Here is a 576716-nt window from a genome sequence, read left to right on the forward strand (position 1 = left end):
ATAGCATGGAGTGCTTCACAACCTGGGCACAACCTGGGCACAACCCACATAGGGCAACCCATAAATGAGGCTACTTGTATTTTAGCAGATCTGGAGGTTGAAGCAATAAGAACCTGGAAGGGAGAATGGGCTACAAATGAAAGAGGAGGTGCAACAGGCCTTGTGAAGGTCTCCTCCCCGTCAGGAGCCCACTGGCTGTTGCATTTTTATTTTCTTAATTACAACTGGGCAGGGCTTTAATAATACAGGAAACACTGGTGCCTCAGGCAGTGGCCTTGGCAACAGATCAACCCTTGCCTACACCCCCTCATCCTCTCCCAAAATCTCTTCTACCATCTCTGGGGCTGAAGGCACCACTATTTCTTCCCCCTCTCCCATGATCTCCTGCAATGCTGCCTTCTTACTCACTGCTGCTGACGTATATTCTAGGAGCACGACCCATCTTCTCAGTAACTCTCTTTTTCTTAAGGGCATCCAGTAGGTCATCACGCAGCTCCTCCAAGTGATGCTGAAGTCTGTCTCTCTCCTTGTTAACAGTTTCCACTATCTTAAGGAAAAGAGATCCTACAATGCCAGCTGCTACATGGCCACTCCAAGCAGTGGCCTCTAAGCAGTCTTCTATCTCACAGAGGGCTAATTCCACAGCTTCTGGTGTTCCCACACCTTCCCAATTCTAGGGAATGTCCTGCCCTCTAGGAGGTGCTTTACCCTATACCAATTCCCCATTAGGGGCTCCCCAATTGTAAGCCCCACCTATATAGGGCTCCTGAGTGAAGCTGCACCCTCAACTGCTGCAGCCACTGGGGCCTCTCCATCATCCATGGGATGGGTATTCTGGGCAACTCCCCACCATCTATAGAGGCAGCCTACCCAAGGGTTGCACCCACATAGACAGATTTCTGGTTCAGAAGTCCTGCCAACGACTTCCAGATATAACCCTGGGGGGAAAATCTTGGGGCAAAATACCTTTGAAACCGAAATCAGTCAAAGGGAGAGATAAAATGGGAGAAACCCATTTTGTTCTTAAAAGCAGTGTTCCCGTGTCTTGCTTGACCCAGCTGCAGAAGAAGAGACCCTCACTCAACCTCTCTGGTCCAAATAGGCACTCGTTTGCCCTTTTAATTACCTACTGATATGGAGATGAACTACTTCCCTCCTCCTCTTGGAAACACCTATTGTATGGAGATGCACTAAAGCCAGGTGGGAGATTCTGGAAATATTGCAATTTTACCCACATGCAGACATGGGTTCAAATACCGAAAACACCACTTCCTAGCTATGTGACCTCAAATTATTTACTAAAGTTCTCAAAACTTTTTTTTCTGATCTTAAAATGGAGGTTAAAACATTTGCCTCTGGAGCTATTGTGGAGAATAAATATATAATCCCAATTCACATGTTAAGAAACAGTTTAGCATAGTGCTTAAGAGCATGTATTCTGTAGCCAGATTGGGTTGGTTTAAATTATGACCACACAACTTAATGTCTCCATGCTTCAGTTTCCTCATTTATAAAAGGTAGTGAAACTCTGAAGGGAAAAAATGTTCCCAGCTTGGGGCAAATAACCTTTGAAGCTGAAATCAGTCAACAGGAGAAATAAAATGGGAGAAGCCATTTATTGCTTACAAGGTGTAGTCTATTTCTGCAAAACTGTGTCTCTCATGACCCAGCTGCAAAAGGACCCCAATAAATATCTCCAGTCCAGGTGTGCCCTCACTCCTCACCCTCCTTGTACTTACCTATAGAAATGGAGGCAGACTACTTCTCTCCACCCCTTGAAAACACCTATTGATTTGGAGATACACTAAGGCAAGATGAGAGATTCTGGAAACATTGCAATTTTACCCACAATACATTGTAATAGTATTTACTTTATGGGTTTGCATATAAAAGTACATAATATATAGCAACTTACTATAGATGGTAGCTCTTATTAGCATCATCACCTTCACCTGCTCACCATCTCTTCCACCCTATTTACTGCTTTTCTTGTGGTTGTTAAAGTAAACTACCAAGGGTGGGTTGTCAATAATATCTACTTTCCCCCATGGGTATAAAGTATGGCCTGGACTCCATGCTGTAGAGTCCTAGATTTCAATAAAGTCCCTCAAGTCATTCATTAGCATACAAATCCTCTATCCAAGAGGGAGTGCACTTAATCCATTATCACTTTAGTCAGAATGATCAGAATAGAACCCACTATTTATGAAGGACTTTATTGTCAGAAACTGGGATATTTTATGAGAGTCTAAGAAGCCTACAAGGCTTGAGAACTGTGGAGGGAAACCCAGATACAAATCCATAGGAAGTATGTTGGAAATCTCCATGAGGTGGGGAGTCAGGGGTTAGTAAAACAAAGGGAGGGAATTAAGAAGGGTAGAGGGGTGGAGAGCAAATCCAGTCCTAGGATAAACTGTGGTTTGCCTAAAGTAAGTGCCACATATACCACTTCCCCAAGCCAATTATTTCTGCTTTTAATACCATCTCCCCTCTGAGCATTTAGAAAATCAGTACTCCTAAATTGTAAGTGGCTTACTATGTTGTCCTTCCCAGGAGTACAAACATGCATTATTTAACAAATGCTCTTCTTAAAGGATCTTTTCTTAATCTAATTTAACTTGGTACTATCTAAAAATGAATCAGAATATATACTACTGGAATTTTCTGAAAAATCTAAGCAGGAATAGGAGTAATAGTAAGGAGTTCTAGTCTCCAGCTTGTCTAATTCTCAGGCAGAGATTGGTGCTGCATAGAAGCCTAACCAGCAGGGCGTTGAGTACAGAGAAAGCTTTACTTGGGAGTTACTTGGGCCTCAAGCCAGTTACTTGGGTAGGGACTCTTATTTGGAATGAGATTCCCTCTTAGATTCACATGTTCTTTAAGACATCCCTCTATTTCTTTTGCATGAAATATCTGATTCCTAGGTAGAGCATTAAAATTAATTTTTTTCATTTTTAGATGTATTAATTGTTAGGCAGAAAGATAGAAAAAAGTGGCCTTAAAAAGAGAGAAGACCCCCCAAAATGACTTAGGGAGTTAATCAGATAAAACCAGAGGGCCAGAAATGAGTCAGAGAGTTAATCAGATGAAGCCACAGGGTCCAAGAGTGACAAAGGAAATGTCCAGGGTCTCCCCAGGTAAGAAATATCAGAAGCCCAGGCACAGCACAATCCATGCCCTTATTCCCCAAATCAGAACAAGCCTAGAAGGCTAAGAGCTGTCAATCAAAGACTTCTCTGCCCTGCCAAAACCACATAAAGGAAGCCTCACAATGAGCAGCTGTGCCAGTCTAACTTTAGGCAGGCCCGCTCTGTTATTCTATGCAGAGTACTTTAAAGTTTACTTTCTTGTCCTTAGTTTCACATCTCACTCTGATTTCACTGCAACACCGAGCTGAATTCCTTCTTTCCCCACATTAATGATTCTCATTAAAGAGGATGGACCTTCCCAGCATCTTTCAAATGATATCATTCAGGCATCTGCCTACTGATAGGCTTTACCTGGAGTCAGTATGGTTTGCATACAGAAGTGGAAGAGCTCTGAGTTTTGCATTTCCTCACCTGATACTTTTGCCAGAGGTCAGCCAAATATTTAACTCAAAGTACCAAAATGGAAAGGTTCTTTCTTCCACCTACTCTAAAGGAGAGCATCAGACATTTTTGAGAAGTGTTTGTGTATTGAGATCAAAGGTGGCTCACATTCAAGTGTTTCATTTGTTTTCAAATGGCTTTCATTGAAATGGAGCTCTGATCAGAAGAAAATTTATCACTGATATTCACATCCTCCCCTCTGTGTTTTTATGTGTGAGTCACTGGCCTCATGTTGTTATTTCCCTAGTCATCCCAAGTCTTTCTGCCTCTTTCTCATTGCTTTAGTTATTATAGCAAGATATGACTTCCCATGAGATTTGAAAACTACAGTTCCTGCTGTAAATAACAGACTTATCAGATGGATTTGTTTAACGAAGCCTTTTGCTGTCCCGAGTTAGGCCAGAAAAACAATAAACTAGGCCACTGAAATGGATATACTGTTATAGTGGGTAGATAGCCAGACATGAGCAGGAAAGGGAGAGGGGGACTTTTGCTTCTGTTTACATTTGGCAAGATGGTTTCTTATTGTGAGTAAAATTGCAAAATTTCCATAATCTCTCACCTGGCCTTAGTGATTCTCCATATGAGTAGGTGTATCCAAGGGGTGGAGAGAAGTAGTCCATGTCCATATCAATAGGTGATTACAAAGGGGATGGAGAGCAAGCTTGTGCCTAGACCAGAGAGGCTTGCTGGGGCATAGGGAGCTGTGTTGCAAGAGACACAAGCAAGCAGGAGTAGATGACTGCTTATAAGTAATAAATGGGCTTCTACCACTTTATTTCTCACTTTGACTAATTTCAGCTTCAAAGGTTATTTGCCCCAGGCTGGGAACATATTTTCCCTCCCAGAGTTACATTTAGATTCTACAAATTCCATGTGAGCTGTTCTCACAGGACGTGGTGTGAGAGTACAGATAACAGACTTGCCAAAACTAGCTAGTTCCAACATAGAGAAGTTGACTCTGACTTCACCTCCAAATTCATTATTCACTCACTAACATAGGGAAAATTACAACTGCATTATATCCTGGAGACACTGCTGAATGGACATGGCCCTGGACATTTTAACACATGGACCAGTAATGGCTGGCCCTTCTGGCACCTTGAATTAGTCCAGAAGCTGCAGAATTAGTCCTCTGTGAGATAGAAGACTGCTTAGAGACCCTGAATGGCTGTGTAGTAGCTGGCTTTGTAAGAACTCTTTTCATCGAGATAGAGGAAAAGTGTTATCGAGGAGAGAGAGAGGGTTATTGAGGAGAGAAAGGGTTATTGAGAAGAGAGAGAGACTTCAATACACTTCAGCATCACTGAGAGGAGCTGGGTGATGACCTATGGTATGCCCTTAAGGGAGAGAGACAGTTATTGAAAGGATGGGTCATGGTCCTGGAAATTCCTTAGCAGCAGCAAAGGTAGAGGCAGCAAGAGAGTCCATGTTGCAGAAGGTCATGGGGAAGGGGGAGGTAAGAGTGGTGCCTTCAGCTCCAGAGATGGTGGAGGAGGTTTTGGGAGAGGATGAGGGAGTGGTCCCTCGCTGATGAGTTGCCAAGGCCACCACCAGAGGAACCAGCCTCTTCCATATTAAAGGCCCACCCAGTTGTAATTAAAAGAGTAAAAGCACAACAACCACAGGCTCCTGAGGGGGAAGAGCTGTCCCCTCCCCAGGTTGTGGAGCACTCTGTGTCCCACCCCTATACTCAGGATAAGCTGGTGGACGTGAGCATTCAGTATCGGCAGAAGCCATCGGAATCTCTGCTTACATGGCTTTTGTGTCTCTGGGATATGGGAATCAGAAACATTGTTATGTTGGGCTCTGAAATGAGTAGACTGGCTTTCCTGAAGATTCACCCTTCTCTCCAGCAGTGGTTACAAAGTGCCCATCACACATCAGGGAATGGGGTGCTTCTGTATTAGCTGACAACAGCCATCAGGGCTGTTTGCCCTTATCAAGGTGATTTACTATACTTACCCACTAGCTGGAAAACCTATGCAGAGCTCCAGCAGGTGTTATGGGAGCTGGGCATGAAAAAATATAATCTATAATATGAATCTCCAGGTCCCGAAAAGGAGGTGTTCACTGTAGGAATAAGAAATCTGGTGCTCCATACAGCTCCTCCATCTCTCTTTGGGCCTAGTGACTATTCTTGCCCCCACATAGGGCAACCCATAGGTAAGGCTACTTGTACTTTAGCAGATCTGAGGGAAGGTCAAACAATAAGAGCCCGGAGGGAAATATGGGCTAAGACTGAAAGAAGAGGTGCAAAACACCCCGTGAAGGTCTCAAGGACCCAGATGTGGGTTGATTTGATAAAAGCTGGGTTAATGAAAGACAAACTTGATGGGCAGCCTAACAGAATCTTGTTATAACCGTGGCACCAATTAAAGCCAGAGCAGCAGTTCCAACCACTGAAGTCCAGGACATGGAAGTCAGAGTCAAAGCCCCAGGTCTGGCCTGGGCCCCTGCAAGACTTCCTTGGCAACAGTACTCAGGATCCACCTGGGCCCTCTCCCCCACAGGATGATGTTGGGGCATCATGGCTTGACTGAAGGAAAGGTCAAAGCTCCCACCTTGGGGGACATGGTGGGAACCAGAGGCCACATGTAAAATTAGTAATTCATTGGTCCCTGTGAATGTACAATGTGTTCTACTGCTGGTGGACACTGGAGGTGAATGTTCTTTGATTTATGGCAACCCTGAGCATTTTTCCGGGATCCCTGCTGTGATTGATGGCTAAGTGGGTAAGTCAATTAGAGTGAAGAAAGCCCAAATCCCACTGGGGATAGGGCATTTACTCCCAATGGCATATACAGTGTGCATTTCTCCCATCCCTAAATATATTTTGGGGGTAAATATCCTACAGGGCCTATGGTTACAGACCACTGCAGGTGATTCAGACTGAGGGTACATGTGGTAAGGGCCATTTTGAGGGGACATGCTAGGCACCCACCTGTACCTCTGCCTGTACCTAGGCGAGTGACAAATACTAAGCAGTATAAATTGCCTGGGGGTCACAAGGAAATTGGAGAAACTCTACAGGAGTTGGAGAAGGTGCATCATAAAGCCCACTCATAGTCCTTTTAATTCTCCAGTGTGGCCAGTGAAAAAGCCATTCAGCTTCTGGTGTATGACTATCAACTATAGGGAACTGAATAATATCACACAACCTTTGCATGCTGTTCTCCTCTCTAGAGCAGCCCTTATGGACATACTAACCCATGAATTGGGAATTTACCATTATGTTGTGGACCTTGCTAATGCTTTCTTCTCTATTAACATAGTACAGGAAAGTGAGGAACAGTTTGGCTTCATGTAGGAAGGCTGAAACATGACACTTAATGTCCTTCCACAGAGATACCTCCATAGCCCCACCATTTATCACAGACTTGTAGCACAGGACTTGGCCAAATGGAAGAAAGTGCAAATGGTGTGGCTGTATCACTACACTGATGATATTATGCTCATGTCTAATTCCCTTGCAGATTTAGAAGGGGTAGCTCCTAGACTGCTGAATCATTTATAGGAGAAAGGATGGGCTATGAACAGCACCAAGGTTCAAGAACCTGGTTTGTCTGTAAAGTTCTTGGGACTTGTCTGATCAGATAAATCTAAAGTTATTCCTCAAGCAGTCATAGACAAGGTCTAGGATTTCTTTACCCCTACTACTGTGGCAGTCTTATAAGAGTTTTTGAGTCTTTTGGGGGCACTGAAGAGTGTTTACCCCAAACTTGACACAAATTCTGAAGCCCTTATACAAGTTGGTATGAAAGGGCTTCAGGTGGGACTGTGATAAGACATGTGCAACTGCTTTTACTGATGTTAAGCAAGAAGTCAAGACACTACAGGCCTTGAGTGTAATTGACTCATCAAGGCCTTATGAGCTAGATTTCATGAAACCAAGGATGGTTTGGAATGGGGTCTTTGGTAGTGGCTTGAACAGACATGCCAACCCATTAGATTCTGGTCATTACTATGGAAAAGAACAGAGGTTCTGTACACCTTGGTACAGAAGCAACTGGCTGCTATGTACCATACCCTGCTGGCTATGGAGCCCATTACTGGAACAGCTCTGACCAATGTAATAACCACCTGTCCTATTGCAGGGTGGGTGTGAGACTGGACTCAAAGGCCATGGAGTGGTGTGGCACAAACACCTACATGGGCCAGATGGGGTGCATATTTACAACAGCATATCTTCTCTATAGTCCCTTACATGGAGAACTGCAATGCTTACTAGGGCTAGTGATGTATACCATTGGAAAGCAGGAAGAACTTGCTTTTGAGCCATTGATAGCTGAGAGCTCTTATCAAGATGGAAAATCCCCTATACCTGAATATGCTTGGTATACAGATGGCTCCAGTTGTGGGCAACCACCCATGTGGAGGGCTGTGGCTTTCAATCCTAAGTCTGAGATATTATAGATGGAGGATGGAGATGGGAAGAGCAGCCAATGGGCTGAGTTATAGGCAGTATGGCTTGTGATCGATCACCCAGGAGACCTCCCCTGTAGTTGTCTGCACTGATAGCTGGGCCCTCTATCAGACCCTGTGGAGACTGATATGGTACCATGGCACCTGGATAGTTTGTCACCAGTCCCTTTGGTGGCAAGAGTTATGGCAAGACCTATGTGACTCTGGTCAGACTAAGACTGTTACCATATATCATGTGACTGGCCATTTGTCTTTGGCATTCCAAGGGAATGATGAAGCAGACACAATGGCCCTGGTGCTCTAGGTAAAAGAAAAGCCTGCCTTTGATGTGCCCAATGGCTACATCAGCATTTGTTGCACGTGGAGCAAAAGAATATGTGAGCTGGAGCCCACCAGTGGGGCTTGCCATTGACCTTTGAAGAAGTCAGCAGAGCCCAGAGGCAGTGCCTTGTGTACTCTAAGAGGAACTTATACCAAGTCCCACAGCAACAAGGGACAATAGAAAAGGTGCCAATACACTTTGTTAGGTGGCAAATAGTCTATATTGGGCCTCTGCCCACATCAGAATGATATCAGTATGCTATGACTTGTTTGGATACAGCTACTGGCCTATTGGTTGTTTTTCCTGCACATTGTGCAGATCAGCAAACCAGTAAGAGGGTCCTAGAGTGTCTCTTTGCAGCCTATGACTGGTCTCAGGTGATTGAGAGTGATCAAGGCACCCACTTTCCTGGACATGTGTTACAAGAATGGGTTCAGCAATTAGGATAAAGTAGAAGTTTCATGTACCATATAACCCTACTGGGGCAGGCATGATAGAGAGGTACAGTGGTTTACTGAAATCTGGCCTGAGGTCAGACACCAATAGTCTATGGAGCTGGTCATTTCATTCATGGACAGTATACAGTGTTTGAATGAGAAGCCCTGAAAAGGAGCCTTGAGCTCTGTGGATATGCTAACACATATTGTTTCCTCTCCTATACAACTGTATGTACAAACAAAAGAGAAGTTATTAAAGTCAGGATATGGCCAGCAGAGCAACATCCTGCTGCCAGCCTACCTGCATTATATCCTGGAGATACTGTTGAATAGACATGGCCCTGGACATTTTGACAGATGGAGCAGTGATGGCTGGCCCTTATGGCACCTTGCGGAAAAGGCCTGGAAGCTGGCCTCATGTGTATTCCTGGAGTAACACCTGAATGGCCCATAAAGGTCACAGTAGTGTACCCAAATCATCCAAGAGGTAAGCTCATGCACCTCAAAAAACAAAAAGCAAGTAAGTCAATTAAAAAATGAGCAGAGGAGCTGAACAGACACTTCTCCAAAGAAGAAATTCAGATGGCCTACAGGCACATGAAAAGATGCTCCACATCACTAATCATCAGAGAAATGCAAATTAAAACCACAATGAAATATCACCTCACACCAGTTAGGATTGCTGCCATCCAAAAGACAAACAACAACAAATGTCCATGAGGATGTGGAGAAAGGGGAACCCTCCTACAATGCTAGTGGGAATGTAAATTAGTTCAACTATTGTGGAAAGCTGTATGGAGGTTTCTCAAAAACTAAAAATAAAAATACCATTTGACCCAGGAATTCCACTTCTAGAAATTTACCCTAAGAATGCAGGAGCCCAGTTTGGAAAAGATATATGCACTCCTATGTTTATCAGAGCACTATTTACAATAGCCAAGAAATGGAAGCAACCTAAGTGTCCATCCATAGATGAATGGATAAAGAAGATGTAGTACATATACACAATTAAATATTATTCAGCCATAAGAAGAAAACAAATCCTACCATTTGCAACAACATGGACAGAATTAGAGGGTATTATGCTCAGTGAAATAAGCCAGGCAGAGAAAGGCAAGTATCAAATGATTTCACTCATTTGTGGAGTACAAGAACAAAGCAAAAACTGAAGGAACAAAACAGCAGCAGACTCACAGAACTGAGGAACTGACTAACAGTTACCAAAGGGAAACGGACTGGGGAGGATGGGTGGAAAGGGGGGGATAAGGGGAAAAAAGGGGCATTAAGATTAGCATGCATAATGTAGGGTGGTGGGACATGTCTAAGGTCATTTAACACAGAGAAGACAAGTAGTGATTCTATAGAATCTTACTATGCTGATGGACAGTGACTGTAATGGGGTATGTTTTGGGGACTTGAAAATGGTGAGAGTCTAGTAACCATAATGTTGCTCATGTAATTGTACATTAATGATGCCAACATTTAAAAAAAAGAAACCTATAAAGAAAAAAAAGTTCCTGGGCCACACTGGTAAATAAGACCTATCCTGCAGCAGAAATATAACAGCCAGAGATGTCTGATATTTGAAGATTAGAAATTTGCTTTCTAAATCTTCTTTACTCTTTAATTAAGTAGATAGTCAACCAGTTTCTTCCCCTGTAACAGAAACAATTCAGTCCTTAGCAAATATGTTACCATAAAAATACCATAAATAAATAAATAAATAAATAAATAAAAGTATTATCACAGTAAAACATTTCTCTAAATTGTGAAATATTACTTTAGTGTATGTGTAATTTACTGTTGCTGTTTAACATAAGATCAAAACCCTAGTGGTTGTACATTTTATGTGATAAATTTTTAGTGATATGAAAATTGTTGATTTATCTTACACTCTCCAAGAAAAATACTATTAGGACCAGATCAGTTTATTAGATTAAGTTTGACCTACTTGACAGTTTTTAATCAGCAGTTTTTCAAAATAATTCACTGTTGAATTAATGTGTTTGGAAAATGGTTACACCTGGTGAGGTGAGACATGTGTTTAATTTCTGATATTCGAATGGAAAATACTCACATAAGAAACCAAGCAAATGTTTCTGATTTCAATTTAACAGAAGCCATTTGTTTAGAGAAACTAAGAAATTAACACTGACACAATATCATTAACTAATCTATGGACCTAATTTGAATTTCACTAGTTTTTATAGGAATATATATATATTTTATCCAGGAGCTCATATTCTATTTCATTATAATGGTTTCTATGTTTCCTATGGTCTATGGAAGTTCCTCAGTCTTTCATTGTTTTTCCTGACCTGGTCATGCTTGGATTGAGATCATGCATTTATGTATGAACACCAGAGAGGTGACATATTCTCCTCAGTTCATTATATGTATGTCTTATCCTGGGTCATGTTAACTTTGATCTTTCGGTTAAGGTGGTACCTGACATTTACATGCTGTACATTTATACATTGTATTTATATACTGACATTTATATACTGTAATTACCCCTCACATTGTAATTAATGCAAGAATTGTGGAAGAGATAGTTTGAGATTACTCAAATGTCCTGTTTCTGATCATATTTTTGTCCACTGATTTTAACATCGATTTATGATTCTTGCTTGCTGTGATTATTATTATTATTACTATGATGTTTGCCTAGTGGTGATTTTCTGTTTCCCTCATTCATTCTACATGTATTCATTGAAATTTTTTGAGAAAGAGACTTGTTTCTTTCTGACTTATTTATTTATCCAATAATGTAGTTATATAAGTATGGACAGAGGGATATTTATTTTATTTTTTAGGTTATAATTTAACATTACCATTATTTACTTTCTTGCTCAACCTGCTTAATTTTGGCCATTGGGATCTCCTTCAGGTTGGCTCCATCTGTCACTTTGACATGCCCTCTTCCTTTTTTGAACACTTCATTACTTTCTGGGACAACAAAATGCTCCAGACTTATCTTTTGTATTCCCTTCCCCAGCCCTAGAATCAGGCATTTTTCCATAGGGTCTTGGCTCCTTTTATTGAACAATGGTAATTAGAAACCAAGAACTGGAACCTAGGTAAACTCTTTGCTGCTGGAGTTCATGGTTTCAGGCTTTCTTTATGGACTGAGATAAGAGCTGTAAGTATGTATGCTATTCCACATATATACACACACAGATCCATAATTATTTCAGTATCTGTCCCTCTGTATATCTATTAAACAAAACACAAGTTCATACTGATGTCTGCAACTTTTATCTCCAATTCCAGTCCAGCACAGTATGGTTTATTCTAGCCCTCCACCATTCCTCTTTGTAACTTCTTTCTCTGACAGTGAGAAGTCTGGCTCTCATTATACACAATCTTTATACACATAAGGTAGTTTCAGTCTATTTCTGGACTTTTAATTTTACTGCATAGATGACTTTTTAAAGTTCAATTGATAACAAAAGAAAAGGAATGGTTTACTTTACAATAGGATTAGTATAGGGAAACAAGATTAGGAGTCAAGACTCCATTGTGACTATGTGAATCACACCACAAATATTACATGTGTTGTGGATTTTATTCTCTGCTTTATATGTGGTGGGGTAATTTTAAGTTCCTTTCTGGGTCACAAGAAGACAATAGGAGGGGTTTCCTTTCTGCCCAACTCAGGTGCATGGTAATCAGCCTACCAACAAGATTAATGTTAAATAATTATAATAATAATAACCAACAGACTAACACATAATTACCTGTGCAAGGCACTATTTAATTGCATTACATGTATTAGCTCATTTAATCTTCACAGCATCCCCTAGTAATGCAAGATTATAATGTTTTCTTACCAATTTGCTGATGAAGAAAGTAAGACTCAGAGAGTTAACATGCTCAAGGTGGCACAGCAACAATGGTCACACAGTTCTTTATCATCCCAGTGTCAGCATTAAACCACTGTTTTATATTGCCTCACTACAGTAAAGTATACTGAGAAGAAAAAGTTCAGCAGCCATAGAAAAGATGCTACCTATGGCAATAAATTTTCCACAGACCAATTCTAGTGTGGCCAATAACTCAAGTCAATGTTTCTCATACGATTGTCTAAGGACCACTTGTATAAGAACCACTCACTATGTTTGCAAAGAGGAAAATTCCTGGGCCTGCTCTAGATCTCCCATACCAGAATCTCAGCAATGGTGCCTATACATCAACAGTTTACACAAGCGTTCCAAGTGCTTCCTCACTTTGAGAACCACTGGTATGAACTATGTGTTCCTTGGTAGCCTGAGTGTATTTGGAAATAGTCTGGTCACACATCTCATGCCAGGTTTCCCAGTGTGGAACACTGCACCTTTTGTTTTTCAAGTATATGCAAATATCTAGTATAGCAGGTTTATCAGCCCACATACCCCAACTGGGAGAATCTGATTCTGTAAGAAATACCCATTCTCCTTCTGAAAGTTTTTGAAAGTCTAGTCACTTCTTTTTCCCAAAGCTTTTTGCAGCCTTGAAATGAAGTGAAATAGAGTACTCTTCTCTTGTATTACTTTCTAAGGATCATGAGTAACTGCAAAATGCTAACAATCAGTTAAAACTAATGGAGGTGTTAGGAGGGAAAGGAATCGGCTCAGGGTCACAGGCAAGTCAGATATTGTGAGACAAGAAACCAAGTCAAGAAAGCAAAGTAAGTTTTAATACACTCTGCGTAGAGTAGCAGAATGGGCCTGCCTAAGATAAGACAGGCCCAGATGCGCATTCTGAGACTTCTTTTATGTGGTTTTCGCAGGGCAGCGAGGACCTTAATTGACAGCTGTCAGCCCTCTAGGCTTGTTCTGATTGGTGAAATGAGCTGTGTCTGTGCTTCTGATGTTTCTTATCTGTGGAGACCCTGGACATTTCCTGAGCCACTCTTGGACTCTGTGGCTTCATCTGATTAACTCTCTGAGTCATTTCTGGCTTTCTGGCTCTATCTGATCAACTCCCTGAGTCATCTTTGTGGGGGTCCTTTCTCCTTTTCATCCCATTCATTTCTCTCTTTCTGCCTAACAGAGGTGTTATACCCTAACTTCTGGCACTTTTTTCTAAAAGCTATAATGGATTTTCTATGGCAGGTATTTCAGAATAAAAGCTGAGGATTATGAAGACAAAATGATTTAGGTTTAAGTTTCAAAAATTGTTAAATGCAACCCTTTTTGTTAAGTCTTCACTTAGCTAATACCATAAACTTACAAACCATCCACATCACTGTCTTATCTGCTTTTTTCTCCTCCATCCCTCCCTTGCCACAGGAAATCCGCCAAATCACTTGCTTCAGGGAAAGAGCTTCCACAGGGGAGCAGCTTCCACAGAGTAATCAGCTTTTATAAAAGACATCCAGTGCTTCTGCAATCCCAACAGGAACAGTACAGCTTCATAGCAGCTCTTCTAGATCTGGTTATAACTATGACAATCAAGCCTATAGGCTTGCAGCAGACTAGGAAAGTTATTGGAACCTCCTATCAGGTTGCTCTTGTAATCCATGCTGGATCCACCGAGAGTTAGATTTACTGTGAAGCTAATCAAGTTGAAGCTTCAGGGCTCCTCACTTGGATAGGTGCCTTCCAAAGCTTTGAGAGACACCCAAGTGATATGTTCACATGGTCACATGCTTGTTTAAAATTTGAAAAAGTCAACTTCATTACTTTCATGAAATAGGACATGCCGTATTATATACACTTCAAGCCATACAAAGCCTGAATCCAGTCTGAATCTACCATATCACAAGCATTTTCTAGTTCCTAAATTGGTAGAACTCTGTGGACCGGGTTCCAAATAGACACTTTTTATCATATCATGCTTAGAGTAAATAACCTTCTTTACCTGAAGAGTGACTCTATAGCCTGTAGCTTTGAGGTAAGCCAGAAATATAGGAAAAAATATTTTCCTTCTTTTTTCATGTAATAAATTATTTTACTTGCTTTTCCATTTTGAAGGCAGCCATGGGTTGTTCCTGTCATTTGGAGTCACAGGAAGAGAAATGGCTCATGGAAATAGCTATCTCCCCATTCTTCCTATTTCCAAGCTCTCTTTCTACCAACAGAAAGACCCATAACCCTGGCCCAAGTTCTGTTTTCTCTTCTGTCCTAGTTATCAGTACTGAATCAGGATCTACACTGAGATGAATGCATTTAGTAGCCTTCATGCAAGGCTGAATTTATCACAGGAATACAAGCCAGTGTATCAATCTCATCTTGTGGCAATGCCCTCATTATTTACCTCCTAGTTCTGTGAGCAGTTTCTCTAGACAATTTTCACATGCAAAGAACTTGATTGAGTACTCAATATCTACAGTCTACCATGACAAATGGAATAGTGCCTGAACATATGCCCCAAAGGAAAATTACTTGTAATAAACAGAAGTTTGGGCTTTCATTCTATCAAGGCTTCAGAGCTACTTGCTTAAGTAACAAAAGCCACGTCTTAAATATTCACTGGGTGCATATGATATTGTACTATTCTTCTCATGATTTGATACTGTTTAGGGAAAATAGGCCTCCTGTTCTTTGACTAGTTGTAATTAAGAATGGGAGCTTCATATGTCTACTTCTAGGCTAGAAAACAGATCAGGATAAAATCAGAATTGAAAATTTAAAAGTTGTCTCAAACAAAATAAAGAATGGCAGTCTTGCATTATAACCCATTGTATATATAAAATAAGAACTTATATAAAGAAATTATTGAATAAGCAAACAAATTTGATAGAAGGAAAGTGAACATTAACTAGTAGAATTTCAGCTAGTAAATGTAGAATAAATGTTGAAATACAAAACTGCTATTTGGTAAACACCAGAATAATAAATTAGTCTCAGAGTATCCCCCACAAGATAATTATTAATTATCAAGAGAAAATATAATGAATTTAGAGTGGAGAAATTATTAACCAAATGGTCAAAGTGAATACCTTCACCAGTATTGGGGTAAATGGACATCATATGATTCCTGATATAATACACTGAAAGGCACACATTACTTCTATGGTATTTCTACCAAAATGCATCATCTGATCACAAACATAAATTGGAGAACATTCTAAAAAATAACTACCAGTACTGTTAAAGGTGTCAAGGCTCTGAAAGACAAAGAAAGGCTAAGACACTGTTCCAGTTTAAAGAAGGCTAAGGTGACATGACAGCTGTAAATGTGATACTGAATTAGATGCTGCATCACAAAAAGCAAAAAAAGTGGGGCCAGGGCTGAAATTTAAATAAAGTCGTAGAATAGATACTACCATTGGAGCATTGTTAACATCCCAGTTTTGATAGTTGTGCTATGGTTCTGTATGATGAATCTGATGGAAAGTATTTGGGAATTCTTTATACAAATCTTCCAACTTTTTGTAAGTCTGAAATTGTTGCAAAATGCAACATTTTAAAAATTTTGATAATTTAAAAATTGGCTCATATTTCTGAATACAACAGATACTCATGTGCCTTCATTAACTTGCTATCACATTTGAGAGAGATAGGAAGCTTCCTAATACTGGCTTGAAGATTTTTAATATGTCATGTATTGAACACATCCCACATGGTAGGTACAGGAAAGTGTGAGAGACACTAAAATGAATAAGACCTAGTCCCAGGTCTCAGTGTAATAAAGACAAAAGACATACTCAAGCAAGTTGAAGAGCTGTAATTGGTGCTGTAAGAAAGAGGCTGATAGGGTGTTAACAGTCACTCAGAAGGAGAGCTTATTTCCTGCTTTAGAGTATCAAGGAAAATGCAATTGTGAAATTAACCTTTGAGCTAGGTATCAACGGATGGCAGGATTTCAACAAGTACAGTTTGGGGGTGTAGTGGTAAAGGATCTACAGGTAAGAGAATAAACCTCAAAGGAGAAAAAAAATTCAAAGACCACTCTCCCTTTAGGTCCTGACAGCATATTTGCAAATTTTGTTTTGGGCCACATTATTGGGATATTTTTTGATTATTATGATTTTTGATTGCTCATGAAAATTGCAGGCCCATCCCCAGAAAACACTAGAGTTGAGAGGTGCCTTAGAGGTCTCCTTACCCAGCCACCTCATTGTGGTTGGGGGGGAAATGAGGAGGCTCTTCTAAGGCTTCACACAGTTAGTGGCAGCAGTAGGAATAGGACTCAGAACTCCTTTCTCACAGTTAGTACTCTATCTACTCTAACATTGTGAAACTGTTATAGTAGGAAGATAGAAACCAGCAGGGAAGGGGAAGGGGGACTTCAGACAGTGTTTACATTTGGCAAGGTGCTTATATTCTACAAATTCCATGTAAGCTGTTCTCATGGGATGTGGAGTGAAAATATAAATAACAGACTGGCCCAAACTGACTAGTTCCAACATGAGGGCGAAATGAACCCAAATTGCAACCCAAAATTCAGAAACGGCAAAAATCGCATCTCCCTGTGCCAGGACAGTTCCAATGGGAAACAGATGTAGTAAAAAATGCCTCCATACTTTGAGAGGGTGGAGCAGCCTGGACTCCAAAAAAGCTCCACCTGTTTCCTTTGAAACCTAACCCTTCTTAGTGAATATTCATCTCCCTTCATATAAAAAAGTATCCTTATTTTTCGTTCAGATGCCACCTCCTCTGAACCTGCCAGCACCCCAACTCTCTAGCCTGCACTCATCTTTTTTCTGAACTTCATTCTGCAAACTCTTAATGCTCAATGGCTTTTCTGTCTCTGTTCTTGAATTCTTTCTTGCAGTAATACCAAGGACCTGTCTCAGGTAACAGAACTTTTAAATAAGCATTGTGATGTTAGCCAGAGGCATTACCATGAAGATAAAAGGAATACTGTTATACTGGCTTCTCCAGATTGCTATCAACCCCAGGATCTAGTGGTACTGCAATTCTCTTCCCCTTTTCTTTTGCCTCTCCTACCTTCATTGCGAAGTGAAAGAAGAGAGGGGAGGGGTGCTTGGCGGGAGCAGACACTGGGGAGGGATTTGGATTCTTCTGAGGCTGTTGGGGAGGAAGAGGATGTTAAGGTGGAGGGTCATCAGCTGGGTCAAGCTCATAAACATAGGAGGGAAGAGGGGGATATAGGCATGATGTTGTCAGGGTAGGGGTAGGGGGGTTTGTTCAGTGAGAAGGATTTGAAGAGAGGAAAGGGAAGAACAAAGTGAGGGTTGCTCGTGGAGGGTGAAGAAGGCTTGGATATAGGGGATCTCTGACCATTTGCCAGTGCTCTGGAGAAAGTTATTAAGATCTTGGAGAATTTGGACATCAAAAGGCCCTCAACTGGCCAGCATAACCCACTTTTGAGTTTATATTGAGGTCACATGAAAGTAGAATAAAAGACCAAATTTTTTGGTTTAATGTCTCCTTTTAATCCCAATTGCGAAAGATTACATAGGAGACAGCTGAGAGCGGTGTCTCCCAATGTCTTTGAGGGAGAATTGCCCATTGTGGGAGGATGAGAAAGGGTGCCTGGGGTTTGGGAAGCACGCCACTGAGATGTCTCCCTGCGATCAGTTTCCCAATGGGAGGCTCCTGGAGCCGGATTGTCCTGCACACCGAAAGGAAGCGTCCCCTCAGTCAGAGTGCAGGAGGTCCCCTAATGGTGTTCTCAACTGGTGAACAGAGAGGAAGAGAAAGGATAAAGGAAAGGGGATCCAGATCAACTTTCTCTTGGCACTAAGAGAAAGCTGATGAGAGGCCAAAATTTTACCCTCCTGGGAATTGCAATGGATTAATAGCCAGTGGTGGATGTGTAGATTGAGGTCTGCCAAGGTGGTCCCTGGACTGGAGTTCACTAAGGGGTTTTGGGTGAGGGAGGGAAGAGAAATGGGGTGAGACGCAGGAAGCTCTCAGGATCTAGGCATTAGCCCTGAATGAGCTGCTTCCTAGGCTGCAAAAGAGCCCATGCTCTCGGCTTTCTGCTCCTGGGTTTCTGCACCATATGAAAGAAGAGAGGAGATGCAAACTCAACAGTCCAAGCAGGTTTATTGCTGAGTCTGAGAGGGACCCCTCTGTCATGGCCAGGAGAACAAGGGAACAAAGAGAGGGTGTCTAACAGGTCAAGAGGCTTTTCATGGCAAGGGCTTTTTGAGGGGAGGGGTCAGGGGAAAGTGGGCTTCTGGCTTGCTGATGTGTCCTCTGGTGAATGCTTGTAGCCTAAGTAAGATGAAATCTAGGTCTCTTTGATACGGTAGGTGGGCTTATTCAAAAGGTGGTATTCAGGTGCAGATTCTATCATTAAGTTTTACATTGAATATGGGCAGACAGGCACAGATTCAAGGCAGTCTGTGACAGCCAGAAAGTATCCAGGTATTAGCCAACTTTGATGAGGCTGAAGTTGTTGGATTCTCCCAGAGGAGGACGCCGCCCCAAATCAGTCACGGAAGGCGTCTCTTGATGCAACAAGCAAGAGGAATTTATTCAGAGGCCAGCTAGCTGGGGTCCATGCATTAGCCCGACGCAGCGGGTCTCAGCAAGGACCCCGAACTCACAAAGCCAGAAGTTTTTATAACATTTTCAAAGGGGCAGTATTTTCTACAGTCACAATACAGTGTTTTTTTTCATAGACACATAAATTTTCGGCTGACGCCTCATCCTGGGGGTCTGATTAGATAAAATCACTTTCGGAATGTTTAGGGTGGTTCTAGCAAGATCTAAGCTTAACTGATTGAGGTTGGCTAACTAAAGGTCACTACAATTAACACTGGCTGACTAACTTGTTTTTCAAAGTTCTAGTAATTTTTCTCCTTCTAGGTTAGAAAATGGTGTTTGAGCCTTTAAGATGGCTGTGCTTATGCTAACTTTTGATTCTTCAGGTTCTACATTTCCCCACTTCTCTTTAAGGGCATTCCAATCATGGAATGTTTGTATCTTCTTGTTGGGTGAGTGAATAATATTGTTGCTTCAACATTAGTACATGAACGGCACTCACTCTTTCTCTAACAAAAGTTATCAGCCGATTCAATATGCAGGGTCCTAAAGTGAGGAGCAACACAAGGATGAGTAAGGGCCCAGCCAGAGTGGATATCAAGGTCGTAAACCACGGGCACCTAGTGAACCAAGATTCAAATAGCCCTTGGCCAGCTTCTTGTTCTCTCTTTCTCTGGTCTAGCCTCTCCCTAAGCTTTGACATTGAATCTCTTACTATTCCGGAATGGTCTGCATAAAAGCAGCATTCTTCCTTTAAAGCTGCACACAATCCTCCTTCTTTTAGAAACAGCAGATCCAGCCCTCGTCTGTTCTGCAAGACTACTTCAGAGAGGGAAGTCAGAGATTCTTCAAGTTTAGTAATGGATTGCTCTATGGTTTTTAGGTCTTCATCAATAGCTGTCCTTAGTCCCTCATAATGTTGGTTTTCTTGGATAATAGCAGCTGTCCCTGTTCCTACTCAGGCTGCGACTCCTATCTCTAACAACACAGCTAAGGTCAGCGAGACCAGCTCTTTCTTATATCTATGCCTAGGTTCAAATTCAGCTACGAATGAGAGGTCATCATGATACATCAACCTGGGCACCAGCTGAACCATGATACAGAAATCGCGGGAGGAGTTGAAGGCAGAAGTAGAGACACATGGGGTCACTCCAGTGTTACAAGCCCACCACCCTTCGGGAGGAGGGACTAGATACTCATTTTCACCTGAGGAGGTCACAGCTATGGTTTCACTACACAAAGCTTTATGGGTGGGAGGGACTGAACCTAAACATTTTCCTCTTCCAGTTACTTCAGTCAGAGTTAGCTTCTTGTGGCTTCCCCAGCTACAGATCTCGTGATGGGTTGTCCTGTTAAAACTGCCTAATAATCCCAATCCTTCATAATAAGGCGGCCCAGAAGAGAAACACAACCAACAGGATTCAGTAGTGTTAGGGTTGGTGGTATTTAAGACCTGAAAAGCCCCTTCAAGGAGGTTGAGAAGGCGTTGTCCGGTGCCAGGAAAGGAGGTGACTCGGCCAAGAGTGGAGGTGGAGGGAGTGGTGGCAGAGTCCATAGGTGGGGCTAGGGCCTGTTTTGGGGCTGGGGCTGGGAGACGCGGTTGATCCCGCAAGACAGCGTTGGGTCCTACTGGGACAGCCGGAAGAGTCTCTACCTTAAGCCTGAGCATAAACAAGACTCCATTATCATAGCCACTCTGGTAGAGTCTTAGTCCCCACATAAGCCCTTTTTCCCAGTTTGTTGCCCTTTTTCCTGCATCTGTGAAAGAGATGTCAATAGGGTTGCAGGTGGGATTAGTCGTGCATTGGGCACGAGCGGTATTCCACTGGATTTTTATGAGGCCTAGAGGAGATCTCCCTGCGCTTCCTGTCAGCCAATGGCATGTCCCTGTTTGTTCACAACCCCAATTTTTGCAGAAAAAATCTGTCTTCCCACCACACTGTGAGGCCTTGGCACTATTGACTGAGGGGGCTGGGCATACATAGAAGCAGGTATTCTGGAGCTCTTTCATGGTCCCAGAGCCCCAATGCACTGTATAATCTCGAGTACCACATCCGGGTACCCCAACTTTATCTTCATACCATGGGTCTTGTTTGAAGAGAGTGCACAAATCTACAGTGAGGGTAGGCCACCAAGTTCCCCTAGGGTGTTGTCCTGTTAACTGGACTACTACTTGTTGGGAAGCTGGGGTAATGATTTGCCATGTGAGTAACCTGGGTTCATGGGGGTTAGGTTTCTGGAAGGTGGGAAGTAACTGGGTCATTAGAATTAGAATTGTTAGTGACACAATCATTTTTACACAAGCGAAATTTAAGAGGGTTATCAGTTCGAATTACTCGCCAGTCCGGGTCTGGTTGAGGCGCTTTCTTCAGATGTGAAGCATGTATCCAGGAAGAGATGCCATCTACTTTCACAGCTGTAGGTGTGGTCAAAAGGACGATGAAGGGTCCTTTCCACCGAGGCTCAAGATTTTCCGTTCGATGTCGCCTTACGTAGACAGAGTCTCCCACTTGGAACGGGTGAGGTACTGAAATGTCCTCTGGCCGATAGGCTTCTCGGATAGAGGCCCACACTTCTTTCTGCACAACTTCCAGAGCCCGTAACCTTTCAAGCAGAAACTTATTAGTCACAGATTCAGGGGATACGTGGAGGTGAGCTGCATTTAGTGGAGCCGGGGCTCCAAACATTATTTCAAAGAGTGTTAGTCTAAAACGGCTGGGGGTGTTTCTAACTCGGAATAAGGCGAAGGGAAGGAGGACCAACCAATCATATAAACCAGTCTCTATGGATAATTTAGTCAGGGTCTCTTTTAGAGTTCTATTCATCCTTTCTACCTGTCCTGAGCTCTGGGGCCTGTATGCACAATGCAATTTCCAATCCGTCCCCAAAATCTTGGCCAATCCCTGACTTACCTGGGCAACAAAGGCAGGGCCATTGTCGGAGCCTATTACCTTTGGAATTCCAAACCTGGGAAATATTTCTTCAAGGATCTTTTTAGACACCGTCTGAGCTGTCTCAGTTTTGGTGGGGAACGCCTCTGTCCATCCTGAAAATGTGTCTAGGTAAACTAGAAGGTACTTATATCCATACTTAACAGGCTTGATCTCAGTGAAGTCAACTTCCCAGTAAGCTCCTGGGCGATCCCCTCGAAGTCTTTTCCCGGATGTTACTGGATTTTTACTCACATTTACTAATTGGCAGGGAACACAATTTCTTACAACCTTGTCAGCCAGTTTTCCTAATCCAATAACATGATAAGGGGAGTCTTGAACCAAGGTCTTTAGGTTTTTTGCTCCCAAATGTGTCAATTGATGCAATTGCCTTAAGTATTCTTCTGCCTCTCTCTTAGGCAGGACAACTCTCCCTTTTTCAGACTTGTACATCTCGTGGGGTGAGGAATTTTTAAACCCTAATTTGTTTATACAAGCAAGGTCTTCGGGTGTATACTGGAAGCTCTTAATACAAGTGGCCTCCGGGTACACTTGGAGGGGTAAGATATTCATTCCCTGGGCTGCTTGTTTTGCAGCTTGGTCTGCCCTGCTGTTTCCTTGAGCTATTAGAGAGTCACTTTTTTGATGCCCAGGGCAATGTATTATTGCCACTTCTCTAGGTCTATGGATGGCTTCTAACAAATTTAAAATTTCTTGTTTGTTTTTAACATCTCTCCCGGCAGAAGTCAATAACCCTCTCTGTCTATAAATAGCCCCGTGTATGTGAGCAGTGGCAAAAGCGTATCTGCTGTCGGTATAGACGTTAAGTCTCTTACCTTCTGCCATCTTTAGAGCCTGAGTCAGAGCGACGAGCTCCGCTCGCTGTGCAGAAGTGCCCGTTGGAAGTCCACTGGCCCACATGATTCGGTTATCATCCACTACTGCAGCTCCCGCCATTCTCTTACCATCCATAATGTAACTGCTCCCGTCTGTATACCAAGTCAGGAGTCCTGGTCCTTCTAAAGGCTGGTCTTGTAAGTCCTGGCGGGTCCCCGCCTCCTCAGCCAGGATTTCCTGGCAGGTATGAAGTACTTCTTTTTCCAAATCGGGGAGCAGAGTAGCTGGGTTTAGGATGGCGGGTGGGGCAAATTCCACACGATCATGATTCAGGAGTAAGGTCTGGTAGTGAGTCATTCTGGCATTTGACATCCATCTTTCGGGTGGTTGCCGGATTATGCTCTCCAACGCATGTGTAGCAACCACAGTGAGTTTTTGTCCCAGTGTTAGTTTGTCAGAATCTTTAACTAGGAGGGCCACAGCTGCTACTACTCTCATTCAGGCAGGCCACCCACTACTCATGGGGTCTAATTTTTTTGACAGATAGGCGACAGGTCTCTTCCAATGTCCCCATTGTTGGGTCAACACTCCTCGAGCTACTCCGCTCCGTTCGTCCACGTAAAGGACAAATGGCTTAATTACGTCTGGCAATGCTAGAGCGGGTGCTGAGAGGAGGGCTTTCTTGATATCATCAAAGGCCTGTTGTTGCTCAGATCCCCAAATAAACGGGGCTGTCCCCTTGGTAAGGGGGTACAGAGGGGCGGCCAAGGAAGCATATCCGGGTATCCACAATCTACAAAACCCCGCTGTCCCCAGAAACTCGCGAACCTGGCGTGCTGTAGTGGGGACCGGAATCTGCGTCACAGTCTGCTTCCGGGCTTTAGTAAGCCACCTTTTCCCTTTTCTCAGGGAATATCCCAAATAAATCACTTGTTGTTGGCAGATCTGTGCCTTCTTAGCAGATGCTCTATACCCTAATTTGGCAAGTTCAGTCAAAAGGGCTTCAGTGGCCTCTTGGCAGGTCTCCCGGGTGGGAGCGGCTATCAATAAGTCATCAACATATTGCAGCAAAGTTACCTGTGGGTTTGAAGCTCGGTAGAAAGCCAAGTCCTGATGTAAAGCCTCATCGAAGAGGGTGGGCGAGTTCTTGAATCCTTGTGGCAAACGAGTCCAGGTCAATTGCCCAGTAGTTCCTGTGGTGGGATCTTTACACTCAAAGGCAAACAGTGGTTGGCTGTTCTGGTGCAAGCGCAGACAAAAGAAAGCATCCTTTAGATCTAAAACTGAATACCAGATGTTTTTTGGGGCCAGGGAGCTTAGTAGGTTATAGGGATTTGGCACGGTGGGGTGAATGTCCTGTGTCCTTTTGTTAACTTCTCTTAAATCTTGTACTGGTTGGTAATCTCCCGTTCCTGCCTTTTTTACAGGCAGCAAGAGGGTGTTCCATGGGGATTGACATTTTACTAATATTCCCTGTTCCATAAGCTTCTGGATATGTGGCCTAATTCCATCCCTGGCTTCTTTACTTATTGGATATTGCCTCACAGTCACTGGCAAGGCTGAAGCTTTTAGTTCTATGATTACAGGGGGCTGGTTCTTGGCGAGCCCCATGCCCGCCGTCTCCGCCCAGGCTCCTGGGAATCGGTCGAGCCACTCCTGACTAATTCGGGAGGGCTCTGGTTCCATAAAAAGACAGTATTCGTCTTCCAATCTTATGGTCAGAATACTCAAGTTCAAAGGCTTATTTTCCTGATTAGTCACCAGAGGTTTCTCAGCTTGAAAAGATATTTGGGCTCCTACTTTGGTCAAGATGTCCCTTCCTGACAGGGGCGTAGGGCATTCCGGTATAATGAGGAATGAGTGACTTACTCGTCCTACTCCTAAGTCTACTGCCCTTCGGGTGGTCCATGCATATTGTTTCTGGCCTATAGCTCCAATCACCCAAGACTTTTTGCCAGAGAGAGGGCCCTTGTCTTTAGTTAATACAGAATGTTGAGCACCGGTGTCTACTAGGAACTCAACGGGTTGCCCCTCCACTTTCAGAGTTACCCTGGGCTCGGGGAGGGGTTCCGAGCCCCGTCCTCCCTAATCTTCGTCTTCCAGGAGAGACAACACCTTTTTTGGAGGCTTCTGCAGTGGCTTTTTAGGGCATTCTTTCACCCAATGTCCTTTCTCTTTGCAGTATGCACATTGATCTTTATCCAAAGGAGGCCGGTTGCCCAGGTGCCCTGCCTTACTAGTTCTACCACTAGAGGGCGGGCGTCCCTTACCTTCTACTACTGCGGCCAAGATTTTTGTTAAATTTCTCTCATGCTTCCTATCCCTCTTTTCCTCTTTACTTTCTTTTTCCTTTTCCTTCCTTAATTCCTTCTCTTCCTCAGTCTCTCTCTTATGATAAACTTTCTCAGCTTCTTTCACCAAATCTCTCAACGACAAATCCTGTAAGCCTTCTAGTCTCTGAAGCTTCTTTCTAATATCAGGCGCTGATTGCCCAATAAAGGCAAGAGCCACTGAAGCACTGTGTTCCTCAGAAGTGGGGTCAAAAGGAGTATACCACCTGAGGGCTTCCATCAGGCATTCTAAGAACACTGCGGGTGCCTCAGCGGCTCCCTGACTAACCTCTATTACCTTGGCCAAATTGGTGGGGCGCCTTGCAGCCCCGCGAAGACCTGCCACCAGAGCCTGGTGATAGATGGTTAGTCGCTCCCTACCTTCTGGAGAATTAAAGTCCCAGTTGGGTCTGGTCAGTGGGAACCCCCTTTCTATATCATGAGGGAGTTGCGACGGTCGTCCGTCAGCTCCAGGCACGTTCTTTCGCGCTTCCAGGAGGATCCTTTCTCTTTCTTCCGTGGTGAAGAGTACCTGTAAGAGCTGCTGACAATCATCCCAAGTGGGCTGGTGAGAGAACATCAGGGACTCTATCAGTCCCATTAGTCTCTGCGGTTCCTCTGAAAAAGGAGGGTGGTTAGCTTTCCAATTATATAAATCGGCAGAGGAGAATGGCCAGTATTGCAGAGGTTGGAAAGGCGGGTCTCCTTCCTCCCCGAGAATGGGGGCCCCATAAGACCTGAGGGGTAAAAATACCTGAAGGGTCCAATGCGGCCCCTCGGCGCCGCCGAGTTCCCTGGGCCAGTCCCGGAGCTGGCCCCGATGCCTCGGTACCAGAGGCTAGAGGCATCGGAGGTGCCGGGGCCGGTGGCACTGGGGTCTCGGGCGCCGGGGCCTCGGGCGCCGGGGCAGAGGCAGGAGGGTAAGGAGGGGGATCTTCAACCATGAGCAAGTCTTGAGTGTCAGGGTGTATTTTGGTGGTCTCTTTCCCTTTTCCCCGAGGTTGAGCCTGAGCCAATAAGACTCGAGAGTTCGCTTTCTTTCGCACCCAGGGCTTTACCCAGGGCGGTGGATTTTCCACCAATTCTTGCCAGACCACAATGTAGGGCTGCTGATCCGGATGTCCCCAAGTTGAATTCTGGAAAACAACAGCTTTTACTGCAAGCAGAGTGGAGAGGTCAAAAGTCCCCTCTGGGGGCCATCCAACATTAAAAGTGGGCCACTCGGAAGTACAGAAAGTCTGCCACAGCCCTTTTTTAACTTCTACCGACAAGTCATGAGCCCTTGCTCTCACTTCTGTCCAATGACCTAACGTCAGGCTAAGGGGGGTCGTCACGGTCTGTCCCATTGCCAGTATAACAATTATTAGACACGTAAAGGACACATAAAACAGAGACACACAGAGATTAAACACACAGCGGCCGTTTTTTGTCTTCCTCAGATTTCTGACCAAGAACCGGAAGGAATCAGTGGGCTGATACTCTCGGCGCCCAAAAACCAACCCTATCTCATCCGGTTCACTTTTGCGGAAAAACAGGTGGGAGGCCACCAGGCGTCCCTGGCCCTCCAAATTCCCCGGGGTGTCTCCCAGGGTTGCAGCCTGCGGTGCTCCAAGTACGTCTACCGACCGCAGTCGCGACCCCTTACGGGACCGGGACGGCTGCCAGACAGAGGGTACCCTTTTCAGAACTCCGACCGGTCTCACTGAAAAGCAGAACACAGAACACAGACAACTCAAGGCGCCACTAATCTTACCTCTTCCTCCAAGAACGGCTTCGGGAGTGAAGCGGGGTGAGCGCACGATCCCGGACGAGCCCCCAAATGTTGGATTCTCCCAGAGGAGGATGCCGCCCCAAATCAGTCACGGAAGGCGTCTCTTGATGCAACAAGCAAGAGGAATTTATTCAGAGGCCAGCTAGCTGGGGTCCATGCATTAGCCCGACGCAGCGGGTCTCAGCGAGGACCCCGAACTCACAAAGCCAGAAGTTTTTATAACATTTTCAAAGGGGCAGTATTTTCTACAGTCACAATACAGTGTTTTTTTTCATAGACACATAAATTTTCGGCTGACGCCTCATCCTGGGGGTCTGATTAGATAAAATCACTTTCGGAATGTTTAGGGTGGTTCTAGCAAGATAAGCTTAACTGATTGAGGTTGTCTAACTAAAGGTCACTACAATTAACACTGGCTGACTAACTTGTTTTTCAAAGTTCTAGTAATTTTTCTCCTTCTAGGTTAGAAAATGGTGTTTGAGCCTTTAAGATGGCTGTGCTTATGCTAACTTTTGATTCTTCAGGTTCTACAAAGTTCTATTCTCATTTAAACCCACTTATGTGTTCATTTCTTCTAGCTGAATCGTGGCTTAATCTGAAACAGAACAATAAACAGAAAGTCAAATTATCCTGTCATTTGTATCTCTTTTGGTAAAACCTTTGTAACTATACTACACTTCCTTTAGGATCATGTGCTTTCCTTTTTGAAGAGATGACTTATGAATTTTAAAAATGCATTTTCTCAAATAATAATGTCCCTGTGTTAGGCAGGAAAATAGGTAAGAGTGGGGAGGAGAGAGGATTAAGGTCAGTAGAGCCCACTACATGCGACACAAAATGTTAACCAGTTAAAACTAGAAACCCAGAAAAGACTCAGAGTTAATGAATTCATTAGATAAAGCTCCAAAGGCCAGGAGCAACTTGGCCTAGAATGTTTGAATATTCCCCAGATAAGGAAAAGTATCTGAGCACAAATCATGTCTTAATTGTGTCAATTAGATCATGTCATTGTAAGATTTACTTTGGCCTGCTAAAAGGCCCAGCTGTAAACAGCATAATAAAGACAGGAAAAATTCCACCTTGAAGCTAAAACTGCATTTTAAAACCCAAGAAGTTAAAAAGTAAGGTTCTTAACATACTCTTTAGCAAACAGACAATAACTCAGCCCACCTTGGAGGAAGGGCTGGCAGTCTTGATTTATATGCTCCCAGACAGGGAAGCTACTATCTTGGGAGGGAACCAGAGCAGTAAATTTCTTATGTTAATTTTGCAGTACTATCTGGAAGACTGATAAGAAGAGACTTAATGTTTCATCAAGGATGAACATTCTAGGACTACTTAACAAGTCCACACCCCTAGCCCTCTGTCACATTCATGAAAATCCTCAACCTCCTATAAAAGCCCAGACACTAAACCTTTCAGGGCGCAAATCTCTCTAAGGTCACCCATACTTTTTAAGTGCATAAACTTTCTCTCCAGCCTTTCAGGATTTTTTTCTCTTTGAGGTCGCATGTACTTTCTGAGTGTGTAGCCTTAAACTTTCTCCAAATTTTCAGGGTGCCTCTCCTACCTGAGGTCACCTGTATTTTTTCTCTCTTTTTACGTAACTTTAAATAAAACATGATCTGCTTGAATACTGTGTCTCTGCCCTTCAATTCTTTGTTGCAGCAGGGGCAAGAACTGAGGAAAATACACAATGACCCACTAACACTTGCAAGGCATGAAGCTAGGCCAGGGCACCAGAGAGGGAAGGTGAGGGAATTAGGTGAGGCTGGAAATTAATATTTTCTACTCATTACCCATGCAACTGACAGTGTCTGTTCTGGAGGCCTATCTGACAATTTGCTCCTCACTGTAAAAACTTCTCTATTGCCTTCAATATTTCACTCTCTTATCTTCATGGATATAGGCAATATTGATGCACATATCATGGGCAATTGTGAGAGGGAGGTAATGGGATCTAGAAATCTCACCTCACTGTTCACTAGACCTGCAGGGCCAAAAGGAGGCTTAGAGACCCCTTTGGAATTCTAAGCAGTTTGCCCAGTAAATCTTAAGACTCAGATTTCAGCAGAACTAGCCCCTGTCATGCCTAAAGCCAAGATTAAATCTATTTAAAGTTCAACCCAAGTAACTAGACTCACCACGAATAACAATTAGAAAGCATAAAGCACAAAGAGAAGATGAGGATGGAAGTAGACCTTGTGGTTGCCCAGCAGAGGAAGAAGCACTGAGGTTTCCATTGTTAATGATTTATTAAAGGAGGAAAGAAAGGCACTAGCTCTGTAATTCTCCCATTCAGGAGCAGTTGTCCTTATGATCAGGATCACAGCCAGAGCACCAGCATATGATCTGGACTTCTAGGATGATATGCTTGTATCCCCCAAATTAATATGTCCAAGCAGGCAAACAGGAGGCAGATACAGTAAAGGAGGTTGAGATTAAAGTCTTATGGTACTTTCCTTGTCTTTGGCAGATGGTCTACATATTATCTATGCCCCCTATCTCAGTTCTTCTCTACTGGCAGAAATATCTGGGGAAAAATACTCTTGTTTTCAATTTCCTCTTTCTACTTATCATTACTGGGTATTCCTTTCCCTCCTACCATCAATATTTGTCTGTCTTCTGTCCCATTTTCTCTGGACCTTGCCCAAGGAATAACTAGTTGAGATGGTTGAGGAAGATGATTGCATAATATGTTCCCCATTTCAGATAACATTTATATTTTAACAAGAGCCTTTAATCCTTTATATTAAAAAGTGGCAAGCTAAGGAAAGGGCAACACTTTGGGGATGGGACTCTTCTTGCTGCTTTTTATATCACTGCACAGAGCTGGCCATCTGTTTCTGAAAGAAAAAAGAGGGAATAGGTGAAAGAAAAAGAGGGGATGAGAACTCAACAGTCCAAGCAGGTTTATTGCTAAACCTGAGAGGGACCCCTCTGTTCTGGCCAGCAGAACAAAGGAAAAGGGGCCTCTAATAGGTCAAAAGACTTTTTATGGCCAGGGTTCACATTGGGATTTTTGAGGGGAGGGGTCAGGGGAAAGGTGGGCTTGTGGCTTGCTGGTGTGTCCTCTGGTGAATGCTTGTAGCCTAGGTAAGATGACACCTAGGTCTCTCTGAGATGGTGGGTGGGCTTATTCAAATGGTGGTACTCAGGTCCTGATTCTATCATTCCTGGCTCTTAAAGGGTACAGAAAGATGGGTCGCCATTCTTCTCTTGGCTACTTCCTGCTGAGAGGGGCAATGAAGGGGGTTTTCTGATATTTTGAAGCAGGAAGGCCATTTGGAGGTGTTCTTGAGTAATTGCCTGGGAGATGGCCGCCATAAAAATCTTTGGAATAGGTTATTTAAGCAGGGAAGGAAAAGAAAAAGGAGGGTGATAAAGGTGAATGCAGCCAGGAGAGGTATAAGGTAACTGAGGGTTGTACTTGGGCTGGGGAGAGAAGGGTTAGAGCCCGTAGCTGAGGAGGTCGGAGAGGTTGTGTGAGGAGTGTACTTAGAGGGGTTGGTGGAAGGCAATTTTTTGGCTTCAGGGATAAGGAGTGCAGCTGACACTAGGACCTGTAATCAGAGAGGCCAGCCTTTAATCACAAGGTCAAGTTGTTTGGTCAAATAGGCAACAGGCTCGAGGAAGTCCCCAGCTGATTGTGTGAGTAGCCCTAATGCTTGTCCCTTTTTGCTGGTTAAGAAAAGAAAGATTTGTTAGGGTTAGATAAAGTCAAAGCAGGTGCCTTGAGGAGTGCTCACTTAACCCAGAAAGAAGCAGGAATTAAGCCTGTCTCTGGCACTCTTTCTTGGGGATCCCTATGGGATGCTTTGTAAAGGGGCTTTGCAATGGGTGAGAAATTTTGAATCCAGAGTCTATTTTAGACCCTAAAATAGCTAATAAACCTTAGAAAGGAAGGAAGATCTCACTTTTTGGTGGGTAAAGGGAGATTATTAATAGCTGGGTTTTGGAAGGTGGGTATACAGCGAGTGGAAGGGGTGAGGTCAAGACCAAGGTAAATGACCTTTTGCTGTACTAGTTGAGCTTTGTGTTCTGAGACACAGTATCCCTTTTCCCCAGGAATCTAAGGAGGGAGTTAGTGTGGGATATATAATCATTTTTTGAGGGGTTGCAAAGCAAAAGGTCATTGATGTACTGGAGCAGGCAGCTAGGGGCACAGTTGAGAGATTGGAGGTCCTTTTGTAGTGTTTGGCCAAAGAAGTGAGGACATATAAATTAAGACTTCCTGCCATGCCTTAAGATAGGCTGTTGGGCTATTGTCTGATTACAGAGAATATGTTAGGAATTTTACTTCCCAACTCTTTGCTTTTTAAAATGGAACCTTAGCCTTAAGATGGAGTTCCTCCTGTTCTTATTGCACTGTTTATATCACAGCATTTTTCATTAAAGGCAGGAAAAGTTAATCATGATGCTTGTCCCATGTCTCTTCCCCACCTCATTCACCCCTCAAGGAATGTGGACCCTTGAAATCTTTCAAGGGAAAGTGGGCATCACTCTTCTGTAACTGCTTCCTGCTGAGAACGGGCATTGTCCCTGCCTGTGTGTCCAGCAGTTCCTTGCTGCTTGTCAGGGAAAGGAGGGGTCATGAGCAGTTTTAGCAGAGGCAAACATGGGCAAGGGCACATAAAAGGAGGATGCAACTAAGTGGTGGGATTGCTGTGTTTGTCCTCATCAACATTAAGGGGGATTGAAATCCCCTTCTGAGCAACATCTGGAGTTTGACTTTTTTGTACTGGAGGAAACAAAAATTTGACAAAGAGATTAAGAATGAATGGCTGAATATGAGGACTAGAAATAGTAAAACTCTAATTGAAATGATGGGAGAAAACTGAAACATTTGGAGTCATAGCCAGGTACTCTGAGAAAACTAAAATCCAGGATCTAGTCTATTTTACAATGAACAGTGTTAGAATCTAACAGTGATAAGGCTGTACTATTGAAACACAATACTTTCTCTCTAAAATTACCCTAATTTTTAATAATATAAAGTAAGTTTAGCATTATAACAGTTGGCCTGATTATTTATATAAGTGCAGCAATAACAGCCATTGATGGCACAGGCTCTTTTAAGTGTGCTTTACTGGAACTGTGTATAAGGAATTTCAGATGGAGCTTTTAAAGGCCTCTTAAGGCCAGGACAGTCAAGCCACACTTGCCATCAGGTTTTGCCAGCAGTACCTGTAGATTTGGGTGAATTCCTCTCTTCTCAAGGTCCCCAAGATATTTTGAAGTCCCTGCACCTGCCAGGAAGTGACCTTCCTTACTTAACTGGAAAGGCTGCTGGGAACCCTGTAAGCAAGGTACCAGGCCAATTCTTCCAAGAGGCTTTGTTGGCTCCATAAATTCAATCTTAGTTCCTTAATGCTGTCTGTTTATATCTGAGTTTATGCACATGTCCCAAATATTCCAGTCAAAGCCTTGGCAATATAACCAGTGTTTTCAGTTGGTCTTATCACAAGGACAGCAGATTCCTATTGAACTTATGCAAATAAAAACATTGCCATAAAATAGGAAAATAGCCATTGAGAGTCACTAAATTCTAGGGGGATTAGGTAGAGAAAGATAAATGTTTCAATTCTGACTAAACTGTTGTAAGATAGCTTAAGAGAAAAAGGTTAAAACAGGCACTTGTTTTTCTGCTCAAGAGATTAGTGATATTTGCATAAAAATTTAAGTAATCTTCCACAGTTTACTTAATTTCATGTAACTAATTTTTGGTCTGTTTGAATCTAGTTCTTTACTCATTCAGGAGTAAAACAGTAACTATAAATGACAAAAGACTTAGAAATGGGAATGGTTAAAGATCTGATGAGAGCTTATAAGACAGTTGACATAAGGATGTTTGGGTATTTCTGTAACATATAAACTTAGCTTTTATCTCTTTTAATATTAAGATTTCATTTCCTTAAATACATAGACAACTCATTGAGCTCTTAAACATGAGAAATAATTTTCATACAATTAGAAAAACCCTTCACAATTTTTCAATATTCAGAGCAGACTAATAGTTCAAGAAAACTTTGTACTTTTAACAAACAGAAAACAAAATTCTAATTTTGCTGTGTACTTCATATCAAGACTTACTTGCTTTACTCACAGAGCATGACCATATCAAATTCTACCACAAACTGTCTCCAACCTTCCTTTTACATTCAGAATTCTCCCTCTTTAAAAAAATAGCTGTACTTTAGAGCAGTTACCTTCTTTTACCCTCAATAAAATGAATTTCCATTCCTTTCACCTTCCCTTATCAAAACACACATCTTTTCTATCATGCAGAGATGTTTACTTTATTATTTTTCAGTAAGTTTAATTAGAACTTGAAACCATTATGAACTTTAATTTTTAGGGAACACTGAGAAGAGGTAACCTATTGTAAACTGTTATACTAGCATTCTTTATATTGGCAATCAGTAATTAATGTTTCATTATTTTATATTACTTGGGAGTGACTTAATTCATTAATTTGACTTATTACTTAGCAAAACTTTAAGGTTTCAGGTTACCACAAAGATTCATAAGCTGTTTTAGGTATACACACTGTAACACACAATTATTATTAAGAAGTTTATTACTACACTTATTTAATTTACTCATTCCTAACAACCATGCTAGTTTACAAACAAAAGTTTCACCAAACATTAGACAAAGACAAGCCTCTCTTTAAGCAATTTTTTGAAAGATTTAACAGATAACATCAACTTAAATGACTTTAGGCAAACCTAGGCAGCTGATAACCATAAGGACATGTCTGTTTTAGTTAAACAAAGATTAGAATTAATGCTGAGTACGTTCTTTCAGAAGTTCTGGAAGTTTTGCAATGACCAATTTTTCCAAGCACTTGTCTTTAAATCAATTAATTTTTAGCAGTACCATCCAGAGGTAGAAAAAGTATCTTATCAGTCCTCTGGGTAATTCTGCAAAATTAACATAAGAAATTAATTGCTCTGGTCCCTACCCAGGATAGCAGCTTCCCTTTGGGAGCATATCAGTCAAGACTGCCTGCCTTGCCCCCAAGGTGGAGGATTACCAGAAAGGAGTGAGTCAAAGTAGTATGGACCAAGGAACAATAAAAAGGAGGGGTTTGGGCTGGTGTTTCTATTAAGACTTTCATTCCAAAAACCAAGACAGAGGAAGGGAGCAAAGGTCCCAAGTATCCAGTAAGCACAGAGAGGCTGGTCCCCGTGTCAACCAAGAAAGAAACCTGACACCCGGCCACCACCATTGTTACCCGTGGCTCTGCTGGTGTCATCATGGAGGGGGTTTTGGAAACCAGACCCTGTAATTTGGTCACTGAAGACAAGGCCATGAGTGCCACCAGGTCGTCTCTAGATGTATCTGGTTGCCTGGAGAGGAGATAACTCAAGGGAGGGGGTGACTTCCCTAGAGTGCAATCCACTTTCCAGTGACACTGCTGTCTGCAGTTTGGACATGGCTTTGTAGGATTCTTGGATATAAGTCCAGGGAGAGGAAATCCTGGGGCAAAAATCCTCTAAAAACCGAAATCAGTCAAAGGGAGACATAAAGTTTAAAACGCATTTATTGTTTACAAACTGCAGTCCAGGGCCGACTCTCTCTGTTCCTGAAGAAGCAAGCAAGTCCCTCCCTTTAAACTCTCTGGTTCAGACACACCCTAGGTTACCCAGGTAGTTACCCATTGACATGGAGATGAGCTTCTCTCCACCCCTGAGGATATGCAAATGAACCAAAGCCAGGTGAGATATTCTGGAAATGTTACAATTTTACCCACAGACCACCCCTCCAGAATCTCGCTTTACAATCTATTCATTCCTCCTCTTTGGCAATGGTTCCTGGGTGAGAAACTGGAACATTGTAACCAGACTAATGACATAACAATAGAAACAGTAATAAAATCATGACAATCCTCAAGCTGGAGGATTCAGCTAGGTTCAAAGTCTTATGCAGATTAAGTCCAAAGCTCATCATTCCACTGGCAGGCAGTAGCTGAGGGTTCAGAGCAATCATCACATGGCAGCTGCAGCCAGGGGTCCCATTCAGGCCACAAGGACTGTAGGAGAAAATAACCTTAAGGGTGATAAGATACATGTTTTAATGATGCCAGCATAAGGAAATCTTGTCTATCAGGTAGGATACATACAAGAGAGTGGTCTTGTGATAAAACAGTGGCAGGAATGGAACCTAGCCCTGGTCTAGTGTACAAGACTTTCACCCCTGTCCCTGTGGGAGTTACAGATGGGTCAATATATAGGGCTACAGGATGTACATACACTGGCCATAAAGGTAAAACAAAACTTCCCTGCAAGATGACCTTACCTCCTGGATGTTTTGGGTACACTACCATGATCTTTGGGGGCCATTCAGCTATTACTCCAGGAATACACATGAGGCCAGCTTCCAGGCCTTTTCCCCAAGGTGCCAGAAGGGCCAGCCATTGCTGGTCCATGTGTCAAAATGTCCAGGGCAAGTTCCATTCAACAGTGTCTCCAGGGCTTAATGCAGTAGGAGCCGGCAGCAGGAGCTGGCAGCAGGATGTTGCTCTGCTGGCTTTATCCTGGTTTCAATACCTCTTCTTTGGTTTGGACATACAATTGTAAAAGAGAGGCAGCAAGGGGTGCGAGCATATCCACAGGACTCAAAGCTCCTTCACGTGGCTTCTCATTCATATGCTAAAGCACTGTCCATAGGTGAACTGACCAACCACGTAGACTACTGGTGTCCAACTTCAGGCCAGATTTCAACAAAAGGTTGTGCCTCTCTATCATGCCTGCCCTGATAGGATTATATGGTACATGAAATTTCTACTTTAGTCCAAATTGCTGACCCATTCTTTTAACGCATGTCCAGTAAAGTGGGTACCTTGATTGCTCTCAATCACCTGTGGCCAGCCAAAAGCTGCAAAGCGACATTCTAGGCCCCTCTTGGTGGTTTGCTGATCTGCATGATGTGCAGGAAAAGCAACCAATAGTCCAAAAGCCATGCCACACAAGTCATGGCATACCGATATCCTTCTGATATGGGCAGAGGCCAAATATAGCCTATTTTCCACCTGACAAGGGGTACTGGTCCCCTTACTATTGTCCCATGTAGCTGTGGGACTCAGTGTAAGTCCTTCTTAGAACACACAAGCACTCCTTCTGGGCTCTGTTGACATCTTCAAAGGTCAATGGCAAGCCCAACTGACAGGCTACAGCTGACATTGTCTTTTGCCAGCGTGCAACAAATGCTGGTGTAGCCATGGGGCCACATCAGAGGCAGGCTTTCCTTTTAGCCAATGCACCTGGGTCAATGTGTCTGCTTCATCATTTCCTGGGTATGCCAAAGACAAATAACCAGTCACGTGATATACAGTGACAGTCTTAGTCTGACCAGTGGCCCATAGGTCTTGCCAAAACACTTGCCCCCAAAGGGGCCAGTGACCAACCATCCAGTTGGCATGATACCATGTCCATAGTCACAGAGTCAAGCCCCAATGGAAAGCTCAGCTATCAGTGTAGACAACCATGGGGGAAGAAGGTTCCTGGGTGATCACGAGCCATACTGCCTGCAACTGAGCTCACTGACTGCTCTTCCCCTCTACATCCTCCATCCATATTGTCTTAGTCTTAGGATGGAAAGATACAGCCCACCACTTCGGGGGCTGCCCACGACTAGAGCCATCTGTATACCAAGCATCTTCAGGTATAGGGGCTTTTCCCTCATGATAAGGAGTCTTGGCTACCAAGGGCTGAAAAGCAAGTTGTACCTTCTTTCCACTGGTATTGGTCACTGGCCCAATAAACATTGGCATTCTCCACTTAAGGGGCTAGTAGAGAGAGTATGCACTGCTGTAAATATGTGCCACATTTGGCCACTGTAGCTGTCTGTGCCATGCCACTCTGTGACATTTGGGTCCAGTCTCACACCCATCCTATGATGGGATAGGTGGTTATTAAAATGGTTGGAGCTGTTCCAACAATGGGCTCTGTGCTTCTCTATCAAGATATACTGGACCTCTGCTCCTTTCCGTAGTTGTGACCAGAATCCAACAGGTTGGCATGTCCATTCAAGCCACTGCCAAAGACCCCATCCATAACCATCTTCAGTTCCATGAACATATAGTTCACAGGGCCTTGATGAGTCCATTACATTCAAGGCTTGTACACCCTCAACTGCCCACTTGGCAGCAGTAAAAGCATCTGCACATGTCTCATCCCAGGCCAACCTGATGCCCTTCTGTACCAACTGGTATAAGGGCTTCAGAATTTGGGCCAAGTGCAGGATATACACTCTCCAGTAGCCCAAAAGAACCAAAAACTCCTGTAATACTGCCACAGTGGTAGGGGTGGGGAAAGCCTGGACCTTGTCTATAACTGCTTCAGGAACAATTTAGTTTTACCCAACCAGACAACCCCCAAGAATTTTACAGACAAACTGGGACCCCAAACCTTGGTACTGTTCACAGACCATCCGTTTTCCTGTAGATGTTGCAACAGTCTAGGAACTGCCCCTTCTAAATCTGAAAGAGAATAAGATGTGAGCATAATATAATCAATGCACTGATATAACCACACTGTTTGCAGTTTCCTCCATGTGGTCGAGTCCTGTGCTACAAGTCCATGACAGATGGTGGGATGGTGGAGATATCCCTGTGGAAGGACAGTGAATGTCCATTGCCGGCCTTCCTGTGTGAAGACAAACTATTCCTGGCTTTTCTGTGCTATGTCAATACAGAAGAAAGCATTAGCAATGTCTACTACATAATGATAGGTTCCCAGTTCATGGTGAGGTTGTCCAGAATGTCTGCTAGAGAGTGGACAGCAGCATGCAAAGGAAGTGTGACTTTATTCAATTCCCTGTAGTTTACAGTCATACACCAGGAGCTGTCTAACTTTCTCACTGACCACACTGGGGAATTAAAAGGACTATGAGTGGGCCTTATGATGCCCACCCTCTCCAACGCCTGTAGAGTTTCTCTGATTTCCTTGTGCCCCCCAATACAATTTATACTGCTTAATATTTGTCATCCGCCAAGGTAAAGACAGAGCTACAGATGGGTGCTTGGCATTTCCTCTAAGAATTGCCTTTACCACACGTACCCTCAGTCTGAACTCACCTGCAGTGGTCTGTAACCACAGGCACTGCAGCATATCTACCCCAAAAATATATTCAGGGACGGGAGAAATGTACACGGTACACTCCTTTGGGGGTAAACACCCTATTCCCAATGCGATTTGGGCTTTCTTCACTCTAATTGCCTTACCGCCATTGCCATCTATCACAGCAAGAGTCCCAGGAAAATGCTCAGTGTTGCCATGAATCAAAGAACACTCAGCTCCTGTGTCCAGAAGTTCCAGGGCACATTGTACATTCACAGGGAACCAATGAATTGCTAATTCTACATGGTGTCTCTGGTCCACACCATGTGCCCTAGAGAGGGGACTTTAAACCCCCTCAGCTGAACCATGATGCCCAATCACCCTCCTGTGGGGATTAGGGCTCAAGCCAATCCTGAGTACTGTCTCCCATGAAATTTTGCAGGGACAGAGGCTGGGCATGAGGCCTTGACTCTGGTTTCCATGTCCTGGACCTCAGTGGCTGGAACTCCTGCTCTGGCTTTAATTGGTGCCACAGTTCTAACAATGTTCTATTGATCTGCCCATTGAGTTTTTCTTTCACTACTCTGGCCTTTATCAAATCAACCCACATTGGGGTCCTTGAGACCTTCACGGAGCTTTTTGCACTTTTCCTTTCAGTCATGGCCCATACTTCCCTCCATGCAATTATTGTTTCAACCTCTCCCAGATCTGCAAAGTATGAGTAGCCTCACTTATGGGTTGCCCTCTGTGGGGGGCAAGAGTATTAACTAGGGACCCAAAGAGAGATGGGGAAGCTGTATGCAGCACCAAGTTTCTCATTCCTATAGTGGACACCTCCTCATCAGGGCCCTGAGGGTCCATATTGTAGATGATGCTTTTCATACCCAGTTCCTACAGTACCTGTTGGAGCTCTGCATACGTTTTCCAACTACTGGGAAAATATGGTAAATCACCCTGATTAGGCCAAACTATCCTGATGGCAGCTGTCAGCCATTCCAGGAGTGTCTGATTCCCTGAAGCGTTATAGGCATTTTGCAACCAGTGCTGGAGGGAAGGGTGAGTCGTCAGGGAAGCCATTCTACTCATCTAAGTACCTGACACAATGTTTTCCACCCCAATATCCCAGAGACGTAAAAGTCATGTAGGCAGAGATTTCAATGGCCTCTGCCTATACCAGATGCTCTTGTCCACCAGCTCATCCTGTGTATAGGGGCGGAGCATGGAGTGCTCCACAACCTGGGGAGGGGGCTGCTCCTCCCCCTGAGGAGCCAACAGTTGTTTCATTTTTATTTTCTTAATTACAGCTGGGCAGCCCTTTAAAACAGAAGAAGATGGTACCTCCGGCAGTGGCGTGGGTAGCAGATCTGCCGATGGCCCCGCCTCCTCCTCTTCTCCACCAATGGCTCCTCCTCCACCATTTCTGGGGCTGAAGGCACTACTTTTTATACCCCTCCCCCATGGCCTCCCGCAACATGGCTTTTCCTGACATCTTCCCCCTCACCGCTGCTAAGGAATCTTCTAGGAGCATGACCTGCCTTTTCAGTAACTGTCTCTCTTCTTCAACAGTATTGCATAGGTTATTGTCCAGCTCCTCCAAGTAATGCTGAAGTGTGTCTCTCTCCCACCTAAGTCCATTGATAATCCTCTTTCTCCTGTATTACATTTTCCACTATCTCGATGAAAATAAACCGCATGATGCCAGCTGCTACACGGCCCCCTATGGACTCCAAGCCGTCTTCCAACTCATGAAGGGCTAATTCTGCAGCTTCCGGTGTTTCCACACTTGCTGAGTTCTGGGGAAGGCCCCACCCCTCTAAGAGGTACTTTACCCTAGACCAATTCCCCACTAGGGTTTCCCAACTTGGAAGCCTGTCTTGCTAATGGGTTTCAGCCCCAGGCAAGTGCGCTATGGATTCAGTGTGACCAAAGAAATTGACAGCAAAACGTTCTTGGGGTGAAAGGGTTTATTACCTGACTTGCTCTCTGATGGTAAGTGGAGCACAGCGTCTCTGCCTCTGCTCTCCTGTAGCCTTGCATGCCTGCCACCGTGTTGTACCCAGAGCACCTGGCAGAGCTCTTTTTATAGAGTCAACAGCCATGTATTGCCCACAGGTGTGCAGTGAGCTAGTCAACCATGGGGAGGTGAGAATCCTGGCCACAGGAACTCTCATTTTATCCACAAAGCCCCACAGGTTGGGGAAATAATAACAGGTGAAGGGGCACCCTCTGCTGCTGCATCCACTGGGGCCTCCCCACCATCCACAGGAGCAGCCCTCCCAAAGGTCGTCCCCATTATGACAGATTTTGGGGTCAGATGCACCTGCCGACTGCCACCAGATGTAACTTTGGGGAGAGGAAATCCTGGGGCAAAATACCTCTAAAAACTGAAATCAGTCAAAGGGGGAAATAAAGTTTAAAACACATTTATTGCTTACAAACTGTAGTCCAGGGCCATCTCTCAAATCTGCTTCTGGAAGAAGCAAGCAAGCAAGCCCCTCCCTTTAAACTCTCTGGTTCAGACACGCCCTCATCTGCCCAGATAATTACCAATTGACATGGAGATGAACTTGTCTCCACCCCTGAGGATATTCAAATGCACCAAAGGCAGGTGAGATATTCTGGAAATGTTACAATTTTACCCACACTGTGATTAGGGGAAGCTTTTTCAAGTAGCCCTGATTGCCACAGTGGAAACAGCTGCTAGGTGGGTGTGGGGTGAAGACTTTTTCAGGCTTGTTAGTGGGAGGTCGAACTAGGGAGGCCAGAATCTGATATCTGGCTTTAGCCTGTTTTTCTTTCTAAGTTTTTTGTTCCTTATCCCGGTTGTTGGAAACATTAAAGGGAAGGTCTACAAGCTCTTTTTGGGGTGTTTCGGGTCCATTTTCTAATTTTTGGAGCTTTTTACAAATATCTATGTAAGACTGGGAAATGATGTGGAGGTGTGGGAGTATAAGGCCCTTGGGGAGTTAGGGCTGGTGTTTGTGTGTTTGATCATGGCCTTTGAAAGGCAGTTCATAAAAAGGACTGGGATTTTATCTGCCCCCTGAGTAATTTCCTTGAGATGCTTATAGTTGACCTGTTTGATACAACTCATCAGCATGATTTTTGGCTGCATGTCAAATGTATTTCCTCTCATCATCCACGAGAGTGGATGAGAGGATGAGGTAAATGTCCCCCCCAAGTGATGCATACATTTGAGTAACACGGATGAACTCTTTCCTGATCTCATGTTCAATACACTCCAGATCATTAATTGAAAAACAGACATGAACACAAACAGGCCTTTCAATGCCTGCTACCTCATAGAGGGCTAGTATAGGGTGAGAAGCGGTCTTGGGAGGTATTGGGTGGAAGTGAGAGTGCAAGAGCATGTTTGAGGCTGGGGATGGGGGATTTGGAGAGGGGTTTGGGTTAGAAGAGGCACATGTGCTGATGGATATCAGAAAGGAGGAAGGGGAAGGGTGTTTTGCAGAAGCCAACAGTGGGGAGGGATTTGGATTTTGCTGAGGCTGCTGGCAAGGAGGAGGACAATAAGGTGGAGGGTAACAGAGAAGGGAAGAGGGAGTTAAAGGCACAAAGTTGTCAGGATTAGGGGTAGCGGACTTTTGTTTGGCAAGAACTTTAGAGAGTTTTTGTTCAGCTCTTACCTGAGCTCTTAAAGTCAGCAAAAGGCATAGAGTATGCAAAAGGCATAAAGGAGTGCTTTGGCCAGGCAATCCTCCCAGAGTTTTGGGAGGCTTGTCTGGGGACAATAGGAAGTTAAGGTACCTGGGGAGACTACCAAATTAGTTAGGAAAGTTCATTTCTGGTTGCCTGGGCTGAGGTAGGCAGCTGTAAGAAAAAAAGAAGAGAAAAAAAACCTGCAGTGCTGAGAAAGAGGATTTGACCCTAGGCTATGTTTCTCCTGCAGGCTAGGTGGAGAGGTGGTTTCTCAGTGGGAGGTCAGACTTAAGTGGAAAATAAAGGGAGGGTGAAGGTTTGGGATCAGGGAACCTCTGACTTTACTGTTCCTCTGGAGAAAATTATCAAGAATTCAGATAATTTGGAAATAGAAATTGCCTTCACCTGGCCAGTGTGACCCATTGTGGAGTTTATATTGAGGCCACATGGAAGTAGAGTAGAAGAGCAATTTTTTTTGGTTTAATTCTCCTTTTAATCCCAAGTTTGAAAGATTACATTGGAGACAGCTGAGGGGATGTCTTTGAGGGAGAATTGCCTATTGTGGGAGGGTGAGAAAGGGTGGCAGGAGTTTGGGAAGCATGCTGCTGGGAGGTCTCCCTGCAATATGTTTCCCAACAGGAGTCTGTAGGCTCCTGGAGCCAGACAAAATTTTCCTGCACATCTAAAGGAAGCATCCCCTCAGGCAGAATGCAGGAGGTCCCCTAATGATGTTCTCAACTGGAGAACAGAGAGGAAGGGAAAGGATAAAGGAAAGGTGACTGGACCAACTTTCTCTCAGCACCAAGAGAAAGCTGATGAGAGGCCAAAATCTTACCCTCTTGGGAATTGCAGCCTTTGGTGGATGTGTAGATTGAGGTCTGGCAAGATGGTCTTTGGACTAGAGTTCGTGAGGGAGTGTTGGGTGAGGGAGGTAAGGGAAATGGGACAAGACACAGGAGGTTCTCAGGACCTAGGATTTATCCCAGGATGAACTGTCACTGCACACTGCTTCCTAGGCTGCAAAAGGGCCCCCACTTTCAGCTCCTGTTCCTGGGTTTTGGCACCAAATGAAAGAAAAAGAAGGGATAGATGAAAGAAAAAGAGTGGATGAGAACTTAACAGTTCAAGTAAGACAGGGACCATGGGCTTAGACAGAATAGGGTGAGGACCTCTGGGAAAGGAAAGGCAATATATTTACAGTTAGAGCAATGTAACTACGTGCAAGGAAACCCCCTACCAAAACTGTGTTAAACATTAAGCTCTAGAGTCATTCTTCAGTGAGATCAGTTGATACTCCTCAGATAAAAGAAAGTAGCCCGTGTTTTATTATGCTAATTATTTGTAATCATGTATAAGACTCACTTTAGCATGCTAAAAGGGATTTAATCTCATCAAGAACAAACATCCTGAGGCCATTTTTAACAAGTCCACACCCCAAACCCTTTATCAGTTCCCCAAAATCCTCAACTGCCTATAAATCACCTAGACAATGCACCACCCTGGACTCTCTTGTCCCCTCCTGGCATGAGTCAGGAGTTCTTTCCTCTCACTTTATTTATACATAAAGTCCTCTCCCTAGCTCTCCTACCTTGGGTGTTTGCTAAGTTCATTCTTTGACTCCGTAAACAAAAATCCCGGTATCACAAGCAGGTTTATTGATAAACCTGAGAGGCACCCCTCTGTTCTGGCCAGCAAAACAAAGCAAAAGGGGCCTCTAAAAGGTCAAGAGACTTTTTATGGCCAGGGGTTTTCTGACCATAAGGGGTTTTAAGCCCCTCAGTGGGCTTTCTGAGGGGAGGAATCAGGGGAAAGGTGGGCTTGTGGCTTGCTGACATGTCCTCTGGAGAATGCTTGTAGCCTAGGTAAGATGACACCTAGGTCTCTCTGAGATGGTGGGTGGGCTTATTCAAAAAGTGGTACTCAGGTCTGTATTCTATCAGTTTCACCCTATGAGTAAGGCTTGCCCAGTACAGCAGAGAGCCATACAGACAGTCTTAACAGCAAAGACACTACAGCCAGTTTCCTATTGTATATTCTCTGGGTAGGGTCCTAATGAGTTAATAATGCAGAGTACAAACATAACAAGCTGAGTTTATAATATATGGCTAGAATCAATGAGGAGAATTTGAGTTTTCCTTGAATTATCCACGTTCTTTTCATACACATATATGGCTTTGCTGTCTCCCCTAGGAATGCTAAAGTAACATCTAATATAGTATTTGTTGGGTCCATGCAATCGACCTCCAAATAACTGGGAGATGTGTGAATGCAAAAGCAAGAGTGTTTATTGGGTAGCCAGCATGCTGGGGTCTCACACTTGCAGGTGGAGACCCCAAAGTACAAGTTCGTTCTTCTTTTATACACAGGAATGGGGTTGTGTGCAGAGCGGGCCATGCGCAGAGCTGGCCATGTGCAGAACGGACCTAGATATGACCTGACCTTTACTGCAATTGGTCCCAACTTGTCACTTATAAAATGGAGTAGCTTATGTTAAGACCCTTTAGTCAGGACTCTTCATTCCCCCCTTGAGTTTTATTCTACTTCAAATCTTTGAAGTAATGGAATAGGGTCTTCCTTACTCAAGGGCCTGTACTGAGATCTAAGGACCATGAGTTGGACAGTGGAGATCTGTTTCTGTACAAATAAGGGAGGGGCCACATGTAAGAGCTAGTATCAGAAGTAAGAGGGGACTTGATACTGCTAATAATAAAGTTGTTAGCCATGGGGACCAACTGAAAAGACTTCTTGGACCTGAAACAAAGCTTGCAGGGAGGAAAGAAAGTTTTTATCATTTTGCTCAGCTAACAGATCCACTCACAAATTGGGAAGGATCGGGGGAGGCCTGCCAAACAGGATTTCAAATGGGGTCATGCCCAATCTATAGGGAGTGTTCCTGACCCTGAACAGAACAAAGGGGAGGAGAGTAGCCCAGTCACTGCCAGTTTCTAGGGTTAATTTGGTTAAAATCTCCTTAATGGTCTGATTCATTCTTTCTACTTGACCTAAGCTTTGGGGATGATATGCACAGTGTAGTTTCCAATTAGTTCCCAATATATGACTCAGCCCTTGTGTTACCTGAGAGATGAAAGCTGGTCTGTTGTCTGATCCAATAAAAGCGGGAAGGCCATACCTTGGAATAATGTCTTCCAGGAATTTCTTGGCAACTACTACAGCAGTTTCTCTTTTGGTTAGAAAGGCTTCTACCCATCTGGAAAAGGTATCTACCTAGTTCGACGAAGCCAGGAATCCAGAGGCGGCAGAACCCCATTGTCCCCAAGAACTCTCTGACAGCCCATCTACAGTCTGGCCTTGGTAGCTGGAAAATAGTCTCTTTTCTGGCCTGGAATAGCCATCGGCATCTCCCCTTGAGTTTGTATCCCAAGTGGGTGACTTCTTTCAGTTCTTCGTGGAGGGCCTCATTGAAGATGGTCAGTGAGTTCCTGAATCCCTGAGGCAACCTGGTCCATGTTAGTTGACCATTCAATCTGTCCTCTGGATCTCTCCATTCAAAAGCAAACAGTGGTTGACTCGAGGCAGCTAGCGATAAGCTGAAGAAAGTGTCTTTTAGGTCTAGGATAGTGTATATGACCCTGTCAGGTGGCAGATAGCTCAAAAGGATGTAAGGGTTGGGGACTGTGGGGTAGATGTCCTCCACCCTTTTATTAATTTCCCATAAGTCCTATACCAGATGGAAGTCATTTGTCCCTGGTTTCTTAACAGGCAGTAGAGGGGTGTTCAAAGGCGAATGGCATGGGACTAGAATTCCCACCTGTTGCAGGTGTCAGATATGAAGGGCAATGCCCACCTTTGCTTCTTGGGGGATCAGGTACTGCCGCACACGGACGGGGGCGGCAGTGGCCTTTAGTTGGACCACTATTGATGCCTGATGCTTTGCCCATCCGATGCCTCCCGTCTCGGCCCATACTTCCGGATCTCTTTTAGCCACTTATGGAGGAGCTCATAGTTGTCCTTTTCTCTTCTAGGGCTGGTGTAAAGTCTATGTTCATCATTAAGCGATAGGGTAAGAATGCTGACAGGGGCTCCACTCTGGTCATTTATGGAAACCGAGTCACCCTCAAAGTGGATGTGGGCTCCCACCTTGGATAGCAAATCTCTCCCCAGAAGTGGGTAGGGGCACTCAGGGATAACCATGAATGAGTGGGATACCCATCCCAATTTTAGGTCTATGGGTCTTCAGGTAGTCTATGAATGTTGGTTAGATCCTATGGCTTCCTGTACCCCAGACTGTTTGGGAGAAAGGGGTCCCATGGGGTTCTTAAGGATTGAATGTTCTGTTCCAGTGTCGACCATAAAAGTCACTGGCTTCCCCTCCACATTCAGGGTTACCCAAGGCTTGGGGAGGGGGTCTGAACCCCTTCCCCCTCAGTCATCTAAGCCTTCTATCTGGAGGACCTTGGGTTGTTCCCTGACTTCTCTCTTGGGGCATTCATTTTTCTAGCGGTCTCTCTTTGCAGTAGGCACACTGGTCTCTCTGCTGCAGGTTCTGACCCTTGGGGGAGGCTTTGGGATCTCGAGGGCCCCGTTGTTCAGTCAGCCTTTTTAATTCTCAGTTCCAGGCAGGACCTTCTAACAAATTAGCCAACAAAATCTTAGCTAACCCATGGGTCTGTCACTCTTCTGGGGTGTCTCAGTTATTAAACACTTTCTCAGCCACTGCCAAAAGTTTGGCTAGCCTTTTTCCCTCAAAACCTTCTAATCTTTGTAACTTCTGCCTTATGTCTGGGACTGATTGATTAACAAAGGCCAAACTTACCACAGACTGGTTTTTAGCAGCTTCTGGGTCCAGGGGAGTATAGGTCCTGTAGGCTTCCAGCAATCTCTCAAGAAAAGCTCCAGGAGATTCTGTGGGCTCCTGTTTCACCTGACTTACTTTAGACAAATTGGTGGGATGGCATGCCACTGCCTGGAGACCCCCCCCACCAGAATCTGAAGGTAGACAGTGAGCCTCTCATTACCTTCATCCATATTGAAGTCCCAGTCGGGCCTACTCGAGGGGAATCTGATGTTTATAATATCTAAATCAGTGGTTGATCTCCCATCGACCCCTGGGACTAGTTTCCAGGCTTCAGCCAGGACTCTCTATCTCTCTTCAGTAGTGAAGAGAACCTGTAAAAGTTGACGGCAGTCATCCCAGGTGGGCTGGTGGGTGAAAAGGACTAAATCCAACAAGTCTATAAGTTTACTGGGTTTCCCAGAGAAGGGGGTGTTCTGCACTTTCCAATTATACAAATCACTGATAGAGAAAGGCCAATGAATTAAGAACTGTTGGCCATCGGGGCCAGGTGGGGCTGCTGCCTACAAAGGTAGGGCCATGGTGCCTGGGGTGTTCTTGGGAGCTCATCAGTCTCGAGAGTGAGTATGGGGAGGACTAATCAACATGGGTGGGTCCTCCGGGTCAGGTTCCTCTTCCATAGGTAAAGGTTCAGGAGGATTGGGGAGAGGAGTGGGTCCATATGGCGGCGCATGGGGAAAGGATGGATCTTTCTGAAGAGGGGTCTGAAGGGGGGAGGACAGGATAAAGAGGTGGGGCTGAAGGAACCGAGGGATTGGGATTCAACTTGTGTGGTGCCTTAGAGGAGCTTGGAGCTTTAGAGGAGGCAGTGGCCACGAGGGTCACCTTTAAAGGTGGAAGAAGGGGAGCCAGCCATTTAGGTCAACTTTCCACTAGAGTCTGCCAAGTGGTGATGTAAGGAACCTGGTCAGGGTGCCCAGGACGTCCATATACAAGGTCCTTGACCCTGAAAATGGTGGGGAGGTCAAACGTGCCTTCCTCAGGCCACCCAACTCCAAACTTAGGCCATTCATTCCTGCAAAAGATAGAAAGTTTACCCCTTTTTGACAGCAAGACCAAGATTTTTAGCCTGGGTTCGAAAGTCACTGAAGAGAGATATGAAGATAGACAGAGGAGTAGAAGGAGTAGAGTGCGACTGGCCCATGCCCAAAGAGAAACAAGAAGACAAGACATACAAAGATGAGTATACAGAGAACACAGTGTTAGGGCACCTTTTTCCAAAAAGAAACCAGACGAAGAGGGACGGCCTCTCCCATAAAAGGGCTCCATCCCACTCTCCAGAAAGAAACAGAAACCAGTTGTGGGAGGATGGCCTCTCCCATAAAAGGGCTCGTTCAGGGAGCGACCTCCATCTCCCACCAGACTGAAAAATAAAGTCCAAAAAACAGAAGCGAGTGAGGGACGTCTCCGTGCTCACCAAGGTGCAGGGAAAAATAGTGCATCCACCTAGTCCCCGGACTGCCAGATCAAGTTTCCGTCGATAAACGGCACAAATACAAGGACACATGGCACATAAACAGGCAATCAAACACTGCAGTCACACTCACACCCGCACGCTCCACATGGTCGCCGGTTATGGGAGCGCAATCCTGGACGAGCCCCCAAATGTTGGGTCCGTGCAATTGACCTCCAAATAATGGGGAGATGCATGGATGCAAAAGCAAGAGCATTTATCAGGTAGCCAGCATGCTGGGGTCTCACACTCTCAGGTGGAGACCCCAAAGTACAAGTTCATTCTTCTTTTATACACAGGAATGGGGTTGTGTGCAGAATGGGCCATGTGCAGAACGGGCCGTGCACAGAAAGGACCTAGAGATGACTGGACCTTTACTGCAATTGGTCCCAACTTGTTACTTATAAAATGGAGTAGCTTATGTTAAGACTCTTTAGTCAGGACTCTTCAGTATTTATCATTTAACTTGTTCAAACCCATACTTTTCTGGATGCAGCTAATTTGCTGCTTTTATAGATAGACACCATCTGAGAATTTTATAATGAAAACAGCCAGGAATGTGGGTAAAATTGCAGTATTTCCAGAATCTCTCACCTGGTCTTAGTGAATCTCCATATCAATAGGTGTTTCCAAGGGATGGAGAGTAGCCATCTCCATATCAACTGGTGATTACATGGGAGGGGGGTTTGAGGGTGTATCTGTACAAGGAGAGGTTGTGTGGGGTTCCCTTTTGCAGCTGGGCCATGAGAGACATGGGAGAGCTGAAGTGGATGAATGCTTGCAAGCAATAAACGAGTTTCTCCCACTTTATTTCTCCCTTTGACTGATTTTGGTTCCAAATGTAATTTCCCCAAGCTGGGAAAATATTTTCCCCCCTTGAATTACCATGAGGTATGTAACTTTTAATCTCTATCTCACTTAGCTGTTTTGTACATGGTTCTAACCACTCTGAGCCAGGGAAAGTCTCTTTAATTCAGATGCTGTCATAAGAATAGGATTTCCTGCCTTATATGTTGGCTACAAAACACTTTTTAGGATGGTAAATCAGAAATTGGAAGCCACTTCAAACAAGTTAAACAATACCATAGTCAATATGTTATTTATTTATTTCCACTGTTCCCATAGAATGCTCAAGATCACATCGTTAGGCTTCTCAGTCCTGGGAAGGCTAAGTATCTCCAGGGGCAGCATGACATTCTCCAAAAGGAAATTATCTTTAAAATAAATGCAAGAAATGAATTCAGGTTGGAGATCCAATCGTTGAAAAGCATGATCGATACAGGGTATTAAAAAAAATAATAATAAAATAAATAAATAAATGCAAGAATGCATATGTGAAGTGGTGAGAAAGCTGAGGACAATGTACTCTCAACTAAGTCTCTTGATATATCAGGCTAAAGAAAACTAGACTAAAAACATGTGTCTTACACAGTCCCCTGAAGGTCAGAACCCTCTGCAGAGAGTCCTTTTTGCAATAGGGAATTCCAAAGACAGACGGACTTTTTGACTCAAGGCAGAGCAGAAAATTTTTGGGCCCTGAATGGCAGGTATATACTCTGGGTGACAGCATGATTAGAAATACTCACCGAGTATCTGTGCATGTTAATGGAAGCTTAAAGAATGAGAGATCCTTGATTCACCCACAGGGAGATGACAATTGAGTCCAAGGAGTTCCATTCTGACATTTGGATTAAGGGCTTAGATGTAAATTAACTTCTTATAAGAGGCAAGGACAAGCATCTCAGAGCTGTGCAGTAGGGAAAAGTCAAATGCTACATTTTTATAAATGCTCATATGCTCATAAAGCTGTTAAGTTCTCTTGTAAGGCAATTTAGAGTGCCAAAAAAAGGCTAGTCTAAGTGAAAGATTAAGAGTTTTCGTCCTGGCCTCTACTGTTGGTTTGTTATGTGTTCTTGGGCAATTTCTTTCCATTTCTGGGCCTCACTTTCTTCAAATTTTAAATAATTAGTTTACTTTCTCTTCATAATTTTCATACCTAATAAAAAAGGTGAGGTGCAAATATGGGGTTGCTTAATTTTTATCTTATCAATACAGAGATTTAAAAAAATATTCTGCCATCTACTATTGCCACCATCCATAAACTGGGGACAAAATGGTACTTACCTTATAGGGTTATTGTGAAGACTAAGTGAATTAATATGTAATGTGTTTAGAATAGTACCTGGTACATAGTAAACATTTAATTTATATTATTGCTATTATTATTAATTCAATAAATAAAAGATATTTTAACAAAAATTCATAAGATTAATAAAACATAATTATAGAAAGAAAGTTATTGGAATTAATTAAATTAAGCTTTATGAACAATTCAGCTTGTCTTTATATTTCTCATGGAAAACTCTCATAGATCAGGACAAGTCACACTTTTGATAACCACTGAACTGGATGATCTTAAAAAGTCACTTCTAATGCTAATGTTCTATTCAGAGGGGCCATTTAAAACTTAAAAATAACTAAATGAAAATATAACACATTGAACTCCATGGGCCTTTATAACATTTACCAGGATTCAAGTAAATTACGATAATCTTGAAAAATTTGCAAACTAATTTTTGGTAACCCCTTCCAAACTCTAGCTGATCCCCTTTTTCTCTGTCTTCCCAGAGCTTATTCTATCATGGATTCTCACTAATTTCTGCTAAAGACTTTATATCATTAAAACTTTAGCATTACCACTAAGACAAGGATACTGACCATCTATAAAAAAGGAAATGAAACTCCTTAAAAGTGCAGATTTTAGGGCAGAAGTGGGGGTGGGGGCTAGTTTGTTAAAGGCTTGATTCACAAAGTTATCTGGATGAACATCTATCTATGGGTTATCTCATTGCTATAAGTGAAGCAGATAGCTAAAGGAAAGTAAAAAATCATCTGAAATTGGATGCATTGCCTCTGGCTGATTCCTTTGCTATTTTATTGCACAAAGATATTTTCCATAGAAAGTTAGTACTAACAGCCTAGTCTTGCCTCTTTTATGCATTTATTCCCCATAGCATCAGGCTTCACTATATATAGAGATGTTTGTGAATTGCTTGTTGAGCTGAATTCAAGAAAAAAGTAGGCCAGCTGTGGCAAGTTTGTACCTCGGAGCTAACTCAGTTTGGGTCACGACCTGCTGGAACCACAAAAGCAACAATGGCTTTATAAAAATCAGTAAGCCCCTAAAGGCTTAGGCTGCTCCATATCCTATGTAATAGGGAGAGAAAGATATGGCTGAATATTTTTAACAAAATAGTCTGTCTGGCATGTTAGCTAACTAAGGTTTCTTAATATGCTACTAGGAAGGAAAAGCATATATGGCACAGCTTCAAGTTCAGTCAATTTGCCATTCTTACATAGCAGCTATTTCAGCCTTGGCCTAATAAAGAGAATATTGACTTCTTCAAGGGTTATACTGGTTGACCTGGTTGAACAGGCCCCTGAGTGAGAATTTAAGTCTCCAAGAAGGACTTCTGATAATCCCTTTTCTGTTGGCAGTTCTTTGCAAAATTTTTCATATCAAGGCAAACACAAAGAAAATGATAATACTCTGTACAGTATACTGGAATAAACAGATGAGGCTGCAAGCGGTCAGAGGTAACCCTGGCAAACCAGGCAGTCTACCTGTTGTAGATGTTGGTTCTAGAGATAGTGTGTATTGAAGGAGGGGGGTGGAAGCTGCAGCTAGGAAAAGCATCTGGTGATAAATGGAATGTCCAGGGAGTTCCAAAATCTCAAGGAGTTAATGAGCATCCATGTCTACCTCTCTCAAATGAATAGGTTAAACAGCAGTAAGTGGACTGATGAAACTCACCCATTGTAAACATTCCAGGTTGATAGTGAAATTAGTAAAATAAGCAAGACATGAAAGGCAGAGGAGATGCAAGGGTGAGGAAAGAAGCAAACTGTACCCCAGAATTATCAAGGGTGAGCTGTACCAGTAGAAATTCAAACCAAATTCTTCAGTTTAACATAATAATACAAACTTTATAAGCAATACACAATCATCATGAGGGAACAGAAATGAAAATGCAGTACAAATTTCTTTTGACAAAGAGAGTAGTCAGTAATGAGAAAGCTAAAGCTGTCAATATTAGTAGTGTTTTTCACCTTCTCCTAGCACTAGGTGATTAGTAAAAACAAGAGTAGAAGACTAGAAATGAAGAATTGCTTCTGCTTGGACCTCTCTGAGTCTTTTTTACCACACTAACACCTTATTTTCAAATAAAATGCAGTTTTCTAAGTTCTTCTCAGAAAGACCAACTTTGCATTAAAATTCAGGCTGAAAGTCATTCTGAAAATGTGCTTGACCTTTTCACACTTAGTTCACATGTAAGTAGAAGTTTTTTATTAAAATATTATTGATATATAATCTTATGATGGTTTCAAATACACAACACAGTGGTTCAACATTTACCCATATTATCAAGTCATCACCCCATCCATTGTGGTCACTGTCTGTCAATGTAGTAAGATGTTAGAGTCATTAATTGTATTCTCAATACTGTGCTACTGTACCGGTGACCTACCTATATTGTGACTGAAATATTTTGCTCCTAAATAACCTATGCCCTCCTCTGACACCCTCCCAAAGCCGTCCCCTTTGGTAATCACTAGTGGTGATCCCTTCTGCTGTCTATGAGTCTACTGCTATTTTTTCCGTTTGTTTTGCTTTTTTTTTTTTTTGAGAGGGCATCTCTCATATTTATTGATCAAATGGTTGTTAACAACAATAAAATTCTGTATAGGGGACTCAATGCACAATCATTAATCAAACCCAAGCCTAACTCTCAACAGTCTCCAATCTTCTGCAGCATAATGAACAAGTTCTTACATGACTTTGTTTTTATACTCCACAAATGAGTGAAATGATTTGGGACTTGTCTTTCTCTGCATGGCTTATTTCAGTGAGCATAATACTCTCTAGATCCATTCATGTTCAAATGGCAGGATTTATTTTCTTTTTATGGCTGAATAATATTCTATTGTGAATATGTACCAACTCTTCTTCATCCATTCATCTATTGATGGACATTTAGGTTGCTTCCATACCTTGGCTATTGTAAATAGAGCATCAATTAACATAGAGGTGCATGTATCTTTTTGAATCGGGGATCTTGTTTTCTTTGGGTAAAATTCTGGGAGTGATATTACTGGGTCAAATGGTATTTCTATTTTTCTTTTTTTGGGAACCTCCATATTGCTTTCCACATGGTTGCACAAATTTACATTCCCACCAACAGTGTAGGAGGGTTTTGTTTTCTCCTCATCCTCTCAGCATTTGTTTTTTTCTCTTTTGGATGTTGGCCATCCTAACTGGGGTGAGGTAATATCTCATTCTGGTTTTAATTTGCATTTCCCTGATGATTAGAAGTGTGGAACATTTTTTCATGTGCCAGTTGGGCATCTGTATTTCTTCTTTGGAGAAGTGCATGTTCAGGTCCTTTGCTTATTTTTAAATTGTGTTGATTTTTTTCGGGGTGTTGAGGCTTATGAGTTATTTTTTTATTAATGTATTAGTGATATACACTCTTATGAAGGTTTCACATGAAAAAACAATGTGGTTACTACATTTACCCATATTATCAAGTCCCCACCCATACCCCATTGCAGTCACTGTCCATCATTGTAGTAAGATGCCACAGATTCACTATTTGCCTTCTCTGTACTACACCATCTTCCCAGTGACCCCTCACACTATGTGTACTAAACATATTACCCCTCAATCCCCTTCTTCCTCCCTCCCCACACACGCTCCCACACTCCTCCCCTTTGGTAACCTCTAGTCCCTTCTTGGAGTCTGTGAGTCTGCTGCTTTGTTCCCTCAGTTTTCCTTCATTGTAATACTCCACAAATGAGGGAAATCATTTGACACTTGTTTTTCTCTGCTGGGATTATTTCACTGAGCATAATATCCTCCAATTCTATCCATGTTGTTACAAATGGTAGGATTTGTTTCTTTCTTATGGCTGAATAGTATTCCATTGCATATATGAACCACTTCTTCTTTATCCATTCGTCTACTGATGGACACTTAGGTTGCTTCCATATCTTGGCTATTGTAAATAGTGCTGTGATAAACATAAGGGTGCATATGTCTTTGCAAATCTGAGAACTTGTATTCTTTGGGTAAATTCCAAGGAGTGGGATTCCTGGGTCAAATGGTATTTCTATTTTTATTTTTTTGAGGAACCTCCATGCTGCTTTCCACAATGGTTGAACTAGCTTACATTCCCACCAGCATTGTAGAAGGGTACCCCTTTCTCCACATCCTTGCCAGCCCTTGTTGTTCTTAGTCTTTTCAATGCTGCTGGCCTTCCTTACTGGTGTGAGGTGATATCTCATTGTGGTTTTAATTTGCATTTCCCTGATGATTACTAATGTGAAGCATCTTTTCATGTGTATGTTGACAATCTGAAATTTTTCTTTGGAGAATTCTCTCTTCATATCCTCCACCCATTTTTTAATCATGCCATTTGCTTTTTGGGTGTTGAGGCATGTGAGTTCTTTATATATTTTGAATGTAAAGCCCTTGTCAGATATGTCATTTACAAATATATTCCCCATACTATAGGATGCTTTTTTGTTCTGTTGATAGTATCTTTGCTATTCAGAAGTAGAGCTTGATATAGTCCCACTTGTTCATTTCTGCTTTTGTTTCTCTTGCTCGAGGAGATGTGTTCAGGCAGAAGTTGCTCATGTTCATATTCAAGAGAGTTTTGCCCAAGTTGTATTCTAAGAGTTTTATGGTTTCATGACTTACATTCAGGTCTTTGATCCATTTCGAGTTTACTTTTGTGTATGGGGTTAAACAATAATCTGGTTTCATTCTCTTGGTTGTAGCTGTCCAGTTTTGCCAACACCAGTTGTTGAAGAGGCTGTTATTTCCACAGCTCCTTTATTCTATATTAATTGACCATATATGGTTGGGTTAATATGTGGGCTGTCTAGACTATTCCATTGGTCTATTGTTATGTTCTTGTGCCAGTACCAAATTTTCTTGATTACTCTGGCTTTGTAGTAGAGCTTACAGTTGGGGAGCATAATCCCCCCAGCTTATTCTTCCTTCTCAGGATTGCTTTGGCTATTTGGGGTCTTTCATGGTTCCATATGAATTTTAGAACTATTTACTCTAGTTCATTCAAGAATTCTGTTTGTATTTTTATAGGAATTGCATTGCATCTGCAGATTACTTTAGGCAGGATGGCAATTTAAAGAATATTAATTCTTTCTATCCATGAGCAAGGAATGTGTTTCTATTTATTAGTATCTTCTTTAATTTCTCTCATGAGTTTCTTGTAGTTTCGAAGTACAGGTCTTTCACTTCCTTGGTTAGGTTTATTCCTAGGTATTTTATTCTTTTTGATGCAATTATTAATGGAATTGTTTTTCTGATTTCTCCTTTTGCTAGTTCATCATTAGTATATAGGAATGCAATAGATTACTGTGTATTAATTTGGTATCCTTTAACTTTCCTAAATTCAGGTATTACATTTAGTAATTAAGGGGTTGGAAAACTAAGACAGGCAGAAGAATACTTGGAGAGAATGAGATTCCAGCTGCTTGTGGAAAACAGGGATCCACATCCGTCTTCTCTGGGACAAAAGAAAGGTGGATAGTCTGAGAGAATTCCTAACAGTAAGAGTGATGCTAAAGGGGCAAGGATTGCACAGAACTTGCTGCTCATGAGAAAGGACAGAGGGACAAAATTGTTCAGGTTCACTCTGCCCAGCAGGGTGGCAACTTTTAGGAGCTTCAGGCTCTAAAACACCCTGACTGGCTACACAGCTCTGAGGACACTCACTGTAATATACAGCCTGCTGCACCTTCCTCTTGGATGGCACCAGCTCACAAACTGGCAGCCCCTGCCCTGGCATAAGGCCTGCCAGAGGGAGGCCCCACCAACTGTAGCTACAAATTCAAAACACAGAGGCTTACACCTGTGTTCTCAGCCCACTGGTTCTGGCAGAGGAGACAGGGACAGCAGCCAGGAAGCAGGAAACAGCTTTCCTGCCCTCAGGCAGTAGCACCACTACCCTGTGACCCCCAACATTGCTCCAGGGTCTGACCATCCCCAGAGAGAAGAGCTTCTTTACATTAGAGGGCACCACATACAAATATGAAATGTCAAATGAACCTGGTTCAAACCAAAATCCCAGAAACACCAGAAAATAACCCATGTGAAACTGAACTCATAAATCTTCATGAAAGGGATTTCAAAATAAAAATGATAAACACACTCTTGGAGGTACAGAAAAATATTCAAGAATTCAGGGAGGAATTCAGGACTGAGATTCAATCAGTAAGGAATAAAATATCTGAAATGAAGCATATAGTGGAGGGATTTAAAAGCAGATTAGATGTAGTAGAAGAGACAGTAAAGGAATATAAATTACAGAACAGGAATACAAAGAAGCTGAGGCACAGAGAGAAAAAAGGATTTCTAGGAATGAAAAAATATTGAGAGAACTGTGTGACCAATCCAAATGGAACAATATTCATATTATAGGGGTACCAGAAGAAGAAGAGAGAGAAAAAGGGATAGAAAGTGTCTTTGAGGAGATAACTGATGAAAACTTCCCCAATCTGGGGACGAGATAGTCTCTCAGGCCATGGAGGTACCAGATGTCCCAACACAAGTGAACCAAGGAAGACAACACCAAGACATATAGTAATTGAAAAGGCAAAGATGAAGGACAAGGACAGACTATTAAAATCAGCCAGAGAGATACATAAGTTCACATACAAAGGAAAGCCCATCAGGCTATCATCAGATTTCTCAGCAGAAAGCTTACAGGCTAGAAGGGAGTGGCATGATATATTTAATGCAATGAAACAGAAGGACCTCAAATATAGAATACTCTGCCAGCACGATTATCATTTAAATGTGAAGGAGGGATTAAATAATTTCCAGATAAGGAAAGATGAGAGAATTTACCCCCCACAAAAAGTCTCTACCGTGTATTTTGGAGGGACTGTTATAGATGGAAGTGTTCCTAAGGCTAAATAGCTGTCACCAGAGGTAATAAAACCACAGTAAAGAAAGTAGAGCAATTAGTTACTAAGCAGATGGAAAATAAAATCAACTACCCCCAAAGTCAGTCAAGGGATAGACAGAGTACAGAATATAATACCTAACATATAAAGGATGGAGGAGGAATAAAAAGGAGGGTAAGGAAAAGAACCTTTAGATTTTGTTTGTAATAACATAGTAAATGAGTTAAGTTAGACTGCTAGATAGTAACAAACTTACCCTTGAACCTTTGGTAACCACAGATCTAAAGCCTGAAATGGCAATAAGAACATATCTATTGATAATCACCCTAAATGTAAATGGTCTAAATGCATCAATCAAAATGCATAGAGTCTCTGAATGAACAAAAGAACTAGACCCATTTATATGCTGCCTATAAGAGAGTGACTTCACATGCAAAGACAACCACAGACTAAAAGTAAAGGGAAGGAAAAAGATATTTTATGCAACTAATAGGTATAAAAAAGCAGGAGTTTACAGTACTTTTAACAGACAAAATAGACTTCAAAACAAAGAAAGTAACAAGAGACAAAGGACATTGCATAATGATAAAGGGGTCAATCCAACAAGAAGATATAACGATCATAAATATCTATGCACCCAACACAGGAGCAACTACATATGTGAAACAAATACTAACAGAATTAAAAGGGAAAATAGACTGTAATGCACTCATTCTTCGAGACTTCAACACTCCACTTACTCCAAAGGATAAAACAACTAGATAGAAAACAAATAAGGATACAGAGGCAATGAACAATGCATTGGAACAGATGGACCTAACAGACATCTATGGAATATTCCATCCAAAAACAGCAAGGCACACACTCTTCTCAATTGCACATGGAATATCTTCAATAATAGATCATATACTAGGCCACAAAAAGAGCCTCAGTAAATTAAAAAAGATTGAAATTGTACCAACCAGCTTCTCAGACCACAAAAGTATGAAACTAGAATTAAATAATGCAAAGAAAATGAAAAATCCCACAAACACATGGAGGCTTAACAACATGATCCTAAATAACCAATGGATCAACGACCAAATAAAAACAGAGATCAAGTAGTATATCAAGACAAATGACAACAATAACACTGCCAATTCTGTGGGACGCAGTGAAAGCTCTGGTACAAGGGAAGTATATTGCAATACAGGCCTACCTCAACAAAGAAGAACAATCCCATATTAATAGTCTAAACTCACAATTAGAAAAACTAGAAAAAGAAGAACAAATGAGGCACAAAATCAGTAGAAGGAGGGATATAATAAAGAATAGAGCAGAAATAAATAAAATTGAGAAGACTAAAATAATAGAAATAATCAATGAAAGGAGGAGCTGGTTTTTGAGAAAATACATGAAATAAATAAACCCATAGTGAGATTTATAAAGAAAAAAATGGAGTCTACACACATAAACATAATCAGAAATGAAAAAGGAAAAATCACTTCAAACACCATAGGAATACAAATAACTAGTAGAGAATACTATGAAAAATTATATGCTAACAAACTGGATAACAAAGAAGAAATGGACAACTTTCTAGAAAAATACAACCTTCCAAGGCTGACCCAGAAAGAAAAAGAAAATTTGAACAGATCAAATACCAGCAATGAAATTGAATTGGTAATCAAATACTACCTAAGAACAAAACCCCATGACCAAATGGCTTCAACACTGAATTTTATCAACATTTAGTGAAGACCTAATACCTATACTCCTTAAAGTTTTCCAAAAAGCATAAGAGGGAATACTCCCAAACTTATTCTATGAGGCCAGCATCACTCTAATAAAAAAAACAGGAGAAGACACCACAAAGAAAGAAAATTATAGACCAATATCCCTGATGAACATAGGCACAAAAATACTCAACAAAATATAAGCAAACAAAATTCAAAAATACATCTAAAAGGTCATCCATCATGATAAAATAGGATTAATTCCAGGTATGCAAGGATGGTACAACATTAAAAAATCCATCAACATCATCCACCACATCAATGAAAAGGACAAATCCACATGATCATCTCCAAAGGTGCTGAGAAAGTATCAACAAAATTCAACATCCATTCATGATAAAAACTCTCAACAAAATTTGTATAGAGGGCCAGTACCTCGACATAATAAAGGCCATATATAGCAAACCCACAGCCAATATTATACTTAACATCGAGAAGCTGAAAGATTTTCCTTTAAGATCCGTAACAAGACAAGGTTGCCCACTCTCCCCAATTTTATTCAACATAGTTCTGGAGGTCCTAATCATAGCAATCAGACAACACAAGGAAATGAAAGTCATCCAGATTGGGAAGGAAGAAGTCAAATTGTCCCTGTTTACAGATGACATGATATTGTACATAAAAAACCCTAAAGAATCCTCCCAAACAGCTGTTGTTGGCAAAACTGGACAGCTACATGCAAGAGAATGAAACTGGAATATTTTCTAACCCCATACACAAATGGAAACTCAAACTGGATCAAAGACCTGGATGTAAGTCATGAAACAATAAAACTCTTAGAAGAAAATATATGCAAAAATCTCATGATTATTGAGCAACTTTTTCCTGAACGCATCTCTTTGGGCAAGGGAAACAAAAGCAAAAATGAACAAATGGGGCGATATCAAACTAAAAAGCCTCTCTACAGCAAAGGACACCATTGGCATAACATAAAAGCATCCTACAGTGTGGGAGAATATATTTGTAAGAGGCATATCTGACAAGGGGCTATCATCAAAAGTATTTTAGGAACTCACATGCCTCAACACCCCAAAATTAAATAACCTGACTAAAAAATGGGCAGAGGATATGAACAGGGAATTCTCCAAAGAAGAAATTCATATGGCCAATAGGAGCATGAGAAGATGATCCACATCATTAATTATAAGGGAAATTCAAATTAAAACCATAATAAGATATCACTTCATGCCAGTTAGGATGGCCAACATAGAAAAGACTAGGAACAACAAATGCTGATGAAGATGAAGAGAAAGAGAACCCTCCTACACTGCTGGTGGGAATGTAAGCTAGTTCAACGATTGCAGAAAGAAGTATGGCGTTTCCTCAAAAAAGTAAAAATAAAAATACCATTTGACCCAGGATTTCCACTCCTTGGATTTTACCCTAAGAATGCAGGATCTCAGTTTCAAAAAGACATATGCACCCCCATATTTATCATAGCACTATTTGCAATAGCCAAGAAATGGAGGCAACCTAAGTGTCCATCAGTAGATTAATGGATAAAGAAGATGTGGTACATATACACAATGGAATATTATTAAGCCATAAGAAGAAAACAAATCATACCTTTTAGAACAACATGGGTGGAGCTAGAGGGTATTATGCTCAGTGAAATAAGCCAGGTGGAGAAAGACAAGTATGAAATGATTTCACTCATCTATGGAGCATAAGTACAAAGCAAAAACTGAAGTAACAAAACAGCAGCAGACTCACAGAACCCAAGAATTGGCTAACAGTTGCCAAAGCGAAAGGGACTGGGGATGGTGGCTGGAAAGGAAGGGAGAAGGGGAAGAAGGGGCATTACAGTTAGGGCACATAATGTGGGGTGGGTACAGGGAAGGCAGTATTGCACAAAGAAGACAAGTAGTGACTATAGCATCTTACTATGCTGATGGACAGTGACTGTAATGGGGTATGTGGTGGGGACTTGATAATGGGGAGAATATAGTAACTACAATGTTGCTCATGTGATAGTATATTAATGATACCAAAACCAAAAAAAATCCCACGATGAAATATCCCCTTACCCCAGTTAGGTTGGCCAACATCAAAAAGACTAGGAAGAACAAATGCTGGTGAGGATGTGGAAAAAGGGAAACCCTCCTACACTGTTGATGGGAATGTAATCTAGTTTAACCATTGTGGAAACAATATGGAGGTTCCTTAAAATACTAAAAATAGAAATACCATTTGACCCAGGTATTCCACTCCTAGGAATTTACCCAAAGGTTGCAATATCTCAGATTCAAAAAGACATATGTACCCCTACATTTATTGCAGCACTATTTACAATAGCCAAGAAATGGAAGCAACCTAAATGAACATCAGTAAATGAATGGATAATTAAGAGGTGGTACATATACACAATGGAATACTAATCAGCAATAAGAAAGAAACAAATCCTTCCATTTGCAACAACATGCATGGAGCTACAGGGGATTATGCTCATTGAAATAAGTCAGGCAGAGAAAGACAAATGCCAAATTATTTTCCTCATTTGTAGAGTATAAAAATGAAGCAAAACTTCATTGAAACAAAAGAGCAGCAGACTCACAGACTCCAAGAAGGGACTAGTGGTTTCCAAAGGGAAGGGGTGTGGGTGGGAGGGTGGTGAGGATTAGAGAAGAGGATTGTAGGTTATTATGATTAGGTCACATGGTTTGTTGGGAGTGTCATGGGGAAGACAGTGTAGCACAGAGAAGACAAGTAAGGACTCTGTGTCATCTTATTACATTGATGAAAAGTGACTGCAATGGGTATAGGGGGTACTCGATAATATGGATGAATGCAGCAATCACTTTGTTTTTCTTGTGAAACCTTCATAAGGGTGTATATCAATGATACCTTAATAAAAAAATGAAATGACACCAATTAGTAACAACAAAACATATGAAATTATAAAATCTTACTGGAAAAGGTAAATATATAGTAAAGGTAGTGGTCTAAACACTTATTAAGGTACTAAGAAGGTTAAAAGATGAAGTAGTAAAGTTAACTAAAATTACAATAATTCATTAAAGTATACATAAAATGAAAGAGGTAAAATGTGACATCAAAAAAACAAAATGTTGGGGGGAAAGTATAAATATAGAGCTTTAGAATGTGTTCAAATTCAAGGTGTTATCAGCTTAAAATAGATTCTTATGTACAACAGGAAGATATGTGAATCTTATGGTAACCCCAAAGCAACAACCTGTAGTAAATACACAAAAGAAAATGAGAAAGGAATCAAAACATAACACTAAAGAAAGTCATCCAACCGGCATGCAAGAGAGAAATGAAGAATAGGTGTACAGTGAGGTACTACAGAACAGCCAGAAAACAAATAACAAATGGCAATACTCACCTATTAATAATTACTTTAACTGTAAATACACTAATGTCTGCAATCAAAAGACATATGGCAACTGATAAAAAAGGTATATCAATTTAATGCTTACAAGAGACTCACTTTAGAAGTAAGGACATTCACACACTGAAAGTGAAGGAACAGATAAAGATATTGCAAGCAAATTAAAACAAAAGACAGCTTGTGTAGCTATATTCATATTGGATAAGCAGATCTTAAAATAAAACCTCTAATAAAAGAGAGAGTGGCACTATAAATGATAAAGGGGTCAATCCCACAAGAAGATACAACATTTATAAATATATATGCATCCAACAAAGGAGCACCAAAATATATAAAGCAAATATTAGCAGACCTAAGGAGAGAAATTGACAGCAATATATTAATTGTAGGGGATTTTAACACCACACTTACATTAATGGATAGATCTTTCAGACAGAAATTCAATAAGGAAACATTGATCTTAAATGACACAGTAGACCAGATGGACTTAGTAAATATATATAGAACATTCCATCCAAAAGCAGCAGAAAACAGATTATTTTCAAGTATACATGGAGCATCTACCAGTATAGATCACACATTAGTTTTTAAAGCAAATCTCGATAAATTCAAGATTGAAATCATGTGAAGCAAATTTTCTGACCGTAGTATTATGAAACTACAAATAAATTACAAGAAAAAAGCTAGAAAAACAAAAATTACATTAAGATTAAAGAACATATTATTGAATGACTACTGGGTCATAGAAGAAATCAAAGGAGAAATTAAAAAATACAAAAAGACAAATGAAAACAGGAATACTTCCAAATAGGTACCAAAATCTATCAGATGCACTAAAAGCAGTTATAAGATGGAAGTTTATAGCAATGCAGGCCTACCTCAACAAACAAGAGAAATTTCATACAAACAATTTAATTTTGCACATAAGGGAAGTAGAGAAGAAGTACAAAAGAAGCCTAGAGTTAGTAGAATAAACGAAATAGAGACTATAAAGGCAATTTAAAAAATGAGATGAACAGCTGGTTCTTTGAAAAGATAAACAAAATTGACCTAACTTTACCTAGACTAACCAAGAAAAAAGGCAGAAGGCTCAAATCAATAAAATCAGAAATCAAAGAGAAGTTACAAGTGATACCACAGATACAGAGGATAAAATGGGTCTGCTATGACAATTATACACCAACAAATTAGACTACCTAGAAGTAATGATAAATTTTAGAAACACACTTTTCCAAGAGTATATCATGATGAATCAGAAAAACTGAATAGACCAATTACTAGTAAGGAAAATGAATCAGTAAGCAAGAAGTTCCCAAAAAATACTGCCAGGACTACTCAGCTTTACTGGTAAATTCTACTAAATATTCAAACAATACCTTTCTTTCTCTAACTCTTTCAAAAAATTGGAGGGTAAAAAGCTTCCAAACTCATTATATGAGAACAGCAATACCCTGACACCAAAATGAGACAGGGAACCACAAAAGAAATAAGAAAGAAAATTACAGGCAAATATCCCTGAAGAATATCAATGCAAAAATTCTTAACAAAACATTGGCAAATTGAGTTCAACAATATATTAGAAGATCATACATCATAATCAAATGGGATTTATTCTAGTGATGCATGGATGGTTCAATATCCTCAAATCAATTGTGATATATAGTCATAGTCCACATTAACAAAATTAAAGATAAAAAAATCATATGATCATTTCAATAGATGCAGAGAAAGAATGTGACAGAATTCAACATACACATGTGACAAACTCTCAGCTAACATCCTTCACAACAGTGAAAAGCTGAAAATTTTCCTCTACAATCAGGAACAACACAATGATGCCCACCATCCCCACTTTTATTTAACATAGTATTGGATATCCTAGCCACAGCAATTAGATAAGGAAAATAAATAAAAGGCAGACAAATTAGAAAGGAAGAGGTAAAATCATCACTCTTTGCAGATAAAATGGTAATGTATATATATAGAAAACCCTGAGGATCCACCAAAAAAATTAGAACAGTAAATGAACTCAGTAAAGTTGCAGATACAATATTAATATATAAAAATCATTGCATTTCTATACACTAATAACAAGATATCAGAAAGAGAAATCAAAAAACAATTCCACTTACAAGTCTATCAAAAAGAATGAAAAATCTATAAGTAAATTTAACCAAGGAGGTTAAAGGTCTGTGCACTGAAAACTTTAAGACATTGATGAAAAAAATTGAGGAAGAAACACAGAAATTTAAAAATATTCTGCTTATAGATTAGAAGAATTAATATTGTTAAAATATCCATATGACCCAAAGCAATCTGAGATTCAATGCAATCCCTATCAAAAATCCAATGGCATTTTTCAAGTACTCAAGCAAATAATTCTAAAAATTTGTATGGAACAACAAAAGATCCTGAATAGCAAAACCAATCTTGAGGAAAAAGAACAAAACTGGAGGTATACTCCCTGACTTCTAATTATACTACAAAGCCTAAATAGTGATCGACAACAACAGACACATAGATCAGTGAAAGAGAATAGAGAGCACAGAAATAAGCCCACACATATACGCTCAACTAATTTATGATCAAGGAGACTTATTGTCATGACCATTTTGTAATGTACACAAATGTCAAATCACTATGTTGTACACCTGAAACTAATATAATATTATATGTCAATTATACCTTAATGAAAATCACCAAAACAGAAGAGTGATATTTTCTAGGGGGAGGGGAAAGAGGTAAATGTGCAATTGTTCAATGAGAAGAGTTTCAATCATGCAAGATGATTCTACAGATATTATATTCAGCAATGTGAATAAGTTAACACATTACTGCACAGACTCTAAAAATGGTTAAATTGTAAATTTCATATTACTTCTTTTTACCTCAGTTAAAAATATTCTAGATACAAGGATTAAAGATGGTGGCATGAGAGGTAAAACAGAGGCTTCCTCCTAAAACTGCATATAATAAGAAAATATAAGTAATACAACTAATCCTGAAAGAGGACTGCACCAGAAGAGGGTAATGTACCAAAGCCATGGCCTGGCAGGACCCAAGCCCTTTCCCCACCTCAGCTCACTGGCAGGAGGAAGACAAATGGAGCAGGTTTGGAGTAAAGGCCTGGGAGGGCTGAACACCTAGCTCTGGGAGCACAAACCTACATTTCATGGTGCTTTCATGGTACTCTCATGATTAAGGGGTTTGGAAAGCTAAGACAAGCAGAATACCTCAGGAGACTGAGATTCCAGCCGCTTGTGGAAAGCAGGGATCAGTATCTGGCTGCTCTGGGACAAAAGAAAGGTGGGCAGTCTGAGAGACTTTCTAACAGTGAGAGGGTTGCTAAAGGGGCAAGGATTCCACAGAGCTTACTTCTCAGAAGAAAGGACAGGTAGAAAATATTGGGTGCACTCTGCCCAGCAGGTTGGGAAGTTTCATGATCTTCAGGTGCTCCAGCCCTCTGGCTGGATATGCAGCTCCAAGGCCCACCTCTGTGATACACAGCTTGCAGTGCCTTCCTCCTGGCTCACAAACTGGAAAACCCTACCCTGGCATTAGGTAGGCCAGGGTAGGCCTGAGGGAAGCCCCGCCTACAGCAGCTACAAACACAAATCATAGAGCCTTATAACTGTGTGCTCGGCCCACTGGTTCTCACAATGGAGATAGGCAGAGCAGCCGGAAAGCACGAAACAGCTCTTTCCTCCCCCAGGCACCAACACCGCTCCCACGTGACTTCCAATATTGCTCCAGGGGCTGAGCAGCTCCAGAGAGTAGGGCTTCTGGGCACCAGAGGGCACCACATACAAATATGAAACGTCAAAGGAACCTGGTTCAAAGCAAAATTATGAATACAACACCAGAGAAAGATTCAAATGAAATCGACCTCATGAATTTTCCTGATAGAGATTTTAAAATAAAAATCATTAACATGCTCATGGAGGTACAGAAAAATATTCAAGAACTCAGGAATGAATTTCCATTGGAGAACCAATCATTATGGAACACAGTATCAGAAATGAAACATAATGGAAGGTTTTAAAAGCAGATTAGATATGGTGGAGGAGATGATAAATGAAATAGAAATTAGAGAAGAGGAATACAAAGAAGCTGAGGCACAGAGAGAAAAAAAGATCTCTAAGAATGAAAGAATATTGAGAGAAATGTGTGACCAATCCAAACAGAACAACATTCTCATTACAGAGGTACCAGAAAAATATAAGAGAGAGAAAAAGGGATAGAAAGTGTCTTTGAGGAGGGAATTGCTGAAAACTTCCCCAATTTGGGGATGGAGATACTCTCTCAGGCCATGGAGGTACCCAGATCTCCCAACACAAGGGACCCAAGGAAGACAACACCAAGACATATGGTAATTTAAATTGCAAAGATCAAGGATAAGGACAGACTATTAAAAACAGCCAGGGAGAGAAATAAGATCACATACAAAGGAGAACCCATCAGGCTATCATCAGATTTTTCAGCAGAAAGCTTACAGGCCAGAAGGAAGTGGCATGATGTATTTAATGCAATGAAACAGAAGGGCCTCAAAACAAGAATACTTTATCTGGCAAGATTATCATTTAAATTTGAAGGAGGGTGTGGGTAAAATTGAAACATTTCCAGAATATCTCACCTGGCTTTAGTATATCTGCATATTAATGGCATTCAGAGGTGGAAAGAAGTATGGCTTTAGTGCATTTGCATCTTTCCTCAGGGGTGGAGAAGTTCATCTCCATATCAATGGGTGATTACCTGGGCAACAGAGGGCTTATCTGTACCTGAGAGGTGCAGGGGAGGGCCAGTGTCGCTGCTGCTTGAGCAGAAGAAGACAGCTGAGACTGCAGTTAGTGAGAAATAAATGGGTTTTAAACTTTATTTCTCCCTTTGGCTGATTTTGGTTTCCGGAACTTACAATTGGCACAGTTGGCAGGATTCCTCTGAACCCGAAATCTGTCATAATGGGTACGACCTTTGGGAGGGCCGCCCCTAGAAATGATGGGGAATTGTGGCGCTCATGCCAAGGGACATGTGTCTACACTTTTGTGGTCATGGAGGTGCCACCACTGATGCTGGCCATGCCAACCCTGGCCTGTGGCCGAAGCCTAAGGCTACTATTTCTGCCACTGCTGCTGCTCTTGCTGCCAGTTGGACCCTGGCCACAACCATGGAAAAGAGCAGAGGTCTGGATCACCTTGAAGCAACTGGCTGCTGTGTACCATGCCTTGCTGGCTACAGAGCCCATCACCGGAACAGCTCCACTCACCAAGGTAATAACCTCCTATCCCATCATGGGGGTGGGTGTGAGACTGGACCCAAAGGCCACGGAGTGGCAGGGCCAGACACCTCAAAAGACAATGTGGGCCCATTGGTGTGGCTTGTCTTTCACCTTTGAAGAAGTCAGCTGAGTCCAGAAGGAGTGCCCTGCACATTATGCAGATCAGCAAACCACCAAGAGGGTCCTAGAGCATCTCTCTGCAGCCTATGGTCGGTCGCTGGTTACTGAGAGCAATCGAGGTACCCACTTTATTAGACATGTGTTACAAGGATGGGTGCAGCAATTAGGAGTAAAATGGACGTGGCCCTGGACATTTCAACACATGGATTGGTGATGGCTGTCTCTTCTGGCACCTTGGGGAAAAGGCCTGGAAGCTGGCCTCCTGTGTATTCCTGTAATAACAGCAAATTGGCCCCCGACAAACATGGTTATTTGCTTCTACAGTCTTTGTATCCTGGATGCGCCCCCTGGCTGAAGCTGCCGCATGATGGCTAGAATGGATGAGCTTTGGACTTAATCTGCAGGGGACTTTGAACCTAGCTGAATCCTCTGGCTTGAGAATTATGATTGTGTTGCTGTTGTAAAGAGAGGTTTGACTTTGTCTAATGTTTGGTAAAAGTTTTGTGAGCAATCTAGCATGATTGTTAAGAATGAGTAAACAAGTGTAGAAACATATTTTGTGCTTAGTCAGAGATTGTGCTGTAAAGTACATTTGCTTAATCTGCATAGGCTGAATCCTCTGGCTTAAGGATTATAAATATTTTATTGCTGTTGCTATTGCATGTTACTAGATTGGTCAGAAGAGGGGGATCGAGTAAATTGTAAGGTGAGATTTCTGGAAGGGGTGGATTGTGGGTAAAATTGAAACATTTCCAGAATATCTTGCCTGGCTTTAGTATATGTGCATATCAATAGGCATTCAGAGGTGGAAAGAAGTATGGCTTTAGTGCATTTGCATCTTTCCTCAGAGGTGGAGAAGTTCATCTCAATGTCAATGGGTGATTACCTGGGCAACAGAGGGCTTATCTGTACCTGAGAGGTGAGGGGGAGGTCCATTATTGCTGCTGCTTGAGCAGGAGAAGAAAGATGGCTGAGACTGCAGTTTGCAAGAAGTAAACGGGTTTTAAACTTTATTTCTCCCTTTGACTGATTTTGGTTTCCTGGACTTACAGAGGGATTAAACAATTTCCCGATAGGTAAAAGGTGAGAGAACTTGCTTCCCACAAAGCATCACCACAGTGTATTTTGGATGGACTGCTATAGATGGCACTGTTCCTAAGGTTTAATAGCTGTCACCAGAGGTAATAAAACCACAGCAAGAAAGCAGAACAGTTAATTCCTAAGCAAATGCAAAATTAAATCAACTATCCCCAAAGTCAATCAAGGGATAGGCAAAGAGTACAGAATGATACCTAATATATAAAGAATGGAAGAGGAAGAAAAAGGAGGAGGAAAAAATAACCTTCAGATTGTGTTTGTAACAGGATACTAAGTGAGTTAAGTTAGATGCTTAGATAATAAGGAAGTTAACCTTGAACCTTTGGCAACACACAAATCTAAAGCCTGCAATGGGAAAAAGTATATACCTATCAATAATCACCCTAAATGTAAATGGTTTCAATGCACCAATCAAAAGACATAGAGTCACTGAATAGATTAAAAAACAAGACCCATCTATATGCTGCCTACAAGAGACTCACTTTAAACCCAACGACATACATGGACTAAAAGTGAACGAATGGAAAAAGATATTTCATGCAACTAATAGGAAGAAAAAAGCAGGAGTTGCAGTGCTTGTATCAGACAAAATAAACGTCAAAACAAAGAAAGTCACAAGAGACAAAGAAGGACATTATATAATGATAAAGGGGACAGTTCTACAAGAAGGTATAACCATTATAAATATCTATGCACCCAACACAGGAGCACCTACATATGTGAAACAAATATTAACAAAATTAAAAGGGGAAATACAATGTAATGCATTTCCTGGGACTGACCTGCACCACCTGCCTGATAGCACAGCCAAGGAGGCTAATGAATAGATACCGCAGAGCAAGCCTCCAAAGGGGAGGCTACTGATATCTCTTCTATTGCTTAATTTGACCATTCCCCCAGTCCAAACAACCCTCATGAATCAGAAAATGCCCCCAGCAAAAGGACTGTTAAGAACCGTAGAGCAATCATAAAAACCCAGCTTGTGTTAAAATAGTCCTCCTATCTAAAGAGAAAAGAAAACCCTACACATTCCCCCCAGGCTGGTGGGTTATTATCCCTAGACTGGGAAACAAAAGAAGGCTCAGGTGAATTCAGGGCTTGACCCTCAGGCCAGCTTAGTCCCCAGAATGAATAAGAGATGACCATCATGAGTATGGGTCAAGAGAGCAGATAGGAGCCCTGTTTTTTGGAAAGCAAATATCCTGGTGGAGTCTCCTTTTAAACCACTACCATAGAGATTACAGGAGGCGTTGTTCCAAGATCAACAGAATGAGTGCTGCTGTAAATAGGTTTCAGGGAAGCTATGAAAGAAACATACCCCCACAGTGAGTCTAGGTGAAAGACCAATTTTAAGATGACCTTTCCTAGAATAAACAAGTTCTGGGAAACATTTAGAAGACATTGTGTTGCCTTGTAGAAATTTAACCTGAGATTAGAATCGAAAAGTAAATGGGCAGCAAAAAAATCTTGAGGAAAAGACCATGATGACCTTTCATATTTGAGAAAGCAGGGATACATTCTGAGAAGTATATTATGCCATAAATTACCTAATGATGCATGCTTTATGATGATTTTATGATCACTTTATGTAACCAATCCCCTATATAATGCTTGAAGTTTCTGTCAATAAACAGGCAAGCTTAGCATTTCGGCTAGTGTCTGTGTCGTCACTCACTCGCCGATGCCATTCATCCTTCGGGGACCCCTGAACCCGCTGGAGCAGGACTCTCACAGGTGGCACCCAAACAGGGACCTGAGGGTAAGCCCCCAAACCTACGGAACAGCTAGAACTTCTCCTGACGGTACTGCAGACCCCCTTGTAGAAGATAGGCAGGGCAAGTGAGAGGTGGAGTGTCAGAACTTTGTTGAGAAGTCATGGGTCATATTGAGTCTAAAGAGTGAAGGCTCTTTATTGAAGTCTTGATATACATGTTAGGTGGTCAAAGCATAAAAATTACAAATACCCGACTATCAAGATTTTTACACTTTCTACAAGAATGCTGTCCTTGGTTCCCCAAGGAAGGAACTGTTAATTTGCAGACATAGAACAAGGTAGGAGATCAGTTTAGGGAATATTATATACAAAATGGACCTGAAAAACTCCCTGTTGATGCTTTTCCACCTTGGAACTAATTAAAGAAATTTTAGAACCCCAACAGGAGGCAGAAAAGCTCCCTCAGAGGAAGAGCCTCCTTACAGAAAATAGCCCAGAGGAAAAGGCACTGCTACTCTCTGTAGCAAAACCTCGAATGATGCTGGCCCCTGCCACCCTGATGGTGAAAGATTAACTCCAGAGGAGTAAGAGAGTTTAGAAGAAGCTGCAGCCTGATACAATGATCAGTGCAGAGCCTTCGTCGGCCCTTTTAGTCTGGACCATCTAAACCTTAACCCAGTTATGTAAACTACTCACCTTTAGAGTATATTCTTGAAAACTGAGATACTTTTAATCAAGTAAACTAGAAAGAAAGAAGGCAACTGAATATTAATAACCCAAATATTTGTATCAGTTTATCTGTCTGTATATGTACTCTTATGAAAAGTGTGGCAAACTGTAGTCATTACGTCTTAATCTGTATGTTTGGGTGTCTAAGTGTGTAAATGAAAAATATTTTTCTACCTCCGGATAGTATTAATAAAAATTGATTTAAAGACAAGAGCTTCTAAAAATTGGGCATTCTAAAACTTCCAGAAAATTCTAATAAAAGATATTAAGGATTAATATTCATTTAACTTAAACCGAAACGGATGTATCCTTATAGTTATCAGCTACCTAAGTTTACCTAAAGACATTTAGGTTGATGTTATCTGTTAAATCTTTCAAGAAAAAGTGCTTAAAAAGAGGATTGACTTTGTCTAATGTTTGGTAAAAGTTTTGTGAGCATGGTTGTTAAGAAAGAGTAAACTAAATAAGTGTAGCAAGTAAACATCTTAATAATTATGTGTTACAATGTGTTATAATGTGTATACCTACAAACAGCCTGAAAATCTTTGTACTAACCTAAAATCTTTAAAGTTTTGCTAAAGTTAAGTAGACATATTTTGTGCTTAGTGAGAGATTGTGCTGTAAAGCACATGGTTCTGCTTGCTAGAAAAGATGTGTGTTTTAATAAGAGAAAGTATAAAGAATGGAAATTCGTCTTGTTGAGGGTAAAAGAAAGTAACTGTTCTAAAGTACAGCTGTTTATTTAAAGAGGAAGAACTCTAAATTTAAACAAAAAATTGTGGAAACATTGTGGAAGAATTAATATGGTCATGTTATGTAAAATTAAAGCAAATGAGTCTCGATATCAAGTACACAGCAAATTAGAATTTTGTTTTCAGATAAAAGGACAAAGTTTTCTTAAACAGTTAGTCTGCTCTTAAAGTTGAAAAATTGCAAAAAGTTTTCTAATTGTTTTATCAAAGCAGTTTCTCATGCTTAAAGTCTCAATGAATTGTCTGAGTATTTAAGAAAATGAGATCTTAATATTTAAAGACTAAAAGTTGAATTTTGCTAACAACTGTGTAAATTTCTTTCTGTATCTGCCTTTGAAGTATTTTGTTGTCATTCCAGTTAAATGGATAAGTATTGCTTCATAGCAACCTATAATCTTATTTAAGCAAGTGCCAAAGAAACTTTCTTCTGACAACTTTTCAAAATCAAATTCAAAATGGTGCTTTTACCTCTAGTTAACTCTGATATTTTCCAGAGGGCCCCTGGAACATGTCAGAGGAATTTTTTCTCATCGGGGGAAATATTTGGCTAATTTGACTTATTTATCTGATATATATTTACCTGGAAAGCACTGTCAAAGGCAGTGATGCTAAACTTTATTACTGAATGTTTTATGTTACAGAAATCTCCAAATTTCCTTATATCAACTGTGTTACAGTAAGCTCTCATCAGATCTTTAAACATGGTCATTTGTAAGTCCTTTGTCATTTATAGCCACTGTTTGATTACTCCTAGTAAAGAACTAGTAAAGAACTAGAGTTCAGCAGAGCAGGTATTAGCTAAATAAGATTAAGTAAACTAAAGAAAATGATTTTGTAGCTTTTTGTTTCAGTTCTGCTTGTGAGGGTATTGTCATTTACTAGACTATTGTCATCTTGGGAGAGAAGGCTTGAAACACTTTGCCGGCAACATTTGAAACAAAAAGCCAGGAGTTGAAAATTGCATGCAGGGATAATAGTCCACTAGCTCCTTATACTCAAACTCTATTAGAAGCTTTGTCTAATCGCTGGATGACTCCTTATGATTAGACAAAGGTAACTAAGGCATGTTTGAAGGGAAAACTACTGCTGTGGAGAACGGAGTATGAGGACATAGCTAAGAAACAAGCGTCAGTTAACAGAAAAATAAAAAAGGAAGGCTCATATAACTGTAGAAATGTTACTGGGAGAGGGTGATTATGATTCAGCCCAGAGCCAGATGTATCTAGAAAAAGAAGCCCTAATACAGGCTATAGCCTGTGCAGTCAATGCTTAGAAAGCCTTGCCAATGACCACACAAAAGACAACACCCATTTTTTAATTGGATATATCAGAGCATATAGCAAACTATCCAGACCCCTTCATGAAGGAAATGCTTTAGCAGATCAAATAAGAAAAACTCTAATCTATTCAGCAATTAAAGAAGCCCAAGAATCACATCACATTCATCACCAAAATACCCAGTCGCTGAGATATCAATTCCAAATCGCTCGAGAGTCTGCTAGACAAATTGTTAGAAATTGCACCGTATGCCCTACTCATGAAAATTCACATTTATCAAGAGTAAAACCTCAAGGCCTTAAGCCTAACACTCTTTGGCAGATAGATGTAACCCATATTCCCAGCTTTAAGAAACTATCTTTTGTGCATGTTACTGTTAACACCTATTCTTTCATGTGACTGTAGCTTCAGCAAGGACTGGTGAAGCTTACAAAGATGTGATTCAACATCTGTTTTTAAGCTTTTCCTACATTGGGATACCTTTCAAATTAAAAATGATAATGCCCCAGCCTATACCTCCAAAAGCTTTGCCAATTTTTGCAAAACCTTTGATATTCATCACTCTACAGGGATTCCTTATAACCCACAGGGCAAGCTATTGTAGAAAGAGCACATCAAACCCTTAAACATCAAGTTACTAAATTACAAGAAGGAGACTTTAAATACAGTTCACCTCATCATATCCTAAACCATGCACTTTTTGTCATCAATAATCTTAATGTCAACTCCTTAGGGCATTTGGCCATGGAAAAACATTGGAACCCCAATTTAACTAATTCCAAACCTTTAGTAAAGTAGAAAGACCTGCCTACAGGGCAATGGAAAGGGCCAGATGTTTTAATAACATGTGGGAGAAGATATGCTTGTGTTTTTCCATAGGACTCAGATACACCCGTGTAAGTAACAGACAGACTCATCAGACATGTCTCAACTACCGCCTCTTCCTCCACACAACTTCCTGAGGCAAAGTGAAAGTCCCCGCCCAAGAAGACACTCTGAAGAACCCCTAGTACAGCGTTTACGGAATCTCACTCACCAAGATACCCGAGAAGCTCGCGAGTCCCACCGTCTTCCCCCGTGGCGACTATTGGCAAGATCAATTCAAGAAAGCAATCCTCCAACGGAGGACAGATAAAGAAGCTGACGGAAGAGGCCAAAGCTGTAGTCCGTCACCAGTGTATACCCATTACCAGTAAAACTCTTTTTATTGCTATGCTTGCTGTCCTGACCTCTCAAGTAACTTGCGAAAAATCAGAAAAATCTTAGTGAGCTTATCTACCTAACCCTCCTACTTTTCAGACTATTACCTGGGAAAATGAAGATATTCCTGTTTTTACCAATCTTCCTCAATTGTTAGGGGGAACCCAATCCTCTACACAATTTAATCAGGCCATTATAAATTTCAATTTTTCCTTTTCTAGAGTTTCTAGTTCCCCTCCTATTTGTTTTACTACATCCAATACTTCCATAATTTCTGAGTGTTTACCTGTTAGCCTTAAAAGTTTATTAACAAATTTCCCTACTTCTAAAAACCCACAAGTGAGACAATTGTCATCTTTAATCCTTTACCTCCCAGGAGGACCTGACCCTAAAACAAAAACACCTAAAAAATCATTCTAAATCATAGATTTCCTGCCCCAGTCCCCCCTCAGAAAATTCTGATACAGGTAACAATTGGTTAGTTATAGATAGAAAGATAGGCTTTCCCATATGGAGAAAAATGTAAGTATTCCTCTCAAATTAAAAGACCTTTACCAATGTTCAACCTTTCTCTATACGACTGGAGTTCCCCCGACCCTTCTTCTGATTATAGAGCATATTTGCATGCCTTGAATGTTTTCTACAAATAGAATGATGCTTATCTACCTTTGCCCCTAACTGTAAAACTGATGGCATATTAATGCTTAAGTCCTTCCCATTTTAACAGCATCCCTAAATAGTAAAAGTTTCTTACAGTCAGAATTGTGGTGAGCTATTGCAGCTATTAGTCCAGTCAGTCTGCACAGACCTTCTAATAAAACTACTTATCAAATACAAGCCTGTTTAGAAACCCCTTATGCCTTTCTTTTATCTCAAAATTATATCTCCATGAAAATTACAAAATATGTTGATAAATTTGTGATTAATTGTACTCATTGTACCCTTTCTAATTACATTTATGCAAAAAATAATGCTAAGATTATATTAATAGTTTGCCATCCTCCTCATTTAATAGTCTCTGTAACTTTAAATTGCTCATAGTCTGATGATTATGGCTTGCAAGCCCTAAGAGATAGTAATGCCTTCTGCTCTGCAGTTGACGATTTGTAGTTTCTCTACTTCTCAGAATTACTACTCTCATAACTTTAGCTACTTCCCTTTCATTTTCAGCTATAGCACTCACCCAAGAAACACATTTACCGATTAGCTGTCCAAGAATATATCCTTAGCTTTAGCAACACAAGAAATTATTGATCAAAAGTTAGAATCCAAAGCTAATGCTTTAGAAGAAGCTATTTTAACTATTGGTCATGAACTAATGACACTAAAGTTTTGCTTAGCATTTCATTGCCATGCAGACTATCATTAGCTATGTGTTACCCCTCTTCAACTCAATAAATCTATTCATTCTTGAGAGAAAATAAAAACTCATATTATGGGTATATAGAATCATACTGATTTAAGTTTTCATATTTCTAAACTTCATCAAGAGATTCAGGACATAAGTCATGCCAAAAAAGATTTTTCCTTTTCTCAAATTTCTCAAAGATTTTTAAATAATATTGCCTCCTATGTTTCAAAACAAAATATTTCCACCCTGTTAATTAAGGTAGTCATATGTAGTAGACTCATTGTTCTTCTTCTTTTTCTTCCAGTCTTCTTCAAACTCTTAAAGAATAGTATCCAAAAGGTTGCAGTCAAACTCCATACCTTCAAGTTAACAAATAAAAAAAGGGGGGATGCCAGGAGCCGACCTGCACCACCTGCCTGATGGCACAGCCCAGGAGGCTAATGGATGTATACCGCACAGCGGGCCTCCGAGGGGGAGGCTACTTATATCTCTTCTATTGCTTAATTAGACCATTCCCCCAGTCCAAACAGCCCTCATGAATCAGAAAATGCCCCCAGAAAAAGTACTGTTAAGAACCGTAGAGCAATCATAAAAAACCAGCTTGTGTTAAGATAGTTCCCGCTATCTAAAGGGAAAAGAAAACCCTACACATTCCCCCCAGGCTGCTGGGTTATTATCCCTAGATTGGGAAACAAAAGAAGGCTCAGGTGAATTCAGGGCTTGACCCCCAAGCCAACTTATCCCCCAGAATGAATAAGAGATGACCATCATGAGATATAGGTTAAGAGAGCAGATAGGATCCCTGTTTTTAAGAAACTAAATATCCTTTTGGAGTCTCCTTTTGAACCACTACCATAGAGATTATGGTAGGCATTGTTCTAAGATCAACAGAAAAAGTGCTGCTATAAATAGGTTTCAGGGAAGCTATGAAAGAAACATACCCCCACAGTGAGTCTAGGTGAAAAACCAATTTTAAAATGACCTTTCCTAGAATAAACATGTTCTAAGACACATTTAGAAGGCATTGTGTTGCCTTGTAGAAATTTTAACTGAGATTAGAATCTAAAAGTAAAAGGGCAGCAAAAAAAATCTTGAAGAGAAGACCATGATGACCTTTCATAGTTGGGAAAGCAGGGATACATTCTGAGAAGTAGATTTAACCATAAATCATCTAATGACACATGCTTAATGATATTTTTATGATCACTTTATGTAACCAATCCCCTATATAATGCATGAAGTTTCTGTCAATAAACAGGCCAGCTTAGCATTTTCACTAGTCTCTGTGTCCTCACTTACTCGCCCAGACCATTCATCCTTCAGGGACCCCTAGACCCACTGGAGCAAGACTCCAGCATGCATTCATTCTAGGAGACATCAACACTCTACTCACTCCAAAGGCAGATCAACCAGACACAAACTAGTAAGGAGACAGAGGCACTGAACAACACACTAGAAGAGATGGAACTAACAGACATGTACAGAACTCTACAGCCAAAAGCAGCAGAATACACATTCTTCTCAAGTGCACATGGAACATTTTCAAGAATAGATCATATACTAGGCCACAAATAGAGCCTCGGTAAATTCAGAAAGATGTACCAACCAGTTTCTAAGACCACAAAGGTATGAAACTAGATATAAATTATGTAAAGGAAATGAAAAATCCCACAAATTTGTGGAGGCTTTACAACATGCTCCTAAATAACTGATGGATTAATGACCAAATAAAAACAGAGATCAAGCAATATATGGAGACAAATGACAATAATAATTCAACACCGCAAATTCTGTGGATGCATCGAAGGCCGTGCTAAGAGGAAAGTATATTGCAGTACAGGCCTAAATCAGGAAAGAAGAACAATCCCATACAAATAGTCTAAACTCATGATTAGCAAAACTAGAAAAGGAAGAACGAATGAAGCCCAAAGTGAGTAGAAGGAGAGACATAATAAAGATTAGAGCAGAAATAAATGAAATCTAGAAGAATAAAACAATATAAATAATCAATTAAAGCAAGAGCTGGTTCTTCGAGAAAATAAACAAAATAGATAAACAAAAATAGAGAGTCTACACAAATAAGCAGAATCAGAAATGAGGAATGAAAAATCTCTACAGACACCACAAAAATACAAAGAATTATTAGAGAATACTATGAAAAATTATATGCTAACAAACGGCATAACCTAGAAGAAATGGACAACTTTCTAGAAAAATATAAGCCTCCAAGTCTGACCCAGAAAAAGCAGAAAATCTGAATAGACCAATTACCAGCAAATAAATTGGATTGGCTATCAAAACTACCTAAGAACAAAACCCCTGTATCAGACAGTTGCAGTGCTGAATTTTGCCAAAAATTTAGTGAAGATCTAATATGCATACTTCTTAGTTTTCCAAAATGTAGAAGAGGAAACAGTCCAAAACTTTTTCTATGAGGCCAACATCAGTCTAATAACAAAACCAGGTGAAGGCACCACAAAAAAAGAAAATTACAGACCAATATCCCTGATGAACATAGATGCAAAAAATACTCAACAAAATATTAGCAAACCAAACTTAAAAATACATCGAAAAGATCATCCATGATAATAGGATTTATTCCAGGGATTCAAGAATGGTACAACATTCAAAAATCTATCAACATCATCCACCACGTCAACAAAAGGAAGGACAAAAACCACATGATCATCTCCATAGATGTTGAAAAAGCTTTTGACAATATTCAACATGCATTCATGATAAGAACTATAAACAAAATGTGTATAGAGGGCAAGTACTTCAACATAATAAAGGCCATATATGACAAACCCACAGCCAACATTATACTTAACAGCGAGAAGCTGAAAGCTTTTCCTTTAAGATCAGAAACAAATCAAGGATGCCCACTCTCCCCACTTTATTAAACATAGTTCTGTAGGTCCTAGCCATGGCAATTAGACAGCAGAAAGAAATAAATGCACCCAAATTGGCAAGGAAGAAGCTAAACTGTCCCTGTTTGCAGATGACATGATATTGTACATAAAAAACCCTAAAGAATTCCCTCCAAAATTACTAGATCTAATATCTCAATTCAGCAAACTTGAGGGATACAAAATTAATACTCAGAAAGCTTTTGCATTCCTACAAACCAACAATGAATTAGCAGAAAGAGAAATTAGGAAAACAATTCCATTCACAATTGCATCAAAAAGAAAAAAATACCTAGGAATAAACCTAATGAAGGAAGTGAAATACCTATACCCTGGAAACTACAAGACACTCATGAGACAAATTAAAGAAGATACCAATAAATGGAAATACATTCTGTGCTCGGAGATACAAAGAATTGATATTATCAAAATGGCCATCCTGCCTAAAGTGATCTACATATTCAATTCAATTCCTAATAAAATACCAATGGCATTCTTCACTGAACTAGAAGAGATAGTTCTAAAATTCATATGGAAGCACGAAATACCACTAATATCAAAAGCAATCCTGATAAGGAAGAATAAAGCTGGGGGAATTATTCTGGCCAACTTCAAGTTCTACTACAAAGCCACAGTAATCAAGAAAATTTGATACAGACACAAGAACAGAACCATAGACCAATGTAGCAGATAGAGAGCCCGGGTATAAACCCAAACATATATGGTCAATTAATATATGATAAAGGAGCCATGGACATACAATGGGGAAATGACAGCCTTTTCAACAACTGGTGTTGGCAAAACTGGACAGCTATGTGCAAGAGAATGAAACTGGATTATTGTCTAACCCCATACACAAAAGTAAACTGAAAATGGATCAAAGACCTGAATTTAAGTCATGAAACCATAAAGCTATTACATGACAACCATAAAACTATTACATAGGCAAAAATCTCCTGAATATAAAAATGAGCAAGTTCTTCCTGAATGCATCTCTTCGAGAAAAGGAAACAAAAGCAAAAAAGAACACATGCGACAACATCAAACTTAAAAGCTTCTGTACAGCAAAGGACACCATCAGTAAAACAAAAAATCATCGTAGAGTATGGGAGAATATATTTGTAAATGACATATGTGACAAGGGATTATCATCCAAAATATATAAAGAACTCACATGTCTTAACACCCAAAAAGCAAATAACCAGATTAAAAAATGGGCGGAGGATATGAAGAGAGAATTCTCCAATGAAGGAATTCAGATGGCCAACATACACATGAACAGATGCTCCACATTGCTAATTATCAGTGAAATGCAAATTAAAATCACAATGAAATATCACCTCACACCAGTAAGGATGGCCAGGATCGAAAAGACTAAGAACAACAAATGGTGGCGAGGATGTTGAGAAAGGGGGACCCTCCTACACTGCTGGTGGAATGCAAGGTAGTTCCACCATTGTTGAAAGCAACATGGACGTTCCTCAAAAAACTAAAAATAGAAATACCATCTGACCCGGGAATCCCACTCCTTGGAATTTACCCAAAGAATACAAGATCTCAGATTCAAAATGACATGTGCACCCCTACGTTTGTCGCAGCACTATTTACAATAGCCAAGATATGGAAGCAACCTAAGTGTCCATCAGTAGATGAATGGATAAAGAAGAAGTGGTACATATATAGAATGGAATACTATTCAGCCATAAGAAAGAAACAAATCCTACCATTTGCAATAACATGGATGGAGCTGGAGGATATTATGCTCAGTGAAATAAGCCAGGCGGTGAAAGACAATTGCCAAATGATTTCCCTCATTTGTGGTGTGTAACAATGAGGCAAAACTGAAGGAATAAAACAGCAGCAGACTCACAGACTCCAAGAATGGACTAGTGGTTACCAAAGGGGAGGGAGGGAGATGGGGATTGAGGGGTATTATGTTTAGTCACATGGTGTGAGGGTTCACGGGGAAAACAGTGTAGCACAGAGAAGGCAAATATTGAATCTGTGACATCTTACTACACTGATGGACAGTGACTGCAATGGGGTATGTGTGGAGAATTGATAATATGGGTAAATATAGTAAGCACATTGTTTTTTCATGTGAAACCTTCGTTAAGAGTGTATATCAATAATATCTTAATAAAAAATTCTGTAAAGAATGATCAGCTTATTTAAAAGTTTGCTTTATTAGTAATTAAATAAGAAATCTTTTTCATGAGATGTCATGCTATATGCTTCCAGTGATTTTAATTCATATATTATAGGTTCTCATTTCTTTACCCATTTTCTAAGATATTGTATTTCAATCTTTAAAATATGATTTAATTGTAACACCTAGCTAGTCACAGTGTGTATAAACTTTTTTATTTTTGTAAGCTGTAGTCTAAGAAGGATGTGTAGCTCATTCACATTCTTCACCTTGTATTTTCACATTTATAGTTATGCAATCGCAGTGTAAATGGTACTTGTTGGTCTCCTGTCTCTTAGAACACAGGAGCTTTATCTTACTCAGGAGGTTCTCAGTAGTCTCAAATGGTCTGCATGATAGCAATTTATTCACCAGGCCTCTCTTCTTCTTTAGGATGAGAAGATACTGAATATTACATTGCAGCCCTGGAATGCTATCATCTTATGCCCTCTCAACTCCTTACATATGACTCATGTAGGGGCTAACACCCTCATGAAGCTGAAGTTATCTGAAAATGTGGTGCCAATTTACTATAAATATTGGGATTAGACAAATGAGTGATGTTCTCTTCAAATAATAACTTTGAGAAGCTATACACTTCATTCTAATGATACAGTCTTTGCACAAAACAATGCAAGAGTTTCTCTTTTGGAGCTGCCAGCAAGGTCAGTTTATAAGCCACATAAAGAAATCCATCCTACTGCTTTATAGTCATTCCTTGTATAATATGTAAGAAAAAATGGCAGGGCCATTTCTCTCAGTGGGAACTGATCTGAGATTATCTCCACACTGCCATTAAAAATGAGGGAAAATTCAAACCTGGCTTAAATACCCAACTACTTCCTAAAACATTATGTGATTCCCCTTAGTCAGAGGCAAACCCTCCTGTTCTGAACTACTGGAACGACAAGCTGATATCTTAGGTCACTGAGGTTATGTTGCCTTGGGTTATAGTTTTACATATATTTCCCTCTTTAGTTCCTCATATGTTCATTGAAAGCATGTCTTATTTAGCTTTCTATATCCAGAGTAGGTTATCAATAAATTTCTTGAATGAATGAATGACCAAGAGGGAACCAATTTTTTACTGAATATTAGCCAGAGGAATGGAAGTACAGTATAGAGAATATAACTAATAATATAGTAAAACCTTGATGTGGTAACAGGGGGAACTACAGTCAGTGTGGTGAGCATTTAGTGATGTATATGATTGTCAAGTCACTATGTTGTATATGTGAAACCAATGTAATATTTTATATTGAATATATTCCAGTAAAAAGGAAGGTTTCTGGGCCTTAACTGCCTCATCTATGAAATGGGAACACTAACAATAATACCTAGTCCACAAGGATGTTATGAGACAAAATCAGAAAAACCCGAAAAGTGCTTTTAGATTGCCAAATGCACTAAAAAATGTAGGGTATTATTATGAATCATTTTTTGTTAAAATGGAAAACTTTCAAAACCCTTAACACATTTATTGGCACTGAAGTGAAATATAGATGAATCTGACACCTTCCCTGCTCTCAAGTAGTTTCCAACCTTCTTCACAACATTTTATCACAATTTTATATATATTTGATACATATATATATATTTGTCTCTTCCACTAAAATGAAAATTTAAAAAGATAGAGATTGTTTTTTGTCACATTCAGTGCTGAATCCCTAGTAAATAGTTGTTGAATTAATGAGTGATTGGTTATATCTATTAGAAAATATAGAACTTTAGACAGTTTCAACAAATATTTACTAAGTTCATACTATGAATAAGACACGAGGGGATGCAAAGATAAATATAAAATGCAGAGACATCTAACATAGAAAGCAGAGTATGAACAGAAAGGTGATAGAAGCAAAGTCCTGTAAAAATCTACAAGAGTTCATGGAGTTGGCATTTTATGTGGACCTTGAAATATGGGCAGATTTTGGGCAAGTGGAGATGAAGGGAAAAGGTTCTAAGCAAAAGTAGCAGTGTGAGCAAAGGCATAGAAGGTAGGAAGTTGTAGGTGCATTTGGGAAATACAGATAGTCCAATATAACTGGAACATAGGATCTAAAGGAAATGAAAATGATTAAGTCTGCTTTGGGAAGCGTTTTTGAACACCAGGATAATTCAACCAAACAATATTTCTGTCTAAAGAAACAGGAGTTTTGTACACTATTGCTTGGAAGCAGGGGTTACACATGATGACTTAGAAGTTCACCCTGGACCCATTATTTCCTGATCTTCTAGTGCTGTTGCCAGTGTTATTTTACTTTAAAATCCAATTATAACAAAGGTAGGGTCCTAGAGGTCAGTTTAATTCAAAGATCTTTTTTGACCCTGTAGAAAACAGTTTGGGCATGTTTGGAGAATCTGTGTTTCTGCCCAAAATGGAAAATACAAAGTAAAAAGGGAATAGCAGAAATAAGACATTTCCTTTTGTTGTCTGGCCTTCATGCCTCTGACCAGAGATTTGCTTATATTTTATCTTGTTTTAATTTCCATAGACCAGTACAAATCATATAGTGTCCAGCTCTGGCTAAGAAAATATAAAATGACGTTTTGTGCCTCTTTATCCCCATTATCTATTTCATCTACCCAGCCTAAATCCTCCCCCATGGTAACCACCAGTCACTTCTCAGTGTTTATGATTCTACTGCTGTTTTGTTCATTTTGTTTTATTTTGGTTTTAGATTCCATATGTAGGTGAAATCATATGGTATTTGTCTTTCTCTGCCAGCCACAATACTCTCTAGGTCCATCCATTTTGTCACAAAAGGCAGGATTTTTCTTTTTATGGCTGAATAATATTCCATTGTGTATTTGTACCACTTATTCTTTATCTATTCATCTATTGATGGGCATTTTGGTTGCTTTCATATCTTGGCTGTTGCAAATAATGTATCAATAAACATAGGGGTGCAGCTATCTTTTCAAATCAAGATTTTGTTTTCTTTGGGTAAACTACTAGAAGTGGAGTTACTGGATCATAAGGTAGTAAATTACTCACCCCTTATTTCTATTTATAGTTTTTTGAAGAACCTCCAGACTGCTTTCCTTAGTGGCTTTACCAACTTACATTCTCACCAACAGTGTAGGAGGGTTTCCTTTTCATCACATCGTCAATAACACTTGTTATTCCTTGCCTTTTGAATAGTAGCCATTTTGAGTGGTGTGAGGTGACATCTCACTGTGGTTTTGACTTGCATTTTCCTGATGATTAGTGATGTGGGGCATCTTTTCATGTACCTGTTGGCAATCTGTATGTCTTATTTGGAAAAATGTTTATTCAGGTCCTCTGCTATTTTTGAATTTTTTTTTGTTGTTGTTGTTGAATCATATGACTTCTTTATATATTTTGGATGTTAATTTGTTATTGTACATATCTTTTATTAATATAATCTCCTATACTGTAGGTTGCCTTTTTATTTTATAAGTGAAGGGGATAAAGAGTCACAATCTCAATCATAATATAATTTAATCATGGGGATGAAAGTACAGCATAGAGGATATAGTCAATAGTTCTGTTACATCTCTCTATGTTGACAGAAACTACACTGGTTGGGTTGAGCATTTAATAATGTATATAACCATTATATTGCTATGTTGTTTACTTGAAACCAATATAATATTCTGTATCATCTATACTTCAATAAAAGTATCAAAAAAATTCAGAAAAAACAAAATGTGAATGAGATTTTGAACAAATGCCTTCCAAAAGACTAATGGCAGAAGAAAGATATAAAAAGAAGGTCACTAGAGTCAGTCTCAGCTGATTGCTGAATTTCAAGAATAGTAGTGGTACTTTCTTACAGGACTGACCATATGTGAACATGAGAACTTTTCTCTTGTCAGAATCTCAATAATGATAATTTAATTTCTTTATTCTCATTCTACTTCATTTACACACACACACACACACACACACACACACACACACACACACCTGTCTGTAAAACATTTGACAGTGGGGTCTGTTGCTTTAATTCCCACTGAAAAATTTTAAAAAAGGAAATTCCAAAGAAGTCATTTGCTTTAATAATCTCTTTATTGGATACCCACTCCTATGTAGAACTCAGTGCTTGATGTCTTCCATCTTTATCCATTCGTCCATTTATCCATCTATCTGTGTGTCTGTTTATCCATTAAACAAGCCTTTACAGAGTATGTACTAATTTTCAGATAGCATGTCAGTTACTATGGGTATTGTGTTTTCTCTTTAAAAGTGACGAATTTATTTTCACCATAACCATATGCAAATTCTATAATGGTCTAGAAAACAAACATATTAACCTATAGATGGAGACGTTTTAAAACATAAACATTTAACAATATGATGATTTATTTTTAATTCCTGATAACTAAATGGATTACTACAATATCAACAAGGGTAAACATGGTGAGTTTCTTTCTCATAATTGTGTCTTAATGCTTGGCATATTATAAATGCTTTATAAATATTTGTTCACTGATCTTCAAAACAAAGGGAAGGACTTTACCTCTAACTAACCCTCCTATGCTTTTATATTATACTGTGTTTTTCTCCCTTTAAGGCTTATTTAATCTAAATATAAATGTCTGAGTAAGGGCAAGGGGTTAAAACACAAGTGTTGCCCTGGGGTTCCCAAAGTGTTTTTATGTAAATTACAAAACAGTGCCCCCTCTGGCCAGATGAATCTTAAACTGGTGCTCCTTTCAGCTGTCTTCCATTCCCAGGTTGTAAATCTTGGCAAGGGGTGCCCAAATAGAGAATACTATGAAAAATTATATGCCAATAAATTGGACAACCTAGAAGAGGTGGACAAATCCCTAGAAAAATATGACCTCCCAAGATTGTCCTAGGAAGAAACAGGAAATCTAAACAGTCCAATTACCATCAACGAAATTGAATTGATAATCAAAAAACTCCTGACAAATGAAATATTAGAAACAGATGGCTTCACAGCTGAATTCTACCAAACATTTAAAGAAAATCTAATACCTATCCTTCTTAAATTATTCCAAAAAGTAGTAGAGAAGGGAATACTTCCAAACTCATTCTATGAGGCCACCATCACTGTTAGGATCAATACTAGGCAAGGATACCACAAGAAAGAAAATAGTAGACTAATATTTCTGATGAACATAGATGGAAAAATACTCAAAAAAATTTCAGACTAAAACAATAGAAAAAAAATCAATGAAACAAGGATCTGGTTCTTTGAGAAGATAAAAAAAATAGATAAACCCCTACCCAGAGTTACCAAGAAAAAGAGAGTACACAAATAAAATCAGAAACAAAGGAGTAATTACAATGGATACCATAGATATACAAAGAATTATTATGAAGTAATATAAAAATTATATGCCAATAAATTGGACAACCTAGAAGAAATGGAAAAATTCCTAGAAAAATACAATCCTCCAAGATTAACCCAGGAAGAAACAAAATTTGAACAAACCAATTACCATCAATGAAATTGAATTGCTAATCAAAGAACTCCTGACAAACAAAATACAAGGAATAGATGGCTTCACAGATGAATTCTACCAAACATTTAAAGAAGAACTAATACCAATCCTTTGTAAAGTATTCCAAAAAGTAGTAGAAGAGGGAATACTTCCAAACTCATTCTATGAGACCAGCATCAGTCTGATAGCAAAACCAGACAAAGACACCCCAAAAAGGACACATACCATATGATATCACTTATTTGCAGAATATAAAAACAAGGTAAAATAGAAGGAACAAAACAACAGTAGACTCATAGGCACTGAGAAGTGACTAGTGGTAACCAAGGGGAAGGGGTTGGGATTGGTGGGAGAGGAGTGTGAGGGGGATAAAGGGGCACAACAATTAGCAATCACAATATATGTTGGTCACAGGAAGGGCAGTACAGCATGGAGAAAATAGTGATTCTATAACATCTTTCTACATTGATAGTAACTGCAGCAGAGGAGGTGAAGATTTAATAATATGGGTAACTGTTGAACCACTGTGTTGTACATTTGAAACCAATATAAGATTTATATCAATAATACTGCAACAAAAAATGAGGACAATAATCATCAGCATAACAGAAAGGCATCCTACAGTATGGGAGAATATTTTCATTAATGATTCATCTGATAATGAGTTAACATCCCAAATATATAAAAGACTCATACAATTTGTCTTTCCATGGGTTTCAGCCCCCGGCAAGATTCCTATTGATTCAATATGACCAAAGATATGACAATAGAACGTTCTTGGGGTGAAAGGGTTATACCCAACTATTTCCATGGTGGCAGGTCAATCACCAGAATTCCGTTCACTCAGAGTGAGTCTGCATGCAGCAAACCAGTCTCTGCCTCTGGGCCTCTCTGCCAGCACAGCCATCCTCTGGGCCTCTCTGCCCACAGAGCCATCCCAGTCTCTGTTCTTTGGCACTGCTGCCACTCCAGCCTCTGCTCTCCTGCAGCCTTGCAGCTATGCCACTGTGTCACCTAGAGTACTGGGCAGGGCTTTTATGTAGAGTTAATAACAATGTATTGCCCATACCTGTGTAGTAAGCTAGCCAACCAGGGCCAGGTGAGAATCCTGGTAACAGGAACCTTCAGTTTATCCACAAACTCGACACCCAGAAATCAAATAACCCAATTAAAAAATGGGTGGAGGACCTGAACAGATATTTCTCCAAAACACGAATGGCCAACAGACACATGAAAAGATGTTTCACATTGTCCCGACCTGTGGGACTATCAACGGGGGTCGACGACCTGGATGAGAGAATGAAGGGGCAAGGGACACAAAGAACGGACAGCAAGACAGGATGTCTGATCAAGCTGGCACAGTTTATTGTTTGCAGGCTCAATTTATACAGGTAGCAAGGAAGGGGTGGGTCAGAAGGTGATTGGGCCTTAGGGGGCGCCAGCGGGAAGGTGTAGAGGGGTGATTGAGCCTTGGTTGGCGCCAGCGGGAGCGGACAACCCGGAAGAGAAGCAGGGAGTTTGCCATCTTGTGGGTGGGGGCCCTTGGGAGGGAGGTTTTAAGGGTGGGGCTTTCGTAACCAAGCCTGCCTAAAGGCCCACAGGTTTGCTCCCAACATCACATCACTAATCATCAGGGAAATGCAAATCAAAACAATAATGAAATATAATCTTATACCAGTTAGAATGACCACAATCCAAAAGAGAAGAAATAACAAATGTTGGTGAAGATGCGGAGAAATGGGAACTCTCCTACACTGTTGGTGAGAATGTCAGGTGTTGCAGCCACTCTGGAAAGCAGTATGGAGGTTCCTCAAAAACTAAAAATAGAAATACCATTTGACCCAGTAATTCCAGTCCTAGGAATTTACCCAAGGAAAACAACATCCCTGATTCAAAAAGATATATGCACTCCTATGTTTATTGCCACACTATTTGCAGTAACCAAGGTATGGAAGCAACCTGAGTGTCCATTAATAGATGAATGGATAAAGCAAATGTGGTACATAAACACAATGGAATATTGTTCAGCCATAAAAGAAAGAAATTCTCCCATTTGCAACCACATGGATGGATCTAGAGGGTATTATTCTCAGTGAAATAAATCATGCAGAGAACTACAAATACCATATGATTTCACTTATTTGTGGAACATAAATACAAAGCTAAACAGCAGTAGATTCATAGACACCAGGAAGGAACTGGTGGTTGCCATGGTGGAAGGGTTAATGTGGATGTATGGGGAAGGTGAGGGCGATAAAGAGCTATAAAAATTCTCCATCAGAATGAAGACTGTTCATGGGGATAGTAGTACAGTATGGAGAATATCGCCAATGATTCTGTAACATCTTTCGTTATTACCGGTTGTGGCTTTACTAATGGGGGTGAGAATTTAGTAATATGGGTAACTGTTGAACCATTGTGTTTTATATTTGAAACTACAGTAAGTCCGTATATCTATAATAAAAAGAAGAGGGAAAATAAAAGAAGACACAACTGCTATTAATGGGAATAGGTAGGTGTAGGTAACCCCAAATGGCTGCTTAGCAGAATATATGACAGTGAACATAAAATTCCTGGGTTCTATATTGGCTCCTGAGTTTTTACCTAACTCTTGAATCTTGGGCAAGTCATTTTCCTCATGATAAAAGCAGTTAAGCAATATTCAGTCTAAAATATTTCCCTGCTTCCACCAATAATCATCCCAATCCTCACTTTTAGATCAGTAAAAGAGAAATCACCTGAGAAACAATGGTAAATGAGAAAGTAAAATGTGACTGTATTAAAAATTAGGCTTGTAAAAACCTAAATGTTGAGATGTGTAAAACTGATTGGAGATAGGCTTATACTGGAAACATAACAGGGGGCTTTACCCTGAGCTCAAATCAGATCAGCCATCAGCTGACTGCATAGTGCAGCAAATTGAAAAGATGTGATTGAGAAGAGGTAATGTGGCATTAATAAACCACGCATTTTGATGCTTCTAGGTTTATGCAAGGAGGAGGTAAAAAAAAAAAACTTGAGCAACACCAATAGAGACAGAGATATCAACATCTGTATTTTCATACACAGGTTATCTCACCCACTAGCAACAGGGAATCCAATTATTTTCCTAGAATCTTATCCACAGGTTACTACCACTCCTATTTGTGCATTGTTGTTAAGTGGGAGCTGTGTGTGTGTGTGTGTGTGTGTGTGTGTGTATGTTGCTTAAGAATTTCTAATGTGGCTTTAGTGGCTTATATCTACTGTCCTCAAAACAGTTCTAGGGTCTGCTCTAGGTACCAGGTGATCTTCTCTAATACAGAATCCTTTCTAATTTTTTGCAAACCCCAGGCAGGTATTGATTCATGAGCAATCAACACAGTTTGGGGCCACTGCCATGGTAGTAAAACTATGGAGTAATCACTTCTTATTCTAATGGTGAAGGCAGTAAAAATTTTTTATAGAAGCCTTCAGTATAAGAAAAAACATAAAGTTAAGGCTTTCCATATCTGCTAATACAAAGACTGATAGCAATCAATGAAGTCCTTAAAACTATGAAGATTATTAATGAGAGTAGTGTCAAATCACACAACAATGGAACTATTGTAGTCATTACTTGAAACTTTTAATATAAAGTTTTTCTGAATGTGATCTGAGGATCATTTACATCACAATCACTTGGGGAAAATCATAGCGTTAAAAAAAGCAAAAAAGCAAAAAAAAAAAAGTCTTCAGGCTTCCAAAATTTCTGGATATGAGGCTCAACAACTTTCATTTTAAACAACACACTCCCCATATTTATCATGCATTTTTAAGTTTGACAGCCATTGATTTATAGAGGTACTTTTGGAATCAGTAAAATAAGGTGCTATTCTCTTGTCTGATATGGTGGAAAACACACTTACCTTGGTAGAAGGAACCTGGCATCTAGTCCTGGCTTTGCCCTTTACCATCTGTGAGATCTTTGATAACTGATATCATCTTTTTGAGCACCATTTTACTTCTCTATACAGTAAGAGGTTTGATCCAGAGAAACTCTAAGGTCTTCTTCTTCAGCCCTAACATTGTATGAATCTACATAGAGGATATTATTAAATTAATTCAACTTCTTCCAAGGGGTCATAGGGTCTCACACCCAGCACAATGCCTGGCACATAATAAAAATGCAATAAATTTTAATTGTGTGAATGCAGACAGAAAATATAAAGATGTTCAAGCAGGAACTAAATAACTTCTCAAGTGCTAGATATGCAATGGACAATGCATTAAGGAAACCTAGAAACATATTTGGAAGCTATCCTTATACCTGTGAAGACAAATTATATATTTTTCCCCATATAATCTCTTGGTTGCCATCAGGGATGAATGCTTGGCTGGATCCAACCAACTCAAACATCCTATTACACAAAGTTTCTTTAGACAACTACTCCTTATTTAGGTCCTCCCCAAGCAGCCCCCCACCAACCCCTTAGCAACCACATCATGATGTTTAACACCCAAGTTTGTATGCTCTCCTATATGTTACATTTTATCTGTTTAAGCCTAAATTTTCAAAGCATGCCAAGCTCCTGAAAGTTATGGAAAATACTCCTTTCCATGGGTCTCCCAGAGCTTATATAGTGTTGGATATATAGGCAGTCAGTAAGTACTCTATTAATACAGTTTTAATCTTTTGCATTTCTGTAGTGCTTTGTAAGTTGTATAGTGCTTTTAAAACTAGTTCATTTGGTTTTCACAACCACAATGACAGGCAATCAGAACAGATATTATTTGCACTTTATAGCTGAAGAATTTGAAGCTTAAAGATTTTACAGCCTGAGCAAAATCACGTAGGCAGTACTTTCTCCTCTACCAGATTACATTATATCTTTTTGGAGAAAGGGAAGGCTGGAGCATAGGTTTTAGGATCCAGGAACTTTCCATCTCAGGAATTTCAAGCCTTTCTATACAGATGTTTGTACTAGAAAAAGCCAGGGGAAGAAAAGCCTGGAATAATATGATTTTATGATCAAGAGGAAGAGAAACATTAACTGTTGGATAAGTAGCTTTACTACATTTTGACCTTGATATAATCTTTTTATTTCTTTTGAATTTAAAACTCCTTTATTTCCATAATTAGATAAATTTCTGGAGAGTGATTTTTCAAAGAAAAACAATTCCAGCATTTATGTCTAAATATATCTTCTTGCTTTTATTCTACATCAACCTGCGCATTTTAAAAATTCTTGGTTGAGCTGGTCTTTCTTCATTAAGGACACAGCTTTTCAGAATGTTTCCTTTTTAATTCATTTTTTATTTGTACATCTCTGGACTTATGCATTTCTTGAATATCTTTCTGAATTTCAAGGGAGTGATGTCTTTCTTGTCAGCATATTTGACATTGTGGGTGTGAGTTTTATTTTGTAAATTATCTTTATTTTTTATTGAAGTATCATTGACATACAATCTTATATTGGTTTCAAATGTACAACACAGTGGTTCAACAGTTACCCATATTATGAAATCCTCACCTCCTCTGCTGCAGTGACTACCTATCAATGTAGAAAGATGTTATAGAATCACTGACTATTTTCTCCATGCTGTACTGCCCTTCCTGTGACCAACATATATTGTGATTGCTAATTGTTGTGCCCCTTTATCCCCTCACTCTCCTCTCCCACGAATCCCAACCCCTTCCCCTTGGTTACCACTAGTCACTTCTCAGTGTCTATGAGTCTACTGTTGTTTTGTTCCTTCTATTTTACCTTGTTTTCATATTCTGTAAATAAGTGATATCGTATGGTATGTGTCCTTTTTGGGGTGTCTTTGTCTAGTTTTGCTATCAGACTGATGCTGGCCTCATAGAATGAGTTTGGAAGTATTCCTTCTTCTACTACTTTTTGGAATACTTTACAACATTCCACCAATTTTGGGCTATTGAAGTTTTGTTTTTATTTGCATGTATTGCTTGATTTCTGTTTTAATTTGTTCATTGATCCATTGATTATTTAAAAGCATGCTGTTTAGCCTCCATGTGTTTGTGGGCTTTTTTGTTTTCTTTGTGTAATTTATTTCTAGTTTCATACCATTGTGGCCTGAGAAGCTGCTTGATACAATTTCAATCTTTCTGAATTTATTAAGGCTCTTTTTGTGGCCTAGTTTGTGATCTATTCTAGGGAATGTACCACTTACACTTGAGAAAATGTGTATCCTGCTGCTTTTGGGTAGAGTGTTCTATAGATATCTATTAACTCCATCTGATCTAATGTATTGTTAAGTTCCTCTGTTTCCTTATTTATTTTCTGTCAGTTTGATCTGTCTATTGATATGAGTGGTGTGTTAAAGTCTCCTACAACAAATGTGTTCTAATCTCTTTTCCCCTTTAATTTTGTTAGTACTTGTTTTACATATTTAGGTGTTCCTATGTTGGGTGTGTGGATATTTAGAAAGGCTATATCTTGTTGGATTGACCCCTTTATCATTATTTAATGCCCTACTTTGTCTCTTGTTACTTTCTTTGTTTTCAAGTCTATTTTGTCTGAGTACTGCTGCTCCTGCTTTTTTCTCCCTATTGTTTTCATGAAATATCTTCTTCCATCCCTTCACTTTTATTTTGCATATGTCTTTGGGTCTGAAATGAATATTCTGTAGACAGCATATAGATGGATCTTATTTCTTTACCAATTCTGCCACTCCATGTCTTTTGATTGGTGCATTCAGTCAATTTACATTTAAGGTAATTATTCATAGGTATGTACTTATTGCCATATTATTGTTTTCTGGTTGTTTTTGCAGTTCCTATCTTTTCATTTCCTCCTTTCTTATACTCTTTTGTTGTTATTTGATGGTTTTCTTTAGTGTTGTGTTTGTATTTCTCTGTTTTAATTTTTTCTGTATGTATCATAAGCTTTAGGTTTGTGGTTACCAGTGTTTCAAGGATAGCTTCGTGACTATGTAATAGTCTATATTAAGCTGCTGATTGCTCTATTTCAAACACAAAGTAAAGGTACTTTTCTTCTTCTTCTTCCTCTTCTACACTCTTTGTATTAGATATCATAATCTGCACTCTTGTGTATCCCTTGATTGATTTTTTGAGTAGTTGATTTTACTTCTTTTGTTTTAATTTCATACTTGTTATTTAATTAATTGGTCTACTACCTTTACTATGGATTTATTTTCACTGGTGTAAGCTATTTAGCCTTAGGAACATTTCCATCTAGAGCAGTTGCTTTAACATAACCTTGTAAGGATGGCTTAGTGTTGATGAATTCCTTCAACTTTTGTTTATCTGAAAATTGTTTAATCACTGCTCTTAATTTCAGGAAGAGTCACGAGGTCCATATCATTTAAATCTTTCTCGGGAGTTGTATTAACAATTTTACTCTGGGCAAGGTTCCTTTGGCGTTTCATGTTTGTATATGGCACCCTCTAGTGTCCAGAAGCTCTATTCTGGAGCTGCTGAGCCCCTGAAGCAATGTCCGGGGTCGCAGGGGAGTGGTACTGGTGCCTGCGGGTAGGAAAGAGCTATTCCCGGCCTTCTGGCTGCTGTGCCTGTCTCCACTGCCTGAGCCAGTGGGCTGGTCACACAGGTGTAAGTTTTTGTCCCAGAGCAGCCAGATATGGATCCCTGCTTTCCACAAGCAGCTGGCATCCCAGTCTCCCCAGGAACTCTGCCTGTATTAACTTTCCAACCCAGTAGTCATGTGAATCTCATGAAAGCACCATGAAATGTAGGTTTGTGCTCCCAAAGCAGATCTCCGGAGCTAGGTATTCAGCAGTCCCAAGCCTTCCACTCCCTCCCTGCTCCGTTTGTCTTCCTCCTGCCGGTGAGCTGGGGTGGGGGAGGGGCTCGGGTCCCACGGAGCCACAGCTCTGGTATGTTACCCCATTCGCTGAGGTCTGCTCTTTTCTCCAGGTGTATGCAGTCTGATGCCGTCCTCTTTCCTGTTGCTCTCTCAGGATTAGTTGCGCCAATTAAATTTTCTAGTTGTATCCAGTTTTAGGAGGAACACTGCTCTAAATTTAAATGATAATCTTGCTGGGTAGAGGATTCTTGATTGGAGGTCCTTCTGTTTCAGTACATTAAACATTTCATGCCACTCCCTTCTGGCCTATAGAGTTTCCACTGAGATGTCTACTAATAGCCTTATCGGGTTTCCCTTATATGTAATCTTTTATTCTTTCTTGTTGCTTTCAATACTCTCTCCTTATCTTTGATCTTTGCCATTTTAATTATTTTATATCTTGCTGTTGTCTTTTTGGAGTTCCTTTTGTCAGGGGCTCTTTGTGTTTCCATGACTTGAGTGTCTATTTCCTTCACTAGGTTGGGAAATTTTTGAAAATTGTTTCCTCAGAGACTTTCTATCCCTCTGATTCTCTGTTCTCCTTAAATACCCCTATAATGTGAATATATTTTCATTTGTTTCAGTCACATAGCTCTCTTATTTTTTCATTCCTAGAGATCCTATTTTCTCTCTTTTTCCAAACTTGTGCTATGTTCCTCTTCTTTCATTTCCATCTCATTGAGTGTCTCCTCTACTTGCAGTAATATACTTTAAAATCCCTCCATTGTATGTTTCATTTCAGATACTGTATTGTCTAGCTCTGAGTGGCTCTTTTTCTGGTCTTCTATGTATTTGTTGAAGTTCTTACTGAGATCTTGAATATTTTTCTGTGAATCAGTGAGTATGTTTATGACTTTTAGTTTGAAATCTTTATCAAGAATTTTTGTGATCTCCATTTATATTTTCCCTCTTTCTGGCATTCTTTTCTGCAATTTTGTTTGGAATATATTCTGCTTCATTTTGTTAGGATTTCTGTGTTTCTTCCTTTTTATTAGATGGCTCTGGTATGCTTCCTGGTCTATAGGGTAATAGCCTTATAAAGAAGCCATCCTATGGTGTCCAGAAACTCAAGACTCTTTACTTTCCAGTGCATGATTCTACTTTGTGTGAGCCCCAGCTTTTGGTTTGCAGTGGGTGGGGCTACCTTTCTGTCTTTTCCATAGTGATCTGAGTCTGTGCTGGCAGTTTCCTTCAGGCACTGCCTTTGTAATCTGAGGAGAAGCCTCTTCTGGGCTCACTCTCTGTGGGGCCATCCTCTGCCTGCCCTGAATCAATGGTGGGGCTGCAGGGTTAATGGGATGTATGGTCTGATAGTCAGCTCTGGGACCAGGCACTATGTGTAGCACTGGGCTTGGACAGCCACAGGAAAGAAGGCGTGCTCAGAGCTGGCTCCTGCAGGCACCTCCCTGGTTAGTCTGTAATGGCTGAGAAAGCTGGGAGAGTCTCCATCTACCAGTCAGCAAAGTCTGCTGCTGATGCTGTACTGACTGGGTTAGCTCACTGGCAGTGCATGCAGGGAGGCAGCTAGGGACTGAGCTGCCAGAGAGATGTTGGGGCATCTGGGACTCCCAAGAATTCCCAACTTTTTGGGCCAAGAGAGGGATGGGCAGGCATTGTCCACCTGCCCTTTCTCCTGCAGAGAGAGCTCCATCCAACCCTCACCCCTCTGGCACCCCTTCCACGGCTGGCAAGTTTTTCAAGCTGCCACCTCTGCTTTGGGTCTCAGGACCAGTGGATCATGCCTATCCTCCACAAGGGGTTGGAGAACCAGCCTTCATGAGTGTTCAAGCTGTCCCTGGTGTCCAGCCCCACTTATCACTAGAACCCAATGTAATGTGTGCTCGTGCACCCAGAGCAGATATCCAGGGCTCCTATCCCCTCTCTGCTCTGTTCCTCTTTCTCCTGCCTGTGGGATGGAGTAAGGGGGAAGGCTTGGGTCTCACTCAATTGTGGCTCTGCCACTTTACCCTTTTCTGTGTGGACTTCTCTTCTTTCCAAGATGTAGGTGGTCTGTTCTGCAGTATGCAGCTCATTTTCAGGTTTAGCTGTATTTGTTGTATCTTAATTTTTTTGTGCTTTTGGGAGGAGTTTTCCACTTTCCCTTCCTACTCCACCATATTTTTCTATGCTTCCCTCAACATTGATATAATCTTCGTTCAAGAGTTTTCTCAATTCTTGTACCTAAACTCTATTTTTTCCTTCCTGGTTTCCAGCAAACATTTGTATCCAAATGGACAATGTTTCCCATCTCAGTGAACCTTAAATTTTGTTTTTTAAGCCTTAACCTTTTGTTATTATTGTTGCTGCTGTTCTTCCAGTTAAATATATGTCAATGCTTTGAAAATGGAAAATCAATCCAAAAACTAATGAGGCATATAAGAAAATAAATCCATTGAAATCTGTATCTAATTTCTCCAAAAGCTGTATCAGTAGTTTTAGAAAAGAAGCCTTGCATGCAGTCAACAGCTTTAACGAAGGTAAACAACCCTTTCCTCTGATTTAGTGTGCCAATGAAGCTACAGTTTGTATAGTCCTTGATTCAAGGATGAGCTAGGTATTTTCAGATTCCATATTACAGAGAATAACCCTTAGCAAAACATGTTCCCAACAATATCCTGTAAGGAAAGCTGCATGAAAATATAAATATAGGAGATGCAATTAGAAAAACCATGATGTGGTTTCAAATGATATCTAACATGTGATTGAACAAAATAGTTTAGTTTATTATTCCAGAACCAGTAATAACTGGCTATAATTCACTTTTTTTTTCTATTGCCTTAAAAAGTTCCCTCGTGCCAGCTTGCAGTCTATCCCCTGCCCTTACCCCAATTCCTGCCAACCAATAATCTGATTTCTGTTTTTATAGCTTTGCCTTTCCTAGAATATCATATAAATGGAGTGATATAGTATATAGCCTTTTGTATCTGTTTCCTTTTACTAAGTGTTCTCCTTTTACTAAGTCTTTGGGATTCATCCAAGCTGTTGCACATATCAATAATTTGTTCATGGATTCACTTGATTGGGAACTAAAGACAAGCCAAAACAAAGCAAGTAACCTAAATTTCTTTAGATAATTTCAAAGATCTGAGTCAGAAATTAACCTGCATGTACACACACATTTAAATGGAGACCAACACTTAATACATAAATAGTCAAATGAATGTTTAAAGAAATATCTTTGTCCACAAGGAGTTTGGTTTATACATAATTATAAAACTGCATCCATACAGATAATGGATTAAATATGTCATATGACACTGATGTTTTATTCAGTGCAGATAATGAGTCTGATTCAACCCAGTTCCTATGGAAGTTCTTTGATAGGGAGAAGGAGCTATTAATTCTCTAAGGCAGTAAGAAGACCAGTGCAGCTACTATCAACAAAATTGTGCTGCCCTTTGAATGTGACAACCCTGTTATGAAGATACTAAATGTAGGTGAAACTGTTTTGAGTTGTGTTTTCATTCCCTTAGATGTCTGCACTGAGCCATTTCTGCCCGTGCAAAATTGGTAGATGTGAATTGTTTTTGCCTCCCTTCAATCTCCTTTTCTGTAAGTCATAATAATAATAACATTGGCTAGCAATTATGACCAGTTATTGTGTGCTAGGCACTGTGCTAAGCACTTTATGACAGGCTATCATATTCCTCACAATAATCCTGTGATTGGTACTATCATTATTCACACTTTGCAGAATTAAACACAGCTCAAATAATTTGTTCAAGATCACACAGCCAGTGAGTATTAAAACTGAGATTTGACCCCTCAACTAAACTTCTACAATAGTCTACACTAACCACTGCACTGTACTACTGTATATATATTCAACCTTCTAGATTTTAGGGTCTAGAATTCCCTCTCTCCTGCTCACCAGCCACATAGTACCTTCCATTGCTATGCCTCCCTCAGGACTTATAGAGGTCCTCTACAGTTTTAATTACTTCCCTCCCCAACTATCCTTCTGACAGTGTCTTGGTATTCATCCAATGTTGTAAAGAATGCAGCTGAGTAGGCAAATGCTACCATGATGTGAATAGAACACCGAACCCCTTATCTTTCTCAGGAATGATTGCATTTTATACCAAATTATCTCCAATAAATTATTACTAATAAACTTCCAACAGAGGCATGGGGCTAGTTGGGTGGGAATGGACAGGAGAATCTTCCCAGCATCCATTATTTTATGCCATTTAAGCAATATGTAAAGTTAACTGTATCCTTCTACATTTTCATCCTGCTCCTCTGTGATTAGTGACAGATTGCAAGACAAGATTAGGAATACAGGTACATGGTGGTCCTGTGGCAGAGGATGTTTCCCCCTTGTATAAACCAACTGATCTGTATAGAGATCAAACCTATGACCTTGGTTTCAGAACTGTGGTATCTCCACTTTGAGTTAATAAGCATCATTAACACCAGTTTCAACCTTACCAAAGCAAAGCATTGAAGGTTCTACTAACAGCTTGAAAGAATTAATAAGCTGCCCTAGCCATATACCTTTTACCTAGGGAGTGACCTTGGTACTGGGAATGATTAGGGTTTCACATGACCTAGATCTCAAAGGTGTTACTTGATTGTATTTTGTCTTGGTATACATTGTATTACATCATAAAATGAAAATATAAATATTGATTGTTATTTCACAGCAAAATCCAGAATTGACAGAAATTTCCCAAACTTCCCCAACTGACTGGAACAAAGCACTATAATAAAAAGAAACAGTCCTACTCTTTAGAGATAAATTAGAATTGCATTCTAATTGACATACTTCCAAAAATTATTACTCCAAATGCATACTGGTGTGCCTAATATGAGACCTTTTATACCTAAAAACTTCTAAGTTTAAAGTTTAGAATAGTTTAATGGTATAGGTGATAAAACATTACTTAGGTAGGAGTATTAAGAAGTAGCTTATAACTAGCAGCCAAAGTATAATAACTTTATTATTGTGAAGGTAAATAAGTAGCATGATTTGTTTTAAATGTAAGGTAAGAAGAGTTCTTTTCATGTAAAGCAGCTAATTATTATTTCTCTAGAACAAATGTACTTTCATCAGTAGAAGGTTTGCTTTGATATTACATAATTTTAAAATTCCCCTTTAGGCCTAAATGTAATTGATAGTAAAATATTTTAGTGACAACTGGTTGTATGGGAAAAGGCTCTCAATACATTGTTAGAAATAAAAGCATGACACATAACTGCATATTCAGTATAATCCTAGTTTTGCTGAATATATGTAATATGCAAAAGAAACTACTGGAATTAAATATACTAAGATGTTATACTAGATATACTAAAAATTATTATTTTTGGGTGGTGGGATTAAATAGTTTTTCTTTATTATCTACATTTTCTAAAAAGTCTACAATGAACATCTATTTTGTAATATGATATAAACAAAAATGTAAAAAACTAGTCTGAAAGGATGTGATAAACATTCAATCTTATGGACTTATTTGTCTTTTAAATGCTTATCTTTTAAACACATAATGATTTCCACTTATTTTTATAAAATCAAAGAATTTCACCACCTAAAATCAATGTTTTTGCAGATCTGAGAAACACTTGGGTCATCTGAAGTGCATATGATATTTTTCCTTGTAACACTTTTGAAAATTTATCAACTTGGAAGGAAAACTGCTGATGTGCTATTTGAAACTCACCCCTTGCCCTCCCACATTAGTTAGGTAACATAAAGAGTTTTAACTGGTATAAGACTTTGACAAAGAAGGCATGGATACATTTCATCCAGATTAAAACCATGCTCAGCTGGTGTCAAAGACAGCCAGAAGTTAGATGGACACTACCACTTAAAAAAAAATCTGTCATAAAAATAGCATTATTTGTTTATTGCAAATGGTAGGATTTGTTTTCTTCTTATGGCCGAATAATATTCCATTGTGTATATGTACCACATCTTTGTCCATTCATCTACCGATGGACACTTAGATTGCTTCCATTTCTTGGCTATTGTAAGTGGAATTCCTGGGTCAAATGGTATTTCTATTTTGAGCTTTTTGAGGAACCTCCATACTGCTTTCCACAATGGTTGAACTAACTTACAATTATGGCAATTTACTTGCTGTTTTTACCATTTAAATACACTATCATGGGCAAATCTGTTATCTCTTACAGAACATTCCGTCTATTCCATTGGTGTTGGAGCACTTGTTTGTTAGGTAAAGTCAATTAAAGATGATACACCTGTCAGCTTGGAAGTCAACCAAATTTCTAGTTGTGTGTTCCATGACCCCCAGTACCTTACTCTCTGCAATTTTTTTGGTCTTTTCATCAGAACCTATTTTTGGGAGGAAAAACTTGTCTTTAAAAGGGAGGTCAATGCTTACAACACAAAGACTTGGAACAATACACATTAAAAGAAAGCAATGAATGTCTATTAGCCAGAAACCATTTATTGCCTCTATAAAAGTTTAAATAAAATCCCTACAAAAGTTCACATTACAACCTGATGTGATTTTTAAGGTGACAGTATGTTTCAGAGGTAGTACCAGTAAAATGGGATGGGAAGATTGCTAAAAGGAATTATTAACAAGTTAATGCAAAATGAAATTTCAGTGTTGGAGCAATATATATATTCAGTATACACTTTAAAAGGAACAATTGTAATTATATTTCTGTGAAAAAATCACTTAATTATCCTTTCTTCCTTAGCAAATCTGCTCTTAACAAAGGTGTGTTTTGGGCACTGGCATATTCACGGTAAGCTAACAAGTTAGCAGGCTTCTTCATTATATCATCACAGAGCATAGCTTCATGAAGAGCATGATACAGTGATGTCTGCTAAGGATAACAACTTCAAGATAACCCATTTACTCATCATTTAAACACTATAGTACTGATAATTCTCTTAAAAGGCTAATATATTAGAATTTGGCATTTTTTAGGATCTGAATGAAAATCTAATATATTTTGAAGAATAGACAATATTCTTGGTATACCATCATTGCAATGTGGAGAAAGGACAGGAGATAAAGTTTACAGTTTCTATTAAAAATTATCGTAAGCTATCAGGGTAGATAAGGATTCCTTGGAAATGGGCTGAATGTTCCCTCCTTTCAAAAAAAGGCAACAAAGTCAATCTTAGAGCCTATAATTATTTTAAGTACACTACTTATATTTTCTACACAAACTTAAAGACTGTTGACTATGAAAGTGCTTTAAAATAGATATCACCTTCTGAGAAGTGGCCTCTTGAAGATATTTTGAAATCTTGGTAATATACAAAGCACAGGATGTGACTAGGCTGCAACCTTTTCTTCCCCTACAACAACAACATTTCTATCTCATGATAGCAATGATAGTACAGAAGTCCTGCTGTTGATAACTGACCTTACAACAAAACATCCCTAGGTTCCATGAAGAGGCCAATTTTCTTCTGTTTTTCTTGCATGTGCTAATTTTCCTATTCTCCAGGGAAACTGTAGTTCTCATATTCTAGTGACTAATTTTAGCCTGGTTGAAATAAGGAAGGTAACTTCCAATATTTGGTTTTTTAAAATATACATTTCAGAAGGTAAGTGCTCTTAGATACACATTTCTGGCTTAGAAACTGGTTGGCTATACTAAGCTGACAGCAGACACCTAAGTGTAGGTAAAAGAAAGAAAATGTTTTTTTCCCATTGGTGTTTGTCTTTGTTAGAAGACACTTTAGATAGCATGGTTTGTTTTAATATTGTGTGTTTCAATATTATTATACATTTAACAATAAAGCACAAAAGAAAGAAACACTAGTTGTTTTTCTACTCTCACTCATGAAGATGTCACAAAAGTAGTCACCAACTGATTTTTTCCTGTTTGAAATGCCTCAAAACCACTTCTAACCTCTGTGTGTGAAAAATACATTTTCCCTATAGTATATTTTTAACACTTGACCTTCACATCTTTTAAACAAATCCATGGCTAAAATCTCATTCTGCCAATTATGATTTTTTTTCTGGACACAGTTATTTCCTTTGGTTCCTGCTACAGAAAAACCACATTTCATTTTAGAAATGTTTTAATTCTAGTGACAGTATAGTTATGATTTACACAGTATCTATTTTAATGGAACTTTAAACAGGGAATGGGAATCATCTGTGTTTCCTCTCAAAATTGTACACTAGGATTCCTTTGAGGAATCATACATAGAAGAATACTTAAATCTACTAAAATTTCTACTTATATATTTGTATTAATATCCCTGAAAAAGTGAAAAGAAATAATTTGCTTTGAAGTTTATGGCTTACTGAGGAGTCAAAATCCAATGTCTCTATAGTAGGAGCTCAACACATATTCTTTGATTTATTGAATGATTGCTGAGGTGTGACAAATACAATCCATAGAGTTGAAAGATACAGGAAAGACTCATCTAACTTTATTGTGTAACAGAAACCAGATAAAAAGGGGCTTAAATTGAAGCAGAAAAAATTACAGCTTAAAGATAAACTCAATGACTAGAAAGGAGATCCCAGGAGATACTTTAAAGCCTGAAATTTGTTCATGCTACATTAAGAAATGGTTCCTATATTTGCTTTATATAGTAGGGACTTTGTATCTCATGGAGGAATTGTTGTGACTGAACAATTTAATCCTAATCTCTGAGATTCTGTTACTCTTTTCTCTGAATGGAATTTGATGTGTCAGCAAGGAGCACTAAACATTCTTTGTGGAGAACCATATGGCTTTTGGCTAAAAAGGAGAGCACCTAATCACTGAAATATTTCTGCTAACAAAAGAACCATAGCAGTAGCATGGCAGCAATATTAAATCGAACAAATAGCTGACAAAATGAAGGATTATCAATGAACCTTACCTATTTGTGGGTGGGGGGGACATTTCAAGGTCAAAGACATTCATGATTGCCTTTCTGCATTTGTAAGTTGGTATCTGTGAATTCCAAAGTCAAAATTGGTTTTACTTAAAAATAATAAAAATATATGACATAGAAACTTGATGGCCAAAAGTGCTATCTAGCTACTTCATTAATCTTTTGGGTATAGACAGTAATTTAACCATACAACACAATTCCACCCTGCCAATTCATAAACATATGATACTGTGTACTTAGAGAGAAACAGGTATTTTTCCTTTTATGAGTTTTGGTAATGCTATCTGGTACCCCAGAAGGGAAATGTCTGCAAACAATTGTCTACAGTGTGTTGCCATCTGGTACTTACTAGAATAACTGGGTAGCATGCCCATTTTAGGAGTGTACTCATAGAATAGTATCCAGGAAATTTAGAGCACTGTGATCTATGACCAAAGTAGTATATTCCTTTTTGGATATTATCCTTCGCTGATGGCTCTGTACAAGCCTCACATGAAAATGAGGTAAATTTTGTGGCAAAGCTGAGTGACTAGATAAAAAAAGGGGGGGTGGTAACTTACCTTGACTTCCTATTTCATAAAATGCAAGAACTGAAAAATATTATGAAGATAATGATAAACTTGTAATATTTGTGCAACATTTCCTCTAACTCAGTTACACAAATTTACTAGTATAATGTGAATCTTATCAATATCTGTCATTTGCAGCAATGGAGAATTCCCATTAAAACTAACCTTTTACAACATTTTATTTTTGTACACTTAACAATTATTTGACATCATGTTTGTAAATTACTTTTCCAGAGTGCTTTCCCCCCTCCCACCAAATACTGGATTAGGTAATGGAAGAATACCAACAATTTACAATTATGTACCAGTATTCACTCCAATTTTCAGTCATTAGCTTAAGTCAAATTTTCGTAGGGGTCCCAAGACTCATCCTGGTTAAATCATTTTTAAAGTTTTGTTTTCAATTTTCAGTCCACTTTCCTGAATAAAAGTGTATGTGAATGATAGGAAATCAAGATAGGTAGAAAGAAGATATAATGGCTACCAAAACAGGACTAATCAAACTTCAGTAACTTGATAAGCAATGTTGGAATACTTTATTTTAATGTGTCTGGTCAAAACTATTACTAAAACTAAGGTTCTTCTACAAAACCAAACAAAAATCTTTCAGAATTAGACATTATGCATTACATAGCTAGACTGCTCAATTAAATACATTTTTTTCCCAGAGTTCCAGCATTTTGGAAAAAACTTTCAAACAATGCTCTTACATTTCACATACATCTTTTGCACTATAGCCATTATATCTTGTTCATCCTTCACAGAATTTGTTGGTTTCAACAATATGTTTTTCCAGCTGAAGAATTCTGGGGTAACAATGCAGTTATCTTGAAATGCACACCTGCTAGGGCAGCCAAAAGGCTGTATCATATTACCCCTTTCAAATCACAAACTCTCTGAGGCATTTTTCTCTGATAAAGAAGACACACTGAATGAGGTATCATCAGGTTCCGGCAAGGTATGATTGAAATCCATCTCTTCTAATTCAGGAGGTAAATCTGACAGCAGTGCCTGAGTCAGAAAAATCAATTTTTTAAGTTAGTATGTGGACAAATTTTTGCCAATTTTGTGCTAATAGTTGTGGTCCTCTCATGTTGATTTATTCTTAAGGATGTAAAGAAAGGAACATTTTTCTTTCAGTACCTTATATAATATCTTACATGCAGATTATATAGAGTGAAACCCTGGACAAAAGGAGGGAAATGAGTAACTATTCTGTACCATGTGCTTTGAAGTATTTGAGATAAGTGATTTTCATACTAATTTTGAGTAATCACTGATCACTGCTAGAGGACTTTTAAATTATATTCCTTCTAAAATATTCTTGCCCAGTTAAGCTGCCCTTTAAAGAAAAGCACATTGTACAGAAGACTATTTTGTACTTCAGTGGGAAAAAGAACTTAACAGTCAGGAAAGAAGTTCAGCTATTTTACTTCAAACTAAACCTTAACTTCTTGGAAAGTCCAAGTGACATTTTTTTCCTTAGGCTATGTCCATATCTACAGATGGCCAAGCAACCCACTAGGACATGGACAAACCAGTGAATCTAGGTGTGTAATGATGTATCTAGATTGCTGTTCATTTCTCTGCTGGAGTAATTAGGATGAGCCAAGAGCCATGAATCAAACTTTGCCATGATGTAATTGTTTCATCTGGAGTTGCAGAACATGCATCCAGAATAGAGAACTAAATGATTAATAAAATTTTATGTGCTGACAGTGCTCATGATCACCTGACCATAAGAAATTGTGAACCAAATGATTGACTTGCTGTTCCCAATACTAAATATAATGGAAGCGTATCTGGACAATTTTTAGGCAGCATTACTTGTAGTGTGTGCCTTAGGTGCAGTGGTAAACAAGAACCAAGGTAACAGGAATAAATGCAAGCTTGTCACTACCTAATAAGTAACAGAAAGACTGGGTATGTTAGAGAACATATGAAATCCACAATTGGAATAAGACAGTATTCTCATATTCTCCTTATTGAAGGAAGCAACAGCTATAAGTCCTATACTTTTTGTCCTATAGAAGAGGCAAGGCAAACTCTTATCTGAGAGAAAAGTTGTTTATTTTATACTATTGAATAGTTCATGAACTTCTTGCTGAAATTGAGAGTATTTACAGAGCAGTTACCTAAAGGTACTACATGCTTTCTAAGGTGATAGGTTGCAGTAATAGGACACAGAGCCATTTTTTTCTAGAACAGTTGTTTACCACTAACCCAGTCCAGGTGAAACAAAGCCTTTGCTAACACAAGCTGATCAGAGTTAACAGATATACATCACTGGATTTAGTTCACTTTTCAATTGTGAAGATGCCATATTAAAGAGGGCAAAGTGTTCCAACTAACAGTCACTGTCTTAGAGTATTAGAAGGTCAAGTGGATAAATAGACTTAATGACATTTTAAATTCTAGTGAAGAGACCTTCAAATCAAAGAAGCACTATTTATTTCTTTGTCATTGCTTTTCATATAGCTGACTGACTAAAATGAAGGTAGAAGGAAATAGGAAAATATCTGAGGCAGTATGGAGCACTACCAATGCATGAGGTACACTGAAAAATTCTTATTTTCAATATCTTACTGTACTGCAATATTGGCACACAGAACAAATATTTGGATTATTCCAATTGCTAGAACTGCCTTTTTCATAGATACTAAACTACACACAATTAACTTTCTTTACTACAGGTTCCTCATCAGTCTATCTTCAGAGTCTCAACTACTGCTACTCTTCCCAAGAGATTAAAGCACTTACCAAATATATTATCAATTTCTATAACCCTTATTCTAGGTCTTACGGTGTAAATGTCAAGTTCCATGATGTTAGCCATTCTTACCTTCCTTGCAAAGTGGAGAAACTGAAGCTCAAGAAAGGCAATTGCCCAGGTTAGGATCACATGGGAATTCTCAGGGGAAGAAAGACCATAACTAATGACTTAGTGGAGTGCTGGCAACATTGTTTATTTTAAAATGGCTATTAATTTAAAAAAACTTTTTGGTAATCTAATATTTCATTCAGTATCATGTATTTTTAAAGCCCAGGCTGCTTCATTGGGGAAAAATGTTCTGTGGGCTACTCATCTCACAAAATTTACCCTAATCAAGATTAATGAAAAGATCACTTAGGATTTTCTTTTAATGAGAAACCAGTGACACAATGGTTCTCTCTTATTCAGTAGACCAAAAATTAATTCCTTCCAGAAATAAGCTTCTAAGTATTTCATAGTGTAAATATCAATAATTTAAGAGATCATCTGGATAATGTTTATGAACTACTATTGGTGTTTTCTATATTTTGAAATCCATTGTACTGGATCTCAACTGTGAAAATCCATAGTTTCTATTTGAGTGCTGACTGTATAAGCTACGAATTTCAGTACAATTTTTGTATAACTTTCTTTTTTTCAACCAATGTCTTGTCCATATCTTAGTTCAGCAGTCTTTTATTAGAGGAAAAGTATAAGAGGAGAAAAGTAGTATGTACAATAGTTATTTTTAATATTTGTTAATGGTCTTGGGGAAAGAATCAAGCCAGGGATGAGGTTAGAATTAGAAAACAAAATGCAGTCTGTGTGCTATTCCTGGATATCAAGAGACATAGAAATTTGCTAGTTAGCTGGCCATATAACTCTGAATTTAAACCATGCTATGACTTTTGGGACTGGAACCACACTCCAAGTTATTCCTGTGGTTGGACATAATTTTTTTAGTTATGTAAAATTTACAGTACCCATGGGAACATGCTCAAGACTACCTACTTATTCATTTAAAAACATGCAGTTTAGGATCCTAAAAAATGAATGTATTTTCAATATGCCATGGATTATGCATAACTCACAAAATAAAACAATATGCTTAAATAAAGCTGGTAAAAGTAACTAAAGACTACCTCCATGGGATGTCTGTGTGTATGCTGCAGTGGGGGGGAGGAGCAAAATTCATGAACCTAGACACACCGTGTTTAAGTTTTGCGGTTGGGTACTTTGGTGAAATATATAAAGAAAATATTCTCTTAAAAAAACAGGGAGAGTTGTGGAATGCTAAGACTCTAATCTTTTTCCCTGGAGGTGTCTGGGATAGGCTACATATGTGCAGCCTTGCTTGAATATAAGGGATACATTTTTGTACTCTTGAGACTCCTTGTTGAATAAAAACCTCTGAGACTGCTTCCTGATTAAGGGTGACATGTGTGACATACAACTCATATTGAACTTCTCTGACAAGAAATCAACATGGCAGTATACAACTCAGGGGCAAATTTAGTATCATTTAGTATTGAACAGAATATTTAATAAAATTCTATAATTCATTTTATTAAGCTCAATAAAATATTACACAGATTTTATAAGAAAAAAATGAGACTGGAAATATAATTTGGGAGAAATTTGTAAATAAAAATCCACAGCAAAAACAAAAGACATTACATTTCATCTTTGGTGTAGACGAATCAAACATTCTAGTTGAATTGGGAAAAGTAAATAATGCACTGTGGTCACAAAGAATTTTACAAGGTAATTTCATACATTTTCTGTGATGAGGAACAGATCATAAAAGAGAAGGTATTCAAACATTTGCAAACTTTAATGGGGGCTGGAAGGTAACTGGAATCCAGAAGAGAGGCAAATGCCTCACTTTCACTCACAAAAGGCCCCCAAATATGTGCCTGTTCAGTTAGGGTAGCCCTGTCTTTACAAACATTTTGAGAAATTCTTTAAAATTAATTTTTAAACAGATTTAAAATCTAAAGCTAGTTTGGAACTAACAAGGCATGCTAATCAGTTACTTCCATTTTCCACTAAAGCAGCACACAAAATCGGAATATCTATTCTTGAGAAAACTGTGCTAAGAAAAGGTCATGAAGTAACGAATCTTTCCTTGATGCCAAGCAGGAATGAAGTATAAAAATAAATATGAAGAACACAAATGTGACATGTCATTTTTCTACATGATACACTACAGCTTACTATTCTTTTCTGCTACCTACCTGCTGTTGTTCCTTATCATCAGTTTTCATAGCTAGTATCAAGCTTTTAACAAACATCTGAAGTTTAAAGTATTTTTGCTTTTGAATCTCTAGCTCATTTTCGATGTATCTGACTTCTTCACTCTAAAGGACAAAACATCAAACAATGCAATTACCCTATGGAAACCTAGGACTGTACATGTTCAATACACAAGCAAAATTTTTTAAAAAATCAATCAATTTAGAGGGACAATACGTATAAAATTGCAGTATAAACGAATATAAAGCACAGAAGGAAATTATCCTGTTACTCAATGGCTGCCTTTCAAGCAAATCACTAACAGAAAACAGTTTGCAATGTTAAGAATCTAATCAAGTAAATTCCAGTAACAGAAAAATCAAGAAACATTTCCCTTCTTGGAAAGATTCCTTCTATATTAAATTTAATTAGATTTTGGATTAGGATTAAGAATAGAAACCCAATTAACCCCAAGTAGAGAGCAGCAGCAGATGCAGTAATGTTGAATGTACCGTTCATAAACTCAAATGTTGAAAAAGCTAAAATGTCTGATGAAGGACTAAAATTATACCTAATGAGACAGGGACCATGGATGTAGTCAGAGTAGGGTGAGAGCCTCCGGAGGGGGCAGGGAGGGATATTTGCAGTCAGAGCAATGTAACTACATTCAAGGAAACCCCCCTACTAAAACTCTATGTTAAACATTGAGCTCTGGAATCATTCTTCAGTGAGATCAGTTAATGTTTCCCAGATAAAGAAGAGTAGCACATGTTTTATTATGCTAATCATTTGTAACCATGTGTAAGATTCACTTTAGCATGCTAAAAGACCCAGGCCTAGGTGCTGTCTTTCCTCCTTCAGATCTGACAAGTTGATTTTGTAAACTGAGCAACTAACTTAGCATGCAGACCCAGCTGTAGACAGCATAGTTAAAGGCAGGAAGAATTCCATCTTAAAGATAAGATTGCATTTTAACACCCAGGAAGTTCAAGAGGCAAGATTCTTTAGCAAGTAGACAATACCTCAGACCACCTTGGGGGCTGGGCAGGCAGCCTTTTGATATGATCCCAGACCAAGGCGCCGGTGTCCCAGAGAGAAATCAAGGCAGGAAATTCCTTACAGTTAAGTTAATTTTTAATATTCAGGGCCCACTTAACAAGTCCCCACCCCTAAGTTATTTTCATGTTCTTGAAAAATCCTCAACTGCCTATAAAACCCCCTAGACAACGCACCACTATGGACTCTCTTGTCCCCTCCTGGCGTGAGCTGGGAGCTCTGTCCTTTCACTTTATCTCTAAATAAAAGGCTGTACCTTGTTCTCTTACCTTGACTGTGAAGCTCATTCTTCGGCTCCGCAAACAAGAACCCCGGCATCACTAAGACTGTCTTAAATAGTTTGCTGAGCCCCCTGCCTTTATATAGAAATCTGTTATTCAGAAAATATATCCAAATGCACCACTGTATACCATTGATTTGAAATCCAGTATCTCTTCACTATTTTTGCTAGTTGTACAGGCAAAGAACAATAAACTAGGATTTGGGAGAGTTTTAGTGCCAGGACTACTGATAATTATGTAGACTTGGGTGGGCAAGTTAAACTTTTCGTGAGTCTGTTTACTCATCTGTAAAATGGATATAATACTATTTCTAGTTCTATTCGATAATACTATTGACAGTTCTAGCTTTGAGGGTTAGAAGGCGCAAATCAGATAATGGCCATAAAACTGCTCTGAATAGATTTGTTACTAAAGCTACAGTAATCAATAAAGTCTGGTATTGGCAAAAGGGTAGACATATAGCTAAATGGAACAGAACATAGTCCAGAAATACATACATACACATACACACACACACACAGACACACACACACATATATATTTGGTTGATTTTCAACAAAAGTGCTGAAATAATTCAATGGATAAAGAAAGTATAGTCTCCCAAAAAACCATGGTTGAACAATTATAAATCCATATCATCCCCCAAAAAGATGATCAACCCTCACCTCACATCATATACAAAATTTAATAAGAGATGCATAACAGACCTAAATGTAAAACCTAAAACTATAAAAATTCTAAAGGAAAACAGAGGACAAATTCTTTGTGTCCCTGGTTTAGGCAAAAATTTCTCAACAGGACACAAAAAGAATGAAACTTTTAAGTTTTCATCAAAAGAAAACTTGTTTTTCAAAGACACTGTTAAGAAAATAAAACACAAGCTGCACATTAAGAGAAAAGATCTATAAATCACATATCCACAAAGGACTTGGATTCAGAATACATAAAGGTCACTTATAATGCAATTACAGAATGAGCAACCCAATAAAAAGCAGGCAAATTATTTGAACACACATTTCACAAAAGAAGATGTGTGAATAGCCTGTAACATGTGAAAAAGTGCTTAATATTTTTTTCATTAAGGCAATGCAAATTAAAACCACAATGAGATATTACTACTAACATACCACAATGGCTGAAGTTAAAAAGATTGACAATAGCACGTGCTGGTGGGAATGCTGAGAAATTAGAAGTCTCATATTGTTGGTGGGAATATAAAACAGTACAGCCACTTTGGAAAATGTTTTGGCAGTTTCTTTTTTTTTTTATACTTCCAATATTTATTAACAAATGATTATTTGATTCTTTGAACATTTTCTTTGAACATAATTTAACAGGAAGTCTTGACTGCATACATACACACAATATGTGTAGAAAGAGGGTAAAATACTTGTTACCTCAAGGAGACAAGATGATTTCCCTGTCATCCCAATCCATGTTGGCTATCTCAGTCTATTCTCATTCCAGGGCAGTTACTACAATTGCATGCTCTGCTCTGACCACTTGCAATATTTCTGATGCTGACTACCTGGAGTTAGACTACAGCTCTGGGCTTTCCAGGGTTAATCTCACTCCTGGCCAACTGAGTACAAATTTGGAGTTCACACTATCCCTTCAGTTTTTATTTATTTTTATTTATTTTATTTTGGTATCATTAATCTACAATTACAGAAAGAACATTAGGTTTACTAGGTTCCCCCCTTCACCAAGTCTCCCCCACATGCCCCTTCACAGTCACTGTGCATCTGCGTAGTAAGATGCTGTAAAATCACTACTTGTCTGCTCTGTGTTGTGCATCCCTCCCCGTGTCCCCCATGCACTATACATGCTAATCGTAATGCCCTCTTTCTTCTTCCCCGCCCTTATCCCTCCCTTCCCACCCATCGTCCCCAGTCCCTTTCCCTTTGGTAACTATTAGTCCACTCTTGGGTTCTGTGATTCTGCTGCTGTTTTGTTCCTTCAGCTTTCCTTTGATTTTATACTCCACATATGAGTGAAATCATTTGGTACTTGTCCTTCTCTGCTTGGCTTATTTCACTGAGCATAATACCCTCTAACTCCATCCATATTGTTGCAAATGGTAGGATCTGTTTTTTTCTTATGGCTGCGTAATATTCCATTGAGTATATATACCACTCTTCTTTATCCATTCATCTACTGATGGACATTTAGGTTGCTTCCATATCTTGGCTATTGTAAACAGTGCAATGATAAACATAGGGGTGCATCTGTCTTTTTCAAACTGGAGTGCTGCATTATTAGGGTAAATTCCTAGAAGTGGAATTCCTGGGTCAAATGGTATTTCTATTTTGACCATTCTGAGGAAACTCCATACTTCTTTTCACAATGGTTGAACTAATTTACGTTCCCACCAGCAGTGTAGGAGGGTTCCCCTTTCTCCACAACCTTGCCAACATTTGTTGTTTGTCTTCTCAATGATGGTGATCCTTACTGGTGTGAGGTGATATCTTATTGTGGTTTTAATTTGCATTTCTCTGATGATTAGCGATGTGGAACATCTTTTCATGTGCCTGTTGGCTATCTGGATTTCTTCTTTAGAGAACTGTCTATTCAGCTCCTCTGCCCATTTTTTAATTGGATTATTTGCTTTTTGTTTGTTGAGGCATGTGAGCTCTTTATATATTTTGGATGTCAACCCTTTATCAGATCTGTCATTTATGAATATGTTCTCCCATACTGTAGGATACCTTTTTCTTCTATTGATGGTGTCCTTTGCTTTACAGAAGCTTTTTAGCTTGATATAGTCCCACTTGTTCATTTTTGCCTTTGTTTCCCTTGCCCGGGGAGATATGTTCATGAAGAAGTCACTCATGTTTACGTCGATGAGATTTTTGCCTATGTTTTTTTCTAAGAGTTTTATGGTTTTATGACTTACATTCAGGTCTTTGATCCATTTGGAGTTTCCTTTTGTGTATGAGTGTAGACAGTGATCTAGTTTCATTCTCTTACATGTAGCTGTCCAGTTTTGCCAGCACCATCTGTTGAAGAGACTGTCATTTCCCCATTGTATGTCCATGGCCCCTTTATTGAATATCAGTTGACCATATATGTTTAGGTTAATGTCTGGAGTCTCTATTCTGTTCCACTGGTCTGTGGCTCTGTTCTTGTGCCAGTACCAAATTGTCTTGATTACTGTGGCTTTGTAGTAGAGCTTGAAGTTGGGGAGCGAGATCCCCCCCACTTAATTCTTCCTTCACAGGATTGCGTAGGCTATTCCGGGTCTTTGATGGTTCCATATGAATTTTTGAACTATTTGTTCCAGTTCATTGAAGAATGCTGTTGGTAATTCAATAGGGATTGCTTCGAATTTGTATATTGCTTTGGGAAGGATGGCCATTTTGATGTTATTAATTCTTCCTAGCCAGGAGCATGGGATGAGTTTCCATTTGTTAGTGACCTCTTTAATTTATCTTGCGTGTCTTGTAGTTTTCAGGGTATAGGTCTTTTACTTCCTTGGTTAGATTTATTCCTAGGTATTTTATTCTTTTTGATGCTATTGTGAATGGAATTGTCTTCCTGATTTCTCTTTCTATTAGTTTATTGTTAGTGTATAGGAAAGCTACAGATTTCTGTGTATTAATTTTGTATCCTACAACTTTGCTGAATTCCGACATTAGCTCTAGTAGTTTCGGAGTGGAGTCTTTAGGGTTTTTTATGTACAGTATAATGTCATCTGCAAATAGTGATAGTTTGACTTCTTCTTTACCAATCTGGATTCCTTGTATTTCTTTGTTTTGTCTGATTGCTGTGGCTAGGACCTCCAGTACCACGTTGAATAACAGTGGGGAGAGTGGGCATCCCTGTCTTGTTCCGGATCACAGAGGAAAAGCTTTCAGCCTCTCGCTGTTCAGTATGATGTTACCTGCGGTTTTATCACATTTGGCCTTTATTATGTTGAGGTACTTGCCCTCTATGCCCATTTTGTTGAGAGTTTTTATCATGAATGGATGTTGAATTTTGTCGAATGCTTTATCAGCATCTATGAAGACGATCATGTGGTCTTTGTCCTTCTTTTTGTTGATGTGGTGGATGATGTTGATGGATTTTCGAATGTTGTACCATCCTTGCATCCCTGGGATGAATCCCACTTGCTCATGGCATATGATCCTCTTGATGTATTTTTGAATTCGGTTTGCTAAGATTTTGTTGAGTATTTTTGCATCTACGTTCATCAGGGATATTGGTCTGTAGTTTTCTTTTTTGGTGGGGACTTTGTCTGGTTTTGGTATTAGGGTGATGTTGGCTTCATAGAATGAGTTTCGGAGTATTCCCTCCTCCTCCATTTTTTGGAAAACTTTAAGGAGAATGGGTGTTATGTCTTCTCTGCATGTCTGATAAAATTCCGAGGTAAATCCATCTGGCCCGGAGTTTTTTTTTCTTGGGTAGTTTTTTGATTACTGATTCAATTTCATTGCTGGTAATTGGTCTGTTTAGATTTTCTGTTTCTTCCTTGGTCAGTCTTGGAAGGTTGTATTTTTCTATGAAGTTGTCCATTTCTCCTAGGTTTTCCAGCTTGTTAGTATACAGGTTTTCATAATATTCTTTAATAATTCTTTGTAGTTCTGTGGGGTCTGTCATGATTTTACCTTTCCGTTTCTAATTCTGTTGATGTGTGTTGACGCTCTTTTTCTCTTAATAAGTCTGGCTAGAGGCTTATCTATTTTGTTTATTTTCTCGAAGAACCAGCTCTTGGTTACATTGATTTTTGCTATTGTTTTATTCTTCTCAATTTTATTTATTTCTTCTCTGATCTGTATTATGTCGCTCCTTCTGCTGACCTTAGGCCTCATTTGTTCTTCTTTCTCCAATTTCAATAATTGTGACATTAGACCATTCACTTGAGATTGTTCTTCCTTCTTTAAATATGCCTGGATTGTTATATACTTTCCTCTTAAGACTGCTTCTGCTGCGTCCCACAGAAGTTGGGGCTTTGTGTTGTTGTTGTCATTCTTTTCCATATATTGCTGGATCTCCATTTTAATTTGGTCATTGATCCATTGATTATTTAGGAGCATGTTGTTAAGCCTACGTGTGTTTGTGAGCCTTTTTGCTTTCTTTGTACAATTTATTTCTAGTTTTATACCTTTGTGATCTGAAAAGTTGGTTGGTAGGATTTCAATCATTTGGAATTTACTGAGGTTCTTTTTGTGGCCTAGTATGTGGTCTATTCTGGAGAATGTTCCATGTGCACTTGAGAAGAATGTGTATCCTGTTGCTTTTGGATGTAGAGTTCTGTAGATGTCTGTTAGGTTAATCTGTTCTAGCGTGTTGTTCATTCTGTCTGTGTCCTTACTTATTTTCTTTCTGGTGGATCTGTCCTTTGGGGTGAGTGGTGTGTTAAAGTCTCCCAAAATGAATGCACTGCATTCTATTTCCTCCTTTAATTCTGTTCGTATTTCTTTCACATATATTGGTGCTCCTGTATTGGGTGCATATATGTATATAATGGTTATATCCTCTTGTTGGACTGAGCCCTTTATCATTATGTAATGTCCTTCTTTATCTCTTGTTACTTTCTTTATTTTGAGGTCTATTTTGTCTGATACTAGTATTGCAACACTTGCTTTTTTCTCTCTGTTGTTTGCATGAAATGTCTTTTTCCATCCAAAGACTTTTAATCTGTGTATGTCTTTGGGTTTGAGGTGAGTCACTTGTAAGTAGCATATAGATGAGTCTTGCTTTTTTATCCATTCTATTACTCTGTGTCTTTTGATTGGTGCATTCAGTCCATTTCCATTTAGGGTGATTATTGAGAGATATGTACTTATTGGTATTGCAGGCTTTAGATTTGTGGTTACCAAAGGTTCAAAGTTAGCTTGTTTACTACCTTACTGTCTGACCTCACTCACTTATTGAGCTGTTATAAACACAGTCTGATAATTATTTCTTTCCCTTCTTTTTCCTCCTCCTCCATTCTTCATATGTTGGGTGTTTTGTTCTTTGGTCTTTTTGGGAGTGCTCCCATCTAGAGCAGTCCCTCTAAGATACCCTGTAGCGGTGGTTTGTGGGAGGCAAATTCCCTCAACTTTTGCTTGTCTGGGAATTGTTTAATCCCTCCTTCATATTTAAATGATAATCATGCTGGATACAGTATCCTTGGTTCAAGGCCCTTCTGTTTCATTGCATTAAATATATCATGCCATTCTCTTCTGGCCTGTAAGGTTTCTGTTGAGAAGTCTGATGATAGCCTGATGGGTTTTCCTTTGCAGTTGACCTTTTTACTCTCTCTGGCTGCCTTTAATACTCTGTCCCTGTCCTTGATCTTTGCCATTTTAATTATTATGTGTCTTGGTGTTGTCCTCTTTGGATCCCGTCTCTCGGGAGTTCTGTGTGCCTCTGTAGTCTGAGCAACTATTTCCTCCCCCTGTTTGGGGAAGTTCTCAGCAATTATTTCTTCAAAGACACTTTCTGTCCCTTTTTCTGTGTCTTCTTCCTCTGGTACCCCTATAATGCGGATATTGTTCCTTTTGGATTGGTCACACAGTTCTCTTAATTTTGTTTCATTTCTGGAGATCCTTTTATCTCTCTCTGCATCAGCTTCTATGCGTTCCTGTTCTCTGGTTTCTATTCCATCAATGGCCTCTGGCATCTTATCCATTCTGCTTATAAATCCTTCCAGAGTTTGTTTCACTTCTGTAATCTCCCTATGGACATCTGTGATCTCCCTCTGGATGTCTGTAATCTCCCTCTGGACTTCATCCCTTAGCTCTTGCATATTTCTCTGCAGCTCTGTCAGCATGTTTATGATTTTTATTTTGAATTCTTTTTCAGGAAGACTGATTAGGTCTGCCTCTGCAGATCCTTTCTCAGGTGTAACTATCTTGGTCTGGACCAGAATTTTTTGCCTTTTCATGGTGATTGCAGTGGCTGTAGGCAAGTTGCGGGTGTGTCAGCTGGGAGAAGAAAGTCCTTTCCTGCTTGCTGGATTCCTTGCCCTTCTCCGCTGCCTGTGATGACTACGTGCACTACTGGAGCAGCCACCAGGTTAATCTCCTAAGCTGCTGTGGGCGGGGTGTCCATCAGAGCAGCATGGAGCTCTGCGGGGAGTGGCAGGCATGCCAGGTGCACTCCTCCATGCTGTCAGCGACCCTGCCAGTCAGCTGTGTGTCAGCAGCGGCCTTTGGGTCTGACCCGGGTGGCTGTACATTGGGCTGGGATTTCGGTCCACTCCTGGGAATGCACCTGCTCCCTCTGGCTCCGCTGCTGGTGCGTGCGGGGCTTTTCCACTCAGACTCCTACTGGGCTCTGGCTTCACTGCCACCGGTGCACGCGAGCCGTTCCCGGGCTGCTCAGTTGTGCCGCTGTGGGTTAGTCCTGCGGTGTACGGATCTGCTCTCGGTGTTCATTCTAGCGCTTCCTCCCCTGGCGTGCGCCCCCACTCTCCTGCTACTGGGTCCGTGTGTCGGGGTCTGCGCCAGTTTGAGGAATGACTGGCAGGCTGCCTATTCCTGTGCGGGGCTTCAGAGCTGCACTGCCTCCGTTTAGGGCGCCTAAGTTTCCCTGGTATTCCCAGCTGCCGGAAGAACTTCGTCGAGCTATGGGATCCCTGTTTCTTTAAGACTTGCAGAAAGCACTCGCTTTTCTTTTGTCTCAGGTGCGCCGGTTGCGGGGACCTGCCCACAGGTTTTACTTTTCCGTTTCTCTAATATCCGGCACCCCGTGCATCTTGTGTCTGCGTTCCAGGTGCAGATTTCTAGAGCTGGTTGTTTAGCAGTCCTGGGCTTTTACTCCATCCCCGTTCTGACTCCTTTCTTCCAGCCGGGTTTTGGGGTGGGGGAGCGTTCGGGTCCCACCTGGCCATGGCTTGTATCTTACCCTGTTAGTTTGATGCTGAGTTCTTGCAGATGTAGATGTGTCCTGGCTGTTGTACTGCATCCACTGGTGTCTCTTTTAGGAATAGTTGTATTTATTGTATTTTCATAAATATATATGTTTTGGGAGGAGATTTCCTCTGAACTACTCATGCCACCATCTTCCTGTGATCCTTGGCAGTTTCTTATAAAGTTAAATATATCATTTCTTACCATGTGATTCAGCAATCCTACTCTTTTTCCCAATGGAAATCGAAACACAATTCCAGGAAAAGACATACATGAAAATTCATAGTGGCTTTATTCAAAATAGCTCAAACTAGAAATAACACAATTGTTCATCAACAGATTAATAAACAAATTGTGGTTGTGATTACACAACTGTGTTCACTTGTCAAACTCATCTAACTGCATAAATAGGTGAGTTTTATTGTATGGAAATTATTTATCAAAAAACCTGATTATTAGTCATCATCCTTGCCAAAAAAAATGACAATAAGCTATGAGTACTCTCTGCAGCTGGAGAACTGGTCCTAATGAGCACAGCAGGATCTTTAGCAGTATGTTCAAAAAGATGCATAGAAGACATTAAAATTAGCTAATTCTATGGGCATTCTAATAGTTCCAAATGAGAAGATACAGTTGTATTAATCACAATCAATGAACATGTTTACTGCACTATTTTATCAGCACAGTTTAGAATTTATTTAATAAAACTCCTTCCTTGTCAGACCAGTTACTATCCAATGAATTATCTGCAAATGAATTCAAGCTAAATTCCTTATCCAAAGGCACTCTACAGAAATCTATGATACAGGTAAGCATTATAATAAAATTCAACATGCTCCTGCCCTAATACACTTGACTAGTTCTAAACTTTTGTGTTTTTTAGTATTCATTGTCAGAGAAGTAGTATTAATAAAGTGATGACCAGAAAGTCTTTATTGTCAGAGAAGTAGTATTAAAAAAGTGCTGACCAGGAAGTCTTTTCAAATACAGGAGACACTTATTATCATTACCATAGTGTCTCCTTTGAATGCACAGTCCTTTTAAGCTGCCTTCAATATCCATTAGAAAACATTTAAAAGCATTAATTCACATTAGCAAAAGTCATGATGCATCTTTTGCTATGCAGATATCTAATTTCTCTTGTGAACATTCCTCCTCCTCAGTATTTATGCAACGTTTGAGAAACATCAACAGCTTTAAGACAATTTAATATTGCAGACATTTTCTTCTGGAGCTGTTTTTCACAAGCCTATTAAATACTTCCAAAATTATAGGCAGTAATTTTTGTGTACTTTAGAGATTTTCCTAAGCAAATGGAGTGTTTGTGAGAGGAACTAGTAAGATAATATCAGTTACTGAATTTCACAAAACAAGATTTAGCTCATTGTTCTTGTTAAGATCTTCCCTACATTCCCAATAAACTTTGTTTGTTCTTATCCAAGATGATTGTAGGGAGCACTTAAGGTTTCATGTGGACCAGAGTTTTAATTTCTGAGCAGTCTGTAAAATGACTACCAAACCCGAGATGTTATGATACAGCTACTCATGCCTCAGGAACTGAGATCACCAACTTGTCTCATAAGCATTTTGGGTTAGTTAGAACTCCTAGCAATATGGATTTCCAGCAATGCATGTTGGAACTCCACCGTGTCCACATTGAGTATTGATGGTTGCATAGCAATAATTATCAAATGAACATAGGAAATAGTCTCACATTTTGCTACAATGAATCCCAAGAATAATGAGAGATTGTTTAATTTGGTGTGGGACAAAAGTTATAATGAGACAGCTCCTGAACTTAATTGATTTTATGTAAATGAGAACTTGCATAATAGTGTTAAAATTATTTCCAAGGATAAATAAATAAATTTATTCACTCATGCAGGAACTAGTTATTGGACACCTATGCACTGGGCACTAGACTAGGTAACACACAGATGAATAAGATCAAGAATCTTAGGATGGATATACTTAAGAAACCAACACCGTGATTTTGATCCCAAAACAGACAACACTATCGCATCTATGCAAATGTTCTCTGGAGAAAGATTAAATTTCTAAACTGATAAAGTTGCTGTTTTAAGTCAACACTGTGAAATCAGCAATGAGAACTGCTATATGAAGGTTCACTTTACCCTGTAGAGTACAAAATTCACAGATCAGGTGAACTGAAATGTTTTTAGTAATGATTATAAAAAGATATATTTTATATATAGGTCCTGATTTTTGAGAGTTAAAGAAAATAAGTTTATGTAGGATGGTAATATGTTATAGAATGCATCACTAATAGGGCAGGAAAGGACACCTTGCAAAACACTGGATCATTAAATATCCTTTAGAATTAAATGAAAATGGTAATATTTCTGGATATTAAATGTTAATATTTCTGGATACATACATATTAAATATTATGGACACTATTCCCCTGCCCTAGTCTTTAGCTCCAAACTGTCTCAAATAGCACACCACAGGATGCTGGAAAGGTCCTGGAAAGAATCCTCTCAGTTCTGGACCCACCCCTATTTGACCTGTTAGAGAGCACAAAACACAGCATACTTAAAGACTGTACAATCCAGTCCTCTCGTTTGTACATTCCATAGTGTGGGTAAAATTGCAATATTTCCAGAATCTCTCTTCCTGGCTTTAGTGCATCTCCATATCGACAGGTGTTCCCAAGGGGTGGAGAGAAGTAGTCCACTCCATATCAGCGTGTAATTACATGGGTGAGCAAGGGCTTATCTGGACCCGAGAGGCTAGGGGGAGAACTTGCTCTCTTCTGTCATAGCAGGAGAGAGAGAGACATGGGATGACAGCTTGTAAGTAATAGATGGGTTTTAAACTTTATTCCTCCCTTTGATTTCAGTGTCAAAGGTATTTTGCCCAGGGATTTCCCCTCTCTGGAGTCACATCTGACAGTAGTTGGCAGGACCTCTGAACTTGAAATCTGTCTACATGGGTGTGACCCTTGGGCAGGCTGCCCCTAGAGATGGTGGTGAGGTGTCCAGAACACCCCCTGTGTATAGTGGGGAGGCCCCAGCAGCTGCAGCAGCAAAGCATGCAGCTTCACCTGGGAGCCCCCTATCTGTGGGGCTTTCACTTGGGGAGATCCTAGTGGGGAATTGGTCTAGGATAAAGCACCACCTAGAGGGATGGGGCCTTCCCCAGAACTGGGGAAGGGTGGAGACACCAGAAGCTGCAGAATTGGCCCTCTGTGAGATAGAAGACTGCTTAGAGGCCCTGGGTGGCCATGTAGCAGCTGGCATTATAGGGTCTCTTTTCCTCAAGATAGTGGAAAGTGTTATCAAGGAGACAGAGAGGAATATCAAGAAGAAAGAGAAGATTATCAAGAGGATTATCAAGGAGAGAGAGGGACTTCAGCAGGAGAGAGACACATTTCAGCATCGCTTGAAGGAACTGGGTGATGACCTACTGGATGCCCTTAAGGAAGAGAGACAGTTACTGAGAAAACGGTTAGTGCCCCTAGAAGATTCCTTAGCAGAAGTGAGGGGGGAGGTGGCAGGAGAAGCCACAGTGCAGGAGGCCGTGGTGGGGAGAAGGAAAGAGTGGTGACTTCAGCCACAGAGATGGTGGAGAAATCAGGAGGAGAAGATGAGGAGGTGGGGCCATGGGTTGATCTGCTGCCGAAGCCACCGCCTGAGGCACCAGGCTCTCCTGTATTAAAGACCCACCTGGCTGTAATTAAAAAAATAAAAATGAAACAACCATAGGCTCCTCAGGGGGAGGAGCCGCCCTCTGTCCATGTTGTGGAGCAATCCATGCTCTACACCTATACCCAGGATGAGCTGGTAGACATAAGCATCCGGTACAGTCCGAAGATAGCGGAATCTCTGCCTATATGGCTTTTATGCCTCTGGGATATGGGAGTGGAAACACTGTTATGTCAGGTCATGAAATGAGTAGACTGGCTTCCATGATGACTCACCCTTCCCTCTGGCAGTGGTGGGAAAGTGCCCATCATGACTCAGAGAATCAGGCACTTCTGGATTGGCTGACAGCTGCCATCAGGGAAGTATGGCCTAATCAGGGTGATTTACCATACTTACCTACAAGCTACAAAACGTAAGTAGAGTTCCTGCAGGTGTTACAGGATTTGGGCAAGAAAAATATCATCTATAATATGGACCCACAGGGCTCTGATGAGAAGTTGTTCACTATAGGAATGAGAAACCTGGTGCTCCATACAGCTCCTCCATCTCTCTTTGGGTTTATAGTCACTATTCTTGCTCCCCACATAGGGCAACCTATAAGTGAGGCTACTCGTACTTTAGCATATCTGGGGGAGGTTGAAACAATAAGGGCATGGAAGGAAGTATGGGCTATGACTGAAAGGAGAGGTACAAGAGGTCCCTTGAAAGTCTTGAGGACCCATTTGTGGGTTGAATAGATAACGGCCGGAGTAGTAAAAGAAAAACTTGATGGGCATCCCAACAGGATCTTGTTAGAACTGTGGCACAAATTAAAGCCAGAACAGCCTTTCCAACTGCTGAGGTCCAGGACACAGAAGCCAGAGTCAAAGCCCCATGTCCAGCCTATGTCCCTCCAAGACTTCAGTTGGGACAGTACCTAGGCTGTGCTTGGGCCCTCACCCCCAAAGGAGGACAACTGGGCATCGCGGTTTGACTGGGGGTGCTCAAGGTCCCCCCCTTGGGGGATGTGGTGGGAACAAGAGGCCATATGTAAAATTAACGATTCATTGGTTGCCTGTGAATGTACAATGTGTCTTGGTGCTGGTGGACATAAGCAGAATGTTCTCTGATTTGTGGCAACCATGACCATTTTACTGTGATCCCTGCTATGATCACTGGCTACGGGGGTAAGGCAATTAGAGTGAAGGAAGTCCAAATCCCATTGGGGATAGTGTACTTACTCCCAAAGGAGTATGCTGTGTACATTTCTCCCATGTCTGAATATATTTTGGGGGTATCCTGCAGGGCCTGTGGTTACAGACCACTACAGGTGAGTTCAGACTGAGGGTATGTATGGTAAAGGAAGTGCTGAGGGGACATACTAAGCACCCACTTGTAGCTGTACCTGTACCTAGGTAAGTGACAAATACTAAGCAGTATAAATTGCCTGGGGGTCACAAGGAAATTGGAGAAACTCTACAGGAGTTGGAGAAGGTGGGCATCATAAAGCCCACTCATAGTCCTTTTAATTCCCCAGTATGGCCAGTGAAAAAGCCAGATGGCTCCTGACATATGACTGTGGACTACAGATAATTTTAAAAAGTCACACCCCGTTTGCATGCTGCTGTCTCCTCTATAGCAGCCATTCTGGACACTCTCAACCATGAGGTTGGAATGCATCATTATGTTGGAGACCTTGCTAATGCTTTCTACTCTACTCACATACACAGGAAATTCAGGAACAGTTTGCCTTCAAGTGGGAAGGCCAGCAGTGGATATTCACTGTCCTTCCACAGTCCTACCATCTGTCACAGACTTGTAGCGCAGGACTAGGCCACATGGAAGAAAACGCAGTGTGGTTCTATCACTACATTGATGATATTATTCTCACGTCTGATTCTCCTGCAGATTTAAAAGGGGCAGTTCCTAGATGGCAGCAACATCTACAGGAGAAAGGATGGGCTGTGAACAGCACCAAGGACCAGGGACCTGGTTTGTCTGTAAAGTTCTTGGGGGATGCCTGGTCGGGTAAAACTAAAGTTATTTCTGAAGCTGTCATGGACAAGGTCCAGGCATTCCCTACCCCTACTACTGTGTGGCTGTATTATAAGAGTTTTTGGGTATTTGGGCTACTAGAGAGTGTTTATCCCACACTTTGCACATATTCTCAAGCCCTTATACCAGTTGGTACAAAAGGGCATCAGGTCGGACTGGGATGAAACATGTGCAGCTGCTTTTACTGGTGCTAAGCAAGCAGTCAAGGCCATACAGGCCTTCAGTGTAATGGACTCATCAAGGCCCTATGAGCTCGATGTTAATGTAACTGAGGATGGAGTCTTTGGCAGTGGCTTGAATGGACACTCCAATCTATTGGATTCTGGTTACAACTATGGAAAGGAGCAGAGGTCCCATACATCTTGATAGAGAAGCAACCAGCTGCCATGTACCATGCCTTGCTGGCTATGGAGTTCATCACCAGAATAGCTCCTACTAAGGTAATAACCACCTATCCCAACAAGGGGTGGGTGAGAGACTGGACCCATAGGCCATGGAGTGGCATCGCACAGACACCTACACTGGCCAAATGGGGTGCATATTTATAGCAGTGTAGCACTCTCTCTACTATCCCCTTAAGTGGAGATTTCCATTGCTTATTGGGGCCAGTGACATATACCCATGGAAAGCAGGAAGAACTTGCTTTTGTGCCATTGGTAGCCAAGAGTCCTTATCAGGAGGGAAAAGCCCCTATGCCTGAAGATGCTTGGTATACAGACAGCTCCAGTCATGGGCAGCCCCCAAAGTGGAGGGCTGTGGCTTTCCATCCTAAGATTGAGACAATATGGATGGAGAATGGAGAGGAGAACAACCAATTGCCTGGGTTATGGGCAATATGGCTTGTGATCACCAAGAAGACCTCCCCTGTAGTTATCTGCACTGATAACTGGGCCATCTATTGGGGTTTGCACCTGTGGCTACTGACATTGTACCATGCCACCTGAATGGTTGGTCACTGGCCCCTTTGGGGGCAAGGGTTGTGGCAAGACCTATGGGCCTCTGGTCAAACTAAGACAGTTACTGTAATCATGTGACTGGCCATTAGTTTTTGGGACCCCCAGGGAATGATGAAGGATACACTTTGGCCCAGGTGTGTTGGCTAGAAGGAAAGCTTGTCTCTGATGTAACCCAATGGTTACATCAGCTTTGTTGCATGTTGGACAAAAGACAATGTGGGTTGTAGCCTGTTGGTGGGGCATGCCATTGACCTTTGAAGAAGTCAGCAGAGCCTGGAAGGAGTGTCTAGTGTGCTCTAAGAGGGACTTGCACCATGTCCCTAAGAGACATAGGACAATAGTAGAGGGGCTGATACCCCTTGTCAGGTGGCAGATACACTATATTTAGCCTCTCCCTATATCAGAAGGATATCATAGTGCCATGACTTGTGTGGACACAGTTACTGGACTATTGGTTGCTTTTTCTGCATGTCATGCAGATTAGCAAATGAGCAAAAGGGGCCTAGAACATCTCGTTGCAGCCTATGGCTGGCCGCAGGTGATTAAGAGCGATCAATACACCCACTTACTGGACATGTGTTACAAGAATGTGTGCAGCAATTAGGAATAAAGTGGAAGTTTCATGTACCATATAACCCTACTGGTGCAGTCATGATAGAGAGGTACAATGGTTTGTTGAAATCTGGTCTGCAGTAGACACCAATAGTCTACAGGGCTGGTCAGCTCGCCTATAGACAGTGCTGCAGAATTTGAATGAGAAGCCTCCAAAAGGAGCTTTGAGCTCATGCTATCACACATTGCTGCCTCTCCTACAGAACTGTATGTTCAAACCAAAGAGGAGTTATTGAAGCCAGGATAGGCCAGCAGAGCAACACCTGCTGCCAGTCTCTGCTGCATTAACCCTGGAGACACTGTTCAGTGGACATGGCCCTGGACATTTTGACAGATGGACCAATGATGGCTGGCCCTTCTGGAACCTTGGGGAAAAGGCCTGGAAGATGGCCTCCTGTGTATTCCTGGAGTGACAGCAGAGTGGCCCCAAAATATCACAGTAGTGTGCCCAAAACTTCCAGGTGGTAAGAGCATCTTACAGGGAAATTTTGTTTAATATTTATGGCCAGTGCATGTACCTCCTGTAGTCCCATATATTGACCCATCTGTAACTCCCATAGGGAAGGCGGTGAAAGCCTGGTATACTAGACCAGGATGAGATCCCATTCCTGCCACTGGCCTATCACAGGACCACTCTCTTACATGTATCCTACCTGAGGGACAATATTTGCCTGTTCTGGTGTCATTAAAACATGTATATTATTGATCTTAAGGTTATTTTCTTCTACAGTAGTTGTGGTCAGGATGCACCCCCTTGCTGAAGGTGCCACATGATGATTTCTCTGAACTCCCTACCTGTTCAGCTACTGACTGCCTGTGGAATGGGTGAGCTATGGACTTATTTGCATAGGACTTTGAACCTAGCTGTATCTTCCAGTTTGAGGAGTATCATGATATTTTTTTGCTGTTGCTATTGTGTCATTAGTCTGGTTATAATATTCCACTTTTCTTGCCCAGGCACCATTGCAGAAGATAGGATATGAGTAGATTGCAAGGTGAGATTTCTGGAGGGTTGGCTTATGGGTAAAATTGCAATAATTCCAGTATCTCTCACCTGACTTTAGTGTATCTCCATATCAACAGGTGTTTCTAAGGGATGGAGAGAATTAGTCCATCTCCATATCATTGTGTAATTACTTGGGTGAGTGAGGACGTCTCTGGGCCTGAGAGGTTGGGAGGATTTTTCGCTCGTTTCTGCCACAGCAGAAGAGAGAGATGTGGGACAACTGCTTGTAAGCCATAAACAGGTTTTAAACTTTATTTCTCCCTTTGACTGATTTCATTTCCAAAGGTATTTTGCCCCAGAATTCCCCTTCCCTGGAGTTACACATAGCTTGTGCCAAGTTACACATAGCTTGCAGGACCATTCTAATCCTGAACTGGGCATTTAGAAATATTATATGACAAGGTGGGAGAGATTAGAACTATCTCTTGTATTTCTGAACAAAGAATTTTACATTTTTTTGGTTGGATATACAATTTAAATGCAGGATTGCATTGTGATCTTTGACAACTTACCAGATAAACTGCAAAAGATAATTTCCTTCTGTGTTTACAATGTTCAATATTTTGAAGTCTGACATGTTTATGAATATTTAGAAAACAATCTGTTGAATGGAACAACTTTCAATTATAGTAAAAAGGGAAATATTTTTGCAAAAATGACAGCTGTTGTTTTTCTGATTAAATGTTATCTTTGGTTAACATCTTTAGATCGCTAGTCTTTGTTTAAACACTTAATGTTACTCTAAGAAAATAAATTTTGTGTGTGGAAAGAATGGTTATGTGGCCAAAATCTGAGAAGGTCCCAAAGTAACCTAAAATGATGGGATGCTGATTAACAAAGGGACAGCAATTATACATCTATGCCCCAAACATACTGACATATAGACTGACAGCTTATGTCAAAATTTAATTAAAAAAAAGTTGTGTATGGCATGCTGTCAAAAGTATGCCTTTCAGTTTAGTAACAAGTGATATTAAGAAAAGGTCATCTCTATTCATATTCATTCCACATTTTCCTTGGGGATTGTTTTTCAAGTTCTCCTAAAACAGGTATATCATTATATTTTATAAAATGGTCTTCTTCCATTCAAGATAAAATCAGGAAGGGCCACTGGGAAATAATTTCCCTTTGCCACCATTTAAAATGAACAGTGGCTTTGAAAAGCATTTTCATACATTTCACATTAACCACCATTATGCACTGTTGTACACCATCAGTACCTTATTGTACACCATCAATACCTAGTCCTGCTCAAAACACTCTACTTCAAACCATAACCACTAACCCAGGCAATGTGAATTAAAATGCCCGGCACATTGACTGATAGTCAACTACCTGAGAGAGTCAGAGAGGAGCCACAGGATGTTTAATCAAATGACAGTAAAAATGAAATAAACCAGTAAAAGTCTGTCTCATTTAGTACATTCTCTTAATGAATTCAAAACTTGAGATTACTTTTACCTTATAATCCAAGAAAGAATTCACTTGTTCTACTTCAGAATTACTTATCATGTCACTCTCTTCATCATCAATTATTTCTATTTTCTGTAACATGAGTAGAGAAGTTTCCATAAATATACATCTGATATCATCACTACACTCAACAATGTATAGCACACATACATTCAATGTTCAGTTTTAGTGGTGGGGTTATTTGATCCAGGTTACCTGAAATGATCTCTGATAATTGACCAGCTCCTCAGTGTTACACCCAGCGAGCCTGTGTCTTAGCCACCTCCCTCTACTTTTAATTGATGATTGATTAGCAAATAGAAAATTATTGTCATACTATTGAAAATAGGAAAAACCCTTTCATAATAGTTCTGAAAAAACAGGAATTCAAATTCTGTTTAAATAGCTCCTTCCAGTGGCAGGGAACATACTTCTTGTAAGGATTATTTATTTAATGGTAACTATACCTAAGTGTTTGGAAGGGCTTTCTTTTTCACATCCATATATACCCCTTTCAACTTCTAATGTAAAATATCAACATATAACATGCATTCCAAAGTTGAATATTAGTTTTTAAAAATTCACTTATTTGCTACACTACATTAGCTATAAAATTGAAAGCAGACATTTATGATGTAATGAAAATAACATGTAAACTTGTTCCCTTCAAGGGACAGTAAGAAGGGAGAGACATAAAAGAGAAAGAAATGCTAAACTGCCATTAGTTTTAGAAGTAAGGAACAGTAAAGTTTGTATGTATCTCATATGTAGTAGGAACTAATTAAATATGTCAAAAGAATGAACAAAATAACAGTGTTCATGAAAAAAATAACCATTAAGTTCCAACCATGGGGACAAGGCAACTTATCTAATCATGGAAACTGTTTTTTTTTTTTTAAAGCAAAACCAAAAGGCAAAGTCAGGTCTAAATTTTTCTTTTGCATTTGAAAAAGACAGTTTTGCATTTGAAAAAGACAGTTACACTTTTAAACATTTAAACCCTGTCAACCCAAAATAAAATTTAAAAATGAGAAAACCTAAGCTACAATTAGTCATTAGGCAGTCTTTTAAGAACAAGCACATTGATAGCAATATGTCATAGGCAGAATTTGAAATCAAGCTTCCTACCCAGGAATACATATTGTACTTAAAATGACAATTTGGAATGATCATATTTGATATATTGCCAATGCAGATAAGATACCATAACAGGGTTTATGACCTGCCGGATTCTGATTCAAAAGGACAGCTGCAATGAAATTGCTTTCTGCTGCTGGCTGGAGATGAATCTTAATGATTTGTCTTATTTTATAAGCACTATAAACTTAGGGCTTAGTCATGTCAGCTCTCACCAGACCTCAGATTTGATACTTTTCTGATGTTGATTTTCAGGTTCTCTGTTTGGTTTGGTTCTAGGAAAAAGAGCTAAGTAATCCAGGGAGGAAGGCACTAAGGACCATATTATAGATTTGTGCATATAGATAGGTGTTATATGTCTCTGTGATTTGTCATCCATGAACAATTGGGGGCACTAGAAAGTGACATAGAAGATCAACATTTAAAAGTTTGGGGTTTTATTTCTGAAAATCAATCGTTTTTGAAAAATTAGGTGCCTAAGTGACTGTGAGGCATCCCATGCCATTACATTGTTCATTATATTTAAATGTCTGCTGCAGCGAAATTCAGGCTAAAAATGAGCATGTATTTTGGAGAAAAGGGGTTCCAGTTTGTAAATAATCTTATATAACTTGTATAGTATAACTCAAATCCAGAGTAGAGGAGATTATTCCTTGCTGAAATTTAAGAATATTAGCACAATTAATAGTTGTGGAAAATAACTGTTACTAGCTATCTAATGAAAACACATCTTTGCCTCAAAATAAAAGTTTTCCCATATGCCTATTGAATTTAGTATTAGGAGCATCAAATATTAACTTAAATAAGAACTGAAATCAATAGAATATTATCCTAAACTATATTCTGCATAAGGAAAACACTCATATAATGTTGATATGTAACAAAAGAGTAAGAACTGTGTATTATGTGTTCAACTTTTATTAAGAATATTTGGAGAGCGGAGCCAAGATGGCGGCATGAGTAGGACAGTGGGAATCTCCTCCCAAAAACATATATATTTTTGAAAATACAACAAATACAACTAATCCTAAAAGAGAGAACAGAAGACACAGGACAACATCCAGACCACATCCACACCTGAGAGAACCCAGCGCCTTGCGAAGGGGGTAAGATACAAGCCACGGCCCAGTGGCTCCCGAGTGCCCCTCACCCCAGCTCCTGGCGGGAGGAGAGGAGTCGGAGCGGGGAAGGAGAGGGAGCCCAGGACTGCTAAACACCCAGCCCTAGACACACGCACCAGAGCGCAGACACAGTGCATGCGTGGGGTGCTGGAAACTAGGGAAGCAGGACAGTAAGACCTGTGAGCGGGTCCCAAAGCTGGCGCCCCTGTGACAAAGAAAAGCGAGTGCTTTTTGAAAGTCTTAAAGGGACAGGGACCTCAAAGCTGGACCGAAGCATCCCGGGTCACAGTCCAGAAGCTGGAAATTCCAGGAACTCTGGGCACACTAACCCCCTGTGCAACAGCTCCGAGAACCCTCACGGAGGTAAACAGCCAAACAGCCCTGCCTGTCCATTACCCCTCTGTGGCCCCGCCATAGCAGAGCTGCAGCCTGAGGCTGGCCACACCCACAGCAAGGGAGTTTCCTCCATACTGGCCGGGCAAGATACAGAGAACCAGTCTGCACACAATTGCCCAACACAAGCCACTAGGGGATGCAGTTGTCCCAGTAAAGAAAGGCCAGGAACCAAGTGGAAAGAGGCCTGACTCTCCCAGCTGATAGACACGTCCATAGCACTCCACTGCACCTATCAACATGAAAAGGCAAAAATTTGATCCAGACAGGACTAACCCAGACAGCTTCGACAGCTTCTACATCTTCCCCTGAGAAGGAACCTGAGGAGATAGATTTAACCAGTCTTCCTGAAAAATAATTCAAAACAAAAGTCATAACCATGCTGATGGACTTGCAGAGAAATATGCAAGAACTAAGGAAGGAGAATGCAGAAATAAAACAATCTCTGGAAGGACTTCAAAACAGATTGGACGAGATACAAGAGACCATTAATGGACTAGAAAACAGAGAAAAGGAACACAGAGAAGCTGATGCAGAGAGAGATAAAAGGATCTCCAGGAATGAAAGAATTCTAAGAGAGCTGAGTGACCAATCGAAACGGAACAATATCCGCATTATAGGGGTACCAGAAGAAGAAGAGAGAGAAAAAGGGATAGAAAGTGTCTTTGAAGAAATAATTGCTGAAAACATCCCCAAACTGGGGGAGGAAATGGCCTCTCAGACAACAGAGGTACACAGAACTCCCATGACAAGGGATCCAAGGAGGGCAACACCAAGACACATAATAATTAAAATGGCAAAGAGCAAAGACAAGGACAAAGAATTAAAGGCAGCCAGAGAGAAAAAAAAGGTCACCTACGAAGGAAAACCCATCAGGCTATCATTAGACTTCTTAACAGAAACCCTACAGGTCAGAAGAGAATGGCATGATATACTTAATGCAATGAAACAGAAGGGCCTCAAACCAAGACTACTGTATCCAGCACGATTATCATTTAAATATGAAGGAGTGATTAAACAATTCCCAGACAAGCAAAAGTTGAGGGAATTTGCCTCCCACAAACCACCTCTACAGGGCATCTTACAGGGACTGCTCTAGATGGGAGCACTCCTAAAAAGAGCACAGAACAAAACACCCAACATATGAAGAAGGGAGGAGAAGGAATAAGAAGGGAGAGAAATAAAGAATCATCAGACCGTGTTTATAATAGCTCATTAAGCTAGTTAACTTAGAGAGTAAGATAGTAAAGAAGCCAACCTTGAACCTTTGGTAACCACAAACTTAAAGCCTGCAATGGGAATAAGTACATACTTTCAATAATCACCCTAAATGTAAATGGACTGAAAGCACCAATCAAAAGACACAGAGTAATAGAATGGATAAAAAAGCAAGACCCATCCATATGCTGCTTACAAGAGACTCATCTCAAACCCAAAGACATGCACAGACTTAAAGTCAAGGGTTGGAAAAAGATATTTCATGCAAACAAGAGAGAGAAAAAAGCAGGTGTTGCAATACTAGTATCAGACAAAATAGACATCAAAATAAAGAAAGTGACAAAAGATAAAGAAGGACATTACATAATGATAAAGGGCTCAGTCCAACAAGAGGATATAACCATTATAAATATATATGCAGCCAATAGAGGAGCACCAACATATGTGAAACAAATACTAACAGAATTAAAGGAGGAAATAGAATGCAATGCATTCATTCTGGGAGACGTCAACACACCACTCACTCCAAAGGACAGATCCACCAGACAGAAAATAAGTAAGGACACAGAGGCACTGAACAGCACACTAGAACAGATGGACATAATAGACATCTACAGAACTCTACATCCAAAAGCAACAGGATACACATTTTTCTCAAGTGCACATGGAACATTCTCCAGAGTAGACAACATACTTGGCCACAAAAAGAGCCTTAGTAAATTCCAAAGGATTGAATTCCTATCAACCAACTTTTCAGACCAAAAAGGCATAAAACTAGAAATAAATTGTACAATGAAAGCAAAAAGGCTCACAAACGCATGGAGGCTTAACAACATGCTCCTGAATAATCAATGGATCAATGACCAAATTCAAATGGAGATCCAGCAATATATGGAAACAAACGACAACAACAACACAAAGCCCCAACTACTGTGGGATACAGCAAAAGCAGTCTTAAGAGGAAAGTATATAGCAATCCAGGCATATTTAAAGAAGGAAGAACAATCCCAAATGAATGGTCTAATGTCACAATTATCGAAATTGGAAAAAGAAGAACAAATGAGTCCTAAGGTCAGCAGAAGGAGGGACATAATAAAGATCAGAGAAGAAATAAATAAAATTGAGAAGAGTAAAACAATAGCAAAAATCAATGAAACCAAGAGCTGGTTCTTTGAGAAAATAAACAAAATAGATAAGCGTCTAGCCAGACTTATTAAGAGGAAAAGAGAGTCAACACACATCAACAGAATCAGAAACGAGAAAGGAAAAATCACGAAGGACCCCACAGAAATACAAAGAATTATTAGAGAGTATTATGATAACCTATATGCTAACAAACTGGGAAACCTAGGAGAAACGGACAACTTCCTAGAAAAATACAACCTTCCACGACTGACCCAGTAAGAAACAGAAAATCTAAACAGACCAATTACCAGCAACAAAATTAAAGTGGTAATCAAAAAACTACCCAAGAACAAAACCCCCGGCCAGAATGATTTAGCTCAGAATTTTATCAGACATACAGAGAAGACATAATACCCATTCTCCTTAAAGTCTTCCAGAAAATAGAAGAGGAAGGAATACTCCCAAACTCATTCTATGAAGCCAACATCACCCTAATACCAAAACCAGACAAAGTCCCCACCAAAAAGGAAAACTACAGACCAATATCCCTAATGAACGTAGATGCAAAAATACTCAACAAAATCTTAGCAAACCGAATTAAAAAATACATCAAGAGGATCATACACCATGACCAAGTGGGATTCATCCCAGGGATGCAAGGATGGTACAACATTCGAAAATCCATCAACATCATCCACCACATCAACAAAAAGAAAGACAAAAACCACATGATCATCTCCATAGATGCTGAAAAAGCATTTGACAAAGTTCAACATCCATTCATGATAAAAACTCTCAGCAAAATGGGATTAGAGGGCAAGTACCTCAACATAATAAAGGCCATCTATGATAAACCCACAGCCAACATTATATTGAATAGTGAGAAGCTGAAAGCATTTCCTCTGAAATCGGGAACTAGACAGGGATGCCCACTCTCTCCACTGTTATTCAACATAGTACTGGAGGTCCTAGCCCCTCCAGTTAGATAAAACAAAGAAATACAAGGAGTCCAGATTGGTAAAGAAAAAGTTAAACTGTCACTGTTTGCAGATGACATGATATTGTACATAAAAAACCCTAAAGACTCCACTCCGAAACTACTAGATCTAATGTCAGAATACAGCAAAGTTGCAGGATACAAAATTAACACACAGAAATCTGTGGCTTTCCCTACACTAAAAATAAACTAATAGAAAGAGAAATCAGGAAGACAATTCCATTCACAATAGCATCAAAAAGAATAAAATACCTAGGAATAAACCTAACCAAGGAAGTGAAAGACCTATAACCTGAAAACTATAAGACACTCTTAAGAGAAATTAAAGAGGTCACTAACAAATGGAAACTCATCCCATGCTCCTGGCTAGGAAGAATTAATATCATCAAAATGGCCATCCTGCCAAAGCAATATACAGATTTGATGCAATTCCTATCAAACTACCAACAGCATTCTTCAATGAACTGGAACAAATAGTTCAAAAATTCATATGGAAACACCAAAGACCCCGAATAGCTAAAGCAACCCTGAGAAGGAAGTATAAAGTAGGGGGGATCTCACTCCCCAACTTCAAGCTCTACTACAAAGCCACAGTAATCAAGACAATTTGGTACTGGCACAAGAACAGAGCCACAGACCAATGGAACAGAATAGAGACTCCAAACATCAACCCAAACATATATGGTCAACTGATATTCGATAAAGGGGCCGTGGACATACAATGGGGAAATGACAGTCTCTTCAACAGATGGTGCTGGCAAAACTGGACAGCTACATGTAAGAGAATGAAACTGGATCACTGTCTAACCCCATACACAAAAGTAAATTCGAAATGGATCAAAGGCTTGAATGTAAGTCATGAAACCATAAAACTCTTAGAAAAAACATAGGCAAAAATCTGTTAGACATAAACATGAGTGACCTCTTCTTGAACATATCTCCCCAGGCAAGGGAAAGAAACACAAAAATGAAGAAATGGGACTATATCAAGCTGTAAAGCTTCTGTACAGCAAACGTCACCATCAATAGAACAAAAAGGTATCCTGCAGTATGGGAGAATATATTCATAAATGACAGATCCGGTAAAGAGTTGACATCCAAAATATATAAAGAGCTCACACACCCCAACAAACAAAAAGCAAATAACCCAATTAAAAAATGGGCAGAGGAGCTGAATAGACAGTTCTCTAAAGAAGAATTTCAGATGGCCAACAGACACATGAAAAGATGCTCCACATCGCTTGTCATCAGAGAAATGCAAATTAAAACCACAATGAGATATCATCTCACACCAGTAAGGATGGCTACAATCCAAAAGACAAACAACTACAAATGTTGGCGAGGTTGTGGGGGAAGGGGAACCCTCCTCTCAAAATGCTCCAAATAGAAATACCATTTGACCCAGGAATTCCACTTCTAGGAATTTACCCTAAGAATGCAGCACTCCAGTTTGAAGAAGACAGATGCACCCCTATGTTTATCGCTGCAGTATTTACAATAGCCAAGATATGGAAGCAACCTAAATGTCCATCAGTAGATGAATGGATAAAGAAGATGTGGTACATACACACAATGGAATATTACTCAGCCATAAGTAAAAAACAAATCCTACCATTTGCAACAACATGGTTGGAGCTAGAGGGTATTATGCTCAGCGAAATAATCCAGGTGGAGAAAGACAAGTACCAAATGATTTCACTCATATGTGGAGTATAAGAAGAAAAGAAAACTGAAGGAACAAAACAGCAGCAGAAGCACAGAACCCAAGAATGGACTAATAGTTACCAAAGGGAAAGGGACTGGGGAGGATGGGTGGGAAGGGAGGGAAAAAAAGAAAGGGGGCATTACGATTAGCATGTATAGTGTGTGGGGGGCACAGGGAGGGCTGTGCAACACAGACAAGACAAGTAGTGATTTTATAGCATCTTACTATGTTGATGGACAGTGATTGTGAATGGGGATGTGGGGGGACTTGGTGAAGGGGGAGCCTAGCAAACATAATGTCCTTCATGTAATTGTAGATTAATTATACAAAAATAAAATTTAAATAAAGAATATTTGGCAGGATTATAATGTCAGATAAATAGTGTTTTTAATGAAAGAAGCCATGGTAAATCTTGCAGTTATAGCCATTTTTTAAAAATCCATTATAGGGTTCATTATTTAAAGGTTGACATCAAGAACAGCATACTAATTCAAAAGAAGGAAACAAAACCCTGATGACATTTGCCATGATGTCTAAGTTTAGTTTAATGCCATCTTGATTTCTTTGTTACTTGATGGAGTCAGAATAGAAACAGATGCCTCTAAAAGTGCTGCTTGGAGGACATCTCTATATGCCAATAATGTTTGTATTTTCATAAAACTCAGTTTAGTCCACTCATACCCTGTCTCTGTCTAGTATTCAATCTCTTAGTACTGTATTTCCTCCAATACTGCAGTTTTTAAGTTGACTAGTACAGTCCAGTTTAACTAGAAAGAAGAAAATTTCCAAATACAGTATAGATAGGTATGGACTGAAACAAAACTCTGAGTCATGAATCCCCACATACAATTCCCAGAACTAACAGAGGCTTCCATCTTGACCTCAGGCTAAACTGTGTTTTAATTATGCCATCTGTCAAATGAGAAGAAATCTGCTCTTTGCTAAATGTGTTGAAGAAAATAGCTTGTTATGCATAAAATGTCATGATTGTAGTAAGCATTAGGTTTTTTATATTTGCAAAGCTTCTGAATAAAAAAGTGGAGGTACAAATGACAGCACTTTGAATTCCATTTGTTCAGCCCTCAAAGATACATAATTTCATTGGTAAGAGCTCTGTTTTGGTTTGTGAAATGAAGCAAATCTTTATTCTGACAGTGTTGATACTCACCAACTAGAAACGTATACTTGAAATCCATCATATAATGAGGAGAGAGTTTTATAATGTACATACCACATTATCTGTGGATTCTTCGTGGTGGTCCTCCTTATGAGTACCTGCCTCATTTGGAACAACTTCACTGGACTCTTCTGCAGGGGAGAAAAAGGCCATGATTTCATTTTTCATTCCTCTAAAATGTATTGACAATGCTTTTTTCAAGATCACTTAAATAATTTCTCTGCTTTAAAGACAAACACAGAAAGAGAAAATTCACATCATATACACATTGATGAGATATTTTACTTATTTATTCATTTATTTTTATTAAGGTATCATTGATATACAATCACACGAGCAACATTATGTTTACTAGACTACCCCTATTATTAAGTCCCCACCACATACCCCATTACAGTCACTGTCTATCAGCATAGTAAGATGCTATAGAGTCACTGCTTGTCTTCTCTGAGCTATATCCTTCCCTGTGTTCCCCCTATATTATGTGTGCTAATTTTAATGCCTGTTAATCCCCTTATCCCTCCCTTGCCACCCAACCTCCCCAGTCCCTTTCCCTTTGGTAACTGTTAGTCCATTCTTGGGTTCTGTGAGTCTGCTGCTGTTTTGTTCCTTTAGGTTTGCTTTGTTGTTCTACTCCACTAATGAGGGAAATCATTTGGTACTTGTCTTTCTCTGCCTGGCTTATTTCACTGATCATAATACATTCCAGCTCCATCCATGTTGTTGCAAATGGTAGAATTTGTTCTCTCCTTATGGCTGAACAACATTCCACAGAGTATATGTACCACCTCTCCTTTATCCATTCCTCTACTGATGAACACTGAGGTTGCTTCGATTTCTTGGCTGTGAGAAACATAGGGGTGCATATGTCTTTTTGAATATGGAGTTCTGTATTCTTAGTGTAAATTCCTAGGAGTAAAATTCCTGGGTCAAATAGTATTTCTATGTTTAGCTTTTTGAGAAAACTGCATACTGCTTCAAACAATGGTTGAACAAATTTACATTCCCATCAACAGTTTAGGAGGGTTCCTCTTTCTAAATATCCCTGCCAGGATTTGTTGTTTGTCTTTTGGATGTAGGCCACACTAAGTGGTGTGAGGTGATATCTCATTGTGGTTTTAACTTGCATTTCTCTGATGACTATAGATGTGGAGCATCTTTTCATGTGCCTGTTGGCCATCTGAATTTCTTCTTTAGAGAAGTGCCTGTTCAGATCCTCTGCCCATTTTTTATTCAGGTTATTTGCTATTTGGTTGTTGAGGAGCATGAGCTCTTTACATATTTTGGATATTGGATCTGTCATTTACGAATATATTCTCCCATTCTGTAGGATGGCTTTTTGTTCTGCTGATGGTGTCCTTCACTGTAGAGAGGTTTTTTAGTTTGATATAGTCCCATTTGTTCATTTTTGCTTTTGTTTCCCTTGCCCGAGGAGATGTGTTCAGGAAAAAGTTGCTCATGTTTATATTCAACTGATTTTTGCATATGTTTTCTTCTAAGAGTTTTATGGTTTCATGACTTACATTCAGGTCTTTGATCCATTTTGAGTTTACTTTTGTGTGTGGAGTTAGACAGTACTCCAGTTTCATTCTCTTACATGCAGCTATCTAGTTTTGCCAACACCAACTGTTGAAGAGGATGTCATTTCCTCATTGTATAACCATGGCTCCTTTACTGTATATTAATTGACCATATATGCTTGGGGTAATATCTGGACTCTCTATTCTGTTCCACTGGTCTATAGGTCAGTTCTTGTGGCCATACCAAGTTGTCTTGATTACTGTGGCTTTGTAGTAGAGCTTCAAGTTGGGGAGCATAATCCCTCCTACTTTATTCTTCCTTCTCAAGATTGACTTGGCTCTTCGGGGTGTTTTGTGGTACCATATGAATTTAGGACTATTTGTTTGAGTTCGTTTAAGAATGCTGTCAGTATTTTGATAGGGATTACATTGAATGTGTAGATTGCTTTGTGCAGGATGTCAATTGTGAGAATATTAATTCATCCTATACATGAGCACAGGATGTATTTCCATTAGTTGGTGTATTCTTCAATTTGTTTCATGAGTGTCTTGAAGTTTTCAGTGTACAGGTCTTTTCCTTCCTTGGTTAGGTTTATTCCTAGGTATTTTTTCTTTTTGAAGCAATTGTGAATGGAATTTATTTTCTGATTTCTTTTTCTCCTAGTTCATCATCTGTGTATAGGAATGCAACAGATTTCTCAGTATTAATTTTGTATCCTGCAACTTTGCTAAATTCAGATATTAGTTCTAGGAGTTTGGGAATGTATTCTTAAGTGTTTGTTATGTACAATATCATGTCATCTGCAAACAGTGACAGTTTAAATTCTTCCTAACCAATCTGGATGACTTTTATTACTTTGTGTTGTCTAATTGCCGGCTAACACTTCCAGAACTACATTGAATAAAAGTGGGGAGGATGGGCATCCTTGTCTTGTTTCTGATCTTAAAGGAAAAGCTTTCAGCTTCTTGCTGTTAATTATGATGTTGGCTATGGGTTTTTCATACATGGCCTTTATTATGTTGTGGTACTTGCCTTCTATACCCATTTTGTTGAGAGTTTTTATCAGGAATGGGTGTTGCATTTTGTCAAATGCTTTTTTGGCACCTATGGAGATGATCATGTGATTTTTGCCCTTCTTTTTATTGATGTAGTGGATGAAGTTGATGGATTTTCAAATGTTGTACCATTCTTGCATCCATGGGATAAAAACCACTTGATCATCACGTGTGATAGTCTTGATTTATTTTTTAATTCAATTTGCTAATATTCTGTTGAGTATTTTTGCATCTTTGTTCATCAGGGATATTGGTCTGTAGTTTTCTTTTTTTGTGATCTATTTGCTTGGTTTTGTTATTAGAGTGATGCTGGCTGGCTTCATAGAATGAGTTTGGAATAATTCCTTCCTCTTGTATTTTCTGGAAAACTTTAAGAGAATGGGTATTACATCTTTTCTAAATGCATGATGAAATTCTGTTGTGAATGCATCTGTTCAAGGGGTTTTGTTCTTGGGTAGCTTTTGATTACCAATTCAATTTCATTGGTGGTATTTGGTCTGTTCATATTTTCTGTTTCTTCCTGCACCCATCTCTGAAGGTAGTATTTTTCTAGAAAGTTGTCTATTTCTTCTAGGTTATCCTGTTTATTAGCAAATATTTTTTCATCATATTCTCTAATGGTTCTTCATATTTCTGTGGTGTCTGTAGTGATCTTTTCCTTTCTCATTTCTGATTCTGTTTATATATGTAGATCCTCTTTTTTTCTTGATACATCTGGCTAGGGGTTTATCTATTTTGCTTATTTTCTCAAAGAACCAGCTTTTGGTTTAATTAATTTTTTCTATTTTTTTATTCTTCTCAATTTTATTTATTTCTTCTCTGATCTTCATTATGTCCCTCCTTCTACTGACTTTGGGCCTCATTTGTTCTTCTATTTCCAGTTTCAAAAATTGTGAATTTAGACTGTTCATTTGGGATTGTTCTTCCTTTTTAAAATAGGCCTGGACTGTTATTTACTTTCCTTTAAGAACTGCCTTTGGTGCATCCCACAGAAGTTGTGGCATTGCTCTGTTGTTTTTATTTGTCTCCATATATTGTTTGATCTCTGTTTTAATTTGGTCATTGCTCCATTGATTATTTAGCAGCATGTTGGTAAGCCTCCATGTGTTTGTGAGCCTTTTAGTTTTCTTTGTACAGTTTATTTCTAGTTTCATACTTTTGTGATCTGAGAAGTTTGTTGGTACAATTTCAATCTTTTTCAATATGCTGAGGCTCTTTTTGTGGCCTTGTGTGTGGTCTATTCTGGCAAATGTTCCATGTGCACTTGAGAAGAATGTGTATCCTGCTGTTTTTGGGTGGAGTGTTCTATAGATGTTTGTTATGTTAATCTGTTCTTATATGTTGTTCAGTGCCTCTGTCTCCTTACTTATTTTCTGTCTGCTTGATCTGTCCTTTGGAGTGAGTGGTTAATCAAAGTCTCCTGAAATGAATGCATTGCTTTCTATCTCCCCCTTTAATTCTGTTATTATTTGTTTCACAATGAAGGTGCTCCTGTGTTGGGTGCATAGATATTTATAATGGTTACATACTCTTGTTGGACTGACCCCTTTATCACGTAATATCCTTTTTTGTCTCTGGAATCTATTTCATCTGATAACTGTACTACAAAACCTACTTTTTTCTTCTTATTAGTTGCATGAAATAACTTTTTCTATCCTTCACTTTTAGTTTGGATATGTCTTTGGGTTTGAGGTGAATATCTTGTCAGCAGCATATAGATGGGTTTTGCTTTTTTATCCACTGTAACTCTGTGTCTTTTGATTGGTGAATTCAGTCCATTTACATTTAGGGTGATTAGCGATACATATGTACTTCTTGCAATTACAGGCTTTAGATTTGTGGTTACCAAAGGTTCAATTGCAGCTTCTTTACTATTTCACAATTTACTTTAACTCACTTATTATTCTATTATAAACACAGTGAGATGATTCTTTCTCTCTCTCTCTTCTTTTTTCTTCCTCCTCCACTCTTTACATGTTAGATGATCTCTTCTGTCTTCTTTGTGTATCCCTTGACTGACTTTGTGGGTAGCTGATTTACTTTTGCATTTGGTCAGTATTTAGTTGATGTACTTACTTTTCTTTTTTTGTGTTTTCTTTGGTGAGAGCTATTTAGCCTTAGGAGTACTTCCATATAGAGCAGTCCCTGTAAAATACACTGTAGAGATGGTCTGTGGGAGGTAAATTCCATCAACATTTGCTTATATAGGAACTTACTTCCTCTGTAGAATTGAAATGATAATCTTGCTGTGTAGTGTATTCTTGGTTGGAGGCCCTTCTGTTTCATTGCATTGAATATATGTACCACTCCCTTCTGGCCTGTGAGGTATCTGCTGAGAAGTCTGATGACAGCCTGATGGGTTTTCCTTTGTAGGTGATTTTCTCTCTCTCTCTCTGGCTACTTTTAATACTCTGTCCTTATCTTTGATCTTTGCCATTTTAATTATTATATGTCTTGGTGTTGTCCTCCTTGGGTCCCTTGTTTTGGGAGATATGTGGGCTTCCATGGCCTGAGAAACTAATTCCTTCCCCAAATTGGGGAAATTGTCAGCAATTATTTCTTCAAAGACACTTTCTATCCATTTTCTCTCTCTTCTTCTTCTGGTACTATAATGCAAATACTATTCTGTTTGGATTGTTCACACAGTTCTCTTAATCTTCATTTATAAAGATACTATTTCTCTCTGTGCTTCAGCTTTTCTGTATTCCTTTTCTCTAATTTCTATTCTATTGATAATATCCTCCACATCAACTAATCTGCTTTTAAATCCCTCTATTGTTTGTTTCATTTCTCTTATGTCCATCCTGAATTCGTCCCTTAGCTCTTGATTATTTTTCTGTAGCTCCAACAGCATGTTTATGACTTCTATTTTGAATTTTTTTTCAGGAAGATTGGTGATTTCAGTCTCACTGAGCCCTCTTTCTGGTGTCTGAGGGATTTTGAACTGAACATGGCTCTTTTGCCTTTTCATAGTCCTGGAGTGATGGGAGTGGTCACCGGCAAGTGGCACACATGTCAGCTGGGAGGACAAAGTCATTCCAGTTTGTTGGTCACTGTGCCTGTCTCCGCTGTCTGTGCTGGTTGACCTCACACAGGCAGTGGACTCTAGGTTGATACCATTCCCTTCTGGCCTGTAATGTTTCTGCTGAGAAGTCTGATGACTGCCTGATGTTTTTCCTTTGTAGGTGGTATTTTTTCTCTGTATGGGTGCTTTTAGTACTCTGTCCTTGTCCTTGATATTTTCCACTTTAATTATGATATGTCTTGGTGTTTTCCTCCTTGGGTTTCTTGTGTTGGGAGATCTGTGTAGTTCCATGGCCTGAGAGCCTGTTTTCTTCCCCAGATTGGGGAAGTTTTCAGCACTTACTTCTTCAAAGGCACTTTTTATCCCTTTTTCATTCTCTTCTTTTTATGTTACTCCTATAATGTGAATATTGTTCCATTTGTAATGGTCACACAGTTCTCTTAATATTCTTTCTTTCCTAGATATCCTTTTTTCTCTGTCTCAGCTTCTCTGTATCCTGTTCACTGATTTCTATTCCATTCACTGCCTCCTGTACCTCACCTAATCTGCTTTTAAATCCTTTCGTTGTTTGTTTCATTTCAGTTATCTCCCTTCTGAATTCATGCCTAAGCTCTTGAGTATTTTTCTGTCACTCCATTAGCATGCTTATGACTTCTATTATGAATTCTTTTTCAGGAAGATTGGTGATTACAGTCTTACTGAGTCCTCTTTCTAGTGTTTGAGGGATTTTGGATTGAACAAGGTTCTTCTGCCTTTTCATAGTCCTGGAGCTATGGGAGTGGTTGCTGGAAAGTGGTGCGGGTGTCAGCTTGGAGAAAAATGTCCCTTCCTGCTTGCTAGTCACCATGCATGTATTCACTGTCTGTGCTGGTAAACTGCATGCAGGGAGTGGCCTCTGGTTTAATCCCCTAAACTGCTGTGTGGTTGGTGGCCTTCAGGATGGCCTAGGGTCATGGTGGTGGTCACAGGTGAGTGGTGCGTGTTCCACCATAATAACAAAGCCCCTACATGGCTCCCAGTCTCAGTGCTCATCTCAGCTGTCTGTGCTGGTGAACCACATGCATGGAGCGGCCTCCAGGTTAATACCCTAAACTGCTGTAGGCAGGGTGGCCCTCAGGATGGCCTGGGATCATGGCGGGGTTTGCATGTCCTGCTGTGGTAACCCATCCCCTTCGAGGCTCCAAGTTTCAGCACCCATCTCTGCTGTCTGTTCCAGTAAACAGTGCACAGGGAGCAGCCTCTGGGTCTGGGCTGGTTAGCTACATGCAGGGAAAAGCCTCTGCATCAAGCTGTGTAGTTGCTGTAGGTGGTGCTGTCCTCTGGCTGGTCTGCAGCAATGGCAGGGAGAGCTGGTTTGTGCATAGATGCCAGTGGGAAGGAAGGAGTGGCAGGCTGCTTATTGTGTTGAGTGGCCTCAGGGCTGTATTGACAACCAGGGGGATAGGGTGCCTGAAGCTCCTGAAGTTCCCAGCATGGTGGGCTGAGTGTGCCAGGATGATTTTGTCCACCTGTTCCTTCTCCCAAACCCTTGTTCCCCTAGTATCCCTCTGACCATTAAGAGGTCTCTTAAAGCACCTGCTTTTCTTTTGTCTCAGGGCAGCCATTTGTGGGAACCTGCTCACAGTCTTAGTCTCAAACTCTGCCTTTTAGCCGTCCTATCTCCAGAGCACCATGCAATGTGGGTCCATGCTCTTCTGGTAGATTTCTAGGGCTGGATATTTAGCAGTCCTGTGCTTCAACTCCCTACCCACTCTGATTCTTTCCTCCCACTGGTGAGTTGGGGCTGGGGAGTTCTTGGGTGCTGCTGGCTCATGGCTTTTTACCTTACCCTTTTCCATAAGATGTTGACTTTTCCCAGATGTAGATTGGCTAGTGTACAATTTCTTCTGGTCACTATTTTAGGAATAGTTGTATTTGCTGTATTTTCAAAATATATGTGGTTTTGTCAGGAGATTTCTACCACGCTAGTCACACCACCATATTTTTCTCTCTCCCTGAGCTATTTTACTTTTAACAGTGTATTCTAAGGAAATAAGTGTGGTTGGGTACAAACACAGTGATGGTCACCATGTGCTGTTCATAATTGAGAAAATGGAAGCAACCTGGTTGGAGAAATCATTAGGACCTCTCCCCACAATAAATACTATAAAGCCACTAAAAATGAAGTGGAGGAAGAGTTGGCAATAAATAAAATATTTATGATCTATTGGAAAGGAGAAATGAAGGTGTAACAACACCTATTATGTAGGTACATGGTGATCTTAATTTTGTGAAAGGAAAAAAGTGTGCATTTTTGTGCAGAAAGAAGAGAGTGACCCTATTTACACCAAAGCATTGCCACTGTTATTTCTGGATGGAATTGTAGGCAATATTTATTTTTCTTCCTTTTGCCTAACTTTACTTATTTTAATAATTTTCATATTTTTCCATTTGCTTATTTAATTTAAATATTTTCTATGTTTTTCCATTTGTTTAAATATTTTCTATAATGAACATGTATTGCTCATTGTAATAGGAGAAAAGTGATATAAATAAATTTCAAATAGCATGATATAAAACCATATAGTACATTTTCAATTTTGGAAAAGGGCATGTGTATGTGCATCACACACACACATATATACACTGGGGTAGGATTATTTCTAATTTTTTAATTATACTTTCCATTGTTTTCAATAAAGAACATCGATTTTTTTGTGATCAAAATTCAATATTCTAAAAATGAGAAAGAAAAAGTAAAAGAAAGAAAAATTAATTCAGGTAAAGAAGTCTACTAAAAAGCTCTCTGTTATGAGCTAGTTCTCAGAAAAGGGTGTCTACAAGGTAATCCCCTGTCTTAGATTAACCCCACCTCAATGCCTTAGAAAAATAGGGCAGCAATGTTTCTCTCTTTTCTTTCTGCATTGTTCTATCATGGATATTTGGATAAATACAGTTGGGAGTTCTCAGCCCCTTGGTAACTGACATTGTATTTCACCATAGAAAGCAGAACAAAGTATTTATTTAAGATTTTTCCAACATTCCTTCCCATAGAAAGACATATCCCTGTGCCCCTCATGGGTGTAAAGGATGATTGAGGAAAACATGATTGATCCAGGAACTCACGTATGAGTACCTAGAGAATTACAGTTTAAGATAATCAGGGAAACTTTACCAGAATTTTAATGCAAAGTCCACTGTGAATTCAATTTATTCTTTTATGAGATGGTTCGTCGACAGAGGAAACTTTATTTATTAGATATTTCAAATCACAGGCATTTCAAGTCCTATGTAATCAACAACTAAATGAAAGGAAAGGAGGGAAAATAGTCATCAGGTTTAACTTTCAGAACTATTAGTACTGATGCTCCAAGAAGAGGGGTTATATTGCTCATCAACAAGATCATTAGTGGGATCATTCCTTACAGGTTTTCCTTATATTTCTGTTCTCACTTGCTCATAACTTTTTATCAAGTTCTGTTTACCAGCAACATATTCATCCATGGTTTTGTTATTTTATAAGATGTAAATCAAAACTGCTTTGAGATATCTAAAATAAAAGTGTGAAGTGATACAGCTGAATAAGACATGTTTTCTTTTCCTTATAAGCAACTTCCACATTAGTGAGTTTGAAAGCTAAACACTGTCATTTTGCCTGGTTATTCCTCAAGAAAAGTAGCTCTGCTAATTGGAAAACAAATAAGTAGAATTGTTAATCAGTGAAAATTCTAGAGGACATTCTATGTGGTGGCCAGAGTCTCACAATAACTATGCAGATTTATCTTCCATGAACACACACACAAAATAGCTCAAAAGAAGCTTTGTTATAAAATTTAATATTATAGATATCAATTGTTCCCCTACTTTAAACAATTTGCTTGTCATGATAGTAAAAACCTTTAAAATTGCTCAATCATAAATATATTTTGGTAGACAAAGAACTAAAATTTAAGGAGGTAAATCATCTATTACTTTCATTAGAGTTTGTATTTGAGTGAAGGGTGAATCCAGGTAACTTTTTCTTTATCAATCCCAACCACACCTCCTTTCTCTTTTCCACACAGGGAAGGAAAAGAAAATGGGAGAAGCATATGTGAGAGGTAGATGGTGAAAGTTAAAGGTAAGTCAGAAGCTCTGTATCAGGAAAGTACCTACTCTCAGAAGTGAAAGAATGGAATCAAAATTGCTAAACTGTCAGTAATGCTTTTTGGTGACATTGGATAAACCTGCTTTTTACTGTGTCTTAAACAGTAATACTTAATTTTGCTTGGAGAGTTTTTTCTAGAGAATTTTAATATGATTTCTAATTGACTTTAACATATAAAATATAACCACTATTTTAAAGACATTTTTTCTTCTTAGACTTTAGAAGACTACCCCTATTGTGTCAACAGCCATATTATAAAATACCCTAAATTTCAGTTAAGTGTTGTAAATAGAATGGGCAGCTACTCTGATTATTCTGTCTCTGTATTTCTGAGATGTAACTCATTGAAATCTTAAAGTAAACATGCATTTAAGTACATTTTCATAACTGGAAGTGAATATGCTTAGCATATTTTCAAGGTATGATATTAGACTATGCCATATGATAAAATACATGCCATCATCACAAAAGATTCACACAAATCAATCAGATTAGTATTCTCCATCAGCAAAAAGGGGAAGAGAATAGGACAGAAATAGTAGGAAACAGAAAAAAAATATTGTTTTGAATATTTGAAAATTCTTTTGTGCTTTTTGGTTCAATTTCTGATGAGACTAAAAGGTCACTGTGCAGTTATAAAAAATAAGTCACTGAGAGGAATTCCAAACAATCTCACTTCCCACCAAGTGTTTTTTGATTCATGCTTAAATTCTTTCTCCTTTTTTCTAATTAGGTCTTGATTGCTATTCTAGCTGTCTAGTGAACACATTATGAAATGACAATGGATATCAATGTTCCACTAGCAACCTTAAAACTAACTCACTTTTTTCTACTAATTAATTATTTTTTAAAATTCCATTTTAGGTGGGGGAGTGGGAGTTGTGGAATGAATCTCCTCTTAGGGGCTTAAACAATTTCCTTTTATCAGATTATTTCCTCACAGCTCTCCCACCTAACCGAAGAAACACACAAATTTCCATTATCTCTCATATAGCTGCCAATCATCATTCCCTAAGGGTCTATTCATGAATCACTGAAAATATTCAAGTATTCCCAGACATATACAATTTAGTAAAGGCTAATAGAGGACATAAATGGTTTAATGGACCAAAAAAGATTACAGATATGGGGTTTGGAGAGTTTCAAGATGGTGGCATGAGATGTGAGACAGAGAACTCCTCTTAAAACCACATATACCACAAAAATATAGTTAATGCAAGTAATCCTAAAAGAGCAATGGAAAAGAAGGCTGTGCCAGACTGCATACACCTGGAGAAAAGAATAAACCTCATGGAACAGGGGAATGTACCAAAGCCTTAATCCGGCGGGACCCAAGCCCTTGTCCCACCCCAGCTCACTGGCAGGAGAAATAGAAAGAGAGGGGAGGGGGTGGAAAGCTAGGACTGCTGAACACCCAGCCCTGGAGATCTGCTTTGGGAGCACAAACCTACATTGCATGGTGCTCTGGAGATTAGTGTGGTTGGAAATTTAAAACAGGCAGAATATTTGGAGAGACTGAGATTCCAGCCATTTGTGAAGAACAGGGATCCACATCTGGCTACTCTGGGACAAAGAAAACACAGGTGGTCTGAGAGGCTTCCTAGGAGTGACAGGGCTGCTGAAGGGGCAGGGTTTGCATGGGGCCTTCTGTGTGGGGTAAGGGATAAGTGTACAAGGTTGTCTGGCTGTGCTCTGCCCACAGGTTGGGAACTTTCAGGAGCTTCAGATGCTCCATTACCCTGGCTGGCTACTCAGCTCTGACGACCCCCACTGTGATATGGAGCCTGATGCATCTTCCTCCTGTCCTGTCAGCACCAGATTGCAAAATGGCAGTCCCTGCCCTGATGGCATGCCAGCCAGAGGGAGGCCACATGTACAGCATCTATAAATGCAAAGCACAGAGGCTTACACCTGTGTGCTCAGCTCACTGGTTCTGACTGTGGAGACATTCACTGCAGCTGGAAAGCAGGAAACAGCTCTCTCCTCCACCCAGTTATCAGTGATGCTCCCCTGGGACCACTGATATCACTTCACGGGGCTGATCAGTTCCCTAGACTAGAGCTTCTGGGCACTAGAGGGCACCACATAGAAATATGAACTGTCAGAGGAACCTGGTTCAGACCAAAATATCACAAATACTTGAAAAAGGCCCAAGTGAAACTGAACTCACCAATGTTCCTGAAAGAGAGTTCATAATAAGAATCATAAACATGATCATGGAGGTACAGAAAAATATTCAAAAACTCAGGGCCTAATTTAGGATGGAGATTCAATCATCAAGAAATTCCATATCTGAATGAAACATATAATAAAGGGATTTAAAACAGATTAGGTATAGTAGAAGAGATGGTAAATGGAATAGAAATTAGAGAAGAGGAATACAAAGAAGCTGAGGCACAGAGAGGAAAAAGTATCTCTAGGAATGAAAGAATATTGAGAGAACTGTGTTACCAACCTAAACGGGACAATATTCCCATTATAGGGGTACCAGAAGAAGAGAGAGGAGAAAAAGGGATAGAAACTGTGTTTGAAGAAATAATTGCTGAAAATTTTCCCAATCTGGGGAAGGAAATAGTCACTCAGGCCAAAGAAGACCACAGATCTCCAAACACAAGAGATCCAAGGAAGAAAATATCAAGATATATAAGAATTAAAATGGCAAAGATCAAGTACAAGGACAGAGTATTAAAAGCAGCCAGAGAGAAAAAAAAAGATCACCTATAAAGGAAAACCCATCAGACTATCATCAGACTTCTCAGCAGAAAACATACAGGCTAGAAGGGAGTAACATGACATTCATTTAAATTTAAAGGAGGAATTAAACAGTTTCCAGAAAGGAAAAGTTGATGGAATTTTCCTTCCACAAACCATGTCTACAGTGTATTTTGGAGGGACTGCTCTAGATGGAAGTGGTCCTATGGCTATATAGCTGTCATCAGAAAAAATAAAACCACAGTAAAGGAAATAGACCAATTAATTACTAACCAAATGCAGAAATAAATCAGCTACCCAGAAAGTCAGTCAAGGGATACACAAACAGGATAGAATATGACACCTAACATAAAGAGTGGAAGAGGAAGAAAAAGAAGGGGGGAAAATCTTCAGACTGTGTCTATAATAGAATAATAAGCAAATTAAGTTAGACTGTTAGGTAGTAAAGAAGCTGTCCTTGAACATTTGGTAAACATGAACCCAAAGCCTGCAGTGGCAATAAGTACATATCAACAGATAATCACCCTAAATGTAAATAGACTGAATGCACCAATAAAAATACACAGAGTGACAGAATGGATAGTAATGATATACACAGACTAAAAGTGAAGGGATGAAAAAAGATCTTTCATGCAAACAATAAGGAGAAAAAAAGAGGAGGTGCAATACTTGTATCAGACAAAATAGACTTCAAAACAAAGTAACAAGAGACAGAAAAGGACATTAAATAATGATAAAGGTGTCAGTCCAAAAAGAGGATATAACCATTATAAATATCTATGCACCCAACATAGGAGCACACAAATATGTGCAACAAATATTAACAGAATGAAAGGGGGAAATCAAATGCAATGCATTCATTTTAGAGACTTCAACACACCACTCTCCAAAGGACAGATCAACCAGACAGAAAATAAGTAAGGACACAGAGGTATGGAAAGAAGACATCAGAACAGATGGACCTAACAGATATCTACAGCATACTCCACCCAAAAGCAAAAGGATACACACTCTTCTCAAATGCACATGGAACATTTTCCCGAATAGAAGACATACTAGGCCTCAAAAAGAGCCTCTACAAATTAAAAAAGATTTAAATTGTACCAACCAACCTGTCAGATAACTAAGGTGTTAAATTAGAAATAAATTGTGCAAAGAAATCAAAAAGGCCCACAAACACATGGAGGCTTAACAACGTGCTCCTAAATAATCAATGGATCAGTTTCCAAATTAAAACAGAGATCAAACAACATATGGAGACAAATGAAAACAACAGCTCAACACCCCAACTTCTGTGGGATGCAGCGAAGGCAGTTCTAAGAGGAAAGAATATAGCAATTCAGGCCTATCTAAAGAAAGAAGAAAAATTGGAAGTGAACACTTTAAATTCACGATTAATGAAACTCAAAACAGAACAAATGAGACCCAAAGTCAGTAGAAGGAGGGGCATAAAAAATATCAGAGGACAAATAAATAAAATTGAGAAGAATAAAACAGTAGAAAGAATTGATGAAACCAAGAGCTGATTCTTTGAGAAAATAAACAAAATAGATAATCCTCTAGCCAGACTAATCAAGAAAAAAAGAGAGTCTACACACACAAACAAAATCAGAAATGAGAAAGGAAACATCCCTGTGGACACCACCGAAATGCAAAGAACTATTAGAAAATACTATGAAAAATGGTATGCTAACAGATTGGATAATCTAGAAGAAATGAACAACTTTCTAGAAAAATACAACCTTCCAAGAATGATCGAGGAAGAAATAGAAAATCTGAACAGAGCAATTACAAGCAATGAAATTGAATTGGTAATCAAAAAAGTATGCAAGGACAAAACTTGCGGACCAGATAGCTTCACTGCTGAATTTTATCAGACATTTTTAGGAGAATTAACACTCATCCTCCTTAAGGTTTTCCAAAATGTACAAGAGGAGGGAAACCTCCAAACTCATTCTATTAGGCCAGCATCACTCTATTACCAAAACCAGGCAAAAACACTACAAAAAAAGAAAATTACAGACCAATATCCCTGATGAACACAGAGGCAAAAATACTCAACAAAATTTTAGCATACTGAATTAAAAAATACATCAAGAAGATCATACATCATGATCAAGTGGGACTTATTTCAAGGCTGCAAAGAGGATACAATATTCAAAAATCAATCAACATCATATACCACATCAACAAAAAGGACAAATATCACATGATGAATCTCCATAATTGCTGAAAAGTCATTTGACAAGATTCATTGTCCATTCTTGATAAAACCTCTCAACAAAATGGGTGTAGAGGGCAAGTACCTCAACCTAATAAAGGCCTTATATAACAAACCCACAGCCAACATCATACTTAAGAGTTAAAAGCTGAAAACTATTCCTCTAATATTGGGAACAAGACAAGGATGCCCACTTTCAACACTTTTATTCAACATAGCACTAGAGATCCTAACCATGGCAATCAGAAACACAAAGAAATAAAAGATTGGCAAGGAAGAAGTTAAACTGTCCCTGTTTGCAGATGCCATGATATTTTACATAAAACTCCCTAAAGAATCCACTCCAAAAGTACTAGATCTAATTTCTAAATTCAGCAAAGTTGCAGAATAGAAAATACATAGAAATCTGTTGCATTCTTATGTACTAACAATGAACTAGTAGAAAGAGAAATCAAGAAAAGAATTCCATTCACAATTGCATCAAAAAGGATAAAATTCCTATGTATAAACCTAACCAAGAAGTGAAAGACCTATACCCTGAAATCTAGAAAACATGAGAGAAATTAAAGAAGACACTAATAAAAGGAAATGCATCCCATGCTCATGTGTAGGTGGAATTAATGTTGTCAAAATGGCCATCCTGCCTAAAGCAATCTACAGATTCAATGCAATCCCTATCAAAATACAGATAGCATACTTCAACAAACTAGAACAAATAGTTCTAAAATTCATATGGAAACACAAAAGACCCTGAGTAGCCAAAACAATCCTTAGAAAGAAGAATAAAGTGGGGGGAATTATGTTCCCCAACTTCAACCTTTACTACAAAACCATAGTAATCAACATAATTTTGTACTGGCCAAGAACAGAGCCATAGATCAATGGAATATAATAGAGTCCAGATATAAACCCACACATATATGGCCAGTTAATATATGATAAAGGAATCATGGCTATACAATGGAGAAATGACAGTCTCTTCAACAACTGGTGTTGGCAAAACTGGACAGCTACATGTAAGAGAATGAAAATGGATTATTGTCTAACTCCATACACAGAAGTACACTCAAAATGGATCAAAGACCTGAATGTAAGTCATGAAACCATAAAACTCTTTGACGAAAATATAGGCAAAACTCTCTTGAATGTAAACATGAGCAACTGTTTCATGAAAATATCTCCTTGCGCAAGAGAAACAAAAGCAAAAAATGAACAAATGGGACTACATCAAACTAAAAAGATTCTGTACAGTAAAGGCCACCATCAGTAGAACAAAAAGGCATCCTACAGTATGGGAGAATATATTTGTAAATGACATATCTGAGTATGGGTTAACATTCAAAATATATAAAGAGCTCACATGCCTCAACAACCAAAAAACAAATAACCCAATTAAAAAATGGGCAGAGGATCTGAACAGACATTTCAAAGAAGAAATTCAGATGGCCAACAGGCACATGAAAAAATGCTTCTCATCACTAATTATCAAGTAAATGCAAATGAAAACCACAATGAGATATCACCTCACAACAGTTAGGTGGCCAACATTCAAAAGATAAGCAACAACAAATATTGGTGAGGATGTGGACAAAGTGGAACCCTCCTACACTGTTGGTGGTAATGCAAAGTAGTCCAACCATTGTGGACTACTACATAAAGCAGTAAGGAGATTCCTCCAAAAACTAAAGAAAGAAATATTTGACCCAGGATTTCTACTCCAAGGAATTAACCCAAAGAAAACAAAATCCCAGATTCAAAAAGACATATACACCTCTATGTTTATTGCAGCACTATTTGCAATAGCCAAGACATGTAAGCAATCTAAGTGTCCATCAGTAGACAAATGGATAAAGAAGAGGTGATACATATACACAATGGAATATTTGTACACACCCCAGCAATTAACTTTGCTGTTGTTTAGTTTCTGCTTAAGCTTGACTTATAAACAAAACTAATCTCAGAGAAAAGAACAATATGTTTACTGCTTCAGTTTGGTTAATAGCCGAAACGATTCTAATAGGTACAACAAAGTGTTCATTCATGGAATCTGGTGTTGATGCCGGGGTTCTTGTTCATGGATCTGTAGAATGAACTTCACAACCACTCAAGGTAGGAGAGCAAGGTAGAGGCTTTTATTTAAAGATGAAGTGAAAGGACAGAACTCCTGGCTCATGCCTGGAGGGGACAAGAGAGTGTGTGATATTGCGTTGTCTAGGGGTTTTATAGGCAACTGAGGATTTTTGGGAATCAGATAAAGAGCTTAGGGCTGTGGACTTGTTAAGTAGTCCCTGAGTACTTAGAATTAACTTAACATAAGAAACTTCCTGCTCTGATGATTTCTCCCTGAGATACCAGTGTCTTGGTCTTGGAGCATATCAAACAAAGCTGCCTGCTCAGCCCCCAAGGTGGGCTGACGTATGGTTTGCTAAAGAGTAAGTTAAGAATCTTACTTCTTAACTTCCTGGGTATTAAAATGCAATCTTATCTTTAAGGTGGAATCTATCCTGCCTTTTAGTATGTTGTTTACTGCTGTGTGTGCATGCTAAACTAGTTGCCTGGTTTTCAAATCACCTCATCAGATCTGAAGGAGGAAAGACAACACATAGGCCTGGGCCTTTTAGTGTGCTAAAGTGAATCTTACACATGATTACAAATGAATAGCATAATAAAAGCATGTGCTACTCTTCTTTATCTGGGAAATATTAACTGATCTCACTGAAGAATGACCCTAGAGCTTAATGTTTAACACAGAGTTTTGGTAGGGGGATTTTCTTGTATGTAGTTACATTGCACTGATTGTAAATATCTTGCTTTGCTTTTTCCAGAGGCCCTCATCCTATTCTAAACATTCCATTGAAAAACAAATACCTACTTTGACAACATTGCTAGAATCACTAACTTGAACACTAATTTCTTTGAAAAATAGAGTTGAATCTCCTCTAGTTAAGGAAAACGATAAACACATCTATCTGGTAAAGACTTTTGACAGTAAAGAAAGGGAGCTTGTCCCTACAGCCCCTCCTTTACCTCCATATCAGGAAATTCCGTGTAAGTCAACCGTTCCCATTCCTCAAGTTTCAGTAATAGCTCAATCCATCTTAAGTGCATGAAGAGAGGGGGATATTGATGCTTTCTCACGGCCTATTTCAGCTTCTGCATTTCCTGTCACTGTACAACAAATGCCTGCTAATGATCAATATCCTCAGGGATATCAGCAGTTCGAATATACTCCCTTATCTTTTAAAGTTATAAAGGACTTGAAACAAGCAGTAACTATGTATGGAATGCGATCTAATTATGTTAAAGAGCTATTGCAAGGATTAGCACAAGAATACTGCTTAAGTCCCTATTGCTGGGGTATGTTAGCTAGAACAGTGGCCTTTACCAAAAGAGAAGCTTCAAGCATTAGAGCAATTAATACAAGAATAGCTGTCTGCTGGACATATAGAATAATCTGTTAGTCCATGGAATTCTCCTATTTTTGTTATTAAGATAAAATCAGGAAAATGGAGAATGCTGACAGAGTTAAGAAAAATAAATGCTGTTATTCAACCTACAGGTCCTCTACAACATGGACTGCCACAACCCAGTATGATTCCCCTTGATTGGAATATTAAAATAATTGATTTAAAAGATTGCTTTTTCACTATTCCATTACAACCTTCTAATTGTGAAAAATTTGCTTTTACTGTTCCATCTCCCAATAATTATAAACCTACTGCTTGATATCAACGGAAAGCTTTAACTCAAGGAATGTTAAATAGCCCTATATTATGCCAATACTTTGTTAATCAACCTTTAGAAAAATTAAGGAGAAAATTTCCTGATTCCCTAATTATTCATTATATGGATGATATTTTAATTGCTCATAAAAATTTGCCCACCTTGCAAATCCTCTATGAGCAAGCTGTTACAGAATTAACCAATTATGGTCTTATTATTGCTTCTGAAAAGGTACAGAATAGTACTCCATATAATTATTTAGGAAATATAATTGAAAGAACAAAAATTTCCAATAAGGAGAGATAGTCTCCGGACTTTAAATGATTTTCAGAAGGTCTTAGGTGATATTAATTGGCTTCACCCTTCATTAGGAATTCCAACCTACTCTCTCAAGCACTTATTTGATACTTTGGGAATTCTGTATTAAACAGTTCTAGACAATTGTCACCTCAAGCTGAAAAAGAATTAGAATGGGTAGAAGAATATATGAGAAATAGTTATTTAGGTGTATTCATCAATATGATGTTGAGTTATTAGTCTTCCCTTCTGAGCATTCCCCTACTGGTATTTTATGGCAAAAAGGAAAAATTTTAGAATGTATTTTTTTTACCACATAAGGCATCAAAAAATAACTTACATATATAAAGTTTGTCAGTTAATTATTTGTGGGTGCTTACTATTGCCTGACTTGATTGCACAAATCCCTTCCCAAATTGTTGTTCCCGTTACTAACATCCAAATAGCTGACAACTGGAAATTGAATGATAACTCGCAAATTGCCTTTGCTAACTATATAGGAAATATTAATAATCATTTTCCAAAAGACAAACGTATTCAATTCCTTAAAAAAACTCAGTAGATTTGTAATGACATTTTTAAAATCATCCTATCCCCAAAGCTGATACTTATTACACAGATGTTAATAAAGAAGGCAAAGCAGGATATAGTGGAAAAACTACAAAAACTGTTCAAATTTCTTATTGCTCAGTACAAAAAGCTGAATTATATACTGTTATTATGTTATTACAAGATGTTTCAAATCCCCTTAATATTGTTACTGAATATATGGTAAAACATATTTACTCTGTTATTCTATTTGATAATGACACTGAATTATATCAATTATTTTGTACTTTGCAACAATTATTGTATGATAGACTTCATGATCTTTATATTACTCATACCTGAGCACATACCTCCATCACTGGACAAATGATTAAAGCTAATGAATATATTGATAAGTTACTTATTGGATCCCTATTGACTGCCAAGGCAAGGCATGAACAAACTCATGACAGAAAAGGTGTACAAGTTAAATTCCACCTCACTAAAGAACAGGTTCAAAATATTATTGGAGACTGTTGAGAATTAGGCTTGGGGTTGATTAATGATTGTGCATTGAGTCCCCTATACAGAATTTTATTGTTGTTAACAACCATTTGATCAATAAATATGAGAGATACCCTCTCAAAAAATTTTTTTTATTTATCATTGCCCTCAGTGTACTCAAATTCAAAGTAAATCTTATACCCCAGGAGTCAATTCAAGAGGATTGCACTCTAATGAACTGTGGCAAATGGATGTTACCCATATACAAGAATTTGGAAAATTATCTTTTGTTCATTGCTCAATTGTTACATATTCTGGTTTTAGATGGGCTTCTGCACTATCAGGAGAAAGGCTGATAATGTAATTCAACATTTACTAGAAGCTTTTAATGTCATGGGATTACCAGCTAAAATTAAAACAGATAATGCCCCTAGTTTTCTTTTTTCAAAATTACAAAGGTTTCTTTCCCAGTGGGATATTAAACATGTTACTGGGATTACATATAATCCTCAAGGATAGGCAATTATTGAAAGACATAATTGTACATTAAAAGAGATGTTGCTTAAACAAAAAGGGGTATATGGTGGCACAGAAACTCCCCGTATGAGAATAATAGGGCATTATTTACCCTGAATTTTTTTGAGTATAGACGATGCAGATTTATCAGCTGCTGACAGACATTGGGTGTGAGAAAAGTCTCCTGAAATAAATCGGCCTGTTTTTTATAAGAATGATATAGAATGGAAATCAGGGATGGTTCAGAGGTGGAGCCAAGGATATGCTTGTGTCATTACAGAAAAAGGAGCAACTGTGTGGATCCTGGTTAAAAAGATAAAACCCAAAAAATGAACAAAAGGCCTCGAATTGATGTTGAACCTCTACTTGATGAGATGCAAGCCATGATTATTGGAAGATCCAGAGTTCGAGTTCCATTAGCATGAACTCAAAAAGTGAATCCCCCAACATGGGGACAACTAAAAAAGATGACACAGGAAGCTGAAAAAATTATACAACAGACCGGATAAGCACACAATGCTTCAAATTTGTTCTTGGCTGTGATTGGTGTGGTCACCATAGGGGTAAGTTCTGCTAATGGCATTAATCATTCATATTGGGCTTACATTCCTAACTCCCCAATCAAGCGAGTTATTCATTGGCTCTCCAAAATGGTCCCAATATATGTTAATGATTCCAACTGGACTCCTGGTCCTTATGATATTCGTGGCCCATTAAGGCCAGGAGAAGAGGGCATAAAAATTGAAAATTATACAGTGGGAGTACAGGGGATACACATTTGTATTGGACATGAATACCATTGCTTGAAAATGCAACCAGCTGCATGGCTATCCATAGTCAAAAATGATACCAATAAAAAATTGCTCCTTCTTCAAGCATCTGGATTCCACAAAAAATTAATACAAGTGACATAGCAGATTATCCCCCTGATTTGCCCATCTGCACCCAGTCAACTGTTATGAAAATCAGTGAATGGGTGCACTGAATGAATTGTCAAGGAGAAATAGGTCAGGTTTTACTTAATACTTCCTATGGAAGTGTCATTGATTGGAGCCCTCAGGGGAGGGGCATGACCTAAAATGACACAAATATATTAATAGCACTAATTACACCATTGTCACATCATCTAATAGACTACTTATTGTCATGGAGGTGGAATGTCTCCTCCTGTCCCACATTTACCTTTTGGGCCCTTGCAATATCACTTATGGAAAATTCCCTCAGCTTTATGGGATCTGATAGCTTGGAAAGGCCATATTTGGAATGATAGTATTACAAAAAGTAGTCAGCTGAGTTCTATAAAAAACGAGTCATTATATTACAGCCTGTGTCAGATTGCCCTTTTAAAATTATGATTGGTCACACAGCGTGTATAATTTATCTGGGTATTCCATCTCCTGTGTAAATTGTTCATTCTATACTTGTATTAATAACTCTGCTCCTTTTTCCAGAAAATATAGTATTTATATTCTTAAGGCTAGAATAGGTCTCTGGCTTCCAGTTCAAATACGCCAAAAGTGGCAAGACTCTCCAAGCATGATGCTTCTCCAATATACTATTGACAATCTTCTGAAAAGAACTAAATAAATGATTGGATTAATCATTGCAGCTACCTTGGGAATCATAGCTATAACTGCAACTGCTGCAACCTCTGGAGTCACACTTTAGCAAAGCATTCAGACTGTTAACTTTGTTAATAATTGGTATTCTAATTCATCAAAATTGTGGACCACCCAAAGATGGATAGATAGTGAAATTAATGCACTATTGACTGATTTGCAACAAGCAGTTATTATGCCAGGAGATCAAATTGTTAGTTTGCAACATCAAATTTCTATGAAATGTGATTGAAATACAACTGGATTTTGTGTTACTCTTATACAATATAATCATACTTATTTTCTCGGGGATAATGGTAAAAAACATCTGTTAAATCATGGTAACATGACTCAAAAATTATTAAAACTTCAACAGCACATTATTGATACTTTCCAAGAACAATTGCAAGTATTAAGTGGTTCTAATCTACAGGAAAGTATTGCAGATGAAAAAAGTAATCTGGACCCGATAAAGTGTAGCAGTGGTTCTACTGCTACACTTAAAATAATTGTATTATATTTGTTATTTGTGTTTTGTATAGTCTGGAGAAGAGCTACCCAAAAACATCAACGTGCTCAACAGCAATCAGCAGTCTTCTAATTAATGTTACAAAAGATGCAAGCTAAACAAAAAGGGGGAAATGTAGACCCCCTAGCAATAAACTCTGGTGTAGTTTAGTTTCTGCTTAAGTTTGATTTATGACCAAAACTAATCTACTAGGAAGAACAAAGTGTTGATTTATAGAATCTGGTGTGAGTTATGAACAGTGTGCAACAGGAGCTGCAAACAGTTCTTGTGATCCTTCTGGGCAAACCCAGACAAGGAACATACTGTGAAACTCATGTAACCAAATGACAACACAATAGGCACAGAAAAATCATATCTAGTTCATGGTTGGTTGATTCATTGAGAAAGTACGTTCAATGATTATTAATCAATGATTGTTTTACTGCTTGCTGTAACCTAATAAAGATGCAGGGGCACACTGACTTAGTGCTTAGTCTCCAGAGGAAATCTAAGCCCTCTGCATTAAACATCATTATGACTCGGTTTCTCATTTTCATGGTCCCCAACTGCAACAAGTATTATTCAGCCATAAGAAGGGAATAAATCCTACCATTTGCAACAACATGGATGGAGCTGGAGAGTATTATGCTTAGTGAAATAAGCTAGGCAGAGTAAGACAAGTACCAAATGATTTCACTCATCTGTGGAGCGTAACAGCAAAGCAAAACCTGAAGGAACAAAATAGCGTCAGACTCACAGAACCCAAGAATGGATAGTGGTTACCAAAGGGAAAGAGGGTGGGGTTGGTGGGTGAGAAGGGAGGGAGAAGGGGACTAAGGGGTATTATGATTAACACACATAATATGGGAACATGGGGAAGGCAATATAGCACAGAGAAGACAAGTAGTGACTCTTCAGCATCTTACTATGCTGATGGACAGTGATTGTAATGGGGTAGGTGGTGGGGTCTTGATAATAGGGGAGAATGTAGTAACCACAATGTTGCTCATGTGAAACCTTCATAAGATGGTATATCAATGATACCTTAATAAAAAAAAGAACACTTAACATGATTTATCTCTTAACAAGTTTTTAAGTATACAATCCCTTATTGCTAACTGTAGGTACCATGCATCTCTGGAACTTATTCCTCATGTATAACTAATTTTATATCCACTGAATAACAGCTCCCTATATCCCTCTTCTCCATTCCCTGGTATCATCATTCTATTGTCCCCTTATGTACTTTTGACAGTTTTAGATGCATCTTGAGAGGAATTTCTACCCAATCTCTGTAAGACCATTGAGATAATGACTCATTTTCCTTCTGAAATCTCTCTTTCCTTGGTTTTAGTAATAACACTATCCTTTCTCCTGTATCTGAATGTTCTTTCAATGGCTCCCTTTCCTCCTCCAACCTCCAAATCTGGATATTTCTCAACACCCAGTGTTTGTCCATCTTCCTTTCTTGTTTTCTATGTCTCTCACTTAATACTGTTTTCTATTTCTATGGCTAGTCACTTTTTGGCCTCAATGTAGGTACCTTCCATATTTCTTCTCATGTCTTCACCCACCTTCTGAGTTCCAAACCCACATTATCCAGGGGTCTGCTGGACAGCTCCACATGGATGTCCTGATATCAACTAAAATTCAACACATGCAAAACTGAATTCATCTTCTCACATTATACTATCCATTTAATGCAGTATCAATAAAACACTTAAATGAATTTTTAAGGGTAAGATTGGGGAAAGCTATGAATAAGCAATTCTATATTTCATCAAGAATATAGTCAATAGCTCTGTAACATCTTTCTATGTTCTCAGATACTAACTACAGTACTTGGGGTGAGGATTTAATAATGTACATAGCTGTTGAATCACTATATTGTATATCTGAAACCAATACAATATTGTATAATAACTATACATCAATTAGAAAATAAAGGAATAATATAAAGTTCATCAGTGTGCTACAAGAGCTAAGACAGGATCATCAGAGCCCTACCAGATATTTAGATGTTTTATAAAGCCACAGTTACGCATAATCAGATCAATGCAACATAATAAGAAATCCAGAATTTGACCCACATGCACATGTATACATATATGTGTGTATATACATATATACACATACATTTGCTAAGAAAAAATTACATTTAAACTCAATACTGGATTATTCAACAAAGAGTGTAGGGGCAACTGGTTACTATTTGAAAAAAATAAATCAGGTATTTTCCATACACATCTTAGAGCAAAATAAATTATAGGTGGAATAAACATCAAGGAGTAAAAATGAAACCATAAGGATTCAAGAAGCAAATATAGGGGTATGGTTACATTGCAGTACAAGGAATGACTTTGTAATTATAACTTCAAAGTTAGAAACCATTAAGGAAAGGACTGGTATGTTTGCCAACATAAAAATTGCAGACAAAAGTTTTAACATCAGAAAACTCCATAAGAAAATGTAAAAGGCAAAAAATAAACTGGAAAATATAATATTAATATCTTGGTTAATAAAATAAAAACAAACAAAATGGGCTAATGCAAGATTATATCACAGATGCAAAAATACCATATATTGTATGATTCAGTTTATGTGAAATGCCTCGGAAAGACAAATTTATATTTTCAGAAAGCAGATCAGTGGTTGCCTGGGTCCAGAGATAGGAGTGCAGTTTGCAAGGTGGCTCAAGAAAATTTTTTAAAGTGATGAAAGTATTCTAAAATTAGATTTTGTTGATGGTTGTGGTTGCACAACTTTATAACATTTATTTAAAACATGGAATTCTACATTTATAATGGATGGATTTATGATATGTAAATTACAGTGTGATAAAATTGTTTATTAAAAAACGTGTCAGAAGAGAATTGGTTCTATGCTTGAAATCGAATGAAACATACCTCTCATGGGCAAATGGTATAATTATATATTATTACTTGAATTCTTATTTAGTGACACACTGTGAAACACTCTAAGGATAATCCAGCCTAATTCCCTTGTTTTGCAGATCAGGAAACTTAAGTCCGATGAATTAAATGCTTTATTCAAAGTCATAATCATCTAGTTGAAGATCCAGGACTTGCATCCAGGTTGCTGACCACTAGCCTGGTATAATTACATTATACCATATTCTCTTTCATTACAAGGAACTTATAATGCTCTTACATGAATCCACTAGAATTCTAATAAAATAAAAACAATCATGGACTTAATTATAATTATGGTTTGTTGTAATAACAATTTCTAAAGTTTGGAAATCATTATAATGGTAGATGAAATGTTCCTCATTGTGGTGACTTGATGTGGAAACTGTTCAGGCAGAGGCATTAAAAATCAAAAAAGTAAAATACAACAAATGTTAGTGAGGATCTGTAGAAAAGGGAGCCCTTGTATACCATTGATGGGAATGTAAACTGGTATAGACATTATGGAAAACAGTATGGAAGTTCTTTAAAAAATTAGAAATGGAATTACCATATGACCCAGCAATTTCTCTTTTGGGTATGTACCCAAATGAAATGAAATCAGTACCTGAAAGGGTATCTGAACGCTCATGTTCATTGTAGCATCATTCACAGTAGTCAAGATATGGAAACAACTTGACTCCATCATCAGATTAATGGATATATAGATTGTGGTGAATACATATACAAGGGAATATTATTCAGACTTAAAAAACGAGATCCCGCTATTTGCAATGATGTGGACTAACCTGGAGGATGTTATGCTAATTAAAATAAGCCAGACACAGAAAGAAAAATACTGCATGATCTCACTTACATGCGGAATTAAAAAAAAAAAGTCAAACAGAAGTAGAGTAGAATAGTAGTTACTGAAGTGGGAAGATGAAGAAAATGGGGAGATATTGGTCAAAGGGTACAAAGTCGCAATTATGTAGGATGAATAAGTAAGGAGATCCAATGTACAGTCTGATGATTATAGTTAACAATACTATATCACATACTGGAAATTTTCTAAGAGTAGATTTCAGGTGCTTTCACCACACACATGAAACTGAACTATATAAAGAAATGAATGTGTTAATGGGCTTGACTGTAGTAATCATTTCACTATGTGTATGTATATTAAAACTTGTGCACATTAAATATATATAATTATTAAAAAATAGAATAAAAATAAATCTACTTCTTTTCAAATATTTGACCAAATATTTTGAGGATTTTAGGTCTGAAGTACAGTAAGCTGAAAAGCAAGAAAAATGCATCAAATTTACAAGAGTTATCAGTAGGAGATTCAACATATAAAATACCTTGAGAGCTTCCTTCAGACAAACAGATGGATACTTCATCATTTCTGTCATTATCCTCTCCTACTTCAGTTCCGTCCTCTCCTGGTGTGAGTGCAGACAAAGAACCAGACTCGGGCTGCTCAGAAAAATCAGCAGGGCCTCCTCTTGGAGGAGGAACTTCAATCCCCATTAAACGATATTTCCTTCTTCGATTCCCAATCCAAGTCTTTATAAAAGAAACAGAGGAGGAAGCTTTATAAACATAGGAAGCTTAGCAGTTCTGGATATTAAAATAATGAATGGATGCTACATAAATATGATTGAAAGAAATAGTTACTAAGAATAATGAAATTTTATTATTACTCAATATGCTAAAATTAAAATATTTTTTTATTTTATATATCTTATTAGCAGAAAGATATTTATCTAAATATTCAGTTTCAAACAACTGTCAGTCCATGGCAGAAGGCCTTTTTGTTTTCATTTTTGTTTTTGTTTCTTTCTGCAGAAAATAACCCAGCAAATATTTCAAATGAAGCAGGAATTGGTTCTTTTTTTAAAGGGACCAGGCATACAGTTACAGCCATAGGTCATATCCCATTTCCAATCTTGCTCTTCCTAGGTGAAAATGTGCCTTCTATTAATTTTCTTTGACTCCATAATAGTTACCTGCATATTTCAAGCATTCTAAAATTTAATCTTATTAGATTTAGAATTAATCTTTTTGTATTAAAATAGTTTTAGAGTAACAGGAAGTGGCAACAGTAGGTTTCCTTTACTCTGTTTCCTTCAATTTACATTTTACATAATTACAGTGCAATAACAAAAACAGGAAATTTATAATTTACAATATGCATGCACAGTTCTAAGTTCCTTTATTACACCATTCTTCTTCCCCTTCTTCCCACCATCCCCAACCCCTGGATACTACTAATCTGTTTCCCACTTCTGTAAGTGTAATTTTGAGAATATAAATATTATATAAATGAAGTGATGCAGCATGTGATGTTTTGAAATTGTTTTTTTTCATTCAGCATAGTTTTCTGATTATTTATTCAAGTTGCATGTACCAATAGTTCATTCCTTTTATCAATCAGTATTATTCCATGATACTTATGTACCATTTTTTTCCATTTTCTTTGCAATATTTGTTTAACCATTCACTTACTGAAGGACATATGGGTTGTTTCCAATTTTTAGCTATTACATATATGCTTCTTTGAGCAGTCATATACAGGTTTTTGGGTGATACAAGTTCTCATTTTTCTAGGATAAATGCCTAAGAGTGCAATTGCTGGGTCTTATGCTAATTATGTGCTTAGTTTTATAAGAAACTGCCAGATTGTTTCCAGAAAAGTACCACTTTACATCCCTACCAATGATGTATGAGAGATCCAGTTTCTTGGCATTCTTGTCAGCATTTGGTATTGTCAGGAATTCTTTTTAAAATTCTGGCTGTTCTCATTGGTGCATGTGATAGATCATCAGGTTCTTAATTTCTCCAATGGCTAGTGATGTTGAAAATATGTTCATATGTTTATTTACCATCCATATATTCTCTTCAGTGAAATGTCTCTTCATGTCTTTTGCTCATTTTCTAATTGTGTTTTTCTAATGTTGAGTTTGAGGAATCCTTATATATTCCAGATATGAGTTTTTGTCAGATATGTGGTTTTGCAAATATTTCTCTCATTCTATAGATTGCATTTTAATCATCCTGGTGTTGCAGAACAGAAGTTTTTAATTCTGATGAAGTCCAAGCTATTATTTTTTTCTTCTAAGGATTTTATGGTTTTAGTGCCATTTCAAAGATTTCCTCACCAACCCTTCTAGATCCTGAAGACTTTTCCCTATTATCTTCTAAAAGTGTTATAGTTTTATTTTTTACCTTTAAATCTATGGTCCATTTTGAGTTCATTTTTGTATAAGGTGTGAGATTTAGGTCAAAGTTCATTTATGTTTTCCTATAGATATCAAATTTTCGAACACTATTCTTTGAAAAGCTTCCTCCATTGAATTGTTATGGCATCTGTCAAAAATCAGCCAAGTTGACCACACTGTTGTAGGGCTATTTCTGGGTTCTCCATTCTGGTCCACTGTTCTATATGTTTTATCCTTCTGTAAATGCCACACAATCTAGATTAGTATTGCTATATAATAATTTTTGAAATTGTGTAGATAGATTTTTTTCACTTTTTTTTCCCAGGATTGTTTTAGCTATACTAGTGTATTTCCTTTGCAAATGAATTTTACAATTATCTTGTCTACATCAACAAAAAATCTTACTGGGACTTTTGTAGGCATTATGTTAAAACTGTAAATCAATTTGGAGAGAATTTACATTTTTACTATGTTGAATCTTCCAGTCCATGAACAAAGAATGTCTCTCCATTTATTTAGAACTTCATTGATTTCTTTCATTAAAGAAAACTACAAAGTGTTTTGTAGTTTTAGCATACAAATCCTGCAAATGCTTTGTTGGATTTACACTTAAGTATTTGATTTTTTGAATGACTAAAATAGTATTGTATCTTTACTTTCAGTTTCAATGTGTTCATTTTTACTATGTAGACACAGAATTGATTTTGGTATGATCTTGTATTCAGGGGCCTTGCTGAATTCATTTAATAGCTGTGGTCTATACAGCCACTAATGTGTGTCTTTTATTTCCTTTACTTGTTTTACTGAGTTGGCTAAAACTTCCAGTACTATATTGAATAAAGTGGTCAGAGTGGACATTATGTTTCTTTCTTGATAGTAGAGTGAGAATATTCTATTTTTCACCATTAAGTATGATGTTAGCTATAGGTTTTGGGCACTTGTAGATTCATATTGGGGGAAGCATTTAGTGATGAATGAAATTTTCTTAATAGTTACAGGGCAGTTCAAGTCATCTATTTCCTATTTGGTGAGTTGTGGTAGTTCTCACTTTTCAAAAAATTGATCCATTTCATCAAAATTGTTAAATTTGTGTGTGTAGAATTTTTGGTAGTATTCTCTTATCCTTTTCAAGTTTGCAAATTCTGTAGTGATATCCCTGATATCAGCGATATTCCTGATATTAGTAATTTGTGTCTTCTTTTTTCCTTGCCAGTATTGCTAGTGTTTGTCAATTTCACTGATTTTTTTTCAATGAACTCACTTATTTTTTCATTTTTTTAAATCTTTTTACCTTTTGTTCCCTTTCACCCCATGCCTCTGGTAACCAGCAATATACTCTCTGTAGCTATTAATTTTTAATTAATAGAATTTTTCTGGGACTAGTTTTAGGTTTGCTTAAAAAAATTAGGCAAAAACCACAGTTGCCATATACCTCTCACCCCCCAGCCAATTTCCTTTGCTTTTCTAAATGTCTTTCCAAAATTAATGAGGTGCATTTGTTACAAGTGATGAGCTAATACTGATAGAATTCACTCTTTGTGTTGTACAATATACAGATTTTTGAAAATATATAATAACATATCCACCATTACAATATCATATAGAATCATAGTTTCATAGCCCTAAAAATTCCCTGGGATCCACCTGTTCATCGCTCTTTCCCTCCACAATTCCCTGGAAACCACTGATCTTTTTCTTTTTCTCCAGTTTTTTTGCTTTTCCCAGACTGTCATATACTTGGAACCATTCACTATTTTTGTAGCCTTTTCAGATTGGCTTCTTTCACTTAGCAATATGCATTTGAGGATCTTCTTTATGTTTTCATGCTTGTGGCTCATTTCTTTTTACTGCTGAATATAATTCCATTGTCTGAGTGTAATTAAAAAAATTTTACAACTATTTTAATTTTTTGCAAGTATGAAAAACTTGCTATAAATATTGTATGCAGGTTTTTGGATGGACATAAGTTTTCATCTCATCTGGGTAAATGCCAAGCAGCAAAACTACTGGGTCAGATGTTAGGAGTTTCTTTAGCTTTCCAGGAAACTACCAAAATGTTTTCTTCTTCCAAAGTGTCTGTGCCACTTTGCATATCCACCAAGCAATGAATAAGAGGTCCTGTTGCTCCACATCCTCACCAGCATTTGGCATTTTCAGTGTTTTGGATTTTGATAATTCTAGTAGGTGTGTATTACATTGTGTATTCTAGTGTTTTATTATTATTTTAAATTGTATTTCCATAATAACATGGTATTTAACGTATTTTCATATGCTTATTTGTCATCTGTATATATTCTTTGGTGAGATGTCTGTTCCAATCTTTGTCTTTTTTTTATTAGGTTGTATGTTTTCTTATTGTTGATTTCTAAGGGTTCGTTGTACATTCTGGATAGCAGTCCTTTGTCTAATATGTGTTTTGCAAAAATTTTCTCCTAGTTTTGGTTTGTCTTTTAATTCTCTTGAGAACATCTCCTGCAGAAAATAAATTTAAAATTTTAATGACATCCAACTTATCATTTATATGTATTATTTTTTTAGTGTTGTATATAAAAAGCCATCAACAAACCCAAGGCCACTACAATTTCTCTTATGTTTTCTTTAGAAGCTTTATAGTTTGCATTTTACATTGAGGTTTATAATCCACTTTAAGTTAATTTTTGTGAAAGATATTAGGTCTATGTCTAGATTAATTTCTTTCATGTGGATGTCGAGATTCAGCATCAATTGGTAAGATAACTATCCTTATTCCATTGAATTGCCATTGTGCCTTAGTTAAATATTAATTGACTATATTTATGTGGGCCTGTTTCTGGGCTCTATTCTGTTTCACTGATCTACTTGTCTATTTATTCAGTCAATACCATACTGTCTTGATTAGTGTAGCTTTATACTAAGTTTTGAAGTTGGGTTGTGTCAGTCATCTTCTTCTCTTTTGAATTGCATGGGCTATTCTGCACCTTTGGAATTCCAGATAAACTTTAGAATTAGTTTGCCTATATCCACAAAATAACTTATTGAGGTTTTTATGAGGATTGCATTGAATCTAAAGATCAAGTTGGGAAGAAGTGACATCTTGGTAATATTGAGTTTTTCTAACCAGACACATGGAAAATCTCTCCATTTATTTAAATCTTCATTTCTTTCATCACAGCTTTGTAGATTTCCTCCTATAGATCCTGTACCTATTTTGTTAGGTTTACATCCAAGTATTTCATTTTTAGGGTGCTAATGTAAATGTTACTTTTTTCACTTTGATTGATTTGTGATTATACCTTTATTATTTCCTTTCATCTGTTTGCTTTGTGTTTATTTTGGTCCTCTTTTTCTAGTTTATTGAGGTGACAGCTTAGATTACTTATTTGAGATTTTCCTGTTTGCCACTGTATGATTTAGTATTATAAATTTCCTTCTCAGAACTATTTTACCTGCATCCTACAAATTATTATATATGTATTTTTTCCTTTCATGATGTACTATTTTTTTAGTTTGCTATCATTAATGTACAATTACATGAAACATTATGGTTACTAGACTCCCCCTATTATCAAGTCCCCACCACATACCCCATTACAGTCACTGTCCATCAGCCTAGTGAGATGCTATAGAATCACTAGTTGTCTTTGCTGTGTTATTCTGCCTTCCCCATGTGCCCGCCCTGTATTATATGTGCTATTCGTAATGCCCCTTTTTCCCCCTTATCCCTCCCTTCCCACCCATCTTTCCAATCCCTTACCCTTTGGTAACTGTTAGTCCATTCTTGGGTTCTGTGAGTCTGCTGCTGTTTTGTTCCTTCAGTTTTTTCTTTGCACTTATACTCCACAGATGAGTGAAATCATTTGGTACTTGTCTTTCTCTTCCTGGCTTATTTCACTGAGCATAATACCCTCTAGCTCCATCTATGTTGTTGCAAATGGTAGAATTTGTTTTCTTCTTATGGCTGAGCAGTATTCCATTGTATGTATGTACCACATCTTCTTTATCCATTCATCTACTGATGGACACTTAGGTTGTTTCCATTTCTCGGCTACTGTAAACAGTGCTACGATAAACACAAGGGTGCACGTCTTTTTCAAACCAGGCTCCTGCATTCTTAGGGTAAATTCCTAGGAGTGGAATTGCTGGGTCAAATGGTATTTTTATTTTTAGTTTTTGTGGAACCTCCCTACTGCTTTCCACAATGGTTGAACTAATTTACATTCCCACCAGCAGTGTAGGACGGTTCCCCTTTTTCCACATCCTCGCCAACATTTGTTGTTGTTTGTCTTTTGGATGTTGGCCATCCTAACTGGTGTGAGGTGATATCTCATTGTGGATTTAATTTGCATTTCCCTGATAATTGGGGATGTGGAGCATCTTTTCATGTCCCTATTGGCCATCTGAATTTCTTCTTTTGTGTCTGTTCAGATCCTCTGCTCATTTTTTAATTGGATTATTTGCTTTTTGTTTGTTGAGGTGTGTGAACTCTTTATATATTTTGCATATCAACCCTTTATCAGATATGTCATTTATGAATATATTCTTCTGTACTGTAGATGCCTTTTTGTTCTACTGATGGTGTCCTTTGCTGTAAAGAAGCTTTTTAGTTTGATATAGTCCCACTTGTTCATTTTTGCGAGCAGGTGCCAGCAGGCCAGGAGGAAGGCGCAGCAGGCTGTGTATCACAGTGGGGGGCCTTGGAGCTGAGTAGCCAGCCAGGGGGATGGAGCATCTGAAGCTTCTCAAAGTTCTCAACCTGCTGGGCAGAGTGAGCCCAGACAACCTTGACCACCTATCCCTTCTCCCTCTTAGGAAGCTCCATGCAAACCCTGCCCCTTCAGCAGCCCTTTCACTGCTAGGACACCTGTCAGATCGACCACCTTTCCTTTTTCCCAGAGCAGCCAGATGTGAATCCCTGTCCTCCACAAATGGCTGGAATCTTAGTCTCTCAGGCACTCTGCCTGTCAGAGCTCTTCAATCCCATCAACCTCCAGCGCACTACACAGTGTAAGTTTGTGCTCTAAAGCTGACTTCCAGGGCTGGGTGTTCAGCAGTTCTAGGCTTCCACCCTCTCCCCGCTGTTTCTCTTCTTCCTGCCAGTGAGCAGGGGGGATGGGGGGAAGGGCTTGGGATCAAGCTGGGGTATGTTACCCTGTGTCATTATGTCTGCTCTGTTTGTGAGGTCTATATGCAGTCTGGTGCTGCCTTCTTTCCTGTTGTTTTAGGGCTAGTTGTATTAACTATATTTTCACACTCTATGTAGTTTTGGGAGAAATTCTCTGCCTCACCTCTCACGCCACCCTCTTGAATCCTCAGTAATCCATGTTCTCTATATTTTTACTTTCACTACTCTGTAATGCTCTTTCTTCCTTTATATAGATCCTAGTTTCTGACTTACGTAATTTTCTTTGTCTTTGAAGGACTTCTTTGCAAGGCAGTTTTACTGCCAAAAATACTCCTAATTTTTGTTTCGATGAGAGTTTGTATCTCTTCTTCACTTTGGAAAGTTAATTACACCGAATACAGAATTATTTTTTGGTGTTTTTTTTCCTCATACTTTGAATATTTCACTTCACTTTATTCCTGCTTGCATGGTTTCTGAGGAGAAGACAGACATAATTTTTAATACTGCTTCTCTGTAGGAAAGATATATTTTTCCCTTTGATGTCTTTCAAGAGTTATTCATCTTTGATTTTCTATTTTCTGCAATTTGAGTATGATATGCCTATGTGTATTTTGTGTATATATATTTGCATTTATCCTGCTTTGTATTCTCTGAGATTCCTGGATCTGTGGTTTGATGTCTGACATTAATTTGAGTGAGCTTCTTAATCACTCTTGTTTCAAAATTCTATTGTTTCTTTCTTTTTCTTTTTTTCCTACTGGCATTCCCTTTTATGTACATGTTACACATTTGGGAGTTGTCCCACAGTTCTTTTATATTCCATTTTGATTTTTTTCCTCTTTGCTTCTCAGTTTTGGAAGTTTCTATTGACATATGCCAAGCTTAGAGATTCTTTCCATAGTCATATCCAGTCTACTAATCAGCCCAACAAAGTCATTCTTCATTTGTTACTGCGTTAATGTATAATGTTTCTGTTTGTTTCTTAATTAGAATTCCTATCTCTCTGCTTATATTACCCATCCGTTCTTGTATCTTTCTTATTTTTAAAATTAGATTCCAAGCATATTATAGTCATTTTAAGTTCCTGGTCTGTTAATTCCAACATCCCTGCCATAGCATAGTCATCTTCAGATGCTTGTTCTACCTCTTCAAACTGTGGTCTGATTTTGCTTTTTGCCTTTTAGTATACCTTGTAATTGTTTGTTGAAAGTCAAACATGATGTATTGGGTAAAAGGAACTCTAGTAAATAAACCTTTAGTTTGCATTAGTAAGGTGAGGGTTTTCATTCTATAGTCCTACAATTAGGTATCCGTATTTTAGTGAATCTGTGTACCTGGTCTGTGAACTTCACAAGTGCTTCTTTGCACCCCTCTCCCCTTTTGGTCAGAAAAAATGGCTAGAGAGAGGTGGAGTTAATTATTTTCCTTCCTCCAGATCAGTTAGGCTTTGATAAATCCCCAGTAGATCAGGCTCTGGTAAAGTAGTTTTTCTTTAGTGTAGGCCTTGTTAAGAAGAACAGAATGATCTGGTACATTTTACAATACAGATCTTCCTCAACTTACAATGAGACTACATCCCAATAAACCTATAATAAATTGAAAATAGCATAAATTGAAAATGCATTTATACACCGAATGTACAAAACATTAGAGCTTAGCCTAGCCTACCTTAAATATGCTCAGAGTACCTACATTAGCCTACAATTGAAAAAGTAATCTAATACAAAACCTGTTTTATAATAAAATGTGGAATATCTCATGTAATTTTTTGAATACTGTACTGAAAGTGAAAAACAGAATGGTTGTATGGGTAAAGAATGGCTAAATATATTGGTTGTTTACCCGAGGTTTGTGTGGCTAATGATATGGCAGCTCACTGCCAGTGTCCTGGAACATGAATATTGTACCACGTATCATTAGCCCAGAAGAAGATCAAAATGCAAAGCTCAAAGTACAATTTCTACTGAATGTGTATCACTTTTGTACCATGACTGTTGAACAATTCTAAATTGAACTATTATAAGTCAGGGACTGTCTGTAGTAACATTTCTCCTGCCCTTGCCAAGCCCAAAGGGATTTTTCTCCCATGTTCATGGGAAAACCTGATGGACCTCTTGTAGGTAAAACTCACAAAAGTGTAGGGGTTCCCCAGTTACTAGGCTCCCTGGAGATGTTAACTCTCAGACTTGTTGATGCTGAGCCTCCAGCAATTTCTCAATTATAGTTTAGGTTTTCCTACGTAAGTACTGATTCTCACAGAGGTTTCTGTTCCAGGAAGTTGTGTTTCTCTGTATCTGCCCTGACTCTCTCTCTAATTTAGGGACAATGTTTGTGAATCTAAGAGTTGTTGATTTTTCAGTTTGTTCAGCTTTTTGTTTGTTGTTAAGACAAAGTGACAACCCCAAGCTCCTAATATGTCAGAGTGAAAACAAAGCTCCCTGTGTTTTCTAATTTCCCTTGATATTGCCTCTTTTACCTGTGGATTATTTATATACTTGTTGTATAACTTCTAAGCATTTGGGGACTTTCCTATTCTCTTTCTGTTATTGATGACTACTTTGGTTCAACTGTGATCAGGAACATATGCTCTATTATTTCAATGTTTTCAATTTATTGAGATTTGTTTAATGGTCCAAGAAGTAGCTTGATATGTGTTCTATAAGCACTTGAAAAGAATATGTATGCTACTGTTGTTTGGTTGTGTGTTCTATAAATATCTATTAGACTCTGTTGATTGAAGGTGGGGTTTTTTTGGCATACAAAAATACATATGCATAATGTATACAAATTGATGAGTTTGGAGATAAGTGTACCACTGTGAAACCAGTGGTTTCCTTTATAAACCACTATAAAAATAATGCCATTATTATTATTTTGTGATAAGAACACTTACCATAAGATCTACCCCCTGCAAAATTGTACAATACAGAATTGTTGACTACAGGCACTGTACTGTGCAGTAAGTAGATATCTATGACTTATTCATCTTGTGTAACTGAAACTTTGTACACTTTGACTAATACCTCCCCATTTTCCTCTCCCTCATTTCTTGGCAACCACCATTCCATTCTCTGCTTCTATGAATTTAAATATTTATCTTCATTATAGAAGTGGCATCATACAGTATTTACTCTTTTGTTTCTGGTTTATTTTTTTTAGCCCAATACCACCAAGATCCATCTATATTGTTGCAAATGACAGGATTTCCTTCTTTTTAAATGCTGACTAATATTCTACTGTAGTTATATGCTACATTTTATTTACCCATTCATCCATTGATGGGCATTTAAGTTGCTTCCATGTATTAGGTGCTGTGTGTAAAGCAACTTTGAACTTGGGAGGGCAGACATCTCTCCAAGTTAGTGACTTAACATTCTTCAGATACATATCTTGTGGTGGGATTGCTGGATTATATGGTAGTTCTACTTTAACTTTTTGAAGAACCTTCGTGCAATTTTCCATAATGGCTGCACCAATTTACATTTCCATCAGCATTGTACAAGTGTTTTATTTTCTCCACATCTTCCCTAACACTTATCTTTTATTTCATTGATAGTAGTCATCTTAACAGGTATGAAGTTGTATCTTATCATGGTTTTGATTTACATTTTCCTGATGGTTAGTGATGTACAGAACTTTTTTATATGGTTGGCCATCTGTATATCTTCTTTGGAGAAATGTCTATTAAGTTCCTTTGCCCATTTTTAAATCAAGTTATTTGTTTATTTGCTATTGAGTTGTAAGAGTTTCTTACATAGTGTGGATATTAACCCTTTATTAGATAAATGGTTTGTAAATATTTCATGCATTCTGTAGTTTGCCTTTTAATTTTATTGATCATTTCCTTTGCTGTTCATAAACTTTTTAATTTGACTTAATCCCACTTGTCTAGTTTTCTTTTGTTGCCTGTGCTTTTAGTATCATATCCAAGAAATTGTTGCTAAGGACACTATACAGAAGATTTTCCCATATGATTTTTTCTATGAGTTTTATGGTTTCAGTTCTTCCTTTTAAGTCTTCAGTCCAGTTTGAGTTGATTTTTGTGTATGGTGTGACATAGGGTCCAATTTCATTCTTTTGCATGTAGGAATCTAGTTTTTCCAACATTTATTGAAAAGACTGTCCTTAACTCATTGCATATCCTTGGCCCCTTGTTAAAGATCAGTTGACAGCATATACATGGATATATTTCTGGGGTCTTTATTCTGTTCCATGTTTGAGGGTGTTTCTGAGTTCTTCTATGTCATTGATGATTTTCTGTATAATTGCGCTATAACTCATTGAGAAATGGGTGATGAAATCTTCAAATACAATTTTGGATTTCCCAATTTTGCCTTTCAGTTTATCAGTTGCTTCACATATTTTGCAGCTTTCTTATTTGGTGAACACATGTTTAGGCTTGCAATGTCTCTTTGGTAGATTGACCCTCTTATTATTTATAATGTTTTCCTTTGCTCCTGGCAATTTTCTTTGCTGTGAAGTCTACTTTGGAGTCTAATATGATAACAGTATGAAACAATATTCCAAACTGCTTTGTGTTTAAATGTATGTTACTGTATATGTGTATTGTTTGTGCTATACATAGACAATACAACTTTCTGTTAGACATTCATTCATCTGATAATATAACCACACCTCTTTTATTTTGTTTGCATACTATCCATTTTCTACCCTTTTAATTTCAATCTACATGTATTATTATATTTTCTTTTCTTGTAGACAGCACAGACTTGAGTCATTTTTAAAAATCCAGTTTGTTAATCTCTGTTTTTTGATTGGTTAATTCAGATCATTTAGATTTAATGCAATTATTGCTATGTTATGGCTTATGTATGTCATTTTATTATTTGCATTGTCTATTCTGACCCCACTAGCTGCATTCCTGCGAGTTATTTGAACATTTTTTTAATAATTTAATTTTGATTTACATATAGGTTTTCTATCTCTTTAGATAACATTTTTTAGTGCTTGCTCTGAGATATGTTTACATTACTTTCTTTCTATCATCTATCTTATGGCAGACTTCTACAAGGGGGTGGAAATCCAGATTCTCCTTTTGGCTTCTATTGACACCCAGTGGAAGAGGGGATTCTTTTTACTCTTGGGTGGATTGGGCTTCCAGTACTCTACTAGGTCTTCTCTAACACTGCCTCAATGAGTAGGGGTAGGGGGTCCTTATTAACTTTAGGTGGGTAGGAGTGAAAGTCCTTTACAGACATGGCAGGGAAAGAAGGGAGGAGGAAATTTTAATGCCCAGCTCTGCACTTTTTTCCTTTGATATCACTCTGTGAATCATTGGATTATCTAGTTTAGCCTGGTGAGAGCACAAGTCTAGGCTCTCCACTTGGCTTTTTGTGGTAGAGGTGGGGCTGTGGCTGCAGTATTTTTGGTGGTGTTTGACTAGAGTAGAGAGATTATTGTTTCAACCCTTTCTGTTTTGGTAAGCTGCCTTTTTTTCTGGTTCTCTGGCTGGAAAGAGATTTTTCTTGTATCTTTTTAGTTTGCACCATTGATGTTTCTTGCTCTCCAGCACCTACAATATCCAATCTGGGCTATATGAGGCAAAAAGAAAATTTAAGGAATTCACCACTGTCATTCCTTAGTTCCTGTGAACTCTAGCAAATGTAACTCATTTCCACTCCTCAGTCTTAGTGTTTTATATATAACGTTCTGGAAATTTAGCTGTACTTAATGGGAAGAACAAGGAATATACTGTCAATTCCCTCTTTTTGGAAGCCATAGTCTAAAACCAATTTTATTCCCATTTCTCATGCAATTTTTTAAAAAATCTCATTTTATATGACTAGAGTTTGTAACATTTATTGTTTTGCCATGCTAATCTACAAAGTAGAATTGCCAGGTGAACCTACAAAGTGCAAGAAGAATTCCTAAACTCGCTGTGTTCCCTTTTAGTATAGAAGTCATTAAATAGCATTTCATAATTTCAGCCCTAAATTTGGCTATGGTTCCTTCCTTTGCATATCCAGTAGAATTCCTTCTATACAATAAGTTCCACATAAATACAAAGCACTTTAGATATTCTCTAATATAGATAAAAATACATGAATGAAGTTAATTTTCTATTTAATAAACTTTTGGAAAAAAATGCAGGCCGAAAAAGAACAACTCAGTCAAATAACTAATTATTCTTTACATTTATTGGAGGGCATTTTCCCTTCAAACTTCGGAAATGTAGTACCTTGCATGTGTTAAGCATTCAATGATGATTGTTAGTCCTGAAACATATGGGTTGTTTTGTCGACTCTCAATTGAAAACTTGCCAGTACAAAAATGTATATTTATACATCAAACATTTGGTGAAGACCTAATACCCATCCTCCTTAAAATTTTCCAAAAGGTAGGATAGGAGGGAAGACTTACAAACTCATTCTATGAGGCCAACATCACTCTAAACCAAAAACAAGCAAAGACACAACAAAAAAAGAAAATTACAAACCAATATCACTGATGAACATAGATGCAAAAATACTCAACAAAATATTAACACACAAAATTCAAAAATACATCAAAAAGATCATCCATCATGATCAAGTAGGATTTATTCCAGGGATGCAAGGATGGTACAATATTAAAAAATCCATCAACATCGTACACCATGTCAACAAAAAGGACAAAAACCACATGATCATCTCCATAGATGCTGAAAAATCATTCGACAAAATTAAACATCCATCCATGATAAAACTCTCAACAGAATGGGTATAGAGGGCAAGTACCTCAACATAATAAAGGCCACATATGACCAACCCACAGCCAACATCATACTAAAGAGCAAGAAGCTGAAAGCTTTTCCTTTAAGATGGGGAATAACACAAGAATGCCCATTTTCCCCACTTTTATTCAACATAGTTCTGGAGGTCCTAGCCGTGGCAATCAGACAACAGAAAGAAATAAAAGGCATTCAGATTGGTAAGGAATAATTTAAAAAGTGTCACTGTTTGCAGATGACATGACATTAGGCATAAAAATCCCTAAGGAATTCTCCCCAAAACTACAAGAACTATCAGTTGAATTCAAAAAAGTTGCAGGATACAAAATTAATACATAGAAATCTGTTGCATTCCTATATACTAATGATGAACTGGCAGAAAGACAAATCAGGAAAACAATTCCATTCACAATTGCATCAAAAAGAATAAAATACCTCAAAATAAACCTAACCAAGAAGGGAAAAGACTACCTTGAAAACTATGACACTCATTAGAGAAATTAAAGAAGACACCAATAAATAGAAATACATTCCGTGCTCATGGACAGAAAGAATTAATATAGTCAAAATGGCCATCTTGCCTAAAGCAATCTACAGATTCAATGTAATCCCAGTCAAAAGACCAACAGCATTACTCAATGAACTATAGCAAATAGTTCTAAAATTCATATGGAAGCACAAAAGCCCTCAGTAGCCAAAGCAATCCTGAAAAGGAAGAATAAAGCTGGGGGGATTATGCTCACCAACTTTAAGCACTACTACAAAGCCATAGTAATCAGGACAATTTGGTACTGGCACAAGAATAGACTTATTGATCAATGGAGTAGAATTGAGAGCCCAGATATAAACCCAAGCATATATAGTCAATTAATATATGATAAAGGAGCCATGGACATACAATGGGGAAATGACAGCCTCTTCAACAACTGGTGTTGGCAAAACTGGACAGCTTCATGTGAGAGAATGAAAATGGATTGCTGTCTAACTCCATACACAAAAGTAAACTCAAAACTGATCAAAGACCTGAATGTAGGTCATGAAACCATAAAACTCTTAGAAGAAAACATAGACAAAAATCTTTTGATTATAATTATGAGCAACTTTTTCCTCAATGCATCTCCTTGGGCAAGGAAAACAAAAGCAAAAATGAACAAATGGGACTACATCAAAATGAAAATCTTCTTTACAGCAAAGGACACCATCAGCTGAACAAAAAGGCATTCTACAGCATGGGATAATATATTCATAAACATGTCCAACAAGGGGTTAACATCCAAAATATATAAAGAACTCACATGCCTCAACACACAAAAGCAAATAACCCAATTAAAAATTGGGCAGAGGATATAAGCAGACACTTCTCTGAAGAAGAAATTGAGATGGATAACAGACATATGAAAAGATGTTCTGCATAGATAAATATAAGGGATATGCAAATTAAAACCACAATGAGATATCACCTCATGCCAGTTAGGATGGCCAACATCGAAAAGACAGGGAACAACAAATCCAGGTGAGGATGTGGAGAAAGAGGAACACTGCTTCACTGATTGTGGTAAAGTAATATATTTCAACCATGGTGTAAATCAATATGAAGGTTACTCAAAAACTAAAACTAAAAATACCATTTGATTCAGGAATTCCACTCCCAAAAATATACACAAAGGAACATAGATCTCAGATTCAAAAGGACATATGCACCCCTATGTTTATCGCAGCACTGTTTACAATAGCCAAGATACAGAAGCAACCTAAGTGTCCATCAGTAGATGAATGGATAAAGAAGAGGTGGTACATATACACAATGGAATATTATTCAGCCATAAGAAAGAAACAAATCTTACTATTTGCAGCAAAATGGATGGAGCTGGAGGGTATTATGCTCAGTGAAATAAGCCAGGTTGAGAAGGACAAGTACTAAATAATTTCTTTCACTTGTGGAGTATAACAATGAAGTAAAACTGAAGGAACAAACATCAGCAGACTCTCAGACTCCAAGAAGGGACTAGTGGTTACAAAAGGGGAGGGGTGGCGGAGGGTAGGTGGGGAGGGAGGGAGAAGGGGATTGAAGGGTTTTATGATTGCTACACATGGTCTGTAGAGGGAATACAGTGTAGCACAGAGAAGACAAGTGGTGACTCTTTATAGCATCTTGCTGCACTGATGGACAGTGAATTCAATGGAGTATGGGGAGGGACTTGATGCTATGGGTGAATATCATCAGTACAATGTTTTTCATGTGAAGCCTTCATAAGAGTGTGTATCAGTGATACCTTAATAAAAAATAAAAAATGAAAACTATGCACATGTCATAGTAGTAAATCATATAAATACAAGAAATTTCTATTAAAACTAACATGGATTTTTAAAAATATCTAAATGGATTTCATGTTTTAAGAATATAGAATCCAAGTAATTGCCTGAATTTATATTTTCATTGAGTTTTTCAGTAGATATAAGATATGCCAAGGACCTATCCATTCCGTTAAATGTATAGTATGTGTGGGAAAACTTCTAAAAGGCAGCCCCAGTGAAGAAAGCCATTCAGCATAATCAATCAGGTAATTTTTAAAAACTTGAAGCCCTTTCTTTTCTGCCAAGACTTCTACCATGTTTTTCTGTTGATAATGTTGTACTTCTCTATGGATCACAATTGGAGCATTTCCCTGATGTGGTACCAGTCTCAGTGATCTTCCACCAGTGAGGCTAACCTCATATATGTCTTGGGTTTACAAAAAGAAGCTGACCTCCAATTCCTTTTACCTATGCTTTGCATCTGTGCTGAATAGTACTGATACCCTGTGAGAACAAAAAGACAAAGGAGCATTCTTTCCTTCCCCACTACCTTTGTTCTTCCTTTTTTGTAAATTATTTCATTTAGAATCTGTGTTTGTGTGCACGTGTGAAAGTAATTATTTAACATACGTTTTTGTTGAGGAATCACTGATATGAAATCTTATGTTGGCTTCAAATATATAACACAGTGGTTCAACAGTTACCCATGTTATTAGGCCCTCATCCCCTCTACTGCAGTCACTGTGTATCAATGTGGTGGGATGTTAGATTCATTAACTGTATTCCCCATGCTGTACTACCCACATAACATGGTTACTTTGAATTCATTAGCTTCGTCTTAATTTGTATTTCCTCCATACGAATATTATAAAACATAAATGAAATTGAAAAAAGAAATATATATATAAATTTCCTTAGCTTTGCTAACTTTCTCCAAAGGAGAAATACTAGTTTAAAGAATATAGCCCCGGGAGCCAACATGGCGGCATGAGTAGGACAGTGGGAATCTCTTCCCAAAAACATATATTTTTGAAAATACAACAAATACAACTAATCCTAAAAGAGAGACCAGAAGACACAGGATAACAGCCTGACTACATCCACACATGCGAGAGCCGAGAGCCTGGTGGAAGGGGTAAGGTACAACCCCCGTCCCGGCGGGACCCGAGTACAACTCTCCCCAGCTCCCAGCAGCAGGGAGAGGGAGCCCAGGACAGCTAAACACCCAGCCCCAGCCACCCGCACCAGACGCAGTCAGAGTGCATGCGTGGATGGCTGGAAACTAGGGAAACAGGGCAGCAAGACGTCTGAGTGGGTGCCGAAGCTGATGCCCCTGGGACAAAGAAAAGCCAGTGCTTTTTGAAAGTCTTAAAGGGACAGGGATTTAACAGCTAGACGGAAACAACACAGGTCACAGCCCAGTGGCTGGAAATTACAGGGAAAACCGGGTGCACTAACCCCCTGGGCAATATCTCTGAGACCCCTCACGGAGGTAAACAGCCAAACAGCCCAATCCCTGTCCATTACTCTCCAGGTGCTTCGAAAACAGAGAAACAGCCTAAGGCAAAACGTCCACAGAAATGAAAATTCCTACACTTCAGCCAGGCAAGACACAAAGACCCAGCCTACACGCAATTACCCAACACAAGCCACTAGGGGTCGCAGTTGTCCCAGTAAAGAAAGGCCAGTAGTAAGTGAAAAGTTTTGGCCTCCCAGCTGACAGTCAACAGCACCTGTCAACATGAAAAGGCAAAAAAATATGATCCAGACAAGACTAACCCAGACAGCTTCGGCATCTGCTACATCTTCCCCTGAGAAGGAACCTGGGGAGATAGATTTAGCCAGTCTTCCTGAAAAAGAATTCAAAACAAAAGTCATAACCATGCTGATGGACTTGCAGAGAAATATGCAAGAACTAAGGAAGGAGAATACAGAAATAAAACAAGCTCTGGAAGGACTTCAAAACAGAATGGAAGAGATGCAAGAGACCATTAATGGACTAGAAAACAGAGAACAGGAACCCAGAGAAGCGGATGCAGAGAGAGATAAAAGGATCTCCAGGAATGAAAGAATTTTAAGAGAGCTGAGTGACCAATCACAAAGGAACAATATACACATTATAGGGATACCAGAAGAAGTAGAGAGAGAAAAAGGGATAGAAAGTGTCTTTGAAGAAATAATTGCTGAAAATTTCCCCAAACTATGGGAAGAAATGGTCTATCAGACCACAGAGGTACAAAGAACTCCCATGACAAGGTATCCAAGGAGGGCAACACCAAGACACATAATAATCAGAATGGCAAAGATCAAAGACAAGGACAAAGTATTAAAGGCAGCCAGAGAGAAAAAAAAGGTTACCTACAAAGAAAAACCCATCAGGCAATCATCAGACTTCTCAACAGAAACCCTACAGGCCAGAAGAGAACAGCATGATATACTTAATGTAATGAAACAGAAGGTACTCGAACCAAGACTACTGTATCCAGCACGAATATCATTTAAATATGAAGGAGGGATTAAACAATTCCCAGACAAGCAAAAGTTGAGGGAATTTGCCTCCCACAAACCACCTCTTCATGGCATCCTACAGGGACTGCTCTAGATGGGAGCACTCCTAAAAAGAGCACAGAACAAAACACCCAACATATGAAGAAGGGAGGAGGAGGAATAAGAAGGGAGAGAAATAAAGAATCATCAGACCGTGTTTATAATAGCTCAACAAGCGAGTTAAATTAGACAGTAAGATAGTAAAGAAGCTAACCCTGAACCTTTGGTAACTACAAACTTAAAGCCTGCAATGGAAATAAGTACATACCTTTCAATAATCACACTAAATGTAAATGGACTGAATGCACCAATCAAAAGACACAGAGAAATAGAAAGGATAAAAAAGCAAGATCCATCCATATGCTGCTTAAAAGAGATTCACGTCAATCCCAAAGACATGCACAGACTTAAAGTCCAGGGATGGAAAAAGATATTTCATGCAAACAACAGAGAGAAGAAAGCAGGTGTTGCAATTCTGGTATCAGATAAAACAGACTTCAAAATAAAGAAAGTAACAAAAGACAAAGAAGGACATTACATAATGATAAAGGGCTCAGTCCAACAAGAGGATATAACCATTATAAATATATATGCACCCAATACAGGAGCACCAACATACCTGAAACAAATATTAACAGAACTAAAGGAGGAAATAGAATGCAATGCATTCATTCTAGGAGACTTCAACACACAACACACTCCAAAGGACAGATCCAACAGACAGAAAATAAGTAAGGACACAGAGGCACTGAACAACACACTAGAACAGATGGGCCTAATAGACATCTATAGAACTCTACATCCAAAAGCAACAGGATACACATTCTTCTCAAGTGCACATGGAATATTCCGCAGAATAGACCACATACTAGGCAACAAAAAGAGCCTCAGTAAATTCCAAAAGATTGAAATCCTACCAACCAACTTTTCAGACAACAAAGGCATAAAACTAGAAATAAACTGTACAAAGAAAGCAAAAAGGTTTACAAACACATGGAAGCTTAACAACACGCTCCTAAATAATCAATGGATCAATGAACAAATCAATATGGACATCCAGAAATATATGGAAACAAACGACAACAACAACACTAAGCCCCAACTTCTGTGGACACAGCAAAAGCAGTCTTAAGAGGAAAGTTTATAGCAATCCAAGCATATTTAAAAAAAGGAAGAACAATCCCAAATGAATGGTCTAATGTCACAATTATCGAAATTGGAAAAAGAAGAACAAATGAGGCCTAAGGTCAGCAGAAGGAGGGACATAATAAAGATCAGAGAAGAAATAAATAAAATTGAGAAGAATAAAACAATAGCAAAAATCAATGAAACCAAGAGCTGGTTCTTCGAGAAAATAAAAAAAATTGATAAGCCTCTAGCCAGACTTATTAAGAGGAAAAGAGAGACAACATAAATCAACAGTATCAGAAACGAGAAAGGAAAAATCACGAAGGACCCCACAGAAATACAAAGAATTATTAGAGAATACTATGAAAACCTATATGGTAACAAGCTGGGAAACCTAGGGGAAATGGACAACTTCCTTGAAAAATACAACCTTCCAAGACTGACCCAGAAAAAAACAGAAAATCTAAACAGACCAATTACCAGCAACAAAATTGAAGCGGTAATCAAAAAACTACCAAAGAAAAAAAAAGCCGTGCCAGATGGTTTTACCTCAGAATTTTATCAGACATACAGGGAAGACATAGTACCCATTCTCCTTAAAGTTTTGCAAAAAATAGACGAGGAGGGTATACTCCCAAACTCATTCTATGAAGCCAACATCACCCTAATACCAAAACCAGGCAAAGACCCCACCAAAAAAGAAAACTACAGACCAATATCACTGATGAACGTAGATGCAAAAATACTCAACAAAATATTAGCAAACCGAATTCAAAAATACATCAAAAGGATCGTACACCATGACCAAGTGGGATTCATCTCAGGGATGGAAGGATGGCACAACATTCGAAAGTCCATCAACATCATCCACCACATCAACAAAAAGAAAGACAAAAACCACATGATCATCTCCATAGATGCTGAAAAAGCATGTGACAAAGTTCAACATCCATTCATGATAAAAACTCTCAGCAAAATGGGAATAGAGGGCATGTACCTCAACATAATAAAGGCCATCTATGAAAAATCCACAGCCAACATTATATTGAACAGTGAGAAGCTGAAAGCTTTTCCTCTGAGTTCGGGAACTAGACAGGGATGCCCACTCTCCCCACTGTTCTTTAACATAGTACTGGAAGTCCTAGCCATGGCAATCAGACAAAACAAAAAAAATACAAAGATTCCAGATTTTTAAAGAAGAAGTTAAACTGTCATTATTTGCAGATGACATGACACTGTATATAAAAAACCCTAAAGACAACACCCCAAAACTACTAGAACTGATATCGGAATACAGCAAAGTTGCAGGACACAAAATCAACACACAGAAATCTGTGGCTTTCCTATACACTAACAATGAACCAACAGAAAGAGAAATCAGGAAAACAACTCCATTCACAATTGCATTAAAAAAAATGAAATACCTAGAAATAAACCTAACCAAAGAAGTGAAAGACTTATACTCTGAAAACTACAAGACCTCTTAAGAGAAATTAAAGGGGACACTAACAGATGGAAACTCATCCCATGCTCGTGGCTAGGAAGAATTAATGTCATCAAAATGGCCATCCTACCCAAAGGAATATACAGATTTGATGCAATCCCTATGAAACTACCAGGAACATTCTTCAATGAACTAGAACAAATAATTCAAAAATTCATATGGAACCACCAAAGACCCTGAATAGTTAAAGCAGTACTGAGAAAGAAGTATAAAGTAGGGGGGATCTCACTCCCCAACTTCAAGCTCTACTATAAAGCCATAGTAATCAAGACAATTTGGTACTGGCACAAGAACAGAGCCACAGACCAATGGAACAGACTAGAGAATCCAGACATTAACCCAGACATATATGGTCAATTAATATTTGATAAAGGAGCCATGGACATACAATGGCGAAATGACAGTCTCTTCAACAGATGGTGCTGGCAAAACTAGACAGCTACATGTAGGAGAATGAAACTGGACCATTGTCTAACCCCATATACAAAAGTAAACTCAAAATGGATCAAAGACCTGAATGTGAGTCATCAAACCATTAAACTCTTGGAAAAAAACATAGGAAAAATCTTCTTAGAAATAAACATGAGTGACCTCTTCTTGAATATATCACCACGAGCAAGGAAAACAACAGCAAAAATGAACAAGTGGGACTATAATAAGCTGAAAAGCTTCTGTACAGCAAAAGACACCATCAATAGAACAAAAAGGAACCCTACAGTATGGGAGAATATATTTGAAAATGACAGATCCAATAAAGGCTTGACATCTAGAATATATAAAAAGCTCACACGCCTCAACAAACAAAAAATAAATAACCCAATTAAAAAATGGGCAGAGGAACTGAACAGACAGTTCTCCAAAAAAGAAATACAGATGGCCAACAGAGACATGAAAAGATGCTCCACATCACTAATTATCAGAGAAATGCAAATTAAAACTGCAATGTGGTATCTCCTCACGCCCGTAAGGATTGCTGCCATCCAAAAGACAAACAACAACAAATCTTGGCGAGGCTGTGGAGAAAGGTGAACCCTCCTACACTGCTGGTGGGAATGTAAATTAGTTCAACCATTGGGGAAAGCAGTATGGAGGTACATCAAAATGCTCAAAACAGACTTACCATTTGACCCAGGATTTGCACTCCTAGGAATTTACCCTAAGAATGCAGCAATCAAGTATGAGAAAGACCAATGCACACCTATGTTTATTGCAGCACTATTTACAATAGCCAAGAATTGGAAGCTACCTAAATGTCCATCGATAGATGAATGGATAAAGAAGATTTGGTACATATACACAATGGAATACTACTCAGCCATAAGAAAAGGGCAAATCCTACCATTTGCAGCAACATGGATGGAGCTGGAGGGTATTATGCTCAGTGAAACAAGCCAAGCAGAGAAAGAGAAATACCAAATGATTTCACTCATCTGTGGAGTATAAGAACAAAGGAAAAACTGAAGGAACAAAACAGCAGCAGAATCATAGAACTCAAGAGAGGACTAAAAGGTACCAAAGGGAAAGGGACTGGGGAGGATGGGTGGGTAAGGAGGTATAAGTGGGGGGAGAAAAAGTAGGGTATTACGATTAGCATGCATGGGGGGTGGGAGAAAGGGGAGGGCTATACAACACCGAGATGACAAGTAGTGATTCTACAACATTTTGCTATGCTGATGGACAGTGACTGTAAAGGGGTATATAGGGGGGACCTGGTATAGGGGAGAGCCTAGGAAACAAAATATTCGTCATGTAAGTGTAGATTCCTGATAAAAAAAAAAAGCAGTTCCTGTGTGGTGACCTCCAATGAGTTCTACACAATGATATACAGGGCATATAAAAGTGTAGGCAATGTGTCTGTTTGTGTTTATACAGAGGATCAAAGCCTAATTTGGCTTCCCCGAAAATGAACTAAGTTATGATATGAAAAAGAACTTACAGCATCAGCACTCTCGGGAAGACTCATGCCAGAAGATGATCATCAAAAAACCTCAACAAAGATCCAGGCGATGCTACAGGTGTAGATGCACTCATCCCACCAGTTCCTGGACTTGCCATGGGAATGAAGAAGGAGATATCTAAGCTGTCCTGTGCATATAGTAAAACAACAAATTTGACTGAATCTATACTGTTGGAACTCAAACAAGAATTAGGAGAACTGCAAATTGTAGCTCTCCAAAATCTTACAACTACAGACTATTTACTGTTAAAAGAACATATGGAATGTGAACAGTCCCCAGGAATGGGTTATTTTAATTTGTCTGATTTCTCTCAGACTGTTCAAGTTTAGTTGGACAATATCCACCGTATCATAGATAAGTTTTCACAAATGCCTAAGGTGCCTAACTGGTTTTCTTGGTTTCACTGGAGATGGCTGGTAATTACAGTTATGCTTTGGTTATGTAACTGTACTCCTATTATGTTAATGTGTGTGCGCAATTTAATTAGCAGTTTAAAACCTATACATGCTGAAGTTACTCTACAAGAAGATATGTCAAAGAAATAATCAATCTTCCCATGTTTTCTTCCGCCTGCTACTGCTGTAGCTTTTCTTCTTCCTTCCTAACTACAACCCTTAAATAGAATTCGTGCCTCATATAGAATTTACCGTGTATCATAATTCTTCCAAGTGGTAAAGACACCTCAAGACAAATGCTGGGCATAGAAGCCACAGGGCATAAATATGCAAAGAAGTAAAAAGCTAACCTTTTCAAACAATAAGGCTTCTCTCTCACTTACCAACTTAACATTTCCCTGTATGGCCCCGGAAGATGACTGGTTAGCCAGAGACGGGTAAGATTCCTCAAGGGAGGAACAACCTAAGACAGGCACAGTCGCACGGGGGCCATCAGGTGAGAAAAAGGGGGATCAACAGAGGTGAGGCTTAGAACCCCCCCCCCCCGTTCTGAGAGAAATCTTCTGCATATGTGGATGTTTTATTGCCCTGGTCTAGCTTGGATTAACACATAGTCTACAGGCACACACCTGATCATCTACATTTGCTCTCTTACAACACTAAACTATGTTTTCTTGTATCTACCTACCACTTCAGCATTTTATTAAAAATAATAATAATAAAGAGAAATGTGGTATCCACATATAAATCAAGTATAAAAATCAAATGAGTATTCATATTTGAACTGACAGTTTATAGTTCATAATGCGTAAGCAAAACCGAAATCTTCTGTGGTGACTGCCCTTGTAATGTTCACCATGTAACTTATTCACTATGTAAGAATTTGTTCTCCATGTAAGAACTTGTTCGTTATGCTTCAGAAGATTGGAGACTGATGAAAATAAGGCTTGGGGTGGATTAATGATTGTGCATTGAGCATTGACCCCCCTATACAGAATTTTATTGTTGTTAACAATCATTTGATCAATAAATATGAGAGATGCCCTCACAAAAAAAATATATATATACTCACTTCCAATTGTAAAATAAATAAGTAACCGGGATGTAATATATAGCATAAGGAATATAGTCAAAATATTGTAACAACTTGGTATGGTGGTAGCTGGTACCTAGAATTATCATGTATATAAATGTTGAATCACTGTGTTGTACACCTGAAACTAATGAAATACTGTGTGTCAACTACCCTTCAATAAAAAATAATCTAAAAAAAAAAGAATATAGCTCCATTTTAATCTCCTATTCCATGGTCTCACTGAGAATGAACTGCTAGAATTCAGAAGAGTGAAGTAGTGCAACATTTTACTAAAGTTCTATTAAATTATCAGGTACTTTCTCTATTTCCTATGTGTGAATACTAATCCTTATAAAATTATAATTGCAGACGCTTCTCTTTTCTTAGCTACTTCTGCTTGTGAAAATGTGTGTGCACAGAAGAAGGAAGATACCACTTTCCTTAGGATGTTTCTCATTTCTTTTAGGTCATAAAATATTTGAAATAGAAAAGAAACAGTAAGCAGAAACCAATTACTATTCATCTTCAACTTCTTTTACACCCTTCTTGGGATAAATGAGTGATCGTAGAATGTCCAATGATGAAGGTAAAATATGTGATGCAAACATTCAGATTATGTGAGATTTTAGTGTATACAAAAGGAAAAACAGTTCCTCTCTGTATAGTCTTAAAACTGCAAAGTGCTGGGGAAATGATTCAAAATACAGATACAATGCTAATGGGTTTATACACTTTCAAAGAGTCACAGAAGGGGCATGATTAAAGATGGCGGGGTGAGAAGTGAGACAGAAACCTCCTCCCCAAACCTCATATAATATGAAAATATTGCTGGGAAAAACAGCATACCTGAAGGAAATGGGTAAAGTACCAAAGCCATGATCCAAAGGGACCCAAGTCACACTCAGGCTCAGAGGAGGAAGGAAGAGAAATGGAGTGAGGAAAGGGTCGAGGGCTAGGACTGCTCAACACCTAGGCCTGAAGGTCTGCTCTGGGAGCATGAAACAACACTACATGGTGCTCTGGAGATTAGTGGGGTTGGAAAGCTAAGATAGGCAGAATACTTGGAGAGACTGATTTCCAGCCACTTGTGGAAAACATGTATTCACAACTGGCAGCTCTGGGACAAAAGAAAGGCAGGCAGTCTGAGAGACTTCCTAACAGTGAGAGGGCTGCTAAAGGGTAAAGGATTGCAGAGCTTTCAGATCAGGAGAAAGGACAAGCAGACAAAATTCTCTGGGCACACTCTACCCAGCAGGTTGGAAACTTTCATGAGCTTCAGGTGTTCCATGCCCCTGGCTGACTACACAGCTATAAGGACACCCACCATGATACACAGCCTGCTGCACCTTCCTCCTGGCTGGCACAAACTCACATACTGGCTGACCCCACCAATGTGCCAGTCTAGCCAGAGGGTGGCTCTGCCTATGGCAGCTACAAGTGCAAAGCATAGAGTCTCCTCCTTGCATGCTCTGCCCACTGACCCTGGAAGTGGAGACATTCACTGCATCTGGGAAGCAGAAAAGAGCTCTTTCATCCTGACAGGCACCTAACCTACAACTCCTGTCCTCGCTCCAGGAGCTAAGCAGCTCCAGAGAGTAGAGATTCTGGGCACTAGAGGGCGCCACCTACAAATATGAAATGTCAAAGGAACCTGGTTCAACCCCAAATCCCACAAACTCCAGAAAGAGGGCCAAGTGAAACTGAACTCATCATTATTCCTGAAAGAGATTTCAAAATAATCATAAACATGCTCACAGAGCTACAGAAAAATATTCAAGAACTCAGGGAGGAATGCAAGAGTGAGATACAAATGTTGAAGAATACATTATCTGAAATGAAACATAAAATGGAGGTATTTAAAAGCAGATTAGTTGAAATAGAGGAGACAGTAAATTAAGTAGAAATTAGAGAACAGGAAAATAAAGAAGGTGAGGCACAGAGAGAAAAATAGAACTCAAGGAATGAAAGAATATTGAGAGAACTGTGTGACCCATTCAAATGGAACAATATTCTCATTATAGGGGTAGCTGAAGAAGAAGGAGAGAGTAAAAGGTATAGAAAGTGTCTTTAAGGTGGTAATTGCTGAGAACTTCCCCATCCTTGGGGAAGAGATATTCTACCAGGCCATGGAGGTACATAGACCACCCAACACATGGGACCCAAGGAAGACAACACCAATACATATAATAATTAAATGGCAAAGAACAAGGATAAAGAGAGAGGATTAAAAGCAGCCAGAGAGAGAAAGAAGATCACAAACAAAGGAAAACCTATTAGGTTATCATCAGATTTCTCAACAGAAACCTTACAGGCTAGAAGGGAGTGGCATGATATATTTAATGCAATAAAGGAGAAGGGCTTCAAACCAAGAACACTTTACCTGGCAAGATTATCATGTAAATTTGAAGGAAGGATTAAACAATTTCCAGATAAACAAAAGCTGAGACAATTTACCTCCCACAAACTGTCTCTACAGTGTATTTTGGAAGGACTGTTATAGTCGGAAGTGTTCCTAAGGCTAAAAAGCTGTCACCAGAGGAAATAAAAACACAGTAAAAAAGCAGACTTATTAATTACTAAGCAGATGCAAAATCAAACCAACTACACCCAAAGTCAGCCAGGGATAGACAAAGAATACAGAATATGGTACCTAATATATAAAGAATGGAGGAGGAAGATAAAGGAGGGAAAAAGAAACCTTAAAATTATGTTTGTAATAGCACAGTAAGTGAGTTAAGTTAGACTGTTAGAGAGTAATGAAGTTACCCTTGAACCATTGGTAAATATGAATCTAAAGCCTGAAATGGCAATAAATACATACCTACTGATATTCACCCTAAAAGTATATAGTCTGAAGGCACCAATCAAAAGACATAAAGTCACTGAATGGATAAAAAAACAAGACTTGTCTATATGCCCCCTATAAGAGATGCAGTACAAACCCAAAAACATACTCAGACTAAAAGTGAATGGATAGAAAAAGATATTTCATGCAAATAGGGAGAAAAAGAGGAGCTGCAATACTTGTAGCAGATAAAATTGACTTAAAACAAAGAAAGTAACAAGAGAAAAAGGACATTACATAACGATAAAGAGGGCAGTCCAGCAAGAGGATATAACCATTACAAATATCAATGCATCCAACATAGGAGTACCTACAAATGTGAAACATATAGAAACAAAATTAAAGGGGGAAATACAATGCAATGCATTCATTTCAAGAGACTTTGATATACACAAGAGACACAAAGTAAGTAAGGAGACAGAGGCACTGAACAACACATTAGAACAGATGGACCTAACAGACATCAACAGAACACTCCACCCAAAAACAGCAGGATACACATTTCTTCTCAATTGCACATGGAACATTTTCTAGAATAAATCATACATTAGGTCACAAAAAGAGTCTCAGTAAATTTGAAAAGATTGAAATTGCACCAGCCAGCTTCTCATACCCCAAAGTATGAAACTAGAAATGAATTACACAAAGAAAATGAAAAAGCCCACAAACACATGGAGACTTAACAACATGCTTCTAAACAACCAATGGATAAATTACCAAATAAAAACAGAGATCAAACACTATATGGTGACAAATGACAGCAGTAATTCAACACCACAAAATCTGTGAAACAGAAAAGGATATGCTAAGAGGGAAGTATATTGCAATAAAGGTCTACCTCAGGAAATAAGAACAATCCCATATGAAAAGTCTAAACTCACAGTTAATGAAACTAGAGAAGAAGAAGAAATGAGGCCCCATGTCAGTAGAAGGAGGGGCATAATAAAGATTAGAGCAGAAATAAATAAAATTAGGTTGAATAAAAGAGTAGAAAGAATCAATGAAAGCAAGAGCTGGTTCTTCAAGAAAATAAACACAATAGATTAACCCCTAGCCAGACTAATCAAGAAAAACATGTCTACACACATAAACAGAATCACAAATGAGAAAGAAAAAATCACTACAGGTACCACAGAAATACAAAGAATTATTAGAGAATACAATGAAAAATTATATGCTAACAACTAAATCACCTAGAAGAAATGGACAACTTTCTAGAAAAATACAACCTTCCAAAACTGAATCAGGAATAAACAGAAAAGCTGAACTGACCAGTTACCAGCAATGATATTGAATTTGGTAATAAAAAACTATGTAAGAACATAATGCCTGTACCAGATGGCTTCACTGCTGAATTTTATCAAACATTTACTCAATAATTAGTACCCATCCTCCTTGAAGTTTTCCAAAAAGTAGAAGGGGAAATACTTCCAAACACATTCTATGAGGCAAGCATCACTCTAGTAAAAAAACTAGACAAATACACCACAAAAAAAGAAAATTACAGACGAATATCCCTGATGAACATAGATGCAAAAATACTTAACAAAATATTAGCAAACCGAATTCAAAAATACATCAAAAAAGTCATCCACCATGATCAAGTGGGATTTATTCCAGGGATGCAAGGATGGTACATTAGAAAATCCATCAGCATAACCACATCAACAAAAAAGATAGAAACCACATAATCATCTCTGTAGATGCTGAAAAATCATTCGACAAATTCAACACCCATTCATGATAAAAACTCAACAATATGGGTATAGAGGGCAAGTCCCTCAACATAAGAAAGGCCATATATGACAAACCAACAGCCAAAATCATACTTAACAAAGAGAAGCTGAAAGCTTTTCCTTTAAGATCAGGAAAAAGAGAAGGATGCCCACTCTCCCCACTTTTATTCAACATAGTACTCTAGGTCCTAGCCATGGCAATCAGGCAACACAAAGAAATAGAAGGCATCCAGATTGTTAAGGAAGAAGTTAAACTGTCACTGTTTGCATATGATATCATATTGTAAATAAATCCCTAAAAAAATCCACCCCAAAACTAGTAGACCTAATAACTGAATTCAGCAAATTTGAAGGATACAAAATTAATACACAGAAATCTGTTGTATTTCTATATACTAATGATGAACTAGTACAAACAGAAATCAGGAAAACAATTCCATTCACAATTGCATCAAAAAGAATAAAATACCTAGGAATAAATCTAACTAAGGAGGTGAAAAACCTATATCCTTCAAACTACAAGACACTCATGAGAGAAATTAAAGAAGATACCAATATATGGCAATACATCCCGTGCTCATGGATAGGAAGAATTAATATTGTCAAAATGGCCATCTTGCCTAAAGCAATCTACAGATTCAATGCAATCCCTATCAAAACACCAATGGCATTATTTAGCGAAGTATAGCAAGTAGTTCTAAAATTCTTATGGAAACACAAAAGATTAGCCAAAGCAATTCTGGGAAGGAAGAACTAAGCTGGAGGAATTATGCTCCACAACTTCAAGCCCTACCACAAAGCCACAGTAATCAAGACAATTTGGTACTGGCACAAGAATAGACTTATTGATCAATGGAGTAGAATTGAGAGCCCAGATATAAACCCAAGCATATATAGTCAATTAATATATGATAAAGGAGCCATGGACACACAATGGGGAAATGACAGCCTCTTCAACAGCTGGTGGCAAAACTGGACAGCTACATGCAAGAGAATGAAACTGGATCATTGTCTAACTCCAACACAAAAGTAAACTCAAAACTGATCAAAGACCTGAATGTATGTCATGAAACCATAAAACTCTTGGAAGAACACATAGGCAAAAATCTCTTGAATATAAACATGAATCACTTTTTCCTCAATGCATCTCCTTGGGCAATGGAAACAAAAGCAAAAATGAACACATGGAACTACATCAAACCAGCTCTTCTGTACAGGAAAAGACACCATCACCAGAACAAAAAGGCATCCTACAGTATTGGAGAATATACTTGTAAAGAAAATTTCCAACAAGGGGTTAATATCCAAAATATAAAAAGAACTCACCCACCTCAACAGCCAAGAGCAAATAACCTAATTTAAAAATAGGCGGAGTATATGAACCGACAATTCTCCAAAGAAAATATTCGAGTGGCCAACAGGCACATAAAAGATGCTCCACATCCCTCATCATCAGAGAAATGCAAATTAAAACAACATTGTGATATCACCTTACACCAGTTAAGATGGCCAACATCCAAAAGACAAACAACAGCAAATGCTGTCAAGGATGTGCAGGAAGGGGAACCCTCCTACACTGCTGGTGGGAATGTAAATTAGTTCAATCATTGTGAAAAGCAGTATAAAGGTTCCTCAAAAAACTAAAAATTGAAATACCATTTGACCCAGCAATTAGACTCCTAGTAATTTACCCAAAGAAAGCAACATCTCATCTTAAAAAGGACATATGCACCCCTGTGTTCATTGCATCACTATTTGTAGTAGCCAAGATGAAAGCAACCTAAGTATCCATCAGTAAATGAATGGATAAAGAAGAGGTGGCACATATACACAATTGAATACTATTAAGCCATGAGAAGAAGGCAAATCCTATCATTTGCAACAACATGGATGGAACTAGAGGGTATTATGCTCAGTGAAATAAGCCAGGCGGAGAAAGACAAGTACCAAATGATTTCCCTCATTTGTGGAGTATAACAAAGAAGTAAAACTGAAGGAACAAATCAGAAGCAGACTCACAGACTCCAAGAAGGGACTAGTAGGTACCAAAGGGGAGGGTGGGTGGGGAGGGAGGGAGGTGTGAATTGAAGGGTATTATGATTGATACACATGGTGTGTGGAGGGTCACGGGGAGGACAGTGTAGCACTGAAGACAAGTAGTGACTCTTTGGCATCATACTACACTGATGAACAGTGACTTCAATGGGGTATGGGTGGGACTTGTTAATATGGGTGAATGTAGTAACCACAATGCTTTTCATGTGAAACCTTCAAAGAGTGTATATCAATGATACCTTAATTTAAAAAAATTATAGAAGATGAAAGTAATTTTAGAAACCAATTAGTCTGACCTAATCAACAAGTCCCTTCATCAATATTCTAGGTAGATGGCTATTCAGTCTTTGCATCAAAACATCAGGAATATGGACATAACATACCACTCAAGTTTTTGGATAGTATTTTTTTTTCTCAAAATGATCCTCCTTAAATGGACTCAATAGCTATTGTACTGTTAATTCTAAGCACTGACTCCAGTTTTTCACTCTGGAATCACCTCATCCCAAACACCCTCTTCTACATTCCAGCTATCAGCTATGTAAAAAGCTACTTTTTCTGTGTCAAATTAAACATCCTACTTTTGAAATACACAGTTTTCAACTATTTCGTATGACCCATGAAAGATCTATTTTATTACTCTGGGTCTCATATTCATTATCTAATGAAACTGAAAAATGAGGAAATTAATTCTCAAATCTTTAGTCTCCTAGATAATCTTTGTCCCTTCAGGGTGTTCAATCCATAGAATAATACCATTTCTTTAAAATCAGAATCCTTTGTATTGATGGCACAAATAAAATGACTACTAAAAATGAGGAATCTCAGGCCCTATGTACATTTTTCACCAAAATAATAAGAAACAATATTAAAAAGTGCATGAGCTTAAATGTATATTACATATTTATATTATGTGTGTGTATGCTATACCTAGAGGACACAACTTTCTCTTAAATATTCATTCATTCCACAGACATTATTGAGCATCTACTATGTGCCAAGCACTCTTCCAGTGCTGAGGATTCAGTAGTGAGCAAATAGACATGATGTATGTCCTCATGGAATTTAAGCATATAATCTAATAGATGTATAGACAATAAACAAATACATAAGAAAATGTAAATTAGTAAATTTGATCAAGTATTACAAAGGGAAAAAGTCAGCTAGAATATTTAGTTACAATGACATAATATAGTGAAGCGAGCTTTTTCCATATTTTTCTGATCATAAGAATTATTGGGAGAAATGAAACATACAGATTTCCAGGTCCTTCCATGCAAATCCTGATTTAGTAAGCCTGGGATGAAGTGTTGTGAACTTTCATGGAGTGTGCAAGGTAATATATTTATTATAAGGCATATACTGGAAAAATAGAAATGGAAATAATGTTGAAGTGATAATAAAAGGCTCTGGATTCTTGTCACTGAACTTGGGCAAGCCATTTCCCTGTCTATACCCATTTTTAAAATTTATTGACGTATAATTGACATATGATGTTATATTATTTTCAGGTGTACAACATAGTAATTTGACATTTCTATACACTGGGAAAGGTAACTACAACAATTCTAGGTACCATTTGTCACCTTATAAAGTTATTAAAATATTATTAACTATATTCCCTATGTCGTACATTACACCCCATGACTTATTTATTTTATAACTGTATATATACACACACACATATGGTAATATGAGTACCATATGTAAAGAAGATATATATATCTTCTTAATCCATTCGTCTATCGATGGACATATAGGTTGTTTACATATCTTGGCTACTATTATAAATAATTCTGCAATAAACATAGGAATGCATATATCTTTTAGAATTAGTGTTTTCATTGTCTTTAAATAAATATCCAGTAGTGTCATTGGTGGATCTTATTGTAGCACTATTTAAAATTTTTTTAGGAACCTCCATATTGTTTTCCACAATGCCTGCACTAATTTACATTCCGACAGTGTACACGGGTTCCTTTTTTTCCACATCATTGCCAAAACTTGCTGTTTTGGCTTTTTAAATAATAGTCATTCTGAGAGATGTAAGGTTATATCTCATTGTGGTTTTGATTTGCATTTACCTGATGAATAGTGATGTTAAGCATCTTTTCATGTTTCTGTTGGCTATCTGTATGAATGCTCTGGAAAAAATAGCTATTCAGGGACTTTGCCCATTTTTAAATCAGATTGTTTTTTTTTCATGGTGTTGAGTTGTATGAGATTTGTATATATTTTGGATAGTAATGCCTTATCGGTTATGTCATTTGTGAATATATTCTCCCAGTCAGCAGATTGTCTTCATTTGTTGATGGTTCTTGTGGCTGTGCAGCTATTTAGTTTGATGTAGTCCCATTTGTTTATTTTTTCTTTTGTTTCCCTTGGCTTTGGAGTAAGATCCAAGAAAATATTTCTAAGACTGATGTCAAGGAGCTTACCACCTATGTTTTCTTCAATGAGTTTCATGGTTTGTGGGGAGCGGGCTATGCCCTTCCCCCACTTGCTGATGTGGCGGGAATGGAGAACAAAGAACATCCTGTTTACACATTCCATGAGCAACTGAAGGAGCCCTGCTGTGCCTACCTTTGCCTGGCTACCGCTGACGTCAATACTGTGCTTGATTGTCTATTGGATAATGCTATTTCCTGGAATAGTGTGCTTCTTTGCTGTATAAATACTCTGGACTCGAATAAAGCTTTGCTGGCGACGTGCAGGAGTGTCAGCCCTCCCAGCTCTTTCTGTCTTTCTTTGTTTTCTTCGCCCCCCTTCTGCACTTCAGGACCTGCTCGACTCGGCGCGGCTGGACCGCGTCAATGGTTTCAGCTATTTAAGTCTTTAATCCATTTCAAATTTGTTTTTGTGTGTGGTGTAAAACAATAATCCAGTTTAATTCTTTTGCATGTAGCTGCCCAGTTTTCCCAGGACCATTTATAGAAAAGACTGTCCTTTGCCCATTGTTTATTCTTGCCTCATTTGTTGTAAATTAGTTTACATTGTATGTGTGGATTTAATTCTGAATTCTCTAATCTGTTCCATTGATCTTTCTCTTTTTTTTATGCCAATACCATACTTTTATTATTATAGCTTTGTATTACAGTTTGAAATCAGGGGGCATGATACAACTGGCTTTGTTCTTCTTTCTCAAGATTGCTTGGCTATTTGGGCTCTTATATGATTATATACAAATTTTAGAATTATTTGTTTTAGACAGGAATTACACTAAATCTGCAGTTTGCTTTGAGTTGTGTGGATATTTTTATTAAAATATAGTTGATTTAAAATACTATATTAGTTTCAGGTATACAACATAGGGATTCTATAATTGCATGTATTAATAAATGTCTACCACAATAAGTGTAGTTACCATCTGTCAACACACACAGGTATTACAATATTACTGATTATATCTGCTATGCTTCAGTTTCATCCTCATGACCAATATATTTTATAATCAGAAACTTGTACCTCTTTATCCCTTTCACTTATTTCACTCATCCCCCCCAACTTCCCTTCTCTATGGCAACCACCAGACTGTTCTCCATATTCAACTGCGTATATGTACCACATCTTCTTTATCCATTCAGCTATTGATGGACACGTGGGTTGCTTCCATATCTTGGCTATTGTAAATAGTGCTGGGATAAACAAAGAAGTGGATATATATTTTCAAGTTAGGGATTTTTTTTTCTTTGGGTAAATTCCTAAAAGTACAATTACTGGGTTGTATGGTATTTCTCTCTTTCTTTTCTTTTCTTTTTTCCAGCTTCACTGACATATAATTGACATATAACATTGGGTAAGTTTAAGGTATACAGTGTGTTTATTTGATATATTTATACACAGTACTGAAAGAATAATTACGACCATAGTATTAGCTAATACCTTCATCCTACCACATGATTACCATTTTTTGTGGTGAAAATATTTAAGATCTCTTAGCAACTTTCAAGTATATAATACACTATGATTACTATAATCACTATGCTGTACAATAGACATCCAGATATGATTTGTCTTATAACTTGAAGTTTGTACACTTTGACCAACATTGGCGCATTTTCCTGGAACTCCTGGTAAAAACAACTCTACTCTGTTTCTATGAGGTCAGATTTTTAAGAATCCAAACATAAGTGAGATCATATAGTATTTTCTTTCTCAGTGTGATTTATTTCATGTAGCATAATGCCCTCAAGGTCCATCCATGTTATTACAAATTACAAATGCAACACTTCCTTCTTTCTCATGGCTGAATACTTTTCCACTGTGTGTGTGTGAATATATATAATGAACAACCAAAGGTTATTTCTTTATCTTAGAAATTGTGAATAAAGCTGGAATGAATATGGGGGTGTAGATAGCTCTACAAAACCCTGTTTCATTTCTTTTGGATGTATTTCCAGAATAGGGATTATTGCTGGATCAAGTGATAATTCTATTTTTGATTTTTTGAGGAACTTCCTTCTGCCTTCCATAATGATTATACTGATTTACATTCCCACAAACAATGGTATTTCTAATTTTACTATTTTGAGAAACCTCCATACTAATTTCCATAGTGGCTGCACCAATTTATATTCCAACTTCTCACCAACACTTGTCATTTCTTTTATTTTTATATTAGCCATTCTTATTTTTTATTGAAGTATCATTGATAAACAATCATTTTAATTGAAGTCTTGTTAATATATAATCTTATACTGGTTTCAAATGCACAACACAGTGGTTTCACAATTACTCATATTATTAAATACTCACCCCATCTAATGTGGTTGCTACCTTTCAACATAGGAAGATATTACAGAATAACTGGCTATATCCTCCATGCTATACTACCATCCCCGTGACAAACATCTATGATTGAGAATTTTTGTGCCTTTTTATCTCCCTCACATTCCCTACCTACCTACCCCAACATTTCCCCGATGGTAACCACCAGTCACTTTTCACTGTCTGCAAGTCTACTGCTATTTTGTTCATATTTTTTTGTTCTGTTTTGTTTTTGTATTCCACAAATAAGTGAAATCATATGGTATTTGTCTTTCTCCACCCTCTAGGTCTTTGAATGTTTTTGCAAAAGGCAGGATTTCTTTTTTTATGGTTGAATAATATTTCATCATGTATATGTGCCACATCTTTATCCATTCATCTATAGATGGACAATTTGGTTGCTTCCATATCTTGGGTATTAACCATTCTTAGTGGTGTGAGGTGATATTTCACTGTGGTTTAGAATTCCATTTCCCTGATGAATAGTGATGCTGAGCATCTTTTCATGTATCTATTGACCATCTGTTTGTCTTTGGAAATGTCAGTTCAGGTCCTTTGACCATTTAAATTTTTTAATTTTGTTTATTTCATATTTTATTAGAAAAATGTTGATATGCAATGTTATCTATATGGGTGGTTTTAGATGTACAAAATAATGACTCAGTAATTATATCCATTACAAAATGCTTGCCATGGTAAGTGTAGATATCCCCTGATACCATACCAAGATAAACAATATTATAGGTTATTTTGCTGATGTACTTGCATTCCCATGACTAATGTACTTTATAATTTGCAGTTTGTGCCTCTTTAATCCCTTCTCCTATTTCAACCATCCCTGTACCTGCTTCCCTATGGTAATCAACAGTCAACTGTCTATATTTATGGGTCCATTTCCTTTTTTATTTGTTTGCTTATTCTGCTTTTCAGATTCCACATATAAGTGAAATCATATGGTATTTGTCATTCTCTGCCTGGCTTATTTCACTTAGCATGATACCCTCTAGTTTCATCCACTGGTCTCAAATGGTAAGATTTCCTTGTTTTTTATGGCTGAGTAAAAATCCATTCTGTATATGTACCACCTCTTCTTTATCCAGTCATCTATTGATGGCACTTGATTTGCTTCCATATCTTTGCTAGTGTAAATAATGCTGCAAAGAACATAGAAAATGTGTCTGTTTTTTTGCATGAATAATTTTGTTTTCTTCACGTAAATTCCTAGAAGTGGAATGACTGGGTTATATGGTATTTCTATTTTCAGTATTTTGAGGAACCTCCATATTGTGCTCAATGGTGGCTGGCCCAATTTACATTCCCACCAACAGTGTAGAAGGGTTCCTATATCCACATCCTCACGAACACTTCATTGAGGTTTTGGTTTGAATTTCCCTGATAATTAGTGATGTTCAGTACCTTTTCATGTGTCTGTTGGCCATTGTGGGTAAAATTGTAACATTTCCAGAATATCTCACCTGGTTTTAGTGCATTGGCATATCCTCAGGGATGGAGAGAAGTTCACCTCCATATCAATGGGTAATTAACTGGGCAACCGAAGGTGTGTCTGAACCTGAGAGTTTAAAGGGAGGGGCTGGCTTGCTTGCTTGCTTCTTTAGGAGCAGAGGAGACAGACGGCCCTGGACTGCAGTTTGTAAGCAATAAAAGGGTTTTAAACTATATTTTTTCCTTTGACTGAGTTCTGTTTTTTAGAAGTATTTTGTCCCAGGATTTCCTCTCCCTAGACTTACGTCTGGTGGCAGTTGTCAGGGTGCCTCTGAACCCCAAATCTGTCATACTGGGTATGACCTTTGGGAGGGCTGCTCCTGTGGATGGTGGGGTGGCCCCAGTGGAGGCAGTGACAGAGGGTGCTGCTTCACCTGTTATTATCCCCCCAGCTGTGGGGTTTCCAAGTTGGGAAACCCTAGTGGGGAATTGGTCTAGGGTAAAGTACCTCTTGAGGAGTGGGGCCTTCCCCAGAACTGGGGAAGGGTAGAAACACTGGAAGCTGCAGAATTAGCCCTCCATGAGTTGGAAAACTGCTTGGAGTCCTTAGGGGGCCGTGTAGTAGCTGGCATCGTAGGGTCTCTTTTCATCGAGATAGTGGAAAATGTTATACAGGAGAAAGAAAGGATTATCAAGGGACTTAGGCAGGAGAGAGACACACTTCAGCATCAGTTAGAGGAGCTGGGCGATAACCTATGGGATGCTGTTAAAGAAGAGAGACAGTTACTGAAAAGGCACCTCATTCTCCTAGAAGACTCCTTAGCCATGAGGGAGGAGAGGGCAGGAAAAGCTGCATTGCAGGAGGCTGTGGGGGAGGGGGAGGAAAGAGTGGTGCCTTGAACCCCAGAAATGGTGGAGGAGGAGTCATTGGTGGAGAAACTCGAGGGAGAAGAGGAGGAGGCAGGGTGATTGGTGGAACTGCTACTCAGGCCACCACTGGAGGTACCATTTTCTCCCATTTTAAAGGCCCACCCAGCTATAATTAAGAAAATAAAAATGAAACAACCATGGGCTCCTCAGGGGGAGGAGAAGGCCCTCCCCTGGTGGTGGAGCACTCCATGCTCTGCCCCTATACCCAGGATGAGCGGGTTTACATGAGTGTCTGGTATAGGCAGAAGCCATTGGAATCTCTGCCTACATGGCTTTTAGGTATCTGGGATATGGTGGTGGAAAACATTGTTGTGTTGGGTACTGAGATGAGCAGAATGGCTTCCCTGACGACTCACCCTACCCTCCAGCAGTGGATGTAAAATGTAAAATACCCGCCATGCCTCAGGGAATCAGATACTCCTGGAGTGGCTGACAGCTACCATCAGGATAGTTTGGACTAATCAGGGTGATTTACCATATTTTCCCAGTAGTTGGAAAAGGTATGCAGAACTCCAACGCGTACTGTGGGAATAGTGTATGAAAAACATAATCTATAATATGGAACCCCATGACCCTGATGAGGAGGTGTTCACTGAGAAACCTGGTATTTCATACAGCTCCTACATCTCTCTTTGGATTCCTAGTGAATACTCTTGCTCCCCACAGTGGGCAACCCATAAGAGAGGCTACTTGTACTTTAGCAGATCTGGGGGAGGTTGAAACAATAAGGGCACAGAGGGAAGTACGGGCCACGACTGAAAGGAGAAATGCAAAAGGCCCCGTGAAAGTCTTGAGGACCCAGATGTGGGTTGATTTGACAAAGGCCAGGGAAGTGAAAGAAAAACTCAATGGGAAGTCCAATAGAATACTTATAGAACTGTGGCACCACTTAAAGCCAGAGCAGCAGTTCCAGCCGCTGAGGTCCAGGACATGGAAACCAGAGTCAAGGCCTCATGCCCAGCCTGTGTCCCTGCAAAACTTCATGGGAGACAGTACTCACGATTTGCCTGAGCCTTCACACCCACAGGAGGATGACTGGGCATCACGGTTCAACTGGGGTGGGTGTCAAAGTCCCCACGTTGGGGGACATGGTGGGGACCAGAGGTCACATGTAGAATTAGCAATTCATTGGTCCCCTGTGAATGTACAATGTGACCTAGCGCTGGTGGACACAGAATCTGAGTGTTCTTTGATCCATGGCAACCCTGAGCTTTTTCCTGGGACCGTTGCTCTGATAGATGGCTATGGGGGTAAGGCAATTAGAGTGAAGAAAGCCCAAATCTCATTGGGAATAGGGCATTTACCCCCAAAGGAGTATACCGTGTACATTTCTCCCATCCCTTAATATATTTTTGGGATAGATATGCTATAGGGACTGTGGTTACAGACCACTGCAGGTGAGTTCAGACTGAGGCTATGCGTTGTAATGGCAGTTTGGAAGGGATATGCTAAGCACCTATCTGTAGCTCTGCCTTTACCTCAGCGAACGACAAATATTAAGCAGTATAAATTGCCTGGTGGGCATAAGAAAATTGGAAGAACTCTACACTAGTTAGAGAGGGTGGGCTTCATAAAGCCCACTCATAATCCTTTTAATTCCACAGTGTGGCCAGTGAGAAAGCCAGACAGCTCCTGGCATATGACTGTAGACTGCAGGGAATTGAATAAAATCACACCCCCTTTGCATGCTGCTGTCCCCTCTATAGCAGACATTCTGGACACATCCTCAGCCACGAACTGGGAATGTATCATTATGTAGTACACCTTGCTAATGCTTTCTTCTCTACTGACATAGCACAAGAAAGCTAGAAAAGTTCGCCTTCATGTTAGAAGGCCGGCAATGGACATTCACTGTCCTACCACAGGGGTATCTCCATGGTCCCACCATCTGTCATGGACTTGTAGCCCAGGACTTGGTCACATGGAGGAAACTGCAAACAGTGCAGTTGTATCAGTACATTGATTATATTATGCTCACATCTGATTCTCTTTCAGATTTAGAAGGGGCAGCTCCTAAACTACTCCAACATCTACAGGAAAAAGGATGGGCTGTGAACAGCACCAAGGTTCAGGGACCTGGTTTGTATGTGAAATTCTTGGGGTTCTCTGGTCAGGTAAAACTAAAGTTGTTCTTGAAACAGTTATAGACACGGTCCAGGCTTTCTCCACCCCTACCACTGTGGCAGTATTACAAGAGTTTTTGGGTCTTTGGTGCTACTGGAGAGTGTTTATCCTGCACTTGGACCAAATTCTGAAGCCCTTATACCAGTTGGTATGAAAGGGCATCAGGTTGGACTGGGATGAGACATGTGTAGCTGCTTTTACAGCTGCCAAGCTGGCAGTCAAGGCCTTACAGGCCTTGAATGTAATGGACTCATCAAGGCCCTGTGAAGTAGATGTTCATGGAACTGAAGATGGTTCTAGATGGGGTCTTTGGTAGCGGCTTGAATGGTCATGCCAACCTATTGGGTTCTGGTCACAACTATTGAGAGGAGCAGAGGTCCTGTACACCTTGGAAGAGAATCAACTGGCTGCTGTGTACCAAGCCTTGCTGGCTACGGAGCTCTTTGCTGGAACATCTCTGAACATGGTAATAATCACCTATCCCATCATGGGGTGGGTGCAAGACTGGACCCAAATGCCATGGAGTGGCATAGCCCAGACTCCTACACTGGCCAAATGGGACACATATTTACAGCAGCACAGCACCCTCTCTACTAGCCCCTTTAATGGAGAACTCCAACGTTTATTGGGGCCAGTGACCAATACCAGTGGAAAGCAGGAAGAATTTGCTTTTCAGCCCTTGGTAGCCAAGACTCCTTATCAGGAGGAAAAAACCCCTATACCTGAAGATGCTTGGTACACAGATGGCTCTAGTCATGGGCAGTTCCCGAAGTGGTGGGCTGTGGCTTTCCATCCTAAGACTGAGACAATATGGATGGAGGATGGAGAGGGGAAGAGCAGTGAATGGGCTGGGTTTCTGGCAGTATGGCTCATGATCACCTAGGAGCCTTCCCCCATAGTTGTCTGTACTGAGAGCTGGGCTATCTATTGGGGCTTGATCCTGTGACTACTGACAGGGTACCATGCCAACTGGATGGTTGGTCACCAGCCCCTTTGGGAGCAAGAGTTGTTGCAAGACCTATGGGCCTCTGGTCAGACTAAGACAGTTACTGTATATCATGCGACTGGCCATTCGTCTTTGGCATCCCCAGGGAATAATGAATCAGACACACTGGCCCAGGTGCACTGGCTAGAAGGAAAGCCTGCCTCTGATGTGGCCCAGTGGCTATACCAGCATTTGTTGCATGTGGGGAAAAAGGCCATATGGGCTGTAGCATGTCAGTGGGGCTTGCCTTTCACCTTTGAAGAAGTCAGCAGAGCCCAGAAGGAGTGCATTGTGTGCTCTAAGAGGGACTTACCCCAAGTCCCACAGCAACATGGGACAATGGGAAGGGGACCAATACCCTTTGTCAGGTGGCAAATAGGCTATATTTGGCCTCTGCCCATATCAGAAGGATGTTGGTATGCCATGACTTGTGTGGACATGGCTACTGGACTCTTGCCTTGCTTTTCCTGCATGTTGTGCAGATTAACAAACCACCAAGAGGGGCCTGGAGCCTCTCTTTGCAGCCTTTAGCCAGCCACAGGTGATTGAGAGTGATGAAGACACCCACTTTACTGGAAATGCATTAAAAGAATGGGAGCAGCAATTAGAAATAAAGTGGTAATTTCATGTACATATAATCCTACTGTAGCAGGTATGATAGAAAGGTATAACCATTTTTTGAAATCTGGCCTGAAGTCGGACACCAATAGTCTATAGGGTTCTTCAGTTCACCTATGGACGGTGCTGTGGCATTTGAATGAGAAGACACATAAAGGAGCTTGGAGCCTTGTGGATATGCTCACATACCTTGCTGCCTCTCCTATACAGTTGTACATCCAAATCAAAGAAGAGCTATTAAAGCTAGGATATGGCCAGCAGAGCAACATCCTGCTGCCAGCCCCAAATGCGTTAAGCCCTGGAGGCACTGTTGAATGGACCTGGCCCTGGACATTTCAACACATGGACCAGAAATGGCTGGCCCTTTTGGCACTTTGGGGGAAAGGCCTGGAAGCTGGCCTCTTGTGTATTCCTGGAGTAACAGGTGAATGGCCCTCAAAGTCACGATAGTGTACCCAAAACATCCAGGATATAAGGTCATGCTGTGGGGAAGTTTTGTTTAATCTTTATGGCCCATGCATGTACCTCCTATAGCCCTACTTATTGACCCATCTGTAACTCCCACAGGGACAGGGGTGAAAGTCTTGTACACTAGACCAGGGCTAGGTCCCATTCCTGCCACTGTTTTATCACAAGACCGCTCTCTTGAATGTATCCTCCCTGATGTACAAGGTTTGCCTATGCTGGTGTCATTAAAATATGTATCTTATCACCCTTAAGGTTATTTTCTCCTACAGTCCTTGTGGCCTGAATGTGCCACCTGACTGCAGCTGCCATGTAATGATTGCTCTGAACCCTCAGCTATTGTCTGCCTATGGGATGGCGAGCTATTGATTTAATGTGCATGGGACTTTGAACCTAGTTGAATCCTCCAGCTTGAGGATTGTCATGATTTTATTGTTGTTGCTATTGTTATGTCATTAGTCTGGTCACAATGCTCCAGTTTTCTCACCCAGGGACCATTGCCGAAGATGGGAATCAGTAGATTGTAAGGCGAGATTTCTGGAGGGGTGGCCTGTTGGTAAAACTGTAACATTTCCAGAATATCTCGCCTGGCTTTGGTGCATTTGCATATCCTCAGGGGTGGAGAGAAGTTCATCTCCATGTCAATGGGTAATTATCTTGGCAACTGATGCTGTGTCTGAACCGGAGAGTTTAAACGGAGGGGTTTGCTTGCTTGCTTGCTTGCTTGCTTCTTCAGAAGCAGAGGAGAGAGACGGCCCTGGACTGAAGTTTGTAAGCAATAGCCAGGTTTTAAAGTTTATTTCTCCCTTGTACTGTTTCCAGTTTTTATAGGTATTTTGCCCCAGGATGTCCTCTCCCCGGACTTACAGCCATGCATATGCCTTCTTTGGAAAAATGTTTGTTCAGATCCTTGGCTGATTTTTTAATAAGGTTATTTATTTTTTGATCGTGAGTTGCAGATCCATTTATTGTATTGTTGTTTGGTTTGCTAATATTCTGTTTAGGACTTTTGCATGTATATTCATCAGGTATATTAGCCTGTAATTTGTATGTTTTATTTTTTGGTGTCCTTCTGTTTTTGGACTATCATTTGTTCTTTTTATACTTTCTGAAGGTGTGAAGTTAAATTGTTTATTTGAGATCTCTCCTGGCCCAAAGAAATTTAAAACTTCAATACAATTTATATCAAAATACCAATGGCATTTTTAAATGAACTAGAGCAAATAATCCTAAAATTAATTGAAATCACAGAAGACCCCAAATAGCCAGGAAAGTCTTCACAAAGAAAACAAAGCTGGGATATTATGGTCCCTGATTTTAAGCTATAATACAAAGCTACAGTGATTAAAACAGTATGTACTGGCCTAAGACCAGAACCATTGATCAGTGAAACAGAATAGAGAGCCTAGAAATAAACCTACATAGATAATAAAGTCAATTAATGTATGAAAGAGGAGATGTAAATATAGAATGGGGAAAAGACAGGCTCTTCAACAAGTGGTGTTGTGAAAAATGGCTAGCTATATGTAAGGATGAAACCAGATCACTGTCTCAACCCTAGAGAAAAGTAAGCACTAAATGGATTAAAGACCTAAATGTATGACATGAAACTGTAAAATTCTTTGAAGAAAACATGGCAAGAGGCTCATGAATATCAGCTCAAAAAATTTATGTCTAAATACACCTCCCCAGGCAAGAGAAACAAAAGTAAAAGTAAATGGGACTACATCAAGCTGGAAGGCTTATGCACAGCAGAGGAAACCCCCTCCAAAAAAACAAACAGGCAACCTGCCATATGAGAGAAGTTATTTCCAAATTATATATCCAATAAGAGGGTAATATCCAAAACATATAAAGAAATCATACAACTGAACACCAAAAAATGAATAACTCAATTAAAAAATTAGCTGAAGACCTGTACAGACATTTTTCTGAAGAAGACATACAGATGACCAACAGACACATGAAAAGATACTCAACACTACTGATCAGCAGGGAAATGTAAACTGAAACCATAATGAGGTATCACCTCATACCAGCAGGAATAGCTGCTATTGAAAACACAAGAAATAACAAGTGTTGGCGAGGATTTGGAAAAAAGGGAACACTTTTATACTGTTGGTGGGAATGTGCATTGGTAGAGCCACTGTTGAAAACATTATGGAGGTTCCTCAAAAAACTGAAAATGTAAATACCATATGACCCTGCCATTACAGTTCTAAGATTTTACCTAAAGAAAATAAAATCCCTCATTGCATCATTCTTTACAGCAGCAAAGATGCGGAAGAAACCCAAGTGTTCATTGACAGATGAATGGATATAGAGGTGGTACATATAAACAATGGATTATTACCCAGCCATGAAAAAATATGGAAATCTTGTTATTTGTGACAACGTGGATGGACCCAGAGGGTATCATATTAAGTGAAATAAACCAGGCAGAGAATGACCAATACCATATGATTTCACTTATATGTGGACTCTAAAATACAAAACAAACAAATAAATAGACCCCTAAATATAAACAGACTGTTGGTTACCATAAGGAAGTGTGTGGGGCGGATGGCTAAAATAGGTGAAGAGGATAAAGAGCTACTGCACATTGTAAAATAAGCTAGTCATAGGAATGGAAGTACAACATCAAAAATATAACCACTAATACTGTAATATCTTAGTATGATAATGGTGTAAATATGCACTTACTGCAGCAAACACATATTAATGTATAATTTATCAAGTCACTATGTTGTATATAGTATCATATATCAACTTTATTCCAATAAAAAAAGATTTATCTTTTTTCCTGAGGTTGGCTTGCATTGCTATAAACTGCCACCTTAGGCCTGCTTTTGATTCATCTGATAGATTTATTATATTTCTTTTTTCATTTCTCTCAGTTTTTAAAATTTCTACTTTACCTTCATGACACAGTAGTCATTCAAAAACACGTTGTTTAATCTCCACATAATTGTAGATTTTTCTAGCTTTCTTCTGGGAATTGATTTTTTGTTCATACCACTTTGGTCATACAAGATTCTTGGCATGATTTCAATCTTCTTGAATTTATTGAGCCTTGTTTTATAGGCTAATAAGTGATCTATCCCAGAGTTTTCTATGTACAACTTGAGAAGAATATGTTTACTGCTGCTTTTGGATGGAATGTTCTTATATGTTTACCAAGTCAATCTTGTCTACTGTCATTTAGGATTGATGTTTCCTTATTGAAAGTCTCTGGATGATCTAACCATTAATGTAAATAGTGTGGTAAAATACCCTACAATTATTATATTTCTCCCTTTAGGTCTGGTAATATTTGCTTTATATATTTCGGTGTTCCTAAGTTCAGAACATATATATTTACATATGTTGTATCTTGTGGGATTGACCCCTTTATCATTATGTGGTGCCCCTCTTTGTCTTTGATTAGAAGTTTTGTTTTAAGGTCAACTTATCCGATATGAGTATAGCTATACCAGTTTTATTTTTTGCTTTCATTTGCATGGACTATCATTATCCATTCCTTCACTTTCAATCTGTGTGTGTCTCCTTCTAAAGTGAGGGTCTTATAGGCAATAGATTAATGTATACCTTGTATTTTACTAGAGTATACTTTTTATACAATCTTAAGTTGGTTTATAGTACACAACATAGTGGTTGTATAGTTACCCACATTATTAAATCCTTACCCCAACTAGTGCAGTTACTATCTGTCAACAAAGAAAGATATTACAGAACCTTGGCTATATTCTCCATGCTGTACTACCATCCCTGTGACTAACTTATATTATGATTGAGATTTCTGTGCCTTTTTATCCCTTTCTCCCTCCTCACTTACCTACCACAACACCATGCCCATGGTAACCACGTCACTTGTCCGTGTCTATGAGTTGACTGCTATTTTGTTTGTTTTGTATTGTTTTTATATTATACATTCAATTGAAATCATATGGTATATGTCTTTCTCTGCCTTGCATATTTCACTTAGTATAGTACCCTCTAGGTCCATCTACATTATCACAAATGGCAGGATTTCTTTCTTTTTATGGTTGAATAATATTCCACTGTGTTTATGTACTACTCCTTCTTTATCAGTTCATTTATTGAGAGACACTTTATTTGCTTTGATATCTTTGCTATTGTAAGAATGGGGCAATAAACAGAAGGGTGCATATCTTGTTGAATGAGGGATTTTGTTTTCATTGGGTAAATTCCTAGAAGTGGAATAACTGGGTTGTATTGTATTTCTATTTTTGTTTTTTGAGGATCCTCCATACTGCTTTCTACAGTGGCTACACCAATGTACATTCCCACCAACAGTGTAGGAAGGTTCTCTTTTCTCCACATTCACACTGACACTTGTTTCTTGTCTTTTGGATAGTGACCATTCTGACTGGTGTGATGTGATACCTCATTGTGGTTTTGGTTTCCACTTCACTGATTATTAGCTATGTGGAGCATCTTTTCATGTGCCTGTTGGCCATCTGTATGTCTTGTTCAGGCTCTCTGCTCATTTTTTAGTCACGTTATTTGTTTTTTTGGTGTTGAGTCACATGAGTTCTTTATATATTTTGGATGTTAATCCCTTATTGGATAAATCATTTGTGAATATATTCTCCCACACTGTAGGTTGCCTTTTTGTTCTGCTGAGGGTGTCCTTTGTTGTGCAGAAGCTTTTGAGTTTAATGTAGTCTCACTTGTTTATATTTTATTTGACTTCACTTGCCTGAGGAAATATGTCCAGGAAAAATTGCTCAAGCTTGTGTTCAAGAGATTTTAGCCTGTTTTTCTTCTAAGAGTTTTATGGTTTTAGGTCTTATATTTAGTTCTTTGATCCATTTCAAGTTTACTTCAGTGTATGGAGTTAGACAGTAGTCCAGTTTCATTCACTGCATGTAACTGTCCAGTATTCCCAACACAAGTTATTGAAGAAACTGTATTTTCCACATTGTGTATTCATGGTTCCCTTATTGAATATTAATTGACCATATATGTCTGGGTTTATATCTGGGATCTCTGTTCTGTTGATCTATAGGTCTGTTCTTGTGCCAGTACCATATTGTTTTGATTACTATAACTCTGTAGTAGAGCTTGAAGTCAGGAAGTGTGATACCCCCAGCTTTGTTCTTTTTTCCAGGATTGCTTTGGCTATCTGGGGTCTTTTGTGGTTACATATAAACTTTAGGATTATTTGCCCTAGGTTTTTGAAAAATGTTATTTACATTTTGGCAAGAATTGCAGTCAATATGTAAATTGCTTTGGGAAGGATGGCCATTTGGACAATATTAATTCTTGTCCATGAGCACAGGATTGATTTCTATCTATTTGTGTTTTCTAGTTTCTCTCATGAGTGTCTTATAGTTTTCAGAGTACAAGTCTTTCACCTTGTTTAGGTTTGTTCCTAGTTATTTTATTTTTTTGATGCAATTGTAAATGAAATTGTTTTCCTGATTTCCTTTTCTGTTACTTTGTTGTGAGTGTATAGGAACACAACAGATTTCTGTGTATAGTTCTCACACTACAACATCACTGAATCCAGTCAATAGTTCTAATAGTTTCTTGATGGAGTCATTAGGTTTATCTACATAATGTCATGTCATCTGGAAATCGTGACAGTTTCACTTATCCCTTACCAACTTGAATGCCTTTTATCTCTTTATCTTGTCTGACTTCCATGGCTAGGACCTCCAGTATGATGTACAATAAAGTGATGAGAGTGGACATCCTTGTCTTGTCCCTATCTTAGAGGAAAAACTTTCAGCGTTTTGCTATTGATTATGATGTCAGCTGTGAGGTTGTCATCTATGGTCTTTATTATGTTGAGGGATGTAACCTCTGTACCCACGTTGTTGAGTGTTTTTATTCATAAATGGATGTTGAATTTTTTCAAATGCTTTTTCAGCATCTGTTGTGATAATATGCTGTGATAATCCTTTTCTTGTTAATGTGGTGTATAATATTAATTGATTTTGCGTATTGTAACATCCTTGCATCCCTGGAATATATTTAACTTAGTTGTGATGGGTGATCTTCTTGATGTATTTTTTAATTAACCTTTCTAATTCTTGTAGAGGGTTTTTGCATCTATGTTCATAAACGATATTGATCTAAAGTTTTTGGTAGTGTTTTTGTCTGGTTTTGGTATTAGAGTGATTCTGAACTCAGGAAATGAGTTTGGAAGTATTTTCGTCTCTTCTTCTTTTTGGAATACTTTAAGAAGAATGGGTAATAACTCTTCTTTAGATGTTTGGTATAATTCAGCTTTGAAGCCATCTGCTCCTAGATCATTGTTGGGACTTTTTTTTTAAGTCTATAATATGTTTATTAAGTAAAGTTATTTGGATATTAGTACCATGTAAGTAGGGTTTACTTTCTAGATTTGATTCAATTTTTTTGGTCTATTTATTTTTCATGAAGAACATTAGGTTTACTAGGCCCTTCCCTACCCCAAGTCCCCCCAACAAACCCCATTACAGTCACTGTCCATCAGCATAGTAAAATGTTGTAGAATCACTAGTCTTCTCTGTGTTGCACAGCCCTCCCTTTTCTCCCACCACCCACACCACACATGCTAATCATAATACCCCCTTTCTTTTTCCCAGCCCTTATCCCTCCCTACCCTCCCATTCTCCTCAGTCTCTTTCCCTCTGGTAACTGTTAGTCCATTCTTGGGTTCTGTGACTCTGCTGCTGTTTTGTTCCTTCAGTTTTTCCTTTGTTCTTATACTCCACAGATGAGTGAAATCATTTGGTATTTCTCTTTCTCCACTTGGCTTATTTCACTGAGGATAATACCCTCTAGCTCCATCCATGTTGTTGCTAATCATAGGATTTGTTTTCTTCTTATGGCTGAATAATATTCCATTGCTTATATGTACTACTTCTTTTTTATCCATTCATCTACTGATGGACACTTAGGTTGCTTCCATTTCTTGGCTATTGTAAATAGTGCTGCGATAAACATAGGGGTGCATCTGTCTTTTTCAAACTGGAGTGCTGCATTCTTAGAGTAAATTCCTAGAAGTGGAATTCCAGGGTCAAATGGTAAGTCTATTTTGAGCATTTTGACGAACCTCCATACTGCTTTCCACAATGGTTGAACTAATTTACATTCCCACCAGCAGTGTAGGAGGACTCCCCTTTCTTCACAACCTCGCCAACATTTGTTTTTGTTTTTTTGATGATGGCAATCCTTACAGGTGTGAGGTGATATCTCACTGTGGTTTTAATTTTCATTTCTCTGATGATTAGTGATGTGGAGCATCTTTTCATGTGCCTGATGGCCAACTGGATTTCTTCTTTGGAGAACTGTCTGTTCAGCCCCACTGCCCATTTTTTAATTGGATTATTTGCTTTTTGTTGGTTGAGGTACATGAGTTCCTTATATATTTTGGATGTCAAGCCTTTATTGGATCTGTCATTTACGAATATATTCTCCCATAGTGTAGGGTACCTTTTTGTTCTATTGATGGTGTCCTTTGCTGTACAGAAGCTTTTCAGCTTGATATAGTCTCAGTTTTTCATTTTTGCTTTTGTTTTACTTGCCCAGGGAGATATGTTCATGAAGAAGTCACTCATGTTTATGTCCAAGAGATTTTTGCCTATGTTTTTTTCTAAGAGTTTTATGGTTTCATGACTTACATTCAGGTCTTTGATCCATTTTGAATTTACTTTTGTGTATGGGGTTAGACAGTGATCCAGTTTCATTCTCTTACATGTAGCTGTCCAGTTTTGCCAGCACCATCTGTTGAAGAGACTGTCATTTCCCCATTGTATGTCCATGGCTCCTTTATCAAATATTAATTGCCCATATATGTTTAGGTTAATGTCTGGAGTCTCTAATCTGTTCCACTGGTCGGTGGCTCTGCTCTTGTGCCAGTACAAAATTGTCTTGATTACTATGGTTTGTAGTAGAGCTTGAAGTTGGTGAGCAAGATCTCCCCCACTTTACTCTTCTTTCTCAGGATTGCTTTGGCTATTCGGGGTCTTTGGTGTTTCCATATGAAATTTTGAACTATTTGTTCCTGTTTGTTGAAGAATGTTGTTGGTAATTTGATAGGGATTGCATCAAATCTGTATTTTTGGTTTGGGCAGGATGGCCATTTTGGCGATATTAATTCTTCCTAGCCAAGTGCATGGGATGAGTTTCCATTTGTTAGTGTCCTCTTTAATTTCTATGGTTTTGGTATTGCGGTGATGTTGGCTTCATAGAATGAGTTTGGGACTATTCCCTCCTCTTCTATTTTTTGGAAAACGTTAAGGAGAATGGGTATTATATCTTCTCTGTATGTCTGATAAAATTCCGAGGTAAATCCACCTGGCCTGGAGGATTTTTCTTGGGTAGTTTTTTTATTACTGCTTCAATTTCTTTGCTGGTAATTGGTTTGTTTAGATTTTGTGTTTCTTCTTTGGTCTGTCTTGGAAGGTTGTATTTTTCTATGAAGTCTTCCATTTCTTCTAGGTTTTCCAGCTTGTTAGTATATAGGTTTTCATAGTAGTCTCTAATAATTCTTTGTATTTCTGTTGGGTCCGTCATGATGTTTCCTTTCTCATTTCTGATTCTGTTGATGTGTGTTGATTCTCTTTTCTCTTAATAAGTCTGACTAGAGGCTTATGTATTTTGTTTATTTTCTCAAAGAACCAGCTCTTGGTTTCAGTGATTTTTTTTCTATTGTTTAATTCTTCTCAATTTTGTTTATTTCTTCTCTGATCTTTATTATGTCCCTCCTTCTGCTGACTTTAGGCCTCATTTGTTCTTCTTTTTCCAATTTTGATAATTGTGATGTTAGACTATTCATTTGGGTTTGTTCTTCCTTCTTTAAATATGCCTGGATTACTATATACTTTCCTCTTAAGACTGCTTTTGCTGCGTTCCACAGAAGTTGGGGCTTTGTGTTGTTGTTGTCATTTATTCCCATATATTGCTGGATCTCCATTTTAATTTGGTCGTTGATCCATTGACTATTTAGAAGCATGTTGTGAAGCCTCCATGTTTCTGTGAGCCTTTTTGCTTTCTTTGTACAATCTATTTCTAGTTTTATACCTTTGTGGTCTGAAAAGTTGGTTGGTAGGATTTCAATCTTTTGGAATTCACTGAGGCTCTTTTTGTGGCCTAGTATGTGGTCTATTCTGGAGAATGTTCCATGTGAACTTGAGAAAATGTGTATCCTGTTGCTTTTGGGTGTAGAGCTCTATAGATGTCTATTAGGTCCATCTGTTCTAGTGTGTTATTCAATGCTTCTGTGTCCTTACTTATTTTCTATCTGGTGGATCTGTCCTTTGGAGTAAATGGTGTGTTGAAGTCTCCTAAAATGAATGCATTGCATTCTATTTCCTCCTTTAGTTCTGTTAGTATTTGTTTCCCATATGCTGGTGCTCCTGTGTGGGGTGCATATATATTTATAATGGTTATATCCTCTTGTTGGACTGAGACCTTTATCATTCCATAATGTCCTTCTTTATCTCTTGTTACTTTCTTGGTTTTGAAGTCTATTTTTTTTTCTGATACTAATACTGCAACACCTGCTTTTTTCTCCCTATTGTTTGCATGAAATATCTTTATCCATCCCTTGACTTTTACTCTGTGCATGTCTTTGGGTTTGAGGTCTCTTGTAAGTAGCATATAGATGTGTCTTGTTTTCTTATCCATTCAGTGACTCTATGTCTTTTGATTGGTGCATTAAGTCCATTTGCATTTAGGGTGATTATCGATAGGTATGTACTTATTGCCATTTCAGGCTTTTGATTCGTGGTTACCAAAGGTTCCAGGTCACTTTCCTTATTATCTAAGTGTCTAACTTAACTCACTTAGTATGCTGTTGCAAACACAATCTAAATGTTCTTTTCTATTTCTCCTCCTTTCTCTTCCTCCTTCATTCTTTATATATTAGGTATCAAATTCTGTACTTTTTGTCTATCCCTTGATTGAATTTGGGGATAGTCAATTTAATGTTGCATTTGCCTCGCAATCAGCTGCTCCACCCTCCCTACAGTGGTTTTACTACCTCTGGTGACAGCTATCCAACCCTAGGAACACTTTCGTCTATAGCAGTCCTCCAAAATAGACTGCAGAGATGGTTTGTGGGAGGTAAACTCTCTCAGCTTTTGCTATTCTGGAAATTGTTTAATCCCTCCTTCAAATTTAAATGATTATCTTGTTGGATAAAGTGATCTTGGTTCCAGGCCGTTCTGCTTCATGGCATTAAATACATCATGCCACTCTCTTCTGGCCTGTAAGATTTCTGCTGAGAAGTCTGATGTTAGCCTGATGGGCTTTCCTTTGTATGTGATCTTATTTCTGCCTCTGGCTGCTTTTAACAGTCTCTCCTTATCCTTGATCCTTCCCATTTTAATTACTATGTGTCTTGGTGTTGTCTTCCTTGGGACCCTTGTGTTGCAGATCTGTGGATCTCCATGGCCTGACAGACTATGTCCTTCCCCAGATTGGGGTAGTTTTCAGTAACTACCTCCTCAAAAACACTTTCTATCCCTTTCTCTCTCTCTTCTTCTTCTGGTATCCCTATAATGCCAATATTGTCCTGCTTGGATTGGTCACACAGTTCTCTCAATATTCTTTCACTTTCAGAGATCCTTTTTTCTCTCTGTGCCTCAGCTTCTTTGGATTCCTCTTCTCTAGTTTCTATTTCATTTATTGTCTCCTCTACCATATCCAACCTGCTTTTAATATCCTCCATCGTGCTCTTCAATGATTGGATCTCCGACCTGTATTCATTCCTGAGTTCTTGGATGTCTTTCCATACCTCCATTAGAATGTTGATGATTTTTATTTCTGGAAGAGTCACGAGGTCCATATCATTTAAATCTTTCTCAGGAGTTGTATTAATAATTTTACTCTGGACAAGGTTCTTTTGGCATTTCATCTTTGTATATCATACCCTCTAGTGTCCAGAAGCTCTATTCTGGAGCTGCTCAGCCCCTGAAGCAATGTCAGGGGTCACAGGGAAACGGTACTGGTACCTGGGGGGAGGAAAGAGCTGTTCCCCACCTCCTGGTTCCTGTGTCTGTCTCCACTGCCTGAACCAGTGGGCCAGTCACACAGGTATGTTTTTGTCCTAGAGCAGCCAGATATGGATCCCTGCTTTCCACAAGCAGCCAGAATTCCCAGTCTCCCCAGGAACTCTGCCTGCATTAACTTTCCAACCTGGTAGTCATACGAGTCTCATGAAAGCACCATGAAATGTAGGTTTGTGCTCCCAGAGCAGATCTCCAAAGCTAGGTATTCAGCAGTCCCAAGCCTTCTACTCCCTCCCTGCTCAGTTTCTCTTCCTCCCACCAGTGAGCTGGGGTAGAGGAGAGGCTCGGGTCCTGTGGAGCCACAGCTCTGGTACATTACCCCGTTCGGTGAGGTCTGCTCTTTTCTTCAGGTGTATGCAGTCTGATGCTGTCCTCTTTCCTTTTGCTTTCTCAGAATTAGTTGCACCAATTAAATTTTGTAATTGTAGCCAGTTTTAGGAGGAAGCCTCTGTCTCTCCTCTCATGCTGCCATCTTTAATCCCCTATTTCTTTGGGAGCTTTTTGATAACCAGTTCAATTTCATTGCTGAAGTTGTTCTGTTCAGAGTTCTTAGTTCCACAGTTCTGTTCTTAGTTCCACTGATTTTTTTCATTGTTTCATTCTTTATTTTATTTATTTCTTCTCCAATCTTTATTATGTACTTCCTTCTAGTAACTTTTAGTTTCATTTGTTCCTCTGTTTTTAGTTTCTTTAGTTGTTAATTTATTTGGTATCATTCTTGTTTCCTGATGCGGTCCTGTATTGTTATATGCTTCGCTCTTAGAGCCACTTTTGTGACATACCACATATGTTTAACTATTGTATTTTTGTTTTTATTTGTTTCCATGTATTGTTTGATCTCTTCTTTGATTGGTTCATTGATCCACTGATTATTCAGGATCAGCTATTTTAGCCTACATGTGTTTGTAGGTTTCTTTTTTTGTTTGTTTTGTTCACATAATTTATTTCTTGTTTTACACTATTGTAATCTGGAAAGTTTTTTGATACAATCTCAATCACTTGGAATTTATTAAAGCTCGTTTTTTGTCCTAATTGGCTACCTATTCTACAGAACATTCCATGTGCATTTGAGAAAAAATGTGTATTCTTCTGCTTTTGGGTGGAATATTCTGTATAGATCTGTTAAGTCCATTTGATCTAGTATGTTTTTCAGTGCCTCTGTTTCCATACTTATATTCTGTCTGGTTGATCTGTCCATTGATGTTAGTGGTGTGATAAAGTTCCCTAACATGATTGAGTTGCAGTCTATTTCTCCCTTTAGTTCTGTTAGTATTTTACATATTTAGTTATTCTTATGTTGTGTGCATAGCTATTTATGATTGCTGCATTCTCTTGACAGAATGATCCCTTTATCATTACATAATGTCCTTTGTCTCTTTCTACTTTCTTTGTTTTAAAGTCTATATCATCTGACATAAGTCCAACTACTCCTGCTTTTTATTCCCTATTATTTGTATGAAATATCTTTTTTAATCCCTTCATTTTCAGTCTGTGTATGTCTTTAGGTCCAAAATCAGTCTTTTGTGATATACCACTAGAGATAGTCCTTGTTTCTTTATCTATTCTGCCACCCTATGTCTTTTGATTGGTGCATTCAGTCCATTTACATTTAAAATGATTACTGATAAGTGTATACTTGTTGCCATTTTCTTGTTTTCTCATTGCTTTTGTAGTTTCTGTTCCTCTCTCCCTCATATACTTCTCTTTTTATTTGATGGTACTCTTTGGTGTTGTGATTGGATTTCCCTCTTTTGAATTTTTTTTGTGTATCTATCATAGGCTTTCTGTTTGTGGTTACCATAAGTTTCATGGATAGTTTCCCAACCATTTAACAGTCTATACTAAATTGATGATCACTCTGTTTCAAGCACAATTTAAATGTACTCCTTTTATTCTTCTTCCTCCCCCACATTTTATGTATTACATGTCATCTGTAATTTTTTGTTTACCTTTTGACTGAATTTTTCTATAGTTGGTTTTACTACTTTTGTTTTGTTTTATTTTCATTCTTGTTTGGTAAATAACTGGTCTACTATATTTTTATGTGTCTTTTTCCCCCACCAATGTAAACTATTTAGGCTTATGAACTTTTACATTTACAGAAGTTCCTTTGACATATACTGTAATGCTGATTTAATGGTGGTGAATTACTTCAGCTTTCATTTATCTGGGAAATATTTAATCTTTTTCAAATTTGAATGATAATATTACTGGGTTGATGATCTTGGTTGAAGATCCGTCTGTTTCAAAACATTAAATATTTATTTCCACTCCCTTCTGGTCTATGAAGTTTCTGCTCAGAAGTCTGCTGATTGCCTGAAGGAGTTTCCTTTATAAGTCATCTTTTTTTTTTCTCTCTGGCTGCATTCAACACTCTCTCCTTATCCTTAATCTTTGTCATTTTAATTATTATATGTTTTAGTACCTTCCTGGGGTTCCTTTTATTAGGGGATCTCTGTACTTTCAGGATGTGGGTGTCTAGTTCCTTCCCCATATTGGGGGAGTTTTCAGCAATTATTTCTTCAAAGAGACTTTCTACTTCTTTGTCTCGCTCTTTGCCTTCTGGTACCGCTATTATGTGAATACTATTTCATTCAGAGTTGTCACACAGCTATCTTAGCATCCTTTTGTTTCTAGAGATTCTTTAATCTCTCTGTTTCTCATCTTCGTTGCTTTCCTGTTCTCTAATATCCATCTCATTGATTGTCTCCTCTACTTGCAGAAATCCATTATTCACTTCCTTCATTGTATATTTCCTTTGAATTGCCATATTCTTCAGCTCTGAGTGGTTCTTTTTCAACTCTTCTGTCTCTTTGTTAAAGTCCTCCCTGAGACTTTTAATACTTTCCTACAGATCAGTGAGCATGTTTATGACTATGACTTTGAAATATTTATCAAGAAGATTAGTGATCTCCATTTCATTTAGCCATCTTTCTGTTTCTTAACCTGTAGTTTTGTTTGGTACATATTCATCTGCTTCCTCATTTTGTTAGGGTTTCTTTATTCTTCCTTTGTATCAGACAGATTTACTAGGCTTCCTGGTCCAGAGGGTAATAGCCTTATGAAGAAAGTATCATGCGGTTCTCAGCAGCTCAAGACTCTTTCTTCTCCAGTGCTTTGCTCTCCTTTGTGGTGGAGCCCCTGTTGAAGTTGGTGGTCTATGGGCTGAAGCACCTTTCTATCTGTCAGCAGTGGCTTATCTCAGTCTGCTGTGGATGGTAGCTAGCCTTAGACAGACCTTTGTGAGTAGAGGAGCAGTGCTTCTTCTGGGATTGTTGTGGGTGGGGCTGGGATGGGTTCATGGTAGCAAGTTACCAGGGTGCGTGGTCATGCAGTTGCATGCATATGTGTTGGTGGGTTCCCAGGTGCATGGTAGTGGGGTTGCAGGTGTCTGGTGGCAAGGTGTATGGCAGTGAGATGAGGAGGAAGGAGTGCCTGGAGCTGGCTCCTGTAGCTGCCACCACCCCAGTTGGGCTGAAATAAGGAAGATAAAGCTGGGAATCCTTGCATGGGTCTTCCCAAGAGCAAATTCTCCCTCTGTCTGCCAGGCAGGAATGTCTGAAGCTACTGGGTAGGCAGGCAGGCAGGCTGGCTGGCATGCATGGTAGAACCTGGGGGCTGTGTGGGGACAGGGGAATGGAGTTCCTGGGAGGGCTGAAGAAGTGTCATTCAACTGTTTTTTCTCCTATGGAAAGCTCCATCCAAACTTTGCCCCTCTTGCACTCTTTCAATTGCTAGCAATTCTTTCAAACTGCCACCTCTGTGTTGGGTCTCAGCAGGACTGATGGAGTGTGCCTGTCCCCCACATGCAGTGGGAGTCTCAGCATACCAGAGTGCTGTAACTCTCCCTGGTGTCCAACCCTGTAAATCACCAAAGCCTACTGCAATGTGAACTTGTGTTCCCAGAGAAGATCTCGAGTGTCAGGTGTGCAGTGGTCCAGAGGGTTTAGACCTTCCCAGCAATCTTGTTCCTACTCCAGCTTGTGGGATATGATGAAAGAAAAGCTGAGGTCCAGTCCAGTTCTGCTCTGCCACTTCACCCCTCTCTGTGTGGTCTTCTTTTCCTCACCATGTGTAGGTGGTCTGTTCTGCAGTCTTCAGATCATTTCCAGGGTCAGTTGTATTTGCTATTTTTTCTTCCTGGCTGTGGGTGTGGAAGAAGGTTTCTTTCTTGCCTTCCAACTCCACTATCATTTTCCCCTCCCTCCCTATGCCTTGTTTATTTTAATCCATCAGTCACCATGTATTTTTGATTGGAGAACTTAGTCTGCTTACATTTAAAGTAATTATTGAAAGGTATATGCATATTGCCATTTTAATTGTTTACTGGCTGTTGTTGTAATATGTCTCTGTACCTTTATTCTTCCCTTTCTTTCTTCCCTTCTGGTTGGATGACTTTCTTAAGTAGTATGTTTTGATTTTTTTTCTATTTTTCTTTAATGTATTTAATGCAAATTGTTGCTTTATGGTTACTGAAAGGTTCACATGTATTTTTCTATGTACATAAGAATCTATTTTAAGTTGATGTCAACTTTAATTTGAACACATTCTAAAACTCAACAGTTTTACCCCCCCACATTTTTTAATGTTACTTTTTACCTTTTTTATGTATTCTTTAACAAATTACTAGTTTTTTTAACTTTACTACTTTGTCTTTTAACCTTCTTAGTGCCTCAATAAGTGGTTAGTCCACTACCTTTAATATATATTTACCTTTTCCAATGAGAATTTTACTTTCACATATTTCTTGTTAATAATTAGAGCCATTTCTTTTTTATTACAGTATTAGTGATATACACTCTTATTAAGGTTTCACATGAAAAAGACAATGTGCTTACTACATTTACTCATATTATCAAGTCCCAAAACCATACCCCAATGCAATCACTGTCTATCAGTGCAGCAAGATGGCACAGATCCACTATGTGCCTTCTCTGTGCTACACTGTTCTCCCTGTGATCCCCCACACCATGTGAACTAAACATAATACCCCTTGATCCCTTCTCTTTCCCTCTCCACCTGTGTTTCACACCCCTCCTCTTTGGTAACCACTAGTCCCTTCTTGGAGTCTCTGAGTCTGCTGCTATTTTGTTCTTTCAGTTTTGCTTCATTGTTATACTCCACAAATGAGGGAAATCATGTGGCACTTGTCTTTCCCTGCCTGGCTTATTTCACTGAGCATACTACCCACTAGCTCCATCCACGTTGTTGCAAATGGTAGGATTTGTTTCTTTCTAATGGCCAAGTAGTATTCCAATATGTATATGTACCACATCTTCTTTATCCATTCATCTAATGATGGACACTTAGGTTGCTTCCATATCTTGGCCATTGTAAAATGTGCTGTGATAAACATAGGGGTGCATATGTTTTTTTGAATCTGAGAAGTTGTATTCTTTCGGTAAATTCCAAGAAGTAGGATTCCTGGGTCAAATAGTATTTCTATTTGTAATTTCTTGAGGAACCTCCATATTGCTTTCCACAATGGGTGAACTAGCTTGCTTTCTCACCAGTAGTGTAGGAGGGTTCCCCTTTCTCTGCATTCTCGACAGCATTTGTTGTTCTTAGTCTTTTTGATGCTGGCCATCCTTACTGGTGTTAGGTAGTATCTCATTGTGGTTTTAATTTACACTTCCCTGATAATTAGTGATTTGGATCATCTTTTCATGTGTCTGTTGGCCATTTGAATTTCTTCTTTGGAGAACTGTCTCTTCATATCCTCTGCCCATTTGTTAATTGGGTTATTCACTTTTTGGGTCTTGAGGCATGTAAGTTATTTATATATTTTAGATGTTAACCCCTTGTCGGATATGTCATTTACAAATATATTCTCACATAATATAGGATGCCTTTTTGTTCTGTTGATGGTGTCCTTTGCCATACAGAAATTTTTAGCTTTATGTAGTCCCATGAGTTCATTTTTGCTTTTGTTTCCCTTGCTCAAGGAGATGCATTCAGGAAGAAGTTGCTCGTGCTTATATTCAGGAGATGTTTTGCCTATGTTGTCTTCTAAGAGTTTTATGGTTTCATGACTTACATTAAAGTCTTTAATCCATTTTGAGTTTACTGTTGTGTATGGGGTTAAAAAATAATCCAGTTTCATTCTCTTGCATTTAGCTGTCCAGTTTTGCCAACATCAGCTGTGGAAGAGGCTTTCATTTCCCCATGGTATATTCATGGCTCCTTTATCATATATTAATTGAACATAAATGGTTGGCTTTATAACAGGGCTCTCTAGTCAGTTCCATTGGTCTATGGATCTGTTCTTGTGCCAGTACCAAATTCTCTTGATTACTGTGGCTTTGTAGTAGAGCTTGAAGTTGGGGAGCATAATGCTCCCACCTTTATTTTTCCTTCTCAGAAATGATTTGACTATTCGAGATCTTTTGTGGTTCCATAAGAATTTAAGAATGATTTTTCTCTAGTTCATTGAAGAATGCTGTTGGTATTTTGATAGGAATTGTATTGAATCTATAGATTGCTTTAGGCAGGATGACCATTTTCACAATACTAATTCTTCCTATCCATGAGCATGAGATGAGTTTCCATTTATTGGTATCTTCTTTAATTTCTCTTAAGAGTGTCTTGTAGTTTTCAGGGTATAGGTCTTTTACTTCCTTTGTTTGGTTTATTCCTAGGTATTTTATTCTTTTTGATCCAACTGTGAATGGAATTGTTTTCCTGATTTCTCTCTCTGCTAGTTCATTGTTAGTGTATAGGAATGCCACAGATATCTGTGTATTAATTTTGTATCCTGCAACTTTGCTGAATTCAGACATTAGATCTAGTAGATTTGGAGTGTATTCTTTAGGGTTTTTTTTATGTACAATATCATGTCTTCTGCAAACAGGGAGAGTTTAACTTCTTCCTTGCCAGTCTGGATGCCTTTTATTTCTTTGTGTTTTCTGATTGCCATGGGCAGGACCTCCCATACTATGTTGAATAGAACTGGGGAAAGGGCACATCTTTTTCTTGTTCCCGATCTTAAAAGGAATAGCTTTCAGCTTCTTCTTGTAAAGAATCACGTTGGCTGAGGGTTTGTCATATATGGCCTTTATTATGTTGAGGTACTTGCCTTCTATACTCATTTTGTTGAGAGTTTTTATCATGAATGGATGTTGAATTTTGTCACATGCTTTTTGAGCATCTATGGAAATGATCATGTGGCTGTTGTCCTTTTTGTTGATGTGGTGAATGATGTTGATAGATTTAGGAATACTGTACCATATGTGCATCCCTGGAATAAATCCTACTTATCATAATGGATGATATTTTTGATGTATTCTTGAATTCGGTTTACTAACATTTTGTTGAGTACTTTTTTTATTTTGGTATCATTAATCTACAATTACAGAAAGAACATTGTTTACTAGGTTCCCCCCTTCACCAAGTCCCCCCCCACTTACCCCTTCACAGTCACTGTCCATCTGCATAGTAAGATGCTGCAAAATCACTACTTGTCTTCTCTGTGTTGCACAGCCCTTGCCGTGCCCCCCAAGCACTATACATGCTAATTGTAATGCCCTCTTTCTTTTTCCACACGCTTATCCTTCCCTTCCCACCCATCGTCTCCAGTCCCTTTAACTTTGGTAACTATTAGTCCATTCTTGGGTTCTGTGATTCTGCTGCTGTTTTGTTCCTTCAGTTTTCCTTTGTTCTTATACTCCACATATTAGTGAAATCATCTGGTACTTGCCCTTCTCTGCTTGGCTAATTTCACTGAGCATAATACCCTCTAGCTCCATCCATGTTGTTGCGAGTGGTAGGATCTATTTTCTTCTTATGGCTGAGAAATATTCCATTGTGTATATGTACCACATCTTCTTTATCCATTCATCTACTGATGGACATTTAGGTTGCTTCCATATCTTGGCTATTGTAAACAGTGCAGCGATAAACATAGGGGTGCATGTCTTTTTCAAACTGGAGTGCTGCATTCTTAGGGTAAATTCCTAGAAGTGGAATTCCTGGGTCAAATGGTATTTCTATTTTGACCATTCTGAGGAACCTCCATACTGCTTTCCACAAAGGTTGAACTAGTTTACATTTCCCACCAGCAGTGTAGGAGGGTTCCCCTTTCTCCACAACCTCGCCAACATTTGTTTTTTGTTTGTCTTTCCGATGATGGCGATCCTTACTGGTGTGAGGTGATATCTCATTGTGGTTTTAATTTGCATTTCTCTGATGATTAGTGATGTGGAGCATCTTTTCATGTGCCTGCTGGACATCTGGATTTCTTCTTTAGAGAACGGTCTATTCAGCTCCTCTGCCCAGTTTTTAATTGGATTATTTGCTTTATGTTTGTTGAGGTGTGTGAGCTCTTTATATATTTTGGATTTCAATCCTTTATTGGATCTGTCATTTATGAGTATGTTCTCCCATACTATAGGATACCTTTTTGTTCTATTGATGGTGTCCTTTGCTTTACAGAAGCTGTTTAGCTTGACACAGTCCCACTTGTTCATTTTTGCCTTTGTTTCCCTTGCCCGAGGATATATGTTCATGAAGAAGTCACTCATATTTATGTCCATGAGATTTTGGCCTATGTTTTTTATTAAGAGTTTTATGGTTTCATGACTTACATTCAGGTCTTTGATCCATTTGGAGTTTACTTTTGTGTATGGGGTTAGACAGTGATCCAGTTTCATTCTCTGACATGTAGCTGTCCAGTTTTGCCAGCACCATCTATTGAAGAGACTGTCATTTCCCCATTGTATATCCATGACTCCTTTATCGTATATTAATTGGTCATATATGTTTCGGTTAATGTCTGGAGTCTATTCTTTTCCACTGGTCTGTGGCTCTGTTCTTCTGCCAGTACCAAATTGTTTTGATTACTGTGGCTTTGTAGTAGAGCTTGAAGTTGGGGAGCGAGATCCCCCCCACTATATTATTCCTCCTCAGGATTGCGTTGGCTTTTCAGGGTCTTTGATGGTTCCATATGAATTTTTGAACTATTTGTTTCAGTTCATTGAAGAATGCTGTTGATAATTTGATAGGGATTGCATTGAATCTCTATATTGCTTTGGGCAGGATGGCCATTTTGACGGTATTAATTCTTCCTAGCCAGGAACATGGGATGAGTTTCCATTTGTTAGTGACCTCTTTAATTTCTCCTAAGCGTGTCTTGTAATTTTCAGGGTATAGGTCTTTCACTTCCTTGGTTAAGTTTATTCCTAGGTATTTTATTCTTTTTGATGCTATTGTGAATGGAATTGTTTTCCTGATTTCTCTTTCTATTAGTTCATTGTTAGTGTATATAAAAGCTACAGATTTCTGTGTGTTAGTTTTGTATCCTGCAACTTTGCTGAATTCCGATATTAGTTCTAGTAGTTTTGCGGTGGAGTCTTTAGGGTTTTTTATGTACAATGTCATGGCATCTGCAAATAGTGATAGTTTGACTTCTTCTTTACCAACCCGGATTCCTTGTATTTCTTTGTTTTGTCTGATTGCTGTGGCTAGGACCTCCAGTACCACGTTGAAGAACAGTGGGAAGAGTGGGCATCCCTGTCTAGTTCCCAATCTCAGAGGAAAAGCTTTCAGCCTCTCGCAGTTCAGTATGATGTTAGCTGTGGGTTTTTCATATATGGCCTCTATTATGTTGAGGTACTTGACCTCTATGCGTATTTTGTTGAGAGTTTTTATCATGAATGGATGCTGAATTTTGTCGAATGCTTTTTCAGCAACTATGGAGATGATCATGTGGTTTTTGTCCTTTTTGTTGATGTGGTGGATGATGTTGATGGGTTTTCGCATGTTGTACCATCCTTGGATCCCTGGGATGAATCCCACTTGGTCTTGGTCTATGATGCTCTTGATGTATTTTTGAATTCTGTGTCCTAATATTTTGTTGAGTATTATTGCATCTATGTTTATCAGGGATATTGGTCTGTAGTTTTCTTTTTTGGTTGGGTCTTTGCCTGGTTTTGATATTAGGGTGATCTTGGCTACATAGAATGAGTTTGGGAGTATTCCCTCCTCTTCTATTTTTTGGAAAACTTTAAGGAGAATGGGTGTTATGTCTTCTCTGTATGTCTGATAAAATTCCGAGGTAAATCCATCTGGCCCGGAGGATTTGTTCTTGGGTAGTTTTTTGATTACCAGTTCAATTTCGTTGCTGGTAATTGGTCTGTTTAGATTTTCTGTTTCTTCCTTGGTCAGTCTTGGAAGGTTTTATTTTTCTAGGAAGTTGTCCTTTTCTCCTAGGATTTCCAGCTTGTTAGTATATAGATTTTCATAGTATTCTCTAATAATTCTTCATATTTCTGTGGGGTCCGTCGTGATTTTTCCTTTCTCATTTCTAATACTGTTCATGTGTGTTGACTCTCTTTTTCTCTTAATAAGTCTGGCTAGAGGCTGATCTATTTTGTTTATTTTCTCAAAGAGCCAACTCTTGGTTTCATTGATTTTTCCTATTGTTTTATTCTTCTCAATTTTATTTATTTCTTCTCTGATCTTTATTATGTCCCTCCATCTGCTGACCTTAGGCCTCATTTGTTCTTCTTTTTCCAATTTTGGTAATTGTGGCATTTGACTATTCAATTGGGATTGTTCTTCCTTCTTTAAATATGCCTGGATTGCTATATACTTTCCTCTTAAGACTACTTTTGCTGCATACCACAGAAATTGGGGCTTTGTGTTATTGTTGTCTTTTGTTTCCATATATTGCTGGATCTCCATTTTTATTTGGTCATTGATCCATTGATTATTTAGGAGCATGTTGTTAAGCCTCCATGTGTTTGTGAGCCTTTTTGCTTTCTTTGTACAGAATTTATTTCTAGTTTTATGCCTTTGTGTTCTGAAAAGTTGGCTGGTAGGATTTCAATCTTTTGAAATTTACTGAGGTTGTTTTTGTGGCCTAGTATTTGGTCTATTCTGGAGAATGTTCCATGTGCACTTGAGAAAATATGTATCCTGTTGCTTTTGGATGTAGAGTTCTATAGATGTGTATTAGTTCCATTTGTATTATCATGTTCTTCAGTGCCTCTGTGTCCTTACTTATTTTCTGTCTGGTGGATTTGTCCTTTGGAGTGAGTGGTGTGTTAATGTCTCCCAAAATGAATGCATTGCATTCTATTTCTTTCTTTAATTCTGTTAGTATTTGTTTCACATATATTGGTGCTCCCGTATTGGTTGCATATAAGTTTATAGTGGTTATATCCTCTTGTTACACTGACCTCTTTATCATTATGTGATGTCCTTCTTTATCTCTTGTTACTTTCTTTATTTTGAAGTCTATTTTGCTGATACTAGTACTGTAGCACCTGCTTTTTTCTCTCTGTTGTTTGCATGAAATATCTTTCTCCAGTCCTTGACTTTTAATTTGCGTATGTCTGGGTTTAAGGTGAGTCTCTTGTAAGCAGCATATAGATGGGTCTTGCTTTTTTATCCGTTCTATTACTCTGTGTCTTTTGATTGGTGCATTCAGTCCATTTACATTTAGGGTGATTATTTAAAGATATGTACTTATTGCCATTGCAGGCTTTAGATTTGTGGTTACCAAAGGCTCAAGTTTCGCTTGTTTACTACCTTACTGTCTGACCTCACTCACTTATTGAGCTCTTATAAACACAGTCTGATGATTATTTCTTTCCATTCTTTTTCCTCCTCCTCCATTCTTCATATTTTGGATGTTTTGTTCTGTGCTCTTTTTAGGAGTGCTCCCATCTAGAACAGTCCCTCTAAGATACCCAGTAGAGGTGGATTGTGGGAGGCAAATTCCCTCAATTTTTGCTTGTCTGAGAATTGTTTAATCCCTCCTTCATATTTAAATGATAATCGTGTTGGATACAGTATCCTTGGTTCAAGGCCCTTCTGTTTCATTGCATTAAATATATCATGCCATTCTCTTCTGGCCTGTAAGGCTTCTGTTGAGAAGTCTGATGATAGCCTGATGGGTTTTCCTTTGTAGGTGACCTTTTTACTCTCTCTGGCTGCCTTTAATACTCTGTCCCTGTCCTTGATCTTTGCCATTTTAATTATTATGTGTCTTGGTGTTGTCGTCTTTGGATTCCTTCTCTCGGGAGTTCTGTGTGCCTCCGTAGTCTGAGCAACTATTTCCTCCCCCAGTTTGGGGAAGTTCTCAGCAAATATTTCTTCAAAGACACTTTCTATCCCTTTTTCTCTCTCTTCTTCCTCTGGTACCACTATAATGCGGATATTGTTCCTTTTGGATTTGTCACACATTTCTCTTAATATTGTTTCATTCCTGGAGATCCTTTTATCTCTCTCTGCATCAGCTTCTATGCATTTCTGTTCTCTGGTTTCTATTCCATCAATGGTCTCTTGCATCTTATCCATTCTGCTTATAAATCCTTCCAGAGTTTGTTTCACTTCTGTAATCTCCCTCCGGACTTCATCCCTTAGCTCTTGCATATTTCTCTGCAGCTCTGTCAGCATGTTTATGATTATTAGTTTGAACTCTTTTTCAGGGAGACTGGATAGGTCTGCCTCTGCAGATCCTTTCTCAGGTGTAACTATCTTGGACTGGACCAGATTTTTTGCCTTTTCATGGTGATAGCAGTGGCTGTAGACTGGTTGCAGGTGTGTCAGGTGGGAGACGGAAGTCCTTTCCTGCTTGCTGGATGCCTTGCCCTTCTCTGCTGCCTGTGACAGCTACCTGGACTCCTGGAGGAGCCCTGGATTAATCTCCTAAGCTGCTGTGGGCGGGGTGTCCGTCAGAGCAGCGCGGAGCACTGCTGGGAGTCGCAGGCACACCAGGTGCACTCCTCCATGCTAGCAGCGACCCTGCCAGGCAACTGTGTGGCAGCAGCGGCCTTTGGGTCTGGCCCAAGTGGCTGTGTGTTTGGCTGGTGTTTCGTTTGTCTCCTGGGAATGTGCCTGCTCCGTCTGGCTCCACTGCACGTGCGCGTGGGGCTTTTCCACATAGGCTTCTACTGGGCTCTTGCTTCACTGCTGCCGGTGTGCACGGGCCATGCCCGGGCTGTTCGGTCATGCCACTGCGGGCTAGCACAAGCCTCTCCTGCGGCACACGGATCTGCTCTCAGTTCCTTCTGGCGCTGCTGTCCCTGGCGCACACTCCCACTCTCCTGCTTTTGGGCCTGTGTGTCGGGGTCTGTATCAGTTGGAGGAATGGCTGGCAAGCTGCCTAGTCCTGTGAGGGGCTTCAGAGCTGCACTGCATCTGTTTAGGGCGCCTATGTTTCCCCTGTATTCCCAGCTGCCAGGACAACTTCACCCAGCTATGGGGTCCCTGTCTCTTTAAGACTTGCAGAAAGCACTCGCTTTTCTTTTGTCTCAGGGGCGCCAGTTGCGGGGACCTGCACAGAGGTTTTGCTTTTCCGTTTCTCTAACATCCAGCACCCCGTGCACCTTGTGTCTGCGTTCCGGGTGCAGATTTCTAGAGCTGGTTGTTTAGCAGTCATGGGTTTTCACTCCCTCCGGTTTCCGACTCCTTTCTTCCCACCGGGTTTTGGGGTGGGGGAGTGTTCGGGTCCTGCCTGGCCGTGGCTTGTATCTTACCCCCTTCGTGTGATGCTGATTTCTCGCAGATGTAGATGTATCCTGGCTGTTGTACTGCATCCACTGGTGTCTCTTTTAGGAATAGTTGTATTTATTGTATTTTCATAAATATATATGTTTTGGGGAGGAGATTTCCTCTAAACTACTCATCCTGCCATCTTCCCATGATCCTTGTTGAGTATTTTTTGCAGCTATGTTCATCAGGGATATTGGTCTGTAATTTTCTTTTTTTGTGGTGTCTTTGCCTGGTTTTGGTATTAGAGTGATGCTGGCCTCATAGAATGAGTTTGAAAGTGTTCACTCTTCTTCTACTCTTTGGAAAACTTTAAGGAGGATGGGTATTAAGTCTTCACTAAATTTTTGAAAAATGTGGAGGTGAAGTCATCTGGTCCAGGAGTTTTGTTCTTAGGTAGTTTTCTCTTTACCAGTTCAATGTCATTGCTGGTAATTGGTCTGTTCAGAATTTTTGTTTTTTCCTTTGTCAGCCTTGGAAGGTTGTATTTTTCTAGACAGTTGTCCATTTCTTCTAGGTTATCCAGTTTGTTAGCATGTAATTTTTCATAGTATTCTCTAATAATTTTTTGTATTTCTGTGGTGTCTGTGGTGATTTTTCCTTTCTCATTTCTGTTTCTGTTTATGTGTGTAGACTCTCCTCTTTTCTAGATAAGTCTGGCTAGGGGTTTATCTATTTTGTTAATTTTTTCAAAGAACCATCTCTTGCTTTCATTGACTCTTTCTATTGTCTTATTCTTCTTGATTTTATTTGTTTCTGCTCTAATCTTTATTATGTCCCTCCTTCTACTGACTTTTGGCCTCATTTGTTCTTCTTTTTCTAGTTTCATTAATTGTGAGTTTAGACTGCTTATATGGGATTGTTCTTCTTTCCTGAGGTAGGCCTGTATTGCAATATACTTTCCTCTTAGCACGTCCTTGGCTCTGCCCCACAGACTTTGCAGTGTTGAATGACTGTTGTCATTCATGTATTAGTGTTGTCATTCATGTCTCCATGTATTGGTTGATCTCTGTTTTTATTTGGTCATTGATCCATTGGTTACTTAGGAGCATGTTGTGAAGCCTCCATGTGTTTGTGGGATTTCTCATTTTCTTTGTGTAATTTATTTCTAGTTTTTTATCTTTGTGGTCTGAGAAACTGGTTGGTACAATTCCAATATTTTTGAATTTACTGCGTCTCTTTTTGTGGCCTAGTATATGATCTATTCTTGAAAATATTCCATGTAAACTTGAGAAGAATTTGTATTCTGCTGCTTTTGCTTTTGGGTATAGAGTTCTGTAGATGTCTGTTAGGTCCATCTGTTCTAATGTGTTTTTCAGTGCCTCTGTGTTCTTACTTTCTGTCTGGTTGATCTGTCCTTCAGAGTGAGTGGAGTGTTGAAATCTCCTAGAATGAATGCACTGCGTTCTATTTCCCCTTTTGATTCTGTTAGTGTATGTTTCACATATGTAGGTGCTCCTGTGTTGGGTGCATAGATATTTATAATGGTTATACCTTCTTGTTGGATTGACCCCTTTATCATTCTGTAATGTCCTTCATTGTCTCTTGTAAGTTTCTTTGTTCTGAAGTCTATTTTGTGTGATACAAGTACTGCAAGACCTGCTTTTTTCTCTCTATTTGCTTGAAATATCTTTTTCCATCCCTTCACTTTTAGTCTGTATATGTCTTTGGGTTTAAAGTGAGTCTCTTGTAGGCAGCACATGGATGGGTCTTCTTTTTTTATTCATTCAGTGACTCTATATCTTTTGATTGGTGGATTCAGTCCATTTACATTTAGAGTGATTTTCAATAGGTATGTACTTATTGCCATTGCAGACTTTAGATTCGTCATTACCAATGGTTCAAGGTTAACTTCCTTACTATCTAACACTCTAACTTAACTCACTCAATATGCTATTACAAACACAATATAAGTGGTGTTTTCTTTTTTTCTCCTTTTTCTTCCTGCTCCATTCTTTATATTAGGTATTATATTTTGTAATCTTTGTCTATCCCTTGATTGACTTTGGGGATATTTAATTTAATTTTTCTTTTGCTTAATAATTACCTGTTCTACTTTCTCTTCTGTGGTTTTATTACCTCTCATGAGAGCTATTAAACCTTAGGAACACTTCCATCTATAGCAGTCCCTGCAAAATAGACTGTAGAGATGGTTTGTGGGAGGTAAATTCTCTCAGCTTTTGCTTATCTGAAAATTGTTTAATCCCCCCTTCAAATTTAAATGTTAATCTTGCCGGATAAAGTACTCTTGGGTCCAAGCCCTTCTGCTTCATGGTATTAAATACATCATGCCACTCCCTTCTGGCCTGTAAGATTTCTTCAGAGAAGTCTGGTGTTAGCCTGATGGGCTTTACTTTGTATGCAATCTTATTTCTCTCTCTGGCTGTTTTTAGTAGTCTGTCCTTATCCTTGATCTTTGCCATTTAAATTACTATACATCTTGGTGTTGTCTTCCTTGGGTCCCTTGTGTTGGGAGATCTGTGGATCTCCATGGCCTGAGAGACTATCTCCTCCCCCAGATTGGGGAAGTTTTCAGCAATTACCTCCTTAAAGACACTTTCTATCTCTTTCTTTCTCTTCTTCTTCTTCTTCTGGTACCACTGTAATGTGAATATTGTTCCATTTGGATTTGTCACACAGTTCTCTCAATATTCTTTCATTCTTGGAGATCCTTTTATCTCTCTGTGCCTCAGCTTCTTTGTATTCCTCTTCTCTGGTTTCTATTCCATTTATGATCTCCTCCACTGTATCCAATCTGCTTTTAATACCCTCCTTTGTGCTCTTCAATGATTGGATCTGTGACTGGAATTCATTTCTGAGTTCTTGAATATCTTTCATTACCACCATTATCATGTTAATGATTTTTATTTTGAACTCCCTTTCAGGAAGAGTCATGAGGTCCATGTCATCTTTCTCAGGGGTTATATTAATTTTACTCTGTACCAGGTTCCTTTGTCATTTCATATTTGTGTATGGCCCTTTAGTGCCCGGAAGCTCTACTCTCTGGGGCTGCTCTGCCCCTGAAGCAATGTTGGGGGTCATAGGAGAGTGATACTGTTGTCTGGAGTGGGGAAAGAGCTGTTTCCTGCTTCCAGCCCACTATGCCTGTCTCTACTGCCTGAACCAGTGGGCCGAGCACACAGGTATAAGCCTTTGTCCCAGAGCAGCCAGATATGGATCTCTCCTTTCCACAAGCAACTGGAATCTCAGTCTCTCCAGGAATTCTGCCTGTCTTAGCTTTCCATCCCCATAATCATGAGAGTATCATGAAAACACCATGAAATGTATGTTTGTGCTCCCAGAGCAAATTTCCGGAGTTGGGTATTCAGAAGTTCCAGGCCTCCACTCCCTCCCCGCTCCATTTCTCTTCCTCCTGCCAGTGAGCTGGGGTAGGGGAAGGGCTTGGGTCCTGCTGGGACACAGCTTTGTTACATTACCGTGTTCTGTGAGGTCTGCTCTTTTCTCCAGATTTATGCAGTCTGGCACAGTCCTCTTTTCTGTTGCTCTCTCAGGATTAGTTGTATTAATTATATTTTCATATTATATGTGGTTTTAGGAGGAAGCCTCTGTCTCACCTCTCATGATGCCATCTTTAATCCTCTCATCATTTCTTTTTATCTTAAAGAGTTCTCTATCATATTTTATGTAATGCTGGTTTAGTAGTGTTGAACTCCTTCAGATTTTGATGTGTGAAAACCTCTTTATCTCTCCTTCAAATCTGAATGTTAACCTTAACAGGTATTGTATTCTTGGTTGAAAGTTTCTTCCTTTCAGAGCTTTGAATGTCATGCACTCTCTTCTGGCCTGCAAAGTTTCTGTTGAGAAATTTGCTCATAGCCTTATGGAGCTTCCCTTCTACGTAACAATTTGTTTTTCTCTTGCTGCTTTTTAGATTCTCTCTTTACCTTTATTTTTTATACTTTGATTATAATGTGTGTTGGTGTCCGTTTTTTGTTTCATCTTATTGGAACTCTCTGGACTTCCTGGACCTCAGTGTCTATTTCCTTAGGTTATAGAAGTTTTCAGTCATAATTTCTTGAAATAATTTTTCAGCCCTCTTTTCTCTTTTTTCCCCTTCTGAGATCCTTATATTACCAATTTTGTTCTTTAAATCCTGTCCTAGAGGATCCTTAAATTATTTTCATTTAAAAATTTATTTATTTCTTTTTACTGCTGTGTCAGGTTGAGTTCCATTCCTGTATACCTTTAGCTTGCTGATTCGTTATGCTTTATCCAGTCTGCTTTTGAATGTCTCTAGTATATTTTCTGTTCAGTTCTTATATTTTTCCGCTGCATGACTTCTATTTGATACTTTTTGCTTTATATCCCATTGTTGAAATTTAGTGTTCATCCATTCTTTTTATGAGTTCAGAAAGCATCTTTATAACCATTACTTTGAATATCATTATAATCTTTCTCTGAAGTTTTGTCTCCTTTTTAAATCATATTTATTTGTTTTCTAATTTTGCTTTATTCTCTGTGTTTGTTTCTATGTGTTTAGGCAAAGCAGCTAGCTCTCTGTCCTGAAGAGGTACTCTAATGTAGGTGATATCCTTTTTGTTCAACTTTGCCCTAGTTTTTGGTTGGATCTTAAACTTTTTGGTGTCTAAACTGCCTGATTTATTCTTTATATGCACTTCTTGTTGACTGTTAAGACTTGTCAGTGATTCATCATCTAGTTTCAGGCTAGGTGTTTGGAATCCAGATCCTCAGACAACAGATTTTAAAGGATACAACTACATACAGTTCTGTAGGTCTGCAATCATAACCTTGTTGGTCTCCAGGCCAGAAGATACAATGGTTTCCCCTGAGCAATAGTTTCAAAAATTATAGTTCTAGATAAGTGTATAAGGTCCTTTCTTGGAAGACTCATTAAGCTGAAGTGAGCCCAAAAAGGTGGACAAGGATGGTGTCTTCCTACTTATGTTCTCTGGATGCACATCCTTAGCTTCTAGATTTGGTGGAAACTGGAAGCCTGTCCGCCTGGCTGAAGCTGAAGTCCTAAATAAGTAAGCCTTATTTTGAAGGAAGACTGCACTCATGTTTCAGTCTGCTGGCTGTGTAGTGCTCTGGATGTTGTGGTCTTCCAGGAGCTCAATTTCCAATTGTTGTAGTACTGTGGAGCTCTGGAATGTCATCCCACTTTGCCATCCAGGCCAGGGGATAAAGTGTGTTGCCTGTATGGATTGCATGTGCTCAATGGCTTTAGCAATACATCTGGAGTATATAATGGATGGGGAACACATGCTGGCTACAGGAAGGAAGTGGGAAAGTATCTTGGCTGTGCACACCAATGCAGCAAGACAGAACGTTGTTCAGCATGCATGCCAGCTTTCGACTTGAAATAAATGATGCCTTAACTGTTGCTGTTAGTCAGCCCCAGTCAAGTGGTGTGTGTTGCAACCACCTGTACTTGCAGACTTTAGCTTGGAGGCAAGAGAACTGCATGACCATTCATACTTGCCTGCCACAGCCAAGGACAAGGGGAGTGCTGTAGCCTCTTGCACTCTCTAGTCTCATTGGGTGCTGTGACTGCTCACTCTTACCTCGTTTAGCAAGGTGGAAGCAGGGAACCATGTTTGAGCTCTCCCACCTGTACTAGCAGGCTGTGTGGAGACTGCAATGATGGCATCCATCAGCACCTTTGTTTCTGGAGATTGTCTCAATTGTCCATGCTCCTCCAGCTGATGGCACTAGATCAGAAAATGAATCTACCTCACTTGTAATCTAGGTGATTTTCAAACTACTGTTTGTTTGATGGGTCTTGGGATGAATGAGACCTCCAAGAAGGTACTCTCAGTTTCCTAGAGCTCTTTGGAGACACTGGACATCAGCCTCATTGGTTTTTCAAGCCAGATGTTCTGAGGGCTTGCCTTTCTGGTGCAAATTCCAGGGGCTAAGGTGCTTGGTGTGAGGTACCAGCTTTGTTTTTAGGAATACTCTGTCCTGTATCCTCTCTCCTGCACTCTGGGGTCTCAAGGAAACACTAAAGTAGTTCATGGAGACTGAAGACTGCTGTCATGTTGCATGTTGTTTTCTGTATCAATGGCAGACTGAATTTTAAAAAATTAAAAAATCACTAGAAAAGTTGGAAGATAAATTTGAGGAAATCTTACTGAAATTATAGCAAAAGGACAAACAGACAGAAAGTGGAAATCTCAGGGTAACACTTGTGCTCCACGAGTCCAGTGAATCCAGATATAATAAGGAAATATGAATGAAAATTTCTAAGTTATAACACAAGTAATGGTTAATGGGACATCCTGAGGTAAGGTTTAGATTGGAACAGATCAAATGATTCCAGGAAAAAAATTCCTTTAAGATTATAAAACTGTTATACTACCAAATATGTATGAATTTTTTGAGAGGAGATTTATACAACTGGATAAGCATTTGAGGATAAAGTTGTACAAAGAAAATTAAGCGAGCAAACATACAAAAAACAAAAATTAAGTAAATGAACTGTAAGGGAAAAAATGTTATGCAGAAAAGGGTAAATATATTCATAATTCAAATGCACAAATCACTTACATAGTCATGATAATGCTAATGTTAAATGAGACTAAGCAAAATTATGAAATAACCATACAGGGAAGATAAGAGAAGTACGCATGTAGGTGAAAGGGTCAATGAAGAGATCTTGAAAGAAATTTTTTTAAATGCTTCACATTTTATAGTGGAAAATCAATCAACAGTTCTTAGCACTGTAATATCAAGAAGCAGCAGCTTACACAATATGAGAGAGACTGGTAGGAGTTTTCCAGTATCTCTCTTCTTCCTCTTTTAGAATAATGGAAAATTTAACTGGGCACATAGCTGCCAACAGTATAACTACATTTGCCACTACCTTTGCAGTAGGGGATGGCCACATGACTAATCTTCAGCCAATGAGATATAAGTGAATGTGTCTTGTGGGAGTTTATGGAATCCCATTTAAAAGACAGCTGGTACACGCTCTTTGCCCCTTCTTTCATTCTGCCTGAATCATAAATGCCATAATTTTACACTTAGAGGACAAGGGCTACATCATAAAGTTGGTATGACTGAAGGTAAAAGACACTAGAGTCTTTGAGAAATTCACAGGTAAGAATGGTCATCCTGACTCTAAATTTTATAACCCTGGACTTGTACATGGAATTCAAATGTCATGTCTAAGTCACTGTTATTTGAATCTTTCTGTTACTCAAAGCCGAACCTAATTCTAACTAATACAGCATATTTCATAGACAGAGGTAAATACCAAAGGCAGATACCAAATATCATCTAAAAGAGTGGAGAGCAGTTTACACTGGCTATGGGGAAATGATAGGAAGGGAGGAGTGAGGAATATTGGTTTTGTACCAAGTCCTATAGAACTTGACAACTTAGCAATATACATGTATAACTGATTTTTAAAAAATTTAAATGACAATGACAACAAAAACAGATGCTCTGAGTTTCTCTATTCTTGGCTTTTGCTTAGGCTCCTCACACCATGATCCCACTCCCAATTCCTCATCATTTTTATTCTGTGTCATCCCTCTTGTTAGACTCTAAGCTCCTTAAAAACAGCAAAAGTGTCTATGTATTCTGTTTCCTTGTTATTGTATATAACACGTAGCATGCTCAGTAAATACAGCATTTAATTTAATTTTCCATCTAGATCCTAACAAAATAAAAAGCAAGGCTCTGAATGGGAAAGTATTTTGAGAAATATGTACTGTATGACATCTCCTTATATTTCTACTCTTTCTTCACTTATGTATGAAAAAAAGCTTTATTTCTTCCTATAAAAGAGTTCTGTGTTTTTTCATTTGGTCTTTAATCATACTTCCTTTTTATCTTTTGGGATGAATCTCCAGTATGAGTTGAAGTCTATTCATATTTGCTTACAAGAGCCAACTACTGTTAGTGTATCTTCTGAACTCCATGTTGAATGAGTCATGGAATCAGCAATTGTGGGAATCTTTATACCATGGGAAAAAATTGCTATTAATCAGAGGGTTTTTTTTTTCTTAGAGAGTTGATTTTCCAATACACCACTGGCACTATGTAAATATTTTATGTGTCTTTTAAATGGAAGATAAAGTACTGTTTCCATGACTGATCAATATAATTTTTCAATGTCATTCATTATGTTGTTTGTGAGATGCATTTCATATCACTTCATGCAATTTTTAAAGCAGTGCTACAGAGATATATTTAACATACTATAAAATTCAGTGTGTTATTTAATGTATATAACGAAAAGGTTTTTAATATATTCACAGAGTTGTGCAACAATCACCAATAGCTAATTTCAGATCATTTTCATTATGCCAAAAAGAAACTCTATACCCACTAGCACTCACTCCCCATTCCTTCTAACCCCACCCTAAGCCCCTGGCAGATACTAATCTACTTTCCGTCTCTATAGATGTTCTTATTCTGGACATTTCATAGAAATGGAATCTTTAGATATGTGGCATTCTGTGAATGGCTTCATTCACTTAGCATAATGTTTTCAAGATTCATCTATATTTTAGCATGTTTCAATATTTCATTTCTTTTTATGATTCTATAACATTATATTATATGCACATATAATATTTCGTTTATCCATTCAATTGATAGACATTTGTATTTTCCCCACTTTTTGGCTACTATGAATAATAATGCTGTTATGAACAACCATGCATTTTTTTTAAGTCATAGATTTTCTGTTTTATTTTTTTACATTTTTCTATTTAAGACATTTTTCATTTCACTTTATTTTTCTCTGAATTCATGTTTTTTTATTAAAGTATCATTGTTATATAATCTTGTATTGGTTTCAAATGTAGAACAGAGTGGTTCAACAGTTACCCATACTATTAAATACCCACCCCCTCTAGTGTGGTCCCTATCAATGTAGTAAGATGTTACAGAACCATTAACTGTATTCTCTGTGTTATACTACTCTGTGCTGTCCCTGTAAGCAATCTATATTGTGATTGAGAATTATTGTGTCCTTCAATCCTCTTCCCCTCCCCCTCCTCCATCCCCAACGCCTCCCCTTTGATAACCACTAGTCCCTTCTCAGTGTCTACTGCTATTTTGTTCCTTCTATTTTGCTTTGTTTTCATACTTCACAAATAAGTGAAATCATTTGGTATTTGTCTTGGTCCACCTGGCTTATTTCACTGAGAATAATACCTTCTAGATCCATCCATGTTGTTGCAAATAGGAGAATTTCTTTTTCTTTCATCACTGAATAATATTCCATTGTGTATATGTACCACATCTTTATCCATTCATCTACTGATGGACACTTCCATGTATGTTTTTGAGTGGACATGCAGTTCATTTCTTTTGGGTATATACCTAACAGTGTAACTGCTGGGTTACATGATAACTGTTAAACTGTGAGGACTGTTTTCCAAAGTGGCTAAAACATTTTACATATTCACCAGAAATATACAATGGTTCCAATTTCTCCATATCCTGGCCAACACTTGCTGTCATCTGTCTTTATTATAGCCATCATAGTGGGTATTAAGTGGCATTTCATCGTGGTTTTGATTTATATATGAAAAGTGATGTTGAAAATATTTTTGTGTGTTTATTGGTCATTTGTGTATCTTTTTTGGAAAAATGTCTACTCAAGTCATTTATCCATGTTTCATTTGCATTATTTGCCTTTTTATTATGGAGATATGAGTTCATTACATACTCAAGATAAGTTCCTTGAATGTGTTTCCTCCCATTCTATGGGTTATCTTTTTCACTTTATTAGTGATATTGTTTACAGCACCTTATATACTTTTTAAAGCTCTCATTTTTGACACTCATCAACAGAAAAAAAATTATTGAAATTATCTTACCCGAACTATTTCACAGTCAACATTTAATTCAGTTGCAACTGCTTCAATTTTCTCTCTACAGACTGAGCCAAGGCTGGTCATGCCATTGTCCCAGTACTTCTTAAGGGTAGCCAAGTCTCGGTCACTGAACTGAGTGCGGTCTTGTAGCTGTAAAACACATTTAAAAGAATTAGAATAACCAAAGGGAAGAATATTATAGAGAAGATAATTAAGGTGAGATGTGCTGGATAATTTTCAACACATAACAGTAGATAAATTAATTTCACAATTTTATGTTGATCCACTCTGAAATGTGCATGCTCATGGTATTTATTTCTATAACATGAAAGTGTGCTAGAGAAATAAGTAAATATTTTTATTGCTAGCAATTAATATTGATTGTAAGTGGTTTTAGTCACACAAAACGTAATTGTACAAAATACTAATAAATTTTATTTTCATTATTTTTCTCATTTAATCATTGAATTTAATGAGTTGTTTATGCATTTTGGATATTACACCCTTACTGTATATATAATTTGCAAATATATTATTCCATATGGTAAAGTGCTATTTTGCTTGTTGAGATTTTCCTATGTGGTACATAAGCTTTTTAGCTTGGTGTAGTCCCATTTGTTTATTTTTGCTTTTGTTTTCCTTTCTTGGGGAGATGTATCCAGAAATTTCTCATGCTGATGTTCATGAAATTCTTGCTAATGTTCTCTTCTAAGAATTTATGGTTTCATGTCTTACATTTAGGCCTTTCATCCACTTAGAATTTACTTTTGTCTATGGTGTAATAGAGTGATCTATTTATAGTTTTCACATGTCCCTGTTCAGTTTCCCCAACACCATTTGTTGAAGATACTGTCTTATCTCCATTGTATATTCATGGCTCCTTTGTCATATATTAATTGACTGTATCTGTATTGGTTTATTTCTGGGATTTCTATTCTGTTCCATTGATCTATGGGTCTGTTCTTGTGCCAGGACCTACTGTTTTGATTACTGTATCTTTGTAGCACAGTTTGAAATCAGGGATCATCATACCCCAATCTTTGTTCTTCTTTGTCAAAATTACTTTGGCCACTGGGGTATTTTGTGGTTCCATATAAATTTTAGGATTTTTTGTTCCAGTTCATTGAAAAATGCCATTAGTATTTTGATAGGGACTGCATTGAATCTGTAAATTGCTTTGGGCAAGCTAGGCATTATGACAATATTAATTTTTCCTATTCATGAGCACAGGATAGACTTCCACTTACTGGGTTTTTGTTAATTTCTTTCATGAGTGTCTCATGGTTTTCAGAATAAAGTTCATTCACTTACTTGGTTAGGTCTATTTCTAGGTATTTTACTCTTTTTGAGGCAACTGTAAATGGAATCATTTCCCTTATTTCTCTTTCTGCTAGTTTGTTGTTAGTATATAGGAACACAACATATTTATGTGTATTAATTTTGTATCTTGAAACTTTGCTCAATTCAGTTAATTCTAATAGTTTTTGGGAGGAGTCTTTAGGGTTTTTGCATAATATGCAATCTGCAAATAGTGACAGTTTAACTTCTTTGTAACCAACTTGCATGCCTTTATTTCTTTGTATTGTCTGATTGCCATGGCAAGGCCTTCCTGTACAATGTTGAATAAAAGTGGTGAGAGTGGACAACCCTGTCTTGTTCCTGATCTTAGAGGAAAAGCTTTCAGCTTTTCACCATTGAGTATTATTTAAGCTGTGGGCTTGTTGTATATGATATTTAAATTATGTTGTTTTCCCTCAACACCCATTTTGTTGAGAGATTTTATCATGAATGGATGTTGAATTTGGCTAAATGCTTTTCAGCATCTGTTGTGATGATCATATGGTTTTTATCCTTCTTTTTGTTAATGTGGTCTATCACCTTGATTGGTTTATGAATATTGTACCATACTTGAATCCCTAGAATAAATCCCACTTGGTCATGATTGGTAATCCTTCTGATATATTTTTGAATTCAGCTTGCTTACATTTTGTTAAGGTTTTCTGCATTTATGTTCACCATTGTTCTGTATTTTTTTTTGTAGTGTTTTTGGTTTTGGTATTAGAGTGATTCTCACCTCATGGAATGAATTTGGAGGTATTTTCTTCTCTTTTACTTTTTGGATTACTTTAAGAACAGGTAATAGCTCTTATTAAATGTTTGGCAGAATTCAGCTTTGAATCCATCTAATACTGGACTTTTGTTTGTTGGGAGTTTCTTGATAACCAATTCAGTTTCATTGCTGGTAATGTTTTTTATTTAGAGTATATGTTTCTTCCTCAGTCAGTCTTGGAAGGTTGTAGTTTTCTAGGAATGTGTCCATTTCTTCTAGGTTGTCCAATTTGTTGGCATATAATTTTTAATTGATTTATAATTATTTTTATTTCTGTGTCAATGATAACTTCTTCATTTCTGATTTTGTGTATCTGTTTTGTTGATAAGCCTGACTAACGGTTTGCCTATTTTCATTATCTTCTCAAAGAGCCAGCTCTTGATTTCATTGATTTTTTTCTTTTGTTTCCTTAATCTCTGTTTTTCTGCTCTAAACTTTATTATATCCATCTGCCTACTAAATTTGGGCTTTGTTTGCACTTTCTCTATTATTTTAGTTATAGTGCTAGATTGTTTATTTGACACTGTTCTTTCTTGAGGTAGGCCTATATTACTGAAATATTTCCTCTTAAAATTGCTTTTGCTGCATTCTGCATATTTTAAGCAGTTTTTTTGTCTCTGTGTATTGTTTGATTTCCTCTTTGATATGTTTCTTGATCCATTGATTATTTAGAATCATGTTGTTTAGCTTCCATGTGTTATTTTTTTCAGTTTTCTTGTAATTTTTTTCTAGTTTCACATCATTGTATGAAAAGATGCTTGATACAATTTCAATTCTCTTAAATTTGTTGAGACTTATTTTGTTTCCTAATACATAACTAATTTTGGAGAATATTCCATGTGCACTTGAGGAAAATGTGTATTCACCTGCTTTTGAGTAGAATGTTATGTATGTATCTGTTAAGTCCATTTCACCTAATGTGCCATTCAATACCTATTGCCTTTTATTTTCTGTCTGGATGATCTATCTATTGATAAGTGGGATATTACTGTCCCCTATTTTTGTGTTGTTATTTATCCCTTTCAGTCTGTTAGTATTTGGTTTAAACATTTAGGTGCTCCTATGTTGGATGCATAGATGTTTGTGATTTTTATATTCTCTTGTTGGACTGATGCTTTTATCACTAGGTAATGTCCTTCTTTGTCACCTGTTACTTTTTTTTGTTTTGATGTATGTTTTTTTTTGTTTTTGTTTTTGGAGAGGGCATCTCTCATATTTATTGATCAAATGGTTGTTAACAACAATAAAATTCTGTATAGGGGACTCAATGCACAATCATTAATCAACCCAAGCCCAATTCTCAACAGTCTCCAATCTTCTGAAGCATAATGAACAAGTTCTTACATGGTGAACAAGTTCTTACATAGTGAATAAGTTCTTACATGGTGAACAGTGCAAGGGCAGTCATGTATGTTTTGTCTAAGTATTGCAACTCCATATTTTTTCATCACTCTTTGCATGGTGTATTTTTTTCATCCCTTGGTTTCATTCTGCATGTGTCTTCAGTTATTAAGTAAATATAGGCAGCAAAACAGATGAGTTTTTAAAAATTATATCCATTAAGTCACCCTATGCTTTTTGATTGGAGCATTAGGCCATTTGCATTTAAAGTAATTATTATTTGGTATGTACCTCCTGTACTTCTGTTAAACGTTTCCTGGTTGTTTTTGTCCTTCTGTTATGATCCTTTCTTCCTCTTTTGGTAAATTCTCTTGTTTTATGGTTGGGTTCCTTTCTTGTTTTTTGTGTGGGTATCTATTTGATGTTTCTGGTTTGTTATTACCATGCAGTTTTATATGACATCTTGTGACTATAAAAATTTATAAGAAGCTGACAAATATAACAATCTGTAATAAGTGATAATAGCTGATTCTAGCAGGACTACATTTCTTACTCCCATCCTCCATGTTTTATGTATATAATATCTTTTTTTACACCTTTTCCTTAAGTGATTCCTTTAACTAATTTTAGATGTAATTTCTTTTGGTGCTTTTGCCTTTTTGACCTTCATGCTAGCTTTAAAGTAAGTGATCTACTACCTCTTCACCTGGTTTGCTTTAACAATGGACATTGTTCCTTTTCTTAGATTTCTTGCTTCTATTTATGGTATTTTCTTTTCCTCTTCAAGAAATATCTTTAATGTTTCTTGTAAGGCTGGTTAAATTGTGATGAATACTTAAGATATTTTTCTGTGAAGCTCTTTATCTTTCCTTCAATTCTGAATGATAAATTTGGTGGGAAAAACATGCAACATTTCCTGGATTTGGGGGCCATCGTTGTGCAGGAGCTATGCTATTATTCTCTGTATCATTCCAATTTTAGTATTTGTGCTGGCAAATTGAGCACCCAATACATTTTAAAAAGAGGAGAATTTAAATCACCCACAATCCTGGAAATGATGCTTGGTAACATTCTAATAAATACTCTTTCAAACTTATTTCTCTGACATACATATTCACATTCACACTACATACCTTTAAAAAATAAGAATCAGAAATGTATCATCTGTTTCCCTTTGATAAATTAATATGGATCTTTTATACATAGGTCTCCTACTAGTATGATAATTAAAAGGGTAAATAAGAGAAATTTGAGATAACAGAGCCCTAAAAGAACAATCTTATTTATAGCTTCAGAAAGTTTCCTAATAAGCCTGTCCTTTTTGTTTTTAATTTTTAATTTAATCCAACAAACTACGGACTTTACATGTTGTTTTAATTCAATGAATTTGGGGGCATCACTAGAAAATAACTTAGAAGCATAATACAATTATGACTTCCATTTTGCTGATAAGGAGTCAGGAAGAGTGAAAAGTCTCATTCAACATGACACAAAAAGACCATGGCAGAGCCAGAAATAGAAGTATATCTGATTTTTTTCTAGTAGTTCTATCCCTAAGATGTCTCCAATTATCTCAAGGAGTGGTGAAAAAAATCTAAAAATGAACTTTCATTAAAAATATATATCTTGCAGGCCAAGAATTCAAGATGGCAGCTTGACAGGTGAAACAGAGAATCCTCTCAGAACCAGATATAATGTGAAAATATAGTTAGTACAGAAGGAGCCAAGATGGTGGCATGAGTAGGGCAGCAGAAATCTCCTCTCAAAAAGATATATATTTTTGAAAATACAACAAATACAACAACACTTAAAAGAGAGACCAGAAGATACAGTACAACAGCCAGGCTGCATCTACATCTGCAAGAACTCAGCATCTCACAAAGGGGTTAAGATACAAAGCCACGACCCAGTGGGACCCAAGCACTCCCCCCACCCAAGCTCATCAGTGAGAGGAAAGGAGTCAGAGTGCAGAGGGTGTGGAAACATAGGACTGCTAAATAACCAGCCCTAGTAACCTGCACTGGGAGCACAGACACACATTACATGGTGCTCTGGATATTAAGAGGAATGGAAAAGTAAAATCTGCTAGTGGGTTCCCACAGCCAGCTCCCCTGGGAAAAAAGAAAAGCCAGTCTTTTTGAAAGTCTTAAAGGGACAAGGGCTTAACATCTGGAGGAAATTGTCCTGGCACACTCAGACCAGCAGGCTGGGAATCCTGAGGAACTTCATGCGCCCCAACACCTTGGGTGGCAATGCAGCTCTGAAGACCCTCACAGTGATAAGCAGCCTGTCAGTCATTCCTCCCAGCCAGTGCTGCCCCACTGCAGTGGCTGAGCAGCAGGAGACCATCCCCACCACAGCAACCGCCCAGAGTCTCCACCCATGGTGCAGCTGCCTGGTACAGACAGATGAAGCCGGGGCAAGGTGAGAAGGGGCGCCATTCTTACAGGAGAACACACTGGCATACCTGCCACTCCTCAAAGGGCCTGAGATACTCTGAGGGTGGCGCTGCCCAAGGCAGCTCAGGGGATTAACCCGGAGGCTACTCCCAGTGTGCTGGTAACCAACTCAGGCAGCAGAGAAGGGCATGGCAACCAGCAAGCAGGAAGAGACTTTCTTCTCCCAGCTGACTCATGTGCCACCTGCCTATGACTACCTCTATCATCATGAAAAGGCAGAAGAATTTGGTCCAGTCAAGAATCACCCAGACAAGCCCGAGAGAGGACTTGGGGAGATAGATATAACCAATGTTCCTGAAAAAGAATTCAAAATAAAGATCATAACCATGCTGATGGACCTTCAGAGAAATATGCAAGAGTTAAGGGATGAAGTCAGGAGGGAGATTACAGAAATGAAACAATCTCTGGAAGGACTTAAGAGCAGATTGGATGAGGTAGAAGAGACCATTAATGGAATAGAAATCAGAGAACAGGAATACAGAGAAGCTGAGGCAGACAGAGGTAAAAGGATCTCCAGGAATGAAAGAATATTAAGAGAACTGTGTGACCAAGCCAAATGGAGCAATATTCGCATTATAGGGGTAACAGAAGAAGAAGAGACAGAAAAAGGGATACAAAGTATCCTTGAACAAATAATTGCTGAAAACTTCCCCAAACTGAGGGAGGAAATAGTCTCTCAGACCATGGAATCCCATAGATTTCCCAACACAAGGGACCCAAGGAGGACAACACAAAGACATATAATAATTAAAATAGAAAAGATCAAAGAAAAGGACAGAATATTAAAGGCAGCCAGAGAGAGAAAAAAGATCACCTACAAAGGAAAACCCTTCAGGCTATCATCAGACTTCTCAACAGAAATCTTACAGGCCAGAAGAGAATGGCATGGTATATTTAATGTAATGAAACAAAAGGGCCTTCAAACAAGAATACTGTATCCAGCATGATTACCATTTAAATGTGAAGGGGGAATTAACCAATTCCAAGACAAGAAAAAGTTGAGGGAATTTGCCTCCCACAAACCACCTCTATAGGACATTACAAAGGAACTGGTCTACATGGAAGCACTCTTAAGGCTAAATACATGCCACCAGAGAAAATAAAATCACAGCAAAGAAAGCAGACAAACCAAATACTAACTAAAGGCAAAAAATAAAATCAATTATTCAGAACAGCAGTCAAAGGAACCACAAAAGAGTACAGAATAAAACACCTAACATATAAAGAATGGAGGAAGAGGAATAAGAAGGGAGAACTAAAGAATCATCACGGTGTGTTTACAATAGTTTAATAAGCAAGCTAAGTTAGATGGTTAGATAGTATAGAAGCTACCCTTGAACCTTTGGTAACCATGAACCTAAAGCCTGCAATGGCAATAAGTACATATCTTTCAATAATCACCCTAAATGTAAATGGACTGAACACACCAATCAGAAGACACAGAGTAATAGAATGGATAAAAAGCAAGACCCATCTATATGACATCCAAATTGTATAAAGAGCTCATGCACCTCAACAAACAAATAGCAAATAAGCCTATTAAAAAATGGGCTGAGGAGCTGAGCAGACACTTCTCCAAAGAAGAAATTCAGATGGCCAATAGGCACATGAAAAGATGCTCCACATCCCTAATCATCAGAGAAATGTAAATTAAAACCACAATGAGATATCACCTCACACCAGTAAACATGGCCAGCCTCTGAACAGCAAACAACAAATGTAGGCGAGGATGTCGAGAAAGGCAAACCCTCCTATAGTTCGGTGGGAATGTATAATAGTTTAACCATTGTGGAAAACAGTAAGGAGTTCACCAAAATACTAAAAATAGAAATACCATCTGACTCAGGAATTCCACTCCTAGGAATTTACCCTAAGAATGCAGGAGCCCAGTTTGAAAAAGACATATGCACCCCTATGTTTATCACAGCACTATTTACAATAGCGAAGAAATGGAAGCAACCTAAGCGTCCATCAGTAGATGAATGGATAAAGAAGTGGTACATATACACAATGGAATATTATTCAGCCATAAGAAAGAAACAACTCCTACCATTTGCAACAACATGAATGGAGCTAGAGGGTATTATGCTCAGTGAAATAAGCCAGGCAGAGAAAGACAAGTATCAAATGATTTTACTCATCTGGGGAGCATAAGAACAAAGCAAATACTGAAGGAACTAAGCAGCACGAGACTCAAGGAACCCAAGAATGGACTAACAATTACCAAAGGGAAAGGGATTGGGGAGGATGGGTGGGAAGGGAGGGATAAGGGGAATAAAGAACATTACAATTAGCACACATGATGTAGTGTGGGGGGCACAAGGAAGGCTGTATAGCATTGAGAAGACAAGTAGTGATTCTATATCATCTTACTACCCTGATGGACAGTGACTGTAAGGGGGTATGTGGTGGGGATTTGATAATGGGGGTAATCTAGTAATCACAATGTTTCTCATGTAATTGTATATTAATGGTAACAAAATAAAAATAATAAAAATTTAAAAATGCACTTAAAACTTCAAAATATATGTATATATATCTTGCAAAGCCTTATGTGTATGTGTGTGTTTGCGATGAGAAAGAGTGATAGAGTGAGAGAATGAGACATAGACAAAATCTCTGACAGTGAATGGAGAACAAATGCTGCAAATCATGGCATGAGGTATGAAGTTCTATTGCTGCCTTCCACCTGATAAGACATAATCTTGTCCCACACAGAGACTAGACTTCAAATCCTTCCTGGACATACACTGCTTTCAACATTTCCTTCCTAATTGAAATATAAAATGGAACCCTCTACTAAATAGGATTGTATAAGAGTTAAAAATAATGTATACAACATATAAAACATGACAAATAAAGATTCATCATTGCCAAAACTGATAAAATCCTAAACAACAGGTACAAATTTGTTTTAAAACTACAACCTTTAGAAAAGGAATTTTAGCTAACAGGAAGAAAAGCAACATATGAATTGTCAATTTACTATCAAAATAGTGAAATTAAATTGTATAATTAATATGTATCTCTTCATAAAAATATATGTGCTTTTGTGTGTGCATGTGTGTTAATTTCCTTATCAGCCAAATCTGTTCTTCCCCTGATTAAAAATCTGATTATTTACATTTATTATAAGTACTAGTACCAAATTACATGCTCCCAATAAATGAATCAAAACATGCTATCCACAGATTTTTTCAATCAAGTCGGAAAACCCTCAAATTATTTATAATGTAAAAATCTCATTAGGCACCCATCCCGTCCTGGATGGGTTATACAATAGTTGTGGAGATAAACTTCCCAAAATAATCAAGAGAAAAATAAATGCTAGTAAGAGTCAAGGTATATTCAAATAATCCATCATAACAACCAGCATAAATATTCCCATATTTTTCTATTGTACCAAATTCTCTAGTGCAAGGTTGCTTACGTTACTGTTAGAATGGAAGGGATAATGAACAGAACACTGAATACATTCGGCCAATTAATTTGGAATTAATTTAGAGGACATACAAAACTGATTTATCCCTTAAATTGAACTAAACAAAACCTGATTTGATTTGTTAGAAATGTGCTGGGGTCTCAACATTAACAATGCTGAGGGTGACCTATTATGACTACTCCTATTAAGTACAAACTTATGGGGGAAGAGCAGTTATTTTTAAAGCTCCTAAAAGCATATTTTAACTAAGTAATAAAATAAATTAGCATTAAACTGAATAGTCATTTAGAGAAGAAAATAATGGTGGGCCCTTAAAGGAGAACATTAATTCTTCCCTGAGGAATCTTGAAGTTGGAATCAGTTTTGTCTTCCTTTCGAACCCTAAAGCCACCTTCACTTTACAAAGCCTAAATCCCTAGGTCAAGTGAGGGAGATGTATTAAGCAATCACCTTGTTGATTCTGTGAAAAGCATAACATTTCAGTAACTCTAGCAATATAGGTGAAAGCAGAGGCTTGGCCCAAGTGACCAGAAAATTGTATTGATTTCACATGGCTTATACTACACAACAGACAGAAACCTGGCCCCTTGACCAGCCTTAAGGACATTTCTAGGAATTTAGTAGTTCCCTTTTTTAAAACATTAAAACAATTGAAATAAAAAAATCTGGTGTTGAGGAACAGAGTTTACTGTCTTAAGTATGTATCTTAGTTAGATGTGGAACTGAACTACATATTTATACTCAGAAGGAACCTCTTTTAAATGAGAACTATTAAAAATTCCTAACTCAATTTACTCTCTGTTTTCCATATGCTGTGCACTACTCTGCCCTATCTGGATCATCAGCCCAGACACTAACCCAAGTTGTTGGGATTTCAAACATGTTTGTGAAAATTTGTTCATCTTTCCACTAGATAATGGGCTCTTTAATAGCAGGATCATGACTTTGTAGTTTCATTCTTGCTGTAGAAATAAAAATAAAAGTGTGCTTGATAAAAAACAGAGTCAAGAAATCAAAAAGGTATAAAATGAGCTCCAATCTTCCTTCCTTAGCTACAAACTTCCAATGCAGATGCCAAAGACAACCACCATCAGTAGTTTACTAAGTAACTTTACAGGATAAAAATGCATATACAGTTCCCAAAAAAAAGAGGTGAAAATCTAAAGATTTTTCACATAATAGTGTATCTTGGAGATCTTTCTATATCAGCACATACAGATATACTTCAGTCTTTTTAACTGTTGCATAGTGCTCCATCACATGGACACTCTATGATTTACTCAGAGTTATGTAATTATGGGCATTTAGGTTACTGCTATTAAAAACAATGTTGAAATTGACATCCTTGCATATATGCCTTCCTTTATATTTTAAATTATATCTAATGGCAATATCCTACACATTTATTTTGGTTGCATTCACTTATTCCCATTGGCAAGGAACAAATTCCTGTGCTACATTTGTGGGGATGGCCAAATGATTTCCAACAGTAGACAGATGAAATCAACAATAATATATTTGTCACATATACTCACAGCCTGGAAGAGAACACTGTATACCATGAACGATGACATGGATTCCACTTGGGAACACTGTGAACATGTAGAGGCTGTGGTGTAAACCCTGAAGGTGGTGAAACCCCTGTTTCCCACAGAAGGATGTGATTGGGTTGTGTGAATCATTCAGTGGCCTATCAGGGAACTGAAGCATGGTCCCCATGATAAGGAGAGTTTGAATATGGTACTTCATGGGCAGAAACAGGATGGGAAGGATGAATTGTGGTTTGGTTACTATTTGACACCCTCTTTGCCTGTCCAAGATGTCAAAACATATATAACAGGGGACCTAACCTTTAGGTCTTATACCACAAAATGGAACTGGTAGGCCAAAGTTCCATTTAATTTTTTAAATAAATATAGCCAAATTTCTCTTGGACAAGGGCTGAAATACACATTTTTCTATATTCCTATATACCAATGCTAGGTATTACCCAAGGCTAATTTGGTGAAAAACGGTATCTTATGGTTTTGATTTGTATTTCTTTAAGACTAAGTATTTTTATATGCTTAATGGCCTTATGTATTTATTTTTCTGTGAAATGCTTATTTAAATGACAATGCTTTATTTCTTTTTCATTATTTTTTAAAATTTGTATAGCCCTAGTGACCAGAACTATGCCAAACAAATTTTAGATATCCGTACATGATATTTTAATCACATTCAATACATTATGTAGTTAGCGATGCATTACACTTTTAAATTATGTATAAAACTTTTAGAAAATCTTACGATTTACAGATTCCATTCAATTAATTAATTTATTTAATTTTTAATTTTTAATTTTTTATTTTGGTGTCATTAATATACAATTACATGAAGAACATTGTTTACTAGGCTCCCCCCTTTACCAAGTCCCACCCACATACCCCTTCACAGTCACTATACATGCTAATTGTAGTGCCCTCTTTCTTTTTCCCCGCCCTTATCCCTCCCTCCCAACCCATCGTCCCCAGTCCCTTTAACTTTGGTAACTGTTAGTCCATTCTTGGGTTCTGTGTTCTGCTTCTGTTTTGTTCCTTCAGTTTTCCTTTTTTCTTATACTCCATATATGAGTGAAATCATTTGGTACTTGTCTTTCTCCACCTGGCTTATTTCACTGAGCATAATACCCTCTAGCTCCATCCATGTTGTTGCAAATAGTAGGATCTGATTTTTTCTTATGGCTGAGTAATATTCAACTGTGTATATGTACCACTCTTCTTTATCCATTCATCTACTGATGGATATTTAGGTTGCTTCCATATCTTGGCTATTGTAAATAGTGCAGGGATAAACATAGGGGTGCATCTGTCTTTTTCAAACTGGAGTGTTGCATTCTTAGGGTAAATTCCTAGAAGTGGAATTCCTGGGTCAAATGGTAAGTCTATTTTGAACATTCTGAGGAACCTCCATACTGCTTTCCACAATGGTTGAACTAATTTACATTCCCACCAGCAGTGTAGGAGGGTTCCCCTTTCTCCACAACCTCGCCAACATTTGTTGTTGTTTATCTTTTCGATGATGGCGATCCTTACAGGTGTGAGGTGATATCTCACTGTGGTTTTAATTTGCATTCCTCTGATGATTAGTGATGTGGAGCATCTTTTCATGTGCCTGTTGGCCATCTGGATTTCTTCTTTAGAGAACTGTCTATTCAGCTCCTCTACCCATTTTTTAATTGGATTATTTGCTTTTTGTTTGTTGAGGTGTGTGAGCTCTTTATATATTTTGGATGTCAATCCTTTATCGGAGCTGTCATTTAAGAATATATTCTCCCATACTGTGGGATACCTTTTTGTTCTATTGATGGTGTCCTTTGCTGTACAGAAGCTTTTTAGCTTGATTTAGTCCCACTTGTTCATTTTTGCTTTTGTTTCCCTTGCCCGGGGAGATATATTCATGAAGAAGTCACTCATGTTTATGTCCATGACATTTTTGCCTATGTTTTTTATTAAGAGTTTTATGGTTTCATGACTTACATTCAGGTCTTTGATCCATTTGGAGTTTACTCTTGTGTATGGGGTTAGACAGTGATCCAGTTTCATTCTCTTACATGTAGCTGTCCAGTTTTACCAGCACCATCTGCTGAAGAGACTGTCATTTCCCCATTGTATGTCCATGGCTCCTTCATCATATATTAATTGGCCATAAATGTTTGGGTTAATATCTAGAGTCTCTATTCTATTCCACTGGTCTGTGGCTCTGTTCTTGTGCCAGTACCAAATTGTCTTGATTACTGTGCCTTTGTAGTAGAGCTTGAAGTTGGGGAGCAAGATCCCCCCCACTTTATTCATCCTTCTCAGGATTGCTTTGGCTATTTGGGGTTTTTGGTGGTTCCATATGAATTTTTGAACTATTTGTTCCAGTTCATTGAAGAATGCTGTTGATAATTTGATAGGGATTTCATCGAATCTGTATATTGCTATGGGCAGGATGGCCATTTTGACGATATTAATTCTTCCTACCCAGGAGCATGGGATGTTTCCATTTGTTAGTGATCTCTTTTATTTCTCTTAAGAGTGTCTTGTAGTTTTCAGGGTATAGGTCTTTCACTTCCTTGGTTAGGTTTATTCCTAGGTATTTTATTCTTTTTGATGCTATTGTAAGTGGAATTGTTTTCCTGATTTCTCTTTCTATTGTTTCATTGTTAGTGTATAGGAAAGCTACAGATTTCTGTGTGTTAATTTTGTATCCTGCAACTTTGCTGAATTCCGATGTTAGTTCTAGTAGTTTTGCAGTGGAGTCTTTAGGGTTTTTTATGTACAATATCATGTCATCTGCAAATAGTGACAGTTTGACTTCTTCTTTACCAATCTGGGTTCCTTGGGTTTCTTTGTTTTGTCTGATTGCCGTGGCAAGGACCTCCAGTACCACGTTGAATAACAGTGGGGAGAGTGGGCATCCCTGTCTTGTTCCTGATCTCAGAAGAAAAGCTTTCAGCCTTTTGCTGTTCAGTATGATGTTAGCTGTGGGTTTGTCATATATGTCCTTTATTATGTTGAGGTACTTGAACTCTATGCCCATTTTGTTGAGAGTTTTTATCATGAATGGATGCTGAATTTTGTTGAATGCTTTTTCAGCATCTATGGAGATGATCATGTGGCTTTTGTCCTTCTTTTTGTTGATGTGGAGGAGGATGATGTTGATAGACTTTCACATGTTGTACCATCCTTGCATCCCTGGGATGAATCCCACTTGGTCATGGTGTATGATCCTCTTGATGTATTTTTGAATTTGGCTTGCTAATATTTTGTTGAGTATTTTTGCATCCACTTTTTTCAGGGATATTGGTCTGTAGTTTTCTTTTTTGGTTGGGTCTTTGCCTGGTTTTGGTATTAGGGTGATGTTGGCTTCATACAATGAATTTGGGAGTGTTCCCTCCTCTTCTATTATTTGGAGAACTTTAAGGAGAATGGGTATTATGTCTTCTCTGTATGTCTGATAAAATTCTGAGGTAAATCCATCTGGCCCGGGGGTTTTGTTCTTGGGTAGTTTTTTGATTATTGATTCAATTTCGTTGCTGGTAATTGGTCTGTTTAGATTTTCTTTCTGGGTCAGTTTTGGAAGGTTGTATTTTTCTAGGAAGTTGTCCGTTTTTCCTAGGTTTTCCAGCTTGTTAGCATATAGGTTTTTATATTACTCTCTAATAATTCTTTGTATTTCTGTGGGGTCCATCGTGACTTTTCCTTTCTTGTTTCTGATTCTGTTGATGTGTGTTGACGCTCTTTTCTCTTAATAAGTCTGGCTAGAGGCTTATCTATTTTGTTTATTTTCTCGAAGAACCAGCACTTGGTTTCACTGATTTTTTCTATTGTTTTATTCTTCTCAATTTAATTTCTTTCTTCTCTGATCTTTATTATGTCTCTCCGTTTGCTGACCTAAGGGTTCATTTGTTCTTTTTCCAATTTTGATAATTGTGACATTAGACTATTCATTTGGGATTGTTCTTCCTTCTTTAAATATGCCTGGCTTGCTATTTATTTTCCTCTTAAGACTGCTTCTGCTTCATCCCACAGAAGTTGGGGCTTTGTGTTGTTATTGTCATTTGTTTCCATATATTGCTGGATATCCATTTTAATTTGGTCGTTGATCCATTAATTATTTAGGAGCATGTTGTTAAGCCTCCATGTGTTTGTGAGAGCCTTTTTGCTTTCTTTGTACATTTTATTTCTATTTATATGCCTTTGTGGTCTGAAAAGTTGGTTGGTAGGATTTCAACCTTTTGGAATTTACTGAGGCTCATTTTGTGGCCTAGTATGTGGTCTATTCTGGAGAATGTTCCATGTGCACTTGAGAAGAATGTGTATCCCGTTGCTTTTGGATGTAGAGTTCTATACATGTCTATTAGGTCTATCTGTTCTAGTGTGTTGTTCAGTGCCTCTGTGTCCTTACTTATTTTCTGCCTGGTGGATCTGTCCTTTGGAGTGAGTGGTGTGTTAAAGTCTCCCAAAATGAATGGATTGCGTTCTATTTCCTCCTTTAATTCTGTTCGTATTTGTTTCACATATATTGATGCTCCTGTATTGGATCCATATATGTTTATAATGGTTATATCCTCTTGTTGGACTGAGCCCTTTATCATTATGTAATGTCCTTCTTTATCTCTTGTTACTTTCTTTATTTTGAAGTCTATTTTGTCTGATACTAGTGTTGCAATACCTGCTTTTTTCTCTCTGTTTTTTGCATGAAATATCTTTTTCTATCCCTTAACTTTTAATCTGTGCATGTCTTTGGGTTTGAGGTGAGTCTCTTGTAAGCAGCGTATATGTGGGTCTTGCTTTTCTATCCGTTCTATTACTCTGTGTTTTTTTATTGGTGCATTCAGTCCATTTACATTTAGGGTGTTTATTGAAAGTTATGTACTTATTGCCATTGCAGGCTTTAGATTCGTGGTTACCAATGGTTCAAGGTTAGCTTCTTTACTACCTTACTGTCTAACTTAACTCGCTTATTGAGCTATTATAAGCACAGTCTGATGATTATTTCTCTTCCTTCTTATTCCTCCTCCTCCATTCTTCATATGTTGGGTGTTTTGTTCTGTGCTCTTTTTAGGAGTGCTCCCATCTAGAGCAGTCCCTGTAAGATGCCCTGTAGAGGTGGTTTGTGGGAGGCAAATTCCCTCAACTTTTGCTTGTCTGGGAATTGTTTTATCCCTCCTTCATATATAAATGATTATCGTGTTGGATACAGTATCCTTGGTTTGAGGCCCTTCTGTTTCATTGCATTAAATATATCATGCCATTCTCTTCTGGCCTGTAAGGTTTCTGTTGAGAAGTCTGATAATAGCCTGATGGGTTTTCCTTTGTAGGTGACCTTTTTACTCTCTCTGGCTGCCTTAATACTCTGTCCCTGTCCTTGATCTTTGCCATTTTAATTATTACGTGTCTTGGTGTTGTCCTCTTTGGATCCTGTCTCTCGGGAGTTCTGTGTGCCTCTGTAGTGTGAGCACTCCTGGAGCAGCCACCGGGTTAGTCCCCTAAACTACTGTGTGTGGGGTCTCCGTCAGAGCAGCACGGAGCCCTGCAGGGAGTGGCATGCACTCCGGGTGCGCTCCTCCGTGATAGTGGTGCCCCTGCTGGGAAGCTGTGTGCCATCAGTGGCCTTTGGGTCTAGCCTGTGTGGCTGTGCCTTGGGCTCGTATTCTGATTGGCTGCTGGAAGCATGCCTGCTCCCTCTGGCTCTTCTGCAGTTGCGCGCAGGGCTCTCCCACATGGGCCTGTACCGGTCTCCTCTGGCCCCACTGCCACCGGTACATGCGAGCTGTGCCCGGGCTGTTCGGTTGCCGCCACTGCGGGCTCGCACGAGCCTCTCCTTTTGTCTTCTGGCACCGTTGGCACGCTCGATCTGCTCCCGGTCCCTTCCGGCGCAGCCGCCCCTGGCATGCACTACCACTCTCCTGCTACTGGGCCGGTGTGCTGGGGTCCGCACCAGTTGGAGGAACGTCTGTCAGTCTGCTTAGTGCCATGAGGGGCTTCAGAGCTGCGCTGTCTCCCCAGGGTTTAGGGCGCCTAAGGTTCCCCAGAATTCCCAGCTGCTGGCTAAGTGTGCTGGGAAAACTTCGTCCAGCTATGGGGTCCACGTCTCTTTAAGACTTGCAGAAAGCACTCGCTTTTCTTTTGTCTCAGGGGCGGCAGTTGCGGGGACCTGCCCACAGGTTTTGCTTTTCCGTTTCTCTAATATCCAGCACCCCGTGCACCTTGTATCTGTGCTCTGGGTGGGATTTCTAGAGCTGGTTGTTTAGCAGTCCTGGGCTTTCACTCCCTCCCCGTTCCGAGCCTTTTCTTCCCGCCGGTTCTGGGGTCGGGGAGCATTCGGGTCCCGCCTGGCCGCGGCTTGTACCTTACCCCCTTCATGTGATGTTGAGTTCTCACAGATGTAGATGTATCCTGGTTGTTGTACTGCATCCACTGGTGTCTTTTTAAAGAATAGTTGTATTTATTGTATTTTCATAAATATATATGTTTTGTGGAGGAGATTTCCTCTGAACTGCTCACTCCACCATCTTCCCGTGAACCTCTCAATTTATTTATTGACACAATCTCTACCCTCAGTCAAAGTGTCTCATCTACAAGAAGTTGAATATGAAGTCCTCAAAAATTGTCTTTTGAGGCTTCTGGGTAAAATTTAAACTGACTAATTTTTTTAAGTTGTGGTAAGATACACATAATATAAAATGTAACATTTTAACTACTTTTATGTGTACAGTTTAGTAGTGGTAAGTATATTCACATTGTTGGACAACCAATCTTCAGAACTTTTCACTCCCATTAAACGACTCCCTACTTCCCCCTTTTTGCAGCCACTGGCAGTCACATTCCACTTCCTGTTTCTAAGAGTTTGACTACTCTAGATAAACAATAGCAGTGGAATAATAGAGTATTTATTTTGTAAACTTATTTATTTCACTGAGTATAGTGTCCTTAAGTGTCAACCATGTTGTAACGTGTCAGAATTTTCTCCCTAAGAATGAATAATATTCATGTATTTATGCACTTAGCACATTTGCTCATCAATGCATCTGTCAGGCATTTTAGCTATTTTGAATAATGCTGTTATGAACATCAGTGTACAGATAACTGTTTGAAACCCTCCTTTGAATTATTTAGGATATATACCCAGAAGTGTAATTGCTAGATTCTATGATAATTCTAGGTTTAATTTTTTAAGGAACCATCATACAATTTTCCATAGAGGCTGCAACATTTTATATTCCCACCAACAGTGTACAAGTATATAATTTATCCATATTCTCACCAATAATTAATTTCTGTTGTTTTTTTTATAGTAGCCATCTTAATTGGTGTGAGGTGATGTCTTATTGTGGTTTTGATTTAAAATTTTCTGATTATTAGAGATGTTGAGGATCTTTTCATATGCTTGTCAGCCATTTATATATTTTAATTGGTGAGTGTCTATTCAAATCATTTGCCCACTTTAAAAATCAGGTATTTTGTTGCTGAGCTGTAGGATTTCTTTATATACTCATAATATTAACTCCTTATCATGTAAGAAATTTAGCTTTACCTTCTGATCATTTCTAGTTCTTGAATTTCTGAGATATATTCCTGTGATTATTTATTTTATGTATCAACTTGACTGGGCTATGAGGTGCCTAGACATTTGGCCAAAAATTATTCTGGGTGTAACTGTGAGGGTGTTTCTGAACAAGATTAACATTTAAATCAGTTGACTGAGTTAAGTAGACTGTCTTCCCTAATATGGGTGGACTTCATCCAATCAATTGAAAAGCTGAATAGAACAAGAAAGGCTGAATAAGAGAATACTCCTTCTGCCCAAATACTTGAACTATAACATTGGTACTTCTGGCCTTTATACTCAGGCTGAAACATTGGTTCTTCTTGGGTATGGAGTCTGCCGACTTTCAGTTTTGACCTTGTACTAGTGACTGTCCTGAGTCTCAGGCATTTAGATTCAGGCTGGAACAACATTTTGGCTCTCCTGGGTCTCTATCTTGCTGACTTCAGATCTCAGAACTTCTCAGTATACACATAGATACATACACAGACACGTGTCTCAGAGATATTGTGGGTTTGGCTCCAGACCACCACAAAAATGTGAATATTGCAATAAAGCAAGTCAAATGAAATTTTCAGTTTCCCAATGCACATAAACATTATGTTAACACAATACTGTAGTCTATTAAAGGTGCAGCAGCATTATGTTTATAAAAACAATGTACACACTTTGATAAAAATACTTTCTTGCTAAGAAATGCTAAATGTCATCAGAGTTTTCTGTCAGAATCTTTTCTGGTGAAGGGTCTTTCCTCAATATTGATGGCTACTGACTGATCAGGGTAGTGTTGAATGAAGGTTGGGGTGGTTGTGGCAATTTCGTAAAATAAGACAGCAATAAAATTTGCAATATTCATTGACTTTTTCTTTCACAAATGGTTTCTTTGTAGCATTCAATGCTGTTTGATAGCATTTTACCCACAGTAGAACTTTTTTCAAAATTGGAGTAAATTCTCTCAAACCCTGCCACTGCTTTATCAACTAAATTTATGAAATATTCTAAATCCTTTGTTGTCATTTCAACAACCTCTACAGCATCTTCATTGGGAGTAGATTCCATCTCAATAAGCTACTTTGCTCATCCACAAGAAACAAATCCTCATCCATAAAGTTTTATGACAAGGTTGCAGCAATTCAGTCACATTTTTCAGGCTGCACTTCTAATCTAGTTCTCTTGCTATTTCCACCAAATCTGAAGTTTCTTCCTCCACTGAAGTCTTGAACCCCTCAAAGTCATTCATTAGGTTTAGAATCAACTTGTTCCAAACACCTGTTAATGTTGTTTTTCAACTTATTCCCAGGATTCATGAATGTTCTTAATGACACTCAGCTTGCTGAAACTTTTCCAGAAGGTTTTCAATTTCCTTTGCTCAGAACCATCAGAGGAATCACTATCTATGGCACATATAGCCTCATGAAATGTATTTCTTAAATAATAAGACTTAAAAGTCAAAATTACTTGTTTCATGGGCTGCAGGATGGATGTGGTAGTAGGTATGAAAACAGCATTAATCCCATTGTACATCTCTATCAGCGTTCTTTGGTTACCAGGTACATTGTCAATGAGCAGTAATATTTTGAAAGGAATCTTTTATTCTGAACTGGTCTCAGCATGGGGTTAAAATATCTAGTCAACTCTGTTGTGAATAGATATGCTGTCATCCAGGCTTTCTTGTTCTATTTATAGAGCACAGGTAGAAAAGATTTAACATAATTTTTAAGGGCCCTAGATTTTAAGAATAGTAAATTAACATTTGCTTCAGTCAAGTCACTAGCTGCCTTAGCTCCTAACAAGGAAGTTAGCCTATCCTGGGAAGCTTTGCAGCCAGGAATTCAAAGCTTCTCTTCTTCTGCCATAAAATTATTAGATGGAATCTTCTTCCAATGGAAGGCTGTTTAATCTACACTGAAAATCAGTTGTTTAGTTCAGCCACCTTCATTAATTATCTTAGCTAGACCTTCTGATAACTTGCGGCAGCTTCTGTATCAGTACTTGTTGCTTCACCTTGCACTTTTATGTTATGGAGATGGCTTATTTTCTTAAACCTCATGAACCAACCTCTGCTACCCTCAAACTTTTCTTTTGCAACTTCCTCACTTCTCCCAGTCTTCACAGAGCTAAAGAGACTTAGGGCCTTTCTCTGGATTAGCCTTTGGCTTAAGAGAATATTGTGGCTTGTTTCATCTGTCTAGAACAATAAAACTTTCTCCATATCAGCAGTAAGGCTGTTTTTCTTTCTTATCCTTCATCTGTTCACTAGAGCATCACTTTTAATTTCCTTCAAGAACTTTTCTATTGCATTCACAACCTGGCTGTTTGGCACAAGAGGCCTAGATTTCACCTATATTGCTTTCAACATGCCTTCCTACTAAGCTTAATCATTTCTATCTTATTTAAAATGAAAGACTTGTGACTTCATTTCAGTTGAACACTTAGAGGCCATTGTAGGGCTATAATTAACTTGGTTTCAATATTGTTTCTTAGGGAATAGCGAACCCAGAAGAGAGGGAGAGAGACAAGGAAATAGCCAGCAAGTGGAGAAGTCAGAACACACCCATTTATTATTTGCTGTCCTATATGAGCCTGGTTCATGATACCCCAAAACAATTACAGTAGTAACATCAAAGATCACTGATCACAGATCATCAAAACAAATTAATGAAAAAGTTTGAAATATTGAAAAAATTACCAAAATGTGACACAGACACAAAGTGAGCAAATGCTGTTGGAAAAATGGTGCTAATAGGCTTCTTGATACAAGGATGACACAAACCTTCAATTTGTAAAAAACACAGTTTATGCAAAGTGCAATAGAGTGAAGCACAATAAGTGAGGTGTGCCTGCATGTGTTTGTGTGTGTGTGTTTGTGCATACATATACATCCTGCTGGTCTGTCTCTTTGGTGAACCCTGATATATAATCTCTTTATAGTCCCAAGGCCACTTGTACATCATTCTCAAGAACTCCCCTCAGTTTTACACTATAGTTGTCCAGGCATGGGGTTTCTTAAATTTTTAGTCCCAGGAATACTATTATCCAAATTTCAAACCCAACATCTTCTGAAGCTACCATAGTGAGAATTTACTGTCACTGCTGATTTCACTCTTTAAAAGAAGACTCAGCAGTCATCTCTGGAGTTTAAATTGATATTATCCAGCTAAAATTTTACTTGTCACACATGCAGTTTCAATCACAATTTTCTGCTACAATTATGTCATAGAAAAAATATTAGGCAGAAATAAAAAACTTATTTCTGATGACAAGCAGAAGTGAAGGTAAAAACCTGTATCATCATAGGTGAGCTTTACAACATTGAATGCAGATAACTAGACTTGTTAAGGAATTCCTTAGAGAATATGACTCATCCTCTTCAGAAAAAATCAAATAAGTTCTTAAAGTTTTGCAGGTTGAAGTCTCAATACAAAACAAAAGAATTGCCAGTAAGCCTGCATGTATGAGAGCAAATTTGCAGAAAAAAAGAAAAAAAAACACAACAAAATCTCATACAATAAAGCCCATCACTTAAAGAGTATATAAAATTTTATTCTCTAGCAACAAAAATTAAAAGCCCAAGGCAGAATTGATTCTCTCTAGAATGGGCATATAGTAGGTAGGGGCTTTGAACTGGTAAAAAGTAGCAAGCTGCAATTTTCTTACTCAGCATAAAGAGGGAGAACCAAGAAAATCCTGGATTTTAACCTTAGCTTTGTCTCTTCCTAGTTGTGGGAAAATGACTTAATTTTTGAGGTTTAGTATTCTTATTTGAAAATGGGAACACTACTATTTACCTTATAGGATTGTTAACAAGGATTAAAAGAGAAAATTCATATAAAACAATTCAGGCTCATAGAGGGACCCAATAAATGTTAGTCTCACTCTGACACCAACTACCCCACACGTACAACTATTCTAAACACGAAGTAGAAGGTGGTATTAGGATGACACTAATTTAAAAGAAGAATCACATATACCTGAGGGAATAACCTACTATTTTAGAAAGAATAGCAGTGACTGGACATGCTTAGAATTTGCCCCAGCTTTTTTGTGAAGGACATTTCATCCTGCCTACTTTTTTCTTCTTTTAGAAATTATACATTTAAATATAGTCAAAACAGAGTATGTAACTTTTTATTTATACAATTTATATTTCAGTCACCACCCCCAAGGAACACAGATGCCACTTGGATGATAACCTGAATGTGAAAAAGGTCTGATTTCCTGCTTTCCAGTATCATCCATGTCACCACTCTGAAGGATATATACATAGCTCATCATCTAGGGAACCCACAGTGATGGCTGCTTAGGTTCACATTTTGTACTGCCAGCTACAATGTGCTTTCTGAGGAACCTTCTGTGTTGAGTAAATTACCTATTGTGGTTCAATACCCTGAAGCAAAGTTCTGGAGTTGTAGGGCAAACTGCTGCTCCTTCTTCAATGTGGCACCTGGTTAGGTGCCTGTTTCCACCATTTCTACTGCTAGCTCCCTACATTTTTTAAATTGAAGTGTAGTTGATATACAATATCATGTTGGTCTCAGATGTACAACACAGTGATTATACACATTACAATTATATACAACAAAATGCTCACCATGGTAACTGGTTACCATCTGTCAACATATAAAGGTATTAACATATTATTGGCTATATACCCTTTGCTGTACTTTCCATCTCTGTGACTAATTTATTTTATAATTAGAAGTTTGTATCTCTTTATCCCCTTTACATACTTTGCCTGTCCTTCTACTCCCTTCTCTTATGGCAACTATCAAATCAGTTTGTTCTCTGTGTTTATGACTCTGTTTCTATTCTGTTTGATCATTTGTTTTAAAAATATTTTTAGATTCCACAGTTATTATAAACTGGCTGTATTTACCCTTTATTCAATTAGTAATTGGTAAAATTAGGAAGAAGTTACTTAACATCAAAATAGGAAGCCCAAGCCAAAATGTAATTTGAAAGCTGTTTTTTTATTGATACAATAGCTATAGATGTCCTGAAATGTCCAGATTTAATAAAACAGTAGCCACTAGGACAGAAAGGAGAAGAAGGGGTTATAGAATTAGAAGGAAAGATGGTAAACATAGTAGCAAATCAGGTAGTTCAGCACTGATAACACTTACATAATTTTTCCTTATATATTCCTTAGAATCTTAATCCAACTGCAGAAAGTGCTGTTACACTTTTTAACATTAAGTACAATTTTGGAATCATATATACACATCAAATTATGCATATCTCTATTTAATATGCAATTTTAAGGCATACTTAATGAAAATAATATTTATATAAGCCTAAATGAGAAATCAGTAGTAAACCTTCCAATAGATAAGATATTTCATCAGCCAGTCAATTAACATTATTGTGTGTCTATTGGGTATGTACAATATAGCATACAGCAGTTAGTCCTTATAAGTTTACATTTGCTGCCACTAAAATTCATTTATGGCCAAGGATTCTATAATATAAGTTTGAGCCCCAGCAGACTTTTGCCTTTGAAATTCTTTTCTTTAATCTCTTCATTGTACAGGTTCTTTTCTCTTCCGATAGCCTCTTTTAAAAATATATATTTTTATCTCAATGATAAAAGGTATAACACAGATCTGAAAATGAGAATTGTTCTTATAAAATGTAATTAATCCTCAAAAGGTTTATCAGAAGGTATGACTTTTAATTCATGTGTGCTTACGTGAGAAAGGGAAAGGTTTTACAGTGAGTACAAAACAAATAAAATCAAAAAATTGGAAATTTAAAAAAATTTTTTAAATTTTATTTTGTTATCATTAATCTACAATTACATGAAGAACATTATGTTTACTAGGCTCTCCCCTACCCCAAGTCCCCCCGACAAACCCAATTACAGTCACTGTCCATCAGCACAGTAAGATGTTGTAGAATCACTACTTGCTTCTCTATGTTGCACAGCCCTCCCCATTTTCCTCACCCCCCACATTATACATGCTAATCATAATACCCCCTTTCTACCTCCCCGTCCTTATCCCTCCCTACCATCCCATTCTCCCCAGTCTCTTTCCCTTTTGGTAACTGTTAGTCCATTCTTGGGTTCTGTGATTCTACTGCTGTTTTGTTTCTTCAGGTTTTCTTTTGTTCTTATACTCCACAGATGAGTGAAATCATTTGGAATTTGTCTTTCTCCGCTTGGCTTATTTCAGTGAGCATAATACCCTCTAGCTCCATCCATGTTATTGCAAATCGTAGGATTTGTTTTATTCTTATGGCTGAATAATATTCCATTGTGTATATGTACCACATCTTCTTTATCCATTCATCTACTGATGGACACTTAGGTTGCTTCCATTTCTTCGCTATTGTAAATAGTGCTGCGATAAACATAGGGGTGCATCTGTCTTTTTCAAACTGGAGTGCTGCATCCTTAGGGTAAATTCCTAGAAGTGGAATTCCTGGGTCGAATGGTAAGTCTATTTTGAGCATTTTGAAGAACCTCCATATTGCTTTCCACAATGGTTGAACTAATTTACATTCCCACCAGCAGTGTAGGAGGGTTCCCTTTTCTCCACAACCTCACCAACATTTGTTGTTGTTTGTCTTTTCGATGGTGATGATCCTTGTTGGTGTGAAGTGATATCTCATTGTGGTTTAAATTTGCATTTCTCTGATAACTGGCGATGTGGAGCATCTTTTCATGCGGCTGTTGGCCATCTGAATTTCCTCTTTGGAGAACTGTCTGTTCAGCTCCTCTGCCCATTTTTTAATTGGATTATTTGCTTTTTGTTTCTTGAGATGTGTGAGCTCTTCATATATTTTGGATATCAAGCCTTTATTGGATGTCATTTACAAATATATTTTCCCATACTGTAGGGTACCTTTTTGTTCTATTGAAGGTGTCCTTTGCTGTACAGAAGCTTTTCAGCTTGATATAGTCCCACTTGTTTATTTTTGTTTTTGTTCTCCTTGCCCAGGGAGATATGTTCATGAAGAAGTCACTCATGTTTATGTCCAAGAGATTTTTGCCTATGTTTTTTTCTAAGAGTTTTATGGTTTCATGACTTACATTCATGAAAGGTGTTTGATCCATTTTGAATTTACTTTTGTGTACTGGGTTAGACAGTAATCCAGTTCCATTCTCTTACATGTAGCTGTCCAGTTTTGCCAGCACCATCTGTTGAAGAGACTGTCATTTCCCCATTGTATGTCCATGGCTCCCTTATCGAATATTAACTGACCACATATGTTTGGGTAAATGTCTGGAGTCTCTAATCTGTTCCACTGGTCTGTGGCTCTGTTCTTCTGCCAGTATCAAATTGTCTTGTTCACAATGGCTTTGTAGTAGAGCTTGAAATTGGGGAGTGAGATCCCCGCCACTTTATTCTTCTTTCTCAGGATTGCTTTGGCTATTCGGGGTCTTTGGTGTTTCCATATGAATTTTTGAACTATTTGTTCCAGTTCGTTGAAGAATGTTGTTGGTAATTTGATAGGGATTCCATCAAATCTGTAAATTGCTTTGGGTAGGATGGCCATTTTGACAATATTAATTCTTCCTAGCCAAGAGCATGGGATGAGTTTCCATTTGTAAGTGTCCTCTTTAATTTCTTTTAAGAGTGTCTTATAGTTTTCAGGGTATAGGTCTTTCACTTCTTTGGTTAGGTTTATTCATAGGTATTTTATTCTTTTTGATGCAATTGTGAATGGAATTGTTTTCCTGATTTCTCTTTCTATTGGATAATTGCTAGTGTATAGGAAAGCCATAGACTTCTGTGTGTTACTTTTGTATCCTGCGACTTCACTGTATTCCGATATCAGTTCCAGTAGTTTTGGAGTGGAGTCTTCAGGGTTTTTTATGTACAATATCATGTCATCTGCAAATAGTGATAGTTTAACTTCTTCCTTACCAATCTGGATTCCTTGTATTTCTTTGTTTTGTCTAATTACTGTGGCTAGGACCTCCAGTACTATGTTAAATAACAGTGGGTAGAGTGGGCATCCCTGTCTTTCTCCCGATCTTAGGGGAAAAGCTTTCAGCTTCTCGCTGTTCAGTATAATGTTGGCTGTGGGTTTATCGTATATGGCCTTTATTATGTTGAGGTACTTGCCCTCTATCCTCATTTTGCAGAGAGTTTTTATCATGAATGGATGTTGAATTTTGTCAAATGCTTTTTCAGCATCTATGTAGATGATCATGTGGTTTTTGTCTTTCTTTTTATTTATGTGGTGGATGAAGTTGATGAATTTTCGAATGTTGTACCATCCTTACATCCCTGGGATGAATCCTACTAGGTCGTGGTGTATGATGCTTTTGATATATTTTTGAATTCGGTTTGCTAATATTTTATTGAGTATTTTTGCATCTACGTTCATCAGTGATATTGGTATGTAATTTTCTTTTTTGGTAGGGTCTTTGCCTGATTTTGGTATTAGGGTGATGTTGGCTTCATAGAGTGAGTTTGGGAGTATTCCCTCCTCTTCTATTTTTTGGAAAACTTTAAGGAGAATGGGTGTTTTTCTTCTCTGTATGTCTGATAAAATTCCGAGGTAAATCCATCTGGTCCGGGATTTTTTTCTTGGGTAGTTTTTTTATTAGTGCTTCAATTTCTTTGCTGGTAATTGGTTTGTTTAGATTTTTTATTTCTTCCTTGGTCAGTTTTGGGAGGTTGTATTTTTCTAGGAAGTTGTCCATTTCTTCTAGGTTTTCCAGCTTCTTAGCATATAAGTTTTCATAGTGGTCTCTAGTAATTCTTTTTATTTCTGTTGGATCCTTCGTGATGTTTCCTTTCTCATTTCTGATTCTGTTAATGTGTGTTGACTCTCTTTTTCTCTTAATAAGTCTGGCTAGAGGCTTATCTATTTTGTTTATTTTCTCAAAGAACCAGCTCTTGGCTTTATTGATTTTTTTCTATTGTTTTATTCTTCTCAATTTTGTTTATTTCTTTTCTGATCTTTATTATGTCCCTCCTTCTGCTGACTTTAGGCCTCATTTGTTCTCCTTTTTCCAATTTTGATAATTGTGACATTAGAATATTCATTTGGGTTTGTTCTTCCTTCTTTAAATATGCCTGGATTGCTATGTACTTTCCTCTTAAGACTGCTTTCGCTGTGTCCCACAGAAGTTGCAGCTTTGTGTTGTTGTTGTCATTTATTTCCATATATTGCTGGATCTCCATTTTAATATGATTGTTGATCCATTGACTATTTAGAAGTGTGTTGTTAAGCCTCCAAGTGTTTGTTAGCCTTTTTGCTTTCTTGGTAGAATTTATTTCTAGATTTATGCCTTTGTGGTCTGAGAAGTTGGTTGGTAGGATTTCAATCTTTTCGAATTTACTGAGGCTCTTTTTGTGGCCTAGTATGTGGTCTATTCTGCATAATGTTCCATGTGCACTTGATAAGAATGTGTACCCTGTTGCTTTTGGGTGTAGAGTTCTATAGATGTCTATTAGGTCCATCTGTTCTAGTGTGCTGTTCAGTGCCTCTGTGTCCTTACTTATATTCTGTCTGGTGGATCTGTCCTTTGGAGTGAATGGTGTGTTGAAGTCTTCTAAAATGAATGCATTGCATTCTATTTCCTCCTTTATTTCTGTTAGAATTTGTTTCACATATGGTGGTGCTCCTGTGTTGGGTGCATATATATTTATAATGGTTATATCCTATTGTTGGACTGAGACCGTTATCATTATGTAATGTCCTTCTTTATCTCTTGTTTCTTTGATTTGAAGTCTATTTTCTCTGTTACTAGTACTGCAACACGTGCTTTTTTCTCCCTATTGTTTGCATGAAATATCTTTTTCCGTCCCTTGACTTTTAGTCTGTGCATGTCTTTGCATTTGACGTGAGTCTTTTGTAAGCAGCATATAGATGGGTCTTCTTTTCTTATCCATTCAGTGACTCTATTTCTTTTGATTGGTGCATTCAGTCCATTTACATTTAGTGTGATTGTCAATAGGTATGTACTTATTGACATTTCAGGCTTTAGATTCATGGTTACCAAAGGTTCCAGATTAGTTTGCTGTCATCTAAGAGTCTAACTTAACTCACTTAGTATGCTGTTACAAACATAATCTAAAGGTTCTTTTATATTTCTCCTTTTTCTTCCTCCATTCTTTATATATTAGGAATCAAATTCTGTACGTTTTGTCTATCCCTTGATTGACTCTGGTGACAGTCAATTTAATTTTGCATTTGCCTCACAATCAGCTGCTCCACTCTCCCTACAGTGATTTCACTACCTCTGGTGACAGCTATCCAATCCTAGGAACACTTCCATCTATAGCAGTCCCTCCAGAATAGACTGCAGAGATGGTTTGTGGGAGGTAAACTCTCTCAGCTTTTGCTTATCTGGAAATTGTTTAATTCCTCCTTCAAATTTAAATGATAATCATGCTGGATAAAGTAATCTTGCTTCCCGGCCCTTCTGCTTCATGGCATTTAATACATCATGCCACTCCCTTCTGGTCTGTAAGGTTTCTGCTGAGAAGTCTGATGTTAGTCTGATGGGCTTTCCTTTGTATGTGATCTTATTTCTTCCTCTGGATGCTTTTAACAGTCTGTCCTTATCCTTGATCCTTCCCATTTTAATTATTATGTGTCTTGGTGTTGCCTTCCTTGGGTCCCTTGTGTTGGGTTATCTGTGGATCTCCATGGCCTGACAGACTATGTCCTTCTCCAGATTGGGGAAGTTTTCAGCAACTACCTCTTCAAAGACACTTTCTATCCCTTTTGTCTCTCTCTTCTTCTTCTGGTATCCCTATAATGCGAATATTGTTCCGCTTGGATTGGTCACACAGTTCTCTCAATATTCTTTCATTTTTAGAGATCCTTTTTTCTCTCTGTGCCTCAGCTTCTTTGTATTCCTCTTCTCTAGTTTCTATTTCATTTATTGCCTCCTCCACTGTATCCAACCTGCTTTTAATACCCTCCATCGTATTCTTTAACGATTGGATCTCTGACCTGAATTCATTCCTGAGTTCTTGGATGTCTTTCTGTACCTCCATTAGGATGTTGATGATTTTTATTTTGAGCTCCTTTTCAGGAAGAGTCACGAGGTCCATGTCATTTTAATCTTTCTCGGGAGTTGTATTAACAATTTTACTCTGGACAAGGTTCCTTTGGCATTTCATGTTTGTATATGGCGCCCTCTAGTGTCCAGAAGCTCTATTCTGGAGCTGCTGAGCCCCTGAAGCAATGTCAGGGGTTGCAGGGGAGCGGTACTGGTGCCTGGGGATAGGAAAGAACTGTTCCCCACCTCCTGGCTGCTGTGCCTGTCTCCACTGCCTGAGCCAGTGGGCTGGTCACACAGGTATAAGTTTTTGTCCCAGAGCAGCCAGATATGGATCCCTGCTTTCCACAAGCACCCAGAATCCCAGTCTCCCCAGGAACTCTGCCTGTATTAACTTTCCAACCCAGTAGTCATGCGAGTCTCATGAAAGCACCATGAAATGTAGGTTTGTGCTCCCAGAGCAGATCTCCGGAGCTAGGTATTCAGCATTCCCAAGTCTTCCACTCCCTCCCTGAGCCATTTGTCTCCCTCCTGCCAGTGAGCTGAGGTGGGGGAGGGTCTTGGGTCTCGTGGAGCCACAGCTCTGGTACGTTACCCCATTCACTGAGGTCTGCTCTTTTCTCCAGGTGTGTGCAGTCTGATGCTGTCCTCTTTCCTGTTGCTCTCTCAGGATTAGCTGCACCAATTAAATTTTCTAATTGTATCCAGTTTTAGGAGGAAGCCTCTGTCTCTCCCTCATGCCGCCATCTTTAATCTTTTCCAAAATTGGAAATTTTAGATGGAAAAAATTATGGCAGTGTAGGAAGGCAAGGCAAAAACCTCCTCCCCATATCACATAGAACGTGAAACTACAGCAAATATAACTCGTCCTGAAATCAACCTGAAGAGTTCAGAACTGACCATGTACATCTGGAGAAAAAAATAATACGCTACAGAAAAGGATAAGATAAAGTGACAAAGCCATGATCAGGCAAGATACAAACCCTCTCCCCACCCTGGCGTAAAGGCTGGATGAAGAGGAAAGGAGCAGGAGGGAGCAGATGCCCAGGACCCTGAACAACTGACCCTGGAGATCTGCTCTGGGAACACAAGCCCACATTACATGGTGCCCTGGTTATTGCTGCAGCTGGACAACAGAGACAGGCCAAACATTCAGGGAGGATGAGATCCCAGCTGCCTGTGGAGAACAGGCATACTCTACTGGCCTCCCTGAGAAAGAAAGCAGAGTGAACAGTTTGAAAGACTTCCCAGAAGTAAGAGGAGTGCCAGAGGGGCAAGAACTGCACAGTGCTCTCTGTTTAGGAGAAAGGTCAGGTGCACAATACCTCCCCAGCCCATACTCAGCCCAAAGTTTGGAAGCCTTCAGGAGCTTCAGATGCTCCATCCCCCTCACTGGCAACACAGCCCAGAGATACCTCACAATGGTGTATGGCCTGCCGGCTGGAAATGAAATCAAACTTTATTCCCAGGTAGACAGGGGGAGAACCTCCAGCTTGCTCAGCCCTATTTTGGGTCATACAGGGAGTTGTGTGCAAGAGCCATCCCTGGGAAATCTTTCCTCCCTACAGCCATCAGTCCCATTGACTGGCACCCTGCCATTGCAGCAGGCTGGGAGAAGGGCAGCTCCAGCCCACAAAATAGTGTGTGTGCACAGCCCAGCCGTATGAGTTATTTTCTCTTAGCAGGAGCTGGCCCTGCTTTTCTGCACCCCAATTACAGCAGATTGGAGCCAAACACCTTGAGCAAGGTAGAGAGGTGCCACATCTAATACATGCCAACAGATAGGGCTCCTACACAGAAAACTGAGTCCTGGATATTACAGGGTGCATCTTACACAAAGCTATTATTCCACAGGGAACACTAAAAAAATGAAGCGGCAGAGGAATTTGGTCCAAAAAAAAACTACAAGAAAAAAAATACAGAGAGTGGGCTTAGTGAAACTGAAATCACCAATCTTGATAAAGATTTCAAAATAAAAGCCATAAACATGCTCCTGGAGCTACAGAAATATATTCAAGATTTCAGGGAGGAATTCCAAAAAGTTATAGAAATTTTGAAACATACAATGAAGGGATTTAAAACTAGATTAGATGAGGTAGAGGAGATGGTCAATGAAGTAGAAATTAGAGGACAGGAAAACAAAGAAGCTGAGGAACAGAGCTAAAAGGATGTCTATGAATGAAAGAATAGTAACAGAGCTGTGACCAATCCAAACAAAAGAATATTTGCATTATAGGGGTACCAGAGAAGATTAGAGAGACAAAAGCATAGGATGTCTCTTTCAGGAAATAATTGCTGAAACCTTGCCTAATCTAGGGAAGGAAACAGTAACTCAGATCATGGAAGTACAGAGATCCTCTAACAAAAGGAACTCTAGGAAGACAACACCAAGACATATAATAATTATAATAGCAAAGATAAAGGACAAGGAGAGAGTATCAAAAGCAGCCAGTGAGAGAAAAAAGTTCACTTATAAAGGAAAACCCATCAGGATTTCAGCAGAAACTTTACAGGCCAGAAGGGAGTGGCATGATATACCTAATGCAATGTAACAGAAGGGCCTCCAAACAAAAATACTGTAACCAGCAAGATTATCATATAAATTTGAAGTAGGGATTAAACAATTTCCAGAGAATTGAAAGTTGAGGGAGTTAACCACCATCAAACCATTTCTGCAAGGTATCTTAAATGGATTGCTCTAAATGGAAATGCTCTTAAGGCTAAATAGCTGTCACCAGAGAAAATAAATCCACAGTAAAGGTAGTAGACTAACTGAATACTAACCAAAAGCAAAATTAAATAATCTACCAAAAAAGTCAGTCAAGGGATACACAAAGAGTACAGAATATGACAACTAACATATAAAGAGTGGAGGAGGATGAAAAATAAGGGAGAGAAAAAAGAATCACCAAACTGTCTATAGTAGTGTAATAAGTGAGTTAAGGGAGACTGCTAGATAGTAAAGAAGCTGTATTTGAACCTTTGGTAACCAAGAATCCAAAGCCTGCAGTGACAATAAGTACATATCTATTGATAATCACCTTAAATGTAAATGGACTGAATGCATGAATCAAAACACACAGAGATACAGAGTGGATAAAAAAGCAAGACCCGGAGTTTGGGAAGATGGCGGCTTGAGTAGAGCAGTGGAAATCTCCTCCCAAAACCATATATATTTTTGAAAATACAACAAATAAAACTACGCCTAACAGAGCGACCAGAGGATAGAGTACAATAGTCAGGCTACATCTGCAAGAACACAGCTTCTCATGAAGGGGGTCAGATACAAGCCATGACTCAATGGGAAGTGAGCACTCCCACCACCCCAGATCACTGGCAGGAGGAAAGGAGTCAGAGTGGGGAGGGAGTGGAAGCCTAGGACTGCTAAATAACCAGCCCTAGTAGTCAGCACCAGGAGCACAGACACACATTGCATGGTGTGCTGGATATAAGGGAAATGAAAAAGTAAAATCTGAGAGCGGGTCCCCACAGCCTGCTCCCCTGGGACAAAAGAAAAGCGAGTGCTTTCTGAAAGTCTTAAAGGGACAGGGGATTCACAGCTGGACAGAATCGTCCTGGCACACTCAGCCCAGCAGCTGGGAATCGTGGGGACCTTTAGGTGCCCTAACCCCCTGGGTGTTAATGCAGCATTGAAGCCCGTCACTGTGATAAACAGCCTACCATTCATTCCCCCTCCTGTGTGGCCCTGGCAGAGCAACATGGGAGCAGCCACATGCACAGCAACCACCCAGAGCCTCCTCCCAGTGTGCAGCTGCCCAGGCGAGATCCAAAAGCTGCCAACAGTGAGCAGCTGCCCAGCACAGGCAGAGAAAGCCAGGGCAAGGCACAAATGGGAACCGTTCTTACAGGAGACCACACCCAGGGCACCTGCCACTCCCCACAGGGCTCTGGGCTGACACACCCTCCGAAGCTCAGGAAATTAACCTGGAGCCTGCTCTCAGTGAGTAGGTAACCAGCACAGGCAGTGGAGAAGGGCAAGGCAACCAGTAAGCAGGAAGGGACTTTGTTCTTCCAGCTAAAACAAATGCTACCTGCCTATGACTACCTCTATCACCATGAAAAGGCAGAATAATTTGATCCAGTCCACAATCACCCAGACAACCATTAAGAGAGGGTCTGGGGAGGTGCACAGAGTGCAGGATATTAGAGAAATGGAAGGGGAAAATATGAGAGTGGGTTCCCACAACTGGCTTCCCTGGAACAAAAGAAAAGTGAGTGCTTTTTGAAAGTCTTAAAGGGACAGGGAACTCACAGCTGGATGGAATCGTCCCAGCACACTCAGCCCAGCAGCTGGGAATCCCGGGGAACTCCATGTGCCATACCACTCTAGGTGGCAGCGCAACTCTGAAGACCCTCACGGTGATAAGCAGCCAGCCAGTCATTCCCTCAGCCAGTTCGGACCCTGACACACTGGCCCAGTAGGATGAAAGCCGATGGCAGCTGTGGTGGCCAAGGGGCCTGGGAGCGGCCCGTGCGAGCCAGCGGCGGTGGCGACATCTGAGCAAGGGGCGTGGGAGTGGCACGTGCGAGCTCATGGCGGTGGCAGCTGAGTGGCCCAGGAACGACCACGCCACCAGCGCTGCCCAGAATCTCCTCCTGGTGAACAGCCACCCAGGCCAGACCCAAAGGCTGCCGCCAGCATGCAGCTGCCCGGCGGGGGCACCGCTCTCACAGGAGAGCACACCCAGTATGCCTGCCACTCCCCACAGTGCTCTGCCCTACCCTCATGGAGACTCCACCTACAGCAGCTTAGGGGATTAATATGGAGGCTGCTCCAGGAGTGAAGGTAACTGACACAAACAGCGGAGAAGGGCAAGGTGACCAGCAAGCAGGAATGGACTTTGTTTTCCCAGCTGACACATGTGCTACCTGGCTACAGCTACCTCTATAATCATGAAAAGGCAGAAAAATTTGGTCCAGTAAAAAATTACCCAGAAAACCCTGCGGAGAGGGTCTGTGGAGATAGATTTAACCAATCTCTCCATAAAAGAATTTAAAATAAAGGTCAAAGCCATGCTGATGGATCTGCAGAGAAATATGCAAGAGTTAAAGGATAAAGATGGGAGGGAGAATACAGAAATGAAACAATCTCTGGAAGGACTTAAAAGCAGACTGGATGAGGTGCAAGAGGCCATAAACATAAGAGAAATCAGAGAACAGGAACACAGAGAAGCTGATGGAGAGAGACCAAAGGATCTCCAGGAATGAAAGAAGATTAAGAGAACTGTGTGACTAATCCAAACAGAACAATATTTGCATTATAGGTGTTATAGAAGAAGAAGAGAGAAAAAGGAATAGAAAGTGTCTTTGAAGAAATAATTGCTGAAAACATCCCCAAATTGGGGGAGGAAATAGTCTTGCAGACCATGGAAGCCAACAGAACTCCCAACACAAGGGACCCAAGGAAGACAACATCAAGACACATAATAATTAAAATGGCAAAGTTCAAAGACAAGGACGGAGTACTAAAGGCAGCCAGAGAGAGAAAAAGTCACCTACAAAGGAAAACCCATCAGGCTATCATCAGACTTCTCAACAGAAACCTTACAGGCCAGAAGAGAATGGCATGATATATTTAACGCAATGAAACAGAAGGGCCTTGAAACAAGAATACTGTATCCAGCACTTTTATCATTTAAATATGAATGAGGGATTAAACAATTCCCAGACAAGCAAAAGTTGAGGAAATTCGCCTCCCAAAAACCATATCTACAGGGTATTTTAGAGGGACTGTCCTAGATGGAAGCACTCTTAAGGCTAAAGAGACATCACCAGAGAAAATAAAATCACAGCAAAGAAAGCAAACCAACCAAATACTAACTAAAGGCAAAAATAAAATCAACTACTCACAAAAGCTATCAAAGGAAACACAAAAGAACACAGAATAAAACACCTAACATATAAAGAATGGAGGAGAAGGAATGAGAAGGGAGAGAAAGAATCATTAGACTGTGCTTATAATAGCTTAATAAGTGAGTTAAGTTAGATTGTTAGATAGTAAAGAAGCTGCCCCTGAACCTTTGGTAACTAAAAATTTAAAGCCTGAAATGGCAATAAGTACATATCTCTCAATAATCACCCTAAATGTAAACAGACTGAATGCACCAATCAAAAGACACAGAGTAAAAGAATGGATAAAACAGCAAGATCCATCTATATGCTGCTTACAAGAGACTCACCCTAAACCCAAAGACATACACAGACTAGAAGACAAGGGATGGAAAATGATATTTCATGCAAACAATAGGGAGAAAAAAGAAGATGTAGCAGTACTGTTATTTGAAAAAATAGACTTCAAAACAAAAAGTAACAAGAAATAAAGAAGGATATTACATAATGGTAAAGGGGTAAACCCAACAAGAGGATATAACCATTTTAAATATATATGCACCCAATGCAGGAGCACCAACATCTGTGAAGCAAATACTAACAGGATTAAAGGCGGAAATCAAATGCAATGCATTCGCTCTGGGAGATTTCAACACACCACTCACTCCAAGGGACATATCCACAAGACTGAAAATAAGTAAGGACACAGAGGCACTGAACAAAACACTAGAACAGATGGACCTAATAGACATCTATAGAACTCTACATCCAAAAGCAATGGGAAACACATTCTTCTCAAGTGCACATGGAACATTATGCAGAATAGACCACATACTAGGCCACAAAAAGAGCCTCAGTAAATTCGAAAAGATTGAAATTCTAACAACCAACTTCTCAGACCACAAAGGCATAAATCTAGAAAAAAATCATACAAAGAAAACAAAATGGCTAACAAACACATGAAGGGATAACGACATGCTCCTAAATAATCAATGGATCAATGACCAAATTAAAATAGAGATCAAGCAATATATGGAGACAAATGACAACTACAGCATAAATCCCCAACTTCTGTGGGACACAGGGAAGGCAGTTCTAAGAGGAAAGTATACAGCAATCCAGGCCTACTTAAAGAAGGAAGAACAATCCTAAATGAATAGTCTAAAGTCACAATTATTGAAAATGGAAAAAGAAGAACAAATGAGGCCCAAAGTCAGCAGGAGGGACATAATAAAGATAAGAGAATAAATAAACAAAATTGAGAAGAATAAAAGAATAGAAAAAAATCAACGAAAGCAAGAGCTAGTTCTTTGAGAAAAGAAAAAAATAGATAATCCCCTAGCCAGACTTTTTAAGAGTAAAAGAGAATCTGCACACGTGCATAGGATCAGAAATGAGAAAGGAAAAATCACGATGGACAGCACAGAAATACAAAAAATTATTAGAGAACACTATGAAAATCTATTTGCTAACAAGCTACAAAACCAAGAAGAAATGGACCACTTCGTAGAAAAATACAACCTTCCAAGACTGAACAAGGAAGAAACAGAAAATCTAAACAGACCAATTACCAGCAACAAAATTGAATCGGTAATCAAAGAAATACACAAGAACAAAACCCCTGGACCAGATGGATTCGCCGCTGAATTTTATCAGACATATAGAGAAGACACAATGCCTATTCTCCTTAAAGTTTTACAAAAAATAGAAGAGGAGAGAAAACTTCCAAACTCATTCTATAAAGCCAGCATCATTCTAATACCAAAACCAGGCAAGACCCCACCAAATAGGGAAATTACAGAACAATATCCCTGATGAACATAGATGCAAAAATACTCAACAAAATATTAGCAAACCAAATTCAAAAATAGATCAAGAGGATCATGCATGATGATCAAGTGGGATTCATCTCAGGGATGCAAAGATGGTAAAACATTTGAAAATCTATCAACATCATCCACCACATCAACAAAAAGAAGGACAAAAACCACATGATCATTTTTATAGATGCTGAAAAAGCATTGGACAAAATTCAACATCCATTCATGATAAAAACCTCAACAAAATGGGTATACAGGGCAAGTACCTCAACATAATAAAGGCCATATATGAAAAACACACAGCCAACATCATACTTAACAGCAAGAAGCTGAAAGCTTTCCTCTAAGATCAGGAACAAGACAGGGATGCCCGCTCTCCCCACTGTTATTCGACATAGTACTAGAGGTCCTAGCCACGACAGTGAGACAAAACAAAGAAATACATGGCATCCAGACTTGTAAAGAGGAAGTCAAACTGTCACTATTTGCAGATGACATGATATTTTACATAACCCTGAAGACTACATTCCAAAACTACTAGAACAAATATCTGAATTCAGCAAAGTTTCAGGATACAAAATTAATACACAGAAATCTGTGGCTTTCCTATACACTAATGATGAATTAACAGAAAGAGAAATCAGGAAAACAATTCCATTCACGATTGCATCCAAAAGAATAAAATAGCTAGGAATCAACCTAACCAAGGAAGTGAAAGACCTATACCCTGAAAATACAAGACACTCTTAAGAGAAATTAAAGAGGACACTAAAAATGAAAACTCATCCCATGCTCTTGGTTAGGAAGAATTAATATTGTCAACATGGCCATACTGCCTAAAGCAATCTACAGATTCAATTCAATGCCTATCAAAATACCAGCAACTTTCTTCAATGAACTGGAACAAATAGTTTTAAAATTCATATGGAACCACAAAAGACCCCAAAAAGCCAAAGCCAACCTGAGAAGGAAGAATAAAGCCGGGGGCATCTAGCTTCCCAACTTCAAGCTCTACTACAAGGCCACAGTAATCAAAACAATTTGGTACGGGCACAAGGACAGAGCCACAGACTAGTGGAAAGGAATAGAGAGTGCAGATATTAAGCCATACATATATGGTCAATTAATATATGATAAAGGAGCCAAGGACACATAATAGGGAAATGACAGCATCTTCAGCAGCTGGTGTTGGCATAACTGGACAGATACATGTAAGACAATGAAACTGGATCATTGTCTAACCCCAAACACAAAAGTACATTCAAAATGCATCAAAGACCTGAATGTAAGTCATGAAACCATAAAACTCTTAGTAAAAAACATAGGCAAAAGTCTTTTGTACATAAACATGAATAACTTCTTCATGAACATATTTCCCCAGGCAAGGGAACCAAAAGCAAAAATGAACAAGTGGGACTATATCAAGCTGAAAATCCTCTGTACAGCAAAGGACACCACCAATAGAACAAAAAAGCATCCTACAGTATGGGACAACATATTCATAAATGACAGATCCAATAAAGAGTTGACATCCAAAATATATAAAGAGCTCATGCACCTCAACAAATGAAAAGCAAATAATTCAATTAAAAAATGGGCAGAGGAGCTGAACAGACAGTTCTCCAAAAAAGAAATTCAGATGGCCAACAGACACATGAAAAGATGCTCCACATCGGTAGTCATCAGAGAAATGTAAATTAAAACCACAATGAGATATCACTTCACTAATGTAAGGATTGCCACCATCCAAAACAGAAACAAAAACAAATGTTGGTGAGGTTGTGAAGAAAGGGGAACCCTCCTACACTGCTGGTGGGAATGTAAATTAGTTCAACCATTGTGGAAAGCAGTATGGTGGTTCCTCAGAAAGCTCAGTATAGAAATACCATTTGAACCAGGAGTTACATTCCTAGGAATTTACCCTAAGATTGTAGCATCCCAGTTTGAAAAAGATATATGCACCCTATGTTTCTCACAGTACTATTTACAATAGCCAAGAAATGGAAGCAACCTAAGTGTCCATCAGTAGATGAATGGATATAGAAGATGTGGCACATATACACAATGGAATATTATTCAGTCATAAGAAGAAAACGAATCCTACCATTTGCAACAACATGGATGGAACTAGAGGGTATTATGCTCAGTGAAATAAGCCAGGCAGAGAGAGACAAGTATCAGATGATTTCACTCATATGTAGAGTATAAGAACAAAGTAAAAACTGAGGAAACAAAATAACAGCAGAGTCACAGAACCCAAGAATGGACTAACAGTTATGAAAGGGAAAGGGACCGGGGAAGATTTGTGGGATGGGAGAGATAAGGGAGTGGGTAAAAAGAAAGGGGGCTTTATGATTGGTATGTATAATGAGGGGGTGGGACAGGGAGGGCTGTTCAACACAGAGAAGAGAAGTAGTGACTCTATAGCATCTTACTACACTGATGGACAGAGACTGTAATGGGGTATGTGGGGGGGCTTGGTGATGGGGGGAGTCTAGTAAACATAATGTTCCTAAAAAAGAGGAAAAAAAAGCAAGATCATTCCAGGAGACTTCATCACTCCACTCACTCCAAAGGACAGATCAACCAGACAGAAAGTAAGTAAGGATACAGAGGCACTGAACAACACTTTAGGACAGGTGGACATAACAGACATCTACACAACTCTCTACCCAAAAGCAGCAGGATACACATTCTTCTCAAGTGCACATGGAACATTTTCAAGAATAGATAATATTCTATGCTACAAAAAGAACCTCAATAAATACAAAAAGATTGAAATTGCCCCAATGAGTTTCTATGACCACAATGGTAGGAAAATAGAAATAAATTATGCAAAGAAAACACAAAAAGCCTACAAAAGCACGGAGGCTAAAAACATGCTTTTAAATAATCAGTGTATCTGTGACCAAATAAAAGCATAGATCAAGAAATATATGGAGTAAAATGAAAATAGCAACTCAACCGCCAAAACCTGTGGAATACAGCGAAGGCAGTTATAAGTGGAAAATATATGGCAGTACAGGCTTACCTCAAGATACAAGAACAATCTCTAATAAACAGTCCAAACTCACAATTAAAGAAACCAGAAAGAGAAGAACAAAAGAAGGCTAAAGTCAGTAGAAGGAGGGACATGATCAAGAGCAGAGCAGAAAGGAATAAAATTAAGAATAAACCAATATATATAGACAATTAAACCAGGAGCTGGTTCTTTGAAAAATAAACAACATAGATAAAGCCCTAGGCAGACTAATTGATAAAAAAAAAATAGAGTGCACACACATAAACAGAATCAGAAATTTAAAAGCAAAAATCACAAAGGACACCACGAAAATATATAGAATTATTTGAGAGGGCTATGGAAAATGATACGCCAACAAACTGGATAACCTAGAAGAAATGGACAACTTCCTAAAAAAATACAATCTTCCAAGACTGATCCAGGAAGAAACAGAAAATGTGAACAGACCAATTACCAGAAATGAAATTGAATTGGTAATCAAAAAACTACCAAGAACCAAATCCCTGTACCAGATGTATTCACAGCTGATTTTTTCAAACATTTAAAGAAGAGCTAATGCCCAACCTCCCTGAATTATTCCAAAAAGTAGAAGAGAAGAGAGTACATCCAAACTCATTCTATGAGGCCAGCATCACTCTAAGACCAAAACCTAACAAAGACACCACAAAAAAGAAAATTACAGAGCAATATCCCTGATGATCATCGATGAAAAATTCATCCCCAAAATAATAGAAAACTGAATTAAAAAATACAGCAAAAAATCATCCATCATGATCAAGTGGGATTTATTCCAGGGATGCATGGATGGTACAATACATAATAATCAGTCAACATCATACACCACATGTGTAAAAAGGACAAAAATCATATGATCATCTCAATAGGTGCTGAAAAGACATTTGAAAAATTTCAGCATACATTCATGATAAAATCTCTGAACAAGATGGGTATAAAGTGTAAGTACTTCAACATAATAAAGGCTATATATGACAAACCTACAGACAACATCTTACTTAACAGCATGTCCCTCCTTCTACTGACTTTGGGCTTCATTTGTTCTTCTTTTTGTGGTTTTTTAATTGTGAGATTAGACTGTTTATTAGGGAATGATTTTGTTTCTTGAGATAAGCCTGTATTGCTATGTACTTTCCTCTTAGAACTGCCTTCACTGCATCCCACAGGAAAAAGCTGAAAGCTTTTCCTCTAAGGTCATGAAAAAGACAAGGATGTCCACACTCACATTTAACAGTACTGGAGGTCCTAGCTGTGACAGTCAGAAAAAATAAAGAGGTAAAAGGCATTCTAACTAGTAAGGGTGAAGTCAGAGTGTCACTATTTACAGATGACCTGATATTATACATAGAAAACTCTAAAGACTCCACCAAAAAACTATTAGAACATACAACTGAATTCAGCAAAGTTGCAGGATACAAAATTTATACACAGAAATCTTTATCATTCCAATATACTAACAATGAGCTAGCATTAAGAGAGAACAGGAAAAACAAATCCATTTACAATTGCATCAAAAAGAATAAAATACCTGGGAATAAACCTTACCAAGGAGGTGAAAGACCTATACTCTGAAAACTATAAGACACTCATGAGAGAAATTAAAGAAGATACCAATAAATGGAAATATATCCCATGCTCATGGATAGGAAGAATTAATATTGTCAAAATGACCACCCTGCAGAAAGAAATCTACAGATTCAGTGCAATTCCTATCAAAATACCAACAGCATTGCTCAAAGAACTAGAAAAAAATAGTTCTAAAATTCATATGGAACCACAAAAGACCCTGAATTGCCAAAGCAATCCTGAGAAGGAAGAATAAAGCAGGGGGAATCTTGTTTCCAACTTCAAGCTCTACCAGAAAGCCACAGTAATCAAGACAATTTGGTACTGGCACAAGAGCAGAGCCATAGATCAGTGGAACAGAACTGAGAGCCCAGATATAAACCTATATATATATATATATAGTCAATTAATGTATGATAAAGGAACCATATACAATGGGGAAAAGACAGCTTCTTCAACAACTGGTGCTGGGGAAACTGGACAGCTACATGTAAGAGAACGAAACTGGATTATTTTCTAACACAATACCTAAAAGTAAACTTGAAATGATCAAAGGCCTGAATGGAAGTCATGAAACTATAAACTCTTAGAAGAAAACATAGGCAGTATGAATAAAGCTGACATAAACATTTGTATGTGGGATTTGGGTAGATATATACTTTCAAATCAGTTGGGAAAATACCTAGGAGTATGAATGATGGATCATATGTTAAGCTATGTTTAGGTTTGTAAGAAACTGCCTATCTTCCAAAGTGTTTGGAAAAAATCATTTTACATTCCCACCACCAATAAATGAGAGTTCTTTTTGCTTTTCATCAGCCATTACTAATCTCAGTATCTTGGTGTTAGCCATTCTAGTTGGTGTAGAGTCTTTTACGCTAAAACACATGCAATTAAAAATTACATGAAGTTTTACACTAAGGACACTGGTACTTCACAAAATCACATGTGCAGGAAGCTTTCATTTTTTTCAGAACCTTAAAAACTTTGATTTTATATTTTAGCATAAGCATGTGTTTATGCCAAGATTTATGTTTGCTGAGAAACTATATTTTAAAGTCTAGAACAATTCACTCCAATATGATGTTGGAAATAATCTTAGTAGCTAAAAAGCACAAACCAAGGAGATTGAAGATGGCAGCATGACAGGTGAGATGGAGAACTCCTCTCCAAACCATAAATAGTACAAAAATATAGTTAATTAATATAACTAACCCTAAAACAGCAAAAAGAAAGAAAGATGAACCAGACTGCATACAGACATCATGAACAGAGCAGACCTCATGAAATAGGGTATGGTAGGAAAGCCTTAATCTGGTGGGACCCAAGCCCTTCCCCCACCCCAGCTCACTGGACAGAGGAAGAGAAATGGAGCAGGGAGGGGTGGAAGCTTGGGACTGCTGAACACCGAGCTCTGGAGATCTGCTTTGTGAGCAGAAACCTATGTAGTATGGTGCTCTGGACTTTGGGGAGCTCGGACAGGCTGACTGCTTGAGAGACTGAGATTCTGGCTGTTTGTGGAGGAGGGGATCCACATCCGGCCACTCTGTCAGAGAGAAGGCGGGTGGTCTGACAGGCTTCCTAGCAGCAAGAGGGCTGCTGAAGGGGTGGGGTCTGCAAGGAGCTTGCTGTGCAGGAGAAGGGAGAGCTGAAAAAGGTTGTCTGGGTGCACTCAGTCCAGCTGGTTGGGAACTTGAGGAGCTTCAGGTACCCCATCCTCCTGGATGCATACTCAGCTCCAAGGCCCACCACAGTGACACACAGCCTGCTGAGCCTTCCTCCTGGCCTGACGGCATCAGTTTGCAAACAGGCAGTGACTGTGCTGGCATCAGGACAGCCAGAGGGAGGCCCCACCTACAACAGCTAGAAATGCAAAGCACAGAGGCGTACACCTGTGTGCTTGGCCCACAGGCTCTTATACTGGAGACAGGCACCACAGACAGGAATCAGGGAACAGATTTTCCCTCCCCCCAGGCACACCTGCTCTGCTCCCTATGACCCCCAACCTCACTCTAGGAGCTGAGCAGCTCCAGAGACTGGAGCTTCTGGACACTAGTGGGCACCACACAGAAATATGAAATGTCAAAAGAACATGTTTAGACCAAAATCTAACAAACCCCAGAAAAAGGGCCAAATGAAACTGAACTCACCAATCTTAGTGAAAGAGAGTTCAAAATAAAAATTATAAACCTGCTTATGGAGGTACATAAAAATATTCAAGAACTCAGGAATGAATTGAAGATGGAGATACAATCATTAAGAAATTCCATATCTAAAATGAAACATACAATGAAGGGATTTAAAAGGAGACTAGATGTAGTAGGAGAGACAGTAAATGGAATACAAATTAGAGAAGAGGAATACAAAGAAGCTGAGGCACAGAGAGAAAAAAGAATTTCTAAGAATAAAAGAATATTGAGAGTACTGTGTGACCAATCCAAACGGAAAAAAATTCACATTACAGGGGTACCAGAAGAAGAGAGAGAAAAAGGGACAGAAAGTGTTATTGAGGAGGTAATTGCTGTAAACTCCCTAATCTGGGGAAGGAGATAGTCACTCAAGCCATGGAGGTGAACAGAAATCCCAACACAAGGGATACAAGGAAGCCATCAAGACATATAATAATTAAAAAGGCAAAGAACAAGGATAAAGTCAGACTTTTAAAAGCAGCTAGAGAGAGAAAAACGATCACATACAAAAAAAACCATCATGCTTTCATTGGATTTCTCAACAGAAACCTAACAGGCCAGAAGGGAGTGGCATGATATATTTAATGCAATGAAGCAGAAGGGCCTTGAACCAAGAATACTCAAGCCGGAAAGGTTATCATTTAAATTTGAAGGAGGGATTAAACAATTCCCAGATAAGCAAAAGCTGAAAGAATTTACCTTCCACAAACCACCTCTACAGTGCATTTTGGAGGGACTCCTACAGATGGAAGAATTCCTAAGGCTAAACAGATGTCACCCAAGGGATAGAGAAACACCACAGAATATTATGTATCACAAACAAAGAATGGAGGAAGAAGGAAAAGGAGGAAAAAAACCCTTTAGGTTTTGTTTGTAATAGCATAGACACAAAGCACGTTAAATTAGACTGTTAGAACGTAATGGAATTACACTTGAACCTTTGGTAACCACAAATCTAAAGGCTGTGATGGCTATAAGTACATACCTATCGATAATTACCCTAAATGTAAATGGTCTTAATGCACCAATCAAAAGACATGGAGTCACTAAATGGATTAAAAAACAAGACCCATCTATATGTTGCCTGCAAGAGACACACTTCAAACCAAAAGACATACATAGACTAAAAGTAAAGGGATGGAAAAAGTTATTTCATGCAACTAATAGTGATAAAAAAGCAGGAGTTGCAGTATTTGTATCAGACAAAATAGACTTCAAAACAAAGAAAGTAACAAGATACACAGAAGTACATTGCTTAATGATAAAAGGGTCAGTCCAAAAAGAGGATATAATTATTATAAATAACTATGCACCCAACACAGGAGTACCTACATATGTGAAACAAATACCAACAGAATTAAAGGGGGAAATAGAATGCAATTCATTCATTTTATGAGACTCCAACACACCACTCACTCCAAAGGGAAGATCAACCAGACAGAAAATAAGTAAAGAGACACAGGCACTGAACAACATATTAGAACAGATGAACCTAAATGACATCAAGAGAATGCTCCATCCAAAAGCAGCAGGATACACATTCTTCTCGAGTGCACATACAACATTTCCAAGAATAGATCATACACTAGGCCACAAAGAGAGCCTAGGAAATTAAAAAGGATTAAAATTGTACCAACAAGCTTCTCAGATCACAAAGGTATGAAACTAGAAATAAATTACACAAAGAAGACAAAAAAGCACACAAACATATGGAGGTTTAATAACATGGTCCTAAATAATCAATGGATCAATGACTAAATAAAAACATAGATCAAACAATACATAGAGACAAATGACAACAATAATTCAACAACACAAAATCTGTGGGATGCAGTACAGGCCATGCTAAGAGGGACATATATTGCAATACAGGCCTACCTCAGGAAAGAAGAACAATCCCAAAAGAACAGTATAAACTCACAATTAATGAAAATAGAAAAGGAAGAACAAATGAGGCCCAAAGTCAGTAGTCAGTAGAAAGTAGGACATAATAAAGATTAAAGCATAAATAAATAAAATCGAGAATAATAAAACAGTAGAAAGAATCAATGAAAGGAGGAGCTAGTTCTTCAAGAAAATAAACAAAATAGATAAACCCCTAGCCAGAATTATCAAGAAAAAAAGAGTCTACACACATAAACAGAATCAGAAATGAGAAAGGAATAATCACTACAGACACCACAGAAATACAATGATTTATGAGAGAATACTATGAAAAACTATATGGCAACAAACTGGATAACTGAGAAGAAATGGACAACTTTCCAGAAAAATACAACCTTCCGAGGCTGACCCAGGAAGATACAGAAAATCTGAATAGACCAATTACAAGCAAAGAAACTAAATCGGTAATAAAAAAACTACCTAAGAACAAAAATCCTGTTCCAGATGGTTTCACTGCTGAATTTTATGAAACACTTAGTAAAGACCTAATACCCACCTCTAAGATTGGGAACAAGAGAAGGCTGCCCAATCTCCTCACTTTTATTCAACATAGTGCTGGAGGTCCTAGACATGGTATTCAGAAAACAGAAAGAAATAAAAGGCATCCAAATAGGCAAGGAAGAAGTAAAACTGTCCATGTTTGCCAATTACATCATATTGTACATAAAAAACCTTAAAGACTCCTCTCCAAAATTACTAGATCTAATTTCTGAATTCAACAAAGTTGTGGGATACAAAATTAATACACAGAAATCTGTTGCATTCCTATACACTAATGATGAACTAGCAGAGAGAGAAATCAGTAAAAGAATTCCATTCACAATTGCATCAAAAATAATAAAATACCTAGGAATAAACCTAACCAAGGAACTGAAAGACCTATACCCTAAAAACTACAAGACATTTTTAAGAGAAATTAAAGAGGACACTAATAAATGGAAATTCATCCCATGCTCTGGGTTGGAAGAATTAATATTGTCAAAATGGCCATCCTGCCTAAAGCAATCTACATATTCAATACAGTCCCTATCAAAACACTGACAGCATTCCTCAGAAAACTGGAACAAGTAGTTCTAAAATTCATATGGAACCATAAAAGACTACAAACAGCCAAAGCAATCCTGAGAAGGAAGAATGAAGCAGGGGGAATTATGCTCCCTGACTTCAACCTCTACTAAATAACCACAGTAATCAAGAAAATTTGGTACTGGCACAAGAACTGATGCATAGACCAAAGGAACATACTAGAGAGCCCAGATATAAACAAAAGAATATATGGTCAATCAGTATATAGAAAAGGAGCCATGGACACACAGTGTGGAAAAGACAGTCTCTTCAACAGTTGGTGTTGGCAAAACTGGACAGGTACAGGTAAGAGAATGAAACTGGATCACTGTCTAAACCCATACACAAAAGGAAATTTGAAATGCACCAGAGACCTGAATGTAAGTCATGTAACCATAAAACTCTTAGAAAAATATATAGGCAAAAATCTCTTGGACATAAACATGAGGAACTTCTTCATGAACATATCTCCCTGGACAAGGGTTACAAAAGCAAAAATGAACCAGTTGGACTATACCAAACTAAAAAGCTTCTGTGCAGCAAAGGACACCATCAATAGAAAAAAAAGACATCCTACAGTATGGAAGAATATATTCTTAAATGACATATCCAATAAGTGGTTGACATCAAAATTATATAAAGGGCTCACACACCTCAACAACAAAAAGCAAATAAGCCCATTAAAAAATGGGCAAAGAAGCTGAAAAGACACTTCTCCAAAGAAGAAATTCATATGGCTAACAGGCACATGAAAAGATGCTCCACATCGCTAGGCATCAGAGAAATGCAACTTAAAACCACAATGAGGTATCACCTCACAGCAGTTAGAAGGGCCACCATCCAAAAGACAAACAACAAATGTTGGCAAGGATGTGGAGAAAGAGGAACCCTCCTACACTGCTGGTGTGAATGTAAACTAATTAAACCATTGTGGAAAGCAGTATGGACGTTCCTCTAAAAACTTAAAATAGAAATCCCATTTGACCCAGGAATTCTACTCCTAGGAATTTACCATAAGAATGCAGGAGCCCAGTTTGAGAAAGACATATGCACCCCTATGTTTATTGCAGCACTATTCACAGTAGCCAAGAAATGGAAGCAACCTAAGTGTCCATCAGTAGATGAATGGATAAAGAAGATGTGGTACATATACACAATGGAATATTATTCAGCCATAAGAAGAAAACAAATCCTACAATTTGCAACAACATGGATGGAGCTAGAGGGTATTATACTCAGTGAAATAAGCCAGGTGGAGAAAGACAAGTATCAAATGATTTCACTCATCTGTGGAGTATAAGAACAAAGGAAAAACTGAAGGAACAAAACAGCAACAGGCTCACAGAACCCGAGAATGGACTAACAGTTGGCAAAGGGAAAGGGACTGGAGCGGGTGGGTGGAAAGGGAGAGAGAAAGGGAATAAGGGGCATTACAATTCACACACATAATGTGTGTGGGGGACACTGGGAAGGCAGTATAGCACAGAGAAGACAAGTAGTGACTCTATAGCATCTCACTATGCTGATGGACAGTGGCTGTAATGGGGTATGTGGGGGGACTTGATAATAGGGTTAGTCTAGTAACAATAATGTTCTTTAAGTAATTGTACATTAATGATACCAAATTAAAAAAAACATGAAAGAAACCTCTGTAGCTAACTTATTTAATGAATACCTTTAGAATACAGTATTTACTATTTGCATAAAGAAAATTTTAGACTCTGGTCAAACCTTCCAGTAACTATGAGTGGAATCAAGCAATCCTAATCTAAACAAGCAAATTGAGAACACTGATATGTAAAACTAAGAGTTAAGTAGAATATATTTTGTACTTTATTTATGTAATAGTAAAAAAGGGAGGAACTGCATGAAGGTTGTCAAAAGGTACAAACTTCCAGATATTAGATACATAAGTGCTTGAAATAAAATGTACACATGATCACTAGAGTTAATACTACTGTATCGTATATTTGAATGTTGTAAAAAAGTAGATCCTAACAGTTCTCAACACAGGAAAAGAACATGTTTTTCTTTTTTTATCTATATGAGATGCTGGGTGTTAAGTAAATTTATTGTGATAATCATTCCACAAAATATGTAAGCCAAATCATTACACTGTACACCTTAAACTTTATAGGGCTGTATGTCAATTATATCTCAATGAAACTGGGGAAAAAAGCAAAAATTTCCGTGCCTGAGAAAAATTTCCAATTTCAAAAAAAAATCAACAAACAAACAAACAAAATCTGGAATAATATATTGGAACATTACCATATGGGAACTTTATCACTACCAGAAGATGAAAATCCACGTACTTACTCCATAGTTTAACAAATGACAAAAGAGGAATTAATACCCATGTTCTAAGTGCACTGAAATCATTGTAACAATTTAGTACTTATCTTAGTTTGAATATATTGCAATGGACTGGACACCAAGTAACTTACTATAGAACTTGAAGTTGGCTAATAGCTCAACAGTTAAGCAGAAAGCATAGGCTTGGTAACCAGCAGAAGTAACATTCTGTTGGCAGATACAGCCAGATAGCCAATGCCTTTCAACACTTTTACACAATGTCTATAAACTAAGCTCTTCAAACTAAATTTGACACTAATTCAAACAAAAAACAGATTGTTTTACACACAGTACTAAGTCAGAAAAAGAATATGGCATATTAGTTTGGGACAGGCGAAAGATAGAGATGTAAAGACATTGTGTTTTTAAAGTACCTTTAAATAAACCTGACTGCTAAATCTCATTTTAAAAGTTCATAATTCTTTATTATTGGTTAATCCTTTAAGGAGAGAGCCTATCTTAATTAACTTTTTTATAATTTTGGTATCATTAATCTAAAATTACATGAGGAATATTACGTTTACTAGGCTCCCCCCATCACCAAGTCCCCCCTCCACATACCCCATTAGAGTCTCTGACCATCAGCATAGTAAGATGCTATAGAGTCACTAATTGTCTTCTCTGTGTTGTACAGCCCTCCCCATGAAGCCCCTCATTATACATGATAATAATGCCCCCCTTCTTTTTTTTCCCTCCTTAAGCCTCCCTTCCCACCCATCCTCCCTAGTCCATTTCTCATTGGTAACTGTTAGTCCATTCTTGGGTTCTGTGTCTGCTGCTGTATTTCTCCTTCAGTTTTTTCTTTGTTCATGTACTCCACAGATGAGTGAAATCATTTGGTACTTGTCTTTCTCTGCCTGGCTTATTTCACTGAGCATAATACCCTCTAGCTCCATCCATGTTGTTGCAAACGGTAGGATTTGTTTTCTTCTTATGGCTGAATAATATTCCATTGTGATTTTTATTTTTTTAAATAATTATTTTTTATTGAAGGGTAGTTGACGGACAGTAATACATTACATTAGTTTCAAGTGTACAACACAGTGATAAAACATTTATATACATAATTCTAGGTTCCAGCTATCACCCTACCAAGCTGTTACAATATCTTGACTATATTCCTTATGCTATACATTACATCCCGGTTACTTATTTATTTTACCATTGGAAGTCTGTCCTTTTTTTTTTCTTCTTTTTTTTTTTTTGTGAGGGCATCTCTCATATTTATTGATCAAATGGTTGTTAAAGACAATAAAATTCTGTATAGGGGAGTCAATGCTCAATGCACAATCATTAATCCACCCCAAGCCTAATTTTCGTCAGTCTCCAATCTTCTGAGGCATAACAAACAAGTTCTTACATGGAGAACAAATTCTTACATAATGAATAAGTTACATAGTGAACAGTACAAGGGCAGTCATCACAGAAACTTTCGGTTTTGCTCATGCATTATGAACTATAAACAGTCAGTTCAAATATGAATACTCATTTGGTTTTTATACTTGATTTATATGTGGATACCACATTTCTCTCTTTATTATTATTATTTTTAATAAAATGCTGAAGTGGTAGGTAGACACAAGATAAAGGTAGAAAACATAGTTTAGTGTTGTAAGAGAGCAAATGTAGATGATCAGGTGTGTGCCTGTAGACTATGTGTTAATCTAAGCTAGACATGGGCAATAAAACATCCACATATGCAGAAGATTTCTCTCAGAACAGGGGGGGTGAGGTTCTAAGCCTCACCTCTGTTGATCCCCAATTTCTCACCTGATGGCCCCCCTGCGACTGTGCCTGTCTTAGGTTGTTCCTCGCTTGAGGAATCTTACCCGTCTCTGGCTAAGCAGTCACCTTCCGGGGCCATACAGGGAAATGTGAAGTTGGTAAGTGAGAGGGAAGCCTTATTGTTTGAAAAGGTTAGCTTTTTACTTCTTTGCATATTTATGCCCTGTGGCTTCTATGCCCAGCATTTGTCTTGAGGTATCTTTACCACTTGGAAGAATTATGATACTCGGTAAATTTGATATGAGGCATGAATTCTATTTAAGGTTTGTAATTAGGAAGGAAGAAGAAAAGCTATAGAAGTAGCAGGAAGAAGAAAACATGGGAAGATTGATTATTTCTTTGACATATCTTCTTGTAGTGTACTTCAGCATGTATAGGTTTTAAGCTACTACTTAAATTGTGCAAACACATTAACATAATGGGAGTATAGTTACATAACCAAAGCATATCTGTAATTACCAGCCATCTCCAGTGAAACCAAGAAAACCAGTTAGGCACCTTAGGCATTTGTGAAAACTTATCTATGATATGGTGGATATTGTCCAACTGTACTTGAACAGTCTGAGAGAAATCAGACAAATTAAAACAACCCATTCCTGGGGAATGTTCACATCCCTTATGTTCTTTTAACAGTAAATAGTCTGTAGTTGTAAGATTTTGGAGCGCTACAATTTGCACTTCTCCTAATTCTTGGTTGAGTTCCAACAGTATAGATCCAGTCAAATTTGTTGTTTTACTGTATGCACAGGCCAGCTTGGATATCTCCTTCCTCATTCCCATGGTAAGTCCAGGAACTGGTGGGATGAGTGCATCTACAGCTGTAGCAGTCCGTGGATATTTGTTGGGGTTTTTTGATGATCATCTTCTGGCATGAGTCTTCCAGAGAGTGCTGATGTTAGAAGTTCTCTTTCATATCGTATCTTAGTTCATTTTCGGGATAGCCAAATTAGGCTTTGATCTTCTGTATAGACGCAAACAGACCCTTTGCCTACACTTTTATATGCCCTTTATACCCTTGTGTAGAACGCATTGGAGGTTACCACACAGGAACTGTCCTTTTTTTTTTTTTGCTTTGTTTTTGGTATCACTAATCTACACTTACATGACGAATATTATGTTTACTAGGCTCTCCCCTATACCAGGTCTCCCCTATAAACCCCTCTACACTCACTGTCCATCAGCATAGCAAAATGCTGTAGAATCACTACTTGCCTTCTCTGTGTTGTACAGCCCTCCCTTTTCTCCTATCCCCCCATGCATGTTAATCTTAATACCCCCCTACTTCTCCCCCCCTTATCCCTCCCTACCCACCCATCCTCCCCAGTCCCTTTCCCTTTGGTACCTGTTAGTCCATTGTTGAGTTCTGTGATTCTGCTGCTGTTTTGTTCCTTCAGTTTTTCCTTTGTTCTTATATTCCACAGATAAGTGAAATCATTTGGTATTTCTCTTTCTCCGCTTGGCTTGTTTCACTGAGCATAATACCCTCCAGCTCCATCCATGTTGCTGCAAATGATTGGATTTGCCCTTTTCTTATGGCTGAGTAGTATTCCATTGTGTATATGTACCACATCTTCTTTATCCATTCATCTATTGATGGACATTTAGGTTGCTTCCAATTCTTGGCTATTGTAAATAGTGCTGCAATAAACATAGGGGTGCATCTGTCTCTCTCAAACTTGATTGCTGCGTTCTTAGGGTCAATTCCTAGGAGTGGAATTCCTGGGTCAAATGGTAAGTCTGTTTTGAGCATTTTGATGTACCTCCATACTGCTTTCCACAATGGTTGAACTCACTTACATTCCCACCAGCAGTGTAGGAGGGTTCCCCTTTCTCCACAGCCTCGCCAACATTTGTTGTTGTTTGTCTTTTGGATGGCAGCCATCCTTACTGGTGTGAGGTGATACCTCATTGTAGTTTTAATTTGCATTTCTCTGATAATTAGCGATGTGGAGCATCTTTTCATGTGTCTGTTGGCCATCTGTATTTCTTTTTTGGAGAACTGTCTGTTCAGTTCCTCTGCCCATTTTTTAATTGGGTTATTTGTTTTTTGTTTGTTGAGGCATGTGAGCTCTTTATATATTCTGGACGTCAAGCCTTTATCGGATGTCTCATTTTCACATATATTCTCCCATACTGTAGGGATCCTTCTTGTTCTATTGATGGTGTCTTTTGCTGTACAGAAGTTTTTCAGCTTAATATAGTCCCACTTACTCATTTTTGCTGTTGTTTTCCTTGCCCGGGGAGATATGTTCAAGAAGAGGTCACTCATGTTTATGTCTAAGAGGTTTTTGCCTATGTTTTCTTCCAAGAGTTTAATGGTTTCATGGCTTACATTCAGGTCTTTGATCCATTTTGAGTTTACTTTTGTATATGGGGTTAGACAATGGTCCAGTTTCATTCTCCTACATGTAGCTGTCCAGTTTTGCCAGCACCACCTGTTGAAGAGACTGTCATTTCGCCATTGTATGTCCATGGCTCCTTTATCAAATATTAATTGACCATATATGTCTGGGTTAATGTCTGGATTCTCTAGTCTGTTCCATTGGTCTGTGGCTCTGCTCTTGTGCCAGTACCAAATTGTCTTGATTACTATGGCTTTATAGTAGAGCTTGAAGTTGGGGAGTGAGATCCCCCCTACTTTATTCTTCTTTCTCAGGATTGCTTTGGCTATTCGGGGTCTTTTGTGTTTCCATATGAATTTTTGAATTATTTGTTCCAGTTCATTGAAGAATGTTGCTGGTAGTTTCATAGGGATTGCATCAAATCTGTATATTGCTTTGGGCAGGATGGCCATTTTGACGATATTAATTCTTCATAGCCACGAGCATGGGATGAGTTTCCATCTGTTAGTGTCCCCTTTAATTTCTCTTAAGAGTGACTTGGAGTTTTCAGAGTATAAGTCTTTCACTTCTTTGGTTAGGTTTATTCCTAGGTATTTTATTTTTTTTGATGCAATTATGAATGGAGTTGTTTTCCTGATTTCTCTTTCTGTTGGTTCATTGTTAGTATATAGGAAAGCCACAGATTTCTGTGTGTTGATTTTGTATCCTGCAACTTTGCTGTATTCCAATATCAGTTCTAGTAGTTTTGGGGTGGAGTCTTTAGGGTTTTTTATGAACAGTATCATGTCATCTGCAAATAGTGACAGTTTAACTTCTTCTTTACCAATCTGGATTCCTTATATTTCTTTATTTTGTCTGATTGCCATGGCTAGGACCTCCAGTACTATGTTAAATAACAGTGGAGAGAGTGGACATCCCTGTCTAGTCCCCGATCTCAGAGGAAATGCTTTCAGCTTCTTTCTGTTCAATATAATGTTGGCTGTGGGTTTATCATAGATGGCCTTTATTATGTTGAGGTACTTGCCCTCTATTCCCATTTTGCTGAGAGTTTTTAACATGAATGGATGTTGAACTTTGTCAAATGCTTTTTCATCATCTATGGAGATGATCATGTGGTTTTTGTCTTTCTTTTTGTTGATGTGGTGGATGATGTTGATGGACTTTCGAATGTTGTACCATCCTTGCATCCCTGGAATGAATCCCACTTGGTCATGGTGTATGATCCTTTTGATGTATTTTTGAATTCGGTTTGCTAATATTTTGTTGAGTATTTTTGCAGCTATGTTCATCAGGGATATTGGTCTGTAGTTTTCTTTTTTGGTGGGGTCTTTGCCTGGTTTTGGTATTAGGGTGATGTTAGCTTCATAGAATGAGTTTGGGAGTATCCCCTCCTCCTCTATTTTTTGGAAAACTTTAAGGAGAATGGGTATTATGTCTTCCCTGTATGTCTGATAAAATTCCGAGGTAAATCCATCTGGCCCGGGGGTTTTGTTCTTTGGTAGTTTTTTGATTACCGCTTCAATTTCGTTGCTGGTAATTGGTCTGTTTAGATTTTCTGTTTCTTCCTGGGTCAATCTTGGAAGGTTGTATTTTTCTAGGAATTTGTCCATTTCTCCTAGGTTTCCCAGCTTGTTAGCATATAGGTTTTCATAGTACTCTCCAATAATTCTTTGCATTTCCGTGGGGTCCGTCGTGATTTTTCCTTTGTCGTTTCTGATACTGTTGATTTGTGTTGACTCTCTTTTCTTCTTAATAAGTCTGGCTAGAGGCTTATATATTTTGTTTATTTTCTCGAAGAACCAGCTCTTGGTTTCATTGATTTTTGCTATTGTTTTATTCTTCTCAATTTTATTTATTTCTTCTCTGATCTTTATTATGTCCCTCCTTCTGCTGCCCTTAGGCCTCATCTGTTCTTCTTTTTCCAATTTCGATAATTGTGACAATAGACCATTCATTTGGGATTGCTCTTCCTTTTTTAAATATGCTTGGATTGCTATATACTTTCCTCTTAAGACTGCTTTTGCTGTGTCCCACAGAAGTTGGGGCTTAGTGTTGTTGCTGTCGTTTGTTTCCATATACTGCTGGATCTCCATTTTGATTTGGCCATTGATCCATTGATTATTTAGGAGCGTGTTGTTAAGCCTCCATGTGTTTGTGAGCCTCTTTGCTTTCTTTGTACAGTTTATTTCTAGTTTTAGGCCTTTGTGGTCTGAAAAGTTGGTTGGTAGGATTTCAATCTTTTGGAATTTTCTGAGGCTCTTTGTGTGGCCTAGTATGTGGTCTATTCTGGAGAATGTTCCATGTGCACTTGAGAAGAATGTGTATCCCATTATTTTTGGATGTAGAGTTCTATAGATGTCTATTAGGTCCATCTGCTCTACTGTGTTGTTTAGTGCTTCCGTGTCCTTACTTCTTTTCTGTCTGGTGGATCTGTCCTTTGGAGTGAGTGGTGTGTTGAAGTCTCCCAGAATGAATGCATTGCATTCTATTTCCTCCTTTAGTTCTGTTAGTATTTGTTTCACATATGCTGGTGCCCCTGTGTTGGGTGCATATATATTTAGAATGGTTATATCCTCTTGTTGGACTGAGCCCTTTATCATTATGTAGTGTCCTTCTTTATCTCGTTACTTTCTTTGTTTTGAAGTCTATTTTGTCTGATATTAGTACTGCAACCCCTGCTTTCTTCTCACTGTTGTTTGCTTGAAATATGTTTTTCCATCCCTTGACTTTTAGTCTGTACATGTCTTTGGGTTTGAGGTGAGTTTCTTGTAAGCAACATATAGATGGGTCTTGCTTTTTTATCCATTCTTTTACTCTGTGTCTTTTGATTGGTGCATTCAACCCATTAACATTTAGGGTGACTATTGAAAGATATGTACTTATTGCCATTGCAGGCTTTAAATTCGTGGTTACCAAAGGTTCAAGGTTAGCCTCTTTAGTATCTTACTGCCTAACTTAGCTCGCTTATTGAGCTGTTATATACACTGTCTGGAGATTCTTTTCTTCTCTCCCTTCTTGTTCCTCCTCCTCGATTCTTCATATGTTGGGTGTTTTGTGCTGTGCTCTTTCTAGGAGTGCTCCTATCTAGAGCAGTCCCTGTAAGATGTTCTGTAGAGGTGGTTTGTGGAATGCAAATTCCCTCAGCTTTTGTTTGTCTGGGAAGTGTTTAATCCCACCGTCATATTTGAATGATAGTCGTGCTGGATACAGTATCCTTGGTTCAAGGCCCTTCTGTTTCATTGTATTAAATATATCATGCCATTCTCTTCTGGCCTGTAGGGTTTCTGTTGAGAAATCTGACGTTAGCCTGATGGGTTTCCCTTTATAGGTGACCTTTTTCTCTCTAGCTGCCTTTAACACTCTTTCCTTGTCCTTGATCTTTGCCATTTTAATTATTATGTGTCTTGGTGTTGTCCTTCTTGGATCCTTTCTGTTGGGGTTTCTGTGTATTTTTGTGGTCTGTTCGATTACTTCCTCCCCCAGTGTGGGGAAGTTTTCAGCAATTATTTCTTCTAAGATACTTTCCATCTCTTTTCCTCTCTCTTCTTCTTCTGGGACCCCTATAATACGGATATTGTTCCTTTTGGATTGGTCACACAGTTCTCTTAATATTGTTTCATTCCTGGAGATCCTTTTGTCTCTCTCTATGTCAGCTTCTATGCGTTCCTGTTCTCTGATTTCAATTCCATCAATGGCCTCTTGCATTCTATCCATTCTGCTTATAAACCCTTCCAGAGTTTGTTTCATTTCTGCTATCTCCTTTCTGGCATCTGTGATCTCCTTCCGGACTTGATCCCATATCTCTTGCGTATTTCTCTGCATCTCTGTCAGCATGTTTATGATTCTTATTTTGAATTCTTTTTCAGGAAGACTGGTTAGGTCTGTCTCCTTCTCTGGTGTTGTCTCTGTGATCATTGTCTGCCTGTAGCTTTGCCTTTTCATGGTGATAGTAATAGTCTGCAGAACTGGGACGAGTGACGGCTGGAAGGACTTCCTTTCTTGTTGGTTTGTGGCCCTCCTCTCCTGGGAGAACAGCGACCTCTAGTGGCTTGTGCTGCGCAGCTGCGCGCAGACAGGGTTTCTGCTTCCTGCCCGGCTGCTATGGAGTTAATCTCCGCTGTTGCTGTGGGCATGGCCTGGCTCGGGCAGCTACTCCAAAATGGTGGAGTCGCATTGGAGCAGGAACTGCTGGGAGGCTATTTATCTCCGTAAGGGGCCTCCCTGCTCCCTGCAGCCCAGGGCTTAGGGTGCCCAGAGGTCCCGGATTCCCTACCTCTGGATTAAGTGACCCTCCCTGCCCCTTTAAGACTTCCAAAAAGCACCCGCCAAACCAAAACAACGACCACCAAAAAAAAAAAAGAAAAAAAAATTTTTTTATTAAAAAAAAAATTAAAAAAGTTTTTAATTAAAAAAAAAAGAAAAGGTGGTCGTTCATTTTTCTTTATTCTCTGGTGCCAGCCTCAGGCCCCTGCTCACCGGTCTTTCTGCCCTGTTTCCCTAGTATTGGGGTCACTATCCCTTTAAGACTTACAAAAAGCGCTCGCCAAAACAAAACAGCAAAAAAGCAAAAAAAAAAAAAAAAAAGAAAAAAATGGTCGCGCATTTTTCTTATGTCCTCTGGTGCCCAGCCTCCAGTGCCTGCTCACTGTTCTTGCTGCCCTGTTTTCCTAGTATCGAGCGCCCTGCACTCTGGCCCAGATGGCTGGGGCTGGGTGTTCGGCAGTCCTGTGCTCCGTCTCCCTCCCGCTCTGCCTATTCTTCTCCCGCCTGGAGCTGGGGGGAGGGGTGCTAGGCTCCCGCGGGGCCGGGGCTTGTATCTTACCCCCTTCGTGAGGCGCTGGGTTCTCTCAGGTGCGGATGTGGTCTGGATATTGTCCTGTGTCCTCTGGTCTTTATTCTAGGAAGGGTTGTCTTTGTTATATTTTCATAGATATATGTTGTTTTGGGAGGAGATTTCCGCTGCTCTTCTCATGCTGCCATCTTCCAGTCACTCCTCCATTGTGTTTAAGTACCACATCTTCTTTAGCCATTCATCTACTGATGGACACTTGGGTTGCTTCTATTCCTTGGCTATTGTAAATAGTGCTGCGATAAACATAGGGGTGCATCTGTGTTTTTCAAACTGGGCTGCTGCATTCTTAGGGTAAATTCCTACCAGTGGTATTCCTGGCTCACATGGTATTTTTATTTTGAGCTTTTTGAGGAACCTCCATACTGCTTTCCACAATGGTTGAATTAATTTACATTCCCACAAGCAGTGTAGGAGGGTTCCCCTTTCTCCACATCCTCACCAACATTTGTTGTTTGTCTTTTGGATAGTGGCGATCCTTACTGGTGTGAGGTGATATCTCATTGTGGTTTTAATTTGCATTTCTCTGATGACTGGTGATGTGGAGCATCTTTTCATGTGCCTGTTGGCCATCTGAATTTCTTCTTTAGAGAACTGTCAGTTCAGCTCCTCTGCCCATTTTTTTATTGAATTATTTGCTCTTTGTTTGTTGAGGTGCATGAGCTCTTTATATACTTTGGATGTCAACCCTCTCTCTGATCTGTCATTTATGAATATACTCTCCCATATTGTAGGATGCTTTTTCGTTCCATTGGTGGTGTCCTTTGCTGTACAGAGGCTTTTCAGCTTGATATAATCCCACTTGTTCCTTTTTCTTTTGTTTCCCTTGCCTGGGGAGATATGTTCATGAAGAATTCGGTCATGTTTTGTCCCAGAAATTTTTCCCTATTTTTTTCTAAGATTTTTATGGTTTCATTACTTACATTCAGGTCTTTTATCCGTTTCGAATTTACTTTTGTGTATGGGGTTAGACAGTGATCCAGTTTCATTCTCTTACATGTAGCTGTCCAGTTTTGCCAACACCAGCTGTTGAAGAGGCTGTCATTTTCCCCATTGTATGTCCATAGCTCCTATATCGTATATGAATTGACCATATATGTTTGGGTTAATTTCTGGACTTTGTATCCTGTTCCAATGTTCTGTGGATCTGTTCTTGTGCCAGTATCAAATTGTCTTGATTACTGTTGCTTTGTAGTAGAGTTTTAAGTTGGTAAGCAAGATCCCCCCTCTTTTGTTCTTCCTTCTCAGAATTGCTTTGGCTATTCTGGGTCTTTTGTCATTCCATACGAATTTTAAAACTATTTGTTCCAGTTCATTGAAGAATGCTGTTGGCATTTTGATAGGGACTGCATTTGAATCAGAAGATTGCTTTAGGCAGGACGGCCATTTTGACAATATTAATTTTTCCTAGCCAAGAGCATGGGGCAAGCTTGCATTTGTTAGTGTCCTCTTTAATTTCTCTTAAGAGTGCCTTGTGATTTTCAGGGTATAGGTCTTTCACTTCCTTGGTTTGGTTTATTCCTAGGTATTTTACTCTTTTTAATGCAATTGTCCATATAATTTTTTTCCTGATTTCTCTTTCTGGTAGTCAATGTTTAGTGTACAGGAATGCAAGAGATTTCTCTGTATTAATTTTCTATCCTGCAACTTTGCTGAATTCAGATATTTGTTCTAGTTGTTTTGGAGTGGATTCTTTAGGGTATTTTTATGTACAATATCATGTCATCTGCAAATAGTGACAGTTTGACTTCCTCTTTACCAATCTGGATGCCTTGTATTTCTTTGTTTTGTCTGATTGCCATGGCTAGGACCTGCAGTACTATGTTGAATAACAGTAGGGAGAGTGGACATCCCTGTCTTGTTCCCGATCTTAGATGAAAGTCTTTCAGCTTCTCACTGTTAAGTATGATGTTGGCTGTGGGTTTGTCATATGTGGCCTTTATTATGTGGAGTTACTTGCACTCTATACGCATTATCCTGAGGGTTTTTATTATGAATTGGTGTTGAATTTTGTCCAATGCCTTTTCAGCATCTATGGAAATGATCACGTGATTTCTGTCCTTTTTGTTGATGTGGTGGATGATGTTGATGTATTTTCAAATATTGTACCATCCTTACATCTCTGAGATGAATCCCACTTGATCATGGTATACGATCCTCTTCATGTATTTTTGAATTCTGTTTCCTAATATTTTGTTAAGTATTTTTGCATCTATGCTCATCAGGGATATTGGCCTGTAATTTTCTTTTTTGGTGGGGTCTTGCCTGGTTTTGGTATTAGAGTGATGCTGCCTTCATAGAATGTGTTTGGAAGTATTCCCTCCTCTTCCTTTTTTTGGAAAACTTTAAGGAGAATAGGTATTGTGTCTTCTCTATATGTCTGATAAAATTCAGATGTGAATCCATCTGTCCCGGGGACTTTGTTCTTAGGTAGTTTTGTGATTACCAATTCAATTTCATTGTTGGTAATTGGTCTGTTTGGATTTTTTGTTTATTCCTTGGTCAGTCTTGGAAGGTTGTATTTTTCTAGGAAGTTGTCCATATTTTCTAGGTTATCCAGTTTGTTAGCATATAGATTCTCATAGTATTTTCTAATAATTCTTTGTATTTCTGTGGGGTCCGTCATGATGTTTCCTTTCTCATTTATAATTCTGTTTATGTGTGTTGATTCTCTTTTTCTCTTAATAAGTCTGGTTAGGGGCTTATCTATTTTGTTTATTTTCTCAAAGAACCAGCTCTTGGTTTCATTGATTTTTTTCTATTGTTTTATTCTTCTTAATTATATTTATTTCTTCTCTGATTTTTATTATGTCCCACCTTTTGCTGACTTTGGGCCTCATTTGTTCTTCCTTTTCCAATTTCAATAAATGTGCATTTAGACTATTCGTTTGAGATTGTTCTTCCTTCTTTAAAAAGGCCTGGATTCTAGGTACTTTCCTCTTAAAAGTAGCTTCATTGCATACCACAGAAGTTGAGGCTTTGTGCTGTTGTTGTCATTTGTCTCCATATGTTTCTTGATCTCTCTTTTAATTTGGTCATTGATCTGCTGATTACTTAGGATTATGTTGTTAAGCATCCATGTGTTTGTGAGCCTTTTGTTTTTTTTGTACAATTTATTTCTAATTTTATACCTTTGTGGTCTGAGAAGTTGGTTGGTATAATTTCTATCTTTTTAAATTTACTGATGCTCTTTTTGTGGCCTAGTATGTGGTCAATTCTGTAATATGTTCCATGTGCACTTGCGAAGAATGTGTATCTTGTTGCTTTTGGGTGTAGAGCTCTGTAGATGTATGTTAGGTCCATCTGTTCTAGTGTGTTTTTCAGTGCCATTGTGTCACTACTTATTTTATGTCTGGTGGATCTGTCCTTTGAAGTGAGTGGAGTGTTGAAGTCTCCTAGAACGAATGCATTACATTCTATTTCCTCCTTTATTTCTGTTAGTATTTTTCACATATGTTGGTGCTCCTGTATTGGGTGTATACATATTTATAATGGTTATATCCTATTGTTGGACTGACCCTTTTATCATTATGTACTCCCCTTCCTTATCTCTTATTACTTTCTTTGTTTTGAAGTCTATTCTTCCTGGTACAAGTACTGCAACATCTGCTTTTTCTCCTTATTGTTTGTATGAAATATCATTTTCCATCCCTTGACTTTTAGTTTGTGTGTTTCTTTGGGTTTGAGGTGAGTCTCTTACTAAGTAGCATAAATGGGTCTTCTTTTTATCCACTCTATTGTTCTGTGTCTTTTCACTGGTGCATTCAGTCCATTTACATTTAGCGTGATTATTGAAAGATATGTTCTTATTGCCATTGTATGCTTTAGATTCATGGTTACCAAAAGTTCAAGGGTAGCTTCTTTACTATCTAATCGTGTAACTTAACTCACTTATTAAGCTATTATAAACACAGTCTGATGATCCTTTATTTCTCTCCTTTCTTATTCCTCCTCCTTCATTCTTTATATGTAGGTGTTTTAATCTGTACTCTTTTGTGTTTCCTTTGACTGCTTTTGTGTATAGTTGATTTTATTTTTTGCATTTAGTTAGTATTTGGTTGGTCTTCTTTCTTTTCTGTGATTTTATTTTCCCTGGTGACCTCTATTTAGCCTTAGGAGTGCTTCCATCTAAAGTAGTCCCTTTAAAATATCCTGTAGAGTTGGTTTGTGGGAGGTAAATTCCCTCAACTTTTGTTTGTCATGGAATTGTTTAATCCCTCTTTCATATTTAAATGATAATTGTGCTGGTACAGTATTCTTGGTTCAAGGCCCTTCTTTTTCATTGCATTAAATATATCATGCCATTCTCCTCTGGCCTGTAAGGTTTCTGTTGAGAAGTCTGATGATAGCCTAATGGGTTTTCCTTTGTAGGTGACCTTTTTTCTCTCTCTGGCTGCCTTTAATACTCTGTGCCTGTCTTTGCTCTTTGCCATTTTAATTATTATATGTCTTGGTGTTGTCCTCCTTGGGTCCTTAGTATTGGGGGATCTGTGGACTTCCATGGTCTGAAAGACTATTTCCTTCCCCAGTTTGAGGAAGTTTTCAGAGTGATAACTTCAGCCTTTTCATGGCAATAGAGGTAGTTGGGGAATTATTTCTTCAAAGACACTTTCTATCCCTTTCTCTCTCTCTTCTTCTTCTGGTACCCCTTTAATACAAATATTGATCCGTTTTGATTGGTCACACAGTTCTCTTAATATTCTTTTATTCCTGGAGATACTTTTATCTCTCTCTGCCTCAGCTTGTCTGTATTCCTGTTCTCTTATTTCTATTACATTAACGGCCTCTAGCACCTCATCCAGTCTGTTCTTAAGTCCTTCCACAGATTGTTTTATTTCTGTATTCTCCCTCCCAACTTGATCCTTTTGCTCTTGCATATTTCTCTGCAGGTCCATAAGCATGGTTATGACTTTTATTTTGAATTCTTTTTCAGGAAGATTGGTGAAATCTATCTCCCCAGGCCCCCTCTCATGGGTTTTCTGGGTGATTGTCAACTGGACCAAATTCTTCTGCCTTTTCATGGCAGTAGAGGTAACTGTAGGCAGGTAGTGCATGTGTCAGATGGGAGAACAAAGTCCCTTCCTGCTTGCTGGTCACCCTGCCCCTCTCTGCTGCCTGTGTCAGTTCCCTCCACCCTGGGTGCCATCCTCGGAGTAGCCCAGAGCCCTGCAGAGGGATGCAGGCATTCCTGGTGTTCTCTCCTGCATGAATGGTGCCCCTTCACGCACTGTCCCGGCTTCCTCTGCCTGTGCCAGTGGCCCTGGGACTGGCGCAGGTGGCTGCACATCAGGAGGAGGCTCTGCCTGGCTGCTGTGGGTGCAACCACTCCCCTGCTATTTTGGGGCCATGTGGGAAGGGGAATGAACTGTTGGATGTTTATCACTGTGAAGGGCTTCAGAACTGCATTACCACCCTGGGTATTAGGGTGCTTGGAGTTCCCCAGGATTCCCAGTTGCTGGGCTTGTGTGCTGGGATGATTCCGTCCATCGGTGAGGCCCCTGTCCGTTTAATACTTTCAAAAATCACTCGCTTTTCTTTTGTCCCATGGGAGCTGGCTGTGGGAACCCACTTCCAGATTTTACTTTTCTGTTTCCCTGATATTCAGTGCACCATGCAGTGTGTGTCTACACTCCTGGTGCAGATGACTAGGGCTAGGTATTTAGCACCCCTGGGCTCCCACTCCCCCCCCACTCCAACTCCTCTCCTCTCACCAGGGAGCTGGGGCGGGGGGAGCACTCGGGTCCCGCCCGGCCGTGGCTTGTATCTTGCTCTCCTTTCATGAGGTGCAGAGTTCTCACAGATGTAGATGTAGCCTGGCTGTTGTACTGTATCCTCTGGTCTCTACGTTAGGCATAGTTTGATTTGTTGTATTTTCAAAAATATATGTGGTTTTGGGAGAAGATTTCTGCTGCCCTACTCATGCCACCATCTTCTCATCCCTTTTCTTAATTAACTTTATGTGAAACTATTCTAACCATCTAATTTGTAACAAAAAGAATGGGTTAATTTAATTTTTTAGCTCATAATAAGTATATGAATTATAAAAATACTTTTTAAAAACACACACCCTCATGCTGTTAAAGCATATGTACTTCCTGTGACTCTTATTACATACAGTTCCTACTGTTTTCCTAATACATAGCTGTCACAATCTATAGTACATTCCAGCAATGGTATAATTCATCAAATTTAGAAGCCACCAGCAGTTTTTGAAAAATCCTCGAATTGATTTTTGTCAAATAATTGACTGATCAATCAAGTCAAAACAGGCTATCTAAGGTTCTCAAACAGAGAATATTGTAATTTAATAGAGTACCAACTCATTTCAACATGCTTACAGGTAAAGGCTCAAAAATTAATATTAAGTACTGTAGTGGATAGAAGAGAGGCTTGAAAGAATAAACAAGCAGAAACTGAAGGTCACATGGAACTAAAGGCTGAAATGTGTGGCACCATGTTATGGAATTTCAGATGGAAGGAGAGTAACAGTAACTGGGGAGTCAATGGGAAGTTGAGCCTTGAAGCATCAGATTTTACTAGAGATGAGAAGTAAGAACAATGAAAGTGAAGGCAAGTAAACCAGAGAACATGATATATAAGCCCACATGACAAAGAAAGCAACAACTTCCATTGAAAAGTACATTTAAACAAGCAAGGTGGAACCATGCAATAGTGAGCTCTAATGCTGGAATAAGTTTTTGTTAGATTTCCCAGGCAATAAGGAGCCACAGGGGCTACACCAACAGAAGAGAGACATGAAAGAAACCATACAAATGCTAAACACGAATATAGAAAGTATCTTATATTTCAAGTATCACAAGGGAAAGGAATATGACTATGAATTCAAATTCTCAAAGCCTGATATATGTCTTAAATGATAGACAAATAATTCATATATAAGAAATACATTATATTTAAAAACCTCCAACCCCCTAGATTTTATAACCATTAATTCTAAAGGAATTCTGCATAAGTGTTGCAAAAATTGCAAAGGCACAGCCTTTTGAGTAATGACATTGTCAAATATCAGTATGCACACTGCAGTAAACATCCTTCTTTCACTGCAATGAGGCCTGTTTAATACTGCAACCTGTCTCCTTACCTCTAAGCCCTTGTGATTCCCATTACTCTGATTTCTTCTTTCTTCACACTACTTAAAACCTTCTAATATGCAATTTATTTGCCTATTTGTTTACTGTACATATCTCCTGACTGCAAAATAAACTCCATAAAGGCAAGGATCTTTGTGTGGTTCCTGATATAAACAAAATGCCTAGATCAGTTCCTGGAACATACTAAGTGCTTCAGATAAATATTTGTTGAATAAATAACTGAATAAGGGAATAAATATAGAGATTTCATTGATATAAATCACAAGCTATTATATTCTTGTTTTATAGCAGCAAAATATGAATAAAGTCATTCAAAAAGTAAGTGAAAAGGAGAAAGCAGGAGGATCATGTGAATATTTTTACTTTTAATTACATTTATCTTCCAAGTTTCTTGACTAGGTACTTTGATTTGAGCGAGAAGTGGAAAATTGAGGTTTGTGAAGTAGAGAATAAGGAGAAACAACTATTATTTCACAGCCAAAAAAATTATGAGACTTCCATTATGCAAAGTACATACCATCATTTATTTTCTCAATATAAGAGGGTAATTAAAGAGGCAGAGGATGAAGCATACATTTGTTCAACTGGGTTATGTGTTGCAAATATATCCATAATTGCATACATATTACATGAAATTTTTAATGTAATAATATTCACTGAATTGAGATTTTAACTATACTGATTTTATATAAATATGAACAAGAAAAAGCAAATTCTGTTAAAAATTTTTGTCTATAGCAAATATTCTTAAGAAAAGAGCTACTATACAAGAATTTTAAGATTTTAAGTCAAACCCTATCAACCATCTAGTTATCCTTTTTAGAAGTCTAATTCCCATCCCAACATTTAGATGAAGGCCATCCAACTTTTAAAATTACGAATACTCAAAACTAGTACAATTTATTTTCCTTAAAATTCTAAATAGTCCAAACAAAATAAATTTCAACCTCTTACAGACCACACCAATATCTTCTTTTTTTAACAGTTTTAACATTTTTGATGTGTGTACATACTAGTTAAAAACTTATAAAAATGTATACTTAAACCGAGATGAGCAGACAAGAAGAAATGCTGTTCAAAATATTTTAAGTGAATTACAAATATCTTTCAACCATACTTTTATTTTCTAATGATTAAAGAGTATTCCATGGTTAGTTATTACAAATGTACTGTCACTTTCTCAGAGACTCAGTTTGATGACTGTAGTGACTGACTGGTTTATGCTATTGTTCTGTTGCTTTCCTATTCTGGAATTATGCATTGAGAGCCTGATGGGCTTTATAAATCTTAAAATGAGTTTGGGAGTGTTCTTGCCTTTCTTTTCTGTAGTTCCCAGAGATCTACTGTTTGCAGCATCCTGTTAGTCAGCACTCTTGACACAAATGAGACAGAAACCAGGTCCCTGGGCAGGGCATGCAAAAGTTGGGGTATTGGATGTTTTGGTATACCTATTCTCTCCTCAGGAAGCAGCTGGGAGCTGGGGGTTTCATCCAAATCGTATGATGCTGTACTAGGGGTGGGGTTGTGATGAGAGGGTGTCTGCAGTTTTCTTACCAGTTCCAGTTTAGCTAGTTTCATACTTGCCCTAGGCAATGAAGCCTCTAACTTGTTTCCTGATTTCTCACAGAGGTAATTTCTTGATGTATTGCTTTTGAATTTGTATGTCTATGGGAGGAAGGAGCTAATGACTTTCTATTCCATATATCTTGCGATTTCATTGTCATTCTTATTTCCCTGTTTAATGAAGTATAGTTGATATAAAATATGTTTCAGGTGTACAACATAGTGATTTAATAATTATATACATTACAAAATGCTCACCATGAGAAGTGTAATTACCATCTGACACACAATATTATTGACTATATCCATATGCTGTACTTTTCATCCCCATGGATTATCTATGTTATAATTAGAAGTTTGTACCTCTTTATCCCCTTCACATATTTCACTCATCTGCCCAAACCCCCTCCCATATGGCAACTATGTTTGTTCACTGTATTTATCAATCTATTCCTCTTTGGTTTGTTTGCTAGTTTCCACATAAGAGTCAAATCATATATTACTTGTCATTCTCTTATTTCACTAAGCACACTACCCTAAAGGTCCATCTATGTTGTCACAAATGGCAAGATTTCATTCTCTTTATGGCTGAGTAATGCAAAAATAAACTCAAAATGGATTAAAGATCTAAATTTCAGGCTTGAAATCACAAAATTCCTAAAAAAAATGAAGAGGAAACTCTTGGTCATTGGCCTTAGCAACTTTTTTTTTCTGGATATATCTTCCCAAGCAAGGGAAATAAAACAAAAATAAACAGGTAGGACTACATCAAACTAAAAACCTGCACAGTGAAGGAAACCATCAACAAAATGAAGAGGAATCATACTGATTGGGTGAAGATATTTATAAATGATTATTTGACAAAGTGTCAATATCCAAAATATATAAAGAACTCATATGACTCACCACGACCACCAACAAAAAAATCTGTTTAGAAAATGGGCAGAGTGCCTGAACCGACATTTTTCCAGGGAAGACATACAGATGGCCAATAGACACATGAAAAGGTGCTCAATATCACAAACCACCAGGGAAATGCAGATCAAAACAACAATGAGCTATCATCTCACACCAATTGGAATGGCTGGTATCAAAAAGACAAAAAATGACAAGCGTTGGTGAGGATGTGGAGAAAAGGAACCCTTGTGGACTGTTGGTGGGAATGTACACTGCTGCAGCCAGTATGGAAAACATTAACAAGTTTCCTCAAAAAACTAAAAACAGAAATAGCATATGATCTATTAATTCTATTTCTGGGTATTTACCTGAGGAAAACAAACAGTAATTGAAAAAGATATATGCATTATTATGATTATGGTAGCATTATTTGCAATAGCCAAGATATGGAAAAAACCTAAGTGTCCCTTGATAGATGATTGGATAAAGAAGAGGTGGTACATATATACAATGGAATATTTTCCCAATGTGTATTCATGGCTCCTTTATCATATATTAATTGACCATATATCCATGGGTTTATTCTGGGATTTCTATTCTGTTCCAGTGATCTATGGGTCTGTTCTTGTGCCAGTACCATACTGTTGTGCCTTCTGTAGCTCAAGAACTTTCAATGTTTTGGCTATTCTACATTCTGTGAATTACCATAAGAATTTTAGAATCAGTTTATCATTTTGTACTATAAACGTTCACTGAGATTTTGTTTAGAATTGTTTGAATGTATAGATAAATATGGCAAGAATAACATCTTAGCATTATTAAGTGTTTTGACTCTGGAAAAGGTGTATATCTGTATTAATTTAAGCCTTTAAAATTTTTTGTAGCAATATTTTATAGTTTTCAATGTATGTATTTTGCATAACCTTGCCCAGATTAATCCCTAAGTATTAAATACTTTTGCTAATTTAAAAGGTATTTATAAATTTCAATTCCTGATTATTTGTTGATAGTATAAATATGCAATTTTTTAATATTGATCTTATATCCTGTAATCTGCTCTTTTTAAAATTGATGTATCATTGATATACAACCTTATATTAGTTTCAAGTATACAACACTGTGGTTCAAGAGTTACCCATATTGATTAAATCCTCACCACCACAAGTGCAGCTACCATCACTCAACACAGGAAGATGTCACAGAATCATTGACTATATTCTCCATGGTGTATTACTAACTCCATGATCAAACTACACTATGATTGAGAATTTTTCTGCCCCTTTATCTCTCTCACTCTCCCCACCACCCACCCCAGCCCTTCCCCCATGGCAAGCACCATTCACTTCTTGGGGTCTGAGTTTACTGCTGTTTTGTTCATTCTGTTTTGCATTGTTTTTATATTCCACAAATAAGTGAAATAATATGGTATTTGTCTTTCTCTGCCTGGCTCACTGAGCATAATACCCTTTAGATCCATCCATGTTGCTGCAAATGGCAGAATTTATTTTCTTTTTATGGCTGAATAATATTCAATTGTGTATATGTACCACATTGTATTTATCCATTCATCTGTTGATGGACACTTAAGTTGCTTCCATATCTTGGCTATTGTAAATACTGTGATGATAAACATAGGGGTGTATATACATATTTTCAAATCAGGGAATTTTGATTTTGTTAAATGTTCTTTCCGCATCTACTAACATAATGATGATTTTTCTTTTTATGTGGTAGTGTCATGATTACACTGATTTTTAATGTTAAACCAACCTTGTATTCTGATGATATACTCCAATGGATTCAATTTACTCAACTATTATTGAGGATGTTGTTTCTATATTCATCAGGCATAACTGTCCATTGTCTTCTTGTAGTAACTTTGTCTGGTTTGTGTATCAGCATAATGCTGGCTTCATAGGATCAGCTAGAAGTATATTTTCTCTTCAATTTTCTGGAATTATGTCTTCCCTAATTGTTTGGTAGAATTAACCTGTGATGGTTTTCTTTGTGAGATATTAAATTTTTATTTATTTACTAGATATAAGACTATGGCAGTTATCTATTTCTTGTTTAATGAGCTTTTTCAGTTCTTGTGTCTGACACTTTTTAAAATTTGTCTAAAATGTTTAATTTATCACAACAAAGGAGTTCATAATATTACCATATCACCCTTTTAATATCCAAAAAATCTATAGTGATGTCACTCCTTTCATTTCTGATATTGTTAATTTGTAAATCTTCTCACTTTTTGTCCTGATCAGTCTGGTTTATCAATTTATTGAATTTCTTTAAAACTTATCTTATGACTTCAATATTTTCTATACTGAGTTTCTATTTTCTACTTTATTGATTACCATCCTGTGTGCTATTTTGTTGTTTTGCTTACATTGGTTTGCAATGAAGGTAGAAGTCACTGAGAACTTATTGTAGAATCTTTTTTTTGATATGGGTATTTAGTGCCATAAATTCCCCATAAGTATTGCTTTTGCAGCATCCCAGAAATTTGAATATGTTCTGATCTCATTTTTATTCAGTTAAAATATTTTCTAATTTTTTTCAATTTTTTCATTGACCCACTAATAATAAGTATGCTATTTGTTTTCCAACTAAGAGATTTTCAGAGATTTTTTTTGTATTATTGATTCTTAATTTTCTTCCTTTGTGGTCAGAGTAAGTATTTTGTATGACTGGAATCTTTGGAATTTATTAGGACATTTTGTGGGGCCCAGATTTAGGTCTATGTTGGAAAATGCAATGTGTGCACTTAAGGATTGTGCTCTGTTACTAAATTAGAAGAGTTCTATAATTGCTTAACAGGGTTACCTCTTTTCATTCCTATGTACATTTTCTATCAATTTTTGAGAGAGGAGTATTGAAATCTCTGAGTACACTTGTATGTTCATTTTTTCTCATAGTTCTATCAGTTTTGGATTTTTAAAACTCCATTATAAGGTACATAAATGTTTACAACTCATGTTCTTTTGATCAACTTCATTATCAGTAAGAAGTAACTTTCCTTATCTTTATTAATAATCTTTGCTCTGATATTTACTTTGTCTGATGCCAATATAGCATTTAACCTATCAGTCTAGTTATAAAGTGTGTTTTTTGTAGGCAGTATATAATTTGGGTTTTGAATTTTTTAGTCCAATATAACTATCTAGGAAATTTCATTGGGATGCTTGGATCATTTACATTTATTGTGATTACTGACAGGTTATTTATAATTTTGCTACTTGTTCTCTCTTTGTCCCATCTGTCCTTTCTTTTTCATTTTTTCTTGACTTAATTATTGAATTTTTTATCATTCCATTTTTATTTTATTTTTTTTTAGGTTTATGAGTTAGAACCGTTTTGTTGTCCTATTGGTTGCTTTAGGGCAGGGCTTCTCAACAGCAGCACTGTTGACATTTTGGGCTGGTTAATTCTTGGTTTTGGGAGTTTGTCTTATGCATTGTAGGATACTTACCAGCATCCCTGTACTCTGCCAATAGATGTCATAGCACCTCTGCAAGTTGTGACAATAAAAAGTTGCTAAATGTTCCCTGAGTGACAAAATCGTCTCTAGATAGAACTACTGCTTTAGGATTTATGGTATATAGCTTTAACTTTTAATAGTTTACCTTAACATAATAAAACTTATAGTAATATACTTAGTATTCTAACCTTCTAACATTTATTATATTGTCATATATATTACTTATATTTATGTGTAAATCTCACATTACATTGTTAATGCTTTGTTAGACAATTATTTTTAAAGAGATGAATATATATATACATAAGAAAAATATATATAAGAAAAACACACACATATATATATATACATATAAGAAAAATTTGTATCTATTTATCACATAGTAAAACATTTCCATTTATTTGTTCTTTTCTTCAAGTCTAAATTTCCACATTGCATCATATTATTTTTGCATGAGGATGTCCTTCAACATTTACTATAGGGTGAGTCTGCTGAAGATGAATTCTTTCAGTTGGTGTATATCTGAAAAAGCCTTTATTTCATGGTCAATTTCAAATGAAATTTTAGTTGGGTATAACAGTCTGCTTCACAGTTTTTCTTTCAATACTTTGAAGATATTGTGTGACTGTCTTTTTCACAGGTATTGTTTCTGATGAAAAACTTGCTTTCATGTTTATCTTTCTCTGTTCATGACATGTATTTCTTTCCAGGCTACTTTTTTTTAATTTCTTCCTTCTTCAGTAGTACTTTTTTCTTGTTTGTTTGTTTGAGAAAGCATATCTTATATTTATTGATCAAATGGTTGTTAACAACAATAAAATTCTGTATAGGGGACTCAATGCACAATCATTAATCAACCCCAAGCCTAATTCTCAACAGTCTCCAATCTTCTAAAGTATAATGAACAAGTTCTTATATGGTGAACAAATTCTTACATAGTGAATAAGTCCTTACATGGTGAACAGTGCAAGGGCAGTCATCACAGAAACTTTCGGTTTTGATCACGCATTATGAACTATAAACAATCAGGTCAAATATGAATATTCATTTGATTTTTATACTTGATTTATATGTGGATCCCACATTTCTCCCTTTATTATTATTATTATTATTATATGTAATAAAATGATGAAGTGGTAGGTAGATGTAAGATAAAGGTAGAAAACTTAGTTTAGTGTTGTAAGAGAGCAAATGTAGATGATCAGGTGTGTGCCTGTAGACTATGTGTTAATCCAAGCTAGACAAGGGCAATAAAACATCCACGGATACAGAAGATTTCGCTCAAAACAGGGGGGGAGAGGTTCTAAGCCTCACCTCTGTTGATTCCCAATTTCTCACCTGATGGCCCCCCCTGCGACTGTGCCTGTCTTAGGTTGTTCCTCCCTTGAGGAATCTTACCCATCTCTGGCTAACCAGTCATCTTCCAGGGCCATACAGGGATATGTAAAGTTGGTAAGTGAGAGAGAAGCCATATTGTTTGAAAAGGTTAGCTTTTTACTTCTTTGCAGATTTATGCCCTGTGGCTTCTATACCCAGCATTTGTCTTGAGGTATCTTTAGCACTTGGAGGAATTATGATACTCGGTAAATTCAATATGAGGCATGAATTCTATTTAAGGGTTGTAATTAGGAAGGAAGAAAAAAAGCTATAGAGGTAGCAGATGGAAGAAAACATGGGAAGATTTATTATTTCTTTGACATATCTTCTTGTAGAGTAATTTAAGCATGTATAGATTTTAAACTACTAATTAAATTGCACACACACATTAACATAATAGGAATACAGTTACATAACCAAAGCAGATCTATAATTACCAGCCATCTCCAGTGAGGCCAAGAAACCCAGTTAGACACCCTAGATATCTGTGAAAATTTGTCTATGATATGATGGATATTGTCCAACTGTACTTGAACAGTCTGAGAGAAATCAGACAAATTAAAACAGCCCATTCCTGGGAACTGTTCACATCCCATATGTTCTTTAAACAGTAGATAGTCTGTACTTGTAAGATTTTGGAGTGCTACAACTTGCACTTCTCCTAATTCTTGGTTGAGTTCCAACAGTGTAGACCCAGTCAAATTTGTTGTTTTACTGTATGCACAGGCAAGCTTAGATATCTCCTTCTTCATTCCAATGGCAAGTCCAGGAACCGGTGGGATGAAGGCAGCTACAACTGCAGCATCGCCTGGATCTTTGTTGACGTTTTTTGATGATCATCTTCCGGTATGACTCTTCCAGAGAGTGCTGATGTTGGAAGTTCTTCTTCATATCTTATCTTAGTTCATTTTCTGGCTAGCCAAATTAGGCTTTGATCCTCTGTCTAAACACAAACAGACCCTTTGCCCACACTTTGCTCTGCCCTTTATACCATTGTGTAGAACTCACTGGAGGTCACCACACAGGAACTGCTTTTTTTTTTTAAGAGAAAGGAGTATTATCAGAAAAGTGTACCTCCATAGTCGGTCATCTGACACCCTTTAAGTGATCAAAGTTAAGGATATTTAAAGCATGCATTAATCGTTGATTTACAGTTAGTTTTAACATATCATGGAGTAATCCCCCTTTTCTTTCTTTATTTATTTTTTGATATCTTTAATCTACACTTACATGAAGAATATAATGTTTACTAGGCTCTCCCCTATACCAGGTCCCCACTTTAAACCCCTTCACAGTCACTGTCCATCAGCATAGCTAAATGTTGTAGAATCACTACTTGTCTTCTCTGTGTTGTATAGCCGTCCCTTTCCTGCACCCCCCCATGCATGCTGATCTTAATAACCCCCTTCTACCTCCCCCCACCCTTATCCCTCCCTACCCACCTATCCTCCCCAGTCCCTTTCCCTTTGGTACCTGTTAGTCCATTCTTGGGTTCTGTGATTCCGCTGCTGTTTTGTTCCTTCAGGTTTTCCTTTGTTCTTATACTCCACAGATGAGTGAAATCATTTGGTATTTCTCTTTCTCCACTTGGCTTATTTCACTGAGCATAATACCCTCTAGCTCCATCCATGTTGCTGAAAATGGTAGGATTTGCCCTCTTCTTATGGCTGAGTAGTATTCCATTGAGTATATGTACCACATCTTCTTTATCCATTCATCTACTGATGGACATTTAGGTTGTTTCCAATTCTTGGCTATTGTAAATAGTGCTGCGATAAACATATGGGTGCATTGGTCTTTCTCATACTTGATTGCTGCATTCTTAGATTAAATTCCTAGGAGTGCAATTCCTCGGTCAAATGGTAAGTCTGTTTTGAGCATTTTGATGAACCTCCATACTGCTTTCCACAATGGATGAACTAGTTTACATTCCCACCAGCAGTGTAGGAGGGTTCCCGTTTCTCCACAGCCTCGCCAACATTTGTTGTTGTTTGTCTTTTGGATGGCAGCCATTCTTACTGGTGTAAGGTGATACCTCATTGTAGTTTTAATTTGCATTTCTCTGATAATTAGTGATGTGGAGCATCTTTTCATGTGTCTGTTGGCCATCTGTATTTCTTTTTTGGGGAACTGTCTGTTCAGTTCCTCTGCCTAATTTTTAATTGGGTTATTTGTTTTTAGTTTGTTGAGGCGTGTGAGCTCTTTATATATTCTTGACGTCAAGCCTTTATCGGATCTGTCATTTACAAATATATTCTCCCATACTGTAGGGTTCCTTTTTGTTCTATTGATGGTGTCTTTTGCTGTACAGAAGCTTTTCAGCTTAATATAGTCCCACTTGTTCATTTTTGCTGTTGGTTTCCTTGGCCGGGGAGATATGTTCAAGAAGAGGTCACTCATGTTTATGTCTAGGAGGTTTTGCCTATGTTTTTTTCCACGAGTTTAATGGTTTCATGGCTTATATTCAGGTCTTTGATCCATTTTGAATTTACTTTTGTATATGGGGTTAGACAATGGTCCAGTTTCATTCTCCTACATGTAGCTGTCCAGTTTTGCCTGCACCAACTGTTGAAGAGACTGTCATTTCGCCATTGTATGTTCATTGTTCCTTTATCAAATATTAATTGATCATATATGTCTGGGTTAATGTCTGGAGTCTCTAGTCTGTTCCACTGGTCTGTGGCTCTGCTCTTGTGCCAGTACCAAATTGTCTTGATTACTATGGCTTTATAGTAGAGCTTGAAATTGGGGAGTGAGAAAGAAATTTATTCTTCTTTCTCAGGATTGCTTTGGCTATTCGGGGTCTTTAGTGTTTCCATATGAATTTTTGAATTATTTGTTCCAGTTCACTGAAGTGTGTTGCTGGTAATTTGATAGGGATTACATCAAATCTGTATATTTCTTTGGGCAGGATGGCCATTTGGACGATATTAATTTTTCCTAGCCATGAGCATGGGATGAGTTTCCATTTGTTAGTGTCCCCTTTAATTTCTCTTAAGAGTGACTTGTAGTTTTCAGAGTATAGGTCATTCACTTCTTTGGTTAGATTTATTCCTAGGAATTTTTTTTCTTTTTGATGCAATTGTGAATGGAATTATTTTGCTGATTTCTCTTTCTATTGGTTCATTGTTAGTGTATAGGAAAGCTACAGATTTCTGTGTGTTAATTTTGTATCCTGCAACTTTGCTGTATTCCGATATCAGTTCTACTATTTTTGGGGTGGATTCTTTAGGGTTTTTTATGTACAATATCATGTCATCGGCAAATAGTGACAGTTTAACTTCTTCTTTACCAATCTGGATTCCTTGTATTTCTTTGTTTTGTCTGATTGCCGTGGCTAAGACCTCCAGTACTATGTTAAATAGCAGTGGGGAGAGTGGGCATCCCTGTCTAGTTCCCGATCTCAGAGGAAAAGATTTCAGCTTCTCGCTGTTCAGTATAATGTTGGCAGTGGGTTTATGATATATGGCCTTTATTATGTTGAGGTACTTGCCCTCTATTCCCATTTTGCTGAGAGTTTTTATCATGAATGGATGTTGAATTTTGTCGAATGCTTTTTCAGCATCTATGGAGATGATCATGTGGTTTTTGTCTTTCTTTTTGTTTATGTGGTGGATGAGGTTGATGGATTTTCGAATGTTGTACCATCCTTACATCCCTGGGATGAATCCTACTAGGTCGTGTTGTATAATCCTTTGGATATACTTTTGTATTCGGTTTGCTAATATTTTATTAAGCATTTTTGCATCTACATGCATCAGGGATATTGGTCTCTAATTTTATTTTTTGGCGGGGTCTTTGCCTGGTTTTGGTATTAGGGTGATGTTGGCTTCATAGAATGAGTTTGGGAGTATTCCCTCCTCTTCTATTTTTTGGAAAACTTTAAGGAGAATGGGTATTATGTCTTCTCTGTGTGTCTGATAATATTCCGAGGTAAATCCGTCCAGCACGGGTGTTTTGTTCTTATGTAGTTTTTTGATGACCGTTTCAATTTCTTTGCTCGTAATTGGTTTTTTTAACTTTTGTGTTTCTTCCTTGGTCAGTCTTGGTAGATTGTATTTTTCTAGGAAGTTGTCCATTTCTTCTAGGTTTTCCAGCTTGTTGGCATATAGGTTTTCATAGTAGTCTTTAATAATTGTTTGTATTTCTGCGGAGTCTGTTGTGATTTTTCCATTCTCATTTGTGATTCTGTTGATTTGTGTTGATTCTCTTTTTCTCATAATAAGTTTGGCTAGATGCCTATCTATTTTGTTTATTTTCTCAATGAACCAGCTCTTGGTTTCGTTGATTTTTGCTATTGTTTTATTCTTCTCAATTTTGTTTATTTCTTCTCTGATCTTTATTATGTCCCTCCTTCTGCTGACTTTAGGCCTCATTTGTTCTTCTTTTTCCAATTATGATAATTGTGATGTTAGACTATTCATTTGGGATTGTTCTTGCTTCTTCAAGTGTGCCTGGATCGCTATATACTTTCCTCTTAAGACTGCTTTCGCTGCATCCCACAGAAGTTGGGGCTTTGTGTTATTGTTGTCATTTGTTTCTATATATTCCTTGATCTCTATTTTAATTTGTTCATTGATCCATTGATTATTTAGGAGCGTGTTGTTAAGCCTCCATGTGTTTGTGAGCCTTTTTGTTTTCTTTGTAGAATTTATTTGTAGTTTTATACCTTTGTGGTCTGAAAAGTTGGTTGGTAGAATTTCAATATTTTGCATTTTCTGAGGCTCTTTTTGTGGGCTAGTATGTGGTCTATTCTGGAGAATGCTCCATGTGCACTTGAGAAGAATGTAAATCCTGTTGCTTTTGGATGTAGAGTTCTATAGATGTCTATTAAGTCCATCTGTTCTACTGTGCTGTTCAGTGCTTTTGTGTCCTTACTTAGTTTCTGCCCGGAGGATCTATCCTTTGGGGTGAGTGGCGTGTTGAAGTCTCCTAAAGTGAATGCATTTCAGTCTATTTCCCCCTTTAGTTCTGTTAGTATTTGTTTCACATATGCTGGTGCTCCTGTGTTGGGTGCATATATATTTAGAATGGTTATATCCTCTTGTTGGACTGAGCCCTTTATCATTATGTAGTGTCCTTCTTTATCTCTTGTTACTTTCTTTGTTTTGAAGTCTATTTTGTCTGATATTAGTATTGCAACCCCTGCTTTCTTCTCGCTGTTGTTTGCCTGAAATATGTTTTTCCATCCCTTGACTTTTAGTCTGTACATGTCTTTGGGTTTGAGGTGAGTTTCTTGTAAGCAGCATATAGATGGGTCTTGCTTTTTTATTCCTTCTATTACTCTGTGTCTTTTGATTGGTGCATTCAGTTCATTTACATTTAGGGTGACTATTGAAAGATATGTACTTATTGCCATTGCATGCTTTAAATTCATGGTTAATAAAGGTTCAAGGTTAGCCTCTTTAGTATCTTACTGCCTAACTTAGCTCACTTATTGAGCTGTTATATACACTGTCTGGAGATTCTTTCCTTCTCCCCTTTCTTATTTCTCCTCCTCCATTCTTCATACGTTGTGTGTTTTGTTCTGTGCTCTTTCTAGGAGTGCTCCCATATAGAGCAGTCCCTGTAAGATTTCCTGTAGATGTGGTTTGTGGGAAGCAAATTCCCTCAGCTTTTGCTTGTCTGGGAATTGTTTAAACCCACCATCATATTTAAATGATAGTCGTGCTGGATACAGTATCCTTGGTTCAAGGCCCTTCTGTTTCATTGCATTAAATATATCATGCCATTCTCTTTTGGCCTGTAGGGTATCTGTCGAGAAGTCTGATGTTAGCCTGATGGGTTTTCCTTTATAGGTGACCTTTTTCTCTCTAGCTGCCTTTAAAACTCTTTCCTTGTCCTTGATCTTTGACATTTTAATTATTATGTGTCTTGGTGTTGTCTTCCTTGGATCCTCTCTGTTGGGGGTTCTGTGTATTTCCGCTGTCTGTTTGATTATTTCCTCCCCCAGTTTGGGGAAATTTTCAGCAATTATTTCTTCTAAGATACTTTCCATCCCTTTTCCTCTCTCTTCTTCTTCTGGGACCCCTATAATACTGATATTGTTCATTTTGGATTGGCCACATAGTTCTCTTAATATTGTTTCATTCCTGGAGATCCTTTTATCTCTCTCTATGTCAGCTTCTATGTGTTCCTGTTCTCTGGTTTCAATTCCATCAATGGCCTCTTGCATCTTATCCATTCTGCTTATAAACCCTTCCAGAGTTTGTTTCATTTCTGTAATCTCCTTTCTGGCATCTGTGATCTCCTTCCGGACTTGATCCCATATCTCTTGCGTATTTCTCTGCATCTCTGTCAGCATGTTTATGATTTTTATTTTGAATTCTTTGTCAGGAAGACTGGTCTGTCTCCTTCTCTGGAGTCTCTGTTATCTTGGTTTGCCTGTAATTTTGTCTTTTTATGGTGATAGAAATAGTTTGCAGAGCTCGGACAAGTGAAGGCTGGAAGAACTTCCCTTCTTGTTGGTTTGTGGCCCTCCTCTCCTGGGAGAACAGCGACCTCTAGTGGCTTGTGCTGGGTAGCTGGTGCAGACAGGGCTTCTGCTTTCTTCCTGACTGCTATGGAGTTTGTCTCCGCTGTTGCTGTGGGCGTGGCCTGTCTCGGGCAGCTGCTCCAAAGTGGTGGAGTAGCGTTGGAGGGGGAGCAGCCGGGAGGCTATTTATCTGTGTAAGTGGCCTCCGTGCTCCCTGCAGCCCAGGGGATTAGGGTGCCCAGAGATCCCCGGATTCCCTCCCTCTGGATTAAGTGGCCCGCCCTGCCCCTTTAAAACTTTGAAAAAGCACCTGCCAAAACAAAACAATGACCACAAAAAAAAAAAAAAGAATGGCCGCTCACATTTCTTTTGTCCTCCGGCGCCAGACCTCCGGTACCCTCTTACCATTCTTGCTGCCCTGTTTCCCTAGTATCCAGGGCCCCGCTCATGCACTGTGTCTGCGCTCTGGTCCGGATGGCTGGGGTTGGGTGTTCAGCAGTCCTGGGCTCCCTCTCCCTCCCGCTCTGTCTACTTTTCTCCCGCCGGGAGCTTGGGGGAGGGGCACTCGGGTCCCAACGGGCCGGAGCTTGTATCTTACCTCCTTCACGAGGCGCTGGGTTCTCGCAGGTGTGGATGTGGTCTGGATGTTGTCCTGTGTCCTCTGGTCTTTATTCTAGGAAGAGTTGTCTTTGTTATATTTTCATAGATATATGTGGTTTGGGGAGGAGATTTCTGCTGCTCTACTCACGCCGCCATCTTGGCTCCGCCTCAGTAGTACTTTTCATTATGTGCCATTGTGATTCTTTTAGTTGGACGTCATAGAACTTCTTGGATCTATGCTTACATTTTCATTAAATTTGGAACATTTTACCCATTGTTCATTCAAATAATTTTCTGTTTCTCTCACAACTCTTTGAGAGGATTTAATTATGTATATATTGGGCTACATTATCCCACCGTTGACTGATGCAGTTTTTTGTTGTTATCATTTGCATGTCATTTTGTATATTTCTTTTTGTTATGCTTTCAAATTCACTAATCGTTTCTTTTCTAATATGCAAAATTCCATTAATACCATCTAATGTGTTTCCATTGCAAACACTGTAGTTTTCAGCTGTATATGTTTTTTGAGTCCTTTTATATTTTCCATATTGCCACTTAATTTCTAAAGCATATGAAATAGATTTTCAATAACTGTTAACTCTTTTAAAATCCTCTTCTACTAATCCTAACATATTTGTAAGTACTGGGTCACTTTCATTTAATTGATTTTCATCCTCATCAAGGGTCATATTTTCCTGCTTCTTAGCATTCTAGTAATTTTTTGAGGGTGATTTATTTTTATTGAAATATTGATATTCAGTCATATGTTGGTTTCAAATGTACAACAGAGTGATTCAGCTGTTACCCATATTATTAAATCCTCACCAACTCTAGAGTGGTTATTATCTATCAATGTAGAAAGATGTTACAGAATTATTGACTATATTCTCTATGCTATACTACTGTCCCCATGACCAACTTATATTGGGAATATGAATATTGTGTCTCTTACTTTATCCCCCTCTCCTGCCTCCCTGACCAACCCCAGATGCCAGGAGCCATGCTACTCAAGCTGTGTAGCAAAGCTCAGGCTGGAGGAAGACCCCCAGACATCAAGGGTCTTTGCAGCTGGCTCCCCCTATTACCCACCTGGATTTTGTTTTTCTCCATTATACTATTGGCTTTGCTTTTGCTTGCATTTTTGCCAAAGACTAAGCTAACCTTTGATAAGCAGCAAAGAAAGGAGGAGAACCTAAACTTCCCAGAAGCTTTTCAGGAGAGTGCTCCTGAAGAATAGAACATGCAGAGGCTAGATGGAAATCTTGGCATAAAATATCAAAACCTGCAGTTAGCTAGTCAAACATTGACTACTCCATCACCACCTAAGTAGGAATGCCCTCCTTGTTTGCAATGATAGTGAAATTAGTGATAAAAAGTTATATAGGAAAATTAGAGAAATAGAGTTATAGGGGAATACTGAATGGAATATCCCTGTCTGACACTTAATCCATCTTCTCATATTTCCTTTCATCTGCTACTTCTATAGCTTTTCTTCTTCCTTCCTAATTACAGCCTTTTACTAGAACCTGCACCACATATTTGGAATTACCGAGTACCATAATTTTTCCAAGAGGTAAAGATACCTCAAGACAAGTGCTGGGCCTGGAAGCCACAGGGCATAAATCTGCAAAGAAGTAAAAAGCTAACATTTACAAAGAATATTGCTTCTCTCTCGCTTACCAGCTTTAACATCTCCCTGTATGGCCCCAGAAGATGGCTGGTTAGCCAGAGATGGGTAAGATTCCTCATGGGAGGAACAACCTAAGACAGGCACAGTCGTGGGGGGGGGGGGCATAAGGTGAGAAAATGGGGGCTAACAGAGGTGAAGCTTAGAACCTCACACCCCAGTGTTGAGAGAAATTGTCTACACCCATGGATGTTTTGTTGCCCTAGTCTAGCTTGGATCAATACCTAGTCTATAGGCACAGACCTGATCATCTATACTTACCTTCTAACAGCACTAAATCATGCTTTCTATCTTTATCTTGCATCTATCTATGATTGAATAAATATTATGAGGGTATAAAATGTACCCATTGCATTAGAAATATAGATGATTATACCTGCCTAACTAACTGTAGTAGTGAGTGACCTGTATTTCACCCTGAGCTGATAGACTCCATAGTCACTGCTACATGCTGCATGTTTCTGTGGTCAGATGCATTACTGAGAAACCACTTTGCATACAGACACAATAGAGTACACGTTGCTAGGAAAAGTTTAGGTCAAAGAACAGGAAAAAGATCATCTATCTAACACTTGGCTAACCATGTATAGATTAGAAAGAAACAGAAATAAAAAAGCTTGCCTATGCTTGTTAATCAAAAGAACAAATAAAAAATAATCATATCCTTGTGCAAAATGGTATGAATAAAGCTCTCATCGACACTTTGTTGAGAAACCTCCTCCAACTGACTCCGTGTCCTGTCTCTCCATACGCTGACTCTGTCCTGCACCTTCGGGCATCCCACCCCTAAGCTGGAGCTGGACTCCCGCACCCAGACCCTGCCTCATGGGTACCACCATTCACTTCTCAGTGTCTATGAATCTATTGCTATTTTGTCCCTTCTGTTTTGCCTTGTTGTTATATTCCACAAATAAGTGAAATTGTGTAGTATTTGTCTTTCTCCTCCCAGCTTATTTCACTGAGCATAATACCCTCTAGATCCATCCATTTTGCAAATAGCAGGATCTCTTTTCTTGTTATGGCTGAATAATATTCCATTGTGCATATGCACCACGTCTTTATCTATTCATCTACTGATGGACACTTAGGTTGCTTCCATATCTTGGCTAATGCAAATAGTGTGGCAAAAAACATAGGGGTGCATATATCTCTTACAATCAGGGATTTTATTTTCTTCAGATAAATTCCTAGAGGTAAAAGTACTGGGTCAAATGGTATTTTTATTTTTGTTTTTGGGGTGGAACCTCCATACTGCTTTCTTCAGAGGCTACACCAATTTACACACCCACCAACAATGTAGGAGGGTTCGCATTTCTCCACATTTTCACCAAAATGTTTTATTTCTTGTCTTCTGGATATTGGCTATTCTAAGTGTTGTGAGGTAGTATCTCATTGTGGTTTTAATTTGCATTTCCCTGATGATTAGAAATGTGGAGCATTTTTTCATGTGCCTGTTGGATATCTATTTCTTCTTTGGTGAAGTGCCCATTCAGGTACTCTGCCCATTTATCAATTGGGTTATTTGATTTTTGGGTGTTGAGGTGTATGAGTTCTTTATATATCTGGGATGTTAACCCCTTATCAGATGAGTCATTTATGAGTATATTTTCACATACTGTAGGACGCCTTTTTGTTCTGCTGAAGGTGTTCTTTGCTGTACAGAAGCTTTTTGTTTGATGTAGTCCCACTTGTTCATTTTTTATTTTGTTTCCCTCCGAGGAGATGTGTTTAGGAAAAATTTGCTCATGTTTGTATTGAAGAAATTTTTGCCTATGTTTTCTTCTAAGAGTTTTATGGTTTCACAACTAACATTCAAGTGTTTGATCCATTTTGAATTTACTTTTCTATATGGAATTACACAGTAATCTAGTTTAATTCTCTTGCATGCAGGAGTCTAGTTTTCCCAATACCAGTTGTTCAAAAGGTAGTCTTTTTTCCCCATTGTATATTTGTGCCTCTTTTATCATATATTAATTGACCATATATGCGTGGGCTTATATCAGAGCTCTCTATGCTGTTCCACTGATCTACATGTCTGTTCTTGTGCCAGTACCAAATGGTTTTGATTACTCTTGCTTTGTAGTTGAGCTCGATGTTGGGGAGCATAATCCCCCAGCTTTGTTCTTTCTCAGATTGCTTTTGCTATTTAGGATTTTTTGTGGTTCCATATGAATTTTAGAACTATTTGTTCTAGTTCATTGAAAACTGCTAATTAGAAATTTGGTAGAGATTGCACTGAATCTGTAAACTGCATTGGGCAGGTTGGCCTTTATGACAGTACTAATTCTTACTATCCATGAGCATGGGATAGATTTCCACTTATTTGTGCCTTTAATTTCTCTCATAAGTGTCTTATAGTTCTCAGAGTATAGGTCTTTAACATCCTTGGTTAGGATTATTCTTAGTCGTTTTATTCTTTTTGATGCAATTGTAAGTGGAGTTGTTCTGATTTCTCTTTCTATTAGTTCATCATTAGTATATTTGAATGCTACAGATTTCTGTGTATTAATTTTGTATCCTGCAACATTGCTGAATTCACTTATAACCTCTAATAGTTTCTTGGTGGAGTCTTTAGGATTTTCTATGTATAATATCATGTCACCTGCAAATAGTGATAGATTTACTTTTTCCTTACAAATTTGGATGACTCTTGTCTCTTTGTTTTATCAGATTGTTGTGACTAGGACCTCCATTACTATGTTCAATAAAAGTGGTGAAAGTGGACATCCTTGTCTTCTTCCTCACTACTAAGTGTGATGTTGCCTATGGGTTTGTCATATATGGCCTTTATTATGTCGAGGTATGTCGACTCTATAACGAGTTTTAAGAGCTTTTATCATGAATGAATGTTGAATTTTGTCAAATGCTTTTTAAGTATCTATTGAGATGATCATGTAGTTTTTGTCCTTTTTGTCAATGTGGTGTATGACATTGATTGACTTATGTATATTGCACCATCCTTGCATCCCTGGAATAAATCCCACTTTGTCATGATGGATGATCTTTTTGATATATTCTTAAATTAGGTTTACTAATATTTTGTCAATGATTCTTGCATCTATGTTCATCAGGAATATTGGTTTCAAATTTTCTTTCTTGTGTGTGTGGTAACTTTGGTTTTGGTATTAGACGGATAGTGGCCTCATAGAATGAGTTTGGAAGTACTTCCTCCTCTTCTAATTTTTGGGATAATTTAAGGAGGATGGGTATTAGCTCTTCTTTAAATGTTTGGTAGAATTCAGCTCTGAAGCCATCTATTTCTGAGATTTTGTTTGTCAGGAAGTTTTTGATTATGAATTCAGTTTCATTGATGGTAATTTCTCTGTGCAGATTTTGTTTCTTCCTAGGTCAGTCTTGGAAGGTTGTATTTTTCTAGGAATTTTTCCACGTCTACATTGTCCAATTTATTGACATAATTTTTATAGTATTCTCTAGTAATTCTTTGTATTTCTGTGTTATCCACTGTGACTACTCCTTTATTTCTGGTTTTATTTGTTTACTCTTTTTTTCTTGGTAAGCCTGGCTAGGGTTTTATCTATTTTGTTTATTTTCTCAAAGGATCAGGTTCTAGTATCTCTTATTTTTCTATTGTTTTATTCTTTTCTATTTCATTTATTTATGCTCTGATGTTTATTATATCTCTTCTTCTACTTCCTTTGGTCTTCATTTGTTCGTTTTCTTGTCTTTAATTTTGAGTTAAGACTGTTTATTTGGGATTGTTCTTGTTTCTTCAGGTAGGCCTGTATTATTACGTACTTTCTTCTTAGAACTGCCACATATTTTGGGCTGCCGAGTTTTTGTTTTCAATTGTCTCTATGTATTTCTTGATTTCTATTTTAATTTGTTCATTGAAACATTGATTATTTAGAAACATATTATTTAGCCTCCATGTATTTGTAGGCTTTTTTGTTTTCATAGGCTTTTTTGTTTTCTTCATGTAATTTATTTCTAGTTTAATACCACAGTGATCTGAGAAGCTGTTTTGTATAATTTCAATCTTTTTGAATTTACTGAGGTTCTTTTTGTGGCTTAGTATGTGATCTATTATAGAGAACATTCCATGTGCCCTTGAGAAAAATGCATATGCTGCTGCTTTTGGGTGGAATGTTCCATAGATATTTGTTAAGTCCCTCTGATCTAATGTATTGTTCATTGTCTCTGTTTCCTTATTTATTTTCTGTCTGGTTGGTCTCTCTGTTGATGCGAATGTTGTGTGAAAGTCTCCTAAAATTATATGTTGCTTTCTATTCCCCCCTGTAATATGTTAGTATTTGTTTTACAGATTTAGGTGATCTTATGTTGGGTTCATTGATATTTATAATGGTTATATCCTATTGTTGGACTGACCTCTGTATCATTATTTAATATGCTAATTTTTCTTTTGTTATTTTATTTTGAAATCTTTGTCTGATATAATTACTGCTACTTCTGCTTTTTTCTCATTATTTGCATGAAATATATTTTTCTACCTGTTCACTTTTATTCCATATATCTCTTTGGGTCTGAAATGAGTCCCTTGTAGGCAGCACACAGATGGGTCTTGTTTACCCATTCTGCCACTCTATGTTTTTGATTGGTGCATTCAGTCCATTTACATTTAAAGTGAGTACTGAGAAACATGTACTTGTATCTATTTTATTAATTGTTTTTTTTGTTTTTATTATAGATCCTTTCTGTTTCTTTCTTCTTCTTTTGTACTCTTATCTTGTTACTTGATGGTTTTCTTTAGTTTTGTGATTGGATTTCTCTTAAAAAAATTTTTTTGTATCTATTATAGACTTCAGTTTGGCAGTTAGCAAAATCCAAGGATAGCTTTATTACTATATAAGAGTCCACCTTAAATTGCTCATTACTCTAATTCAAAAAATATATAAATTTTATTCTTCTTCATTCTCTTCTACACTTTTTATTAGATGTCATAATCTGCACTTTTTGAATATCCCTTGACTGATTCTGTGTACAGTTGATTTTGCTTCTTTTGTTTTGTTTAATTTCATACTTGCTTGGTAATTAAATGGTCCACTACATTTAGTGTGGGTTTATTTTCACAGATGAAAGCTGTTTAGCTTTAGGAACATTTCCATCTACCACAGTCCCTTAAACATATCCTGCAAGTCTGGCTTAGTGGTGGTGAATTCCTTCAACTTTTGTTTATATGGAAATTGTTTAACCCTTGCTTCAAATTTAAATGATAATCTTGCTGGGTGGAGGATTTTTGGTTATAGGTTGTTCTGTTTCAGTATATTAAGTATATCATTCCATTCCCTTGTGGTCTGTAAAGTTTCTCTTAAGAAGTCTGATGTTAGCCTGATGAGGATTCCTTTATAAATAATACTGTTTCTCTCTATGGCTGCTTTCAATACTCTCCCCTTATCCTTGATCCTTGCCTTTTTAATTATTATGCCTTGGTGTTGTCTTTCTGGGGTCCCCTTTGTTAGGAGTCTCTGCACTTCCATGACCTGAGTGTCTATTTTCTTCCCCATATTGGTTAAGTTTTCAACAATTATTTCCTCAAAGACACTTTCTATCCCTTTGTGTCTCTCTTCTCCTTCTGGTACTATTATGTGAATATTGTTTCATTTGGAATGGTCACATAGCTCTCATCATTCTTTCATTTCTAAATATCTTTTTTCCTTCTGCTCTTCAGTTTTGTTTTTCTCTCGTTCTCTAATTTCCATCTCATTCACTGTCTCCTCTAACTGTAGTAATCTACTCATATGTTTCATTTCATATACTGTATTCTTCAAGTCTGAGTGGCTGCTTTGCAGGTCTTTTATCACTTTATTGAATTCCTTCCTGACATCATGAATGTTTTTCTGTAAATCAGTGAGCAGGTTTATGACTTTTACTTTGAAATCTTTATCAAGAAGGTCGGTGATCTCTATTTCTATTTTCGCTCTTTCTGGAGTCCTTTCCTGCAGTTCTGTTTGGAACATACTCCTTTCCTTCATTTTTCAGGGTTTCTGTGTTTCTTCCTTTGTATTAGATTGCTCTTCTATGCTTCCTGGCCTACCGAGTAATGGCTTTATGAAGCAGTAATCCTACGATACCCAAACCTCAAGATTCCTTACTCTTCCATGCCCGGTTCTACTTTGCAGGAGCCCCAGCTGTTGCCATGCAGTGGGCAGGACTGCCTGTCTGTTTTTCTTCTGTAGCAGTTTGAGTCTGTGCTTCAGCCACCGCCTTTGTGATCAGCACAAAAGTCTCTACTGTGATTGCTCTTTTCAGGATGACCCTTAGCCTTTCTTACAGCAATGGCAGGGCTGTAGGGTTAATAGCATGGGTGGATCAATGTGTGGTTCAGGAGCAGGTTGGGATGCACAGCACAAGGCTTTGACATCCTTGGGGAGGAAGGAGCTCTTGGGACTGACTCCTGCAAGCATCTTCCCAGTTGAGCTTAAATGGAGCTGATAAAGCTGGGAGCATCTCCCTCTGCCTACCAGTCAGAAACGTCTGACACTGCTGCTGAGCCAATTGGGTTGGCTTGCCAGCAGTGCATGTAGGGAGGTGGCTTGGGGCTAAGTTGCCAGTGAAGGGGTTGGAGCACTTGGTGCTCTTGAGAATTCCTGACCTGTTTGGCCCAGAGAGGGCATGGCAGGTATTATCCACCTCCCCTTTCTCCTGAGGACAGAGCTCCATCCAACCCTTACCCCTGTGGAACCTCTCCCAATTCTGGCAAGTCCTGCATGTTGCCAACTCTGTTTTTGGTCTCAGGACCAGTGGAGCATGCCTGTCCTCCACAAGCAGCTGAGTATCAGCCTCCCAGAATACTCCACCTGTCCCTGGTGTCTAGCCCCACTAATCACTAGAACCCAGTGTAATTTGATCTCATGCTCCTGGAGCAAATCTTCAGGGCCAGGTGTGTAGCAATCCAAGGCTCCTATCCCCTCACAACTCTGTTTCTCCCACCTGTTGGCTTGGGTGGTGGGAGGGCTTGGGTCCCACTTGAATGCAGCTCTGCCACTTTACCCTTTTCTGTGTGGTCTTCTCTTCTTTCTGAGGTGTAGGTAGTATCTTCTGCAGTCTTCAGGTCATTTTCAGATTTAGTTGTATTTGCTGTATTTTCTTCTTTTATTTGTTTTTGGGAGGAGGCTCCACCTTGCCTTCCTACTCTGCCATCTTTTTCTCCACCCTCCCTGCATTCTAGTAAATTTGATGGATGACAGGTACCGTGAATTTTATCTTGTTGGGCTTCATATACTTCTATAGTCTTACAAAAACATTTGACTTTGTTCTGGAATGCAAATAGTTTTCTTGTAAACTGGTTGATCTCTTTTGGACTTGCTTTTAGAATTTGTTAGGCATAATAAGAGCAGTATATTTTTGTAAATTAACTTTCTGTGTGGTTTACAATGGTTCATGAATTATGTTTTCCAGTCTGGCTGGTGAGAAAAGGCACTATTGCTGGCCTGTATGAAAACTTAGTACTACTATTTCTAATTATATTTGACTGTTCTTTTCCAGACTTTCTTTCTTAGTATGTATGGGTATTCAGTATTCATTTGACAATTTTAGGGTATGTGCATATTTCCTGCATTCTCTTTCTGTGCATCTCTCTTCATTCCAACAGTCTTCCCTGCAAACTTAAGCCATTTTATTCTCCCTGGACTCAGTTTCATCTTCTCAACTCAGAGTCATTCCAGGCTCCGCCTGGATTCTTCCTCCTTGCACCACAGTCTAGTAACTTTCACGAGACAGTAATATAGCTCAGAAGGCTTCACTGTAATTCATTACCTGTGGTAGACAGTCTCTAAGGTGGCAATCTCATTATCTTACCATCTGGTTTTCATTCCTTTGTATAATCACTTCCCTTTGAATATGGGTGAGATTTGTGATTTTCTTCTAACCAAGAAAATATGACAAAGATGATAGGATGTCAATCTTTTGATTGTTATATTATAAAATACTTTATCTTGCTAGAAGATTCACTCTAGAGATTCTGCTTGATGTCTTGAAAAAGTAAGTGGCTACATTTTTAAAGCCCACATGAGAAGAAAATATTGGAGTCACCTAGGACTTGTAGGTAGCCTCTAGGAACTAATGATTGTGTCCAAATCTGTGGGAAGCTGCACGTTGGACATGGGGCTGCCTCCAGCTAACAGCCAAGAAGGAGCTAAGGCCTCAGGCTTACAGTCATAAAGAAATTAATTATTACAGCAAACTGAGTTTTGAAGTATATTCATCCTCACTCAAGCCTCTGTATATGAATACAGCCTAGCCAACACCTTGATTGCATCCTTGTAAGACCCTAAGCAGAAGACCCAGCTAAACTGTGCCTGGACTACAAATGCACAGAAATTATGATATAATAAATGCATGTTATTTAAGCTGCTAAGATTGTGATAATTTGTTGTGCAGCAATAGATATCTAATACAGTTGTTTCAAGTCCAGTGTAGTCTTGAAAGTCACTGTTGTTTCATATATTTATTTCAGTTATTTGGTCATTTCAGGTAAGAGCATAAATCCAGTCCCTATTAATCTAGGCCAGAAATGGAAGACCATGTATCAGATTTTAAATTTTAATTTAAAATAATAAAATATGAAAATTCAGTTCCCCAGTTGCAGTATCCATATTTGAAGTGATTAAGTCTAGGTAGATGTGTTAGTGGCAATTGTATTGGACAGCACAGTAGATATTTGAATTGAGTAAATGAATGGCAGTTATCATGACTCTGCATTCCCATTATTAGGATTCATCTCAGTGGAATATGTTTTTAGGCAATGTTAGTTGAGAAAAATGAGATGAAGAGCAATAGATACAGGGGTGCTAGATTAACTACAGAGCAGTTATTTTAGATCATGTGTATTATAAAGCCTAATACAGAAAAGTCATGAATGATGGAGCACTGGAGATAAGACACTAAAGAGGGACTTGAAAGGTGCGTGTGTGTGTGTGTAAAAGGTATTGAAAGGGGAAGTATTATAATTCACTCTAACGAACCTCCCAACTTCTCTCAAGAACTCTGATCACCACTATATTAATAACATTTTCCCCAAATGCATTCTTTCTTATACCTTATCTTGGTGAATGGAACTTCCATCTACTTAGTCAAAACAGTAAAAAATAAGAAATCACGTATAATTTTATCCACTCATTCATCCTCTCCACATTGAATCAGTTACTGAGTCCAGTAATTTATCTCCTTAACATCTATTGTGTTCACTTCCTTTCTCTCAATCCTCACTGCTCCTGCCTTAGTTAAGATCTTCATCATTTCTTGCTTGGAGTATGATAATAGTATCAGAATTGTGTTCTTAGCTTCAGTATAATTTTTTACAGCTTTGCTGGAGGTTTAACAATTTTATTTATTTTTTCCCAGAATCAGCTTGTTTATTCATTGATTTTCTGTAAACTTATTTTCAGTTTCATTAAATTCTGCCCATAATTTCCTTCCTTCTGTTGGCTTAGTTAATTTTGTGATCATTTTTCTATTCTCTTTTTTGTTTGTTTTTTCTTTTTGTTGGAATATATTTGATATACAATATTGTATTGGTTTCAGGTGTACAGCATAGTGATTTGATACTTAACACACATCACTAAAAGTTCACCATGATGTGTAGTTACCCCTTGTTACTATACTATTACCGGTTATATTCTCTATGCTGTACTTCCATTGCTGTGAATAATTCATCTTATAATTTAATGTTTGTGCTTCTTTATCCCCTTGAAGCTTCATTTTTCTAGTTTCTTGAAATACAAACTTAGAAGACCAGTTTCAATCCTCATTTCCAATGTAAGCATGTAGTGTTGCAAAATTCCTTCTCAGCCTTGTTTTAGTTATGTTCCACATACTTTCATATGCTACATTTTCATTTTCATTCAGTTTTATGTATTTCATTTCTTTTGAGACTTCCTCTTTGACTCATGGGTTCTTTAGAAGCACGTTTAATCTCTATGAAGTTAGTTAATGCCCAGGATATCTTTCTGTTATTGATTATTAGCTGGATTCCATTACAGCTAAGAGTACACATTCTGTATGATTTCTATCTTTTAGAGTTATGGATGTTTGTTTCATGGTTTTGAATAAGGTTTATCTTGGTTAATGTTTCATGTATCCTTTAAGACTATGTGTTATTTTCTTTATGGGTGGAGTGTTTTATATGTAGTCTATATATTTTGATTAAATCTTATTGGTTGTTTGTTAAAAATCTTCTTGTCCTCATTTACTTTCTATCTAATCTATCAGTTTCTGAGAACAGGGTGTTGAAGTCCCCATCTACCATTGTATATTTGTCTGTTTCTCCTTTCTGTTGCATCAGATTTTGCTTCATGTAGTTTCAAGCTCTGTTGCTTTGCATGTACACTTTGAGGATTGCTATTTTTTTCCTGGTTGATTGATCACTTTAAATTGGGCAATGCCTTCTTTGCCTCTAAAGTCTATTTTATCTGATGTTAATGTGGCTACCCACTCCTGATTTCTATGATTAATGTTTTCATGGTATATTTTTCCTAATTTTTAACTTTCAACTTACCTATGCTACTGAATTTGAAGTGAGTTTTTTTATAAACAGTATGAAATTGGACTATGTTTTCTTTAATCCACTCATATCTAGCTTTTGTTTGGTATATATTTAAAAGTAATTTTTTGTATATTAGGGCTTATGTCTACCATTTTATTTGTTTTCTGTCTCCTCTGCTTTGCATTCCTGTATTTCTATTTTCTTGCCTTCCTATGTGTTATTTGAACACGATTAGGATTCCATTTTGATTTAAGGGTTTTGAGTTATCATTTTGTATAGTTTTTGTAGTGGTCATTCTGGCTATTATAATACACTTAATGTGACTTGTCATAATGTACAGTTATTAGTATTTTAGCCCTTCTAGTGAAGTGTAGAAACCTTACTTCTGTTTAGGTGACTTTACCATCTTCCTTTAAATACCACCATCTTGTGTATCAGACAGATGGTGCTATAACTTGTTTCAGTCATCAAATATGATGTAGAAATCTAATTATGAGTAAGATTGGCATAATTCTGCTGTTTCTGTTATTTCTTCCTGCCTGGTGCCCACAGATTCCTTCTTCTACCATTTTATTTCTGTATGATGAACTTCCTTTAGCTGGTCTTTTACAGTAAGTCAGTTAACAACAAATTCTTTGTTCTCTTTCATCTGAGAATGTCTTTACTTTTCCTTCATTCTTGAAGGATAGTTTTTCCAAACATGGAATTATCAGCTGACAGTTATCTTCTTTTAACATGTGAAAAATATTGGTTTTCTGGCATCTAAGGTTTCAGATGAGAAATCCACTGTTATTTGAATTTGTGTTCTTCTATAAGTAGTGCATAATTTCTCTCTGGTTGCATTCGAAGACTTTTTTATCTGTAGTTTTCAAAGTTTAATTACGAGGTGCCTGGGTGTGGATTTTTTGCATTTATTTTTCTTTGTGTTAACTCAGCTTCTTCAATCTGTAAAGTTATGTTAATTTTTACAAAGTTTGGTAGTTTTCAGCCATTATTTCTTTGAATATTCTTTCAGAACTTTGTCTTTCTTCTTGTGGAACTTCAAAGATATAAATATTGAATTTTTTGTTATTGCCCCACAGAGTTCTTAGACTCTGTTTATTATTTTTCAGTGTATTTTCTCTCTGTTGTTCCCACTGGGTGGATTATATCAATCTGTCCTAAAGTTAATTAATTCTATGTTCTTTTATTACAACTCAAATACTGAGCTGTCCACCAATTTTTAAATTTAAGTTATTGCATTTTTCAGTTCTATAATTCTAATTTGGTTCTTTCATAACTTTCTTAATTGCTATCTTGAGATATTCTATTTTATGTTTATTTCAGATCATCTGTAATTGCTTATTGAAGCACTTTTACATGGATTTTCTAAAATCCTTGTCAGATAATTCCATTATCTAATGTACCACAGTGTTTCTGTAAGTTGATTGTCATTTATCCATTCAAGCTGTGATTTTTATGGTTCTTGGTATGCTGTTTGATTTTCAATTGTATCCTGGACACTTTGACATATTATGTTAGGAGATTTTTGGTCTAATATTTCATAATTTAAAATTATCTAAAATTATTTATTTTTCTAGGTCTTAAAATATACAACTAAGCTTCTATTAAGACACAATGTTGTTATATTTTTAACAAGTGAACATTTTACTCAATATATTACAAGACAGCAATTATTTGAACTTTACCTTTACATATTTATAATGAGTCAGAAAGGCAGGATGGAAATTTACTTTCCTATAGAAAACCTTCATTCATTCAGAGAGCAGATTTCCTGTAGTAGAGGCAGTTTTCATTTAAGTGTTTTGAATCACTTTCAGGCAATAGCCAAGGGTTGTAGGCAAGCTGTCTGTGTTAATTTGATTATTTGTAAATGAGACTTTCCATTGAGGACTGAAAATTCTTCAGATTTATCATCTCCAATGAAGACAGAAGAAAAATGAATGATTTATATCATTAAAAATATAAGAAGAAAATGTAGTGGTCACCAGGATCCAGGACAGGTTTGTTGAAAGGGAAGTCAGGCTAATCTTTCATCTCTTCTTTGGGGAAACCCAAGTAATAGATCAAGGGTCTGTCAGAATCTTGAGAATCTAATTTCAGAAAAACATTTGGAACATCTTCCAAAATAGTTTTATGGCAAGACAAGAGGTGGGATCAAATAGTGATACTCTAGGGGCATTTCTGTCTGGACAGCTGATAGAGGAGAATTAATTAGTGAAGCAATGGCAGCCTGGAGCACAGGCTAGAGCCCTGATGAGGGCTCAATCTTTTATGCTGACTTACTTGGTATAATGTATTTTTAAAGGACTTGGATGAGGCCAAATAAAACATGTGTATCAAATCTGTGGGTGGGAGAGTGACTGTGTCAGATGACAGGACTGGGTTTCAAAATGATTTGGATTGACTTGAACTTTAGGTGGCAACTGTACATAGGTTCAAGTTCATGGAGTAGATGTTGAGTCCCTATCAAGGCTGTAAATTTGGGGTTGGAAAGAGAGGCAGGAATTATTTTTATTTTTAAAAATTGAATATTTGCATTTTATTGAATTATAGTTGATATACAATATAATATTGATTTCAAGTACACAACACAGTGATTCAACAGTTACACACATTATTAAATCCTTACCCTAACTAGTGCAGTTTATTATCTATCAACATAGAAACATGTTACAGAACCATTGACTATATTCTCCATGCTGCACTTCCCTCCCATGAACAACTTACATCATGATTGAGATTTTTGTGCCTCTTTATCCCCTTTATCCATCCCACCTACCACCTATGGTAACCATCAGTCACTTCTCAGTGTCTATGAGTTTATACATTTTGTTCCTTTTGTTTTTAGACTCCACATATAAGTGAAAGCACTGGTATTTGTTTTTCTCCATCTGGCTTATTTCACTTAGCATAATACCCTCTAGGTTCATCCATGTTGTTTCAAATGGCAGGATTTATTTATTTTTTATGGCTGAATAATATTTCATTGTGTATATGTACCACATCTTTTTTATCCATTCATCTATTGATGGGCACTGGTTGCTTTTGTATCTTGGCTTTTGTAAATAATGCGGTGAAAAACACAGGGATGCATCTATCTTTGTTGAATCAGAGATTTTGTTTTCTTCAGGTAAATTCCCTAGAAGTGGAGTTACTGGGTCATATTATATTTTTATTTTTAGATTTTTGAGGAACCTCTGAACTACTTTCCATAGTGGCTGTACCAATGTACATTCCCAACTTTTGGTATTATTTAAATAATTTTATGTTTTCTCTGGCAGTTACCCAGTTATGTTTAGCTCACATGTCCTGGAATACTTTTATGTGCTGTGGTCCCAATGATACTTTAATTTTCAGAAAATCTGTTGTACTATTTTAATTTGCTTGATTTATTTGGTGCCACTTGGGCTTCCACTAATCCCTAATGCTTCTACCTGAGGAGACAGAAAGGCCTTCTCCAGTCCAAGTGATTGTTATAGGGAGAGTCCCTTTGTTGGTACCATCCAAGAGACTGGTATCTCTAGGTGGGAAAATAGATTTTCCATCCTTGCTGGGCTGGGCATTTACAGTGTCTTGATCACTTTTGGAGATGCTAACCAAGCCACCTGGCTTCCTGGGTGGGTGAAAAATTATCTGACTTACAGGGAATAAAGAGGCTTCCTAAGCCATGCTGGGTTTTTTTATGGCATTAACTCCCTTTGCATTGCTGTCTTGTGTCTTTGAGGGATGAAAGGTTCAGGTCTAGCATGGAAGAAGAGCACTTCCCCTGGCTGCCTATTCTCATTGATATTTCCAACTGATGTCCTTTGCTAGTGTTCCCAGACTCACTTCATGTTGTTTGTGGGACTCCCATCCCATCAGCAGGATGACTGAGTTTACCTAAGTTGTACTATTTTGTTAGATTGGAGGTTATGAGATGCCTGGCCTGAGTCACCATCTGCCCTTACATGGGAGACAAAATACCCTGCAGTTCCTCCAAGTCCTGGTGTCCCTAACAAGTTGCTATCTTTCCATCTTTCAGAGTTTCCTTTGGTGGCCTACTATACTAATTCCATGGTTTATAGTTCTATTTTGTGGGGAAGAGAAGGGAGAATAGAGTATACATAATCCTGTCTATTACTAAAGTCATAGCTTCAGCTTTATTATCCCTAAACATATCAACCATACAATAACTTGAGTTATCTTTATAAAAGTCTATTCATGTCTCTTTTACAATTAAAATATTGAAGTTTCCCAACTATGGACAAGTCATCCATGTAAGAACTTATTCACTATGTAAGAACTTGTTCACCATGTAAGAACTTGTTCATTACGCTTCAGAAGATTGGAGACTGTTGAGAATTAGGATTGAGGTTGATTAATGATTGTACATTGAGTCCCCTATACAGAATTTTATTGTTGTTAACAACCATTTGATCAATAAATATGAGAGATGCACTCTCAAAAAAAAATGCAGATTTTTGTGTCCTACACAGACCAACTAAATGACATCTTTTTGGAAAACACAATTTTAATGAAATTCTGTTATATTAACATAAAAATCACAAAAGTGGTAGCAGAAATCCAGAAAAACAAAATAAGATAGTTAAAATATTAGTTACTCATCATTTCTAAAAACTGAATTTCACTAATAGTAAGTAGTAATGTAAATTATTTAATGTTGATTGAGATGGTTATTTCAATCATGATTCAATTACATGATCAAATTAACTGGACTAGTCAGATGTAGAAACACTGTATTTTATGAATTATGTTTGAATGCTTTTTAAAATTGCAAAAATCTGCTCAAAGTTTATAAAACATTCTGATTACTGCATTTTATTGAAGTATATGTATTGTAGTATATTATGATCTCAAAATATGTACTTTGCGATAATGCAGTCTTATTAAGGTTCAGTTTTCCACATATATAATTATCATGACAATTTTTCTCAATGGTATTCCTACTAACAACACAGAGGAAAACCAAATTGTTGCTTTAAATTAAACATTACTTACTGCTCTTTTTCTGGAACACCCTGTAATCCAAGGCACAGTAAGGTTTCCTGAAATCTGTGGAAACAACAAATAGAATCTCATTAAAGTATGCAGCAACACTACTTCTACTTAGAATGTTGATCAGCACCAAAGAATGTATATAAAATGTTAAGACAGGTCTACATTCAAAGCATATTCCCCATATAGATAATGTTGTTTCCTTATTGAACACAGCAGTTTTAAATGGCCTTCCTCTGTGGGAAAATTTGAAAGTGGTGCAGTTACCCTGGAAATTTAAGAATATTTCTAGAGCATTGTTGGGGTCTGTAAATATGGTTAGGAAATCTGTGGTCAATAAAATATAATAAAAATGCAGTTCTCTGTGGAGTAAGTGATTTACAATAATCAAATTATTAACTATAGTTGTCATGCTGTATATTAGCTCTCTAGATTTCTTTATTCTACACAACTGCAAGTCTCTTTTTAAGTAGAAATTATTAAGATGAATAGCCAGCAACACCTGAATACATCATCATTGCCACACAAGGAGATTGGTGTTACTCCTGCTGGATTCTGGGGAGTGTTTACAGAGACCAAGGTGGTCTTGTGGGCTGTGGCTCAGTTAGCTTAAACTTAGCCATACTTTCTCCTGGGGCACAGAAGGATTGGGGAGTACTCTAAACTCTCCACTTGCCCTCTCCTCCATCCCAAATGTGAATTTCCTGAGAAACTGAGAATTCAAATCAGCCTTGTTAAGTAGTGGTGGTGGAAAAGTTGTATTCAACCAAACATTTATTGTTTAAGATATAGTATATTCAGTGATGGCCTGGGAATTAGCATTATACCTACTTATAAGGAGTGATAATCAGTCAATGTAAATGGTAAAGTAATATCCTCAATCACTAAAACTTCAGGTACATTATTATTGTCTCTGGCCACTAGATGTGTCATTTTACTTTGAGTTCAAAATATATCAATATGCTAGGGATAGGCTACAAATTATATAAATACCAAATAATGTTTTAAGGAAAGAATATTTTAAATACATTTACTCAATTTAAAATCTAATTACAGCAAAATAGCAATTAACTAGAATGCCTGAAAGTCATGAGGAGGTTTGAATAATTGATTTTTTTAAATAGTGAACTGAGAATGATACACTTCTACAGAAAAAAAAATCTAAATGTATACTTTCTTGTTCTCCCATGAATACTTGGTATAAAATATAATGTTTGTAAAGTAAGTTGATTGTTAGCCTCAGTGAAGGAAATAAATCTGCTAATATAATCACATAATATATGCTTGAAAAAATAGGTATCCAACTATTTTGAATTATCTGGGTAAACACTCCCATTTATTAGAAAGGATAATTGAGGACCGGCAATATAAAGTTGCTGTAGAAACTCTGTTAAACCAAACGAATTTGAAAAAAACACCATAAACCACTAACTACTGAAAAGTCATATATGAAATAGTAAAAATGATACATATAATAAACATGGTAACTGTATTTCTTTAAAAATTGAAATTATACATTTTAAGAATATAAAATGTGGTTTTCTACATAAGTCAATTGTGTATAACCAAGAAATTGAACAATTACTATAAGTATATTAATACACAAATATAAATTTCATGTGACATGGGAAGAAATGAAGTTCCCCTTTTTTGTTTTATAATTCTACAGAACCAGTTACATAATACTCAAATGCTATATTCAATTACCATTTATTGTTTACTTCAAATCTGTCCTTCATTTCCTTTTATTCTGGCAAATATAGTAGCTGAATTTGTAAGCTTTTTGAAATCATACTGTATAAATGTTTCCTTCAAATTTGGAAGTTTTGTTTGGTACAACAGTATGACAAAGTTTCTCACTCACCAAAACCTATAAAATGCAGTATTTCAAATGATCAGGGTGATATAATTCTTGTTTAAATTCCAAACACATTTTTCAACTCCCTGGTTTGGAAAACTGCAAAATGAATCTATAAGGGGACAAGAGTGATTTAAAAAATTTATAAAAATTCCAAAGGAGAAAACTTAGGAAACTATAAAGTCATTACAATGCTGTTGTTACTGTTGAAAGCATTTTGGGAACTTTTCTTTTGGAGTTGTCAATCATGGCTCACCAAGAAATTATGTCTCATTACTTCACATTCCCTTTGTTTTAACTGAAAATATAACAGCCCAGATTGAACATACATATTATTCAGTAAACATGGCTCAGAACAAATTCTATTTTCCAAAATCAGATTTTCTCTCAAAGATTAAGATTTTTCACTACTGAAAGTATTTAAAAGAATCTCATGGGCCCTTAAAGAAACTGTAATTCTAAAAGAACTTAAAAAACTTTTAAACAAATTTAACATTATTAAAATCAGTATAGATACCTTTCCAAGGTAAGTAATTTGAATTCCGTTCAAATATTTATCAGGCATCTCTTCTGTATCCAGCACTATTTTAGGTGCTACAGGAAATAAAAAGATGAGTAAAACATAATTTCCTGGAGGGCAAGAGCCATGATCTCAGAGAGAGAGATAAGGCAGGTACCTGAATGATTTAATACAAAGAAAACTATGATAAATATCGTAAGGTAGGTACAATAAATGATGTGCAATAGAAGTTCAAGATATGGCAAAATCACATCAACTTGAGGACTGTTATCTCAGCTGAACCTTAGAGGATAAGCAGAATTTCTATAGACAAAATTAAAAAAAATAGTATCCTAGGGAAAATGGCAAGAGCACAGTGGAATAAAAGACTAGGGTGTGTATAGGAATGGTCAGTTCAACTACAAGTGGAAAGAGAGCTGGAGTCACTTAGTGGAGACCATAAATACAGAGGGACATTCATATCTAATTCTGTAGAAAATGGGAAGCCATTGAAGGGTTTAAAGCAAATTAGTTGTATGGGCAGATTTATATTTTTATACATTAGGATGATAGTTTGACTAAATGTATATGGTAAATTGAAGAAGTATGGAAACCTTTATAATAGTTTAGGCAAGAGGCAATCCAGGCTTGGAAGTAGGGTAGGGAGGTAAGAATTGAGAAGAAAGTATAAAACATATTTAAGAAAGGTCTTGAGCATAAGACAGAAGAAAGCTAGACAGTTTCACAACTAGTCAAACTGTGTAATAGTCTTTTTATGACCATCACAAAACTGCCTCCCCAAATGGCTGGCCTGCTCAAACTAATGTAGAGTTGGATAGTCACAACTGTGGATGTGAATGCAAGTAAGTGCTTAATATGTTGGAAATATTCTTCTTTTAGCTGAGAATAGATACATTAAAGGAGGTCACACACTTACTTGGATGTAAACTGGAGTCACATCATTTGGATAGTTAAGGCTTGTGAATCCAACTATTATACACCTATCTTTCTCATGGAAAATTATACTTAAAATAGATAACATATATTAGCTTTATAAATTATATACATTACCATATATGGTGATGCATTTTGAGGAAGGCATTTATATAATTATTTTATGGATGATTTAAGGAATTTTTACTATATTTAATCTTACAATGTAGACACCACATATGACTGATATAATATTTCTGCTAACTGTAAAATTCTTAAGGGCAAGGTATCAAGTTTAAAACAATTTAATCTAATTATTTTTACATAGTCACAGAGAGAATATACTTACAAAACATGTTTATTTGATTTAAAAATATTTTTACAGTAAAGACTATTCTACACATTTGCTGGATATTGTTTAGAAATTCTCATACCAGCTTATATGTCTGGTAAAGCTCCTATCTGAAGTATATTTTATGTGAGCCAGGAAAATTTATATATTATTTAGCATGTCATTAAATGGAATTTGATTAACTGAAACAATCAGACCATAACCATGCCTCTCAGCAAAGCTTAGCAGTAAGAGGTTCATTTATCAATATTTTAGTTTCTATAAATTGCTTTGGTATCAGTTGAGCATTAAAACCTATGAATCATTTTGCTTTAATCAGCAGGGCTTTCAAGATATTTTTCAATTATGAGGTATTGAGCATAGAAGACACTACTGGACTACTGGGCATTTGGTAGACAATCAGTAAATATGTGCTCACTGAATTAACTTGAACTTTCATTTTTCACTAGCTTCACTTTCTGAAAATCAACAAAAGGCCAAGAGTGGAAATATACAGAGAGATTACTACATTGGGTAAGCATCTGGGAGAGGGGAGTAAGTTGATTCTGGTTGAGAACAATGTGTTCTGAAGCAAAGAAGGAGAAATATGCTGGCTTATTTTAAAACATTTCTCCCATTCTTTCTGCCAATTCTGGAAGAGCTTTCAGAAATTTAATAAGCTTTATGAATTAAAATTTCAATTCTACAGCTTTTGGCCAAGCAACTAACACCATTTTTAAGCATACAAATTTTTCTTGTATTAAGTGCTAAGAAAAGTATACTAGTATACAAAGTTCTTGCAATTGACAACTAAGATGCTCTTTAAAATTTTTTTACATAATTTTAGTAGCTAAAATTTCATAAACCACTAGAGATTAAAGTCAGCAAATCTGGAATTCCAAGATGTTGTAATGAAATTATAAAAGTACTCAGATATAATATAACTAACCTTATTTCACCATACTGATTCTAGAGATAGTGGCTGTCAAAAACAATGGAAATATATATGTAAAATAATATAAATTAATATGTATAATGATTATTGTCTGATCTAAAGACCCAGGGGAATATATAATTACAAATCTGGATTCCTTAAAATTATACCTCTAACATGATTTAAAATACCGTAACTCATGTTAAAAGAGATATTTGAGAAAATATAAACTTTCTTTACTAACTTTAGAGAATGAATTTTCAAATATCAGCTTTAAGTTCTAAATATACAACTGAAATGAAATGTTTTAATACATATAGAATATCAGTTACCCAAAATAATAGCAAAAGCTTTACAGCTCTTATCAAACTATGATCCTTGCTGTACTGGACTAGTGTTCTTAATGTGAATCATGGTTCCATGTCTTTCCTTTGTACATGGCTTCTTGTTGAACAAAAAAATACGCATTTAAAAGAAATGAAACACCCTGACTGCTCATTGCACTAACAGTATATAGACTGATATTTATAAAAACAAATAGCAGATGCCAATAACATGAAGGACTATGCAGCTCAAGCCTGATTCACCCATGGAAACTTTTAGTAATTCGAGACTAATAAGAATAACATTATGGTAGCTTTATAAATCAAAGATTTATATCACCAATCAATAGCCCAATCAAGAAAAATCCACATTCAAAAATGTAGGACATTTTATGGTATTTTTACTTGACCTTGTCATAAACCCTCCCCAGTGGAGCATGACATGGTTTAGAGGCAGTGTTGGCCTGGTCACCAGCCCCTTATGTGAACCAGAGAGAGTATAACAGACTGATTTTAAAACACTTTAACCTGGCTTTGAATTTCCTGAGAAAGTCATCTGTTTAGTGTCTAACTTAGAGCTCAGAAAGCCAAAAGTGGCATGGCTCATATCTCAGGCTAGGGGAAGTGGCAGAAAGCATCAGGCAAGACTCAAGAAAACTGTGAGAATACTACAGACTCACATACACATGGAAAAAGACATTACTGATTGATTAGTGTAATAGACCAGCCAATGGTTCTAGGAGAAGCAAGACTGAGACTCTTTGGGAAATTAACACATTTAAAAGCAGCCATATGTACAGGGAAATCAGTAAAAAGCATGCACACAGGACTAGGGAAGACGCATACCTTAAAATGATCCACAAATACCTTAGACCTTTACACGAGGGTAATTAGTGAAGATCTTCAACTGCACAGACACAGATTGCAAAGACTGGAAGAACTGGTTGATTTTTCAAATTTTAATAACAAAAAGTCATAATGAATACAATGAAATAAGAAAACACTGCCTATTAAAAGGAACAAAATTAATTTCCAGAAAATATCCCTGAAGAAACAGAGACATCAGACTTACTGGACACATACTTTTAAGGAACTATCTTAAATATGCTCAAAGAACAAGAGGAAAATATGGAGAAAGAACTACGGAAATACAGGGAGGTGACATATGAACAAAATGAGAATATCAACAAATAGACGTTATAAAGAGAATTAAATATATGTCTTGGAGCTGAAAAATAAAATAGCTGAATTTAAAAATTCAATAAAGAAGTTCAACAGAAGACTGGAAGAGGTAGAAGAAAGAATCAGTGAACTTGAAGAAAAGTCATTTTATATAATTATGTTTGAGAAGCAAAAAAGAAAAAGAATGAAAAAAAAAGTGAACAGGGCATAAGGAACTAATGGGAAATCAACAAGCAGACCAAAACATCCATTATCATTTTGGAAGGCCCAGAAGGAAAAGAGAAAGAGAGAAAGAGGCAGAGATACAATATGAATACATAATAGCTGAAAAACCTCCCAATATGAGGAAAGCCATTGATATACAACTCTAAGAAGCTCAGTGAACTTTAGGTATGATAAACCGGAGATGCATATGGAGACATGTTGCCATCAAACTGTCAAAAGACAAATACAAGGTATGAAACGTGAAAGCATAGAAAGTGAATCATTACACTCAGGGGATTCTCCATATTATCATAAGATTTCTTAGTGAAAAAGCTTACACATGAGAAGGGAGTTGGATGATATATTTAGTGCTGAAAGAAAAATATTATCAATGGAGAATTATATACCTAGCACAACAGCCCTTCAAAAATGAAGGAAAAATTAAGACATTTCCAGATAAACATGAGTTAATTTATTACCAAAATAACTATCCTGCAAGAAATGTTAAAGGGAGTCCTTCAAGTTGAAATGAAAGGATACTAGAAATTAAATCAAAGCCATATGAAATTATAAATTATTCCAGTAAATACATGAACAAATATAAAAACCAGTATTGTTATAATTTTTGGTTTGTAAGTCCACTTTTCATTTTCATACAGGAATTTAAAGACAGGCATAAAAATAATTTTAATGTTAAATCTATGTTAATGAATACACAATATAAAAATGTAAATTGTAATATCAATAACAAATGGGAGGGCAGAGTTGTAAAGAAGTTACGTCTTTGTATGCAATTAACATTTTTAGTAGGTTAGTATAAATATAAAGGAGATTGCTATAACTTTAAGACATATATGTAATTCCTATGGTAATAAAGAAATATCTATAGAGTATATACAAAAAGTGAGAAGGAAATTTCAAAATAAAGGTTTTTGAAAAAAGAAAATTAACTAGAAAGAAGGTACTAATGAAGGAAATGAGGGACAAAAGTATATATAGCATACATAAAATAAGTAACATGGCTTTTCAAAGGATTATTCACAATAACCCAGTGGGGTTTATCCATGGAGTTGAAGGTTGGTTAAACATATGAAAACTAATTAATAGTGACATCACCAAGATGGGACATAGGTCATTCTTGACTTTGCTCTCCCACAAGAGCAAATAACTATTCTTGGACAAGATACCACTGATAAAATCATAGAACACAGGTGTGAGGCTGAAATATGTCTCTGAAACACATATATCAAGACAGACTGCATTAGATATATAAGAGGAGTGGCTACATGCTGACCACACTGCCTCTCCCCAAGGTTGCTGCAGCAGACCACTGACTTCTCCTCTGAGGCTACAGTTCCTTCTGTTGGAAAAGAGAGCCTAGGGTGAACATCCAGCGCCTCCAGCTTTGTGGGTCACTTTTTGGAAGCCCACATGCTGGTACTGTCCCACAGGAATTGTGGAAGTATCTGCACTGCTTAGCCACTATGAATATGGTTGTGACAGAGATAGAATGAAGGGCTTAAAACAACCAACACCTTGGATTTTGGCCAACTGAACACCAAACTGCAGCACTCAAGTAGTCAGAACTGGTGGCTTTTTTCATCTGCAGAGGCAAGACAGGGGTGCAGTCTGAGCAGGGAAATTGGCAGTGTCCAGGTCTTCCTGATTTGGGTCCTCAAAGAAACAGCCTTTCTTCCTTGGATCCAGGTCTTCCCCCATCCATGCAGGAGCTAATTTTTAAGCTTGACTACTGCTGAATGTAGGTCCCAGCTATATACAAGAGAGCCTGGCTGAAATACCTGGAGACCTGCACAGTCCAGCAATGATGGAGCAGAGGGTCCAGAAGGCAGAGCTGGTCATACACAGAGCAATGCCAGTGGTCCCATTTACCCAGGGAATGTAGTGGTGCAGATTGGCTTGAATCAGAACAGAAAGAAAGAGCCTTTCCAGCCTTGGAGACTGTTTTCTCCAAGTAAGTAGAGAAGCTATTTCATAGTGTGAACCATTGCTGAATACAGTATTCAACCTGACCAGTCAGAGAGCCTAGACAAAGCACATGGAAGCTTCATAACTCTATCAACAACCCTATTCATAGTGCCACTTAAATAGAGAACACAGCCCATGGATTTCCTAATCTGCAGAGCAGGATCAGTGGCCTTGTCCAGCCAGAGAATTCAGTGTATAATCTTGCCTGATTTAAGCTCCCAAACAAGGAAACATGCAAGCACTGGCACCTGTTCTGTGGCCCTCGGGGCAAGGAATCAAATTCATAGCCACACTTACTACTAAGTATAGTACCCAGACCTGACTGCCTAGTAAATCTGTCCAGACACCCAAGCAACTATGGAGCATGTCCTACAGCCACATATGGGCAGAAAATCAAGGCAACTGTCTTATCTAACTGTTCTCAGCCAATGGAATCCCACCCAGACTCAGAGCTTGGGCAGTGACCTTGCCCCAAAGGAGACTTCATAGCTAGTCCCACCTACTCAAGTACATTAAATCAGACATACCCAGAAACCCAAACAACTGACTAGTGAAGAACTGTCTCTAACAAAGAGAACACATAAAGTCTGAAGAGGAGGCTGCTTACTCAAATGTTTAGATACAAACATAAGGAGTTAAGGGTCACAAAAATCAGATAAACATAACAACAACAAGGAAAACTGATAAGGTGAAAGTAACTGACCATAAAATGGAGATCTATGAACTGTCAAAAAACAGAGAATAATCTTCTTAAAGAAGTTTAGTTATGATAATAGTAAGACAATTAAATGAAATTAAGACAATTAATATGTGAGCAAAAAGAGAATTTCAACAAAGAAATAGGAACCATTAAAAAATTCTAGAGTTGAAAAATATAATGACTGAACTGAAGAATACATTACAGAAATTCAAAAGCAGACTTGATCATGCAGAAGAATCAGTGACCTAGAAGATAGAACATTTGAAATTATCCACTTAGGGGAACAAAAAGAATAAAGAATGAAAAAGAAACAAAGCCAATGGAGTTTATAGAACATAAAAGAAACAATGTCCACATTATGGGAATTCCAGAAGGAGAAAAGAAAGAGAACTGGAAAGAAAGTATATTTAAAGCAATAATGACTGAAAGCTTCCCAAATCTGAGGAGAGAAATAGAGATCCGGATACATGAGACCCAAAAGTTCCCAAATATGTGGAACTCTGGTATGGCTACACTGAGATGCATTATAACAAAGTTGTGAAAAGTAAAAAATATTTTGAAAGCAACAACAGAGAAAAGAGAAATTACATTCAAGGGAACCCCCATAAGACTATATGCAGATTTCTCAACAGAAACTTTTTAGGCCAGAAGAAAATAGAATGATATATTCAAAATATTTAAATAAAAAAAACTGTAAAACAAAAATTTTGTACAGAAATGAAGATGAGATTAAGATATTCTCAAAACAAAACAAAACAAAAGCTGAGGGAGTTCAACACAAGTAGACATGCCTTACAAGATGTGTTAAAGGGAGCTCTTTGGAAGTAGAAAGATGCTAAATAGCATTATAAAAGCATAAGAAGTTACCATAAAATGCACGAGTAATCATAAATATATAATCAAAGTTAGATCCTGTAATATGACAGTGGGTGTGCATAATTTACTTATAACTGTAGTTTAGATGTTAAAATGCAAACAGTAAAAAATGACCATAGCTACCAAAAATTGTTATTGTTTACACAATATAAAAATATACAAACTGGAGAGAAAAGTCCAAGATGGAGGTGCAGAAAGAACCTGAAACCACCTCTTACCATGTACACACCAATTCTGTGTACAGATACAGTATAAATCCTTAAGAAGAACTAAATCCTGATTGAACAGCCTCTGCACAACAAGGGATAGAGAAACCACATAAAAAATGGCAGGAGAGATGGAAACATGGTAATGGCAGGAACGTATTCCCATCACAGTAGCCTGAAGTAGGGAGGGATATCACTGAGGTACCCATGTACAGATTTGCCTGCATTGAGACACAGCGAAAAAACTGTGGGTTAACAAGAAAGTAAACTACAAGTGAAGGAAGCCAGTTTTCAGGATTAAAGCACCCAAAAAATTCTGTAGGAAATGTAAGAACTCTCTCTGGGATAGGAGGTACTCAGAATCCCCATTATTTACATTCCCTAACACATTGAGAACAGTGAGGAGAGCATGGTCCAGAGGCTGACACCACTCCAAATGTACTTTGAGGTGGCCACACCATTTCTGACTGTGCTCAAAAGTGCCTGCCAGATCCAGTAGTCCAACCAAGGTAGAACCAGTGCGGCATACAGCAGGATGCTCCGAGCCTATGCACCAACTCCAGCCCTGACCAACTCATTATCATGTACCCAGCAGTACTTACTGGAATTTCCTGGACAGTACCCACTGTCCTAACAGCTCTACAGTGTGCCCGAGCCCAGTGCTCATCTGAACTTCCCCAGAGTGTGCACACTTGCATCCTGGGTATCCTTGCACCCCTGGCTAGAACGCACCAGGACATCCCTGGACCACATCCCAACATGACCTCCAACCAGCCAGCCAAAACTGCCAGGCACCTGCAGTCTACCCATGGAACAATGCTATACAAAGAGATTCTTTCAAGATGGGGCCAAGGTAGCCATTTTGCCAAATTCATAGGAACAAACACAGAAAGTCAAAGAACAAAGACAAAACTACAAAAATGAATTAAATGGAATGGAGTTAAGCAATATACCTGATAAAAAGTGTGAAGTAATGGTAATAAAGATGCTCATCAGACATGGGAGAAGAGAGTATGCACTCAGGGAGGACTTCAGTAAAAAGGCAGAAAACATTAAAAAGAACAAATCAGAGTTGAAGAATAAAATAAATGAAATAAAACATATTATAAGGAATCAACAGCACATTAAATGATGAAAAAGACAGGATCAATGATATGGAAGACAGAGTAATTGAAATCACTCAAGCTGAACAACAGACAAAAAGTAATACAGAGAAATGAAAATAGGTTAGGGGACTTCTGGGGTAAGATCACACGTACCAATATTCACATTACATGAATAACAAAAGTAGAAGAAAGGGGTGTAAAAATAAGTGAAGACATAGTGGCTGAAAATGTCCCTAACCTGGTGAAAGAAGCATCTATCAGAATCAAGGAAGCACAGAGAGCCCCAAACAAGATGGACCCAAGGAGGTCCACACCAAGAACCGCATTGATTAAAATATCAAAGATTAAAGATAGAGAATTTTAAAAGCAGAAAGGGAAAAACAATAAGTTACATATAGAAAAACCCCTATAAGGCAATCAGCTGATTTTCTTTTAGCAGGAACATTTCAGGCCAGAAGGAAGTGGTGTGTTATATTCAAAGTGCTGAAAGAAAAACACTTCAACCAAGAATACTGTACCTTGTGAGGTCATCATTTAGAATTGAAGGGGAGATAAAGAGTTTCCCAGATAAAAAAAAAAAGAGACATGAGTTAAGTACCATTAAACTAGCTCTGCTAGATATATTAAGGGACATCTTTAAGAAGAAAAGTAAAGGCTATAACTAGAGGCAAAAAATTTATGAAAGGAAAATCATTTTGCTAGTAAAAGGAAACACATTGTAAAGGTAGAAAAATCACTTAAAATCTAGCATGCAGGTTAAAAGACGAAAGTAGTAAATCAAAAAGTTAGGTAAGGGAATCACTAAACAAAGAGATGTTAAATAAGACATCATATTCATAAAAAGTGGAGGAGGGTCAATAAAAATATATTGCTACTAGAATACACTTAAACATAAGCAACCATCAACTTAACATACAATGCTGTCTGTATATGTAGAATTCCATACATGAAACTCATGGTAATCACAAAACAAAAACCTATAATAGATAAACAAAAAACAAAGAGAAAGGAATCTAAACATAACACTAAAGGAAGTGATCACACACAAGAGAAGAGAGTAAAAGAAGAACAAAGGATAAGAACAAATAGAAACAAAACTAGAAAACATTTTAAAAATGGAAATAGTATATATATTCAATAATTACTCTAAATACAAATGCTACAATAAAATCATAGGGTGACCCAGACTATGCACCAACTCCAGCACTGACCCATCTATATGCTACCCACAAGAGATACATTTTAGACCTAAAGACATACACATAATAAGAGAGAATGGTTGGGAAAAGATATTCCATGCAACTGAAATTTTTTAAAAATGCTGTAGTAGTACTTGCATTAGAAAAAACAGAGTTTGAAACAATGACTGTAACAAGAGATGAAGGCCATACCATGATAATAAATGATAAAGGGTTCAACCTAGCAAGAAGATAAAATAGGTATAATTATGTACTCACCCAAAAAAGCAGCACCTAAAGATATAAAGCAAGTATTGAGACATAAAGAGAGAAGCTGACAGGAAAAAACTTGAAAACTAATGAAAATAGAACAAAATGGATCAAAATCTCTGGGGCTCAGCAAAAGCAGTTCTAAGAGGGAAGTTTATAAATGTACAGGCCTATCTCAAGAAATAAGAAAAATTTCAAATAAACAATCTGAGAGTACATCTAAAGGACCTAGAAAAAGAAGAGCAAAGAAAAATGTTTGTAGAAAGAAGGAAATAATAAATACCAGAGTAGAAAAAAATGAAATAGAGATTAACAAATAATGAAAAAGATAAATAAATTAAAAGCTGGTTCTTTGAGGAGATAGATTGATAAGGCTTTAATTAGATTAATCAAGAATGAAATTGAGAAGTCTCAAATAAAATAATAAATGAAAGAGAAGCAAACACTGACACCACAGAAATACAAAGGAATTTAAGAGACTACAATGAAAAATTATGTCAATAAATTGGACAACCTAGAAGAAACGGATGTATTGCTAGAAACATGCAATTTTACAATAATGAAATAGGAAGAATAGAGAATATAAACAGACCAATTACTAGAAATGAAATTGAATCTGTAATTTAAAAAGGTCCCAGATGGCTTCACAGGAGAACTCACCAGACATTTAAAGACTTAATACTTATCCTTCTCAAACTGTTTAAAAATTTTGAAAGAGTAAAACTTCCAAATCCATTCTACAAGGCCAAAATGACCCTGATACCAAGACCAGACAGACAATACAAAACAAGAAAATTATAGGCCAGTATCTCTAATGAACATAGATGCAAAAATCCTCAACAAAATATTAGCTCACTTAATTAGAAAAACAATAAAAGGATCATTAGCCATCACCAAGTGGGATTTATTCCAATGATGGAAGGATTGTTCAATTTCTCCAAATAATTTCATAAAATTAAAATCCAGTAAAGAAAAAAATCTCACAAAAGTATGTATAGAGGGAACATGCCTCAACATGATGAATGCCGTACATGACAAAGCCATAGCTAGCATCATAATCAGTGGTGAAAAGCTGAAAGTTTTCCCTCCAAGATCAGGAACAAGACAATCATACCTATACTCAATACTTTTATTCAACATTGTACTGGAAGTGCTAGGCAGAGCAATCAGACAAGGAAAATAAAAGGCATCCAAATTGATAAGAAGGAAAATTGTCACTGTTTGAAGATGGCATAATACCATATATAGAAAACCCTAAAGACCCTATGAAAACGCTATTAAAATTAATAAATGAATTCAGTAGTTTCAGGATACAAATAAACATATGGATCCCTTGCACTTCTATATACTAATAATGAACTAGCAGAAAGAGAAATTAAGAAAACAATACCACTTACAATGCATCAAAAACAATGAAATATCTAGGAATAAATTTTTAACCAAGTAGGTGAAAGACCTGTACACTGATAACTATAAAACACTGATGAAAAGAATCAAAGACTATAATAAATGGGGAAAAAATGTCCATACTCATGGGTAGGAAAAATTAATATTATTAAAATGGCCATATATCACAAAGAAACCTACAGATTCAATACCATCCCTATCAAAACACTAGTGACATTTTTCACAATGCCAGAACATTAATACTAAAATTTGTGCGGAACCACATATGATAGGACCCTGAACAGCCAAAACAATCTTGGAAAAGAAGAAAGATGGAGGTAGAACACTTCTTTATTTCAAACTATACCACAGAGCTATAATAAAAGTGGTATGGTAGCAGCACAAAAATAGAAATATAAAGCCATAGCAGAGAACTGAGAGTACAGAAAGAAACATAGCTTATAAGGTCAATTAATATGTGTCAAAGGATGCAAGAATATACTTGGGGAGAGAATAGTCTCTTCAATATATGGTGTTGGGGAAACTGGACAGCTACATGCAAAAGAATGAAACTGGACCATTTTCTTACGCCATACATAAAAACAAACTCAAAATGGATTAAAGAACTAAATGCAAGACCTGAAACCATAAATCCCTAAAGCAAAATAGAGGCAGTAAAGTCTTGAACATTGGCATTAGTAATTTTTTTTTCTGAATATGTCTCCCCAAGCTAGGGAAACAAAAGCAAAAGTAAATAAGTGGAACTACATCAAAATAAAAAGTTTCTACATAGCAAAGGAAACAATAAACAAAATAAAAAGGCAGCTTATTGAATGGGAGAATATACTTGCAAATGATACATCTGATGAGAGATTAATATCCAAAACATATGATGAACTTATTCAACACATAAGAAAACAAATAATCGAATTAAAAAAAATTAGCAGATTACCTGAACTGATATTTTCCCAAAGATATAGATGGTCAACAGACATGAACAGATGTTCTGCATCACTAATCATCAGAGAAATGCAAATCAAAACCACAATGAGATATCACCTCACAACAATCTAGTATCAAAAAAAAGTAATAAGAGTTGGTGAAGATGTGGGAAAAGGAAACTCTCTTACACTATTGGAGGGAATATAAATTGTTGCATCCATGATGGAAAATGGTAGAGATTTTACACAAAAATAAAAACAGAAATAGCATATGACCCAGTAATTTCACTTCTGGGAATTTTTCCAAAGAAAACAGTCACTAATTCAAAAAGATATATGCACCACTATGTTTACTGTAGCATTGTTTACAATAGCCAAGATATGGAAGCAAACTTAGTGTCCACTGACAAATGAATGGATAAAGATGTGTTAGGAAAAAAGATGGAAGAATAAGAAGACAAGTTGGAAACTTCCTCCCACAAACACACCAAGAAAGCAGCTATAGCAAATACATCTAAACCTGAAAATGACCTGAAGTGTGCAGAACAGACCACCCATGCCTGGTGAAGAAAAGAAGACCACACAGAAAAGGGTAAAGTGGCAGAGCCACAATCAAGTGGGACCCAAGCCCTTCCCACCTCCCAGCCCACAGGTGAGAGGAAGTAGAACAGAGCAGGGAAGGGAGAGTCACCCAGGAACTGTGTACACTGGGGCCCTAGAGAACATCTCTGGGAGCATGAGCATATATTGTATTGGGTTCTGGAGATTAGTGGAGCTGGACACCAGGGACAGTTGGAGCACTCTGGGAGGCTGACTCCTTGCACTTGTGGAGGACAGGGATGCTCTGCCAGTCCACCTGAGACCCAAAGCAGAGGTTGCACTTTGAAAGATTTAGCAGCAGTGGGAGAGGTGAGGTCTCAATGGAGCTCTCTATGCCAGAGAAATTGGAAGTGGACATATCCCCCAGCACTCCCTTGGCCGCCCAGCAGGCCAAACAAATCAGGCACTCTGGGAGCCCCAGACACTCTACCGCCCTTACCAGGAGCTCAGCCATGAGGCACTTCACTGTCCACCTCTGGTTTTGCAGCCCTCTCGGCCCAGCAGCACCAGACTTTGCTACCTGGCAGGCAGAGAGAGGCTATCTCAGTTTTCTCAGACATCTCATCCACATTGGGAAGGTACCTGTAGGAGCTGCCTCTGAGAGAGCTCCTTCCTCCCTGTGATTGGCCAAACCAAGTCCTGTGTGCTTTGCTGCCACCAGGGGACAGCTATGCAACTTGCTACCCCAGTGTGCCCTGCCACCACGTGACTTGCTGTGCATTGCCTTGCCCCAGAGCTGCAACATTGCCCCACCCTTTCTGCAAGGCATCTCTGCTAGCCATCACTGCATGGCAGGCAGTGGGTGGCCCTAGCACAAACATACCAATGGAAGCCCCTTCTCAGATCACAAAGAGCTAACAGAGGCAAACTTCTGGCCACCGAGGACTTAGGTCACGGCTGGGAGACATAAAGGTAGTCTTGCCCATTACATACCAACAGCAAATGGGGCTACAAAGCAAAGGAGAATCAGGCACTGGATAGTAAAGAGTCTTGAGATTCTGGCCACCACAGGACACTTTCTCCATAAAGTCATTACTTGTTAGATGAGGAAGCATAGCAAATCCATCTAATGCACAGGAAGAAATACAGAAAATCTTATAGAATGAAGAGAGAGATGAATTTGTCCAAAGAAACTACTGGATAAAACTGCAGAAAGAGAGCTAAATGAAACTGAGATTACCAATCTTCTTAAAACATTTTCAAAACAAAAGTCAGGGGGGCGGAAGATGGCGGCGTGAGTAGAGCAGCGGAAATCTCCTCCCAAAACAACATATATCTATGAAAATATAACAAAGACAACCCTTCCTAGAAATAAAGACCAGAGGACACAGGACAATATCCAGACCACATCCACACCTGAGAGAACCCAGCGCCTCGCGAAGGGGGTAAGATACAAGCCCCGGCCCCGCGGGAGCCGAGCGCCCCTCCCCCCAGCTCCCGGCGGGAGAAGAGCAGGCAGAGCGGGAGGGAGACGGAGCCCAGGGCTGCCGAACACCCAGCCCCAGCCATCCGGGCCAGAGTGCAGGGCCCTCGATACTGGGAAAACAGGACAGCAAGAACAGTGAGCAGGCACTGGAGGCTGGGCGACAGAGGACATAAGAAAAGCGCGCGACCATTTTTTTTTTTTGCTTTTTTGCTGCTTTGTTTTGGCGAGCGCTTTTTGGAAGTCTTAAAGGGACAGGGACCCCAATATTAGGGAAACAGGGCAGAAAGACCGGTGAGCAGAGGCCTGAGGCTGGCACCGGAGAATAAAGAAAAACGAACGACCACCTTTTTTTTTTTTTTAATTTAATTAAATTTTTTTTTTTTTTTTTTTTAATTAAAAAAAATTTTTGTTTTTTTTTTGTTTTTTTTTTGTGGTCGTTGTTTTGTTTTGGCGGGTGCCTTTTGGAAGTCTTAAAGGGGCAGGGCGGGCCACTTAATCCAGAGGTAGGGAATCCGGGATCTCTGGGCACCCTAACCCCTGGGCTGCAGGGAGCAGGGAGGCCCCTTACGGAGATAAATAGCCTCCCAGCAGCTCCTGCTCCAACGCGACTCCACCATTTTGGAGTAGCTGCCCGCGCCAGGCCACGCCCACAGCAACAGCGGAGATTAACTCCATAGCAGCCGGGCAGGAAGCAGAAGCCCTGTCTGCGCGCAGCTGCGCAGCACAAGCCACTAGAGGCCGCTGTTCTCCCAGGAGAGGAGGGCCACAAACCAACAAGAAAGGAAGTCCTTCCAGCCGTCACTCGTCCCAGTTCTGCAGACTATTCCTATCACCATGAAAAGGCAAAGCTACAGGCAGACAAAGATCACAGAGACAACACCAGAGAAGGAGACAGACCTAACCAGTCTTCCTGACAAAGAATTCAAAATAAGAATCATAAACATGCTGACAGAGATGCAGAGAAATACGCAAGAGAAATGGGATGAAGTCCGGAAGGAGATCACAGATGCCAGAAAGGAGATCGCAGAAATGAAACAAACTCTGGAAGGGTTTATAAGCAGAATGGATAGAATGCAAGAGGCCATTGATGGAATTGAAATCAGAGAACAGGAACGCATGGAAGCTGACATAGAGAGAGACAAAAGGATCTCCAGGAATGAAACAATATTAAGAGAACTGTGTGACCAATCTAAAAGGAGCAATATCCGTATTATAGGGGTCCCAGAAGAAGAGGAGAGAGGCAAAGAGATGGAAAGTATCTTAGAAGAAATAATTGCTGAAAACTTCCCCACACTGGGGGAGGAAGTAATCAAACAGACCACGGAAATACACAGAACCCCCAACAGAAAGGACCCAAGAAGGGCAACACCAAGACACATAATAATTAAAATGGCAAAGATCAAGGACAAGGAAAGAGTGTTAAAGGCAGCTAGAGAGAAAAAGGTCACCTATAAAGGGAAACCCATCAGGCTAACGTCAGATTTCTCAACAGAAACCCTACAGGCCAGAAGAGAATGGCATGATATATTTAATACAATGAAACAGAAGGGCCTTGAACCAAGGATACTGTATCCAGCACGACTATCATTCAAATATGACGGTGGGATTAAACAATTCCCAGACAAACAAAAGCTGAGGGAATTTGCTTTCCACAAACCACCTCTACAGAACATCTTACAGGGACTGCTCTAGATGGGAGCACTCCTAGAAAGAGCACAGCACAAAACACCCAACATATGAAGAATCGAGGAGGAGGAACAAGAAGGGAGAGAAGAAAAGAATCTCCAGACAGTGTATATAACAGCTCAATAAGCGAGCTAAGTTAGGCAGTAAGATACTAAAGAGGCTAACCTTGAACCTTTGGTAACCACGAATTTAAAGCCTGCAATGGCAATAAGTACATATCTTTCAATAGTCACCCTAAATGTTAATGGGTTGAATGCACCAATCAAAAGACACAGAGTAACAGAATGGATAAAAAAGCAAGACCCATCTATATGCTGCTTACAAGAAACTCACCTCAAACCCAAAGACATGTACAGACTAAAAGTCAAGGGATGGAAAAACATATTTCAAGCAAACAACAGTGAGAAGAAAGCAGGGGTTGCAGTACTAATATCAGACAAAATAGACTTCAAAACAAAGAAAGTAACAAGAGATAAAGAAGGACACTACATAATGATAAAGGGCTCAGTCAAACAAGAGGATATAACCATTCTAAATATATATGCACCCAACACAGGAGCACCAGCATATGTGAAACAAATACTAACAGAACTAAAGGGGGATATAGACTGCAATGCATTCATTCTAGGAGACTTAAACACACCACTCACCCCAAAGGATAGATCCACTGGGCAGAAAATAAGTAAGGACACGGAAGCACTGAACAACACAGTAGAGCAGATGGACCTAATAGACATCTATAGAACTCTACATCCAAAAGCAGCGGGATATACATTCTTCTCAAGTGCACATGGAACATTCTCCAGAATAGACCACATACTAGGCCACAAAAAGAGCCTCAGAAAATTCCAAAAGATTGAAATCCTACCAACCAACTTTTCAGACCACAAAGGCATAAAACTAGAAATAAACTGTACAAAGAAAGCAAAGAGGCTCACGAACACATGGAGGCTTAACAACACGCTCCTAAATAATCAATGGATCAATGACCAAATCAAAATGGAGATCCAGCAATATATGGAAACAAATGACAACAACAACACTAAGCCCCAACTTCTGTGGGACACAGCAAAAGCAGTCTTAAGAGGAAAGTATATAGCAATCCAAGCATATTTAAAAAAGGAAGAGCAATCCCAAATGAATGGTCTAATGTCACAATTATCGAAATTGGAAAAAGAAGAACAGATGAGGCCTAAGGTCAGCAGAAGGAGGGACATAATAAAGATCAGAGAAGAAATAAATAAAATTGAGAAGAATAAAACAAGAGCAAAAATCAATGAAACCAAGAGCTGGTTCTTCGAGAAAATAAACAAAATAGATAAGCCTCTAGCCAGACTTATTAAGAAGAAAAGAGAGTCAACACAAATCAACAGTATCAGAAACGAGAAAGGAAAAATCACGACAGACCCCACGGAAATGCAAAGAATTATTGGAGAATACTATGAAAACCTATATGCTAACAAGCTGGGAAACCTAGGAGAAATGGACAACTTCCTAGAAAAATATAACCTTCCAAGATTGACCCAGGAAGAAACAGAAAATCTAAACAGACCAATTACCAGCAACGAAATTGAAGAGGTAATCAAAAAACTACCAAAGAACAAAACCCCCGGGCCAGATGGATTTACCTCGGAATTTTATCAGACATACAGGGAAGACATAATACCCATTCTCCTTAAAGTTTTCCAAAAAATAGAGGAGGAGGGGATACTCCCAAACTCATTCTATGAAGCTAACATCACCCTAATACCAAAACCAGGCAAAGACCCCACCAAAAAAGAAAACTACAGACCAATATCCCTGATGAACGTAGATGCAAAAATACTCAACAAAATATTAGCAAACCGAATTCAAAAATACATCAAAAGGATCATACACCATGACCAAGTGGGATTCATTCCAGGGATGCAAGGATGGTACAACATTCGAAAGTCCATCAACATCATCCACCACATCAACAAAAAGAAAGACAAAAACCACATGATCATCTCCATAGATGCTGAAAAAGCATTTGACAAAGTTCAACATCCATTCATGTTAAAAACTCTCAGCAAAATGGGAATAGAGGGCAAGTACCTCAACATAATAAAGGCCATATATGATAAACCCACAGCCAACATTATATTGAACAGCGAGAAGCTGAAAGCATTTCCTCTGAGATCGGGAACTAGACAGGGATGCCCACTCTCTCCACTGTTATTTAACATAGTACTGGAGGTCCTAGCCACGGCAATCAGACAAAATAAAGAAATACAAGGAATCCAGATTGGTAAAGAAGAAGTTAAACTGTCACTATTTGCAGATGACATGATACTGTACATAAAAAACCCTAAAGACTCCACCCCAAAACTACTAGAACTGATATCGGAATACAGCAAAGTTGCAGGATACAAAATCAACACACAGAAATCTGTGGCTTTCCTATATACCAACAATGAACCAACAGAGAGAGAAATCAGGAAAACAACTCCATTCACAATTGCATCAAAAAAAATAAAATACCTAGGAATAAACCTAACCAAAGAAGTGAAAGACTTATACTCTGAAAACTACAAATCACTCTTAAGAGAAATTAAAGGGGACACTAACAGATGGAAACTCATCCCATGCTCGTGGCTAGGAAGAATTAATATCGTTAAAATGGCCATCCTGCCCAAAGCAATATACAGATTTGATGCAATCCCTATGAAACTACCAGCAACATTCTTCAATGAACTGGAACAAATAATTCAAAAATTCATATGGAAACACCAAAGACCCCGAATAGCCAAAGCAATCCTGAGAAAGAAGAATAAAGTAGGGGGGATCTCACTCCCCAACTTCAAGCTCTACTATAAAGCCATAGTAATCAAGACAATTTGGTACTGGCACAAGAGCAGAGCCACAGACCAATGGAACAGACTAGAGAATCCAGACATTAACCCAGACATATATGGTCAATTAATATTTGATAAAGGAGCCATGGACATACAATGGCGAAATGACAGTCTCTTCAACAGGTGGTGCTGGCAAAACTGGACAGCTACATGTAGGAGAATGAAACTGGACCATTGTCTAACCCCATATACAAAAGTAAACTCAAAATGGATCAAAGACCTGAATGTAAGCCATGAAACCATTAAACTCCTGGAAGAAAACATAGGCGAAAACCTCTTAGACATAAACATGAGTGACCTCTTCTTGAACATATCTCCTCGGGCAAGGAAAACAACAGCAAAAATGAGTAAGTGGGACTATATTAAGCTGAAAAGCTTCTGTACAGCAAAAGACACCATCAATAGAACAAGAATGATCCCTACAGTATGGGAGAATATATTTGAAAATGACACATCCGATAAAGGCTTGACGTCCAGAATATATAAGGAGCTCTCACGCCTCAACAAACAAAAAACAAATAACCCAATTAAAAAATGGGCAGAGGAACTGAACAGACAGTTCTCCAAAAAAGAAATACAGATGGCCAACAGACACATGAAAAGATGCTCCACATCGCTAATTATCAGAGAAATGCAAATTAAAACTACAATGAGGTATCACCTCACACCAGTAAGGATGGCTGCCATCCAAAAGACAAACAACAACAAATGTTGGCGAGGCTGTGGAGAAAGGGGAACCCTCCTACACTGCTGGTGGGAATGTAAGTTAGTTCAACCATTGTGGAAAGCAGTATGGAGGTACATCAAAATGCTCAAAACAGACTTACCATTTGACCCAGGAATTCCACTCCTAGGAATTTACCCTAAGAATGCAGCAATCAAGTTTGAGAAAGACAGATGCACCCCTATGTTTATTGCAGCACTATTTACAATAGCCAAGAATTGGAAGCAACCTAAATGTCCATCAATAGATGAATGGATAAAGAAGATGTGGTACATATACACAATGGAATACTACTCAGCTATAAGAAAAGGGCAAATCCAATCATTTGCAGCAACATGGATGGAGCTGGAGGGTATTATGCTCAGTGAAACAAGCCAAGCGGAGAAAGAGAAATACCAAATGATTTCACTTATCTGTGGAATATAAGAACAAAGGAAAAACTGAAGGAACAAAACAGCAGCAGAATCACAGAACTCAAGAATGGACTAACAGGTACCAAAGGGAAAGGGACTGGGGAGGATGGGTGGGTAGGGAGGGATAAGGGGGGGAGAAGTAGGGGGGTATTAAGATTAACATACATGGGGGGGTAGGAGAAAAGGGAGGGCTGTACAACACAGAGAAGGCAAGTAGTGATTCTACAACATATTGCTATGCTGATGGACAGTGACTGTAAAGGGGTTTATAGGGGAGACCTGGTATAGGGGAGAGCCTAGTAAACATAATATTCGTCATGTAAGTGTAGATTAGTGATAGCAAAAAAAAAAAAAAAAAGGGCAGTTCCTGTGTGGTAACCTCCAACGAGTTCTACACAAGGGTATAAAGGGCATATAAAAGTGTAGGCAAAGGGTCTGTTTGTGTTTATACAGAGGATCAAAGCCTAATAGGGCTACCCCGAAAATGAACTAAGATACGATATGAAAAAGAACTTCCAACATCTGCACCCTCTGGAAGACTCATGCCAGAAGATGATCATCAAAAAACCCCAACAAAGATCCACGCACTGCTACAGCTGTAGATGCACTCATCCCACCAGTTCCTGGACCTGCCATGGGAATGAGGAAGGAGATATCTAAGCTGGCCTGTGCATACAGTAAAACAACAAAATTGGACTGGATCTATACTGTTGGAACTCAACCAAGAATTTGGAGAAGTGCAAATTGTAGCGCTCCAAAGTCTTACAACTACAAACTATTTATTGTTAAAAGAACATATGGCATGTGAACAGTCCCCAGGAATGGGTTGTTTTAATTTGTCTGATTTCTCTCAGACTGTTCAAGTTCATTTGGACAATATCCACCATATCATAGATAAGTTTTCACAAATGCCTAAGGTGCCTAACTGGTTTTCTTGGTTTCACTGCAGATGGCTGGTAATTACAGATATGCTTTGGTTATGTAACTATACTCCTATTATGTTAATGTGTGTGTGCAATTTAAGTAGTAGCTTAAAACCTATACATGCTGAAGTTACTCTACAAGAAGATATATCAAAGAAATAATCAATCTTCCCATGTTTTCTTCCGCCTGCTACTTCTATAGCTTTTCTTCTTCCTTCCTAATTACAACCCTTAAATAGAATTCGTGCCTCATATCAAATTTACCGAGTATCATAATTCTTCCAAGTGGTAAAGATACCTCAAGACAAATGCTGGGCATAGAAGCCACAGGGCATAAATATGCAAAGAAGTAAAAAGCTAACTTTTTCAAACAATAAGGCTTCTCTCTCACTCACCAACTTCACATTTCCCTGTATGGCCCCGGAAGATGACTGGTTAGCCAGAGACGGGTAAGATTCCTCAAGGGAGGAACAACCTAAGACAGGCACAGTCGCAGGGGGGCCATCAGGTGAGAAATTGGGGATCAACAGAGGTGAGGCTTAGAACCTCACCCCCCCGTTCTGAGAGAAATCTTCTGCATACGTGGATGTTTTATTGCCCTGGTCTAGCTTGGATTAACACATAGTCTACAGGCACACACCTGATCATCTACATGTGCTCTCTTACAACACTAAACTATGTTTTCTACCTTTATCTTGTATCTACCTACCACTTCAGCATTTTATTAAAAATAATAATAATAAAGAGAGAAATGTGGTATCCACATATAAATCAAGTATAAAAACCAAATGAGTATTCATATTTGAACTGACTGTTTATAGTTCATAATGCATGAGCAAAACCGAAAGTTTCTGTGATGACTGCCCTTGTACTGTTCACTATGTAACTTATTCATTATGTAAGAATTTGTTCTACATGTAAAAACTTGTTTGTTATGCCTCAGAAGATTGGAGACTGACAAAAATTAGGCTTGGGGTGGAATAATGATTGTGCATTGAGCATTGACTCCCCTATACAGAATTTTATTGTCGTTAACAACCATTTGATCAATAAATATGAGAGATGCCCTCACAAAAAAAAAAAAAAAAAAAAAAAAAAGGACAGACTTCCAATGGTAAAATAAATTAGTAACCGGGATGTAATGTATAGCATAAGGAATATAGTCAAGATATTGTAACAGCCTGGTAGGGTGATAGCTGGAACCTAGAATTATGTATATAAATGTTCTACCACTGTGTTGTACACTTGAAACTCATGTAATGTAATACTGTGTGTCAACTACCCTTCAATAAAAAATAATTATTATAAAAAAAAAAAAAAAAAAAAAACAAAAGTCATAAATATGCTCACTGGTATGCAGAGAAGTATTGAAAATCTCAGGGAGGATTTCAACAAAGAGAAACAACAGCTGAAAAAGAGCCACTCAGAGCTGAAGAATACAGTAACTGAAATAAAATATACAATGGAAGGAATGAATAATTTATTGCTGTAAGTAGAGGAGACAATCAATGAGATGGAAATTAGAGAACAGGTACACAACGAAGTTGAGGAACAGAGAGAAAAAATTTCTAGGAAAAGAAGAATGATAAGAGAGCTGTGTGACCAATTGAAATGAAACAATATAAACATAATAGGGGTACAAGAAAGAGAAGAGAGGGACAAAGGGATAGAAGGTCTATCAGACTAAGTAATTGTTGAAAACATCCCCAATATGGGGAAGGAAATAGATATCTGGTCATGGAAATGAAGAGAGTCCCTAACAAAAGGGACCTCAGGAAGAAAACACCAAGACATATAATAATTAAGATTATAAAGAGTAAGGATAAGGAGAGAGTATTGAAAGCATCCAGAGAAAGAAAAAAGATTACTTATAAGGGAAAGCCCATCAGGCTATCAGCATACTTCTCAGCAGAAACTTTACAGGCCAGAAAGGAGTGGCATACAGTAATAGAAAGGAGCTATGAACAACCAGAAAACAATTAGTAAATGGCAAGAAGTATACATCTATCAATAATTACCTAAAATATAAATGGACTGAATGCACCACTCAAAAGACATAGAAAGGCAGAATGGATAAAGAAGACCCATCTTTATACTGCCTACAAGAGATTCATTTCAGACCCAAAGAAAGACACAGACTAAAGGTGATGGGATAGAAAAAGATATTTAATGCAAACAATAAGGAGAAAAAATCAGAAGTTGCAGTACTTGTATTAGACAAAACAGGCTTCAAAACAACAAAAGTAACAAGAGACAAAGAAGGACATTACATAATAATAAAGGGGTAAGTCCAACAAAAGAATATAAACATTACAAATACCTATGCACCCAACATAGGAGCACCTAAATATGTAAAACAAATGCTAACAAAATCAAAGGGGGAAATAGATTGCAACACATTCATTTTAGGAGACTTTAACACACCACTCATACCAATAGACAGATCAACCAGACAGAAAATAAATAAGGAAACAGAGGTACTGAACAATATTAGAGAAAATTAACAGATACCTATAGAACATTCAGCACCAAAGCAGCAGGTTACACATTTTTCTCAAGAGTACATGGTACACTCTCCATACCACATCATATACTATGCCACAAGAACAGCCTGAATAAATTTGAAAATATTGAAATTATATCAAGCAGCCTCTCAGACAACAATAGGATGAAAATAGACATAATCTACACAAGGAAAACAAAAAATCCTAGAAAGAAATGGAGGCTAAACAATATGCTTCTAAGTAATTAATGGATCAATGAACAAATCAAAGCAGAAATCAAGCACATGGAGACAAAAAAACCCAAAAATTCAAGAGTCCAAAATTTGTGGGACACCACAAAAGCAGTTCTAAGAGAGAAGTACATATCAATACAGGCCTACCTCATGCAACAAGAACAATCCCAAATAAAGAGTCTAGTCTCACAATTAAAGAAACTAGAAAGGGAAGAACAAATGAAACCCAATATTAGTAGGAGGAAAATAATAATGATCAGAGCAGAAATAAATATAGGGCAATAAATTAGAAAAGAAATTAATGAAACCAATTGTTGCTCCTTTGCAAAAACAAACAAAATAGATAAGCAGACAGCCAAACTTATCAAGAATAAAAGACAGAGGACACAAATAATAAAATCATAAATTAAAATGGAATAGTCAGAATACTACCACACAAATACAAGGAATTATTAAAGAATACTATGAAAAATTATATGCCAATAAATTGGAGAACCTATTAAAAATTTTAAAATTCCTAGATACATACAACCTTCCAAGTTTGACCCTGGAAAAAATAGAAAATCTGAAAACACCAACTACCAGAAATGAAATTGAGTTGGAAAAAAAAAAACTCTCAACAGGATCAGATGGTTTCACAGCTAAATTCTACCAAATATTTAAAGAAGAGCTAATACCCATGCTTCTTAAAGTATTCAAAAAAGTAGAAGAGGAGGGAATACTTCCAAACTCATTCTATGAGGCCAGCATCACTCTAATACCAAAACTGGCAAATATGCTACAAAAAAAGAAAATTATAGACCAAATCCCTGTTGAACATACATGCAAAAATCCTCAACAAAATATTAGCAATCCAAATTCAAAAATACATCAAAAGGGTCATCCATCATGACCAAGTGGGATTTATTCCAGGGATGCAAGAATGGTATAATATTCATATATCAATCAATATCATATACCACATTAACAAAAAGATATAAAACACACGATCATCTCAATAAGATGCTGAAAAAGCATTTGACATCTATTTATGAGAAATTCAACATCCATTTATGGAAAACTTTCAGTAAAATGGGTTTAGAGGGTAGGTACCTCAAAATAATAAAGGTCACATGTGGTAAACCCAAAGCCAACATCATACTTAATGCTGAAAAACTTATATCTTTTTCCCTAAGATCAGGAAAAAGACCAGGAAGTCCACTCTCATGACTTTTACACAACATAGTACTGGAAGTCCTAGCCATGGCAAGCAGACAACACAAAGAAATAAAAGGCATGCAGATTGGTAAGGCAGAAGTTAAACTGTCACTATTTGCAGATAACATCATACAATACATAGAAAATCCTAGAGTCTACCAACTATTAGAACTAATAACTGCATTCAGCAAAGTTGCAGGATTTAAAATTCATACACAGAAATCTGTTGCATTCTTATATACTATCAATAAACTAGCAGACAGAGAAAACAGGAAAACAATTCTGTTTACAACTGCATCAAAAGTATAAGATACCTAGGAATAAACCTAACCAAGGAGGTGAAAATTGTATACTCTGAAATCTATGGGACACTCATGAAAGAAATTACTGAAGACACAAATAAATGGAAATCTATCTCATAATGTTGGATAGGAAGAATTAAAATTGTCAAATGGCCATCCTTCTCAGAGGAACTTACAGATTCAATACAATCCCTATCAAAATGTGAATGGCATTTTTCAATAAACTAGCACAAATAGTTCTAAGATTTGTATGGAACCACAAAAGACCCTGAATAGCTAGAGCAATACTGAGAATGAAGAACTAAGCTGGGGGTATTACACTCCTTGACTTCAAGCTATATTACAAATGTATAGTAATCAAAACAATATAGTACTGGAAGAAGAACAGACTCACAGATCAGTGGAACAGAATAGAGAGCCCATAAATAAACCCAGACATATATGGTCAATTAATATATGATAAAGGAGCCATGAAAATACAATAGAAAAAAGAAAACCTCTTCAATAACTGGTGTTGGAAAACCTGGACACCTACATGTAAGAGAATGAAACTGGATTACTACCTAACTCCATATACAAAAGTAAACTCGAAATGGATCTAAGACCTGCATGTAAGATATAAAACCATAAAAGACTTGGAAGAAAATATAGGCAAAAATATGTTGAACTTAAGTATGAACAATTTTTTCCCAGACACATCTCCTCAGGCAAGGGCAGCCAAATAAAAACTGAACAATTGGGACTACATCAAACTAAAAAGCTTTTGTACAGCAAAGGATACCATCCATAGAACAAAAGGGCAACCTACACTAAAGGATAATATATTCACAAATGATTTATTTGATGAGGGGTTAACATCTAAAATATATAAAGAACCCATATGCCTCAATAAAAAATAGCCCAATTAAAATATAGGTAAAGAATCTGATCAGACATTTATCCAAAGAAGACATACAGATGTCCAACAGGCACATGAAAAGATGGCTCCACATTGCTAATCATCAGAAACATGCAAATCAACACCATAATGAGATATCATCTCACACCAGTCTTAATGTTCACTACCCAAAAGAGAAGAAATAACATGTGTTGGCAAGGATGTGGAGAAATGGAAACCTTCCTACACTATTTGTGGGAATGTAAATGGGTACAACCACTGTAGAAAGCAGTTTGGAGGCTCCTCAAAAATCTAAAAATAGAGGTACCACTTGTAGGAATTTACCTGAATAAAACAAAGTCCCTGATATGAAAAGATATGCACACCTATGTTTATTGATGGATTATTTAAAATATCCAAGATATGGAATCAACTTCAGTGTCCATGAATAGATGAATAAAGAAAACATGGTACATATACTCAATAGAATATTATTCAGCCATAAAAAATGAAATCCTGCTATATGCAATGACAAGGATAGATGTAGAAGGTTTTATGCTCAGAGAAATTAGCCTGGCAGTGAAAGAAAATTCCATATGATTTCACTTATTTGTGGAATATAAATACAAAGCAAAACAGAATGAACAAAACAACAGTAGATTCACAGACACTTAGAAGTGGCTAGTTTTTACCATGAGAGGAGGGGTTGGAGTGGGTGAGTGGTTGGGGAGTATGAGGTGGATAAAAAGGCACAATAATACTCAATCATAATAAAAGTTGGTCATGGGGATAGCAGTACAGCATGGCAAATATAGTCAATGATTCTATAACATCTTTCTATGTATGCATAGTAATCATAATAGAGCGGGTGGGGCCTTACTAATATAGGTAACTGTGGAACCACTGTGTTGTATATTTGAAACCCGTATAAGATTATATGTCAATGATACTTCAATTAAAAAAAAGTTGTGGTATACATACACAATGGAATTTTATGCAGTTATAAAACAATGAAATCTTTCCATTTATGACAACATGGATGAACCTAGTGGGTGTTATACTAAGTGGAATAAGTTAAAGACAAATACCACAACTTCACTTATATGTGGAATCTAAAAAAAAATAAAACCAGTTAACAAACAAAGCATAAATTGTCTCATAAATAGAGAGAACAAGCTGTTGGTTGCCATTGGGGGTGGGGTGGGAGAATGGGTGAAATAGATGAAGGGGATAAAGAGGGACACATTTCCCATTATGAAATAAAAAAAAGGGGATGAAATGTACAGCATAGGGAATTTAGGAAATAAGGTAATATCTTTGTATGTTAAGAATTAGTAAGTACACTCATATTGCAGAACATTACATAGTTTATATAATTGTTGAATCACTATGTTGTACACGTGAAACCAATATAATACTGTATGTCAGCCATGTTTTATTAATTGTTATATATAAAAAACAAAAAGCAAAAATAAAAAGAAATAAAGTAACAGTTATTACCTAAAATGTGAGTGATTGTAGACATAAGTTTAGGAATGCTATTGAAGTTAAGTTGTTATCAACTTAAGAAAGGGTATTATAATCTTGAAATGTTTTATGTAAGCTTTCTGGTTACCACAAGGGAAAATCCTGCAGTAATTGAACAAAACAGCCTAATTAAGAAAACCTACTGATGACCAAGACATCAAAACAATGAAACTTAGCAGGATAAGAGGCAAGAAATAGTGAATCTACAAAGTAGCCAGGAAAGAATCAAATAGCAATAGTAAGTCTTTACTCATCAATAATTACTTGAAATGAAAATGGATTAAATTATCCAATCAAAACACAGAATGGCTTAATGAATATAAAAACAAGAATCAACTATACATTGTATACCAGAGACTCATTCTATCCTTAAAGGTATACATAGACTGACAGTGAAGGGATGAAAAAAAAATATCAAGCAAATGGTAACCAAATGAAAGGAGGAGTAGGTATACTTATATAAGACAAAATAGACCTCTTTGACCACAATGGTATGAAACTAGAAATAAATAACAGGTGGAAAACTGGAAAACTCACAAATACATGGAAATTAAACACTTTTATGACCAACCAATGGATTAAAGATTTTAAAGGGGAATTTTAAAAAGTGTCTTGAGGAAAACAGAAAGGGAAATTGAATACATTAAAATATATGGGATGTAGCAGAAGCTGTTCTGAGAGGGAAGTTCATAACAATAAATGGTTATGTTAAAAAGCAAAGATCTCAAATAATCTAACTCTATGCCTCAAGGAACTAGAAAAAGAGTAAACTGATCCCAAAGGCAGCACACAGAAGGAAATAATGAACATAAGGGCAGAAATAAATGAAACAGAGAACAGGAAAAAATGGGAAAGAATAACAAAACGAAGAGGTGTTTTTTTGAAAACAAAAATAAATCTGATAAACCTTTAGCTTGACTAACCAAACGAAAAATATAGAGGATCCAATCAAATAATTATAAATAAAACAGGAGATATTACAACTGACACCACAGAAATGCATAGTATAATAAGATCTACTATGAATAACTATATACTAACAAGTAGGAAGACTTAGAAGGAATTGAAAACAGAATTATACAACCTAACAAGACTCAATCACGAAGAAATAGAAAAATTCGAACAGACCACTTACTTGTAAGGAGTTTGAATCAGTAATAAAAAATTTCCCAATGAAGAAAATGCTAGGACCAGAAGGCTTCCTTGGTGAGTTTTACTAAATATTTATGGAAGAATTAACATCAATCCTCAAATTCTTTCAAAAGCCAAGGAGGAAGGAACACTCTGAAACTTATTTTATGAGGTGAGCATTACCTTGATACTAAAGCCAGAAAGGAACACTAGCAGAAATGAAAACTATAGGCCAATATCCCTGATTAACATAAAAGCCATGAGGGATGGGTAGAGGGGATAGGTGAAATATGTGAAGGGGGAAAGTAGTCAGAATGCTTGATATCTTGATCTAGGTGATGATTACATGAGTGTATACATATGTCAAAATTCATCAAGTTGTCCACAAAGATGTATGCATCTCAATATAACAATTCTAAAAATTCTCATTAAAATACTAGCAGACCAAATTCAGCAGCACATTAAAAGTATCCTTCACTATGATCAAGTGTGATTTATCCTTGGGATGCAAGCATGGTTCAACATACACAAATCAATCAATGTGATACATCACATTAATAGGATGAAGGGAAAAAAATCATATAATCAATCTCATTAGACACAAAAAACATGATGAAATTCATCATCTGTTAATGATAAATACTCTTAATTAATCAGATGTGAAGAAACGTACCTCAACAAAAAATAAAAGCCATATATGTAAAACACACAGTTTATATTATACTTAATTGTAAATGTACGAAAGCTTTTACCCCAAGATCAGGAACAAGACACATGTGCCCACTTTAATCCCTCCTACTCAGTGTATTAATGGAAAACCTAACCACAAGAATCAAGCAACATAGTGAAAGTCATTAGAATTGGAAAGTAAGAAATAAAACACTCTCTGTTTGTAGATGACATGATTTTATATACAGAATATCCTAAAGGCTCCACCAAAATACTGTTAGATATAATAAATAAATTCAATAAACTTGAAGAACATCAAATCAATATACCCAGATCAGTAACATTTCTACATGATAACAAGTTATCTGAAAAAGAAAAAGAGGAAACAATCACATTTACAACAGCATCAAAAAGAATAAAATTCCCTGGAATACATTTAACCTAAAAAGTGAAAAATCTCGCCCGCCCCCTCTGCCAAAGCCCGGCCACCTCCGGCCCAAGCCACGCTGTCTCCCAGGCGGGCCGAGGCTCGGGCCCGCAAAGCGCGATGGTGACTTGGCGGCGGGACGGCCGGCTGACGGGCAGCCAACGGCTGCTGTGCGCCGGGCTGGCGGGGGCGCTGAGCCTCAGCCTCACCGCGCCGCTGGAGCTCGCCACCGTGCTGGCCCAGGTCGGCGTCGTGCGGGGCCGCGCCCGGGGTCCGGGGGCCGCGGGGCTCCTGGTGTAGCGGGCCGAGGGGCCCCGGGCCCTGTGGAAGGGGAACGCGGTGGCGTACCTGCGCCTCTTCCCCTGAAGTGCCGTTCAGCTCGCCGCCTACCGCAAGTTTGTCATGCTGTTCACTGATGACTTGGGCCATATTTCCCAGTGGAGTTCCATCATGGCTGGGAGTCTTGCAGGCATGGTTTCCACCATTGTGATATATCCTACAGACCTCATCAAAACCCGGTTGATTGTACAGAACGTGCTGGAACCATCTTACGGGGGAATCCTCCATGCTTTTTCTACTGTTTATCAACAGGAAGGATTCCTGGCCCTTTATCGAGGAGTTTCCCTTACTGTTTTAGGTGCTCTCCCCTTCGCTGCTGGCTCCCTTCGCGTTTACACAAATCTGGAGAAAATCTGGAATGCACCCCAAGATCGGTTCTCTCTCCTCCAGAACTTTGCCAATGTCTGCCTGGCTGCTACAGTGACCCAGACCCTCTCCTTTCCCTTCGACACAATGAAGAGAAAGATGCAGGCTCAGAGCTCTTACCTTCCCCACTGCGGAAGAGTAGATGTCCATTTCTCAGGAGTAGTGGACTGCTTTCGGCAGATAGTGAGGACCCAAGGGGTACTGGGGCTCTGGAATGGATTGACAGCCAACTTACTGAAGATAGTTCCATATTTTGGAGTTATGTTTGGTACCTTTGAGTTCTGCAAGAGAATCTGTCTTTACCAAAATGGTTACACTGTGTCTCCTCTGAGCTATAAATTGACCCCAGGAGTGGATCAGAGTTTGAAGCCCCAGGAATTACGCGAATTAAAAAAATTCAAAACTGGACAACTGAAGTCTAAAAATCCAACTGTTTAAATGGAACTGGAAGTGCACAGACTGAAGGTGTGTTGCAGTCAAAGACAAAAGTAGCCTACTAATTGTGCATGTGTGGAGTAACGAGAAGGTACTCCTGTCTGCTGCTATTGGAAATGAGAAGATTCAGCCATACACCACCTCTGAGCTTCAAACTGATGTCCCTGTGAACACGTGCCCCACGAGATTTCCCAACATGACCATCTCATGACTGACATTCTATCAGATTTTACAACAAAACCTAGCAGTAATGAAATGTACAGTTTACACCCTGAATGCAAACCTGCAGTTTATGTGACACCAAAGAAACAGCATTGCCATGACACCTCAAAGCAGCCTGTAGTTGAAGTGGCTGAGCAGATACCATGGCGTGAGCTCTGCTACAGGGTCACAGCTTGCACTAACCCACATCAGTCTCATTTTGTTCAGTTTGACCTGAGACTTCCCAATACAGTTGATCTGGAACTCGTAATCTTTGCTGACTTCTGAATGTACATACAACAGTGTAAATTATGCCTTATTAGAAACTAAATGAAAACATGTAACATTTAAAAGTTATCAGGATCATAGTAGAACCATCCTTCTTTATTTAAATTTTAAGCATGCCAGGATTAGGTGTTTCAGGAATCTCATATTTCAGGAAAGTGATTTTGACCATGACTGCATGCCCCAAAAGACCTTATTCTGTTTGAAATCATGTACAGTTCAAGTAGCCTGAATTCTATGCCTATTTAAATTGCTTTGCAAATCTACCCTGAAAATCAATCACCTAGTCAACTTAAGTTATTCCCACAAGATGTCCCAGTTGACTAGAAAGGATCAAATAGGACCTTTGACACACCTACCAAAAAAAAATGTAACTGAACAAAAACATTTCAGACTCATCTCTACTAGGTTTTTTAAAAGTCAGATTTTGGACTATTCCACCTTGGGAACTCTGTGTCAAGTTTATATAACTACTTTCAGATGGTGCCTATCTGTGCATTAAAAAACTATCTTCTATTAAGTTGTTAATTTATATATCCACACATATACTTTCAGTATGTTGAAAGTACTTTACCCTATTAAATCTAATTTCCAAAGAAAAATTTTATGTTGCTCTTTCATTACAAATCTGATTTATAAAATTATGGTTAAATATATACTGGCCAAAATCTTTAAACTCTCAGAGCTTTATCCTATTAAAATATACCAAAATAACTCATTTTTCCAACTGCTGTGGCAGACTGTTTTACAGAGAATTATCAGTTAACAGACATGTGAAAACCTCATCTGTAGTCCAATCTGTTAGCATTTGGAGGGTCACAGATTGTTACCCAGAGTGCATAGTTCATGGCTGTTACTCTATTTTCCTTGAGGTTAACAACTTTTTGTAAAAGTTCTGAAAACTGCAAAAAGTATATATATATTTTTTACTAAATCTAAAATCCTAACCTCAGGTTACTTACATCATATTAATATCTCCTGAGTATCTTCTGCAAGTGTTGTGAGATAGATAGCTAAGCTCTTGCTACTGCCACACACACGAATGTTTTCTGAACTCTGGTTGGATTATTTTTTTCAATAAAGTAAGTGGGAAAAAAAAGTGAAAAATCTCTACTCAGAAGGCTACATGACAATGATGAAAGAAATTGAAAAGAGAAATAAATGGAATGTTAGCTTGTGTTCATGGATTGTAAGAATTAATATTGTTACAATGTTCATCCTCTCCAAAGCCATCTATAAGTACAATGCAATCCCTATCAAGATTCCAATGGCATTTTCTACTGAAGTAGAAAATAATTTAAAAATGATAGGGAAGCACAAAGAATCCCTAATAATCAAACACTCCTGAGAAAAAAAAAGCAAGAGGCATCATACTTCCTGATTTCAAGCTACATTATAAAGCTATAGTAATCAAAACAGTATGGTGCTGGCATAAAAACATACACATAGAGCAATGGAACAAAATTGAGATCAAAGAAATGAACCAATGCATATACGGTAAACTAATATTTGACAAGGTGGACAAGAATACACAATGGAGAAAAGACAGTTTCTCCAATAAATGGTGATGGGAAAATTGGGTATTCATATGCAAAAGAATGAAACTAGACCCCTATCTTTAATCACTTACAAAAACTAATTCAAAATGGATTAAAGACTTAACTGTAAGGCTGGATACTATTAAAACTCCTAGAAGACTTAGGAAAAAAGCTACTTGACAGGGGTCTTAGAAATGATTTCTATATGTATGAAATCTAAAGCACAAACAACAACAACAACAAAAAAAAACAGGTGTGACTACATCAAACTAAAAAGCTTCTGTACAGAAAAGGAAATCATCAAAGTGAATAGGCAACATACTGAATGGAGAAAATATTTACAAGTCATGTATCTATGAGGGGTTAATATCTAAAATATGTATGTAACTCATACAAATCAATAGCAAAACAAAAAATACAATTAAAAATGGGCAGAGGACCCAAACAGATATTTTTAAGAAGATACATGAATAGTCAATAGGAACATGAAAAGCTGCTAAAAATCACTAATCATAAGGGAAATGCAAATCAAAATCACAATGAGATATCACCTCCTTACTGTTAGAATGGCTACCCTAAAAAATATAAGAGATAACAAATGCTGGTAAGAATGAGGGATAAAAGGGAACCCTGTGCACTATTGATGAGACTGTAAATTGGTTCAGCCACTACATAAAACAGTATGGAGCATACTGAAAAAATTAAATATAGAATTATCATGTGATCCAGAAATTTCATTTCTGGATATATACCCAAAGGAAATGAAAACTCTTTGTTGAAGAGATATGTGCATCTCCATGTACATAACAGCATTATTTACAATAGCCAATATATGGAAACAACCTAAGTGGCCATCAACAGATCAATGGATAAAGTAGTTTTGATATATAGATACACATATAGGTATAGAGATTTAGATGAAGATATAGGTAGATAAAAACACAATAGAATAATATTCAACCATAAAAAGAAGGAAATCCTGCCATTGGCAGTAATACAGATGGACCTTGAGTGAATAATGCTATGTGAATTCAGTCAGACATAAAAAAACAAGTACTGTATGATCTCACTTATATGTGGGATCTAAAAAAAGGAAAACAACTTCATACAGAAAGGGATTGGCTTCATGGTTACCAGAGGAGTGAGTTTGGGGAGGAGGAATTAGATGAAATTGGCAAAATGTACAACTTTCAATTATAAGATAAATAAGTACTAAGGATATAATGTACAACATGATAACTATAATTAACACTGCTGTATGCTATATTTGAGTGTTGTTAAGAGAGTAGTCCCCAAGAGTTCTCATCACAAGGAAAAAAACACTTTTTTCTTTTTCATTTTTTTATATCTATGTGAGATGATGGATGTTAACTAAACATATTGTGGTAATAATTTCATAACACATGTAAGTGAAATTACACAGAACACGTTTAACTTATACAGTGATGTATATTAAGCATATCTTAATAAAACTGAAAATAAAAGATATAGAAGAAAATAAATACCAAAAAAAGTAAAAAGAAAACCAATAAATGCATTACTCCATATTAATAGAATAAATGAAAAAATGTACATGAATATCTCATTAGGTGCAGAAATATTTGACAAAAATCCAAAACCCTTTTATGATAAAAGCATTCAACAAACCAGGAGTAAAAGGGAACTTCCTCATCCTGTGTTTTCCACCTAAGATCAAGAAGATAAATATATCTGGTCTTAACACTTCTGTTCAATATTTTACTAGAGAAACTAGCAATTAGTCAAGAAAAAGAAATAAAATGTGGTAAGGTTTTTCACAAGTGAAGCTATCTGTGCTTGTAGATGGCATTATTTTACATATAGAAAACCCTCAGGAATCCACTACTGTCTATTATAACTAATGGATTAACACATCTTCAGGATACAAGATCAATATACAAAACTAAATAAACAATCATTTAATTAATTTAATAGTTAAATTAAAAAAGAAATTCCACTTAAAATAGCATCAAAAAGAGTTATATATTAGGAATAAATTTAACAAAATAAGTACAAGAATTTACTAAAAAGAAGAACACATTGTTGAAAGAAATTAAAGATCTAATAACTGTAAAGGCATAGTATGTTTATGGTTCAGGAGATACAATATTATTAATAGAGCAATGTTCCCAAAATTGAACTACAGAATGGACACAATCTTTATCAAAATTCCAGCTGGCTTTTTTTCAAAAATTGATAAGCTTATCTTAAAATTCATGTACAAATGCAAGTAATCCAGAATAGTCAAAATAATTTTGAAACAGTAGAATACAGAAGACACACACTTTCCAATTTTAAAACCTAACACAAAGTTGCAGTAATCAAAACAGTGTGGTTTTAGTATAAGGATAGACATATACATCAACGGAATAGAACTGAGAGGTCAGAAATAAACTCTTACATATGATCAATTGATTTTGAGAAGGATGGCAGGCCATTCAATGGGGAATGTATATATTTTCAAAAAATGGTGCTGGGATATCTCTATGGAAAAGAATCAAGGTGATCTCCTATCTCACATCATACACAAAAGCTGTCTCAAAACAGATGACAGGCCTACATGTATTATATACAAGTATAAAATTATTAGAGGAAAACATAGGAGCCAGTCATCATTACTTTGGCTTAGGTAATAGTTTCTTATATATAACACCAAAAGCACAAGAGATAGACAAAATAGATAAACTGGACTTCATCAAAATTGAAACATTTGTATATAAATAATATCAAGAAAGTGAAAATACAATATATGGAGTAGGGAGAAAATATTTGCAAGTCATATATTTGATAAGAACTAGTACAGATAATATATAAAGAACTGAACACTTGGAACTCAAAAAGAGAAAAGTAACAAATTCAAAAAATGAATAAATTATCTGAATAGACATTTCTCCAAATAAGATATTCAAGTGGAAATAAGCACATGAAAAGACCTTGAGTGTTAGCTATTAAGGAAATGCAAAACAAAACCTCCATGAGATATTTTAGACTGATGATAGTGGCTATAATCAAAATGACTGACATAATATGTGCTGGTCAGTATGTGGAGAAGTTGAATTCCTTATACATTGATGGTGAGAATGTTAAAGTGGTACAGCCACTTTGGGAAAAAGAAATTGGCAGTTCATAAAAACTTTAAACATACAGTTACAATACAAATTAGAAATCCACTCTTAGATATACACCCAAGAGATTTGAAAACATATACTCACACAAAAATTTGTATACAAATGTTCATTATTAGCAGTATTATTCATAAAAGACAAATGTGGGAACAACCCAAATGTCCATCAACCCATGAATGAATAAACAATATATGCTTTATACATACAATGGAATATCGTAAAGTAATATAAAACAATGAAATGCTAATACATACTACAACATAGATGAACCTTGAAAGTATTATGCTATCTGAAAGAAGACAGTCACAAAAGGCCACATATTGTATAATTCCATTTGTAATAATATCCAGAGTGGGTAAATCCATAGAGACAGAAAGATTAGTAATTGTGGATGGGGGGTTTCTTGAGCTAATGAGTATGTAGTTCATTTTTGAGTAATGAAATGTTCTAAAATTAAATTGTGGTGCCGCTTGAATGACTGTGTGAATATACTAAAAGCAACATAACTGTATGCTTTTAATATGTGAACTCTACTATGTGAATTATATCTCAATGAAACTGTTTAGAAATTATCCCTGCTAACTACACCCATTCAACTCAGAATACTATTACTTTTTTTAAGATGAATATTTGCCTGAGAGTTAGTTTACATAGTCATTCAATCTCATTGGCTTTCACTTTCTTCAGGTCAAAATATCATTTGTATTGATAAAGAATGCCATGATGTTAAAATTTCTACAACTTTCATGCTTCTTTTAAAAAATACCCTGAAGCCCATAAATACTGAAGAAATTTGGAGGGCACTATGAAAGCACTTTCACTGATGGGGAAACTTAATAAAATACCTTTCAAAGAAAAACTCAAAGTGTTCTCCTGCAATTAATTTCCTAAATCCTGATGAAGTTCATGAGACATGGAAACACAGTTCATTAATAAGCCACAATAATAACTGCAATAAAAAATCTGGTATTTATAGCACTTAGCTTCCAAAATGCTCTAAAATCTTCACATATATTGTCACCACATGTCAAACTTTAGTCATCACAACACTCTTATTATGAACAGGGAGACTGACATAATAATAATATGAAAAGTGAATGGCATGGAGACCAATGTGGTTTCAATCTGCCTCAAAGGAGTAAAGTTAGCCTGGAAAGTGTTTTTAAATAGAACTGGGCTAGAGTATTCCAGTGGAGCCACCACCTGACAGTTTTCTTACTACCACTTCAACCCTTAATATGGTATTCTCAAGTAGCTCCAAAACAGGGCTGATTTCAACCTGTTAGAATTCTCTAGGTTATCCTCAATTTGCACTCACTCACCTAGATAGCTTGGGACTAGAATATCCTCTAAGAATAAGACCTTAGCTTGAAGCTATCTGGTAAAACAGACTGAAGGGGTAGATATCTATGCTATATAGCCCCAGGGTCAGAAACTAAAGAGAATTGCTTTCTTGCTTCTAGTTTCATAGATAGAAAGTTGCCAAGATGGCCATAGGTTCTATTATTCTAGGTCCTGATCTAACAGTAATACAACTTGGTAATAGAAATTCATCAAAATCTTGGAGAATAACTACTATGGACTGAAAGTTGTGTCCCAGCCAAATCCATATGTTGAAACCTAATAATACCGAGTGTAATGGTACTTGGAGGTAAGGCTTTTGGGAGATGATTAGCTCATGAGGATGGAGCCCTCGTGAATGGAATTAGTGCCCTTACAAAAGAGACCCCAGAGAGCTACTTTGCTCCTTCTGCAATATGAGAACAGAGTGAGAAGTTGGCTATCTAAGAATTAGGAAGCAGGCCCTCACCAGGCACCAAATTTCCCAGCACCTTCATCTGAGGCTTCCCAGGTTCCAGAACTGTAAGAAATACATGTTTGTTGTTTAATCCACCCATGGTATTTTTGCTATAGTAGCCCAAATTGAGTAAGACATTAATCTTCATGAACTACACTCCCCAGGCTGCTGTGGTTTCCTCAAATCTCAACTAATCAAAAGAAACTTGAGGCAAAGTTATGTCCCAAGCATTCTCTGTGAACATTCTATGATACTGTCTCAGGTCAAGTTGGAGGAGGTCTGGCATAACATAAATAAGAATACAAGGGATTTTAATACATATATTATGGTGAGGTTGATAGCTGATCTCGTCTGTCTGATCTCCATTACTGTCTCAGCCTGTAATACATCTATTCTTCATCAACTGCCCTGTGATAATTGTGGATTCTGCAATATTTTACTTAAAACGGAATGTAAAGGAAACCTTGACTGGCAGAGTTTAACTTTCCAACTATAAGATCATAAGTATAATAAAATGTATGTGCCAGGGAATGTACAAGGAAACTTGTACAGATTGTGTCATTTCATGTAACTGCATTCCTGCAAAGTAGGTTTCTTAACCGCATTATACATGAGGAAGCTGTTACACAGAAGTTATGTCACCTGCCTGAGATCACACAAGTAGAAAGTGCCAGAGTCTAGATTTGAATCCAGGTCGATCAGGCTCTAAGCTCATGCTCTAAATCGTTATGTCAGACTGCCTTTCTTTAAAGAAATTACTATTGAAAACAAAAAATGTTAAATTTTATTCCACATAAAAGCTTTTTTATAAAAAAAATTTAAAGTTCTATCAGGAAAAAGTAGAGACTATAAAAAGATAAAACTATAGGCTAAGCTATACTTAAGGGAGCAGTTGACTTATGAAAAATTTAAAAACTTTTGAACTCTCAGGCTTCCAAATTCTAATACAGTTGAAATCATTGGGATGTATGGTAAAGAAGGGAAAAAAATCCATATAATATATTTCTGAGTTGGAATCCTGGTTCTGTCATGTACTGGCTGTGTGATCCTGAATAAGTTATTAAAATATTGATAAAATAACTGTATGTCCAGATTATCATGAAGACTAATGAGATAAAGTATATAAAGTGACTGATGGTGCACCTGGTATATGGAAAGCCCTCAATAAATGTTACTGTTATTGTTAGCAAATGTTATTGTTGTTATTATTAAGAACAACACTGAAAAGGTAAAGAGGTACAAAAATGTAGGTAAATGAAAAGGGGCATTGGGGAAGATATTAATGGTATGATTCAATGTTACTTTAAGCATGCTTTAGGAAAGAGCAAATAAAGAAAATGAGCAAATTTTCAATAAGAAATGACTACTAATAATGATGGGGTCCTCATCTGTTAGGGCTAATTGCCAGAGATATATTTCCTATACTCTGTTACTGCTTTTCATTTTGAATCAGGGAGTAATAAGATGAAGGGAGTTAAGAGGAGCTGTTTCTTTATGTTATTTGAGGATAGTCTGGAAGCATCTTAAATCCAGAAAAACCTTAAATGCTGTGGTTGAACAAATTAAAGGGTCGACCTGGTAGCAAGGGAAAATGGCAAATATATCATGCCTTGCTGTTCAAATTCTCTAAGCAGATTTTTCAGAGAGCTCTATGGCCTTAAGTGTTGTTCTTAGGTAGGCTTATAACTCAGTTAAGATTATTTGAAGCATATCTAAACACTTGAATATATGAAACAGTAAAGAATTAACACCTATTTTTTGTACAGATCTAAAATTGCTTTAATTCTTACTCTGTCACTCCCCATAAACATTTTCTAAAAGACTATTTGATCAATGTTCCACTTAAAAGCATTTACTTTTAGAAAAAGGAGTTGGCTGAGTTACTGCAGGCTCCAGCTTCTCAGCCATTTCACCTAGAGAAATGATTGACTTGCCTGGCAATGTACCCAGGGAAAGTACCACTCATGTAGACACACCTTTCCAAAGTGCAAGTAAAAAGTCATTATACAAATAACTTATATTCAAAGGGATGAACCTAGCCAATTTATTCTTATTTGATATTTGGTTTCCATAAGGCTACTATTTTCTGAACAAAATAATTTTAAATATCAGAAGAAAGCTGTCATGTTATAAAAATGTTTATATTCCATGAAAAACTCACCATTTTTATTCATGTCAAAGAAAACATAAGACTCTTCAGAGAGGTGACCCCAAACCATGACTTTGAAACAAAAAAATTCTCAAATTCCTTCAAACTATGAGTAAAGTGACCTAGGTCTCAAGTCTAACTGGATATCAACACAGCTTTTTATGCCAAACAAAGCTTTTAAAACCTTTTTAAAAATAAACTTACACATTACCTGGTAATTGTTTTGGTTTTGTGATAACCTCAATTGGTTTGATGATGCAAAATGTGAAGATAAATTACTCCGTGATGGATTAGTATTACTGTACATTGTAGTAGATGCTGTATGCAGTGAGGTCCGTGGTGTCAAGTGGTAGTCTCTGTTTTGATACAGTATATTATCTGACAAGTCTCTAATATTCACCATCTGCGAATTAGGCATATTTCTTCCTGGTCTGAGCAAAGCTGTACTTTGGTTCTCAGCTCGAAGGGAACTGCTGTTCTCGTAAAATCTTGAGTAGCTTGGTGTCTGTGCTCCCATCAATGCCAACTCTTCCTCTTTGGCATACTCATCATCAGCATCTCCAGTCTCCATTGCAATGGACAAATAAGTTGGTTCGGCTGAACTAGGCTTGTGTGGGCCATTCCCTCCCAGAATTCTCTGGGGGTAATCACTAACCGCCAATGAAAATACTTCACGAATTTCCAAATTTTGTGTTCTGCAGTAAGGGTCTCTAATAGGTGGCTTTTGCCCACACAAGTTATGTGATCCTTGACCTGTGTATTCAGGCTTGTATGACCTTGGAATTCCAACTGGTTCAATTTTGCAAGGTCGGTGGCACACAGATGGCTTTTGAGGTACCATCATCTCAGAGGCTTGCACTGAAGGACTGCCATAATTTTTCTTTCTGTGACTGTATACAGAATTGCCAGCATTTAGCACACTTGTCTGTCTTGACAAAATAATTGTTTTCTCACCTACGAGCAGGGAGGCATTTTTACAGTGTGCTACTTGTCTTTGAACGGGAATGTGCAACTGAAACTCAGTTGCATTTTTACTGGCCGTTTTCTGAAGAGGGATTTTATGTGCTTCTGCAATTTGTGTATTTGTATGTTTGGTTGTCCCTTGCCTACTTGATGAACTAGCTGGACTATATATACCAGTTACAATGACATCCTTATTGGCAGATGTCCAAGAAGACTGTTGGCTTGAGGGTCGAGCAATGTTAACCACATTTCTGACTGTAATGTCTGGAGCTGCCAAAGAGGTACCGGAAACAGTTCCTGCTGTTGCTGCTCCTGATTCAGAATTCTTACTACTCATCTTTCTTCTCTTATTGCCAACCCACGTCTGGAAGGATAAAAAACGATTCAATGGAAAAGCTCTTAACAAAAAAAGAGAAAGAACAATTTCTATGAGATATATTGCATTCTTATTTAACATAGAACACAGGTCTATAAAAATTTAAAAGAAATAAGATACTATAAAAAGACAAATAACTAAATTATAAGTTCAGAGATGACCAGAGACTCCCATTTAATAAAAATCTAGGAACTTTGATAACAAAATTGTATTATTGCTCCACTTATGCTCAAAATCCATCTAATTAGCCTGCAGCAAGAACCCTAAAAGGGTTTATATCCCTAGTCCTAGTAAGTTCACTTCTTGGAATTTATCTTAACAAATAATCATAGATGTAAACAAAGTTTATATGCAATGATGGTCATGATATATTTGTAATATGAAAAATTGGAAGCATATCTAAAGTAGGATACTTAATGACATTGGAAAATGCTCATTGTATAGTTAAACTAATATACACTTACTCTTTGAATATATCACAACTTGCTAAATTTAAATATTGTTATATTCCTAGATTACTTTTAGTAATATTCACTAGTATAACCATACTGCAATACACATCATTGTACATGCATCTTTGTGCTATCTAAGAAAGGTAACCATTGGGCTTTTGATATTTTCAAAGTAACCTCTAAAGTATAACAATTCTGGTTTCCCCACACCCTCACCAACACATTGCATTATCTTTTTGTAGTCTTTACTCGCCTAGGAGTTAATAACAACTTTATAATTACTGTTTTGATTTGAATTTCTATGGTGACTATATTATTTTGCTTATCTGTTATCTTTACTCATTTTTATATTGGGGTATTTGTCTTTTAATTTAATTTATATGAGCAATTTTCTACTAGAGATAGCAACACTTCATCACAAGTTGCAAATATTTTTCCTAGTTTGTCATTAATTTATGGTAGTTATTTTCTTCACACTTACGTATTGAATATGTATTACTTTTATAAACAGAAAAATTATAACTAATAAAATAATACAAGTGGTTAGCATTTAGGATCCGATTACAAAATATATACTTTTATGTAAGTAATGTATTAAAATAAGCTTAGTATTATTAGACTGAATTTTGATTCTTCTTAAAATACACAATGATATATTGTGTCCCATAATGTGATTAATATACTTTATAATTATTTCAAAATGCCTATCATATTATAAACTACAAAAACACATTAATCTATGGAGAAATTTTAAAAACAAATAAGTAAAAAAATTAAATGAACTAGCCTCACATAAACATGGTGCAGGGTGTATTTGGTTGACTTTTGTGTAATATGTTCTTGAAGACAACATAAATTATCCAATATACGATGTTTATTTATACTATATACAACAGGAATACTGCTGTAATACTATAAATTCAATCTATTATGTATGGAATCCCCACTATATGTTTTACATACATAGCTCTTCTGCAAGGTATTTTTTTTCTAATTTTATAAATGAAGCAACTGACATTCAGAAACATTAAGCAGCTTCTAGAATGATATCCTGCTAGTAAGTGGCAGAGTAAGGATTCAAAATCAATTTTACTTGACCTCAAAGCACATTCTCCTTCCACTATGGTGAGAAACTCCTGAAGTGGTCATCTCTGTTGGTAATTACCTCATAAAGAAAATGTTCAAGAGACTGAGATGCTCCATTTTGCTTCACATGGGAATTTTAAACTTACTCTGATTTAGTTTTACTAACAGCAAAGACGGGAATTACAAGCAGAGTTACAAATGAATATGTCATAGAAGAAGGAGGAAAGGGAGAAAAACTAAAAGGTTTTAAAGTGTATATGCCAGAGAAATATTTAAAAATAATTATTTTGAGATAAATATAATTTCAATGAAAGTTCAAAAAAGTGAATTTTACAAATATTCAAGATATGTTGTATTATGGTTTTTTAAATATGAAAAATATGCATAGGAAGCATGATATATTTGCTCATAATTCTTATAAAAATATATCAGCATTACATTTCAAAGCTTTCAGTGGAAAAGCATAGTGAATCGGTAAAATTTGAACTCAAGAACTACTACATCTGGAGGGCAGCTCTGAGTAATATTTCAAAGAAAACAAACAAGCAACTGTGTTCTTGTCATAATACCTATCTTAACAGAGGAAGTTTAAAAGTGATCTGGCACATTGCAAATTCATGGCTTACTTTCGTAATTTTCTGGTTTACATATCTAGAATTTACTAGGTATATTATGTACCCATCAAAAAGTAAAATTCAGTAGAATATCATATGCTTGTGAAATTCAGATATCTAGCAACCTCATTTGTCCAGAAAGTAGCCAACATAGATGTAACAAGACACATGTACTTTACTGAAATGACAACCCTTGACCTTAAAACACCCTTCTCTTATTTTATACATAATTTTACCAAATCTGGTATCCTCATTCATAACAAATTAGAAATAATAAAGTGGGAGGAGCATTGGTAGATAAGGGATTGATGTTGGAGGCAACTTGATAGCACCAAAACAAAGAATGTTCAGTAAATATTCCTCACTAAAAAAAGGAAGACAGGAAAAATATAATAGAATCAATGTAAGAAACCATAAATAGTCTGGTGTTCATAAGCAAAAGAGAAAATCATCCCATGTACTTTACCATGTTGTGAGCACTATTATTTTATAGCACAGTATAGCAATTGACTTTCCAAATGAAACTGAGTCAAAAAGTAAGGGCTCAATTACTTTCAATATGTTCTATTGAAATAAAATGGGAAAACATACACTTAATAATATTTTTAATTTAAAATATTGAAAACAAAATTCATTGCCTGAGGTTTCCAGTAACTGAATTATATTTTCCAAAAAATACTTCAGTTACATGATCCAAAATTACCCATGCTTGTGGATATAAATGATTTTCATTCCAAATGCCTTACTGGTGAGAGAGAACTAATGGGTCAAACAAAATTGATATGTTGAGAATTTGTGGTTGTAACTACCAAAGCAATACTACATAGAAAAAAAGAAAGTAAAGATATTTAGGTCACTGATCCATGGTGTCCATAAAACTCTCAGTTATCTCTTAGAAATTCACTGTCTCCAAACCTCTTCTCCTTTTTCTACAACTCTGTCTCAGTTTTCCTGTTCCTTCACCCCATTATATTTATTTTTACACAGATGTCTTAACTTTTAAGTTCTTTTAAGACTGGGGTCAAGTTCTTAGTATAGTGGGATTTAAGTACTTTTGAGGAAAACCACAACAAATATTACATTAAAAATTATGAAAGAGGAGATTGGATTAAAGATGGTGGCATGAGAGGAGGGACAGAGGCTTCCTCCTAAAACTGGATACAAATAGAAAACTTAATTGGCACAACTAATCCTGAGAGAGCAACAGGAAAGAGGACGGTGTCAGACTGCATATACCTGGAGAAAAGAGCAGACCTCAGTGAACAGGGTAATGTACCAGAGCTGTGGCTCCGTGAGACCCAAGCCCCTCCCCAACCCCAGCGCACAGGTGGGAGTAACAGAAATGGAGCAGGGAGGGAGTGGAAGGCTTGGGACTGCTGAATACCTAGCTCTGGAGATCTGCTCTGGGAGCAAAAACCTACATTTCATGGTGCTTTCATGAGACTAACATGACTACCAGGTTGGAAAGTTAATACAGGCAGAGTTCCTGGGGAGACTGTGATTCTGGGTGCTTGTGGAAAGTAGGGATCCATATCTGGCTGCTCTGGGACAAAAACTTATACCTGTGTGACCGGCCCACTGGCTCAGGCAGTGGAGACAGGCACAGCAGCCAGGAGGTGGGGAACAGCTCTTTCCACCCCCAGGCACCAGTACCGCTCCACTGTGACCCCGACATTGCTTCAGGGGCTGAGGAGCTCCAGAATAGAGCTTCTGGACACTAGAGAGCACCAAATACGAACAAGAAACGCCAAAGGAACCTTGTCCAGAGTAAAATTGTTAATACAACTCCCAAGAAAGATTTAAATGATACAGACACCGTGACTCTTAATGAAAGGGAGTTTAAAATAAAAATCATCAACATTCTAATGGAGGTACTGAAAGACATCTACGAACTCAGGAATGAATTCAGGTCAGAGATCCAATCGTTGAAGAACACGATGGAGGGTATTAAAAGCAGGTTGGATACGGTGGAGGAGACAATAAATGAAACAGAAACTAGAGAAGAACACAAAGAAGCTGAGGCACAGAGAGAAAAAAGGATCTCTAAAAAAGAAAGAATATTAAGAGAACAGTGTGACCAATCCAAGCGGAAGAATATTTGTATTATAGGGATACCAGAAGAAGAACAGAGAAAGAAAGGGATAGAAACTGTCTTTGAGGAGGTAGTTGCTGAAAACTTCCCCAATCTGGGGAAGGAGATAGTCTGTCAGGCCATGGAGATCAACAGATCTCCCAACACAAGGGACCCAAGGCAGATAACACCAAGACACATAGTAATTAAAATGGGAAAGATCAAGGATAAGGACAGACTGTTAAAAGCAGCCAGAGGCAGAAATAAGATCACATACAAAGGAAAGCCCATCAGGCTAACATCAGACTTCTCAGCAGAAACCATAGAGTCCAGAAGGGAGTGGCATGATGTATTTAATACCATGAAGCAGAAGGGCCGGGAACCAAGATTACTTTATCCGGTGAGAGTATCATTTAAATTTGAAGGAGGGATTAAACAATTTCCAGATAAGCAAAAGCTGAGAGAGTTTACTTCCCCAAACCATCTATGCAGTCTATTTTGGAGGGACTGCTATACATGGAAGTGTTCCTAGGGTTGGAAAGCTGTCACCAGAGGTAGTAAAATCATGGTAGGGAGGGTGGAGCAGCTGATTGCGAGGCAAATGCAAAATTAAACTGACTATCCCCAAAGTCAATCAAGGGATAGAGAAAAAGTACAGAATTTGATACCTAAAATATAAAGAATGAAGGAGGAAGAAAAAGGAGGAGAAATAGAAAAGAATCTTTAGATTGTGTTTGTAACAACATATTAAGTGAGTTAAGTTAGACTCTAAGACAGTAAGGAAAGTAACCTGGAACCTTTGGTAACCACGAATCTAAAGCCTGAAATGGCAATAAGTAGATACCTATAGATAAACACCATCAAGGTAAATGGACTGAATGCACCAATCAAAAGACATAGAGTCACTGAATGGGTAAAAAAACAAGACCCAGCTATACGCTGCTTACAAGAGACTCACCTCAAAACCAAAGACATGCACATACTAAAAGTCAAAGGATGGGAAAAGATATTTCATGCAAACAATAGGGAGAAAAAAGCAGGTGTTGCAGTACTAGCATCAGACAAAATAGACTTCAAAACAAAGAAAGTAACAAGAGGTAAAGAAGGACATTACATAATGATAAAGGGCTCAGTCCAACAAGAGGATATAACCATTATAAATATATATGCACCCAACACAGGAGCAACAGCATATGTGAAACAAATACAAACAGAAATAAAGAGAGAAATAGAATGCAATGCATTCATTTTAGGAGACATCAACAGACCATTCACTCCAAAGGATAGATCCACCAGACAGAAAATAAGTAAGGACACAGAGGCACTGAACAACACACTAGAACAGATGGACCTAATAGACATCTACAGAACTCTACACCCAAAAGCAACAGGATACACATTCTTCTCAAGTGCACATGGAACATTCTCCAGAATAGACCACATATTAGGCCACAAAAGAGACTCAGTAAATTCAAAAAGATTGAAATTCTACCAACCAACTTTTCAGACCACAAAGGTATAAAACTAGAAATAAATTGTACAAAGAAAGCAAAAAGGCTCACAAACACGTGGAGGCTTAACAATACGCTTTTAAACAGTCAATGGATCAATGACCAAATTAAAATGGAGATAAAGCAATATATGGAAATAAATGACAAAAACAACACAAAGCCCCAACTTCTGTGGGACGCAGCGAAAGCAGTCTTAAGAGGAAAGTATATAGCAATTCAGGCATAGTTAAGAAGGAAGAAAAAACCCAAATGAATAGTCTAACATCAAAATTATCAAAATTGGAATAAGATGAACAAATGAGGCCTAAACTCAGCAGAAGGAGGGACATAATAAAGATCAGAGAAGAAATAAACAAAGCTGAGAAGAATAAAACAATAGAAAAAAATCAATGAAACCAAGAGATGGTTCATTGAGAAAATTAACAAAATAGATAATCCGCTAGCCAGACTTATTAAGAGAAAAAGAGAATCAACACACATCAACAGAATCAGAAATGAGAAAGGGAACATCACGATGGACCCAACAGAAATACAAAGAATTACTAGAGACTAATATGAAAAACTATTTGCTAAGAAGCTGGAAAACCTAGAAGAAATGGACAACTTCCTAGAAAAATACAACCTTCCAAGACTGACCAAGGAAGAAACACAAAATCTAAACAAACCAATTACCACCAAAGAAATTGAAGCAGAAATCAAAAAACTATCCAAGAAAAAAAACCCCGGGCAAGATGGATTTACCTCGGAATTTTATCATATATACAGAGAAGATATAATGCCCATTCTACTTAAAGATTTATAAAAAATAGAAGAGGAGGGAATATTCCCAAACTCATTCTATGAAGCCAACATCACCCTAATTTCAAAACCATGCAAAGACCCCACCAAAATAGAAAACTACAGACCCATACCCCTGATGAATGTAGATGCAAAAATACTCAATAAAATATTAGCAAACCCTATTCAAAAATATATCAAAGGGATCATACATCACGACCAAGTGGGATTCATCCCAGGGATGCAAGGATGGTACAACATTCGAAAATCCATCAACATCATCCACCACATCAACAAAAAGAAAGACAAAAACCACATGATCATCTCCATAGATGCTGAAAAAGCATTCGACAAAATTCAACATCCATTCATGATAAAAACTCTCAGCAAAATGGGTATGGAGGGCAAGTACCTCAACATAATTAAGGCAATATATGATAAACCCACAGCCAACATCATACTGAACAGCGAGAGGCTGAAAGCTTTTCCTCTGAGATCGGGAACAAGACAGGGATGCCCACTCTCCCCGCTGTTATTTAATATAGTACTGGAGGTCCTAGTCATGGCAATTAGATAAAACAAGGAATCCACATTGGTAAAGAAGAAGTTAAACTGTCGCTATTTGCAGATGACACGACACTGTACATAAAAAACCCTAAAGACTCCACTCCAAAACTACTAGAACTTATATCGGAATGCAGCAAAGTTGCAGTATACAAAATTAACACACAGAAATCTGTGGCTTTCCTATACACTAACAGTGAACAAATAGAAAGAGAAATCAGGAAAACAATTCCATTCACAATTGCATCAAAAAGAATAAAATACCTATGAATAAACCTAACCAAAGAAGTGAAAGACCTATACCCTGAAAACTACAGGACACTATTAAGAAATATTAAAGAGGACACTAACAATTGGAAACTCATCCCATGCTCTTGACTAGGAGGAATTAATATCATTAAAATGGCCATCCTGCCCAAAGCAATATATAGATTTGATGCAATCCCTATCAATTACCAACAACATTCTTCAACGAACTGGAACATATAGTTCTAAAATTCATATGGAAACACCAAAGACCCTGAATAGCAAAAGCAATCCTGAGAAAGAAGAATAAAGTGGGGGGGATCTCACTCCCCAACTTCAAGCTCTACTACAAAGCCATAGTAGTCAAGACAATTTGGTACTGGCACAAGAACAGAGCCACAGACCAGTGGAACAGATTAGAGACTCCAGACATTAACCCAAACATATATGGTCAATTAATATTTGATAAAGGAGCCATGGACATACAACGGGGAAATGACAGTCCCTTCAACAGATGGTGCTGGCAAAACTGGACAGCTACATGTACGAGAATGAAACTGGATCACTGTCTAACCCCATACACAAAAGTAAACTCCAAATGGATCAAAGACCTGAATGTAAGTCATGAAACCATAAAACTCTTAGAAAAAAACATAGGCAAAAATCTCTTGGACATAAACATTAGCGACTTCTTCATGAACATTTCTCCCCTGGCACGGAAAACAAAAGCAAAAATGAACAAGTGGAACTATACCAAGCTGAAAAGCTTCTGTACAGCAAAGGACACCATCAATAGAACAAAATGGTACCCTACAGTATGGGAGAATATATTCGTAAATGTCAGATCCAATAAAGGCTTGACATCCAAAATATATAAAAGCTCATGCACCTCAACAAACTAAAAGCAAATAATCCAATTAAAAAATGGGCAGAGGAGCTGAACAGACAGTTCTCCAAAGAAGAAATTCAGATGGCCAACAGACACATGAAAAGATGCTCCACATCGCTAGTTATCAGAGAAATGCAAATTAAAACCACAATGAGATATCACCTCAAAACAGTAAGGATGGCTCTCATCCAAAAGACAAACAACAATAATTGTTGGCGAGGTTGTGGAGAGAGGGGAACCCTCCTACACTGCTGGTGGGAATTTAAATTAGTTCACCCATTGTGGAAAGCAGTATGGAGGTCCCTCAAGAAGCTCAAAATAGACTTACCATTTGATCCAGGAATTCCACTTCTAGGAATTTACCCTAAGGATGCAGCACTTCAGTTTTAAAAAGACAGATGCACCCCTATATTTATTGCAGCACTATTTACAATAACCAAGAAATGGAAGCAACCTAAGTGTCCATCAGTAGATGAATGCATAAAGAAGATGTGGTACATATACACAATGGAATATTATTCAGCCTTAAGAAGAAAACAAATCCTACCATTTGCAACAACATGGATGGAGCTAGAGGGTATTATGCTCAGTGAAATAAGCCAAGTGGAGAAAGACAAATACGAAATGATTCCACTCATCTGTGGAGTGTAAGAACAAAAGAAAAACTGAAGGAACAAAACAGCAGCAGAATCACAGAACCCAAGAATAGACTAACAGTTACCAAAGGGAAAGAGACTGGGGAGAATGGGAGGGTAGGGAGGGATAAGGGTGGGGAAGAAGAAAGGGGGTATTATGATTAGCATGTATAATGTGGGGGGTGGCTTAAAGGGGAGGGCTGTGCAACACAGAGAAGACAAGTAGTGATTCTACAACATCTTACTATGCTGATGGACAGTGACTGTAATGGGGTTTGTCGGGGGGTACTTAGCGTAGGGGAAAGCCTAGTAAACATAATGTTCTTCATGTAATCGTAGATTAATGACAACAAAATTTTAAAAAATGATAAAAGAAGGTCTTTTTCAAGTAAAATATAGACCAACCAAAATATCAGGGGCTGAAGAGGTTGTGGAATTATGTCTAAAAACAACTCTCTTCTCCTCTGGAAAAGCCACGAAAATTTTGTTGGAATTTAGATAAGGAAGACTGAATTTCTTTGCAATTTATGCTCTCCTGGAACAGAGAGAATTAATCTATTTTACAGAATTCCTTATAACTTATGTAACATTTCATTTGTAAGCTTGCATTCTAGGAGTTACTTTCATTCTTATTGTTTTGTATTTCACAGCACTTGGAACATAAATCTAAACCTTTGTATTTCTATACTTTCAGTAGGCAACTACAATTATGTAAGTTAGCAGAAGAGTGCAATAACAAACTGGAAATATAGAAGGTCATAGTCCACAAAGTAGCTGCCTGAGAAGGCTTTTCACTTTGAAGGAATGGTAATAAAAAGAAAGAAGTTACTCCAGGAAAACAAAAAGTTTATACTTATAAAATGAAATCTCATCAACTTGAAATGTTATTCATTGTATATCACTTTTTCTAAGGCAATTAACCATTTTCCTCTCAGGCTTACTAAAGATATTTCAAATAGGGAATTTAGAGGTATCAGTATTCATATTTTTAGTTCTTACACAAATCTGAATATGATCTCAACAAACAAAACACAGATATACTGGGTGTTTCCCCCACCCCAGAACTGGTGGAATAATTCCCTATTTGAAAGCCAATATGTATTTTTGTATTTAAGAAATAGATTTTCCAAAGATTTCTGACTATCAGAGTTTTTCATCTTCAGGTTCTTTGAAAGTTCCTCCAAAAGAGAAATAAAAACAGATGTCCTTCTCTTTCCCAAATAAGCCCAATTAATGACAAGGATGAGAATGTTGCTAATCTTCAAATCCCTAAGGCTTCCCGCTGAGAGGATTTGTAGTATACTCAAACATAAAAGGACATATACACTCACTGAAATCTGTGAATAATTCTGTTTGATTTATCTCTTGACTCCTCTCTCCTTCTCATTGCCTTTGACAAACGTGTAGCAGCTCTGATTTTTACTGCTGAATAACTATGGTTGTGATAAAGGAAAATTTCTTCCCTTGGGATTTCTTGTCCTCTATTCACTAGCTAACCCATTAAAACACACACATTTTACTTAGAAGGAGGAGGAGGTATTCATTAAAAAGGCTAGGTTTCCTTAAAAAGACATAAACGCTAAAGTCATAAATTTCCAGTGAAAAAACTCCAAACACAGCAAGAAAATATGCCAGGTAAACAATAGGTGCTTGATAGACACTTGTTTTACAGATATCATTTCGGAGGTTTATATACCAATTAATTCTGGGTTTAAAGAAAATATGAGATCAACTACTAATTTTAAAAGTACTCATTAGTTCAAAGGACTGAAATTGCTTAAAGATATGTTTATAATGCACAAATTTTAGTGTTTTCAAGGTATTTATAGAAACAAATACATACTAAATGATTAGCTCTATTTATTTTAAAAAGTAGTATTTTTATACCAGGGAAATGAAGTTGTTTATGAAGTTAGTGACTTCATACCCTGATAGTTTTTCTCATACTAAGCAATAATCACTTGTAATAAAAAAAGCTATCAATCCAAGAGTGTAAGGCCTCAATACTTACCCTGACTACACTGAAGTCCAGCTTAGTCTCTTGTGCACACTGTAATATGAGCTGAAAGCAATTTTTACTTTGATTGGTCATTCCATTTTCATAATAACGCTGTAAAATCCTTTGTTGTTCTACAGTAAATACAGAACGTAGATTCATCTAAAAACAAAAGAAAATACTCTGAAAATTGGAATAAAAATTGGGCATGTGTAGAATTTGCATGTTTTTGTTTTTTGATACAATTTCAGTGCTTCCAAGCTGCAAGATTTCTTTAAGGGAATTAATCCCCAGTAATGGGTAATACATTATGTGCTAAAGGGAGACAGGTTCTCACTGAAAATTACATGTAATGCAAACATTTATTGAATTTGTCCAGGAAAAGTACCAACTTTAAAGACAAAAAAGAGAGGAAAGACCTTATCTGGTTAGTGTCAGTGCATGGGGAAAAAAGGTTCTTTCACTGAACTAAATATTGATGGCTAGTAAGTCAGAGATGGTGGTAGCTACACATGGTCAATTATCAACAGGGACACTCACTGTTCTTTATCAAGCAAGGTATCTGGCATAAGTCTTATAGCCAGAAGTTGTGCTCTGGAACAAAAGGGCGATTTTATTTTTCCTCTTTATGGATAAAGGGATTCTTTTTGCATATTGAAACAAAACCCTCTCTTTAGAGCTTAAAGATAAACAGGAAGTTTTTGTAGCTGTGAAAATTGCTTTAGGCAACAGTAACCAAAATAATTATTTTTAATAACTATAGTATATAAATCAAAATTCAAAATTATGTACATTTTAAGAAAAATAAACCATATGAAAACTATGTAGCTTTTAGTTAAATTGACACCATCATAATTAGATGAGAGAAATTAAAAAGAAACCCATTTTATCTTCCCTGCTAATAGTGAAGATGCTAAATATAAACATCTCTGTGATTCTTACTAAAAAAAGGGAGGTCAAGCGCTTTTTTGCAAAGGATTTGTACATTTTATAAAGAAGAACACTTGTAATTAGATTAAAGCAGTTTCAGGTTCTTGTTAAAAGCTGTCATACTGAAATTGTTATTCCTAAAAATTGACTAACAGGAAGAAAACCCTTCCCAAGGAAATTATCTGCAAAATTAGGAAAACAGCAACAGCAAACACACTATAAGCCAAGCCAAACAGAAGTCATTTCGGTTAGTATACTGTGTACATTGACATGGAAATAAAGAATAATTCCTTTTTTTTCAGAATATTTTAAGCATAAAGCAGTCTCATAAAGAAATTAAACACAGTTATATAGTCATCCATTTCAATGTGTACATGTGACTTTATTTTTTGCCTACAGTAACATCTTCCTATCTCATGTTAAGAACTCTGATTAGAGAAAATCAGATATGGGAGTGGGCACAAGAAGGATGAGGACAGAGTTTCTCCCTGGAACTTTCAGAAACAACTCCTCTAACTTTCCGAAGGGCATCTCATTCAAGTACACCAATGTGGAAATATAAGCCTATTACATGCAGCCTGACCAAATTTTCAAAGATGTTAGCATTAAAAGGTACGGAATCAATCCATCAAAGCAGTATTTGCTATCATGTTGTGGGTAAAATTGTAATATTTCCAGAATATCTCTCCTGGCTTTGGTTCATTTGCATATCCTTAGAGGTGGAGGTTCATCTCCATGTCAATGGGTAATTACCTGGGCAACCTAGAGCATGTCTGAACCTGAGAAGTTAAGGGAAGGGGCTTGCCTGCTTGCTTGCTTCCTCCGGAGCAGGTGAAAGAGATGGCACTGGACTGCAGTCTGTAAGCAATATATGGGTTTTAAACTTTATTTCTCCTTTTGACTGATTTTTGTTTTTAGAGGTATTTTGCCCTGGGATTTCCTCTCCCTGGAGTTACATCTGGCGGTAGTCCGCAGGATTCCTCAGAACCCAAAATCTATCATAATGGGTGCGACCTTTGGGAGGGCTGCCCCAAGAAATTGTGGAGAAATGCCCAGAAGACCCCTGTGGATGGCAGTGAGGCCTCAGTGGATGCAGCAGCAAAGGGTGCAGCTTCACCTGTTATTATCCCCCCAGCTGTGGGACTTCCAATTTTGGAACCCCTATTGGGAATTGGTCTAGGATAAAATACCTCTTAGAGGAGTGGGGCCTTGTCCAGAACTGGGGAAGGGTGTAAACACTGGAAGCTGCAGAATTAGCCATCCGTGAGTTGGAAGACTACGTGGAGATCTTAGGGGGTCAGGTTGCTGCTGGCATTGTAGCTTCTCTTTCCATCAAGATAGTGGAAAATGTTATACAGGAGAGAGAGGGACTTAGGCGGAAGAGAGACACATTTCAGCATCACTTGGAGGAGCTGGGCAATAACTGATGGGATGCTATTAAAGAAGAGAGACAGTTACTGAAAAGACAGGTCACGCTCCTAGAGACTCCTTAGCGGTAAGGGGGGAGGCAGCAGGAAAAGCTGCATTGCAAGAGTCCATGGGGGTGGGGGAGGAATGAGTAGTGCCTTCAGCCCTGGAAATGGTGGAGGAGGAGCTGTTGGTGGAGGAGCCGGAAGGAGAAGAGGAGGAGGCAGGGCCATTGACGGATTTGCTACCCAGGCCACCGCCGGAGGTACCATCTTCTCCTGCATTAAAGGCCCACCCAGCTATAATTAAGAAAATAAAAATAAAACAACCATGGGATCCACAGGGGGAGAAGCAGCACCCTTCCCAGTTTGTGGAGCACTCCATGCTCCACCCCTATACCCAGGATGAGCGGGTGGACATGAGCATCTGGTATAGGCAGAGGCTATCAGAATCTCTGCCTACATGGCTTTTACGTCTCTGAGATACGGGGGTGGAAAACATTGTTATGTTGGATACTGAGATGAGTAGAATGGCTTCCCTCATGACTCACCCTTCCCTCTGGCAGTGCTTGCAAAGTACCAGTCACATTTTAGGGAATCAGGTGCTTCTGGATTGGCTGACAGCAGCCATCAGGGCAGTTTGACGTAACCAGGGTTATTTCCCTTACCCACTATCTGGAAAACATATGCAAATCTCCAGCACGTGTTACAGTTATTTGTCCCAGGCCGGGAACTTCATGGAAGACAGTACTAAGGATTCACCTGAGCCCTCACCCCCACAAGAGGATGACTGGGTATCACGGTTGGACTGAGGGGGTGTCAAAGTCCCCACCTTGGTGGACAAGGTTGGACCAGAGGCCACATGTAGAAATAGCAATTCGTTGGCCCCCTGTGAATATACAACATGTCCTGGCGGTGGTGGACACAGAAGCTGAATGTTCTTTGATCCATGGCAACCCTGTGTGTTTTCCCGGGACCCCTGCTCTGATAGATGGCTATGGGGGCAAGGCAATTAGAGGGAAGAAAGCCAAAATCTCACTAGGGTAGGGCATTTACCCCCAGAGGAGTACACTGTGTACATTTCTCCCTGAATATATTTTGGGGGTAGATATCCTGCAGGGCCTGTGGTTACAGACCTCTGCAGGTGAGTTCAGAATTAAGGGACATGTGGTAAAGGCACTTCTGAGGGGACATGCTAAACACCTGCCTGTAGCTCTGCCTGTATCTCCATGGGTGACAAATACTAAGCAGTATAAATTGCCTGGGGGGCACAAGGAAATTGGAGAAGCTCTGCAGGAGTTGGCGAGGGTGGGCATTATTAGCCCACTCACAGTCCTTTTACTTCCCCAGTGTGGCCAGTGTAAAAGCCAGACGGCTCCTGGCATATGACTGTAGACTACAGGGAATTGAATAAAGTCACACCCTCTTTGCATGCTGCTGTACCCTTTATAGCAGACATTCTGGACACGAATTGGGAATGTATCATTATGCAGTACAGCTTGCTAATGCTTTCTTCTCTATTGACATAGCACAGGAAAGCCAGGAACAATTTGCCTTCACATGGGTAGGTTGGAAGTGGACATTCACTGTCCTTCCACAGGGGTATCTCCATGGTCCCACCATCTGTCATGGACTTGTAGCCCAGGACTTGGCCACATGGAGAAAACTGCAAAAAGTGTGGTTGTGTCAGTACATTGATTATATTATGCTCACATCTGATTCTCTTTCAGATTTAGAAGGGGCAGCTCCTAAACTGCTCCAACATTTATAGGAAAATGGATGGACTGTGAAGAGCACCAAGGTTTAGGGACCTGGTTTGTCTGTGAAATTCTTGGGGTTATCTGGTTGGGTAAAACTAAAGTTGTTCTTGAAGCAGTTATAGACAAGGTCCACGCTTTCCCCACCCCTACCACTGTGGCAGTATTACAAGAGTTTCTGGGTCTTTTGTGTTACTGGAGAGTGTTTATCCCGCAATTGGCACAAATTCTGAAGCCCTTATAAGGGTTGGTACGAAAGATCATCAGGTGGGACTGGGATGAGACATGTGCAGCTGCTTTTGCTGCTACAAAGCGGGCAGTCAAGGCTGTACAGTCCTTGAATGTAATGGACTCATCAAGGTCCTGTGAACTAGACGTTCATGTAACTGAAGATGGTTATGGATGGGGTCTTTGGCAGCAGCTTGAATGGACACACCAACCTATTGGATTCGGGTCACAACTATGGAAAGGAACAGAGATCTTGTACACCTTGATAAACAAGCAACTGGCTGCTGTGCACCATACCTTACTGGCTATGGAGCCCATCACAAGAATAGCTCCAACCAAGGTAGTAACCACCTATCTCATTGCAGGGTGTGTGCGAGACTGGACCCAAAGGCCATGGAGTGGTGTGGCACAGACAGGTACACTGGCCAAATGGGGCACATATTTAAAGCAGTACAGCACCCTCTCAACTAGGCCCTTAAGTGGAGAACTCCAATGCTTAATGGGGCCGGTGACCTATACCAGTAGAAAACAGGAAGAACTTGCTTCTGAGCCATTGGTAGCTAAGACTCCTTATCAGGAGGGAAAAGCCCCCTATACCTGAAGATACTTGGTACACAGATAGCTCTAGTGGTGGGCACCTAACAAAGTGGAGGGCTGTGGCTTTCCATCCTAAGACTGAGAAAATATTGATGGAGGATGGAGAGGGGAAGAGCAGTCAGTGGGTTCGGTTGTGGGCAGTATTGCTCATGATCACCCAGGAGCCTTTCCCCATAGTTTTCCACAGTGACAGCAGGCTGTCTATTGTGGCTTGACCCTGTGGCTACTGACATGGTATCATGCCAACTAGATGGCTGGTCACCGGCCCCTTTGGGGGCAGGAGTTGTGGCAAGACCTATGGGACTCTGGTCAGACTAAGACTGTTACCGTATATCATGTGACCAGCTATTTGCCTTTGGCATCCCCAGGGAACGATGAAGCAGACACATTGGCCCAGGTGCACTGTCTAGAAGGAAAGCCTGCCTCTGATGTGGCCCCATGGCTACATCAGCATTTGTTGCACATAAGGCAAAATAAATTTTGAGCTTGAGCCTGTTGGTGGGGCTTGCCGTTGACCTTTGAAGAAGTCAGCAGAGCCCAGGAGTGCCTTTTGTGCTCTAAGCGGGACCTGCTGCAAGTCCCACAGCAACATGGGATAATAGTAAAGGGGCCAATATCCCTTGTCAGGTGGTGCATAGACTATATTGGGCCTCTGCCCATATCAGAAAGAAATCAGTATGCAATGACTTATGCGGATACAGCTACTGGACTATTGGTTGATTTTCCTGCACATTGTGCAGATCAGCAAACCACCAAGAAGGGCCTGGAGTGTCTCTTTGCAGCCTATGGCCAGCTGCAGGTGATTGAATGTGATGAAGGCACTCACTTTACTGGACATGTGTTACAAGAAAGGGTGCAGCAATTAGGAATAAAGTGGAAATTTCATGTACCATATAATCCTACCAGGGCAGGCATTATAGAGAGGTATAAAGGTTTGTTGAAATCTGGCCTGAAGTTGGACACCAATAGTCTATGGGTTTGGTCAGTTCACCTATGGACAGTGTTGTGGCATTTGAATGAGAAGCCACTAAAAGAGCTTAGAGCCCTGTGGATATGCTCACACACCTTGCTGCCTCTCCTATACAATTGTACGTCCAAACCAAAGAAGAGCTATTGAAGCCAGGTTATGGCCAGCAGAGCAACATCTTGCTGCCAGCCCCTACTGCATTAAGCCCTGGAGACACTGTTGAATGGATCTGGCCCTGGACATTTTGACACATTGACCAGTGATGGCTGGCCTTTTTGGCACCTTGGGGGAAGGCCTGGAAGCTGGCCTTGTGTGTATTCCTGGAATAACAGCTGAATGGCCCCCAAAGTTCATGGTAAGAGCATCATGTGAGGAAGTTTTGTTTTATCTTTATGGCCAGTGCCTGTAGCTCCTGTAGCCCTATATATTGACTCATCTGTAACTCCTACAGGGAGTGGGGGTGAAAGTCTGGTATACTAGACCAGGATGAGACACCATTCCTGCCACTGTTTTATCACAAGACCACACTCTTGCATGTATCCTACCTGATGGACAAGATTTGCCTGTGCTGGTGTCATTAAAACATGTACCTTATTGCCCTTAAGGTTATTTTCTCCTACAGTCCTTGTGAACTGAATGTGCCCCCTGGCTTCAGATACCACATGATGATTACTCTGGACCCCCAGCTACTGCCTGCCTGTGGAATGGACGAGTTATGGACTTAATCTGCATAAGATTTTGAACCTAGCTGAAGCCTCAGGCTTGAGGATTATCATGATTTTATTGCTGTTGCTATTGTATGTTATTAGTATGGTCACAATTCTCCAGTTTTCTCATCCAGGGACCATTACAGAAGAGGGGGAACGAGTATATTATAAGGCGAGATTTCTGGAGGGGTGGTGTGTGGGTAAAATTGTAATATTTCCAGAATATCTTGCCTGTCTTTGGTGCATTTGCATATCATCAGGGGTGGAGAGAAATTCATCTCCATGTCAATGGGTAATTACCTGGGCAACTAACGGCGTGGAGGAACCTGAGAGGTTAAGGGGAGGGGCTTGCTTGCTTCTTTCTTCCAGAGCAGGGGAGAGAGACGGTGCAGGACTCCGATTTGTAAGCAATAAATGGGTTTTAAAGTTTAATTCTCCCTTTGACTGATTTCAGGTTTTAGAGGTATTTTGCCCTGGGAATTCCTCTCCTGGGACTTGTACATGGCTGCCAATTTTCTAGAGCAATTTGGGGTTCCTTTTCCTAAATGGTTCAGCTAGTTAGGAAAGGAGCCAGAAGATGGAGGTCGAATAACTGAAATACCTCTCTATAAGCATGGTGTGGATTTAGAAGCAATGTACTTTGGTACTTTGGAAAAAGTTCTGAGGACGGTTGTAACCTTCAATTCACTAATGCATAAACAGGATAATGGCTCTGACCTTGCTCTGCAAGACTGTAACTGCCACAAAATGTTTAGTGTGAAAGACATGGGTGATCCCTAAACATGATGTTACCTGTCATAATAACATAGTACTGTTTTTCTATTAACTGGTTACAACTGTTACACTTACCCAAGTATGATATAAACCTTAAAAAGCCCAGTAGGCCCTTCCTCATGGATACAAATAGCCAAATATGGGTGATAAGTACTAAACGGATTTCTGGAGTCAACAACTTTGAACCTTTAGTTTTTTTCCTTAAATTCAGCAGCAACAGTAGGAAGGCTACTTTGCTCCAGAGATCTTCTATTTGTCTTTCAAATTATAGGAAGTTCTTTCTTTACCACAACAACTATGTAAGCAATAAACAAGCAACATAATTTGTCATTATCTCCACCCACTGTAGTTATCTTGGTCTATTCAGTGGCAAGATATTCAAAGACAGCACAGCCAAAGTCATTAATCATTTGCACAAAAATATGGAAAAGCATTGTAAAAACTTTCATTTTAAAAGCTGGGATCTTATTTATGTGGAACATAAAATGGCAATCCATAGGTTTCATGGAAATTCAAGTCTATTGGGTTCTGGTAGGGATCATAACTGACGTAGGGCATTAAATACTGAAATAACTCATTTAGCTTTACCTCAAGATTTCCTAGTCTAATACTTTTTGCAGTGTACCACCCACTCAGCATATGCCAGCCATAAGAATAAAATGACCTACTGTCAGCTCCACTTTGGACTATTAGATAAATCACTTCATTTATTTCTTTTTTTTAATTTAATTTTTTATTTCAGTATCATTAATCTACAATTACATGAGCAACATTATGTTTACTAGACTCTCCCCATCATACATCACTTAATTTCTATGAGCATCCATTTCCTAGTCTGTAAATACTAGATCACATGATTTGTTTTACCTACTAGCCTAGGTGGTTGTAAGTTAGCACATGTGAATTATTGTAACATATTTATATCTTTAGGTGTAACTAGGCTCTTCAATTTATCTATCATATTCAGGTATGGGATTTCTCAGGTTGCTCTCAGCCTTAAGATTTAGTGTTTTAATGAGGACCCTGAACCACTGAAAGGATTAAATTATGCTCAATATGTTCTATTCAAACAAGCAGAGCAATGAGAAAAGTAGTTTAGATTTACTGCTTTAGAAGTACTTGAAAAATACAGCTTTTTGGAGTGACTGCCTCCTTAGGAGTTCCAAATAGCTACAGCTGTATTTCTCACATGGGAATATTGTGGACAAATTCATATAGAACATTGTCCTTATATATCTGGTGTCATACTTAACATCAGCTCTAATAATGCCCTAAAATGTCTTAAGTGGGTAAATCACTTGAAAAGTACCAATTTTACTTGTAAGTATTCATTCTTGGAAAACCTGATTTTCAAAGTGGGATGAGTCCATAAAATCATCACCAGTTCATATATAGCACAACCTTTCCAATATTAAAAATTTTAATTTTGGGTAAACTATTTATTTTCATTTGTTTACAGAGAGTTGAGCTTAGGTTAATACAATACCTTGAATATCTTTATTTTGGCCAACAGGTCTCTATTAACATTTTCCTTTTTATCCATTATTATTATTCATTTTCAAATTTACATACACTAAAATTAATTCTTTAGTAGTTTTATGAGTTAAAATAAACATATATATTAATGAAATCAGCACCCCAATCAAGATCCAGAACAATTCCATCACTCCCCAAACTGCCCTTATAGTGCTTCTTTATCATTAATCCTTATAGCCATCCCAGCCCCACGAAACCACTAATCTATTCCTGTAATTTTGACTTCCATAGAATACGATGTGAATAGAAATCATACAGTATGTGTTCTCCTGGACTAATTTCTTTCATTTAACATAATGCACTTGAGATTCATCTGTGTTTTCTTTATCAGTAGTTTGCTCTATTTTACTGCAGAGTAATATTCCACTGTATTATGTACTATGATTTATCCATTCATCCACTGAGGGATATTGGGGCTGTTTCAACTTCTTGGCTATTAGGAGCAAAGCTATTAAAAATATTTACATGAAAAAAAAATATTTACATGAAGGTTTCTCTCTGCAAATAAGATTTCATTTCTCTTTAGTTAATACCTAGGAGTGGGATTGTTGGACCTTATGGTATATACTTAACTTTATAAGAAACTACTGACTGTTTTCAGAAACAGACTTATTCATTGCTAGCATATCAACATTCAATTGATTTTGGTATACTGACTTTGCTAAACTCACTTACTGGATTCAGGAGCTTTTTGTTGATTGTTTGTTACTTTCCAAAAATGTCATCCACAAACAGAGACAGGCTTCTTTCTTTTTTCGAATATGTATGCCTTTTTACCCTAATCTTGCTTTAATTTACTAGCTACCTATAGTGTAATGTTTTAATAAGGGCTGAACACTGGACATTCTTGCTTTGTTCTCAGCTTTTGCAAAAAATCATTCAGTCTTTCATCATTACGTGTGATGTCAGTTGTAGGCTTTTAATAGATGGTTTATCATATTCAGGAAGTTCCCTTCTATTTCTATTACATTGAGAGTTTGTATTATTATTACTATTATTATCATTATTATCATTAATCAGTATTGAATTTGTCAAATGCTCTTTCCCTGCATCTATTGAAATGATTGTACAGATTTTGTTCTTTAAACTTTTGATATGGTAAACTTTACTGATTGATTTCAAATGTTGAACCAGCCCTCCATTCCTGGAATAAATTCCACTTGTCCTTGATGTGTTGTTCTTTTTATATATTACTTGATTTAATTTGTAAATACTTTGTTGAGAATTTTTGAATCTATATTCATGAGGGATATTTATGATTTTCTTTTCTTGTATTTGGTTTTGGTACTGCATAATGCATAATTTGTTAGGAAGTATTAGTTCTGCTTATATGTTCTGGAAGATATTATGTAAAATTGTTATTATTTTTTCATTAAATCTTTGCTAGAAATTACCAATGAAGCCACCTGGGTATAGAATTTTCTTTGCTGGAAAGTTTTAATCTATAAATTGCATTTCTATATTATTCAGATAATCTACTTCTTCTCAAATGGGTTTTGATAGTTTCTGTCTTTCAAAGAACTGGTCCACTTTTTTTTTTATTTTGGTATCATTAATCTACAATTACATGAAGAACATTATGTTTACTGTTATTTTGGTATCATTAATCTACAATTACATGAAGAACATTATGTTTACTAGGTTCCCCCTTCACCAAGTCCCCCCCACATACCCCTTTACAGTCACTGTCCATCAGCGTAGTAAGATGCTGTAAAATCACTACTTGTCTTCTCTGTGTTGCACAGCCCTCCCCATGCCCCCCCACACACTATACATGCTAATCATAAGGCCCCTTTTTTTTCCCCGTCCTTGTCCCTCCCTTCCCACCCATCCTTCCCAGTCCCTTTCCCTTTGGTAACTATTAGTCCAGGATAAATAAAATGTGGTACATATACACAATGGAATATTATTTAGCCATAAGAAAAAAACAGATCCTACCATTTGCAACAACATGGATGGAGCTAGAGGGTATTCTGCTCAGTGAAATAAGACAGGCGGAGAAAGACAGGTACCAAATGATTTCACTCATACGTGCAGTATAAGAACAAAGGAAAACTGAAAGAACAAAACAGCAGCAGAATCACAGAACCCAAGAACTGGTCCATTTTATCTAAGCTGTTGAATTTAAGAGTGTAAAGTTTCTTACACTATTCCCTTATTATTTTAATGTCTGTAGGGTCTGTGGTGGCGTACATTTTCCTTTTTGATATTAGCAATTTTTTTCTTCTCTTATATTTGCCTTGGTCAGTTTGGGAAAAGGATTATCACTTTTATTGATCTTCTGAAATAACTAGCTTTTGGTTTCCTTGACTTCTATTTTTCTGGCTTCATTTTCATTGATTTCTGCTCTTATCTTCACTATTCCCTTCATTCTTCTTTCTTTGAATTTAAGATGTTCTTTTTCTAGTTTCTTGAGATGGAAACTTAGATTGTTAATCTTTGACCTTTCTTCTTTTCTAAATATAAGCAGCCACTAATGCCATAATTTGCTTTTAAGAACTACTTTGGCTGTATTCTGCAAATTTTGATAGACTGTACTTTTTAACAGCTTAATTGAGGTATAATTTACATACAAAGAGTTGCAAATACAAATAAAGAGACATATTTAATATCTGCAATTTGATGAGTTTGGTTTTATGGAAAAACCAATGACACCATTCCCATAATCAAAGTAATCAACATATCAAACACCATTATTGATTTGTTTGTTCTGTGGTAATATGAGATCAATTCTTTTTGATAGGCACAAAACTATATTATTAACTATAGGTACTATGTAGTGCAGCAGATCTCTAGAACTTACTCATCTAGCATAACAACTCCCTAATTCCCTCACTCTCCATTCCCTGGAAACCACTATTGCATTGTTTGTTTCTGTGAGTTTGACTATGTTAGATACATCATATAAGTGGAACCATGTAGTATTTGTCCTGTTACCAGTTTATTTCAGATTCATCCATACTATTGCAAATGGCAGCATTTCCTTCATTTTTAAGGCTGAATAATATTACATTGTATGCATATACTAATTTTCTTTATTCATTTGTAGGACCCATGGTTTGCTTCCATGTTGTGGCTACTGTGAATAGTGCAGCAAGGAACATTGGGAATACAAATATCTCTTTGAGATCCTGATTTCAAAACTTTTGGATGTATACGCAAAAGTGGGATTGCCAGATCACATGGTAGTTCCAGTCTTAACTTTTTTGAGGACTCTCCATACTGTTTTCCCTAGTTACTGAACATTTTACATTCCCATCAACAATGTACAGGGTTTCTAAATTCACAACCTTGCCAACACTTATCTTCCAGTTTTTTTTTAATTACAGTCATTCCAACAGGTGCGACCACCATACAAAAAAAATCAACTCAAAATAGATTAAAGACATAAGACCTGAAACTATAAAATTTTCCATAAGAAAAAAATAGGGAAAAACCTTCTAGACATTGGTCTTGGGAATGATTTCTTGGATATGTCACCAAAAGCACAGGCAATAAAAGCAAAAATGGGACTACATGAAACAAAAAACAAGTGGAATTACCTCAAATTAAAAATCTGCTGCACAACAAGGGAAAAAAATCAACAAAAGGAAAAGGCAGCCAACAGGAAGGGAGAAAATATTTGAAACCACATATCTGATAAGGAGTTAATTTCCAAAATATATAAGGAACCCCGACAATTCAGTAGCCAAAATCTAATTACTGAATATAAAAATAGGCCATGGGTTTGAACAGACATTTCTCTGAAGACAACACACAAATGACCAATAGGCATAAGGAAAGATGTTCAACATTATTAATTATCAGGGAAATGCAAATCAAAACTATGATCACATAGGGTGTATTTTAATTGTCATTTAATTCAAAATATTTTCTATTTTCCCTTGATTATTGTTTAATTTAAAGTATTTAAGGATTTTCTAGATATCTTCATTATTGATCTCTAGCTTACTTTGGATATGATTAGAGAACATACTTTGTATAATTTCAATTGTTTTAAAAATTTTAGTACCTGTTTTATGGCCAAGCAAGAATATGGTTCCCCTAAGAAATATTCCACAAACATTTGAAAGAAATGTGTCTTCTGCTGTTGTTGGGTGGACAGTTCTAAAAACAAAGCTGGAGTATATAAATATTAGTATCAGTCAAATTAGAATGTAGAACAAGGAATAGTACGAGGAAAAGGATGGATATTACATAACAAAAGATCAATTCTCCAAAAAGTTGTAACAATCTTAAGTTTGTATGTGCCTAAATACAGATATTCATAATACACAGAGGAAAACTGATACAATTAAAAACAGAATGGACACGTCCACAATTATACTTGGAGACTTCACCATTCCTCTTTCAGTAATTGATGAAACAAGTAGTCAAAAACTCAGTAAGAACTCTGTCTTAACTAATTAAGCAGAACTAAGGGTATAGCAGAGGGAGAATTTCCTTTACTTCATCTTACTATATATATTATAAGCTTCTGGGGACAGTGAGCAAATTTCCATCTTTTTAATTCTCCAGCTTCTAGAACAAGGCCAGGGATCTATTAAGTGCTCAAAAGATGCAAAGCATTGCCTCCACTTCTATTTCCTGATAAAAGTTTATATAGATTTAATATTCTTTATTAAATGTTATGTAGTATTCACTAGTGTAGTAATTTTGGCTTAGAGATTTCTTTAAAGGAAGACTTTAAATTCCAAATTCAATTTCTTTAACAGATACAAAGTGCTCAGTTATTTTATTTCTTCTTTAACTAACTTTGGTAACATTTATCCTTCAAGGATATGGTAATTTCCTTTAAGTTGTTTAATTTATAGGCATAGAGTTGTTAATAGTCCATAAGTATATTTTCTAAATGTCGACACAGTCTGTAGTGATACTCTCTCCCTCATTCCTGATATTGGTAATTCGTGTCTTCCTTTTTTTGTTGTTGTACAGTCTTTTCTCAAAAACCAGATTTTGGTTTCACTGCATTTTTCTATTTTTTTCTGTTCTCTATTTCTTTTATTTCTGCTCTTATTATTTCCTTCTTTCTGTGTGTTTTAGGCTTAACTTGCTCTTCTAGCTATAGTTTGTTAAGATTAGGTTCAAATAATAGATTTTCAACCTTTCTACTTTCCTACTATAAGTGTTTGATGCTCTAAACTAACCTCTAAGCACTGATTTAACTTCATTTCACACATTTTGATATGTTATAATTTCATTTCCACTAATTACAAAGTGCTTTCTAATTTAGTTTTTAGGTTCTCCTTTGGCCCATTGGTTACTTACAAGTTTGCTATTTAATTTCCAATTATTTGGGGATTTCCCAAATATCTTTTTTATTGATTTTTAGTTTAATTCCTTTCTGATCAGAGAACATCCCTCATATAATTTCAGTTTTTTAACTTTTGATAGTTTGCTTTATGGTCCAAAATATAGTGCATGTTGATCAATTTTCCACGTGCATTTAGGAATAATGTGTATCCTGATCTTATTCCACGGAGTATACCAGTCAATTAAGTTGAGTTGGTGGAGAGGGTTGTTCAAGTCTTAAACAATTACTGATTTTCTCTCCAATTGTTTTAGCAGTTACTAAGGTGTTAAAAAAATATCTGAATATAATTGCTAGTCTGTTTCTTATTTCTTTTTTATCAGCCTTTTTTTAATAGATTTTGGAGTCCCATTATTAGGTACATTAATATTTAGTATTTTTATGATATCTTAATGAATTTATCCCCTTATTAATATGAATGGCTTTCTTTATACTTCTTAATATTTTCTTCTATGAAGTCTTCTTTATCTGATGTTAATATAGTCAACTTTTTTAAAAATTAGTATTTCATGATATATTTTTCATTCATTAATATTTAACCTATCTATCCTTTACATTTAAAGTGGGTTACTTGTAGACATCATATATATGAGTTAAGAGTCTAATGTGACAATATATTTTAATTGGTATGTTTAAACCATTTTGCAATTAATAAGATTATTGAGATGGCTGAGTTTAAATCTGGAATATTGTTTTCTATTTCCTTCACCTCTTCTTTATAAATATTAATTAAATATTTTTGTAGTTCTATTTTATCACCTAGATTAGGTCATCAGTCTTGGTTGGGTCATTATATTAATAGTTGTTATAGTGATAAAAATATATACATGTTTAACTTATTATCAAGAAATGATATTGTACATACTATTTCACATATTCTAGAAGAATCTTACAATAGAATACTTGTATTTCTCTTCTGTCCTTTGTGCTATTTTTTTTCATTTTGCTTTCACATGTTATAAAATTCCCAATAAATTGTTACTTGAAACACTAAAGTTATCTTTGAAAGTGATTTTTTTAAATTAAAAGATCATATTTACCTACCTATATGTTTATTTCCAGTGTTATTCATTCCACTGTGCAGGTCCAAATATCATTCTTCTTGGGCCTGAATGACTTCCTTGAACATTTTAGTAGTGCAGATCTGCTAGTAATCTACTGTTTTTCTCTTGTATAAGTAGGAAATCCTTTATTTCCCTTCAATAGTTTGATATAGAATTCTAGGTTAACTGATTTTTTTTCCTTTCAGAATTTTAAAGGTGTTTCTTCTTCATTGTCTTCTGGGATGCATTGTTTTCAATGGGATATCTCCTATTATTCTAATGTTTCTGCCCCTGTATGTAAGTAATCATTTTTCCCTTTGTTTGCTTTTAAGATTTTGTTTTTTTCCCTAGATTTCAGCAACTGGATTATGAGATGCCTTGGAGCCATTTTCTTCAGCTTTATTTTTCTTGGGATTTGTTGAGCTTCTTGACTATGTATGTTCATAGTTCTAACCTGTTTGGAAGATTTCAACGGCTAATTTTAAAATATTTTTCATCCCTTCTCACCTTCTGGGGCTCAAAGAACATTTATAATACACTGAATGATCTTATCCCATAACTCACTGTTGCTCCATTCATTTTTCCCATGTTTTATATTTTGTCTCTAGAATTTAAATTTGAATCTTTGAATAAGTCTTCCATTTTTTACCTCACTATGCTTGTGCTCTCCTCTACATTATTGAACATAAAGAATATATCTAACACCAGCTTTAACATTCTTCTCTACTAACTCTTTATTTTCTTTATTCTGTTTTATAACTGCTTTTCACCACAGTATGGGCTGTACTTTCCCATGCATGCTTGGTGACTTTTCATTTAATGGAAGATATAATGAATTTTGTTGTTGGATACTGGATGTTTTTGTGTTCTCTGAATATTCTGGGGCTTTGTTTTGGAATACAGTTAAGTTACTCAGAAACTGTTTGATTCTTTTGAGGTTTGCTTTTATTAAGCAAATTCAGAAATGCCTTCAGTTTAGGGCTAATTTGTTCCATTACTGAGGCAATACCCTTTTGAGGATCTTCCCAGATGCTCCATGAAATATGAGGTTTTCCAGACTAGTTGCTGGGAACGTGAAGTATTTCTGGTCCTGTCCTATGACCCCCTTCTGTGTGATTAGAGTTTGATTTTTAAATATTTTGGAGAAGGCAATAATTAAGTACAATACCAATAGGCATGGTGCGCACATACATGGATAACTCTACAAAACTTTTTAATGTACATTCGATATTAAAAATAAAAGGATATAATATGAAATTAAGTGAATTCTTGTATTAAAAAGTAACTTAAACAGTGATTTATTTGGCAAAAGTTTAAGTATACAAAAATGAACAGACACTTTGAACTTAATGAAATTGAACTTGTGTAAAAGAATTGCTATTAAATATGATGTTCTCTGAAGCTGTCACTTTAATGTGTCATTTACATATAATGATCTACATCTTTTCAAAAAGCACCTCTCCCTATTTACCTTATTTTCTAATTAACTTACCAGAATCCGCAGATGTTGCAAAAAAATAAATTTCAGCATCTCAAGCATAAAGTCAAGTAACAGACATCACATCTATTCTAATACTATGAAGGGGTATTCATGATTTGTTAATTGGGCTGTAATTACTGAAATGCATTGCACACATCTCTTATATTTCGCTTTAAAGATATAATTGGCCTCTCACTTTTAGGAAGTATGAAACAGGAAATTTTAACAACCTATCATATGACTTTCTCAGGGCACAAAGAAATGGAACACTTACTCATTTAAAAAAACCTTAAAATCCTAGTAATTAATATTCACATTGTCTAACTATATAAAAGCTAAATATATATTCATAGTGACATGGATACAAAGTGCAAGGAAATTTTATGTATACATTGGCCATATAAATATATGAAAAGGTATACATCTACAGAGACAAATAATTCTCTAGCTACAAGTCTAATATCTAAATTCAAAGAGTATTAATAGTTTCACAAAAAAGTATTAGCAAGTAGATAGGCTAGATCTCTGTTTTATCAATTATAATAATTTATTAGCTTTCAATGGCACTTGCTTTTATCACAAATGGTAATATTATAATGAATACCTTTAAACTACAAATACCTTACTGTACATTCAGATATCAAAGCCCATAACAAAACAAAAGAAATCCAATTCAAACAGATAATCAGTTGGACAACAGAAGCATAAACAAGGCCTCAACTGGAAAATTGATTTCCTATTGTCTTTAGCTCTGTTTTCATGCAATACCACATGTATACACTCATAAAATGTATGACAACTGATGACCAGTGATATATAGATAGCATCTCGTGATGAGCTAAATAGTACTTTTGGCTCCTACATATTTGTGAACTAACTACTTTGTTTCTTTTTACATTTCTAGCCCCAAGCAAATTGTGCAACCAAATCACTTCTTTCCTTCACTAATTAATGAAAGTGTTTCCACTGCCACAGCATTGACCACTAACACCTGGCAATTCATATTCTAGGTTAATACCTTTAAAATGGAAGTTGCATTTTAATTTACTATTGAGGGAAGCTCTATAAAATTCCGCATAGCCACATATTAGAAAGGTGATTGTTAATAAATTATTCATTATATCAAAATAATCTATATGTATCTTAGATTTCACCATACTATAAATTTATCCTTACTAGTTCTATCTCTCAACCTTTTTTCATCATCCATATAACTCCATCCTGCACTATTCTACCTTTTCTTTCACCTACTCCAAGTAAGAATTTTAACTGGTAATTAAAAATGTTTTTACAAGGTTAAAGCTGTAATTTTTCACTTAGATTAGATATTCTTTTAGTATATTGTGACTCACATTTACATTGTATATGTTAAGATTTAAGGGTAGTTTTACCTAGAAGCAAAGAGATGGACTACTTTATTCTCTTTTATCTTTCATTCCTCATTTTCTGCAAAAGTCTGCAAAAACTTAGGGGAAAAGGATACATCCTGCTGTTTGGGAGTTTGAGAAAGAGTCTTCAAAGCACACCATCTAGTGGTAACTAGTCAACAGCATATAAATATAGTGTTGAAACAACATACACACACTTACTTAATTCTTCAAGTAATGGCAGCATCCATTTATCCCCATAAATACTTTTAATGCACTAAGAAACTGCTTAATGACTTAAAAACCCTATAGAACACAACCCAAATCTAATAGCCATAGTAAATCCCCTTCTTTCTTCTCTTGAAAGAAGAAAACAAAAAGAAAAATAAAATCTTTCCTATACTGCCAATATCTATCTTTGGTTCTCTGTTTGAGGAACTCTGCCTTAAGGTACTCAATGATCCTATCAAATGTCTTTTAATTGTGATTGAGGACTATAAAGAAGTTTGTCATTATACCTGGTAGAAAGGTTCTGTGTGGGAGTGAATGTATACATATTGTGGGTTTTTCTTTTCAAGACTATCAGTGAAATAAAAACCTCAAATTCAAAAAATGTCATAAAACTTGCAGACTTCTTAAAAAAGGCACTTGGACCCCTTGGTGTCTGCAGACTCAGTTTAAGAGACACTGTCCTATGTTATGTGTGTGACATTAAGATAGAAAATATGTTATTGCCAAATCACAGATGTATATCTTTGTGTATATATATGTATATATTCAAACAAATACACAATTCGTTTGAAGAATGGCATTAAAGTTTTTGTCAACACTGCATTTCTCCTGCCTAGTCATTTTCCTTATGTGTATATGAGACACAAAAGGAGATATTATTACACAACTAATGTGCTTCTGGGTATTTCATCACAATCATATTTCCTGGTATTACCAGACCAGATTTGAACACATGGAATATGCTATCCACTGTTTAATCATGACCATACCCAGCAATTATTTTACTCCTAATATTTAATTCAGGTAACCTAATAATCATTTGCAAAAAGACTCTCAAGGCTATTTAGAAACTACAGCTTCACCTGTGAATTATAAGTGCACATATTGCTCCAATGTACTTTGCAGTAGTGAGAAATCAGAGCAAAACTTCTTGCAAAATAAGCCTTTTCTCTCCAAATCACTGTTCTCAAAGCTTCCAATATATAAATGTATTACCACAGATATTTTGACAATGTACTTTAAATTTATTTATTAAGCATATTGCATGAATAGCACCATTAATTTACTATGTTCTGAACATAAGTTTTAAACTAATATCCAAGGGATCAAGAGAGTCAAAAGAACAAAGGTGATTCTCAATAATGTCTTTATTACTTCTCTTTAAACTTGAAGGTTAGAAAGTGGGCAATGAACAGCAGGGATGTTCATTATATCTTAGTTATTAAGATACTATTTCCTGAAGAAAAGCTTATAATTTTGAAGGCTTTGCCTGCACTTAATAGTTTTTTATTAATGTATGGATTTAATGACTTCTTAAAATGTAATTAATAAATAGAATCACAGAATTTTTAAGCTAGAAATACCCTTAGATATTATGAAGATTATGCCTTTACAGTTGAATAAACTGAGGTTCAGGGATGTGAAGTAACATATTTCAGAAAATGTTTTCTGAAAAATGTCTAATGTATATCATAAGTTCTTTAATGGCTAATTCATTTTATCTAACACCTAGCATGTTACAGAACACAGACTTAATAAATAAGTGCTTTTGAGGTACTTAAGTATCAACTAAAGGGCAATCACTAACTATATTTGTTTGCTAAGGCTGCTGTAACAAAGTACCCAAAACTGGGTGGCTTAAACAGAAATGTATTGTCACACATTTCTGAAGATAAAAGTCTGAAATCAAGGTGTTGGTACGTTTAGTTCCTTTTGAGAACTGTTAACAGAAGGATCTGTTCAAGGCCTTTTTTCTTGGTTTGTAAATGGTCATTGTCATGTTCACATGGCATTTACCCTAGATGTGTGTCTGTATCCAAACTTCCCCCTTTTATAAAGACACCAGTCATATTGGATTAGAGGCCTACTCTACGTTAGTATGACCTCATCTTAATTTAACTAATTACATCTGCAATAACCCTATTTCAAAATAAGGTCACATTCTGAGATAATAATGGTTAGGACTTCAACACAGGAATTATTTGAGGGGGAAAAACACAATTCAATGCATAAAGCTGACTAATTCCTTATTTCAATAACAAGATTAGAGGCTTATTTCCTTTGTAAATCCAAACACCATCAACTCTTATTCTCCCCACATTCCCCCAGAAAGCTACATCCTAATTCCTGAAACCAGTGAATATGTTAGTTTCCAATGGTAAATGAATTAAGGTTGCAGGAAGAATTAAGTTTGCTAATCAGCAGACTTTAAGAGATTATCCTAGATTAAGTGGGCCCAAGTAATCACAAGGATCCTTAAATGTGGAAGACAGACAGAGGAGTGTCAGAGTGATGTAATGTGAGAAACATTTGATCTGCTGCAGCTAGCTTTGAAGATGGAAGGGGACCACAAGCCAAGGAATGTGGGTAGCAGCTAGAAGCTGAAAAAGGTAAAGAAATGGATTCTTTCCTAGAGCCTTCAGAAAGGAAAGCCTTGCTGATACATTGACTTTAACCCAGTGAGACCTATTTCAGACCACCAACTACCAGAACTATAAGATAATACATGCACTGTCTTAAGCCACTATTTTGTAGTAATTTGTTGCAGCAGCAAATAGAAAACTAATACAGTTCCTCTTAAAGATATTAGTGACAGGGACACCAATACATCTACACTCTTCTATAATACTCTGCTAACAAGTCAAGCAATTCACATAAATATAATTTCAATGGAAAGGCCATTATTATCACCAAAATAATTGATTCACTTAGACTCATAAAAATTTTAACCATCACATAGGTGTAGATATCCTCTAAAGCTTGTGTACATTATCCAGATAATACTTTGACTACATATTATTTTACACATGTGAAAATGGACAAAAAGAAATTCAGGGTATTTTTCTGAATACCAGCTCTTAAAAAGTTTAAGTTATACAAGAAGTTATATTTCACTTTACATCAGTGCTTTTCAGACTTTCATACATGTATGAATCACCAGGGAATCTTATTGAAATGCAGATTATGAGTTAGTAGGTCTTGGTTTGAAACAGAGATTTTGCAATTTCAAGAAGTTTCCGGGTGAGGTCCATGCTGCTGCTACATGGAACACATTTTGAGTAGAGTAGCAAGGATTTAATACAGATACACCAAACCCTAACAGAAAAGTAAATTGGCTCCACATCACAATCAATACTGAGTTCAAGAAAGTCTCTCTACATTAAGCACTACCTGTTGGGAAAGAAAAAAACCTCAAAATGACCTTTAGTTTCTTTTAAGCATTCATTGGTGATAGACATGAGCCTATAGGTTCTGAATGAAATGCCTAACCAATTACTTTAACTTACATACATATTCAAAAATAGCTTTGTGTTGTCTTAGAATACTGGGGATAAGTCAATGCTGGGCATTCTATACCTAATGCAATACTTCCCACTGATGTAGAATATATTTTTTCTCCCACATTTTACAATGCTCTGGGTATTGTTGCTCTGTTGAAGAGATTTCAGCAACAACAAATGATTGGTCTATGAAAGGGCAAAACTCTTTGAAGAATGGGTCTCAGATAATTACTTCCCTAAATGAAATAGCTATTTCATTCATAAAATACACAATAGATAAAGATAACTAAGTAAAAAGTATAATATATAAAGAAATACATTGAAACAATATATAAGTGTAGTAGAAAACTTATAATTTAACCTTTCATAAAACCCAATGAACAAATGCTTTCATCATTGCTTGGTACCTTGAAAGAATTCTAGGAAAGAATATTGCACAGGTCTACATGCCTTCTTCCACTGAAGCCACTGGAGGTCAGTGCAATGACCCTTTTTCCTAAACTTCAGCCTTTCTATTGAAAAGTTTCATCTCAACTGAAAGAAAAAAGAAAATGTCATAGGCATTTGAGACTCAGAAAGAGATGTTAGGGGAAGTTACACACACACTTTTTAGGAACAACAAATAAAGATGGACCTCACCATAACTTCTTCCACCTATTACCTAGTAAAGAGTGTAGGATCTACAGTGATATCTCCTTTACAGTCCTAGCTCTGACACTAACTACTTGGGTAACCACCATGCACAAATGCTTGTCCAGAAGAGAAAAGTGCCTATTATGGGCACATAAATCATATGTTTGCATGGCTGTTTTAAGAACCTTAAAATAAATTGCTCCCAACTCAAAGGGAAGAGAGGCTAAGACAATGTTCTCCTGAATTTTTGCCACTCTGACAAATAACACATTTAAAGATTCTAAGGATCAACCTAAAAGGACATAAGTCTAGTTGGAAAGCAATAGGAGACAAAGAAGGTAAGACAACTACTGTTGTAGATTTATTCACAGAAGACAGATGTATAGCATTTAATTAACAGTATAATCTCATTTTTTTAGTCACCATATACCTAGATTTCTTTTTTATCCAGGAAATGTTGCTACTAGCTGGGGCATGATGACTCCACTTGCAGAAACAGATTTCAGTTTATTGTCTTGAAATTTTATGCGGACTATAAAAGTCTCAGGGTGTCAGCAACAGCTTCTGAATATACTAACCTCTACAACTCCCTTCTAATGCAGAATATATCTCTCCAGAATTTTCACTGTTTACTTCCAAACCGGGATGGCTAGATATAGTGTACTCAATAAAAGTATACTAAGACACAAACAGTTTCATGTTTAGCTAACACCACTGTAAAATCAAAATCAACAATTCAAATATTATTATCCTGCTGGGGATTACATACAAAAATGTAATTTCCCCTGGGAGTACAAAACAATTTTAAAAGCAGAATTAATTGTTTTTAAAAATATATTTTATACAAAATTTCATGCCATCTTTATTAACAAAGGCAGTGTGTTTTAATAAAATACCTAAAATGAAATGTAAGTACATACCATTTGGTCAAGTTTAGTAATCACTGATTTTGTAGTAGTAGGGTGTTCATGGAAAATATTGTGGTATAAAACACACACAAAATAAGAGACAAAAGAATTGATGTAGGAGTTCTAGAAATGGTGAAGCTTATAAGGGTTGGGGGACTTTCAAGGCATTTATGGAGAAGTGTAACTTGAGTTGAACTTTCAAAGTGGGCAAGATTTGAGTAGACTGAAAAGAGGGTATCCTAAGTGAAGGTAGTGGTAGTGCAAAGAGCAAAGCTGTGGAGATAAACTGTTCAAGGGACATTAAAGAGAGTTGTACACTGAAGAATCAAATAAAATAAGGTTCTTGTGGTAAAATGAAGCCAGAGTTATGAGGCTCTTTGTAATCCAAGTGGAAGTGGGCTTGGAACAAAAGAAAATAGGGAGCCAAGAATATTTTGGCGAAGAAAAATGACTTGATTAAAACAGTGTTCACTGACCATTAGTCTGATAGAATGAATTAGGGGCTTGGGGCACAGGTAAAGGCTGGCTAGAAGGCTCTTGGAGTGACTGGATGGGTGATGATGAAAGTTTGCATGGCAGAATAAGAAAGAATGATAGAAGGGAGGTTTCAAAAGAAAATTCACCAAGACTTGATAAACTCTTAACTGTGAGAAATGGAGAAAACTCTAGATTTTTCTGTGAAGTAGTTACGAATTCATGATCAGACAATGCAGCAGAATAAATAATATCACTGTACAATATTTTCACCAAAGATAGTTCCTCACAGTTGTGGAATAATATACCCCCTCCCAATAAAGGAGAGTTGGACAGGGTCTCTCAAAACAAGATTTGACTTAGTTGGTTCTAGCAGAGACACAGAGGAAGAAGGAAGAAGGACTTAGCACCAAACTTGAAACAGAGACCAAGCTTTTAAGAGACAACCCCAAGAAGAAAAGAAAGGAAAATTTATTACTCTAAGTCTCCACAATGTACCTCACTCCGAGTCTCCGCAGAGTTTAAATTTCAAAATCACCGAGTTCTACCCCAATTAGAGTTCCTTGAAGATCAAAAGTTGGATTAACTTGACTAATTAGTGGGGTTCTTTTCCCCTCTAAATGATTTCTCATCTAGTAATTTCTACTGCACAAATTCCTCTCTTGAGTTCTTTCAATTGTTCCAAACCTCTTATCTGCAGATTAATAATTTGCCCTCTTAAATTCATCAGACACATTTTTTGTCTGGGTATGCTCAGTAGACAAGATTCAAAGTAACTGGCAGATCCTTCTCCATCAATTGGCGCTTGAAACACCGCAGAGCCAACTCCCAACCTTTGTGTATTCTGCCTAGACAGAGCTCAGCCCCACCCCTTCCAGCGAAACGGAAAAAGCGCGTGCGCAAACAAACGCCTATTCTCGCCATGAACTCCCCCACACCAAAAGTTATTAGTGCGCAGGCGCAGCACCGTCGTTGCGTTTGAATAGGGTTGTGAGAAATCTACTGTCCAGTGAAATCTAGAAGTGGTAGAATTCACCAACCACCCCCTTTCCTCGGAGGCAGAGGCACTACTTCCTCCTACTCCGGGGCCAGAAGTGCGTCCCAAACCTCGCCCTCTCTTAGAGCAAGATCCTTTGCTTTCTCGCAATGCCTACTTAGTAGTCCTAATCTCAGCTCGTTTCTAACCGCACGGTGCTACCCGCCTTCGCTAGGAGGGTAGAGGCAGTTGGCTCCCCAAAAGCTGCACCAGTTTGTTAGTAGCCTCTTTAGGCCCCTTAACCTGCGGGCCCCCGACTGGGCAGAGCATTAGCTTGGTGTCTTGCTCGCCCTCCTTCGCCCTTTACACCCACCCAGGCTGGGTGCTTACCTCGGGCGTGGTGCGGTCTCGTAAGGAATCAGCGGATCCCAGATGAGAGCAGTGCTGGGGCATGCGGATACAGCGAGATTTTTCCTGGGTCTCCACTGCCTCCTCAGACAATGAAATCAGCGTGTCCGATCATCAATTCTCATCATGATCGTGACGTCACAAAAGACAGCGGCCAATGGGAGCCCGAGATCAGCTCCGGACAGTCCCTGGCCCCAGCCCAGAACTCAGGAGTGGGGAGGGGGGAGAAGAGGTAGCTGCCTGTAGTGGGGCTGCCTCTTCCCCACACATATCAGCTGTGTCCAAGGCCAGGCCTCTCTGTACCTCTCCCTTCCTGAATAGCTGTGAACGCCCAGCACCCCTTTGACTATTGTAGTTATATGCCAGTCATTTGAGCAGGTTTTGCCTCGTCTTCCAACTTCGGATTTGCTTTCAGCAGAATTGTTGCACGCTGCCAAAATCAAATGATCACATACAGAAATATAGTCTTTTGTGATCAGTGTTCAATTGACAGGAATATATTCATTGTTACTAAAATCAAGAAGGTGTCCAATGAACCTTTGGAATTTGTTGATAAGAACAAGTATACTGCTTTATGTGACCAGTTTTCTCTGGTGACTGATGCAAAAAATTAAAAATATGGGCTCTGTTCACCTAACCTCAATCCCTGTTCTTCCAGAACTTGAGTGATTACCATTACACCGTTGCAAAAAAAACCTCAAGCCATTTATATCAGTTTAACACTCACTTGATACACTTCTAAAATTTGCTGGATGCCATGAGAGGTGTAGAATTCATTGGTCGTCCTCTGCTATTATAGAACTTACATCATTTAGAAGGTATGACTAGCAGATATTAAACATTAACAATAATAAAATAAAGTACATGATCATGGGCTCAGTCATGAACTACAGATAAGAACTGTATGATTTAATAACTGGAAACAGTGAAGTGACGATAGGGAATCATTCTGTGTTGTGATTGGAACTTGAGATGTTCTTGAATGGTGGATAAGAAAGGATGGAAAGCACTGTCTTAAATGGGAAGGGATAGGCAAAAGGAGGAAAGTCGGATGTGAAGTATATATGATGTGAAGTACAGTATATATGATACGAAGAGAACCATAATGAAATCAGCTTAACAAACTAGAGGGAAATAGGATAGGCTGATAATAAAAGTCTTTGAAAGTAGACAGGGAACTTTGATAAAAGCCACTGAAGGCCTTAGGGCAGGGTACCTCAACCCTTTAGAGCCAATGATTGACAGAGCAGCTTGAGTGATTTTTTTCAAAAGGAAAGTCAGATCATGTACAGCTCCAAGTTATCCAGTGTCTTCCATTTACCTCTACTATAGGATACAAATTTCTCACCAATACCCCAAGGTCCTAAATGATCTGGCCTTTGCCGTCTTTCTGACCTTACCACCTGCCATCCTGCCACTAACTCAGTTTCCAATCACAGCAGCCTTCTCTCCATTTCTAAAAAAGTTAAGCTCATGACATCAGGGCCCTTGAACTGTAGCTTCCTCTGATCTTTGTATGACTTAAACCCTCTCCTGATTCAAATCTCTGCTCAAATGTAATCTCTTTAAAAAGTAACAATTTTAAGGAGGTTATATAATGTCTTTAAAAGTAATCTATTTAAAATTTTAAAGAAATTACACAGTAACCTATTTCAAATTGTGATCTTCTCAACACTCCCCATATCTCCCTGTATCCCCATCTCTGTTTTATTTTTTTATAATACTTATTACTATCAAACATAGTCTATATTTTAGTTATTGCAAAATTAAGTGCTGTGAGGGTAGGCTTTTTGGTCTGTTTTGTTTATTATTATATCCCTGGCATCTAGAAGAGTTCTAGACATAAAGTAGACAAGTCAGTAAATAATTGCTGAGTGAGTGATTGAAAGAAAAAGCTTCAAATGATTAGTCAACCATCAATTTGCAATTTGAATCAGATTTGGGATAAGCTGGAGTGAGAATGGTCAGACAATGGTAGTGGTAATCCAACTTCTAGATGACTTGGGTCTGGATTAGGGTTAAGAGAAGCAATGAAGAGAAATGCTTGAAATTAAGACATTTCAAAGAAGGAATGGTAAGAGTGAAAGTGGAACATTCAGAAATAACCTACCTATGTGGATTAACACATCCATTAAGTATCTACTGCATATCTTGAACTGAGGTGATTTGAAAGCAAAAGGGGGCAGCATCCCTACCACTGAAGAATTTATAGTTTAACTGACTAAAGAAAACATATATGAAACCAGAGTACAAAAAGAGGTAACTAAATTCTTCCAGTTGTTCATTCTTTTCTCCACATACTCCATATCCAAGTCATCAGTAAGTCCTATAGGTTGTACTTAAAAATAAGTCTGAAATTTGAGCAGTCCTTATTTCCTCCATCACTACTACACCAGTCAAAGTCACTATCACTTCTAGCATGAACCACTGCAAAAGCATCTTATATGGTTTCCTATTGTCTATCTACCATTTTCCTTCTTTAATACTTTCTCTTAGTAGCAATCAAAATAGCCTTTATAAAATTGAATTGGATCATATCACTCCCCAGCTTAAAGCCCTCCACAGATGATTCCCATTACATTAACAATAAAATTGAAAGTCTTTCTTATGGCTTATTTCCCACCACTTGCTTCTGCTATGGCTCACTATGATACCACTAGCCTTTTTTCCCCCACTATCTCTCTCACTGTCAGGAAATTATGTTTCTCTTCAGAGACACTGTACTTGCTATACCTTCTTAGAAAATTCTTCCTCCAGATCTTCACATAGCATGCTTCCTCATTCAGGTTGTCGCTAAAATGTACCTGTTCAGATGTGTCTTCGTGGACCAATCTATTTGAAATGGCATCCTCAAATAACTCTATATCGCATCTATCCTTGTGCTGTGCTTTCTTTTTCTCATATTGCTATGGGAAAGCACATAATTCATTTACTTATTTATTTTGCTTTTCCTCAAGGGGGTAAGGATTTTATCTTTCTTCTTTATTGTTACTTCTCCAATACCTAGAACTCTACCTGCCATACAGTAGGCATTCGGTGAGCCTTTGTTGAATAAGTGAATGCAGGAGAACACAATTGTATAATGCAGGCTAGAGTAATAGGTATTCAGAAATTAGAGATGTTCCTAGTACCATCTTAGGTATTTGTATGAGTCCTGTTGACAATGTATCAATTAAAGCAATATTTTTTTAATTTGTAAGTGAAAAGAATCTGGAAGGAATCATGAAAGCATGGATATTAACCAAAATTTCAAAGATCTCAAAAGACTCAATATACAAATACAACAAGATCAAGTTTGACAGGGCTAAACAGTGTCTTCCTTTTAGGTTTCCAAAATCAGTTGCACAAATACAGGATAGGCAATAAATACCCAAGGTTGGGAAATTTTATTTAAAATTTTAATAAATTCAATGTGAGCTAGTGTACCATAGCTGTTAAGCAAGATAATTGAGACTTATACTACATTAAGATAAAGTTAGCATCTAAAGTGAGACAGTTAAGAATCTTAATATCCTCTACTCTAATCAGACCACATCTACTCTGTTTGGTTGATTGTTCCTTATTTTAAAAGAAACATTACAAATGACTGCATCTAGAGAAGAGAGACCAGGAATGATGAGACATCCTAAAATATATGATATAAGGCAAGGCTCCAAGAACCAAGGATGCCTCCTTGAAAGAAGACCTGGAAAAAAATTAAGCTATTTTCAAATATTTGAAAGCCTACTGGGCAAAGACAGATGTGATTCATTTTGTGGTTCTCAAGAAGATAAATCTAAGGTCAAAAAGAAAACTGATAGGGAGATAAGTTTCAGCTTAACCTTCAAGTGTTCAAAAATAAGGGACTGTTTTGTAATGTCAAAAGGCCTCAATCACTGGGAATGTTCAACCATAATGATCATCAATCAGGAATGAAGGCTTATATCTATTAAATGACTGCTAAAGTTTATTCCAACATGAACTTTAATAATTTTGAATTACTCAGATAGGAATTAGGAAAATGCCTTAAAGGTAAAAATGGGTTTGGTCTTTTAGGATTTATTTGGTGGAGCTGAATGGGAGGGAAGAAATAGGGTGGGACACTACTAAAAAAGACAAAAAGTTTATTGTCCTTCTATTCTCAGTAGGTAGAATTTAAATAAAACATTTTCACAGTGCATTTTGGGTCAGTATGGGGCTACATACACCAAAGAAAATGCATTCAAATTTCATTTTTTGTGTTTAAACTTTTCCCATTAATAAGTAATGCATTTTCAAGTTCCTTTTATTTATTGATATATGTGAAACCTGCCTAGATAAGCCCAAATAAAGCTCTAAACAATATGGTTGGCTAGGTTTTAAAGAACTAACTTCTAAACTACTTAAAATTAGATTACTTTCTCTAGTAGAGCTGATTTTCATTAATCAGTGGCTCAGTGCTTTCTTTGTAGATCATTAAGGCTCTTCTCTTTCATTTTGTTCCTGTCCAACTTTTAGGCATTTTGTAGCTTACTGACGTCTCCAATCAAAGTTGTGCAACAAAAACTCATGTGAAAAATAAAATTGAGTGGTTTCTAGATGGAATATTATTAAGCCATAAAAAATAAAGTAATCTTGCCATTTTCAGGAATATGGATGGCCCTGGAAGATATTTTGCTAAGTGAAATAAGCCAGGCACAGAAAGACAAATTCCATTTGATTTCACTTATATGTGTAATTAAAAAAAAACAAAATGAACAAACACAGAAATAGACTCATAGACAAAAGACTGGTGATTACCATGAGGAGGGAGTTGGGGGTAAAATAGGTAAAAGGGAAAAAGAAGCACAAAATATTAGTTACAAATGACTCATGAGAATGAAAGTATAGCATAAAAATAGTCAATAATATTGTAATAACTTTCTACATTGATAGATATTAACTATACTTGGGGTGAACATTTAATAATGTATATAACTGAAATCAATATACATCTGAAACCAATATAATATTGTATATCAACCATACTTCAATAAAAATACATTTAAAAATAAAAAGTTAAAAAATTGGAAAATTAAGTGTCCTTTTATTTATTTCATTTTTTAAATTTAGAAATATGTTAAGAATTATTGACTCTATTCCCTATGCCGTACTTTCATCCCTGTGACTGATTTATATTATGATTGAGATTTTGTGCCTCTTTATCCCCTTTACCTATTTTACTCACCAACCCACGCCAATTCCCTCCCCTATGGTAACCACCAGTCACTGCTCAGTGTCTATGAGTCTAGTACTGTTTTTTTGTTTGTTTTGCTTTGTTTTGTTTTTAAATTCCACATATAAATAAAGTCATGGTATTTATCTTTCTCTGCCTGGCTTATTTCACTTGGCATAGTAGCCCTTAGGTCCATTCATGTTGTCATAAAGGACAGGCTTTTTATGGCTGAATAAAAAAGTGGGTATATGTATAATATCTTCTTTATTCATTCCTCTATGGACACTTCCATATCTTGGCTATTGTAAATAATGTGGCAATAAACATAGGGGTGCATATATCTTCTTGAATCATAGATTTTGTTTTTTGGGGTAAAAATCCTATAAGCGGAATTACTGTGTCATATGGTATTTCTGTTTACAGTTATAAGGAAACTCTATACTGCTTTTCATAGTGGCTGTACCAATTTACATTCCCAACAGTGGTGTAGAAGGGTTCCCTTTTCTCCACATTTTCACCAATACTTGTTATTTTTTGTTGTCTTTTTAAATGATCTTGATTCAAATCATGAAGGAAATAATTTTAAAATGAAATGAAATGTTAAATTTATAGGTCCTCAATGGGTTTCAATTATCCATGACAATATTTTTCTTAGTATTTTGGTTAGTTAAAGAGATGCCATTTTAAGGAAATTCTCTCACCTTACTGTAGTAAGTCAGGTCTGAGTAATATCAAAAGGAAAAATATACTCTGGTACAAACTTTTGGTGGAAAACCCCTCAGAATCATTAGCATATCCTCCTCTGCTCTAATGATTATATAAATAACCTTGAGGAATAATGAATTTCCACTTTATATTTTACTGATTAAGTTATCTTGTTTTATGGAAAATGTAATAATGAAACTTGTACACCTAGCAAATTTCCAAGATGAAACTGATTTCGTAGCTCCAATGTGTTTCTTGAGATGTGATGTACTACTTATATTCTTGTTTTTTCTATTTAAACTAAGCATGTTTTTCCCTGAACGAAGAGTATCATCAACTGGAAATTTGTTAGAAATGCAAATTTAGGGATCCCACCTACAGATTCAGAAACTCTGAGAGTAAGGCTCAACAACTAACGCTTTGGCAAACCCTGTAAGGAATTCTTTTGTATGATAAAGGTTGAGATCCAATGTATTAAGCTGTAAGTATATTAATATTTTTAGTACAGAATCATGTTTTAGTAAATTCTGTGTCTGCACATAATTGGACCTAAATAAATGTGCAATGAAATTGCCTCCATTTTACCCCTTACACTTGCTAAGTACCTGAGTGACTGGTTTTTGCAAAGTGGAATTCTATTTCTGACTGTCAACAACTATATTCCTGATATGGCTCCAAATGTATTTCCTTTTACTAATGTTATTGATGCCAGGATATAGTGAGAGACCAGAGCCTCAGCTGTTCTAATTTAGCAGTTGTACAATACCAAACCAGTAAAAAATAATAAGAAAAAATTTTGTATACTTCCAGGAAGAAGTCCACTTATAAATGTATCTCTTGACTGCATAATGAAATTGATTCTTGTTTCTCTGATTCCATATCAAAATTTATAGCATTTTATCAGCTATCTAGGGGAACTACGTATTTACATTGATTGACTTCTGGAAGCAACTTGAACCTTATTTATATGAAAAAAGGAAATATACTGCTTTATCAAGGTTGAATTGCCTTGATATTTAAAGTTGTTCTCTACCACTTGGGGATTGACGATATTTTTGCTAATATGACACAGCCATGGATCCTTTCTCCAGAAACATACACACATAAAAATGTGCATATTTATTGTAGGAGAATTCCACTGATTTCCAGTGGATCATCCATAAACTTGCAGAAATTGGTATGCCCTAGGAAATAATTCTGTTACATGCTTCAAAATGATTCATAAAGTGATTTATTTCATCAGAGTTCTAGTAGTAGTTCAGAGAAATTGTCTGGAAATGGGTGATAGTTATTCAGCACCATGAAGAGTAAGCTATTTCAGATTGACTCAAATCAATATCGTCTGCAAGTTTTCACCCCCGAATCCACCGAAATACATCAACCAGACATCCTAATTTGATCTGAAATCTCATTTATCTTTAGAACAACTAAAAGATCTAAGGAGTTGAAGGGAACAGTAACCCTCCAGTAAAATTAAGGGAGATACATTCAAAATATCTTTACCCAAACAAGTAAAATGTATCTGAAGAGCCAAGATACATGTAACACATACATATATATCTGTGTTATAAGAAAAGATAGCAAAAAAAAATTCCTGTTATTCTAAATCAGTATTTGGGATACAGGGAGGATTTGGGAAGGGAAAACAAAGAAAAGTTCTTAAAAATTTAGAGTCATTTGACAAGCTTTTGAAAAATCACTCTGCACTAAAACATAAAGGATTGAAATGGATATTTTTTAGGTAAACTGAATACGAAAAATTCCTATCTCATTTTTTACATTATTTTGCCAGCATTCTTTTATGAATAAGGAAAATAAAGTAAAAGTAAGTAAAGTGGATTACCTAAGGTTAAATGGGTCAGTAGTTTACAAAATGATACGCTTTTAATCTAATAGAATTGATGACCATTTGAAAGTGACTTTTAATAATCACATAATTTTCAGTCCTAGGTATTGGATAAACATTTCGACACTACGGTTTGACAAGGCAAATTAGTGCAAACTAATTTGACCTGAAATCTCATTTATCTTTAGAACAACTAAAAGACAAAAGGACAAATTAATATCAAGGTGGATCCTAAGAAATGAAGGAACTCTTCAACCTCAGACTTGCGCCTTTTCATAATCCTTCTGTGGCAAGACTAGGGCCTGGAGATGGGAGCAGGTAACTGGGAAAGCCTGATTGAAATGAAGTGTGTTGGGGTGGAAAAGTAGTAGCTTCTGGAAATCAGATTATGATTGTCCAACACAAAAGAAAATATGAACTGTCTTGGGAATCTTATGAGTTTACAAGATAACATCTTTCTTTCAAACTTAAATGAGTATTATTGTTTTCATTAGAGAAAATTTTCTAAACCACATTTGTAATAAAATTTTTCATGTTTCCCTTTTAGAACTTTATACTATTTTATACAACTGGCTTGTGTTACAGAGACTTATGAAAATGCTGTATCATCATTTTGTAAGCTTATCTTATAACAGTTTAATTCTTAATATTTTTCCTTCAGTACTAATTCCCAATCTACTTCAGAATATTAATCCATGTTGTGTCATCTAGATTCAAATACCTTTGTTGGTCACTGTAATTGAGTTTTATTTTACCACCTCAAATTTATGTGGTGACACACTACATAGGAAAGGAACTATAAGGAGCTTGTTTGAGTTCTGTTGAGATATAATCCATTTTTTTCCCAGTTGGTATGATACATAAGAGCTTTCTATAAGTTCTAAAAATCTAAACCAAAATTGTTAGCAGTACAGATTCCTAATTAGGATTGAGCAATGTACTATGACAAGAGCCATTTTCTTAACATTTAACATATTTAATTGGCAATCTAACAAAAGGTTATATATAATTGGTGTTTATGGTAACCTGTCACTGTGTCTGATTTTCATAACCAAAGCTTTAATGTTAAGATCTTGTGTAGCAATTTCAAAAGCACATGTTTTTGCATCTTTAAAATCTGGAAAATCTGCTACCTTGAGTGAATGGTGGTTTCAGTGGAACTGTCATTTTAATTTTTTTTAAGTTTTAAGTATTAATGTAAGGTCTTTTATATATCTATCTACCTATATCTCTTTTTCCTGACTCCAGAAGCATTATATCAAAAAGTTTGATAATTTTTAAAGTAGTCACATTAAATATTCTTTTTCTTGGGAATAAGTGAGTAGGAAGAGAAACCGGCGAATAATGACAGTGGTATGCTAGAGCCTGCTGACACTTGCTCATGAAAGCTGATTATGTGTATCTCTTCTCAACTCTTTCACCTTGGTGGCTTGAAGTTAGCCATGGTGGGGTAACACAGTTAAAATCAGCAGAGTGCAAATGAGGGCTTTCCCCTCACCAGATAACCAGTTTAAGAATTTACCAGCACACTGAGGGTATAGGAAAAGGAATATCTGAGGATAAAATATGGAGAAGTAATTTGAAGCTAACTGGGAAGGATTGGTTAACTTACTTTTGTTATTATTAAGATATGAGGTACAGCTGAAAAATGAGTCAATGTTTGAAAAGAGTGAAAACATTTCATTGCATTTGTGTCATACAAATTCACTTTTCTAATTTAAAATAGGAATAACTTAGCAAGTGAATTGAATCCAACTTATTATTTTGGAATATGACTATCCAGTAGCTAACTTATTTGGTAATGATAATAATTTACCTTATCCTAAGTTTCACCTCTAACTTTGCAAAAATAATCAAAAGCATCCTTAAATAAAATGAAGCCAGGGATAGCAGATATATCTTCTAAGGGAGTTAACTTGAGGTGGGTAAACTGTCAGAGGATATTGGTCAAGAGAGTTTTGAATTTAAGCTGGGTCTGTCAAGTACTACATCAAATTGGTCTGTTAGGTAGAAAGATAGACATGAGCAGACAGGGAAGGGGAAGATAAGGTTCAAGGAAAAAACTGTCTAGACTCTGCCCAGGTAGTAGGTGCTCCCACATGAAGACAACAAAGGCTTTGCAGGGAAATTCTTGCCTATGGGGACCAGGCCAAACTTATCCCAACAAGGTCCTAACACACGCATAATCAAAGAAAACTAAGAACAGCCCAAACCATACTTCATCATAATCTCATTAAAATAAAATTGTGGTTTTGCCCCTCTCTCCCCACCACATGGGCTTTTCTGTGTGCATTTTGGGAAAAGACATTCACATGAAGAGGAATGGGTGTGTAACTAAAGCTGTCAATCAAATGAAATCACCCTGTCAATCAAAGGAGTGCCTTCCCACTAGGTCAGGATAAATAGACTATCCCCTACAAGTTTGGGCCCTTTGTCCACCTCTGGCCCACTCCTCCCTTGGAGTGTATTTAAATAAAATTTTTGCTCTGCTTCACTATAATGTCTCTGCCTTTCAATTCTTTGTTGTGGTGTAGACAAGAACCAAGGTGAACAAACTCAACCTGTAACAGTTCAGGGGTATGACTGAAAGTCTAAAGCAAGACTTCTCATCTTCAACGATGAGAAAAGGAGGCAAGAGCTGCAGAAACAGAGGAAGATGCTGAAGTAATGTGTAAAATATTATGGAACTAAAACTAATGCTTATCCAGAGTAGATATTAAGATTGCAACAGACCAGGAGAACTCTCTTTTAGACACAGAAGGGATATACCTATTTGTAAATCAATGTCTTCTTTCAGTAAGGCTACTCTGGATGTTCTGAATAAACTCACCTGGAGATAATGGCCAATACCCTTAAATCTTAAAGATAATCTCTACTTAGATGAACATCATCATTGGTATTCTAATTGAAAAAAATTGTTCATATAACTTAAAATTATAACGCTGCCAAGGATCACAATTATTCATCTAGTCAATTCTCCTCTTTCTAAATAAGTCTGTTCCTAAACAACATTCCAGTGATATTTTTAATCTGTGTACATTATGAGCAATAAACTATGAAAAATAATTTAGTGTGGTAATCAAATAAAATTTACAAAATCAGACCTTTTTAAATGCAAATCGTATCTACATTTATTGAAGTGCCACAATATTGAACACTGTACTGGATATATTCTCATATGTCATCTTATTTAATCTTCCAAAGAAGAGGGAGTTAAATCTGTTTTACAGATGAAAATATTAAATATGGGTAATTACTTCCTGATGGTAATAAGGCAGAAATTGCAAACATTTTCATTTAAATGATCTTACTTAGCATGAGTTTTGTGTACTCAAACAGAGGTTTTAAACCTTTCTTAAGACAGCACTTACTAAAAGCAAAGACAAATTCTCCTGTTCCCCTTTTCTCATATCAAATCTAGTGTTGGTAATACTTGCTCTTATATTGAATGACAACTTCATACCAGATATTAAATACTTAACGTATATTCTCTAATTTAAGCTCCACAGCAATGGTATGATGCTGGGAACCATGCTACTCAAGCTGTGTAGCGAAGCTCAGGCTGGAAGAAGACCCCCATAAGGCAGGGGCCTTTGCAGCTGGCTCCCTCTATTACCCACCTTGATTTTGTTATTTTCCATTATACTATTGGCTTTGTTTTTACTTGCATTGTTGCTAAAGACTAAGCTAACCTTTGCTAAGCAGCACGGAAAAGATGAGAACATAAACTTCCCAAAAGCTTTTCAGGACAGTGCTCCTGAAGAATACAACAAGCAGGGCCAAATAGCGATCTTAGCATAAAGTACCGAAACCTGTTAGTTAGTCAAACATTGACCACCCCATTTCCACTGAGAATGCCCCCTTTGTTTACAATGCTAGTGAAACTAGTGATGGAAAGTTTTATAGAAATAGAGTCATGAGAAAATATTGAATAGAATAACCCTGTTGACACTTAATTAATCATTTCATGTTTTCTTCCCTCTACTACTTCTATAGTTTGTTTTTCTTCTTTCCTAATTACAGCCCTTTCCTAGAATTTGTGCCTCATATGTGAAATTACCAAGTACCATAATTTTCCAGGAAGTAAAGATACCTCAAAACAAGTGCTGGGCATAGAAGCCATGGAGCATAAATCTGCAAAGAAGTGAAAAACTAACCTTTTCAAAAAATATTACTTCTCTCTCACTTACCAGCTTTACATCTCCCTGTATGGCCCCGTAAGATGGCTGGTTAGTCAGAGACGGGTAAGTTTCCTCAAGGGAGGAACAACCTAAGACAGGCACAGTCGCAGGGGGGCCATCAGGTGAGAAAAAGGGGGCCAACAGAGGTGAGGCTTAGAACCTCACCCCCCCAGTTTTGAGAGAAATCTTCTACACCTGTGGATGTTTGTTGCCCTTGTTTAGCTTGGATTAAGACCTGGTCTGTAGGCACAAACCTGATCATCTACACCTGCCTTCTTACAGTTCTAAATCATGCTTTCTATCTATATTTTGCATTTACCTTCTACATTAACATTTTATTAGATTCACATATAAAGTATAAAAATCAAATGAATAATCATACATTATATTTGACGTGATTGTTTATAGTTTAAGGTTTCTAGTTAAAACAGAAACAGTTTCTATGATATGAATGCCCTTGCATTGTTCACCATGTAAGAACTTGTTTAGTCCCTGCAGTAGTGGAGTCATGGAGACCTGTGTAGCATATGTCAGAGAGATTTTGGTATCCACACAGAAGAAAGAGAAATGTAGATAAGAAGGGGAAATGTAGTTTGCTGCCTACTGTGCCCTATAAAGGGGTATAAGGTGAAGATATGAGTTTATGATTTTAGATTGCTTATAAATTTATTAAAGCTTCTAAGAATATTTTTGTGGGAAAGAATCCTAGCTAACTGTGGCACTAGGTGACCTGTATTATATATTACTCTCTGAGCTGATAGACTCCATAGTCGCTGCTACATACTGCACACTCCTACGGTCACATGCACTACTTAGAAACTCCGTTGCATAGAAACGTAAAACACAATAGAGTACATGTTGATAGGAAAAGTTTTGGTCAAGGAACAGAAAAACAATCACCTGTCTAACGCTTGACCAACCATGAATAGATTAGAAAGTAAAAGAAAGAAAAAAGCTTGCCTATACTTATTAACCAACTGCCTATACTAATAAATCATCAGAAAAATAAAAAATAATCATATCCTTGTGCAAAATGGTATAAATAAAGCTGTCATCGACACTTTGTCGAGAGACCACCTCCATCTGACTCCGTGTCCTGTCTCTCCACGCGCCGACTCCGTCTCATCCTTTTGGGCTTCACATCCCCCCTCTGGAGCTGGACTCTGGCAGTATGAGAGATTATTACCTCCGTTTTCAGAGGAGGAACCAAGTCTCAAAGTGCTTAACGTCACAAAAATTTTAAGTAAGGAAAGCAGAATTCAAACTTAGTTGTGCCTAACTTCAAAGCCCATCATTTCTAAGTACTTTGCTATGTTGCCCTCTATGCTCATGTGATATTCACATTCTTTAAAAAGAGGTCTTATTGGGCAAATTTGATTGTGGAATGGATAATAGATAATGCCAAGTAACCATTTTCATTTTCTTAGGTATGATACTAGCAGTGTTTGTGTAAGAAAATATATATTCTTAAAGATATACATACATAAATGTGTAAATACTTACATATGTAAAGAAGTAAAAAGATGTGATGTCTGGGTTTTGCTTTGAAATATTTCAGTAAAAGAAAAGCTTTATATAAAGCAAATGTGGCAAAATAATTACACTTGATACGAATTACAGATGTATGGGGGCTACAACAGACTTCTCTCTTTACATTTGTGAATATTTAACATTTACATAATTATTATTTTTAAATAATCAACTTAATACCAGCAAGCCCGCTATGGCCCTATTCTTCAGCTCCACTTCAAAGACCAAAAGCAGAGATTCCCATTTTCTTATCTACCTCATTCCTTCTACCTAAGGGGTCATGCACAGCAAAACCAACTGGTCCATACTCCCTATTTTCTGCCAGGAATGAGCTACATTAGGTCTTGGGTGCCAAAGTCTTGAAAGTAATAAAGATTCATGACTAAATAAAGTTATGATATACTCATTATACCCTGTCCACCCTATCAAAACAATCAAACTACTTTCTGACATCAACACATTACCCAGACTAAATTTTCTTCATATAATTTATCACTATATGACATTTTATTATACATTTATTTGTTAATTGTTTTTCTCTGTCCCCACTATACTGTAAACCCTATGAAGGAAAGGATCTTGTTTGTCTTGTTTACAGCTATATTCCAAAAACTGGAACAGTGCCTGACACATAGTAGGTACTCAAAAAATATTTGTTGAAAGAATGTACAAATGAACAGAAGGCTGACTGCAGTCATGTATGGATTTCTACTATAAGCAAGGAAAAAGTTTACACATAAAATTCATTGCTTTATGTTCAAGTAGGAAAAGGCAAATTGGGAGCTGAGGAAGAGGCAGCTTTCCTATGAAGATCAAATGATAGTGGTACAAATGTGTCTAGGTGTCAGAAGGCCCATAGCTGACTTGAATAATACATTACTCATTCCCATTCTGGAGAATGGTTAGGACAATGAGGATCTCTAACCATCTTCCATCTAGGATGGGGGCCTGCAAGGACCAAACCTATCAAATTAGACCGTTATAAGCTTTAGAATCACAGAGTGTTTGAAGTCTCCAGAACTACTTGAGGTCACTGAAATGTTGGTAAGAGGGCTCCAGTTCTGATCCTTTGATAGTGGAAGTCCTTACTCAGTGTTCATTGTTGTACTGTTGCAGGAACCATGGGAACTATGAACAAGAAGTCAGGACACTGAGATGTTTAGTGAGAAGCAGAGTTTATTAGTGCAGGCACTGGCTCAGCAGATTCATATCCAAATGCTGAGCCCTGAGCACATCAGGGCCATGCCTTTTATATGTTCACTGCAAGGTTAAGGGGGAGTCAGCACCCAGGAAATATTACAGTGGGAGCTATTAGGTCACTATAGGTGTAGCCAGGATGCCAGTTATATTTTAACCTATCTCTATAAAGGTTACCTAGATACCCTACTATAAACTAATGGGCCTACATGGCTATGATCAACAAGCTGTTCCATATCACTGGGTCCCTGGTATGGGTGTACATTGTTACACTGTTTCAACCTCAAACACCCTGTGATTTCTCCACATTCCTGAAGCCTCAACAAAACTTTGTCTTCTTGGCTTCCTACCAAATGGTGAGTGAATAAATGGATAAAGTATGGAAATCATTCAGTTTTAAAGCCTAGTTTGTAGAAATTAGGGAGGTTTGAATTCAAATTACATCATATGTTAGATAATGACACTACCTTATAAACCATAACTTTACAAAAAGCAATACCAAATTTTGACAAGTGGAGAAAAGCAATAATATTTTATCTCAAACACATGATCAAGGAATTTCTATAAATAACAATTTATGTGAAATAAAAATAGGCTCATTATGCCCTTCTCACCCTATCAGAAAAAGAAGGTAAATCCAGATCCAGGAAAGTGCTACATGGGAAAGAACAACCAGGGAAGAACTTCAAACTCCTATCAAGAATGACATTGTTGAATTAACCCAAACATATATGGCCAATTAATATACGATAAAGGAGCCATGGACATACAATGGGGAAATAACAGTCTCTTCAACAGATGGTGCTGGCAAAACTGGACAGCTACATGTAAAAGAACAAAACTGGATCATTGTCTAACCCCATACACAAAAGTAAATTCGAAATGGATCAAAGACCTGAATGTAAGTCATGAAACCATAAAACTCTTAGAAAAAAACATAGGCAAAAATCTCATGGACATAAACATGAGTGACTTCTTCATGAACGTATCTCCCCGGGCAAGGGAAACAAAAGTAAAAATGAACAAGTGGGACAATATCAAGCTTAAAAGCTTGTGTACAGCAAAGGATACCATAAATAAACAAAAAGGTATCCTACAGTATTGGAGAATATATTCATAAATTACAGATCCGATAAAGGGTTGACATCCAAAATATATAAAGAGCTCACACACCTCAACAAACAAAAAGCAAATAATCCAATTTAAAAAATGGGCAGAGGAGCTGAATAGACAGTTCTCTAAAGAAGAAATTCAGATGGCCAACAGACACATGAAAAGATGCTCCGCATCGTTTGTCATCAGAGAAATGCAAATTCAAACCACAATGAGATATCACCTCACACCAGTAAGGATCGCCAACATCGAAAAGACAAACAACAACCAATGTTGGCAAGGTTGTGGAGAAAGGGGAACCCTCCTACACTGCTGGTGGGAATGTAAATTAGTTCAACCATTGTGGAAAGAAGTATGGAGGTTCCTCAAAAAGCTCAAAATAGAAATACCATTTGACCCAGAAATTCCATTTCTAGGAATTTACCCTAAGAATGCAGCACTCCAGTTTGAAAAAGACAGATGCACCCCTATGTTTATCGCTGCACTATTTACAATAGCCATTCTCTCTTTTTACTATTTATAGTTTAAAGTTTATTTTGTCTGATATAAATATAGCTACCATTGCTTTTAATTTTTGTTAACATTTGTTTGAAATGTGTTTTTTCATCCATTTGCTCTCAGTATATATGTAACTTTAAGGATAAAGTGAGTCTCTTGCAGGTGGCATATTGTTGGATATTGGCTTTTTTCAAACACTAATTCAATATATTTTAATTGGAGAATTTAATCTGTTTATGTTTAATGTAACCATTGGTAAGTAAAGACTTTATCAGCATTTATTCATTGTTTTTGGTTGTTTTGTAGATCTATTGCTCCTTATTTATTATACTGTTGTCATTTTTTGTGTTTTGAAGTCTTTTGGTAGCAGTATGCTTTGACTTCTCCATTGTGTTCTTTTGTGTATTACTACAGGATTTTCCCTTGTGGATACCATGAGGCTTACATAAAATATCTTAAACTTATAAATTATAACACCCTATTTTAAAGTTACAACTTATTTTCAATACAATTTGTAAACTTTACACTTTTAATTCTCCTAAACCTCACATTTTATGTTATTTATGTTGCAATGTATATGTTTTTTTGTATTGTATAAATAATAACAGATTATTGCAGTTATGGTTATTTTCACTATGTTCATTTTTTAAACTTTTAATTTAGAGTTTTAAGTGAGTTATATACCACTATTATCACATTACAGAATGTAATTATGACTATATATTTACCATTACTAGTGAGATTTACTCTACCTTTTTATATTTTATGATGTTACTTACTGTTCTTTAACTTACAATCAAAGAATACCCGTTAGCAATTCTTGTAAGGCAGGTCTTGTGGTAATGAACTCAACCAGCCTTTACTCAGGAACATCTTTACCCTTCCTTCATTTCTGAAGGGTAGCTTCATAGGATGAAGAATTTTTGGTTGGCAGTTATTTTATTTCAATATTTTGAATATGTTATCCCATTCTTTCCTGGCCTGAAAAGTTTCTGTTAAGAAATCTGTCCAGTCTTATGGGAGTTCTCTTGCCTCATGGATGTGGCTGTTTATCTACCCAGGCTCAGGAAGTTGTCAGCCATTATTGCTTTAAATATATATTCTTCCCTCTTCTCTTTCTCTTCTCCTTCTAGAATTCTCAAAACACAAATATTGTTTCTTTTCATAGTGTCCCATAATTCCTGTAGATATTTTTTTCCATTTTTTTCTTCTTTCTCCTCAGACTGGGTAATTTCCAATGTCCTATCCTCCAGGTCACTGATTCTTTCTTCTACATGTTTGAGTCCACTTTTGTCTTTGTCAGCTCTAGGGTATCTGTTTGGTGTTTTGGACGGTTGTTATTTCCTTGTCAAAATTCTTATTTTGTTCATCCATTGTTTTCATAATTTAGTTTAGTTGTCTGTGTTTTCCTGTAGTTCACTGAACTTACTTAGGATTATTCTGAATGATATTTGTCTAGAAGTTCATAAATATCAATTTATTTAGGGTCAGTTGTTGGAGCTTTATTAGTTTCCTTTAATGATGTCATATTTAACTGATTTTTCATGATCCTTGATTCCTTACATTGGTATCTGCACATTTGAGCAGTTAGACTCTTTTTCCAGATTTTATACTTTCTCTTGGCAGAGACAGTTCTTCATCAGTCAGCTCAGTTTGGCTCTCTGGTGTGTCTGCTGATAATGTCATTAGGCATATGGCAGCTGCTACTGTGGCTAATTTTGGGGCAAGGCAACTATTTGTGCTCTGAGAACAGAGATGAGGAGAGTGCCACTAAGAACAGTTAGATAGGACTACTGACTTGGCTCCCTACCCAAATGAGGTTCTAGTATACGCCCCATGGTTGCTTGGATTCTCTGCTAAGGCTTTCTAGGTAGCCAGGACTGGGTACTGTATTCAGTAGTAAGTTGGATTATGGATTATCTTCTCTGCCATATCAGGGAAGCAGGATGGGACCCAGGGCCTGCACAGCTTGTTTTGGGGCGCCTGGATCAGACCAGAGTGTGCACTGACTTCCCTGATCAGGTGAGGCCACTGGTTTTGCTCTGCAGATGGAGAAAGCCATGGGCTGTGTTTTTCTTAGTGCCTCTGTATGTCGGGTTGTTGAATGGGTTATACAGCTTTACATATGTTCTGGTTAGTTCCTTACTCAGACAGGCAGAAGGCTGTACTCAGTGATTAATGGTATATGACTTAAGCCTACGCCCAGGCACTGTGAGAGAAGAACTCTAAGGTTGGTAAAGCTCTTTTCTTGTCTTTACTCAAGGTGATCCTTACCTCAAGTTCCTTGACTGAACTGGGTCACTAGTTTTGCTCTGAAAATGATTAGTTCTGCCACATACCTCTTGGCTCAAATGCTACTGGGCCACACAGCTTCCAAGAGTTTTCTCTAGTCCTTCTGGTCATATGATGCCAGAAGATACTCTCCACAGAGGGTGATGGTATAATTCAACTCTGCCTAGGTGGGAGGTGGAGGGACCACTCAAATCTACTCTCAATTTTCCAAGCAGGATCTCTGGTTTGGTGGGACTGGAAGGCACTCTCAGCCTTGGCTATGAATTAATCAACTTGCTGGTACATAGCATGAGAATGCTCCATGCCCAGTACTGGCTTTCATCTTGGAGCAATCAGCTCTGCGAGAAGTTGTCACTAGCCCTATGGTCAGATAGTGATGGATGACATTATTCACAGTGAGTGGGACTATGATGCAGCTTTTCACCTGGGCATGGGCCAACTGGGCTCTAAGGTCAGAAGATCTCCTTATGTGAGGACCTGAATCAGGCAGATCTGCACCCTAATGAATTCCCCGGTCAGAGTGTATCCCTGACTTCATTCTTTAGTTGAACAATTTTGCTTGTTGGGATTATTACTTGTATGAATGCAATCTGCCAAGATCCAGGTGCATGTTATTGAAAGGCCAGTTAGATTCCTAGTGGTTGAACCCCACAGATTTTTCCGTCATCCCTATGGTGTGAAATCAGAGTAGGGGTTCCCACAAAGTGACCAACTATGCTTGGAGGGAGTACTGGTTGTCACCCTAGGTTCTATTTTCCTAAAGGAGGAACTGAAAGCTGATGGGAGACCTCTCCATGTGATGCTATGCTGGGCTGGGGTGGGATGATAAAGACAACATGTAGCACTTCTCTTACCCTTCTAATGCAGACAACCTCTGTGCTGTAGGAGAGTGCTTTTTAGCATTACCCCCATATTTTAGCATTATCTCAGTGGTATCTTAATCTTGAATTGTTAGTTCTTCTTGTGATTGGGAGAAAAGTTAGGAACAACTTATGTCACCATAATGGCAACATCACCCTCAGCACTGTAACATAAACAGTTTTCCAGGTTTATATAGATATACACTCTCATTTTAATGGCTACATATAGTCCATTTTCTGGATCATTCATTATTTATTTACCCAGTCTTCTATTGATGGACACAAGTTGTTTCCAACTTTTCAATAATTCAAGCTAAGCTTTAATGAAAATCTTTGTATACCTGCCCACTTTTCTTTGGAATAAATTTATAAGAAGAGAACCTTCTTAGTCAAAAAGTGTGAGCAGTTTGTATGTTTGGACTTCCAGTATCCAGACACACAAAAGCTTGGGAGTCATCACACCTTTCCCTTCAACAATAAAAAAATGGAAATCTGAAAATCAACCATTTTTCTTGTTCTCATAGGAGAACTGAAGTTGCAGGGCAAACTGCCACCCATAAATCTTCAGGGACAGACAAACCCAGAGTAATAGCTAAGATCATCTTATCTGAAATAGAAGCTGCTGGAGACCCAAGGTTAATAGGTGCACTTAAATGATAATTTTGACAAGTTGCTGGAAGCTGAGAAATATATAAAAAGAATAATACATCACAAACAAAAGTTCATTCCAGAGATTCAGGGCTCATTGAATATTCATAGATCAACTGATACAATTTGTCATATTAACAGCCAAATAAGAAAAAACATATGACCACATCAATAGACACAGAAAAAGCATTTGACAAAATGCAATACCCATTTCTGATAAAAACTTTTAACAAACTATGGATAGTCAAGAACGTCCTTAACTAAAAAAGTTTATAAACAATAAACCTGAAACCATCATATGCACAATGATGAGAAACTGAAGGCCTTCTTCCTAAGATTAAGAACCAGGGAAAGATATCCTCTCTAATAACTCTTTTTCAGAATAGCACAGGAAGTCTTAATCTGTGCAATTAGGCATGAGAAAGAAATAAAATGAATATGTATTGGAAAGGAAAAAATTAAACACTCCCTATTTGCAGATGACACGATTGTCTACTGCAGAAAATGCCAAAGAATATACAAAAGGAAAAGTTTTCTAACTGCTAATTGAGTTCAGCAAGGTTACAGGATACAAGGTCGATATACAAGAGCCAATTTATTTCCTATATACCAGCAACAAACTGGAGTTTGAAATTCTAAAAACATTTATAATAGCATAAAAATGAAATACTTACGTGTAAAACTAAAAAAAGATCTTAATTCATGCATAAAACTAAAAAGGTGGAGGGGCAGAAGATGGCGGCGTGAGTAGAGCAGCGGAAATCTCCTCCCAAAACAACATATATCTATGAAAATATAACAAAGACAACCCTTCCCAGAATAAAGACCAGAGGACACAGGACAATATCCAGACCACATCCGCACCTGAGAGAACCCAGCGCCTCGCAAAGGGGGTAAGATACAAGCCCCGGCCCCGCGGGAGCCGAGCGCCCCTCCCCCCAGCTCCCGGAGGGAGAAGAGCAGGCAGAGCGGGAGGGAGACAGAGCACAGGGCTGCCGAGCACCCAGCCCCCGCCATTTGGGCCAGAGTGCAGGGCGCTCAATACTAGGAAAACAGGGCAGCAAGAACAATGAGCAGGCACTGGAGGCTGGGCGACTGAGGGCATAAGAAAAGCACGCGACCATTTTTTTTTTTTTGCTTTTTTGCTATTTTGTTTTGGCGAGCGCTTTTTGGGAGTATTAAAGGGATAGGGACCCCAATACTAGGGAAACAGGGCAGAAAGACTGGTGAGCAGAGGCCTGAGGCTGGCACCGGAGAATAAAGAAAAACGAACGACCACCTTTTTTTTTTTTTTTAATTAAAAAAAAATTATTTTTTTTCTTTTTTTTTGGTGGGCGTTGTTTTGTTTTGGCGGGTGCTTTTTGGAAGTCTTAAAGGGGCACGGCGGGTCACTTAATCCAGAGGTAGGGAATCCAGGATCTCTGGGCACCCTAACCCCTGGGCTGCAGGGAGCAGGGAGGCCCCTTACGGAGATAAATAGCCTCCCAGCAGCTCCTGCTCCAACGCGACTCCACCATTTTGGAGTAGCTGCCCGAGCCAGGCCACGCCCACAGCAACAGCGGAGATTAACTCCATAGCAGCCGGGCAGGAAGCAGGAACCCTGTCTGCGCGCAGCTGCTCAGCACAAGCCACTAGAGGCCGTTGTTCTCCCAGGAGAGGAGGGCCACAAACCAACAAGAAAGGAAGTCCTTCCAGCCGTCACTCGTCCCAGTTCTGCAGACTATTCCTATCACCACGAAAAGGCAAAGCTACAGGCAGACAAAGATGACAGAGACAACACCAGAGAAGGAGACAGACCTAACCAGTCTTCCTGAAAAAGAATTCAAAATAAGAATCATAAACATGCTGACAGAGATGCAGAGAAATACGCAAGAGAAATGGGATGAAGTCCGGAAGGAGTTCACAGATGCCAGAAAGGAGATCGCAGAAATGAAACAAACTCTGGAAGGGTTTATAAGCAGAATGGATAGAATGCAAGAGGCCATTGATGGAATTGAAATCAGAGAACAGGAACGCATAGAAGCTGACATAGAGAGAGACAAAAGGATCTCCAGGAATGAAACAATATTAAGAGAACTGTGTGACCAATCCAAAAGGAACAATATCCGTATTATAGGGGTCCCAGAAGAAGAAGAGAGAGGAAAAGAGATGGAAAGTATCTTAGAAGAAATAATTGCTGAAAACTTCCCCACACTGGGGGAGGAAGTAATCGAACAGACCACGGAAATACACAGAACCCCCAACAGAAAGGATCCAAGAAGGGCAACACCAAGACACATAATAATTAAAATGGCAAAGATCAAGGACAAGGAAAGAGTGTTAAAGGCAGCTAGAGAGAAAAAGGTCACCTATAAAGGGAAACCCATCAGGCTAACGTCAGATTTCTCAACAGAAACCCTACAGGCCAGAAGAGAATGGCGTGATATATTTAATACAATGAAACAGAAGGGCCTTGAACCAAGGATACTGTATCCAGCACGACTATCATTCAAATATGACGGTGGGATTAAGCAATTCCCAGACAAACAAAAGCTGAGGGAATTTGCTTTCCACAAACCACCTCTACAGAACATCTTACAGGGACTGCTCTAGATGGGAGCACTCCTAGAAAGAGCACAGCACAAAACACCCAACATATGAAGAATCGAGGAGGAGGAACAAGAAGGGAGAGAAGAAAAGAATCTCCAGATAGTTTATATAACAGCTCAATAAGCGAGCTAAGTTAGGCAGTAAGATACTAAAGAGGCTAACCTTGAACCTTTGGTAACCACAAATTTAAAGCCTGCAATGGCAATAAGTACATATCTTTCAATAGTCACCCTAAATGTTATTGGGTTGAATGCACCAATCAAAAGACACAGAGTAACAGAATGGATAAAAAAGCAAGACCCATCTATATGCTGCTTACAAGAAACTCACCTCAAACACAAAGACATGTACAGACTAAAAGTCAAGGGATGGAAAAACATATTTCAAGCAAACAACAGTGAGAAGAAAGCAGGGGTTGCAGTACTAATATCAGACAAAATAGAATTCAAAACAAAGAAAGTAACAAGAGATAAAGAAGGACACTACATAATGATAAAGGGCTCAGTCAAACAAGAGGATATAACCATTCTAAATATATATGCACCCAACACAGGAGCACCAGCATATGTGAAACAAATACTAACAGAACTAAAGGGGGATATAGACTGCAATGCATTCATTCTAGGAGACTTCAACACACCACTCACCCCAAAGGATAGATCCACTGGGCAGAAAATAAGTAAGGACATGGAAGCACTGAACAACACAGTAGAGCAGATGGACCTAATAGACATCTATAGAACTCTACATCCAAAAGCAGCGGGATATACATTCTTCTCAAGTGCACATGGAACATTCTCCAGAATAGACCACATACTAGGCCACAAAAAGAGCCTCAGAAAATTCCAAAAGATTGAAATCCTACCAACCAACTTTTCAGACCACAAAGGCATAAAACTAGAAATAAACTGTACAAAGAAAGCAAAGAGGCTCACAAACACATGGAGGCTTAACAACACGCTCCTAAATAATCAATGGATCAATGACCAAATCAAAATGGAGATCCAGCAATATATGGAAACAAATGACAACAACAACACTAAGCCCCAACTTCTGTGGGACGCAGCAAAAGCAGTCTTAAGAGGAAAGTATATAGCAATCCAAGCATATTTAAAAAAGGAAGAGCAATCCCAAATGAATGGTCTAATGTCACAATTATCGAAATTGGAAAAAGAAGAACAGATGAGGCCTAAGGTCAGCAGAAGGAGGGACATTATAAAGATCAGAGAAGAAATAAATAAAATTGAGAAGAATAAAACAATAGCAAAAATCAATGAAACCAAGAGCTGGTTCTTCGAGAAAATAAACAAAATCGATAAGCCTCTAGCCAGACTTATTAAGAAGAAAAGAGAGTCAACACAAATCAACAGTATCAGAAACGAGAAAGGAAAAATCACGACGGACCCCACGGAAATGCAAAGAATTATTGGAGAATACTATGAAAACCTATATGCTAACAAGCTGGGAAACCTAGGAGAAATGGACAACTTCCTAGAAAAATACAACCTTCCAAGATTGACCCAGGAAGAAACAGAAAATCTAAACAGACCAATTACCAGCAACGAAATTGAAGCGGTAATCAAAAAACTACCAAAGAACAAAACCCCCGGGCCAGATGGATTTACCTCGGAATTTTAACAGACATACAGGGAAGACATAATACCCATTCTCCTTAAAGTTTTCCAAAAAATAGAGGAGGAGGGGATACTACCAAACTCATTCTATGAAGCTAACATCACCCTAATACCAAAACCAGGCAAAGACCCCACCAAAAAAGAAAACTACAGACCAATATCCCTGATGAACGTAGATGCAAAAATACTCAACAAAATATTAGCAAACCGAATTCAAAAATACATCAAAAGGATCATACACCATGACCAAGTGGGATTCATCCCAGGGATGCAAGGATGGTACAAAATTCGAAAGTCCATCAACATCATCCACAACATCAACAAAAAGAAAGACAAAAACCACATGATCATCTCCATAGATGCTGAAAAAGCATTTGACAAACTTCAACATCCATTCATGTTAAAAACTCTCAGCAAAATGGGAATAGAGGGCAAGTACCTCAACATAATAAAGGCCATCTATGATAAACCCACAGCCAACATTATATTGAACAGCGAGAAGCTGAAAGCATTTCCGCTGAGATCGGGAACTAGACAGGGATGCCCACTCTCTCCACTGTTATTTAACATAGTACTGGAGGTCCTAGCCACGGTAATCAGACAAAATAAAGAAATACAAGGAATCCAGATTGGTAAAGAAGAAGTTAAACTGTCACTATTTGCAGATGACTTGATACTGTACATAAAAAACCCTAAAGACTCCACCCCAAAACTACTAGAACTGATATTGGAATACAGCAAAGTTGCAGGATACAAAATCAACACACAGAAATCTGTGGCTTTCCTATATACTAACAACAAACCAACAGAAAGAGAAATCAGGAAAACAACTCCATTCACAATTGCATCAAAAAAAATAAAATACCTAGGAATAAACCTAACCAAAGAAGTGAAAGACTTATACTCTGAAAACTACAAGTCACTCTTAAGAGAAATTAAAGGGGACACTAACAGATGGAAACTCATCCCATGCTCGTGGCTAGGAAGAATTAATATCGTTAAAATGGCCATCCTGCCCAAAGCAATATACAGATTTGATGCAATCCCTATGAAACTACCAGCAACATTCTTCAATGAACTGGAACAAATAATTCAAAAATTCATATGGAAACACCAAAGACCCCGAATAGCCAAAGCAATCCTGAGAAAGAAGAATAAAGTAGGGGGGATCTCACTCCCCAACTTCAAGCTCTACTATAAAGCCATAGTAATCAAGACAATTTGGTACTGGCACAAGAGCAGAGCCACAGACCAATGGAACAGACTAGAGAATCCAGACATTAACCCAGACATATATGGTCAATTAATATTTGATAAAGGAGCCATGGACATACAATGGCGAAATGACAGTCTCTTCAACAGGTGGTGCTGGCAAAACTGGACAGCTACAAGTACGAGAATGAAACTGGACCATTGTCTAACCCCATACACAAAAGTAAACTCAAAATGGATCAAAGACCTGAATGTAAGCCATGAAACCATTAAACTCTTGGAAGAAAACATAGGCACAAACCTCTTAGACATAAACATGAGTGACCTCTTCTTGAACATATCTCCCCGGGCAAGGAAAACAACAGGAAAAATGAGTAAGTGGGACTATATTAAGCTGAAAAGCTTCTGTACAGCAAAAGACACCATCAATAGAACAAGAAGGATCCCTACAGTATGGGAGAATATATTTGAAAATGACACATCCGATAAAGGCTTGACGTCCAGAATATATAAAGAGCTCACACGCCTCAACAAACAAAAAACAAATAACCCAATTAAAAAATGGGCAGAGGAAGTGAACAGACAGTTCTCCAAAAAAGAAATACAGATGGCCAACAGACACATGAAAAGATGCTCCACATCGTTAATTATCAGAGAAATGCAAATTAAAACTACAATGAGGTATCACCTCACACCAGTAAGGATGGCTGAAATCGAAAAGACAAACAACAACAAATGTTGGCGAGGCTGTGGAGAAAGGGGAACCCTCCTACACTGCTGGTGGGAATGTAAGTTAGTTCAACCATTGTGGAAAGCAGTATGGAGGTATATCAAAATGCTCAAAACAGACTTACCATTTGACCCAGGAATTGCACTCCTAGGAATTTACCCTAAGAACGCAGCAATCAAGTTTGAGAAAGACAGATGCACCCCTATGTTTATTGCAGCACTATTTTCAATAGCCAAGAATTGGAAGCAACCTAAATGTCCATCGATAGATGAATGGATAAAGAAGATGTGGTACATATACACAATGGAATACTACTCAGCCATAAGAAAAGGGCAAATCCAATCATTTGCAGCAACATGGATGGAGCTGGAGGGTATTATGCTCAGTGAAACAAGCCAAGCGGAGAAAGAGAAATACCAAATGATTTCACTTATCTGTGGAATATAAGAACAAAGGAAAAACTGAAGGAAGAAAACAGCAGCAGAATCACAGAACTCAAGAATGGACTAACAGGTACCAAAGGGAAAGGGACTGGGGAGGATGGGTGGGTAGGGAGGGATAAGGGGGGGAGAAGTAGGGGGGTATTAAGATTAACATACATGGGGGGGGTAGGAGAAAAGGGAGGGCTGTACAACACAGAGAAGGCAACTAGTGATTCTACAACATTTTGCTATGCTGATGGACAGTGACTGTAAAGGGGTTTATAGGGGAGACCTGGTATAGGGGAGAGCCTAGTAAACATAATATTCGTCATGTAAGTGTAGATTAGTGATACCAAAAACAAAGCAAAAAAAAAAAAAAGGGCAGTTCTTGTGTGGTAACCTCCAAAGAGTTCTACACAAGGGTATAAAGGGCATATAAAAGTGTAGGCAAAGGGTCTGTTTGTGTTTATACAGAGGATCAAAGCCTAATTGGGCTACCCCGAAAATGAACTAAGATACGATATGAAAAAGAACTTCCAACATCTGCACTCTCTGGAAGACTCATGCCAGAAGATGATCATCAAAAAACCCCAACAAAGATCCACGCACTGCTACAGCAGTAGATGCACTCATCCCACCAATTCCTGGACTTGCCATGGGAATGAGGAAGGAGATATCTAAGCTGGCCTGTGCATACAGTAAAACAACAAATTTGACTGGATCTATACTGTTGGAACTCAACCAAGAATTTGGAGAAGTGCAAATTGTAGCACTCCAAACTCTTACAACTACAGACTATTTACTGTTACAAGAACATATGGCATGTGAACAGTCCCCAGGAATGGATTGTTTTAATTTGTCTGATTTCTCTCAGACTGTTCAAGTTCAGTTGGACAATATCCACCATATCATAGATAAGTTTTCACAAATGCCTAAGGTGCCTTAATGGTTTTCTTGGTTTCACTGGAGATGTCTGGTAATTACAGATATGCTTTGGTTATGTAACTATACTCCTATTATGTTAATGTGTGTGCGCAATTTAAGTAGTAGCTTAAAACCTATACATGCTGAAGTTACTCTATAAGAAGATATGTCAAAGAAATAATCAATCTTCCCATGTTTTCTTCCGCCTGCTTCTTCAATAGCTTTTCTTCTTCCTTCCTAATTACAACCGTTAAATAGAATTCGTGCCTCATATCGAATTTACCGAGTATCATAATTCTTCCAAGTGGTAAAGATACCTCAAGAAAAATGCTGGGCATAGAAGCCACAGGGCATAAATATGCAAAGAAGTAAAAAGCTAACCTTTTCAAACAATAAGGCTTCTCTCTCACTTACCAACTCTACATTTCCCTGTATGGCCCCGGAAGATGACTGGTTAGCCAGAGACGGGTAAGATTCCTCAAGGGAGGGACAACCTAAGACAGGCACAGTCGCAGGGGGGCCATCAGGTGAGAAAATGCGGATCAACAGAGGTGAGGCTTAGAACCTCACCCCCCCTCTTCTGAGAGAAATCTTCTGCATACGTGGATGTTTTATTGCCCTGGTCTAGCTTGGATTAACACATAGTCTACAGGCACACACCTGATCATCTACATTTGCTCTCTTACAACACTAAACTATGTTTTCTACCTTTATCTTGCATCTACCTACCACTTCAGCATTTTATTAAAAATAATAATAATAAAGAGAGAAATGTGGTATCCACATATAAATCAAGTATAAAAACCAAATGAGTATTCATATTTGAACTGACTGTTTAGATTTCATAATGCATGAGCAAAACCGAAAGTTTCTGTGATGACTGCCCTTGTACTGTTCACCATGTAACTTATTCATTATGTAAGAATTTGTTCTACATGTAAGAACTTGTTTGTTATGCCTCAGAAGATTGGAGACTGATGAAAATTAGGCTTGAGGTGGATTAATGATTGTGCATTGAGCATTGACTCCCCTATACAGAATTTTATTGTCGTTAACAACCATTTGATCAATAAATATGAGAGATGCCCTCACAAAAAAAAAAAAAAAAAAAAAAAGGACAGACTTCCAATGGTAAAATAAATAAGTAACCGGGATGTAATGTATAGCATAAGGAATATAGTCAAGATATTGTAACAGCTTGGTAGGGTGATAGCTGGAACCTCGAATTATGTATATAAATGTTTTATCACTGTGTTGTACACTTGAAACTAATGTAATGTAATACTGTGCATCAACTACCCTTAAATAAAAAATAATTATTTAAAAAAAAAAAAAAACTAAAAAGGTGATGAATAAAATTAAAGGAGGTTTAACTGGAGAAATAGTTTTATTTTGATGGATTAGAATACTCAGTATTGTTAAGATGTCAGTTCTGCCAAACTTGATCTCCAGATTCAACATAATCCCAATCAAATCCAGCAAGACTTTTGTAGATATATAAAAATAGACTACAAAATATATATGGAAAGAAAAAGGACCTAGAATAATCAACATAATTCTGAAAAATAATAACTAAGTTAGAGGACTCACATTACCCAATTTCAAGACTTACCATAATGAAAGTTATCACAACCAAGACAGTGTTATATTGGTGAAAGAATGCACATGTTGATCAGTGGAACAGAATAAAGAGCCTATAAATAAACTCACATGAATATATTCAACTGATTTTTAACAAAGATGAAAATAGTATTCAATAAAGAAATTACAATCTTTCAACAAATAGTGCTAGCAAAATTGGAAATCTATATGGATAAAATGAACATATACCCAGGTCTTACACCTTACACAAAACTTAACTGAAAGTGCATCATAGGCCTAATTACAAAATGCAAGACTGTAAGACTTATAGAAGAAAACAGAAAAAAATCTATATGGCCTTGGGTTTACTAATGACTTTTTGGATACAATGCCAAAAACAATCCATGAAAGAAAAAATGATGAATTGGATTTATTAAAATTGAAAACTTCTGTTCTGTGAAAGATATTGCTAATAGAATGAAGTGGTAAACCAGTTACGAGGAGAGAATATTTTCAAACTCAAACATAGAAAGGACTCTAAAAATTCAGTAATAAAAACAGAAAATTTAAGTATAGGGAAAAGAGATGAACACCTTAAAAGAAGATATACAGTTGTAAAACCCTTAAAAGATGTTCAATATCTGTTGTTATTAGGGAGATGCATATTAGGCACCAATTAGATACCACCATAGTTATATTTGTATTGCTAATATCCAACAAAGCTAGCAAGTAACAAACAATAATTACTGGAGAGAATGTGGAGCAGTGGGAATACTCATTCACTGCTGGTGAGAAAACAAAATGATAGTTACTCTGAAAGCAAATTTGGCAGTTTCTTAGAATGTTAAATATGATGTTAAACATATTCTTCTGCAATTACACTGCAAAGTATTTTTCCAACTGATTTGAAAACTTATGTCCATGCAAAACATGGACACAAATGTTTCTAACAGTTTTACTCAAAATTGTCAAAAAACTCAAAGCAACCAAGATGAACTTCAATCAGGAAATAGATAAATAAACTGTTGGGGTGGAGCTAACATGGCAGCGTGAGTAGGACATTGGGAATCTCCTCCCAAAAACATATATATTTTTGAAAACACAACAAATACTACTAATCCTAAAAGAGAGACCAGAAGACACAGGACAACAGCCAGACTAAATTCACACATGCGGGAGCCCAGCGCCTGGTGAAAGGGGTAAGATACAAGCCCCGGCCGGCGGGAACCGAGCACGCCTCCCCCCAGCTCCCGGCAGGAGGAGAGGAGTCGGAGCAGAGAGGGAGAGGGAGCCCAGGACTGCTAAACACACAGCCCCAGCCATCCGACCCAGAGCGCACACACAGTGCATGCGTGGAGGGCTGGAAACTAGGGAAACAGGGCAGCAAGACCCCTGAGTGGGTTCCAAAGCTGATGCCCCTGTGACAAAGAAAAGCGAGTACTTTTTGAAAGTCTTAAAGGGACAGGGACGCAACAGCTGGACGGAAACAACACAGGTCACAGCCCAGCGTCTGGAAATTCCAGGGAAAACCGGGTGCACTAATCCCCTGAGCAACAGCTCTGAGACCCCTCATGGAGGTAAACAGCCAAACAGTCCCCCGTCCATTACCCCTTTGAGCGTGGTGAAAGAAGAGAAGCAGCCTAAGACTGGCCATGCCCTCAGAAAGGGAGCTTCCTTCATATCAGCCAGGCAAGACACAATGACCCAGTCTACATGCAATTACCCAACACAAGCCACTAGAGGTCGCAGTTGTCCCAGTAAAGAAAGGCCAGTAGCAAGTGAAAAGTTTGGCCCTTCCAGCTGACAGTCAATAGCACCTATCAACATGAAAAGGCAAAAAAATATGATCCAGACAAGACTAACCCAGACAGCTTCGGCATCTGCTACATCTTCCCCTGAGAAGGAACCCGGGGAGATAGATTTAACCAGTCTTCCTGAAAAAGAATTCAAAACAAAAGTCATAACCATCCTGATGGATTTACAGAGAAATATGCAAGAACTAAGGAAGGAGAATACAGAAATAAAATAAGCTCTGGAAGGACTTCAAAACAGAATGGATGAGATGCAAGAGACCATTAATGGACTGGAAAACAGAGAACAGGAACGAAGAGAAGCTGATGCAGAGAGAGATAAAAGGATCTCCAGGAATGAAAGAATTCTAAGAGAGCTGAGTGACCAATTGAAATGGAACAATATCCACATTATAGGAGAACCAGAGGAAGAAGAGAGAGAAAAAGGGATAGAAAGTGTCTTTGAAGAAATAATTGCTGAAAACTTCCCCAAACGAGGGGAGGAAATGGCCTCTCAGACCACAGAGGTACACAGAACTCCCATGACAAGGCATCCAAGGAGGGCAACAGCAAGACACATAATAATTAAAATGGCAAAGATCAAAGACAAGGACAAAGTATTAAAGGCAGCTAGAGAGAAAAACAAGGTTACCTACAAAGGAAAACCCATTAGGCTATCATCAGACTTCTCAACAGAAACCCTACAGGCCAGAAGAGAATGACATGATATACTTAATGCAATGAAACAGAAGGGCCTCGAACCAAGAATACTGTATCCAGCACGATTATCATTTAAATACAAAGGAGGGATTAAACAATTCCCAGACAAGCAAAAGTTGAGGGAATTTGCCTCCCACAAACCATGTCTACAGGGCATCTTACAGGGACTGCTCTAGATGGGAGCACTCCTAAAAAGAGCACAGAACAAAACACCCAACATATGAAGAAGGGAGGAGGAGGAATAAGAAAGGAGAGAAATAAAGAATCATCAGACCGCGTTTATAATAGCTCAACAAGTGAGTTAAGTTAGACAGTAAGATAGTAAAGAAGCTAATACTGAACCTTTGGTAACCACAAACTTAAAGACTGCAATGGCAATAAGTGCATAAATTTCAATAATCACCCTCAATGTAAATGGACTGAATGCACCAAACAAAAGACACATAGTAATAGAATGGATAAAAAACAAAGATCCATCCATATGCTGCTTACAAGAGACTCACCTCAAACCCAAAGACATGCACAGACTTAAAGACAAGGGATGGAAAAGGATATTGCATGCAAACAACAGAGAGAAAAAAGCAGGTGTTGCAATTCCAGTATCAGACAAAACAGACATCAAAATAAAGAAAGTAACAAAAGATAAAGAAGGACATTACACAATGATAAAGGGCTCAGTCCAAGAAGAGGATATAACCATTATAAATATATATGCACCCAATACAGGAGCACCAACATATCTGAAACAAATACTAACAGAACTAAAGGAGGAAGTAGAATGCAATGCATTCATTAAGGGAGACTTCAACACACCACTCACTCCAAAGGACAGATCCACCAGATAGAAAATAAGTAAGGACACAGAGGCACTGAACAACACACAAGAACAGATGGACCTAATAGATATCTACAGAACTCTACATCCAGAAGCAACAGGATACACATTCTTTTCAAGTGCACATGGAACATTCTCCAGAATAGACCACATACTAGGCCACAAAAAGAGCCTCAGTAAATTCCAAATGATTGATATCCTACCAAAAAACTTTTCAGACAACAAAGGCATAAAACTAGAAATAAACTGTACAAAGAAAGCAAAAAGGCTCACAAACACATGAAGGCTTAACAACACACTCCTAAATAATCAATGGATCAATGACCAAATCAAAATGGAGATCCAGCAATACACGGAAACAAACGACAACAACACAAAGCCCCAACTACTGTGGGACACAGCAAAAGCAGTCTTAAGAGAAAAGTATATAGCAATCCAGGCATATTTAAAAAAGGAAGAACAATCCCAAATGAATGGTCTAATGTCACAATTATCAAAATTGGAAAAAGAAGAACAAATGAGGCCTAAGGTCAGCAGAAGGAGGGACATAATAAAGATCAGAGAAGAAATAAATAAAATTGAGAAGAATAAAACAATAGCAAAAATTAATGAAACCAAGAGCTGGTTCTTTGAGAAAATAAACAAAATAGATAAGCCTCCAGCCAGTCTCATTAAGAGGAAAAGAGAGTCAACACAAGAAACGAGAAAGGAAAAAATCACGACGGACCCCACAGAAATACAAAGAATTATTAGAGAGTACTATGAAAACCTATACGTTAACAAGCTGGGAAACCTAGGAGAAATGGACAACTTCCCAGAAAAATACAACCTTCCAAGCTGACCCAGAAAGAAACAGAAAATCTAAACAGACCAATTACCAGTAACGAAATTGAAGCGGTAATCAAAAAACTACCAAAGAACAAAACCCCCGGACCAGATGGATTTACGTCGGAATTTTATCAGACATACAGGGAAAACATAGTACCCATTCTCCTCAAAGTTTTCCAAAAAATAGAAGAGGAGGGGATACTCCCAAACTCATTCTACGAAGCCAACATCACCCTAATACCAAAACCACGCAAAGACACCACCAAAAAAGAAAACTACAGACCAATATCCCTGATAAACATAGATGCAAAAATACTCAACAGAATATTAGCAAACCGAATTCAAAAATACATCAAAAGGATCGTACACCATGACCAAGTGGGATTCATCCCAGGGATGCAAGGATGGTACAACATTCGGAAGTCCATCAACGTCATCCACCACATCAACAAAAGAAAGACAGAAACCACATTATCATCTCCATAGATGCTGAAAAAGCATTTGACAAAACTCAACATCCATTCATGATAAAAACTTTCAGCAAAATGGGAATAGAGGGAAAGTTCCTCAACAAAATAAAGGCCATACCTGATAAACCCACAGCCAATATTACACTGAACAGCAAGAAGCTGAAAGATTTTCCTCTGAGATCGGGAACTAGACAGGGATGCCCAGTCTCACCACTGTTATTTAACATAGTACTGGAGGTCCTAGCCACGGCAATCAGACAAAACAAAGAAATACAAGGAATCCAGATTGGCAAAGAAGAAGTTAAACTGTCACTATTTGCAGATGACAAGATACTGTACATAAAAACCCTAAAGACTCCACCCCAAAACTACTAGAACTGATATCAGAATACAGCAAAGTTGCAGGATACAAAATTAACACACAGAAATCTGTGGCTTTCCTATACAGTAACAATGAACCAACAGAAAGAGAAATCAGGAAAACAACTCCATTTACAATTGCATCAAAAAGAATAAAATACCTAGGAATAAACCTAACCAAAGAAGTGAAAGACTTATACTCTGAAAACTACAAGTCACTCTTAGGAGAAATTAAAGGGGACACTAACAGGTGGAAACTCATCCAATGATCGTGGCTAGGAAGGATTAATATCATCAAAATGGCCATCCTGAACAAAGCAATATACAGATTTGATGCAATCCCTATCAAACTACCAGCAACATTCTTCAATGAACTGGAACAAATAATTCAAAAATTCATATGGAACACCAAAGACCCTGAATAGCCAAAGCAATCCTGAGAAAGAAGAATAAAGTAGGGGGTTCTCACTCCCCAACTTCAAGCTCTACTATAAAGCCATAGTAATCAAGACAATTTGGTACTGGTACAAGAACAGAGCCACAGACCAGTGGAACAGACTAGAGACTGCAGACATTAACCCAAACATATATGGTCAATTAATATTTGATGGAGCCATGGACATACAATGGTGAAATGACAGTCTCTTCAACAGATGGTGCTGGCAAAACTGGACAGCTACATGTAGGAGAAAGAAACTGGACCATTGTCAAACCCCATATACAAAAGTAAACTCAAAATGGATCAAAGACCTGAATGTGAGTCATCAAACCATTAAACTCTTGGAAAAAAACATAGGCAAAAACCTCTTAGACATAAACATGAGTGACCTCTTCTTGAACATATCTCCCTGGGTAAGGAAAACAACAGCAAAATGAACAAGTGGTACTATATTAAGATAAAAACCTTCTGTACAGCAAAAGACACCATCAATAGAACAAAAAGATACCATACAGTATGGGAGAATATATTTGTAAATGACAGATCCGATAAAGGCTTGACGTCCGTAATATATAAAGAGCTCAAATGCATCAACAAACAAAAAACAAATAACCCAATTAAAAAATGGGCAGAGGAACTGAACAGACAGTTCTCCAAAAAAGAAATACAGATGGCCAACAGACCCATGAAAAGATGCTCCACATCGCTTGTCATCAGAGAAATGCAAATTAAAACTACAATGAGGTATCACCATACCAGTAAGGATGGCTACCATCCAAAAGACAAACAACAACAAATGTTGGTGAGGCTGTGGAGAAATGGGAACCCTCCTACACTGCTGGTGGGAATGTAAATTAGTTCAACCATTGTGGAACTCAGTATGAAGTTTCATCAAAATGCTCAAAACAGACTTACCATTTTACCCAGGAATTCCACTCCTAGGAATTTACCCTAAGAACGCAGCACTCATGTTTGAAAAAAACAGATGCACTACTATGTTTATCAGAGCACTATTTACAATAGCCAAGAATTGGAAGCAACCTAAATGTCCATCAATAGATGAATGGATAAAGAAGATGTGGTACATATACACAATGGAATACTACTCGGTCATAAGAAGAGGGCAAATCCTACCATTTGCAGCAACATGGATGGAGCTGGAGGGTATTATGCTCAGTGAAATAAGCCAAGCAGATAAAGAGAAATACCAAATGATTTTACTCATTTGTGGAGTATAAGAACAAAGGAAAACCTGAAGGAACAAAACAGCAGCGGAATCACAGAACCCAAGAATGGACTAACAGGTACCAAAGGGAAAGGGACTGGGGAGGATGGGTGGGTAGGGAGGGATAAGTGGGGGGAAGAAGAAAGGGAGTATTATGATTAGCATGCATAATGTGGGAGGTGCGAGAAAGGCGAGGGCTGTGCAACACAGAGAATTCAAGTAGTGATTCTACAACATTTTGCTATGCTGATGGACAGTGACTGTAGTGGGATTTGTGGTGGAGACCTGGTATAGGGGACAGCCTAGTAAACATAATATTCTTCATGTAAGTGTAATTTATAATAACAGAAAAAAAAAAGTAAAGGGGGATTACTCCCTGATAGGATAAAACTAACTGTAAATCAACGATTAATGCATGCTTTAAATATCCTTAATTTTGATCACTTTAAGGGTGTCAGATGATCGGCTATGGAGGTACATTTTTCTGATAATATTCCTTTCTCTTAAAAAAAAAAAAAGCAGTTCCTGTGTGGTGACCTCCAAGGAGTTCTACACAATGGTAAAGGGCATATCAAAGTGTAGGCAAAGGGTCTGTTTGTGTTTATACAGAGGATCGAAGCCTAATTTGGCTACCCAGAAAATGAACTAAGATACGATATGAAGAAGAACTTCCAACATCAGCACTCTCTGGAAGAGTCATACCAGAAGATGATCATCAAAAAACCTCAACAAAGATCCAGGCGCTGCTACAGCTGTAGCTGCATTCATCCCACCGGTTCCTGGACTTGCCATGGGAATGAAGAAGGAGATATCTAAGCTGGCCAGTGCATACAGTAAAAAACAAATTTGACTGGATCTATACTGTTGGAACTCAACCAAGAATTAGGAGGAGTGCAAGATGTAGCGCTCCAAAATCTTACAATTACAGACGATCTACTGTTAAAAGAACATATGGGATGTGAACAGTTCTCAGGAATGGGTTGTTTTAATTTGTCTGATTTCTCTCGGACTCTTCAAGTACAGTTGGACAATACCCATCATATCATAGATAAATTTTCACAAATGCCTAGGATGCCTAACTGGTTTTCTTGGTTTCACTGGAGATGGCTGGTAATTACAGATATGCTTTGGTTATGTAACTATACTCCCATTATGTTAATGTGTGTGCACAATTTAAGTAGTAGCTTAAAACCTATACATGCTGAAGTACACTACAAGAAGATATGTCAAAGAAATAATCAATCTTCCCATGTTTTCTTCTGCCTGCTACTTCTATAGCTTTTCTTCTTCCTTCCTAATTACAACCGTTAAATAGAATTCGTGCCTCATATCGAATTTACCGAGTATCATAATTCTTCCAAGTGGTAAAGATACCTCAAGACAAATGCTGGGCATAGAAGCTACAGGGCATAAATATGCAAAGAAATAAAAAGCTAACCATTTCAAACAATAAGGCTTCTCTCTCACTTACCAACTTTACATTTCCCTGTATGGCCCCGGAAGATGACTGGTTAGCCAGAGACGGGTACGATTCCTCAAGGGAGGAACAACCTAAGACAGGCACAGTCGCAGGGGGGCCATCAGGTGAGAAATTGGAGATCAACAGAGGTGAGGCTTAGAACCTCACCCCCTCTGTTCTGAGAGAAATCTTCTGCATCTGTGGATGTTTTATTGCCCTTGTCTTGCTTGGATTAACACATAGTCTACAGGCACACACCTTATCATCTACATTTGCTCTCTTACAACACTAAACTATGTTTTCTACCTTTATCTTGCATCTACCTACCACTTCAGTATTTTATTAAAAATAATAATAATAATAATAATAAAGGGAGTAATGTGGTATCCACATATAAATCAAGTATAAAAATCAAACGAATATTCATATTTGAACTGATTGTTTATAGTTCATAATGCGTGATCAAAACCGAAAGTTTCTGTGATGACTGCCATTGTACTGTTCACCATGTAAGAACTTATTCACTATGTAAGTATTTGTTCACCATGTAAGAACTTGTTCGTTGTGCTTCAGAACATTGGAGACTGACGAAAATTAGGCTTGGGGTGGATTAATGATTGTGCATTGAGCATTGTCTCCCCTATACAGAATTTTACTGTTGTTAATAACCATTTGATCAATAAATATGAGATATGCCCTCTCAAAAAAATAAATAAATAAAAATAAATAAACTGTGATACATGCACACAGTGATATACTATTCAGTGATAAAAAAGAATGAATTATCAATCCACCCAACAACACAGATGAGTCTTAAATGCATACATTTATGTGAAATAAGTCATTCTGAAACAGCTACATTTTATGTAATTCCATTTATATAACATTTTGGAAAAGGCGAAGCTATAGAAACATTAAACAGGCAAATAGTTACCAGGGGTTTGGGAAGGATTGACTAGATGAAGTATAAGGAATTTTTATGGTGGTGGAACTATTTTATACGTTGTAATGGTAGGTATATTGTACCATGCATTTGTCAAAACCCATAGAAATTTATAGCACAAAGAATAAATCTTAGTATATTCAAATCAAACCCAATCTATTAGGAAGTAAAAAGATCTCAGGATAGAATGCAGATTGTGATGAAATACTCTAACTGTATACAAATGTATGAAAGAATCTCATTGAAGGGGATGGGTTTAAGATACTGACCTAAGTAACTTTGGAACTAAATGAGGACCAAAAGACTTAAGACTATGCATAGACTGTATATAAACACTATACTATTGTTGATAGTTGTTTTCCACAAGGTATGGGTTAACAATTCTGAAATTGGTATACATGTATACTTGAACTGAATAATTAAGTAAATGATGTCAGATAATGGGGGCCTAACTACTCATTGTTGGAGCGGGAGATTGAAGTCTAGCAAGGGAAGGCTAGAATGATTCATGTAGTAATGGATTAGTGTTGGAGACATCAGTATGAACTCATATTTAGTTAAATATACATACATATGGATAAATATAGAAATACTACAAATATGTATATATACATGGGTTAGTATAGATACACATATTTCCTCAGTCTATTTCTGACAGGGCATAGAGACAATAACACTACCACACCTCACCTAGGAACCCAAATTTGATTTCTGATGGCATTCTCCAATAAAAGGAAACTGTTCTCCTTTTGGAGAGATGGCAGATTAGAGAGCTGGTGCAGGGAATATACAAGATAAGCATGGAACATCTTTTAGTACCTGAAAACAAAGTACTCACACATAGAACATACACACAGAGAAAGAGAGAGATGAGGACATGACAAAGAATCATACAAGCCACATGAAAGAGTTTACAATGGACAAAACTCAAAAAATTTTAGTAACAAATAAGTAAAGTCATATTGGATTATAAACCAGAATATAAAATAAATGTTCATGAGTACATACAAATGATTGAATTAAGTAAATAAATGGACCAGTAGACAAAAGCTCTGTTCAGAATTCCAAGTAATTTATGTGGATACTCCACCCTCATGGAAGTAAAGTATACCTCTCAACTCCTTAAGTGTGGGCTACTTATAGTGACTTTCTTCCACAAAGTGCAGCATGAAAAAGGGGGAAAACAGTAACTTCACAATGAGGAAATATGACAAACACTACATCAGTGATAACTCATGTTGATAGTATCTACACTTGCTCTGATATGATGAAAATAACACTTTGCCTCTGTGGTTTTCCTCCCTAAAACCCATAATCCCAATGAAAGCATGAGAAAACCCTCAGACAAACTCAAATTAAAGGACATTCTGCAAAATGCCCAACCAGTACTCTTCAAAACTCTTAGGGCCATTGAAACCAAGATGAGTCTGAGAAACCATAACAACTCAGAGGCGCCTAATGATACGTGAAAGCTAAATGTAATGCAGTATCCTGAATGAGATCCTGGAACAGAAAAAGTATATTAGATATAAACTAAGGAAATATGAATAAAGCATGGACATTAGATATTAATGTATCAAAATTGGTTCAGTAGTTATGACAGATATGCTATCTATGATAATGGTAACAAGGGAAACTGAGTGCAGGGTATATGAAACTGCAATATTCTTTCAACTTTTCCTTAAATCTAAAAACTGTTACAAAAATTTAAAAAGTTTATTAATTATTTTTTGAAATTAGGCTATATTGGAAAATTTCTACTAGTAAATATAATTAATCTATAGATCAGAAGTTTAGTTTAGAAGATTTATCCTATGGGTCAGACTAACTTTGTTTGCTGATATGACCATTAAGCAAATATGTGACTTTTGGCAGACAGCCAAACTTCCTAAATACCATTTTTCATCTGCATAATGAATATAATAGCTTTCTTTCTAAAAAGGAGTACTAAATGAGATAATTCATGAAAACCTCTTAAAGACTACTTGGCACAAGGCAAATGTTAAATAAATGCTATTATAAAATTGTAGTTCAGTTGTTAATTATTATTCAAACAATTAGAGTGCTAATTTCCCACTCACTTTCCAACCCTGGGATTATCAATCTTTTTTTAATATTTAGGCGAAAAATGACACCTTGTTACTATGATTTACATATATTTGATTATTAATGTGACAAAACATGTTTTATTATGTTTATTGGTCATCTATATTTTTCTTTTGTATTGCTCATTTTTTCCCTGAGGAGCATTTTATTCAGATTGACTTGTATGATTTATTTATGTATTAAGGATAGTCAACCTTCCATATAATGTATGTTGCATACATTTTCCCTCAAGCTTTCTTTTTGCCTTTTATCTCTATTTGAGGCCAGATAATTTTTAGAGTTATCTTATTAGTCACACTTTTTAACAAAATTTTCTCCAAAGTAAAAGAATCTTTAAATCTTAGTTGGGAATGTACTTCAGTACTTTAGCCTAACTACCAATTCGTCTCTTTACCAAACCCAAACATAAAACCAAAATTACCTTCTATAATTTTCTTGAGAGATGATCATCCATATTTTGCTTAAATACTTCCAGTTATGAGAGTTCTTTACCTTGTAACATTGAATTTATCATTTTTAGACAGTTTTGCTATAAAGTTCTTTCTGATGTTTAAAAAGCTATCAATTTGTGATTTCTACTGTTGCTTTGGTTCCTTCTTTTACATAAACACAAAACAATTTTCTTTTCCACTTGACAGCCCTTCAAATACTTTCAGGCAGGTCTCATTTTTCTCCTTAGGTTTCTGTTTTCCAACCTAAAGGTAGGTAGTATAGGATAAACTTTTTAACAGTAACTGTTAAGGGTATGATTGTGAGGAGGTAAGCAACTTACTTTTCAATAGAATAAAAATCAAGGTGGTGCTTCCGACCTGTGACTCTTCCATTTAATTCACAAGTGTTCTCCAGATAGGAAGATGTGGAGGAAAGTTAAATCTGCCCTATTGTTTGAAATTCACCTTGCTTTTTCTTTTTATTGAATAGTTATTGTTAAATATGTGATATGGAATGTGTTGCCTTTTATGGAAGTTGTAATAAGAAGTACATTACACTCAAAAGGTACATCAAATAAAACATTTAATAATTTGCAGACTAGTACATCCCAAGTTTAGCAGCTAGTCATTCCGTTGTGCTAGCTCTTGATGTGCCTTGTATTTATGTAATAGAATTTGACAGCAAAGTGAAAGTTGCTCCACATAATTTAACCTAACAAAAGTTTATGCATGTGCACAAAACTTACATAGATACCAATAAATCAGAGATGATATGAAATAACTTAATTTTGTTCAGTAATAGAGTATTTTCTAACATTATTCTTATCTATTTTTCCTAACATTATTTTTAGAGGAATAATGACTATATTTTTGTAGCAATGAGACTTTACCTTCATAAACATTCAAATAATGAATAAAGGAATAAAGAATAAATTTTTAAAAGTTTAATTATACCACTCAGCACCTACCATTTTTAAAATTTGATAGACACCACTCCAGGCATCACACGGGGTGCAACATGTATAAAAGAATGGATGAATAGAATGACAAATGGACACTGTATCAGTAACTTATTGCTGTATACAAATAATCACAAATTATCAGTGTTACTCAAAAATTATTTCTCATTCACACTTCTCTGAGGATTGACTGGGGAAATTCTTCTACAGTTTGCAAATCTGTCAGTTGACCACTCCCAATGTCTTATTTTGGTGTCCAAACTGGAGAAGCAGTGGTTACACGAGTAAGTTTCTATTATTTGGTAATGGCAGGAGCACCAAAAAGCCAAGCCCAACCGTGCAGACACATTTCAAGTGTCTGTATCTTGTCTAGTAGCACTTCATTGGCCAAAGCAAGTCATATGACTAAATTCAAAGTCAAGGATCAGAGTAGTACATTCTACTTCCCTGAGTCTAATGCAAAGGTGTGGACATATAACTCCATTTATAGAAAAGTGAATAATGGGAACCAATAATTCAGTTTATGACATATGGATGGATGGAAGGCTGGAGAGAAGGTCTGGTCTGATCATCTGGTAGAATTATACAAAAATATAATCTATTTAATTCTATATTCAAATTAAAGTATTACATTAAATGTTCCTTGAGTAGAACAGAAAAATAAACTGAACTAAAGGAATTGCTGAATGTCAGGTAAATGTTTTTCCACTGTAAGATACATTTGTTTTTTTAAATCTCTTTAAATTGTTCATTAAAATGATTACAAAAGTATTGAAGTTGGCTAATTCACAATCAAAATATAGGTTGGGCATGGGGACAGTAGTACAGCAGGGAAAATACAGTTAATGATTTTGTAACATCTTACTATATTGATAGGAACACACTAAGAGGGGCTGAGGATTTAATAATATGGGTAACTGTTGAACCACTGTTTTGTATATTTGAAAACAACAGAAGATTGTGTATCAATGATACTTTAATAAAAAAGATTGTGATCAATGATACTTCAGTGAAAAAAATTGAAGTTGGAACCATGTTTTCTGTAAGTTATATTTCAACTTTTCACACTATTGACACCCTGCTGTGAAAGATAAGGAAATCAGCACTCTCACACTGCCTTCTTTCTGTCCTTTCATGTACTGATTTTATATTATTAATTTACTATATCAGTGGTATATGTTTATATGCTGTTCTGAAATAATAACCCCTAAAATTGTTCAATATTAATTATTTATATAAAGTAATTTGATACTTGCTACTATTCTTTTTGCAACAGCCTCTCCAATTATCTTTTTTAGGATTTTGCACTTAATTTATTTTTTAGAGGTGATCATCAGATGATTACATTTTTAGAAAAGGTCATGGTTGCAGTATTCCTTGAGTTGCTCCATGTTTTCAGGTGACTCGCTATTGTTTTCAAACTGAAAAAATAACTACTTGATATTAAGATTTGGGATCACATCTTTCTGCTCCCTTAGAGCTTTGTAGGTTTTGATCCAATGACCTCTGACATCAGGCATTGCTTCAGATAAATCTGAGGCAAACCTGATGTCACCTCTCCTGGAAAAGATCAGTAAATTCATGAGGATATGTCTTGGTGTTGATTGCTCAATCAATTTTTCTAGGGCTATTTTATGTCCTTTTTGTTCTGTAAATTCAAGACTTTCTTAACTTCAAGAAAGTTTTCTTCTTATTTTTTAAATGTATTTTTTAATTTGTATCAAAGTCAGTGTCAAAAGTGAAAAGGAAAGAAAAAAAGTACTTCAAGGCTTACAATAAAAAAATCTGTCTCCTGCTTTCCCTTCATTCCATTAAATCTTGTTCCACAAAGGCAATCACTCACCAATCTTCTAGCAGTTGATTGTTATTTACTATCCTCAAATCAACCTATTCAGATTCTTTAGGTTTATTTCCAGAAAGGTGTATTTTGAACAAACTTTTTCCTGAGTTATCATTTAAAAACCTTCCCAGTCTCATTAAGAATCACTAAGAAATTTTAATTTTAGTTCCTTCTGCCCAAAATCAGAAAGTTTTGTCTGGCCCCTTATTAGTGACAACTGGTCTTTGGCTAAGCTCCAGAGGCTCTGGGTAACACAAAAACTATCAGTGCAAACAGGTTTCAGTTCTTGTAGGGTCTTTTCAATCCCAAACTGTGCCTCTTCCAGGCCAAACACCCATTTCCTTGGGGCTTTCTTGCTAGAAAGCTTACTTCAGTGCATATCTTTTTCTGGAACAATTTCACCATGTACAATATGGAATTACAGTGGACTTTCTGAGGAACTTTTAATATATGCAAAATTATTAATTTAAGTGCCTTACAACAGAAAAAATATATTATTCCAACTGCCCAATGATCTACCCTCTTTAACTCTCTAAAAGTTTTCTTAGCAAAAGATAGGGGAATATGTGAGAAACAAAAAACTGTGTCCCTAAACTATCATTCTTAGATACCATTCAGGATTACCATCTAATGCTGATAATTCTAATGCCTTTTCCATTTTTTTGTTGATGATTTGGCCAGAAGTCACAATTAGGGCTGTGGGTAAAATTGTAATATTTCAAGAATATCTCGCCTGAAATTAGTACATCTACATATTAACGAGCGTTCCTAGGGGGTAGATATCTCCATATCAATCGGTAATTACTTGGGTAACTGAGGGCTTATCTGAACATGAGGTTGAGGGGAGGTCTTGCTTTCTTGCTTTCTTCTGCTGGAGCAGGAGAGAGAAATGGTCGCAGACCACAGTTTGTAAGCAATAAATGGATTTTAAACTTTCTTTTTGACTAATTTCGGTTTTAGAGGTATTTTGCCCCAGGATTTCCTTTCCCCGGAGTTACATCTGGCAATAGTCAGCAAGACCTGAAAACTAGAAATCTGCCTACATGGGTGTGATTTTTGGGAGGGCTGCCCCCATAAGCGATGGGGAGATGCCCGGAATTCCCTCTGTGGATGGTGGGGAGTCCCCAGTGAATGCAGCAACAGAGGATGCAGCTTTAACTGTTATTGTCTACCCATCTGTGGGGCTTCCAATTTGGGAGCCCCTAGTGGGGAATTGGTGGAGGGTCAAATACCTCCTAGAGGGGTGGGGCCTTCCCCAGAACTGTGGAAGGGTGGAGAGACAGGAAGCTACAGAATTAGAACTCTGTGAGATAGAAGGCTGCTTAGAGGCCCTGAGTGTCTGTGTAGAGGCTGGCATTGGTCTCTTTTCATCAAGATAGTGGAAAATGTTATTGAGGAGAAAGAGAGGATCATTGAGAGGGTTAGTGAGGAGAGAGAGAGACTTAGGTGGGAGAGAGACACACTTCAACATTGCTTGGAAGAGCTGGGCTATATGACCTATGGGATGCCATTAACGAAGAGAGGCAGTTATTGAAAAGACAGGTCACACTCCTGGAAGATTCCTTAACAGTGGCGAGGGGGGAAATGGCAGGAAAAGCCATGTTGCAGGATGTCTTGGGGGAGGGGGAGGAAAGAGTGGTGCATTCAGCCCGAGATGGAAGAGGAGCTTGGGGAAGAAGAGCAGGAAGCCGGTACATAGGTTAATCTGCTGCAGAGGCCGCGCGTGAAGTACCATCCTCTCCTGTTTTAAAGGCCCGCCTGCCTGTAATTAAGAAAGTAGAAACGAAACAACCACCGGCTACTCAGGGGGAGGAGCCACCCTCTCCCAGGTTGTGGAGCACTCCATTGTCCGTCCCAATACCCAGGATGAGCTGGTGGACATGAGCATCTGGTACAGGCAGAAGCCATCAGAATCTCTGCCTACATGGCTTTTACATCTCTGGGATGTGGGAGTGGAAAATATTGTTATGTTGGGTTCCGAGATGAGTAGAATGGCTTCCCTGATGATTCACCCTTCCCTCCACCTGTTACGACTCAGGGAATCAGGCACTTCTCGATAGGCTGACAGCTGCTATCAGGGTAGTTTGGCCTAATCAGGGTGATTTACCATATTTACCCACTAACTGGAAAACATACAGAGCTCCAACAGGTACAGTGGGAATTGGGTATGAAAAATATCATCTTTAATATGGACCCCCAGGGCCCCAATGAGGAGGCGTTCACTATAGGAATGAGAAATCTTGGGCTGCATACAGCTCCCACACCTCTCTTTGGGTTCCAAGTGACTGTTTTTGCCCCCCACATAAGGCAACCGTTTAGTGAGGCTACTTATACTTAAGCAGATCTGGGGGAGGTTGAAACAATACGGACATGGAAGGAAGTATGGGCTACAAATGAAAGGAGAGATGCAAAAGGCCCTGTGAAGTTCTCAAGGACGCAGATGTGGGTTGACTTGATAAAGGCAAGGGTAGTGAAAGAAAAACTTGACAGGAAACCCAATAGAATATTGTTAGAACTGTGGTACTATTTAAAACCAGAGCAGCAGTTCGAGCCACCAAGGTCCAGGACACGGAAGCTGGAGATAAATCCCCATGTCTGACCTGTGTACCTGCAAGACTTCCTGGGGAAGAGTACTCAGGATCCATTTGGGCCCTCACCCTCACAGGAGGATGATTGGGTATCATGGTTTGACTGAGGGGGGGTTAAGGTCCCAACCTTGGGGGATGTGGTGGGCACCAGAGGCCACACGTGGAATTAGAAATTCATTGGTCTCTGTGAATATACAATGTTTTCTGTCACTCATGGACACAAGAGCTGAGTGTTCTCTGATTTATGGCAACACTGAGCATTTTCCAGGGATGCGTGCTGTGACAGATGGCTATGAGGGTAAGGCAGTTAAAGTAAAGAAAGCCTAAATCCCACTGGGGACAGGGTGTTTACCACCAAAGAAGTATACTGTGTATATTTCTTCCATCCCTGAATATATTTTGGGGTTAGATTTCCTGCAAAGCCTGTAGTTACACACCACTGCAAGTGATTTAAGTCTGAGGGTACATGTGGTAAAGGCAGTTCTTAGGGCACAAGCTAAGCACCCACCTATATGTCTGCCTGTACCTCAGTGGGTGACAGATATTAACCAGTATAAACTGCCTGGGGGACACAAGGAAATTGGAAAAACTCTACAGGAGCTGGAGAAGGTGGGCATCATAAAGCCCATTCATAGTCCTTTTAATTCCCCAGTGTAACCAGTGAAAAAGCCAGACAGCTCCTGGCATATGACTGTGGACTAAAGGGAATTAAATAATGTCCCAGCCCCTTGGCATGCTGCCATCCCCTCTGTAGCAGACATTCTGGACACCCTTAGTCATGAGCTGGGAATGTATCATTATGTACTAGACCTTGCTAATACTTTCTTCTCTATTGACATAGCACAAGAAAGTCAGAAACAGTTTGCCTTCACGTTGGAAGGCTGGCAGAGGACATTCACTATCCTTCCACAGGGATACCTGCACAGTCCAACCATCTGTCATGGACTTGTAGCCCAGGACTTGGCCTCATGGAAGAAAGTACAAACAGTGCAGTTATATCACTACATTGATGATGTTATGCTCACATCTGATTCTCTTTCAGATGTAGAAGGGGCAGTTCATAGACTGTTGCAACATCTACAGGAAAAAGTTGGAGAAGGTGGGCATCATAACCTGTGAACAGCACCAAGGTTCAGTGACCTGGTTTGTCTGTAAAATTTTTGGGAGTTGTCTGGTCGGGTAAAACTAAAGTTATTCCTCAAATAGTCATAGACATGATGGTCCAGGCTTTCCCTACTCCTACCACTGTGGCAGGATTACAAGAGTTTTGGGGTCTTTTTGGCTAGTGGAGAGTGTTTATCCCACACATGGCACAAGTTCTGAAGCCCTTATACCAGCTGGTACAAAAGGGCTTAGGTGGGACCGGGATAAGATGTGTGCAGCTGCCTTTACTGCTGCCAAGAGGGCAGTCAAGGCCATACCAGCCTTGAGTGTAATGGACTCATCAAGGCTCTGTGAACTACATGTTCATGTAACAAAAGATAGTTATGGATGGGGTCTTTGGCAGCTGTTTGAATGGATATGCCAACCCATTGAATACTGATCGCAGCTATGGAAAGGAGCAAAGGTCCAGTACAACTTGATATAGAAGCAATTGGCTGCTTTGCATCATGCCTTGCTGGCTACCGAGCCCAGTGATGGAACAGCTCTGACCAAGGTAATAACCACCTATCCCATCACAGCACAGGTGTAAGACTGGACCCAAAGTTGATGGAGTGACGTGGCACAGACACCTATGCTGGCCAAATGGGGTGCATATTTGCAGCAGTGTAGCGCCCTCTCTACGAGCCCCTTAAGAGAAGAACTCCAACGCTTATTAGGGCCAGTGACCTATACCAGTAGAAAGCAGGAAGAACTTACTTGTGAGCCATTGTTAGCCAAGAATACTTATCAGTAGGGAAAAGCCTTTATACTTGAAGATGCTTGGTATACAGATGGCTCCAGTTATGGCAGCCCCTGAAGTGTAGGGCTGTGGCTTTTCATCCAAAGACTGAGACAATATGGATGGAGGATGGACAGGGGAAGATCAGCCAATGGGTGAGTTGTGGGCAGTATGGCTCATGATCACCCAGGAGCCTTCCCTCATAATTGTCTGCACTGAAACCTGGGCCATCTATTGGGGCTTGACCCTGTGGCTACCAACATGGTACCATGTCAACTGGATGGTTGGTTACCAGCCCCTTTGGTGGCAAGAGTTATGGCATAACCTATGGGCCTCTGATCAGACTAAGACTGTTAGCATTTATCATGTGACTGGCCATTTGCCTCTGGCATCCCCAGGGAATGATGAAGCAGACACATTGACCCAGGTGCATTGGCTAGTAGGAAAGCCTACCTCTGATGTAGCCCAATGGTTACATCAGTGTTTGTTTGTTACACACAGGGCAAAAGAAAATGTGGGCTGTAGCCTATCAGTGGGGCTTGCCATTGACCTTTGAAGAAGTCAGCCGAGCCAAGGAGTGCCTTCTGTGCTCTAAGAGGGACTTATACCAAGTCCCACAGCAATGTGGGACAATAGTAAGGGGGCTAATAACCCTTGTCAGGTGGCAAATAGACTATATTGGGCCTCTGCCCATATCAGAAGGACATCAGTATGCTATGACTTGTGTGGACACAGCTACTGGACAATTGTTTGCTTTCCCTGCATGTTGTGCAAATCAGAAAACCACCAAGAGGGGCCTAGAATGTCTCTTTGCAGCCTATGGTTGGCCACAGGTGATTGAAAGCAATCAAGGCACCCACTTTACTGAACATGCATTACAAGGATGGGTGCAGCAATTAGGAATAAAGTGGAAATTTTATGTACCATATAACCCTACCAGAGCAGGCATGATAGAGAGGTACAACAGCTTGTTGAAGTCCGACCTAAAGTCGGACACCAATAGTGTATGGGGCTTGTCAGTTTGCTTATGGACAATGCTATAGCATTTGAATGAGAAGCTCCTTAAAGAAGCTTTGATCCTTGTGGATAAGCTCACATACCTTGCTGCCTCTCCTATGAAACCGTATGTGCAAACCACAGAAGAGTTGTTGAATCCAGGATATGGCCAGCAGAGCAACATCTTGCTGCCAGTGCCTACTGCATTAAACATTGAATACACTGTTGAATGGATGTGGCCCTGGAAGTTTTGACACATGGACCAGTGATGCCTGGCCTGATGGCTGGCCCTTCTGGCACCTTGGGGGAAAGACCTGGAAGTTGGCCTCATGTGTATTCCTGGAGTAACATCAGAGTGGCCCCCAAAGATCATGGTAGTATACCCAAAACATCCAGGAGCTGTGACCATCTTATGGAGAAGTCTTGTTTTGTCTTTAAGGCCAGTGCATGTACCTCCCATAGCCCTATATATTGACCCATCTGTAACTCCCACAGGGAGAGGGGTGAAAGTCTGGTAAACTAGATGAGGATGAGATCCAATTCCTGCCACTGTTCTGTCACATGACCACTCTCTGACATGTATCCTACTTGATGGACAAGATTTGCATATGCTGGTGTCATTAAAACGTGTATTATTGCCGTTAAGGTTATTTTCTTCTACAGTCCTTGTGGCCTCAGTGCTCCCCGTGACTGCAGCTACTGTCTGATGATTGCTCTAAACCCTCTACCTCTTCAGTTACTGCCTGCCTGCAAAATAGGTGAGCTACATACTTAACCTGCATAGGACTTTGAACCTAGCTGAATCCTCTGGTTTGAGGATTATCATTATTTTATTGCTGTTACTATTGCATGTGATTGGTCTGGTCACAATGCTCCAGTTTTTTCATCCAGGGACCTTTATAGAAGAGGGGGAATGAGTAGGTTGTAAGGTGAGATTTCTGGAGGGGTGGCCTGTGGGTAAACTTGTAGTATCTCCAGAATATCTCACCTGGTTTAGTGCAACATATATATCAACAAGCATTCCTCAGGTAGTTCATTTCCATATCAGTGGGTAATTACCTGGGCGACTGAGGGATTATCTGAACCTGAGAGGCTGGGGGGAGGTCTTGCTTGCTTCTGCCAGAGCAGGAGAGAGCAAAGGCCTTGGACCACAGTTTGTACATAATAAACGGGTTTTAAACTTTACTTCTCCTTTTGACTGATTTTGGTTTTAGAGGTATTTTGCCCTGGGATTTCCTCTCCCCTGATTTACATATGGCAAATCATAAACTTCAATCTTTAATCAAATGGTTTAAAGAGATTTTTGGTACTAAAAACATGTAAATTGCCCATGAGAATATTATGTGTCTTACTCATCTTGAAGAGATAATTTTTTTAATGTGGGAAATATCACCTCCTTTCTTTCTTCATTTTGGTGATTATGCATGATGGCTTATTACTTCTTCAGCTTGAGAGAATTACCAATGGCCCATGCTGTTTAAATTAACTGCATGACATAGTTTTTGTGTGTGCATATCTCAAAATATCTTTTTTCTATATCTAAACTTTCTTCCTTCTATTTACATAGATGAAACAATTGGCTATTTCCTTGAAACTGACTTCCTCTCATTTTGTTCTTTTCATTTCTTCTTTTTCCATTTCTTGAAAAATTTAAAGGATTCACTGATCAAAAAAATCATTCAGTAGTCATATGCACACTCTAGGAATATGTAAATCACATAAACAAGTAGATTTACTATGACATATTTTGTTATTTAAAATCCCAATAAGTCAGTTCTATTTATTTATTTATTTGCTTACTTACTTACTTACTTATTTACTTATTCATTTATTATTCTCTTTAATCCATTGGGTGTTTTTTTTTTTGGTATCATTAATCTACAATTACATGAAGAATATTATGTTTACTAGGCTTCCCCCTTCACAAACTCCCCCCCACATACCCCTTCACAGTCACTGTCCATCAGCGTAGTAATATGCTGTAAAATCAATACTTGTCTTCTCTAGTTGTAGAGCCCGCCCCATAGCCCCACCCACATTATACATGCTAATTGTAATGCCCCTTTCTTTTACCCTACCCTTATCACTCCCTTCCCACCCATCCTCCCCAGTCCCCTTCCCTTTGGTAACTGTTAGTCCATTCGTGGGTTTTGTGATTCTGCTGTTGTTTTGTTCCTTCAGTTTTTCTTTGTTCTTATACTCCACATATGAGTGAAATCATTTCATACTTGTCTTTCTATGCCTGGATTATTTCACTGAGCATAATACCCTCTAGCTCCATCCATGTTGTTGCAAATGGTAGGATTTGTTTTCTTCTTATGGCTGAATAATACTCCATTGTGTATACATACCACATCTTCTTTATCCATTCATCTACTGATGGACATTTAGGTTCCTTCCATTTCTTGGCTATTGTAAACAGTGCTGTGATAAACATAGGGGTGCATCTGTCTTTCTCAAACAGCGCTGCTGCATTCTTAGGGTAAATTCCTAGAAGTGGAATTCCTGGGCCAAATCGTATTTCTATTTTGAGCACTTTGAGGAACCTCCATACTGCTTTCCACGGTGGTTGAAATAATTTACATCCCACAAGCAGTGTAGAAGGGTTCCCCTTTCTCCACAACCTCGCCAACATTTGTTGTTGTTTGTCTTTTGGATGATGGTGATCCTTCCTGGTGTGAGATGATATCTCATTGTGGTTTTAATTTGTATTTCTCTGATGACAAGCAATGTGGAGTATCTTTTCATGTGTCTGTTGGCCATCTGAATTTCTTCTTTAGAGAACTGTCAATTCAGTTCCTCTGCCCATTTTTTAATTGCATTATTTGCGTTTTGTTTGTTGAGGTGTGTAAACTCTTTATATATTTTGGATGTCAACCCTTTATCAGATCTGTCATTTATGAATATATTCTCCCATACTGTAGGATGCCTTTTTGTTCTATTGGTGGTGTCCTTAGCTCTACAGAAACTTTTTTAGTGTGATAGAGTCCCACTTGTTCATTTTTGCTTTTGTTCCCCTTGCCCGGGGAGATATGTTCATGAAGAAGTCACTCATATTTATGTCCATGAGATTTTTGCCTATGTTTTTTTGTAAGAGTTTTATGGATTCATGACTTACATTCAAGTCTTTGATCCATTTTGAATTTACTTTCGTGTATGGGGTTAGACAGTGATCCAGTTTCATTCTCTTACATGTAGCTGTCCAGTTTGGCCAGCACCATCTGTTGAAGAGACTGTCATTTCCCCATTGTACGTCCATGGCTCCTTTATCGTATATTAATTGGCCATATATGTTTGGGTTAATGTTTGGAGTCTCTATTCTGTTCTACTGGTCTGTGTGTCTGTTCTTGTGCCAGTACAAAATTGTCTTCATTACTGTGGCTTTGTAGTAGAACTTGAAGTTGGGGAGCAAGATCCCCCCCACTTTATTCTTCCTTCTCAGTTTTGTTTTGGATATTCAGGGTCTTTGGCGGTTCCATATGAATTTTTGAACTATTTGTCCCAGTTTATTGAAGAATGGTGTTGGTAATTTGATAAGGATTGCATTGAATCTGTATATTGCTTTGGGTACAATGGCCATTTTGACAATACTAATTCTTCCTAGCCAGGAGCATAGGATGAGTTTCCATTTGTTAGTGTCCTCTTTAATTTCTCTTAAGAGTGTCTTGTAGTTTTCAGGGTATAGATCTTTCACTTCCTTTGTTAGGTTTATTCCTTATGTATTTTATTCTTTTTGATGAAACTGTGAATGGAATTGTTTTCCTAATTTCTCCTTCTATCAGTTCATTGTTAGTGTATAGGAAAGCCACAGATTTCTGTGTGTTAATTATGTATCCTGCAACTTTGTTGAATTCTGATATCAGTTCTAGTAGTTTTGGAGTGTAGTCTTTAGGGTTTTTTATGTACAATGTCATGTCATCTGCAAATAGTGACAGTTTAACTTCTTCTTTACCAATCTGGATTCCTTGTATTTCTTTGTTTTGTCTAATTGCCTTGGCTAGGACCTCCAGTACTATGTTGAGTAAGAGTGGGAAGAGTGGGCATCCCTCTCTTGTTCCCGATCACAGAAGAAAAGTTTTCAGCCTCTTGCTCTTCAGTATGATGTTAGCTCTGGCTTTATCATGTATGGCCTTTATTATGTTGAGGTACTTGCCCTCTATACCCATTTTGTTGAGAGTTTTTATCACGAATGAATGTTGAATTTTGTCGAATGCTTTTTCAGCATCTATGGAAATGATCATGTGGTTTTTGCCCTTCTGTTTGTGTATGTGGTGGATGATGTTGATGGATTTTCAAATGTTGTACCATCCTTGCATCCCTGGGATGAATCCCCCTTGGTCATGGTGTATGATCCTTTTGATGTATTTTTGAATTCGGTTTGCTAATATTTTGTTGAGTATTTTTGCATCTACGTTCTTCAGGGATATTGGTCTGTAGTTTTCTTTTTTGGTGGGGTCTCTGCCTGGTTTTGTTATTAGGGTGATGTTGGCTTCATTGAATGAGTTTGGAAGTATTCCCTCTTCTTCTATTTTTTGGAAAACTTTAAGGAGAATGGGTATTATGTCTTCTCTGAATGTCTGATAAAATTCTGAGATAAATCCATCTGGCCCGGGGGTTTTGTTCTTGGGTAGTTTTTTGATTACTGATTCAATTTCTTTGCTGGTAATTGGTCAGTTTAGATTTTCTGTTTCTTTCTGTGTCAGTCTGGGAAGGTTGTATTTTTCTAGGAAGTTGTCCATTTCTCCTAGGTTTTCCAGCTTGTTTGTATATAGGTTTTCATAGCTTTCTCTAATAATTCTTTAATTTCTGTGGGACCTGTTGCAATTATTACTTTCTCTTTTCTGATTCGGTTGATGTATGTTGGTTCTCTTTTTCTCTTAATAAGTCTGGATAGAAGCTTATCTATTTTGTTTATTTTCTTGAAGAACAAACTCTTTGTTTCATTGATTTTTTTCTATTGTTTTATTCTTCTCAATTTTATTTATTTCTTCTCTGATCTTGATTATGTCCCTCCTCCTGCTGGCCTTAGGCCTCACTTGTTCTTCTTTTTCCAATACAGATGATTGTGACATTAGACTATTTATTTGGGATTGTTCTTCTTTAAATATGCCTGGATTGCTATATACTTTCCTCTTAAGACTGCTTTTGCTGCATACCACAGAAATTGGGGCTTTGTGTTGTTGTTGTCATTTGTTTCCATATATTGCTGGATCTCCATTTTAATTTGGTTGTTGATCTATTGATTATTTAGGACCATGTTGTTAAGTGTCTATGTGTTTGTGAGCCTTTTTGCTTTCTTTGTACAATTTATTTGTAGTTTTATGCCTTTGTGGTCTGAAAATTTGGTTGGTAGGATTTCAATCTTTTGGAATTTACTGAGGCTCTTTTTGTGGCCTAGTATGTGGTCTATTCTGGAGAATGTTCCATGTGCACTTGAGAAGAATGTGTATCCTGTTGCTTTTGGGTTTAGTGTTCTATAGATGTCTATTAGGTCCATCTGTTCTAGTGTGTTGTTCAGTGCCTCTGTGTCCTTACTTATTTTCTGTCTGGTGGATCTGTCCTTTGAAGTGTATAGTGTGTTAAAGTCTCCCAAAATGAATGCATTGCATTCTCTTTCCTCCTTTAATTCTGTTAGTATTTGTTTCACATATGTTGGTGCTCTTGTATTGGGTGCATGTACATTTATAATGGTTATGTCCTTTTGTTTGACTGAGCCCTTTATCATTATGTAATGTCCTTCTTTATCTCTTCTTACTTTCTTTGTTTTGAAGTCTTTTTTGTCTGAGACTTGTACTACAACACCTGCTTTTTTCTCCGTTTTGTTTTCATGAAATATCTTTTTCCATCCCTTGACTTTTAATCTGTGTATGTCTTTGGGTTTCAGGTGAGTCTCTTGTAAGCAGCATATAAATGGGTCTTGCTTTTTTATCCATTCTTTTACTTTGTGTTTTTTGATTGGTGCATTCAGTCCATTTACATTTAGGGTGCTTATTGGAATATATGTACTTATTGCCATTGCAGGCTTAAAGTTTGTGGTTACCAAAGGTTCAAGGTTAGCTTCTTTACTATCTTACTGTCTAACTTAACTCACTTATTGAGCTATTATAAACACTGTCTGATGATTCTTTATTTCTCTCCCTTCTTATTATTCTTCCTCCATTCTTCATATGTTGGTTGTTTTTTTCTGTGCTCTTTTTAGGAGTGCTCCCATCTAGAGCAGTCCCTCTAAAATAACCTGTAGAGGTATTTTGTGGGAGGCAAATTCCCTCAATTTTTGCTTGTCTGGGAATTGTTTTATCCCTCCTTCATATATAAATGATTATCGTGTTGGATACAGTATCCTTGGTTCAAGGCCCTTCTGTTTCATTGCATTAAATATATCATGCTATTCTCTTCTGGTCTGTAAGGTTTCTGTTGAGAAATCTGATGATAGCCTGATGGGTTTTCCTTTGTAAGTGATCTTTTTTCTCCCATCTGTCTGCCTTTCATATTCTGTCCTTTTCCTTAATTTTTGCCATTTTAATTATTATGTGTCTTGGTATTGTCCTCTTTGGGTCCCTTCTGTTGAGAGTTCTGTGTGCTACTGTGGTCTGAGCCTATTTCCTCCCCCAGTTTGTGGAAGTTTTCAGCAATTATTTCTTCAAAGACACTTTCTATCCCTTTTTCTTTTTCTTCTTCTTCTGGTACTCCTATTATATGGATATTGTTCCTTTTGGATTGGTTGCACTGTTCTCTTAATATTGTTTCATTTCTGGAGATCCTTTTATCTCTCTCTTCCTCTGTTTCTCTGTGTTCCTGTTCTCTGGTTTCTGTTCCATTAATGGCCTCTTTAATCCCATCCATTTTGCTTTTACGTCCTTACAGCGATTGTTTTATTCCTGTAATCTCCCTCTGTACTTGCTCCTTTAGCTCTTGCATATTTCTCTGTGGCTCCATCATCATGTTTATGATTTTTATTTTGAATTCTTTTTCAGGGAGACTGGTTTGGTCTATCTCCTCATGTCTCCTCTCAGGGTTTGTCTGGACTATTTTGGACTAGACTAAATTCCTCTGCCTTTTCATGGTATTAGCAGTGGCTGTAGGCAGGTAGCAGGTGTGCCAGCTTGGAGAAGATAGTCCTTTCCTGCTTGCTGGATGCCTTGCCCTTCTCTGCTGCCTGTGTCAGTTACCCGCACTCCTGGAGCATCCACTGGGTTAATCCCCTAAGCTGCTGTGTGGGGGGGTCTCTGTCAGAGCAGTGCTGAGCTCTGCGGAGCAGCTGTGTGCCAGTATTGGCGTTTGTGTCTCGCCTGGGTGGCTGTGCATTGGGCTGGGGTCACATCCTGTCCTGGGCTACTCATCTGACACTGCTGCCTGCTCCCACAGGCCACTCCTGGGCCCCTCTGGTGCCACCACCATCAGTGTGTGCGGGCTGTTCCCAGTCCCCACTGGTGCCCCTGGCATGCACTCCCGCCCAGGAGGTTAGGATGCCCAAAGTTCTCCAAAGAAATTCAGATGCTCCACATCACTAATTATGAGGGAAATGCAAATTAAAATTAAAACTACAATGAGATATCACCTCACAACAGTTAGGATGGCCAACATTGAAAAGACTGGAAACCACAAATGCTGGTGAGGATGTAAACTAGTTCAACCATTGTGTAAAGCAGTATGGAGGTTCCTCAAGAAACTATAAATAGAAATACCATTTGACCCAGGAATTCCACTCCTAGGAATTTACCCTAAGAATATAGGATTCCAGTTTCAAAAAGACATGTGCACCCCTATGTTTATTGCAGCACTATTTACAGTAGCCTATGTGCCCATCAATAGATGACTGGATAAAGATGTGGTACATATACACAGTGGAATGTTATTCAGCCATAAGAAGAAAACAAATCCTACCATTTGCAACATCATGGATGGAGCTAGAGGGTATTATGTTCAGTGAAATAAACAAGTCAGAGAAAGACAAATACCAAATGATTTCACTCCTCTGTGGAGCATAAGAACAAAGCAAAAACTGAAGGAACAAAACAGCAGCAGACTCTCAGAACCCAAGAATGGAGTAACAGTCACCAAAGGGAAGGGAGGTTGGGTGGGAAGGGAGGGAGAAGGGGAATGAGGGGCATTACAATTAGCACACATACCGTGGGAGGGGCACGGGGAAGACAGTATAGCACATAGAAGACAAGTAGTGATTCTATAGCATCTTACTACACTGATGGACAGTGACTGTAATGGGGCATGTGGGGAGTGCATCAAAATAGGGGTCTGTATTCTAGATTCTTCAGGTATACATGCATGAATAGATTCATTCATAAAACATGTACTGTGTACTGTACTGTGTGCTAGGAATATAAATATAGTGTGTATATGGGAAATTTTAATGGCAGTATCATCCAATGGAAAGCAGTAGTGACTATTAATTTACTATTCCCTTTTCTAGAAATTTTAAAACCAGAATGTTAAATGGCAAGAAGACAAATTTAAATGGATCTTTCTTTTAGGAAACTGGAAAAAGTGCTGTTCCAAGGTGATGAAGTAAGACTGAATTCAACATTAAAGGGTGAAGGTTGTGGGAGCAGGACACTCAAAGAAAAGTATAGATCTCAAAATTCAGGACTAAATTTAAGAGTGCCTGAGGGGAACAGTTTGAGAGATTCCAGCAAGGCCTTCCTCCCCTTTACCAACTCCTATTGCTTAAACATTTCTTTCTCAGTCAGAACCTTTCATTCACTATTTAGCAACTTAACTTAGAATGCAGATACTTCTGTAAGAAAAGACATGGTTACTAACATCTGCCATGGAAAACAGTATTTATTAGGAAGGTCAGTGGATGTGTGAATGGAGAAAGGTACTATGGTAAGGCAAAAGGTGATAAAGAGAATAGGATGGAGGAAGCAGAGGCAAACTTGCTGATTACTTTACTGTTTGGCCTGAAGATAGAGACTCTTGGAAATTGCTAACATTAATTGAATATTTAGCAAGTCTGAGATCTTGCCCTGGGAAAAGCAGCTTATTTTATCCAAATACAGAAGTTATTTATTTGATCCCAAATGTCTATATACCAGTATCATATCTGATACCAATATAGAATTTATTGAACACTTTATACCTTCTCGTGTCCTCTGTCCAAGGTGCACTCTTTTATTCCCAATAGTGAAGGAAACTAAATCAGAATCAGAACGTTGCTCATTGAGGTAGAGCTACTGAGAGTAAAAGAGGACCTAAGATGATTTTGCATTATATTTAATTTTGTTAGAGGTAATAAACTTTATTGTAACCTAGAGTATAGGTTTTCAGTGGCCATATTATGTCTATCCAAGACAGGAACCCTACTGAAAGACAGGACTGGAGACACACTGAGAGTTATTTCCCCAGAACTACTTTACTTGGAATGCTAAATTCAGTTATTTCACTCACTTCCATTTTTCTGATAAATCTCCATTTTTTTAATAGTTCCTCCTACTTTGCAGTGATCCTGTTTTGAAAACATGCCCTCAGTGGCTTGAGAAGGCTGATTGAAAATTATTTGTTGTATCAGATAATTTGACACAAGCCCAATTTCTTCAGTCCAGATCTGAAGAAGTGGCAAACTTGGAGAGGTCTCAGCAATTAATGAAGTGCTCTAGAAGATAGCAAGCACTTATAACGTGATTTGGAGGAAGCAGGAGTACAAGAAAAGAGACTGTTCTTTCTGTGACCTATTTGTCTCATTAGTATTCAAAGGTCTATTAAAATGGCTACATGTCATTGTTATTCTATTTATCTCTAATACATAGGGTTTAAAGAAATATAGACTTCATAAGAGTTTGGTAGCTTCTTAAAAACCATAGTTTTATCCCCTTAATTTTATGTGCTTGTTCTCACTCCCCTTATCCTTTACACAAAGAGAAAGTGGAGATACATGTGCAATACTCCTGTTTGTACATACAAAACCATTCCCTACCTACATGGTCTCTATTCTTCTAATCAACACCACCACTACTGCCAGTTTACCAATCCCAGAGTTGGACGAAATAGTTCCTAACTACAGAATCAGGCCTAGTCTAAGCTCTCTGGCATCAACCCTGTTCCTAGGGAGTGACTATTTGTGGAACTCTAAATCAGCAGAACATTAGTTTATCATTAAATAAGTCTTTCTGCTCTTTCTATCTTGGTAGGAAATGTCATGGGGATTGTGCTCTTGCCCTATACTTCAATTTCTATTAACTCACAACTTCTTTTGATAGTCTTTCCAATTTTATAGACTAAATGTTTCCTTGTTCTCACCTTGGGTCAAGTTCTAGCCTGATATCCTGTAGTAAGATACTCTCTATTGGCCCTAAGTAGTATTGACTACTTGGATATACTGACTTATTTTCAAATAATCACTAACTGCTGAAACCTCTCCAGATTTGCTTCTGCTACAGTTCTAAGCTGTCCTGTTGTCAAATGATCTAACCACATAGACTTTACATATTATTTATACCAAGTATGGGTATTTTATAAGAAAGACAGGATCTAGGCTTTTACTCTAAGATATTTCAGAGTAAAGCCATTTGGCCAACTCACTATTCTGAGTCCTTCCAATTGTACAAGATTCTGTCAATTGGGTATAGAGGCATTATGGAATTATTACTAATTTTATTTGAAGTAATAAGACCATGCTGGCTATATATTTAAAAAAACACAAAGCCTTTATTAGTATAATCTGCAGACTGAGGTGTTATGGGGTAAATGACATGATATCTTATATTTAGACTCTTGGGGAAAACATAAAATGTGGGCAGGTGTGGGTGGGGTGAATATATGAAATAAAATTGAGAAAATAATAAAATTGTAACTAGGTGATGGATACATTTAAGTTTATTCTCTCTACTTTTGTATATATTTGAAATTTCCATTATAAAATGTTTTATAAAAACACATCCCCTTACTTTCCAAAACTATTAAACACATGCTTATGACTATATACATACATATGTATACATATATATTTAAAAGTTTAGAATTTGAATTCATTGTGACATGGATGAAAGAACATGGGCTTTAGTATTAGCTAGACATGGTTCCTAATCTGGGATTCAAAACTGTTAAATTGTGTGACATAGTTGTAAATGACTCATTCTCTTCAATATTTTATTTTTATTTTTAGCTATTCTTTCCTTTTTTATTGAAGCACAGTTAATATTATTTTGGCTTCAGATGTACAACATAATGATTCAACAATTGTATACATTATTAAATGCTCATCACAATACGTGTAGTTACCATCTGTCAACATACAAAGATATTACAGTACTATTAACTATATTCCCTATGCTGTGCTTTCACCCCATGACTAATTAATATTATAATTGGAAGTTTGTACCTCATTATCCCCATCACCTATTTCATTCATCCAAAAACTCCCCTTTACAGACCACCAGTCTGTTCTCTGTGTTTATGAGTCTATTTCTATTTTGTTAATTTGTCAATTTGTTTTGACTTTTAGAGTCCACATATGAGTGAAATTGTATGGTGTTTTTATTTGTTTGCATGGCTTATTTCACTTAACATGATACCTTTTAGGTCCAACAATGTCACAAATGGCAGCATTTATTTCTTTTTTATAGCTGAATAGTATTCCATTGTGTATATGTACCACTTCTTCATCCATTCATCTATTGATGGACACTTAGGTTGCTTCCATATATTGGCTATTGTAAATAGTGCAGTGATGAACATAGGGGTGCATATATCTTTTCAAATCAGGGATGTTCTTTTCTTCAGGTAAAGTCCTAGAAATAGTTATTGGGTCATATGATATTTATATTTTTAGTTTTTTGAAGATCCTCCATACTGATTTCCTTAGTGGCCCAACTAATTTACACTCCCAGCAACAGTTTAGGAGGACCCCTTTTTTCCACATCCTGGCCAACTCTTGTTATTTCTTGTCTTTTGGATAATGGCCATTCTGACTGGTGTGAGGTGATACCTTGTGGTTTTGATTTACATTTACCTGACAATTAGCACTGTGGAGCAACTTTTCATGTGCCTGTTGGCTATCTGTATTTCTTCTTAGAAAAATGCCTGTTTGGTTCTCTGTGCATTGTTTAATTGGCTTATTTGGTTTTTTTGGTGTTCAGTCTCATGAGTTCTTTATTTATGATGGTCGTTAACCCCTTAATGGATAAATCACTTATGCGTATATTACTCCCATACTGTAGGATGCTTTTTTGTTCCGATGAGGGTGTCCTTTGCTGTGCAGAAGATTTTGAGTTGGATGAAGTCTCATTTGTTCATTTTTTATTTTGTTTCCTTTGTCCAGGGAGACGTGTCAAGAAAAAACTGCTCAGGCTTATGTTCAAGAGATTTTTGTCTATGTTTTATCCTAAGAGTTTTATGGTTTCATGTCTAACATGTATATCTTTAATCCATTTCAAGTTTATTTTGTGTGTGGAGCTAGGCAGTAATCCAATTGCATTATTTTGCATGTAGCTTTCCACTTTTCCAAAAGCCATTTTTTGAAGAGATTATTTTCCCCCATTGTACATTCATGGCTCCTATATCATATATTAATAGACCCTGTATACATGGGTGACCTTCTGGGCTCTCTCTGGTCCACTGATCTATGGGTCTGTTCCTGTGCCAGTACCATACTGTTTTACTATAGTTTTGTAATATTACTATAGCTTTGTAATATAGCCCAAAGTCAGGGAGTTTAATAACCCCAACTTTGTTCTTCTCAAGATTGCTTTGGCTATGTGATGTCTTCTGTGGTTCCATAGGAATTTTAGGATTATTTGCTCCTCAAATTCATTGAAAATACCATTGGTATTTTCATAGAGATTGCATTGAATCTGTGAATTGTTGTGGGAAGGGTGGCCATTTTGACCATACTAATTCTTCATATCCATGAGCACAGGATAGATTTCTATTTATATGTGTCTCCTTCAATTTTTTTCATGAGTGTCTTCTATTTGTCATAGTACAGTTCTTTCATCTCCTTGGTTAGGTTTATTCCTAGGTATTTTATATTTTTGATGCTATTGTGCATGTAAATATTCTCCTGAATCTCTGTCTGCTAGTTCATTGTTAGTATCAGAGTGCAACAGATTTCTGTATATTGATGTTGTATCCTGCAATTGTACTGAATTCATTTATTAGTTCTAATAGTTTTTTGGTGGATTCTTTAGGGTTTCCTATATGTAGTATCATATCATCTTCAAATAGAGACAGTTTTACTTCTTCCCTACCAATCTGGATGCCATTTATCTCTTTTTCATGTCTGATTGCCAGGGCTAGGCCTTCCTGTAGGTTTAAGAAAAGTATGTTGAATAAAAGAGGTGAGAGTAGCATTTTTTTCTTGTTTCTCATCTTAGAGGAAGAGCTTAAAGCTTTTAGCTGTTAAGTATTATGGTGGCGGTGGGTTTGTCATATATGGTCTTTATTATGTTGATATATTTTCCCTCTATACCCATTTTGTTTAGAGTTTCTATCATTAATGGATATTGAATTTTGTCAAATTATTTTTCAGAATCTATTGAGATGATCATACAGTTTTTATCCTTTCTTTGTCAGTGTGGTGTATGATGTTGATTGATTTATGAGTATTGTAACACCCTTGCATCACTGGAATAAATCGCACTTGGCCACAATGAACAGTCTTTTTTTTAAAAGTATCATTGATATACAATTTTATGATGGCATCATATAAACAAAACTCTGGTTTCAACATTCACCCATATTTTCAAGTCCTCACCCACTATATTGCAGTCACTGTCTGTCAGCATAGTAAGATATAGAGTCATTCCTTGTCTTCTCCATACTGCATTGCCTTCCCTGTGACCTACCTATATAAAGACTGTGAATTACAGTGCCCCTTAATCCCCTTCTTCCTCCCCACCCACCCACTCCAACTCCTCCCTTTGGTTGCCACTAGTCTTTTCTCAGTGTCTGTGAATCTGTGTTATTTTGTTCCCTCAGACTTGATTTTGTTTTATATTCCACAAATGAGGGAAGTCATTTGGTATTTGTCTTTCTCCAACTTGCTTATTTCGTTGAGTATAATACCCTCTAGATACATCCATGTTGTTGCAAATGGGAAGACTTCTTTCTTTTCATGGAAGAATAATTTTCCATTTTGTATATGTATCACATCTTCTTCATCCATTCATCTATTGATGGACACTTAGGTTGCTTCCAAATCTTGGCTACTGTATATAGTGCTGTCATAAACACAGGGGTGCATATGTCCTTTTGAATCCGGGATCTTGTTTTCTTTGGATAAATTCCTAAGAGTGGAATTGCTGGGTCAAATGGTATTTCTATTTTTAGTTTCTTGAGGAACCTTCATACTTCTTTCCACAATGGTTTAACTAATTTACATTCCTACCAACAGTGTAGGAGGGTTCCCCTTTCTCTGCACCTTCACCAGCATTTGTTGTTTCTTGTCTTTTGGACATTGGACATCTTACCTGATGTGAGGTGATATCTCATTGTGGTTTTAGTTTGCATTTCCCTGAAGATTAGCAATGTGGAGCATCTTTTCTTATGCCTCTTGGCCATTTGTATTTCTTCTTTGGAGAAGTGTCAGTTCAGATCCTCTCCTCATTTTTAATTAGGTTATTTTTTCTGATATTGAGGCAGGTGAGTTCTTTATATATTTGGATTACATCCCTTTATTGCATAAATATTTTATGAATATATTCTCCCCTAGTCTAGGATATCTTTTTATTCTGCTGATGGCATCCTTTGCTGTACAGAAGCTTTTGGTTTAAGGTAGTCCCACTTGTTCATTATTTATTTTGATTCCCTTTCCCAAAGAGATGTGTTAATGAAAAAGTTGCTCATGTTCATTTTCAAGAGCTTTCCACCTATGTTTTCTCCTAAGAATTTTATGGTTTCATGACTTACATTCATGTCTTCAATCCATTTAGAGTTTAGTTTTGTATATGGACTTAAACAATAATCCAGTTTCAGTCTTTTACATGTGGCTGACCAGTTTTCACAGCACCAATTGTTGAAGAGGCTGTCTTTTCTCCATTGTATATTTATAGCTGCTTTATCATACATTAATTTATCATACATGTGTGGGTTTATATCTGGGCTCTCTACTTTGTTCCATTGATCTATGAGTCTATTCTTATTCCAGTCAAATTGTATGGATTACTGTAGCTTTGTAGTAGAGCTTGAAGTTAGGGAGTGTAAACCCCCACCTCTGTTCTTTCTCAGGGTTGCTTTGGCTATTTGGGGTCTACTGTGGTTCCATATGAATTTTAGAACTATTTTTTCTACTTCGTTGAAGAATGCTATTGGTATTTTGATAGGGATTGCATTGGATCTGTAGATTGTTTCAGGCAGGATGGACATTTTGTCAATATTAATTCATCCTATCCATGAGCACAGGATAGATTTCCATTTCTTGGTGTCTACTTTAATTTCTCTCACGACTGTCTTGTAGTTTTCAGAGTATAGGTCTTTCACCAAATTTGGTTATGTTTATTCATAGGTATTATACTCATTTTGATACAACTGCAAATGCACTTGTTTTCCCGATTTTTCTTTCGGTTAAGTCATTGTTAGTATATAGGAATGCAACTAATTTCTGTGGATTAATTTTGTATCCTGAAACTTTGCTGAATTCAGTTATTAGTTAGAATAGTTTTTGGCAGAGTCCTTAGGGTTTTCTATGTATAATATCATGTCATCTGCAAAGAGTGACAGTTTAACTTCCTCCTTAACAGTTTGGATTCCTTTTTTTTCTGTTGTCTCATTGCCATGGCTAGGACCTCCAGTAGTATGTTGACTAAAAGTGATGAGAGTGGGCATCCTTGTCTTGTCCCTGATCTTAGAGGAAAAGCTTTCAGCTTTTCACTATTAAGATTGATGTTGTCTGTGGGGTTTTTGTATATGGCTTTTATTCTGTTAAGGTATGTACCCTCTATACCATTTTGTTGAGAGTTTTTATCATGAATGGATGTTGAATTTTGTTAAATGCTTTTTCAGCATCTATGGAGATGATCATGTGATTTTTGTCCTTCTTTCTGTTGAAGCGGTGTATAATATTGATTGATTTTTGAATATTGTAACAACCTTGCATACCTGAAATAAATACTACTTGGTCATGATGGATTTTCTTTTTGATTTATTTCTGAATTGTTTGCTAATATTTTGTGGAGGATTTTCATATATATGTTCTTCAAGGATATTGGTCTGTAATTTTCTTTAATTGTGGTGTCTGTCTGGTTTTGGTATTAGAGTGATGCTGGCCTCATAGAATGAGTTTGGAAGTATTCCCCCTTTCTACTTTTTGGAAAACTTTAAGGATGGTGGGTATTAGGTCTTCACTAAATGTTTGGAAAAATACAGTGGTGAAGCCATTTGGTCCAGGAGTTTTGCTCTTAAGTGGCTTTTTGATTACCAATTTAATTTTGTTGCTGGTAATTTATCTGTTCAGATTCGCTGTTTCTTCCTGTGTTAGTCTTAGTAGGTTTTATTTTTCTAGAAAGTTGTTCATTTTTTCTAGGTTGTCCAATTCGTTGGCAAATAATTTTTCATAGTATTCTCTAATAATTCTTTTGTATTTCCCTGGTGTTTGTTGTGATTTTTCCTTTTTCATTTCTGATTTAGTTTATATGTGCACACTCTCTTTTTTTCTTGATGAGTCTGACTAGGGGGTTATCTATTTTGTTTATTTTCTCAATGAACCAGCTCCTGTTTTCGTTGGTTCTTTCTATTGTCTTATTCTTCTCAATTTCATTTATTTCTGCTCTGATCTTTACTATGTTCGTACTTCTACTGACTTTGGGCCTCATTGGCTCTTCTTTTTCTAGTTTCATTAATTGTGGGTTTAGACTGTTCATTACCGATTGTTCTTCTTTCTTGGGGTAAGCCTGTATTGCTATATACTTTCATCTTATAACTGCCTTCACTGTATATCACAGGTTTTGTGCTGTTAAATTGTTTTCATTTGTCTCCATATATTGCTTGATCTCTGTTTTAATTTGGTCATTGATCCATTGATTATTTAGGAGCATGGCATTAAGGCTCCATGTATTTGAAGGCTTTTAGTTTTCCTTGCATAATTTACTTTAAGTTTCATACCTTTGTTCTCTGAGAAGTGGATTGGTACAATTTCAATATTTTTTAATTTATTGAGGTTTTTTTATGACCTAGTATGTGACCTATTCTGGAAAATGTTCCATATCCACTTGAGAAGAATGTGTATCCTGCTGCTTTTGGGTGGAGTGTTCTGTAGACGTCTGTTAGGTCCATCCATTCTAGTGTATTGTTCAGTCCTTCTGTCTCCTTATTTTCTGTCTGCTTGATCTGCATATTGGTGTGAGTGGTGTGTTAGAGTCTCCTAAAATGAATGTGTTGCTTTCTATTTCCCCCTTTAATTCTGTTAGTACATGTTTTATATATTTAAGTGCTCCTATGTTGGGTGCATAGATATTTATAATGGCTATATCCTCTTGTTGGACTCACTCCTTTATTATTATGTAATGTCCTTCTTTGTCTCTTGTTACTTTGTTTTCTTGAAAGCTATTTTGTCTGATATAAATTCTAGTACTCCTGCTTTTTTCTCCCCATTATTTGCATGGAATACCTTTTTCTATCTGTTCACTTTTAGTCGTGTATGTGTTTGGGTCTGAAGTGAGTCTCTTGTAGGCAGTTTATAGATAGGTTTTTGTTGTCCATTCTGCCACTCTGTCTTTTGATTGGTGCATTCAGATCATTTACATTTAGGGTGATTATCCATAGATAAGTACTTATTTCCATTGTAGGCTTTACATCTGTGGTTACAGAAAGTTCAAGGATAGCTTCCTTATTGCCTGTCCAACTTAAACTGCTGATTACTCTGTTTCATGCCACTCCCTCTGGCCCATAAAGTTTCTGCTGAGAAACCTGCTGATAGCCTTCTGGGCTTTCCTTTGTACATGATCTTTTTTCTCTCTATGGCTGCTTTCAGTGCTCTTTCTTTGTCCTTGAAATTTGCCATTTTAATTATTATCTATCTTGGTGTTGTCTTCTTTGGATGAGAGATCTCTTTACTTCCATGACTTGAGTGTCTATTTCCTTCCCTAGACTGGGGATGTTTTCACCAATAATTTCCTCAAAGAGACTTTATATCCCTTTGTCTGTCTCTTCTTCTGGTACCTCTATGATGTGAATATTGTTTCATTTGGATTGGTCACACCGCTCTATTATTCTTTCATTTCTAGATTCCATTTTATTCCCTGTCTTCCTCAGTTTCTTTGTTTTCCTGTTCTCTACTTTCTATTTCACTTACCATCTTCTCTACATTATCTAATCTACCTTTAAATCCCTCCATTTTATGTTTAAGTTTAGATACTGTATTATTTATCTCTGAAGAGCTCTTTTTCAAGATTTCTATGTCTTTGTTGAAGTCTTCCCAGAGCTCTTGAATAGTTTCCTGTAAATCTGTGTGTTTGTGACTTTTATTTTAAAATCTTTATCAAGATGATTGGTGATTTCAGATTCACTTCACCCTGTTTCTGATGTTTCTTTTTCTATTTTTGTTTGGACTGAATTCCTCTGCCTCTTCACTTTTTTGTGTGTTTCCAGTGGAATAATAGATTTGTGTAGGAGGTACCCTTTTGTTCCCAGAAGCTCATTTTCCCGTGTCGGAGCCCCAGCTCTTGGCATGCTGCTGTATGGGCACCTTTCTGCCTTGCTTATAGTGATATGATTTCAGATGGGCTGTGCTAGCTGTCAGCTGATCTTGCAAGCAAGGAGAGTAATTTGGTTGCACTGCTGGAGCTTCCATTATTTGAGCTGCACTCCCTATGACCTGCCACAATGGCTGGGTTGCAGATACATGGTACTGGCACTTGCAGGGAGGAAAGAGGTCAGCTGAGATGTTTTCCTACCTTCCTATCTCTAATGCCTGCCTCCACTACCACATCAAGTGGACCATGAATGCAGGATGAGCCTCACTGCTGCAGACCTGGAGCTGCCCTGTGTGGAGCCACCCATCTGGCCAGTCTGCCATGATGGCAGAGGCAGCAGGCCATCAGGACTGGTGCCTGCTGAGAGGAAGGAGTAGCAGGCTGTGGACCACAGAGGAGAGCCTTGGATCTACTTTTCCAACCAGGGGCATGGAGCATCTGAAGCTCCTGAGACTTTCCAACATGTTGAGCTGAGTGGGCTGGGAAGATGTACACCTGCCCTTTCTCCTAAGCAGAGAGCTCTTTGTAATCTTTGCTGATATAGCACTCCTCTCACTGCTGGGTAGTCCTTCAAGCTGCCCACTTTTCTTTTGTCTCAAGGGACTGAATAGTGAATACCTGTTTTCCACAAGCAGCTGGAATATTAGTCTCTCCAAGTGTTCCACCAATCTTTGCTTTCAGGCTCCACTAATCTCCAGAGCACCATGTAATGTGGATTCATGTTCCCAGAGCAGATCTCTAGGTGTGGGTGTTTAGCAATCCTGGACTTCTACTCCCTCCCACTATGCCCCTCTTCCTCCCACTTGTGGTTTGGGATGGGGAAAGGGCTTAGGTCTTGCCAGATCACAGTTTTGCCCCTTTACTCTTTTTCTGTGAGGTCTTCTCTTCTTACCAGATGTAGGCAGTCTATTCTGCAGTCTTCAGGTCATTTTCAGGATTGGTTTTATTTGCCATATCTTTGTATTATGTGATTTTTGGAGGAGGTTTCTACCTTGCTTCTTACACAGCCATATTTTTCCCAGAATTCTTAACTCCTAATCAAAATATAATACCTAGAATAAGGGAGATACATAAGTATTTGATGAATTATGCAATGAATGAATGACAAAATTTATTGAGGGTTATTCATTGACTATTAGCAAGATTATGGAGTGCCTACTGTGTACCAAGCTTGGTTTGAAAAGAATTCTGCCTTGAATACCACTTCCCCACTTACTTGCTGGATGAACTTGAACAAATAATATGCCTTTGTAAAAATTCCTGTACAAAACATAGAGGCTCATATATTAGTATACAAAGCAAGCTCATATCCTGGTACCAGAGACAATGATATTGCAAATAGTGAGATCTGGAGCAGAAACATGCACTGGATGTAATTCTGAACACCAAATTTTAAGAGAAACCTTCCTAGACTGGATCATAATACTAGGGGCTAAAATTTTTGAGCATTTACTATGTGTCAGGCACTCTGCCAATGCAATATTTGTGTTATCTTCTTTAATCCTCACTGCAATGCTCCAAGTTAGGTAATGGCATTATATTATATTTATAATATGAGGAAACTGAGGTACATAGAGTAAGAACTGAGTAAAAATTAATTCTTATTATTAGTAGGAAGAAGCTTGAGTAAAATATTCAGGATGTTTAGATTTGAGCCTGAAGAGTTCAGCTGGTACTATAGGTGTCAGCCTTGTATTGATGAAAAATATGAATGTGTTACTCTAAAAACAGCTGAGAGCAATACATTGCCCCCACTATTCATCATTGGTTTAAAATGAGCTTGTCCAAGAGAAATATGACTCAGGATCATGTTCCTAGCTGCAGGTGGGAGCTTTAAACTCCTTTAAAGAAAAGTGTTTTGTGTTCTTCGTACACTGGTCATTACTGGCTTCTTTCCAACATAACTAGCAGAAAAGTAATAGGTTTTATTCATTTCCCGTTCTGAAACTCAATTTGTCCTTTACTGCCCTGTATCACTCCTTACCAGCAGCCTCTTCCTGGAGCACATCTGGCTGCTCCTACATTGATGAGCTCATAAAAGACCAACTCTGATGTTCTTGGTGAAGTTTCATTGCTGTCTTGGTGTTCTCAGGACTGAAGCTACAAATAGTGGAGCATGTAACTATAGATTTCATGGCTGCTTACAACATTCCACTTATGTATTTTTCATGAACACTTTAGTTAATGAAGATTACACCATCAACATTCATCTATACTTTTTGCTTGTTTCACACAGATTCCCTCCTAAGGATCGAGCAAGGACTCAGAAAACTTACTTTATTTTTCTAAGATGGAAATAGATATTATGGTAAGCCGAAGAAATTTTAACTAGTATTAGTGATAACTAATATCCATTGATTGCTTATAATGTACCAGGAACTAATTCAGTCATCTTTTTTGCTAGCGATAAGGTGCCATTGTTATCCCCATGTTATGACAAAATCAGCCAAGACATGATGAGGTTTGTAATTTGGGTAAGGTCACACAAATAAGAAAGGGGAGAACTGGGATTAAAGCTTCATATATTCTGACTTCAGGCCCAGTTTTATTACTATTAAACACTGTTTCTGAATCTTTGGCTGTAGTTTCAAGTTTTGAGGAAAGTTAACTCTAATCATGGGTTTGCTACTCCTTATTTATATGACTTTAATGAAGTCATTACAACTATTTGTGTTTCTATTTCTTCATCTTTAAAATGAACAGGTTGGATTAGGTGTTCCCAAATGTCTTTTAGGCTTTAATATTCTTGCTCGTATGCACACATGCACATGAAAAGTTTTCCTGTAGAGTAGTTCTTCATTTGCGTAGTAATTATCACAAGCCCAAAGTACTGGCATCACTTTCTAATAATTAAATCCTATATGAATACCTATATATCATCCTACCCCTTTTCATATGCATAACTCATTATAAAGGGACAAGTAAACAATAGTGTTTTGTAGCTGTTGTGTCCTATTTCTATTTGTATTATTTTAAGAACCCTTCTGATAGAAATCATCATAGTTCAAACATTCTTATTATAGGCCATTCACAATACTACCTCTCTCATACCCTATTCTCAAAGACACAAACACAAATATTTGTTCTGCCATGAAAAAGATGGAAAATAATTGAATGATCTCTAGTGATAAGTATCTATCTTACTTTTGGTCTAAGGCCTAGCCCAGTTATTTCTGGCCATCTGCCCTTCTTTCTCACAGATGGTAGGTATGACTAATAAGACAGAAAAACATTATGGCCCCAAGGTCCTGTTTCCAACTAGGAGAATCTTAGTGACCAGCCTGATGAAGTTTTGTTTATATCTAGTCAGTTAGAGGGTATTCCTTAATTTCAATTTACATAAATAAGAGTTGATGTTTATGTTTGACATATGGATGATCTAACAACTGTCACACCTTAAGAATACTCTGTATATATTCACATATGTGTGTGTATGTATGAAATTTAGTTGATTTTTAACCAAGTGGCTCTCAGGATAAATCTCAGTTTTGCCAAGTCCCAGTTCAGCAGGATGTTTACAACATGAACAAACCATTTACTTACAAAGAGAAAGAATTGATAGAAAACATTTGCAAGGACAATGCTTTAAGTGAAAGCAATAATTATTTTTAAATAAAACATTCATTAAGAGTGATTTTTCACTTTATCACTGGCATTTTAAAAACCAAATATGGTGTTTTAGTTTTTCCATCTCTGTTTCCTATCCAGTTCATGGAGAATAAAACCAATGTACCTTAAAGATTTAATGTAGTAGCTTGATAGAATTTGAAAATCCTGAAAGATATAATTAATGTATCTAAATAATACATAATATTCATAACACTGCCATTTGTCATAGGCATGAACTTAGGACAGGTAATTTACCTTTCTAGGCCTCAATTCCCATCTAAATAAATGATAGAAATTGTTTTTTCATGGGACTAGGAAAGCAATATGAAAAGAATAGCAATTATTTTTTCTTGTTTGAGATTTTTTAAATTTTTCCCTATGAAAATCTTTTAATTATGTTATCTGAGCAGCATGTGATGTCAAGACAGGAAGAAGAGCAAGTACATAGTAAGACATGGCTAACAGGTTGTGAGTAAATAAAGAGTTCACATGTTTTTCATGCTTTACCAGGTACCAGACAGCTCTAGGCTACCTCCTTCTTTGCCTCCTCCTCAAACTCACCCTCTTTCTTGGCCATGGCATCCTCGTACTGCTGTTACTCAGACACCAGGTTGTTTATGTTGCTCTCAGCCTCAATGAACTCCATCTTTTCCAAAGTATATACACAGGAAATCATGTGACACTTCCGGTAATGATGGGTAGATAGATATAGATGATAGATAGATATATGGATTGATAGTTGGTAGATGATAGATATTATGTGATAGATATTATGACCCTATTTTATCCATACAACAATCCTACAAGGTAGGTATTAGCATTCCCATTTTACAGTTGACTAGACAAATGTTTAAAAAGATTAGATGAGATTAGGTGAAGATGGTGGAAAAGGAAGTCACTGTAATAACATCCTCCCATGTACACACTGAAGCAGCAACTACATCTAATATAACTAACTGTAAAAATGAACTCAAGACTGACAGAACAGACCTTCCATAGCTAATGAAAAAGAAAAGGCCATGTTAAGAAGGGTAGAGGGACAGATCCATGATCCATCGGGATCCAAACCCTTCTCCAATGCCAACTCATAAGTGGGAGGGAGGGAGGAATGGAGTGGGGATAAAATCCCCCAGAGCCCTATACATATAGCCTTGTACATCTGCATGGAGAAGAAAGGCCCCCAAAATTTTTGCCTTTGAAATCAGTTAAGATTAATGCTTGGGAGAGCTGGAGAGCTTTGGGAGCCAAGTCTCTACTCGTGGAAGAATGGTGTGCTGTGTTGAGCAGTATGAGATCTAAGACAGAAGCATCAGTTTGAAAGGAGATTTATTGATTAACTTTACAAAGTGTGCTGGAGGGATGGGGGTCTGTGGGAGCATTCTACAGGGTAGGAGGACCTGGTGGATGCCTTTTATCAGCCCTCATTCAGCCTAACTGTCTAGACATTGCAGTAGCCAGTTCTGACACTCTACTTACATCTATTGTACCATAGCCATTCGCTCCACCCCTATCATTCTCTATGGGACTTACCCCAGCCAAAATGCCCAGTCTAATAGGCACCCCAACACAGTGACTAACAACTTGAGAAAGGATCTAGCTCCACCCATAAGTACACTCGCAGTAGTATCATCAGTTACTGCTGGTGTCCAGGTTGACAGCTGATCCAACTCACCAGTGCACATGCTAAAGCTGTATTGAGGCTTTCAGTTAGCTGAACCTGGAGTGACCACTGCAAGCCAGTGTAGCTTCAGTAGCCAACTGGCATGGCTGGCAACCAGGCTGAGGGCTGGTTCCACCCACTACCCGCTTGCAACAATTATGGCTCAGCCACAATAGAAGGGTATACACAGTCCACAGAGCACACCCTTTGAGTTCCTGGCTTTAGTGACCAGAGGGTATTGTGCTTTGGGCCAGAGTACTTCTAGTACATAAGGCCACTGCTCCCAGGGCAATGACACACAGCTGACCTAATTAATTCATAGAAACAAATGCAGAAAGCCATGTAAAATGAGACCGAGGAATATGTTCCAAACAAAAGAATATAACAAAACACCAGAGAAATCGCTAATCGAAATAACAATATACCTGAATTCAAAATAGTGGTCATAAAGATGCTTACCAAACTGGAGAAAAGAGTGAATGAACTTAGGGAGGACTTCAGCAAGGGGCAGGAAATGTAGAAAAAAAGTCAGAGTTGAAGTACAGTAACTGAAAAATGAATCAGCAATACAGAATACAGCTTCGTGGAAAGCAACCACACTGAGCAATGAAAATAGAAAATAATTTTTTAAATGACAAAATGCTAAGAGATCTCTGTAACATCTTCAAATGAAACATTTGCATACCAGGGTCCCAGAAGGAGAGAGAAAGGGACAGAAAAGCTATTTGAATAAATGATAGCTGAAAACTTCCCTAACCTGGGGAAAGAAACAGACATCCATGTCCAGGGAACAAAGAGAACCCAAACAAAATGAAGTCAAGGAGATCCATATACCAAGACACAGTAATAAAAATAGCAAAGATTAAAAATAGAGAATCTTAAAACAATAAAGAAAAAATAAAATGAGGGAACTCTCATAAGGCTGTCAGCAGATTTTTCAACAGATACTTTACATGCCAGAAAGGCATAGCATGGTATAGTCGAAGTGTTACATAAAGAAACAAACCTACAATCAGGAATACTCCACCAGCAAGGTTATCATTCAGAATTGAAGGAAAGATAAAAACTTTCCCAGATAAATAAATATCAAAGAGTTCATCACCACTAAAACAGTCTTAAAAGAAATGTTGAAGGGACTTTTTTAAGAGGAAAAGAAAAGGCCATACCTAGATGTAAGAAAATTAGGAAAGGGAAAAATTTCCCAGGAAAAGCAAATATACAGTAAAGGTAGCAGAACAATCATTTACAAAGCTAGTATGAAGTTCAAAAGACAAAAGCAATAAAACCAATTACATACACAAAAAACAGTTAAAGGATACACAAAATAAAAATATGTAAATTAGTACTCATATACATAAAACATGGAGAAGATAATAATGAAAAAGTAGTGCTTTTAAACTGTGTTAAAACTTAAGCAACCATCAAGCTAATTTAGACTGTTATGTATAAAGGATGCTACATATGAAACTCAAGGTAACCACAATCCAAAAACCTGTAATACATACACAAAAAATAATGAGAAAGAAATCCAAGTACAGCACAAAGAAAGTTATTGAATCACAATGCAGGAAGTAAGATAAGAGGAAAGGAACAAAGAATACTACAAAAACAACCTAAAAACACTTAACAAAATGGCAATAATACATACCTATCAATAATTACCTTAAATGTAAATGGAATAAATGTTACAATGAAAAACATAAAGTGCTAAATGGATAAATAAACAAGTTCTAAAGACACATATAGAATGAAAGGGAAGGGATGAAAAAAAAATATTCTATACAAATCAAAATTAAAAAATGCCAGAACAGCAATACTTGTATCAAACTTAATAGATTTCAAGAGTGTAACAAGATATGAAGGGCACTACATAATGATTAAGGGATCAATGCAAGAGAATATAACTGTAAATATATATGAAACAAACATAGGGGTATTTAAATTTATAAAGCAACTACTAACAGGCATCAAGAGAGAAATTGAAAGTAATTTAATAATATTAGGGGAACTTATCATCCCATTTACATCAATGGATAAATCATCCAGGCAGAAAATCAGTAAGGAAACAATGGCATTGATGAAACAGGTGGATTTAACAGATATATATAGAACCTTCCCTCTAAAAAGCAGAATACATATCCTTTTCAAGTGCACATGGAATATTCTCTAGGACATATCACGCGTTAGATCACAAAAGAACTCTCAATAATAAATTTAAGAAGACTAAAATTTTATCAAGCATCTTTTCTGACCACAGAAGTATGAAACTAGAAATCAATCACAAGATAAAAACTGGAAAAAAAACCCCACAAACTCAAGGAGACTAAATAATGTATCGCTAAACAACTAATGGGTCAATGAAAAAATCAAGGAGGATATAAAAACTATATGGAGACAAATGAAAACAAACAAGTTTCAAAATCTGTAGGATGCAGCACAAGCAGTTCTCGGAGAATTTTATAGTGATACAGGGTTAACTCAAGCATAAGAACAACCTCAAATAAACAATCTAACCTTACCCCAAAAGGGATTAGAAAAAGGACAATGTCAAAAGTGAATAGAAGGAGGGACTTAATAAAAATCAGAGCAGAAAAAATGAAAGATGAACAAAATTGACAATCCTTTAGACAGATTCATGAGGAAACAAAAGAGGACTCAAATAAAAACAAAACTGACAGAAGTTACAAACAATGCCACAGAAATTCAAATGATTATAAGAATTCCATGAAAACTTATATGCCAACAAAATGGACAACCTAGAAAAAGTTGATACATCCCTAGAAACACAATTTTCCAAAAATGAACCAGGAAAAAAACAAAATCTGAAAATACCAGTTACTAGCAAAAAACTTGAATCAGTAATCAAAAAAACTCCCAAAAACAAAAGTCCAGGAACAGATGGCTTCACAGAAATCTATGAAACATGTAAAGAAGAGATAATATCTATTCTTAAAGAATTCCAAAAAGTAGATTTTATCAATCACTGAGGTGGTTCTGGTAACCAGGAAATTTTGTTACAGAATCAATGTCCTTATCCTGGAAGATAAACTTTCCTGTCGAGATAGAATAAAAACAATCACACACCTGTCAACCAAGGAAAGTAAAGTATTGATTCCATAACCTCATCACTCACCACATTCTAGTTTCCCTATCCCTCTACCCAGAACACCGTGCACATGATAGACCAAGGGCAGCTGAAAAGCTAGTACAGCTGCTCTTTGTGAAAATGTGGGAGGCTCTGAGAAAAACCTTTAGATTGCCTTTTTAAAAATGTATGCCTTGGGTCCACTCCCAGTGGATGCAGCAGGTCAACTGGATGTCCTTGGGCATGATGGTGACACTCCTGGCATGGATGGCACACAGGTTTGTGTCTTCAGACAGCCCCACCAGGTGGGCCTCACTCACCTCATGCAGCACCATCACAGTGGATCTTTGGAGGTGCAGGTCCATCTTCAGGTCCTGCACTGTCTCCCACACCAGCCTCTGTGCCCCGGCCTGCGGGACAAACGTGGGGTGTCACCGGAGACGCCTGCAGAAATGAAACAAGCAAGGGACACAAAGAACGACCAGCAAGACAGGATGTCTGATCAAGCTGGCACAGTTTACTATTTGCAGGCTCAATTTATACAGGTTAGCAAGGAAGGGGTGGGTCAGAAGATAATTGGACCTTAGGTGTAGCCGGCGGGAAGGTGTAGAGGGGTGATTGGGCCTTGGCTGGCACCGGCAGGAGCAGAGGACCCGGAAGAGAAGCGGGGAGTTCGCCATCTTGTGGGCGGGGGCCCTTGGGAGGGAGGTTTTAAGGGTGGGGCCTTCCCCTGGGGCAGAGGATGTTCTTGAGAAGCAGGGTGTTGGCAGGGTTAGAAGGCCAGTGGAAAGAACAGAGGAGGAAACGTTGCTTAGCAATCTGACTGCAAGATCTATATTGATTTGGCTAGGAGAGCAGCTTTGCTTTTTCTAGGATACTGCAGAAATGATTGCTGTTGTCTTAACTTACATAACTGGCATTGCTTAAAGTCCATAGGCTCGCTCCCAACACCTCTGGATAGAAAGCTTGGGGACAGGTGGCTCAGTGGACCACTTGTGGCACTGGATCTCCCACAGGCAGGGTGCCCAGCCACTGGCAGTACAGCTTCTTGATGCTGCCCATGGCCATTGGGTTCTTGTGGGCCACGCTGGTGGCTGGCTGCTTCCACCAGGCCTTTACCACTGGTGGACTTGCAGGCAGTCTGCTTTTTCTGAGACATAATAGTTCACCTTTTATTCAGAGAACAGTAAGAAATCTTATTTACAGACATAGATTTGTCTTGATTGGGCCAGAAAAGCTAGGAATTTCCAAGCATTGTGATTTCATTGGCTAGAATTCAATGTTACCTACTGGGCCAATAGATTATGCTAATATTCTGTTCCCTTATTACTTCCCCTTTCTTGTACTTTTCTATAAACTAATGGATCACAGGTGTTTTGGAATTAAATCTTTCATTTAAATTGGTGTAACATTTGTAAAAGCAATTTATAAAGCATTTTGCATGCTTGAGATTGTATTCTAACAGGTTCTTTTGAAATACAAGTATGCCTTCCCATCAGCTAGGTTTCAATATATATTTCCAGTTACAAGTTACTATAACTCCTTTCCATAGTTGACACTTAATGGGTGACACTGTGCTAAGCACCATTAGATGCATTACACTGTGACTTAGGTTCAACAAAACAATATGTAGTTTAAGGAACCAATAATTGAACTTAGGTTGTCCTGAACTTCCCCAAAGTCATGTGCTGATCAGTACCAACTTGCAGAGTAGATCCTTCTTCCCTTCTTTAACCTATTCCCCCTGGAATGCAGATCTCTCCTCCTCAATCCATCAGTGGCTAGTTAGGTCCTATAAATTAAATGTTTCTAAATTAAGAAAAATAGCACCTGAAAATTATTTTCTCCTTTACAGTGGTGAATAGTTTCAAAAATAGTCAATTTGCTTATCAGTCAGATTAAAAGTAAAACTTTCAAAGTAAATAGATTATTCATTGATGACTGAGTTGCTAGCATGTTTTCTCCAATAAAGTGTTGTCTAATGATTAGAGCTTTCATATCTTTATTCTCTATAAGGAAATGAAAAACCCTTTGCCTTTTAGTTATTTCATATGTTCTGAAGTACTGCTCAGAAAACCGAATGTCATAAAACAATAGTTATGTAAGGTTACCAATGTTTAAAACTGTAATAGTTAATATAAAATTTTAATCATATGATTGTTTTACTGAAAACTCATTGCATTCAAACAGTGTAAAATCTCAAACCTGTGAACAAAAGCAAGCTCCAGAAGCTTAACACTTACCTTGACAGTGTCAATATGAATGATCATCTGCTTGCTCAAGTCAAAATAAAACAAAAATGGTTTTGAGAGAATTTTCTGTGCACTAAACACAATGTAGAAATTTGTTATCTAACTTTAAGAGTCCCCTTGGGCATAGGCAATCTCCTGATTTAAGGAGACTTAAAATGTACAGAAGTGTAACTGATGGGAACAACTATTACCCTTTCCTTTGGTAGTTTTGCAATAATAATAGTGCCTTACATACATAGAGCATCACTCGGTACTCAGTATTTAAAAATTCTATTACATACATGATCTCACTTAATCCCAACTCTGTGAAATAGATGTTATTTTCCACATTTTACAGAAAAAGAAACTGACTGTCAGATAAATTATGGCCTGTCTCAAATAAGTAACAAGACCTGCCGGATATTCTAAGGCAAAAGAATGAAATTTTAAAGGATTTCCCATTTTATCAGCTTAATAATTGTGGCTTAATAAATTGTATAACAATTTCTACTTCTCAATAAACAGAAATGCCAATTAAAGTATTAATTCCAGCACAACAAATCAAATAAGTTAATCAGACCAGTAAACTTTCAAGATTTCTCAGAATATAACAATCTGTGATGTATGGTTGCCTTAGAAGTCACCTTTAATGTTTATATTCACATTCATATTAGTCTCAACATTGGATAATAGACTGATATTCCTGTGAATGTTCTTAATACACCACTTTAAAGAAGCAAGTTTATAATGCAAAGACTTATGCTTTGCTGGAGTTGTGAGGAAAAGGGTATATGTTTCCCTTTTATTGTAATAAGAATCTGCAGTTTCAACACTGAGTACTGAAACTTCATTATTTAGTACTCGGAGGGGAGGGTAACTGGCATGAGAAACTTAAATGTTGCCATAGGAAATAAGAAAGTGTTAATAAGTGAGTTAATAGGCATGTAATTCTTTATATGTGCATGTGTTTGTTTTTAATACTAAAGTAATAGACTAAATTAAAATGTTCCAAAAAAAAAAGAAAATTCCAAAAAAATAAAAGAGGAAGGAATGCCTCCAAACTCATTCTCTTTTTTTTTTGGTATCATTAATCTACAATTACATGAAGGACATTATGTTTACTAGGCTCGCCCGTTCACCAAGTCCCCCCCACATCCCCGTTCACAGTCACTGTCCATCAACATAGTAAGATGCTTTAAAATCACTACTTCTCTTCTCTGTGTTGCACAGCCCTCCCCGTGCCCCGCCACACTATACAAGCTAATCGTAATGCCCCCTTTCTTTTTTTCCACCCTTATCCCTCCCTTCCCAACCGTCCTCCCCAGTCCCTTTCTCTTTGGTAACTATTAGTCCATTCTTGGGTTCTGTGCTTCTGCTGCTGTTTTGTTCCTTCAGTTTTCTTTATTTCTTATACTCCACATATGAGTGAAATCATTTGGTACTTGTCTTTCTCTGCCTAGCTTATTTCACTGAGAATAATACCCTCTAGCTCCATCCATGTTGTTGCGAATGGTAGGATTTGTATTTTTCTTATGGCTGAGTAATATTCCATTGTGTATATGTACCACATCTTCTTTATCCATTCATCTACTGATGGACATTTAGGTTGCTTCTATATCTTGGCTATTGAAAATAGTGCAGCGATAAACATAGGGGTGCATCTGCCTTTTTCAAACTGGAGTTCTGCATTCTTGGGGTAAATTCCTAGAAGTGGAATTCCTGGGTCAAATGGTATTTCTATTTTGAGCATTTTGAGGAACCTCCATACTGCTTTCCACAATGGTTGAACTAATTTACATTCCCACCAGCAGTGTAGGAGGGTTCCCCTTTCTCCACAACCTTGCCAACATTTGTTGTTCTCTGTCTTTTGGACAGTTGCCATCCTTACTGGTGTGAGGTGATATCTCATTGTGGTTTTAATTTACATTTCTCTGATGACAAGCAATGTGCAGCATTTTTTCATGTGTCTGTTGGCGATCTGAATTTCTTCTTTAGATAACTGTCTATTCAGCTCCTCTGCCCATTTTTTAATTGGATTATTTGCTTTTTGTTTGTTGAGGTGTGTGATCTCTTTATATATTTTGGATGTCAACCCTTTATCGGATCGGTCATTTACAAATATATTATCCCATACTGTAGGATAACTTTTTGTTCTATTGATGGTGTCCTTTGCTGTACAGAAGCTTTTCAGCTTGATGAAGTACCATTTGCTCATTTTTGTGTTTGTTTCCTTGCCCGGGGAGATATGTTCAAGAAGAGGTCACTCACGTTTATGTCTAAGAGATTTTTGCCTATGTTTTTTTCTAAGAGTTTTATGGTTTCATGATTTACATTCAAGTCTTTGATCCATTTCGAATTTACATTCGTGTATGGGGTTAGACAGTGATCCAGTTTCATTCTCTTACATGTAGCTGTCCAGTTTGGCCAGCACCATCTGTTGAAGAGACTGTCATTTCCCCATTGTATGTCCATGGCCCCTTTATTGAATATTAGTTGACCATATATGTTTGGGTTGATGTTTGGAGTCTCTATTCTGTTCCATTGGTCTGTGGCTCTGTTCTTGTGCCAGTACCAAATTGTCTTGATTACTGTGGCTTTGTAGAAGAGCTTGAAGTTTGGGAGTGAGATCCCACCCACTTTATTCTTCCTTCTCAGGATTGCTTTAGCTATTCGGGGTCTTTGGTGTTTCCATATAAATTTTTGAACTGTTTGTTCCAGTTCATTGAAGAATGCTGTTGGTAGTTTGACAGGGATTGCATTGAATCTGTATATTGCTTTGGGAAGGATGGCCATTTTGACGATATTAATTGTTCCTAGCCAGGAGCATGGGATGAGTTTCCATTTGTTAGTGACCTCTTTAATTTCTGTTAAGAGTGTCTTATAGTTTTCAGGGTATAGGTCTTTAACTTCCTTGGTTAGGTTTATTCCTAGGTATTTTATTCTTTTTGATGCTTTTGTGAATGGAATTGTGTTCCTGATTTCTCTTTCTATTATTTTATTGTTAGTTTATAGGAAAGTCACAGATTTCTGTGTGTTAATTTTGTATCCTGCAACTTTGCTCTATTCCTGTATTAGCTCTAGTAGTTTCAGAGTGGAGTCTTTAGGCTTTTTTATGTACAATATCATGTCATATGCAAATAGTGACAGTTTGACTTCTTCTTTATCAATCTGGATTCCTTGTATTTCTTTGTTTTGTCTAATTGTCGTGACTAGGACCTCCAGTACTAGGTTGAATAACAGTGGGGATAGTGGGCATACCTGTCTTGTTCCCGATCACAGAGGAAAAGCGTTCAGCTTCTCGCTGTTCAGTATGATGTTGGGTGTGGGTTTATCATATATGTCCTTTATTATGTTGAGGTACTTGCCCTCTATACCCATTTTGTTGAGAGTTTTTATCATGAATGGAGTTGAATTTTATCGAATGCTTTTTCAGCATCTATGGAGATGATCATGTGGTTTTTGTCTTTCTTTTTGTTGATGTGGTGGATGATGTTGACGGATTTTCGAACATTGTACAACCCTTGCATCCCTGGGATGAATCCCCCTTGGTCATGGTGTATGATCCTTTTGATGTATTTTTGAATTCGGTTTGCTAATATTTTGTTGAGTATTTTTGCATCTACGTTCATCAGGGATATTGGTCTGTAGTGTTCTTTTTTGGTGGGGTCTTTGCCTGGTTTTGGTTTTAGGGTGATGTTGGCTTCATAGAATGAGTTTGGGAGTATTCACTCCTCTTCTATTTTTTGGAAAACTTTAAGGAGAATGGGTATTATATCTTCTCTGTATGCCTGACAAAATTCTGAGGTAAATCCATCTGGCCCGGGGGGTTTGTTCTTTGGTAGCTTTTTGATTACTGCTTCAATTTTGTTGCTGGTAATTGGTCTGTTTAGATTTTCTCTTTCTTTCTGGGTCAATCTTGGAAGGTTGTATTTTTCTGGGAAGCTGTCCATTTCTCCTAGGTTTCCCACCTTGTTAGCATATAGGTTTTCATAGTACTCTCTAATAATTCTTTGTATTTCTGTGGGGTCCGTCGTGATTTTTCCTTTCTCATTTCTGATTCTGTTGATTTGTGTTGACTCTCTTTTCCTCTTAATAAGTCTGGCTAGAGGCTTATCTATTTTGTTTATTTTCTCGAAGAACCAGCTCTTGGTTTCATTGAAATTTGCTATTGTTTTTTCTTCTCGATTTTATTTATTTCTTCTCTGATCTTTATTATGTCCCTCCTTCTGCTGACCTTTGGCCTCATTTGTTCTTCTTTTTCCAATTTTGATAATTGTGACATTAGACCATTCATTTGGGCTTGTTCTTCCTTTTTTAAATATGCTTGGATTGCTATATACTTTCCTCTTAAGACTGCTTTTGCTGTGTCCCACAGAAGTTGGGGCTTAGTGTTGTTGTTGTCATTTGTTTCCATATATTGCTGGATCTCCATTTTGATTTGGTCATTGATCCATTGATTATTTAGGAGCGTGTTGTTAAGCTTCCATATGTTTGTGAGCCTTTTTGCTTTCTTTGTACAGTTTATTTCTAGTTTTATGCCTTTGTGGTCTGAAAAGTTGGTTGGTAGGATTTCAATCATTTGGAATTTACTGAGGCTCTTTTTGTGGCCTAGTTTGTGGTCTATTCTGGAGAATGTTCCATGTGCACTTGAGAAGAATGTGTATCCTGTTGCTTTTGGATGTAGAGTTCTGTAGACATCTGTTAGGTCCATCTGTTCTAGTGTGTTGTTCAGTGCCTCTGTGTCCTTACTTGTTTTCTATGCAGTGGATCTGTCCTTTGGAGTGAGTGGCGTGTTGAAGTCTCCCAGAATGAATGTATTCCATTCTATTTCCTCCTTTAATTCTGTTAGTATTTGTTTCACATATGTTGGTGCTCCTCTATTGGGTGCATATATATTTATAATGGTTATATCCTCTTGTTGGACTGGGCCCTTAATCATTATGTACTGTCCTTCTTTATCTTTTGTTGGTTTCTTTATTTTGAAGTCTATTTTGTCTGATACTAGTATTGCAACACCTGCTTTTTTCTCTCTGTTGTTTGCATGAAATATCATTTTCCATCCCTTGACTTTAAGTCTGTGCATGTCTTTGGGTTTGAGGTGAGTCTCTTGTAAGCAGCATATGGATCGATCTTTCTTTTTTATCCATTTTATCACTCTGTGTCTTTTGATTGTTTCATTCAGTCCATTTACATTTAGGGTGATTATTGAAAAGTATATACTTATTTCCATTGCAGGCTTTAAGTTTGTGGTTACCAAATATTCAAGGTTAGCTTCTTTACTATCTTACTGTCTAACTTAACTCGCTTACTGACCTATTATAAATACGGTCTGACGATTCTTTATTTCTCTCCCTTCTTATTCCTTCTCCTCCCTTCTTCATATGTTGGGTGTTTTGCTCTGTGCTCTTTTTAGGAGTGCTCCCATCTAGAGCAGTCCCTGTAGGATGCCCTGTAGAGGTGGTTTGTGGGAGGCAAATTCCCTCAACTTTTGCTTGTCTGGGAATTTTTAAATCCCTCCTTCATATTTAAATGATAATTGTGCTGGATACAGTATTCTTGGTTTAAGGCCCTTCTGTTTCATTGCATTAAGTATATCATGCCATTCTCTTCTAGCCTGTAGGGTTTCTGTTGAGAAGTCTGATGATAGCCTGATGGGTTTCCTTTGTAGGTGACCTGTTTTTGTGTCTCTGGCTGCATTTAATACTTCGTCCTTGTCTTTGATCTTTGCCATTTTAATTATTATGTGTCTTGGTGTTGCCCTCCTTGGATCCCTTATCATGGGAGTTCTGTGTACCTCTGTGGTCTGAGAGGCCATTTCTTCCCCTCGTTTGGGGAAGTTTTCAGCAATTATTTCTTCAAAGACACTTTCTATCCCTTTTTCTCTCTCTTCTTCTGATATCCCTATAATGCGGATATTGTTCTGTTTTGATTGATCACACAGTTCTCTTAAAATTCTTTCATTCCTGGAGATCCTTTTATTTCTCTCTGCATCAGCTTATTGCAATTCTGTTCTCTGTTTTCTAGTCCATTAATGGTCTCTTGCATCTCGTCCATTCTGTTTTGAAGTCCTTCCAGAGCTTATTTTATTTCTGCATGCTCCCTCATTAGTTCTTGCATATTTCTCTGCAAGTCCATCAACATGGTTGTGACTTTTGTTTTGAATTATTTTTTGGGAAGACTGGTTAAATCTACCTCCCTAGGTTCCTTCTCAGAGGAAGATGTAGAAGATTTTGAAGCTCTCTGGGTTAATCTTGTCTGGATCAAAGTTTTTTGCCTTTTCATGTTGATAGGTGCAGTGAAGTGCTATTGACTTGTCTATCAGCTGGGAGAGTCAAGACTCTTTCCACTTGGCTCCTGGCCTTTCTTTACTGGGACAACTGCGACCCCTAGTGGCTTGTGTTGGGCAATTGCGTGTAGACTGGGTTTCTGTACCTTGCCTAGCCAGTATTGAGGAAGCTCCCTTGCTGTGGGCGTGGCCAGCTTCAGGCTGCTACTCTGCTATGGCGGGGCCCTGGAGGGATAATGGACAGGGGGCGCTGTTTGGCTGTTTACCTCCATGAGGGTTCTCAGAGCTATTGCCCTGGGGGTTAGTGTGCCCGGAGTTCCCTGGAATTTCCAGCTGCTAGACTGTGACCCGTTATGCTTCTGTCCAGCGGTGGGGTCCCTGTCCCTTTAAGACTTTCAAAGAGCACTCGCTTTTCTTTGTCACAGGGGCGCCAGCTTCGGGACCTGCTCAAAGGTCTTACTGTCCTGTTTCCCTATTGTCCAGCACTCCACACATGCACTGTGTGTGCACTCTGGTGCGGATGGCTGGGGCTGGGTGTTTAGCAGTCCTGGGAACCCTCTTTCTCCCCGCTCTGACTCCTCTCCTCCTGCCAGGAGCTGGGGTGAGGGACCTCGGGTCCCGCCGGGCTGGGGCTTGTATCTTACCCCTTTCACCAGGCGCTGGGTTATCACAGGTGTAGATGTAGTCTGGCTGTTGTCCTGTGTTTTCTGGTCTCTCTTTTAGGATTAGTTGTATTAGTTGTATTTTCAATAATATATGTGTTTTTGGGAGGATATTCCCACTGTCCTACTCACGCTGCCATCTTGGCTCTGCCCCCAAACTCATTCTACAAAGCCAGAGTTACCCTATTACCAAAGAAAGAAAAATATATTATAAAAGAAGAAAATTACAGGCCAATATCACTGATAAACATGAATGGAAAAATCCTCAACAAAATTTTACTAACTGACTTTAAATTACATTAAAAGGAGGAAATCTGTGGAAAAGATGGTGGAGTAGGAAGGAAAGACAGAAACCTTCTTTCATTTCCACACCAAGGAAGCAACTACAGCAAATAAAACTAAACCTAAAAATATCCTGAAGATAGCAGAAGAGATCATATACACCTTGTGAAGAAGAGAAGACCATAGTGGGAAGGATAAAGTGACAAACCCATGATCAATTGGGATGCCATCCCTCCCCAAAATACATCCCACAAGCAGGAGAGAAAGGAAGGAGTAAGGAGGGAATGAGCACTCAGAAATCCTACACATCTGGCTCTGGAGATGTACTCCATGAAAATGAGTCCACATTACATTGGGCTATTGTGATTAACAGGCCTGGACACCAGGGAGAAGTAAAGCACTCTGGGAGGCTGAGACTCCTGTTGCTTGTGGAAGACAGGAACTCTCACTCAGTCCTTTTGAGGCTGAAACAGAAGAGGGAGTTTGAAAGATTTACCAGCAGTGGTATTTGTGCCAGAGGGGCAGGGGTTGGAGGGAGCTCTCTCTGGGAGAGAAAGGGCAGGTCAATGATGCATCCCTTGCCCTTCCTCTGCCCAAATGGCTGGGTGCTCATGGGGCCATATCCAAATTCTCCATCTCATTCACTGAAAGCTCATCCCACTGGCAGTGCTCCCCTGCACACACAACCCCTCTACTCTTCTGGCCCAGGATTGGCTGCCATTGCTGCCTGAGAGATGAGTGTGGCCCCACCCACAACAATACCAATAGAAGCACTGCACAGCAGAAAAATGGCCCACAGAGATGAGCTGTCAGCCTCTGCAGACAGAGACAACTCAATGCCGGCAGGCAGGCAGGCAGGAAAGCAGCCCTGCCATAATCCACCAACAGTAACTGAAGCTCCACTGCAAAGGATAATAGGCACTGGTGAACAAGCGTTTTGATCTTCAGGGGACCACATGACACCTTCTTCATAAAGGGATTACTTTCTATGTCAAGAGGCATAGCAGATATATCTAATGCAAAGGAAATCCAATACAAAGCAAGAAACACAGAAACCCAGATAAAATGAGGAGGCAGAGGAATATGTTCCAAACAAAAGAATAAAGGAAGATACAAGAAAGAGGGAAAAATGAAACAGAGATTACCAGTTTTCTTGATAAAGATTTCAAAGCAATAGTCACAGATACACACTGACATTTGGGAAAAAAGTGGCAGTCTCAGTGAGAACTTCAACAAATAGAATATTTGAAAAGAAGCCCGTCATACTGAGGAATATAATAACTGAAGTGAAAAATACAATAGAGGAAATGAATAGTAGACTTCTGAAAGTAGAGGAGGAAATCAATCAGCTGGAAATTAGAAACAGGAAAACAACAAACCTGCAGAACACAGAGAACAAAGAGAGGATGCTAAGAGGTCTGTGCAATAATGCCAAATGAAACAATATTTGCATGATATGGCTCCCAGAAGGAGAAGAGAGAGAGAAAGGAGTAGAAAGACTATTGGAATAAATTATAACTGAAAATTCCTCCAGTATGTGGAAGTAAACAGATACCTGAGTTCTGGAAGTTCAGAGAGTCCATAACAAGAAGAATCCCAGGAAGACAACACCAAAACATAGAGTAATTAAAATGGCAAAGATGAAAGATTAAGAGAGGATATTAAAAGGAGCAAGAGAGAGAGGCAGACAGTTAACTATAAGGGAAACTCCATAAGGCCATCAACAGATTTCTCAGCAGAAACTTTACAAGCCAGGAGGGAATGGTATGAAATATTTAATGTATTGAAAGTGAGGAACCTACAACCAAGAATCTTGTACTCAGCAAGGTTATCATTCAGAATTGAAGGAGAAATTAAAAGTGTCCTTGATAAACAAAGATTAAAAGAACTCACCATCACTTAACTGCCTTACAGGACATGTAAAAGGCACTTTTGTAGAAGGAATGTTCTTCAGCCTAAATATTTTTCATTAGTGATAAAAGCCCTAAATTAAAGGTAGTAAACCAATTACTTATTAAACAAGTTTGAAGTTAAAAACCAAAAGTAGTAAAATCAACCATACAGAAAATCAGTCAAGGGATACACAAAAGATGTAGATTATAGCATCTTATACATAAAGTGTGGAGGGGAAATAAAAAAAAGTAGTACTTTTAGATTGTGTTCAAAGTAGAGTGACCATCAACTTAACATAGACTACTATATATTTAGAAAACTATGAACATTATGGCAACCACAAACCTAAAACTTATAATTAATACACACAGAAAATTTTAAAAGTAATCCAAACACAACATTAAAGAAAACCATCAAATAACAAGAGAAGAGTGTAACACAGGAAGAATGCAACAGAGGAACTACAAAAATAACCACAAAAACAATTAATAAAAGGGCAATAAGTATATGCCTATCAATAATCACTTTAAATGTAAATGGAATTAATGCACCAATCAAAAGACAAAGGGTGGCAGACTGGATAAAGAAATAAGACCCGTCTATATGTTGCTTGCAAGAGACCCATTTCAGACCTAAAGACATAAATAGACTGAAAGTGAAGGGATAGAAAATGTATTTCATGCAAATAATAGGGAGAAAAAACAGGAATAGCAGTATGTATGTCAAACAAAATGCACATCAAAACAGAAAAAGAGTAAGAGACAAAGAAGGACATTATATAATGATAAAAGGATCAGTCCAAGGATATAGCAATTATTAATATCTATGCACCCAACATAGGAGCACCTAAATATATAAAGCAAATACTAGCAGACCTAAAGAGGGATTTAGACCACACAGTAATATTAGGAGACATTAACACCACACTTACATCAATGAACAGATCGTCTACAGAAAATAAATAAGGGAAGAGAGTCATTGAATGGCACATAAACCAGATGGACTTAACAGATACATACAAATGTTGAAACCCAAAGCAGTAGGACACATTTCCCTCAAGTGCACATGGTATGTTCTCCAGAACACATCATACATTAGGACACAAAAAGAGCCTCAATAAATTCAAGAAGATTGAAATTGCTTCGAGAATCTTTTCAGATCACAATGGTATAAAACTAGAAATCAAGTACATGAAGAAAACAAAAACACCTAAAATTACATGAAGGCTAAATAACATGTTTCTAAATAATCAGTGGATCAATGAAGAAATCAAACCATATGTGGAGACAAATGAAAAAAAATACAACAGTTCAAAAATATGTTTGTTGCTGCAAAAGGCAATCTAAGTGGGAAATAAATAGCAATACATGCTTATCTCAAGAAACAAGAGTAATCACAAACAAATCATCTAAACTCACAACCATAAAATCTAGAAAAAGAAGAAAATGTGAAACCCAAAGTTGGTATGAGGGATGTAATAAAGATCTGAGATGAAATAAATAACATAAAGGATAAGAAAGCAATACAAAAAAATCAATGAAACCAAGAGCTGGTTCTTTGAGAAGATAAACAAAATACAAAAACACCTATCCAGACAGGGCACAAATAAGATTAGAAACACTTAGAAATAAATAAGATTAGAAACACTTAGAAATAAATAAGATTAGAAAAAAGAGAGAAAAATTATCATGTACAAAGGAAAGCCCTGCAGGCTATCAGAAGACTTCTCAGCAGAAACTATACAGGCCAAAGAGAGTGGCATGAAATAGAGTAATCAGTGGTTTAAGTTGCACAGGCAGTAAGGAAGCTATCCTAGAACCTTCTGTAACCACAGACGTAAAGCCTACAATAGCAATAAGTACATATCTATGGATAATCACCCTAAATGTAAATGGACTGAATGCACCAATCAAAATATATAGAGTTACAGAATGGATAAAAAAGCAAGAACCATCTATATGCGGCCTACAAGAGACTAACCTCAAACCCAAAGACATACACAGACTAAAATTGAAGGGATGGAAAAAGATATTTCATGCAAACAATAGGGAGAAAAAAGCAGGAGTTGCAGTACTTATATCAGACGAAATAGCTTTTAAAAAACAAAGTAACCAGAGACAAAGAAGGACATTACATAATGATAAAGGAGTCAGTCCAACAGGAGGATATAACCATTATAAATATCTATGCACCCAACATAGGAGCACTTAAATATATAAAACATGTACTAACAGAATTAAAGGGGGAAATAGCAACACATTCATTTTAGGAGACTTTAACACACCACTCACACCAATACACAGATCAAGCAGACAGAAAATAAGGAGACAGAAGTACTGAACAATACATTAGAATGGATGGACCTAACAGACATCCACAGAACACTCCACCCAAAAGTAGCAGGATACACATTCTTCTCAAGTGGATATAGAACATTTTCCAGAATAGATCACATACTAGGTCATAAAAGACCCTCAATAAATTAAAAAAGATTGAAATTTTACCAATCCACTTCTCAGACAACAAAGATATGAAACTAGAAGTAATTTATGCAAGGAAAACAAAAAAGTCTACAAACACATGGAGCCTTAACAGCATGCTCCTAAGTAATTTTAATAGATCAATGACCAAATTAAAACAGAGATCAAGCAGTATACAGAGACAAATAAAAACAACTCAACAGCCCAAAACTCATGGGATGCAGTGAAGACCATTCTAAGATGAAAGCATATAACAATACAGGCTTACCTCAAGAAAGAAGAACAATCCCAAATGAACAGTCTAAACCCAAAATTAACAAAACTAGAAAAAGAAGAACAAATTAGGATGGCTCAAAGTCAGTAGAAGGAGAAACAGAGTAAAGATCAGAGCAGAAATAAATGAAATTAAGAAGAATAAAACAATAGAAAGAACCAATGAAAACAGAAGCTGGTTCATTGAGAAAATAAACAAAATAGATAATCCCTAGCCAGACTCATCAAGAAAAAAAGAGAGTGTACACATATAAACTAAATCAGAAGCAAAATAAGAAAAATCACAACCAACACCAGGGAAATATAAAGAATTATTAGAGAATACTATGAAAAATTATTTGCCAACGAATTGGACAACCTAGAAAAAGTGGACAGCTTTCTAGAAAAATACAACCTTTTAAGGCACACAGGAAGAAAGAGAAAATCTGAACAGACCAACTACCAGCAACAAAATTGAATCAGTAATCAAAAAACTACCTAAGTGCAAAACTCCTGGACCAGATGGCTTCACTGCTTAATTTTACCAAACATTTAGTGAAGACCTAATACCCACCATCCTTAAAGTTTTCCAAAAAGTAGATGAGGGGGAACACTTCCAAAACTCATTCTATAAAGCCAGCATCACTCTAATACCAAAACCAGGCAGACACCACAATTAAAGATAATTACAGACTGATATCCTTGAAGAACATATATACAAAAATCCTCCACAAAATATTAGCAAACAGAATTCAAAGATACATCAAGAAGAAAATCCATCATGACCATGTGGCATTTATTTCAGGTATGCAAGGTTTTTACAATATTCAAAAATCAATCAATATCATACATCACATCAACAGAAAGGACAAAAATCACATGATCATCTCCATAGATGCTGAAAAAGCATTTAACAAAATTCAACATCCATTTATGATAAAAACTCTCAACAAAATGGTATAGAGGGTATGTACCTTAACAGAATAAAAGCCATATAAAAAAACCCACAGCCAACACCAATCTTAATAGTGAAAAGCTGAAAGCTTTTCCTCTAAGATAAGGAATAACACAAGGATGCCCACTCTCACCACTTTTAGTCAACATATACTGGAGGTCCTAGCCATGGCAATGAGACAACACAAATAAAAGGAATCCAAACTCTTAAGGAAGAAGTTAAACTATTGCTCTTTGCAGATGTCATGGTATTATATACAGAAAACCCTAAGGACTCTGCCAAAAAACTATTCGCACTAATAACTGAATTTAGCAAAGTTTCAGGATACAAAATTAATCCACAGAAATCTGTTGCATTCCTATATACTAACAATGACTTAACAGAAAGAGAAATCAGGAAAACAACAGCATTTACAGTTGCATCATAAAAAGTACAATACCTAGGAATAAACGTAACCAAGTTGGTGAAAGACCTATGCTCTAAAAACTACAAGAAACTCATGAGAGAAATTAAAGTAGACACCAAGAAATGGAAATCTATCCTGTGCTCATGGATAGGGTGAATTAATATTGACAAAATGTCCATCCTGCCTGGAACAATCTACAGATTCAATGCAATCCCTATCAAAATACCAATAGCATTCTTCAACGAAGTAGAAAAAATCGTTCTAAAATTCATATGGAACCACAATAGACCCTAAATAGCCAAAGCAATCCTGAGAAAGAACATAGCTGGGGGATTACACTTCCTAACTTCAAGCTATACTACACAGCTACATTAACCCAAACAATTTGGTACTGGCATAAGAACAAACCCATAGATCAACAGAACAGAATAGAGAGCCCAGATATAAGCCCACACATACATGATCAATTACTGTACGATTAAAGAGCCATAAATACATAATGGAGAATAGACAGCCTCTTCAACAGTTGGTGCTGGGAAAACTGGACAGCTACATGTAAGAGAATAAAACTGGATTATTGTCTAACTCCATATACAAAAGTTAACCCTTAATGGATCAAAGACCTGAATGTAAGTTATGAAACCATGAAGTTCTTAGGAGAAAATGTAGGCAAAATGCTCTTGATTATAGACATGATCAGCTTTTTCCTGAACACATTTCCTCTGCAAGGGAAACAAAATTAGAAATGAACAAGTTGAACTACATCAGGCTTAAAAGCCTCTGTACAGGAAAAAGCACCATCATCAGAACAAAAGGCATCCTTCAGTATGGGAGAATGTATTTGTAAATGACTCATCTGATAAGGGGTTAATACCAAAATATATAAAGAACTCACCTGCCTCAATAAAAAAAAAACCTAATAAAAAATGGGCAGAGGATCTACACAGACATTTATCCAAAGAAGAAATACAAATGGCCTAGAGGCACATAAAAAAATGCTCCACCTTGCTAATCATCAAGGAAATGTAAACTAAAACCACAATGAGATAACACCTCACACCTGTAAGACTGCCCCAAAAGACAGGAAAAAACAAATGCTGGCACTGATGAAGAGAAAGGTGTACCCCTCTACACTGTTAGTGGGAATATAAATTGGTTCAACCGTTGTGGAAAGAAGTATGAAGGTTCCTCAAAAAACTAAAAATAGAAATACCATTTGACCAAGTAATTCCACTGCTAGGAATTTATCTGAAAGAAACAAGATCCTTGATTCAAAAAGACATATGCACCCCTATGTTTATCACTTCACTATATACAATAGCCAAAGTATGGAACAACCTTTGTGTCGATCAATAGTTGAGTGTGTAAAGAAGTGGTACATTTACACAATGGAATATTATGCAGCCATAAAAAAGAAATCCTCCCATTTGCATCAACACAGATGGATCTAGAGTGTATTATGCGTAGTGAAATAAGCCAGTTGGAGAAAGATATATACCAAATGACTTCACTAATTTGCGGAGTATAAAAACAAAGCAAAACTGAAGGAACGCAATAGCAGCAGAGTTACAGACACTGAGAAGTTACTAGTGATTTTGAAATGGAGGGGTTGGGGATGATGGGTGGAGAGGGAGAAGGGGATTAATGGAAACTATAATTTTCAATCACAATATAGGTAGGTCATGGGGAAAACAGTACAGCACAGAGAAGACAATTAATGACTCTATAGCATCTCACTACGCTAATAGAAAGTGACTGCAATAGAGGGGATGAGAACTTGACATTATGGGTTAATGTTGAAACCACTGTGTTGTTTATGTGAAACCATGATAAGAGTGTATATGAGTGACATTTTAATAAAAAAGTACCTAGTTTTCATTGTTGTTTAGGAAACCATATTGCATTGTTATACTTACATCAAATTAACTGTCTCATCAGATTTAATTCACCTGATTTCACTGTCATTTAGCCTATGTGTCTCTATCTTGTCCATATGGTTATTATGGGGAGACCCTATCAGTAACCTACTAAACTCTAGATACAGTCTTATATAATATACCCTATTAAAATTAGATTAGTTTGAGATGCAGCACAGTATAATGGTTAGGTATTAGGATTTGGAGTTAGATCTGGGTTTGAATACAGGCTATTACTTTATAGCTGTGTGGGTTTGGACATGTTACTTTAAGTTGGTTCAAGGTCACTAAGCTTGTTTCTTTATCTGTACAATGGGAATAATGATACAGTAATGAGGTAATGGCATAATAATATACAATTTTAACATAATATATTAATAGCTTGAGATTGGTAATACAATTCTAGTACAGTTGTAGGATAAAATTCATGTGAAATTCTTACCAAAATGTCTGGCACATAGTAAGTTTTGTTATTACTATATCTCTCAAATGGATATAGTAAACCTGAGAGGGTGTTTGGGAGGTATAAATGCAATATAGCTGTACCTCATCCAACTTCTCTCTCTTTTCTTTATTCCCTGCATGTACCTTCCTCCCCTTTTCCAACACCACTCACATCCCAAGTGCTCAAGTGCAGATTTGGGATAGATCAGCTCAGGAAGCCTGACAATATCTCATGCTCCACATCTCCTGCACCCTGTTAGGTTCCCAGTCAGTGTTTCTTCTGTGAGACCCACAAGCCTCCCCCAAAGATTTTAGTTTTCCAGTGGATTTTTCACAGACTATTGCTGATCAGGAGGCTGATTAAAAGTTTACTCACTGCAGATCTGAATTCCATCATACATAGTGACTTGGTACTGAAAGATAAATCCTCTCAGGATCCAGCTTATTCTTTATAATTAACAGCTTATTCTTTATAATAATAAACAAAGAAAATATATTATTCTTTATAATAAAGAATTATCTACATTTCATGACTTGATATAAATGAGCCTATATAATGGCCTTACACTGGTCCTTCCAATTTGGGCTTCTATAGCACACTGTTTAGCTGCTCACAGTTGGGTTCTGGTATCCACTGACTGAACAGAGAAGGATACACATAATCTGGCACAGAATTAGGAACTTGCTTCATTTCTGCTTATTTTGTTATTAGATAACTCTAGATAAATCACTTTTAAGGTCTCAATTTCTCCAGCTGAAATGAGGGGTCCCTTGGATCATTTTAATCTTAATATTTATAATCCTCTGTAATGTGGGTTTGTTTTCTCCTACACAATTGATCTGACAGTGACAATGACTCACATTTGCAAGTATGTCTTATATTTTTTATGAGTTTCCACACAGATAATCCCACATTATACTCACAATTATCCTGTAAGATACATAGCACTAAGAAACTTGAACATAGCACATAGAGGTTAAATAACTTGTCCATGGCCATATGACATATTAGTGACAGAAACAGGATGGGACCCCAGTTCTCCTGACTCCTAATCTAGTGTAAACACACAGAAAGATGAATTACTCTAATATGTCTGTGTGCTGGAAGAAATTCCACTTAAAAAAATTGTATCACCTGCAACTTCATTACTTCTTAAGGTGATTTATCTTCATTATTTTTAAGAGACTAGAGCTACCTCTTTCTCCAAGTATTTTTTTCCGAGTAGAAAGCTTCCTATATACCACACAGACCAAAAACCATCATGTGGCAACCAGTATCATGAATAATAAGCCTCCAGGAGATGGGTGACTATCTCAGTGATGTTACTTCATAAAACCCATGCTGTGAAGATATTTTCTGCTCACCAAATTTATGCAAGTCAGCTAAGAAGTAGATGGAGGTCATGAAATAGACATGCCTCCTAGACAAGTATGTCCAGAATTATATAAAATAACTCTAACTGGACTTACAAATCCAGCAATCTCACCTTTTTAAATTAGCATTTGGAACTAAAAAAGAATAAAACAATGTATATGAGCAATAAAAAAATAAATGATTTTTAAAAGCCAATGCACATTATTCATAGGAAAACAACTTTGACTCATTCCCCATACTTTTCAGGAGGCTGGTTATCTAGTGTCTAACTCCTCAGAATATTATCAAGTGAAAAGAGGGAATAAAAGAGGCAGATAAACTGACAGCCAAATTGACAGCTGACAGTCTAACAAAAGATGGGGAAAAGACATAAAAGCAATAAAATACAGAAATAAGAACACACAAAGAACAACAATCTAGGTTCACTTAGCTAGAGAGGAATTAGGCCCCTAGCACATCACTACATAATAACAGAGTATTCTATTTGGATTCTGAGTGATGTCCCTAACTCAGTTAATCTTTAGGCAAAAGAAAAGCTTCAAAAATTGTGTCATTCTTTGCTTAAAATGGGAAAAAATTTCTAAGGAGCAACAATGTTCTCAAGTGCTAAATTTTAACTGGTCTGAAACATGAAGATAAAGGACAGTACCTAGAATTTAGGTTTTATTTTTACTTTGGTTTATTTATATTTCATTATAAAGTAGCCTTAAACAAAATGAAGATGGAGGCAGGATAATTTTATTTTTAAGGCATGTGTTTAAGAAATAAACCTGAGCTATATGGAAAACTGTGCTGATTGGAATGACTCAATCTGGAAGATTCTTTATAGCTGAAGTTCCTGCAGTTATACAAATTAGGCAGCATGAGGTATTTTTCCCTAACTTGGCCATTATAGACAGAAAACTGTCTACACTGAAATATCCACTAAATTGGCTCTCGATTAATTCCTTTCTGGCCATGGTAACATCACAGAGAACTTAAGGCAATGAGATACTGAATGCTGAGCAGGCTGCAGATCCCTTTGAACAGAGGAGAATGCTTGGGACCACAAACATCAAAAGTGCAAAAGACAGCAATACATTCCTAGAAGCAATGTTCCTTGCCTAAACAGTATGTTTACCTTGTAGATATAAAAAGGGGTATTTGTCTTTATAATATGTAGTCTAATTCCAAATAGTTATGCCCTAATGTATTACAAAAACCTGTTTTTTCTTTTATCCAATAAAATTGCTTTAATCGATCTTCCTGTTTTTCTAGGTGGGTGCTCTTATCTACATTTAGCTAATAGTGTGAGGATGAGTATATGAGATACATAAATTCAGTATTTTTAAAATAAGTTCCTTAGTATACTTAATAATTATTTATGAGAGAAATGAAAACATCTATGCAAAGCCAAGATGCAGTGAAGAGTTTGGGATGGAGGATATTTATTCAATTCTGTCAAGAATATGATTCTTCAAAACAGCTCTGCACAACTATCTCTATCGCCATGAGAAGGCAGAAGAATTTGATACAGGCCAAAATCACAGAGTCAACCCCTGAGAAGGAGATAGACCTAACGAATCTTCCTGAAAAAGAATTCAAAATAAAGGTCATAAACATGATGATGGAGCTGCAGAGAAATATGCAAGAGATAAGGGATGACATCCAGAGGGAGATTACAGAAATGAAACAATCTCTGGAAGGATTTATAAGCAGAATGGATAAGACGCAAGAGGCCATTGATGGAATAGAAACCAGAGAACAGGAACAGGAACGCATAGAAGCTGATGCAGAGAGAGATAAAAGGCTCTCAAGGAATGAAACAATATTAAGAGAACTGTGTGACCAATCGAAAAGGAACAATATCCACATTATAGGGGTACCAGAAGAAGAGAGAGAAAAATGGATAGAAAGTGTCTTTGAAGAAATAGTTCCTGAAAACGTCCCCAAACTGGGGGAGGAAATAATGAATCAGACCACAGAAGTACACGAAACTCCCAACAGAAGGGACCCAAGGAGGACAACACCAAGACACATAATAATTAAAATGGCAAAGATCAAGGACAAGGACAGAGTTTTAAAGGCAGCTAGAGAGAGGAAAAAGGTCACCTACAAAGGAAAATCCATCAGGCTATCATCAAACTTCTCAACAGAAACCTTACAGGCCAGAAGAGAATGGCATGATATATTTAATGCAATGAAATAGAAGGGCCTTGATCCAAGAATACTGTATCCAGCATGATTATCATTTAAATATGAAGGAGGGACTAAACAATTCCCATACAAGCAAAAGTTGAGGGAATTTGCCTCCCACAAACCACCTCTACAGGGTATTTTAGAGGGACTGCTCTAGATGGGAGCACTCCTAAGACTAAATAGATGTCACCAGAGAAAATAAAATCACAGGAAAGAAAGCAGACCAACCAAATACTAACTAAAGGCAACAAATAAAATCAACTACCCACAAAAGCAGTTAAAGGAAACACAAAAGAGCACAGAATAAAACAACCAACATATAAAGAATGGAAGAGGAGGAATAAGAAGGGAGAGAAATAAAGAATCATCAGTGTTTATGATCGCTCAATAAGTGAGTTAAGTTAGACAGTAAGATACTAAAGAAGCTAACATTGAACCTTTGGTAACCATGAATCTGAAGCCTGCAATGTCAATAAGTACATATCTTTCAATAGTCACCCTAAATGTAAATGGACTGAAAGCACCAATCAAAAGACACAGAGTAATAGAATGGATAAAAAAGCAAGATCTATCTATATGCTGCTTACAAGAAACTCACCTCAAACCCAAAGACATTCACAGACTGAAAGTCAAGGGATGGAAAAAGATATTTCATGCAAACAACAGGGAGAAAAAAGCAGGTGTTGCAGTACTAGTATCAGACAAAATAGACTTCAAAACAAAGAAAGTAAGAAGAGATAAAGAAGGACATTACATAATGATAAAGGGCTCAGTTCAACAAGAGGATATAACCATTATAAAAATATATGCACCCAACATAGAAACACCAGCATATGTGAAACAAAAACTAACAGAACTACAGGAGGAAATAGAATGCAGTGCATTCATTCTAGGAGACTTCAACATGCCACTCACCCCAAAGGATAGATCCACCGGACAGAAAAAAGTAAGGCACAGAGGCACTCAACAACACACTAGAACAGATGGACCTAATAGACATCTACAGAACTCTACATCCAAAAGCAACAGGATACACATTCTTCTCAAGTGCACATGGAACATTCTCCAGAATAGACCACATACTAGGCCACAAAAAGAGCCTCAGAAAATTCCAAAAGATTGAAATCCTACCAACCAACTTTTCAGACCACAAAGAGAAATAAAATATACAAAGAAAACAAAAAGGCTCACAAACACATGGAGGCTTAACAACATGCTCCTAAATAATCAATGGATCAATGAACAAATTAAAATAGCGATCAAGGAATATATGGAAACAAATGACAACAACAACACAAAGCCCTAACTTCTGTGGGACATAGAGAAATCAGTCTTAAGAGGAAAGTATATAGCAATCAGGCATACTTAAAGAAGGAAGAACAATCCCAAATGAATAGTCTAACATCACAATTATTGAAACTGGAAAAAGAAGAACAAATGAGGCCTAAAGTCAGCAGACGGAGGGACATAATAAAGATCAGAGAAGAAATAAACAAAATTGAGAAGAATAAAACAGTAGAAAAAAATCAATGAAACCAAGAGCTGGTTCTTTGAGAAAATAAACAAAATAGATAAGCCTCTAGCAAAACTTATTAAGAGAAAAAGAGAATCAACACACATCAACAGAATCAGAAATAAGAATGGAAAAATCATGACAGACTCCACAGAAATACAAAGAATTATTAAAGACTACTATGAAAACCTATATGCTAACAAGCTGGAAAACCTAGAAGAAATAGACAACTTCCTAGAAAAATACAAACTTCCAAGACTGAACAAGGAAGAAACACAGAAGTTAGGAAGAAACACAAAAGTTAAACAAACCAATTGCAAGCAAAGAAATTAAAGTGGTAATTGAAAAACTACCCAAGAACAAAACCCCCAGGCCAGATGGATTTACCTCAGAATTTTGTCAGGCATACAGAAAAGACATAATACGCATTCTCCTTAATGTTTTCCAAAAAATAGAAGAGGAGGGAATACTCCCAAACTCATTCTATGAAGCCAACATCACCCTAATATGAAAACCAGACAAAGACCCCACCAAAAAAGAAAATTACAGACCAATATCCCTGATGAACATAGATGCAAAAATAGTCAATAAAATATTAGCAAACCAAATTCAAAAATATATCAAAACGATCATACACCACGACCAAGTGGGATTCATCCCAGGGTGCAAGGATGGTACAACGTTCAAAAATCCATCAACATCATCCACCACATCAACAAAAAGGAGGACAAAAACCACATGATCATCTCCATAGATGATGAAAAAGCATTTGACAAAATTCAACATCCATTCATGATAAAAACTCTCAGCAAAATGGGTATAATAGGGCAACTACCTCAACATAATAAAGGCCATATATGACAAACCCACAGCCAACATCATACTGAACAGCGAGAAGCTGAAAGCTTTTCCTCTGAGATCAGGAACAAGACAGGGATGCCCACTCTCCCCACTGTTATTTAACATAGTACTGGAGGTCCTAGCCACGGCAATCAGACAAAACAAAGAAATACAAGGAATCCAGATTGGTAAAGAAGTTAAACTGTCACTATTTGCAGATGACATGATATTGTACATAAAAAACCCTGAAGACTCCACTCCAAAACTACTAGAACTGTTATCGGAATACAGCAAAGTTGCAGGATACAAAAGAAATCTGTGGCTGGTAAAGTACAGAAATAGTAAATGACTTGCTCAAAACAACTAAGGAGTACTGGAGGAATGAGAATGTTGGATTTCTTGATAATGGGAAAAACTAAGAAACTCACACCAAAGAAATAATTTAGATTATATGAGGCTTGAGAAGATTCATTTGTCAGTTCCAGAGGTGAGTGGATATAAGGCCCCAAGTATTTTTTTTCCCAGTATACTGCAGCAATTTTGAATGTAGTCTAAATTAGCATAGTTGAATCTCCATTTAAAACCCACCTGGGAAAAATAGTAGTGCAATGAAGGATTTTAAATCTGTCCATTCACAATCAGTTCACCATATCAATGTTTTTTGAAGAACCTTATTTGAAGAGACAAATGACTATTTTGTATAGCCAAGAAGCAGGTGAAGTCATATTCTTGGCCAGGAATCACTTGGCCTTTAGTATAGGAAAAAAATGACTTGCTCAAGACAATTAAGCAGTACTGGAGTAATAATTTCTAAATGCTAATATGAAATATGAAATTCTAAAGGGTGACCCACTGTTCCCATGCACACTTATGGTTTCTGAAGTTATTGTGGGTATCAAGGTTTTTCTTTGTGAACAAGGAATATTGAGAATGGAGCCAGTTTTCCTTTATGTGTAACTACTATTGAGATAGTAAATATACTATTTTCCCATAAAATTGAGTCACTAAGAAACTTGGAAACTTTCTTTACAAATAGATGAGGGCATTTTTTGCAGGATTTAGACTGGCAAGTACCACAGTGTGCACCAAATCTATATGTATCACCTCCCAGAAAATTTTGTAATTTGCAATTTTAGCATTAGCCTCTCTCCCTTTAATTTTTTGAAGTGTATTCTTTGGGGAGGAAAGCTATTTGATTTGTTTGATGGTAGAACAGAATTACTCAATGTCTCATATGAGAGTTTCAGACCCAGGCAAGTTCACTCTGGTTTCAATGAGACCAAATCACAACAACAGAACATTTGGGGGGTAAAAGATCTTACAACAAAGTTTATTCTCAGTGATAGTACATTGAGTGCTAGAATGCTGTCTGCCTAAGGGCAAGTCTGCATGCAGCAAGTCTATCTCTGCCTTCAGGACACTCTGCCACCTCCTGGCCCCAGAGCACTGGGAGGAGCTCTTTATCTAGAGTCAGTAATAGCTCATTGCCAGCACATGTGCAAGCATGAGCTTGTGAGCATTGCAGGTGCATAGTGGGGGTGCATAGTGGGCAAGCAGACCAGGGTCAGGTGAGGATCCTGGCAATGGACCTTCCATTTTCCCTACACTCCACCCCTCCAGGATTCTTGGCTCACAATCTTTGCGCCCTCAAACTTCCACATTGTTCCTGTGCTATAAAGCTGGAACATTGTACCAAACTCCATAAAAACAACAGAGGCTACAACAATATACAAATAACAACAAATATTATAATAATAATAGTCATCCTCAAGCCTGAGAAGATCAATTGCCACCAAGTGGTCATTCTAACTGTATTCAAACCAGTTCTACTCAGATGAGTCCATGGCTCTCACTTTCTGTAAATACCCAGCCAGCAGCAGTTTTTGATAGAGTGTGAGTCTAATCTACACAGATATTAGAGGAGATAAACCTAAAAGCAATAAGACACATGTTTTAGTGACACATAGACAAATATTGTCCATCAGGTAGGGTGCATGCAAGAGAGTGATCCTATGATAAGACCATGACAGGAAGGAGGTCCCATCCAGGTTTATTATACCATACCTTTACCCCTATCACTGTGGGGTTTAGCAAGGTGTCCATTATAGTGCTAGTGGAGATACATGTACTGGCCATAAGATAAAACAAAATTCACTGGTAAGATACTCTTACCTTCTGTCCTCTTAGGGTACACTACCATGATCTGTGGGGGCTACTCTGCCACTACTCCAAGAATACATAGTAGGCGAGCTTCCAGACCTTGTCTCCAAGGTGCCAAGTCAGTTAGTCATCACTGGTCCATATGTTGAAATGTCCAAGGCCATGTCCACTGAATGAAGGTTTTATTGCAGGGATTATTGCAGTTTCTGCTGGCAGCAAGATATTATTCTAATGGCCAAACACTGGCTTCTACAATTCCTTCTTGGTTTATATTTGCAATTGTATAGGGGAGTCATCAATGTGTGTTTGCATGTGTATGGGGCTCAATGCCCCTTTCTAGGGCTTTTCATTCAAACTTTATAGCACTGTCCATAAGAAGACTGGCCGTCCCCATAGACTATTAGTGTCTGACTTCAGGCCGGATTTTAACAAACCATTGTACCTCTCTTTCATGCCTGTTCTGGTATGGTTATATGGTACATGAAACTTCCACCTTATCCCTAATTGCTACACCCATCCTTGTAATGTATATCCAGTAAAGTGGGTACCTTGATCACTCTCAATTACCTGTGGTTGACCATAGGCTGCAAGGAGATGCTCTAGGCCTCTTTTTATTGTTTGCTGGCCTGTGCAACTTGCAGGAAAAGCAACCAGAAGGCCAGTAGCTGTGTCCACACCAGTCATGACTTATCAGTACCCCTCTGACATTGGCAGAGATCTAAGATAGTCTGTCTGCCAGCTGATGAGGGGTATCAGTCCCTTAGCTATCATCCCAGGTTGCTGTGGGACTTGATGTAAGTCCCTTTTAGAGCACATAATGCACTCTGGCCAGGCTCTGCTGATTTCTTCAAAGGTTAAAGGCAAGCCCCACTGACAGGATACAGCCCACATTGTCTTCTGACCCACATGTAGCAAATGTTGATGCAATCATTGGACCACATTATATACAGGCTCTCCTTCTAGCCATTGCACCTGGGTCAATTGATCTGCTTTATCATTTCCTCAGGATTCCAGAGGTGAATGGCCTGTGACACAGTATATTGTAACTGTTTTATTCTAACCAGTGGCCCATGACTCTTGCCACAGCTCTTGCCCCCAAAGGGATTAGTGACATACCATCCAGTTGACATGGTACCATGCCAGTAGCCACAAAGTCAAATCTTGATGGATGGCCCAGTTGTCAGTGCAGACAACTAGTGGGGAGGGCCTCTGGGTGATCACAAGCCACACAGATTGCAACTTTGCCCATTGGCTGCTTTTCCCCTCACCATCTTCCATCCATATTGTCTCAGTCTTAAGATGGGAAGCTACAGCCCTCCATTTTGGAGGATGTCCATGGCTGGAGGCATTTGTATACCAAGCATCTTTGGGTATAGGGGCTCTTCCCTCCTGATAAGGGAACTCTTTTACTAATGGCTCTAAAGAAAATTCTTCCTGCCTTTCACTAGTATATGTCACTGACCCCTGTAAGAATTGGAGGTTTTCACTCAAGGGGCTAGTGGAGAGGATACTATGATGCTGTAGGTTTGTGCCCTCTTGGCCAGTGTAGGCATCTGTGCCATGCCACTCCATGTCTTATGGGTCCAGTCTTGTACCCACCCTGCAATGGGATAGGTGGTTCTTACCTTTATTGGGGTCATTCTGGTGATGGGCTCCACAGCCAGCAAATCGTGGTACACAGCAGCCATTTTTTTTCTCTATTAAGGTGTACCAGACTTCTGCTTCCTTTCCAGATTTGAAACCAAAATCTGATAGGTTGATGACTTTGTTCAAGCCACTGCCAGACACCCCAGCCATAACTGTCTTTGGTCACATGAACATCTATCTCACAGGGCCTTGGTGGGTCTATTGCACTCAAGAACTGCATGGCCTTGACTGCCCATTTTATAGTGGCAAAGGCAAATGCACATGTTTCATCCCAGTCCCACCTGACATCTCTTTGTACCAAACAGTATAACAGCTTCAGAATTTGTACCAAGTTCAGGATAGACACTCTCCAGTAGCCTAAAAGACCACCAAACTCTTGGAATAGCGTGACATACATGGGGGTAGGAAAATCCTGAACTTTAGCTATAATTACTTCTTGTATAACTTTAGTCTTACCTGACTAGGCAACCCCCAAGAATTTGACTGACAAACCAAGTCCCTGAAACTGGTGATGTTTATGGCCCATCCTTTCTCCTATAGATATTGCAATAGTCTAAGCATTACACCTTCTAGGTCTGTAAGAGAATCAGAATTAAGTATGATTTCATCAATATAATGGGATAACTGCACTGTTGGCAGTTTTTACCTTGCTGCTAAGTCCTGGGCTACGAATCCATGACAGATGGTGGGACTGTGGAGATATCTCTGTGGAAGGACAGTGAAAGCATATTGCCGTCCTTCCCACATGAAGGCAAACTGTTCCTGACTTTCCTGTGCTATGTCAATCAAAAAGAAGGGATTAGCAAGATCTACAACAGAATGATAAGTCCCTAGTTCATGACTGAGGGCATCCATAAGGGCTGCTATGGAGGGGATGGCAGTATGCAGAAGGGGTATGACTTCATTCATTTCTCTATAATCCATGGTCATACACTAGGAGCTGTCTGCCTTTTTAACTGGACATACTGGGGAATTAAAAGGGCTATGCATGGGGTTTATAATACCCACCTTCTCCAGTCCCTGGAGGGTTTCTGCAGTTTTTTATGGCCTCCAGGCAATTTGTATTGATTGGTATTAGTCACCCACTGAGGCACACACAAAGCAATGGGTGGATGGGTGCTCAGCATGTCCTCTCAGAACTGCCTTAACCACATATATCCTCAGTATGAACTCACCTGCTGTGGTCTGCAGCCAAAGGCCTTGTAGGATATCTACCCCAAAAATATACTCAAGGATGAGAGAGAGATACACAACATAGTAGTCTGGAAGTAGACTCCCTAATTCCAGTGGGATTTTGAATTGTTTCACTCTGATAGTCTTACCCCCATAGCCATTTATCACAGCAGGGGTCCCAGGAAACCGCTCAGGGTTGTCATAAATCAGTGAACATTCAGCTCCTGTGTCTACCAGATCCAGGACACATTGTACATTCACTGGGGACCAATGAATTGATATTTCAACATGTGGCTTCCAGTCCCTACCCAGTCCCCCAAGATGGTGACTTGATCCTGCCCTCAGTCAAAGCATATTGCCCAATTGTCTTCTTGTGAGGTTTTCAGGCAGGGTTGGTTTAATCTCCAGCAGGAAGTGCCACAAACACAAGGGCCAGACTTGTGGCTTTGTCTCTGGCTTCCATTTCTTGGTCCTCACTTTATCCAACTGCTGAAACCACTGCTCCAGCTTCAGTTGTTGCCACAGCTCCAGTAAGATTTTATTTGACTTTCCATCCAATTTCTCTCTGTCTGCTCCTGCCTTTATCAAATAACCCACATCTGGGTCCTTGTGACTTTCATGGGACCCTTTAAACTCTTCCTCTGAGTGGTGGACTGAGCTCTCTTCCAATGTCACATTGCTTCAGCTTCTCCCAAATCTGCCACCATATGGATAACCTCATTTATGCACTACCCTATGTGAGGGGCAAGAATGGCCACTAGGGGCCCAAAAGGACAGGGGAGATATTTGAACCACCATAGTTCTAATCCCCACAGTAAAGAACTCCTCATCTGGGCCAAAATTTACTGGGATATAAATGGCATTTTCATGCCTAACTCCTGTAACACCTGCTGGAACTCATCATAGTCTGCCATCTAGCAGGGGATGATGGTAAGTCACCTGATTGGGCCATGCAGTGCAAAGGGGGTCCATCATCCTTTTGAGAAGGGAATGGGTTTTAGGGGTCTGGTGTGCATTCTGCAGTCACTGCCAAAAGGCAGGATGAGCTGTAAAGAAGCCAGCTTTTCCATTTCTGATCCAGAAAGAATGAGCCTATCCACCCCTACACCCCAAAGGCACAGGAGCCAGGCTGAGGGGGCTGCACTTCTACTGGAGGAATCCACAGTTGCATCATCTTTATTTTCTTGACTACAACCAGGCAGGCTTTCAAGAGAGGAGGGTTTGGTGACTCCAGCACCACCTGCACCCCCTTATCCTTCTCTGATTTATCCTCTACAGCTTCCTGAGCTGATGGCAGATTCATCACTACTCCTCTGAGTGCCTCCTCTGGTACATTCTTTACCTTCTCTATACTGCCTTGCAGCCATGCTATCTCAGTCTTCAACAACTCTCTTACCTTCCCCTCAGTATTTCACAGCTGGCATTATTGTGTTGCCTGTTCTCATACTCCTTCTGGGAGTTTGTCCTTCTCTTCCATGGCCCTTTTTTAATACTGTGAGGAATTGCCAACCCATGGTTCTTGCTGCCTTGTGGGCACTCTGTTTGTCTAAGAATCTCCCAATCTGATTGAGGGCCTCTGCCACTGCCTCAGGTGTCACCTTCACCTTCCCCGAGTCCCTGGAAGGGTCCCACTCCTTTAGGGAGAAAGCCAGTTCAGTCCACATGTCCACTGGGGGACACCTAAATTCCTCCTCATCCATCAGGGATTCTTTCAGTATTTCCCCAGCCATAAAGGCAGCCCACTAAAGCATACCTCCCATGAGGGCAGCTTGTTTTGTTTTTTGGTCTGTAGTGAATCCTTCCAAGAATGCCAAATGTCTCACCTGAGAGTTCCAGCCCTGGGCAAGTTCACTCTGAATTCAGTAAGACAAAAATCACAACAATGGAATGTTTTGGGGGTAAAAGGTCTTACACTAAGCTTTATTCTCCTGATGCCAGGTCAAGTACTAGAATCCCATCTGCCTCAGGGCAAGTCTGCATGTGGCAAGTCTGTCTCTGTTTCTGGGCCTATCTGCCTCCTCACAGCTTTTGATACAGAGTTAATAATATCTTATTGCCAACACATGTGTGAGCATGCACTTTCAATAATTGCACATGCACAGTGTGCAAGCAGACCAGGGTCAGGTGAAGATCCTAGCCATGGAACTTTCATTTTCCCTGCATTCAAGAAAGACACCAGAGCAAACACAAGCTGAGGCATAGGACTAGCTCTTTGGCCAAACTGAAATAAGGCATGTGTGTCTTTAGCTCCAGTTCCCACCTTTCTTTCCATGTAACAACTGAAGTTCTGTATCTTTTCATGATATCTTTTCCCCTTATCCACTTATCTTACTACAACTCTAATGTCCTCTGCCTCAATCTCTTGGCTAGAAACTTGATAAACCACCAGTAAGTTGTTAATGAGCAGGAATTAAGTTTAATCAGTCATCTTCTGGGGTTTCAGGTTTGGGCATTAACCCAAAGGAGGGAGTAAAAATGTTAACCCCTGTTATATGCTGCTAGCTATACTAGGCAATTTGAGGGACAATGTGTGTTTTCCATGTCCCTCACATAACATTATATACAGTGATTCCCACTGCCTGCATGTGTACTGAAAATTCTGGCAAAGGATTTAAAAACTAATGGTGTTTAGGTGACAAAACTGGGAGGTAGGAGATATAGCTCAAATTAATGCTATTGATTTCAAAATAAGAAAGATTCTATGCATAGCCATATAGTAATGATTTCTAGAACTAGCAGCATATAGGCCCTCTGCAGAGTGGTTCTCAGTGGGATAATTTATGCATTTCCTATGCTTACTAACACACATTTGTAAGTGCCATATACGGAGATGTCAATTCAGGTCTCTACGTCTGACTCCAAAGCCTTTCTTTCCAATACATCAGAATTTCCTCACAAGACATGATCCACTCTCTCTGCTCTTTCTTCCATGTTTTTAACTCCATTGAATTCAATTCTACTTATCCCTATGCCCTTCTTTTGGTCTCACCTTTCCACATCTTTAGTAGGTCCTCTATTGTGTGTTTTGACACTCTCATTCTCCTAAGAACAAAAGTTTCCACACCGGTCTATGTGAAAGGAATTTGGAACCAGATGGCTTGAGTTTAAATTCTGTATCCATCACTTACTAGCTTGTTAATGTGAACTTAAGCTGGATACTTATCCTCTGCTTCTTGATCTGTAAAATGGGGAAAGCATTAGTTCCTATCTTACAGGGTTATTTGTTGGATTATGTAGGTAAATCACTTAGAACAGTGTCTGGAATATTTCAAGTGTTCAATAAATGTTGGCTGATTATTCTCTTTGATTTGCCATCTTGCTTTAATTAAAGCATGCATGAATTTTACCAGAAATTACTCTTAAAACTGTACCTTACTCCTGTGCTTCTCATTTTCAATATAGATGGACTTACTTGCCTCTGCAATCTCCACTCCACCTCAGTCTTCCTTTGTATTTAATCCTCCTTTTCCACTGTTGCAAAATAATATGTTTTTGTTTTTCTTGGTTAGACCTTTATCTCCCACATCTTTAGCAACCTAACTTTTCGCTCTCCACTGGCTCATTGCTGTCAGTCTGCAACAATCCTCAAGACAGTTTGAGAGGAGGAGATTATCTCCTCCTCTCAATTCTTCCCCCAGATCTATTGGTTACTCAACTTTCTGTCTAATATCTAGAGTTTCTATCAGTGTTAAACTTTTTAAAGGTAGATGTATGGGATGAACTTTTCAGGTAAAAAGAAATATTCCAAACCCCTCTCTAATATTTGCAAGCTGGGTAATCTTGAACATGTTAACATCTCTGAGCCAGTTTTCTCATACAGAGAATGAGAATAATAATCTCTCCTCATTTAATTATTATAAAAATTAAATACTGTGTTTTAAAAAGTGCTTAGTATAGGTAACAGTCTGCTTCTTGATCTTGGTGCAGTTGTATTGGAGCATTCAATTCAGGAAAATTCTTTGAGCTGTAGATTTATGACATATACACTTTTTATATATGTTATAATATACATTATATTTTATTTTAAAAATTAAGTAAGTGATAATGAAGCTACTGGTAAGGAATAAGTGCTCAAGAATTGTGGATATTATTATTTTTATTGCTAGCAATCACAATTTGTCTTTTCCTGTTTTGAAGAACAAACACCACCACTTTGAATTGTTTTCCTCCCTCGGCTCCCTCAATATGCCTGGACTATTCCACTGAAAATCAGCTGACTTAGCCAGGCTTTTGTTAGTAGATCTCTCTTTAATTGTAGAAAGTTGTTTGAATTCATATAAATATACATAACTTTTCATAATGTGTATTTGTTAACAGAGTGTTCCTATCTTTGTAAGAACTGCAGACCCATTATCAAGAAGTTAGAATGGTTACTTTTGACAGGTTATTTGAGTTAACAAGTGTGGAGGTGAATATGCATGCAAAATAGGGTTTGGAGATCATCTGCATTGAGCAATTGTTTAATTCCAAGAGGTAAAGGATATCATTAAAGACATGTATTAAAAGTTTATATATGTCAAAGAGAAAGGAGTGAGGGGACAGGGATGGAATTTTGGGAGATTTGGGATTGAAGCCATGATAATCTATTTGTCCAGAAGCCCAAATCTCTTGCTTGTGGTATGCAATTGTACATTAATCTCTGAAGGTAAAATTGAAATAATTAAAACAAAATTTTCAAAACATAATTAAAAGCACTGATATTCCCATTTTGAGGGATGGAGGACAGAACACTAAAACAGAACTTAGACAATCGAGATTCAAGTATCAGCCCTTCTACTTAGTAGTGCTGCTCTGGGCAAATAATTTAAATCCGTGAGCTTCAGTTTTCTCATCTGATGGATGTGATGGTCTTTCCTTTCAATCATTTTCAAAACTTTGCCATGGGGCTCAAATAAAATAATTTATGTAGAGATGTTTTGCAGCTCACATGGCATCACACAGATGCAGGAGATGCTTTATAAGTTATTGGTTATGTGTCTCCTCCCATTCACCTGCCATGCGATTGGGTGTTAGTACAGCCAAGCAAATGATGTCAGGAAGACTGATGACCAGTAGATGGATGAAGGCCATAGCTTAGGAGAGTATGTTGGATTTGGGAGGCATTTCCCAGAATATAGACTTGGTGGTGAGCTTTCTTGCTTTTAAGAGTCAGTGTTGTTCGAACTTAATCCTGAATGGGCTGCTTATTCATAGGTGAGTCACTCTTTCTTAAAAATGTGTAGACAGATCCTGGTAATCAATTGTGCCTGACTTGTATGGGAGGGTCATTAAAGAAAATAGGAAAGAAAGAAAGTGAGGTGCTTTTATTGATACTTACTTTATTAGCTAGTACTGTAAAAATGAAAAAATAGATATTTTAGGAGTTAAAGGACTGATTAACAAAGTGTTCTATTTAGATTCTCAGAAGGATTTGTGAGTTTGTTATCTGGAGAACTGCATCTTATTCAAAAAGCTAAATTTCAGGGTTAAATACTTGGGAATGAGACTTTATAACTGATATAGTTTTAATTGAAATCTTTCCTGCTTATAACCAATAAGAGGTATATCTTGTCTGAGGTCCTTGAGCCTTACAAAAAAGGAAATATGAAATATGAATTAAGTGTGATCACATGACTAGATTTTATTCATGATTTAATTTATCTCTTAACAAAATAGGGTAAAATGGGCAAATAACACTTTTACCCCTCTCCCTGCTATTTCCACATGAAGTAGAAGAGACAAAAGAAAAAAGCAAGATATTCCACATATAAGATGATATATTTGACATGGCAAATCCATATTGTCTCTGAAAAGCTAAGGAAGCTGTAGTATTTATACTCATGTATGGTATGGTTACTATTATGGAAATTGTGTCAAAGATTCTAGTAAATACTTCCCAGTAATAACATGAAATGCACAAATGCAATGTGGTTGTAACATTTATCAAGATGAGTTATTGATTTTATATTAAGTTTTGGTTAATAGTTATTATGAAGTCATGAATTTAACTAGCTCTGTTAAAAAAATGTTGTAGTGGCTATGTACTCATAAGAATTTAGTCTTGTTCTCTGGCAAATGGTACAGCACTGGCTGAAGGAAATGAGAAAATATATATGAAAGCCCTTTGAAATATGCATCGTGATATTTGTTAACCCTACTATTGCATTTTTCATTCTCAGTTTTATTACATATACTTTTAAATATTTATGTGTTTGTGCATGTCTGTGTTTATTATATATATAATCTTAGAGGATACACAGAAAGGGGATGGAGAAGTAATTAAATCTTGCCAGGTTTCCCAGAATACTATTTAGTACACAAAACTGCTAAATTACAAAGAAATTACAAGGAAGGCTGGCAACAATTATTAACAAATCAGCATAGATTCATTTATAAGACTAATTTGCATGAAACTGATACTCTGGGGAATAATAGCAAATGAAGTATTATGCCCCAGCTCTAAATAGACATGTCCCATTCATTTAATAACAAAAGTAAAATTTCTTCAATTTGAATGTTCCAGCCATAATCTAGCTTCTGTGAGTACATAGGCTCCCGAACGAAACATTCAACTACTGAAAACATAGGTTTTAGCTTCAAGAATCCAAAAGTTATGTCAATAATAATCATAATAACAATCATTTAAATTTGTATAGTAATATGTATAAGATTCAGAGATTGATCAAACAGGACAGAAACTGCTTTGAGACAGCTGATTAAGGTGGCAAGCATCTGTCTTTGTAAAAGTGGATGTGAACCAGAATCTTTTACCCTGCTTGCTGATTGATTCTGATAATTTAATTTGATCAGAAGCAATTCCTGTGTATTCACACTTGTAAAATACTTACTGTTTTCTGTATTGCTTCTGCCTCTTTCCATTCATCATCACTTGCTTTCCTCTCTCATCATTAGTGTTTAGATGCTTTTTTGGTTGTTTTTGGTTTTGTTTTTCTCTCCTCTTCTTGTGTCTAGATCCTGGGAGACAGGAACCCTGTGTGTAATTTCTTCCCCAAACTAGCTCCATTTCTTAATATGCCATTCAATTCTAGTATGTATGGGGTTTGGTGGAAGGAGCACTGCACTGAAATTCAGATGCCTGGGATATTTTACTAGTTCTGCTACTAAATTGTTGTGTGTTTTGAATTAAGTGTCTTTAATCTGGAACTCAGTATCCTCATCTGTAAATGAAGGGATTAGATGAAATTATTTTTCAGGGTATAGTTAGATTCAACATTTGATTCTTTTTGGTGGACCAAATGGTCTCCTTTAATGATATGGTATGCCTAGGGAAATGTTTTCCAAGAAAAGATGGCTAATAGAATTTTTGATTTAGCTTATTACAGCTTTTAGACGTTTGCTTTGATAAAGGACTTTAAACATAAATATGTTTACCTATAATGGTATTATATCTGGGCACACACGTTCAGGAACACGATGTAGGAAAAACAATATTCAGATATAATATTGAGGAGGACTCCAATAGCATGGGAGCATAATTTCAGCTCTGTTTCAAACAGGGTTCACAAATTCACAAGTTCAAGGGATGCAGTATTCTGGTCATAACGTGTTCAAATGAAGCAAAATATGTTTTGAATTTCATTTTGAATACCAACTACCAGTGCATGCAGGTCCTCTTTAAATCAGCATTATCTAAATCCATAGCACATCAAAATGAGAGCTACTTGAAGTAGTCATGAGAATGAAAGGCTACTAAAGACCGTAGCTAAAGTAGCCCTCAGTGCACTCTAGGGGGAGACGTTTGCCGTCCAAAGGGGGAACATCCCTTTGAAAGCCTTAACCAGCGACGTGGTCTGACCAACGCGAGCAGTTTTGGAGGCGGGGTGACCTACACTACCGCGGGAAGAGAGGACGGGAGAGTGCGAGGGTGACCAGGCAGCCCTCGGCCCCTGGCCTCAGGTGATCAGGCTGCCGTGACCTCGCACCTCAGTTCCGAGTCCTGACAGATTAGTGGGGGTCGCAAAAAGGGGGTGTGCGAATGGTAGATTGGCAACCACCAACTTGGTGAGATGGGGCCATAGACTGGATGTCTCTCTCTGGGGTGAAAGTCTTCAGAGACTCGTTCATAGGGACAGCTTGGGGCACAGCTAGAACGAAAATAGAGGGTGGACTTGGGGACGCGAGTTCAAAGAAAGCTGAATTCAGTTCACCTGCCTTGAGGAAAACTTCCCACAGAATTTTAGCTATGGGCAAGCACACCCTGCTGCTTCATCAAGCTCTGTGAATTTCTGCGGCTATTTCAACTCTTGAATTCCAAACTTTTGATTAAATATCACTTCTATTTTTTTTAAATCCCTTGAGTGGATGCTTCTCCCTTTATGATAGTAATATAATAATCCTTCTTATATTATTTATGTTATTGTCATATGGAAAAAGAAGTCAACCATACTCAGATCAGCTGATGATGCAATTTAAGAATTTTGGTTTTATTCTTTAAACCATTAATTGATATACTATATTGACTTCAGTTGCACAATATAGTGATTTGAAGATTACATACATTCCTAAATGCTCACCATAAGTGTAGTTATGATCTGTTACCACACAATGATATTACACTATTATTGACAATATTCCCTATGCTGTACTTATATCCCTATGATTAATTTATTTCAAGATTGGAAGTTTGTACCTCTTTATCCCATTCACCTATAATCTTAACACTTTATTGTCCAGGATATGGATAATAGGACTTCTGTGGTTATGGATTTGAAATACATTAAGCTTTCTCAACTAAGATGGGAACAAGACAGGGATGCCCACTTTCCCCACTGTTATTCAACATAGCTCTGGAGGTCCTAGCCACAACAATTAGACAAAACAAAGAAATACAAGGCGTCCAGATTGGTAAAGAAGAAGTCAAACTGTCACTATTTGCAGATGACATGATATTGTACATAAAAAACCCTAAAGACTCCACTCCAAAACTACTAGAACTATATCTGAATTCAAGAAATTTGCAGGATACAAAATTAATACACAGAAATCTGTTGCTTTCCTGTACACTAACGATGAACTAGCAGAAAGAGAAATCAGGACAAAAAATCCCATTCACAAATGCATCAAAAAGAATAAAATACCTAGGAATAAACCTAACCAAGGAAGTGAAAGACCTATATCCTGAAAACAGAAGACAATCTTAATAGAAATTAAAGAGGACACTAACAAATGGAAACTCATCCCATGCTCTTGGCTAGGAAGAATTAATATTGTCAAAATGACCACCCTACCTAAAGCAATGTACAGATTCAATGCAATCCCTATCAAAATACCAACAGCATTCTTCAACGAACTGGAACAAAGAGTTCTAAAATTTATATGGAACCACAAAAGACCCTGAATAGACAAGGCAATCCTGACAAGGAAGAATAAAGCAGGGGGGATCTTTCTTCCCAACTTTAAGCTCTACTACAAAGCCACAGTAATCAAGACAATTTGGTACTGGCACAAGAACAGACCCACAGACCAGTGGAAGAGAATAGAGAGTCCATATATTAACCCAAACATACACGGTCAATTAATATATGATAAAGGAGCCATAGATATACAATGGGGAAATGACAGCCTCTTCAACAGCTGGTGTTCGCAAAACTGGACAGCTACATGTAAGAGAATGAAACTGGATCATTGTATAATCCCATACACCAAAGTAAATTCAAAGATCTGAATGTAAGTCATGAAACCATAAAACTCTAAGTAAAAAACATAGGCAAAAATCTCTTGGACATAATCATGAGCAACTTCTTCATGAATATAACCCCTGGGCAAGGGAAACAAAAGCAAAGATGAACAAGTGGTACTATATCAAGCTGAAAAGCTTCTGTACAGCAAAGGACATCATCAATAGAACAAAAAGACATCCTACAGTATGGGAGAATATATTCATAAATGACATATCCGATAAAGGATTGACATCCAAAATATATAAATAACTCATGCACCTCAACAAACAAAAAGCAAATAATCCAATTAAAAGATGGTCAGAGGAGCTGAACAGACAATTCTCCAAAGAAGAAATTCAGATGGCCAACAGGCACATGAAAAGATGCTCCACATCACTAATTATCAGAGAAATGCAAATCAAAACCACAATGAGATATCACCTCATACCAGTAAGGATGGCTACCATCCAAAAGAAAAACAACAAATATTGGCAAGGATGTGGAGAAAGGGGAACCCTCCTACATTGCTGGTTGGAATGCAAATTAGTTCAACCATTGTGGAAAGCAGTATGGAGGTTCCTCAGAAAACTAAGAATAGAAATACCATTTGACCCAGGAATTCCACTCCTAGGAATTTACCCTAAGAATGCATCAGCTCAGTTTGAAAAAGACATATGCACCCCTATGTTTATCGCAGCACTATTTACAATAGCCAAGAAATGGAAGCAACCTAAGTGTCCATCAGTAGATGAATGAATAAAGAAGATGTGGTACATATACACAATGGAATATTATTCAGCCATAACAAGAAAACAAATCCTACCATTTGCAACAACATGGATGGAGCTAGAGGGTATTATACTCAGTGAAATAAGCCAGGCATAGAAAGACAAGTACCAAATGATTTCACTCATATGCAGAGTGTGAGAACAAAGAAAAAACTGAAGGAACAAAACAGCAGCAGACTCACAGAACCCAGGAATGGACTAACAGTTACCAAACGGAAAGGGACTGGGGAGGATGGGTGGGAAGGGAGGGATAAAGGGGAAAAAGGGGCATTACAATTAGCACACATAATGTAGCAGGGGACACGGGGAACACAGTACAAAGCAGAGAAGACAAGTAGTGATTCTACAGCATCTTTCTACCTTGATGGCTAGTAACTACTGTATTGAATAGTACAGCTGTAGAATAGTCTATCATTGCTGAAAGTTTTGTTGCACAGTGGTGTTCTAGAAAGCCTGTCAGCCCCTTGACATTTCTGCACTTGGAAAGATATTCAGATACAAACCCAGTTTTCTTAAGAGGTAAGATAAAGGTAAATACAAAATATGCAAAGAATAGGTGCTTAGCAAATATATTTTTGTTACTGACAAAATAATGACCTTAATATTCCCTTTCTCAATATTTCCTATAAAATTGCCCTATGACCAGAGCAGGCTAGCAATACTGAAACAGAGAATGCCAGGAGAGGTTTTAGCCTATCCAAATATTGTCATGCATAAATGGGTTATTCTGGGAGTACTGTTCATTTAGCACTCTCAATGCAGTGCATTTTGAAGTTTGGTGCAATGTGAGCCTCAAAATGGACTTTAAAGGAATATTCTGGTATTGAGACTGCCAGTGTTTAGAAAAATCTGACACTGGTCTGTCATTTTGACCTTTTTTTTGAGTCATGTAGATGGAGGGTTCCATGGCCCCCACTTTTGTTTCTAGCCCAGCCCAGATCTTGAGCATTTAACAAATTCTCAGGTTGTCCTCAGAGTCAGTGAAGGTTTCCATAGGAACTCTTCTAGGTATGGATTTAATTGCTGGGTGTTTTTTTAGTTACAATTGACATATGACAATTTTGATTTGTTTTTAAGTACAGGTATTCTCTGCATTTAAGTACAAGATAGAAAGTGTGATTTACCTCTAACAGATGTATCATCTTGAGTATATTGAAAGAATACAGGCTGAGAGTTTGGAGACCTGATTTCTTGGCTTGACTGTACCATTAAACCTCACTGTGACCTCAGATGGACAACCTGGTCTTTAGGATTTCTAAAGATTTCTTTATTTCTTTAAATTGGTTTTCTCTATTTCTCAGGTTTGTTTGTTTGCATCTTTCTTTTTCTTTCTTTCTTCCTTCCTTTCATTTCTCAAATTGGCAGTACATAAATGTTTATCTGTGGGGTGTATTGTAATGAAAAATAAAAATCAGTAACAGCAGAAATATTCGGGGAGGGTTAAAGTACAAAACAAATGTAAGATATATTTTATCATTGTTCTACTTATTTTTATACCACTATCAAATTATTGTTATTATTACGCTAGTGACTGCATTGTCATATTGTTAGCTCTTTATGGACATTCTTAGAACTTACAAGTTTAGAAGATTGTTAGATCTATCTATATATGGATTTTCTTAGGAAGAAAAGAACTCAGCTCAGAGTCTCAGGGGAGTCAGATATAGTGAGACAAGAGACCAAAGTCAAGAAAGCAAAGTAAATTTTAATACACTCTGTAGAGATCAACAGAGAAGGCCTGCCTAAGATAAAGACAAGCAGGCCCAGATGCTCATTCTGAGAGTTCTTTTATGTGGTTTTGGCAGGGCAGAGAGGTCCTTGATTGACAGCTGTCAGTTTTCTAGGTTTGTTCTGTTTGATGAAATGGGGACAGGGGCTGTGCTGTGCCTGTGCCTCTGATGTTTCTTATCTGGGGGGACCCTGGACATCTCCTGAGTCACTCTTGGACCCTGTGGCTTCATCTGATTAACTCTCTGAGTCATTTCTAGCTGTCTAGTTCTACTTGTTCAACTCCCTGAGTCATCTTTTGGGGGCCCTTTCTCCTTTTCATCCTGCTGATTTTTGTCTTTCTGCCTCACATTCCCCCTCAAGCAGTTGGGACCCAAATCACTGTGATGAGGGGAGATGACCGCTCTGGCTATTTCCTGCTAGTGAGGGACAGTGTGGTCATTTGTGTCCCTCTGCTTGTTGACTGTTGGGATGGTGATTAGGACAGTAAGGGTACCCATCTAGGGGTCCTAGGAAGAAAGCTGATTCATCTGTTGGCAGGGCTTGAGTCCTTGTGACAACAGGACTTTGGCCTTGATGGACTTTAGTCTGGAAGAAACAAATTTATTTAAGAGATTTAGTAAGCATGGCCCAAGTATTAGGGCTAGGAGAAGCATCAGCAGGGGTCCTGTTAAGGGAAGCAACCAGGATGCCCAGCTCCAAATCTGGGACCAGTTGCCCAGGATTCTGATAGTTGTTGTCGGATTCTGGAGGCATGTTCAGAAAGGTTTCGGACAGTGTCTCTAATGAGGCTAGACTGGTTAGCACAAAAACAACATTCCTCATCTAGAAAGAGGCATAGTCCTCCTTTTTCAGCAGTCAAGTGGTCCAATCCTCTTCTGTTTTGAAGCGTGACTGTTGCTAAGGAGTCTATCTGATTTTGAACAGTTATAATACTTTGGGCAATTTCTTCTAGGCTGCCGGAAAAATCTTTGGACAGGCTTTGATAATAGGACAGCAGGAGAGTTAGTCCAGCTATGCCAGAGCTTAGTCCTGCAGTGATTCCTAAGCCTAAGAGAGGAATGAACTGTATAACTCATTTAGCTCTTATGTGAGAGGGCAGAGGAATGGTCAATGATTGGTTACTGGGGACTATGTCAATGTCTGGGGCCAGGTGGACCAGGGTACAGGTCCCAGTCCAATTAGCTGGGAGGCACAAATAGGTATGGAATCCTCCTTATAAGAAAAAGTCTCCTTGGTTTTTGAGGCAGAAATTAGTTTCAATTAAATATAAGTGGGTGAGTTTGCTGTTTTCATTTTCCCACGCAGATAGGGTTCCTGCTAATACAGCTCCAGTTAAGGGTTGAAAAGGGTCCTGAGGCATGTAGTGGATTTCTCCAGAAGTTTTGTTTTCCCATTGTATGAAATTCCTTTTGCTATCTATTAGAACCCACTCAGAAGAATTTTAGTAAGTGGGGACTAGTAAGCATTCACGATGAGTAGGGAAGGAACATATATTCCAAGGGAAAATATTTATATAAGAGGCAGGTCTGCCTTGGTAATATCTTCACTGCCTAATTTTTAATGTATTGGCCTGTAAGGAAGGTTTCCATGAAAATCACAGGTTTGGAAAAAGGGGATGTTTGGCAAGGTGGTTTGAGGGCTTGATCTCTAAGGTGAAGTTGCAAAGATGCTTCTCAAGCTCTCCTAACTTTTCACCTGAAGTTTTATATCTTTTGAAGCAAAGTGGTGCCTGAAAATTAAGTTTAGTGTGGGAAGTTATTGGTCCCCAGACAGGCAGGTCAGTAGCGGAGGCCTGAGTTAAATTGTCTAAATAGGATCAGAGGAGTTGGACTGCTCTTCCTGTAATTGTTCTTTTTGTATATTCACTGATTTGGAAGTCATAAGGACTATTTAAATTTATTAGTTAGAAGGGGCTTCCACCTTGGTACTTGGGATGGAGGGTCATAGTAAGGTTAGGCCATAAGCAGATTGTAATTGGAGCAGCTGTATACTTGGTAGAGGTCATAGAGAGACATATCCAGCAGTCACATGCTAGCTGAGGATTGGTAATATTTAAGAGGTGATGTGTTAAGTTTAGGGTTTTGTGAAGGTATCCAGTGTCCATGAATTCTTTTAGGAGTAGCCCATGGCTGGTAATGTGCCAGGGAATGAGAATAAGTTTGTAAACAAAGGCCAGTGAGTTTGTCCAAAGGGGAAGTCTTGGGAGATTTATAAGTTAAGTATTGGTTATGGTATAGTGGTATTGGTTATAGTATAATTAGTTTTACTCCACTTTTGAAGAGCTAAGCTTAAGCACAGAGACAAGCTGTATCTCCGCAGACATGAGACAGAAGAGCCCAAGGGAGGGAAAATGCCCAAAGAGTAAAGAAAAAGGCAAAGAAAGTTAATTGACAATTTGTGAGCTCAGTCATGAGTGACTTATCTTATTTGGGAAGTTATCATCTGAAAAGAAGTCTTAGGTCTTCTAATGGTTCACAGGTATAGCTGGGGTCCCAGGTGATATTGTCCTCTGCAATTGGTTCTTTCCAAAGTTCCACTCATGAGTGATGTACCTAGCTGGTAACTCCAGGGACCTTGACAGCTGAAGGAGTGGACATAAGGACAGGGTAGAGTTCTTCCAAATGGGCTGTAACTGAGATTGAGGTAATCCATTTTTCCAGACTTTGATGAAGACCTGGGTCCCTGGGCTATACAGAGGCTTGTCCTCTGATTAATTATAGACTGGGACCTGGGTGAGTCCAAATTCTCTCAGGGACTGTTAGAACTGATGGATAGAAGTGGTATATTCTGATAAGGCACTGGCCTCATGGTCTAATAAATGGTCAGTGTGTAGGAAAGGCCATCTGTAGATAGTTTCAAATGGACTGAAATTAACATGGGCTTCTGGAGCTACTCGAACTCTTAATAAGGCTATGGGTAGAACTTTGACCCAATTTAGAGAGGTTTCTTGTACTAACTTTCAAACAGTAGCCTTAAGGGTTTGATTAGCTCATTCTACTTGCCCAGAAGATTGGGGTTTCCAGGCACAATGTAAGTGGTAGGAGATGCCCAGGTCTTGTGAAATAAGTTGGGTAATTTGGGATGTAAAGGCAGAGCTATTGTCACTCTGGAGTGATTTTGAGAGCCCAAACCATGGAATGATTTCATGTAGTAAAGTTTTTGCCACTTATATGGCCTTTTCTGTCCATGTAGGGAAGGCTTCTGTCTACCCAGTAAAGGTGTCTATATATACCAGCAGAAAATTGTATCCTTGACATAGAGGCATTTGGGTAAAGTCTAATTGACAGTCTTCTCCAGGGTAAGATCCTTGCCATTGAATAGGCTGTACTAGGTGGGGCTGTGGCTTTCCTTGTGTATTATTAATTGTACAGAGATGACAAACCTTGGCCACTTGTTTGATAGTATTTGTTAGTCCCCTACCAGTAAATAGGTGGCTGACTAATGTAATGAAAGCTGGCTGTCCTATATGGGTGGCATCATGTAGTGATTTGATGATTTTCCATTGTAGGCTTTAGAGTATAAAAAGGAAGCTGTCTCTGGTGAGCCACCCACTGGCCTGTAAAGCATATACCTGTTGCTGACCTCAAGTCCTTTCTTCCTCAGTATACTGAGGTGTTGGGAAATTAGTGGAGGGGAAGAGGCCACCTTCAAAAGAGTATGCTGAAGCGGAGAGGTCTTGAAGAGCTGCCTGTTTGGCAGCCTGGTTAGCTAGATGGTTGCCTTTTGCTATTTCAGCATCTTCCTTCTGGTGTCCCTTGCAATGTACTACAGCCACTTGTTGGGGGAGTTGTACTGCTTCAAGCAGCCTCAAGATCTGATCTTTGTATTTAACAGGACTGTCTTTAGTAGTTAAATATCCTCTTTCTCTCCAGATGGCTGCATGGGCATGGAGAATAAGAAATACATACTAGGAGTCAGTGTAAAGGGTAAGCTTTTTTCTCTTCTGCTGGTTCTAAGGCCCAAGATAGAGCAATGAGCTCAGCTAATTGAGCTGAAGTTCCGGGAGGTAGACCCTGGGCCTCTATTGTTTCATGTAGGGAGACTATAGCATACCCAGCTTTTCCTTGCTCATTAAGAACAAAACTGCTCCCATCAGTGAACCAGATAAGATCTGGGTTATCTAATGGTTGGTCTGTAAGCTGAGGCCTAGGGCCAAGAGAGAGTAATAGTGCTTCTGGACTTGAATAGATGGGTTCTTTCTGAGTATCTGGGAGCAAGGTAGCTGGATTTGGAGTTGATCATGTAACTACTGTGATATCAGTGTTTTCTAACAGCATGACTTGATATTTGAGGAGTCTATTAGACAGCCATTGGAATCCGTTATATTGTAAGAGGTTATGGATATTGTGAGAGGTATAAATGTCCATGGGAGCCCCTAGAGTTAGTTTGAGGGTTTCTTCTAGAAAATAGAAAGGGCCCCAATAGCTCTAAAACAGGAAGGCCACCCTTGCACTGTGGGGTAGAGTCTTTTTGACAGATAGGCCATAGGTTGGTGAGTTGGACCTAATTTTTGTGAGTTAGAACTCCAAGGGCCACTCCTTGTCTTTCATGGGAGTACATTTGGAATGGCCTGGATGGGTTTGGGAGTCCTAGGGTACGGGCCCATGTTAACAGGTTCTTAAGCAGATCTACAGCTTTTTGTTTTGATGGTTCCCAGTCTAAAGGTTTAGTGTCATCCTTTCCTTTTAGGACTTCATAGAGAGGCTGTGCAATGAGTCCATAATTTAGGATCCATAACCTGCAATATCCTTTAAGTCCTAGGAAAGCCCCAAGTTGCTTGTGGGAAGTAGGTTGGGGAAGGGAAATAATGGCATGAACTTGGTCTGGAGAAAGGCCTCTCTTTCCTGGAGTAAGGATTATACCCAGGTAAGTGACCTTTTGTTGTACTAACTGAACGTTGGCCCTTGAAACTTTATATCCCTGCTCAGCTAAAAAGTTTAGGGTTTGAATGGTATGGTTAATAGAGTCTTGTTTTGTGGGGGAACAGATTAAAAGATCATCTACATATTGTATGAGTGTGCCCCATTGTTCAGGTGCAGGTATGCTAAGTCTTGGGACAAGGCTTGTCCAAATAAATGAGGACTGTCTCTAAACCCCTGGGGGAGGACAGTCCAGGTTAGCTGGACAGAGGTGTTTTCTGGAGTGGTCCATTCAAAAGCAAATAGTGACTGTGACTGTTTTTCTAAGAGGATGCAGAATAAAGCGTCTTTGAGATCTAGAGTTGTAAACCACGAGGTGTCAGGTGGAATAACTCCTAATAGAGTATATAGGTTAGGGACCATTGAGTGGAGAGGCACAACTGCCTCATTGATAGTTCTTAGATCCTGGACTAGATGATAAGTCTGGTCTTTCTTTTTGATGGCCAGGATTGGAGTATTGTAAGGTGAATTAGTTGGAACTAGCAGCCCATGTTTAAGGTATTTGGAAATTAGAGGCTGAAGGCCTTTACTAGCCTTAGGTTTTATAGGATATTGTTTTTGGCTAGAAAACATAGTTGGGTCATTGAGCTAGATGACTACTGGAGTGGCATACTTAGCCCTTCCTGGGATTTCCTTATCCCAAATGTCAAGATTGATAGACTGTTACCAGTCCTGACAAGCTAATGAGGGGGTTTTGGGAGCAACCAGAAGTTGGAGAGGGGTATGACTAGCTGGGGGAAAACTAAAAATAATCCTGGTTTGTAATTTTTCTAGTATGTCTCATCCCAAGAGGGAAATAGGACATTCTTTTACAACTAAAAACAGATGTGAACAATAATAGTTTGGAGGAGACATCCTAAGGGTGGAGTGAAGGGCCAAGTACTAGGGTTCCCTGTCAATCCAAGTACTATACAAGTTCAAGAGGATAGAGGTCCAAAATAGGAATTGAGGACAGAGTAGGAGGCCCCAGTGTTAATTAAAAAGAAAATTGTCCTACCTGCCAAGTCCATGGTTACCCTAGGCTGTAGCCCAGGGATGTTGATGTCATGGATTGGGGCCAAATGGCTAGGGACACTCCATTCCTGTGAAAGGAGCTCAAGGACCATGGGTGGCTGGGATGGCCCAGGGGCGCTGTGGCCCATGGGGCAAAGGGCAGTCCAGTGACCCATTTCTGTACATTTGAAGCAGGGAGATTGTGAAGCCTTATCTCTATTGGACAGCTCTTAGCCCAATGCCCCATCTTATGACAGATGTTAGACTTACTATCTTTCTTAGAATTCTGGTCAGGACCTGGTGAGCCTCTGGACATGGGCTGAGCCACAAGGTCATATAATAGCTGAGTATATCGGGCCTCCATCTTTTCCTTTTCCTGAGCTATAGCCTCTTCTTGATCATGGCCACAGAACACACTATTGACTGAGGTGAGGAGCTCAACTAAACTGCTATTAGGGTTTGCCTGGATGTGTTTTTGTTTTTGTTGTTTCTTTTGAGAAGGCATCTCTCATATTTATTGATCAAATGGTTGTTAACAACAATAAAATTCTGTGTAGGGGACTCAATGCTCAATGCACAATCATAAACCCACCCCAAGCCTGATTCTCGTCAGTCTCCAATCTTCTGAAGCATAATGAACAAGTTCTTACATGGTGAACAAATTCTTACATAGTGAATAAGTTCTTACATGGTGAACAGTACAAGGGCAGTCATCACAGAAAATTTCGGTTTTGATCATGCATCATGAACTATAAATCAGGTCAAATATGAATATTCATTTGATTTTTATACTTGATTTATATGTGAATCCCACATTTCTCCCTTATTATTATTATTATTACTATTATTTTTTAATAAATTGCTGAAGTGGTAGGTAGATGCAAGATAGAGGTAGAAAACATAGTTTAGTGCTGTAAGAGAGCAAATGTAGATGATCAGGTGTGTGCCTGTAGACTAAGTGTTATTCCAAGCTAGACAAGGGCAACAAAACATCCACGGATGCAGAAGATTTTTCTCAGGACAGGGGGGTGAGGTTCTAAGCCTTACCTCTGTTGATCCCCAATTTCTCACCTGATAGCCCACCTGCGACTGTGCCTGTCTTAGGTTGTTCCTCCCTTGAGGAATCTTACCCGTCTCTGGCTAACCAGTCATCTTCCGGGGCCATACAGGGAAATGTAAAGTTGGAGAGAGAGAGGCAATATTGTTTGAAAGGGTTAGCTTTTTACTTCTTTGCAGATTTATGCCCTGTGGCTTTTATGCCCAGTATTTGTCTTGAGGTATCTTTATCACTTGGAAGAATTATGATACTCGGTAAATTCAATTTGAGGCACGAATTCTATTTAAGGGTTGTAATTAGGAAGGAAGAAGAAAAGCTATAGAAGTAGCAGGCGGCAGAAAACATGGGAAGATTGATTATTTCTTTGACATATCTTCTTGTAGAGTAACTTAAGCATGTATAGGTTTTAAACTACTAATTAAATTGCATACACACACTAACATAATAGGAATACAGTTACATAACCAAAGCAGACCTATAATTACCAGCCATCTCCAGTGAAACCAAGAAAACTAGTTAGGCACCCTAGGCATTTGTGAAAACTTATCTATGATATGGTGGATATTGTCCAACTGAACTTGAGCAGTCTGAGAGAAATCAGACAAACTAAAACAACCAATTCTTAGGGACTGTTCACATCCCATGTGTTCTTTTAACAGTAGATAGTCTGTAGTTGTAAGATTCTGGAGCGCTACAACTTGCACTCCTCCTAATTCTTGGTTGAGTTCCAGCAGTATAGATCCAGTCAAATTTGTTGTTTTACTGTATGCACAGGGCAGCTTAGATATCTCCTTCTTCATTCCAATGGCAAGTCCAGGAACCAGTGGGATGAATGCAGCTACACCTGCAGCATCGCCTGGATCTTTGTTGAGGTTTTTTGATGATCATCTTCTGGTATGACTCTTCCAGAGAGTGCTGATGTTGGAAGTTCTTCTTCATATTGTATCTTAGTTCATTTTCTGGGTAGCCAAATTAGGCATTGATCCTCTGAATAAACATGAACAGACCCTTTGCCTACACTTTGATATGCCCTTTATACCATTGTGTAGAACTCCTTGGAGGTCACCACACAGGAACTGCTTTTTTTTTTTAAGAGGAAGGAATATTATCAGAAAAGTGTACCTCCATAGCCGATCATCTGACACCCTTTCAGTGATCAAAGTTAAGGATATTTAAAGCATGCATTAATCGTTGATTTACAGTTAGTTTTATCCTATCAGGGAGTAATCCCCCTTTTCTTTCTTTCTTTTTTGTTACATTAATCTACACTTACATGAAGAATATTATGTTTACTAGGCTCTCCCCTATACCAGGTCCCACCTATAAACCCATTTACAGTCACTGTCCATCAGCATAGCAAAATGTTGTAGAATCACTACTTGTCTTCTCTGTGTTATACAGCCCTCCCCTTTATCCCACCCTCCCCATTATGCATGCTAATCTTAATACCCCCCTTCTTCTTCCCCCCCTTAACCCTCCCTACCCACCCATCCTCTCCGGTCCCTTTCCCTTTGGTACCTGTTAGTCCATTCTTGGGATCTGTGATTCTGCTGCTGTTTTGTTCCTTCAGTTTTTCCTTTGTTCTTATACTCCACAGATGAGTGAAATCATTTGGTATTTCTCTTTCTCCGCTTGGCTTATTTCACTGAGCATAATACCCTCTAGCTCCACCCATGCTGTTGCAAATGGAAGGATTTGCCCTCTTCTTATGGCTGAGTAGTATTCCATTGTGTATATGTACCACATCTTCTTTATGCATTCATCTACTGATGGACATTTAGGTTGCTTCCAATTCTTGGCTATTGTAAATAGTCCTGTGATAAATATAGGGGTGCATCTGTCTTTCTCAAACTTGAGTGCTGCGTTCTTAGGGTAAATTCCTAGGAGTGGAATTCCTGGGTCAAACGGTAAGTCTGTTTTGAGCATTTTGATGAAACTCCATCCTGCTTTCCACAATGGTTGAAATAATTTACAATCCCACCAGCAGTGTAGGAGGGTTCCCCTTTCTCCACAGCCTCACCAACATTTGTTGTTGTTTGTCTTTTGGATGGCAGCCATCCTTACTGGTGTGAGGTGATACCACATTGTAGTTTTAATTTGCATTTCTCTGATAATTAGTGATGTGGAGCATCTTTTCATGTCTCTGTTGGCCATCTGTATTTATTTTTTGGAGAACTGTCTGTTCAGTTCCTCTGCCCATTTATTAATTGGATTATTTGTTTTTTGTTTGTTGAGGCGTGTGAGCTCTTTATATATTCTGGACGTCAAGCCTTTATTGAATCTGTCATTTTCAAATATATTCTCCCATACTGTAGGGTTCCTTTTTGTTCTATTGATGGTGTCTTTTGCTGTACAGAAGCTTTTCAGCTTAATATAGTCCCACTTGTTCATTTTTGCTGTTGTTTTCCTTGCCCGGGGAGATATGTTCAAGAAGAGGTCACCCATGTTTATGTCTAAGAGGTATTTGCCTGTGTTTTTTTCCAAGAGTTTAATGGTTTCATGACTTACATTCAGGTCTTTGATCCATTTTGAGTTTACTTTTGTATATGGGGTTAGACAATGGTCCAATTTCATTCTCCTACATGTAGCTGTCCAGTTTTGCCAGCACCATCTGTTGAAGAGACTGTCATTTCGCCACTGTATGTCCATGGCTCCTTTATCAAATATTAATTGACCATATATGTTTGGGTTAATGTCTGGAGTCTCTAATCTGTTCCACTGGTCTGTGGCTCTGTTCTTGTGCCAGTACCAAATTGTCTTGATTACTATGGCTTTATAGTAGAGATTAAAGTTGGGGAGTGAGATCCCCCCTGATTTATTCTTCTTTCTCAGGATTGCTTTGGCTATTCGGGGTCTTTGGTGTTTCCATATGAATTTTTGAATTATTTGTTCCAGTTCACTGAAGAATGTTGCTGGTAATTTGATAGGGATTGCATCAAATCTGTATATTGCTTTGGGCAGGATGGCCATTTTGTCTATATTAATTCTTCCTAGCCAGGAGCATGGGATGAGTTTCCATTTGTTAGTGTCCCCTTTAGTTTCTCTTAAGAGTGATGTGTAGTTTTCAGAGTATAGGTCTTTCACTTCCTTGGTTAGATTTATTCCTAGTTATTTAATTCTTTTTGATGAAATTGTGAATGGAATTGTTTTCCTGATTTCTCTTTCTATTGGTTCATTGTTAGTGTATAGGAAAGCTACAGATTTCTGTGTGTTAATTTTGTATCCTGCAACTTTGCTGTATTCCGATATCAGTTCTAGTAGTTTTGGAGTGGAGTCTTTAGGGTTTTTTATGTACAATATCATGTCATCGGCAAATAGTGACAGTTTAGCTTCTTCTTTACCAATCTGGATTCCTTGTATTTCTTTGTTTTGTCTGATTGCCGTGGCTAGGACCTCCAGTACTACGTTAAATAGCAGTTGGGAGAGTTGCCATCCCTGTCTAGTTCCCGATCTCAGAGGAAAAGCTTTCAGCTTCTCACTGTTCAGTATAATGTTGGCTGTGGGTTTATGATATATGTCCTTTATTATGTTGAGGTACTTGCCCTCTATTCCCATTTTGCTGAGAGTTTTTATCATGAATGGATGTTGAATTTTGTCAAATGCTTTTTCAGCGTCTATGGAGATGATCATGTGGTTTTTGTCTTTCTTTTTGTTGATGTGGTGGATGATGTTGATGGATTTTCAAATATTGTACCATCCCTGCATCCCTGGGATGAATCCCACTTCGTCATGGTGTATGATCCTTTTGATATACTTTTGAATTCGGTTTACTAATATTTTGTTGAGTATTTTTGCATCTACATTCATCAGGGATATTTGTCTGTAATTTTCTTTTTTGGTGGGGACTTTGCCTGGTTTTGGTATTCGGGTGATGTTGGCTTCATAGAATGAGTTTGGGAGTATTCCCTCCTCTTCTATTTTTTGGAAAACTTTAAGGAGAATGGGTATTATGTCTTCCCTGTGTGTCTGATAAAATTCCGAGGTAAATCCGTCTGGCCTGGGGATTTTATTCTTGGGTAGTTTTTTGATTACCGTTTCAATTTCTTTGCTCGTAATTGGTTTGTTTAACTTTTGTGTTTATTCCTTGGTCAGTCTTGGAAGGTTGTATTTTTCTAGGAAGTTGTCCATTTCTTCTAGGTTTTCCAGCTTGTTCGCATATAGGTTTTCATAGTAGTCTTTAATAATTCTTTGTATTTCTGTGGAGTCTGTCATGATTTCTCCATTCTCATTTCTGATTCTGTTGATTTGTTTTGATTCTCTTTTTTTCTCTTAATAAGTTTTGCTAGAGGCTTATCTATTTTGTTTATTTTCTCAAAGAACCAGCTCTTGGTTTCATTGATTTTTGCTATTGTTTTATTCTCCTCAATTTTGCTCATTTCTTCTCTGATCTTTATTATGTCCCTCCTTCTGCTGACTTTATTCCTCATTTGTTCTTCTTTTTCCAATTTCGATAATTGTGATGTTAGGCTATTCATTTGGGATTGTTCTTCCTTCTTCAAGTGTGCCTGGATCGCTATATACTTTCCTCTTAAGACTGCTTTCGCTGCGTCCCACAGGAGTTGGCGCTTTGTGTTGTTGTTGTCATTTGTTTCTATATATTCCTTGATCTCTATTTTAATATGTTCATTGATCTATTGATTATTTAGGAGCATGTTGTTATGCCTCCATGTGTTTGTGAGCCTTTTTGTTTTCTTTGTAGAATTTATTTCTAGTTTTATACCTTTGTGGTCTGAAAAATTGGTTGGTAGAGTTTCAATATTTTGGATTTTGCTGGGGCTCTTTTTGTGGGCTAGTATGTGGTCTATTCTGGAGAATGTTCCTTGTGCACTTGAGAAGAATGTATATCCAGTTGCTTTTGGATGTAGAGTTCTATAGATGTCTATTAGGTAAATCTGTTCTACTGTGTTGTTCAGTGCTTCTGTGTCCTTACTTATTTTCTGCCTGGTGGATCTATCCTTTGGGGTGAGTGGGGTGTTGAATTCTCCTAAAATGAATGCATTTCAGTCTATTTCCCCCTTTAGTTCTGTTAGTATTTGTTTCACATATGCTGGTGCTCCTCTGTTGTGTGTATATATATTTAGAATGGTTATATCCTCTTGTTGGTCTGAGCCCTTTATCATTATGTAGTGTCCTTCTTTATCTCTTGTTACTTTCTTTGTTTTAAAGTCTATTTTGTCTGATATTAGTACTGCAACCCCTGCTTTCTTCTCACTGTTGTTTGCCTGAAATATATTTTTCCATCCCTTGACTTTTAGTCTGCACATATCTCTGGGTTTGAGATGAGTTTCTTGTAAGCAGCATATAGATGGGTCTTGCTTTTTCATCCATTCTTTTACTCTGTGTCTTTTGATTGGTGCATTAAGTCCATTTACATTTAGGGTGACTATTGAAAGATATGTACTTATTGCCATTGCAGGCTTTAAATTCATGGTTACCAAAAGTTCAAGGTTAGCCTCTTTAGTATCTTAATGCCTAACATAGCTCGCTTATTGAGCTGTTATATACACTGTCTGGAGATTCTTTTCTTCTCTCATTTCTTATTCCTCCTCCTCCATTCTTCATATGTTGGGTGTTTTGTTCTGTGCTCATTTTAGGAGTGCTCCCATCTAGAGCAGTCCCTGTAAGATGCCCTGTAGAGGTGGTTTGTGGCAAGCAAATTCCCTCGGCTTTTGCTTGTCTGGGAATTGTTTAATCCCTCCATCATATTTAAATGATAGTCGTGCTGGATACAGTATCCTTGGTTCAAGGCCCTTCTGTTTCATTGCATTAAATATATCATGCCATTCTCTTCTGGCCTGTAGGGTTTCTGTCGAGAAGTCTGATGTTAGCCTCGTGGGTTTTCCTTTATAGGTGACCTTTTTCTCTCTAGCTGCCTTTAAAACTCTTTCTTTGTCTTTGATCTTTGCCATTTTAATTATTATGTGTCTCGGTGTTGTACTTCTTGGATACTTTCTCTTTTGGGTTCTGTGTATTTCCGTGGTTTGTTTGATTATTTCCTTCCCCAGTTTGGGGAAGTTTTCAGCAATTATTTCTTCCAAGATACTTTCCATCCCTTTTCCTCTCTCTTATTCTTCTGGCACCCCTATAATATGGATATTGTTCCTTTAGCATTGGTCACACAGTTCTCTTAATATTGTTTCATTCCTGGAGATCCTTTTATCTCTGTCTATGTCAGCTTCTATGTGTTCCTGTTTTCTGATTTCTATTCCATCAGTGGCCTCTTGCATCTTATCCATTCTGCTTATAAATCCTTCCAGAGTTTGTTTGATTTCTGTAATCTCCTTTTGGCCTCTGTGATCTCCCTCCAGACTTCATCCCATTTCTCTTGCATATTTCTATGCATCTCTGTCAGCACGTTTATGATTTTTATTTTGAATTCTTTCTCAGGAAGACTGGTTATGTCTGTCTCCTTCTCTGGTGTCTCTGTGATCTTGGTTTGCCTGTAATTTTGTCTTTTCATGGTGATAGGAATAGTCTGCAGAGCTAGGACGAGTGACGGCTGGAAGAACTTCCCTTCTTGTTGGATTGTGGCCCTCCTCTCCTGGGAGAACAGTGACCTCTAGTGGCTTGTGCCTGGTAGTTGCGCGCAGACAGGGCTTCTGCTTCCTGCCCGGCTGCTATGGAGTTTATCTGCGCTGTTGCTGTGGGCGTGGCCTGGCTCAGGATGCTACTCCAAAATGGTGGAGTCTCATTGGAGGGGGAGCACCCGGAGGCTATTTATCTCCATAATGGGCCTCCGTGCTCCCTGCTGCCCAGGGGATTAGAGTGCCCAGAGATCCCCAGATTCCCTACCTCTGCACTAAGTGTCCCGCCCTGCCCCTTTAAGACTTCCAAAAAGCACCCGCCAGAGCAAAATATTGACAACAACAACAACAACAACGAAATGGCACTCGCTTTTCTTTTGTCCTCCAGCGCCAGCCCCCAACACCTGTTCACCGGTCTTGCTGCCCTGTTTCCCTAGGTTCCAGCCCTCCATGCATTCACTGTTTCTGTGCTCTGGTGCGGATGGCTGGGGCTGGGTGTTCAGCAGTCCTGGGCTCCCTCTCCCTCCCCGCTCTGACTCCTCTCCTCACACCGGGAGCTGGGGGGAGGGGTGCTCGGTTCCCGCCGGGCCGGGTCTTGTATCTTACCCCCTTTGTGATGCACTGGGTTCTCGCAGGTGTGGATGTGGTCTGGATGTTGTCCTGTGTCCTCTGGTCTTTATTCTAGGAAGAGTTGTCTTTGTTATATTTTCATAGATATATGTGGTTTTGGGAGGAGATTGCTGCTGCTCTACTCACGCCGCCATCTTGGCTCCACCCCCCTGGATCTGTTTTTGTAATTTTCTCCTGATGTTGGATGATGACTGTGAGAGGAATTTATCTCTCAGAATTACTTTTCCCTCGTACATGTCTAAGTCTAGATTAGTATATTTAGTGAGGCTGTCTCTCAGTCTTTCTAAGAAAGTAACAGGGTTTTCCTCTGGTCCCTGATTAATGGCAGCAACTTTTTAATAGTTAATAACTTTTTGCCTAGAGTTCTTTAGCCCCATCTTTATGCAAAAAAGCTAGTGGTTTTTTCCCCACCTATTGTCTTTATCATTATAATGCCAGTTAGGGTCTGTCAAGGGGACAGCTGTTTTCCCAGTGGGAAATTTAGTGTCCAATAAGTGGAGGCTACTGGCAAATTTATGGGCTTCTTTAATAACTCTCTCTCATTCAGGGTCAGAAAGTGTCTCAGGATTATCATGACATCTTTCCAGGTGAAGTCATAAGCTAGACTGATGTAGTGGAATTGGTAAGTATAATTATCTGGATTGGTAGTACAGCTGCCAAGATCAGCTTTAAGCTGTTTTAATTCTGTTAGTGAAAAAGGTTTGTGGACTAGCACTGTGCCAAATTCTCCACTTGCCATTTCTACTAATGGGAGAATTTCAGCAGGTGCCTTTGGGAGCATATTTGAGTACCCAGGACTCTGTCATTGAAGGCCTTGTGGGGCTGGCTATGACACTTTGCCCTTGGGTGGTCCTGGGTACTGGGGTGGAGGTAAAGCAGGAAGTGAAGCAGAGGGAAGGCTGGGAGTACGTTTTAATTTGCAAGTCTGGCAGAGATCCTCTTGGCTTTTAAGATTGAAGAAAGCCTGAACATATAGGATTTGTGCCCATTTACCCAGATTTTTGCAGAAAGGTCAAGCTGCATAAGGGTGTTAGGGTTCAGAGTTCCATTAATTGGCCACTGCTACTGGTCCCCTAGTTGATATTGGGGCCAGGCTGTGTTGCAAAAGGATATTAGTCTTTTCTTTTTAAGTGTTTCTGCATCTATATGGGACCAATTAGAAAGGATATAGCCCAGTGGCATGGTAGCTGGAATGGGTTCCTGGTTGCCTATCTAGGAAGAAATGAATGGTTTAGAGAGCCTAGCATCCCAGGGTCTATCCCAGAGGTCTCAACATCTCAAGACCTGGAAATCGATTCCTGTTTTGGACATCTCTGGCAACAGGATGGAGGACTGAAAGACTACAATCCTGCAGAATGGGTTAGAGAGCCCAGCATCCCAGGGTCTATCCCAGAGGTCCTAGCACAGCTGGCTGCCCAGGGCTTTAATGCATCCCAACTCACACGTCTCCAAGTGTGATATGGAGGACTAGTCTTGTGGCTTCCTAAAGAAGGATTAAAGGGGGATTACCATGATCTGAGGTGATCCCAAGAGCTGGAGACAGTAGAAATCAAGGCTTTGTGGGAGCCAGAAGGTGACTCAACCAAATGGAAACTGGAAAGGAGATAGTGTCAGACAGCAAAAATCTATCTGGGAGATGGCCAGGGGTTTGACTTGGGTGTGATTTTACTGTGAGTGTGGTTGTGCAGATGTTTTCATGTAGGTGACAGGGAGCCTAATGCTTCTGTCCCTGATCTGCGACCACCTTATCCTGTCATGGGAATCTTCTAGTAGCGGCCTGCCCTAGTGGCATTTTAGTGTGGCTGATCCATGCCCGTTTTTGGCCAGAATGGCTGCCCAACAGAAAATGAAAGTAAGAGTGACTTACCACTGTTTTCTCTGAGGCGTGGCACCAAAATGTGTTAAGAAAGAAAGGACTCAGCTCAGTTTCTCAGGGAAGTCAGATATAGTGAGAAAAGAAACCAAGTCAAGAAAGCAAAGTAAGTTTTAATACCGTCTGCATAGAGTAACAGAGCAGGCCTGCCTAAGATAAGACAAGCCCAGATGTTCATTCTGAAGCTTCTTTTATGTGGTTTTGGCAGGGAAGAGAGGTCCTTGATTGACAGATGTCAGCCCTCTAGGCTTGTTCTATTTGGTGAAATGGGGACAGGGGCTGTGCTGTGCCTCTCATGTTTCTTGTCTGGGGGGATTTTGGACATTTCCTGAGTCACTCTTGGACCTTTTGGCATCATCTGATTAACTCTCAGTGATTTCTGGCTGGATGGTTCTATTTGATCAACTCCCTGAGTCATCTTTGGGGGGCCCTTTCTCCTTTTCATCCCGTTCATTTCTGTCTTTCTACATAACAATTTCAATAACATAAAACCAGGTGTACCTTACCTTAGAAGCCATCTTTAGGGAATAATTTTCCTTCAGAACATGTTTGTTAGTCTGGAAATTATTAATTAAATTGGTGAGCTGGAAAAATTGAAACAGTAGGAAATGTCATAATAATGTGCACTTAAGGACCTCTCCTTTCACTGATGGCAACCATTCACATTATCAAAATCATAAGCTATGCAGGATGATGTTCATAGGGAAATCATTTCACTATAGTGACTATAACAGTATTGAATTTATCATTCTTGAAGAGACCTGTAAATCGACAAAAGGGCTTCAAATTAAAAGTAAGTTAAAAATTATAGATATCAAAACATCAGGAAAGAAATCAAGACTGCTTTCATCTGAAAATAATAAAAATATATACATAGATTTTGGAAGAGTTTGGGTATAAATCACCAGTTATGAAATCTGATACATTAAAAGAAGAGAAAAATTTTATTTGCCAGTAAGACTCTTTCAAATGCATCTTTAATTACATTTCACAGGTGATTAACCATACTGTCTTTATTTCACAGCTAAGATCAGCATAGAGAAGCAGGATAGCTATAGATCTTCTAGAAAAAAATGGGATGCAACTTTTATTAGTCTCTATCCTTATTAAAGCTCTGGGGAAGGAAATTTGGCCCTGATATTACCAGGCTAGGATGACTACAGCCGTTATTTAAAGGCAGCATGTACCAGTTTCACCAAAGAAAGTTATTTACTTTCAGATTGTAAATTAGGCACTTGGGGAATGGCTTTAGGTCTCAGAGTTCGGATGCTATTGCTGGGTATACGGATGCAATTGTTTTATTTAAGTCTATGTTATAGGTCTAAACGACTTATGGCATTGCATAAAAGGTGACTTTTTTATTTTTTTTAAATTTTGGTATCATTAATCTATAATTACATGAGGAACATTATGTTTACTAGACACCCCCCATCACCAAGTCCCCCCCACATACCCCATTACAGTCTCTGTCTATTAGTGTAGTAAGATGCTATAGAGTCAATACTTGTCTTCTCTGTGTTGTAGAGCCCTCCCCCTGCTCCTCCCCATATACATGCTAATCATAATGCCCCCTTTCTTCCCCCCCATTATACCACCCTACCCACCTATCCTCCTCAGTCCCTTTCTCTTTGGTAACTGTTAGTCCATTCTTGGATTCTGCGAGTCTGCTGCTCTTTTGCTCCTTCAGTTTTTACTTTGTTCTTATAATCCACAGATGAGTGAAATCATCTGATACCTGTAATTCTCCACCTGGCTTACTTCACTGAGCATAATACCCTCTAGCTCCATCCATGTTGTTGCAAATGGTAGGATTTGTTTTCTTCTTATGGCTGAATAATATTCCATTGTGTATATGTACCACATCTTCTTTATCCATTCATCTACTGATGGACACTTAGGTTGCTTCCAATTCTTGGTTATTGTAAATAGTGCTGTGATAAACATAGGGGTGCATAGGTCTTTTTCAAACTGGGCTGCTGCATTCTTAGGGTAAATTCCTAGGAGTGAAATTCCTGGGTCAAATAGTATTTCTATTTTGAGATTTTTGAAGAACCTCCATACAGCTTTCCACAGTGGTTGAACTAACTTACATTCCCACCAGCAGTGTAGGAGGATTGCCCTTTCTGCACATTCTCTCCAACATTTGCTGTTGTTTGTCTTTTAGATGGTGGCAATCCTTACTAGTGTGAGGTGATATCTCCTAGTGGTTTTGATTTGCATTTCTCTGATGACTAGCGATGTGGAGCATCTTTTCATGTGTCTGTTGGCCATCTGAATTTTTTCTTTGGAGAATTTTCTGTTCAGCTCCTCTGACCATTTTTTTATTGGATTATTTGCTTTCGTTTGTTGAGGTGTGTGAGCTCTTAATATATTTTGGAAGTCAACCCTTTATTGGATCTGTCATTTATGAATATATTCTCCCATATTGTAGGATGCTTTTTGTTCTATTGGTGATGTCCTTTGTGGTACAGAAGCTTTTCAGCTTAATATAGTTCCACTTGTTCATTTTAGCTTTTGCTTCCCTGGCCCAGGGAGATATATTCATGAAGAAGTTGTTCATGTTTATGTCCAAGATATTTTTGCCTATGCTTTTCTTATAAGAGTTTTATGGTTTCATGACTTACATTCAGGTCTTTGATCCATTTCAAATTTACATTTGTGTATGGGGTTAGACAATGATCCGATTTCATACTCTTACATGTAGCTGTCAAGTTTTGCCAACACTAGCTGTTAGAGAGGCTGTCATTTCCCTATTGTATGTCCATGACTACTTTATCGTATATTAATTGACCATATATGTTTGGGTTATTATCTGGACTCTCTACCCTGTTCCACTTGTCTTTGGGTCTGTTCTTGTGCCAGTACTAAACTGTCTTGATTACTGCAGCTTTGTAGTAGAGTTTGAAGTTGGGAAGCGAGATACCCCCTGCTTTTTTCTTCCTTCTCAGGATTGCTTTGTCTAATCGGGGTCTTTTGTGGTTCCATATTAATTTTAAAACTATTTCTGCCAGTTCGTTGAAGAACGCTTTTGGTATTTTGATAGGGATTGCATTCAATGTGTAGATTGCTTTAGGCACGATGGCCATTTTTACAATATTAATTCTTCCTAGCCAAGAACATGGGATGAGTTTCCATTTGTTAGTGTCCTCTTTAATTTCTCTTAAGAGTATCTTGTAGTTTTCAGGGTATAAGTCTTTCACTTCCTTGTTAAGGTTTATTCCTAGATATTTTATTCTTTTTGATGCAGTTGTGATCGGAATGTTTTTCCTGATTTCTCTTTCTGCTAGTTTATCGTTAGTGTGTAGGAAAGCAACAGATTTCTGTGTATTAATTTTGTATCCTGCAACCTTGCTGATTTCTGATATTACTTATAGTAGTTTTGGAGTGGAGTCTTTAGGGTTTTTTATGTACAATATCATGTCATCTGCAAATAATGACAGTTTGACTTCTTCTTTACCAGTCTGGATGCCTTGTATTTCTTTGTTTTGTCTGATTGTCGTGGTTAGGGCCTCCAGAGCTATGTTGAATAACAGTGGGGAGAATGGGCATCCCTGTCTTGTTCCTGATCTTAGAGGAAAGGCTTTCAGCTTCTCACAGTTAAGTATGATGTTGGATGTGTGTTTGTTGTATATGTCCTTTATTATGTTGAGGTACTTGTCCTCTATGCCCATTTTGTTGAGAGTTTTTATCATGAATGGATGTTGAATTTTGTTGAATGCTTTTTCAGCATCTATGGAGATGATCATGCAGTTTTTGTACTTCCTTTTGTTGGTGTGGTGGATGATGTTGATGGATTTTCTAATGTTCTACCATCCTTGCATTCCTGAGATGAATCCCACTTGAACATGGTGTATGATCCTCTTGACGTACTTTTGAATTCAGTTTGCTAGTATTTTGTTGAGTATTTTTGCATCTACATCAGGGATATTGGTCTGTAATTTTCTTTTTTGGTGCGGTCTTTGCCTGTTTGCAGTATTAGAGTGATGCTGGCTTCATTGAATGAGTTTGGAAATATTCCCTCCTCTTCTACTTTTTGGAAAACTTTAAGGAGAATGGGTATTATGTCTTTTCTATATGTCTGATAAAATTCAGTGGTAAGTCCTTCTTGCCCAGCGGTTTTGTTCTTGGGCAGTTTTTTGATTACCAATTCAATTTCATTGCTGGTAAATTGGTCTTTTAGATTTTCTGTTTCTTCCTTGGTCAGTCTTGGAAGGTTGTATTTTTCTAGGAAGTTGTCCATTTCTTCTGGGTCCTCCAGCTTGTTAGCATACAGATACTCAATGTATTCTCTAATAATTCTTTGTATTTAAATGAGGTCTGTCATGATTTTTCCTTTCTCATTTCTGATTCTGTTTATGTGTGTAGATCCTCTTTTTCTTCTAATACATCTGGCTAGGGGCTTATCTATTTTGTTTATTTTCACAAAGAACCAGCTCTTGGTTTCGTTGATTTTTTTATTGTTTCCTTCTTCTCAATTTTGTTTATTTCTTCTCCCATCTTTATTATGTCCCTCCTCCTGCTGACTTTGGGCCTCGTTTGTCCCTCTTTTTCCAATCTCAATAATTGTGACTTTAGACAATTCATTTGGGATTGTTCTTCCTTCTTTAAATAGACCTAGTTTGCTATACACTTTCCTCTTAGAACTACCTTCACTGCATCCCACAGAGGTTGGCGCTTTGTGCTGTTGTTGTCATTTGTCTCCATATATTGCTTTATCTCAATTTTAATTTGGTAACTGAGCCATTGATTATTTAGGACCATGTTGGTAAGCCTCCATGTGTTTGTGAGCCTTTTTGCTTTCTTTGTACAATTTATTTCTAGTTTTATACCTTTTTGTTCTGAGAAGATAGTTGGTACAATTTCAATCTTTTTTAATTTACTGAGGCTCTTTTTGTTGCCTAGTATGTGGACTATTCTGGAAAATAATCCATGTGCACTTGAGAAGAATATGTATCCTGAAGCTTTTGCATGTAGAGTTCTGTAGATGGCTATTAAGTCCATCTGTTCTAGTGTGTTGTTCAGTGTCTTTGTGCCCTTACTTATTTTCTGTCTGGTAGATCTGTCCTTTGAAGTGAATGGTGTGTTGAAGTCTCCTAGAACTAATGCATTGCATTTTGTTTCCACCTTTAATTCTGTTAGTATTTCTCTCACGTTTGTTGGTGCTCCTGTATTAGGTACATATATATTTATAATGGTTTTATCCTCTTGTTGGACAGAGCCCTTTATCGTTATGTAATATCCTTCTTTATCTCTTGTTACTTTCTTTGTTTTGAAGTTTATTTTGTCTGATACAAGTACTGCAACACCTTCTTTTTTCTCCCTATTGTTTGCATGCAATATATTTTTCCATCCCTTGACTTTTAGTCTGTGTGTGTCTTTGGGTTTGAGGTGAGTCTTTGTAAGCAGCATATAGATGGATCTTACTTTTTATCCATTTTATTACTCTGTCTTCTGATTGGTGCATTCAGTCCATTTACATATAGGGTGTTTATTGAAAGATATGTACTTATTGCCATTGCAGGCTTTAGATTCATGGTTACCAAATGTTCAAGGGTAGCTTCTTTACTATATAATCATCTAAGTTAGTTTGCTTATTGAGTTATTATAAATACAGTTTGATGATTCTTTATTTCTCTCTCTTCTTATTCTTCCTATGCCATTCTTTATATGTTAGGTGTTTTAATCTGTACTCTTTTGTGTTTTCTTTGACTGCTTTTGGGAAAAGTTGATTTTATTTTTTGCCTTTAGTTATTATTTGGTTGGCCTGCTTTCTTTTGTGTGATTTTATTTTCTCTGGTGACATCTATTTAGCCTTAGGAGTGCTTCCATCTAGAGCAATCCCTTTAAAATATCCTGTAGAGGTGGTTTGTGGTAGGCAAATTCCCTCAACTTTTGCTTGTCTGGGAATTATTTAATCCCTCCTTCATATTTAAATGATAATCGTGCTGAATACAGTATTCTTGGTTCAAGGCCCTTGTGTTTCATTACATTAAATATGTCATGCCATTCTCTTCTGGCCTGTAAGGTTTCTGTTGAGAAGTCTGATGAAAGCCTGATGGGTTTTCCTTTGTAGGTGACCATTTTTCTCTCTCTAACTGCCTTTTATACTCTGTCTTTGTCTTTGATCTTTTCCATTTTAATTATTATGTGTCTTGCTGTTGTCTTCCTTGGGTCCCTTGTGTTGGGGGATCTGTGGGACACCATGGTCTGAGAGACTATTTCTTCTCCCAGTTTGGGGAAGTCTTCAGCAATTATTTCTTCAGATACACTTTCTATCCCTTATTATCTCTCTTCTTCTTCTTGTACCACTATAATGCAAATATTGTGGCATTTGGAATTGTCACACAGTTGTCTTAATATTCTTTCATTCCTGGAGATCCTTTTATCTGTCTCTGCCTCAGCTTCTCTGTATTCCTGTTCTCTAATTTCTATTCCATTAATGGCCTCTTGCACTTCATCCAGTCTTCTCTAAGTCCTTCTAGAGATTGTTTTATTTCGTATTCTCCCTCCCAACTTGATCCTTTAGCTCTTGTATATTTCTCTGCATGTCCATCAGCATTATTATGACCTTTACTTCAAATTCTTTTGCCTTTTCATTTTGACAGAGGTAGTCATAGGCAGGTAGCATGTGTGTTAGCTGAGAGAACAGATTCCATTCCTGCTTGCTGGTCACCTTGCCATTCTCCACAGCCTGTTCAGGATACCCGCACACCAAGAGCAGGCTCTAGGTTAATTTCTGAGCCACAGCAGGCAGGGAAGCCCAGAGCCCTGTGAGAACAGGCAGGCATCCTGGGTGTGCTCTCCTGCAAGAATGGCACCCCTCCAAGCCTCTGCCTATGCCAGGCAGCTCCTCGCTGGTGGTGGTCCCAGGTCTGGCCCAGGAGGCTGCACACTGGGAGGAGGCTCTGGGAAACTGCTGTGGGTGTGGTTGCTCCCAGGCTGTTCTGCCAGGGTCGTGTGGGAGTGAGAAAGAAGGGCAGGCTGTTTATCACCATGAGGGACTTCAGAGCCTGTATTGCCACCCAGGGGGTTAGGGCGTCTGATGTTCTTCAGGATTCCCAGTCTGCTGGGCTGAGTGTGCCTGGACCATTCCATCCAGCTGTGAAGTTCCTGTTATTTTAAGACTTTCAAAAAGCACTCACTTTTCTCTTGTCCCAGGGTAGCCAGCTGCAGGGATCTGCTCACAGATTTTACATTTCCATTTCCCTAATATCCAGTACACCATGCAATTTATGTCTGTGCTCCCAGTGTGGATTACTAGGGCTGGGTATTCAGCAGTCCTGACCTTCCACTCCCTCCTCACTCCAACTCCTTTCGTCCCACTGGGGAGCTGGGGTGGGGGGAGCACTCAGGTCCCACTGGGCTGCGGCTTATATCTTAACCCCTTCATGAGATGCTATGTTCTCACAGATGTAGATGTAGCCTGGATTCTGTACTGTATCCTCTGATCTCTTTGTTAGATGTAGTTTTATTTGTTGTATTTTCAAAAATATGTATGGTTTGGGGAGGAGATTTCCGCTGCCACACTTATGCCGCCATCTTCCCCTCTCTTCCCAAAAAGTGACTTTTTAAACATTCAAGGGTTAGAATCCTAACCCCTTTCAAAGTCTGATGGCAACTATAGGCTCTCTCCCTTAAAAATGTATATATGCATTCTATTTTGCATATAATGACAATCAGAGGGTTTGTGTACCAAAGATTCCAGAGTAAGAAACTTTTACACTTGTTAATGGGTCATTAATGTGTGATGAGAAGCTATTTCTCTCCTTTTATCTTCAACCTTCTCCCATGCTTCTAAGCCTGTTACTCATGGTTTGATCACCAAAGCAGTCTCTTCTAAGTTTGATTATATAGTATGCAAAAGCAGAAGAAACCTGGAGGCAGAAAGACTAGGAATAGATTCTACCATGAAGAACAGCTATTTCCCGTATTGATTTTCAGAGTTACTAAGGCATAAAGTAACACTGATATAGTTATATATCTGCAATATTTTGACAGTAGTAGTATCTACCACAGTTTGAAATAATTTATCCAACAGTTCTGTGATAATCCATTTAATTTTGACTGTTTGTGGTCTCTTTGCTTTTTTCTCTGAAGAGTTAATAGAAAAGTGATCATATTTACAGTACCCAGTCTGTATCTTTTTTACAGTTTTCTTCTGAAGCTGATTTTTTGTCTCATCAAATAATGCAGTTCTTAAAAATAAAGCTTGGTATTATAAGGCTCCTGTGCTTTCTTTAATCCTTGTCATGCCCTGATAATCTTGAGCTGAGCCTTTTAACTAAACTCATCTTCATTTACCTCTGGTAATGGCCTGTAGTTAAGTGGACTGAGAGTATCTTACTATCTAGTAGATGAATTGAATAGTGAACCCATAATAAAAGGAATAATACTTATTTGCCAAACCCAGTTTTTCCCCTGAGTCAGAGAAAAGAAATGAGAGGTTTGAATTTTTTAATATACTTTATATTTTAGAACAGTTTTACTTCACAGAAAAATAGAGCAGAAAGCACAGTTTCCCACAAAACACATGCAGTATCCACCACTGTCAACATTCCAAACCAGAATGATGAATTTGTTACAATTGATCAGCCTACATTGGCACATCACTAACACTCAAAGCCCATAATTTATATTAGCATTCACTATTGATGTGGTACATACTATAACTTTTGACAAATGTGGATGACATGATCCTACCGTCACATAAAATTGATATTTATATCGGTAAGAGGATTAAAGATGGTAGTGTGAAATGTGAGACAAAGACGTCCCCCCAAAACTACATATAATATGAAAATACAATTAATACAGCAAATCCTAAAAGAGCAACAGGAAAGAAGGCTCTTCTAGACTGCATACAACTGGAGAAAAGAGCATACCTATTGGAACAGGGTGCACTCTACACAGCAAGTTGGGAGCATTCAGGATCTTCAGGTACTCCATCCCCCTGTATGGCTACACAGCTCTGAGGCCGCCCACCATGATATGCAACCTGCTGCACCTTCCTCCCAGCCATCCAGCAGGGCTCACAAACTGTCAGTACCTTCCCTGCCATCAGGCCAGCCAGAAGGATGAAGGAAGCCCCACCTATTGCAAACCCAAAGCATAGAGGCTTACACCTGTGTGCTCAGCCCACTGGTTCTGAGAGTGGAGACAGGCACAACAGCCAGGAGGCAGGAAACATCTCTTTCCTCCCACCAGGCACCAGCACTACATCCCCACGACCCCCAACTTCTTCTTGCCCATTTTCAGAAAGAGGATATTATTGGTCACTCCAGGGGCTGAGCAGCTCCAGAGAGCAGAGCTTCTGGGCACTGGAGGGTGCCACAAAAATATGAAATGTCAAAGGAAACTGGTACAAACCAAAATTGGACAAACACCAGAAAAAGGCTCAAGTGAAACTGAAGTCATCAATATTCCTGAAAGAGATTTCAAAATAAAAAACATAAATATGCTCATGGAGGTACAGAAAATATTCAGTAACTGAGGAATGAATTTAGGATGGAGATTCAATCAATAAAGAATTCAGTATTTGAAATGAAAAATATAATGGAGTAATTTAAAAGCAGATTAGATGCAATAGAAGAGACACTAAATGGAATAGAAATTAGAGAAGAGGAATACAAAAAAATATGTGGCACAGAAAGAAAAAAGGATCTCTAGGAATGAAAGTATATTGAGAGAAAGTAAGACCAATCCAAAAGAAACAACATTCGCATTATGGGGGTACCAGAAGAAGAAGACAAAGAAAAAGGAATAGTAAGTATCATTGAGGAGGTAATTGCTGAAAATGCCCCCAATATTGGGAAGGAGATAGTCTCTCAGGCCATGGAGGTGCACAGATCTCTCAACACTAGGGACCCAAAGATGAAAACACCAAGACATATAATAATTAAAATGGCAAAGACAGCCATTTAAAAGCAGCAACAGAGATAAAAGGATCTCATACAAAGGAAAACCCATCAGGCTATGATCAGACATCTCAACAGACCTCGTATAGACCAGAATGGAGTGGCATGATATATTTACTGCAAAGAAACAAAAGAGACTTGAACCACGAATACTCTACCCAGCAAGATTATCATTTCAATTTGAAGGAGAGATTAAACAATTTTCAGATAATCAAAAGTTGTGAGAATTTACCTCCCACAAATAACTTGTACAGTGCATTTTGGAGGGACTGCTACAGATGCAAGTGTTCCTAAGGCTAAATAGCTGTCAACAGAGGAAATCAACCCAACAGAAAGTAGACCAATTAATGACTAAGCAGATGCAAAATCAAATCAACTATCCCCAAAGTCAATCAAGGGATATACAAAGAGTACAGAATTTGATACCTAATACACAGATAATAGATGAGGAATAAAATGGAGGAAAAAAAAGAACCTTTAGATTGTGTTTGTAATAGCATGTTAAGGGAGTTAAATTAGACTCACAGATAGTAGAGGGAGTTGCCCTTGAACATTTGGTAACCACGAATCTAAAGCCTGCAATGTCAATAAGAAAATCCCTATTGATAATCACCATAAATGTAAATGGTCAGAATGCACGAATCAAAAGAAACAGATTCACTGAATGGATAAAAAAACAAGACCCAACTGTATGCTGCGTACAAGAGACTCACTTCAAATCCAAAAACAAATACAGACTAAAAGTTCAGGGATGGAAAAAGATATTTCATGCAACTAATAGGAAGAAAAAGGCAGGAGTTGCAGTATTTGTATCAGACAAAATAGACTTCAAAACAAATAAACTAACAAGAGACAAAGAAGGACATTACATAATGATAAAGTGGTTATTCCAACAAGAGGAAATATCCATTATAAATATCTGTGCACCCAACATAGGAGCACTTACAAATGTGAAAGAAATACTAACACAATTAAAAGGAGAAAGAGAATGCAATGCATTCATTTTAGGAGATTAAACACACCACTTACTCCAAAGGACACATCAACCAGGCAGAAAATAAGTAAGGACACAGAGGCACTAAACAACACATGAGAATAGATGGACCTAACAGACATCTACAGAATTCTACACCCAAAAGCAGCAGAATACACATGCTCTTCAAGTGCAGATGGAACATTTTCAAGAACAGATCATACACTTGGTCACAGAAAGACCCTCAGTAAATTCAGAAAGATGGAAATTGTACCAGCCAGACTCTCAGACCACAAAGGTCCGAAACTAGAAATAAATTACACAAAGAAAACAAAACATCCCATAAAAACATGGAGCCTTAACAACATTCATCTAAATAATCAATGGATAAATAACCAAAAAAAAACAGAGATCAAGCAGTATATAGAGACAAATCACAACACTAATTCAACACTGCAAAATCTGTGCAATTCAGCAAAGGCCATGCTAAGAGGGAAGTACATTGCAATACAGGCCTACCACAGGAAAGAAGAACAATCCCGTATGAACTCTCTAAACCCACAATTAACAAAACTAGAAATAGAGGAACAAATGAGGGTCAATGTCAGTAGAAGGAGAGACATAATAAAGATTAGATCATAAATTAATAAAATCAAGAAGAAAAAATAAACAGAAAGAATCAATGAAAGCAGGAGCTGGTTCTTTGAAAAAATTAATGAAATAGATAAACCCCTACTAAGAATTAGGCATCACAGAAATACAAATAATTATTAGAGAATACTATGAAAATTCTATGCTAACAAGCTAGATAGCATAGAAGAAATGGAAAACTTCCTAGAGAAACTCAACCTACCATGGCTGACTCAAGAAGAAACAGAAAATCTGAACAGACCAATTACCAGCAAGAAATGGAAATGGTAATCTATAAACTACCTAAGAACAAAACTCCTGAAACAGATGGATTCACCACTGAATTTTAACAAACATTTACTGAACGCCTAATACTGATCCTCCTTAAAGTTTTCCAAAAAATGAAAGAGGAAGGAATACTCCCAAATTCAGTCTATGAGGCCAGCATCACTCTAATACCCAAACCAGGCAAAGACACCACAAAAAAGAAAATTACAGACCAATATCTCAGATGAAATTAGCTGCAAAAATACTCAACAAAATATCAGCAAACTGAGGATCACGGGAAGATGGTGGTGTGAGTAGTTCAGAGGAAATCTCCTCCCCAAAACATATATATTTATGAAAATACAATAAATACAACTATTCCTAAAAGAGACACCAGTGGATGCAGTACAACAGCCAGGATACATCTACATCTGCGAGAACTCAGCATCACATGAAGGGGGTAAGATGCAAGCCACGGCCAGGCGGGACCCGAATGCTCCTCCACCCAAAAACCCAGTGGGAAGAAAGGAGTTGGAACGGGGAGGGAGTGAAAGCCGAGGACTGCTAAACAACCAGCTGTAGAAATCCGCACCCAGAATGCAGACACAAGGTGCACGGGGTGCTCGATATTAGAGAAACAGAAAAGCAAAACCTGTGGGCAGGTCCCCGCAACTGGTGCCCCTGAGACAAAAGTAAAGTGAGTGCTTTCTGCAAGTCTTAAAGAGACAGGGAACCCATAGCTGGATGAAGTTGTCCTGGCAGCTGGGAATACTGGGGAAACTTAGGCGCCCTAAATAGAGGCAGTGCAGCTCTGAAGCCCCTCACAGGACTAGGCAGCCTGCCAGACATTCCTCCAACTGGAGCTGACCTCGACACATGGGCCCAGTAGCAGGAGAGTGAGAGTGCATGGTGGGGGCTGAAGCGCTGGAAGGAACCGAGAGCATATCCGTGCACTGCAGGAGAGGCTTGTGCTAGCCCGCAGCGGTGAAACCGAACTGCCTGGGTTCGGCTCACACGCACCCGCGGCAGTGAAGCCAGAGCCAGGTAGAAGTCTGCACGGTAAAGCCCCACGCGCACCGGCAGCAGAGCCAGAGGGAGCAGGCGCGCTCCCAGGAGCTGACCAGAATCCCAGCCCAATGCACAGCCACCTGGGCCAGACCCAAAAGCCGCTGTTGGCACACAGCTGCCCGGCAGGGTTGCTGCTAGCACAGAGGAGTGCACCAGGCGTGCCTGCCACTCCCCGCAGGGCTCCATGCTGCTCTGACGGACACCCCACCCACAGCAGCTTAGGAGATTAACCCGGTGGCTGCTCCAGGAGTGCAGGTAGCCATCACAGGCATCAGAGAAGGGCAAGGAATCCAGCAAGCAGGAAAGGACTTTCTTCTTCTAGATGACACACCCGCAACCTGCCTACAGCCACTGCTATCACCATGAAAAGGCAAAAAAAATCTGGTCCACTCCAAGATAGTTACACCTGAGAAAGGATCTGAAGAGGCAGACCTAACCAGTCTCCCTGAAAAAGAATTCAAAATAAAAGTCATAAACATGCTGACAGAGCTGCAGAGAAATATGCAAGAAATAAGGGATGAAGTCCAGAGGGAGATTACAGACGTCTGGAGGGAGATCACAGATGTCTGGAGAGAGATTACACAAGTGAAACAAACACTGGAAGGATTTATAAGCAGAATGGATAATATGTAAGATGCCATTGATGGAATAGAAACCAGAGAACAGGAATGCATAGAAGCTGATGCAGAGAGAGATAAAAGGATCTCCAGGAATGAAACAATATTAAGAGAACTGTGTGACCAATCCAAAAGGAACAATCTCTGCATTATAGGGGTACCAGAGGAAGAACACAGAGAAAAAGGGATAGAAAGTGTCTTTGAAGAAATAATTGCTGAGAACTTCCCCAAACTGGGGGAGGAAATAGTTGCTCAGACAATGGAAGCACACAAAACTCCCAAGAGGCAGGATCCAAAGAGGTCAACACCAAGACACATAATAATTAAAATGGCAAAGATCAAGGACAGGAACAGAGTACTAAAGGCAGCCAGAGAGAGTAAAAAGGTCACCTACAAAGGAAAACCCATCAGGCTATCATCAGACTTCTCAACAGAAACCTTACAGGAGAGAAGAGAATGGCATGATATATTTAATGCAATGAAACAGAAGGGCCTTGAACCAAGGATACTGTATCCAGCATGATTATAATTTAAATATGAAGGAGGGATTAAATAATTCCCAGACAAGGAAAAGTTGAGGGAATTTGTCTCCCACAAACCACCTCTACAGAGTATCTTAGAGGGACTGCTCTAGATGAGAGCGCTCCTAAAAAGAGCACAGAACAAAACACACAACATATGAAGAATGGAGGAGGAGGAAAAAGAAGGGTAAGAAATAATCATCAGACTATGTTTATAACAGCTCAATAAGTGAGTGAGTTCAGACAGTAAGGTAGTAAACAAGCTAACTTTGAACCTTTGGTAAACACAAATCTAAAGCCTGCAGTGGCAATAAGTACATATCTTTCAATAATCTCCCTAAATGTAAATGGAATGAATGTACCAATCAAACAACACAGAGTAAAACAATGGATAAAAAAGCAAGACCAATCTATATGCTGCTTACAAGAGACTCACCTCAAACCCAAATACAAGTAAAGATTAGAAGTCAAGGGTTGGAGAAAGATATTTCATGCAAAAAAACAGAGAGAAACAATCAGGTGTTAGAATATTAGAATCAGACAAAATAGACTTCAAAATAAAGAAAGTAACAATAGATAAAGAAGGGCATTACATAATGATAAAGGGCTCAGTCCAACAAGAAGATATAACCATTATATACATATATGCACCCAATAGAGGAGCACCAATATGCGTGAAACAAATACTAGCAGAATTAAAGGAAGAAATAGAATGCAATGCATTCATTTTGGGAGACTTTAACACACCATTCACCCCAAAGGACAGATCCACCAGACAGTAAATAAGTAAGGACACAGAGGCAATGAACAACACAGTAGAACAGATGGACCTAATAGACATCTATAGAACTCTACATCCAAAAGCAAGAGGATACATATTCTTCTCAAATGCACATGGAACATTCAACAGAATAGACCACATACTAGGCCACAAAAAGAACCTCAGTAAATTTCAAAAGATTTAAATCCTACCAACCAACTTTTCAGACCACAAAGGCATAAAACCAGAAATAAATTGTACAAAGAAAGCAAAAAGGCTCACAAACACATGGAGGTTTAACAACATGCTCCTAAATAATCAATGCATTAATGACCAAATTAAAATGGAGATCCAGCAATATATGGAAACAAATGACAATAACACAAAGCCCCAACTTCTGGGGGACACAGCAAAAGCAGTCTTCAGAGGAAACTATATAGCAATCCAGGCATATTTAAAGAAGGAAGAACAATCCCAAATGAATAGTCTAATGAGACAATTATCGAAATCAGAAAAAGAAGAACAAATGAGGCCTAAGGTCAGCAGAAGGAGGGACATAATAAAAATCAGAGAAGAAATAAATAAAATTGAGAAGTATAAAACAATAGAAAAAATCAATGAGACCAAGAGCTGTTTCTTCGAGAAAATAAAGAAAATAGATAAGCCTCTAGCCAGACTTATTAAGAGAAAAAGAGAGTCAACGCACATCAACAGAATCAGAAATGAGAAAGGAAAAATCACGACAGACCCCACAGAAATACAAAGAATTATTAGGAAATACTATGAAAACATATATGCTAACAAGCTGGAAAACCTATGAGAAATGGACAACTTCTTAGAAAAATAAAACCTTCCAAGACTGACCCAGAAAGAAACAGAAAACCTAAACTGGCCAATTTCCAGCAATGAAATTGAATCGGTAATCAAAAAACTACCCAAGAAAAAGCCCCCGGGCCAGATGGATTTACCTCGGAATTTTATCAGACATACAGAGAAGACATAACACCCATTCTCCTTAAAGTTTTCCAAAAAATAGAAGAGGAGGGAATACTCCCAAACTCATTCTATGAAGCCAACAACACCCTAATACAAAAACCAGGCAAAGACCCCACCTAAAAAGAAAACTACAGACCAATATCCCTGATGAACGTAGATGCAAAAATACTCAACAAAATATTAGCAAACCCAATTCAAAAATACATCAAGAGGATCATACACCATGACCAAGTGGGATTCATCCCAGGGATGCAAGGATGGTACAACATTCGAAAATCCATCAACATCATCCACCACATCAACAAAAAGAAAGACAAAAACCACAAGATCATCCCAATAGATGCTGAGAAAGCATTCAACAAAATTCAACATCCATTCATGATAAAAACTCTCAACAAAATGGGCATAGAGGGCAAGTACCTCAACATAATAAAGGCCATATATGATAAACCCACAGCTAACATCATACTGAACAGCGAGAGGCTGAAAGCTATTCCTCTGAGATTGGGAACAAGACAGGGTTGCCCACTCTCCCCACAGTTATTCAACGTGGTACTGGAGGTCCTAGCCACAGCAATCAGACAAAGTAAAGAAATACAAGGAATCCAGACTGGTAAAGAAGAATTGAAACTGTCACTAGTTGCAGATGACATGATATTGTACATAAAAAACCCTAAAGACTCCACTGCAAAACTACTAGAACTAATATCAGAATTCAGCACAGTTGCAGGATACAAAATTAACACACAGAAATCTGTAGCTTTCCTATACACTAACAATGAAATAATAGAAAGAGAAATCAGGGAAACAATTCCATTCACAATAGCATCAAAAAGAATAAAATACCTAGGAATAAACCTAACCAAGAAAGTGAAAGACCTATACCCTGAAAACCACAAGACACTCTTAGGAGAAATTAAAGAGGTCACTAACAAATGGAAACTCATCCTATGATCCTGGCTAGGAAGAATTAATATCGACAAAATGGCCATCCTGCCCAAAGCAATATACAGATTCGATGCAATCCCTATCAAACTACCAACAGCATTCTTCAATGAACTGGAACAAATAGTTCAAAAATTCATATGGAACCATCAAAGGCCCCGAATAGCCAATGCAATCCTGAGAAGGAAGAATAAAGTGGGGGGATCTCACTCCCCAACTTCAAGCTCTACTACAAAGCCACAGTAATCAAGACAATTTGGTACTGGCACAAGAACAGAGCCACAGACCAGTGGAACAGAATAGAGGCTCCAGACATTAACCCAAACATATATGGCCAATTAATATTTGATAAAGGAGCCATGGACATACAATGGGGAAATGACAGTCTCTTCAATAGATGGTGCTGGCAAAACTGGACAGCTACATGTAAGAGAATGAAATTGGATCACTGTCTAACCCCATACACAAAAGTAAACTCCAAATGGATCAAAGACCTGAATGTAAGTCATGAAACCATAAAACTCTTAGAAAAATACATAGGCAAAAGTCTCATGGACATAAACATGAGTGACTTCTTCATGAACATATCTTCCTGGGCAAGGGAAACAAAGGCAAAAATGAACAAGTGGGACTATATCAAGCTGAAAAGCTTCTTTACAGAAAAGGACACCATCAATAGAACTAAAGGTATCCTACAGTATTGTAGAACATATTCATAAATGACAGATCCGATAAAGGATTGACACCCAAAATATATAAAGAGCTCACACACCTCAACAAACAAAAAGCAAATAATCCAATTAGAAAATGGGCAGAGGAGCTGAATAGACAGTTCTCTTAAGAAGAAATCTAGATGGCCAACAGGCACATGAAACAATGCTCCACATCGCTAATCATCACAGAAATGCAAATTAAAACCACAATGAAATATCCCCTCACACCAGTAAGGATTGCCATCATCGAAAAGACAAACAACAACAAACGTTGGCGAGGTTGTGGAGAAAGGGGAACCCTCCTACACTGCTGGTCGGAATGTAAACTTGTTCATCCATTGTGGAAAGCAGTATGGAGGTTCCTCAGAATGCTCAAAATAAAAATACCATTTGACCCAGGAATTCCACTTCTAGAAATTTACCCTAAGAATGCAGCACTCCAGTTTGAAAAAGACAGATGCACCCCTATGTTTATTGCTGCACTGTTTACATTAGCCAAGATATGGAAACAACCAAAATGTCCATCAGTAGATGAATGGATAAAGAAGATATGGTAAATATACACAATAGAATATTACGCAGCCATAAGAAAAAAATAGATCCTACCATTCACAACAACATGGATGGAGCTAGAGGTTATTATGCTCGGTGAAATAAGCCAAGCAGAGAAGGACAAGTACCAAATGATTTCACTCATATGTGGAATATAACAAAGGAAAACTGAAGGAACAAAACAGCAGCAGAATCACAGAACCCAAGAATGGACTAATAGTTACCAAAGGGAAAGGGACTGGGGACAATGTGTGGGAAGGGGGTGATAAGGGTGGGGAAAAAGAAAGAGGGCATTAAGATTTGCATGTGTTGTGTGTGGGGGGCACGGGGAGGCTGCGCAACACAGAGAAGCCTAGTAGTGATTTTATAGCAGCTTACTATGCAGATGGACATTGACTGTGAAGGGGTATGTGGAAGGGGACTTGGTGAAGAGGGGAACCTAGTAAACATAATGTTCTTTCTGTAATTGTAATTAATGATACCAAAATTTTAAAAAAAATAAACACACACACAAAAAAAATATTAGCAAACTGAATTCAAAAATACACCAAGAGGATCATACATGATCAAGTAGGATTTATTCCAGGGATGTAAGGATGGTACAGTGTTTGAAAATCCATTAACATCATCCTCCGCATCAACAAAAAGGACAAAAACCGTATTATCATCTATGTAGATGCTGAAAATCATTCACCAAAATTCAACATCCAGTCATGATAAAAACTCTCAAAAAATGGATTTAGAGGGCAAATACCTCAACATAATACAGGCCATATATGACAAACCCACAGCCAACATTATAATTAACAGCCAAAAGCAGCAAGATTTGCCTTAAGATGGGAACAAGACAAGGATGCCAATTCTCCTCACTTTATTCACCATATTTCTGGTGGTCCTAGCCACAGCAATCAGACAACACAAAGATATAAAAGGCATCCAGATTGGTAAAGAAGAAATTAAACTCTCCCTGTTTGCAGGTGACATGATACTGTGCAAGAAATAACTCTAAAGAATCTACTCCAAAACTACTAGAACTAATATTTGAATTCAGCAAAGTTGTAGGATACAAAATTAATGCACAGAAATCTGTTGCATCCCTATACACTAATGATGAACTAGCAGAAACAGAATCCAGGAAGACAATTCCATTCAAAATTGCCTTAAAAAGAATAAAATACTTAGGAATAAACCTAAACAAGGAAGTGAAAGACCTATACCATGAAAACTACAAGACACTCTTGAGAGAAATTAAAGAGGACACTAATAAATGGAAATTCATCCCATGCTCTTGGGTAGGAAGAATTAATATTGTCAAAATGGCCATCCTACCTAAAGCAATCTACAGATTCATTGCAATCCCTTTCAAAGTAACAACAGCATTATTCAATGAAGTAGAGCAAATAGTTCTAAAAGTCATATGGAACCACAAAAGACCCTGAATAGCCAAAGCAATCCTGTGATGGAAGAATAAAGCTTGGGGGATTATGTGTCCCAACTTCAATCTTTACTACAAAGCCACAGTAATCAAGACAATTCGATACTGGCACACGAGCCAACCCATAGACCTATGGAACATACTAGAGAGCCCAGATATATACACAAGAATATATGGTCAATTAGTATATGGTAAAGGAGCAATGGATATACAGTGGGGTAAAGACAGTCTCTTCAACAGCTGGTGTTGGCAAAACTGGACAACTACATGTAAGAGAATGAAACTGGATTATTGTCTAACCCCATACACAAAAGTAAACTCAAAATGGATCAAATACTTGAATGTAAGTTATGAAAGCATTAAACTCTTAGAAGGAAACATAGGCAAAACTCTCTTGAATATAAACATGAGCAACTTTTTCATGAACATATCTCCTCAGGCAAGGGAAACAAAAGCAAAAATGAACAAATGAGACTACTTCAAGCTAAAAAGCTTCTGTACAGCAAAGGACACCATCAGCAGAACAAAAAGGCATCCTATAGTATGGGCGAATATATTTGTAAATGACATATCTGACAAGGGGTTAACCTCCAAAATATATAAAGAAGTCAGACGCCTCAACTCCCAAAAGGCAAATAACCCTATTAAAAAATGGGCAGAGAATATGAACAGACACTGATCCAAAGAAGAAATTCAGATGACCATCAGGCACATGAAAACGTGCTTCACATTGCTAATTATCAAGGAAATGCAAATTGAAACCACAATGAGATATCACCTCAAACCAGTTAGGATGGCCAACGTCGAAAAGACTAGGAACAACAAATGTTGGCGAGGATGCAGAGAAACGGGAACCCTCCTACACTGCTGGTGAGAATGTAAACTAGTTCAGCCATTGTGGAAATCTATATGGAGGTTCCTTAAAAAACTAAAAATAGAAATACGATTTGACCCAGGAATTTCACTCTTAGAAATTTACCCAATGAAGACAAGTTCTCAGATTGAAAAAGACATCTACACACCTATGTTTATTGCAGCATTATTTACTATAGTGAAGATATGGAAGCACCCTAAGTGTCCATCAGTTGATGAATGAATGAAGAAGATGTGGTACATATACTCAATAGAATACTATTCAGCCATAAGAAAGAAACACATCCTACCATTTGCAACAACATGGATGGACCTAGAGGATATTATGCTCAGTGAAATAAGTCAGGCAGAGAAAGACAAATACCAAACGATTTACCTTATTTTTAGAGTATAACAATGAAGCAAAACTGAATAAAATAGCAGCAAACTCACAAACTCCAAGAAAAGACTGCAGTTACCATAGGGGAGGTGTGAGGGAGGGCAGGTGGGGAGGGAGGGAAAAGGGGATTTAAGGGTATTATGATTAGTGTATTTGGTGTGGGGAGATCATGGGGAAGACAATGCAGCACAGAGAAGACAAGTAGGGACTCTGTGGCATCTTACTACACTGATGGAAAGTAACTGCAATGGGGTATGGGGGGAACTCAATAATAAGGGTGAATGTTATAACCACATTGTTTTTCTCGTGAAACCTTCGTAAGATTGTATATCTATGATACCTTATTAAAAATGCTTTCCATTTAAAAAATCCTATTTTTTATCATATAAAACAGTTTAACTGCCCTAAAAATCCTCTGTTCTCTGCTTATTCATCCCTCCTTCTGTCCTAACCCTGGTAACCTCTGGTCTTTTTACTGTCTCCAAAGATTTGCCTTTTTCCAAAATGTCGTATAGTTGGAATCATACAATATGTAGCCTTTTCATTTTGGCTTCTTTAATTTACCCATATGGTTTTAATCAATGTCTTTTCATGGTTTGATCATGCATTTCTTTTTACCTATGAATAACATTCCATTGTCTGTATGTCCCACGTTTATCCATTCGCCTACTGAAGGAGATCATGTTTGCTTCAAAATATAAGTAATTGTGAAAAATCTGCTATAAATATCTTCGTGAATGTTTTTGTGTGAACATGTTTCCAGCTCCTTTGGGTGAATACTGAGGAGTGTGATTGATGGGTCTTATGCTAAAATATGTTTAATTTTGTAAGAAACTGCCAAACTGTCTTCCAAAGTGGTTGTACCATTTTGCATTCTAACCAGCAGTGGTGAGAGCACTTGCTGCTCCATATGTTCACAGCATTTGTTGTTATTCAGTGGTTTGGAGTTGGGCTATTCTAATAGGTGTGTAGTGGTATCTTGCTTTAATGTACAAGTCACTAATATTCTTGAAAATATTATCTTTTACCCATTGCATTGCATTTGTTCCTTTGACCAGTTAACTATATTTATGGGGGTCTATTTCTGGGTCTTCATTCTGTTTCATTGATCTATTTTTGTTGTTATTCTTTCACCGGTTCTACTCTGTCTTGATTACTACAGTTTTAAAGTAAGTCTTGAAGTCAGATTGTGTCATTCTTCTAACTTTGCTCTACTTTCATATTGTGTTGTCTATTCTAGGTCTTTTACCACTCCATATAAACTTTAGAATTGGTCTTCACAAACTAACTTGCTGGGATTTTGATTGAGATTGCATTAGATGTATATATCAATTTGGGAAGAACTGACATCTTGACAACATTGAATCTTCCTATTCCTGAACATGGAATCTCTTTCAATATGTTTAGTCCTTCTTTGATTTCATCAGAGTTTTGTAGATTTCCTATATAGATAATGTATTTGTTATTTTTTATTAGACATATCATTTTTGGGGTGCTAATATAAAATGCTATTGTGTTTTAAATTTCATATCCTATCTGTTCGTTGCTGGTATATAGGAAAGTGATTGACTTGTGTATATTAACCTTGTATCCTTCAACCTTGCTATAATCATTCATTAGTTCCAGGAGTTTTCTTTAACAGATTTTGTTATTTATACCTATTTCATCTTTCAGAGTTATTAATAAAAATGTTATTGTGTTTTTAATTTCGTATTCCACTTTTCATTTATGATATATAGCAAAGTGGTTGACTTTTGTATATTAACCTTATCCTGCAAACTTGTTAGAATCCCTTATTACCAGGAGTTCTTTGTTTCCTAATTTTTTGAGTTTTCATATATAGATAATAATCCTGTTATCTGCAAGCAAAAACAATTTTATTTCTTCCTCCCCAGTCTGTATACTTTAAATTTCCTTTTATTGCATTATCTAGAGTTTCCAGTATGATGCAGAAAAGGAGTCATAAGAAGGGACATCATTGCTGTCTTCCTGATCTTGGGGGAAAAGCTTTGAGTTTTTCACCTTTAAGTATGGTATTAGCTGTAGGGCTTTTTGTAGATGTACTTTATCAGTTGAAAAAATTCTCTATTCATAGATTGCTGAAAGTTTTATCATGAATTGGTGTTGGATTTTTGCCTAATACTTTTTTTTGTATCTTTGATATGATTGCATGATTTTGCTTTTTCAGCCTGCTTATGTGATGGATAACATTGATTATATTTCAAGGGTTGTACCAGCCTTGCATACCTGGGATGAATCCAATTGGTTGTGCCATCTAATTATATTTTATACAATGCTAGATTCAATTTTTTGTGGATTTTTGCATCTATGTTCATGAGAGATACTGGTCTACAGATTTCTTGTCATTCTTTGACTTATTTTGGTATAATGAAATGCTTGTTTCATAGAATGGGTTGGGAAGTGTTCCCTAAACTTTTACATTATGGAGAATATGTTAGAGAATTTGAATATTGCTTTTCAAATATTTCTCAAATTAATCATTGTACTCATTTGGGCCTTGTTCTTTCTCTTTTGGAATGTTACTAATTATTGATTCAATTTCTTTAATAAATATAGGCTTTTCAGATTGTTTCTCTCTTCCTATGTGAGTTTTGGCAGATTGTGTCTCTCACAGACTTGGCACATTTCATCTAAGTTATTACATTTATGGGCATAAAATTGTTCAACATATTGCTTGGTTATCTTTTAAGTGGTAGTGGGATCTGTAGTGTAATCCCTTCTTTCATTTCTTGTATTAATATGAGTCTTTTCTCCTTTTTTTAAGTTAGTTTGTCTAGAGACTTACCAGTTTTATTGATCTTTTCAGAGAACCAGGTTTTAGTTTTGTTCATTTTCTCTCTTGATTTCTTGTCTCCAGTTTCATGATTTCTGGTATAATTTTATTCTTTTGGTATCATTAATGTACAATTACATGAGCAACATTATGGTTACTATGTTCCCCTCATTATCAAGTCCCCACACATACCCTATTACAGTCACTGTCCGGCAGTGCAGTAAGATGCTATAGAATCACTACTTGACTTCTCTGTGTAATACTGCCTTTCTGGTGCCCCCACCCCTACATTATGTGTGCTAATTGGAATGCCCCTTTTTCCCCCTTATCCCTCCGTTCCCACCCATCCTCCCCAGTCCCTTTCCCTTTGGAAACTGTTAGTCCATTCTCGGGTTCTGTGACTCTGCTGCTGTTTTGTTCCTTCAGGTTTTCTTTGTTCTTATACTCCACTAATGAGTGAAATCATTTGACATTTGTATTTCTACACCTGGATTATTTCACTGAGCATAATACCTTCTAGTTCCATCCATATTGTTGCAATTGGTAGGATTTGTTTTCTTCTTATGGCTGAATAATATTTCATTGTGTATATGTACCACATCTTCTTTATCCATTCATCTACTGATGGACACTTAGGTTGCTCCCAGTTCTTGGTTATTGTAAATAATGCTGCAGTAAACATATTTGTACATATGTCTTTTTAAAACTGGGCTCCTTAATTCTTAGGGTAAATTCCTGAGAGTGGAATGCCTGGGTGAAATGATAGTTTTGTTTTGAGTTTTTTGAGAAACCTCGATACTGCTTTCCACAATGGTTAAACTAATTTACATTCCTGCCAGCAGTGTATGAGGGTTCCCCTTTCTCCACATCCTTAACAACATTTGTTGTTTTTGTCTTTTGGATGGTAACCATCCTAACTGGTGTGAGGTGGTATCTCATTGAGGTTTTAACTTGCATTTCTCTGATGATTAGCGGTATGGACCATCTCTTCATGGGTCTGTTGGCCATCCTAATTTCTTCTTTGGAGAAGTGTCTGTTCAGATCCTCTGCCCATTTTTTAATTGGGTTTTTTGCTTTTTTCGTGTTGATGTGTATGAGTTCTTCATATATTTTAGATGTTAACCCCTTGTTGGATATGTCATTTAAACATATATTCTCCCATGCTGTAGGATGTCTTTTTGTTCTACTGATGGTGTCTTTTGCTGTACAGAAGTTCTGTTAGACATAGTCCCACTTATTCATTTTTGCTTCTCTTTACTTTGTTTGGGGACATATGTTCATGAAAAAGTTGCTCATGTCTATATACAAGAGAGTTTTGACTATGTTTTCTTCTAAGAGATTTATGGTTTCATGACTTACATTCAGGTTTTGATACATTTTGAGTTTACTTTTGTGTATGGCATTAGGCAGTTATCCAGTTTCTTTCCCTTATGTGTAACTGTCTAGTTTTGATACCAGCTGTTGAAGAGGCTGTCATTTCCCCATTGTATATCCATGGCTTCATTGCCGTACAGTAATTGACCATATATGCTTGGGTTAATATATGGACTCTCTGTTCTGTTCCACTGTTCTATGGGTCTGTTCTTGTACCTGTACCAAATTGTCTTCATGACTGTGGCTTTGTAGTAGAGCTTGAACTTGGGAAGCGAGATCTCCCCTGCTTTATTCTTCCTTCTCAGAATTGCTTTGGCTATTTAGGGTCTTTTGTGGTTCCATATGAATTTTAGAACTATTTATTCCAGTTCATTGAAGAATGCTGTCAGTATTTTGATAGGGTTGCATTGAATCTGTAGATTGCTTTAGCCTGGATGGCCATTTTGACAATATTAATTCTGCCTTCCCAAGAGCATGGTATGAATTTCCATTTATTAGTGTCCTCTTTAGTTTCTCTTAAGAGTGTCTTGTAGTTTTTAGGATATAGGTCTTTCACTTCCTTGTTTAGGTTTATTCCTAAGCATTTTATTCTTTTTGATGCAATTGTGAATGTAATTGCTTTCCTGATTTCTCTTTCTGCTAGTTTATCATGAGTGTATAGGAATGCAACAGATTTTTGTGTATTAATTTTGTATCCTGCAACTTTGCTGAATTCAGATATTAGTTCTAGTAGTATTAGAGTGGATTCTTTAGGTTTTTTTATTTACAATATCATATCATCTGCAAACAATGACAGTTTAGTATATTTCTTACCAATCTGGATGCCTTTTATTTCTTTATGTTGTCTGATTGCTGTGCCTAGGACCTCCAGTACTATGTTGAATAAAAGTGAGGAGGGTTGGCATCCTTGTCTTGTTTCCAATCTTAGGGGAAAAGCTTTCAGCCTCTCTCTGTTAAGTATGATCTTGGCTGTGGGTTTGTCATATATGGCCTTTATTATGTTGAATTACTTTCACTATATATCCATTTTGTTGAGAGTTTTTATCATGAGTGGATGTTGAATTTTGTTGAATGCTTTTTCAGCATCTATGGCAATGATCATGTGGTTTTTGTATTTCTTTTTGTTGATGTTGTGGATGTTGTTGATAGATTTTCAAATGCTGTACCATCCTTGCATCCTAGAGATGAATCACACTTGATCATGGTGGATGATCCTCTTGGTGTATTTTTGAATTCAGTTTGCTAATATTTTCTTGAGTATTTTTGCATCTATGTTCATCAGGGATATTGGTCTGTGGTTTCCTCTTTTTCTGGTCTCTTTGCCTGGTTTTGGTATTAAAGTGATGCTGGCTTCATAGAATGAGTTTGGAAGTATTCCCTCCTCTTCTATTTTTTGGAAAACTTTAAGGAGAATGGGTATTATGTCTGCTCTAAATCTCTGATAAATTTCATCGGTGAATCCATCTTGCCCGGTAGTTTTGTTCTTGGGTGGTTTTTATTACTGAATCAATTTCTTTGCTGGTAATTGGTTTGTTTAGACTTTGTGTTTCTTCCTTTGTCAATCTTGGAAGGTTGTATTTTTCTAAGAAGTTGCCCATTTCTTCTAGGTTATCCAGTTTGTTAGCATGTAGATTTTCATAGTATTCTCTAATAATTCTTTGTATTACTGAGCTTGCTGTCATGGTTTATCCTTTCTCATTTCTGATTCTGTTTATGTGTGCAGATCCTTTTTCTTTTCTTAATAATTCTGGCTAGAGCTTTATCTATATTTTTTATTTTCTCAAAGTGCTAGCTCTTGGTTTCATTGATTTTTTCTATTATTTCATTCTTCTCAATTTTCTTTATTTCTTCTCTCATCTTTACTATGTCCCTCCTTCTGCTGACTTTGGGCCTCATTTGTTCTTCTTTTTCCATTTTCAATATTTGTGATTAGACAATTCACTTGGGATTGTTCTTCCTTCCTTAAATAGGCCTGGATTGCTGTATACTTGCCTCTTAGAACTGCCTTTGCTGCATCTCACAGAAGGTGGGGCATTGTGCTGTTGTTTTCATTTGTCTCCATATATTGCTTTATCTCTGATATAATTTGGTCATTGATCTATTATTTAGGAGCATGTTGTTAAGCCTCCATGTGTTTTTGAGCCTTTTTGTTTTTTTTGTTTAATTTATTTCTAGCTTTATAACTTTGTAATCTGAGAAGTTGTTTGGTACAATTTCAATCTTTTTGAATTTACTGAGGATGTTTTTGTGGCCTAGTATATGGTCTATTCTGGAAAACGTTCCATGTGCACTTGAGAATAATGTGTATCCTGCTGCTTTTGGGTGTAGAGTTCTGTAGATGTCTGTTAGGCCCATTTGTTGTAGTATGTGGTTCTGTGTCTCTGTGTCCTTATTTATTTTCTGTCTGGTTGATCTGTCCTTTGGAGTGAGCGGTTTGCTGAAGTCTTCTAAAATGAATGTATTGCATTCTATTTCCTACTTTAATTCTGTTAGTATTTGTTTTGTATATGTAGGTGCTCCAGTGTTGGGTGCATAGATAATTATAATCATTTTATCCTCTTGTTGGACTGTTCCCTATATCATTATATAATGTCTTTCTTTAACTCTTGTTACTTTCTTTGTTTTGAAGTCTATT

The 576716-nt window shown here is 38.0% G+C and overlaps 3 protein-coding genes and 1 non-coding gene across 4 annotated transcripts; 1 reads left to right on the top strand and 3 right to left on the bottom strand.

The window, feature by feature from the left end:
* Positions 1-400: 400 nt before the first annotated feature.
* Positions 401-24138, bottom strand: LOC130681789 (uncharacterized). The gene is made up of 4 exons (XM_057495362.1): positions 24007-24138; positions 21414-21766; positions 5955-6154; positions 401-547 (listed from the first exon to the last, which is right to left on the bottom strand). The coding sequence occupies exons 1-4, from the start codon at positions 24054-24056 to the stop codon at positions 401-403; spliced, it is 750 nt and encodes a 249-aa protein (XP_057351345.1). The 5' UTR covers positions 24057-24138.
* Positions 24139-101709: 77571 nt separating this feature from the next.
* On the bottom strand, positions 101710-416510 carry HDX (highly divergent homeobox). Its single transcript, XM_057495440.1, has 10 exons — positions 416385-416510; positions 391404-391550; positions 379420-380535; positions 336530-336583; positions 239680-239826; positions 162774-162978; positions 136218-136294; positions 127300-127383; positions 108387-108509; positions 101710-104408 (listed from the first exon to the last, which is right to left on the bottom strand). The coding sequence occupies exons 1-10, from the start codon at positions 416445-416447 to the stop codon at positions 104283-104285; spliced, it is 2142 nt and encodes a 713-aa protein (XP_057351423.1). The 5' UTR covers positions 416448-416510; the 3' UTR covers positions 101710-104282.
* LOC118922498 (U6 spliceosomal RNA) lies at positions 244026-244132 on the bottom strand. Its single transcript, XR_005028794.1, has one exon. It is a non-coding gene; the product is annotated as a U6 spliceosomal RNA (small nuclear RNA).
* Positions 369060-370356, top strand: LOC118922492 (solute carrier family 25 member 43-like). The gene is given in 1 exon segment (XM_036905353.2): positions 369060-370356. A coding segment is annotated over 1 exon segment (1023 nt). The 5' UTR covers positions 369060-369074; the 3' UTR covers positions 370098-370356.
* Positions 416511-576716: the final 160206 nt, after the last annotated feature.

The sequence above is a fragment of the Manis pentadactyla genome, chromosome X, assembly GCF_030020395.1.
Source record: "Manis pentadactyla isolate mManPen7 chromosome X, mManPen7.hap1, whole genome shotgun sequence".
Classification (NCBI taxonomy): Eukaryota; Metazoa; Chordata; class Mammalia; order Pholidota; family Manidae; genus Manis; species Manis pentadactyla.

What these genes read in the sequence shown, in the direction of transcription:
- LOC130681789 (XM_057495362.1), bottom strand. Translation starts at nt 24,056, where the DNA reads ATGAGGCTTTACATCAGGACTTGGCTTTCTACCGAGCTTCAAACCCAC. An exon ending in ACCGAGCTTCAAACCCACAG is followed by an intron (nt 21,767 to 24,006) that starts GTAACTTTGCTG and finishes TCTGCTTGAAAG; the next exon opens with GTTACGGGCTCTGGAAGTTG. An exon ending in TGGCTTTAATTGGTGCCACG is followed by an intron (nt 548 to 5,954) that starts GTTATAACAAGA and finishes CTTTTCCTTAAG; the next exon opens with ATAGTGGAAACTGTTAACAA.
- HDX (XM_057495440.1), bottom strand. Translation starts at nt 416,447, where the DNA reads ATGCCCCAGCACTGCTCTCATCTGGGATCCGCTGATTCCTTACGAGAC. An exon ending in TTGACTGTGAAATAGTTCGG is followed by an intron (nt 162,979 to 239,679) that starts GTAAGATAATTT and finishes TCTTTTATAAAG; the next exon opens with ACTTGGATTGGGAATCGAAG. An exon ending in ATGATAAGGAACAACAGCAG is followed by an intron (nt 104,409 to 108,386) that starts GTAGGTAGCAGA and finishes TTTCTGACTCAG; the next exon opens with GCACTGCTGTCAGATTTACC.